The 536025-nt window shown below is 44.3% G+C and overlaps 5 protein-coding genes, 1 long non-coding RNA gene, 3 other non-coding genes and 1 pseudogene across 14 annotated transcripts; 7 read left to right on the top strand and 3 right to left on the bottom strand.

The window, feature by feature from the left end:
- Positions 1-33132: 33132 nt before the first annotated feature.
- Positions 33133-33353, bottom strand: LOC126933844 (small nuclear ribonucleoprotein G-like; annotated as a pseudogene).
- A 61549-nt stretch (positions 33354-94902) lies between these two features.
- PLB1 (phospholipase B1) lies at positions 94903-222217 on the top strand. Its single transcript, XM_050754033.1, is given in 56 exon segments — positions 94903-94960; positions 96123-96181; positions 101594-101634; positions 102228-102271; positions 105630-105722; positions 106052-106101; positions 108667-108753; positions 115426-115488; positions 116206-116285; positions 118112-118187; positions 119404-119508; positions 120954-121010; positions 126539-126610; positions 127686-127760; positions 130601-130664; positions 141019-141077; positions 143430-143503; positions 144972-145015; positions 151148-151256; positions 156090-156141; positions 157920-158000; positions 160450-160515; positions 160774-160874; positions 164456-164537; positions 168447-168551; positions 168672-168767; positions 169003-169074; positions 170105-170143; positions 170669-170729; positions 171659-171717; positions 173002-173075; positions 176968-177011; positions 177624-177732; positions 179779-179830; positions 180220-180300; positions 180864-180929; positions 181768-181868; positions 182883-182964; positions 183544-183648; positions 184722-184817; positions 185366-185437; positions 192857-192922; positions 196551-196611; positions 197161-197219; positions 199071-199138; positions 199409-199452; positions 199678-199777; positions 204156-204207; positions 205548-205628; positions 207671-207736; positions 208197-208288; positions 209640-209718; positions 211078-211182; positions 211967-212062; positions 219977-220051; positions 221906-222217. Coding segments are annotated over 56 exon segments (4212 nt in total). The 5' UTR covers positions 94903-94944; the 3' UTR covers positions 222110-222217.
- Positions 222218-272777: 50560 nt separating this feature from the next.
- WDR43 (WD repeat domain 43) lies at positions 272778-527716 on the top strand. Its single transcript, XM_050753988.1, has 19 exons — positions 272778-272781; positions 471860-472093; positions 479331-479468; positions 484394-484515; positions 490211-490331; positions 491374-491513; positions 495221-495323; positions 500168-500232; positions 502224-502395; positions 503697-503783; positions 505028-505159; positions 507336-507467; positions 514316-514402; positions 515711-515742; positions 517377-517440; positions 520330-520443; positions 521180-521249; positions 525966-526015; positions 526116-527716. Exons 2-19 carry the CDS (start codon positions 471869-471871, stop codon positions 526296-526298), a joined length of 2037 nt encoding a protein of 678 aa, XP_050609945.1. The 5' UTR covers positions 272778-272781; positions 471860-471868; the 3' UTR covers positions 526299-527716.
- On the bottom strand, positions 287559-315710 carry LOC126933851 (uncharacterized). The gene is made up of 2 exons (XR_007718745.1): positions 315515-315710; positions 287559-288008 (listed from the first exon to the last, which is right to left on the bottom strand). It is a non-coding gene; the product is annotated as an uncharacterized LOC126933851 (long non-coding RNA).
- PPP1CB (protein phosphatase 1 catalytic subunit beta) lies at positions 330914-383069 on the top strand. 2 transcript variants are annotated; one of them, XM_050754010.1, is made up of 9 exons: positions 330914-331028; positions 331246-331384; positions 356561-356692; positions 358529-358759; positions 361728-361832; positions 363924-363995; positions 368401-368552; positions 373627-373761; positions 379285-383069. In XM_050754010.1, exons 2-9 carry the CDS (start codon positions 331333-331335, stop codon positions 379387-379389), a joined length of 984 nt encoding a protein of 327 aa, XP_050609967.1. In that variant the 5' UTR covers positions 330914-331028; positions 331246-331332; the 3' UTR covers positions 379390-383069. The 2 variants fall into 2 exon arrangements, with proteins under 2 accessions (XP_050609967.1, XP_050609966.1); XM_050754009.1 differs by having other exon boundaries at positions 331015-331384.
- SPDYA (speedy/RINGO cell cycle regulator family member A) lies at positions 390919-430069 on the top strand. Of its 4 annotated transcripts, XM_050754020.1 has the most exons (8): positions 390922-391072; positions 395313-395494; positions 396148-396400; positions 399211-399269; positions 402436-402521; positions 409389-409560; positions 419330-419627; positions 429326-430069. In XM_050754020.1, exons 3-8 carry the CDS (start codon positions 396166-396168, stop codon positions 429415-429417), a joined length of 942 nt encoding a protein of 313 aa, XP_050609977.1. In that variant the 5' UTR covers positions 390922-391072; positions 395313-395494; positions 396148-396165; the 3' UTR covers positions 429418-430069. The 4 variants fall into 4 exon arrangements, with proteins under 4 accessions (XP_050609979.1, XP_050609977.1, XP_050609976.1 ...); XM_050754022.1 differs by lacking the exon at positions 395313-395494 and having other exon boundaries at positions 390919-391072; positions 429329-430069; XM_050754019.1 differs by lacking the exon at positions 395313-395494 and having other exon boundaries at positions 390923-391072.
- TRMT61B (tRNA methyltransferase 61B) lies at positions 429298-450554 on the bottom strand. 2 transcript variants are annotated; one of them, XM_050753998.1, is made up of 7 exons: positions 449812-450554; positions 445206-445308; positions 441163-441353; positions 432177-432268; positions 430549-430775; positions 429799-429876; positions 429298-429713 (listed from the first exon to the last, which is right to left on the bottom strand). In XM_050753998.1, the coding sequence occupies exons 1-7, from the start codon at positions 450508-450510 to the stop codon at positions 429652-429654; spliced, it is 1452 nt and encodes a 483-aa protein (XP_050609955.1). In that variant the 5' UTR covers positions 450511-450554; the 3' UTR covers positions 429298-429651. The 2 variants fall into 2 exon arrangements, with proteins under 2 accessions (XP_050609955.1, XP_050609956.1); XM_050753999.1 differs by lacking the exon at positions 445206-445308 and having other exon boundaries at positions 449895-450554.
- Positions 490966-491050, top strand: LOC126934543 (small nucleolar RNA SNORD53/SNORD92). Its single transcript, XR_007719008.1, has one exon. It is a non-coding gene; the product is annotated as a small nucleolar RNA SNORD53/SNORD92 (small nucleolar RNA).
- On the top strand, positions 504521-504598 carry LOC126934541 (small nucleolar RNA SNORD53/SNORD92). Its single transcript, XR_007719005.1, has one exon. It is a non-coding gene; the product is annotated as a small nucleolar RNA SNORD53/SNORD92 (small nucleolar RNA).
- LOC126934542 (small nucleolar RNA SNORD53/SNORD92) lies at positions 505774-505850 on the top strand. The gene has a single exon (XR_007719007.1). It is a non-coding gene; the product is annotated as a small nucleolar RNA SNORD53/SNORD92 (small nucleolar RNA).
- Positions 527717-536025: the final 8309 nt, after the last annotated feature.

Genomic DNA, 536025 nt, shown 5'->3' with positions numbered 1-536025 from the left:
GCTCGATTTATTGACTTATTCACTCATGCCCGTTCTAGTTGCCAGGAACTACCCTGAGTGCTGAGGAACAGTCAGCAAGACAGACCCAGCCCCCGGTCTCCCCCTTGTTATCTTCCCTCACCAGCCTCACCTCGAGGCTAAATTAGTTGTCTCTCCTCTGGGTCCCCTGGCTCTCTGTAAAACCGCTGGCATTGCCTTATCACAGTTTTAATGACACTTAACCTGTCGCTCCCCGCTGCTAGTCTATGGGCTATTTGTTGAATGCATCTGTGACTCCTCAAAATACTCTGCTAAGGGTAATTAAAAGGAATAGCTGGCTGGGTATGGTGGATCATGCCTGTCATCCCAGCACATTGGGAGGCAGAGGCAGGAGGATCACTTGAGGCCAAGAATTCAAGACCATTTTGGGCAACATGGCGAAACTCTGTCTCTACAAAAAAAAGTTTTAAAAATTAGCTGACCATAGTGGTGCACGCTTGTAGTCCCAGCTACTCAGGAGGCTGAGGTGGGAGTGTGGCTTGAGCCTGGGAAGTTGAGGCTGCAGTGAGCTACAGTCACGTCACTGCACTCCAGCCTGGGCCAGAGTGAGTCCCTGTTTCAAAAAATAAAAAAGAGAAATAGGAAATGGCATAGAATGGAGGAGCTGAGCCACAGGTGCTGCTGGTGGGTGCACAGGGCAAGGTGGACAAGGGGTGGGGCGGGAGACAAAGGCAGAAGAGGTCCCTTCTCCTCCTCCTTCCTTGGGGAGTAATGGAAAATAACTTGGACCCAGACACAAAAGGCCACATGTTGTATGATTTCATGTATTCCATTACCAGACTAGGTAAACCCAAGGAGACAACACAGATTGGTGGCTGTCCAGGGCTAGGAAGAGGGAGAAAAGCGAGACTGGCTGCTTAATGGGGATGGGGTTTCTCTTTGGAGTGATGAGAGTGTTTTGGAACTAGATAAAAGTGGTAGCTGCACAACGTTGTGAATGTGCTAAATGCCACTGAATTGTTCATTTTAAAATGGTTAACTTTGTTGTTTTTTATTTATTTTGTAGAGACGGGATTTCTCCGTGTTGGCCAGGCTGGTCTCGAACTCCTGGCCTCATGTAATTCACTCACCTGGTCCCCCGAAGTGCTGGGATTACAGGCATGAGCCACCGTGCCTGGCCTGAAATAGTTAATTTTTATGTTATGTGAATTTCACATCAAAAAGAGACAAAAAAAAAAAAAAAAGTTTGGATCTGGAGAGAGGGGAGAGGCACGGGGGCCTTTTCCTCTCCTAGTCCCTGATGATGTTCCAGTGACTCCTCAGATGCTGGGGCTGGCTGGGTCTCTTCAAACTAGAAAGAGGGCCTCGCAGAGCCAGCCGGGTCCTCTCTGGGCACAGGTAAGCTTGGACAACTGGACATTGGCCCCTGTGCATGCCAGGGCACTGCAAGAGCATCGCAAGCTTCTCAGACACAGGACCTGGATGGATGACAGTCTTTCCTTCATGGAGCAGAAGAAGGATGCCTCAGGAAGCTTTTGCACCAAGAATGAGGCCTCGAAAGCAAGGGTGAGGAAATGTGAGAGTGTTTGTAAGGGCATGGAATTGGCTTGTCTAGCTGAGGGGACAGTGTGGTCAAACAGAAACTACCCAAAGTATGGAACCAGAAGTGCTGCTCTACCAACTAATAGTTGTGTAATCTTAAGCAAGTCACTTTCATCTCTGATTTAAAATAAAAGTCTTGGCTGGGCGCAGTAGCTCACACCTGTAATCCCAGCATTTGGGGAGGCCAAGGCTGCCGGCTCGTTGAGCTCAGGAGTTTGAGAGCAGCCTGGGCAACATGGCTAAAACCCGTCCCTACAAAAAATACAAAAAATAGCAGGGCGTGGTAGTGTGTGCCTGTAGTCCCAGCTATTTGGGGGATGGAGGCAGGAGGATCACTTGGGCCCAGGAGATTGAAGCTGCAGTGAGCCATGTTTGTGCCACTGCACCCTAGTCTGGATGACAAAGCAAAATCCTGTCTCAAAAAATAAAGTTTCATTCATTGCCAGCGGGAATGCAAAACAGAACAAATACTTTGGAAGACAGTTTGGTGGTTTTTTACAAAATTAAACATATTGTTACCAGGCGATTCAGCAATTATTCTCCTTGGTATTAACCCAAAGGAACTGAAAATGTACATCCACACAAAAACCTGCACACCAATTTTATAGCAGCTTTATTCACAGTTGCTAAAACTTGGATGCTACAAGGAGGACCTTCAGTAGATGCTGAATAAATAAACTGGGGTATATCCAGACAATGGAATACTATTCAGTGCTAAAAAAAAAAAAAAAATGAGCCATGAAACCACAAAAAGACATGGAAAACACTTAATTGCATATCTGTAAGTGAAAGAAGCCAACGGAAAAGTCTGTATACTATATGAGTCCAATGATATGACATTCTGGAAAAGGCAAAAGTATGGAGACAGCAAAAATATCAGTGGGGTTATCAGAGGTTTGAGGAGAGGGAGGGATGACTCTACAGAAAACAGGATTTTAGGGCATTGAAACCATCTCATATTACAATGGTACATACATGTCATTATGCACTTGTCAGAACCCATAGAATCACACTCTTAAGAGGGAATCCTAGTGTAAACTATGGAATCCAGGTGCTAATGATGAGTCAGTGCAGGTTCATTGATGGAAAGAAATGCACCACTCTGGTTGGAGCTGTTAACAGTGGAGGACTCTATGCACGTGTGTGGGCAGGGAGTATCTCGGATCACTCTGTACTTTCTGCTTAATTTTGCTGTGAACCTAAAACCGCTCTAAAAAATAAAGGCTATTTTTAAAAATTGGTTTGAGACCAGCCTGGGCAATATAGTGGGACCCTATCTTTATAAAAAATAAAAAAAGTTAGCCAGGTATGGTGATGTGCCTCTTGTATTACTAGCTATTCAGGAGGCTGAGGCAGGAGAATCGCTTGATCTCTTCAAGGCTGCCTTGAGCTGGGATTGCACCACTGCACCCAGCCTGGGCAACAGAGTGCGACCCTGTCTCAAAAAAAAAACCAAACGGACCTGAAAAAGAGAAAATAAAAAGCTATTGGTTTTGAGTGCGAAGCATTGCACATCCACTCTGTTTTTAGTCCCCACAATTACCTCCAGGTTATAGATGAGAAAAAAGCAGGCTCTGACAAATGGATGACTTGTCCAAGGCTACCCATCTGGTCATCAAGGAGCCACGAAGGACTCTGCAGTGCCTGCTGTGGGTCACCTTTCTGCCTCGATTGACCACCAAAATGATGATAATAGTAATATCCCCTGCTGGGTGACTGTGAGCATTAAATGAGCCTTGGACAAAAAGGTCCTTTGTAGAGGTTTTCATAGGAGTTATTGTTTTATTAAATGGACGATTAGGAAGTTGCATGTAAAGGATGTGTGGACTAAATTCTTGCAAAGAAGGGCTCAGTTTAAACTCAAGCCAGCATGCTATTGCTGGGATGTGAGAAATAGATGACAATCAGTAGCCCTTCTCAGATGAGTCAAAAGACCTCAGGAGCCTGCAAGAGCAAGCGACAGTGTGGATTGTGGAGGCCGCAGGGCTGCTACTGCTCCACGTCCTGCAGGGCCTGGTGGTGGGCTAGGGCCATCCCTGCCCATCCCCTGTGCACCAAGCTGAGAGCCCAAGCCCTCAAGCAGCGGTGAGGTGGAGCGCAAAGGAACCTCGGCAGCCTCTCTCGATTTTTCATGCTGAGGATGGAGCGCAGAGCTGGCCCAGAGGGATCCCAGCTGGGAGTTTTAGCAGGTCCTTTGGAACTGGCCATTCCAGGGTTTAAAGTCCTTATTTGTTGAGTGACCTTGAACACATTACTTAACCTCCTTGAAGTTTCATTTTCTCATCTGCAAAATGAGGATAGTAATATCTATTTCATAGGGTTGTCATAAGGATTACATGAAATAATGTGCTAGTCACTCAACTATAGTAAGTGCTGCAGGTTGGTTAATGCTATCATTATGTAGTCATTGTCCTTATTATAACATGAGGGAGGGGGAACCCAGAGAGTTGAAGCAATTTGTCCAAGGCCGCACAGTAGCTAACTGCAGGCCTGGGCTTCCTCCGGGGTCATGATTTCTACTCCTTCCTGAGTCGGGGCTTTTCTGAGAACCTTAAGAGGTCAGATGAATTGATAGTCTGCACCTCACGCCCTAAGTGCTGCCTCTCTACACCTTTTGACAATGGTATTAGAACACCACAGTCTGCCACTGCTTCCAGCTCAGCCACTAATGCACCACTTGCCAGGCAAACTGAGGTTTTGTTGAGCTGCTCTGCACTGATCCCCTGCCCCCTTCCTGGGAGGGGGTCCTCCCTATGGGAGGTAGCTGTGCTTCTGAGTGGGTCAGCATACCTGTCCATCTCCATGAGCCATTGGAGGATTCTGAAGGCCCTGACATGCTGGTCCTGCAGCCAGAATCAGTATCCAGATCCATCCCTCACAACCTGCCTCTCCAGAGTGGAACCAGACCCATCAGTGTTTCTGACTTTGTGACACCTACTTCCACCTTCTCCACAGGGCCTCCTGGCAAACAGATGTTTTCACCATGGCCCCTGAGATCATGAAAGACACCTCAGCATTGTGACACAGAGCTAGGGAGCTCTGGCCCATATGAGGCTGTCTCTGATGCCCAACCCTGGGCATTCGGTGACCAGCAGGTATGCTCGGCTCAGCCCTTGGAGGATCTCCCTGTTTGGTGTCTCTGCTACTCTGGAACCCCACCTCCTCCTGTCCTCTCCTCTCATACCAGGGGCCATGCTCCTGGCATTTCAGAGCCCCCAGCCTCATAACCACCACCCCAGAGCCAGCACTCCTTTCCTCCCTGGGCAGTAGGCCACACGTGGGCCCTAGGAGCAGGTGTAAAGGGGTGACTGGTTGAGAGTGGCACTAGGTGGTTGGAGACCCTGAAGGGGCCCTTACCTGCCAGGCCCAGCTGGGAGATCCCTGAAGGGGCCACAAGGAATTGCCACTAGCACCAAAGCAGCCTCACCATGCACCAGCTGTTCTATGCACTTAACACACAGCAGCCTATGTGGTAGACACTATCATTACCCTCACTTTAGAGATGGGAAAATTGAGGCAGGGGCTAAATAGCTGGTCCAAGGCCACACAGCTTGAGACTGGCAGAACAGAGATCTGAGCCCATCATGGGAGCCAGCATGCCATTGTCACCCTGCTGATGGTACCCCCAATCCAATCCTGCTCACCCCACCATCTCTCTGTGCCACAGACAGGTCTGTTGTATCTGCAGCTGCATTCTCAAGACATGTGCTGTCTCTCCAAGTCAGGACAGGCTCATGCAGTTGATGGCCACTGGCTGAAGTCCCTCAGCCTGCTTTCCCCACCCGCAGGCCCAGCACCCCCACCCAACCCATGCCTGGCCCTGGCTTGGATACCATACCCTTCAAGGGTTTTCTGCAGAGCACCTTGCTGCCAGGATGACCTGCCTGGGGCACCTCTTGGAGATCACTTGTCGACCCTTAGCCACCAGGTCCAGGGTCAGAGTCCCTGGGAAGCTCCCTTGGCCCCAAGTCCTACTAGGCTGCCTTAGTCTTTTCTGGAACTTAGACCTGCCTTGGGGCAGAACTGGTGGATGGAGTCATAAGAAGCCCAGAAGTGTCTGGAGATGGTGGCGGGGAGGGTGTTCCTCCAGCTCTGGCCCTACCCCTCCCCACCTGCATCTGCTGCTCTAACGGCAGACCCTACCCCAAGCCCCTACCCGAAGCCCCTCCCCTTTTTTCTCATGCTTTTTCTCCTTCACACTCTGGACCCTCTCTCCTCCCATAGATCATACATCCAAGGTTCATTTACACTCAGTGAAGAAATGCCTACAAAACCGCTCAGCTTGGGGCCTGGCAGGCTGTGGCTCCAGGTATGAACTTCCCTTCCCTTTGCCTTCATCTCTCCATGTAGCTGGCCACAGTCAAGTGGCAGATTCCTACCTCCAGCCTCTACTCCACCTCACCTACACTGCCGGATAAAGGGCAGATGGTCATCTGCAACACTTTTCTCCCTTCCCTCTACCTGGAAAACTCCTTCTTCTCCTGAAGAACTCAGCAGAAGTGTCACCTCCTCCAAAGCCTTCCAGGGTGCCCCAGGCAGTGGGCGGCCCCTGCCCCAGTGGCCACAGTGCTCTGCCAACACTGCCTAGAATACTTACTGAGAGCTGTTGGTACTGGCGATTTATTTGATGTCTCCAGCCGGGACCCCACAAAGACGAGTACATGTGTCTTCTTTTTTTCTTTGGATTGCTTAACAAAAATTTTTAAAAATTATGCAAATAATTAATGAACAAGATGCATGTTATAAAAATGTTTTTAAATGCGCAGTGTGAAGCCCCAACCCCTTCCCCAGAAAATACCATGGTTAATAGTTTTGCCAGTTCCATTCTGTCTGTATTTATTTTCTCTGTAGAAATTTATTTGGTATTTTTTTACATAAACAAGATCCATCTATATGCATTTGTCCTACAGCTTGCTTTTCTCACTTAATAATACACTGTGTGTATGACAGAGTAATGCTTCCCCAAATATGTACACATCCTAATCCCCCAAATCTTCTAATATGTTATCCTAAATGACAAAAGGGCCCTCGCAGATGTCATTGAATTAAGGCTCTTAAGATGGGAAAGTTACCCTGATTATCAGGGAGGGTCTGATATAATCCTATGGATCCTTATAAGAGAGAGGCAGGAGGGCCAGAGAAAGATTTGAAGATGCTACACTGCTGGCTTTGAAGATGGAGGAAGCGCCCATAAGCCAAGGAATGCAGGCAGCCTCTGGAAGCTGAAAAAGGCAGGAAATGGACCCTCCCCTGGAGCCTCCAGAAGAAATGCAGCCCTGCAGATACCTTTATTTTAGCCCAATGAGACTGTTGCCTTATGTAAACAACACACGTTTATGGTTCTAGGACATCCTAGAACTATAAGGTAATAAACTTGTATTTTAAGCTGGTACAGCTGTGGTAACTTGTTATAGCAGCCATCAGAAACTAATACAGTGTGGGTATACAGTGGAGGGAAGGAATGTTGATGTAGCAGTCAGCATTTATTGCATATTGTATGACAGATACTGTTCTAGTACTTTATGTGGTATATTAACCTACTAGGGCTGCCGCAACAAAACACCATAGACCAGAGGCTTAAACAATAGAAATTTATCCATGCAGAGTTCTGGAGGCTGGAAGTCCAAGATCAAGGTGCCGGCAGGGTTGGTTGATCCTGGGGCCCTGCTCCTTGGCTTGCAGATGGCAGCTTTCTTGTTGCCTCTTCCTGTGGTTGTCCCTCTGTGTGTGGGCACCCCTAATGTCTCTTCCTCTCCTTTTATAAGGACACCAGTTAGGCTGTATTAGGGCCCACCCTAATATAGTTTAACATATTCACCTTGTTAAAAGTCCTGTCTCTAAATACTATCACATTCTGAAGTACTGGGGGTTAGGATTTCAACATATGAATTTGGAGCAGGAGCGTCCACAATTCAGCCCACAACATGTGGATTACATCATTCAGTCTCCACAATAACCCACTAAAATAGAATAGATAAGAAAACTAAAGCACAGAGTGTTTGAGTTAGTTGCTGAAATTTACACAGCAAATAAGTGGTCACACCAAGTCTGGGAGTTGCCTGTTCTTATGCTTTGCCCACTTTTCTATGAGGTAGTTTTCTGTTCTTTTTGGTTTGCAGGTGCATGAGTTAGCATTTATTGAAGGAAGGAATGAGTGGGAACAGTTACTAGTCCTAGAAGAACATGGGCCAAGCTGGGCCGAGCCTGGAGTCCGATCATGCTCCCCCTGCAACCCTGACTGGCAGTGAATGCCTCCAGAGGGAAACTAAAAACCAAGCAGGAGGTGGGGGCGTGCAGAGGGTTGGGGAAAGGGAACGTGTCACTCTCTATTCACCAACTGAGCACAGCCCTGGGAGCCTTTCTGGAGGTAGGGGATGTTCTGCTCCATTTTCTAACCCTCAGGAAACTGTGGCCAACTTTAGTAGCTTGGGGTGTCCAAGCCACAAAAAGCTCTCAGTGTTCTGAGAAGTATGCACAGAGCACTGTTGCCACCGTGGCAGGAGCCCCTCACTGCCTGGGGGATCCTAGAAAGCTTGGGGTGTCCCTAGGACATTGCTGGGATGCCACTATGAAATCCCTGCACCTGAAATTCCAGGTTCCGGATTCTAGGTACTCAGATGTCCCAAGAGAACTCCTCCCAGCATGAAAGATCTGTCCAGTCCAGCTGCAAAGGAGAGATGGCCAGTGACCTGCCAACTGTCTCCTGGATGCAGGTGGCTGGCCAGAACCCATGACCAAGACAGGGCTTGCCTCCATCCACCTCACAACTCATTTTGTTTACTGTGGCGAAGAGGACAGCTGCCGATGGCGCCCAGGCAGGTCTCTGACTGGCCGCCCAAATCAATGGAAATGCCCCAGTTGTTTTTCAGGGAGAGCAGAGAGTGAAGGCTTCAAAGCACTCAGCCCTCAGAGCGTGGAGCTCCAGAAGTTCCTTCCTGTGTCAACCTTTTGGCTTGCTGTGGCCCAAGGACTAACACACACACACACACACACACACACACACACACACACACACACACCCTGCTTCTTGACTCCTTCCCCCAACTCCATCCCAGTCGTTAACAGCAGAAGGTAGAGACACTCTGACAACTCTATCTTCATGAAACATGCCCCATAGAAGGGCATCAGGAGTCTGAACAGAAGCTGAAATAGTTCCCGTTTCAGATCATGGGCTCTTGGCAAATGATGGCACCCCTGGCATAAAGAAGTGTGAATATCATTCACCCCATTCTTACCACTCAACTGTCTAGTGGTTGAATTTCCTCTATAACATACCTAGGACAGAATGGTTCCCCAGGCTTTGCTTGAACTCCCCCAGTGATGGGGAGCTTACCACCTTCCAAAGTAACATCCCCGGCAATTCTTGAGGCAGGAGGGTTCGTGCTTACCCTGGTCTTTCCTTATGCCGTCCCGTCTGCTTCCTGCTTAGTCCCCACAGGTGACTGTATTTGAAGACAGCTAATAGCTCTGTTTCTCTATGAGGAAATGGTGCGGGGTTTAGCAGGAGGAAATAAATTCAGTCATCTCACACTTTAGGGAAGGTTTGCCCTGAGTTTCCGACACACTACAGAGAGGCCATCCTTCTCTATGTGCCCATACATGGGCCCAGGACAACACTGGAATGGACCTCTGGGCCCTTCTGACTGTAGACGACATAGCCTCGCTAGCTGGGAGGGACTCAGCCCACTGTCTGGGGGCCGGTGGAGGTTTTCTGGGTCCCTAAGGCCTGGAGTGAGGGACTCCGTGTTCTGAAGAGAATGATGTACTTGGAATCCAACCTCCAGGCTAGCAGGCTTGTTTCTTTCTACTTCCCAGTCGGGATCCTGTAAGCAAGTTGCTGAAACTCCCTGAGCTTTAGTTTTCTCATCTATGAAATGGAGAAATATCTGTTGTCTTTTTATGAGGATCAGATGACATCACTTATGGGAAAATACCTTACAAACCAAAACACAGTCTACAAATGATTAACCAGTCTAAATGGTAAGTGAAGGAGCTTGTGGAGTTTGGAGCTTGGAATTTCTTTGTCCCAAGTCTTGCTGGTGGGTGAATGTCTGGAGCACAGTCAGTTTTAGGAAGACTTTGGACTCTCCTTCAAGCCTTGTGAATGTTTCCTGGTACTCTGGGGCTCCCCAGTGCAGGGCTCAGACTCGTTTATCCTGCGTGACCCCTGGCCTACATAAGGCTGTGAGGGGACTCTGGGCCCAAACTCACAAGATCAAGTTTGGGGTGGAGGTCAGGCAGGTGGAGCCAGACGGGACCTCCTGTTCTCCTCCCCTCTCAGGTGCCCCAGGGCTGCCTGCCCAGATCTGCACCTGCACAGCCTCTGTTCATTGTGGCCCGCCATCACTCCCTGCCCAGCCTTTAATTTAGACAGAGGTGAATTCTAATCTCCTAATTAGAATGGACTTTAATGAGAGGAGCAATGGAGGGATTGGGAGTCGGGGAACCCAGCCTAATGACAGTGGAGGAGTTCTGAAGTGAGAGGATCTCTTTTAACCCAACCCCCTCATTGAACAGATGAGGCCCCAGGAGTGGGCAGAGGCCAGGCTGGCCGGTTCCCCTGGAGTCTCCTGTCTGAGCCAGGGCTCTCCCCTGCGGCCTGCTGCTTCTCGTGGGTTCTCTGTGCAGACTCCCGGGCTTCAAGCCTGCGGTCGTGGCTCTAGCCTGGCTCTCTGGACGGGCCGTGTCCCGTGACCGGGTGGGGATGGCCGCGGCCCTCGCCCTCCTGGAATCATGGGAGCAGGAAGGGCAGGAGCCTCCACAAATAGCAGCGTGTCGCCACCTGCCCATCCCCAATCCGGTTCATCCTGACTTAGCAGAAGCACTCGTGAGATGTCCTCCCAGGCGGGGATGGGCCAGGCAGCCTGTGCTTCCTCATGCCACACGGTGCCCCGAGGGTGGCAGTGCTGCAAACAAAGGGCATCCTGCCAAAGGGCCTTGGAGCAGGCAGGCAGTGCGGCAGCCCCTGAGGAGGAAGGAGAGCGAGGTCTGGGTTTTCTGGGGGTGGGTGGTGTGAGCTGAGGTGGGTGGCAGGCAGCTTGTCTCAGGCAGGGCACATGCCCACCCCGAGGGGGCAGCACAGATCCCAGGGTGGGGGTGGGGGGAGGCGGGCAGCCGCGCAGGCCGGCAGGGGCCTCTGCCCAGGTGTGGGGAAGGTGCTGGGCTATGCCCAGCAGCCTCCTCTCTCTCTCCATCTCCATCTGCTCTGTCCTCTCTGCCTGGGCTCCCAGCTGTAAAGCAGGAGCAAGCCTCATCCCTTACCTGCCTGAGGGGACATTGAGCAGGCGTGAGATGATGCCTGCTGCAGCTCAGCCTTCCACTGAACGAGGCAGTCTCTGGGCCAAGTCTATTTTTACTGCCTAGAGCTCAGCCGGCTCCCTCTGGGGGCCCCTTGCTGCTCCCTGGCCCCTTCTGCAGGACCCACAGGCCCAACCTTGGCTTGGCTGAGGGAGGATCCCGAGGGCCAGCGCCCCGCTCTCGGGCCCGAGGCCTGGGCCTAGATTCATTCTTTCATGGCCCATTGTTCAGGGTTTAAGGAGCCGCCCGCCTGCCCTCCCCTGGCATTCTGGTTAAACCAGGAGTCTGGGCGGCCAGGCGTGGCCCGGGCCTAATGAGCAGGGTGTGCCCGGAGGAGTTGTTAGGAGAAGGGCGACAGCTGTGGGCAGGTCCCTACCCACCGGGTGGGTGGGTAGCTTGCACAACAGCCCCTTGTGCGCTGGCGTGCTGCACGGCATTCTTGCCATGTGTTTATTTTTTGAAAACAAATGCTCAATGTTGGTGGGAGTGGTGAAGATATTTCTAAATATTTCAAAGACATTGTGTTAACACGTTTTAAACCCCGAAGTCTATTGTCTTAGGAAAGCTGGTGCGAGTCTGTAGGATTTCCACCAGTTACAAAGAAGGCAGAATGCCAAAATCATAACAGGTAACCCCTTCTCCATGATTTTCAAAAGGAGGAACCTTCCAGAATCACTTGGGGATGATGGGCAGGTGGCCCCACCAGGGCCATCCTCCATGCCTGGTCTGTGGAGGAGGAGCTCCCTGTTCTCAGGGCAAACACAAGTGTATCCCAGCCCCTGGTTTCCTCACCTGGGCTTTTTGACAGGAGGGTGGAACTCCAGGCCTGCTTTGTTTTCATGCATGGGGCTGTTAACTAGGACCTCTGGCAGCTCGAGGAGTTTTGGACCAAATCAGTCCTCCAAGTAATGACCAGGTGAACTCAAGGCACTGTCTGTGTGTCACTATGTATCTGGGGCAGCCTTTGCTGTATTTGAGAGAAGCTGGTCTTCTGCCTTGCAGCAGAGCGTAGTTTGGTTGGTAGTTGGGGTGGTGGTCCCGTTGTTGAAGTACCTCTTTGTGCCCCTGGAGCCTTGCATTCTGGGTCCTGCTGTTAGTTGGGAGGTTTCCAGCTTAGAAACATTGTGGTCCTCAGAGGCCTTAATGGGAAAGCTGTGGAGAGGACAAGGGCAGGTGGGCCTGAGAAGAAAAGAGATTGGAAGGATGTGTTCTCGCATTCCGAATGGATGCCGCATGGGTCTAACAGCACAGAGGGAGAATCTGGAAACACCAGACTTCAGAGTCGGGTGGGACCCAGCGTGGAAGATGTTCCTCTAGTATCTCTGTCCAATATCATAATCACCCAGGCCGCAGTGAGAGCATGGGCTCAAATTCATGCAGTCATTTCCTTCATGAGACAGCTTTGCAGATCACTGTGGTTGACTCGCGGGATACAGAAAGGTCAAGCCATTCTTGAAACAAGATCTCTTGTCAACACAACATCCCTTCTAGCTCGAGTTCAGATCTCTCATCTGAGCCCCTGATGCTGTGGACCTGCCCCCCGCCATCACTCATCCAGCCTTCACAGGGCAGCAGGTGGCCACCATCTCCTCTGCTGAAAACGCCCGGGAATGAAATGTGCACCTCTTCAGTGCCCCGAACCCCTCCCTCCCTCGCTGCTCCCATCCACGCCACTTGCTGTGCTCCAGACAAAACGGCCTCCTGCAGGCCCTTGGGCATGCTATGCTAAGCCTGACTTAAGGGGCATGGTGCAAGAATGCTTTCCAGAAAAGGGAAGGTAGGATTTTAAGTTTTTCTGAAACAAACAGGAAAAATAGGGATAAGAATAGCAATGACAGTGTATTGCAGAGGCAGACAGAAGGGAAGACTCTGAAGTCTGGCAGCTGGAAGGAGCTGGAAGTTATATTGTTAGGGAGGGGACAGCCATGAGTTGGGAGGTCAGAATAGAAAATCTAAGAGTATTTTCAGTCTTGCAAGTAAGACAACTACCTATTGTGGTGAAAAGACTGATGTCACTTAGTGTGAGACCTTGGGCAAGTTCACCCCCCTTTCTCAGCCTCGACTGCCTCATCTACAAAATGGGAACCATGAATCCCACCTCTCAGGGCCTTGTGAGGACCCACTGATGTGACCCTCATGAAAGCTTTGAACCTGGACCTGACATGTGGGAGACGCATCATGAACATCAGCCCTCCCTCCCCATCCCACAGGCCAGGAGCATCTGTCAGTGCCCCAGTGCTGACTCTCCAGGGCAGTCCTCGGACTGAGGAGGAGGCAGAGGCCTCATCAGCGGGGGCAGGGGGACCAGGAGGACTGGGTGTTAACAAATTGCCCAGCACCGGTGGCCGTCAATGTTTGTCTCTCAATTAGGCCGAGTTAATGAATGTCGTGGCTCGTGATTCACTGCTTTGGAGGATACATCCCTTTCTGTTTGCCTTCCTCCCACCTGGCCCCAACAGCTGCCACCCCCACGCCACCACCCTCCACACTCCTCTGCCACACAGCAGGCCTTGGAGTCAGCCCACCTGCCAGCGGGAGGGCAGCCATCCTCAGTCTTGGGCTCCCAGCCCTGCTCCATTGGGGTTCCTGGACTGGCAGAGCCAGAGGGGACATTGGAGAGTCCCCGTCAGTGCTGAGGAACTCAGCGTAGAACGCCCTGAGACAGGCCCTCCCCTGAGCCCCACTTTACTTTCACAGGTGGCAGGGCTGGCAACGGCCACACGGGTGTTAGCAACAGAGTCCAGGCCAGCGGGCTGAGGCCACGGGCAGGTGTCGGGAGCCAGACTCATGACGCTTCCCCCACCTGCCCCCTTCCCTCTGCCGCCTACAGACAACACACGCCTGAAGCAGGACTGAGCCCTGGGCACAGTGGGCAGGGCCTCTCCTTCTCGTCCGTCCGTACAAACCTCTAGGGGACTTGCTGCGCTTGTGTGGGGCCAGGTTCTCAGAAAATGGGCTCATGGGTGAGGTCTCCTGAAACTTCTAGCTTCTTCTGGGAGACCAGGGAGAGAAGAGACTTTAAAGTTTAAAAGGGTCCACATGTTCCTCAGTCTGAGAGCCAGGCAGTCCCACAGAGAGGCCACGGCTCAGCACTCATTCGCTTCTTCAATGCCACCTTCCATACCCACTGTTTAATAAGTCACCACCTCGGGCCTGAGCTGGGGATGCTGTAGAGTACAGCAGGGGCAAGCTGAGGGGGACAGAGGTCTAGCGGCAATTCTGGTCGACAGTAAGCTCAACCTCTGGACAATCCAAAGACATTTCCTCCATGTCCCTTCTTCCAATGCCACTTTTTATTTTCTGAATTGTCTGCAAGGAGAGTGAGATGTTGGGCACTGCAGCCAGAAAGACCTTGTCCTCTGCCTGGGACAGAGGGGAGGATGGACCAGACCCAACATCCTTGCCAGGGAGACTCAGGGCAAGCGGGACGGAACAGCTTCAGGGTTTAAAATCCCCACCGGCTGGCCCCTCTGCCGAGCAGGTTTGCAGGATGACAGCACGACGCAGGAGGAACACAGTCACCTTGAAAGGCCCCTGTTGACTCTCTAAGGTGCCTGGGCTCAGGGTGTGGGGTGGGGGAGGGCAAAAGTGAAAACGATCCAACGTGGAGACGCAAGAAACCAGGCTCCTCGGGAAGAAATTCATCAGGAAGTAGTTCTGGAACTTCTTTCTCCCAGTAAGCAGCACAAGCCATGCAGGCATTTGGAGGGAGAACTTCTGCCCTCCAGAACCCATGACGGTGCCATATGGAAAGTGATGATGCCGCTGGAAGATACCAGCTGCCACTGGACAGGACACCATGGTGTCCTGAGAGCAAGAGCACCAGCCCGTTTTTTATTTTATTTTATTTATTTTACTCTGGTTAACTATACATAGATTTATCTTGCCTGTTTTATTTTAATAAACTAGATAAATATTGTATTAAGAAATCAAGTTGTTGGCTGGGAGCAGTGGCTCACATCTGTAACCCCAACGCTTTGGGAGGCGGAGGCAGGCGGATCACCTGAGGTCAGGAGTTTGAGACCAGCCTGGCCAACGTGGTGAAACCCTGTCTCTACTAAAAGTACAAAAATCAGCTGGGTGTGGTGGTGTGCACTTGTAATCCCAGCTACTCGGTAGGCTGAGGTGAGGCGGAGGTTGCAGTGAGCCGAGATTGTGCCTCTGCACTCTAGCCTGGGCAACAGAGATAAACTCCATCTCAAGAAAGAAAGAAAGAAAGAAAAGAAGGAAGGAAGGAAGGAAGGAAGGAAGGAAGGAAGGAAGGAAGGAAGGAAGGAAGGAAGGAAGGAAGGAAGGAAAGAAAGAAAGAAAGAAAGAAAGAAAGAAAGAAAGAAAGAAAGAAAGAAAGAAAGAAAGAAAGAAAAAAGAAAGAAAGAAAGAAAGAAAGAAAGAAAGAAAGGAAGAAAGAAAAAAAGAAAGAAAGAAAAAGAAAGAAAGGAAGAAAGGAAGAAAGGAAGAAGGAAAGAAGGAAAGAAGGAAAGAAGGAAAGAGAGAGAGAGTTGTTTGTGTTTAAATACTCATGAGTAAGGTTTGTTAGGTTTTATGTAGCAGCATTTAAAAAAATTTTTTATTTTTAAAATGTAGTAAAATACACATAACATAAAGTGTACCATCTCTTCTATCTTAAGAGTACAGTTCAGTCATATTAAGTATATCCACATTGTGTGCAACCAATCGCTTTTTCATCTTAGGAAACTGAAACTCTGTACCCATTAAACAAAAACTCCCCATTTTTCCCTCTCTTCTGCCCCTGGCAACTGTTTTTGTGTTTGTTTGTTTGTTTGTTTGTTTTGAGGTGTACTCTAGATACAGTGAGATGCATCGATCTTAAGTGTAAAACTCACTGAGTTTTGACAGATGTGTACATCCATGCAATCACAATTCCAATCAAGATCGAGCATATTTGCTTCACTTCACTAGGTTGCCTTTTTATCCTCTTCCATAAATCTCCAACCGCACGCCGAGGCAACCAACCTTCTGATTTCTATCATCACAGATCATTTTTGGAATCATCTCATATGCACTCTTTTGTGTTGACTTCTTTCTTCCCCACAATGTTGAGATTTAGCCATGTTGCATTGATCAATTGTTTGTTAATTTTTATTGCTCAGTAGTGTTCCAGTGTATGAAGAAACCACCATGTATTTATCTATTTATCTACCTGTTCATGGTCATTTGCATAATTTCCAATTTTTGCTAATAAAGGAATAAAACTGCTATGGACATTTTGGACAGGTTGTTTTTTTGGTGAAAATCTGTTTTTATTTCTCTAGGGGCAATACTTGGTTGTGGAATTGGTGAATTATAGGGTTGGTGTATGTTTAACTTTCTAAGAATCTGCCATACCGTTTTCCAAAATGGTTGTACCATTTTGTGACCTCACCAATGTGTATTACAGCTGCCTCCCGTCCTCACCAGCATTTGGTATTGTTGGTCTTTTTCAGCTTAGCCATTCAAGTGGGTGTGAAATGTTATGAAATGTTACTGCTGTGGTTTTAATTTGCATCTCCTGATTAAGCACAATGAGGTTGAGCAATTTTCATTTGTTTACTAGCCCTTTGTAATGTTCTTTTGCGACGTGTCTGTTCATGTCCTTTGCTCCCTTTTATTTATTAGGCTTTAAAAAATAATTTTAGTCTTGATTTTTGAGTATTTATATATTCTAGATACCATAACTTTGTCAGATATATGTTTTGTGTGAATATTTTTTCCACAGACTGACTTGCCTATTTTCTTAACAATGTCTTTCCAAGAAAAAGAAAACAAAAATGGCCAGGTGTGGTGGCTCACACCTGTAATCCCAACACTTTGGGATACTGAGGTGGGAAGATGGCTTGAGGCCAGGAGTTAGTTCCAAGCCAGCCTGAGAAACACAGGGAGACCCTATCTCTACAAAAAAATCAAATAAAAACCAACAAAAGAGTTTAAAATAACAACAAAAAATTGATGATGTCGAATCTACAAATTATTTTATTTTTTAATAATTTGTGATTGTTTTTCTTTGTGTGTGACCTGTTTAAGAAAGATTTGCCTTCCAAAAAGTCACGAAAATTCTCTCCTCTGTTCTCTTGTAGAAGCTTTATAATTTTAGATATTTTGTTTAGGTCTATAATCCATCTCATTTTTTTTTTTTCAGACAGGGTCTGGCTCTGTTACCCAGGCTGGAGCGCAATGGTGCATTCTGGGCTCACTGCAATCTCTGCCTCACTGCAATCTCTACCTTCTGGGCTCAAGCCATCCTCCCACCTCAGCCTCCCAAGTAGCTGGGACTACAGGTGCATGCCACCACGCCCAGTTAATTTTTTGTATTTTCTGTGTAGACAGGGTCTCGCCATGTTGGCCAGGCTGGTCTGAAACTCCTGATCTCAAGCGGTCTGCCTTCCTTGGCCTCCCCAAATGCTGGGATTACAGGCATGAACCACTGTGCCTGGTGCAAAATAATTTTTGAGTATGATGTGAGGTAAGGGTCAATGCTCGTTTTTTAACATCCAGATGTTCTAGCATCATTTAAAATTAAAAAGACTTTCCTCTCCCCCATTGAATCACATTGGCGCCTTTGTTGGGAATCAGTTGAGCACATACACAGGGTCTTACTCCTAGCCTTTCCACTCTGTTTCCTTGATCTCCTTGTCTGTTTGACACCAGTACCTTACTGTCTTGATTACAATCACTTTATAGCAAGTTCTGACTCAGGTAGTGAAGATGCTCCATGGAGTAGTGCATATACTTACTTTGTTCTTGTTGTTTTGTTTTGTTTTGTTCTGTTTGGTTTTCGAGACAGGGTCCCACTCTGTTGCCCAGGCTGGAGTGCAGTGGGGTGATCATAGCTCACTACAGCCTTGACCTCCAAGGCTCCAACGATCCTTCTGCCTCAGCCCCCCAAATAGCTGGAACTACAGATGCACACCACCATAGATGGCTAATTTTTGTATTTTTTGTAGAGATGAGGTTTCGCCATGTCGCCAGGCTGGTCTTGAACTTCCACGCTCTAGCAATGCACTTGCTTTGGCCTCCCAAAGTGCTGGGATTACAGGTATGAGCCACTGTGCCCAGCCTGTGCAGCATGTTTTTGAAATATCAGCCCATTCCTCCCAGTATTTATTCTTTGCCCTTTTCAGCACCAGTTCTGTGCTGATCACCAAGGAGGAAGTGGACATAATAGGATACAAGGCAGAAAAAAGGGGTGCCTTTCCGGCTTTGGTTTCAAAGTCCAAGTCCTAAGAGGAACAGAGTCACAAAGTTTGGAGAAAACAGATGACAGAGAGCACCTCCCACTCCTGCTTCCAGTTAACCACCCTTCTAAGACTAGAGAAAAATCCCCTAGGTGGGGAGGAGAGAGAATAGGAGGGAATTAGAGAGCAGCTATGCACCCCTATATCTTGGGTTAGGGTCTCGGGATTCAGCCAGATCTCACAGAGGGGACAGAGAAAGCTTGTAGAGCCTCCCCTGGCTCTGATCAGTGTGGGAGCAGCAGCACGAATTCTAGACCCTTAGCATGACCCAGAGAGAGGGGCACCCTGATGAATCCGTAAGATCAGAACAGCAGCCATCCCAGCAGAGGCATGCATAAGGAAAGTCTCCCCAATTCCTTAGCTCTCGGTGAACCTCCTAGAAAATCACTCCCAACACTAAGAAGAGTGAGCAGGAAACCCTGCCGTGACTGGGTAATTTTCTGCCACTCCGGTGGTGAGATATCCCAGCTGAGTTATAGGAAGGGAAAGAAGGTAATATTTTTTGAACACCTAAGTTAGTTACTTAAGGTTTATTCCAGCTTTATGTGGAACTTCTAATGCCCTACATTTTAAGTTCTAAGGCTAATGTTAATACAGAGTGGTGATGAGGAGGGAACCACCCATTCCGCTGGGAGAGGAGCTGGTGGGGAGGAATTAGGAGAGCCTGGGCCAGTAGGCTTCCCTGCCTCACTTAATCTTAGCCCTGTGTTTGGGATATCACAGTGCCATCAAGCAATTCAGCCTCATAATGGGTTCCCCTGAGTTCTATTCCTCTGTCCTGCAATGCTTTAAGCAAGTCCTGCCTCTTAATGTGTCACTTTCATCTTGAGCAATTCAGTGGACATACAGTGGGTCCCAGGCAACAGTCCTCAAGATCTGCATGGAGCAGAGTTTGAGGGTGAGCCCCATCCCCCACATGGCAGTGACTATTTGGGAAGCTAAGGCTCCAAGTGAGGACACCACCTTGTGCCAGGTGCAGAGGACATTGAGGTGGGGCTGCCTCATGCTTCACAGTCCTGGCGTTATTTTCCATGCCATCTGTGTTCTGACTACACCCACTTTAGGTACGGGGAAACTGATGCTTCAGCCCTATTTATTGCATGCCAGGAAAGTCTAGTTTGCATGTTGTTTTGCTTATGTTAGCATGTTCAGCTTGCACCATAACTCCAAGAATGTAAAAAAGACACTTGAAAATGCATTGAATAAATACATTCCTTTGCTGTGATCCCATGTCCACCAAATGTTCTGAAATGAGACACATGGAAAATGGAAAACAGACCAAAAATATTTGCTTGACTGACACTGTGGATTAGGATGTCCATGAGAGTATAAACACACACACCCACTACACACACGCACCCTGCAGGGTGGGCCCCAGGATTAGGGCCCTTCCACAGCAACCAAGGCTGGCTGCCAATTTCAGAGCTGCCCCTGGGCCTGGCTCTGCTGGAGTGAGGCCAGGGGCACCTGGGTCGGAGGAATGCACTCACCTGGAGCTCAGGAGGAGCCCCTGCACCCTCTACCTGAGCAGCCCAGAAAGGTGTTGGGGCTGTCACTCCACACTGAGAGGGCCATCACCACTCAGGGGCTTGGAAGAAGGGGGAATGTGTCAGGACTTTTAGTTCATTGTTAAATGAAGCCTAGCTCCCCTCTGGGGTCCTGTGGCCTGGACTCCTGGTGCAGGTCCGAGGTGGCCTTGCTCAAGGGAGCACTGAACTCCTTCACCCTCCCAGCAGTCAAACCATGACGCGCAAGAGCCTCTTACTCATCCCAAAGTCATCAGTCATGTTTCCAAGAGTGTGAGTCATTCAGAGATGGAAGGAGAGAGGGCTCCAGCTGCGGGTGGGATGATGCTGAAGAGGTGATGTGGCCCAGAAGGAGCCCTAATTCCTCTTACTCCAAAGCTGGAAATGCTATTCTTTTCGAGATGAGATGCCTCCTTCATCTTCTCCCAAATGATGTGTGTGTGTGTCTGTGTGTATGTGTGATGTGTATAGAATGCTGGCAGCTTAAAGAAACTGGAAACCAAAGCAACAAGGACTTCTCCCTTCATTCCTAGGAGCTGAGAAGGTGTGCTGGCTCAGAGGACACAGGCCAAATGGGCACTTTTTAAACTTATTAATAAAATATGCATTCAGGCAGGGCACAGGAGCTCAAGCCTGTAATCCCAGCACTTAGGGAGGCTGAAGCAGAAGGATCACTTGAGCCCAGGAGTTTGAGACCAGCCTGGGCAACATAGTGAGACCCTGGCCCTAAAATATTTGAAAAATTAGCTGGGGGTGGTGGCGCACAACTGTGGTCCCAGCTACTCGGGAGGCCGAGGGAGGAAGATTGCTTGAGCCCAGTTGGTCAAGGCTGCAGTGAGCCATGATTATGCCACTGCACTCCAGCCTGGGTGACACAGTGAGACTGTCTCATACACAATGCAATACAATAAATTATGTACTCATATTTGTCCAGCACTTTATTCCATTTTGAGTCTTTGAGGGGAGCAGGTCAGGGATTGTTATCTCCATTTTACAGCCAAGGAACTGAAGCTCAGGGCAGTCACGTAAGCTGCTAGTGTCCTATCACAGGCAACTATTGGAGCTGCGATTTGGACCCACGTCCCTTAATGACTAGTTCAGTCCCTGCTGCACCCCTGGACTGTGAGGGATTCCTCTAAACAGAGGGCTCTATCAGCCTTTGGACTTGTTTTCTCTCCAAGATCATCTTTCGGCAATTGGGCTCAGCCTGGACCCAACAGTTGTCCCTGCCTTCCTAGACCACCCTCTCACAGAGGTCCTGGCTATGGGTACTCCTGGGGGATGCTCAGTTCCAGGTCACTTTCCCCTCCTCCTAGCCTGGGACTTGACCCAGGAGAGCTGGCTGTCTTCAGAGAACCTTTTCCAAGGCAGTCACGGGGGAGAGAGCCAGGAGAACCCCAGGAGGATGGAGAGTCAGTTGGTGGGTCTGCCCAGACAGTGGGAGTCGACCAAGCATCAACTCCCAAGAGGCCCAAGCCTAAGGAGTTAAGTATTAGTGTTCAGGCATTTTGGCTATGGATTGGCCGAGGGACCTGACCTCTAACCCTGTGTCTTCCTTTCTTGCGTTTCCCAGCCCACTTCTTCCCACAGAGCCATGAGAAGGCATCCTTGGTTCACTGGAGGAGGAAACCCTGCAGGAAACACACCTGGGAAAACAACTGCCATTTCGAGGCAGAAATGATTATTCTCAGTATACTGATGAGGAAACTGAGGCTTCGGAGGTTACATATCTCAGGCTATACCACCCAGCTAGGGAAGGGGGCGGAACGAGAATCCAGATCTGACAGCGTGGTGGGCATTTCACCAAATCATCCTGCCTTAGAAAACCTGCAACAGCCCAGAACAGGCACCTCGACCACCTCACCGCAGACGCTAACCTCAGATGGTGACCAAAGAGAAAGACCTGGCATGGGAAAATGACTTCTTGAGATCAGAGGCTACAATGAGCTGTATTGTGCGCCTGACCCCTCCAAGTGTATATGTTGAAGTCCTAATCCCCCAGAACCTCAGAAGGCAACTGTATTTGGAGATAGGGTCTTTAAAGAGGTAATTAAGTTAATGTGATGTCATTGAGGGGGGACTAAGTTAAATGTAACTGGTGTCCTTACAAGAAGTGATTAGAACCAAACAGACGCAGGGAGAGACCATGGGCAGACACAGCAAGAGGGCGGCCATCTCCAAGCCAAAGACAGAGGACTCAAAAGAAATCACCCCTGCTGGCACCTCTGTCTTCCAGCCTCCAGAATTGTGAAAGTATAAATTTCTGTTGTTGAAGCCACCTGGTGTATGGTATTCTCTTCTGACCGCCTCAGCAAACTCATTCAGAGCCCCTTAAAAAGTCACCTCTGTCCCCAGTTCCTGCACACAGTAGGCACCCAAGCCACATTTGTTAACTGGCTGAAGGAAGTGCCATGAATGCTGGGCTCTCCAATAGGCGGAGAAGATTCAAATTTTGATTTTTGCAACCAGCCTCCTTCCTCTTGTTGAAACTTCCTGTTTCTGAGGAATAGAGATTTTACAGATCCCAGAGGGCATCCAGTAAACCCAGCAGTTATTACCAAATAATTCTGGTTTTGATGATCTCAGTGGGTATGAATCAGAAGCAAGCAGACTTGCGTTTCTTTTGAAATATACCCAAGGTTAAACGTTAGAGGAAGAAGCAAAAATATATTGGAAAATGTATTGCTAGCAAGGAAGTATTCGTGTTGTTGGTGCCCAAGGCCTGATGAGATGGGCTTTCCTTCCTTCTGCGTGGAGCAGAACCTGGTGAGGGCCTGAGTGACCAACGCTGTTGCTGCTCGGGGCAAAGCAAACTCTTCACGTCCAAGTGCCCATTCTCACGGTTCTCACCTGAATCTCTTATTTGAAAAAGAGAATTCCAGGGTTGAGGGTGCCTCCTGGAGCCCTCATCATCCAGGTGACTGTTGTGGCCTGGAGGAGGTCCTGGTCCTTGTAGAAGGCCACCCTGGTGGGATAGGAAGGTTTGGGATAGGAAGAGAGTATGGGGTCCACACAACTAGAAGCCAGAGTCCTGCAATGGGATCACACAGGGCATGGGTGAAAGGGTTGAGGCTAGGACGGTGTCAGGTCACCATGAAGCTGGGCTGTTTTTAGGGGCATCGCCTGTAACAGGCAGCATTCGGGCAGGAGCTGTAAAACGCTTTGGAAAGTGGAGTTCGAGCAGGACGTCCTAGGGAGGCCTTGAGGTGCAAGGGAGGGCTTGGAAGTAAGGGGGAAGAGCTGACACAGCCCTGGCTTCTGATTCTGGCTCTGCCACCTGCTGGCCGAGAGGCCTGGCGAGCTCTGTCCTCTAGAGAACCTCAATCTCTCCATCGTCAGGGGACATCAGGTCACCTTCTAGGATCGATGGGGTTCTGGGGGAAAGGAGTGGCATGGGATGATGTGTGACAAAACCTCCAACCCAGGCAGGACCCTGGTAAGGGCTGGAGCCAGGCCTGGGTCTGTCAGGGTGGGACTTGGCCATCGCACGCTTAGGGGATCCTCTCCTAAGAAAGGGGAATGTGGCCAGGAGCCCCAGGGTTGGTGCCTTCAGGATCCTCAGGACCTGAAAGGCAGCAGCTCAGATTCTTTAGGAAGTGGCTGCCCCTCCCTCTTCAAACCCATTTCTCTCCCTTCACCGCCTAATGAACTTCTTGCACTTCCCCAAACCTCCCCGAGCCCCCACCTCCATGCCTTCCTGCACGATGCTTTTCCCCCCGGCCTGAAACTCCCTTCCCCTCCCATGTCTGGCTTCTGCCTACTCCTCCCACACGATTATCTCAGATATCTCTCCCCACCCCGCGTCTTCTCCCAGGGAGTCTTTCCTGACCACTCCCTCTGCATGGAGCCTGGCTGTCTGTCCGTCCGTCTGTCCATCCATCTGTCAGCTATGCCCCTGGCCTCCTGCCACGCACCCCTCTTCCCATGCCCCCTCACACCCTGCAGTGGAACTCTATTTCCCCTCTGGACCATGAGCTCCCGGGCCCTGGCCCTGATCTTCCCTCTCAGGGGCCTAGTCCAGGGTCTGAAACATAATAACAGCTCAATAAATGAGTGTCAACAATTACTGGCTTACTCAATGAATGACTTCTGAATACAGGGCCCACTTCTACAAATGAGTCACACGTCTGAGCCACAGTGCCCTGCCCCCACCCACTGACCCCAGTGAAACCCTCCCCATGATGACATCATCATTACCTTGAATTCTCAGAATCACTGGTGCCTCCTATCTTCTCCTTTTACTCTATCTGCTTCTCACCCTCCTCCTCCTCCTTCTTTCCCCCTTCTCTGGGGGCAGCACATCTAAATAAGGTAGTGTTCCTTCCGGGCTGTGAATGATCGGGATTTTCATCTAGTGACTCGGGAAACTGTGAGACAGAATCAGGAAGCCGATCCCCCAGTGCTGGACAAGGAGATGCGATGCCCGTTGGCCCCTGGTGCTCTCGAGTTAACTGAGTGGGAGACTGGGAGGACCTAGGTAGGGAAGGAGAGGGCCTGAGCCGAGGAGAATGGGTATGGGGTGTGGGAGACTGGTGGGACTGGGCCCCTTTCAGACTGCACAGGCCAAGGCATCCCTGGTCTGGCATGAAGGGAGAGGCCACTGCCCTGTCCCATACACTTGGCTGCCTAAGGTCCTTTGTGGGGGGCAACCATCCTCCCCCTATCCAACTCAGATGATCAGGAAGGAGCCCACCTGGGGAACATCACTGCCTCTCGTCTCATCTTCTCTCCTGTGACTCCTCCTGTCTTTTCCCCTAAATGTCATGGAGGTGTTTCTGGCACAAGCAGTGAGGTGCTGGCCATCCGGAGCATGCCCCGGGGTCACTGCCATTTTCATGTCATGCCCTTTTCCATGAAGAAATAAATTAGGACCCTGCTTCTGGAAAATTGATGTTTGTGACATCATGAAGGCAACAGATGGGATATTTGAGATTCTTGAAAAAGGACCACAAATATCTCAATAAAAGGCAACTTCTGAGGCCAGAGGAAAGCATAAGGAATAAAAGGACTGCTGCTTCCCGTATCAGGTGGGAAAAACAAGACATGAGTTAACCCCAAAAAGGTGTTTTGTAAATAAGTAAAAATAAATAAACCTAAGAAGAGCAGGTGAGTCAAAGGTTGTTTCTTGACAGGTTTGTCGAGGGATACAGGGGTCCGTGGCAGCATGTCCATCTCTACCTTCTCACACTGCCTTGCAGTTGCCTCCTTGTCTCTGGAGCCCTAGGGGGCAGGGCCATGTATGTTCTCTCTCTCTCAATCCTATCCTGCGACCTGACACATAGTAGGTGCTCAGTAGGCAGAGTGACCGTATAATTTATCATCCAAACCGGAACACTTCAAGGTGAAAGAAGGCTATTAATAATTACATCTGGACAACAGTTGTAATATGGGACTGTCTTGACAAAGAGGTGTCTGTTGAATAAGTGAATGAATGAATGAATGATTCTTTAACAGGCTGAGGCTGCTGGCACCGAGGCATTCATGGCTTTCTACATCTGTTGGTGCCACCGTCTAACAGAAAATTCACCCGTGTGTACCATGTATACCATGCTGGGATTGAAAGTCCATCTCCATTCTTATCTTGCAGACTGGGACTCCGCTGCAGAGAGAAAGTGGGCTGAGCCGGAAGGGCCCGGCAGGTGCTGCTCAGAGCATCTTCCTGCTGGCTTGGACACCAGGAATTCGGCTCTGTGCTTTCTGTTCTTTGTAGCATTTAATCCTCACACCAGCCTTGTGAAGTCGATGTTCTTATTAACTTTTACAGGTGAATCAACCCAGGCTTAGAGAAGTGAAGTAGTGTGCCCGAGGTGCTAATATCAGAGCTACAATCTATACCCGAGTCTGTGGGACACCAAAGTACGTGCCTCTAAGACGTCACCACCTTGCCTTTTGTGTGGCCTTCTCTCAAGGAGAGGACTTAGAGGCTTGGGGCGTCCAGTTTCTGGAGGCAGGCAGGGCCTCCTGTGGCCTGATCCACTGGCTGGAGAGGAGTCAGCAGAGGCTGGGGTCATGGCATTGTCGCAGTAGGAATGGAAAGTTTGCCTCCTGGACGTGCCCCCAACCCCACATCTGATTGCAGGCAGAGTCTTGGACGGGGCAGTGGCACATTCAGAACCTCCGGCCAGGCTAGGACCGTGAGAAGTGAGCTTTTCATAGGTTACAAGGCCTGTGGCCACGGGAGCAGGTGGGGTAGGGGCCCTGGTCAGCCTGCTTCACAGGCCCGGATGCTGCCACCTGAGCCTTGTAACTGAGCCCTCGTGACTCCTGAGGGTGGGTTAAGGAGGAGAAGGCATCCAGAACTGGAACTCCTAACCAAGGCCTCTATCAGTCCTTCCACCTCCTGCTTCCAGCCCTCCCCACCCCTACGGCCTGCTTCCTTGATGCACGGCCTGCTGTTTTTCCAGAACTTGGTTCATTTGCAGTCCCAGTCCATCGAGAGAGCAGCCTGGGAGTCTGAGGGCTCCAGCCCAGGAGAGAGGCTTGCCGGGGCCTGGCGGGGCTGAAGTGGTGGAGAGGGGAGAGGCCAGGCCCAGAACCTCTTTTTCCCTCTTGTGTTCCCAGGCCAGTCAGGCTCCTTCTGCTGGGCGACTGGGGGAGGTGAGAGGATGTGGGCTGGGTCTGGGCAAGGGCTCAGTGAGGGAGCAGGGTTAGGCACTCTCCCCAGCTCCTCCCCACCCACCTCCCACCTCCACTCTCTGCAGATAGCCCTTGCCCCAAGGCTGCAGCCCAGCTGACAACCCTGAGCCTGGGCCAAGCTGACATCCCTGAGCCTGGGCCTCCAAGCACAGCTCCCTGGCGCCCTCTAGTGTCTGCCCCTCTCAGGTACAGGGTGCCTTAACACACAGCTCCCTGAGCCTGGCCCAGGGCCAATCTCTGAACCTAGAATTGACCTTCCAAATCGGGCCATTTCTAAGCATGAGGGGGACTCTGTTGACAATGATGCTGGACAGCAGACACAAAAAGAGACTGGTCCAGCTGTCTTTTCATCCCACTCAGGTCAGAAGTGCCCCCTCCCCACTCCACTGTGGCCCCCAGAACCATCTCTGGGAACCACCCCATTTGTAAATGAGATAATGCATGTGACATGCTTAGCAAGGGGCTGGGAGAGCAGAGAACCAGTGACTATGTGGTCAATAAACAGCTATTAGCTCTCCTTCTCCCCACCCGTCCCCTTTGCCACAGCTTTAGGGATGACCTCTGCCCTGCTGGGCGCCCTTGATGACTAACACGGCAAGTGTATGGACCGCCACCTGTCCTGGCCTCACCCCCCTTCACCCTCCATTTCCTCGTGACCGCCCCCGTGGCTTCTGGGTGGAAGGCCCCAGACAGGTTTGCTAAACGACTGACTCCCCAGGGCTCCCTGACAGGGCCTGATGCAGGGTGGCCAGAGGTTGTGACCCCTAGACCAGGTGGGTCCCAGCACAGGGACCTGAGGGAGCTGGCGGCTACACAGGGAATAGTCACCTGTACAGATAAATCTAGTGGAAAGCCCCCGTGGCTAGAACCAGGGTGGAGGGCTGGGGGCAGGCGCTGGAGTGTAGAAGAGGGAAGGCGCCCTCGGACCAGACAGCAGAGAGAAGAGCCTGCAGGATGGGTGCGAAGGATTGCTTCCTTCACAGAGGCGGGCCAGGGCTCAGCTCAGGGGCTCCCAGGGGAAGGAGCCTGGGGTGGCCAGGGCACCGTGTGTGCGTGTGTGTGTGTGCACGTATGTATGTGCGTGAGTATAGATATGATTCAGGGAGACATAAGGGACTTTGGCAAAGTCAGGGGGATGTGGGGGCTAAGCAAACACCTCTTTGAAGACTTCTTTTTGGCATGGAGTGACAAGCCAGGTCTGGTGCCTTGTTCAGGAAAGGGAGAAAACCCTGAGTTGGTTTTTGTGTTCTTCAAACCAGTTTGCCCACATCCTTGGCATCATCAGTGCCCTGTGAAGGGCCTGCTTGGAGCCATGCATGTCTGGGCCTGAGGGTGGCGGTGCCTACGTGAGGCCCTGCGGTCTCTCCAGGAGCTCCCCCAGAGGGGCACTTGGCCACTGTTGGAGCTGACAGGGGCCTGGCCCAGCTCGCCCGCTTCTCCTGCTCCTTACCCAGCCCCTGCTGCTGAGAGCTCTGGCAGCCTCCGTGTGCGCAGCAGGCCTGGGCTCAGTCACGGGCAGCTCTTCTGCCTGCTCCACGGTGGCTCTCCTCAGGGCCTTGGCTCTCATGTGAGGCTTCCAGCTGCTGCTCACACGCAGAGCTTTGCATGACCAGCAACACACAGACAGACATGAGCATTGGGTCTAGGGCGGGAAAATCGTGGGTTCAAGATCAGGCTCTGCCATTTACCAGCTATGTGGCCTCAGGCAGGTTGAACTCTTTGAGCCTCAGTTATCTCATCTGTAAATTGGGGATAATAACACTTAATGGTACTTATCTCATGGGGTTGTCATGAGGATCAAATGAGATGATGTGTGTGCAAACACCTTACATAGGGCTCCACTAATGGAAGGCATTATTATTGCTGTTTTCATACCACGCGACACTTACCCAAGAACGGAAGCTCATGTTCTGAGTGCCAATGACGTGCCCGGCATTCCTCCTGTGCTCATTTCATAACTATTCGTTGAGCCTCCTTGGTGCCAGGCACTGTTCTAGACTCTTGGGCCATAAAAATCAATAAAACACAAGATCCCTGCCTCTTTAGGGCTGACCTTCTAGGGGAGAGGTTTTCACATACCCCAATCTACTTAGCACACATTCCAACCTCTCTCTGGCATCTGCAAACTCAACTCCGCAAGGTTAAGCAACATCCTAAGCTGCTAGCAACTCTCTTCATAAGTACTCTCCACTCATCCAGATTGCCTGGTGATATGGACAGGAGACAGGGAAGCACTGTAGAAGAGGGTGGTTCCCTGGCAAAGGCCCCACCCTCAAGCCTGAAGACCCATGGCCCTAAATGAGGACAGGCATTCCTGTTTTCGAGCCGAAGAAGTTGCCTTTTGGCCTGCCACGTCCCCTATCCTGCACCCATATAAACCCTGAACCCCAGGCTTCTGAAACAGACAAGCAAGCTAGCAGACCAGCAGACGGACGGTGGGGACGTTGGAACGATGTAGTAGAGAAAGAGAGAGGAGGAGGAACATCTGACCGCAGAGAGGAGTTTGACTGGGGATGGTCGGAGAGGAGTCCGACTCCTGGGCGCCTGACTCCAGGGGAAGATCACCTTCCCACTGCCTACCCCTCTTCTGGCTCCTCATCCATCCCACTGAAAGCTACCTCCACCATTCAGTAAAACCTCGCATTCATCCTTCAAGCCCATGTGTGACCCATGTTTTCCGGGACGCTGGACAAGAGCTTTCGATACAGAAAGCTGTCACACTGGCTCTCTGCCCTTGCAAAAAGGCAGAGGGTCCATTGAGCTGGTTAACACACACTGTCTGCGGACAGCAAAGCTGAAAGAGCTTTGTAACACTGAGGTTTCAGGCACCCACCCCTACACACTACAGTAGGGCCGGAGCCCAAAGGCCTTGCCCTGGCCTCTGCACCTGCCCGTCTGCAGACTCCCCCTCCCGAGAGGGGTTTGAGCAGCAGAGGTGACCCGACAGGCAAGCAGCACATCCTGTGAGGGGGATCGGGGACCTCTCCTGTTTCACTGTAGAAGTCCTTTCATGGGAAACAAGGTCATTTTGAGACAACACTCAGAGCGTCATTGTGAAAAGGGAGCACAATCATTAAGACTAGTTGCCCATTTTACAGATGAGGAAATTGGGGCCCAGAAAAGTTTAACCACCTTGCCCTAGGTTATGCTGCTGGTCAGTAACAAAATAACTTATTCAGTCAACAAATATTTGCTGAACTCCTATTTTGTGCCACCCACTGCTTTGGGCACTAAGGCACAGTCAGTGCGTTAGTGGAGCTTGCATTCTCTAAAGGGGTGACTTAAAAGAAATATGTAAACAGGTGAGCTCATTTCAGACATGATGAGTACTAGGCGGAAAATCATACAAGATAATGAGAGGGAGAGCGACTTAGGGATGGGGTAGCTGGGGAAGGCCTCCTGCGGAGGTGACACTGAGGCTGAGGAACCAAGCAGAGGACACTTCCGGTGGAAGTTATCCTAAATGGTGACCCAGATAAGAGACTCAAAGGATTTCTTACAGCTCACTTAAAAGGCAAAGGAGAAAATGGGGCTGTGAGTCCTCCCAGGGAGAGCAGGCTTTCTGAGCTGTGGCCTGAGAAGCCAGGTGGCCCTCCTTGTAAAACAGAGCTCAGGGCATCTGGGGATCTTTTTGTTTTGTTTTCACAGCAAATTTGTTTTAGGTTCATAGCAAATTTGAGCACAAAGTATAGAGAGTCCCCACATACCCCTGCCCCCACATATGTAGTACATTCATTAAATCGAGAACCCACATGGATGCATCATCACCCAAAGTCTATATTTACATTGGGGTTCACTCTTGGTGTTGTATGTCCCATGAGTTCTAACCAAGTTATGATGACTTTATCCACTGTCATAGCATCTTAGAGTAGTTTCACGGCCCTAAAAATCCTCTGTGCTCCACCTGTTCATCCCTCCCTCCCCCCATCCCCTGGCGCCCACTGGTCTTTTTGCTATCTCCATAGTCTTGCCTTTCCCAGAGTGTCATATAGTTGGAATCATACAGTATGTACCCTTTTCACACCGGCTTTTCCACTTAGTAATATACATTGAAGTTTTCTCCATGGCTTTTCATGGCTTGGCAGCACATTTGTTTTTAGCTTTTAATGAAATTTGCATTTTCTGGATGTAGGGGCTTGATATGGTTTGGCTCTGTGTCCCCACCCAAATCTCATCTTGAATGATACTCATGTAATTCCTGCGTGTTGCGGGAGGGATCCGGTGGGAGATCACTGAATCCCGGGGGCGCTTTCTCTCATACTTTTCTCATGGTAGTGAGTAAGTCTCATGAGATCTGATGTTTTTTTTTTTTTTTCAATAAGGAGTTTTTGCTTTCGCTTCTGCCTCATTTTTCTCTTGCTGCCGCCATGTAAGTAGTGCCTTCCGCCTTCCGCCGTGATTGTGAGGCCTCCCCAGCCACGCGGAACTGTGAGTCCAATCAGCCTCTTTCTTCTGTAAATTGCCTGGTCTCGGGTATGTCTTTATTAGCAGCGTGAAAACAGACTAATACAGTCTGCTTTCTTGTTTTGTTTGTTTGGTATTTCGCTTTTTCCTAGCTTTCCTGCAGTGGTTTCAGCCTGCAAGCCCTTTAATCTCCCAAAGATGGGGTGGGGCACGGCCATGCTGTTGCTGGGGTGCTGTGCTCTCCAGGCTGGGAAAGGCAAGGCCATTCTGGGCCCTGAGGCTGTGCCACCTCCGGTGCCCAACACGCAGCCACACCACCCTGTTCTGCTTTAAACAGGTCATGACTGCGAAGGGGCATAGGGTTACTGGGGCCTTGTGAGCAGTGCCAAGATGGAAATGGGGGCAGCTCCCCCCAGGCCTCTTCTCCCTGGCGCTCCCTTGGGCCAGGCGGGCAGCTCACTTGCATTTCTTGGTTTTGTAAGGGGTAAGACCTGGGGCATTTTGCCATTTGCTCTCCTAGCCCTCACTCAGTATTGTCTCCTGGAAGATTGGAAAGTTCCAGGAAATCTGGTCCTCATCATAGAATCTGATCTCAGGTAGGTGGCTCCCGGCGCAAAGGTTCCATCTGCCTGGAGAGAGCATCGTGGGGTGAGGAGAAAGGATGCTGGTATGTTTTGCCCTTGGGGCTGGCAGCCTAAAGGGAAAAGCATTTCTGGTGAGGGAGCCTGCTGCCGTTTGTCATCGGATTGAACCCTAGCAACAGAGGGATGGGTAAACACAATGTGTTCTAGCCATACAATGGCGATGATTCAACCTGAAGAAGTAAGGAAATTCTAACTCCTGCTATAACATGGATGAGCCTTGAGGACGTCTGTTAAGTAAAATCAGCCAGTCACAAAATGGCGAATTCTACTGATATGGGTAGTCAAATTCATAGACAGGAAGTAGAATGGTGATTGCCAGGAGCCTGAGGGAGGGAGAAATGGGGAATCAGTGTCCAACAGGGGCAGGTTTCAGTTTGGGATGATAAAACGAGTTCTGCCTTTGCAGCAACTTGGATAGAGGCGGAGATCATTGTCCTAAGCAAACTGAGGCAGGAACAGAAAACCAAATACCGTGTGTTCTCACTTATAAGGGGTAGCTAAATAATGAGAACACATGGACACAGAGAGGGGAACAACACACACTGGGACCTCTCAGAGGGTGGAGGGTGGGAGGAGGGAGAGGATCAGGAAAAATAACGAATGGGTACTAGGCTTAATACTTGGTGGATAACATAATCTGTACAACCCCCCATGACACATGTTGATCTAAGTAACAAACCTGCACATGTACTGTAATTAAAATTAAAGTTAAAAAAAAAAAAAAGTTCTGGAAATGGATGATGGTGTTAGTTGCACAACATTGTGCTGTAGTTAACACCACTGAACTGTACACTTAAAAATGGTTAAAATGGTAAATTTTATGTTATGGCTATGTCAATTTAAAGAAAGAAATGGAGCCAAAATTAATATAAAGAGTTTACTTGGGCCAAGGTTAAGGACTATAGCTCAGGACCCATCTCCAAGTTGCCTTGGGAGTGCTCTGTTTGGCCTCTGTTACAAGCAGGTTATTTTGGGTTTTTTGTTTTTTGAGACAGAGTCTCTCTCTGTCGCCCAGGCTGGAGTACAGTGGCACGATTTCAGTTCACTGCAACCCCTGCCTCCCGGGTTCAAGCGATTCTCCTGCCTCAGCCTCCTGAGTAGCTGGGACTACAGGTGTGCGCCACCACACCCAGCTAATTTTTGTGTTTTTAGTAGAGATGGGGTTTCATTGTGTTGACCAGGCTGGTCTTGAACTCCTGACTTCAGGTGATCCACCCGCCTTGGATTTCTAAAGTGCTGGGATTACAGGGGTGAGCCACTGCACCTGGCCACAAGCAGGTTTTTAAAAGTTAAAGTGGGCGGGTGCTCAGGAGGCTGAGGCAGCTTGAGCCCAGGAGTTTGAGTCTAGCCTGGGTGACATAGCAAGACCTTGTCTCTTAAAAAACTTTTTTAATTACTTAAAAATGTTAGTTAAAAAGGCAAAAGGAGACAATGAGTGGGCTGATACAAAGTTGTTTGTCAGAAATTCTCATTGGTTTAAAGGAAATAACATTGATTAGTAATTGGCTATACATTGTTGAACTACAGGGTAAGAGTTATGGCGTCCAGAGTGTGTGGCATTTTATAGCTACTTGGTGTCAGTTAGTCTTAAAGCCCACATAGCAAGGGGCTATAAGACGTAATTATTTAGCCCAAGATGGTGGAGAGGATGAGATGTGGCATGCTGTCACTTTTCTGATTTTTTTGACTATTACAAAAGTTTATTTAACAAAAAGTCTAATATGAAAATGTTCATGACCTAATTTTTACATCATAGTTAAACGGGCCCTTTGGAGAGGGGACGTGAACGTCTCTTGTTGAACAAGCCACTATTTATACTTGTTCCAAGGCTTCTAACATGATGATACTATTCCCTCATGTTACCACCATTCCAATATTGTTCTGTTGCTCGCTAGTTGCCATCTCCACACATTCATCTATCACAAGATTCATAAAGGGATAAATCCTCGCAGTATTCCTTGGACATGTCTGCCACTGTTTAATTTCAATGATAGCTTCTTGTCCATAATGTTTTTCAGCTTGTGAGGGTGAACTTTGCTACCTGTTCATCAGTCTCACAGATGCCTTGAAATGGAATGTGATGTTACTTTTCAAAGCCTCTCTGGGCCTGATAACTGAAAAGCTCGTAGAAAAAAATGTTCTCTTCTTTCTCATATATTTTACTACAATAAAAAAAATTTTAGGCCAAGGCAGGGTGGCTTATGCCTGTAATCCTAGCACTTTGGGAGGCTAAGGCAGGTGGATCGCCTAAGGTCAGGATTTCGAGACCAGCCTGGCCAACATGGTGAAACCCTGTCTCTACAAAAATACAAAAATTAGTTAGGTGTGGTGGCGCATGTCTGTAATTTCAGCTACTTGGGAGGCTGAGGCAGGAGAATTGTTGAACCCGGGGGGTGGAGGTTGCAGTGAGCAGAGATTGCTCCACTGCACTCCAGCCTGGGTGAAAGAGTGAGACTCCATCTCAAAAAAAAAAAAAAAAAATAATAAAATAATAATAATAACAAAATAAAAAGAAATTAGCCAGGTGTGATGGAGTACGCCTGTGGTCCCAGCTACTTGGGGGTTGAGGCATGAGGATTACTTGAACCTGGGAGGTCAAGGCTGCAGGGAGCTCCTCCTGCCTATATATTATGCCTTGTAAACTAAGATCATGCCACTGTACTACAGCCTGGGTCACAAATTGAGACCCTGCCTCAAAAAAAAAATTAAAAAGACTGAACCAGGATCATGAAGCGCAGCGAGCCTATGCCGTCATTTTACCACTGCTCACATGACCTTCTCTACAACAGTCTGACTCCTTCACAGATGGAGATCTCGCTACCTGGAGAGCTTTGAATCTCAAGTGGGAAGACCTGTGTTGGCACCTGGACGCTGAGGCGTAGCTGCCTCACACCTCGAGTGGGGGAAGCAGCACTTGCCCCGTCCTGCCTCCCAGACCCGCCGTGAGGATCAATGAGGTAATATGCGGGAAAGGACTTTTAAACCCTGAAGTGTTCTGAACAGATAAGGGATTATTAGGATTGTTATAATTGCCCACCTAGGTCATTGGCTCCATTAGCGGATCGTTCTGATTGTTGGGAAGTTCTGGCAGCGTTGTGAAGTAGCAAAGGTTGTTCTTACTATTTCCTCACCTCTTACTGTGTATATCTTGGTATGTCTCTCTTCTTTTAGCAATTGCATGCTCCATCCCAACCCTTGTTATCTGGAGCAGTGCCTATATCTTATCCTCCTGCTTAGATCTTATTGCCTTGGGAACTAAAATGCTACCTCCTCCAGAAAGCCTTCCCAGATACTCCCTCCCTCTCCCCTCACGTGAGTCAGATGAAGTCTTGCGACCTGTGTGATGCAGTGAATATATAATGAGATCATACAAACATAGGTTTGAATTGTGCTGCCGTTGTTTACTGTTCACGTGAACTTGGTAAAACACAACCTTCTTGGGCCTCAACATCTCTCTGTGAAGTGATGGCAGTAAACTACCTAACAGAATGGTAATGAAGATTAAATAATGTAATATAATCAACGGGGCTAGAATGTGGAGGATGCTTAATACATAATGGTTTCTTTCCTTTGAACTCTCATAGCCCGTTATCTGAACTTTCAATCTTACATTATAGATAATAGTATCATTCATTCATTCATTCATTCAACAATTGTTTAATTGAATATGAAGGCAGTAAGTGTTAAGAAGAAAAACAGAGCAAGATAGGGAATGTGGGCTCTATTGCTATTTCATTTTGAGTGGCTAGGAAACATTTCATTGATGAGGCACCATTTGAGCAGAGAACTGAGGGAGTGAGCCCTGTAGTTACCAGAGAAGACATCAGGACAAATGTAAAGTCCCTGAGGCAGGTACATGGTGTCTTTGAGGAACAGCCAGGAAGCCAGGGTGGCCAGATCACAGCAAGAGAGGGAGGTAGTGTATAAAGAGGGGAAGATCAGAGAAGTATCTGGGTCCACATCACCCGGGGCCTTTGTAGACTGTGGTAAGGACTCGCTTCCTTTCCTTGATGAGGTAGAAGGCCAATGGAGAGTGTTGAGCAAAGACTGAAAAACTGGCACAGGTGTTAAAAGGTTTCCTTGACTGCCATGTGGAAAATCACCTGTACAATACCAGGAGTAGAAATAGGAGATCAGGGTTGAGTGTGGCAGCTCATACCTGTAATCCCAGCACTTTGGGAGGGCGAGTCAGGAGGACTGCTTGAGACCAGGAGTTTGAGACCAGCCTGGACAACATACTGAGAGCCCCCCACCTCTACAAAATAAAATAATAAAATAAAATAAAATAAATAGGGGATCAATGAGTAAGCTATTGCAGCAATCCAGGTATATTCAAAACTCTTCTAGAAATAAGAAAAAACAAAAACAAAAAAACCAGTGGCTTGGACCAAGAAGACAGAGAGGCAGAAACAATGTTCAGATTCTGAATACATTTTAATTTGAAGATAGAAACAAGAATCCTTGCTGGGGTGTGAGAGAAAGAATGAATTGCCATGGTTTTTGCCTGGGGAACCATTAAGCCAGTGTTCCCATCACGAAGACAGGCAAATCTGTGGGAGAAAGCAGGTTTAGGTGGGGCAGAGTGGGAATCAGGATTTTTGTATTGACCTAGCTTTTTACGGTTTCCCACACTCTTCCTTTGTTTCTAATGATCCACATTTCTCTTCTGTATTGTTTTCTTTCAGCCTGAGAACTTTCTTTAGCATTTCTTGTAGTGAAGATGCTAATGATGAATTCTTTTAGTTTTCTTTTTTTGGGGGTGGGAGGAGGGAAATATCTTTGTTTTACCTTCATTTTTGAAGGATATTTCATAACTCGAGAATTTGGAGTTGAAAAACTGGTTTCTGCCCTCCATGGTTTCTGATGAGAAGTCACCAGTGATTTGATTTTTTCCCACCCCGTGTGTAGCATATCTTTTTTCTTGGGCTGTTTCAAGATTTCGTCTTCATCTTTGATTTTTAGCAGTTGGACTATGATGTGCCTAAGGGAGATTTTCTTTGTATTTATCCTACTTCAGGTATACTGGGTTTCTTGAGTCTGTAAATGCATGTCTTTCACCAAATAAGGGGAAATTTTAGCCATTGTTTCTTCAAATATTTTTTGTTCTTTTATCCTGTAGTCTTTCTTTTTTCCTTCCGGGATTTTATTTCACATGTTAAACATTTTGATATTGTTTTTACAGGCCTTTAAGGCTCTGTGTTTTTGTTGCTATTTGTTTTCAATCTTTGTTCTCTTTGTTGTGATTGGATACTTTTTGTACTGATCTAATTTCAAGGTCATTGACTCCTTTATTATCTGAACATTGTTGTGAAGCTAAACTGGTGAATCTTTTATTTCAAACGTTATCTTTACCAGTTCTAGAATTTCTATTTAGTTTTCCTCTAAATCAAGTTTATTTCTCTGCTAAGGTTTCCTATCTTTTTATTTGTTGCACATGTATCATCCTCACCTTGCAAAGCATAGTTATAATAGCTACTTGAGAATTTTGATTTTGCTAATTCCAATATCTAGGTCCTCTCAGGGTCAGTCTCTGTTGATTGTCTTGAAATCTCTTAAAAATGGATCACGTTTTCCGTGTTCTTCATATATGAAATAATTTGAATATTCTGAACATTATGATTGTTAAGTTGTGGAGACTCTGGATTCTGTTATTTCCCCTAAGTGCTGATTTTTTTTTTTTTTTTTTTTTGCAACAGTGTCTTACTTTGTCACTCAGGCTGGAGTGTGGTGGCACAATCATAGCTCACTGCAGTCTCAAACTTCTGGGCTCAAGTGATCGTCCCACTTCAAGCCTCCCAAGTAGCCAGGACTACAGGCACATGCCACCATGCCTGGCTAATTTTTTTTTTAATTTTTATTTTTTGTGGAGAGGTGTCTGGCTATGTTGCCTAGTCTGGTCTCGCACCCCTGGCTTCAAGCGCTCCTCTGGCCCCAGCCTCCCAAAGCACTGGGATTAAGGGACTGAGCCACTACGTCTGGCCAAATGCTGATTTTTAAAATTTGTTTTGTTTTAAGCAAGCTATTAGCTTGGTTGGATCAAGCTGTAAACCATCTCTTGAGCACCAGTTTAAATCTCAGTTTAGTTTGTGCATTCTTATCTGAGCTGCTTGAGCCTGCCTCATGCATGCATGGACTAGGAATTGGCCAGAGATTTGGACAGTTTATACACAGAATTTGTGGTTCTTCTCTGCGTCTCTCTATTTATGGATTCTCCCTCTGACTTTCCAATGGCTGTGGTTGCCTCCAACTCTATCCTTTGATTCTTTAGGCCAGAAGGACTGCAGATTTTCTATCATTATTTTATCTGCCCTGTGTGACTCTACCATGGCCTGCCTTTTGGATAAAAGCCATAAAAACCGTGAAACTCATCCCAGACGCATTTTCATTTTCCAACTCCTCTCCAGAAACTGCCTGCTTTTGTTCACACGCCAGGGCCTTCAGGTCATTGTTTTTCCTATTTTGTTCAGACTTGATGGTAGTTACCTGTAGGGGTTTATACAGTAGGAGCTCACTATGCTACCCTGGAAATAGAACTGCTGGAGGTTTTGTTTTGGACACATTAAGTTTCAGATGGTCACAAGATATGCAAGTGAGGATGTGCACTAGCCAGTTGCATATATGTACCTGGAGCTCTGGAGAGAAATCATTTAACATTTGACAGGGCATAGAAGGTATGAAAAGTCACGCGTGTGGGTAAAATCACCTAGGGTGTGAGCGTAGATGCGTAAGAGAAACAGGTCCAGAACCCAGGTCAGTGCACTCCAGTGTTTACACATCAGCATGACGAGGAAGAATTAAGAATGCAGATGAGAAAGAGTGGGCAGTGTCAAAAGAGGAAAACCACAAGAGTGTTGTCTTGAAGTCAAAATGAAGAAAGTATTTCAAAAAAAGACGGAGTGACCAACCGTATCAAATGCTGCTAATGGCGTAAGATAAAGATGAGAAGTTCACTACTGGGTTTAGCAACATGAAGGTCCTTGGTGGACTGACGGCTGTTTTGTTCCAGTGGAAGACTCAGAACTCACTGAAATGAAGAATTGAGTCCATGAGTATGGAGAAAGCTTTCCAGAAATTTTAACAGCCAAGAGAACAGAAAAATAGGATTGAAGCTGGAGGGGGCTATGAGGTCAAGAGAAGTTTTCTTTTGAGTTTTGACATTGGGAAAAATTACATCCTGTTGGTATGCCAGAGGGTGTAATTGAAAGGGAATCATTGATGTGTCAGGAAAGTGAGAGTTGGGCCGGGTGTGGAGGCTCACACCTGTGATCCCAGCATTTTGGGAGGCCAAGGTGGGAGGATCACTTGAGCTCAGGAGTTCAAGACCAGCCTGGGCAACATAGAGAGACCCCCATCTCTAATTTAAAGGAAAAAAAAGAAAGTGAGAGTACAGAATTCTGTGCTCCAGTGGAGAGCCAGCCTTAGATAAAATGGTAGGCAGCTCATTCATAGCAACTGTCAAAAGCCACACCATCGTTTTTTGTCAGTTCCTTCAGTCAGCAGATGATACTAAAGAAACCTATTCAACAAGTTAAGCAGTTCAGGAATATGGAGAGAGGGAATACAGACTATGCCACTAATTCATTGCCATACCCTGGGCAATCTTATGGGAGAGGCACTAAGGGGTTGAGATGGAAGGATGGAGGGAACAGGTCTGGCCATGGGGTGGACTCCAAAGACGCGATGCATGCAGAAGCTCCTCCACACTCCTGGAGGTGTGTGGCCAATATGCAAATGTCAGGATGGTGGTGGTCGCGGTGGGGAGGTATGTCTGCGAATGGTAGGACACACAGACCTCATTTGAGAAGATGGATAGCAGCCTCCTAAGGAAAGTCTGGAATCTGCCTGTGCACTCTGCTGTGGCCTTCTCGACTCAGGAATGAAGCCCATCAGAGCCTGGTCCCAGGCCTGGTTGTCACCTTGCTCCCGTCAGGATTGCATTTGGTTGCCATCTTGCTCCACCCCTGGCCAGATACAATTAATCTGAGACAGGATTTGGCTCACAGAGCAGGGTTGCCCCCACTCTGTCTCTGACCTAGTGGCTTTCAAACTCTTTTTCACCAATTTTACATCATAATTGGGTGCACACACATAAATGATATATAGACTTACATAGTATTGAAACAAAACTTTAATGAAACAATTGGTCATTTAATCAGTTGTGATGCACTCTGGTATTTTCCATTTTTTTAATGCTAGTTACAACCAATGAAACTGATTTCATAACTCATTAATGGGCTCTAACTTGTAGTTGGGAAAATACCACTGTAACCACATAGATGACTTTGCTCTGGTCTGTCTTGTTCTTTCAGGGTGATGAGCAGCATAAAGATTCCAAGAAGCCTCAAACCGAGTTGATTATCTTGGTGTATCTGTCTATTCCCATAGATTAGCAAACACAAACTTTAGAACACATTTATGTAAATGTACCATTGGTTTCCCTTGACCTGACCTCAAACCTGACTTACTTTTCTGCACACTGAGAGCTACAGTGCTGAGCTCACCACTTCATTCCTTTGTTCTCTCCTTATCTCATCCACTGCACCTTACATTCCATCTTTCTCCACTCAGTCCCCCTGGGAGCCCTTGAAGTTAAACTGTTTGAATCATAGAATATCACAGGTGAAAGAGACCTTAAGAAGTGTTTGATACAGTCATCCCTTTGGTGTATTTCAGTCATCTCCAGTCTCTGCTTGCATTTCTCCAGAGACAGAGGGCTCACTACTTAGCAAGGTAGTTTCTTTCTTCTCTTTCTTTCTTTCTTTCTTTCTTTTTCTTTCTTTCTTTCTTTCTTTCTTTCTTTCTTTCTTTTTCTTTCTTTCTTTCTTTCTTTCTCTTTCTTCTTTTTCTTTCTTTTTTTCTTTTTTCTTCTTTCTCTCTCTCCTTCCTTCCTTTTCTTTTTTTTACCAATTTCCCTAGGAGCTGGAATCTTTGAACAATAATGATTTGGCAAAATCTGTATTCCTGTGGCTTTCATTTATTAGGTTTTGTATCAAAATTCAAAATTAGTAAGTCATTATATGTGCTTGGAACATTGCCAGGTATAGTAAGCACTAGATAAGTACATGCTGCTAGCATTATTATGACTATATTAGTGCTACTAACAGTAGTAACTAATCTAATCCTTTTCTCACATGATTGACCTTCATATGTTTAATGGGAGGAATCATGTTGCCTGGGTCTTCTCTTTCCACACTAAACATCCCCCTGTCTGCCAATCCTTCCTCAAGTAGTGTGGTTTCCTGTGTCCTCACGTCCAGCTCTCTGTTCTGACATGGGTGGGTTTCTAGCTGGTTGTTGTTTCTCTGAAAATGTTGGCCTTCACAATTGGACACCAGGCTTCCCATACAGGGGACCGGGGCAGATAACAGAGATTCTCTCCTCCCATGACCAAGCTCAGCGGCTAATAATACTCCCCAAGGTTATTAGTGGCCCACATCAGAGCAGAGAGAGACATGCAAGGACAAATGATGGAGACGTGGGAGGGCTTCCATCCCTCCCTGCAGAGTGCACTCCCTGCAGGTGTGTTCACAAACTGGGATTCTTGTGAATTGTCAAGCCGGAAGGGATCAGGCCTAAACAGCCAATGGCTGCTCCAGGGAGTCTCAGACTCAAATAGCTGCAGGGGCCTGGCAAGGTGATAATCTGGAAAGGGATCCTCAGCCTCTCTGTAAGGAAGACAAGAGGGAGTGGTGGGAACTGTGATGAGCTTGGGCAAGTACACGCCCCATCTCAATGAAGGAGCATTCACCCTGCTCAAGAGTGTTACTGCCAACGTGGAAATGTGCGTTCCTTCCCATGTTTCTAGTCCATCCACATTTTCTTTTTAATATAGATGAGGTCTCACTATGTTGCCCAGGCTGGTCTTGAACTCCTGAGCTCAAGTGATCTTCCCACCTCAGGCTCCCAAACTGCACCTGACCCACATTGTTTTTTACTTTTTTGATTGATTTATTTATTTTTAGAGACATGGTTTAACTCTGTTACTCAGACTGGAGTACAGTGGCATGATCAAGGCTCATTGCAGCCTCAACCTCCTGGGCTCAAATGATCTTCCTACTTCAGCCTCCCAAGTAGCTGTGACTACTGGCACGTGACACCATGCTGGGCTAATTCTTTTCTTTTTTTTTTTCTCCTCTCCTCTCCTCTGCTCTCCTCTCCTCCCCTGCCCTCCCCTCCCCTCCCCTCCCCCCCCACCCTCTCTCTCTCCTTCTCTCTTTCTCTCTTTCTTTCTGGCGGATCAGGGCCTTGCTTTGTTGCCCAGGCCGATCTTGAACTCCTAGACTCCAGCAATCCTCCTGTCTCTGCCCACCAGAATGCTGGGGTGACAGGCGCGACCCCCAGCTCCCAGCCTCATATTTTTAAAATACTCCAGAAAGCTGCATTTTAAAATACGAAATCATCCCATTAAAAAATGTCAACTAATTCAAAATCTTTTGAAAATTTTTCATGAGCTGACAGCCCAGGCTCACTGAAGACACTGTGACACTCACATCTCCCTTCAGAGCCCAGTTCTGCGCCCGCGTTGCTGGGAGGCTGAGTCTGAGCAGAACCTGGTAACTTACCCACCCAGCTTTACCCAAGTCTCTCCAGACAGTTCTGAAGTCACTGCTGTAGCCAGGGCCAAATTCAGGAAATCAACCACATTATCTGAAGAGCCAGAGGAAGCTGACCGGAGTCTCGCACTAGTGGGTTTTGTTTGTTTGTTTGTTTGTTTGTTTTTGGCAAGTGGAGAAAGCAAATGAACCTGGAATACTGTGTCAAGGAAGGCTTTGGATGGAATCCCGTCCCCTACCCTGGTCAGGGCACTTACCTACTTGCTTCAGTCTTTCCTTAGCCTCTAGCTTCCTAAGTAACTTCCAACTTTCCCTTCTAATGACTCTGTTTGCTTATCTATTTGCAAAGTAGTGAACATAAAAATCTTTTTGTGTACTTTCAGATATAAAACATGCAATGACAGGGTAAAAATGTAGTTGCTTATCACAAAATTTTAAAAGTATCATGGGATCCACAGAATTATAGACTTTTGGTGCAAGAATGGGCCTTTCAGCCAACTAGCTGGCCAAATGAGATAAACGAATGCAGGGAGTAATTCTCCTAAAGTCTTGATGCTGGGCCAGGTGTGGTGGCTCACACCTATAATCCCAGCACTTTGGGAGGCCAAGGCAGGTGGATCGCTTGAGCCCAGGAGTTCGAGACCAGCCTGGGCAACATGGCGAAACCCTGCCTCTACAAAAAAAAAATGAACCAAGTGTGGTAGTGGTCCCAGCTGCACAGGAAGCTGAAGCAAGATGATAGATCACTTGAGCCCAGGAGGTCAAGGCTGTAGTGAGCCATGATCATGCCACTGCACTCTAGTCTGGGTGACAGAGCAAGACCCTGTCTCAAAAAAAAGAAAAAAAAAAAAAAAAAAAAGAAAAGAAAAAAAGAAAGAAAATACAGATACAGAAAGGTGAGGCATATGAAGGGCAAACCTCCCAGCAAGTCAGGACCAAAGCTGAGGTGACATCAGGCTCCTGCCCTCAGCCCCTGAGCTCTTTCTTCTACAGTAGGGCTGGGAAAGAAACATGTGAACCTGGGGTGGGAGCAGTGGGCACTTGGAAGGTGTGGGGTCGTAGGGGACCCAGAGGGTCTTGTGCACACTGAGAGGAGAGTGTGAATACACCTACATGTGCCATGTGCCATAGCACACGTTCTCTGGAGAAGGCACAAGAGATTCACCAAGTCCCACAGGGATGTAGGGAGCTGTGTAATAATGTGAAACCCTCCTTGGGAAGTAAGCCATTCATCAATTCACTCAGCCATTTTGCTAATCTATGAAATGCTGACTTTGGGCCATACCCTGCACCTCTCCTTTGGGAGAGGCAAAGGAGCAGAAGCCAGGCTGGCTGCCTTTTTGTCGCTTTCAGCCCTGGGTAGGGAGAAGAATCAGGCCCACATCTAATTAGGAACCAAAGCAGGACCAATCAAGTGGCAGGTGAAGAGCTCGGGCAGCAAGGGCTTGGGGGTTCAGACACCAGGGTGGTTAGAAAGAGCTTCATGGAGGCGAAGGACAAGGAGAGGATAGAGTCAGATGGTGGAGGCCTGGGGCCTGGCCAACAGGCAGAACAGACTCTCAGATGTAGTTTGGGATGTCAGGAGAAGGAGCCTTCATCTTACTCCTTCCTTGCACCAATGGGAGAAGTTTACATTCTAGGTCTTCTTAGATTTTTTAAATTTTAAACTTTTTTTGAGACAAGGTCTTTCTCTGTCACCCAGGCTGGAGTGCAGTGGCAGGATCACGGCTCACTGCGGCCTCTACCTCCCAGGCTCAAGGGACCCTTCCACTTCACCTCCTAAGAAGATGGGACCACAGACACACAGTCCGACTAATTTTTTTTTTTTTTTTTTTTTTTAGAGATGGGGTCTTGCCATATTGCCCAGTCTGGTCTTGTACTCCTGGTCTCAAGCAATTCTGTTGCTCCAGCCTCCCAAAATATTGGGATTCTAACCATGAGCCACCTCTCCTGACCTCTAGGTCTTAATCTACATTCTAATTCATGACTTTATTCATTCCGACACATTTTTATTGAGCAGTTACTCAGTGTTGTGCTGGTATGTGCTGGCAACTGGGGCTATAGAAAGGCAAAGCTCTCAAGGACTCCTGTATCTATACAAAGACAGACCTACGGTCCACAAAAGACTGAGGGGTCAGGGCTATTCAGGGGGCACAGGGTGCCAGTGGGTCTGGCCAGAGGAGGGACACCTAGGAGGTTAGGGGAAATGGCAGGGTGGTCTTCCAGGGGGACAGTTTGAAGTGAGAGTTATCCAGGCGGGGGAGGAGGAAGGGAAGGGGGTGTTCTCTGCTGAGAAAACACTGTATGCAAAGGCTCGGAAATGATGAGTGCTGGTTGCATTCGGTCTAACTGGAGTGTGAGGCATGGGGGCATGGTTGGGTAGAGGGCAGGAAAGGGGGCTGGGAGGTGAGTTCCAGAAATGCCCTTTCCATTTTTCTGGGGGCTCTGGGAGGCTGCTGGACTGCTGATTAACTCTTTCCCCAATAAGCCTTCAAGTGAGGCCCAGTCCCCTTGGACAAGAGCTGCCCTTGTCTGTGTGTGTGGATGGCACCTCTGATTTGCCTAGTCATTTAGTTCTTCTCTTCGGGAGAAGGCTGCAAAGGAGAGACCCTGCTCAGCACCCTGAGTAGGTTCTCTTTGCTTTGAGTCGTGTGGACTTCTTGAGTAGACACCTACTGTCCTGGGGGAAGGACAGGCATGATGGGACAGTTTGGGCCCCGTTCTCACACGTTCTTTTGCAGGTGGAGCTGGAAGGCTGCTGGGAAGGAGGTGTCAGCTGTGCAGTAGCCCTGAGCAGCCTCAGGAACCTGCCTCCTGCTTTGCTGGGGACCATGATTTCTCACATCTCTAAGAGATGAAGGCAGATCCTCTGAGGTCAGCTGGTGGGAGAGAACCCTGGGGCCTTAGGAAGGAAACTCTCTGAGCCTGGGAGATGCTGATCCAGTGCCCCTGGCCTGGCCAATCAGGGCCACTCTGAGTGCGCTGGAAAGAGAGGCTTCCCTTCTCTCCCCATCCTTGGAGGGATTTTGGCTGGATTCTGGCCGGCGGGCATTGCCTTAGTCATAGTGATGGCAGGGGACTGGAACAGCCCTAGCTGTGTGATTTCCACAGCCATCCCCACAGGGCCTCAGTTCTTCAGTTTTCTATCCCAAGGGGACTAGCTGGAAGATCGCTGACCCCTTAAACTGAGTAAGTCCCTGGGGAGCAAATTTCTGAAAAGAGAGAGCCGTGTATTTATTTACTTATTTATTCATTCAACATTTTGTTTTTTCTTTACTTGTTTTCAAAAAACACTTCATCTCTTTGAAAAAATAGAAATAATACAGAAATCAGCAAAGCCAGAGAAATGTTCTCCCTTGCTGGGAGGGTGAGCTACACACCCTGCTCACAAATAGAATGGGAAATGTGATTTCCTGAAAAATGGAGCTAAAGCAGGAAAATCAAAGAAGAAGAAGAAGAAGAAAGAAGAAGAAGAAGAAGAAGAAGAAGAAGAGGAAGAAGAAGGAGGAGGAGGAAGAGGAGGAGGAGGAAGGGGAAGGGGGATGGGGAAGAGGGGAGAAACAGGAGGAGGAGGGGAGAAGGGAGGGGGGAGGAGGAGGGGGAGGAGGGAGAGGAGGAGGGGGAAGAGGGAGAGGGGAGGGGGAGGGGGAGAAGAAAGAGGAAGAGAGGAGGAGGAGGAGGAGGAAGTGAGAGGATATCCTTTCAAAGTTTTTGTTCTGTGCATACAAAAATACGAACACCTCAGGCCTCTTCCCGTGCCAGTAGTGTAACTCCACCTGGCCGTCTTTGGGCACCATTCATTCTGTTTGCACAGCACGAGAAGAAGGTCCGTGAGGAGCAGCCTGGCTAGTGGGCGGGATCTGTCAGTTGCATGAGCATAGCTGCTGCTTTGGCTGTTACTGGGGGTCATCTCTGCTCAGCCAGGCCTTTCCCTGTCCAAGGTCACTGTGCTAGAGGCACAGGAGGAATCGGAAAAAGGCCAAAGTGGTCGAACACACAGGGGTGAGGTGTGAGGTGAGGTGCTGGGCTGGCCTCGGGGTCGGAAGGCAGGTGCTGGCAGAGAGGTCTTTGTTGGCTTTGGGCACTTCCAGCCACAGGAAGTGTTTGTTCTTTTCAGGACAGGCGAATCCTTATTTCCATTCAACAAAAACATTTTGTATAAGACCAAAAGGGGTGCAAAGAAGAGTTCTAATTGAGAGGAGTTTGCCACCTCTAAAGAACGTCCAATTTGGGCGCTGTCAGAGAGACTCAGAATGTTCTGGAGCTCCACAATTGGTGAAAGGGGACCAGAAACATACCCCAGTGGCAAGCACTCCTCCTGAGGACAGACCAGGAGCCGGTGCCGCGCTGAGCACTCCATATGCCTGATTCATTCTATTCTCACCTCTGAGCTAGGAATCGTCCCCTTGTCTCATGAACTGGGAAAGTTTATTATTCATTGAACAGACTCAAAAGGATGTGGAGTGACTTGCCTAGGGCCACACGGCTGGAAAGTGGCCAAGCAGGAATTAAGGGCCAAAGTCTCTAACTCCAAAGTGCACCCTCATGTGCATTTTGCTCTGAGACAGGTGGGGTTCGAGGTGAATCTGGAGGGTGGGAAGGGACTTGTCAGGTGAAGGCAGGAGGAAGGCCTTCTAGGCTGAAGGTATAGCTGGAACAAAGACACAGAGGCAGCGTGGCCCTCAAACTGTGTGGTGGGCTCTGAGGGAGTCTTTCAGGGTAAGGCCAGAGGGAGGGCCTGGGCTCAGGATGGAGGGCCCTGAGGGTCTGGGAGAGGGGCGTGCGGCCTTTCCAGAAGGCCACAGGCATCATGGATGCAGGGAAGAGGCCCAAGCTGACAGCACTGAGGAGAAGCCCAGTGATGAGGGGAGGAAGGGAAGAAGCCAGTGAAGATGCTGCAGGAAGAGGAGCATGCTGGGATGTGGGCGGGAGCCAGGGCAGGGGAGGATCCTCCTCCCCCATGTGCCACCACAGTGTTCTCAGGGATGAGCTGCCCAGAAAGGCTTGTCCCAGGCTGAAGGTCCAGCTGGCAGAGCCCAGGGAGAAGCCCAGCGGCACCCACCATGCTAGCGAGGAGAGTGAGAGGCCGGCTGTGAGGGTGATGGGAAGAGGGAGAAAGGAGTTGTGAATGGTTCAGGTAGGAGATGACCCTTTATCGATTTGGTTGCAGGGATGGGGAAGGGTGGGGTGTGATAAGAGCTGTGGTGCAATGCTTGGATCCTTCCCACAACCCTGGCCCTGGCCAGGATGTGCTGTGTGTCTGTGTATCCAGGCATCCTAGTCAGGGCTGCAGGGACCCTCCTCGGGGAGCATGTTCCTACAGAATGACATCTGTCCCCTGTGGCTTTGGACCTGTGGTGCTGGCTGGTCCTGGGCCTAGGTCTGTGGGCCTGGATGGAATGAAGCAGCCACAACTGTGTCACCCCATCTCTGGGAAGCCCCACCCCATCTGGTCAGACCTGCCAGGCCAACCCCATACCCATCTTGTCACACCTGAGCTCCATGCCGCTGCCCCAGGTCCTCCAGCAAGGGCACATCACCCCTTCAAGGCCTCCTCCAATTTCCCCTCCCCGGGCAGCTGCCCCCAGAGCCCCATTTGCACGTGGCGCCTCTGTGTACATTGCATGCGCTTTCCTCTTACGTTTCTAGACGTCATTATTTTTCGAGTATGTTCATCTTATCTCCCCAGAGATGATGAGATCCTTGAGGGTAGGGACCACATCTTACCTCTTTTTTGTCTCCACATAACACCTTAAATGAGTTTGGCCCACCGAAGGCCCAACACTCACAGAATGTTGAATGAATAGGAATTTCCTTCCACCCACATGTGGGCCCTGTGGCTTTGGGGGTGTGACTCCAAAACATGCCCAGAGGATGTGGTGAGATATAAGTGAAGACGGCCCCAGGGAGGACCTGGGCAGGGAGGATATAAGTGAAGACAGGGGCAGGGATGCCTCCTCCACGATGGTTCTCTGGAATGATGCTCAGCAGGGGAGAGACCTTGGTGATGATTTCTTCCTCTTCACTGATGGACAAATAGAAGTTCCAGAGTGGTGACTGGGCACATGGGCTCATGCCTGTAATCCCAGCACTTTGGGAGGCCAAGGTGGGAGGGTCACTTGAGATGAGGAGTTCAAGACCAACTTGAGAAAAACATAGCAAGACCCCATCTCTAAAAAAAAATTTTTTTTTTTTAATTAGCCAGGCATGGTGGTGTGTGCCTGTAGTACCAGCTACTCTGGAGGCTGAGGCGAGAGGATCACTTGAGCCCAGGCTCAAGGCTGCAGTGCAGTGATGGTGCCACTGCACTCCAGCCTGGATGACAGAGTGAGACCCTGTCTCTTAAAAAAAAAAAAATTCCAGATTGGAAATAGGTGCCCAGGGACACTGAGCTAAGGCTCTGAGGGATCCCACTAAGGTCAGCAATTTTTTATTTTTATTTTTATTTATTGAGAAAACCCAATTTTCCAGGCCTCAGATCCTTGACTTCTCAGCAGTATTCTCTATTTAAAAAACATACTTCTCTTCCTGACACAAACCTTCTACTTCTCCAATCAGTTTTTCCTCTGTCTGCACTGCAGGATTTTTTCTTATCTGCCCAGCCATTAAATATCAAGAGTTCCCCAGTCCCTTCCCTTCCCCCTTGTTCTCTCTCCCTAGCAGGCTCTGCTGCTGCGGCTTGAGTGGCTGCATCTGACCCTGAGCCGCTGTGGCCCAGAGTTCTCTTCTAAGTTTCTGATCCATGTGTCTACCTGCCCCTCCAGCATCACACGTATGCTGCTTGTGTCCATATCTGCATTGAGGATTTCCCTCTGCATTCTTCCAAAATTCTCATGCCCAGTGATCCCTATACGGGGAATGAAGTGCATCCATGCCAGTGCAAAGACCAGAGATCTTTCCTTACTCACACACATCATCCATCAGTTTCACTTCCTGAACATCTCCTTACCCACTGTGTCCGGAGTTGGTTCCTGCTGGTGGGTTCGTGGTCTCGCTGACTTGAAGAACGGGAAGCTGTGGACCTTCGCGGTGAGTGTTACAGCTCTTAAACATGTCATGGACCCCAAGAGTGAGCGATAGCAAGGTTTATTGTGAAGAGCGAAAGAACAAAGCGTCCACAGCTGGAAGGGGACCGGAGCAGGTTGCCGCTGCTGGCTGGAGTGGCCAGCTTTTATTCCCTTATTGTCCCTTCCTATGTTCCCTTTCTGTCCTATCAGAGTGCCCTTTTTTCAATCCTCCCCATGATTGGCTACTTTTAGAATCCTTTCCCTTATTGGCCCTGAACTGGTTCTTTAGCTGCGAAGTGCTGATTGGTGCGTTTTATAGAGTGCTGATTGGTGCATTTTACAGAGTGATGATTGGTGTGTTTTACAGTCCTCTTGTAAGACAGGAAAGTTCCCCAAGTCCCCACTCAACCCAGGAAGTCCAGCTGGCCTCACCTCCCACCACCTTCCTCTGTCTCCACCACCATGAGCCTCCTCCAGCTCTGGCTTGAAGGGCAACAGCCTCCTGACTGGGCTCCCGGCTCTGTCCTTGTCTCCCTGCCTTCCCTTCTCCATGCAGCCATCCGTCAGCTTTTGAAAACATGAAACAGGTCCTGTCACTTTCCCATTTACAACCCTTTACCAGCCTTTTGTTCCTCTTAGAATAAAGGCCCAGATGTTACCAAGGCCTAGGGGGCTCCTGCCAACCTCTCTTGCTTCAACCTCCCTTCACTCTGCATTACAGCCACCTGGCCTTTCCTGGAATTCCACAAGATCCTACTCATCACAGAGCTGTGCAAAGAGCCTAGGAGAGGCCCCTGCTGGTACGTTTTCATATTATCGTTTTATGTTCATTTGTGAAATTCTTTGACGAATGCCTCTCTACCGTGCTTAGAATATAGAAACTTTCCCTTGCCCCATTTTAAGATTTGAGAATGCATGTGTCGTGAAAGCTTCTCATCAGAGGCCCAGATCCTTCAGGTACTAGACACCATGTATCCAGGCGGATCGCACCTAGGAGACCGGGCAGCCCAAGGGCTTCCGAAATAGCAACACCTGGCCGGGCACTGTGGCTCACACCTGTAATCCCAGCACTTTGGGAGGCCGAGGTGGGTGGATCACCTGAGGTCAGGAGTTCAAGACCAGCCTGACCAACATGGTGAAACCCCGTCTCTACTAAAAATACAAAAAGAAAAATTAGCCAGGCGTGGTGATGGGCGCCTATAATCCCAGCTACTTGGGAGGCTGAGGCAGGAGAATTGCTCCAACCCAAGAGGTAGAGGTTGCAGTGAGCCGAGATCACACCATTGCACTCCAGCCTGGGGGACAAGAGCGAGACTTCGTCTCGAAACAACCACAAACAAACAAAACAAACAGAAATAGCAACAACTGATAGCATGTCCCTTGGAGGCTCAGAGACCCTGCCCCAGAGGTCAGTGGCCATGCCTGGCATGTGGAATACAAGTTCCATGAGGTCAGTGGCCACACCTGGCATGTGGAAGTGGCACAGTAAACAGTGTTGGCCTCAGGCTCCTCTCAGGGAGGATGCCTCTGGGTTCAGGTCACCGAGTTTTGCAGGGGAGGTGCACATTGTCTTTGAGTGCTGGGTAAGGTGTAGGCACCTGGGGCACCAGGTGTCTGTCAGTGAGAGGGAGGTGAGAGGGCCTGGAACACAAGGCTCCAGGGAGGTGATGGCCACAGGGGAAGGGAAGAAATGCTGATTGAGGACTGGGCCTTGACTTGGGGAAGGAATTGTTTTATTTGCCACCCTTATGAGAAAGGAGGAGGGTAGAGGCCTGCAGGAAAGGAGGGTCCCCCCTGAGCATTTATTGCAAGGGGAGTGGCCCTTATGTTCTCTGTAAATCACTACTACACACTTGGGACTGAGGCACATCGTTTTTAAGACACCTGCTGACTTGGACAATTATAGGGAGCCTTGAAGTCTTTTAGCAGGTGGGGTCTTACTGGCAGAAGCAGCTGAGAGAGGCTCAAGGAGAGAAGGCTTCTCCTCTGGGCTGTTCCTGGCATGACTGGGACAGGGTCCCTGAGTCCCCAACAGACATGCTATCAGGTGTTGCTATCTCAGAAGCCCTTGGGCTGCCTGGGCTCCTAAGTGGGATCCTCCTGGATACATGGGGTCTGGTACCTGGAGGATCCAGGCCTCTGATGAGAAGCTTTCATGACACTTGCATTCTCAAATCTTAAAATGGGGCAAGGGAACGTTTCAGATCAGACAAGCTGGGCCAGACACAGTGGCTCATGCCTGTAATCCCAGCACTTTGGGAGGCTAGGGTAGGAGGATTGTTTGAGCCCAGGAATTTGAAACCAGCCTGGACTTGAATATAGTGAGACTCTGTCTCCATAAAAAATAAAAAAATAAGAATTAGCTGAGTATAGTGGTTGTCACGCATGTCCGTGTGAGGAGACCACCAAACAGGCTTTGTGTGAGCAACAAGGCTGTTTATTTCACCTGGGTGCAGGCGGGCTGAGTCCAAAAAGAGAGTCAGCAAAGGGTGGTGGGATTATCATTAGTTCTTACAGGTTTTGGGATAGGCGGTGGAGTTAGGAGCAATGTTTTGTGGGCAGGGGGTGGATCTCACAAAGTACATTCTCAAGGGTGGGGAGAATTACAAAGAACCTTCTTAAGGGTAGGGGAGATTACAAAGTACATTGATCAGTTAGGGTGGGGCAGAGACAAATCCCAATGGTGGAATGTCATCAGTTAAGGCTATTTTCACTTCTTTTGTGGATCTTCAGTTGCTTCAGGCCATCTGGATGTATACGTGCAGATCACTGGGGATATGATGGCTTAGCTTGGGCTCAGAGGCCTGACATTCCTGTCTTCTTATATTAATAAGAAAAACAAAACAAAATGGTGGTGAAGTGTTGAGGCAGCGAAAATTTTTGGGGGTGATGTTTCTCAGGGCTGCTTGAGTGGGATTGGGGCAGTGTGGGAACCTAGAGTGGGAGAGATTAAACTGAAGAAAGATTTTGGGGCAAGGGGTGATAATGTGGGGTTGTTAGAAGGAGCATTTGTTGTGTAGAATAATTGGTGATGGCCTGGATACAGTTCTGTATGAATTGAGAAACTAAACGGAAGACGCAAGGTCCGAATAAAAGGAGAAAAATAGATATTAAAGGACTAAGAATTGGGAGTACCCAGGACATCCAATTAGAGAGTGTCCAAGGGGGTTCAGCGTAATTATTTGCTTGGCTGGCGAGTTTTTGGGCTCTATTCTTGACAGAGTCCTTTTTGTTAAGTTGGAGGCTGAGCTTGGTGAGGTGTGTTTTTAAAAGACCATTAGTCCGTTCTGCCTTTCCTGAAGATTGAGGACGGTAAGGGGTATGAAGGTTTCACTGAACACCAAGAGCCTGAGAAACTGCTTGGGTGATTTGACTAGTAAAGGCCAGTCCGTTATCGGACTGTATAGTGGTGGGAAGGCCAAACTGAGGAATTATATCTGACAGAAGGGAAGAAATGACCGCGGTGGCCTTCTCAGACCCTGTGGGAAAGGCCTCTACCCATCCAGTGAAAGTGTCTACCTAGACCAAGAGGTATTTTAGTTTCCTAACTCGGGGCATGTGAGTAAAGTCAATTTGCCAGTCCTGGGCAGGGGCAAATCCCCAAGCTTGATGTGTGGGGAAGGGAGGGGGCCTGAACAATCCCTGAGGAGTAGCAGAATAGCAGATGGAACACTGAGAAGTGATTTCCTTAAGGATGGATTTCCACGATGGAAAGGAAATGAGAGGTTCTAAAAGGCAGGTTAGCGGCTTGTAACCTACATGGAAGAGGCTATGAAATGACAATAGAATAGAATGGGCCTGTGAGGCTGGAAGGAGATACTTTCCTTGGTCCAAGAACCATTTGCCTGGTGTGGGAAAAGATTGATAGGTGGAAGTTTCAGTGGGAAAGTAGGTGGGAGTGACCGATGAGAAGGGGAAAAACTGGCCATGAGGGACAGAAGTTGGAATGCTAGCTGCTTCTTTAGCTACCTTATCGGCATAAGTGTTGCCCTGAGTGATGGGATCTGATGCCTTTTGGTGGCCCTTGCAGTGTATGAGTCCAGCTTCCTTTGGAAGTAAGGTGGCCTTGAAAAGAGTTTTTATTAAAGAGGCATTAACAATGGAGGACCCTTGCGTAGTGAGGAAACTTCTTTCAGCCCATGTAACAGCATGGTGGTGTAGGATATGGAAGGCATATTTAGAGTCTGTATAAATATTGATGTGTAATTCCTTTGCAAGAGTGAGGGCTTGAGTTAAGGCAATGGGTTCGGCTTGCTGAGAAGTAGTGGTGGGGCGGGTGGGGTGGGGGCAGAGTGGTAGCCTCAATGATAGATGTGGAAGATACTATAGCATAGCCTGCCTTTGCTGGTGTGTGGCGATTAAGCGTGGTGGAACTGCCATTAATAAACCAGGTGTGATCAGGGTGAGGAACAGGAAAGAAGGAAATATGGGGAAATGGAGTGGATGCCAGGTGTATCAGAGAGATACAGTCATGGGGGACAGGTGTGGTATCAGGAATAATGTGGGAGGCCGGATTGAAGTCCAGGCTAGGAATAATGGTAATTGTGGGAGACTCAACAAAGAGTGAGTACAGCTGAAGGAGTTGGGGGGTGCAGAAAGTATATGTGTCAGGTATGAGGAAGAAAATAGATTTTGGAAGTTGTGAGAACTGTAGAGAGTGAGCTGAGCATAGTTTATAATTTTGAGGGCCTCTAAAAGTATTATGGTGACGGTGGCTGCTGCATGGAGATATGATGGCCAGCCTAATACAGTAAGGTCAAGTTGTTTGGACAGAAAGGCTACAGGGCGCAGTCCCGATCCTTGTGTAAGAATTCTGACTGCACAGCCCTGCACTTTGGCTGTATGTAATGAAAAGGGTTGGGATGAGTCAGGGAGAGCTAGTGTGGGAGTAGTCTCTAAAACTGTCTTCAAGGAACGTAAAGAGGAGTGGGGAAAGGATTTAGGATCTATGGGGTCAGCTAGGTTTCCTTTGGTGAGTTTATATAATGGTTTTGTTAGGATGGCAAAACCAGGTATCCAAAGGTGAAAGTATCCAACCATGCCCAGGAAGGAAAGGAGTTGTTTTGTAGAAGGAGTTGGGGTTTGAGAGATCAGTCGGACATGATCGGCAGGGAGAGCACATGTGTTTTTATGTGTTTTTATGAGAATTATGCTGAGGTAGGTAATGGATGGAGAAGAAATTTGAGTTTTAGAGGGTGATACCTGATATCCCTTGGAGAATAAATGTTGAAGGAGCAGGAGGGTGTCTTGTTGAGAAGATTCAAAGGAGGGGCTATAAAGTAGAAGGTCATCAATATATTGAATAAGGTGAGAAGCAGAGGGGTGGAAAGTAAATCATGAGAAAGAACTTGGCTGAAGTAATGAGGGCTGTCTCTGAAGCCTTGCAGCAGCACAGCCCAGGTAAGCTGCTGGGACTGATGGGTGTCAAGGTCAGTCCAGATAAAAGCAAAGAGAGGCTGGGACGAGGGGTGCAGGGGAATAGTGAAAAAAGCCTCTTTAAGATCAAGAACGGAATAGTGAGTTGTGGAGGAGGGTGTTAAGGACAAAAGAGTGTACGGGTTGGGCTCCACAGGGTGGATAGGCAAAACAATTTGGTTGATAAGGCACAAATCCTGAACTAACCTGTAAGACTTGTCCAGTTTTTGAACAGGTAAAATGGTAGAATTGTAAGGAGAGTTTATAGGTTTTAGAAGCTCATGCTGTAGCAGGCGAGTGATAACAGGCTTTCATCCCCTTAAAGCCTATTGTGGGATGAGATACTGGTGTTTAGGGTGATTAGGTTTTAATGGGGTAGTAATGGGCGTGTGATCGGTTGCTAGGGAGAGAGTGGAGGTGTCCCATACTTGTGGGTTAAGGTGGGGGGAATACGAGAGGAAGACGTGAAGGAGGCTTTGGGTTGGGAAGAAGAGTGGCAATGAGATGTGGCTGTAGCCCAGGAATAATCAGGGAAGCAGATAATTTGGTTAGAATGTCTCTGCCTAATAAGGGAACTAGACAGGTGGGGATAACTAAAAAAGTGCATAAAAGAATGTTGTCCAAGTTGGCACCAGAGTGGGGGAGTTTTAAGGGGTTTTGAAGCTTGGCCATCGATACCCACAAGAGTTATGGGGGCAAGGGAAATAGGCCCTTGAAAAGAAGGTAATGTGGAGTGGGTAGCCCCCATATCGATTAAACAGGGGACGGACTTACCCTCCACTGTAAGAGTTACCTGAAGCTCGGTGTCCGTGATGGTCCAGGGGGTTTTCTGAGGCGATTGGGCAGCGTCAGTCTTCAGCTGCTAAGCCGAGGAGATCTGGGAAGGAGTTGGCCAAGGAACACTGGGCTTGGGCTCCACGGGCTTTAGGAGCAGCAGCGATGTGAGTCAGACAGTCCGACCTCCAGTGGGGGCCCACACAGACAGGGCACAGCTTAGAAGGAATCCTGGGCTGTGGGCATCCTGAGGTCCAGAGGCCAGGCTTTTGGCATTTGAAGCAAGGTCCATGAGGATGTTTTGAAGGAGCGCCTGGGAGCCTTGGCTTGGATGTTCTGAGTTCTTGTATGCTGGAGACGTGGTTGTGGGTTGTCTTACTGCGGAGGCAAGTAGCTGTAACTCAGAAATGCGTTGCTGTCTGGCTGCCTCCTCTTTATTATTGTATACCTTGAAGGCGAGGTTGATTAATTCCTGTTGTGGGGTTTGAGGGCCAGATTCTAATTTTTGAAGCTTTTTTTTTAATGTCAGGAGCTCACTGGGTGATAAAATGCATATTAAGAATAGGGCGGCCTTCTGGTCCCCCTGGGTCTAGGGTGGTAAAGCATCTAAGGGTTGCTGCTAAGCGAACCATGAACTGGGCTGGGTTTTTGTCTTTACCTTGGGTAGTTTCTTTAAGTTTATCGTAATTAACAGCTTTGTAAGCTGCCTTGTTAAGCCCTTCAACTAGGCAGGAAACCATGTAATCTCACCTAGCTATACCTGGGGAATCTGCCTGATAGTTCCATTGGGGATCTTCTCGGGGAACTGCTCTAATGCCTTCCTGGACGTCTGGCTCGTGAAGCTGGCCGTTATCAGCGTGAGACTGGGCTAGAGAAAAAACTCTTTCCCGTTCATCTGGGGAGAGGGTAGCAGTTGGGATGACATTTAGGTCACTCCAGGTTAAATTGTAGGACAGAGTTAGATATGGGAATTCCTGTATATGTTTAGCGGGTTCAGATGAGAAAGAGCCTAAACGCTGGCTGATTTGGGAAAGGTCTGGTAGAGAAAAAGGCACATGTACCCTGACTGTGCCTCCAGCTCCAGCCACCTCTCTAAGAGGAAATTGTTGGGCAGGTCGGGGAGAGCTAGAATGAAACTGTAAACCAGACCGGGTGTGGGGAGGGGAGGTAATAGAAAGATTACAGGGGTTGGGGAGCAGAGGCTGAGGAAGAATTGGGACCTGGCTCGGCCTGGTGAGGAGCAGCCTGGGGAGGCGGGGAGAGGTCAGATGTGTTCATAGAAAAGAAGGATTCAAAGGACTCAGAGTTTGGGGTGGAGACTGAAGGAACAGACAGGAGAGAAAGAAGAAAGATTTAGATGAGTCTCATTGGGAGCAGAGACTAGGGAGGGACCAATGTGTAAAAGAATGCCTGGATGTCAGGCACTTCAGACCATTTGCCCATTTTTCGACAAAAATTCTTGTAGGATAGACAAATCGAAAGTGCCATTCTCTGGCCACTTGGAACTACTGTCGAGTTTGTACTGGGGCCAAGCGGTATTGGCAGAAGAAAATAAGACATTTAAGTTTTAGGTCAGGTGTGAGTTGAAGAGGTTTTAAGTTCTTGAGAACACAGGCTAAGGGAGAAGAAGGGGGAATGGAGGGTGGAAGGTTGCCCGTAGTGAAGGAGGCAAGTTTAAAGAGAAGGGTAGAGACACGGAGAAGGGGCAGGGAGCAGCCCTGGGCTGCAATGTGGGTGAGCAGCCAAAGCAAGCATCCCCGCAGTTGACTTACCACCAAGGGAACATGGGTGAATGACCAAGGCAGGCATCCCTGCGGTGATCAGACACCAGTGAAATGTGGGTGAATAATCAGGCAGGCATCCCCGCAGTAATTAAACACCAAGAGAAGACTGTCTTCCTGAGTCCGTGACCAGCACCGGAGTTTTGGGTCCATGGATGAAATGTGTCTTCTTTATCTCTACTAGAGATGAAAAAGACTGGAATTGGAAGGAAAGGTAGATTGAAGGGTAGTGAGAGAGGCTGGAGAAGAGTGAAAAGACTGCTTAACCGATTTGAAATTGGTGAAATGTTCCTTGGGCTGGTTAGTCTGAGGACCCGAGGTCATTAGGTGGATCTCCTCATGGAGTGAGTGCGAGGACAGGGAACTGGTCTCCCGAAAGAGTCCTCCTGTCCCAGGTTTTCGGCACCAAATGTCACGCGCGTCCGTGTGAGGAGACCACCAAACAGGCTTTGTGTGAGCAACAAGGCTGTTTATTTCACCTGGGTGCAGGCGGGCTGAGTCCAAAAAGAGAGTCAGCAAAGGGTGGTGGGATTATCATTAGTTCTTACAGGTTTTGGGATAGGCGGTGGAGTTAGGAGCAATGTTTTGTGGGCAGGGGGTGGATCTCACAAAGTACATTCTCAAGGGTGGGGAGAATTACAAAGAACCTTCTTAAGGGTAGGGGAGATTACAAAGTACATTGATCAGTTAGGGTGGGGCAGAGACAAATCCCAATGGTGGAATGTCATCAGTTAAGGCTATTTTCACTTCTTTTGTGGATCCTCAGTTGCTTCAGGCCATCTGGGTGTATACGTGCAGGTCACAGGGGATATGATGGCTTAGCTTGGGCTCAGAGGCCTGACAGTGGTGTGTGCTTGTATTCCCAGCTACTTGGATGGTTGAGGTAGGAGGATCGCTTGAGCCTGAGAAGTCAAGGCTGCAGTGAGCAGTGATTGTACCACTGCACTTCAGCCTAGGCAACACAGCAATACCCTGTTAAAAATAAAGATTAAAAAAAGATTCATTCATATTGTAGCATATGTCAGAATTTCCTTCCTTTTAAAGGCTGAATAATATTCAATTGCATGTCTATACCACATTTTGCTTATCTAGTCATCAATCAGTGGACTCTTGGATTGCTTCCATGTTTTAGTTATCGTGAATAACACTGCTATGAATGTAGGTGTGCACACGTCTCTTCAACACCATGCTTTCAATTCCTTTGGATAAATACATAGAGCTAGAATTGCTGGTTGACATGATAATTCTATTTTTAACTTTTTGAGGAACCACCATACTATTTTCCACAGTAGCTGTGCCATTTTATGTGCCTATCAACAGTGTACAAAGGTTCCAAATTCTCCACACCTTCACCAACATCTATTTTCTGCTTTTTAAAAAATAGTAGCCATAAACTGGGTGTGAGATAGTATCTCATTGTAGTTTTGATGTGCATTTTTCTAATGGTAAGTGGTGTTAAGCATCTTTTCATGTGCTTATTGACCATTTGCATATCTTCTTTGGAGAAATGTTTATCCAAGTCCTTAGCCCATTATTGAGTTGCGTTGTTTTGTCATTGTTGAGTCTTAAGAATTCTGTGAATTGGAAAAAACTGCTTTAAAGTTCATATGGAACCAAAAAAGACCCCGCATTGCCAAGACAATCCTAAGCCAAAAGAACAAAGCTGGAGGCATCACGCTACCTGACTTCAAACTATACTACAAGGCTACAGTAACCAAAACAGCATGGTACTGGTACCAAAACAGAGATATAGACCAATGGAACAGAACAGAGCCCTCAGAAATAATACCACACATCTACAGCCATCTGATCTTTGACAAATCTGACAAAAACAAGAAGTGGGGAAAGGATTCCCTATTTAATAAATGGTGCTGGGAAAATTGGCTAGCCATAAGTAGAAAGCTGAAACTGGATCCTTTCCTTACTCCTTATACGAGAATTAATTCAAGATGGATTAGCGACTTAAATGTTAGACCTAAAACCATAAAAACCCTAGAAGAAAACCTGGGTAATACCATTCAGGACATAGGCATGGGCAAGGACTTTATGTCTAAAACACCAAAAGCAACAGCAAAAAAAGGCAAAATTGACAAATGGGATCTAATTAAACCAAAGAGCCTCTGCACAGCAAAAGAAACTACCATCAGAGTGAACAGGCAACCTACAGAATGGGAGAAAATTTTTGCAATCTGCTCATCTGACAAAGGGCTAATATCCAGAATCTACAAAGAACTCAAACAAATTTACAAGAAAAAAAACAAACAACCCCATCAAAAAGTGGGCAAAGGATATGAACAGACACTTCTCAAAAGAACACATTCATACAGCCAACAGACACGTGAAAAAACGCTCATCATCACTCGCCGTCAGAGAAATGCAAATCAAAACCACATTGAGATACCATCTCACACCAGTTAGAATGGCAATTATTAGGCCGGGCGCGGTGGCTCAAGCCTGTAATCCCAGCACTTTGGGAGGCCGAGACAGGCGGATCACGAGGTCAGGAGATCGAGACCATCCTGGTTAACGTGGTGAAACCCCGTCTCTACTAAAAAATACAAAAAACTAGCCGGGCAAGGTGGCGGACGCCTGTAGTCCCAGCTACTCGGGAGGCTGAGGCAGGAGAATAGCATGAACCCGGGAGGCGGAGCTTGCAGTGAGCTGAGATCCGGCCACTGCACTCCAGCCTGGGTGACAGAGCGAGACTCCATCTCAAAAAAAAAAAAAAAAAAAAAAAAAAAAAAAGAATGGCAGTCATTGAAAAATCGGGAAACAACAGGTGCTGGAGAGGATGTGGAGAAATAGGAACACTTTTACACTGTTGGTGGGACTGTAAACTAGTTCAACCATTGTGGAAAACAGTGTGGCGATTCCTGAAGGATCTAGAACTAGAAATACCATTTGACCCAGCCATCCCACTACTGGGTATATACCCAAAGGATTATAAATCATTCTGCTATAAAGGCACATGTACACGTATGTTTATTGTGGCACTATTCACAATAGCAAAGACTTGGAATCAACCCAAATGTCCATCAGTGACAGACTGGATTAAGAAAATGTGGCACGTATACACCATGGAATACTATGCAGCCATAACAAAGGATGAGTTTGTGTCCTTTGTAGGGACATGGATGCAGCTGGAAACCATCATTCTCAGCAAATTATCACAAGAACAGAAAACCAAACACTGCATGTTCTCACTCATAGGTGGGAATTGAACAATGAGATCACTCGGACATAGGAAGGGGAACATAACACACTGGGGCCTATTGTGCGGGGGGGAGGGAGGGATAGCATTAGGAGATATACCTAATGTAAATGACGAGTTAATGGGTGCAGCACACCAACTTGGCACATGTATACATATGTAACAAACCTGCATGTTGTGCACATGTACCCTAGAACTTAAAGTATAGTGATAATTAAAAAAAAAAAAAAGAAGAAGAAGAAAATTCTATGTATATTTTGGATATCAATCCCTTATCAGGTATATGATTTGCAAATATTTTCTCCCATTGCGTAGATTGCCTTTTCATTCTATTGATAGTGTCCTTTGATGCACAAAATTTTTAAATTTTCATGGAGTCCAATTTGTCTATTTTTTCTTTATTTCCTGTGCTGTGTCATATTCAAGAAATCACTGCCAAATCCAATTTCATAAAACTTTTGCCCTATGCTTTCTCCTAAAAGTTTGAGTTTTAGGTCTTACATTTAGGTCTTTGATCCATTTTGGGTTCATTTTTGTATATGGCATTCAGTAAGGACGTAGCTTCATTCTTTTGCATGAGATATTGAGTTTTCCCAGCATCATTTGTTGAAAAGACTGTCCTTTCCTCCATTGAATGGCCTTGTGCCCTTGCTGAAAACCATTTAACTATATATGAGAGGGTTTGTTTCTGGACTGTATATTCTATTCTATTGGTCTATATGTCTGTCTTTATTGCCAGTACCACAGTGTTCTGATTACTATAGCTTTGTAGTAAGTTTTGAAATCAGTAAGTGTGAGTTCTCCAGCTTTGTTCTTCATTTCCAACATTGTTTTGGTTATTCGGGGTCATCAAATAAGATGTAATCTTTAGGCAAGACCAGCCTGGCCAACAAGGTAAAACCCTGCCTCTACCTAAAATACAAAATTAGCCAGGCATAGTGGTGTGCACCTGTTATCTCAGCTACTTGGGAGGCTGAGGCAGGAGAGTCACTTGAACCCAGGAAATGGAGGTTTCAGTGAGTGGAGACTGCACCACTGCACTGCAGCCTGGGTGACAGAATGAGTGAGACTCCGTCTCAATAAATAAATAAATAAGTAAATAAATAAATAAATAAAGCTGTGCTTCTTGGGCCAGGGGAATTCTATTCTTTTTGTTTTAAGGCACCTCTCAAACGAGCAGTTTGAATGAAATTAAATGTTCCCCCAAAGTGTGCATTGAATGCCAAAGCATCCTTGGTGAAATTCTGCCATTTAGAGAGATAGAAGTTATGGTGGTCATGTGGATACCTATAGGAAGTGGAATTTTTCACAGAGGGGGAGGTTAGAGTGAGAAGACTCCTAGTTACTGCAGTTGAAAGTTACAGTCAGCTGAAGGTGCTTAGACAGCTTAGTGTCTTGACCCCTGACCTAATGGTCAGCCCCTCAGAATTTAGACCCAACAGTCTTGAGTCCCTAGCAGGTGAAATGTATCATAGAGAATCCAAACAAGGCTCTCAGAACAAATAGCCAAGATGGGAAAATACTCTCATCAGGTGTTATTGGTCACCCACAGCAAAGTTTGTTCTTAGAGGATGTTGGTCTGGAGAGAACTGCAAACTTTCCAGTCTGTGAGGCTATCTCAAACGGCCAAATTACAGGAACTATGCTTGCGTTTTACTCTAAATTCTTCCTTCTCATAATTAAATAACACTTAAGGGCCGGGCGCGGTGGCTCACACCTGTAATTTTTGGCACTTTTGGAGGCCGAGGCGGGTGGATCACCTGAGGACGGAAGTTCAAGACCAGTCTGGTCAACATTGTGAAATCCCGTCTCTACTAAAAATGCAAAAACTTAGTCAGACATGGTAGCAGGAGGCTGTAATCCCAGCTACTCGGGAGGCAGGAGAATTGCTTGAACCCAGGAGGCGGAGGCTGCAGTGAGGTGAGATCACACCATTGCACTCCAGCTTGGGCAAGAGCGAGACTCTGTCTCAAAAACAATTTTTTAAAATAAATAAACAACACTTTAGGACACAGGAAAAGAAACAAGGGACAGGTGGAAGCAAATCACCAAGCATATAGTTCCAAAGGGAAACATTAACCAAACATAATAACTGAATTTGACATGTAAATAAAACAGCCACGGAACTCAGCACAAAGAGAGTGGAGTTGGCCAGGCACAGTGGCTCATACCTGCAATCCCAGCACTTCGGGAGGCTGAGGTGGGCAGATAGCTTGAGCCTAGGAGTTCAAGACTAGCCTGGGCAACATGGTGGAAACCTGTCTCTACCAAACACAAAACAAAACAAAACAAAAAACCAGGTAGGGTGGCATGTGCCTATAGTCCCAGCTACTAGGGAGGCTGAGGTGGGAGGATCACTTGAGCCTGGGAGGTGAAGGCTGCAGTGAGCCATGATTGTGCCACTGCACGCCAGCCTGGGTGACAGAGCAAGGCCCTGTCTCAAAATAAATAAATAAATAAATAAAAAATAAGAAACAGAGAGAGAGAATGGAGCTGAGGCCCAGGGCAAGTTTACTTGTCAGTGTGTGGTTCAAGGGGTCTTGGTGGGCTCCCACCTGAAAAAAGCCAAGGTACACAGCAATGAGCAGGTCAGGTGGGATCTGAGTCATGGCACCAAGATTATAGTCAAAAATAAAACTAAACCCAAGTTAAAATTAGCAAAGACTACTTATTTATAAACTTGCATCCACGAAGAAACATCTGTAGTCGTTTTTGGTTTCAGCACGGGTTCAAAGGTATCTGAAAGAAGACTAAGTTTCCTAGAGAAAAAAGAGGGAATATTGAGGCAGTCTCTGATTGGCAGGTGTTCTACTGGGGTGGAGTTTTGAAAGTGAGGGGACCCTAATTGACCTTTCAAAACATTTGGCAGTCTTTGATTGGTTCACTAGCCTTATTTACATGACTGGGAAAATTTCAGATTTTCCTGGTTTTTAGGAGGACTGTTTAAAGAGATTTATTAATTCTGTCGGATGGGAGGTAAGAATGAGGGGCAGAATTCTGGCCATGGAGAGGCCAAGTAGGTCTCCCTTTGTCCAGCAATACATTGTTCTTAGGCCCAAGAGTGCAGTTTTTGGGACACAGTTTTCTACCATGTGCAAAGCCACCATACTGGGGGCTGTGCAGGCAGTTAGAGGTGAGTAAAACATGGGCTATACCCATTCCAGCAGGGGATGCAGCCCCAGTTGGCTAATTTTTTGATCCCCAACAAGGTGAAGTAAGTTATGGAATGAAGCTATAAGCAAACTACCAGAGAGAGCAGGAGTTAAGCCACTGTGACACAAAACTTCATTCAGTTCATCAGGGCCCTGGGGGAGTGACTGAAGCGGGTCTGGATTTTATTCATCTCTGCAGCAATTATTGAGCACTTACAGATACCAGGCTCTGTGCTAAGTGCTGGGGACACAGCAGTGAACTGCATGGTCCTTGCCCTCCTGGAGTTTACCATCAGACAGACAGGATAGACTTTATTTATTTTTATTTCTTTATGCTTTTAAAAGATGGGGTCTTGCTCTGTCCCAGGCTGGAGTGAAGCGACACGATCATAGCTCACTGTAGCCCTGAACTCCTGGGCTCAAGCAATCCTCCTGCCTCAGCTGCCTGAGTAGCTGTGACCTCAGGCACACAACACCATGCCTGGCTAATTTTTGTATTTTTTGTAGAGATGGGGTCTTGCTATGTTGCCTGGGCTGATCTTGAACTCATGGGCTCAAGTGATCCTCCCACTGTGGCCTCCCGAAGTGCTGGGATTGCAGGTGTGAGCCACCACGCCTGGCAGGATAGACTTTGTAAACAAGCAATTACAAGCTCACTGAGCTTATAATTTTTTGGATTATAAGACAGAGTCTTATCATCTTTTTTTTTGTGGATTATAAGACAGAGTCTGTTTCAGAAAGATTGTACTATGAAAATATGCAGGAATTAGAATGGAGAAGATGTGGAATTTGAAAATTCTGCCTCCTCAAGTTTTCTCTTCAGGTGCTGACCTTGCAGTTACGAACAAAGCCCTTACCGAATCCATGAAGGAAGAGAGGAACAGGGCACGGCGGCCCATGCCTGTAATCCTAACACTTTGGGAGGCTAAGGTGGGTGGATGGTTTGAGCACAGAAGTTCGAGATCAGCCTGGGCAACAAGGTGAAACCCCATCTCTACAAAAAAATACAAAAATTAGCCTGGCATGGTAGCACACACCTGTGGTCCCAGCTACTTGGGAGGTTGAGGTGGGAGGATGGATTGAGCCCAGGAGGCAGAGGTTGCAGTGAGCCAAGTGAGCCAAGATTGAGCCATTGCACTCTAGCCTGGGTGACAGAGTGAGACCCTGTCTCAAAAAGAAAAAGAAGGAGAAGGGGGGGAGGGGGAAGGGGGAGGGGAGGAGGAGGGGGAGGAGGGGAAGGAACAGGAGGCTGCAGTGTCAGCTAGTGGTGCCCAGAGGCAGAGGTGGTAGGCAGTCCCTCAGGATGGAGTCAGCTGAGATGGTAAACTCCTCAGGGCTGTGCCCAGTCCAGCTCGATGTCCCCATGGCTGGAGGTCAGCACAGATCTCTCTGCCTAGCCAGGCCTAGTGGCCAGTCTGCATCAGGGCCCTGGGGACAGAGGCCAGTCCCAGTCTCACCTCACCCTCTCCTGCCTACTCTCACACCACCACCCTCTCCCCAGGGAGGACCATCAAGGTAAACAATGGGACTGCGTAGCTGGGAGAGCAAGCAAGCTTGCACATTATTGCCAAAGCTATTAACACCCACGTGCCAGTGTCTGATGATGTTGACAGCTCAGCCCCAACAAGCTGATGACACCAAGCCATGCCATCCCATGCCACGCCACCTCAACCCCCTGCTACACAGCCAAAGGCTCAGAGGCCCATTCCAGAGTGACTGCAGAGAGGATAAAGAGATTTCCCCAGCTGGTAAGTTGCCATGGCTGGGGCTAGAAAGGCTCTCTTTCCTCCTTGGACCCCGTGTCCAGGGGAAGCTTTTCTGGGCAGATGATCTCCTCTGAACACAGGCCAGGGGGATATATGGGGTCAGTGTCCGATGCTTGGGGCTGTTGGAGGCAGGAGCCTCCCACCGTGGTCTGGAGCACATGAGATTCCCAGGGAAAGACTGGGAGCCTTTGGTTATTTCTTTTGGATTTGAAGGACAGATTATAGCTCCCATGGACAGAATGCAAAGGGAATTAAGTGAGGGAAAGATTAGCCCCATAGCAGGTGGTCCTACAGGATCTGCCTGATGGGCAGAGCATCAAATTTCACACCACTTCTCTCCCCAGAGCCGTCTCCTGGCCCTGCCACATGGGACCAGGACACGGGATTTCAGCTCGAGAAGATCCAGGGAAGTCTCTCCCATGTGCCAGGGCCCAGCAGCCATACTAGCCTGTCTCCATGGGACCCCCCTCCCCACAGTGGAGATGGGGTAGACACGGGTTTTATGTGGTATCTGCTAGCACAGGGTCTGTATTGAGTCTGCTTGGCTTGAACTTGGCCACTCCTTGGCTGTGATAGAGAGGAAAGGGCTCTGGCCTCTGCCTTAATCGCGGAGCAGCCTTAGGCAACTTACTAATCCTCTTGGGGTGGTCTTATCAGCAAAACTGGACTAGAAATACCACTGCTGCTCATGGCCATGGTGATCCAGTCTTACTTATGTCATGAGTGGGAAAGAACAATGGGCTTGGATCAGGGAACCCAAAACCCAGTTCAGGCCCTTGCCTGCCTCTTTCTTTGCCTCAGTGTCCTCCTCTGTACGATGGGAAGAGGACGGGACTAGGTGGCTGTTAAGGTCCAGGTGCTCACTGACCAGTTCTGACCTAGTCCCTGTTGCTTTCCTGCCACTGGGTGGGATTCTCCCCAAGAAGGGGAGAAAGAAGGGGCACACTTGGGCGTCCACAAGCTCAGATGGATGGGAGAATCCCATTTGGGTCTCTGGTCCTTCTGAGATGGTACTAAGGGGGACACTCTTCGGGTGCCTTCTGCCAGGACAAGTGGTGCTTCCTCCACAGGGTAGTGGGGGCCCCAGGGCTCAGGCTGTATGATGATCGGGGTGGATGCTCAGCTCAGACTAGGTCCAGGAGAGAAGGGCCTATTGCCAGACTCTCCTAAAAAGTGTGTGCATGAGCTGAGGGCTGCTCCCTGCTGGCTGAGAATCAAGAGCCTTCCCAGCTTCATGCTGGGGATGTTTAGGACATTTCACAGGCACAGCTCGCAGTCACGCTGGGGACACGCTGATGGAGCACGTAGAAGACTTGAATCAGAGCCTCCTTTTAAACCTACTGGTTGGGTGATCTTAGTTTAGACTCCTACCCTGAGGAATGTAGCTGGTATTAAATGAGACAACATTTATAAATTCGAATAACAAGGTGCCTGGCACCTACTAGGTGCTCAACAAATGCTATTTAAATCTGGACCTGGATTGTAGGAGCTCTCGTGGGTTACAGATGGGCAAAGATGTTGACCTTCCTAGCCCTTCAGGACTGCCAGGAGGGCCATGGGGCTGTTTAGGACCCCTAACTGATCATCTCAGGCCAAAGACTGCCTTCTCTGGTTTCCTTCTGTGCTGTACAAAGATCACCATCTTCCGTGTGCTGGGAGGAGTACAGGTTGGGAAGCAAAGCACTAATAAAGTTCCCAGTCATTGCTAAAAGGGCTCTGGGGGTCTAGAAGACCCTGAGTCTGACATGGCAAGAGGAAAAGGAGGGAGAGAAGGACCAAAAGGCAAAGTAGCCATGTGGCTTGGAGGATGCCTGGGCTTCCCATCACATTGCCACTGCCACCATGGGGAAGGGATGAGATGAGCTTACACCGCATGCAAAAGAATGGAATCCATGCTGCCGGTCTTACAGCTGAGGAAACAGAGACATAAGGAAGAGGAAATGACTACGGGTGATCATAGGCATCACAGTGGATCTGGGACTCCAGCCCACGCATCCTGGTGCTCAGTGATGGGCCTTCCTCAGGCACCAGAAACCAGCCCTTTCCCGCCTACTCCCTGACCTCTGGGAGAGAAGTCCCAGCACCTTACCCAGTGTCTCTTTCCTGGGTTTCCCATCTGGAGAGGCTGCCAGGCCAGCCAGATTTTGTCAGCGCTGAGTAGCCTGTCCTGGCATCCTGCCATGTCTGGTGAACCTCTTCCTTGTCCGAGGCAGCAGAGATGGAGCCCTCTTGTCCCTCAGTGCTGGGCACTAGGCAGGTCCCCGAGAGCTCTGGCTCTGCTGGAGCAGCAGTTCTAGCCCTGGCTGCACATCAGAATCTATTGATGAACTTTAAAAAGGATCAATGACCATGTCCCACCCTGGACCAGTTAAATCAGAATCTCTGAGAGTGAAGCCTGGGCACGAGTATTCTTTTAAAAAGTTCCCCAGGTGGTTCCAGTGTGCAGACAGGATTGAGAACCACTATGTGGAAGAATGATGCTGTGTGTGGCCTTGGGGAAGAGCTTGACCCCTGAATCCCCATGTTACTTCTCCATTGTCTGTGCCCATCATGCTTCATGGTATTGGGCAATGTACCTCTCTTCTTCCTCAGCTTTCTATCCTAAAATATGCTTTTATTCCTTTTTACATCCTACTCTGCTGATCTGATCTTTTTATAGTGTCTTGATCTCTTTCCTTTTATTCTGAGTTTCATTTATTTATTTATTCATCCAACATCCAACAAATGCCTGCTAGGGCAGGCAGTATGCTAGGTGCTGGGAACATAGCAAAGAACGAGACAGGCCAGGTCCCTTCCCTCATGGAGTGTGCTTACTCTCTGCTTACAGTCATTAAAAAGCTTGACCTGAAGCTGGGTGTGGTGGCGTGTGCCTGTAATCCCAGCTACTCAGGAAGCTGAGGCAGGAGGATTGCTTGAGGCCAGGAGTTTAAGGCTATAGCGTGCAATGATAATGCATGTGAGTAACTACTGCAGTCCAGCCTGGACAACAGAACAAGACCCTGTCTCCAAAAAAAAAAAAAAAAAAAAACTTGACTTGAATCTACCCTTCTTCCTAAGACTCAGGGCCATTTGTAGACATTGCTTCTAGCTCCTAACACAAGGGAATTGGGTCTAGCTACATCTTTAACCAGAAGGAAAAACAAACCTGTTTTATTTTTCTCAAAGTCTAGGGATTTCTTTGTGGATTTATTACTCTCTAAAGTTGTGGTGGTTTTCAATTTTTTTTTTTTGACTGTGACCTACATTAAGAAAAATATATTGCATCACTACATGTAGCTGAAACAAAAGTTTTCCCGATACGTTACTTACCCTTGTTATATTGCAATGTCCTCAGATATTTTACATTCTGTTTCATTTTTTTAAATGGGCTGATCATTAACCAAATCAAATTGATGGGATAATAATGGGTTGTAAACCCCCAGTTTGGAGAAATACTTGTGGAAGGCCTGTACTGCTTTAATCCACATGGGCTCTGTGCCAGGAGCTTAGTCTAGCACCTCCCTGTGGATTCTTAGACAGCAGCGAATGCTCATTTTTTGAGATGGAGTCTCGCTCTGTTACCCAGGCTGGAGTGCAGTGGCATGATCTTGGCTCACTGCAAGCTCTGCCTCCTGAGTTCACGCCATTCTCATGCCTCAGCCTCTAGAGTAGCGGGGACTACAGGCACCCACCACCACACCTGGCTAATTTTTTGTATTTTTAGTAGAGACGGGGTTTCACTGTGTTGGCCAGGATGGTCTTGATGTCCTGACCTTGTGATTCACCCCCCTCGGCCTTCCAAAGTGCTGGGATTACAGGCGTGAGCCACCGCACCCAGCCTGAATGCTCAGCTTTTTCAGTGGCCAAGAAACCTCTGAGCAAGGTATGTGCTACCATCCCTGAAAGATGCTAATTCAGGGGCTTGTGCCTTCCCAAAAGGAGCACCTGGTGATTATTGCTAAAATCTGAAATGGAGAATATTTCTTATCCCTTTTTATAGGACATGTCCTCTTAGGACATTTTCTAGCAAAAGTCAGAGAACAAAAGTTTCTGGACAAGTGGTGGAGCCTTTGACTTCAGACAATGACTTTCCCCTTGTTTTCATAGCTGCTACTAGACCATGTAGATAGCAGGTACCAGTTAAGCTGCCATACTTGTAAGGGTTCCAAGAGGCTGGGCAAGGTGGCTCATGCCTGTAAATGCAGCACTTTGGGAGGCCAAGGTGGGAGGACTGATTGAGCCCAGGAGATCAAGACCAGCCTGGGCAGTATAGTGAGACCTCATCTCTATTTTTCAAAAAAATTTTTAAAAAGAGTGCCCAAGAACTATTCACAATAGCAAAGACTTGGAACCAACCCAAATGTCCATCAGTGATAGACTGGATGAAGAAAATGTGGCACAGATACACCATGGACTACTATGCAGCCATAAAAAAGGATGAATTCATGTCCTTTGTAGGGACACAGATGAAGCTGGAAACCATCATTCTCAGCAAACTATCACAAGGACAGAAAACCAAACACTGCATGTTCTCACTCATAGGTGGGAATTGAACAATGAGATCACTTGGACACAGGGTGGGCAACATCACAGACCGGGGCCTGTCATGGGGTGGGGGGAGAGGGGAGGGATGGCATTAGGAGATATACCTAATGTAAATGACCCGTTAACAGGTGCAGCACACCAACATGGCACATGGACATGTATGTAACAAACCTGTACATTGTGCACATGTACCCTAGAACTTAAAGTATTAAAAAAAAAAAAAAAAAAAAAAAAGGAGTGCCTGAGAAATGTTGCTTCCCCCACAGCTTCACAGTTGGTGAGGATTCCTTGATGCATGGATGGGACTCCGAGATTTATTCTACCTAAAAGGACATCCAGTCTCTCCTGTACCAAATGCCTTCCCAAAAATCTAAATGTTTTTAAGGCATTTCTCAATTTTTCTAAATGTGAAAGAGGTTAGAGGAAGGATGGTAACCGAGTTGGGCTGTGGTAGTCCTGGAGAGAAGCAGTTAGAGATGGAGCGAGTACCTGGAGCGTGGAACCAACTCACTTCTGCCCATGTGCCATGTCCTTCCCACCGCACCGCTAGCTGGCCTGCACATGAGCGGGGACCTTGGCCTATTCAGCCCAGGCAAGTTCAGTGATGGTCCTCAAAGCTGCGGGTGGCGTGGAGCTGGGTGAACTCCTGACATCCTTAGTAGTGGGACAGCAGCTCTGGCTTCTCATTGAACTTGGGGGCAGTTTAGTGAGGTTGACAAGTGTCTACATGTCCAGGGGCATCTGTGCTCACTTGGCCCCCAAAGACCTTGGCCTCGGGTGTATTTTCTTCTTCCTTTTCTGTGTGTCTGCATGTGCTTCCCTCTTCCAGGCTCTGGAACTAGCTGATGGCCAGCTGGACTAAGTGTATCAGTGTCCACACATTTCTGGCATGTCCCAATACCCCCCTACAGTACTGAGGCTTAGGTTAAGCCTTTGGCATTGGCTAAATCAGTGGTGACCCACAAGTCACACATTTTCTGAGCAGTTGAGAAAGGGAGACAATATCCTAAAACCAGAGATTCAGGAACAAAGGGCCACCCACTTCGTCTTCACTTTCTACTCGAGACAATAGAGGTTATAACTGTAATTTTTTAATTTTTTATTTAATTGAGATGGAATCTTGCTCTTTTCCAGGCTGGAGTGCAGTGGTGCAATCATAGCTCGCTGCAACCTTGAACTCTCGGGCTCTTGCCTCAGCCTCCCAAGTAGCTGGGACTACAGGTGCATGCCACCATGCCTAGCTAATTTATGTTTAGTTTTTATAGAGATGTGGTTGCCCAGGCTGGTATTGAAACTGCTGGGTTCAAGTGATCCTCCTCCTTTAGCCTCCCAAAGTGCTGGGATCACAGGTGTGAGCCACTGTGCCTGGCTGTGACTTTTAAATATGAGAAAAGTGGGTCAGCCAGGAGATCAGGATCTGAGGTTGGGTCATGGGAACCAGCCCTAGAGTCTTAGCTAGACCTCCGAAGTCAGGATCCCAGCCTCACGCCCACAAGTGTGGCCAGAAAGTAAGGATAATTTAAATATATTTGTTCTTGTCAACCAAGGCAATTGTTTATTGATATTTGTGTAAAAAATTTAAATTCTACTCTCAAGGGTATTTGTCACTCAGGCTTTAAATGCCAGCCCTGTCTGCCCAGTTGGGACCCAGCCCAGCATTCCTGACTTAGTTTGCCCAAAGGAAACAGCTGATTTCGTCAAACTTGGTTCCCTCTCTGGCTTGTACCTCTGAATTCAATATGCAGAAAACAAACCTACGGTGTGCACATCCGCCCAACACTACTGGCCACCCATGGGTTTGGAAATGGGGGGACCAGAAACAAACCTCTCTGTGTCATGCAAACCAGGGAACCTAGCAGAGCGGCTGAGACACGGGGGGAGCACGTTTCACGTTTGAAGGTAGCTTTATGGTTTACAGTTGTTACAAGGTGCTTTTGATCTCCTGGCTTACAGCTGAGAAAGCTGAGGCCACGTTAAGGGATACACCCAAGTTCCCACAGCTGTGGCTGATTTGGAATTCCGTCCAGCACTTGGGATTCCCAGGCCTGCGTTCTTCCCAGCAGACCCTAACACTGGCAATTTCCGGGCAGCCGCCATCATGGAAGCCTGTATGGAGGCAGCTATGCAGCCCTGGTCTGTCAGTGTCTACGACTAGAACATGTTACCCATCTTTGACTCATCTGCCTTAAGAACTCTTCCATCTAAATGTTAATATTTATCATTTACAGCCCGCCACTGCCCCCTTTCAAAGGTGAACACAGTAAAATTTATGACAGGTGCACTATCAGAACACAGAGGAGCATAAAAGCAGGAGGAGGTGTGATAGCCCATCCATCTGCTGGAGAGCTCTTCCAGAGGCCTGAGTCACCTGGAGCATTCTGGCATGGGGCTGCGGCCAGGCGTTTTCCTCTTGGAGCTGCTGCTGCTTCTGGGACAAGGTAAGCATGCCTTTTGCCCAGAGGACAACCCATGGTTTAGCCCCGCTGGTGTCCCATGTTGCTTAGGCAAGGGACGTGCGAAAGGAGTGTGTGCTTTTGGTGAGATAAAGCACAAAGCGTACAGTTCAAGAATAAGAAGGCTGGTTTGCCTCCTGTGGAATGGGATGCAGAGGAAGACTGCACAGGGTTACACGTCCGAAAGGCTGCCGGGACAGAGGCAGATCTTGGGATAGGAGAGAAGTGCAGTCGGGCAGCAGCACCATGGTACGAGAAAAAAAACCTGGATTCTATTTGTGCTGTGTGGCTTTGGGCAAGTTCTTCCACCTCTCTGGACCTTGATTTTTTTCGTCCTTAGAAAGGAAATATTACTGCTACTACTACTAGGCACATTTTGATACTATTTAATGCACATTTAATACTGTTACTATTTATGACCTTTTTTTTTTTTTTTTTTTTTTTTTTTTTTTTTTTTTTGCTGAGGGACAAAGGAAGACAGATTTCTGGAAGATAAATTCTAAAAGATTGCCTACATTCTTTAGTGCTACCGAACAGAGTGCTGAACTTTCCCTTTGCTCTCCCTTTGCATAGGAAGGCAGACTCCTTTAGACTGAAAAGGGCCTTAAAGATGATCTTTCACCTTCTCCAGATGAGAGGACGGGGTCTGGAGTGAGAAGGCACTTGCCCTTGACTCCCCAGAGAGAGAGGAGGAGCACGGGACAGAGTCCTGGGCCTGCCTAGGGTCTGAATCCAGGCTTGAGGCTCCTCTGGGGCAAGTCAGTGACTGCTCTGAGCCATGGGGGAGAATGGCGATGCTTGCTATGCCTTCAGAACAGGATGATTGTATTTCCTTGATTACTAATAAGGCCAAGGAGGGTTTTCATATTGATTGTTTGAGTTTCTCTTTTGTGACATGCCTGTTCAAGTCTTTTGCTTATTGATTTTTTAGGAGTTTCCATATATGCTGTACACTAGCTCTTTGGTGGTTACATCTATGACAAATATCTTCTGCCACTCAAGCTTGTCCTACTCTATGGGGACTTTTGATAAGCAAAATTCTTAATTTTGTGTAAATAAATGAAGACCACCCAAATGAGGACAAACAGAGGCTATTTATTCAGAGCTTGCTGTAGCAAGACATAACTTATGTTTGGCCAAGATTCAAAGGCAGGCAGGGGAGTGGGAAAGCTTCACAGTGGAAAAAAAGGGAAATCTTCAGATCTGATCTGGTTGGAGGTTGTTGGTTTCAGGGAGCTGGGGACCAGCTGAGTAGAGGCAGGGCATCTGAAGTTATCCAGTTGGGAGTTTATCTGGCTTTCTCTGAGTGGTCCTGAGTTGGAAGCAGAGCAAAAAATGGAGAAGATGGCAGTCATTAACCAAACCTGACCATTCTGGGCTGATTGCTGCAGAGGCTGCAGTTCGGTTGTCTGGGCTGGCCGATTGCCGACTGTGGCTCAGAGTTCTGTTATCATATGTAGTCCCACCATTTCCATTTGTATATTCTCTTTTTTTTTTTTTTTTTTTTTTTTTTTTTTTTTTTTTTTTTGAGACAGAGTCTGGCTCTGTCACCCAGGCTGAAGTGCAGTGGCTTGGTTTCGGCTTACTGCAACCTCTGCCCCCCAGGTTCAAGCGATTCTCCTGCCTCAGCCTCCGGAGTAGCTGGGATTATAGGTGCCTGCCACAATGCCTGGCTAATTTTTGTATTTTTAGTAGAGATGGGGTTTCACCATGTTGGCCAGGCTGGTCTCAAACTCCTGATCTTAAGTGATCCGCCTGCCTCGGACTCTCAAAGTGCTGGGATTCCAGGCATGAGCCACCGTGCCCAGGCTTTATTCTTAAGTATATGTATTTTAAATCTTCCTTTATGGTTTGTGCTCTTTGTATCTTAAAGAACTCCTTTCCTATCTCAAGGTCATGAAGATACCCTATAATTCCTTCTAGAAGCTTTATAAATTTACTTTTCTCATTTAAGTCAATCCCCCTACATTTGGGATTGACTTTTATGAATAGTGTATGAGAGGAACCCAATGTTGTCATTATTATTTCTTTTTGAGATAGAGTCTCACTCTGTCGCCTAGGCTGGAAGGCAGTGGTGCAGTTATGGCTCATTGTAGCCTCAACCTCCCAGGCTCAAGTAATCCTCCCACCTCAGCCTCCCAAGTAGCTGGGACCACACACCCACTCAGGTTATATCATCAAAATATTGTCTTCAGGCACATGCCACCACGCCTGGCTGATTTTAGTATTTTTTGTAGAGAAGGAGTTTCACCATGTTGCCCAAGCTAGTCTCGAACTTCTGGGCTCAAGCAATCCTCCTGTCTTGGACTCCCAAAGCATTGGGATTACAGGTATGAGTCACCACGTCCAGCCCCTCATTTTTTTTAAATGCAGATACCCAATTGTCTCAGTACCATTTATTGAAAAATCAGTTGTTTCCCTACCACTGTGAAGGGCTGCCTCTGTACATTAAAGATTCGTGCATGTTTCCGTCTGTCAGTACTCTTTTTTGCTCTATTAGTCCATTTATCTGTCTCAGGGCCAATAACACATTGTCTTAATTTTGTAGCTTTATATTGACTTCTGTTTTTGAGAAAAGAAGTCTTCCTATTTTTTCTTCTTCAGAAATGCCTTGGCTTTGAATTTCCATGTAGATGGTACTCTCAGCTTGGCAATTTCCACTGGAGAAAACCTGTTGGGATTTTGATAGAGATTGCTTTGAATTCTATGAATCAAGTTGGGGAAAATACACATCTTTACAATATTGAGTCTTTCAAGCCATGACTATGTATTTAGATCTTTAACGCCTCTCAGAGTTTTCTCTGTTGCAGGCATGGACGTATTTTGTTAAATTTATTCACAGGTTTAGATATTTTTGTTGTGTGGCAAGTGGGTTTTTAAATTTTAGTTTGAAAATGTTTGTTATTGTAAATTTTTATTTTGAAAATGTTTGTTATCGTAAATTTTTATTTTGAAAATGTTTGTTATTGATATATAGAAATAAAATGAATTTTTGTGTTGATTTTGAACTCAACTAAACTTATAAATTGTAATAATGTATCTGTATATTCTTCTGGGTTTTCTATTAGGTTGATGCAAAAGTGATTGCTGTTTTGCCATTACTTGTAATGCTACTTAATGCTCCCACCAGAAGAGCTAATGCACGTAGCATTGTTCCAATTGACCTTTTAAAAAATAAAATAGAGAATCCAGGCTCAAGTCTGGATTAGCGCTCTATTACTTTGTAACAAAGCAACGGCAAAATAGCAGTCACTTTTGCACCAACCTAACACACATAATCCTGCCAATAATGACGGTGTTGTTACTTCTTCTTCAATCCGTATACCTTTTATTTCTTTTTCTTACCCTACTGTGCTGGCTGGTACCTGCACATTTATTTTTTTCAAAGAGGTGATGATTGGAGGCATTCTTATCTTATTCCCAAGTTCAAAAGGAAAATGTTAGGCTGAGCATGGTGGCTCACGCCTGTAATCCTAGCACTTTGGGAGGCTGAGGTGGGTGCATCACCTGAGGTCAGGAGTTCAAGACCAGCCTGGCCAACATGGTGAAACCCTATCTCTACAAAAATACAAAAATTAGCCAGACGTGATGGTGGTTGCCTGTAATCCCAGCTGTTCGGGAGGTTGAGGCAGGAGAATTGCTTGAATCTGGGAAGTGGAGGTAGCAGTAAGCCGAGATTGCACCACCGTACTCCAGCCTGAGTGACAAAGCCAGACTCTGTCTCAAAAAAAAAAGAGGAAAATGTTTAACTTCTCATCAGTAATTGTGCTGTTTGCTAAAGGCTTTTTTTGTAGCTATGCTCTGAGATTAAGAAACCTTTATTCCAAATTTGCTAAGAGATTTTTTAAAATTAGAAGTGGATATTGAAATTCATCTAATGCGGCCGGGCGCGGTGGCTCAAGCCTGTAATCCCAGCACTTTGGGAGGCCGAGATGGGTGGATCACGAGGTCAGGAGATCGAGACCATGCTGGCTAACAGGGTGAAACCCCGTCTCTACTAAAAAATACAAAAAACTAGCCGGGCGAGGTGGCGGGCGCCTGTAGTCCCAGCTACTGGGGAGGCTGAGGCAGGAGAATGGCATAAACCCGGGAGGCGGAGCTTGCAGTGAGCTGAGATCCGGCCACTGCACTCCAGCCTGGGCGGCAGAGCCAGACTCTGTCTCAAAAAAAAAAAAAAAAAATTCATCTAATGCTTTTTCTGTACTTACTGGGATGATTGCGTGGCTTACTCCTTTCATCTGCTAATGTTGTGAATTAAATAAATTGACTTTTTATTATTTTGTTCATTTCTTCAGTCATTGCTTATTAGATTTATCAAAGACTACACGTTGCATTTATTTGTCCTGTCTCTTTAATCTCTTTTCATCAAGAATAGTTCTCTCGGCCGGGCGCGGTGGCTCAAGCCTGTAATCCCAGCACTTTGGGAGGCCGAGACGGGTGGATCACGAGGTCAGGAGATTGAGACCATCCTGGCTAACACAGTGAAACCCCGTCTCTACTAAAAAATACAAAAAACTAGCTGGACGAGGTGGCGGGCACCTGTAGTCCCAGTTACTCGGGAGGCTGAGGCAGGAGAATAGCCTGAACCCAGGAGGCGGAGCTTGCTGTGAGCTGAGATCTGGCCACTGAACTCCAGCCTGGGTGACAGAGCGAGACTCCGTCTCAAAAAAAAAAAAAAAAAAAAAAAAAAAAAAAGAATGGTTCTCTCAGCTTTTTGTTTATTTTGTGTCGATGAACGTCTTCAGCTGGTTTTTGTGTGTGAACAACAAACAGTGATGTTCTTGAATCCCCCAGTTGGTGATGCCAAATTTGATACTTTGGTGAAGGTGGCGGCTGCCTGACCTTTTTCCCTTGTGAAGGTACCTTCCCCATGTGGTTTATAAATCATCCATAGGGAGATACTGGGAGACTGTGTGACTACCCTTTTTCCCAGGGATTTTTTAGCATCCATTGATATTTCTTGCCTAAATTTTTACCATGGTGATTGTAAGACAGTGATTTTTCTATCATTCCTTCTTCCTTCTGCTATTGTTAGTTGGGTTTCCTCCATAAAAAAGAGATTCCCTCTTTTCCCCCACTTAAAAAATATTTGACTGAACTCCCCACTCCTTTTTGTCTTATCTTTTTCATATGAAATTCATCTATGGGAGGCTAAGCAGGGAGGATAGCTTGAACCCAGGAGTTGGAGACCAGCTTGGGCAATATAGTGAGACCCTGTCTCAAAAAGAAAAGAAAAGAAAAGAAATTCATTTATGGACTCTTATTAACCTGTGTATTGTAATCCAGGCCTGTAATTTTTCATTTTGATGTCCAAGTTATTACAGATTTGGCCAGTGAGAGCCTCTTCAAGGTGACTTCTGTGTCCCTATCAATTTTTAAGCACTTTTAAACTTCATGGTACAAGATTTTCCCAGCTAACCTCGTATTTCCTCTATCCCAAACCTGGAATCAGCTGTTTCCTCAAGGCTTCCATTGATAGGGGAGTGTTATTTGGAAACCAAGGTCCAGGTGTTGGGAATGTTTGCTGCTGCTGAAGTGTTATTGTCTAGGCCTGCTCAGTGACAAAACTAAGAAATATAGTTTTCTTTTTTAAAAACACGCAATAAATTTATAAAGATATCTTTCATTTAGGTAGAATTACACTTTTTCATCTCCCTCTTTCATTCCATATTTGTATTGTCCTTTGCCCACAACACAAATCTGGGTTACAAACACATCAGTGAATTTACTCACTTGCTGAATCCTACAATACCTACAACACAGTACTGGAATTGCTGTGACAACACCACTAACAACAAATGAAGTTCAAAATTCCTTTGCCCTTCTCCCGTCCTTTAGAATATATCCCACTCAGGGTGTATCATCAAAATATTGTGTTCAAAATCGCTTGAATTATTTTTTTGTTCTCTCTGCGTAATTATACAACCTAGTTGGCATACAGTTAAGTGTGTCTGTTTGTATTTAATTTTGTTTCTTCCATTCTTGCTTTTTACTGTGTTTTTTCAATATATAAAACATTAACATGGTTCGAAAGTCAAAACTATATGAAAAGATGTACTCAGAGAGGTCCCATCCCCTTCCCCTACCCTTTCTATCCCATTTCTATCATTTCTGTAGGTAACCAATTTTATTAGTTTAATATCTTTTGTTTCTTTTTGAGAAAATACATTCTTACTTTCCTTTATTCTTACACAAGATGACTTGCTATACGTGTTTTTTGCATTTTGATTTTTTTCACTTAATTGTATGTCCTGAAAATAATATTATATCAGTTCAGAGATCTTTATTTTTTTCCAACTGCAGAATATTCCAATATGTATTGTATATTCTACCAGCCTCCCAACATGGCCATTAGGTTGTTTCCAATATTTTGCTATTACAAATAATACTGTCATGAACAGTCATATGCATGTATCTTTTTCAAGTTCAGCTTATGCTAGGGTATACATCTGACTTAGGATAAATTCCTAGAACTGGGGTTTCTAGGTCAGAGGGTGAACACACATATAGATTTGTTAGATAGTAACAAATTTCCTTCTGTAAGGATTGTACCAGTTCGCATTCCTACCAACAATATATACAAAATTGCTTATTTTTCCATAGCTTGACAATAAAGCTATATTGACAATAAAACATGCAGTCAAGACTTAGAATTTTTGCAAATGTTACAGGTAAGAAATATTTTAATTTATCTTATTACAATGTAATTTGATTATGTTTTCATATTTTTAAGGACCATGTGGTCTTAAGGTTACAAAAAGCAATGGGAAATGAATATTTTCCTATTCAGTTAGATGATGGCCTTTGGGAATCATACGTACATACATAACATATATATATGTGTGTGTTCATATTAAGGAAATAACCATAAATTTCTACCTCCTTGAGTTTTAATCAATCAGAAATTCATATTAAATTTTGTTAAAGGCCTTTTCAGCGTCTATAGAAATAATCATATAATTATTTACTCTTAGATCTATTATGTTGAGTTATATTAATAGACTTGCTAATACTGAATGATACGTGCATTGCTGGCATAAAATCTAGTTGATCATGGTGTATTTTTTTCCTTATATTGCTAGGCTTAGTTTGCTAACAGTTGTTTCAGGTTATTTTTCTTATATGTTCATGAATGAGATTGAGTTGTAAGTTTCTTTTTTCTCACTATGTTGGCCAGGCTGGTCTTGAATGCCCGGGCTCAAGCTATCCTCCAACCTCAGCCTCTCAAAGGATTGGGATTACAGGAATGAGCCACCATGCCTGGCTTTTATTGATCTTCTATGTCCCCGTTCTCTATTGAGGCATAGCAACATACCCCAAATCTCAGTGACTTACAGTAGCAACCATTTTATTTACTCACAGTTCTGTGAACCTGCAGCTGGGGAACACTTCAGCAGAAACATCTCATCCCTGTTCCACATAGTATCATCTGGGATTGACTTGGTGGGCCCCAAATGAGATGTCTGGGGACTTGGTACTGGGAACTGGGTGTCTTCGCATTCCCCCACTTGGCCTTTGTTTCTGTATGCGCAGTCTGGACTTCTTTACATGGGGACCCAAAGTCCCAAAAGAGCACAAATAGAAGCCACAAAGCCTTCTAATGTCCGGGCACCAAAGTCATTTCTGCTGCTTCTATGGGTCAATGCAAGTTTCTGTAGTAGCCTAGATTCAAAGTGAAGGAAATAGACGCCACCTCTTGATGGGAAGAATGGCAAAAATCACATTGCAAAAGGGCATACAGGATGAGACAAAATGCTGTGGCCATCTTTGGAAAAATATACCATTGTCTATATTGTATGTTTGTTTTCTGGTTCATTGATTTATGTAAATTTATCTTGCTTGGCATTTTTAGCGTGTCCTGAATCTGTGGCTTGATTACTTTCATCAGTTTTGAAAATTCTCAACCAGTATCTCTTGAAGTGTTGCCTCTACTCGATCATTTCTGCCTTTTCCTTCTGGAATGCCAGCATGGCGTTTGGCCTGCTCACTCCATGTACCATGTCTCTTAACCTCTCTCCCAACTTTACCATCTTTTTGTCTTTCTATACTGCATTCTAAGTAATTTATTATGATACATCTTCTAGTTTATTCAATCTCCTTCAATTGTGTCTAATTTTCTGTTAACTCTGATCATTGAAGATTTTGGAAACTGTTTTTTTTATTTTTCAAACTTAACTTACTTTTAGTTTCTTTTTTTTTTTTTTTTTTTTTTTTTGTTGAGACGGAGTCTCGCTCTGTCGCCCAGGCTGGAGTGCAGTGGCCGGATCTCAGCTCACTGCAAGCTCCGCCTTCTGGGTTTACGCCATTCTCCTGCCTCAGCCTCCTGAGTAGCTGGGACTACAGGCACCCGCCACCTCGCCCGGCTAGTTTTTTTTTTTTTTTGGTATTTTTTTTAGTAGAGACGGGGTTTCACCGTGTTAGCCAGGATGGTCTCGATCTCCTGACCTCGTGATCCGCCCATCTCGGCCTCCCAAAGTGCTGGGATTACAGGCTTGAGCCACCATGCCCGGCCCTTACATTTAGTTTCTTACCAAATTGGTAATTAAATAACTTTGGATCCCCATAAAAACTTCAAGTTTGTCTTATTTTTAAAAAACAGTCATTTTAAGGGCCAGGCACAGTGGCTTACATCTGTAATCCCAGCACTTTGGGAGGCTGAGGCAGGCAGATCACTTGAGGTCAAGAGTTTTAGACCAGCCTGGCCAACATGTCTCTATTTAAAATACAAAAATTAGCTGGGTATGGTGGTGTGTGCCTCTAGTCCCAGTACTCAGGAGGCTGAGGCAGGAGAATTGCTTGAACCTGGGAGGCAGAGGTTGCAGTGAGCTGAGATTGCACCACTACATTCCAGTCTGGGCAAGAGAGCGAGACTTGGTCTCAAAAAACGAACAAACAACAACAACAACAAAAATTCATTTTATAATTTTACAGTTTTGATGATTTTAGTATCCAAAGTCTTTGTGATCTGTTTCTTTTGTTTTCCTGCTGATTCTTACTCATATGTATCTAATTTCTTTATGTACTGTACCTGGTTATTTTTGATTGCATGCTGCTCAGACTCCTTGAAAATGTGCTTATGAGATTCTTTGAGGCCTAGGATGAAGGTGAGTGTCTTCAGAGAAGATATAAGTTCATTCTGTTGGGCACTGGGGATGTTATCATTTGAGGATCACTTAAAACTAAATTCATGGTGTGAGCCTCCCTAGAAAAACCAAGCTCTATGATAAGCACATTTCATGTATAATAGCCTTCCTTTAAGATGGCCTGTGCTATTTTTCCCATTTTACAGATGAGAAAACTGAGAAGCTAGGTAACTTGTCCAAAATCATCCAGCTAATTAGTACAGCAAGTGGAGGTCAGTCCTGAGCTTGGATCCAGGGCCAGCACCTTTCGCTACCTTACAATGTAATAGAGCTCAAGGGAAGAACCAAAATTAGACTTTTATTTAAACTTTTAAATGGACTCAACAAGCAGTACATATGAAAACAGATTCCTGCTTTGAATGTCTTGGCTTATAAAACTGAAATATCATTAGCTTAAAACTGCAGTTGGCAAAAGCAGGTTGGCAAGAAATCATTGTATCTAATAAAATACCATTTTTGCTAGAATTTTATTTTCCTCGAATGGGTCAGAAGTTCCCAGAAGATTGTCATGCCCGTGGGAAAAACACTTGTTGCCTTGGTAACATACCCATGACAGGCCTGTCAATGCAAAACCAACGGTGGGAGCTGGGTGAACTCATTGAATGAGAAAAGGATACCTTTTCATTACTAAAACAAGCCAGGTAACATTGGTTTTGCAACAGCCCAGGGTTCTTCCTGAAGGTTGGTTTTCCTTGCCTTCCTGCAGGAAGTTTTCCCAAGCCTTCTAGAAATACTGACTTTCTAAATAAGAGTAGAAAGGGATATTTGAGAACATTTGGTGGCCTGAGTCCTTCAAATTATTGATGCAAGATCGGGGAGAACCTGCTTGGGTCACATACCTAGTTGGTGGCATAGCCATCCCCGAATCTCTGGAGTTAGACTCTACATCCCAATGCCTCCATCCCCATCCCCACCCCCTCACTTCAGCTCACACACTTGTCTCCAAATGTCTGCTTTGGACACTGAGCACAGGTATGGGGTTTTCTCTAGAGGCTCAAAAGTTCCTTTCCTGGGATGTCATCTGTACCTTGTAGATTTTTAGGACTTTATTGTCAATCACCATTTTCATCAAGTTGCACTTTTGCTACTGTCAATTAACTGTCTGAGCACCCTTCTAAAAACCCAAGTTGGGCTGTGCCTGGCTGGTAGTTACTAAATCAAATGTTAAGGAACCCTCTGGGGAGAGAAAACGGATCCGCATAAAATCACTGGAGAAGAATTAAGCACCAAAATAGGTGCAAGCAGCTGTAATAAAAGCAATAGGATTCAGAGAGCTGAGAGATGAATGTAGGCTGGAGGAATCTCATGTGGGAGGTGAAACTCAATTGCTCACGGAAGGGTGAGTGGGACTGAGAGAAAAACCAAGGAGGAGAGAGGGCAGGCGAGGGGAGGGCATGGCATGATGGGTTTGAGGAGCAGGAGCAGGCTGGCTGAACTGGAGTGTGGGGTTGGTGTGGAGCAAAATGAGGAGTTAAGGTAGGACAATTAAACCCCAGTGCAAGGAGAGTGGAGGTTTTTCAGAGTGCCTTTTAGCTTAAAGAGACTTCTAAAATGATTGAAACCAAATCTTTTATTTTACATTTACAAAAACTAACCTGATGGAGTGACTGGCCTAAGATCATGCAGCAAGCCTGGAATTTTAATTTGCTGTAGTAGGAAAAAGGGAGCTATAGAAGGTTCTCTAGCAGGGGAGTGGCATGATGCAAGTGGTATTTTGGGCAAGATGAGTCCTCCAGCTCCAGACATAAAAGGTCATGAGTCAAAAGAGGCACCACCTTGGTGAACAGAGCCCTGGATCATAGGAAGGGGCCCAGCAGGGATACTGCTGGGCTCTGGGAAAGGTGAGTGCTTTTCTTCATGCCTTAGGCCACCATATCCTCTTGCACTGTTGCATCTCTGAGAATGAGGGGTCCTAAGCCTCCCTTCCTTCACACCACTACTTCCCAGTTGTCTCTGGGAGGAGACCTTCCTGATGGTCTCCCTTCCTGAGACTCCCTTCCTCTTGGGGTTCACTGATTAACACACCTGCCGCCATCCAACTTTGAGGAATCCCTGGTCCTGTTTAAAGTTCTGTCCAATGGTGGCTGAGGCGAAGCTAGAGCTGCTGCTGATTGTGGAAGGCATCAGTATAGGAGGAGTCAGGGCTCTAGAACCTGCCATCGTTAAGGTCTGCTTGTTCATCTTCACTATGGGACTATCTTCTACAGGTTGCTCCTTCCTGGCTCTGGGTTGGCCTCAGCTGTCCCTGTCTTAGTCTGTAGTGTGCTGCTATAATGCCACAGACTGGGCCATTTATAATGAACAGAAATTTATAGTCTCATGGTTCTGGAGGCTGAAAAGTCCAAGATTGAGGGGCTGGCATCTGGTGAGGGCCTTCTTGCTGTGCCATCCCATGGCAGAAGGCAAAAGGGCAAATGAGGGAAAGAGAGAGAGACAAAAGGGGCCAAACTCATCCTTTTATAACAAATCTACTCCCACAATAATGGCATTAATCCATCTGTGAGGGCAGAACCTAGTCACCTGTTATAGGTCACACCTCCTACCACCGCTACATTGGGGATCAAGTTTCCAACATGTGAACTTTGGAGTACACATCCAACCACAGCAATCCCATGAGGAAGTTGAAGAAAATGTGATCTAAAAGTAAGGCATCCCCTTGTGTGAGGCCAAGGGCAAAACTACAAGTAAACTTTGAATATGTTATTTCCTGTTAGGACTGCTTCCCTCTCTTGGGGCACAGGGTGTATAATATTGGATATCTGTGGGCATCAGGGGATGGAGACAGGAGGGTGTACTGGTCTCTGCCTGGAATGAGGTCTGTGATTTGTGGTGAGGTCTCTCTGGGACCATCAGCACAGGACAGAGTATTTAATTGTGATTTGAGATTTTTGAAGCCATCTCGAATGTTTTTGTAATCAGACTAGAGGTTGTGTCTACCCAAAGGTTGTGACATTGTTGATCCTAAATCATTCTTTGGCCAGTATTCCTGATGATAAATCTAGAATGACTAATGGTAATAAAGACAGCTGGAAATACTGATCTACAGACAGGGCAAAACAATAGATTTCTTCTGGAAATTCAGGATAGAAGACAACACATGTAATAAGTCTTTCTATACTTTCTAAAAGACTTTGGTCTCAGGGAAAGCGTACTTGACTAGATTAAGGAGAATCCAGTTCTACACATGACTCTGTTAGTACCTTGCTGAATAACCTTTGGCAGGTTTTCTAGCCTCTCTGGATCTAGTAAACAAGATGATCTTGAAGGTCTGCTCACCTCATCTACTCTAGAATTCTGAGACATATATTCAGAGGTCAACCCAGCTACCTCAGAAGGGTTCTCTGTTCCTCATTCTCACCTTCCACTGGTGGCAGCATGTGACTAGCCAAGCACCACACTGACAGGACGCTGTGCTAACATCCTGTACGCCTTAGAGCACCTGGAATTTTAATGGAGCAGCCAGCGAGGCATGACTCATGGTTTTCTGACTCAGCATCCACAGCTAGTCACATGCAGCACCTGCTCACAGGTCCATGCAGCATCCTACAGTCCCTGTAGGTCACATAGGGTGATAGCTTACAGCTACCCTGTGCAGTGCAGCACATAGTCACCCACAGGATCTGCTTATCATTCAAAACCATGCAGGGGATGACACTGGCTGACTTGGGCCCTCCCCTTCCAAGCTCACCAGCACAGCTCAGTGCTTAGTGGAAAGCAGTGTTGTCCACACCCTTGCTAGTATGGTCTGCATGCACTTATGGCCCTCTGAGCCTGTAAAAATGCCAAAAAGGTCATAAACCCTGCCCCTAAGATCACAGTGAGAGCATTACAACTTTTCAAAGAGCCCAGGATTTTAATGTGCACTGAAGAGTGACCTCAGTGCCACATAAGTTGGCCTTGAAAGTCTTCCCTGATGCCTAGGAGATGCTTCTTCCTTTCATCCAGGAAGGCAAGTCACCTCTCCCTTGTGTATGGTCCTCTCTCACTTATACAACCCTTTCTAGTTCTTTGATTCTCATGACAACCCCATGAAGAAGACAGGGAAGCTAGTCCTCTTCACATTTTATAGATGAGGAAGTCAGTGTTCAGATAGATTCGATGTTTAATCAAGGTCGTGAAATGGCTGTATTCCCTCAAGGAAGGGACAGGGGCTAGAAAATCGCACTCCAGACACATCGTAAGTATACAAACATCAAGGAAATCTGTAAATTAAGAGAGCATGCCCTGCTTTAATTTTGCTTTTGAAATCACCCCACCCATATGTGGTCAGCTGTTGGACTAACACAAGTTGGGTTTCCTTGTAGAGTCAGGCTCTTAACCTTGAAAGCACATGAACGTTACTGGAGGGGCTTTGAAAAACTCTCATGCCCAGCATACCCATGCCCCACCATGCCAGTCAAATCTGAGTCTCTGCATTTGGGGGCTAGGCAGCAGGTGATAGGCTGAGAGACACTGCTTTAGAAGGTGCCCCGCTAAGGGAGAAGCACATGTGGTTTTACCTTGCTAAGACCTGATGTTTCCATGGTGCTTTGTTGGTTCCGGACCCCAGTGGTCACAGCTCTGTCCAACTTGGATGACTGATCTCAGCCAAACCTGTTTCTCAGAGCATGCACAAGTGTTTTTCTCTTGCATTCCCATCAGGATGGAAAAGTACTTGTTTTTTTCCCCTGACTGCCCTGACTCAGGTGGGAATTTTTCAAAGAGCTCAAAGCCCTTCATATATCCATGAGCTTGATGTTAAAACAACCTTTCAAAAAGGGGAAGGTTCCCTCGGGATTCCATGATTGGGGTTTGATGATGCCACAGAGATTCAATAATTTCTTTCACAGTGCCTTGGGTACTGTGGGAACAGGCACTGTAGCTGGTGAAAGCAGAGAACTAGAGTGAGGGCTCATGCCGCTCCAAGAGTTAGTGGGGCAGAACCAAGAGGCACCAGGTTTCCCTTTGGATCTTCAGGTCTGGATGCTTAACATTTAGATCCCAGGAACAGCTTTAATGTGACACCCCAGAGCAGCTGTCATGGATGACTCACATCATCAAGGTAAAAACATGAACTCCTGAGCATTTAGTTATGTGAAGAAATTCCAGAATATTGAGGCTGAAAGGATCTAAAAGATGGTGTATGCCAACCACCTCTCAGATGCTGAAATTATAAGTGTAACTAGCAATTACTGAGTTCTTTCCGTGAGTCAGGCACTGTGCTGGATGTTTACATGCATTTAATCCTCACGCAACTCCATGGGGCAGGCATTATCAACCTCACCTTATAGGTGAGGAAAGTAAGGCTTGGAGAAGTTGATCAGACCAAGGATTTCCAAGCTCTTAACCTCTGCCTGGTGTATGTGCCACATGTTCACGATCCCCACTCTCTACCTGGACCAGTGCCCTGGCAGCCCATTCTTGTTTGGGTAGCTCCAGCTATTCCGCCAAGGGGCAACTTGCTTCCACTGGTCTAGTCCTGGTTTGAGGGCCACATGGAACAAGGCCAGCCCACTTGGCATCCAACCTATCAGATCCTGAAGGAAGTTCTCATACACCCTCCTCAGCTTCTGTTTAAATATAATATCTATGTTTCAATGCACCTTACCTGTTTTGTGTTCTTTACTGCTAATTTTTTTTCTTTTCCTTTTTTTTTTTTTCTTTTATTTTGAGATGGAGTCTCACTTTGTCACCCAGGCTGGAGTGCAGTGATGTGATCATGGCTCACTGAAACCTCAAACTCCTGGGCTCAAGTGATCCTCCTGAGTAGCTGGGACTACAGACATGCACCACCACACTCAGATAATTTTGTGTGTGTCTGTGTGTTGTAGAGACAGGGTTTCACCATGTTGCTTAGGCTGATGTCGAATTCCTGGGCTGAAGTAATCCTTCCACCTCGATCTCCCAAAACGTTGAGATTCCAAGCATGAGCCACTGTGCCTGGCCTTCCCCTGATATCTTGCCTCCTTTAGGATTAAGTATTTTTATTGTTTAGGTTTCACCACCCCATCCTGCCCAATACTAGCTTGGGATTATACAATTTTCATCATTATTTTGGTGTTTAAAGTGATAACATGCACCCTCGACTTATTAAAGTCTAATATAAATCAGTACTTTTACCACTTCCCAGATAAGGGGAAAATCTTATAACAGTTTAACTCCATTTATTCCATCCAAATCTGCCCACAAAGCAATTTGTTTCATGTCTTTTAAACTCTAAAATATATTATTTTTTATTTATATTAGGGTTGGCAAACTTTTTCTGAGAAGGGCAAGGTTGTAAATATTTGAAATTTTGTGAGTCACATATATTTTATATCATATTCTTTGTGTTTTTTCTAATAACCCTTTAAAAATTTAAGAATGATTCTTATCTACAGGGTCATATAAAAATAGGCTGTGGGCAGATTTGACTATGGGCCATAGTTTGCTGGCCTACAGTTTGTACAGTAAATATTATTTTAGGTTTACCTACATATTTATTCTTCTGTACTTCATTCCTTTTTACATCACCAACGTCCCAACTGGGATCATTTTCCTTTTGGAATTTTGCCTGTCATTCTACTGCCTTTTGACTTCCATTGTTCCTGATGAGAAGTCAGTCTGATCTTAAGATTGGTCTCCTGTACTTGAAGAATTTTACTCCAGCTGCTTTCAACATTTTTTCTTTGGTTTTAGAACTACACGTAGATACATAGACTATTATAGTTGATGTGTGTAAGTAAGAGTCTCTGTGCTTATCCTACTTAACGTTCTTTCAGCTTGTTGAATCTGTGGTTTAATATTTTTCATCAAATGTGGGAGGTTTGGGAAATTTTCAGCCATTTTATCTTTTTGTTTTGTTTTGTTTTTTGAGATGGAGTTTCACTCTGTTGCTTAGGCTGGAGTGCAATGGTGTTATCTTGGCTCACTGCAATCTCTGCCTCCTGGGTTCAAGTAATTCTCCTGCTTCAGCCTCCCAAGTAGCTGACATTACAGGCACCTACCACCATGCCTGGCTAACTTTTTTAAAAAATTTTTTTAGTAGAGATGAGGTTTCACCATGTTGGCCAGGCTGGTGTTGAACTCCTTACCTCAGGTGATCCATCCACCCCAGCCTAGCCATTTTATCTTTAAACTATTTCCTGCCTTCCCCCGCCCCACCCCATCTCTGTCTTTCTTTTTCTTCTGGGGCTCATATTACATGTATGTTTGTATGTTTGATGCTGTCCACAGATCTGAGGTTCTGTTTTTCTTCAATCTTTTTTCCTCTGTATTTTTTAGAAATATACTTACTATCTTTAAGTTTACTGATCTTTTATTCTGTCTTCTCAAGCCTGCTGCTGAACCCACCTCATGAATCTTTTCAGTTAGTGTACTTCTCAACTCCAGAATTTCCATTTTATATCACTTCTATTTGTTGTCATTGTCTTCATGGCTTTATTTAATTCTTCAAATACATATAATAGCTGCTTTGAAGACTTTGCCTGTGAAATCCAACATCTGTGTCAACTCAGTTTCCATTGATTGCTTTTTTTCTTCATCTGGGACTGTTGTTTCAGTATCAAGGCATGCCTAGTAACTTTTGTTTGAAGACTAGACATGTTTGATCAAACATAGCAATTCTGGATTCTGTTTTATTTTTCTGAGGGTCATTAGTTTGTTTTTTAATAACTTGCCTGGACTTAAACTGTGAAATCTGTCTCTCTCATTGCGTGCAGCTAACCACTGATGTCTTTGCTCAGTTTTTTTTTTTTTTTCTTTCTCTCTCTCTCTCTCTCCTATTTTTGTTTTTGTTTTTGTTTTTTGGCCTGGCATCCTAGGAGTCACCCCTGAGTCTGCATGGTTTAGTGATCAGTCAATGATTTGGACAGAGGTTATGTTCAAACACCTTGAGACCATAAGGTTCTGTTGCTTGCTGTGTGTGTAGGTTAGAGAATGAGCACAAAATTGTAGCCAATTCTTAAGTCTCTCTTGGTTTTAGATTTACATGTGGCTCTTTCAGTCTTTCTGGCACATACATCAATTTCCAGTTACTCAGGGATATGTGAGGAGCATATCTCAGTACTTCTTATTTCCTAGATTGCCCCATTGTCCAAATTTCTGATTTGACCACCTCTTGTTGTAACTGGGTACGAAACATTGAGCTGGAAAGATTGTGGATTTCCTTCATTTATTTCCATATTAGTCCACTGCTTTTCACTAATCTGTTGTCTGTTGTTTTTAAATTTTCTCTTGGCTTTGGTTTATTTAATGTTGTCTCCTGGAAATTTTTTAATGCAAAGCCAGGCATTGTATATAAAAAATTAGATAATTTTCATGCTCTGGCTGGTAGTATTTTCATCCATAAAAGTTTTCCTCTTGCTTTTGGCAGGCAGTTAGGGAGGAACAGATCACTTTTATCTAATCAGGAATCAAACTGATTCAAGTCTGGTCTTTAGACTTTTTACAGATCAGCCCATTTCTAGTTTATCCCTACTCCAAAGGTCTGTTTTAGGTTCCACTTGAAAGCCTGCAATATTCATCAGGGTCCCTCCTCCTCGATGTGTGCTAAACTCAGTGTTTTCCCCCAGTTCCATTAAACTGCCTGAAGCTCTGCGTAGTATCTTAGCCTCTCGGCTGCTGATTTCTGTTACTCATGATTTGACAAATTCTTCAAGGATAAAACTGGTATCAAATGCGGAGCCCACTCTCTGTACTTACTTTTTCTTTGGGGTCCTGACTTCTCAAATTCTTGCTGCTTTTATAATTTTCAACAGACACACATAAGCACGCGCCTGCGCGCGCACACACACACACACACACACACACACACAAACACCACACAGAGTGTGGGAGTGCATAACAGAATGCGGGAGTGCAGCAGAAAAAAATAAAAGACCTAGAAGATTCCATAACGGTTTCAGGAAAAAATGTGGGGATACACCTGTTGTCTTCAGAAACATCCTCTTTTGAGCCTCATTAAAACCTTTGAATTCTGGAGTGAGCAGTAAACTCTGGACCCAGACCCAACCCTCTAAACAACATTTAAAACTTTTGCTGCTTTAAAATTATACTAATAATGCTGGATTGTTTTGATAATCAAATGAGAGCATCTTTCATCATAATTAACATATTTCGACATATACTTTGTACAGGCACTGGGTTAGATCTTCTGCTTATTTCATTTTTAAAAACTTTATAATAGAGTGCTGAGTATATTAGCTGTCATAAAATTTGTTTTAGAATACTACTATTTAAAGAAGGGGTCCAGGCCGGGCGCGGTGGCTCACGCCTGTAATCCCAGCACTTTGGGAGGCCGAGGCGGGCGGATCACAAGGTCAGGAGATCGAGACCACGGTGAAACCCCGTCTCTACTAAAAATACAAAAAATTAGCCGGGCGCGGTTGTGGGTGCCTGTAGTCCCAGCTACTCGGGAGGCTGAGGCAGGAGAATGGCGTGAACCCGGGAGGCGGAGCTTGCAGTGAGCCGAGATCGCGCCACTGCACTCCAGCCTGGGCGACAGAGCAAGACTCCGTCTCAAAAAATAAAAAAATAAAAAAAAAAAATAAAGAAGGGGTCCAAAAGCTTTTGAGGAGTGATTTTCTTTTAATTAAAAAATTGTTGTTCCAGCACCATTTGTTGAAAAGACTGTCTCCTCTCTGTAATATTGCCTTTGCTCCTTAGTCAAAGCTCTGTTGACTCTATTTATGTGGGTTTATTTCTGGGCTCTGTATTCTGTCTTGTTGATCTAGTTGTTTATTCTTTTGCCAGTCACACTGTCTTGATCACAGTAGCTGTATCGTCAATCCTGGAGTCAGATAGTATCAGTCTTCCAACTTTGTTCTTCAATATCGTGTTGGCTCTTCTAGGTCATTTGCCTCTTCATATAAATTTTAGAATCAGTTTCTTGATATCCACAAAGGTTGCTACATTTTTTAATGGTTCCAAAAATTAAAAAGAATATTTCGTGACACATGAAAATTATATGGAATTCAAACTTCAGTCACCATAAATAAATTTAATTTGTTTACATGTTGTTCGTGGCTGCTTTCACACTACAGCAGCAGACTTGAGTAGTTTCAGTAGAGACCATATGGTGAGTAAAATCTAAAATATTGACTATCTGGCCCTATACAGAAAAAGTCTGCTGGCCCTGGTCTAGACCTTGGGCATGTGGCTTACACTTAGCTTTTTGGTTACAAGCGTGGCTCATGGAGTCAGATGAGCCAGACTGCCTGTTTTCAAACCCCACCATCACCATTTGCTAGCAATGTCATATTTTTTAATTTATATATATATGTATTTTTTTTTAGAGACGGATTCTCATTATGTTGCCCAGGCTGGTCTCAAATTCCTGAGATCAAGTAATCATTCCATCTCCGCTTCCCAAAGTGCTGGGATTACAGGCATGAGCCACCATCTCTTGCCACCTTTAAAAGGCCATTTAACCTTTTGGGGCCTCAGTTTTCTGTCTGTAAACTGGAGATGATGGCATTTATCTCATAAAGTTGTCATGAGGATTAAACGAATTAGTTCACATAAGTGTTTAGAACAGTGCCTGGCACATAGAAACTGTATTTGTGTTGGCTACCATTTACATTTTTATCCTGGCTTAGAAAGAAAATTACCAAAATAGTCTCAAATCTCTGCCCTGCTAACTCCTCCATCCCACTCCCCCTGGAATGATGATTACCTTAAAATCATCTTTTCAGAGACTGGTCACAGCTTCCTGTTGCTCATGGACTAGCCTGGCATTTGTGGCTCCCCAGCCCAGCTACCATCTGTCTGTGCAGCCTCATCCCCCCTGCCCACCACTTCCCTGGCCTCCAGTTACCCCTATGCCAGCCTTTTCCAGCATTTTGTGCTTGTCCATACCTCTATGCCTTCCCGTCATGTGGCCCTTTCTGCCCAGAAAGCTTGCTTCTGGGAATTTCAAAGGAATCGCTGAGATCTGGAGGCAGATTCCAGTCATCATTCCTTGTGCAAGCTCTAACGTGGAAATCGGTGCCTGATCTCACAGGGAGCATAGAATGGAAATATACTGTTGCTCCTCATGAAACTCTAGATAAATTATTTTCAGGGTCAAAAAAGTAAAGCTGCAGAAGAAGGCTGTGGTGGAAAAGAAATCAAGCCCTCTTGCCCAAGTCAGAATTCCTTTTGGCATTGCTAATGTTGTTTGGGGGTTTTTGTATCGCATGTCCTTATAAGGAGTATGTACCCTGGGCAGGCATTGGGTGGGGAGAAGTCAGAGGAAGTAAGGTACACTGACCTCTGATTAAATCTCATTATCATTGATGTATCATGTAGCTATTGAAATAAGCATCACAATTATATAACAACATTAAAAATGCTCATGATACGTCAAAGGAAGTTTGCAGGATACAAATTTGCATGCACACAGATTATAACTGAATACAACATGTGCCTGATTATGGTCATGAAAAAAATGAACAAACAAAATCACTTTTGATTGTAAGAGTAGTAGCATTGTGGGTGTTTTCTTCCCCTTTTTAAATTTAGGGTGCTGTTCATTTAAAACTACTATAGTTTGTGTAGTTAAAAAACATGGAAAAACTTATCTACGTGTACACTTAAAATGAATTTAATTTATTGTAAGTCAATTATACTTTTAAAAAGTAAAAAATAGTAAATGTTTTTAAAGACTGGCCAAAAGTAAGCTGGGAGAAGGTCAGTATCTTTGCCATCTCCCTACCTGCCTTTTCTTCCCCTCATTCCTCATGTTCAGCAAGACCCCTCAATACAGCCCCTATCCAGGTACTTAGTACAGTCATGGCTGCTAGGAGTCCTGTGATTAGCTCTTCTCCTAAGATCACATTACCCTTCAAACTCTTTTATAACATCCTTTACCTTCCCTGCTTTGTCTTGAATCTGCAACAACAATAACTATTTGTCTGACATTACTTTCTTTGCGGGTCCTACCCTTTGCTAAGGAGCCCAAAAAGCAATCTGTGATAATGTGCTTGGGCATGGTGTAATGTTATTGCCGACCCCTCCCAGGTAACACTTTTGCTTTTTAACCTGGGGATTCTGCCCTAAATGTTTGTGTTAATGGAAGCACGGTGTCCCACCCAATGGAGGGGATAGCTGGACAAATAGAATCTGGGCTTCCCTAACACAAGGGCCATTACTGAGCTGGACACATAGATATGGCTGGGAGGAAGGGCATGAAAGCTACAAATTTGGGTGGGAGTTAATTCCAGCTAAATAACTTGAACTATTTCTGCCTTCTTTCAGGGACCCCTCAGATCCATACCTCTCTTGGAAAGAATACACTGGAAGGGCAGCTATGGCCAGAGGTAAGGGCTTTGCCTGGTGGGAGGTACGTGTATGTGGAGGGGAGAGGGAAGATTTTCCTTATAGTGGGTAAACCCAAGTTTTGGTGCAAATTGGCAGGCCCCTTCCTGAGGCCTTGAGGGAATGGGCTGGATGAACCGCTTCCCCCATGGACAGCCGGGGTGTCCAGCAGAGTGTGTGTGTCCTGGAATTTGGAGCTTATCATCCCTGCAGACTGAATGGGCGGTTCCCAGAAGTGTCCAGAAGGAGTTATAAATGGGCTTGTTATCTCCGTGAACCTTGAAGCAGATGTTGGGAGTTATCTGAAGGAATCTGGGTGAGGTCTTCCCAGAACATCCATAAGATAAGGGCTGAGAGTAAATGCTGTGGTTTCTTACTGTAATCAGTACTTCAAGAGAAACTGTGTCTTCTTGTGATGTCAGATGTCCTCAGTCACCTCATTTACTGCATGTTTTTCCCTGTTGGAATATTTCCCCGCTTCCATTCTCAATTTTTTGGGGAAAAGACACAATCTCCCTTCCCAGAGCCTTCCATGGTATTCACAAAAGCAGAAGCTGCCCCAGACTCAGTACCAGCAGCTGAAGAGGTCCAGGTGGTCTTGAGGACCTGAGCCCTGGTCACCAAGTCCTTCCTCCAGGCTCAGGACACTGGTAGGGATGTGAGAGTCTCTCAGTTTCAAATGTACCCAGTTTTTGGCAACAAATAAACATAATGCCTCACATACTTACTTTTGTATAAGTTATCAAATTAAAAGATGAAAAGTAGATAAATGTAGCATGGAATATAAAATATAGCATGGGATTGATTGTTTTTTCTTGTTTTAGTCAAGGTATCCTGAGTCTTTTCTTAATTACTTCTTTTCACTGGTAAAATATACACAAAAGTTATCATTTTAACCATGTTTGAGCGCACAATTCAGTAGCATTAAGTACTTTACATTACTGTGCCACCATCACCACCATCCGTTTCTAGAATGTTCTTTTTTTTTTTTTTTTTTTTTGAGACAGAGACTTGCTCTGTTTGTTGCCCAGGCTAGAGGGCAGTGGCATGATCTCAGCTCATGGCAACCTTCGCCTCCCGGGTTCAAGCGATTCTTGTGCCTCAGCCTTCCAAGTAACTGGGATTATAGGCACACACCACCACTAATTTTTGTATTTTGTATTTTTAGTAGAGACGAGATTTCACCATGTTAGCCAGGCTGGTCTCAAACTCCTGATCTCAAGTGATCCTCCTGCCTCAGCCTCTGTGCCCGGCCCCATTTCCAGAACTTTCTCCTTCTTCATCATCTTTCTTCCCTCTCTACTCCAGTGTTCTGAGACATTCTTGCCACCTGTTAAAGTCATTGTCAATAGAGTTATGTCCCCTTTTACCAGATGAACTGGGTATGGGGTTAGGAGAAAATGACTATGGGCAATTGTTGTTTCTAGATTTTGAGCCTAGATAGAATGAGCACATGATCATTTCTATACCAAGTTTTCAGGATCTGCAATATTTCTATACAAGGCAGTTGATGTTTCTGATGTTTGTTTTCAGTTGCAGACCCTGAATAATTCTCCATTCCCATGCAACCTAAATAAATTAGGAGTGAATATGCCTTCTGAATCAGGTATGTGACCCTTGGCCATAAGCAGGACAAGCCTGGCATCTTCTCTCTGAAGTGGCCAGCAGAGGCTCTAACCCTATTCCTCTTGTACCTGTTGGCCCTTCAAGTCCCCCTCTTCCTTATCCTCAATCCCTGTGTGACAGATGAGTTCCCAGTCATCTGTCATAATTCCACGGTGGCTTGCTTGGATGAGGGTAATCTCCAGGATCTTGCCTTCCTGTGGGTGGATGGTGTTGTGGGAACTCTGAGTTACAGCTTGGCCACTCATGTGGCTTCTCTATTCTTGTAATGTAGCCCAGTGGCAGCTCTGGACCTTTTTCCCCCGCAATGGGCTGGTTTGTCTAATGACCCGGATGCTATGAATTCTCTTGAGTGGGCCTTCTTCCCGGGCTTTATCACATTGAGAGGCTGCATTACAGACCATATTTAATAGATTTATGTTTGTACTATTCTGCCTTTACTGGGGTTTCCATTTAAGCATGCTATTCTTACTGTTATATAAGGACTTCAGGTTGAAAAAGAAATTGATGCACTTTTAAGGAAATGTCATCTTTAGGTGGCTTACATGTAAATGATCGATAACATGACCAGGGATTATGATCAGTGATTTCTGATCAGGGAGACTTAATTGCTAAAAATGCCAGTGACTCAAGTGGGTCCAGGAGACTTCCTTGTATGGCATTTGCATACAGCTTGCATCTGGTGTGGATATGTGTTCCTAGGCTTTGAATGCTATTCTCTGGTAATCTTCAAGCTAAAGTGATCCTTTTGGTAACCAGGTGGTTTTAATCTTAATGTCTTGTCCTCTCATTCATGGTGACCCAGAAATGCACGGCTATGGCACAGAAGGAAGTGAGAGGCAGAATGGGGTCCAGGTGAGGGGAAAATGAGGGCCATGAGTGACTTTCCATGGGTCACCTGTTTGGACAGCTCAAGTCCAGTTAACAGGGTGGCTCCCAGAAAGGAGCAAGTGTCTTTCTGGCAGGATTCCTAGGGTTCCCAGGCACTGTGTGGTCTTTGGCATTCCACTTCCATGGCCAACAGACTGGACCTCCGCAGCTGTCCAGGGCTGGGGGATGTGAGTCTCCTCTCCCATATGGTATCCTTGGCCGACATCATGGGGAATGTAGATCTAACCTTCCTATATGGGTTCTTGTCTCCACAGTTCACTCTCTGAAGCCTTCTGATATTAAATTTGTGGCAGCCATTGGCAATCTGGAGATTGTGAGTATTTGAAGTAGCTTGGGGCAGGAGACAGAGTTTGGTTCTGATGATCCTCTGAATGGGCTCCTGGTAACTGGGCAGAACGTTTCATTTTGGAAGAGTACATGTGAACTGGATAAATCCAGGAGGTTGAATCTTTATTTTTTACTTTATTTTATTCTATTTTATTTTTTATTATTTTTTTTGAGACAGAGTCTCACTCTGTCGCCCAGGCTGGAGTGTAATGGCGCAACCTTGGCTGACCACAACCTCTGTCTCCTGCCTCAGCCTCCCGAGTAGCTGGGATTATAGGCATGCGCCACCATGCCCAGCTAATTTTGTATTTTTAGTAGAGATGGCATTTCTCCATATCGGTCAAGCTGGTCTTGAACTCCCAACCTCAGGTAATCTGCCCACCTTCGCCTCCCAAAGTGCTGGGATTACAGGCGTGAGCCACCGCGCCCAGCAGAATCTTTTTATTTTTTTACAATCAAAGGAATGCCTCTCTTTACATCAAGGTGAGGAAACTTTTGGAGTTTCCCATTAATAAATTAAATCCATTAATACATTAAATCAAAGATCACACAGAATTTTAAAAGTAATCTTTTAAATTTTTAAAGAAATTTTCTTACCTGCTTTGTAAATTTTTAAAAATACACTGATCTTTGTAAATAACTTTTTAAATTTTGTTTGCAATTGTGGTAAATACATAGAACACAAAATTTACTATCTGTAAGTGTATAGTTCACTAATGTTAAATATATTCACGTTATTGTACAACTGATCCCCAGAACTTTTTCATTTTGTGAAAGTGAAACATTCTACCCATGAAATAACATCTCATTCTCCTCTTCTCAGAGCCCCTGGCAACTACTATTCTACTTTCCTTCTCTGTTTTGGCAGCTCTAGGTACCTCATATAAGTGAAATTGGTCAGGTGTGGTGGCTTATACGTGTAATCCCAGAACTTTGGGAGGCTGAAGTGGGCAAATCACTTGAGGTCAGGAGTTTGGAACCAGCCTGGTCAACATGGTGAAACCCCATCTTTACTAAAAATACAAAAAAATTAGCCAGGCATGGTGGTGGGCACCTGTAATCCCAGCTACTTGGGAGGCTGAGCCAGGAGAATTACTTAAATCCAGGAGGCAGAGGTTGCAGTGAGCTGATTTCACACCATTGCACTCCAGCCTGGGCAACAAGAGCAAAACTCCATCTAAAAAAAAAAAAATGAAATCATATACTTATGTTTCATATAAGTGAAATCATACAGTATTTGTCTTTTTGTCACTGGCTTCACTTAGCATAATGTCCTCAGGGTTCATCCATATGCCAGATTTCCCTTCCTTTCTTAAGGATGAATGATGTTTCCATGTACATCTGTATCGGATTTCGTTTATTCGTTCGTCTGTCAGTGGACCCTTGGGTTGCTTTCACCTCTTGGCTATTGCAAACAATGCTGCTGTGAACTTGTGTGTACAAATATCTGTGCGAGTCCCTGCTTTCACTTCTTTTGGATATATACATCCAGACGTGGGATTGCTGGACCATACAGTAATTCTATTTTTTAAACTTTTTGAGAAATCACCACACTATTTTCCATAGTGACTGCACTATTTTGCATTCCCAGCAACTGTGCACAAGGGTTCTCATTTCTCTACATCCTCACCAATGCCTGTTTTCTGGGGTTAGTTGGTTGTGGTTGGTTGGTTTTTAATAGTAGGCATCCTAATGGGTATGAGGTGATGTCTCATGGTGGTTTGGATTTGCATTTCCCTGATGATTAGTATGTTGAGCATCTTTTCATATGTTTGTTGTTAATAAATTCTAAGTGGTATATTTTATATGGTCAAATAAGGGAGAAAGAAAGAAAAAGAAATAGACAAAAAGAGAAAGGGATGAACAGAGAAAGAGGGATCTGGAGAGAAGAAGGTTGGAGAGCAGAGGAGAATGTCAACATTGCCCCACAGCCCCTCTCCTGGTCTTAGCAAAGCTCCACAGCCTTACTGCCCTCAATCTTGGCAGCCCCAGCTGGACAGAGCACTTCCTTATCAGTCTCCACCCTGCCCAGAGCCCTACTGCGCCTCCCACGCCTGAACCAGGATACTCTCCTTGCTCCCCCAGAGTCCCCTTCCTCACTCCCCCTCCCATGATTCCTTCCCAGCGTACTCCACTATCCCTGCAGCAGCCTGCACTCCCTGCAACCTCCGGCCCTTCCCCTTGTAGCTGCAAACCCCAGCCCACCACTCCATGCACAATGCCCATCCACTCAATGTTCCCAGAGACCCTGGACCTGTCTTCCACCTTCCCTTCTTCTCAAATAACCAGTTGCTATCTGTCTGGAACTTGCCTTGGACTCCCTGCCTAGACAGTGCTGGCCTCACCACATTCATCGATGCCACCTCTGGTTGAGCACTGGATAAAGCTGGCCAGACCCAGAACCTTTCCCTGATCACAGTTGTAAATGGGGGGGGAATGGGCATAGCAGGAAGAAGGGTGAGGAGATGGTGGTGTGTAGAGGTATAGACTGAACCTTAGGAAACCAACCATGGGCCCACTGGAAGCAGGCAGAGCTCCCCACGTGCATTCTTTTTTTATCGATGCTGGTGGTTTTTAAATTGCACTTGTGACTGTGGTGTTGGTCAGGGTGAGGGTGGAGGGTTACCCTTGATAAGAGAGGTGAAATCAGACATGGAAATAAGTGAGAGAAGAGGTTCCGTGTACTAGATAGCAGGCTGACTGCTACACCTGTGTGTCTGCACACACTGATATTTACATGCCAGAGCTCCAGATATGGAACACACTTGCCACAGGACTCTCGGGTCCTTCTGCCCGGCGCAGGGAAATCTCCACCCAGCCCCGGTCTCTAACTTTAAGCCCATCAGCCCGTGCACCCCTTGGTCTCATCTCGGAAAGAGCTCTTTGTCCATGAATTATTCAGGGCTGGCAGTTCCTGCTGTCACTCGGCTCCCGCTTCTCGGGAGCACGGCTCCATCAGGATGATCTCCCAGCCCCAGGATCATTGTCTGTGCACTGACGGGTGCCTCCACCTTCAGGATAAAACCTGAAAGCACAATTCCTTGCAAGCCTTTTTCCTTTGTCTGTCCTGAGGGAGCGCTGGCCATCGCGAACTTACCTGGGATGTGTATTTTAAAAGCTAAACCAGGGCAAAATAATGGAAGACAGTGAATTTAAACAGAAAAAAATCCGTAGTGCTGACACCTCTGCTTTGAGTGCCTGGAGCGTTCTGTAACCAAGGTATAAGCCCTTCTTTGGGACTATGACTAGCACTTGCTTAATTGCTATAGACCCCTTTTCCTTGTAGAACTTCAAAAATCAGTTACGTAAATGTTTGTAGAAGTTCTGCAATAACACTTGTGACACATGTTCAATATAAGAAAAAACAAAACAGATGTACACACAGTAGAAGACCCTGTTCACATCTTTAATTCCTCTACCTCAAACACACACTCGTGCACACACATATATACATTCTCATTCATTCTCCAACGTACAGCAATACATAGGGAAACAGGGTATATATAAAACCTAAATCGGATCATACTGCAATATCCTATCTTGCCAAGGAGGTTACAATTCACTCTATCAAATTCCTTGAGGGTAGAACCTGTGTGTTACTTAGCTTTGCAGCCCGAGGGTCACAGTAACTGCCATAAGGCAGGCATTCAGCAAACAAACAGTGTGAAGGGAAGGTGCTGGGAGTGGGCACAATGGGGACGTGGAGTTTGCTGGGTTAGCCGCAGCCTCACCTCTCTGTGGCTGCCCTCTGAGCCTTTCCCCCAACCCCCTCTCCTGGCCTCTTTCCTCTTATTCTCTCCTCTTTCCTCCCAACATCTCTCTTTACCACCCTCTCCTCCAATCAAGTTCATCTAGCGGGGAGGGGTGATCTATCAATTAATTACCGGAAACAAATTGATGGTCCTAAGTGATGCTTTGTCTTTAATGGAATCAGCTGCCAACATTGAAATCAGACTTCAAATAAATATTCACATTTCCAGCTCCTCTTGAAAAATGACTCTTGTTGGGGGGTGCCCCCTTTGCTTGGGCTCAGGCTGTCCAGTTTGCCACAGCCCCAGAAGGCCTGCTCCCCTCATTACCTAACCTGTCGGGTGTCTTTTTAAATAATCCCTGACTTCCATCTTAGTGTGATTTTTGTTTGTCTCCTTGGGAGATTTAGCTTCTCTGTCTTATTGAGGAGCAAAGGACGCTGTCTCCAATTGGTGAGATTTCCCAGTCAGCCTGCTCTGCCTGGAGAGCTGCAGAGACCTGACCCAGGTCTATAGGCGGGTGCTCGATGTGGCTGGGTGGTCAGGACAGATGGACCATTTAGAGGGAAGTGGTGCAGGCTGGAGTAGGTGATGCGGTGTAGCTGTCTGCCTGTCACCACCACACCCAGAGATACTGTCTTCTAGGAATTTTGAGAGAGAGAATTCACATCAGAAACTGAAAGTAATACAACCAAGGAGAGCTAAGATTTGTGAGTGTTTTATGTGTCCTGGGCACGATTCCAAGCTTTCTGGGAGCTTGCGAAAGGCCTTGATTCCCAGGCGAGTTACCACGGTCTCAAATCTCCTCCTAGACTTAGGATCTTCAGCAGAGGGCTCAAGTCCTGTGTTGCCCAGCATTTTTACCAAGGGGGAAATCGGAAACTTATCTTGTTCATTCCAAACATATGAATTCAACATATATTTGTTGAATACTTACAACATGCCCAGGCACTGTTCTAGGTCCAAGCATCATAGTCAAGTACAAAATGGACACATTCCTGCCTTCATGGCTCTTATGTCCAGTGGGGGGAGAGTTAAATAAACTCTTGATTTTGAAGGGTCATAATAAAACAATCCTTTGTTTCTATGGGGACAGTTAATGACTTTAGGGGGCATTGAAATCTAAGCGGAGGAAAACCTTTCACACCTTCTACCGCTCCAAGGTCTGACAAACATGCTGCAGAGGGAGCCAAGCATTTTTCCTCCCTGCAGAAGGAGCTTCATCTTTCTCTGTAGGTTCTCTCTCTCTCTCTTTTTTTTTTCTTTTTGAGACAGGGTCTCATTCTATGGCCCAGGCTGGAGTGCAATGGCGCCATCTTGGTTCACTGCAAACTCTGCCTCCCGAGTTCAAGCGATTCAGCCTCCCGAGTAGCTGGGGTTACAGGCGCATGCCACCACACCTGGCTAATTTTTGTATTTTTTAGTAGAGATGGGGTTTTGTCATATTGGCCAGTCTGGTCTTGAACTCCTGACCTCAAGTGATCCTCCTGCCCAAAGTGTTGGGATTACAGGCGTGAGCCATGGAGCCTGGGCTTGTAGGTTCCCTCTTATTGGTAGGAGGGGGAGTTCTGACCGGCAGCTTGGGGTCTAACTAGAAGAGGCTCTGCCACCTCCCTTGGCTGGGTGTTAACACTGGGTATCTTTTCCAGCCTCCAGACCCAGGGACGGGTGATCTGGAGAAGCAAGAATGGTAACTATCCTGAAAACAGAACAGAAAGGAGCCCCAGAAAGGGAGATGCTCCCATCTAATCTTGCCTTATTGATGGGAAAGATTGAGGGCCAGGGAGGCTCAGTGCCTTGCTCAAGGCTGCCCTCTGAGAAGGTGGCAGAGAAGCTCCCAGAAGCCAGCATCCTGCCTCCTGGTCCAACCCTTCCTCTGCCTGAGAACCCCAGTGGGTCCTTGGGGTGAATGAGGAGAAGTGGGAAAGGCTAATAGAGGGAGTTCTTGTTTCTCCCCACAAGCGCTCTCTGCTCTGTGCTTGGGGAACCATGCAGGATTGGGGCCAGGCTCAGTCTCATTCTACCCTGGGGTCTGCTTCCCCTTCCAGCTTCAGGCCAGATGAGAGCAGGTTGGAGGAGCGGAGGAGGGTCCAGAGAGCTGTTTTCCCCATTTTGGCTACTCCGTGGCCACTTGAGGTGTGCCTTTAACCCCCGGGAGGATAATCCCAAAATCAGAGCAAGACTAGGCCGAAGACTGCTATGAAATAGACCACAACCAAGGGGAAGGGCTGTTGGCAGGTGACAAACACAGCCTGACACTCACATGTCTGCTTCGACCTGCAGGACTGAAGAAAGGCCACAGCAGGTGTGCATGGAAGTGATGACAGGTGAGTTCTGGTTTTCATGGCCAGATTTCAGAGTGCCTCTCTCCCTCCCAACAAGCAGCATCCTCTCTAATAAAGAGAATGGACTCCACCAGTCACTTTGTCACTGGAGCCCAGGAGAAAGGAGAGGGTGTTCTGAGAGGACAGATAAGGAAGCCAGGATATGAAAAGTCACATACCCTGAATGGGGGGGTGTGAGAAATGTATCCAGGGTCTCTGGGCAAACAGAAGCCAGTGGGTATTGGGTTAAGATTGGGGAACCTAGGAGAGGGATTAGGGGCCAGCTGGAATGGGTATCTGGGCCAGAATCCTGAGGTTCCTGCCCACCCAGACCCAGGGCTAGACTTCATCCAGGGAAAATGCCCGTGGTTCACTCCTCCCACCCAAGGAGAGGACCCAGCCGAATTTTCAGTCTGTTTTATCCTGTAATATTTCCCTTGCTTGTAAAATACAAGACTTCAGTTGGGTTCAGGCAAGCGAAATGAAAAAATAAAAGTCAACTAGAATCCCCTATCTAGAGATAATTATTGTTAGCATTTTGGCCTTTTGATTTACATATGTGCTTGTGAATATACTATCATAATTTAGTTTTTAAAAAATGTAATATCAGAGATTCCTTATGATTCTATTAAGTCATCCTGAAGTTCAGTCCTTTAGTGGCAGCTGGGTCAGCCTAGTGGGATGTTAGTCTCCTATGCTTGGTGCTCATAAATCAAGAATAAGGGGAACTACTTTGCCGTCCATATTAGAGCAAGAAGACATAGATTACAATGCAAGCGCTCCGCTGAGCTGATGCTCCCGGAGAGTAACGAACAAGTGAGGCAGCTAGTGCCCTGTCAGTTCAGCCAGTGAATTGAAAGGAGGGGCCTATGAATTGTTAGGTTCCCTGGGAAGCATAGGGATGAACAGGATGCTGGCCCTACCTTCAGAACTCTCGGTCCAGCAGGGAAGGTTGGGCTTGGCGGTTCAGCCCTCCCGGATCTGATTGACAGGTGAGAGGATGTTGGTGGCCAAAGCAGTAGGCAGGAGGATCCCCTTGGAGAGAATCAAAGGGTTCTGAAAGAGGAGGCCCACTACCAACTCCGTGGCTATCACAGCTGTGCCTAGACTTGGCCCTGTTTGTCTTTAAGGAAAAAAGAAGCGGCATGTTTGAGGGGTGTCTGGGAAGATGGGATATAGTTTAGACCCTCAAGCCGCAAATGCAGATGCTGCTTTGCCTAGTTTCTCAATTCATCTCAATTTTTCCTCCCAATTTGCCCTGCAACAAGTCTTAGTGCCCCTCTCTAAGCAGAGCGGCCAGGAGTCCCAGCTGGTCAGAGGTCCTGCAGAAAGCAGGTGTGAGGGCAGATCTCGCTTCTGAAGCCCTCCAAGGCAGGCCTTACTCCAGCATACTCAATGGGGAAGGAGGAAGGAGTGGAGACCACAGCTACAAGCTCCAGCTGGGTGGCTGAGCCAGCAGGAGGAGCAGGTCTTCCCAGAAGAAAGTGCTCTAGGGACATCCAGGCCTGTGCTGTGCAGCGTGGGTTGGGGCTGGCTCAGACTCAGCCCACCTGACCATCAATCTCAGAACTTTAGAGGCCTCCTGACCTTTCAGATCTCCAAACGTAGCCATGCCCTCGCCCACTATGGCCATTTTGCAGGTAGGAAAGCCAAGTGTCAGGGAGGTAAATGGACTTTCCTGAGGCTATGTGCTCAGTAAGTGGCACGGTCCCTGTGAACCCAGGTGGTCCAACCCCACGGGCTGTGCCCTTTGTTCTCACCCTAGTGCTGCCAGGGAACTCGGAGGCAGCAAGGACAGACCAAGTACAGCAGACTTAAAACAAAATGACCAACAAATTTACAGATGCAAAGTCATGTTTGATCACAGAGCACTGACACAGGTACCTTTCTTTCAGAAAGCAATCTCTTTCAGACCTACCACCAAATATTTGTGTTTTGTCATTGATCCTTACAGACTATCTTCAGATGAGGGAGCAAGAGTACCCCTCACCCATGTACATGTTCATGCTGTCCCGATAAACCTGAACCCAGCTCAGAACTTTCCCTGCTTTCCCACCACAGGCGGAAATGGGTTTCTTTGTAAGCCAATCCGGGGTTAGAGAATGAAGTTCATTATTTTGGGTTAAGGATGGGGAAAACGGAATCACACACGAGTTAGCAGGCTGCCCAAGGTTGCAAAGCTGAGTGACCAGTCCCCTGACTTCCAGGCCAGTTCTCCCACCCCCGCCCTGCCTGCTGCCTGCACAGTGTCAGCCTCCTTCACAGGGAGCCCCTTTAATGCCACCTTCTGGATCCTGCTCCCGTGAAGCCCTGAGGCGCTTCTGGATGGGGCGAAAAGAAAGGGGAGTCGGGTGGAGGAGTGGAGGCCTCTCCCTCCCATGACACTGTCTCCCTGCTCTGCCCTCTTCCCTCTCAGGAGCAAGACACAACTGCTCCTGACAGCACTATTTTTAGCGGTCCCCTGGCTGTCAGCTCTGGGACGTGTTCTCTGCATGTTCCCTGGAGCTTTCCCACCCTGCTGTCACTCTCAGGAGGAGGGAGGGGGGCTGGAAGGCAGCCTGAGTCCCTGTCCCAGCATCACTTGCTCTAATGAGGCAGTAGCACATGACAGTGAAAAGCCTCGGTGTCCCAGAACTCTGATTCAAACCCCAGCAACCTCAGTTAACTGTGAGACCCTGGCCAGCTCGCTTGATTTTTCTGTCTCAGTTTCCCTTTCTCTAACTTGGAGATCATATTGCCATGTGTTTGTTACTGAGGATTAAGTGAGATAACGCATGTAAAGTGCTTAGCACTGGGCCTGGCCTAGCACTTCACAGATGTTCATTTTTAGCTCCTTCACTTCCAGAGGACTGCTCCAGAGGTACAGATAACCTCACAGAGGCTACAGGGGTGGCCTCACAGCCCCAGGCAGGGTGTGAGGAAGGACCATGCCTTGGAATAGGGGTGGCAACCCTGGCAGCTCACTCTAGAGGAAGGGGGTCAGTCTTTTTTTTTTTTAATTATTATTTTTGAAATGGGGTCTTGCTCTGTTGCCCAGGCTAGAGTGCAGTGGCACAAACACAGCTCACTGCAGTCTTGACCTCCTGGACTCAAGCGATCCTCCTGCCTCAGCTACCCAAGTGGCTATGACCACAGGTGAGCATCACCACACCCGGCTAATTTCTGTCTTCATAGAGACAGCGTTTTGCTATGTTGCCCTGACTGGTCTCAAACTATTGGGCTCAAGTGATCCTCCTGCCTCAGCCTCCCAAAGTACTGAGATTATAGGCATGAGCCACCACTCCCAACAGTAGGTAGGTCAGTCTTTAGAGGTGACCTTCAGCTGGTGAAGGCCAGGGCCTCAAACCAGTTCTCTCTTTAGTCCTTTCAGACATCATCAGACATTTCAATCCTTCCGTTCCAATGCCCGTGTGCCACACTGGAAAGACAGTGGTACCCCACGATGGTGCCGATGGTGCTGAGTAAGTTCCCTTTCCGTCTCTCTCTGGGGTATGTATTCCTGCTGGTCTCAACATATAGGCGGGAAGATTTGGGGGGCTGGCAAAGTCAAAGAGGCTTAAAAATAGAAATATTTAAGTCAAAGCCCAAATGCCCCCTCCAGCTGATTTCAGTCTGCCTGATGAACCTCATTTTGAAAAGTAGGTCAGTGCCCACTCTTCAGAAGCCAGGGGTGGGTCAAGCTCAGAGACTGGCACCTGAGCTATGGCAAGGGGCAAGCTTCCAGCCCTTGACAAAATAACATTTAGCTGATTTTCCTCTCTGTTTCCCTCCCTCTGCCCAGAGACTTGTGGATTCAGGCTGAAGAACTGGTGAGAAACATGAAAGAGAACCTGGTAAGCATCCATCCAACTCTGGCATGGCTGGGCTGCCTGGGTTTGCTGCAAGGCGGGCAGATCAAAGTGATAATGGCCCTGGTACCATTTTACCATGAACTCAGCAACCAGTGTGGCCTGGATTATAAAAAATGCCTTTGCCATTCTCTGGTGGTCATTAAAGGAAAGGACCAATTCTTTTTCATTGTTAATTTGTATCCATCTCTTTATTTATTTATTTTGAGACCAGTTATGAGACTGGCTAATTTTTATATTTTTGGTAGAGACGGGGTTTTGCCACGTTGCCCAGGCTGATCTCAAACTCCTGGGCTCAAGCAATCTGCCTGCCTCGGCCTCCTAAAGTGCTGAGATTACAGGGTGAGTCATAATGCTCAGCCAAAAGGACCAATCCTGTTCAGAATGGTTTTCCGTGTGGTCCTGCTGAAAGTCAACAGATGGACTAAACGACTTCTCCCAAAGGGAGGTGGTGGCTAGCTTCAGTTCCAGGTGAGACTGGTTTGAGTTTGAGTCTTGAATTCTCTGCCTATTAACTGTATGATGTTGGGTAAGGCACTTACCTCCGTAAACCTCAGTTTTCCTGTTTATGAAATGGGATGATAAAAGAGCTGCAGTGTAGGGTTTTGGGAGCATTAAATGAGATATTGAATGTGCCTGGCACAGACTCAATACATAATATAAAAGCCTGTAGCTTGCATTGTTATTGTAGTGGTGATTGCTGTTACTAATAATTACCATATTAATTTTAGTTCTTAGGGTGGAGGCCTCTGTCACATACATACTGGGAGCCTTGGTACCACTCTCCTAACAGTTCTTAAACTATTTACTCAATAACCTATGTAAGTTTGTAATAAGCATCCTTTGCTCTTTTGCACTGCCCTTATGGGCAAGTATCAAACCAAGGCAAGCCTTGCTAGCAAACTGTATCTAAGCACTGAGCCTGGACTGCTGGAACCAAGGGAAGCTGCTGTTTCAGCCAGCCATGCATACATTAAAGAGTTCAGGAAGTGAAGTGAAGGTCATTCCAAGGCATATGAGGACAGGGACTAGAGCAGGAGCTACACCATAAAGTTTGTTTTCCCAAACAGGAGAATTCCAGAATTTCTGAAATAATCATTATTCTGTAAAATAGAGAAGAGATCCTGTGTCTAACCCTGTAATTTTCCAGATGTGGAAACTGAAGTTCCCAGAAGTAATGTGACCTGTGCAAGTTCACACAGCTAGTTAGAGCCAAAACCTAAAGTGCCTGCTTCATAGTCCAGTGTTCCTCAACTACACCGTGCTGCCTCTTAAAAAACCAGTTTGTTTCCTGGTTACACAAGAAATGCATGTTCATTATTGAAAAAATCAGAAAACACAGATAAGCAAAAAGTAAAACCATCCTTAATCCTAATAACCCAAAGATAATTATAGTTAATAACTTGGTGTATATTACCTTCCATATTTTTTCCTAGCATATATATCTTTATGTATTTTATAAAACAGGGATGTTACTGGATAAAGATGCTTTTTTTTTTTTTTTTTTTTTTTTGAGACGGAGTCTCGCTCTGTCGCCCAGGCTGGAGTGCGGTGGCGCGATCTCGGCTCACTGCAAGCTCCGCCTCCCGGGTTCACGCCATTCTCCTGCCTCAGCCTCCCGAGTAGCTGGGACTACACAACCGCGCCCAGCTAATTTTTTGTATTTTTAGTAGAGACGGGGTTTCACCGTGGTCTCGATCTCCTGACCTTGTGATCCGCCCGCCTCGGCCTCCCAAAGTGCTGGGATTACAGGCGTGAGCCACCGCGCCCGGCCTTTTTTTTTTTTTTTTAAATGAGATGGAGTTTTGCTCTTGTTGTCCAGGCTGGAGTGCAATGGTGTGATCTCGGCTCACCGCAACTTCCACTTCCCAGGTTCAAGCGATTGTCCTGCCTCAGCCTCCCGAGTAGCTGGGATTACAGGCATGTGCTACCATGCCCGGCTAATTTTATATTTTTAGTAGAGACGGGGTTTCTCCATGTTGGTCAGGCTGGTCTCAAACTCCCAACCTCAGGTGATCCACCCACCTCGGCCTCCCAAAGTGCTGGGATTACAGGCGTGAACCACTGCACCCAGCCAAAGATACTTTTTATAACCTTTTCTCAATAGATTAGTTCCCATGATAATTACATTTTTCAGCATCATTTTAAAAGCTACATAGTGTTTCATTTCATGAGTATTCCACAGTTTACACAGCAATCCCCTGTTTGGGACATTTGTGTTGTTTCCAGTTTTTCCTTCTTATGCATAAGGCTTCATCATTGTAGCTGAATCATTCACGTATCCTTGTTTCCTTAAACTATCTTTGGGGAAATGAAATAATTAGATCAAAAGGTGTGTCTTTTAATTTAAAAAAAGTTTTGGATATATTTTATCAACCTAGAGCAGTTATACCACTTTAAACTCCTGCCATATACTACTATCGAAAAAAAATTCATACATGAGTTTTTCAGGGATGGATGTATGAAATGGAAAGACATGAAAACAAAGGCATTATTTTGGTTCAAGGTCTTGCCACAATCTCCTTTTCATGCTGTTGCCCTTTTCTTCAGCAACTTGATTTTCAGCTTGACTGGAAGCTCATCAATGTGTTCTTCAGTAATGCAAGCCAGTGTTACCTGTGCCCCTCTGCTCAACAGGTAAATGGCAGCCTTGGGGACTGAGGGATTGCAGATGCTGGGGATGAAGAGGGAGTGAACCAAACCTGCCTGATTACCTGATCCCCAGCTATCAGGGTGGGGCTAATGCCACCTATTTTAGAACATGGATGGATGGATGGATGGATGGATAGATGGGCAGACAGACAGTCAGATACTCAAAGAAACATGCTTGAACAGGCGTTTTGTGAGTTTTATTGCTTCAATTTTTTTTATTGTGATAAAATACACATAAAGTTGACCATCTTAATCATTTTAAGTGTACAGTTTAGTGACATTAGATAATTCATAATGTTGTACATATGACATGCGTTCATAACTGTCACAAGGAGCAGGTGTTTTTTACTTACCATCTCTCATATCAGGAAAAGGAAGTAGAGACAGATAAGTAGAGTCAACAGTCATTCCGCAACTGAGAAAATTAGCGTTCTAGTTGGTTAAAAACTATCTTGCCTTGGCCGGGCGCGGTGGCTCAAGCCTGTAATCCCAGCACTTTGGGAGGCCGAGATGGGCGGATCACGAGGTCAGGAGATCGAGACCATCCTGGCTAACACGGTGAAACCCCGTCTCTACTAAGAAATACAAAAAATAGCCGGGCGAGGTGGCAGCGCCTGTAGTCCCAGCTACTCGGGAGGCTGAGGCCGGAGAATGGCGTGAACCCGGGAGGCGGAGCTTGCAGTGAGCTGAGATCCGGCCACTGCACTCCAGCCTGGGCTACAGAGCGAGACTCCGTCTCAAAAAAAAAAAAAAAAAAAAAAAAAAAAACTATCTTGCCTCTTAATTCTGATTTCATGTAAGTTCTGAATTTAAGAAATAAAGCAGGGTGCATACCATCCTCACTCCTTGGCCCATGAATTCTATTTGTAGTGGGAAGGCTGCTGTTTATTGAAGTAGACTGTGTCTTCCAAGTGCCTTGGCTTTTCTGGAAACAGGACATGAAACATGTGGTCTCATTTATTATTTATGTAGGTGAATATCTATGACTTAAGTCTTTACTGAAGATCATTCAGATTAGGATCAGTTGAAAGTGTAAGGGGTGGTTTAGAAATCTAAGCCATGGTAAAATAAATGGCACCTGGACTCTTCTTCAGGATCCTGAAGCCTGGCTGCTACCATGCTGGCCCTGCCACTTATGGGATCAGCTTGTCCTCTTCGCCACCCTCCAGGCCAGGGCACAGGCATGGTGGAGCTTCTGGAGGTGGTGTTTTCTTCTCTGTGCCTCTCTCCTACAATAGATACTCTTGCCTTCCTTCAAGTGCCCCACACTCCCACTAACTCCTGGCTCACCATCAGAACTCCCCTTCCTTTAGTAATGTCAAGCCTTGGGAGAATGTTGATGGAAATCCACCTTCCTGACTAGCTCTCATTGGCCAATATTCTTGCTGCCTTTCTGGGTTTCCAGCATATAGATAATGAAGATTTATTGTTCTAGTTTACCCTCTGTTTTCTACAGTGCCAAGTGAAATTTACATGCCTCGTTTGTTCTCTGCACAGCCCCCCTTTTTGATCATTATGCATTACTTCATGAATGTATGCATTCATGCATTGACATGTTCAAGCATTTAGACATTGGTGCATTCTTCTGTATACTCATTAATTCAGGACATTAACTCATGCATTTATGCAGTCATGCACTGAAGTGTTCAAACACTTAGACATTGCTGCATTCTTCCATGTATTCACTAATGGAATCATTCATCCATAAGTTATATTCATGTATAAATTCATTTTCTCATCTTACACACAGACACATGCTATTGTATTTGTGATTAGTTTGTTCATGCTAGCATTTTTTTAATGTATGAACCCATTTATGAATACTTAGACTCATTGATGATTTTCCATGTACTTTGTCTTGTGTTTAAACATTCCTACATAAATTCTTGCATGCTTTCATGTATTTATACCTTCAAGCATTCTCAAATACATGTTGTATTCTTGTGCACATGTATTCATCTACACATTTATTTGTATTTTTAGTTATGCAAGCAGTACACAAATATTTTCCTTCTAGAAACTAAAACATCAGTTAAAGCTAAAATACGTATCCTTTTGGCCACCTCCCTAATCCTCTCTCTCTTTTTCTTTGCAAACCTCTTACATATCTATAAATCTAAGCATTATTTTGCATGCATGTATGTATGAGAGAGATTTAATATAAATAGTGTTATATTGTGTGTACTACTGAAAACAATTTTTTTCACTAACCAAGTATTGTTGAAATCTAGTCATGTTGATACATATGGAATGAGTTTCTCTCTCTTACATGAGTATTTTGTTGTGTAATGTTACTACATTTTATTTCACCGTTTTCCTATACTGATGGCAATGTAGGTATTTCTAGTTTTTCACTATTATGAACAATGCTGCAATAAACAGTCTTGCTCATTTACTTGACTATGTGGAAGAGTTTTCCTAGATACAGTGATTTTTGTGGACTGAAGTACATTAGTGAGTCAAAAAATCAGTTTAAAGGATTGCAACCAACATTGTAAAAAAAAAAAAAAAAAAAGAATAAAATATTTGAGTTCATTGCATGTAGTGAGGTAAGTATTGGTTCATGAGATTTTTGCATCATTTCTATATGGATACTTGTACTGGATTGGGATGTGAAACGCATCTCACACCGTGGGTCAAGATAAAAACAATCTCAAGAGCCGGGCGCGGTGGTTCACGCCCGTAATCCCAGCACTTTGGGAAGCCGAGGTGGGTGGATCACAAGGTTAGGAGTTTAAGACCAGCCTGGCCAATATGGTGGAACCCTGTCTCTACTAAAAATACAAAAATTAGCCAGCCATGGTGGTGGGCACCTGTAATCCCAGCTACTTGGGAGGCTGAGGCAGGAGAATTGCTTGAACCCGGGAGGCAGAGGTGGCAGTGAGCCAAGATTGTGCCACTGTACTCCAACCTGCGTGACAGAGACTCCATCTCAAAAAACAACAACAACAACAACAACAACAACAAGAAAAAAACAGTCTCAAGAAAAGCACCTGGAATAGATTCCTATGCCAGTCTTTAGGTGCACACATTCTGGATTTTAATAGGCTCTGCCTAATTGCCCTCCAAAGTGGCTGAACTCTCATATTTCCACTAATGGCAGTGAGCGCCTATTCTCTACAACCTTCCTAATGCTTGTTCTCAGACTTCATGATTTTTGTCAACATGAGAAATTCCTGCAAGATCTAGTCATATTGATTACATATGAATTGAGTTTATTTACACTTAGAAGCTAGCACTTTTTTTCCTTTTTTTTTTTTTTTTTTGAGATGGAATTTACTCTGTCACCAGGCTGGAGTGCAGTGGCGCAATCTCTGCTCACTGCAGTCTCCACCTGCCAGGTTCACAGCATTCTTCTGCCTCAGCCTCCCGAGTAGCTGGGACTACAGGTGCCCGCCACCATGCCCAGCTAGTTTTTTTGTATTTTTTGGTAGAGATGGGGTTTCACCGTGTTAGCCAGAATGGTCCCGATCTCCTGACCTTGTGATCCACCCACCTCGGCTTCCCAAACTGTTGGGATTACAGGCGTGAGCCACTGCGCCCGGCCAGCTCACACTTTTAATTGGTTCAAAACATGTGACAAAAGTAATCATGCCTCCTCATTTTTAAACAGCTGTAAACCAATAATTTGATGTCCATAAATTTAGCTAATTATAGCAACACCTGCCAGCATCAACTCAAATTCCCTCTTTATTCTATTTCTTTTTCCGTCTTGATTTTTCCTGTCGCACAAAAACCACCAAGGCTTTGATGCCTGGAATAAATCTCACCTCCACTTCCACTTCCCCCAGAGGCCCTATGGCTCCTAGGCCTGGCTCCTTTGGCCTCCTGGTCAGGCCCACTGGTGCTGCCCTTCTCACAGCCCAGACCCACACTTACCTCCTAGTGGTACCTCTGGCCACACTTCCCTGTTTAAGCTAATCCTATGGTATAGCTCAGCATCTTTGTTTGAGAAGTTCTTACGTGGCATTTTTATTTTTCTCAAAGCACATCTCAGGTATAAGCTCTCCCTTGGTGATTGTGAAAATGTGCTCTGTAGATGGCCAGGCATGGTGGCTCATGCCTGTAATCTCAGAACTTTGGGAGGCCAAGGCAGGTGGATCAATTGAGGTTAGGAGTTCGAGACCAGCCTGGCCAACGTGGTGAAACCCTGTCTCTACCAAAAATACAAAAATTAGCTGGATGTGGTGACGCATGCCTGTAGTCCCAGCTACTAGGGAGGCTGAGACAGGAGAATCACTTGAACCCAGGAAGTGGAGGCTGCAGTGAGCTGAGATCATGCCACTGCACTCCAGCCTGAGCAACAGAGTGAGACTCTGTCTTTAAAAAAAAAAAAAAAAAATGCTCTGTAGAGACCCAGGGGCCACTGGAGATCCTTCCGTGGGCAAATGCTGAGGAAGTGGGCACTGGCTGCCACCTGACCTTACAGAGCAGGTGTCAAGGTTTTCCTAAAAGTTCCCACAAGAAAAACATGTTTTACCATTAAGAGGAAATGTTGAGCTACTGTCCTGCCCCAACTTAGGACCTGGAATTCTCTTCCCCTGTAGAGACCTTTGGGCTCCTTTAATGGGAAATAAAAAAGGGCCTGTGTCCAGTTGTTCTTCAGGAGTTTCTTATGACCAAAGTCAGAGCGTCGAGTCAGGAATTATCCATCAGGTGTGACAATGGCTCTGAAGGCAGGTGCTTCGGAGGTGAATGATAACCTGGCTCACAGCAGTGACCTGAGGATGCTTTTTGTGTCTGGACACTTGCTTGCTGCTCTCTAGTTAAATTTAGCTTTATTCATGAGTAAGATTTTAAAAATCAGAGGAAAATGGAAAAAGAGCTGATGACAAGAAAGCAGACACATTTATCCCTTGCAAATGTCTCTAACTACAGGTGGCAGCCTTTTGGAGGGTACACTGCTGTGGGAGTCAAGAAACCTAAACGTGTTTCTAGTTTTTGACTGAGTAATCCCATTCCTTGGTATAAACCCCGAGAAAATAATTTATTAGAAAGAGTTAAGTTGGGTCTCAGGCACATGTTTGATAATAGACGTTCTTCCAAACCAGGGGGCAAATGATACAAATGGAAATGTACCAGTTCATTTGAAGAAATCAGCTTTTTCCTGACTTTGGGTTCCAGGAATTTATTATGTGTGACCTTATAGAGAAGGGACATCTTATAGGAGCATAATGTGTTCTACTGAGAAACGGGGACAGCTGGTGTCCTGAGCGACAACCATGCAGTGCCTGGAATGACTGGGTGGGCCCCGGTTCCCTCTGCAGCTGCGAGCAAACACCTTGACCAGGGGTTTCTACAGCAAGAGTCACACTCTAGGGAGGGCCACGCAGGGTCCCCCGCCTCTCCAGGGATATGGTACAGATGGGCAGCGAGGGTGCCTCTAGACACAGTTCCCCCCGGGGTTTTCAGGAAAGCGAGGGTGATGTTTGATGTCACGGTCAGGGAGTGGCTCACTTAGGAGAAAACTAGACAGAAGGCGTTATGGTAACAGACCTGCTGAACTGGCCTCCCGGAAGCCAGCCTCACACCGAAACAGAGACAGCCGGTGAAGGGGCAGAGAGACAGGGACACTGCACTTCCTCCTGTGCGGTGCCAGCCCGGGTGATTGACAGCTGTCTCCAGAGTCACTGCCTGTGTCCCCTCCGGGAAACAGAACAGCTCCTTGGCCTTCCGTGTCTTCCTGTCTGAGCCAAGTTGCCTTAAGGGACAGCCAGTCTGCAGGCAGCTAGGAGTTTGTCTTGTGATTTTTATTATTTTTCACATTGAAAAGGTAAAGCAGGTGTGAGCCACTGTACCCAGCCTGTAATCCCAGCGCTTTGGGAGGCTGAGGTAGATGAATCGTTTGAGATCAGAAGTTTGAGACCAGCCTGGCCAACGTGGTGAAACCCTGTCTCTACTAAAAATACAAAAATTAGCTGGGCATGGTGGTGGGCACCTGTAATCCCAGCTACTCAGGAGGTGGAGGTTGCACTGAGCCAAGATCACACCACTGCACTCCAACCTGGGCAAAAGAGCGAGACTCCATCTCAAAAAAAAAAAAAAAAATGGTAAAGCAGGTCCATTTTTGAGGTGCTTCATTTGCTGATTTTCATTACCTGCAGGAAGGGGAGTGGTATGTGTGTTGGGTGGGTGGGAGATGTCTTTAACTCTTTCTCTAGGAACCCTTATCTTAGAGCAAGCACGGCAAGAGAAAGGCTGATAAAATAAGACCACGTAAAGGTTCCGAGGCCCCTCTGGGGCCTTAAATACAGGGTTAATTGTATTTCCCTGTTGGACCTGATTTTCTTCAGGAAAAAGCGATTCCTCAAGTCTTTGGGAGTAAGTCTCCCGTCCCTCAGTGTGAGCTTCAGAATCACACCAGGTATTTCTGATCTTGCTCTGACTTTGAGTCTACCCTTTCCTGGTGGAACTTGTCAGCTAGGGGGAGTTCGGTTTTCCATGGTGGATGATGGGTTGGGGAGAAAACGGATGACAAAAGGAAGACAAAACTAGGAAGCTCTGGGAACTCTTATCTTCGTTTGTGGAATGCCAGGTCTAGATGGGACCTTTGCCCGTGGTCTTGCCTGGCAGGGATGGGCCTGTCGTGAGTCTGGGTGGCCTCACCTCGTGGTCCTCCTGCAGGCACCCTCACTCAGCACGGTTCTCCTCTCACAGAACGGGCGTGTGGCGGGCAGCATGGACGAGCTGATGGGGGTGCTGGACTACCTGCAGCAGGAGGTGAGGCCGTGGGCCCAGGGCTCCCCTGAGGGCGGTGGGGCCCATTTACCCTCATATGGCCTCCACCAGGGTGGGGAAATGGACTCCTGTGAGGGGGACTGGGACCCTTGGGAAAGGGGAAACTTTAGAGGACCCCATCTTCTCATCCTTTCAAATGAGAACATGGGCCAGGAGAGCGCACTCCACTCCTGCAAAGGAAACTTCTGAGAGAAACTCGACTCTTCCTTGAGTCCTCAGTGGCCCTGCTCTGCCCTAAGGCCACTCTCTAGCTGAGTCTGGGGCAAGGACGAGATGGAGGGGCCTGAGGACCTTCAAGACCTTTCTGCTCAGTGACTGTGACGCTGCTGCAGGGTCTGAGAATCGGCTGGGGGTTGCTGTGGCTCTGCCTTCTGCTTTGCTCCTCTGGAGGGCAGCTTTCCGCTGGAGGGGGCTGCAGGCCCATAGCCCCAGTGGTCTCGCTGCCCCGTGGACACTGGTGGGAGACTCCCCACCCACCGTGAGGGACAGAGAGTCCTGTTTCTGGATGGCACAGATGCAGGGCTGGCAGCGCGGACTGACCCCGACCAAACATCTCCCAAAGGATCATGCCAAGTTAATCAAGGGGAGGCCCATCACACTCAGCCACACCCCAGATGGGGCCCAAGCAGGAGTTCCAGAAAGCCCAGCAGTCATGGCGACTTGGCAAATACTCACGTTCCTCTCTCTGTGTCCTCCTAGGTCCCCAGAGCGTTTGTAAACCTGGTGGACCTCTCTGAGGTTGCAGAGGTCTCTCGTCGGTATCAGGGCACTTGGCTCAGGTAAAAGGGGAAGGGGAATGAGACGTGCATCTGTGACACGGCTGTCACGTGTGTGTCCTGTGGGGGCCCTTCATGTGCCTTAATCTATGAGGGACCCTAAAGAACAGAGGCCAAGGGAGGCTGAGAAACATGTGCAAGCTGACACCCGAGCGAGTGGCAGAGTCGGGGTGGGGCGGGCCCCCTGCCAAGCATTGTTTTGGGGACTGAGTCAAAGAATAAAATACTCGGTCTGGTTGATGTCATGCCAGAGGCTCTCCTCCGTGCCAGAGTGATTTGAGAGTTCGCCTTGGCAAAACATTCATAAGCTAAGAAGTGTTACTTCTGGAAATTGGATAGAAAAACGTAGCCTAAATGTAGTTTAACTTAACAGAACTTGATTCCTATATATTTCTGAAAATGTTCATAGACTTTAAACTTTTTGGAGCCAAATCCTAAAAATTTTGGCTCTGGACCTAGAAAAGAAGTTCGTGTAGAAAAAGTCAGGGCAAGGGTGGTGGAGAAAAGGGTGCTGGAAAGGAGAGAAGGGGGTACTGAGGGGAAGGAGGGCTCTGAAGAGGACGCAAGACAGAGAAGGTACAGGGGAGGGAAAGGAGAATGGGATGTGGGTGTCTGGTGTGAAGAGCAATGAAGGGGGAGGAGGAAGACTGAGAGATGAAGAGGGAGAAAAAGCTTCCCTCTATCCCATACTTATCCACTAGGAAGAGCTTTTCTCCATCCCATATCCACCCCCCAGGAAAAGCTTCCCTCTATCCCATAGCCACCTCCCAGGGAGAGCTTCCCTCTATCCCATACCCACCCCCAAATCCATACCCACCCCCCAGGGAGAGCTTCCCTCCATTCCATACCCACCCCCCAGAGAGAGCTTTTCTCTATCCCATACCCACCCCCAAATCCATACCCACCCCCCCAGGGAGATTCCCTCCATCCCATACCTACCCCCTAACCCATACCCACCCCCCAGGGAGAGCTTCCCTCTATCCCATACCCACCCCCAAATCCATACCCACCCCCCAGGGAGATTCCCTCCATCCCATACCCACCCCCTAACCCATACCCACCCCCCAGGGAGAGCTTCCCTCCATCCCATACCCACCCCCCAACCCATACCTTACCCCCAGGGAGATTCCCTCCATCCCATAGCCACCCCCCAGGGAGAGCCTCCCTCCATCCCATACCTACCCCCCAGGGAGATTCCCTCCATCCCATACCTACCTCCCAGGGAGAGCTTCCCTCCATCCCATACCCACTCCCTAACCCATACCCACCCCCCAGGGAGATTCCCTCCATCCCATACCTACCCCCCAGGGAGAGCTTCCCTCCGTCCCATAGCCACCCCCAACCCATCCCCATCCCCCAAGGAGATTCCCTCCATCCCATAGCCACCCCCTAACCCATACCCACCCCCCAGGGAGAGCTTCCCTTCATCCCATACCCAACCCCCAACCCATACCTTACCCCCAGGGAGATTCCCTCCATCCCATAGCCACCCCCCAGGGAGAGCCTCCCTCCATCCCATACCTACCTCCCAGGGAGATTCCCTCCATCCCATACCTACCTCCCAGGGAGAGCTTCCCTCCATCCCATACCCACCCCCAAATCCATACCCACTCCCCAGGGAGAGCTTCCCTCCATCCCATACCCACCCCCAGGAAGGGACCACCCACCCTCTGTTCTTCCCAACATTTGTGTCCTCTAAGACTTAAGCTTCTTCGTCCCTACTCCTTAAGCAACTCCTAGGCCCCTTCTTCCATAACAGGCAGCCTGGATGCACCCCCTTCCCCCACACTGCCTCCCCTCTCCCATTCCTGGTGTGTTTCAACCTGCAGCCCTGCGCCAGAGCCCTGCAACTGCTCAGAGGAGACCTCCAGGCTGGCCAAGGTGGTGATGCAGTGGTCTTATCAGGTGAGCCCACCCTGGGAGCCCGGGCTGCTGGCTCACAGGGGTGGGGTGGTTGCCAAGGAGAACGGGACAATTAGTTGAGTTTGCTCATGTTAGGACGTCTCCAGCTGAATTCAGGACTAAGTCAGGAGCAAAGAGAGCTGCTCTTGCTTCACGTTGTGGTGGTGATTTCGGGATTCCTGCGTGTAAAATGGGGGCTACAGTACGGGTAGGGGTACGAGTAGGGGGACAGTGGGGGCACTTTAGGCAAAAGGTAGTGAGGAACTTCGAAGATTCATTCTGGAATGCTTTTGGTCATCAGTGCCACTTGTAGTACCACATCTGGAGCGGGTGAACTGGTTCTGCCCAGTGTGTCTGTCCCCAGCCTACAGCCCAAAGGCAAACCAGGGCTCCTGAAGATGCACATTCCAGTTCACAGAAGAGACCTCAAGAGAGGGTGAAGGGGTTAGGCGTGGTGGCTCACACCTGTAATCCCAGCACTGTGGGAGGCTGAGGCGGGCAGATCACTTGAGGTCAGGAGTTCAAGACCAGCCTGGGCAACATGGTGAAACCTCGTCTCTACTAAAAATACAAACATTAGCTAGGCATGGTAGCATGCGCCTATAGTCTCAGCTACTCGGGAGGCTGAGGCAAGAGAAGTCACTTGAGCTTGGGAGGTGGAAGTTGCAGTGAGCCGAGATCGCACCACTGCACTACAGCCTGGGCAAGAGAACGAGACTCTGTCAAATAAATAAATAAGGGTGAAGGGCTTAATGAAGGCCATCATCCCTCTTAGCAAACAGCACAAAGCACAGTTTCTGTTAGCATGTGTTAACATGATGAATTTTTATTTGAAGTTGCATGGCACCTCTCTCGCTCTGGAAATGACAACATGTTTTGAGTGGTTAAGGCCCCTGCCTCTACCAAACTTAGCTCTTGAAGAGAGCAGGGGGCCCCACCATACGCTGGGCTTTCTTGGCATTCCTAAGCTTCCAGAGAATATATTTTAGGTCTGTCTCTGGTATTACCTAATGCTGGCACTTCAGAGACAAATGAAAACTCAGCTGAGCTATCAAAGAGCCCTGAAGGGTGAGACAAGAGGGAGCTTCAGAATAGCACTTGAGAACAACGCGAGGGGCAGATTCTGTCCCAGGGCTGCTGAGAATGATCTGGTCAGGGCTGGGGCTGGCTCTGCTTTGCTCATGTTCCTGGATGGTCACCTCTCTGCTCCCTTCTCCAGGAAGCCTGGAACAGCCTCCTGGCCTCCAGCAGGTACAGTGAGCAGGAGTCCTTCACGGTGGTTTTCCAGCCTTTCTTCTATGAAACCACCCCGTCTGTACCCTCGGTAAGTGGGGGCTGCATGGCGTATCGAGAGGGTAGTTGGGGCCAGGCGTGGTGGCTCACTCCTGCAATCCCAGCACTTTGGGAGGCCGAGGTGGGTGGATCACCTGAGGTCGGGAGTTTGAGAGCAACCTGGCCAACGTGGTGAAACCCCGTCTCTACTAAAAATACAAAAATTAGCCAGGCATGATGGTGAGTGCCTGTAATCTCAGCTACTTGGGAGGCTGAGGCATGAGAATTGCTTGAACTCAGGAAGCGGAGGCTGCAATGAGCTGAGATTCTGCCACTGTACTCCAGCCTGGGCAACAGAACGAGACTCAGTCTAAAAAAAAAAAAAAAAAAAAAAAAACTGTGAAGAGTGTGGTGGGGAGAAGGCCTGGGCCATACATCTGTTCCTGCCCCCTCTCCCACCCTTACCCCAACAAGCCTCAGCCCAGTTCAGCTCTCCTGAACTCAGGATGCATAGTCTTAGGGGAAATACCCCCATATTCTCTTATACTTTCCTGTACAATTTCCTCACAGGGTTGAACAGCCCACATGAGACGGGCTGTTAGAGGCAGGGCAGCCCAGGGTAGCCCAGGGTGAATGGCCTAGCTTCCCCTTCTGGCTCTGGGGTGGCCGGCTGTGTGACCTTAGACAAGGTGTTGAACTCTGTTCTGTAAAATCAGGGCTGTTTAGTAACATGTCCTCCCTCTCGGTGGCCATCAGGGCCACATGAGTTAATACTTAGGGGGACGCAGAGTGGCGTCTGGTGCTGGGGAAGCACTCGTACCTCTTGGCCATCGTGCTTATTCTGAAGAGAATCTCCAGGGATTCCAGCTCTTGTCCCTCCTGCTGCACGCTCCTCTCCATCCATCTCTGGAAGGGAGGGGAATCTGAGTTGCCCTTACCCCCTCCCCCAGATCACTGGGCAAGGGGCCACCCAGACCATGTGGCACGTGGTCCACACTTGCTGACCGAGGTCTCTGCAGCCTCTGGGGCCTCAGTCCTGTGTCTGGGGACAGTCCCTTCCTCCAGGCTTCTGGCTCCTGCCTGTTGGAATCCTTGTGCCATCTCCATGCCATAAACAGTGTTTAAAGTGATGGTTTAAGAGGATGAGGAGAAATACTAGCTCACATTCCCTTCCTTCATCCTCCTACTCAGATCACACCTGAATCATTTCCCTGCCACCCCCTCCTTCCACTATTTAGTTCAGTGACACAGAACCCCATGATGACATGGAGCTGCCTGATGTGCCACCTGCTCCTGCAGGCCCTGACCTCAGAGCCCTGACCCCCGTCAGTGGTCCCATAAGTGCCCCTGTTATTGATGAGAGGAGGGGCTGAGAGAAAGGGCCTGGACAGATCAGGCCACCCCAACTCTACACCAGAGAGGGCTTCAAAGTGTGCAGCAGGTCCGCTGCATTCCTGGGGAGACACAAGGTCCCGCTGTCAATTGGTTCTCTTTCAGGAGGACCCCCCACTCCAGGATTCTACCACACTGGCCTGGCATCTCTGGAATAGGATGGTGAGTAGATGGGCCTGGGGTGGGACCCACAGAGGAGGGGCAGGGTCTCCACCACCACTGAGCCCACCGTGCTGAGGAGGGGCCCCAGGGCGCCCCAGGATCCCAGGACAATGGTTCTGGGCCACCAGGGATGCTTCTCTCTCCTGGTGACGCCCTCTCTGACTGACTGAGAGTTTGCCTCGCCACACGTACTGGGCTGCAGCCAGGCCAGGGAGCAGCAGGGGTCTCACCGGAGCCTCAGCCCTGCTTTCCCAGAGGCGGGGCCGTTTCTCAGGGTCTATGTGAAAGACCTGCTTGAGTCTAACACTGGGGAGTGTGCTCCCCTCACCATTGCTGTTCAGCCTGCCCTCACACTTAGTCAGTGTGCGGTTGTCAAGGCCCAGGGTGGTGCCTGGGACAAGCATGGACTTCAGTGTGATGAAGGCCTGGGTTGGAATGCTAAGCCCACCACTCGAAAGCTCTGTGAACTCAGGTCTCAATGCTCGTTCTGCAAAATCCAGGTCAGTCCCTGGCCCAACATGTCTAGCGCGCAGCTCGCTCCTGGCCTGTAGTAAGCACTCCCCATGGGTTGGCCTTTTTACTGTAACTGTAACAGGATTTCCCCAGATTCCAAAGGCCCCCTCCAGGGATATCTGGGATTAGTCAGGGGATGGAATGTGACGTCAAGGCTTTGAACCTTTTCAGGGCATCAGACGGAGACCTGATTTTGCCATTTATTTTCTTCTCACCCAAGCTGCCTTATTTTTAGAATTCTAGTGACAGAAATTCATTGTTCTTTTTTTGTGGATCCATCTCTACAACTGACATAGTGTGTTGAGTACCAGGGACAGCTGCATTTCAGCACATGTGAGCCAGTGTGAAACAGAGTGCAGGGAGGGAAGGGGCACAGCCTCCGACAGTCCCAGACACTGGAAACATACTGTCCTTTGAAGAAGGCATTTGAGTTCTCTGAACAGGGACGTTTGTCAGTGTGCCTGGCACTTGCAGGGAATATGTCCCCAGAAATCCACTTTGCTGCTGATCTCCCATGATGGGCAGAGAAGAGGAATCTGGCCCCTCCAGCAGGGACTGCTCTCCCAAACCCTCTCTCAGGGAGAGCAGGGCTGATGATCCCACCTCAGCCAAACCTCTCCCCTCCTGCCATCTTTCTCCCAACCAACAAAAGGACACCTGTGACATGGCCTGCCCTTGGAGGTGCCATACCACCTTGTACCCTGCCCTTGTACCCTCCATGGTTCCAAGAAGGACACAAGAGACCCACCAAATGTGGCTTCTGTCCTCACCAGGCTTCAGGTGTAACTGGGAAGGGCCCGACAGCCCAGAGGAACAAGAGTCAACAGGGACTTAGCCAGCAGTGATGTGCTGGGCCATGCACCAGGAAGCAATGTGAAGGATGAGGCCAGGAGAGCCCATGAAGAGGCAATTTGAATGGGCTTTGTGAAATGTGTTGGAGGAGGTCAGGGAGGGCGTTCCCAGGCAAAGGGACCTTTGTGAGCAAAGGGCATGGAGAGAAGAATGCGTCAGATGCAGCAGCAAGGGCAGGAAGAGGCCTGTCTGATAAGAGAAGAGATATGGAGATAATAAGGCTCCGAGCATGAACGGAGCCCTTGAGCACCAGACAGAGAAGCTGGAGAGAGCAGGTCCAGGGAGGGGCTGGATTCCTATCGCTTTCTCCCTTCATCATGCTATTTGTCCTTGATGTTGGTGGCAACAGCAATCATAACCACCTTTACAGAGCTGCTGGGTGATGGTCCCGTGCATACAAATAAGGTACACCCCACGTACGGTCTCTTAAAACTACTTGAGGGTCAGGATGAGCACGTACACAGGAATGGAAGGTCTCACCCTCAAGGCCAAAGGCCTGTGACACAGAGAGTGTCACAAGGGCTTAGAAGAGGAGGAGGATGTGGCTTTCCTGGGTAAGCAGTGACCTCCCTCTCTCCACACCCATACGACAAATCCAGTTTCCCAGTGCAAACCAGAGGTTCCTGCGGCCTTAGCCAGCAGGGACATGGGGAGCGGGGAGAGACAGGATCAGAGGGGGTTCCCCCAAGCATCCCCAGTCCCTAGTTTCCTCACAAGCAAAATGCCAGACCATCCCACAGTTCCCAGGTCCAGCACAGCTGCTGGAACACATCAGAAGCTCCTGCAGACCCAAATTCAGCCATGAGAAGCAACGAGTGTCACAGGTTAGGGCAAAGGGCCCTGGACGGGAGCCAGAAAACCTGGGCTGTGGTTTCAGTCCCACTTTCGGTGGTTTCTTGAGGCAAGTCACATGGTCTTTCGGGGTGTCCATTTTCTCTACCTGCCAAAAAGGTCTAAACACCCTTAGCCAGCACCTGAGGGCTTGTGAAGATACAGGAGGGCACTGGGCTCCTCCTACCCTTGGTTTCGCTAATTGCGACCTCCAGGTGCAGGGAGGGCAGGAGTCTCTGCCACCACATCTATGATTCTTTGCTGGGCTGGACTGGGACACCGAGGTGGAAAGCAGGTGTGCCTGTTCTGTGTCCACCCTCGCAGACACACACAGTCCAGGTGAGGGCTGCCCTCTGTGTGGGGAGCAGAGAGGGACCGGCAGAATCCCATGATCACAGGGAGTCCAGGTCCACCACTCTGTCCTCAACCACCCCTGGACACAACTGTGGGGAAGGAGAGGAGCTCTCAGCTCTGCAGCCTACAAAGCCACATCAGCACGTCAGCATCCTCCCTCCCTCCCTCATCCTCCAAGCCCTAGCATAGGTGAGCTTTGAGGACCAGCAAAGGAAAAGTTCCACACACCAGCGTGGGAGGTGGCAGCAGCCCCATCTAAACGTGCCTGGAACGTCCTGGCTGAGTGAGGCCTCCAGGCTGAAGCTTGTACCGATGCCAAGCCAAGGAGGATTTTGTGTCTGGGACACGGTTTGTTCCCTAGGCCCTTTCTGCTGCTGCCTCAATAATTTCTGGTAATTCTTGTACATCGGTCGTTTTGAAGGGACCCACCTTTAGGGAACTGATGTCTCTGGCCCTTTCCGCAGTCACTGACCCCACCTTATGCCAAGTCAACACCAGGGGCCCAAGCCATGGGCAGAATAAGGAACTTGGGGATTGCTCACAGCCCAGGGAGGATTCTGCTGCTCGGAGGGAATTTTCAAGGTCATTGCCCTCACCCCTCCGACACTGCAGTTCATTCCTTGGTGGCAGGGAAGCCATGCTGGTGAGGTGTGCAGAGTGGAGTGGAAGCCCAGACCGGCCCCGGTTGTCCCTGGAGTAGATAGCAGCACACGTGCGTTTATGGGCCTCACAGCGTGGCAGGAGAAAGAGGCACATACAAGAAATTATTTGAAGTAACTGTGTCGTTTCCATCCTCTCTGGGGATGCAGGAGAAGAAAGGGTCAGAGTCAGTGTAAAGGGAATGAATGGAAGCAAGGAGGATGGAGGAGACTCCTAAAGAGAGATTTAGGACAAAGTTCTCAACAGAAATGGGCTTCTTGGGAAAACCTATGAATTTTCCTTCTTTGAGGCCCTTTAAAAAAAATAGTCTCTGCTGTATCCACTTTATCAGAATCATTTAGATATGGCTCTTTCAAGGTTTCTTTCCAGATTCCATTATGGATTAAATTCTTGGAAGATGGGGGAAAGGTGGGTGTGGTGGCTCATGCTTGTAGTCCCAGCACTTTGGGAGTCCGAGGCAGGAGGAATGTTTAAGCCCAGGAGTTTGAGACCAGCCTGGGCAATGTGACAAAACCCTGCCTCTACTACAATATGAGAAATTAGCGGGGCATGGTGGCACACGCCTATAGTCCCAGCTATTCAGGAAGCTGAGGTGGGAGAATCACCAGAACCCGGGAAGTCGAGGCTGCAATGCACTGTGATCACACCACTGCACTCCAGTCTGAGCAATGAGAGTGAGACCCTGTCTCAAAAAAGAAAGAAAAAAAAAAAATGGGGAAGAGAAGGTGGCAAGACAGATCAACACCTGGCCCTCACCCAGGCCTGCTCAGTACTTCCTTTGACAGCCGCCTTGAATGTTCGAGGTGGGACCTTGTTTCTAGGAGCGACCACCATCAGAATGAAACAGAAAGGAGCATGGAGTCTATTTCCTCCCCTAGGCCGTGAGTTAGAGAGTTGCCACTCCTTTTCCAAATGTTCAGCTAATTATACCTTCTTATCTGATTCTCCTTCAGTCTGGCTGAAGAGCCAATTCCACTAAGGGTAAAATTATTTTCTTGTTTCTTGTTTACTGGGGCACAGATGCTGGGGTAAGATACCGCTGCGGAATCTGAAATCCTCAACCGAGCCAGACAGGCTGCCTCATCCAGTAGCTTCTCACGTCCCTTGGCAGAGTCATTGGAAGGGGAAGTGAGGGCCAGAGGTACCAGCAGAGCCCAGCAGCTGTGGGCAGCCAGAGGACAGGAAAACAGGTTCTCAAACAGTAGGAAATAGCACGTGCAGAAGAAAATCTGCAATCCCTCCAAGCCTTTTCTTTTTAAGTGTTTATGTATGTATAATGAACATTTTAAAATAACAAAAAAACTTTAAAAAAAAAATCCCTCCCTCCTCTAATTCTTCAATGGCCTTCACTTTCCTATGTCTAATGCTTTTACTAAGTTGATAATCTGCTGGTTTCTCCTGCTGTTATACCATAAATATTTTATCTGTGTTATTAGATGTCATTGGATGGCCTTTGTGGTTGTCATTTAAGTAGCTGCCTATTTCAGAGTGGATACCACACCACCCGCTCCTGGCTCACTAGATACTCTAGCGGTATGTGAGCGCTGGCTGTGCTGTGTTCCACGTCACTGCATTTGTGACCCCGTGAAAGACATGAGACTTGACCCAGGCCCCATAACTTGCTTCACTCAGAGCTGTGGAAGCAGTTCTCAGGGAATGGAGGGTTTTCATTCTCTACTGTGCACAGATTTACCTACGTTTGGGTTGTGGACACAGGCTGCGGGCAGGACTTGGGAAAGAAGACATGCTTTATGCAAAAGCGATGCATTTGCCCTTCCTTCCCATACCGGCTCTCCTCTCTAAGGGAACTTGAATCCGTGAGCCAGAAAGTAGCTGGGCAGCAAGGAGGGGACAAGAACCCAAGCTGGATAACCGGCCCCCACGTGATCAGAAAGCTGCGTGACCCATCGCGAGATGTTTGGATGGATTCAGGATACCAGTGTTGGAGTCCCAGCTCTGCCCTGGCTGGCTGGGCCCCACCTCAACCTCTGTTGTGCAGCTTCTCCTTCTAGGAGAGGTAGACTAGGAAGTCCCTTCTATATATATATATATATATAAAAAAACAAAAGCTTCCTCTCATTCTGTGGTTCTCAAACTCGGGTGTGCATCAGAATCACCTGGAGAGCTGCCCCAGGGACAGACTGCTGCCCCAGCCCCGGAGTCTCAGACTCAGTCGGTTGGGGCTGGGGGCTGGACACGTGCATTTCTAATGCGTTCCCTGGTGCTGCTGCTGGACTAATACGTCTTTCTCACTGGTGGCTTGGCAGGCTGCTACCTGCACAAAACTTCCCTGTTCTAAAGCCCACGTTCCTTTCTAGATGGAGCCAGCAGGAGAGAAAGATGAGCCACTGAGTGCAAAACACAGGAGGCCAATGAAGTGTCCCTCTCAGGTAGGAGGGACTGGGCAGGGGAGGGACTCTTATTGAATTGAGGGTGCAGGGTGGGTGGCCAAGTGGGCTTTGCTGTGACGTGGGTCTTACCTGAGATAAGAGTCCTGGCTCTGTTCTTCTGGGGCCTGCACACAGTTTTGCATACATAGCAGGCCTGATGTTTACAGCTGTGGGCCACGAGAGCTGTTTCAGCAAAACAGCAGCCCCCTCCATGCCTGTGGAAGGCATAGGAACAAGGCCACAGCTCACCTGGCCCCAAATGCTGCCCCCACGTATCTCCTCTGGGTCCTGGCCCTCTGCCTCAGATGCTGTTTCCAGACCTTCCTCTACCTCAGAGTGGCAAAGAAGGGAGGGATGGTGAGTATCTAGGTGCCTGAAAGGCAGATCATTTTGACTACATCTTAAATATGTGTCTAGTATGTAATAGGCTTATAATTAATGTTTCCAAATAAGTGGATGACCAAATAACTGGACATAAATGAATGAGATTTTTTTTTTTTTTTTTGAGATGGAGTCTCGCCCTGTTGCCAGGCTGGAGTGCAGTGGCACAATCTCGGCTCACTGCAACCTCCGCCTCCCGGGTTCAAGCGATTCTCCTGCCTCAGCCTCCCAAGTAGCTGGGACTACAGGCACGTGCCACCACGCCCGGCTAATTTTTTTGTATTTTTAGTCTATCATTTAATGCTAGTCAGGTATTTGGCTTTCTTGATGAATTGGTAAGTTTTTTGTTACTATGCAATAAGAAGTATACCATTCACTTTGTTTCCCTTTTTGCTTTGGCTGCCAAGAAGCTTAAAATTAGATTCCCTTCTCATCAAAATATATGTACTTAGCCTGGTAGCATGAACCCCCAGGGTAAAGAGCAAGAGAGACTGGCTGTCACAAATGGGAAATGTCAGCGCATTCATGAGTCCTTCAGGGACCAGAGAGAAGAGCCAGAGAATGGTTTGGTCCTCATTGGAAACATGATGTCAATGTTCCCAGTTGGCCAAAAGCATCACTGGATGCTCAAGCCTGATAATTAAGGGATGCAGACTTCTGGGTCGCAATTCCAATATGTCACCTTTCCCTGCAGGAGAGCCCCTATCTGTTCAGCTACAGGAACAGCAACTACCTGACCAGACTGCAGAAACCCCGAGACAAGCTTGAGGTAAGGAAAGGGTTTTTGTAATTGACAAACATGCAAATGAATCCGGGGCTGCGCTCCTTGCTGAATCTTTGGAATCTTCCACGTGTTTTTTTTTTTTCTCTCTCTTTTGAGATGGAGTCCTGCTCTGTTGCCCAGGCTGGGGTTCAGTGGCGCCATCTCGGCTCAATGCAACCTCCACCTCCTGGGTTCAAGCAGTTCTCCTGCCTCAGTCTCCTGAGTAGCTGGGGCTACAGGTGCGCACCACCACGCCTGGCTAATTTTTGTATTTTTTTAGTGGAGACGGGGTTTCGCTGTGTTAGCCAGGCTGATCTTGAAATCCTGACCTCAAGCAATCTGCCTGCCTCAGCCTCCCAAAGTGCTGAGATTACAGATGCGAGCACTGCACCCGGCCTGGATTTTTTTGAAGCAGATCAACTGGCCAGATTTGCAACCTCAATACAATTTTTTTTTTTTTTTTTGACGGGTAGGAGGGGACAGAGTCTCGCTGTGTCACCCAGGCTGGAGTGCAATGGTGTGATCTCAGCTCACTGCAACCTTAGCCTCCTGGGTTCAAGCGATTCTCCTGCCTCAGCCTCCTGAGTAGCTGGGATTATAGGCGCGTGCCACCACACCTGGCTAATTTTTTGTATTTTTAGCAGAGATGGGGTTTCACCATGTTGGCCAGGCTGGTCTCGAACTCCTGACCTCATGATCCACCCACCTCAACCTCCCAAAGTGCTGAGATTACAGATGTGAGCCACTGTACCCAGCCATTCCATGTGGTTCTTAACGTCAGGAAACTCCCGCTGCCTCTAGGCATATGGAGGGCTGCCGTAGACCGCTGATGTTCAGTCAGGACAGGTTGGAGGAGGGAGAAGGATCCAGCATGTGGCCGTCCCCTGGGTGCCTAGAAGCAGGTCTCCCCCACAGTTTATCTTCAGAGCTGCCTCCGCAACCAGCATAGGGGTTTTACAGAGAGTGTGTACTGCCCAGCACCTCCTGTTCCCAATCTGTTGTGATGTAAGACAGATTCTTCTGACCCTTCCCAAATCTCTGAAAAATTCTTCTAAAATCATCTGAGAACTTCATCTGAAGAGAAAATTAAGAAAGAGCAGAGATACGTGGTGAGGTCTGAACCCAGACAGTGTGGAACTCCAAAGCCCTTGAGTGGGTCCACATTGGTAGGGGGCCCCTGACAGGCACTCATGCCTTGATCACTGCTTTTCTCAGTAGTCTCCCCATGAGACTTCCCGTGGAGACTAGGCGGGCACCCTGCACTCCTCTGGGAAAGCAAGGAACACTCAAGGGTTGATGTCTTCTTTCCCAGAGAAGGGGGGACTGAGGTGGGCTGAGACAAATTTGGTCCTAGTGACATCTTTCCCTCCCTATTTTATGGAAAAGGGTGAGATTTACTCCAAATAGTGGAGGCAGAGTTGATGGCCTGGGCTTCCACCCTGAGGGACACAGTGTGAGAGACTCGATTTATCAACTTGACTCACACTAACCAGTATAGCAATGAGGGTAAACCTGAGACGCAGCATGGCACAATGAGGTAAAGTAACCAGCTCTCGGTTCAAATCCAGACTCTTCCACTTATGGGCTCTGTGTCAATGAGCAAGATACTTAACCTCTCTGTGCTTTAGTTTTTTAACCTGGAAAATAATGACAGTAATAGCCTTACCTTGTGGAATTATTAATAAATTGTCATAAGTCAGTAAGTATAAAGCACTTATAATAGAATCTAACATACATGAGTTCTATGTAAGTATTGCTATCATTATCATTGGATAAAAGCAGTGATACAATTCTTCAGGACACATTTATTAACTATCTGCTATATACCACTAGAATGCAAGCTCAGTGAGGCAGGAACTCAGGGTAGGCACCAATAACTATTTGTTGAATGAAAAAATGGATGGATAGGTGGATGGATGGATACCAGGTATGAGAGATTAAAATGTAAATAAAAAATAGGACTTGTCCCAAGGAACTCAGTCTGGTACAGAAATGGACAAGTCAACAGGCAATTATAGCACAATGGTACTATAATAGGTACGGTAATGCGTGTTTTCATGGGGTATTCTGGGAACACAGAGGAAGAGAAACTAACCTAGACAGGAGAAAGTTGAAGAAGGCTTTCCAAAAGATGCCCATGACCTCAGTCTTGAAGGGTGACTAAGGCTGAGGCAGATCGATGGGAGGGTGAGCAAATAGAAGGAAGGAAAGGGAAAGGGGAGAGGGTAACTACTTGGGCAAAGCCATGGATGCAGGGAAATATGGAGACTTAGGTCAAGGGCTGGTGGTTTAGAATGTTTAGTGGCCTCTTAGGCCATGCTAGGGAGATTGGACTTTTTGCTGAAGTTAATACAGAGTAGTAGTGTATTTGTTCAACTAACAAATATTTGTTGAGCATCCACTATGCCAGGCACTGTTCTAGGCTCTGGGGACACAATAATCAACACCACAGATAAAAATCCCTGCCTTCACTGAGAACTTGGGCAGAGGAGTGACACATCATATCACATTGAGAACAACCGCTCTGGATAGATTCAGAGGGTGAGGAGCAAGTCTGTGGGACAGATGGCCATGATACTGGTGAATCATTGCAATATCCTGGCAAGAAATAACAAAGGCCTGAACTTAGGTGGAGGCAGAGGCACTGGAGCAGAGGGAACAGATTTGGGAGCACTTGGAAAAGATGTGGACAATTGGATATGAGTGTTGAAGGAGAGGGAGAAATCTTAAAAGACATCAAAGTTTTACTTTATGTTAAATGATGTTTTCCAAAATAGAGGCCCCACTTACCCATTTCCAATTTAGCAAAATCCATTTTCCTTATTTCCCTGTGTGTCTCATTTCAGGTAAGAGAAGGAACAGAAATCAGATGTCCTGACAAGGACCCGTCCGATACGGTTCCCACCTCAGGTACACAGCTTGCACCCAGGGATTTTTAAATTCATTCGAGGCCTGAAATCATCCAAGTAAGGGCTTTCCACATAACCTGAAATACTCCCGAGTGGTTTCTCAGAGGCAATGGAAATAACTCTATGTGTATTTGTAAGGCCATGCCTGTGTCTGATTATTCTTTAACTAAAATGTGATATCATTATCAGAAAGCATTTATTGAGCAGTAACCCTGTACCAGGCCATGTTCTGCAAAGAACCCAATGTTAGTTGTGTGAGTTGTCATGGTCCCTGCCTTGAAGCAGAAAGCAAAAGTAGCCAGTCTATAGTCCCTGTCTGAGTCGCCTGCAGATTCACTCACACACAGAGTGCACTCAAACACCACGCAGAGCAGGAAAGCACATCATCTTATGAACGTGCCATCTTCACTGCCTCTCAGTAGTTCTAAAATGTCTGTTGCTGGGTCATAAAATGGGATGTTCTAGGCAGTCATCAGCAACCTTCCCAAAGACGGTCTGCCTGAGGGCTGTACCTTTGCCTCCAGGCAAGGCAGCCTGGGGGTGATAGCTATGGGCCTGTAACCTTGGGAAGTCACAGCCATCTGGTGACCTGAGTGACTCAAAACATCAGCCTAGGAGCATCTGTAGCAGTGTTATAGATTCCCATGCTTGGTCCTAAAGGGGGACTCACATGTCCATTTATTTGTTCGTTTATTTACTCATTTGTGTGTTAGAGGATTGTTGAGTGCCTCCTTGCCTTCAGGAGTTTACATTCTAATTGATCTATTGCCTCTCATGGCCTCAGAATTGTAAAAAAACAGAAAATGAAGTTTGGGGATGTCATAGTGCCTAGCAAGAATCTTCCGGGGATGCAAATCTTTGTAGTCAGATTGTCTCCTTGTGCTGAGCATCAGGAGAGCAAATAAATGCTTGGCTGCCCTTCACACATGCCGTAGCTCTCCACGCTCCAGCTAAGCCACATGGCTGGCAGGGAAGTTAAAAATATTCTAACCAAAACCTTGGTATATAACTGACACTTGTTTTAAGTTGCAGAAGAATGGAATAGGGGATATAGATCTTACATATACACATTTAGTCTTTATTTCCCCCCATACATGGTGCCAACTCATTCCTATTAGTTTACTAGCAGGATTTTATTAGCAGAAATAAATTATCAGCTTCATATGTAGACCCTCCTATGGTAAACACCCTTACTCAAAAAGAGATAGATTAGGTATAGATACAGATAGATGTGTGTTTATATAGATAGATAGATGTGTGTATATATAGGTGTATTTCTATAGATATATATAGAGAGAAAGAGAATTTTTTTTTTTTTTGAGATAGAGTCTCACTCTGTTGCCCAGGCTGGAGTACAGTGGCATGATTGTGACTCACTGCAGCCTCAACCTCCTGGGCTCAAGTGATCCTCCTGCCTCAGCCTCCAAGTAGCTGGGACTATAGGCATGCATCACCACACCTGCCTTTTTTTTGTTGTTTTTTGTTTTGTTTAAGAGATGGGGTCTTACTGTTGCCCAGGCTGGTCTTGAACTCCCAGGCTCAGGCGATCCTCCAGCGCTGGGATTACAGGCATAAACCAGCTCACCTGGTCTAGAGAGAACATCTGAATGTTTTAATAGCCACACACATTTACAGCAAAGTAATATCCATTCCCTTTTTAATCTTATTCTGAAAGAATGCTCTCTAAAGCATTTTGTAATCTGTCTAGATAATGTTTCTGTCATGACAGTGATAATCAGCCAATCTCATTAGAGCATATCTCAACATCTAAAAGCTGGGTAAAATGTAAACCTCTTCCTTATTCCCTGACCCTGAAGATTAGTGTGTTTATCAGCACTTGAAGATTGAAGATCAATAAATCTCAAGGCCTTAAAATCTGAGATCCTGTGGTGACAGGAGCTATTTTTTTTTTTTTTTTTTTTTTGAGACGGAGTCTCGCTCTGTCGCCCAGGCTGGAGTGCAGTGGCCGGATCTCAGCTCACGGCAAGCTCCGCCTCCCGGGTTTACGCCATTCTCCTGCCTCAGCCTCCCAAGTAGCTGGGACTACAGGCGCCCGCCACCTCGCCCGGCTAGTTTTTTGTATTTTTTTAGTAGAGACGGGGTTTCACCGTGTTAGCCAGGATGGTCTTGATCTCCTGACCTCGTGATCCGCCCGTCTCGGCCTCCCAAAGTGCTGGGATTACAGGCTTGAGCCACCGCGCCCGGCCAGGAGCCATTTATATAATAACAAGATGGGTAGATTTAGGCTCCCCAATCTGACCAAGGTGAGCATGGGACCCACTCACTCACTCTCCACCTGGAATCAGCACTCACAGATGAGTGTTGTTGACTTCTGAGTCGCACATGCAAAGTGTCATTCAGAAAAACGGTCACAGTTAACTGGCCAATAATGAAAAATACGTTTCATTATTGTGCCAGTGATTTTCTTTCTTTTCTTTTCTTTTCTTTTCTTTTCTTTTTTTTTTTTTTTTTTTTTTTTTTTTTTTTTTTTGAGACAGAGTTTCGCTCGATCACCCACGCTGGAGTGAAGTGGCGTGATTTCCACTCACTGCAACCTCCACCCCCGGGGTTCAAGCAATTCTCCTGCCTCAGCCTCCCAAGTAGCTGGGATTATAGGTGCCTGTCACCACGCCTGGCTAATTTTTGTATTTTTAGTAGAGACGGGGTTTTGCCATGTTGGCCAGGCTGGTCTTGAACTCCTGACCTCAGGTAATAACACCCGCCTTGGCCTCCCAAAGCTGGGATTACAGACGTGAGTTACTGCACCCAGCCATGTGACAGTGATTTTGATTGAACATTCTAACCATCCTTGTGACTGATGGGGTAGGTAAAAAGACAGCACAGGCACATATTATTATTTTCCTTTGGTATTAATCATGTATTTCAGGTGAGGTCATGCACTCTTCTGGAGATCATGTTTGTAATTTCTAATCAAAATTACCTGAGATATGTCTTATACGAGGAGATCATCTTATCTTTATACCTCCAATGACTCAAGCCCATGGTAGGAGCCCAATAAATGTTTGCTGAACTAATCTGAATGAGCATTTCTAAATCATCAGATCAACAATCCCTAGGATTGAAAAAAGATATTCAAAAAAAATCAACTACACCAAAATGCCTTTCATTAAAACAATTTTTCACTAAGAATATCTTTTACAATAACTGTTTTGCTTTTTGCCTTCAAAGTTACTTTCCTTTTTTTTTTTTTTTTTTTTTTTCTTTTTTGAGATGGTCTCAGTCTGTCGCCCAGGCTGGAGTGTAGTGGTGCAGTCTCACCTCACTGCAGCCTTAGACCTCCATGGCTCAAGAGATCCTCCCACTTTAGCCTCCCAAGTAGCTGGGACTATAGGCCCATGCCATCATGTCCAGCTAATTTTATTTTTTGTACAGACAAGGTCTCACTAAGTTGCCCAGGCTGGCCTCGAACTCCTGGGCTCAAATGATCCTACCTCAGCCTCCCAAAGTGCTGGGATCATAGGCATAAGCTACCATGCTGGTCCAAAGTTATTTTCAAAAACCTTTATAGTCTCATTTTCTAGTGCTTCTCCAAACTGACCACAGATACATGCATCTAAACATCATTAAAAGTGATGTTTCAAAATGAGATGCTACCTGTCTTCAACAGGGTGTGGCCCTGGCAACTTGGATGCCTCATTCTGAGTACACTTCAGAGCTCATGAGTGATGTGCTTTATCCAATGACCTACAGGGCCCTGGGATGAGACACATAGAGTTAATGTAAGTGATTTTTTTTTTTTTAATAACCAATTGGTATTGGGTAACCAGTAAAAACTAAAAACTTGCAACTTTTTCCTCCTAGTCAGCACATAGATGCAATTTACCAAGTGCTCTCTCCTATGGACTTTACAACTTTGTAAACACTCACATCATGCTCCATTGCTAGATGGCCCTGTCCCTAACATAGTTAGCATAACCAAGAAAAACATATTGGCCTACTAGTTGGCTTAGGATTTTCCCAGCGAGAAAAGGAGTCACTTTTTGCAAATAAAAGAGTGATAATGAGGAGTCACAGGGGACATGGCTTATTAACTTTCTGATGAAGGTGGCTATCTTGATGGCTAATGCCACACAGTGGGAAAAATTCAGAGCTTTTGCAAATAAGGATCCACAAAGCTAATTACGTGTTGCTGTCACCAATAGTATAAACCAGAACAGTTCATTCATTTATTTTAAGCCATCAATTCCTTGCTAAGTCCCTGAGGTCATTGATTTGACCCATTTGGCTAAAATTAGCTCTTCAGAAGTCAATATGAAAAATGATCAGGTTACAGCACTGGATGGTCATTCACTAGGGGCATCATCTCATCATGAGCCAGCAGTGCAATGTTCTGTGTAGCTCATGAGGCTGTTTCTGTGGTCACCACCTACTCAGGGGTCCTGTGACTTGACCTACCGTGTCATCAGGAAGGAATGATGCCCTGTGGGAAATAACAGCCTGCTTGTCCCTGGGCACAACCAGCCTACTGAGTGAGTTCAAACTCCCCCAACACGTAGAGGAGTAAGTGTTTCCCTGCCCTATGGTTTTCATCATCTAAAACTTTGAGATCTGTAAAGTCCCTGTCACAGAGTCACTTAGTCTTTAATTCCAGTTAACACGTTTCTTGAGCTCCCCTGTGGAAGGTACACATTGGTTCATGGAAACTCACACCGAAGATTCCAAAGGCAAAACATGGTTCCAATCTTGAGGCAGCTGCTTACTGCCATTGTGGAAATCTTAACATAAGTCCCTAAAATCAGACGGCAAATGGGTTGGGCAACGCTTGGTGACAATTGAGAGAAAGCACGTTTTTCAGATTAGGGCCCCACGTGGTTTAAGTTGCTGGGTTACACAAGACAAAGCCCCAGCAAGCCAAGCCTTTCTCCTGGGTGTGACCTTCCGTGTACAGTGGGCAGTGTCCCCACTCTACAGTCTAGTGTGCAATTTCCTTGCTATTTGTGATACTTCATCATGGCTTGGATGGCCTTCTGATAAGAGGTCCCCTCTGTAGAAATCATGATGAGTTAATGATGTGTTTATCAGCTTCTCTCAAGGTGGTGGACAGTTTGTACCAGATAATGTTTAGCTAATCAGCCCACACAAATTTAATCTTATCACTAAATAGTTCTTTTTCCAGGGAGAGCAACTGCTAAAGTGCTTTACTGTATTTCTAAGCTATGTTTGTCATTAATGATGACATTAACAAACCTCAAATCAAGGTCTACGGAAATTAGGCCAATGAAATGCGATGTGCTCTATCTTAACAATAAAATCCCAGATTAAGTCAACTCCTCCCACCCAGGTTTGCTTCATCTGGTTTATTACTGTATCTCTTCCTGAGACTCCTTTAGAATGGCCAACTGGAGAACCACCCCCACCACAATCAACCAATCTATCAGATGAGATCGGGCATGTTCAGGGTGGTATAGCTGTAGATCAATCAGTCTATCTATACATGTGTACGTACACATAGACATAAACATAGGTATGTGTGGGTGTCTGTGTGTGTGTGTGTGTGTGTGTGTGTGTGTGTGTGTGTTTCTGCCTGCTACAAATTTAGGAGACAGGAATGGTAGGTTTCAGCTGCCTCTTTAGCAAACTGTAGTGATAATACTTTTGAATCAAATTTATCTATCTCTTCCGTATTTTTCCAGCCCCAAAGATTTCCACTAACCTTTGCACACTAGCTAGTATTCACAGGATTCAGTGTATGATGCATTATGGCAGTAAGAATATAGTGTTTGACTGTTATCACCAGGAGCTAAAATAAACCACTCTAGAGTTGAAGGGAGAAGGTCTTATTTTTTTTGTTTTGTTGCCTTTTTAACCCCATCACCTGATTTATTTGAGAAGAGGTCGTTTTAAAGTTCTCCTGCTCAGCCTAGTGGACATGCGCTAATGTGTGCAGCTGGCTTTGTGATTTGATATTGTTCTTCTAACCACATGGTATAGCTGTGGATGGCTGGGAAGAGCCAAGTAGGCTATAATCATATGGAAGGCTGAGTGTGTGCATTGGGGTGTGTGTGTGTGTGTGTGTGTGTGGGTGTGAGGGTGGATTCAAGGCATGGTGAGGGGGAGGAAAAAGAACACTGAAGAAAGATACTCAGCACCTCTTGAATCTAAGAGACAGAGCTGTCATCAGTCTGTGCAATGGCAGCTACAGTTGTGAGGGCCACAAGACAATGTACACATATACATGAGAGAAACAACTCTAGTCTTTTTTTCTTTTTTAGTGAAGGGGTCTCACTATATTGCCCAGGCTGGTCTCAAACTTCTGGGCTCAAGTGATCCTCCCAACTTGGCCTCCCTAAGTGCTGGGATTATAGGTGTGAGCCATTGCACGCAGCCAAATCTTTACTTATGTATTTTTTTTTAGAGACGGGCTCACTTTGTTGCCCAGGTTAGAGTGCAATCATAGCTCACTGCAGCCTCTGCCTCCTGGGCTTGATTCCAGGCTTTTCAGGTCCAAGCGCAGTACTTGACTGCAGTCAATGGCTTTGATAGAGACCAAGTGTCTCTATCAGTGATTCTCAAAATGTGGTACCCAGACTGGACTGGCAGCATCAACATTACCTGGAAACTTGTTGCAAATGCAAATCCTTGGGCCCACCCCAGACCCATTGAGTCAAAAATTCTGAAGGCGGTGCCCAGCCATCTGTGTTTTCACAGGCTCTCCAGGTGATTCTGATGCAGGCTCAAGTTGGAGAACTGCTGTTCTATGTATTTTGCACGCATATATTTACAACTATGTATGTGTGAGTTTGTATCCTTTCATAGGAAGAGGCAAGAACTTTTACTTTTCCAGTGAGAGCAAATCCTCATTGGGAGCGGCTGTCCCCACCAGCAGACAGCGTGGAAGGAAGTAGACAAGATGTCTCCATGGAAGGAGATGAGACCTGGAAGTCCCTGAGTATGTTTTCCACTCAGTGTTAATCTGGCTTCCTGCACAGGTATCATTCCACAGCCACGATCTGGATGTTGACGGCTGCTGTGGGTTATATGTAGGCCAGCTGTGTCAAAATCATCTCATCCTGTGTTTCACTGTAGGCCTGCAACCTTTTTTTTTTTTTTTTGAGACGGAGTCTCCCTCTGTCTCCCAGGCTGGCTTGCAGTGGCGCGATCTCGGCTCACTGCAACCTCCTCCTCCCAGGTTCAAGCAATTCTCATGCCTCAGCCTCCCAAGTAGCTGGGACTACAAGCGCACACCTCCACGCCTGGCTAATTTTTGTATTTTTGGTAGAGACGGGGTTTCGTCATTTCATCATTTTGGACAGGCTGGTCTCAGACTCCTGACCTCAGGTGATCTGCCCGTCTCCGCCTCCCAAAGTGCTGGGGTTGTAATCTGGTCACACTACAGGCTTTATAAGCTGTCTTTTGCAAAGAAGGCTGTTGAGAAAGCCTCCTGCAGACAACTTTCAGTTTATCCCTCTTAAGCAATGGCCCACTGATATGTACCAGGGCGGGCCACTCCCTGGTACAAACTCTGTGCTAGGCTTCTTCCAAGCCACAAGAACTATTTCAGCAATTTAGTGCAGCGTTGCACCACTAGACAACAGAAGCACATCAGCAAAGGTGGAGCTGTAGCCAAGTCAGGGTGACCTTGGGGGTGAGGTAATTGGGGGAGTGGGAGGTAAGCTTGTGACCTGAGAGACCAAGCTATATATAGCTTAAGGAATTCTAGGTGTGGTCCCGCAAATACACTAGGATTCACATTCTTATGTGTATGAGGTAAGGGGGTAGGTAGATATAGTATCTGTGTGTGTATGTGAGTAATTACATATATAGCAATATCTATGTTAAACTCCTAACTTGCTTGCCAGGCATAAAAGCCTCTAATCCCAGTGACTCAGGAGGCTGAGATGGGAGGATCACTTGAGCCCAGGAGGTTGAGGCCACAGTGAGCCACGATCACACGCCACTGCACTCCAGCCTAGGTGACAGAGTGAGACCTTGCCTCAAAAAATAAAAATAAAATGAATATATTGATAGATGCTATAATGTAATTGAATCTTGAAAACATTATGCAAAGTAGAAGAAGCCAGACAAAGTCATATATTATATTATTCTATTTATATGAAATATCCATAGAAGCAGAAAGCAGATTATTGATTACCAGATATTGGTTAGGCCCTGTGGCCCTAACCTACCTTTCCAAGGTGGTTTTCTCTTTGCTGTCTCATATATGCTTCATGGAAGCAAACTGTGTGACTAACTGGGCTTTCAAGACATCCAAGCTTGACCCTACCACATCCATCCATCAGGCTTTTCCCTCCATTACCCGATCTCGTGCTCCCTCATCCTCCTCTTATTCCTAAGGCTTAATTCAAATGCGACCTTCTCCGTGAAGCCTGCTGTGACCCTCTCCTCAGGCCCCCCCAGGCAGAGATCATCCCTCCAGCTCTATAACCTTACATCACTTCACACCTCTGTTAGTGTTTATCAGTCTTACACCATAGTAACTATGGCTATTTCTCATTTTCTCCTTAGCTTGTGAGCTTTTTGAGGGCATTCTCTGTATCTGATCACTGTGTGGTCTCCAAAGCACCCAGCCACTGCTTGGTGTTCAATATGTTTGTCCTGTGAGTTAATAGCTGCCACATCACACAGAATGCTTAAACTCAAAAGATAAAAATTGTATATAGTCAAGCTGTGGAAAAGAGCTTGATGCTTCCTCAAAAAGATAAGCATAGGATTACCATATAACCCACCAATTCCACTCTCAGGTGTATACCAAAATAGTTGAAAACGGGCATTCAGACAAACACTTGTACACAGATATTTATAGCAATACTAGTCACAATAGCCCAAAAGTGGAAACAACCCAAATGCCTGTCAATGGATGAATGGATAAACAAAAGTATGGTACATCCATACAATGGAATATCATTCAACAATAAAAAGGAATGAAGTGGCTGGGCTCCGTAGCTCATGCCTGTAATCCCAGCACTTTGGGAGGCTGAGGTGGGAGGATCACTTGAGGCCAGGAGTTCGAGACCAGCCTGGGCAACATAGGGAGACTCTCTCTCTCTACAAAAAATTAAAAAATTGGCTGGGCATGTTGGTATACACTTATAATCCCAGCTACTCAGGAGGCTGAGGTGGGAGGATCACTTGAGCCCAAGAGGTCGAGGCTGCAGTGAGCCATGATCACAAGCCCCTGCACTCCAACCTAGGTGACAGAGTAAGACTTTGTCTCAAAACATAAAAATAAAACGAATGTATTAATACATGTTATAACATAATTGAACCTTGAAGACATTATGCAAAACAGAAGAAGCCAAATATAAAAAGTCACATATTATATGATTCTATGTACATGAAATATCCAGAATAGATAAATCCATAGAGGTAGAAAGCAGGGTATTGGTTACCAGGGACTGGGAGGAGGGAGAAATGGAGGTGACCACTTAATGGGTATAGGGTCTCCTTTTGGGGTAATGAAAATGTTTCAAAGCTAGATAGAGGTGATAGTTGCACAACATTGTGGACGTACTAAATGCCACTGAACTGTTCACTTTTTAAATGGTTAATTTTAGTTATGTGAATTTCATCTCAATTAAAAAACAGTCAGCTGGGTGCATTGGCTCTCGCCTGTAATCCCAGCACTTTGGGAGGCTGAGCCGAGTGGATCACAAGGTCAGGAGATTGAGACCATCCTGGCCAACATGGTGAAACCCCGTCTCTACTAAAAATACAAAAATTAGCCAGGTGTGGTGATGCGTGCCTATAGTCCCAGCTACTCAGGAGGCTGAGGCAGGAGAACAGCTTGAACCTGGCAGGTGGAGGTTGCAGTAAGCCAAGATCGCACTCCAGCCTGGGCGACAGAGCGAGACTGCGTCTCAAAAAAAAAAAAAAAAAAAAAAAAAAAAAAGTCAGTGGCATAAAAGTATTCCCTTTTCACTTTAGAGAAACTGAACTGATTTTGATAGGATGATGTAATATTTTATCCCAAATATCATCAGATCCTAGAATAGATTAAGTATTGGTTGCATTTCCATGGCAATTCCTTCCCTCCTCCCAAATCACCTTGCCAAGGGCCTGCCACCACTCGCCTTGTAGCATCTGGTCTCACCAAATGTGAACACAGCTCCCCACTTAAAGCAGGATCCACCTTTAAGCTTGCTGTTCCGGTGTCCAGGTGCCCCAGAGAGGAAGCCAGCAGTCAGACTCCACGGCTGGCACTGCAGAGCCCATTGACAAGCATGGATTTTTCCAGTCTTTTATCCGAGGTGTCTTGGTGGTAAAAACTGACTTTTTCTTCATTATCCTAGAAGTTATTCCTTTGTTTCAGTGTCGATGGGTCCAGTGCTTTCCTGGAAGCCCCATTTTCCACTCACTCCTGCTTATATTCTTAGTTCATAGGCTGAAGCCGGCTGACATCAACGTAATTGGAGCCCTGGGTGACTCTCTCACGGTAAGTGACCCTGATGCAGAAGGGGCAGGAGGGGAAAATATTTTGACTAATATGAGAAACTGAAGAGGAAAATGGAGAGAGAAGGTCTCACTCCTGGCTCTTAGATGCTGCCATCTCGGGTCCTGATCTCCATCTCTTCATCTCGGGTCCTGATCTCCATCTCTCCATTGTCCGACCCACCCTGGCATTCAACAGCATTCCCTTCCCATCATGGTTTCCCACCTCCATTCTGGTCTCATCTTCCTCCCCCAATGCTGAGATGAAGGAGAGAGCAGGAAGTGGAGGGACCCCAGAGGGAGTGTGGGTGACAGGAGTGACCCACCCCAAGTCACACAGCTGGTCAGCAGTGGGGCAGGATGGATAAGATCTCCAGACCATGCTGTAGAACTAACTCCTCCAAGGATCCAGTGCTTGGTTTTGTCCATGTAGAAAAGCTAAGGGAAGGTACCAGGATGAGGGGTGAAGAGATGATGAGACAGGAGCAAGTGCTAATGGGGGCAGGGAGGTTGGGGAGGGTGGGAAGACGGGAGTCTGTGGAAAAGGCAGATAGGCCAGAGATGTTCCAAACCCACCTCTGCATCTGCCCCAGGGTGACACCTCAGACCCTGCAAAGCACTATCCATGAAAAGCAGAATCAGGCCTTTTGAGAGCCTGGGGGCTGGGGATCCCAGAGGTTCCTAGACACAGCTTCCATTCAACAGCCTCTCATCAGAGTCCAGCTGCTATTCCCTGGGCCAGTAGAATAGAGGGTCTCCAGCTGAATCCTCCCCAAGAACAAGCTGACACCTCTCATGTCTATGGTCTATCACAGTGATATCGTCCCACTCAGTGGGATGTATCTTCATGACAAAATCCTGTGAGGTATGACTTTCTTTAAATTCGACCAATAAATTCTGGGCCCAGTGGCTCACATCTATAATCCCAGCACTTTAGGAGGCCAGGGTGGGAGGATCACTTGAGGCCAAGAGGTCAACACCAGCCTGGGCAACATAGCAAGACTCCATCTCTACAAAAATGAAAAAAAAAAAAATAGCTAGGCATAGTGGCTTACATCTGTAATCCCAGCACTTTAGGAGGCCAGGGCAAAAGGATCACTTGAGGCCAGGGGGTCAAGATGAGCCTGGGCAACATAGCAAGACCCAATTTCTACCAAAAAAGAAAAAAAAATTAAGCCTAGTGATGCATGCCTATAGTCCCAGCTACTTGAATGTCTGGGGCTAGAAGATCACTTGAGCTCAGGATTTCGAGGCTGCAATGAGCCATGATGGTGCAAACTACACTCCAGGCTGGACAACAGAGCAAGGCCGTGTCTCTAAATCAGTAAGAAGGTGAATGAAGCTGGGCAAGGTGAAGTGCCTCAGGCCACACAGCTTGTAAGTGCTTGAGTCGGGATCAGAACTCAGGGATCCTGACCCTAAGTCCAGGGCCCTATCCCTGTGCTGTGACAGCCTCCTCCATGGCCCCTCAGTCATTCTTCACCCCAAAGGCCTGACTGCTCATAACCTCCCAGGAAGGACGGGCAGACTAGGCCTTAGCAGCTTCATATACTGCTTATCCCAACCTCTTCCTGCCCGGCGGGGCCTGGCATCACCTCCTCCCAATTCCGTGGTCTCCTCGAAGATACTCTCAGGACAGGGGGTCATCACATCTCAGCACAGCTGTTCAGGGGTTCCTAGGGAGGCAGCACTTTGGGTGTGAACCTGCCTGGCAGGTAGCAAAGGAACTGGGCACCAGAGAGCAGGGATCACACCTGGGGGCCTCTTGTGGAGACCAGACTTCACCCCCAACTGCCTGGGAGGCCTGTCTCGGCATGCTCTTCCAAATGCTCAGAAACAATGTGCTTTAGGCAAGGGACATGCACCTGAAGAGGGTCCACATTGTGCTTTCTTCAGCTGATGATGGCTACGTGGGATTTCATTTTATTACTACATTTTAAACTGTGCATAGGTGAGAGATACTGGTATAAAAGGATAATGATATATTTCCTTTTATGATATACTTCACAGCTTTTAAAAAATGAGAAAAACAGGACCCTGAAATGTATCCTTTTGAAAAGGTATAGTCTAATTTCAAGAGTACTTTTGCTAGACAAGTTTCACTTGGTCTTGGCCTAGGCAGGGTTTCTTAGAATGAAGCAGAGCTGTGAACAGCACCAGGCCTTCCCAGTGGGCGCTCTCACTCACCTCTGAAAAGGCAGGATGCATACGGAGATATGGTGCCATCTGGACCCTAGATCCCAGAGAGTGCCCAGGCGGTCCTGGCCAGCATAAGAACATAGACCTTTTGGCAGGCAGGCAGAGGTGGGCCACTGGGGAAAGCAAAGAAACTCACCCCGTCGCCGTTCTCTCTCAGGCAGGCAATGGGGCTGGGTCCACGCCTGGAAACATCTTGGACGTCTTGACTCAGTACCGAGGCCTGTCCTGGAGGTGAGTGAGGGAGTGGCAAGGCCCCAAGGACACCTTCATTGCAGAGCAAGGGAAACCCCCTGAGCATTCTAGAAAACAACACCTTAAGCAGGGGGTGGGCTGCTTTGTTCTTTCTATGACCAACTTCTAGGTTTAATTTGAAAAAGGTGTTCACCAGCCTCCTCAAACCACTACATTGCCCAGAACAGTAGCTGAGCCTTGAGCCAGGAGTCTAGGAGAGAAACTACATAAATGTTTGGGTTGGAAATGCTTCTCTGGCTTCCATTTCTCCCTCTGCGATATAATCTCAGAAGGAGGCAGTGGCCTGAGTGATGCACAGATCATTGCCTTTGGAACCAGAGTTGTAACTGAGCCCTAGCTACCCAGCTGGATGTAACCGTGGGCAAGTTCCCTAACCTCTCTGAGCCTCTCTCCTCATCTCTGATGCAGAAACAATGCTACTACCTGAGCACTGTCTGAGGACTAGAAAGAATTTAAGTGTCCAGCACACTGCTTGACACAAAGTAAGTATCTGGTAGTCAGCATTGTTGTTATAGGGCCTTTATTTTACAGATGAGGAAACAAGGCTCAGAGAGGGCAAGTAACCTGACCAAGATCACAGAGCCAGAAGGTAAAAGATCACGAAGCAGAGCAGATACTTGCTGGCCCCTACCAGTGCATTCCCTTCTCATGTATCACTTTGGGCAGGCTTATTTCTGCTCTGCATGCGATCAAACCTCTGCTGCAAGCCCGGGAAGGCTTGGTGTTTCCTCACCTGGAATCTGGCATCTCCATCTGACACCTGCTTTAACCTTAGTGCCGACTCTCTGGCATCCTTCCTCACGTTGCTGCACAGTTAAAACCCAAACATTTGGAGAACCTTTTAGATGCTCCTAGACACGCGTGGCACAGAATGGGGTGGGGGGTGTGGAAAAGCAGGGAATCCAGTCCACTCTGGAATGCTGCATATTTGCATGCCTAGAAATCCTTCTCACTTTGATCACCTTGGAATTTTAGTATTGGCTTGGAAGATGGCTGAGTTTCTAGAAGACACCTTTTAGAAACGGCTTTTACAAGCCAAGCAGGAAGAGAAAAGAGAAAAAATAGGGCCAGCGTTTTTAAGACTACGTTTACACCAATAATATTAATGCACGGTGCAGTGGCTAGTTGGAAAGGGGCTGGCAGACGAGGGACTACTTCCCCTTTGAAAGCGGGGGTGCAAGGAACCCACCTGCCTCCCCTACCCCAGCACCAGCGGAAATCAGCCGCCGGTTTAAAGCTGGCTTGTTGTTTGATGTGCTGGCCTATGGGGAGGGGAGTCATATTCTGGTTTGCTTTTTCCATTTTTCTACTGAAGTGATGGGAAAGGGCAAGCTCCAAGCCCCACGGCTGTTTCTCGGGAGACGGGCATTTCTGGCTAGTGTCTGAAGGGTCTTGGCGTGGCTGGCATTTTTAACCCTTCATTTTCTTCCTTGGACCCACAATACAGCGTCGGCGGAGATGAGAGCGTCAGCACTGTTACCACCCTGGCGAGTGAGTACGCGGCGGCGGCCGGGCTGTTTAGTTTGGGGCGGCCCCTGCATGCTTCCCGCTCCCCCGGCAGGTGGCGCCGGCCTCGGGAGGAGCGCCGGCTGCAGGAGCCCACTAAATTCACCAGGGGGCGCTGCCTCCCAAGACTCCCAGCTCCGCTTCCGATAGTGACGGAAGCCTTGGAGTTGGGGGCGGAGCGGGGTTCGAGGCTTGGGGGCCGGGGGCGGGGAGGTGTCAAAAAGAAATTGTCTTTGTCCAAGGAAGGAAGAAAGTAAAGCGGGGAAAAAAAGAGCTCAGATCACGTCTTAGTGCAAGTCATTAAAAAGTGATTCAATAATCTGGCATGAGATTAGAGAGAATAAAGAAAAGTGATTCAAGAAAGAAGAAAAGGAAACCAGGGTGTGCGGCACCTGCCTTTCCGAGCAGATAACCCCCCTGCAAGAGCCATCGATCCAGGCACCTGGAGCGCAGGCACAGCTGCGCACAGACATTGAATTGCGGAGTTGCTGTAGGAACTGCTGCTGCTCTTGCCGCAGGAGGATATGAAGTTACCTTGTCCAGGTTGTGCAGACACAGCCATCTTTGGGACTCAACACTTTTCTTAATTTACTTCCCACCAACCTGCTCGGAATGATTTTTTTTTCTTTATTTTTTTTTTGAGACGGAGTCTTGCTCTATTGCCAGGCTAGAGTGCAGTGACGCCATCTCGGCTCACTGCAACCTCCACCTCCCTGGCTCACGCCATTCTCCTGCCTCAGCCTCCCGAGTAGCTGGGACTACAGGCGTCCACCACCATGCCCGGCTAATTTTTGTATTTTTAGTAGAGAAAGGGTTTCACTATGTTGGCCAGGATGGTCTCAATTTCCTGACTTAGTGATCCACCCGCCTTGGCCTCCCAAAGTGCTGGGATTACAGGCGGAATGACTTTTTAAAGCCTGACTATATTCTCTGAAGGGTCTGGTCTTATCATCTTTTTAAAATTCTCCCCAGTGCATACACATCTCCGTGCTTGTTCTTAAAGTATGCAAGCCATACATGTTTAAATTGAATTCTTTTCCTGGAATCTTCTGGCTGATAATTTTGTCTGGGAGGAATTTAATTGGTCCCATTCTCATTTACTTCCCTGGTACATATCCCTTTGTAATATATCTTTAGAAGCTAACAACTTGAACTTGAAGCCACCAAGACTTGGATGAGGGGGGCATCATAGCTTAATCTCCACATAGGCAGAGCAGAGCTGAGCAGACTTCACATTACCTGTTTTGGTTATTTGTAAATCCTGTTGAATTTAGGTAGACAGGGTTCTGTGCCACAAGCACTCCTTGCCTTCTTTATATCTAGGTCTACATATGTGAGCTATAAATCAGTTCCTCTATTGCTAGGAGATGGTTCAGGGTGCTTTTGTGAGTGTGACGAACTTGGCTGTGGGATGGCCCACTGCATACAACAGCTTTCTGGGCTCTCTACTTCTATGCTCGTATAATGGACAAGATAATTGGATATTATTTGGCTTCACGTCTTTCCCCAAAGTAATTTACAAAGGATTGAGACAATGTCACCCCTCAGGTGGATGACTCCCCTGGCACACTTATCCCAGAAATGGATTACCAGCTATTTAGACTCTTCTTGCTAGAGATGTGAAGACTATTTGATTGTAGGGGATAGATAATCCATGGGGAAATAACTATACGGAAATGTGTTAGAAAACTCATAAGAATGTAAGGGCAGAACAAAATCCCCATTCAACCCCCTGTTCAATTTAATCCAGCAAATATTCCAGTGCTGGAGTGCTTGGAAAATAGGAGAACAGTGCCCCAATGACATCACCAAAGTCTCTTTGGCAGCATGTCTTCCTAAAGACAGACACATGACTAATATTTATAGATGTGTACAAAGCTTAGGGGAAAATAAACATAGAGGCTATTAACCCTGTCTTCTGAAAAGGAGCTTCAAGAATGAGAATTCGTCAGGTAAGGAAAGGGGAGAGAATGTTCCTGGCAGAGATAACTGCCTGCACCAGCAACTTGTTGCCCTACTCAATGTGTGGTTCCTCCCTATGACATTCTTCCTAAGTAGCTGGGTAGGCTGTGCTGAGTTCCTTCTACCTCCTAGGGAACCTACCACTTCCTAGGACAAACCATTCCACTTTCAAATCGCTCAGGTGATTTCACAGTCCTTTCTTCTCTTGAGTAGAAATCGGAGCAATTTCCATTTATTAGTGTAATGTCCCCCAGCCTCAAGGAATGAGTCCAATCCATCTGTGCTGAGTAAACCTGCAGCAGTGCTGGGTTCTAGCAAGCACTCTACTGGAAGGGACCCTAAAGTCCTGGCTGCTACCCACCCAGTTTCTTTCTCACATCCTAGAAGATTGTGAGACAGCGGAGGCAAGTGCCCTTGTATTGGAGCTGAGAGACCAGCCATTCTCAGCAGCTACGTGACTTTGAGCAAGTCTCCAAGCTTGTCTGAACTTTGCTTTATTTCTAATTCATTCCATAAGCGTGTTGAGCAGTATATGAGGCCCTGGGGTATATAGACTCTGCTCTCAGGAGGGCTCGCCAAGTTGGAAAGATGAAAAAGTGAAAAGTGTGATCCATATTAGTAAAAGCAATTAGAATGCATGAGATTGCAAAGTTCAACAAAACTGACAAAACTGTAACTAGACTGGCAAAAGGGAGGGGGACTCAAAATCAAGAATGAAAGAGGAGATACTATCAACCTTACAGAAATAAAAAGGATTATTAGAGAATACCATGAACAGTTGTATGCCAATAAATCAGATAACTTGGATGAAATGGACAAATTCCTAAAAAGGCACAAACTACTGAAATTGACTCCATAAAAAGTAGAAAATCTGAATAGATTTATAACAAGCAAAGAGATTGAATTAATAATTTTAAAACTTCCTACCCAAAAAAGCCCAGACTGTCTCTGGCTTCGCTGGTGAATTCTATCGAACATTAGTATCAATCATCAGTTCTTCACAAACTCCTCCCAAAAACAGAAGAGGAAGGAATGCTTCACACCTCATTCTATGAGTTTTACCCTGATAGCAAAATAAGACAAAGACATCACAAGGGAAGCAAAGTATGACCAGTAAGTATTATGAATGTAGACCCAGAAATCCTACAGAAAATACTAGCAAACAAAATCCAGCAATAAAAAAATATATATATTTTTTATTTATATATAAATTTATATATATATTTTAATTTATATATAAATTTATATATATATATATATACCTCATGACTAAGTGGAATTAGCCCAGGAATATGAGGTTAGTTTTCAACCTCAAAATCAATTAATATAATATCCTATGTCAATAGGATAAAAGACAAAAACCACACATCATGATCATCTCAATGGATCAGAAAAAGCATTTAACAAAAATCTAACACCACTTCACAATAGAAACACTCAACAAAGGCTGGGTGCAGTGGCTCATGACTGTACTACCAGCACTTCGGGAGGCCTAGGCAGGTGGATCACTTGAGGTCAGGAGTTAGAGACTAGCCTGGCCAACACCATGAAACCCCGTCTCCACTAAAAACACAAAAATTAGTCAGGTGTGGTAGCAGGTGCCTATAATCCCAGCTCCTTGGGAGGCTGAGGCACAAGAATCGCTTGAGCCTGGGAGGCAGAGGTTGCAGTGAGTTGAGATTGCGCCACTTCACTCCAGCCTGGGTGACAGAGTAAAACTGTCTCAAAATAAATAAAGTAAAAAAACAACAAATTAGAAATAGAAGGAAAATTCCTTACTCTGATAAAGGGTATCTTTTAAGAGCCCACAGCTGACATCACAGGCAATGGTGAAAGATGGAATGCCACCCCCTCTCTCTGATATCAGGAGTGAGACAAGGATGCATGCTCTTGCCAGTTTTATTCAACATCATACTGGCCATGGCAGTTAGGCAAGAAAACGAAAGAACAAGTACCAAGATTGGAAATAAAGAAATAAAACCACTTCTATTTAAAGATGACATGATACTATGTAGAGACTATCCCAAGAAATCCACTAAAAATTATTAGAGCTAATAAGTGAGTTCAGTGATTGCAAGGTACAAATCAATATACAAAAATATGATTCTTTATACTAGCAATTAATATGAAAATAAAATTCCATTTACAATAGCATCAAAAATAATAAAATACTTAGGAATAAATTTAATCAGAAAAGAGCATCTCTTTTACTCTTAAGATCACAAAACATTGCTGAAAGAAATTAAAGACCTAAGTAAGTAGAAAAACATCTGACGTTCATGGACTAGAAGATTTAATATTCTTAAAATGATAATACTCCCCAAATCTATGGATTCAATGTGATCCCTATCAAAATTCCAGGTAGCTCCTTGGCAGAGATTTGCAAGCTGACCCTAAAATTCATGGGGAAATTCAGGGGACCCAGAATATCCCAAGAAATCTAGAAAAGAACAAATTCAGAGGATTTATATTTACCAATTTCAAAACTTACTATAAAGCTATAGTAATCAAGACATGTGGTACTAGCATAAAGATAGACATATCAAACAATGGACTAAGATTGAGAGTCAGAAATTAAACTCTCGTATTGATGGTTAACTCATTTTCAGCAAGGATGCCAAAACCAATGGGGGAAAGAAGAGGCTTTTCAATAAATTGTGCTGAAACAACTAGATACACACCAAAAAAATGAGGTTGAACTCCTACCTCACACCTTATACAAAAATTTACTTAAAATGAATCATAGACCTAAACGTAAGAGCTACAACTAATTCTAGGAAGAAAATATAGGAGCAGATCTTTATGATCTTGAGCTAAACAAAGTTTTCTTCGAAATACCACTAAGAGAAGTGACAAAAGAAAAATCGATATTTTGCGCTTCAAAGGATAACATATCATAAAGAAAGTAAAGACAACCCAAAGAGTGGAAGTAAACACTTGCCAATCCTATATCTAATAAGAAACTTGTATCTAGAAATTATAAAGAACTCTTACAACTCAATAATAAGATGATAACCCAGTTAAAATTGGGCAAAGGATCTGAATAAACATTTCTACAAGTGGCTAGTAAGCACATGAAAATATGCTCAACATCAGTAGCCATCAGTGCAAATCAAAACCACCATGAGATATCAATTCACATCCACTAGCATGGTTATAATAGAAAGATAATAAGTGTTGACGGGGATATGGAAATATTGAAGCCCTCAGAAACTGCTGGTGGGAATGTAAAAATGGTGTAGCTGCTTTGAGAAAAGTCCTGGCAGTTCCTTAAAAGGTTAAACAGGGTTAGGGCTAGGGTTAAACAGATACATACATTAAAAGATACATACATTAAAAGATATGTATATCTTTTCTACTCTTAGATACATATCCAAGAGAAATCCACACAAAAACTTGTACACAAATGTTCATAGCAGCATTTTTCATAATACCCAATATGTGGAAATAACCCCAAAGCCCCATCAACTGAAGAATGGATAAATAAAATGTGGTATATCCATACTATGGAATATTATTCAACAATAAAAAGGAATGCAGTACAGATGCATGCTACAACATGGGCGAATGTTGAAAATAGTACGCTAAGTGAAAGAGGCCAGTCACAAAAGGTGTGTTGGGCTTTATGATTTCATTCATATGAAATGGCCTGAATAAGCAAGACTACAGAGACAGAGTAGATCCACAATTGCCACGAGGTTGCAGGGAATGGGGAGTGACTGCTAGTGGGTACTGGGTTTCTTTCTGGGGTGATGAAAATGTTCTAAAGTTGATTACATGGTGATGATTGTACAACTATGTGAATATGCTAAAAGTTATTGAACTGTATACTTTAAATTGGTAAATTTTGTGGTAAGTGAATTATATTTCGATAAAGCTACTATATATGTAGTAAAAAAGAAAACTACATGAGACAAGCATGTAACCCAGACTCACATTTCCTCAGCAATAATTGATGAAACATCTGTTGTGTGCTGCCCTGTTGTTAAGCACTAGCCTGCTGAACGTTTTCTTCCCATGCTGAGCGAAGGTTGGGGTAAGAGTAGGGGCTGTGGAGTGGGGACTCTGCTCCCTAACACCCACTGGTGCTTATCAAAGGAATTTGAAGATTGCTTTGCAGTAGTCACTAAGCGTGTCTTTTCCTTGTATTTGCAGACATCCTCCGGGAATTCAACCCTTCCCTGAAAGGCTTCTCTGTTGGCACTGGGAAAGAAACCAGTTCTAATGCCTTCTTAAACCAGGCTGTGGCAGGAGGCCGAGCTATGTGAGCTGGGGTGACGGGGGCGGTGAACAGCACGGGTCCTCTGGGGACCAGAGAGGGGCTTGGCCTAAACTGGGTTTATGGCTGAAGGTTGAAGGGCTTTGTCAGGGGAAGGGGTTTGAGGGCCAAAGGCTGGATGGGGCTGTCTTGGAGGTGTTACAGAAATCTGTGAGCCTACCCTAACACCCACCCCCAGAAACTAGTCACAGTGCACTCTGATGCCAGGCATATGCTCTGAGCAGATTACTTTGCCTGCCTGTAAATCTCACGTAAGACATAGGTTATAAGCGGGCTCACTCTGCATCCCAATTGTCACTGCTATGTCACTGCTGTTTCAGAGTCCTGCTCTCCCTCCCTTCCTCAGCTGTGCCTTTCGGGCTCTAAACTCTGCATCCTTCCAGTGTCCCGGGAAGAGCACCAGCCCTGGGAGGGGAGGCCCTGAGTGCAAGCTCAGTTTCCTCCCTGGCCTCTCTAAGCCTCAGACTCTAAGAGGTGGGGCTGGTTAGGAACCTCTCCCACAGGGCGGTCATGAAGCTCAGATGTCGTGTTGGATATGAAGGTTCTGGTGAGCTGTAAATAGTGGACACATGACACGCATTGGTCAAAATGGTGGTCCTGGCAGTAATGCAGCAAGTGGCAGGCCCACCTCGGGGGAAACATCAGTGAGCACAGCCATGACTGTGTCGTGGCCCCTGGGCCCACCTCGGGGGAAACATCAGTGAGCACAGCCATGACTGTCATGGTCCCTGGGCATGGCCAGGCCGGTCCTCAAGAGTGGGCAGGTCAGCATTCCCGGGTCCCATCCCTCCACTGCACTCCAAGATTCCAGGGCCTTGAGTGCTGCTTGGGTTTGCTGCCTGGTCAGAGAGCAAGTGAATGCCATACCTAATCAAGGAAACATAAATTGGAAGATCCTTTTTTATACTATTTATATTTATTTTTAATTTTTATTTCAACACTTTTTGGGGTACAGGTAGTTTTTGGTTACATGAGTAAGTTCTTTAGTGGTGATTTCTGAGGTTTGGGTGTACCTGTCACCTGAGCAGTGTCCACTCTACCCAGTATGTAATCTTTAATCCCTCACCTCTCCCACCCTTCCTCTCTGAGTCCCCAAAGTCCATTATATCATTCTTTTTTTTTTTTTTTTTTGAGACAGGGTCTTGCTCTGTTGCCCAGGCTGGAGTATAGTAGTGCAATCTCAGCTCACAGCAACCTCCACTCCCAGGTTCAAGTGATTCTCCCGCCTCAGCCTCCCAAGTAGCTGGGATCACAGGCACACATCACCATTCTCGGCTAAATTTTGTTTGTATTTTTCAGTAGAGACGGGGTTTCACCATGTTGGCCAGGCTGGTCTTGAACTCCTGACCTCAAGTGATATGCCGGCTAGGCCTCCCAAAGTGCTGGGATTACAGACGTGAACCACCATGCCTGGTCCATTATATCAGTCTTATGCCTTTGCATCCTCATAGCTTTGCTCTCCCACTTGTAAGTGAGAACATACAATATTTAGTTTTCCATTCCTGAGTTACTTCACTTAGAATAATGGCTTCCAGCTCCATCCAAGTTGCTGCAAAGCACATTATTTCATTCCTTTTTTTGGCTGAGTCGTATTCCATGGTGTATATAGACCACATTTTTTTTTATCCACTTGTTGGTTGATGAGCACTTAGGTTGGTTCTATATCTTTGCAATTGCAAAATTGTGCTGCAATAAACATGCATGTGCATGTGTCTTTTTCATATAACGACTGATTTTCCTTTGGGTAGATACCCAGAAGTGGGATGGCTGGATCGAATGGTGGTTCTGCTTTCAGTTCTTTAGGGAATCTCCACACTGTTTTTCATGGTGGTTGTACTAGTTTACACTCCCACCAGCAGTGTAAAAGTGTTCCCTTTCACCGTATCCAGGCCACCATCTATTATTTTTTGACCTTTTAATTATGGCCGTTCTTGCAGGAGTAAAGTGGTATCTTATTGTTTTAATTTGCATTTCCCTGATATTTGGTTATGTTGAGCATTTTTTCATGTTTGTTGTATATCTTCTTTTGAGAATTGACCATTCATGACCTTTGCCCACTTTTTGATGGGATGATTTGGTTTTTTTAGATCCTATGTTTAATCACAATTATCACACTACATTGTGGTTCCTAGGAATCATGTGGTTTGGTTCCTAGATTTCCTGACATCCTTCCAGCTCTCAGCACCATCCTGAGACCATGAGCCACCTAAGTAGCTTTCTTATTCATCACCAGTAGGAAAGGTGACACAGTATCCAAAGTAATGAGTAACACAAACTCCAATAGGTTTAGTTTGTTTGTCTGAGACAGAGTCTCACTCTGTTGCCCAGGCTGGAGTGCAGCGGCACGATCTTGGCTCCCTGCAACCTCTGCCTCCCAGGTTCAAGTGATTCTCCTGCCTCACCCTCCTGAGTAGCTGGGACTATGAGCACATTTTTTGTATGTTTAGTAGAGACAGGGTTTCACCGTGTTAGCCAGGATGGTCTCGATCTCCTGACCTCATGATCTGCCTGCCTTGGCTTCCCAAAGTGCTGGGATTACAGGTGTGAGCCACAGCATCCAGAAGGCCCAATAGGTTTTATGATGAATTCTGGGGCTTTCTTTTCCTTTTGATGTTGATAGAGTTAAAAGGCTACAGGTTTACTGCTTTAATAGTACCATCATCTTGCTTTTTCCAAGCATATGTGGGCTGAGAGGAAAGACAGTTGTAAGCATGATTAGGTCAGGGAGGCATCCAAGAATGAAACCTTAGAGTCAAGAGCGTAAAAGTAACCAGAATGAATGTGATTCATTTGGCCCTGGGTTTCTGTCCTTGCTTTGCCAGAGGACTTGGGGCTCTCATGCAAGCAATCCAAGCACATCCTGGGTGGCAGGGAAAAGTTGGGGGTTATGATTCCTGTATTACAATAGAAGAAACTATAGCACAGAGAGGCCACATGGCCTGAACAAATGCATCGACTTGACCACATAATCTGGCCTTGTGCCCTGCAGGCTTCATTCCAGGTCTGACAATAGCTATCATGCGGATACAGCAGTGCACCATTTACAAGGCACCCTCACATTTATCATCCCTGTAGTCTGCACAATAACCATGAGATGAACAGAGCAAAACATCAGACTCCCATGTTTTACCAATGATAAACTTGAGCTTCGGCCAGGCACAGTGGCTCACGCATGTAATCCCAGCATTTTGGGAGGCTGAGGTGGGCAGATTACTTGAGGTCAGGAGTTCGAGATCAGCCTGGCCAACATAGTGAAATCCCATCTCTACGAAAAATACAAAAATTAGCCGAGTGTGGTGGCGGGTGCCTGTAATTCCAGTTACTTGGGAGACTGAGGCATGAGAATCGCTTGAACCTGGGAGGTGGAGGTTGCAGTGAACTGAGATCACGCCATTGCACTACAACCTGGGTGATAGCGCAAGACTCAGTCTCAAAAAAAAAAAAGAGTTTCAGAGTGGTTGAGTAATCATCCTCAAACTCTGTTCCATCAACAGAGCAGCTGCTCTGATAACTTCAGATTTACAGATGAGGAAATCAAGGCTCAAAAAGGTTAAGTGACTTACGTGAAGTCCCCATCCAGGTAACCAAATACCTAGTGTACTTTGACTCACATCAGGCCAGGAGGGCAAATAGATAAGACGGGAAGAGGATGACCACTAATGTTTCCTGCTAAGCCCTGTGCCAGGGACTTTGTCAATGATGATGGTGGGAATGATGGCAGAAATAACTCAGTGGTTGCATACTATGTGTCAAGCACTGTCGTAAGTTCTTTATATGGAACCTCATTTAATTTCCCCAACAGCTCTGAGAGGAAGGTATGTTACCATCCCCGTTTCCCAAAGGGAAAAACTGAGGGTTTGCAGGATCAAGTAGTCGGCCAAGGTCTCAGAGCTGGTCATTTGTGGAACCAGGATTCAAACCCTGGCAGTCTGGCACCAGCAGTGGCTCCCATCTGCTGCTCCCAATGACCGTCCAAGATCAGTGAGCTTGTCTCCATTTTGCAGTCTTTTTGAGCTGAGAATTAGAGTCACTTTCACACAGTTAGCAAGAGGCACTTAAGTGTCCAACCCAGGTGCATCTGACTAGACTACATCATCTTAAGGGTAGAAGGGCTTAGACCATGGCACCTGCCAAAATGGGGGGTGCCATGACATGTACATGATGTGAAATATTCACAGGCAAACCTTCTGTTTGCCCTGAACAAGCCTGGCTTGGAAGGAAAAGAAAAGTACACCATACCAAATATGCCAATCAGAAAATAGTCACACTGGTCGGGCGTGGCAGCTCACGCCTGGAATCCCAGCACTTGGGGAGGCCAAGGCGATGGATCGTGAGGTCAGGAGTTTGGGATCAGCCTGGCCAACATGGTGAAACCCCGTCTCCACTAAAAATACAAAAATTAGCTGGGCATGGTGACCCATGGCTGTAATCTCAGCTACTTGGGAGGCTGAATCAGGAGAATTGCTTGAACCCAGGAGGCAGAGGTTGCTGTGAGCTGAGATTGTGCCACTGCACTCCAGTCTGGGCGACAGAGCGAGACTCCATTTCGGGGGGGGGGGAAGAAAAAGAAATAGTCACACTGAGAGTCACCCCCTCCTATGTGCAGTGCTCTGGCCTTCCCAAGCACAGTCACCACCCAACACCCCCACAGTGAAGCATGACTGGGGAAGGAGCTTTGTGACATGGCCTTCAGTCCATTTTCGCGCAGGAGGCCCACCCTGGGCCTTCCTCCACTGTACATTTGATTGCTGTTCTCTCTGCTAAGAGCCCCTGCCAGTCCCCACTCCTCACAGCACTTCCTCTGGTATGTGTCCGCAGGGATTTACCTGTCCAGGCCAGGAGGCTGGTGGACCTGATGAAGAATGACACGGTGAGTCCCTGGGATGGGAAGTAGACAAGAGAAATCCGTGGACACAGAAAAGATCAGCCGTGGATTGAGGGGTGGTTGGGAGCCTGGCGTGGGTTTCTAGCAGACACATCTGAAGCCTAAAACGCTGCTCCTCTGGAAAGGTGATTCCTGTTTGTTCAGTCAGTCGGCTGTTGAAATTAAACATCTATTGTGAGTCAGGCATCAGGCTGGGGCTGAAGATACACGAAAGAATACAACACAGTCCCGTCCTCAAGGAGCTTGGAAGAGTAGACCAATGTGAAGAATCAAATTATAGAACAGTTGCCACGTGCTGCATCAAAAGGGTTCTGTGAAAGACAGGGTGGGGCGCAGAAGGGACCGGCCCCTCTGCTTAGGATGGTCAGGGAAGGCTTGAGAAGGAGATTTTGGCTGTTATTCTGGGCACATGGCCTATGGGAGAGCCCTGGTCTGCAAGGAGCAGTACCAGAAAATAAAAGTAGAGGAGATGTTTGACCAGGGTTCTGAGAGATGAATATGAGGCTCTCCCTCAAAGGAAAGCATGGTTCTCTTTTTTTTTTTTGAGACGGAGTCTAGCTCTGTCGCCCAGGCTGGAGTGCAGTGGCCGGATCTCAGCTCACTGCAAGCTCCGCCTCCCGGGTTCACGCCATTCTCCTGCCTCCGCCTCCCGAGTAGCTGGGACTACAGGCGCCCGCCACCTCGCCTGGCTAGTTTTTTGTATTTTTTTAGTAGAGACGGGGTTTCACCGTGTTAGCCAGGATGGTCTCGATCTCCCGAACTCGTGATCCGCCCGTCTCGGCCTCCCAAAGTGCTGGGATTACAGGCTTGAGCCACCGCGCCCGGCCGAAAGCATGGTTCTCAATTCAGAGGCTGTTTGCAGGGGTTTCTAGGTGGGTAAAATAAAAAGGAAGATTAGGATGAATTATGTTATATATAATTTAATGTACAACAAAGTCTATTACTGGGATATTTTCAGGGTATTTCTACCCTTAATGTCAAACTTTTCTGGATCTTGTTCTCACCTTCCTCCTTCCACCCTCTTTTGGAAGTGCAGATCAGAGAAGTAAAGCTGTGTAGGCCTGGGGCAATATAAGAGGCTTGAAGGGCCGTGGTTGCCCTGGGGCCATAGTTTATGGAATGTGTATGGCTGTACCCTCTCCACACAGCCCTGTGACTTCATGTACTTCTCCAGGTCCTCCTTGGAGGAGACAGATACCAGAGGTGGCAAAATCTTTTCAGAGCTTGTGCTTAGAGCTGCCACCTTACTCTACCCATCCTCTCTGGCTTGACTAGTTCATAGGCAGAGCTAGTCACCAGTGTGAGTACTCCAAATTTGGAGAGCTCCCTCTTAATGAAAGGTGGTCCTTTCTCTGTTAAGGCAAAATTAGAATTCAGGATTTCTAGAAGATTCTGGAACAAACGTTCCTGTCCCATGGCCAAGACCAGCTTCCTTATCCCCTCCCCACTTCCTTGCTATGCTGGAGATGGAGGAACAGAGCTCAGAGGGCATCTGTATCCACTCCCACCAGGACACGTGGAAACTGTGACGTGTGTGCTTTTGTGTGTGGGCAGAGCCACATGGAAGTTCAGTGATCCCACCTAAAATAATGAACCATTAGCACCTATGATCTCAGGAGCCCAAAACCAAGGAACAGAACATTCGAAAGTCCATGAGACTCTAGTGTGTGAGGACCCATCTTTTCTAGTGTCAAGCACTTTGTGTTTTCCTTGGCTTGACTCTGGGACAAGGTGCTTGACTGTGTGTTTCTTATTCATTTCAGAGGATACACTTTCAGGAAGACTGGAAGATAATAACCCTGTTTATAGGCGGCAATGACCTCTGTGATTTCTGCAGTGATCCGGTAGGTCTGCAGGCCCTTTACTCAAGACTCACCCCCAGAGAAGGATTTTCACAGCCCGGTCACTTGCTCTGCCCGGGAGCAGTACAGCTAAGTTGGGACTCAGGCTCATGGTTTGTCTTGGATCCAGCCTGGGATGAACCCTGAGACTGAGAAGGCATTCACCTCCAGGGAGCCATTCAGCTGGACAAGCAGGGTTGGTTATAAGATTGATCCTGATTAAGTTTCCTATCAAGGGAGCTTGATCTTATCATTCTAGAAACCAAGATAACACCCATTGACTAGAAAAATCTTTCCTGTGTTCACAGAGAGTCACAGGTTAGCTCCTTTCCCCAGTCTCCAGCGGCCTTGCGCTCTCCACCTTTGTGCTGTCACTTGTATGGAAAGGTCGAGTTCCTGCAGGCATTTGGGTGAGCTTCAGAGCCACGTCATTCTGGGCCGGTGGGAAACCCAAGATCAAGGCTGCTGCTCCATGGATGCTGCATGTCCTCCTGGAACCTCAGTCTCTGAGCTGATAGAAGCCTGACAGGGCATACCCACTAGTCTCCCACCCACGCCTATGCCAGGAGCAAAGCAGTGGCGAAGGAAACACAGGCCCTGTCCTCAGGAACTCGCACTGCCAGCGGAGAGAGACATGGGCAATTCATCCTGCACAAGGCAGACATCAGGATGTGGTTGTAGGGTTGCACACAGAAGGGAGGTCTAAAAGCAAAGTTGGCTGGCGTGGTGGCTCACACCTGTAATCCCAGCGCTTTGGGAGGCCGAGGCAGACAGATTACCTGAGGTCAGGAGTTCGAGACCAGCCTGGCCAACATGGTGAAACCCCATCTCTACAAAAATACAAAAATTAGCCAGTCATAATGGTGAGTGCCTGTAGTCCCAGTTACTTGGGAGGGTGAGGCAGAAGAATCGCTTGAACAGAGGTGGCAGAGGTTGCAGTGAGCTGAGATCACGCCACTGCACTCCAGCCTGGGTGACAAAGTGAGATTCCATCTCAAAAAAAAAAAAGCAAAGTTGCTGTGGGACCCTGGTGTGTGGGGAAGCGGGGGTTGTCGGAGACTGGTGTGCGGGGAAGCGGGGGCTGTCGGAGACTGGTGTGCGGGGAAGCGGGGGTTGTTGGAGACTGGTGTGCGGGGAAGCGGGGGTTGTTGGAGAGATTTACACAGAGCAGGAGACTTTCCAGCTGGAGTTTGAAGATGAGGTTTGTCAGGCAGATAGGGGACCAGCAGAGTCAGGTTTAGGAAGTAGTGGTCTTGCTGTAGCCTGTAAGCACCTACCTGGAGGGACGCCCTGGCCCCCAGGCCCCTCACAACCCACTTTCCTGGCATCAAAGTCACCAGGAGTCAGAGGAGTTTTCAAGCTGTGATCTTAAAGGCCCAGAGGGGAGCCTTGGGGCTGCTGGTGGCCCATGGGGAGGTGGGACCCTGGGCCCCTCCCCTGCTCATGTGAAGTGACACAGCTTTGGTATGTTCCATACAGCAGGGTTTTTCTTTAGATTTCAATCAGAGAAAGAGTTCCACTGCGAGAAACCTTTAAAACCGCAAATATCGAGATCAGGAGAAACAGTTAAAATGTGTTGAGGCTTGGTGTGGTGGGTGTTTCACAGGACCCTCTTCCCCTCTTCCCCTCCCGTTATTGCTTTGATTTGTGTAGGATGTGCTTTCATACATGTAGGGTGCGCTCAGTAGCCCCAGACACTGAGGATCCAAGCAAAAGAGATCGGGCCATAGGACAGAGGCTGCTCAGGTTGCAGGAGATCTTAGAGGTCATCTGCTCTGACATCCCCGTGTTAGAGGGGCCCAGAGATGTGATGCTCCGGCTCTACAGCTAGTGGATATGGAGTAGGTCCAGAGCTCCACGCAAAAAAACAAACAAAACAAAACAAAAAGAAAAACGGCATTTCCCTGAGGGCCACAGCCATGGCAAACCTGAGGCTGGTGTCGAGGCTGGGGCCCCAAATCATGGGGCTGGTGTCGAGGCTGGGGCCCCAAAGACAAACACTGCATTTCAATATTGCCCACTGTGACTGAATACAGAAAGAAGAGGACTCTGGCCAGGTGCAGTGGCTCACACCTGTAATCCCAGCACTTTGGGAGACCGAGATGGATGGATCACTTGAGCCCAGGACCAGCCTGGGCAACATGGTGAAACCCCATCTCTACCAAAAAACAGAAAAACAAAAAAACAAAAATTAGCCAAGTGTGGTGTCATGTATCCGTGGTCCCAGCTACTTGGGAGGCTGAGGTGGGAGGATTGCTTGAGCCCAGAAGGTGAAGGTTGCAGTGAGCTGTGATCATGCCACTGCACTCCAGCCCAGAAGGCAGAGTGAGACCATGTCTCAAAAACAGAAAGAAAGAAAAAAAAAAAAGAAGGACCCAAGAGAGAAAGTAGCCCAGTTCTGTAGAGAGATTTGGTGACAAATGGTGTTCAATGGACACTTCTCTTCCTGCAGGTCCACTATTCTCCCCAGAACTTCACAGACAACATTGGGAAGGCCCTGGACATCCTCCACGCCGAGGTATGGAGGCTAGGCGGTGAGACCTGGCCTAGAGGAAGCTCTGGCGTCCTGCTGAGACCTCCCCGGCAGGTCACCTTTGTTGTGGATCCCAGTCCAGATGCATAGATGGGGAGCAGGGACGGTTGGAGGAAGTGGATGGGGGCAGATGGAAGTCCCTAGACCTGAAACTTCAGCAGGAAGAGCAGGTCCCAAACCCAGGTGAGACCCTGGAGCTGCCCAGCCTCATCCTCTTGGTGACTGATTTTTGCCTTTTCTCAGGTTCCTCGGGCATTTGTGAACCTGGTGACGGTGCTTGAGATCGTCAACCTGAGAGAGCTGTACCAGGAGAAGAAAGTCTACTGCCCAAGGATGATCCTCAGGTCAGACATTTCTCCCCAGTTCTGCTAAGAATCCTAACTGCTAAGGGCAGTGGCACCCTTAGCAAATTCCTTAGAAAACCCAAGGGCCAGGCCGGGCGCAGTGGCTCAAGCCTGTAATCCCAGCACTTTGGGAGGCTGAGACGGGTGGATCACGAGGTCAGGAGATCAAGACCATCCTGGCTAACACGGTGAAACCCCGTCTCTACTAAAAAATACAAAAAACTAGCCGGGTGTGGTGGCGGGCGCCTGTAGTCCCAGCTACTCGGGAGGCTGAGGCAGGAGAATGGCGTGAACCCGGGAGGCGGTGAGCTGAGATCCAGCCACTGCACTCCAGCCCGGGCGACAGAGCCAGACTCCGTCTCAAAAAAAAAAAAAAAAAAAGAAAACCCAAGGGCCGAAGTGTGAAAGGGCTGTGACCACCCCATCTTCTAACCTGGAAAGGCCTAAGGGGAGGATATCCCAGGATTTTTCCACCCTGGTATAGGCCTCAGCCCACCTCAGGGTGTGCATGGGGAACTACCCTTGCACCCTGCCTCTGTTGCCATGGCAGCCACAAGGCACCCTCCAGGCCTCCAAGAGGGAAGAGTAAACGCTAGGAATGGAGTCAAGCTGTGTGGGCGAGGCCTGGGGACCGCCCAGGCCACTGCTGGTACCTGCTTCCAAGTGTGTCCAGAGCTGACCTGTCCCCTCCTAGAGGCCCATCTCTAGGACAGGGGTGCCTCTGGTTGGTATGGGTGTTCCATGTAAAGCATTCACAGATACAGGGCCACTGTCACTAGCCAGAGAAGGAGGTCAAACCAGAATCAGCAGGGTCCAGAGGATAGAGTCCTCCCCAGAGAGTAGAAAGCACTGGTCCTGAGAAGCTGCCTGAGAGGACGTCCTCACCCCTCAGCCTCCAGAGCCAGACACAGCTGGCTTCCCCATCTAATACAGGCTGAGCATCCCTCATCTGAAAATCTGGAATCTGAAATGCTGCAAAATCCAAAACTTTTTTTTTTTTTTTGAAACAAGGTCTCACTCTGTCACCCAGGCTGGAGTACAGTGGTGCGATCTCAGCCCACTGCAGCCTCCACCTCCCAGGTTCAAGCAATTCTCCCACCTCAGCCTCCTGAGTAGCTGGGATTACAGGTGTACCACCACGCCCAGCTAATTTTTGTATTTTTAGTAGAGACGGGGTTTTACCATGTTGGCCAAGCTGGTCCCAAACTCCTGATCTCAGGTGATCCACCCTCCTCGGCCTCCCAGAGTGCTGGGATTACAGGCATGAGCCACCACGCCTGACCCAAAATCTAAAACTTTTAAAATGCTAACATGACACCACAAGGGGAAAATTCCACACCTGACCTCGTGTGACAGGTTGTAGTCAAAACACAGGTGCACAGCACGCAGTTTACTCAGCAGCCCCGAAAAGCCCCCTTCAGCTGGATGCACTATCTTTTCTGGGCATGCCCAGATCCTGTGGCTCAAGCATGCCCACAAAGGGTAGCAAAATGGCACATGTGCAGGCTGGATACTCCAACAGCAGGTTCTCCACGAGGGCTCATGTGGGGCTAAGACCTGCGTGCATTACGCACCTAGTTTTTGCTTATTCTCTGTGTTGTAAAGATGTGGCTGAAAACGATAGCCATAGGGTAATGCAAATATTCCAAAATCCAAAAAAAAAAAAAAAAAAAAAATTCTGAAATGCTTCTGGCTTAAAGCATTTCAGATAAGGGAGACCCAGCCTGTATCACACATCTCCAGGACGGTCAGGAATAAGACGTTTCTCTAAGTGAAGCATGAACGTTTCCCACAGCCTTCCTTCCTGCAAGTTCTCCTCTGGACTGTTAGCCGAGGTCACTGAGGCTGTGCTCCCCTACCCTGCCCCCCCGCTGTGTTACTCAGTACAGGTCCCCATCCCAGCCCTGAGCACATCACATGGTAATTCTTCATATGCCTCTCTCCCCCACAGCCTGTGAACTCAGTCTGAGTCACTGCTAGCACGGTGTAGGGGCTCAGCTGCTGTTTGCTGGATGACTGAATAATTCACATGGGCCAGACTTGCTCTTGGAAGTTAAGGGGTACCTTTCCTGCTCCTCTGCAGATCCACGCCATGCCTCACCTGGGGGACCCAAACTGCACAGGTCCCCTGGAGAAGGCCTCACGGTGCTGTGAGCAGAGACAGGATGGCTGCTGGGTGACACGTGCCTATGAACACAGCTGGTGTCAGGCATGCTATTTCCAACTGCTGACTCATCCCCTGGCTCCCACTTTCTCCAGTCACTGGGCCAAACAGGGGATCGGTGTCTTCACTCCACTTCAGAGCAGCTTACCAGAAGGCCTCCTGCTACCCATCCCGGCAGGGTTTTTTAAACCTTTCAAACTAAAGGTTCAGAATAGGCATTTGCCAGGTCCATTCACAGATCTGAGATGGCCAAGTCACTGAATGTCAAGGTTGGATAGACTCAGGTCACCTTCTCCTGCCACCTCTGCAGTGCCCTGCACTCCCTGCCTCTCCACTGTTTCATTGGGTGGCTGTGCTTTCCTCTGCAGTGCTGAGTCTACAGGGAGCCATCCCTGCTGTTATCACCTCATCCCCCTGGACCAAAAGCCCAGATGTGCCAGATAGCTGGCCAGGTCAGAGATGCAGACTGGATGGAAGCAGTTTAATATAGAGATTTAATATAGAGATTAAGAGCTCAGGTTCAGAGCCAGGCAGACTTGAGTTCAAATCCTAGCTCCCACACTCAGCACCCATGCAACCTTGAGAAAGTTACTCAACCACTCTGAGCCTTGGTTTCCTCATCTCTAAAACAGGGATAATGAGAATACCACTTCTAGAATGGCTGGGAGGACTAAACAAGTTAATAACCATAAAGTTATTATTGCAGTGCTTCGTATACCTTTCAATGTTAATTATTCAATAATAATTACTAAAATACATTCAAATCAATGTATCTCAGCAATTATTATTGTTGTCACTGAAGCATGCCTCATCCACACAGCACTTTCCTCAGACAGCCCCAAGGTGAGTTGGCTCCATAAAAGTCACTCCTACAGATAGCAGAAGAAGTCTATTTCATTTTCAAGAGCAAATCCAGGTCTAGGAATTTTTCTTTTTTCTTTTTTTTCTTTCAAGAGAGAGTCTTGCTCTGTTGCCCAGGCTGGAGTGCAGTGGCACAATCTCGGCTCACTGTAACCTCCGCCTCCCAGGTTCAAGCGATTCTCATGCCTCAGCCTGCTGAGTAGCTGGGACCACAGGCATGCAGCACCATGCCCGGCTAATATTTTGTATTTTTAGTAGAGACGGGGTTTCGCCATGTCAGCCAGCCTGGTCTCGAACTCCTGACCTCAAGGGATCTGCCCACCTCGCCCACCAAAGTGCTGGGATTATAGGCGTGAGCCACCACTCCTGGCCTGGAAATTTTCTTTAGCTTCGTTTGGTGTGGTCAGCAGGTCAGCCAGCCAGGCTCCTCATTAGCACAGATTTCTGAACTCCAAGTTAAAAGAAATATATTGAGTCTCAAGCCAACGTTTCTGCATCCCTTATTCAGGATGGTGATCTTGATGCAGTGAGGGTTTCTCTTTGGTTTGGTCTGCAGGTCTCTGTGTCCCTGTGTCCTGAAGTTTGATGATAACTCAACAGAACTTGCCACCCTCATCGAATTCAACAAGAAGTTTCAGGTAAGCCGGGAAGGGTTCTAAGACTTCCCAGAACTGCTGTGTGATTTGATTCCTCTGTCTAGAGAACAAGTCAATGCTTCAGTAATTTTAACCCTGTGTGGGCGATGACCACTGACTAGTTTGCTGATTTTAAAACACCCTGAGACACAGCGGGGGCTGCTATTTGGTTTGTTTGAATTGCACCACAGAACCAAGTCCCTGAACACGAGCCACTGAATCTCAGTTCCTGGTCGTTACATGAAACGAACATTTCCACTTGTCCATGGCAAACATGGATCATGGAAAGAAGTTTCAGAGTGGATCTATCCAGATCCGAACCTCGACTCTGCTCACTGGTTGTGAAACGTTAGACACTTGGGCAATGAAACTTCTCTGAACTTCCAGCTCCTGGGTGGGAAACGGAGGCTGAAAGACTTCCCTGCCTTGAGGGTCTCCAGGGTTCAGTGAGATAAAGTGCATTCCCTCTGCCCTCCGCTCCGATAGAATGGATGTTCTTGGGGAGCACAAGGAGAAAGAAAGTCAGGAGATCATCTCCATATTGTGAGTTGTTCGTTTTAGTCCTTTCTCTAGCACATCTTTGACCAGAACAACTGACTCCCTTAACGATCGAGTTTCTCCCCAACAAAAAATTTATCCAGTCACTCAAAGAGGACAATAGTAGGCCTTTCTTCTAGACTAGGCTGCAAACAGCTGCCAGAGTGGATCCATCCTTCCAGGAGTCCATGGACTCCTTGGGGACAGCACCATTTCCCTGCAGACCATTTTGGGGGCAGCTATACCTGCCAGGTGTATCAGGGCTCAGGGAAATGAACCTGTATGTATTATCCTTTGTGCCTACTACCTAGCACTCGGGATGACTCCCCAGCTGGACTTCCTTTATTTTATTTTGTTTTATTATTTATTTATTTATTTATTTATTTATAATGAGACAGGGTCTCACTTGGTCACCCAGTCTGGAGTGCAGTGGCACAATCTTGGCTCACTGCAGCCTTGACCTCCAAGCCTCAAGTGATCCTCCCGCCTCAGTCCTCCAAGTAGCTGGGACTACAGGTGTGTGCCACCACACCCAGCTACTTTTTGTATTTTTAGTAGAGATTGGGTTTCACTATGTTGCCCAGGCTGGTCTTGGACTCCTGCACACAAGCAATCCACCTGCCTCAGCCTCCCAAAGTGCTGGGATTGCAGGCATGAGCCACCGTGCCAAGCCATACTTTCTTCTACTGTGAGCAGGCACCTGGGACTCTGGGGAGGAAGTCCCTGGCCCACATCAGAAGAGGGAAAACAGCTGAGGTTATGGCCATGAGAGCAACCCTGTTTCAATTGGGGTTATTGGGTGCATGCAACTAAAGTTCATGCAGTTTCTGGCTAATTTAAGCAGATTCAATATTTACACAGAATCTCTGACAGAGCTAGAGAGCTAGGGTCAGGAGCTAAGCCATCAGGAATCATGGAATCCTGGAATTCTAGGGGCCAAGCCATAAGGATCAAAATCAGGGCTGGATGCGGTGATTCATGCCTATAATCCCAGCACTTTGGGAGACGGAGGCGGGTCGATCACTTGAGGTTAGGAGTTCAAGACCAGCCTGGCCAACATAGTGAAACCCTGCAAAAAACACCAAAATTAGCTGGACGTGGTGGCACATGCCTGTAGTCTCAGCTACTTGGGAGGCTGAGGTGGGAGGATCACTTGAGCCCAGGAGGCGGAGGTTGCAGTGAGCCGAGATTGCACCATTGCACTCCAACCTGGGTGACACAGTGAGACTGTTTCAAAAAAAAAAAAAAAGGAATCAAAATCAGGGCCGGGCACGGTGGCTCATGCCTATAATCCCATCACTTTGGGAGGCCGAGGTGGGCGGATCACGAGGTCAGGAGATAGAGACCATCCTGGCTAACACGGTGAAACCCCATCTCTACTAAAATTACAAAAAATTAGCCGGGTGTGGTGGCGGGCGCCTGTAGTCCCAGCTACTTGGGAGGCTGAGGCAGGAGAATGGTGTGAACCTGGACAGAGCAAGACTCTGTCTCAAAAAAAAAAAAAAAAAAGAATCAGGCCACAGACCTGGTCCAGGGAAGACATCACAGACTCCACTGTCACTGCTGCTTCTAGGAACTGGATGCAGCTGCCACCGTCAGCAGAATGGATGTTTTGCCATCCCTGACACAGGCAATGATTGGTGAAGTCTCAGTCACGTACCCACGCCCTGGCTGCACGAGGGGTTGGGAAAGCAGGCATTCTCATCTTTTTTAGCTTCCACAGTGGGAGGCAGGCTGCTCTTTATGCAGTGGGGTCTTCAAACTTGGAAGTGGGTTCAGATGCTGAGCAGCCGAAAAGCAGGAGAAAGATTTGCCAACATCGCGCTGCTGGCCTCTGCAGACAGGCCAGCTGTTCCCAGGCTGATCCTGGTTGCCACTGAGGCCCTGGTCTAGTGTTTTGGAGATGCCCACGTGTCAGCCGTGTGTGGCCATCACGCCCTCTCTCAGAATCATCTCACACCCTACTTCCCACAATAGCTGCGGCTCTCATCACTCTCCCTGGAGATGATCATTCCTATTAATAACCACAGTCACTCACTTGCCACTTGCCATGTGCCAGGGACTCTCCACACTATTTCTTTCCACTGCCAAAAGGCGTGTGGTTCCACCGTGAGCCCATCTGGCTATCCCCAGAGTAACCAGTAGCATCGGAAAGGACTTCAGAGATGGCCCAGGACTCAGCCAGCATCCTCCATTTACAAGGGGAAGCAAAGAAAAGGGAAGCAGCGGGCTGGAAGTCACCCTGCTAGTTCGCAGCACCTCACTTCCTTCCCCTGTTCTGAGAGATGACCTTCTCTCCTTCCCTCGTGCCTTACTCAAGGCAGACACTGGCTTGGGAGGTCAGACATGAGACATTCCTGGCCTAGGAATTGACCCTGGGAAAAGACAGTGTGTGGTATTTTCTGAAGTGACACCATTCACATTCCCAGGTATGTAACCCTGACTTCCCTCTCCAGCCAGAGTAATCCCGAGGTGGCAGAAACCCTGGTTAGCAGTGGAACGGCTGAGTCAGGCTAGAGTGGGAGCCGGAACTGGGGTAACAGGTTTTCCTAGAAGTGACCCCAAGCAGAAGCTGTGAGGACTACACAGATCTGAGAGCCTCAAAGAAGCGCACACACACCATGCACAGGCAGTATAAATATACATTAAATTTGGATTCACCTTTGATTTTTCTGAACAAATGTAGGACAGAAATAAATTCTTAGGATTATTCAGAATGTCATTTAACCAAAAACCACCCCTCAAGTCCTTAATCAGAATAGCTTTAAAAGGAGTCAAGCTGGCCAGGCACGGTGGCTCACACCTGTAATCCCAGCACTTTGGGAGGCCAAGGCGGGCGGATCACGAGGTCAGGAGTTTGAGTCCAGCCTGGCCAACATAGTGAAACCTCGTCTCTATTAAAAATACAAAAAGTTAGCCGGGCGTGGTGGCTGGCACTGTAATCCCAGCTACTCCGGAGGCTGAGGGGAATCACTTGAAGCCGGGAAGTGGAGGTTGCAGTGAGCCGAGAGGGCGCCATTTCACTCCAGCCTGGGCGACAGAGTGAGACTCTGTCTCAAATAAATAAATAAATAAATAAATAAATAAATAAATAAATAAATAAAGTCCAGCTGATAGACTTTTCTTACCTTTCCCTTTTCACAGACTGGCTCAAATATATGCAGTCACAGCAGAGTTTGGGGCCAGGGGCTGAGATAAAGGCTGATCTAAAATGTAAATGATCTAAAATGTAAAATCTCAGTTGAGATTTTGCGGCAGGTTGATTTCACTCAGCAGTCAGATTCTGTTTAATTCTGTGTTGGAGAAAGAGATCGATCAAGGACCGAGCAGATGCAGAGAGGACCGCCTGACCTCTGTCCCCTTTTCCTCCTGCAGGAGAAGACCCACCAACTGATTGACAGTGGGCGATATGACACAAGGGAAGATTTTACGGTGGTCGTGCAGCCGTTCTTTGAAAACGTGGACTTGCCAAAGACCTCGGTAAAGAAAGCAAGCATCGTGGATAAAGAGAATCCACAGATAGTGTGTGGCTGTTTCTGAGTGTCATTTACATGATCCAGCGTGTCTATAACTGCTTCTCTTTTTCTGCCCGGTGACCAGGAAGGATTGCCTGACAACTCTTTCTTTGCGCCTGACTGTTTCCACTTCAGCAGCAAGTCTCACTCTCGTGCAGCCAGCGCCCTCTGGAACAATATGGTAAGGTGGCTGCAGTAGGAAAATGCATCCTCCCTCTGGTAAGAAAAAGACTCCACAAAGCCTTTGGAGGACCTTGGAGGCCCATCGTGCAGGCCGTGTGATTCTGTGCACAGCAATGATAAACAAACCCCATCTCCTTCGTCCCTCCCTGCCTCCCGCGCCCCTGACCTGCGTCCTGAGCTTTCCATTCTGACCGCCTCTTCCTCACTCCCCATCTCCCTGCCTCTTTGTTTAGCTGGAGCCTGTTGGCCAGAAGACGACACGTCATAAGTTTGAAAACGAGATCAATATCACATGTCCGAACCAGGTAGAATGGAAAGCACGTCCTTCCAGGCTCCGGCTCCATTGGGCTTCTTGGTTCATTTCATCCTAGGCCCTCACCCTCACCCCGGCTCTGCCTGCCCACCCACCCCAAACGCCCCATCTGGTTGTGCTGAGAGGGATGACCACCCCCAGTGACCCAGAGGCCTGGGAGCGCTTGGTCTCTGCATGGCTGGGAGCCCTCACACATGTCTAGGCTGGAGACAAATCTTTGAGGCAGGCAAGATGAGCATGGCAGCCACATCTACCTGTCATTCTGAAAGCTGAGGGCAGCGGAGAACTTCAAGGGCAGATGGGGCAGAAGGATCCCTTGTCTTCATATAGCCCCCTGCCTCCATGACAATATGGGTAGAGCGAGGAACCAAGATCTAGATCTCTAATTGGGTGGGGGTAGGGGAGTAAATTGGAAGCTGGAGCTAGGGAAGGAAAAGCAGGACAAGCCCCCCATTTTTACTCGCAAGTTCTCAGAAAGATTCTTGGAGCTCTGCAGCAGCTGCCCTCACCCCCAAGAATCCCTCTGTATACCCAGAGGGCTCCTAGGCTGACACTGGGAACCAGTGCACAGGGCTTATGTGAGGCAGGACCAAAATCATCTGACTTTTCTTACCTGGGCAGGAAGGGGCCGTAGTCACTGCAGGGTGGGGTAGGCATGGAGTGGCAAGGGAGCCCGGGGAGTGGAGACAAGGGCTTTTTCCAGCAGAAAGAGGTGCATGGTTGCAAGAGGGGAGGGTGGAGAAAGGGAGGCAGCACAGCCATCCTCAGCCAACCGCGCAGGAAGTGGAAGGAAGACAGGCGCGTTCCCGTGAAGCATGAATTGATGCTCATTCTTTGTGCTGGGTTCAGGTTGCAGAGATGGCCCCCTGCATCTTGGGAGGGAGTCAGCCTGGTAGAGGCCGGGCTTGGGACACAGGGCAGGGAGGCTGCAGCTATTTGTGCCAGGCCGACACTTATTGAGTGCTGGCAAGCAGAGAAGCGAGCAGAATTTGCTGCCGTTGCTCATCCCCGTCTCCTCACAGGTCCAGCCGTTTCTGAGGACCTACAAGAACAGCGTGCAGGTACCTGCCTCTTGCCTCCCCTTAACTCACCAGGCAATGGGATGGGCAACCCCTGGGCTGGGTCAGGCCCAACAGAACAGGGTGGGAAAGTGGGCAAGAATTCTAGATGGGCATAAAGGCCACACCTGACCTTCAGATGGGGTAGTGGGCAGCGTAAATGCTGTGGATAACAGCTGGAAGGCCTCCAGCCAACCCAGTCCCAGCTTCAGTGAGACGTAAGTGAAGAGAAATCCCCTCCTTGTAGAGCTGGTGCAGGAGCAGTAGCTGCTGTGGGGTGGGGTCATTTGTAGCTGCCTTGATTCTTGCATTGGACGGTGGAAGGGTCTGAACTAGATGAGTGGACCTCGACCTGTGGCCGATACTCAAAATCACCTAGGGTGCCTTTTTCAAAAGCCCTTTTGAGGCCCCTCCCCGGGAGTAGGACCCAGGAATCTGTATTTTTCAAAGCTCTTGGGATACATCTGATAGCCAGTTTTTCTGGTCCCTTTCAACCCTGAGATTCTGGGATTTGTTCTGTGCCCTTAGGGTCATGGGACCTGGCTGCCATGCAGGGACAGAGCCCCTTCTGCCTCGCCCCCTAACTCAGGTAAGTCCCCTATGTCACAGCAGGACCCAGGGCCCCTCCACAGGGGCTTCTATGCCAGTGAGTCATCTGAACTGACTTTCACACTCACTAAACGGCAGAGCGATGGCCAGTGCTTGCTGTCTGCCCAGGTGGTCATCTGGGACGAGTCCCTGTTTTGTACCACTCTGGCTGGTGGTGACACCATGCCCAGCAGGCACCAAGGCACCTAGGACCAGGAGCTGTCTCCTGCTCACCTGCACCTCTTAGAGGGAGCACAAGCAGAGGAGCCCAGTGAGCACACCCTTGGTGCCTCAGCACAGAGGTGGGCCCAAGTCCCAAGAGGAAGGTGGCTCTGTGGCCCCAGGCTCTGCAATCACTGCTGCCTGCAGTAGGGCCTGGAAGATTCCCTGGGCTCTTCAGAAGAGATGTGGGGGCAGAGAAAGGCCCAACATGACTATTCTCAGACTCTCGGTGGAAATTCAGAACCCACCTCCAAACGGGCTGCACGTCAGGTCCTGCACCTCGTCATGTGTGGTTTGATGCCCGTCTAGTTGTGCACTCAGGCCATGACTGGCATCTCCCATGACCACTGGCACTAAAATGGGCTCCTACTCTGCCCTGACCTCCCTCCCACCTTTCTCTTCTTTCTTCCCTCCTTCCTTTTCCCTTTGCCTCTCCTCCCTTTCCCCAGTTTTCTTCTTCTCCCTCCTTCTCCCTCTCTGCACCTCTCTTTCCCTCTCTGCACCTTGCACACAAGGTCCAGGATCAGTTGTGTCTTATGGGAAAACTGTCCTCACATAACTTTGCCTCCATGGCACTCTGCACGCCCAGCCCAGCATGGCCCTGTGCTCGTGCAGATTGTGTTTCGGATCTTGCTTGAAGCCAGAGGCACTAGAGTCTGACTGCAGCTTCCCTCCTACAGCCCTAAGTGTGTCCGCTTGTCTTTCCAGTGCATGCTCTGAGACCTGCAGACATCCAAGTTGTGGCTGCTCTGGGGGATTCTCTGACCGTAAGGACTCTTGGGCCCTGGGTGGTTTGGGAATAACTAGGTCAGCTCCAGATCCCAGTCCCCTTAACTTAAGGGCCTGCATGCCTGTCCTCTGCCTTGTCTTGCCCCTCTACCTGGCTCTGTCAATCCAAGAGCGTGCCAATGATTCGATTTGCGGCCGCTTTCTCAAACAGATAAAAGATGCAGAGGACATCTTTTTCCAGAGTGAACTGAATTGTCTCAGAGGGCAGAGATTTTGAACACCCAATAACACTTTTTTTAATATATGTAAAAATATGTCATTTTGACTCAAAATTCTCCTAAACCTCCCTGTGCGGGTGCTCTTTTTCCTTTGGATTACGCTTTATAATCAGCTGAGACCCTCACATCTGTTTCTTCTTTGCATCTGCACGGAAAGCAGCAAGGACTCCTTAGTTGTGGATAAAGCTCTGCTCCTAACTTCCAAGAAATGAGGCTATTTTACTATCCCAGATCATCACTTTCCAGCAGCATGTCCAAAGCCTTGAGGATACCTTACAGAATGCCCCAGAGGGAAAGAGAAGAAACGTGAGACTTAGGAGAAATCTGTCCACTGCAGTCCCTTAAGCCAATGAGCTCTCTCTTCATGCTCATAAAGAACTTAGGGGCGGCCGGGCGCAGTGGCTCACGCCTGTAATCCCAGCACTTTGGGAGGCCGAGGTGGGTGGATCAAGAGGTCAGGAGATCGAGACCATCCTGGCTAACACAATGAAACCCCCATCTCTACTAAAAACACAAAAAATTAGCCGGGCGTGGTGGTGGGCGCCTGTAGTCCCAGCTACTCTGGAGGCTGAGGCAGGAGAATGGCGTGAACCCGGGAGGCGGAGCTTGCAGTGAGCCGAGATTGCGCCACTGCACTCCAGCCTGGGTGACAGAGCAAGACTCCGTCTCAAAAAACAAAAACCAACCAATAAAAAGAACGTACGGGCATAACGCTGGGAACGATATTAACACTCTCACGTTTGTAAAGCACTTGAGAGTTTTCAAAGCAGTTTTTACAACTGTAATCCAATTTGATCCCCAAAACACTCCCTGTGAGATGAGCAGGGTATGTCCTCAGCTCAGCAAGGAGGCAGCTGAGGGTTGGAGAAGGCACACAGCTGGAGAGGGAGGATGGCAGACTTAGAGCCGGGGGCTCCTGGTCCCATGTCTGCTCCTGCCACCACGAGTGCATTGGGAACCCTCTCTTTGGAAGCCCTGCACATTCATGGCCTCCCTGTTCTCTGACTTGCTAATTTTCCTGTGGACTCTGGTATATTTTCAAAGGCTGGCAATGGAATTGGCTCCAAACCAGACGACCTCCCTGATGTCACCACACAGTATCGGGGACTGTCATACAGGTAATGTTAACCTTTGGCCTCTCCTGGGGCTCCCCCCACAGCAGAGATTGGGTGTGGCTTTGTCTCCTGTAAATATGTAAATCCCAGAGGTCGAAGACTTGGTCTGGAAGGGGCTTTCAGAAAGAAAAAGCTATATATTTCTGCAAAATGTGAACATTTGGTGAGTGGAGAGGATATTTTACTGTTGATAATCTTTTTTTTTTTTTTTTTTTTTGATTGTGCAGAGAAAGTAAACCAGGGTTCTTATCAGACTCCTGGGTCAGCAAATCCAACAGGAAATGCACCAGAAAAGCACCAAATCCCTGAATCTTCACCTCCCTGCTTGCATGTATACGTGTACACGTGGTGTTCCTGCGTCTTTCTTTACTGTCTTTGTGTGTTTATTCATGTTGTCTTGTAGTTACACGACTGCCTTTACATATATATACACATCTACACAGGAAACCTCTGAAACCCACTGCACACTTCCAGAGGGCGTGAGCAAGACACAATCACTGTCAGCCATATCTTGAAAGATTAGCAATTCGACAAGAAGAAAGGGTGAGAAAGGGCATCCCGAACACAGAAGTGGAGAACCTCAGGGTGTGTCAGGCGAGCGGTTGCGTGTAGATATTCTCAAGTTTCTTTCTTTCCTAATAAAGTTCTCGTTCCTGTAGGCTTCAAAGGGGCGAGTAGCTCAGAATTTACCTGGGAAAACAACTAGAACTTAGCTGGCCACAAGGGGGCAGCGTGCTCTTGAGTGGCGGAGCCGGGAGAACACCTTTGCTGCCGCCTCCCTTTTCTTCTGAGTCAATTTGCTTCCTGGGGAAGTGACAGAGAGCAGGGAGGGGGTGATCAGGACTGTGACGGTTCTCTGGCCAGACCTGACCAGAGTCCCAGAGAGGATGGGTTTCCAGGGCGGGAGGGAGGCGCCATCACTTAGCCTGCACCACCCGCAATGAGGACTTAGCTTGAGGATATCAACCCCTCAAGAACAGAGGTCAGTGCCTTCCTGCGCCAAGGTCTCTGTGTTTCCACAAGTCCTTGGTCAGGTACCTGGTCCTAACAGGCTGCCACGGAACAAATCAGAGCCTCACTGACTCACCACTCTGCTCCTAATGAGGCTACGAGAGAAAAAAAAAATAGAGGAGAGAAAGCAGAGCTTATTACAATCAAGAAAGAGCATGAGGTTGTGGCAGGCTGCCCTTGGTCTCAGCTAAGAAGGCAATGACCTCATACGATAGCATGGGGAAAAAGAAAAATCAAGTAGACAAATCACATTGCAGGTGATAGATACGCGACGTGCACCTGGTGGGGCAACCTGGGTAAGTGAGGTGATGTGTCCAACTTTACAAACAGATCGACCGGCCGGGCTCGTGCGATTCACATATGAACCAGCAATCCTCTACTAAAAGTTTCTCTCTGCAGCAATGGGAAAATTCAGCCATTGCTCTGTTTCTTCCTGCAAGTGAAGTCCATTACAGCCTAATGTCTCAGTCTTCTAGTTCTAGCTCTAAGGCCTCAGGTTCAATGGCTGCTGTCCCTTTAAACCTTCATTTGTCCTAAATATTTCAAATAGCTTCCCCCAAATGCACGTGTGTTAAAGATGGAAGCTCTAGGTCAGGGTCTAAGACACAACTTGACACTTGATAGAATACGTAGACTACTGTGTCTCAAAGTGTGTTCCATGGAACATTAACTCCAGACTTGTTCCTGGAGAAGAGAAAATCCTTCGTATTTGAGGGGGAAACATTACTATAGCCTTCCTCTGGGGAATTCATGTGTGTATTAGCATATTAAAGGCTCTGATAAGGCCGGCAATGCAGAAATCTATTTAAGTTTTATCTGTTTAGCCCAATGTTTCCCTTAATTCTGGAACATTTTCTTTGTTCATAGCACCTTTTAACATCTCCTGAAAGTGTTCATGTAGTAGACTTATCTGAGAAAAGCAATTTTTGAGCCACTAAAGCTTCTAGATTGGAAAAACTAGGCAATTAATGATACTACATCAATTCAGAATGCAATTTGAGCCTCTTCCCCCTAGGAAACAAAGTGAAAAGACTGGATCTCATGGAGTTAGGGGAGAAGTAGACCCAGAATTCATGGGGGGTGGGTGGCTGTGAACAGGACCTGCAGAAGAGGCTTGGCTATGAATATTTCCAAGGCCCCTTGACCTGTGAGATTCTATAGTGAACGGTTCCAGCTTTGGCCAGCTTAACAGTGTGGCAGACCTAGAGGTCTTGAGAGCATTGCCTTTTCTTCCACTGAAATAAGTTTGCTTGTTTGGGATCATTCAAAGGACCAAAATAAAATTTACCCCAAAAAATGCCTTTGTTTTATTAACTAGGGGTTCAATCTCACATGACTGAAACTCCTTCAACAAATGTTATTGAGCATCTACTCTATTTTTCTGTACACGGTAGGTGACAACAGATGACCAGAGCCCAGCCGTTGAGCTCATAGTGTAACATAAATGATATTCATCTGAAGGGTCTAAGGTGGACTAGCTGTTTGATATGGGTCTATTTCCTTTCACGTTTCACACAGTTCTGATCAAAATGAGAGTTTGAATATTTTTGCGCTTTTGTGTTTATTTGTCACAATCCTTTTCTTCTCGAAGTTTTCACTTTAAAATGAAGTCAGGGAGAGATTTTCATAGACTGTTAGTCTTGATCAGCCACCATACTTGTTTTAAAACGAGGATACCTTTAAATAAGAAATTACAGTGGGAAGTACTTGATACATTTGTGTTTGCATGTCTATATCTTTATTGGAGGAAAAAAGGAGGCAGAATTAGAACACAGTGATTGGCGGAGGTATATAGACTTATAATTTCTTTTCAAATGTAAAATATTCTGATTGGGTGCCTTTAGTCCAGAGAAAGAAGGATCAGAAAGCAACAGCTTCATGCAGAGCTGGAAAAGAATCAGATGCGCAAACAAATGCCCATCCACTGAGCAAGTTAGGCTCAGACATCTAATGGAAAGGTGGGGAGCAAGAACTGAGTGAAGGAGAAGGGCAAGATTTATGGCATCTGCCTTCTCTCTACCACCTGAATTGCTTGCAGAGCCTCTGACTTAAGTCCTTGACCACTCTGGCATGCAACAGTCCACTTCATTCCAAGCATTCCATGAATGAAGAACAACTATGACTCATGGCCTGTCCCTTAGAAGTCTCTGCTGGTAGGCTGGAAGCTAAGGCCATGTTCTTAAAATCCATTGGCCTGGAATAACATGCTGGGATTCGAAAAAGAGACAAGAAAAAGAACAGTAAATACCATATATATGAACATCAGATTTTGTTAGAAGTGCTACGTCTGTGTGTCATACTCAATTTATTCATAAATGCATAAAAGGAAATAGGGTGTACCTTGAAGTTCGATTAAATGAAAATTAGATGGGGCATTGAAAGGTAGTGAGCGGCCACTCTTCTGAACCTTCCATTGGAATTTACCTGACTACTGGGCAGAGAAGAGCTTTATCTATTTTGCAAAGGCTTCCAGCTCAAGTTGGGTTTCAGTGACCTTTAGCAAGTTAACTCGTGTGCACCTTATTTTCTTACTGTGTAAAATGGACATAGTCACATCTACATCATTGGCTTGTTGGGAGATGTGAAATAACAAAATCTAGTGCATGTCTGGGCACGTAGTATATACTCAGCTAAGCATTCTCCCCCCGGATTTGGTAAGGAAACAGCTCTCTCATCTTCAAATCCTGGGTTCGGTAGGGAACCAATATATTAGGGAATTCAAAATTTTCTTAGAATTCCTCAAACACAAAGAGATGGGTCTGGCCCGTCTCAAAGGTGCTGATGGGCACTAAGAAGGGTGGGGGCTGCGCTTTTGTCAAGTTTCTAGATTGATTCAACCAATCTGTCTCTCCCTCTCATTCACTGGCTTGCTCACGCCCTACAGTTCCGGAGGGGACGGCTTCCTGGAGAATGTGACCACCTTACCTAGTAAGTAGCCATTCGGGGCTTGAATCGGTCTACTGTTCCATCTATCTGGCCCCTTGGTTTCCCGAGAGTGCCTCCCAGCTAAGGAACAAATGACATCGGCCTCATGGCCCACTATTTAAGTAGGAGACAGGAGGCTATGAAAAAGCAACCGAGGTGGGTAGAATAAACACTGGATTTAGAGCCTGAAGATCTGAGTTCAATCTCTGGCTCTCCAATGTGCTTGTCAGGTGACCTAGGACAAGTTACCCACTATTCTTAGCCTCGGGTTTTTCCAAGAGGCCCAGGAGGTGCTGAGACAAATTAGGTAGTGACCCTTCAATGCACTGTGAATTGTATTAAAAATGTATTTTTAATGTAATTTAATTGTATTAATACAATTTAATACAAGAGTGAGAGGCTCTTGCCACCCTGGCCCACATAGTCATCAGGTCATTTCAACTTAGGGTGGCTCCAGCTTATGTCCAGGACACACACTGCCTCCCTGCCTCTCCCCAGGAAGCATGAGGATGATAACACGGCCCACTTTGGGGTCCTAGGTCCCACGGTACCAGAGAAGCTATCCTGCTTTCTGTTCTGAGCCGTCTGCATTCTGTTCGCCCTCTCCTCTTCCAGATATCCTTCGGGAGTTTAACAGAAACCTCACAGGCTACGCCGTGGGCACGGGTGACGCCAGTGACATGAATGCATTCCTCAATCAAGCTGTTCCTGGAGCAAAGGCTGAGTACGGCATTTGGGGAGGGAGGGAGCCTGCAGGGTAGGGAGTGGAATGCGAATAGTACCCTTTAAGATCGTAGTGCTGGCCTCTACGTGCAAAGGGGCACTTAGCCACTTGTGAGGCTCAGGCCGCCCTCTTCCCTGCTGCCCTGTGACGAAGGTTGTAACAGGCTAGAGAGGCTGTGGCCTTGGAGAGATGTGATGCCCCTACAGGTTCAACTCCTGACCTTGCCTTCATGTGCAGCATGTTCTCATAACTGGACGAATCGACTAACCTTATCCAATGTTTACAACTCACCAAGGCACAACAGTGCTAGAGAGATCCACTCCCCCCAGAACCTCACAAGTGGCTGTTCCCCAAAAAGATCAGAGAGGGCCAACCAAATGGATGGGGCAAGCCTTCTGGCCCTAGAGGCATCTGGAATAATGAGTCATGTCCCCTCCTTAGCCCCATGATGGAGCTAACAAGAAATGCAATGGAGAAGCCCAGAGGCACCCAAAGAAGAGCATCCGCCAGCCTCCTGGGATGGTCTCCAAGGGGGCCCCTACCCTGCTCCTAGAGACCCCAGCAGCCCAGGTCTTCTTGCTCTGTGCAGCTCCTGGCTCAGCCATCTGAGCCTCTGTCACATGTCATCTTCTTGCTCAACCTTCTGGTTGAGGGGTGTGGCCCCCAGACCTACTCCCTCACCCTGGGAGGACTCTTGGTAATAGAAACAGCTGGGGACAGATGGTCCCACTGCCATGTCCTGGGAGTTCACCTTGCTATGGATCCATCCCACCCAGGTCTATAACAGGGCCCTGAACAAGTGGAAGTGGGGAGCTCAGGTGCCTGAAATCTATTCCTTCCACAAACTGTAATTTTTTTTTTTTTTTTTTTTGAGAGAGAGTCTCATTCCATCAGCCAGGCTGGAGTACAGTGGCACAATCTCTGCTCACTGTAACCTCCACCTTCCGGGAGTGATTCTCCTGCCTCAGCTTCCCCAGTAGCTGGGATTACAGCCTTCTACCATCACGGCCAGCTAATTTTTGTATTTTTAGTAGAGACAGGGTTTCACCATGTTGGCCAGGCTGGTCTCAAACTCCTGACCTCAAGTGATCCGCACACCTAGCTTCCCAAAGTACTTGGATTACAGGCATGAGCCACTGTACCCGGCCTACATTTTTTTTTTCCAAAGATGGGATTTCACTCTGTCACCTAGGCTGAGTGCCCTGGCATGATCTCAGTTCACTGCAACCTTCACTTCCCAGGCTCAAGCAATCATTCCACCTCAGCCTCCCTAGTAGCTGGGACTACAGGCATGTACCACTATACCTGGCTAAGTTTTTTGTAATGTTTGTAGAGACAGGGTTTTACCCTGTTGCCCAGGGTGGTCTCAACCTCCTGGGCTCAAGCAATCCTCCCACCTCAGCCTCCCAAAGTGCTGGGATTACAGGCATGAGCCACCAGGCCTGCCACCTTCCATAAATTATAAACCCAGTCATGTGTAGAGCACATGTGATCCCCTACCTCTTTCTGAAAGAAGCATTTAGATAAGTTTACAAAATATATATATATATGTACGAGAAAAATCACAGCCATTGGAGGAAATAAAGAAGTAACTGTGTCGATATGAACATTTTTATGGTTATTATGTTTGAGCATCAAACTTAGCTTCCTGGCAGCCAGAGTGAAAAGAAGAAGCATGCTAAAAGTTTCATAGGTCTAATTTTAGGATCTAAACTAGTCTTCCAAAAGAGATGAATGGTTTCTTCACATGGAATCCTAAAAACCCTTTTGCATGTGGAGTCCCAGAAAGGAGACCATGAGTAACCAATATAATTGGCAGTACCTTTGACTACGGCTGCAGGACAAACACATCATTGGCTTTTCAAATGATTATCTGTTGTAATAACTTTCCAGAAGAGGCAAGTCGCTCCTGGTCTCTGAGCCTCGGGATCTCTGCCAGCTCATGCAGTGGGGATGATACTGTAGAAGCCTCTGGTTCAGGCCCCCGAGGAGGAAAACTATGGGTACTATTCCTCCACAGAAGAATGGGTTTTCTCTCTTTCTTAGGGATCTTATGAGCCAAGTCCAAACTCTGATGCAGAAGATGAAAGATGACCATGTGAGTCAGATTTATGGTTATTTCTAAATATTAATTTTCTAACTCACTAAAGTTGTCTTCAAATGAAGTGGTCTGCCATGAAAAGCAGTGAGCCCCATATTATTAGAGACATTCAAGCAGTGGTTGGACAGCTCCCTGACAGGTCCTATGGAGGAGATTATGTCAGTGGGGAGAGCTTTGTTGCTGGGCACAGTGACACTGAAAATCCATCCTGATGCTAAGATTCTGTGGTCTATAAATAAACCTCTAAAATTCCTTCAGTTCAGAGATGCCAATTCCATTACTTCAAGTGGGCAAGGATGTTATAGAGAGTTGACTGGATTTCCTAGGGCAGGGATATTTTTGTTTCCTTGTTGGAAATTACCAAGCATTTTCCTCCTTCCATATAGAGAGTAAATTTCCATGAAGATTGGAAGGTCATCACAGTGCTGATTGGAGGCAGAGATTTATGTGACTACTGCACGGATTCGGTAATGGGGGCCAGGTCCAGGCCTACGTGTTGTTCCTAACTTTGCCCAGTAGGCATTGGAGATCTTCCCTGAGAACAGTTCCTAAAACCAATCCTAGGATTATCCAGCTACACCCATGTCTGCACATATACACATACAACACATACACACACACATACACACACTTCTCACCCCACCACCCTCCAAGTTCTTGGCACCATCTCCATGTCCTAGGTGATGAGGTAGCAGGTGGCAGATATATGGTATTTCTACTCCTCTCTCTTATAACTCCTGAGAATTCAGAAAGAGGAAACTGTAGCAAGCAATTGGTAGGAGAAGTCTCCACTTTCTACTCCTGAACCAAAGCTCTGGCTAAAGTTTCTAGTCTTCCCACTGGCCCATCTTTGACAACAGCAAGTAGTCAACTATTCATCTCAGATTTTGACGTGGTGAGCTGGCCACAGCTGGAGGCTAGAGGGGGAACAACTCCTTAGGGCTGGAGCCAGAAGGGAAGTTGAGAACTGCCTCCACTGCCCTCTCACCCTAATCAGTTTCTCCTCTTCCTCCTTCCTGTCTCTTTCTAGAATCTGTATTCTGCAGCCAACTTTGTTGACCATCTCCGCGATGCCTTGGATGTCCTACATAGAGAGGTGGGTAGGGGGCTCCCACAAGCTGATAACAGCTCAAGCATGGTGAGGGTGAAGGTGGATGGGGGGAAAGAATGGGAGAAGAACCCCCTTCTCTCAAGGAGACAGCCAGGGGCATGGGTTCCTTCTGTTTTCAGAACCCCAAGGAAAGCTTATTCTATATGGAATCAGCCCAGAAGGGTCTCAGGTCTGAGGAAGGGAAGGCTGTTCCCCCACCACTACCTGGGACACTCGGTGGAATTGTCTAATGTCTCCCCACTACTATCTGGGACATTTTTTTGGTGGTAGCAGCCAGGTGGGCCCCAGGCTGGGCACTGCATTCTGAGCCACAGGGTGGGTCGAGAGCAAGCCCCTGTCTGGTCCTGCACCCAGCAGCACATTCCCCCTCCACCACCACCATCCTCTGGCAAGGACAAGCTGCCCTGGCTGCCTGACACAGGGCACTCTGACCACCAGATGCTTCCCTGGTGGGCTGAGCCCGCGTGCCTACTCAGCAGAGTTAGGCCAGGTTGGGCTGGAGGGAACAGGTCGCCTATCTCACCGAAGGTCATTCTAATGTATCTGGGCTCACTACATGATGGCCAAACAGAGATGATCTCTTAGCCTTTATTGTCCCACTCCAGGAGGTGCCATTGCTGCTGCAGCCCCTTTGGGTGGCACCCATGGAGTTGTGTGATGTACGGCCTGTAAGACCCTAGGAGGTAGCCCTGTATAGACTCCTCAGAACTCAACTCCAGAAAGACCAAGCTGGATTGCTAAAGGAACCCATTCCTCAGGGCCCTGAGACAGCCCCAGGAAGAAGCCCCCGGAGCCCCCCTCTCATCCGCCGCTTTTCCGTTAGGTGCCTAGAGCCCTGGTCAACCTCGTGGACTTCTTGAACCCCAGTGTCATGCGGCAGGTGTTCCTGGGAAACCCGGACAAGTGCCCAGTGCAGCAGGCCAGGTAGGCAGGTCTTGACTGTCCCCACACTGGAGATGCCCTCACCTCCTGGTCTGGCCCGCAGGCAGTGGTGAAGCCTCAGGGTCTTTGTGACTTGGTCTATCCATGTGTCCAAGTCTGTAAAGGAGGATTCCTGCCAGAACGATCCCCTTCCGGAAGGCTGGAGCCATGTCTCCCCTGTTACCTAACCTCAAGGTGCCTGGCAGGAACTTCTGTGATACCAGGCAGCCACACAGGGGAGGGATCAAAGTTGGGACAGAGGCTGGTGTCTGAGAGACAGGATAGCCCAGACTGTGAACATGGGCAGTGGTTAGGGATGTAGACATGTGTGGTCAAACTGTAACAGAAAGCAAGGAAAAGGTACGAGCAACTCAGTTACCTTTAGGGGAAGAAGAGAATTAGGAGGGACACAGGGAGTTTCAAACTGGGAATGTTTTGTTTCTTAAACTGGACCATAAGTACATGGGTGTGTGTTTTATTGTTCTTTGTATCTTACACATCTATTTACTTAGCAAATCTTACAGAACTTCCTGTGTACCGGGCATTGTTTCAAGTGCTTTAGAAATCTCTCTTTTAAGTAGCTGTGATGGGTGTGAAAAGGGCACTTATGTGAATGAAGGAGAGGTCTAGGGCATAGCATCAGAGGCCCAAAAATACCAGCTCCAATACCAGAGGATGCATTTTCTTTTTAATTAAACACTAAATTTTCACTGCCCAAATTCATTCGCTCAGCTGAGTAATCGGTTGCAGGCCCAGCACCTGCAGTCCAACACCTGTGCTCTGTTGGTTTGAGAGGGTCCTCATTCCCACACCGGCTCCCTCCCTTGGGCTTCCTCCAGTGCCCCTGTGAGGCCTGAAGCCTGCCCCTGAGCATGTGCACCAGAGCTCAAGACTTCAGTGCTCCTAAACCAGGGTGGGAGGGAGCCTCTCCACCCCTCCCCTGAACCTGGGCAATCAGAACCAGCACCTGATGGAAGCCTGGGCTCTGGGGCCTCCTGCCTCCCCACCTTTGTGCAGCATTTTGTGTAACTGCGTTCTGACCCTGCGGGAGAACTCCCAAGAGCTGGCCAGGCTGGAGTCCTTCAGCCGAGCCTACCAGGTAAGACCAAGAAGGGGCCATCCTGCGTCCTCTCCCCCACGCTCACTCTAACACACAGCCCAGAGCCCCCAGGGAAGGAAGGGCTGGTCAGGGCTTGCGGGGAGACGGGGAGCACCCTGGTTCCCTTCCTCTGTCTCACGTCACTGTGGTGTCTCAGGCCCCCTGGTTGGAATCATCCCAGTAGGATCCAGGTGGGAAAGCCCCCATGGCCCAGCTGCCCCCAACTCCTGGGCCGGAGCCCTGGGTGCCTCATGAGACCCCCTTTCCCTCCCCCACACTCCCACTCCAAAGGCAGGAGCCGAGCCTCTGGCGGGTCTTCCCAGGTTTTTCTCCCTTTTGGGACTTCCTGCCTAGCCCTTCAGGGAGAGTAGTCTACTTACAATCAATACAAAAAGGTGACCCAACCTGTTTCCAAATTCTCGAAAGGGACTTGCCATCAGGTGCGTTTGTGTTCTCAAGGGAAAGGCTGAGTCGGCCCCTTCACCCAGGGAGATGGGCTGCCCATCACCCCTGCTCTTGCCTCACTGGGCCCCGGGCCCACCAGGGCCTGTGCTGAAGACCCTGTGCGTGTGTCCCCAGAGCAGCATGCGTGAGCTGGTGGAGTCAGGCCGCTATGACACACGGGAGGACTTTTCGGTGGTGCTGCAGCCCTTCTTCCAGAACGTCCAGCTCCCTGTCCTGGCGGTATGTCCCCTGCCCTCACCCATGGTGCTCTTTTAGAGGAAGAAATTCAAGGCAGAAATGCCAGTTGCTTCCATGAGCATGTGCATAAAACGGGAAAGACACAGCTTTCCAGGGGCTGTGCTGGCAGGTGCGGGCTCCCTGAATACCTGAGCCGTATCCGTATGTGTGAGGCTCCCATGACCCCTGTAACAGCCTCCACTGTGTTGAGCACCTACTAGTGCCAGGCACTGTGCTTTCCGTAAGTCAAATTGTCACATCTGTGTTTGGAAATGAGTGTGATCAACCGCATGGAACACAGGTGTAGAGATCATTTAGGAAATAAGGGACAGGGAGGCCGACACGAACACAGCCAGCTCCGGATGACTAGCTTTCTGCCACACACGTGGCCTCTCTCGTGCGCAGCACTGCGGTTACAAGGGAGCATTCTGGGGGTTCTCTGTCTCCACCCGGGCCATGCCCTTTGCCTGGCACTTCCACTCTGAACAGAAGAGATCTGTGAGTGGACCCGGTGAGGACTGAGGTCTGTTCCCCTGGGTTGCCACCCCAAGAGGCTCACCTAACTGGAGGGAAGTGGGAAGGAGAGCAGCTCTATGCCCCCCCAGCACCTCCAGACGAAAAGGCTGGTGTCAGGGGACCCAGCTACGCAGGCCTTCCCCAAGGCTTTGTTCCATTCTCCCCACCAGTACCACCAGGACCAGCAGACCAAAAGCTGGGAAGTCGCTTTTCCCATCTGGCTGGCCAGGACTCTCTGCAGGACCAGGATCTCACTCCTTCATCCATGGCATGGCCTCCGGCATTACATGAATGTGCCCCAAAATATGACACCTTTCTAATTAAACAAGGGGCACTTATAGGGTCAAAAAGGAAGGTTGGGGTTGGGGTCACCCGAAACTATTATTTGTGGGATCGCCCGCATCTCTCTCTTCAGGTGAGAGGGCCCTGTAGGGGCTGGTGACCTGGAGCACTCCCAGGGGAAGGAAGGTGTTGAGTGGTCAGTCCCAGGGGCCAGGCCCGCTGGTGGTGGCTCGCTCTGAAGCAATAGGATCTTGAGGGGGTATATTGGTCTCTTTCAGGATGGGCTCCCAGATACGTCCTTCTTCGCCCCAGACTGCATCCACCCAAGTCAGAAATTCCACTCCCAGCTCGCCAGAGCCCTTTGGGCCAATATGGTAAAATAAGTGGGGTGTCCCTTGTTCCCTGGGGTTCTAGTCTAGGGCAGAGCACCAGCCCCTACAGAATGGAGCCTTGCAAGTGAGGCTGAGGGGGCAGTGGCTGGCACATCTGTAGACGTCTATGCGGTTGGAAATGTGGAGTCCTTAAGAGCCTGCTCGGCCTGAGCTCGGCTGCACCCTCTCCTCAGAGCTTTGAACTCTGAGGAGGGACCTCTCTACAGAAACGCAAGCCAAAAACCCCACATTCATTCAACTTTCCCTGTGTGCCAGCCACCATGTCAGGCAGTTTAAGCCATGTTATCTCATTTACGGCTCTCCACATCCCTGCTAGAGAAGCATGACAAGTCCCCGAGGAAGCTACTCCCAGAGAAGCAAAGCAACTGGCCCAAAACCCCACGGCTGGCAACTGGCAGAGCCAGAAGCGGGAGCCAAGCCCCCCTGAAATTGAGTTCTGAGCTTTCCCCACTGCAGGATGCTGCCAGGGAATGTTCACTTCCATGGAAACAAACTACTACACCCGTGTCTCCCTTTTCTTCCCTGATCAGCTTGAACCACTTGGAAGCAAAACAGAGACCCTGGACCTGAGAGCAGAGATCCCCATCACCTGCCCCACTCAGGTAAGAGGGGAGGACCTGCCTGGCTCCTCTCCACAAACCAGGACACACAGTTCGCCCTACCCACTTCGTCTTCCACCCCAGCTTCCTCAGCACCCATCTCGCCCCCTTACTGAGGCCTGAGAGATTTGGAGGATGGAGGGGAGTCCATGAGAATGGACAGGGGAGGCGAGAGTGCAGCCGCCATTGGGAATAGGAGACGCAGCAGGGAGAGGAGGACCAGGCCCCAGCAGAAGGAGGGGATCCTGGTGAGAAAAGTGGGCTCTTGAGAGAGGCCATCGGGATGCCAGGAAAATGGCTGGAAGGCTTCTTTTAGCAGCGGTGTTTGGGGCAGATGAAAAAGTCTGACTACAGGCTAGAGGGCCCAGGCAGGACCCCGGCAGGCTCAGGAGCTGTGGCTGGAGACAGGAGAGCCTGGATTAGGGAGATTCCACAAGGAAAGGATCACAGAGGAGAGCAGCAAAGGGCAGAGCCCAGAGCTGTATGGAGGAGGGACGAGGATGGACCTACAAGGACACGGCAGCTACAGGCTCCTTTTAAGGAGGAATCTGTAAGTGGTTGTTCAGCTTGACTTCAGGCCTGGGGTGGGGCAGGTTCTCAGCCACATTGTCTTCAGCTCCTGTTTCTAGGCCCTGTCTTATGGCTTTTTAACCAAATAAGGCCAAGACCAGAGAGCCCTCAGCAGCAATAAAAGCAGAAAGCCTGACCCAATCTGGAAAGCTGGGTTTCCCTCCTAGGTCGGCCACACCACCCTCTCCCACCCTCCCTGCTGGGGAATGGACCTGCAGCTCCCCCGTGTGTCTGCTGGGAATCCTGAGAGAGTGGGCACCCCTGTTCACTGCCTGCTCCCTGTCTGCTGCCTGCCCTACCCTAGTCTTGGGCTCAGGCTCAGTCTCGTGTGCCATCAGGAGAGCAAGCATGGCAGGAAGGAGGGATGGGAAGTGAAGATAGTCGTCGCAGAGGGCTCCGTTGCTGGGTCTTGTGCTTGGAGCTAAGGAGATTGTCAGATTGTGCCACAACTAGTGCAACACAGATGACTCTAGTCCAGGTGGTCAGATGCTGGCCAAAGGCCTGGAGCAAAACCTTAGAGGCCCCTACTGTGCCAGGTGTAAACTCTTTAACTGTTTTCCTAAGAATGCCTGGGGGTTCTAGGGGAGAAGCCAGGGAACGTGGGTAGTGGGGGCATTTGGGGACTCAGAAATAGCCACAATAAGCCATACTGTAGGTATTTCAATATTTTACCAACCCTGTAGCCATACTGAATATCAGCCATGGAGCGCCCTTTCCAAACTGTCCACTCCCCTTCCATTACATAACAAAAGCAGCCATCATTTGCTCTTTCTTTCAACAAACGTGTATTGAGCACTGAGTTGGAGCCTAAGCCCTGGGTCAGGGAGAGCCCTGTCACTGTGGGCTTCAAGGCAACCACTTCCAGGCTCTGCCCCAGATCAGGCAGAGACCCCCAAAAGGAGGCTGCTCCACCCAGCAGCATCTTAAGCACAGTGGGCTCAGTGCCTCCCTTCTAGACAGAGCCTGATGGAGCCGCTGCACTGATTTGCAGAGGTGAGCAGATCCAGCCTCGTGGAACCAGTAGAAGCCCAGCCCGGGTGAAGGTGTTGCTAAGCAACCTTGGAGCTCGTTCTGAAAGGGTCCATCTGTTGGCCAGCCCAACTTCACTGTGTTCTGAGCATTCTGCATTCCTCGGGTCCCATCTGCTCCCTCCCATGTGCCTTGGAGTGATATAAAAGTCCACCAGCATCTCAGTGTGAGCTGACAGGGGCCAGGCAGCACATATTTTTGTCCTAGATGTGTCTAAACATAGAGGCAACAGGCGACAGGCAGGACGCAGTGGGGGGCGGGAGGCAGGAGGCCGAGATGGCTGTGAGCATGAGCTTTCTCAGCCTCCTCCCATCCTCAGTCTAACTGCTCATACATTCTGCGAGCCAGGTAGGGTGACTTAACAGCATACCGTGGATTTCTGTTGTACTTTCAAGTTGGACAGTCCTTTTACAGCCAACTTTTGACTAGCCATTCTGTGGACTGAGCCTATACTCTGCCTTAATGGGCTTTCTGTCCAGTCCTTTCCTAACCGCAGGGCAGCTGGCTGAATGCCTGGTCTTTTTTTTAAGCTTTCATTCTTCTTGACCTCTCTGAAGCCCTTGTCAAAGGTCACCACCTCCCCCTTGAAATTCACTCCTTCCTGGGTTTGTGGACACTAAATCGCCTTTATTTTTCTGGTCTTCTGGTTGCTGCCTTTAATGACCCTCCTCATCCCTTTCCCCAGTCTTGAAAATGTAGATATTCTCCAATTTTCATGTCTCCATTCTGTTTTCTTTCCTTTTTCACTCGCTTTTTGAAACAGGGTCTTGCTCAGTCTCCCAGGCTGGAAGTGAGTGCAGCAATCACAGCTCACTGCAGCCTTGAACTCGTGGGCTCAAGCCATCCTCCCACCTCAGTCTCCTGGGTAGCTGGTACTGCAGGCATGCACCACCATGCCCAGCTAATTTTGGTTTGTTTGTTTGTTTGTTTTGGTAGAGGTGGGGTCTTGCCGTGTTGCTCAGGCTGGTTTTGAACTCTGGACTCAAGTGATCCACCAGCCTCAGCCTTCCAAAGAGCTGGGATTACGGGTGTGAGCTGCTGTGCCTGGCCTCTGTTTTCTTTTCTCTGTCTCCACATCCTCTCACTCTGAGACTTATCCATTTCCAGGATTTCCTGTGAAATTTCTTTGTGCTGGATTCGTCAGTCTCTCAATCTGTGTCTTCATTTCTTCTTTCCCGAACTCCAATCCTCTATTTCCGACCTTTAAAATACATTTCTCCTTGGATGCTCTATATGGTATAAGGCTACCCAAAAGACAGATTAATGTATGATCAAGCAGGAGGGGGGCTGAAATAAGTTCATGTATTACACCCTGTCAGAAGTCTGTCAAATTCCCTTAAACTTAGTTTTCTGTCTAGCAGTGTTTTTATATTGAATTACATAGGTGACATTGTTATCTTTTTGATGCTCAGAGCTTCTAAATCTAATCCTGCCATGACCCCACCACCATCTCAAGCTTCACATTCATTCAAAAAATAATTTTCTGAGCAAGGAGTGTCTAAATAGGAACTAATTCTTTGTCTTCCCAAACTCTCTGCCTCTTAGGAGTTCTCTATTTCTGTCAGTGTCATTGGAGTTTTCAAGTTCTGCCGGCATGAAATGTCAGGGACCCTATCTAATAGGATTCCTACCAGTCCTCCAGAATCTAATAGGATTCTTCCCACCTGTCCCTCTTCCCTTTCCCACTGCCACTGCAGGGGCTCAGATCCTCATCACTTTGTACGTTAAAGGCTACCTATTCCCACCTTCCCACCATGAAACAATAGACTTACGTAATCTTAGGTTCTCAGTGGGGAGGGCCTTAGACTTCTGTGGATGCAATCTCTCAGAGAATAATGGAATTCTTCTACCACGTCCCTCCCAAGACACCCTATGGCCTCTGCTTAAATGTTCACAGTTTTTTAAAAATTTATTTTACTTTAAGTTCCAGGATACATGTGCAGAAGGTGCAGGTTTGTTACAGAGGTATACATGTGCCATGGTGGTTTTCTGTACATATCAACCTGTCATCTAGATTTTAAGCTGTGCATGCATTAAGTATTTGTCCTAATGTTCTCCATCCCCAAATGTTCACACTTTCTTAAGGTGAGCTTTCAAACCACCTGAAATCAGTGTAGGTAGGAACCAGCACTTTTTTTTTTTTTCATTAATAGTGATGGGGTCTCATTCTATTGCCCAGGCTGGTCTCAAACTCCTGAGCTCAAGCAATCTTCCCACATTGGCCTCCCAAAGTGCTGGGATTACAGGTGTGAACCACCACACCCGGTGCTAGCACTTTTTGAATGGAATGCAATAGAAAACCTCATAGGACATCCCATGAAATACCATTATGTCCTCCTGCCTCTGACTGCCACCACCCAGCTGAGAGTCTTCTCAGTTCCAACCACTCATTGCACACATGGCTGCCAACCCCTGCCTCATATGGGTATTTCTCCTTGGAATGTGGCCCCCTGTAAGGTGGCGACTGTACGTCTGGTTTCATCCAACCAGCACAGAGGAGAAGAAAATCACGCCTCCTTCCCTGTGGAACGTTACACCTAGTAATGCAGCCAGGATGTTAACGGCCTTGTCCCGCAGCCACTGACTCACGTTGCTGACTCACATCAGGAGGCTGTCTGGGCTCTGCCTCCCCAGGCAGCCCACACCATCTTTGCATGGCTGGAACTACTAGACCGGTTCCTTGCGCTACCATTCAGTTGGCCCCCCTTTTACTCAGGGGGCCTCCAAACCTAGCCTTCAAGAGCCAGTCAGGCTCCATCGAACCCGTCTTTCACGTCATCTGCTTGGCTCCAGGCCTTTAAACCACTCTGACTCATGCATGTACCAAGTGGTCAATGGTCAATAAACTCAGCTAAAAACAAGCCCAATAAAACCCAATAAAAACCCATTAAACAGGGACATAGGAGTTGGGAAAAAAAGAAAAGAAGGGGAGTGGGAGAAAGCCCTGAGGCACCCGCCACAACCCTGGGCTGTTTCTGTCCTTGCCACAGCCTCAGTCTGTAACACATTCCAGTGTCTCCTTGACCTCTGGCCCTCTAGCTCTGCCTCCTTTTCCCCAACCTGTACATCTTGTGATCAAACAGATTCAATGAAACACGTTCTCCAGTTGCACTCGCGGCACTTCCAAAAAGGTCAGCTTTGTCTTTCCCTCAGTGCCTCCCATGCTGGTCACGGTAGGACTGGCTCCAGCCGCTGGACTCTCTAAGCCCAGTCTGGGCTCCTTTGAAGTGCAGGGAGAATGCCACTGAGTCTTGTCTCCGAGGACCCTACATCTCCAGATCTTGCCCCAGTTCCTCAGCAGGTGCTGCCCTGACTGGCCACGCCGTTCTCTGATGCTTCACTGCCTCAGCTTCTCAAGTCTGTCTCCCCACCCAAGCCAGTTGTCTCTTTCTCTCCTCCCCTCATCCTGGCCCCTAGAAACGCTCTAACGCTTCGGCTGCTCAACCAGCGTGGGTCAGTTAGTTATAAATGCTCCCAGATCACCCTCTCTGTTGGCGAACGCTGAGGGAATGCTTACTGTTAACCCGAGACAAGCCCAAGTAGCTACATGGACCTGCCACCATCAGCCCTCTTCTGTCTTATGCTGTTGTAGATGGTCCAGGGCTCACTTCTCCCACTTGGCCCTGAGTACCTCTCCTTGAAAGGATGTCAGGGGCCGGGCACAGTGGCTCATGTCTGTAATTCCAGCACTTTGGGAGGCTGAGGCAGGTGGATCACGAGGTCAGGAGATCGAGACCATCCTGGCTAACACGGTGAAACCTCCGTCTCTACTAAAAATACAAAAAATAAAAAATAATAATAGCCGGGTGTGGTGGCAGGTGCCTATAGTCCCAGCTACTCGGGAGGCTGAGGCAGGAGAATGGTGTGAACCCAGGACGCGGAGATCGCGCCACTGCACTCCAGCCTGGTAGACAGAGCAAGACTCTGTCTCAAAAAAAAAAAGAAAAAAAAGAAAGGATATCCGTTACCAGCCCCTGTTTCAGACAGGAATGCTGAGACCAGAGGAAAGGGAAGACTTGTCGGGTGCCTCAGGGAACCAGGATCTGAGCTGGGGGCTGAGAGCTCTGTGTGGGTGGACTCTGCCCTCCCAGTGTCTTCCTTTCCCGCTGTCTGACCAACAGGGTTTTTGTTGGCCTGACCTCCAGTGTGAGGAATGGAACCAGGCAAGAGGCCGGTCCGGTCAGCTCTGGCCCCAGTTGGGCATTCATCACTTGTTCCCTAACCTGGAAACAGTCCCTTCCTCACTCAGACTCAGCTTCTGCTCATCTGTCAAGTGGGGCATTTGGGGGGTGCAAAGTCAGTCACCTACAATGCCAGGCAAGAACATGGTTGTGTACATGTGGTCAGGTATGAGACAAGATCACTTTTCCAACATTCTGGTTTTCCCTTTCCTTTTTTTTCGAAACAGAGTCTTGCTCTGTCGCCCAGGCTGGAGTGCACCGGTACGATATCAGCTTACTGCAACCCCTGCCTCCCAGGTTCAAATAATTCTCATGCCTCAACCTCTCAAGTAGCTGGGATTACAGGTGTGTACCACCACACCTAGCTAATTTTTTTTTTTTTTTTTTTTGTATTTTTAGTAGAGACAGGGTCCATGTTGTCCAGCCTGGTCTCGAACTCCTGGTCTCGAACTCCTGGCCTCATGTGATCAACCCCCCATTGGCCTCCCAAAGTGCTGGGGTTACAGGTGTGAGCCACTGCACCCAGTCTAAAATTTTTTTTTTTTTTTTAATTGAAACAGAATCTCACTCTGTTGCCCAGGCTGGAGTACACCGGCACAATTACAGCTCACTGTAACCACAAACTCCTGGGTTCAAGCAATCCTTCTGCCTCAGCCTCTTGAGTAGTTAGGACTACAGGCACACGCCACCATGTTGAGCTAATTTATTTTTATAATTTGTTGTAGAGATGGGGTCTTGCTATGTTTCCCAAGCTGGTATTAAACTCTTGGCCCCAAGCAATCCTCCTACCCTGGCCTCCCAAAACGCTGGGAATACAGGCATGAGCCACTGTGCCAGCCTGGTTTTTTCTGCTTGTTCCCATTTTATTCCCAAATTTTCAGACCACGGGCTTACTACTCCACTGAGCACATTTTGTGGGAGTACACAGCCTGGGCCCAGTTGGTGTTTCCTGATCTCAGTCTTATCAACTTGATCTTGCTTCCCTGTCATTTTTACGTTTTCTCATTAGCTTTCTCCCCATTTCTCCTTTGTCTGCTTCCTTCTTCCTTCTTTAATTAACCCCTTACCTGCAACTGGGTGGACTTGGGTTCTTGACTGGGCTTGTGTGAAAACTGATTGTGAAACAGATAGGTAAGTAGAGAATGAGGAGGATGTTTTACAAGAAAAAAAAATGACTAAGATACAGGAACCCAACCTAAAGAGGATAAGACATATAGTTCAAAGGAGGCAGAAAGAAAAAACATAACAGATATTCAAATGTATTGATAATCATAATACTTTCTGGAAGAGAAAAAAAATGCTGAAACATGAATCCCTTGCTAGAGAAATGACAACGCCAAGAAAATAGAGAGGTCTGAGGATTAGGGAGCTGTTCAGTGGCTAGGAGGGGCACAGAAGTGCAGACCCCAGACTACAATGGGTATGAAACCCTCTGCGGGCCTTGTGTTGTCCATCCCTTGCCAGAGCTGTTATGTAAAACCCTCTGGGGAATGAATGAAATTATGTTTATATAGTTCTTTCTATATAAGTGCAGAAGAATCATGTTAAATAAATCTACAGGGCAGGATTGTTAGTTTTTCTCCTTCGCAAGCAAACTTCAGTGCTGTCAGATAACCTCTCCATGTGGTTTCTTTTCTCTTAGAATGAGCCCTTCCTGAGGACCCCTCGGAACAGTAACTACACATACCCCACCAAGCCAGCCACTGAGGTAACCCCTGACTCACCTCTGCGTCTCTCAGACACAAACCATTTCCACCTGCCAGGGGCTCGGGTGTGGTGCAGGCTTCAGAGTGTTCACTGAAGCAGAAATGTGCTTCTTACGTACTGGGGATTGGAATGTACAGAAAAGGTTCTCGAACCACGAAGCCCCAGGATTGCCCTAACATGTTCTCAAGTTGCTTACCTGACGTCAGCCCCCAAGCAGAGGAAGTGCCTGTGGATTGATTTTCTTTGACCTTGGCAATCCTGGGCTCACAGACATGGTGACTGCTTAAGCAGCTCAGCCTCTCAAGAGGGAGAGGCTGCGGGTGTGATGTGGCGTTGACTTCTCAGAAGGTGGAAGCTGAGTGGGAGGGAACTGCAATTTCAGGGGTGGGGCCCAAAAGGAAGTGGAGGCATGTTCATGTTCATGTTCATGTTCCTGTGGGCCCCTAGGCCTTGTTTGGTTCAAGTCAGTCATTCTAGTGCTAAGGATTCAGAGCCCATGGTTAATTCCATTGGATGGACCGTGTCTGTGAGCCTAGAACGGCCACCGCAAAGATGGCCTGGAGGACCCTGGACTACACCATGACTGGCAGTCAGGCCTGGTCCAGATCAGGTCTGTTGGTCACCAGGATGGGGTTTGATCAGCAGTTTCGGTTTCACACCTATATTATATCCAGTCTCATGCTGGGGGCTAGAAGGCATGCAGAGAAGTATCGAACATGGTCCAGACCAGGAGAAGTGAGAGCCCAGTAGAGTTTCACAATTATTGAGCACATACTATGTGCCAGACACCATTCCAGGAAGACAGAAGTGTCAACCAGACAGGTGGATTCCGGCCCTCACGTAACTTACAATCTACAGAGAAAGGCATCTTATATACATGGCTAGGCATGGTCATTTCAGATAGTGATGACAGCTCTGAGGAGGGTGATGGGGCCGGGGCAAGGGAGGCACATTCAGGTGCACCGTGCAGGCCTGGCCTCTCTGAGGGGAGATTTAAACTGAGATGTGCATAATGAAGAGATACTTGCTACACAGAGAGCCAGAAACACAGTCCCAGGCAGAAGGACCATGGACCACACAGGCTCAGAAGTGGGACTGTGTTGCATGTATTTGGGGAAGACAGAGGTGGTCAGAGTGACTGGGGGCATGAGAATGAGGTGGAGAGTGGGGGAAATGAGATCAGGAGTGCCAAGGAGCCAGATCACACAAAGCCTGAATTCCTGAGTAAAAACGTTGGATTTCAAGTGAAGAAAGGTGGGAAGCCATTGGCGGTCTCAGGAGAGAGTGACATGATCTGGTTCATGTCTTTCAAAGATCTCCCTGACTGCTATCTGTAGAATGGATTGGGCATCCACAGGAGTGATTGGGGAAAGACATTATATAAGCCAGCTGAAGAAACTAACCCATATGAAATGGTTAAGAACTGTTGGATGCTAAGCTCTGCGGTACAAGCAATACCAGATTGCTGGCTGCAGGTTATGTTGTGTCCAGCCTCTCTGAATTTTCTCAGGCTCACGTTAGCCCAGTGGAGGCTTGTCCTCATTGAACCAGTGACCAAATTCCATGAGAATTGAAATGTCAGCTGCATCTTGTGAATCAGGCATTTCTTCATTGATTCAACATTTACCTGTTGGATGCCTACGTGGAGTGGGCACTATGCTAAATGCTGGGTAGACAATGGTGAGCTGAATGGGTCTGGATCTGCCCTCTTGGTTCTTCAGTCTCATGTGTCTTTGCCTTTGCTGCTGGAAAGCTAAAAATCCCAGAGCTAGAAGGGTGTGTGTTAACAGCTTTCTACTCAAAGCAGCCACAGAAACAAAATTCTGTCATCTGAGGTAACATGGGTGAGCCTAGAGGATATAACGTTCAGTGAAATAAGTCAGGCACAGAAAGACAAATACTACATGTCCTCACCATATGCGGAAGCTAAAGAAGTTGACTTCACAGAAGTAGAGTATAAATAGCGGTTATTAGAGGCTGGGAAGGGTGGATGGTGGTTGCAGAGTAGGGACAGCATAAATTGATTAACAGAAAATTATAGCTAGATAGGAAGGATAATTTCTAGTGTTCTATGGCACAGTAGGGTGACTATAATTAACAGTTTACCATATATTTTCAAATAGCTAGAACAGCAGATTTTGAATGTTCCCAACACAAAGAAACGATAAATATTTGAAGTGAGGGATATGCTAATAACCCTGATTTGATCACTGCACATTGTAGAGATGTATCAAAATATACTATGCCTCATAAATATGTACACTTATATGTCAATTAAAAATAATAAAAGCAAAACTGATAAAGTAGGCACAAAGAGGCTTTACCTGGGAGCTTGTTAAAAATGCAGAGTCCTGCGTACCACCCCAGACCTGCTGAATCAGAATCTGCAGCTTAAGATCTTCAGGGGATTTGGATGCACTGATTTTGGATGTGGTGCGTGGTTCTTCCCTTGTGACAGACGAGCACGTTTAAATTCCAGCCAGGGTCTGTTCATCTACACGGAATATGCTTATCTCTGGTTCACCAACTATCTGAGTTATATCTCATGTGCTGATGGCTGAATAACTTTTTACGTTGCATTTTCTCTGAGTATTTGTCATCTGCACACAAGCATGTTCTTGATTTCATTAAACCTTTCAACAGAAGAAATCCATCAGTATGATGAATTGAGCAGTCCCTTGGAAAAAACTAAATTCCATTGGACTAAGCAAATAATATTTAAAAGTTCCATTTTTGCTCCCTCATGATAGGAATATTTCAACAAGGCTTGTCTTCATCATCTTATTGAAGAGATGGATAAGCTTTCATAGTGTCTGGCAGTCAGACTCCTGGACAATCAGTCAACCTGGTCAAGCCCTACTCCGCATTCAGCACGCATATATTTGGGACTTTGGGAAGATATTCAATTTGACCCCAGATTTTTGGTACTAATCATTTCTGTGCCCTCTGCTTCCCTTCCCACTCCTTCCCCCAGCACCTGGAAAATATGCTCTGTGTTAGAGATAAAGAAAATTTACTAAAAGCATCCAGGGTTGCTTGCATTAATTAACAAACATATAAGGAATAAGGCTGTTAAGTTAAATATGCAAAAAGACATACAGGTATCCAGAAAAGATAGGCAGAAACTAGGAGCCTTACAATTGTAAAATATTTTGTGTTACTATTCTAAAAATTTTTTAATTATTGTTTAGGTTCTAGCATTATAATTAGTGTCAATTAGCTTAATTTTATAAAACACACATACCTGTAATCTCATGTTAGGCATCCAAATGCTGTGTTCCTTTGGGAGACTCACCTGTATATGACTTCATGGTTTTCTTCCCTGCTTTGGGGCAGCCACTGGCTCCATTCAAAGCGTAGACGTATTGGCATACGAAAGGTTGTGTGTGGGTGCACATGTGGGGACATGCACTATGGGTTGTGCATAGGGGTAGCTAGACACACCCATTTCTTCCCCTAATTTCCCTCCTAGCCCATCTATAGCTCACAGTTCTTTCCCTTACATGATCCTGTATGGTGACTCGTTTCTAGCCTGCATCGAAAATCCCTTAGCTGGTTCTTCTTGGGCTGAAGTTTATCTCCCTGCACAATGAGTGTTGGGCACTGAATCTTTTCTCCTGTTGATTTAGAACTGGGGCAGTGACTTCGTGTGTACAGAGTGGAAGGCTTCCAATAGTGTTCCAACCTCTGGTGAGTGAAAATATCATCATCCCCTTCAATTAAGGGCCTTGCCAAATATCAGGTTGGGGGAGACCCTACAAATATACCCTGGAGCTTTAAGCAGGACTTGCTAATTCCCATGCAGTGCAGACCTAGATCCCGCCCTGCCCACAGCTGGGCTTCCAGTTGGAGGTGCACAGACCTCTCCACTGAATGCTACTTCTTGTCTCCTTATAGTCCCAGTGGCAGTCCCTTAGGCCTCCCTGCCCAGTGAGGCAGATAGAGTCAGGGATTGGGGTTCAACCTGCCTGTGCTACATGACCCCACAGCTGGAACTTTCCTGGACCACCCCAGTGTGAATCAGGCTCTTCTGAGGATGGACAATAGCCATGAAGCCCACTCCCTTCAGTGCCTTGGTTGCTCTGAATGAATGGAAGGGGCAAAACTGCTAAAGCCTTAAGCTGAAAATAAGTACAATGGGGAGCAGTGGGACAGAGTTATAGACTTCTGGTAAAATGTGTACTTTAAAAGGTAGACACCCCCAGCCCCCACAACCACCTCTCTGCTTGTCTCCCCTAGTCCACCAGCTCCAACCAGCAGACATCAAAGTGGTGGCCGCCCTGGGTGACTCTCTGACTGTGAGTAGTGAGCCGTGAACCAGGATGGGCAGCTCAGAGTCCAGCCAGGCCTCGTGCAAAATCTGTTCTTCCCCAGCATTGGCTCCATTCAGTGCTGAGCCCCTGTTACTGAGGGCCTACCTGTGTCAGACACTGAAACACAGCCAGGAGATATAGAATGCCCTGTCTCACCACCTTCCCAGTTCTGCTCAAAGCCCCCTCCTCCACGAGGCCTCCTCTCAATTCCCAGGGAGAAGCAATCCCAGCCTTCCCTGCTGTTCGCAGGCACAGGCGTTTTGTTGGTATGTGATGGCACTCATCCAAGTCGGCCTGCCTTTATCAAGGGACTCATCTCCATCTACCCAGACTCAGAGTGGCAGATCTTACACACACACACACTGCCCCATGCTCCCTACTCCATTTAAGGACATGTGCTTTGGGGCAGAGGGAGCCCAGTTCCTCGCACATAGCACAGTCTTGCTAAGTGAATTGTGTTCCCTGATTACTTAGCCATTGCTGTGTACAACAATACTCTATTAGCAATTCTAAGGGAAATAAGGTATGAAACACAGTCATATCCCCCCAGCAACCTGTCTGGCTAGAAAAACAAGAACCATACATGGAAAGAAATGCATAATCACATAGATGACATATAGGACTTGGATGTTTTTATTTTTTAACTTTTAAGTTTAGAGGTCCATGTGCAGGTTTGTTACACAGGTAAACTTGTGGCATGGGGTTTGTTGCAAAGATTATTTCATCACCCAGGTATTAAGCCTAGTACCCCTGAGTTATTTTTCCTGATCCTCTCCCTCCTCCCATCCTCCACTGTCTGATAGGCCCCGGCGTGCGTTGTTCCCCTCCACATGGGACTTTTAAAATAGGGTATTTATTTCGGTAGAAACAAACACCAGCCCCACATGTGTGGCAGTGTTTCCATTTTGGCGTGAACGTGGAAAAAGATGTGGAAAGGCACATACGAGTCTGTTTACCACTAATGAGCTCTGGTGGTATTTGCATGTGGGTAAGGGGTGAGGAGGGAGTGTGGAATCTGTGGCAAGAGGCAGGATTCTTAAGGTAGGGGTAGATCATTCATTTGTTTAAATCTTTGTATCATTTAACATATGTTACTTTTGTAAATTTCAAGGGTTTTTTTTTTTTAAGGCAGAGCATTTAGAGAAAGCTTTATAGAGGAGATAGGAACTGATGAGGGTCTCAGAGAATGAATTTGGAAATGTAAGGTGCTGAAAAGGAGGGAGTTCAGCGTTCCAGGAGGGGATGGGAGTGGGTGGTAATGGGGTAGACCAGCTCAGGGCCCTCAGGCTTCCAAAATAATGGCAGGTAATTAGGCCTGAAGGTTTGTGTGAACTGGGAAGGAGGGAGCAAACAAGCGGAAGGAAAGTAGAAACCAGATTATGGTGACCTCAGAAGATTGGTGAAGGGATTTGGCTTTGATCTTGAAGGTAAGGGAGACTCATTGAAGGGTCAGGACTGGGGTTGGGGAACATGAAGAAAGAGGCATGTTCAGGAGGAACAGAAACTGGAGTCAGTTTGCTCAGGCAGGAGGCCAGGGTGTTGCCCGTGGCAAGGAGGTGAGGGTCTCAATTAGGAACATGGCAAAGGGAACAAAAAGAAAGGGGCAGGTGCTAGGGAGGGTGGGAAGGCGGAACCAACAGGACTTGGTTACTGGTTGTAGGTAGAGTACTGGGGAGAAGAATGTATCAAGACCACTCCAAGTTTAAGGTGGCCTGGAGAAAAGCTGGTACTATTTTTAGAAAAGGCAAATCCAGGTCCCAGCTGCTACTCCAGGGCCAGAGGAGGCTCTTCCAGTGCCCTCAGCCCAGCCCTGAAATTTCTTTTTGCTTTTTATAGACAGCAGTGGGAGCTCGACCAAACAACTCCAGTGACCTACCCACATCTTGGAGGGGTCTTTCTTGGAGGTGAGAATGTTCTTGACACATGCTCTATTGATGATGCTCGCTCAAAGAGGTGTGAGTAGTGTGTTTCCCCTGTCACCCCTCCAGGATGCAGTTGGGTCCCCAGGGCCCAGCGCGAGACAGGAGAGTCGGTGGTGCTTGCATTACCCCTGAGGGTGATGGGAGAGATGCCCCAGGGGCAGAATCTCTGGTTCTGGTTCTGACTTATGCATATGTTGACACACGGAGCAGCATGTTGGCGTGATTTTAATAAATATGCTTTCTCCTCCCCAGCATCGGAGGGGATGGGAACTTGGAGACTCACACCACACTGCCCAGTAAGTAGCAGCCTGGAGAGGCACCATCACTGTGGCCATCCTCCCTGGGGCCAGGGCCTTCCTGCTAGAGGAGGGGAAGAGGAGGTTATCTGCAATGAGGGAAGTCAGCCAGCCCTGAAAATCCCCAGAACTCCTGTGTCCCACCCGTGTGTCCCCACCCTGCATGCTCATCTCAGTTACTGTGAGGGTCCTGCAGGCTCTCACCTGTGCTCTCCTCCTCTAAAGACATTCTGAAGAAGTTCAACCCTTACCTTCTTGGCTTCTCTACCGGCACCTTGGAGGGGACAGCAGGACTAAATGTGGCAGCAGAAGGGGCCAGAGCTAGGTGAGTAGATGCCATACAGGAGGGCGAGTGGAAGGCAAGGCTGAGACATCAGGGTGGGAAACCGGAGGAGAGGAGAGGAGAGGAGGGTGGTATCCAGGAGCCTGGTCCCGGGGGCAGTAGCAGCTGTGCGGGACTTTCCACGTGAATTATCTCCTGAGATCCTCACACCCTTGGACAGGGGCACTGAGGCTTATAAGCTTTCCAGAACCACCAAGATTATACGGCAAGTTATCAGAGGAGGCAGGATCAGACCATGCCTGAATCAGGAGCCTTTGCTCTGACAGCTGTGCTATTACTGCCTCTCCAGGGCAGCAGGAGGTGCACATCTACCCTGCACTCCTGTGCTATCCCTGCTGGCTCCAGCTCCACCTCCTGCCCAGCAGGTCACACATGCAGGGTGGCGCTCAGCACCTGGAGAACTGAGTGCATGACCCCGGTGATAGCTGCCCTTTCTCTCTCCCCACCTCTCTTCAGTCTTTGGCTCTGAAAAAGCTATATTCTGACACTAGGGAGTTAGGCGTCAGGGCCCCCAAAACAGCATGGTGGCTGTTTGTTTTCACTGGGATTGTTGTTGACAACAACTCAGATAATTAAAGCTGAAATGCCTGACCAGGCTCACTGATTTTCTGCATGGAGCGTGCTGGGTGTATGCTTTGTAGAAGGATCACTATGCTCTGATCACCAGGGAAACGACACTGGCTTGACTCACTCTGTTTACCGGGAATGTTCCTTTCAGAAGTGGTAACGTGGGCCCCATGCTCTGTTTGAGTCTCTAAGCCACAGGAAGCGATGTCAGTTCCTCAACGTCACGAGCAGGAAGAACTTATTTTTCTGCAAAAACTGGGCTTTGTGGGGTCATTATAGCAACATCTAATTACTGTTATTATGATTGCTATCATTGTTATTATCATCATTCTATTGTTCTTGTACAATACAGGCTTCATTTTCCAGGGGTTGATTTCTCACTCTGTTGACAATTAAACCCCTTCTTCCTTCCTCACTTCACTTCTCTTACTGCCTTTTCTCTTTGACTGCTGCTCAGCACCTCTGCAGATGAAGTCAGTGGCCAGGGAAGTAGTTGAGACATGTGGCTTCTTGTGGGTATCTCTGATGTCTGATGTTAGGGGAAAGGAAAGGAATCCTTTGACTTAAGAAAGGAAGGTTGGATAATTGCTCTATAACTTTCCTTTATCTCTCTTCTGTTGTTTATTAGCATAGATACAGATGAGTTCACCTAAAGAGAAACAAACGTGCCACAGCAGAGTACCTAATATCATAGGGTGTGGGGTCAGGTAATTTGTGTCTACATTCCAGCTCCAAGACTTGCTAGCTGTGTGACTTTGGGCAAGTTGCCTAGCATCTCTGAGTCTTAGTTTCTTCAGCAATAAATAGGGATAATAATAGTATTTATCAGCGTTGTTATAAGCATTAAATAAGACATATAATCCATGAAAAGAATGTAGTACAGTACGTAATACCCACCAAAAAAGTAGCACAGTACAAATGTACCAAAAGTTTGCCATTTAATGACCTTTAGTTTCAAAGTTTTTTTAACCTAACTTTCCTTCCATCAATCAATAATAATTCATTCAACACCTGCAAAGGACTCAACCCCAAGGTGGTTACTCAAAGATACAAAGGGCCAGGCATGGTGGCTCACACCTGTAATCCCAGCACATTGGGAGGCTGAGGTGGGTGGATCACCTGAAGTCAGGAGTTCAAGACCAGCTTAGCCAACATAGTGAAAACCTGTCTCTACTAAAATCAAAAATTAGCTGGGTTTGATGGTACACACCTGTAATCCCAGCTACACAGGAGGCTAAGGCAGGAGAATCACTTGAACCCAGGAAGTGGAGGCTGCAGTGAGCCAAGATCGTGCCATTGCACTCCAGCCTGGATGACAAGAATGAATCTCCATCTCCAAAAATAAATAAAAGATACAAAGGAAACAAAAGATGAACTCCCTGCCCATGAAGAGCTTGCACTCTAGGTAAGGAGACTAAACAAATGGGAAGTAACTTTCCGCAAAAGAAAATGCTGGGTATGGCAGCAATATAGTGCTTCGTCATGGAGTGCAATTAAGAGAACAGGAGAGCACACAGTGTGAAATGCACTGTCTAAAGACAGATGCAGACCCAGAAGGGACCCCTCAAATCATCCAGTCCAACTTCTTCCTTTAAAAGATGGAAAAAGTCAATTCTAGCAAGATTCTGCCACTTGTACAAGCTCACACAGCAAGTCAGTAGCAGAGCTGAAAGTAGAACCACTGGTCGCTGGGGTGAAAAAGGAAATGAAGGATGTGTGGATCAGTGAGCCCAGAGAGGAGGCTCAAGGGGAAGCAGGACTTGGTCTGGGCCTGAAGGATGGGAAGAAGATGGCTAGGAAGAGGGGAAGAAGCAGTGTTTGTAACTTCCCCTCCTACCCAGGAGGGCTTATTGCCTATGGATTGTCTTAGTCACATCTTGAACCTATTAAAAGGTTAATGGCACTTCTGTGGTCACCTTTGACCAGGAAAGTCTGTCTTTATAGCTAGCTTTCTGATGTACTCATCAATAGCAATAATGTATGGGATACAATCCTAGATCTGTAAATTCTCCTTAATGAGAAACAAGGTAGGGATGGTGCCACGTACCTAGCTTACTGGGGACACCCAAAGATTTTCAGTGGCCAACTCACACCAGTTACTGCTTTTATGGCTTCTTCCGTGGAAGCTTTCATTGTCTGTATCCCCTTTGCTGACCTAACTTCTCATAGACCTTTCTTTTTTTTTTTTTTTTTTTTTTTGAGACGGAGTCTCGCTCTGTTACCCAGGCTGGAGTGCATTGGCCGGATCTCAGCTCACTGCAAGCTCCGCCTCCCGGGTTTACGCCATTCTCCTGCCTCAGCCCTCCTGAGTAGCTGGGACTACAGGCGCCTGCCACCTCGCCCAGCTAAGTTTTTTTTTGTATTTTTAGTAGAGACGGGGTTTCACTGTGTTAGCCAGGATGGTCTCGATCTCCTGACCTCGTGATCCGCCCGTCTCGGCCTCCCAAAGTGCTGGGATTACAGGCTTGAGCCACCGCGCCCGGCAGACCTTTCTTTAAGCACAGCTTTATTGAGGTATAAATGACATGCAATAAACATCACATGTTAAAAGGATACAATTTGGCTGGGTGCAGTGGCTCACACCTCTAATCCCAGCACTTTGGGAGGCCGAGGTAGGCGGATTGCCCAGGAGTTGGAGACCAGTCTGAGCAACATCCTGAAACCCCATCTCTACCAAAAATACAAAAAATTAGCCAGGCGTGGTGGTGTGGGCCTGTAGCCCCAGCTACTCAGGAGGCTGAGATGGGAGGATCACTTGAGCTCCAGGGGGTTGAGGCTTCAGTGAGCCATGATCACACCACTACACTCCAGCCTGGGCAACAGAGCAAGACCCTGTCTCAAAAGGATACAATTTAACATTGTACCTGTGAAGTCATCACCACGATCAAGATGAAAAACGTGTCCATCACCTACGGGAGTTTTCTCAGGCCCCTTGGTAATCTCTCCCTCCTGCTCCTTCCTGTCCCTACCCCCACACCCCAGGCAACCACTAACCTTCTTTCCATCACTATAGATTAGTTTGCATTTTAAAAAATTTTATATAAATGGGATCAAAGAGGATATACTTTTTATCTGACTTATTTAGCAAAATGATTTTGCGATGCATCCATGTTACTGGTATACCAATAGTTCATCCCTTTTTATGGCTGAGTAGTGTTCCATTGGCACTCATATCACTCATCCAGAACACCAAATGGCATTGTTTTATTTATGGCAGACATCAGGGGATGGAGGGAGAACTAATCCTGTCCATCCTGTTTTATTGGAGAGGGAAAAAAAAAAAAAAAAAGCAAGGAGATGGGGAATGGTGCAGAAATCTAAGTAACCATGGAGAAGAAAAACAAAAGGATTAAAGGAGCAGAGAGCAGGGCTTAGAAGTAAAGGTTAAAGGAGTCATTAAGCCCGGAAAGGAGAAAACTGAGGGATAATTGAGCGCTGTGACTTTTCTCAAATATACAAAAGGTTATTTTTAAAACAGGCAACTGAAGAAGAAATGAACAGGCTTGGCTTTCAAAGAAGGAGTTTGAGGAAAAGTCTCTGAGGGAAAGATTGACAGGATCCCAACCCGAGTGGCCGATGACACTATTGGGTGGCAGGGGCTAGATCAGTGTGGCTCCAGGGTCCATGGCATCTCTGTGATTGTTACACAGCTGAGATTTCTTGAGAATGGAATGAATTGTGTACTGGTAACATCACCATTCCTGAAACACCTCTCTTCCTAGGCCAAAATCCCACATCTTAAATCCTCGCTCCTGAACCAGCACTAATGCCGCTCTCTCTTCCTCCTACCTAGGGACATGCCAGCCCAGGCCTGGGACCTGGTAGAGCGAATGAAAAACAGCCCCGTGAGTATAGGCCCCAGGCCACCCCTGAAAGGTGCCCATCTCCTGCTGACTGGGGAGGGGACAGCCCCATAAGGGTCCCTCTCACCACAGCACTTCCTGCTCTGGGCTGGCCTCTGTAGAGGGCCAAAAGATCCCCGGAGAAGCAGGCCTTACCAAGGAGGCGCCTGCTTTGGCCACACCCCTGGATGTAGGCTCTGGCACCCCCCACCCCAGGGCCGGCTGCAGGAGGGCGAGGTGGAACAGGGAGGTGGCTGAGGTGGCTGAGGTGGTGGCCTTGGCCTCTGACAGCTTCCTACTTTAACCAAGAGGTGGCTTCCCAGAGTCCTATTATGTAAATGCAAGGTTCTAAAAATAGGCTTCTCATTTCAATCCCGTTCTCCCTCCTTCCCCTCACCCTGCCCCTCTGAAACTTCTCACTAGCACTTTTTTTTTTTTTTTTTTTTATAACTGTTCAGTGTTTATACCTAGGAATTCAGCTCCCAGTGGGATTCCTATTATGGAGGTGGCCAAGTGGAAAGCCAACTGCTTAGAGGGCCTCCCAACCCCAGCCCCACTTCTCAGTCCACGCTGGGCTCTTCCTCCAGTCTCCTTTCCTGGACCCTAAGAACTCATCCCAGGGGCAGCTCAGGGCCTTTGCTTCTAGCTGCATCCTTTGCCCGCAGCTCCCTGGAAGGCCTTCATTTGGCGGTGGGGGTGGGGTGGGGGGGGGGGGGGGGTAATCTCCTCGGCATTGAATGGGCCACATCCACATTCTACTTCTCCAGGGACACAAGATTTCAAGGGGAAAATAGCCCTTCTCCCTTGTGTAAGCAGACTCCCCCACCCCACCCCCACCCCCCCCCCCCCAAAAAAAATCCTCACTGTGGAGCACCTTATCCCAGCACCAACTGAAGGCTAGGGAGCCACACTTTGTTGTTTTTTTTTTTTTTTAGACGGTCTTGCTCTGTCACCCAGGCTGAGTGCAGTGACACGATCTCAGCTCACTGCAGCATCTGCCTCCCGGGTTCAAGCAATTCTCTTGCCTCAGCCTCCCAAGTAGCTGGGACTACAGGCACCTGCCACAAGGCCCAGCTAATTTTTGTAGTTTTAGTGGAGACGGGGTTTCACCATGTTGGCCAGGCTGGTCTTGAACTCCTGTCCTCTGGTGATCCACCTGCCTCAGCCTCCCAAAGTGCTGGGATTACAGGCGTGAGCCACCGCACCTGGCCCACTTTGCTGCTTTGCTCTGTTACAATACAAAGAAGACAAAAGGCAGTTGGAGGGCGGGTGGGCTGGCCCAGTAGCAACATTTGCATGTGCCTCCCACCAAGGTCTAAACTCAAGATCTTCTGTCCCCTCAGGACATCAACCTGGAGAAAGACTGGAAGCTGGTCACACTCTTCATTGGGGCCAACGACTTGTGTCATTACTGTGAGAATCCGGTAGGCCCCCGACCAACCCTGTGAGGACCCGAGAAGGAAGTTGCTGGCTTCTGGCAACATCCTTGCCCATCCACCCCTGGCCCTGCCCCAAGCTCCTTGCTCATGGGAGCCACATTTGCCTGCTGCCCCAGGCCCTCCCTGGTTTACGCATGCCGGGTGAGGCCCAGCCTTTTCTACTGCCTGAGTGGCCCCTGGAAGAGCAGGTGCATTGATTCCCTGATTCCTGAAGTAAGATCTAGGTGGATCTACTGCAGGCACTGCTGAGGCGGGGCCTCTGTTATCCACACACATATGACCTCTGGTACCAGACAGGGGACTAGCCATCCTCACCCCATCCCTGCCCTGTTTCATTTTGAGGAAAGGCAAAACAATGTTCTAGATGGGGTTGGATGGCCTATCATGAGTTAACCAAACCTCAGCAGTGGCCCTGGGAGCCCAAACCTGTTCCTGATGTTTCCATGGGGAAATATGTCCAGACTCACAAACTTCTGGAAGTTGTAACTTCCAAAAGTTTTTATTTTGGAATACATCTTGTTCTAAGTTGGGGACATTCTGTATTTTATTTGGCCAGGAAAAGGCAGCTGCCCAGCCTCAGAGGTTGTGGTCGAATGTTTGACAGTCACAGATGGTGGTGGGGGGAAAAGGCATTTATCATTCCTTGTGGCTCACAGAGGCCGACTACCAGAGGCTTGATGAGAAGTGTCCTCCCGCACACAGGAGCTGGTTTTCCAAACCTCTTCCCCTTAGTTCTCTCCCTGAGAGGCAGAAGCAACCCTACCTCATGGGGATTTAAGTACTGCTGCATCCTGGCCCCGGGGGAGACCTGGACCCCAGAGCTGCCCGTGGACACTGGCGTAGGGAAATGCCCTCTACTAGCCCCAGAATGTGTGTTCTTCATGGGAACAGTCAGGTTTATACTCCTGAGGGCATAGTTCAGTTGAAAGGGTTAGGATGCCACCACCAGGATTAACTCAGACTACTCAGACTGTTTTAAAAAGAAGGAAAGGGGGAAGGGCAGAAACTCTGGGAGACATGAGGTCCCCTCTCCTTTATTTTAACTCTTCGGCGTGGACTGTCTATCTTCTTGTTCCTTTCCCCTCCTTCCCAACTCCCAGTACCCCTTCTGGTAGCTGTGGGCAGAAACTCAGCAAGCAGCACTTGTTCTGTGCCCATCAGTGTGCTGGAATTGAGTGCACGGTATCTCACCCGGCCTCAGCTCTTTGTCTCCAGGAAAAATAATGGGCTGCCTGAGCTATCCCCTCCTGCCTGAGTGGTGCTGCTTCATGGGTGCCTCAACTCCCCCTTCCTGCAGACATGCGTTCTTCCATGAGTATAAGAGCTTCAAGTCACCACCCACACCCCCGCTGGTATCAGCCTGGGACACCTTCTAAGGAGCCCAGAGCCACATCTAAAAATATAGGACCATCTCCCTCTGCTATAAAGCAAAGCCCTAAGATTCAGCCTGCAAGGACTTACTGAGCACCTACTATGTACCTCGTATGCATCACCCAGGATGCTATGGGCACACCTCTAAATCAGCCTCCTATTGGGGAGATGGTTCACAGGAAGAGAACCTTACACTGAGTCACAGGGGATAGAAGTTAGGGGAACACAGGAGAGCAAAACATTCCAGGCAGTGGGACCAGCATGGACCAAAAAGCCCAAAGGAAAAAGAAAGTGTGGCTACCTAGGGCACGGCAAGTGGCTGGAGAAGGCTGAGGTCAGATGACACATGGGACTGCCAAGAGCCAAGGCCGAAAACTGGCAGGACTCAGCACTGGCAGAGCCCACTGTTGGGTCTGAGATTATGTGGAACAGGGTGGGGGGTTGGGATTGTTCACGGCATCTAGTAGGGGACAAGGGATGATTTCTTACAGAGACTCAGTAGCAACAAGGACTGGGCTTCCCAGCCTGACCAGGACCACCAAAGCCCCTCTGTACCCACTCAGTCATTAGCCTGGGCCCCAGAGCCCTCCTATGCTCTTACCATTCTCTCAAAGCAGGCACCAAGGGCTAAAGAGAGTTCCCTTTTTTCCTTACAGGAGGCCCACTTGGCCACGGAGTATGTTCAGCACATCCGACAGGCCCTGGACATCCTCTCTCAGGAGGTAGGAGAGGGGTTGCGTGTTCCTGGGTCCCACCAGCCACCTCCCTGGGCTGCATCTAGGCAGGTTGTGTTCACTGAGATGCTCACTGAGCAGAGACCCGCCATGAGTGGGCACCTGGATGGTAGGGAGGGAGGTGGCTGTCAAGCTCCTCTGCAGGGGAAATCTCACTTGGCCAGAGACAGGCTTGTGTGGCAGCAATGAGCTTGCCTCGGCACCAGTCGGCCCAGGTTTGCACCCAGCACCGTGGCTTCAGGCAAGTGACCGCTCTGTGTCTCAGCTTCTCGATCTATAAAGCGGGGCCACTCAAGAAGATTCAGTGAGATAGTACAAGTCACATCCACCCTCTGGGCCTGTTTCTTCATTGGTAAAATTGGGGGGTGGGAACTGGACTGCAGACGACCCCCAGGTTCCTCCCAGCAGTAGCCAGTGCCTTAACACAGCCACCCTCCGCTCCCTGCAGCTGCCAAGGGCTTTCGTCAACGTGGTGGAGGTCATGGAGCTGGCCAGCCTGCACCAGGGCCAAGGCGGGAAATGTGCCATGCTGCCAGCTCAGTAAGTGGACAGGTCACCATCCCAAGGCAAGAGCACCTGGGGTGAGGAGGGCTTGCAGGCGCCAGAGAAGGAGACCAGTTGAGGCAGAGCCAGGCAGGCCTGCCAGAGGGCAGACATGGCTCAGGGGCTTGGACAACATCAGGAAGTACCTCTACATTTGTGAATGCCTACTGTATGCAAGACGCTTCATTTCTCTGGACCCCTGTTTGCTTTTCTGTAGAAGGAGACAGACCAAATGATCCTTAAGGCTCCCTGACATTGTCAGTAATTGCCAGGTCAAACCTCGGCATGTTGCTCCCTGTTGAGCAGCAGCATGAGGCCATGAGCTTTCAAGGCTGCTACCTCCGGCCTCAACTGCTCTGCCATTTAGGAGCCTTGGAACCTTGAACAAACCACATAACCTCTACGAGCCTCTGTGCTCATCTGTAAAGTGGGGGAGATGGCACCTTCCCTGCAAGGTAGATGTGAGGGCAAGAGGAAACAATTAAGATACCCGGCCTACCGAGAGCAGGGTCTTAGGAAATAGCTCTTATTCCATCCTTAATGGGACCTGTCCTTGACAGTTGGGCTTGGAGGCAAGGTGCTGATGGGCAGGACAGGAGCTCCTGTCGGGGGCTGGAAGTTGCCATGTTCTGAGGGCAGAGGGCCTCCCAAAGTTTGAGTGAGTATTGCTATGAGAGAGGAGGTTCTCCAGGGAGCTGAGGAATCCTATACCTGGGCTCAAATGGATTTGCTGCAAAGGTGACCAGCTGGTTCCCATTCTTGCAGGGAACAGCTCCTCCAGAGTCTGTCTGTATCATGTTCCATGTTGTCAGGACTGCTTCTAGCCGGTGGCCCTCCCCAGCTTTCTGCAGACTTCCCACACTGGAGCCCTGAGGGAGAGTCCTAAGCAGTTGCAGGAAGAGCTGAGAGGCCCCAGGAACATGAGGAGTGATTCCAAACCCAGGCACAGAGAGAGCCATTGTGGCTGGTTTCCTGAACTCCAGTCTCCTGCCCACCCAGTCCTGCTCTGGAGAAATCCCAGGCTGGTTTCCTAGAGCAGTTGAGGAGGAAGGGGAATAGGCGTCTGTCCACAAGAAGGTCCAGGCGCCAGGGGCCAGCTCTCCCACTTTCTCTATGAACAAGCATCCTCTGGACCTCAGGGCTCCTGAGTTAGCGTTCTGAACCTGGGTCTGAGTCTGTCAAAGGTGTACTGTGGGAATACTTGTGTGTCACCCCCTGCCCCAGGTAAGGCAGCACAGGCTGCAGGCCCCTGGGGTGGCAGCCTGCGCTGTGTGTCAGAGCCAGCCTCCCAGGAGGGCAGAGCCACGGTGCCCCAGGGAGCCTCAATACAAGACTCGCTGTCTCACAGGAACAACTGCACTTGCCTCAGACACTCTCAAAGCTCCCTGGAGAAGCAAGAACTGAAGAAAGTGAACTGGAACCTCCAAGTAAGCCCTGCAGCCCTTCTCTTACTGACCCAGTGGGGGGCCCTGTACTCCCTGAGCAAGGACTCGGAAATCGAATGCTCAGCAGGATTTGGCCAAGAGCAAGCCACTCCCTAAAAGCAGATCACAGCCCCTGAAATACTTATCCCTGCAAACTGAACACCAAGGCCAGGGAAAGGAATGAGAGACCCTAAAGTGGAAGCTGAGAGAATCCTCTCCTCCTAGCAGGCAGGCAGCAAGAGACTCCCAGAGTAGACTCCTTGTGGTGGGGCCCATTTTCCCCATGCAGAACCATGTGTAATAATTACTACTCACTTCCTCCCCTCCCTTCATTCAAAACAAAAGGTTTAGGCCCAGCACAATGGCTCATGCTGGGTGTCCCAGCTACTCAGGAGGCTGAGGTAGGAGGACAGCTTGAGCCCAGGAGTTGGAAGCTGCCATTAGCTATGATCATGCCATTGTACTGCTGCCTAGGCAACAGAGTGAGACCCTATCTCGAAAAGAGAAAAAGGCTTAACCCTGCCCTACTTACCTCTACCTCAAATTCTCCTCGCCCTCTCTCTACCCCCTTCCATCTCCCCACCTCCACTCCTGCTTATGTCTCTGCCTCTATTATTCCCTCTCAGGCTCAGGTAGCATTTCCATTCTGCAAACTGACCTGCCTTCATTCACAAGGCAAGTCTGCTTCCCTCCTCTGAGGAGCTTCCCCTGCCTGAACTTCACCCGCAGACATCTCCCCATATCACATTCAGTCTGTACTTGATGGGCCCTGAAAGCCCCAAATGGTCCTCATGTTTTCACATCTTGTCTTATGTTCCCAGATGGATGAGAAACTCCTTGAAGATAAGTACATCTAGTCTGTTCCTTTTATGTTCCATGCTTGGGTACTTAAATCCAGCCACCATGAACTCTCCTCCCCCAAAGTTCGCGAGCATTTTGGGAGCTGGTGTTGAGATGCTCCCCATCTGACCTGCAGCCCCATTTTCTAATTGACCTCTTCATGTAGTGAGCAGAGGAGGCCTTTAGCCCAGGCAATCTGGTCAGTGGCTCAGACCCAGCCTTGCAGGCAGAGGCTTTGGAATGGGACTGGGTGGAGCTGTGCAGATAGGGAGCTTCTACCACCAGGAGCTGCTGGGTTCAACTCATCTCTGAGCCTGAGAACCAGGATAGGGCCTTGAAATGCAGGTGCCCATGAATGGGTGGAGAATAAAAGCATGCATGCATCCCACTAGAGTAGGGCCTTAAAGTCACTGTCGTTTAGGGTGAGTAGACTCCTGTCACAACCAATCCAAGACAGCAGGACTGAACCCTGTCTGTGCAGCCTTGCCAAGAGGGTTGAGTAGCTTCTCTCTCCATCCCCAGAATGGCATCTCCAGTTTCTCCTACTGGCACCAATACACACAGCGTGAGGACTTCACAGTTGTGGTCCAGCCTTTCTTCCAAAACACACTCATACCACTGAACGAGGTGAGCCACGGGCATTTCAGGGAGGCTCGTGTATGGAGGCCTTATCACAGACAATGGATGTACTTCTTTAAGTGGGCATTTTTTTTCACCATCTCTCTCCAAGAGGGCTCCTGAGGGTGGCTTTTTCCACATTACCTCCTTTTTGTGGGGGCTGGGCTGTGATTGGAACTCAGATGTAGTTGGAAAGGAAATCAATAGTGACTAAGCTCCCCAGGCCTGGCCCTGATATTTTCTGGATTGGGATAGAATGGAAAGCTTCCTAAAAATATTACTCTTTTCAACTATTAGGATAGGGGTGCTGCAAGAAAAGGGAGAGACTATGGGTGGGTCCAATTCATGTCTGTTTAAAAAGAAAATTCTGGCCGGGTGTAGTGGCTCATGCCTGTAATCTCAGCACTTTGGGAGGCCAAGGCAGGTGAATCACGACGTTAGGAGTTTGAGACCAGTCTGGCCAAAATGGTGAAACTCTGCCTCTACTAAAAATACAAAAAGTTAGCTGGGCGTGGTGGTGGGCGCCTATAATCCCAGCTACTCAGGAGGCAGAGACGGAGGTTGCAGTGAGCTGAGATCGTGCCACTGCTCTCCAGCCCAGCTGACAGTGCGAAACTCCGTCTCAAAAAAAATTCCAAATTCTGGGAGTTTTTCCAGCAGTATCCGAGCCAGTTGACAGGAGAGTTGGAAGGATGAAAGGAGACATGCCCAGGGCACCTGCTGGGAGCGGGATTGGGGCTCAGGTAGCAGAGCCCTTTCCCAGGACGGTAACCTCCTTGCCTTTTGGTTGCAGAGAGGGGACACTGACCTCACCTTCTTCTCCGAGGACTGTTTTCACTTCTCAGACCGTGGGCATGCCGAGATGGCCATTGCACTCTGGAACAACATGGTGAGCAGCCGAGGGCCTGGTGGGCCTTGTCAAGGGGAAATCCAAGGATATTGACTCTCTGTCTCACAATGGCAAACCTACTGGAGACATGGCTCCTTTCTCCCCAAAGCCCAAAATGGCAGCACACCTTTTTGGTCCTGATAGATTAATTCCAAAGGGAAAACACCCTATATTTATCCAACACCCTTTGAAAGTTACACACACACACACACACACACACACACCTTTATTCTTTGCGCCTTCAGCAATGCCCAGATACTGTGAGGGGATCCCTTTGTAATCAAATAGGTTGGCTGGATGAAAATACCGACTTCCACCTCTGACTGTGTGACTTTGGGCAAACGATCTCTCTGGCCACCTGTATCAACATCTATAAAACTGAAAACAAGACAGGTCTCAGAAAACGCACTGAGATCATGTGTACATGGCACCCAGCACAATAGCTGGCACTCGGCAAATGTCAGCACCATCGGCCTTCCAAGGACTCTGGGCTCAACTCATACCCAACTCATTTCTTTAAACATCGCAAAGTGGAGATCCACACAGCCTGTTTTCCCAGGCTGATACCTATTCCAGTCCTTTCTGATGGGGAGAAGGTACCTTATGAAATGAACATACAGACCAGGGGTCTCTCAGGGACACCTGGCTGGTGCTTCCACTCTTCCCTCTGTGGCTGGCCACCAACAACTGAATGGTGTCTGCACAGCACTTGGCCTGTCACCCCCAACAACTGAATCCTCTCGCACAGAGCAAATGAAATGCCTTCCCAACCCAATGGTTTCTTTTAATCCAGGCTCAGTGGGTAACACAATCCCCACCCCAACCTGTATGTTCCTTCCTTTGTCCTATGACAACTAAACAAGCTACATTCCAGCTCCTTTTATCACAGTTTCAGGCCCAGAGTGTCTCTGCCAACCACTGCTGTGCAAACATTCCCACCCCTGTCAGCTCATCCAGTGTGTCCAGCATCTCACTCGGCTGACTCACAATATTGACTTTCTCCTTAGCTACGCCATCTCTTCCTCTCTAGCAACCTCTTTTAAGAACAGCATGTAAACTGGCTTTATCTTTGGCCTAGTTAATGACACACTCAGCTTATGTTGACTTCCATTGTCCTGGGGTTTTCCTTCCATGGACATCACATATCTGCCCACTCCAAAAACCTCTGTTGTACTCTTCCAGCCCAAGACTCTGGATTGCAACCAAAATATCTGTGAGTTTGCCCCACAATTTTTAAATCAGTTGATATGGTATAATTCCTGTTTCTTTTGTGGACTTTGTTTTGAAGGCTAGTTGTCCTTCAGTGGCTGAATCATGTGACTTTATTCCTTTGTAAAAATCCTCCCAAAGAAAGGGTACCTATTCCCTGTTCCTTTTCCCCTGAGACCTCAAGGGAATCCACAGATTCCAAGAAGAGCCAAAGAGAGCTAAGCCCTTGGCCCTTCCTTCCCAGTTTTTTCATCAAGGTATGGCCTTCCTACCCAGGTGGAACTCCAAGTCTGCTTAAAGCTGGGACCCTTCAGGAATCTCCTGGGGCTGGACAGCCATAGTGATGGCTGGAACATGAAAAAGAGTCCATTGGTTTCTCTTCATGTGAATTAACAAAGTAGATCTGGCCAGGCACAGTGGCTCATACCTGTAATCCCAGCAGTTTGGGAGGCTGAGGCAGGTGGATCACTTGAGCCCAGGAATTAGACACCAACCTGGGCAACACAGGGGAGATCCTATCTCTACCAAAAAAAAAAAAATCAAAATATTAGCCAGGTATGGTGGCACATGCCTGTAGTCCCAGCTGCTCAGAAGGCTGAGGTGAGAAGATCACTTGAGCATGGGAGGTCAAGGCTGCAGTGAGCCGAGATGGCACCACTGCACTCCAGCCTGGGGGACAGAGTGAGACCCTATCTCAGAAAACAAATAGAAAAGAAAAAAAAATATATATGTAACTCTGGCCTTCTCTTCCAAAGCAGTTCAGTAGCTCTTCCCATTCACCCAGGTAAGAGGCCTTTATTTCATAAAGATAAGTGGGAGGAGTTTAGATATGAACACAAAACGTAAACACTGCACTGGAGCTATTGTGGAAACAAGACTGTCCATGGTTCCCCAGACATTATTATCTCAGCCGTAGCCCAAACTTCAAAATAACAAAAACAAAACTAAAGCCATCCAGGGGTTTCTTATCCTACGCTCTATAATTTGGGGAAATAATTATACAGTCTACTGTTTTCATCCAAAGCCAATCTCAGACATAAAGCTATAGCATCATGCCAACTTTTCAGATCGGCTTCTGGCTGGAATTTCACCCCTAGAGTAACAGAAAATAAATAACAGACCATTAGAGCTGTAACAGACTGAGAGGTCATCTAGCCAGAACATTCTGTAACTAAAGTATAAAGACACGAAGCAGTTTGCCCAACGTAACACAGACTGTTCATGGCACAAGGGGGAATGAGAGTCCAGGTTTTCCTAGTCCTTTCCTGGCGACCTGGCCACACCACCACCCTCCCCGCTGCTCCCAACCTGCTAAGCACATATATACCCGGTGAATTCATGTCTCACAATTAGAGTCCTATGACATAGTGTCTGCAGGCTTTGGCTGATGTTCCCAGGATTCCCTACTGGGAAACAAAAAGCACTTTAAACTATTTCACCTCCCGCCTCTCCTTTCACGTCCTTCTCCAGACCTTTGCAAAGGCAAAGCCAGAAGCACCAGCAGCACCAGGGGCTGTTTTCCTCTTCCTCTGCCTTCTTTTGTCTTATCAAGAGTTTCTCTTTCCCGAGGCCTAGTCCTCTACTGCTGCCTGCTCCCTCTTCTGCGGAAATCCTGCTCTCAGCCAGTGTTTGAATCTCCCCAGGTGCTGGGTGACAGCTCCAGCCTCCTGACTGACATCCCTGTCTTCAGAGTTACAGCCCTTAGAATAGCAACTCTCAGCTCCAGCTGCATATTAGAATCAGTCAGGGACATGTATGTATGTATGTATGAATGAATGAATGAATGAATGAATGAATGAATGAATGACAGAGTCTCACTCTGTTGCCCAGGTTGGAGAGCAATGGCGCGATCTCAGCTCACTGCAACCTCTGTCTCCTGGATTCAAGCGATTCTCCTGCCTCAGTCTCCCAAGTAGCTGGGATTACAGGTGCATGCCACTATGCCCAGCTAATTTTTGTATTTTTAATAGAGATAAGGTTTTGCCATGTTGGCCAGGCCAGGCTGGTCTTGAACTCCTGCCTTCAGGAGATCCACCCGCCTCGGCCTTCCAAAGTGCTGGGATTACAGGTGTGAGTCACTGCGCCCAGTCATCCAGGGACTTTTAAAAACAATCAGTGCCTATAGCCACTTTGGAAAACTCTTTGGTCTATTTAATAACGCTGAACACATGTATTTCCTGTGATCCAACGGTTTTAATCCTAGGTATATCTCCAAAAGAAAGGTATATATGTGTCCACCAAAAGATACACACAAGAATATTCACAGCAGCACTATTTATAAACAGCTCCAAACTAGAAACTGCCCAAATGTCCACTGACAGTAGGATGGATGAATAAACTGTGGCACATTCATACTGAGGAATACCATACAGGTCTGACCGCATCTGTGACTTAAAAAAAAAAAAAAACAAGCAGGGCAATGTGACACAGAGTGATGGCTGGGAAGAGGGAGGCCTCACTGAAGAAGTGACAGTTGAGCAAACTTAAACAACATACAATAATATCTATAAAGTTCGAAAGCAAGAAGCTTGGCATATGGGGTTAGAAGTCAGCATGATGGTGTAGAGACTCACTGGGGGATGAATGGTCCTGAAAGAAAGCGGAAAGGAGCTTCTGAGGACTCTAATAGTCTATTGCCTGAGTGGATGCTGGTATGTTCATTTTATCAAAACTTACACCTGTTGCTCACTTACGATTTGTACTAGTTTCTATGTGTATGTTAGCTTCAATTAAAAGTTTATTTGAGGCCAGGTGCAGTAGCTCACACCTGTAATCCCAGCACTTTGGGAGGCCGAGGCAGGCTGATCACCTGAGGTCAGGAGTTTGAGACCAACCTAGCCAACACAGTGAAACCCCATCTCTACTAAAAATACAAAATTAGCCAAGCGTGGTGGCACATGCCTATAATTCCAGCTACTTGGGAGGCTGAGACAGGAAAATCACTTGAACCTAGGAGGCGGGGGTTGCAGTGAGCCAAGATCACATCATTGCACTCCATCCTGAGTGACAAGAGTAAAAGTCTTCCTCAAATTAAAAAAAAAAAAAAAAAAAAAAAAAGTTTACTTGAAAAACAATATCAGTGCCTGACCGGGCTTATCCCCAGAGATTCTGACTTAATTGGTCTGGAGTGCGAGCTGGATTCAGTACTTTGTGAAAGCTCCTGAGATTATTTTAATGTGCAGGGTTTATGAACCACTGCCTTAGATCTGGTCCCTACAGAGAAATCAAGTAATCTGTATAAAAAAAAAAACCTCACCCAGTCACTTCCGTGCTTTCAAACTTCCAAAGCCTCCCACCTCTGAAGGAGGCAGTCCAGGCCCCATTCCACAGCACACTAGGCCTCTGGGACTTGGCCTGATTCACCTGATTAACCTCTCTGGCTACCATTTCCACCAGCATCTGCCTCACATGTTGCAGTCTAGTGACTCCAGCAGCGTCCTGCACCACCCGTGGTGGTCCACACCTCTGCTCACTCTTGCTCTCCTCCTTCTCCTGGATTGCCCTTCCCCACTCCACCACTCAACTCAGGTGCCACCTCCTGCAGGAAGCCACCTCTGAATCTCCAGGACAGGCCAGTGGCCCACCTAGGTCCATTACACCCTGCCCAGTCCTGTCATTTGCTACGTGGTTGGTAGCCACAGTGCCTGGCTTAGGAAAGGTTGGTTCTAAGAAAAACAATTTCATTCCCTGTGACCAGCTCCAAGCCTTCCCCTGCCAAGCTTCTCCACTCAGATCTCTGTGACTTCAATTAATTCATCTATCCATCCATCCAACAAGAATTTACTGAGCACCGCTGTGTGCTAGGTACTGCTCCAGGTACTGAGGACTCAGCAGTGAAAAAAGATGACTCCTGCTGTCATGGGACATACAGGATAGTAGGGAAAAGACAGATAATCAACAAGGTCATTTCTGACCACATCTGTGGCTTAAGAAAAACTCAAGCAGGGCGATGTGACACAGAGTAATGGTGGGGGAGAGGGAGGCCTCCCTGAAGAAGTGACGTTGGATTGAGAAGTGCACGTCAAGAGGTTGCCAGGCAGAGGAAATAGGACCCATGTGGGCCTAGAGTCAAGAATGAGCTTGAAGTGTCTGAGGAACTTAAAGGCCAGTGTGACCAGAGGGAAGTGAACAAGGTCAAAGAGTTGGGCAGGGGCCAGGTCCCTGGATGCTTCTAAGCAGGAAGGGGATATGCTCTGGCTTACCCCCGGATCTGTGTACCCCTGGACTGGAAGAAAGCAAGGGTGGATCTGGAAAGACCACTAGGAGGCCGCTGGTGATGGGTGAGAGAGGAAGGGGGCTGAGACTAGGGTCAGGGCAGAGGAGGAGAGAAGCGGTGAGGTTTAGGATGTGTCGTGGGCTGGCGGATGGATGATGGGGAAGAGGAACAAGGATGACTTTTTGGTTTGGGGTCTAAGAAACTGGGTGGATGGTTGAGCAGGTAGAGAAAAATCAGCTTGGGAGGAAACAAACCAAGACTTCTGTTTTGGACATGGTGTGAACTGCTTTCCGGACATCCACATAGAGGTATCGGGATACAGAAGTCTAGAGCTCACAGAGGAAGTCAAGGCTGGAGATAGAAAAAAAAAAAGTGGGGTTATTAGCATAGAGGGCCAACATGGTGAAACCGTGTCTCTACTGAAAGTACAAAAATTAGCCAGGCGTGGTCGCGTGCACCTGTAATCCCAGCTATTTAGGGAGGTTGAAGCCGGAGAATCGCTTGAACCCAGAGGCGGAGGTTGCAGTAAGCTGAGATTGTGCCATTGCACTCCAGCCTGGGTAAGACTCCATCTACAAAAAAAAAAAAAGAAAAAAAAAAAAAGCAACCACTACAGGATCAACTGAGAGCTCCTAGAGAAAGAATAGGTAGAAAAGAGTATAAGGCCAACTACCTAGCCCTGGGCATTCATTCCAGCTTTCAACTCCAGTGAGAGAGGAGGAGGAGAGTGTGGAGTTAGAAAGGAAATGAGAAACAATGCTGTGTCCAGAGAGCCAAGATAAGTCAGTGTTGAGAGAGAGAGAGAGAGAGAGAGAGAGAGAGAGAGAGAGAGAGCGAGCTGTCAACTTTGATGAATGCTCCTGAGAAGCCAAGCAAGATGAACACATACACACAGCAAAAACACCTTTGGCTCTACCTATATGGAGATCGTTGGTGGCCAGGGCCAGAGCTTCCATCCAGCGATGGAGACTGCAGACTGGCTGGAGTGAGCAGCAGAGAGAAGGCGAGATTAGGAAGTACTGCCAGCACCTATAGAAAGCTCTTTCAGGAAGTTATGAGAAATAACAGCCAAGGTCACTGGAGGGGATGTGGATCAAAGAGAGAGCAGGGGAAGGAGGGGAGATGTCAGAGCAGGTTGTGTACTATTGAGAAGGAACCAGTAGAAAGGGAGAAACTAACACATTCATCAGACCCTTGTAATCATGATCATCTTCTGTGTGAATTAGTTCCTGGGTTCCTGGAACAGCATTGGGAATCAGCCACCCTGATCTTTAGCATTTATTCTGTCACTGTTACGATAGGCTTGAGTTTACGATAGGCTTGCGTGTCCTCAGCTCTTAAGAAAGTGGAAATACTACCTTATGTATGTAAGCCACCCCGATCACACGTGCTTTCATGCCATTTTCTCATTTGATGCTCACAACAAACCAAGGTGTCAGGACAGGATGTCATGCCTGTCCCTAACCTCAGAGAAGTAGCCTTCCCAGCACTGCACAGCCCGTTACCAGCAGAGCCTGGATCCCAGCCCATTGTGCTCAGTCTAGTCACCCTGGCATCTCTCCCAGGAACAGAACTGCCCTCCCTCCTCCAATTGTGTCACTAAGGAACGGTGTAAAAGACTTTCAGACAACAGAAAGTGAGATCATGGGCCAGGTGTGGTCATGAGCTCAGATCGTGAACTTTCACCTCCCTCCTTGGCAATACCCTGTGGTCAGGAGCAGGCAGAATACACACAGAGTGGAGGCTAGATGTTCCAGACAGACTCTGAATAGGTGATAGTGCTAGGGGCTCATTCTTCTCAGTGCTGGCCACATGTTGGGCCTGGCTACTGGCTAAAAGATGCTGGGGAGGGGGATACAGCAGCTCCTAGCTCATCCTCAGAGGGTCCTGGGATCAAAAGTATTTACACCCAGGAATATTTCAAATAAATCTTTTCATCTATGTGGAAAACATACAAAGTGGCTCAAGTGAGAAACTCCGGTTTCCTAAGGTTGACAAGTCAAGTGTAGTAATGATGTCATTGTAACCAATATGTTTCCAAAGTTTCCTGAAATTGACTAGCCCCACGCACTTCGAGAAGTTGGTAAGTAGGATTGTCATCATTTTATAAAGTTGAGAACACGGTGTCTTACAATCACAGCCACTCACAAAGGAAGCCAGAGATGGCCCCAACCCTTCCAAAGACTCCCTGTGGACTCAGGACCAGTGGCCTCTCCTGGGCCTCGCTGTACCTGGCAAATCCAGGGGCACAGACTCAGGGTCCTGCCCTGCCGACAGAGGCTGCCTGGTCCCTCTGTGCTTCATACGTCAGCTCCCGCTCAGCCCAAGGCTAGTGGGTCCCTGCTGTAGGCCCAAAACCAGCCACTTTGCTGTTTTCTACCCCCCCCACCCCCTTCCCAAGGGAGGGGCTCTGGTGTGAGACACCCCCTCAGAGAGGAAAGTGTCTCCCAGCTTTGGAGAGAATCAAGCTGTCCTTTCTCTCTCTCCAGCTGGAACCAGTGGGCCGCAAGACTACCTCCAACAACTTCACCCACAGCCGAGCCAAACTCAAGTGCCCCTCTCCTGTGAGTAAACATCCCTCCTGCCCCAGGTGGAACAGAGGTGCCTGGGGTGGGGGTTGTCCTGTCCCCTAGAAGCACAAAGGAGTCCCCTGGGAGGCTCCCTCAAATGCAGCTTCACTCACTGCCATCTTCTCAAATCCCACCTGTCCCCACTGCCATGGAAACTTCTCAGGGTGTGGGCAGCCATGGAGTGAGGGGAGAGGACATTCAACAGCTCCAGCCGAAGTGAGGACAGTCAGGGAGGCAGATGAGCACTGGCGGGTGTCTGGGGTCACCCATTCCTTCTGAAAGCTCCGACGCATCCTCAGTCTTAAAAGTGCATCAAGGCCAGGCATGGTGGCTCATGCCTGTGATCCCAGCACTTTGGGAGACCGAGGTGGGCAGATCACCTGAGGTCTGGGGTACAAGACCAGCCTCGCCAATATAGTTAAACCCCGTCTCTACTAAAAATACAAAAGTTAGCCGGGCATGGTGGCAGACGCCTGTAGTCCCAGCTACTTGAGAAGCTGAGGCAGGAGAATCACTTGAACCCAGGAGGCCGAGTTTGCAGTGAGCTGAGATCATGCCACTGCACTCCAGACTAACTGATTCAAAAATAAAAGTGCAGCAAGCAGCTCTCCCGTGCCAGGCAGTATACTAGGATCTGGGGATCGGCAGGCAAAGATAAAAAAGACTCAGTGTCTGTTCCTGGAGCCCGCAATGGTCTTCCTCCCTCACCACACCCACCGCCCTCGCCTGGCCCACCTTCGAAGCCTGTGACTTGTCTCTCCAACTCTCCTCTCCCTCTTGTTCATCCACCCTACACTTGCTGCCAGACACAGATAGACCTTCCTGGAAATAACTTGCCCCATCAAGGCTGCTTGAAATCCTTGCCTGATCCCTACTGCCCATTGACCAGACTCCAGAGGGAGGGTCACCTCCCTCCATTATACACATGCTACACTCCTGGCCAGTGGATCCATCCCCCAAGGATGGGAGTGCCCATGTCCAGGACTTTCCTTCTGCCATCTGCTCCTGGTGGTTCATCCTCCATCTGCCTATGAGAACATCTGCCTCCCTCCAGGCCCAGATGTTGCCTTCACTAAGCTACAGTTTCACCTCTTACCTACCATTTCTGTCTCCAGACACTCAACCGTATGGGTCTCCTTTTCTATTTGTACCTCTCATAAGACACTGGACCCAGTCTCCTTTATGATGTGATTGTTTCTGCACATCTCACCTTCCTCCTGGGCCGCAAGAAAAGATATCACATCTTAACCCTCATCACAGCTCCCAGCATGGGGGCTCCACACAGCAGGCACCCAATTCACATTCAGTGAGAGAAAGGAGAGTGGAGAGGGGTGTAGGAAGGCAGGAATGCACACTGTCTGCCCACATGCCTCCCCTCCCGGCCCTTCTGATTTGGGAATCTTTCATCTACTACAAAACCAACTGTCCTTCCGTGCTGCCCTTCCCTGATTTCTGGGTATGCTGGGATGGGAGAATGGGGACAGTTGTGACCAAGAAGAAGTAGAGGCAGGAGTTCTACAGGCTCCCCAAGGCTCTCTGCCACTGGTCACCTATCAGGGTCTCTGCCACTGGTCACCTATCAGTTCTCAATCTTTCAAAATCAGGTTTGACAGCAAAGAAAATGCTGGTGAGAAACCAAAAGAAGGTTCTAACTGTGTGTTGACCTCTTCAGAGGCCCATCCCGCTAAAGAGGGTTTGGGCACAGCGTAAATGAGGGAGCTTTACAAAAGGGAAGTGCTGTGAAAACGTGCAGGGTTATCACAGCATCTCAGGGATGGGGACTAGGCAAGTCTTGGCTTGGTGATGGATGGTTCACCGAGGTCCTTTCCGCTGCCACCCCCTCCACAGGAGAGCCCTTACCTCTACACCCTGCGGAATAGCCAGCTGCTCCCAGACCAGGCTGAAGAAGCCCCCAATGTGCTCTACTGGGCTGTGCCAGTGGCGGCGGGAGTCGGCCTTGTGGTCGGCGTCATCGGGACAGTGGTCTGGAGGTGCAGATGAGGTGGCCGGAGGGAAGATCCTCCAGTGAGCCTGCGCACTGTGGCCCTCTAGGCCCAGGGGTGGGTCCTCCCTAGCCACTCTCCTCACTGCCCTCCGCCCCAGCCACTCCCAGCCACCAGGACATGCTTCGACACCTGGTGCCATAGGAAGCCCCAGGGGATAGTCACAACTTCTCGGGGCCTGGGCTTCTTCCAGGCCTATGCTCCTGGAAGGGGTATATTTAAATAAAGTTCAAAGCTGTTTTATTCCTGGGTTTGCCTGTGTGAAGCACTTGCCTTTCATCTCTTGCGCAGCCCAGGTGTGAGAACTGCCGCCTTTCGTGGCCTGCCTCCGGCAGGGCTGCCCGAGCCACGGCCAGTCAGAGCCCAAACTGCCTGCCACCACGAGCATATATCCTCAAATCACCAAACTCACTATTTCAAAGGCAGAAAAAACACTGGTCACCAGGTGGTGGCTGGAATTTTGGAGCTGGCTGGCCACCATTCAGTCCAATCCAACACATACTTATTAAGCAACTGTTTTGTGTCCAGGACAATGCAGAGCACTGAGGTGCCTCCTAGGCTGTGCATGTCACAGCCTGGCCGAGAAGTCAAACTCCTTCAGTAACCAAGAAGCCATGCAATGATGTGTAACTACTAGGGCATCAGTAGGTAAATGTGTCTCTTTGTTTTAAAGAATAGAAAGGGTTCTTCGGGGACAGTTTCTTGGGAGAGCGCAACTTTCACATGTCATTTTGAGAAAAAGGAAAAAAAATGATTGAGACACAAATACCTCCTATATCCTCAACCTGATTTTCTCAAGGTGCTAAATTTAGGAAAAAAAATCCTATTTCTATATGACCAGGTTTCTGAGAGAAAGCTAGAGAGAGTCTGAAAATATAGGCTGCATTCACTGAGCCCCTGCTAGGGGCAAGGCCCCACGCTGGAGGCCTTCCACAGATGGTGTCTTTTATTCTGCACAAAAGCCCAGGGAGCGGGTAAAGGGAAAAGCTTTGAAAATAGAAGTGATGGTTGCGCAACATTGTGAATGCACTAAAGGCCACGAATTGTTCCATTTAAAATGATTAATTGTGTATCATGTGAATTTCACTTCACCATAAAAGAATCCAGGGAGGTAGACATCATCTGCATTTTAAACCTCTCTCTGATCCTGAAGTCCGGGCTGACAAAGAGCCTGAGTCAGAATCCCGGATGCAACACTGAAATGTTGTGCCCTGAAGCTGCCTTCGCCAGCCTGAGCCCAGTTTCTCAGACTCCGCATCTGTAAAAATTGGAATAAGAGTACACATTTTGCTTATCTCACAGCACTGCTGAAAAGTAAGGAGCTGTGTGTAAACCTCTAACTCTAAAACGCTGCACAAATGAAAATGGCCTTATTCCTCTGTGAAGACTTGGGATAAGGCCCAGACTGTTGGGGAAGATGTGAGACCCAGAGATGAGTTTGGAGAAATGGGGTAATAACATATGGGTGGAGACTGCCCGCCTTCCTCTCAGAGAGGTTCATCATCTTACCTCTTTCTGGCACAACAGAGAACCTGGAGGACCTACACCCAGTTCCATGTTCTTCTGGGCTTCAGTGTCTGTTTCTATACAATGGGAACAGCATGCGTTCCCCTACTTTTTCCTATAGACTGGAAAACGTGGTGACCGAGTCACACATCCCAGCTTATGCTCCTGGCTTAAGACAGTGTCCCAACAAAGGTAACCCTTAGGCTCCTGGTTTGAGACAGTGTAATGACAAAGGTAACCCTTCTGCTCCTAGTCTGAGACAATGTAACGACAAAGGTAACGCTTACACTCCTGGCTTGAGACAGTGTAACGACAAAGGTAACATATGAAGTCTAGGAGTTCGCTTCACGGCCCCTCCCCTCCCCCAGCCCTTTTCTTTCTTGCAAGTTTCTATTCTTCCAGCAGCTCCTACTTCAAAGCAGCAAGGATCCATAACCACAGGCGCCCCTCATTTGGGTGTGGGGAGGGGAGGGTGTTGGAACTCACACTGCCAGAGTAATCCAGACTAAAACATCAACAAATGGTCCCAGCTGGTTCGCCAGAGAACACTTGGCAAAACAAAGAAATCCTTTCTGGAGCGACACAGACACAGCCACAAACCAGGCACCAGATTCCCAGCAAGTACGTGCTAAGAAGCCAAAAATTAAAAATACGTGAGAAGCGCCCACTTGAAACTGGTGGTATTACGTACATACACTGGCTGTGCGCCCTGTTGTTTTTCTGTAGGAAAATGTCCAGTCTAGCTAGGAGGGCACCCACAGCCACGCCATGAGCAAAGCCACCAAATCCTGAGGAAGCCACAGTCCATGGCACTCCCCATAGAGGCTTCTGAATTCAGAAAAGAAAGATTCGTGTGGCTTAAACCTGGTCCACGCCTTCCTAAAGGACATGGAACTCTGAGCTCTGAAAAGAGGGAGAATGGTTACCAAAAGGACTGGGGTTGTCCAGACTGGGAAAACTCTGTGTAGGTGGAGAGATGAGCATCGTGAATATGGGGGACCAGGAGGCGGCCAGGAAAAATAAGAATGGATGAGCTGGATATGGGTTAGAGGACGTGATGGAAAGGATGAGGAGTTGATAGCGATTACATTGTTGTGATAGTTGTGACATCAGGCTACACTTGACTAGCGAATATAAATGTTAGTGAGAAAAGATTTGTACAAAGAAAATGCTAATAAAAGTTGACATAAAGTGCTTATGCTGTGGTGGGCACCGTGGTGCACAATAATGAAACTTCACACATCCCTATTACCATTCCCTTTCTACAGAGAAGGAAACGAAGACTCAGGGAAGAAGTAACTGGCCCAGAGTTGTACTTTCATTACATAATGCGGCATTTGTCCAAATAAATACCAGAGCCCAGAGTAGGGTGGTAACCCAGAAAAATAAAACCACCACCAGTTCCAGCAGTGAATTGGGCCAAATTGCAAATAAATGTGGTATAAAAGAAAGACCTACGATGTCATGATGGCACCATTGTTCCTCTGCTTCCAACTGCTCTGAAAAACTCAGCTATCTCTAATCATCTATGATTTTTCTTTTTTCTTTTTTTTTTTTTTTTTTTTTTTTGAGATAGAGTCTGGCTCTGTGCCCCAGGCTGGAGTGCAGTGGTACGATCTCGGCTCACTGCAATCTCTGCCTCCCAGGTTGAAGCGATTCTCCTGCCTCAGCCTCCTGAGTAGCTGGGATTACAGGCATGCGCCACCTTGCCCAGCTAATTTTTGTATTTTTATTAGATACATCGTTTTGCCATGTTGGTCAGGCTAGTCTCAAACTCCTGACCCCAGGTGATCCACCCACCTTGGCCTCCCAAAGTGCTAGCATTACAGGGGTGAGCCACCGTGCCCAGCCAATAATCTATGATTTAAAACATTATGGGGACTAAGATTTCTTTTGCTAGTGTATGTGTGACATTATAGCACAAGCTTGTCCAACCCACAGCCCACATGCGGCCCAGGATGGCTTTGAATGCCACCCAACACAAATTTGTGAACTTTCTTAAAACATGTCGAGATTTGTGTGTGTGTGTGTTTTTCTTTTTTAGCTCATCACCTATCTTTAGTGTTAGTGTATTTTATGTGTGGCCCAAGACAATTCTTCTTCCAGTGTGGCCCAGAGAAGCCAAAAGATTGAATACCCTTGTTCTAGCAGCTAATAAATCATTTAGTTAGAAAAAAAAATCCCTGTGAGAATCAAATGTAATAACTAGCAAGATTAGACTTGCACATTTTACATAACAGCAACATTGAAAAAAAGACTATGTTTGGAAAGATAAAGACAAAAGGAATTTAAAACAGGCAAGAACACAATGTTATTTTTTAAAAATAAAGGCAGATTTGTGAAAGAACTAAGTCCAGATAAAACTTCCAGAAATGAAATACATTGTTATTAGAGAGAAATAAACTTGAGTAAATGTGTTCAAATAACAGGCTGGGCCCTCAGTGAACCAACATTTGTGTGTTTATTGTATACCAGGTACTGGTTTTTAAGCAGTAAGTCTGTATTTTTTATTAATTCTCACAATAGCCCCTTGAAGTAGGTGCTATTATAATCCTTACAGAGAAAATGAAGCATGTTCTGTATCTTTTCAGTCTTTTTGTAAGAATTAAATGAGATAAAAACAATACTCAAAAAATAGGTATTCAATAATTAGCTCTCTCTTTTCTATATCAGTATTAATTCCAATACAATATGATTCAGGGGCTTTGTAAAATAATCACAATAATTAAAATATACCTGGCACCTTACAGTTAACAAAACATTTTAATATGTTCTTATTTGATCCATACCACAAACTTGTAAGGTAAGCAAAGTACAGTACAGCAGTGCCTCCCCTTATTAGTGGGTGACACATTCTTTTTTTTTTTTTCCCCCTGAGAGAGTCTTGCTCTGTTGCCCAGGCTGGAGTGCAGTGGCACAATCTCAGCTCACTGTCGTCTCCACCTCCCAGGCTCAAGCGATCCACCTACCTCATCCTCCCAAGGAGCTGAGACTACAGGCGCACACCACCATGCCTAGCTAATTTTTCTATTTTTTGTAGAGACAGGGCTTCGACATGTTGCCCAAGCTGGTTTTGAACTCCTGAGTTCAGGTGAGCCACCAGCCTCGGCATCCCAAAGTGCTGGGATTATAGGTGTAACAGGCCACCGTGGCTGGCCTATTAGGGGATACATTCTAAGCACCCCGTGGCTCACTGGATGCCTGAAACCATGGATAGTGCTGAACTATATATATACAATGCTTTTTCCTATACATACACACCTATAAGGTTTAATTTGTAACTTGAGATGAACAACAATAAAAGAATTATGATATACCATAAAAATTATGTGAACGTGGTCTCTCTTGCCTCCTCACCCTTCTTGTGTTGATGTTGATGTGAGATGGTACCATGACTACAGGATGAGATGAAGTGAGGGGAATGAGGTTAGGCTACTATTGACTTTCTGACCTTGAGGAACTGAAACCACAGAAACTAAATCGTAGATAAGGAGGGGTGACTATATCTTTAAGAAAATGTATCTCAAACTTAGAAATAAGTGACCACATGTCCTGTCAATGTTATTTAACCATATTCTAAGAAATATTTAGTTATATAGACTGCACCTGTGTTTGACTTTGCCATTTATGACTATTTAATTAGAGCCTGAACACTATGAAGTTATGTTGACTTGTGGATTTCTGACGGGCAAAAAAAGATAACCTCAGGGTTATGGTTTTATGCCTCTATAGCACATTAACCAGTTTTGTATCTATTAGCAAAAGTATTTTAGCTTGCCAGGGCTTAGCAAAAGCATGACACTCCATTGCTCCACTCCCACCACTCCCATCTTGGTGCAGTGCTCAGAAGACACCGAATAAGTCACTCTAAGCTCGATCCACTGTTCTGGCAACTGGCACTGTGACATAGCAAGAGCCTGTCTGCCATCTCGGAGAGACCTAGAGTCTACTACTATTGGACCCTGGCTACGTCATCCAGCAAGAAGTATGCTGCTGTCAGAACTATTTCCAACAGTGCTCAGGGGAGTAGACACAGAAAAGAAAGTGAGGAGGATGAAAAGGAGAGGAAATTAAGGAATCCCCTAAATATTCCAGTGTTTTAGTCATTTGAATTTTATTTTTTATGGTCAGTTAAGATCTGAAATACAATCAACCTCAATGACTGAAGAATCCGCACTCCTCAGGGAGTAGGGGATAAGATGGGAGTGAGAAAAATTATTCTAATCCTGAGTAATTAGGAATGACCCTATTGCTTCAGCTGTAACAAAATGGGATCATGCCTCCCCAAAAGGCTGTCTGTGGATTAAATGAGAAAGTGTGTGAAAGTGTCTGGCATAGAGCAGGTGCTTGATAAGTGAAGCTGTAGTTATTCTCATTCCCCGTGTGCAAGCCCGGGCTGGAAGTGTGTCCATTAGACCTGCCAACCCGCACCCCCTCCCCACCATGCTCCACCACACATCACCCACCTGGGTTCTCCAGACACTTTCATCCAAAGCCTGGAAGAAAAGTATTAGCCTTATGCTTCTGCCTACAGGGAGGTCCCTCTGTTAGGTGGAACAACTAAGGCTGCAACTCTGGGTCCCACACTCCATGATGGGCACAGCACCCACACAGCCTGCCTCTGACTGCTCTTTCAAGCATTGTTAAAATTCTATTCTGAGTTGTCTGTCTTCACTAATGTCCCAAAAAGTCAACGAAAGCACCTGACAGTACAGCCTCCATGCGCTAGCATCTTGGGTGGGCCCTAAACTTCAGGAACATCTCAGCATCCAGGAATAAAGGAAGGGCAGGCTCCTAACCCCCCCCAAACCCCAAATCACCGTGGGAGGCAAATGCCTTCTCTGCCACTTCTGCCAGGGGACTTTGTAACACAATTATTCAGTCTGGTCTGAGGTTAAATTCATTTCTAGACTTGATTTCAAATGTGGCAGTGGGCCTGAGGTCTGCTACCAGCTGGAACAAGCCCCCCAAGCCAGGCCCTGTCAGGAATACCCCATCCTGACCCAGACCTAGAACTGGTGGTGGAATTTGTGGGGTCTAGTGCAAAGTTAAAATATAGGGCCCCTTGTTGAAAAATGATGAATTTTAAGACAGCAACAGCAGAGCATTAAACCAAGCAGGAGGCCCTTCTGAACGTGGGTCCCTGTGTGACTCATGGGTCACACACCCACGATGCTGGCCCTGCCTGAACCATTTGATTCTCTGTGCTCTTCAAAAGCTGGAGTGACAGGCCATGCACCTCTGTCCTCTCTCTGTGGGCAGAAAAAGGGAGGAGGCCAAGAGATCTCAACCAGCTAGAGAGGAAGGTGGAATGGCCCCATGGCAATGCCTGCAGGGCAACTTGGTTTTTTCCACTTGCTGGGAAAACTGCTCAGAGCATGTCTCCTGTGACCAGAGGATGGATGATAACGTCATTATATATGAAAGCTCAATTATGACCTTTCTTTTCCGGTTCTAGTTCTGCAACTCATTTTACACAGCAGGGCACATGATCAGGATCGCTTTGGGTCTGAAATCCCCTAGGGAGACACACACAGTTTCCCAAATTGTCCCCAGGGCAGCCTTCCTTCCAGAAGGCACCACAGGTGCCTGTGAAATCAACCCCACTGGCATCCTAAGGCTGACTTCTACCTCACGAGGCTGGTGTGAGAATTTGGGGTGGTCCTGGGTGTAGAGGCCAGGGCACTGCCTGGCTCATAATCAGCCCTCAGTAAGTTTAGATATTATTAGCGTTAGTCATAAATGCCTCTTCTGTTTTCATATTTTTTATTGCTTTTGTTGTTCTGCCAAATGATTTATTCAGTATTTCCCCCACCCCAAATGGATATTTATGTTGTTCCTATGCCAGGAATACCTTTTCCCCTATACACCTCCATTCCTTCAGTCAGTCACTCAGCCAACACGGCTGAGCCTCCTGATGTGTCTCCTGGGCAGGCCATGAGGAAACCTGGACGACTGCCTGCAAGGTTTCACAGTCTGTGCAGGGATCACCACTTTGACAATGTACCTGTACCCACAAAAAATGTTAGCACATGCACATCAATATAGAGATTTATTTACAAGTTTTAGACACAGTTGTCCTTCCATATCCATGGGGATTCATTCTAGGATCCTCTGAGGGTACCAAAATTCATAGCTGCTCAAGTCCCTGATATAAAATAGCACAGTATTTGCATATAACCTATGTACATCATCCTGTATACTATTTTTTTTCTTTTTTCTTTTTTGAGATGGAGTCTTCACTCTTATTACCTAGGCTAGAGTGCAGTGGCACAACCTCAGCTCCCGGGTTCAACCAATTCTCCTGCCTCAGCCTCCTGAGTAGCTGGGATTACTGGGATTACAGGCGCACACCACCACACCTGGCTAATTATTGTAGTTTTAGTAGAGACAGGGTTTAACCATGTTGGCCAGGCTGGTCTCGAACTCCTGACCTCAAGTGATCCACCTGCCTCAGCCTCCCAAAGTGCTGGGATTACAGGTGTGCCTGTATACCTTAAATCACCTCTAGATTACTTATAATACCTAATACAATGTGTTATATAAATGTTGTTATACTGTATTGTTTAGAAAATAATGGCAAGGAAAAAGTCTCTTCATGTTCAGTACAGACACAATTTCTTTTCCAAATATTTTCAATTCAACACTGATTGAATCTACAGATGCAAAACCCATAGATATGGAGGGTCCACAATATGCAGGTATTACTATATACACATATAATTTACATACTATATAAATCACAAAACAATCACCAAATAAAAATTGTAAAGAACAAGATTAAGATGAAGTAAGCATTTTGCTTTTGCTAAAATAGTAATATGTTAAGGCCAAGTATTTTGAGTGAATGTTTCACTAGTTTTTTTTTTTTTTTTTTTTTGAGACAGAGTCTCGCTCTGCCGCCCAGGCTGGAGTGCAGTGGCGTGATCTTGGCTCACTGCAAGCTCCGCCTCCCAGGTTCACACCATTCTCCTGCCTCAGCCTCCCGAGTAGCTGGGACTACAGGCGCCCGCCACCTTGCCCGGCTAGTTTTTTTGTATTTTTTAGTAGAGACGGGGTTTCACCGTGTCAGCCAGGATGGTCTCGATCTCCTGACCTCGTGATCCGCCTGTCTCGGCCTCCCAAAGTGCTGGGATTACAGGCTTGAGCCACCGCGCCCAGCCATGTTTCACTATTTTTAAAATCTTGATTTAAAACATCATTAGTTTTACTTGTAAGGTTCCTTACAAAGATGAGTAACTCGAAATGGAAGATCCCTCTTGTTGGTTGTATTACATAAATAATGATTCTCATTCAACTATAGAAAGATTTCTGTTAAAATGTCACCAATAGACTACCCTTCTCCCTGATGTCTTTTTTTTCCCCTCTCCAAGACAGAGTCTTGCTCTGTCACCCAGGCTGGAGTGCAATGGTGCAACCTCGGCTCACTGCAACCTCTGCCTCCTGGGTTTAAGCGATTCTTCTGCCTCAGCCTCCCAAGTACCTGGGATTACAGGCACACATCACCACGCCTGGCTAATTTTTTGTATTTTTAGTAGTGACAAGGTATCACCATATTGGCCAGGCTGGTCACGAACTCCTGACCTCATGATCCACCCGCCTTGGCCTCCCAAAGTGTTAGGATTACAGGCGTGAGCCACCCCATCTGGCTTATGTCAATCATTTTTGAGGAGGATGGCAACCTAACTGAAAGGTGTTCTTTTTATTTATTTTAATACTTATGTTTTGGGGTTTTTTTTTTAAATTTGTATTCTTTCTCTGGAAGAGAAGCTGCTCCATTTTTTGCAAATGAGTTCAAACCCCACTGATACTCTTCATTTTGAAATGTTTAGAGAGAGTTTAAAAAGTCTACTTCCAGACTTTTTTAATGTACATAGATATGAGACATGATATACTTGGGGCTCATTTTTATCTACAGCATCACGTAACAGTGGCAACATTTCCAAACATTTATTTCAAAAATCAACTTTCCCCCGACCTTTTTAAAAAATTGCCACGTCCCACACTGCATGTAACTTTCAAAAAACAATTATGTCCTCTCCTTTTACTATGAAGTCGGTTTATTTTTTCTAAAACATTTGTTAGGTAACATATTACTGACAACCAATTGTCATCACAGAACAGTTCAGCAAGTTTGAACAGCTGTCTATTGATTTAAAATGCAGAATTCACCTTCAAGCTTGACAGCTGTTAAGCACATTGCCGAAATACTTCTATGGTGACTCTCCATTTCATTACCAAACAAGAATTCTATACTTGTAAGTCTTGCTCTTGTAACAATTAGCACATTGATGGTATACTATCACAGATTGTGTACTTCTGGATTTGTTGCAAAAACTCACCAGGAAGTGATACAGTGAAGGAATTTCATTTATGGTACTATTGTATGTATTTTTACCCAGTAATCTTTTTATTCTAGTCAAAGCAGTAACTTATTAGTAAGGACATGTCCATCGTTCTTTCCAAAACATTATTTTTACTAAAGAAGTGATTTTCTGTTGAGAATATCCTCACTGATACATTTTTCTTTCTATGGTACATATACACACACAGCAACTATGTATATTTCATAACTGAAACGATCTAATAAATAGTCTAAGATGTGTTTAAAAAAATCTATAGTGTCCAGTTGCCCAAGGCTTCATAATTTGTTCTAACTCTTGGCAATGTTTTTTATCCATCTTCCAACTGTGTGTGCAGAGAATTACCTATTCTTTTCATTGTTATGTGATTTCACTTGTTTCATTTTAGTCATTTATGGCATGTGGCTCTTTGCTAGTAAGAAACCAAAAAAAAAAAAAAGGGCAGAAGAAAATCTGTAAATATTTATCATTACGTTTAGTGAAGTTTTAAGAGGTATTGAATTCAAAAAGGTATTTAAGAGGTATTGAATTATTTCAAACATTGCTTTTAAAGAGTGTAGTTAGGCCGGGCACAGTGGCCAGCCTGGGTGACAGCTGGACTCCGTTTGGAAAAAAAAAAAAAAGTGTTAAAGAGTGTAGTAGTTTGTTACTATGGACCGAATGCTTAGTTTTTTGTTGTTGTTTGTGTTTTAAGACAGAGTCTACTCTGTTGCCCAGGCTGGAGTGCAGTGGTGCAATCTCGGCTCACTGCAACCTCTGCCTCCTGGGTTCAAGTGGTTCTCCTGCCTCAGCCTCCCGAGTAGCTGGGACTACAGGCACATGCCACCATGACCAACTAATTTTGGTATTTTTAGTAGAGATGAGGTTTCACCAAATTGGCCAGGCTGGTCTCAAACTCCTGACCTCATGATCCATCTGCCTCGGCCTCCCAAAGTGCTGGGGCTACAGGCGTGAGCCACCGTGCCTGGCCTGAATGCCTAGTTTTTAAATGTCTTGCTAATCCATATGGCTTCATATCATTAGCTTCTATCCTAACGTGCCACCTGCACCTGGGGGTGCGGCTTATTATCACTAGAAGAGGTACATATATATCCGTATTCGATAGAGACTTCTTGATCGTTTCAGTGTTGTTTCTTGTCAGATCCAATTAGGTTGTCATTATTTTATCTCACAATGGGGCTATGAAGAGTCCGTACTGTCAAGAACTTTGCTTTAATTTATCTGACAACCTGTTGTCAGGCAGATTTCAAAATCTGGTTTTGTTACTTGCTAACTCCACGGCCTTAGAGGACAATCACGACAGCACATTAGAAGTGAACAAGTAAGCAAAGGGCATTTTCAACCCCTCTGTGCTGGGTCTACCCTGTCAACTCTCAAGAGACTGCCCATACAGTATGTGACATGTGACACATTAGTGAGGGCACTAATTCCACTAGCGATGGAATTTTATTCCATCCACGAATACAATATTAGGAAGGCTAACTTATTTTTAGATTTTAAGAATGCATGTAAGTAGAACATTTAATATTTTCTTCTTACATCCTAATGAATCATCCCACATACTCCAGATTGAAAATGCCTTCTCTGCTAAAATGTATTATGTCCCAGGGAGCAATTTATCAAAGTAGCATAGTTATCACTACAATCTATCATTTTAACCCTCTTGCGACCCAATGTGCTTTCCTAAATAAGAACAGATGGCCTGAAGTTAAAGCTGGCACCTGAACTCCAGCTTAACTGGGCATGACCAGGGGAATGTCCCATGGGGGAGGGGAAAGCAGATGTCATCTGTCCTGGGCAGTGACCACAAATAGTTGAGAACGTCTGGGCTAGACAGAGAAACTAACACAAACGTAGTGAATGCTATCATAAGGATACATACAAGGGCCTGCATTAGGCAGAATAAGGGAAAACTCAAGAAGGCTTCAGAGCAGTGGTGATGGGACCTTTGAGCCGAGCTTTAAAAGAAGGTTGGAACTTTAATAAGAGGGAGAAAGCAGCCGAGGCACAGATTACAGCATCTGCCACGGCATAGAGCTATGGAGTGAACGGTGAAATGTTTGGGGAATGTCAAGATTTTCAGAATTGATCAAAAGGAACGGGAGTGAAACTGACTTCTATTAACCTAGCATATGCCTGCCTCCCATTAACACCGTGTAGTGTTTCCGTAAGACAGAATTGGTGATGCTTTATTTCTTTGGTGAGAAATGGTATCTGCTTGTGTTATCCTCCTTAGTACTTGGGTCTAGAAAATTGTGAAGAAACTTGAAAGCCATGTTAAAGAGTTGGACTTAGCCCAGGATGCATTTGACAGTATCTTGCAGGCAGGGGTGTGGCATGATTAGCTATCTCCCACAGCATTGCTGAGGGTATGCTGAAATACAGTCCAAGTTCCACTGACATCAAATCACCTGGAGAGCTTGTTAAAAAGCCTGATTACTAGGCCCCATGCCAGAACTTCAGAATGTGGATTTTGTGGGGGTAGATATAGACAACAATTTGTATTTCAACAAACTCTCCAGCTAAATTTTTTCCTACAATAATCTATCTCCCAGCTGCCTCCTTCCTACCCCAAAACAACTCAGGCACACATTAAAATATGAGAACATTAAAATTGAGTTCAGGGTCCTCTGGGCTGGAAGGGCAGCCCCTCCAGGAGGTGCACTCACCTTGCTCCTCCCCAGCACCCTGCAAAGAAACCTTCCAGTGGGAGCCTAAGCCAGGAATAATGGCCAAGCTGTTGCCTGCCCCCACCTCCTCCTATACACCTCATGTACTAGGGACAGTCCTACGGAGGACCCAAGGAGGGCACATTCTTTGCTCTCTGGAACACACATGTTTTCAGCGATCCAGACCTGACTTCAAATGGCACCTTCTCAGCAGGGTGCAGTGGCTCACCCCTGTAATCCCAGCATTTAGAGAAGCCAAGGTAGGATTGCTTGAGGCCAGCAGCTCAAGACAAGACTGGGAAACAGAGTGAGACCCTATCTTTACCAAAAGTATAAATATATATACACACAATAGCATCTTCTCCTTGATTTCTTCTCCAGCTTCTCCCAGCCAGGACCACTGCTTCCTTTCCAGCACTGCATATGAGAAATAATACTGCATATGAGAGTTTCTTTTTTTTGTTTTTGTTTTTTTGTTTAGAGTCGCTCTGTCGCCCAGGCTGGAGTACAGTGGCACAATCTGAGCTCACTGCAACCTCCACCTCCTAGGTTCAAGTGATTCTCCTGTCTCAGCCTCCTGAGTAGCTGGGATTACAAGCATGCACTGCCACACCTGGCTAATTTTTATATTTTTATTTTTTTAATTTATTTTTTATTTTTTTGAGATGGAGTCTCACTCTTATCACCCAGGCTGGAGTGCAGTGACATGATCTTGGCTCACTGCAACCTCTGCCTCCTGGGTTCAAGCGATTCTCCTGCCTCAGCCTCCTGAGTAGCTGGGATTACAGGCACCCGCCACAACATCTAGCTAATTTTTGTACTTTTTAGCGGCAACAGGGTTTCACCATGTTGGCCAGGCTGGTGTCAAACTCCTGACCTCAAGTGATCCACCCACCTCAGCCTCCCAAAGTGTTAGGATTACAGGTGTGAGCCATCATACCCGGCCTAATTTTTTATTTATTTATTGAGATGGAGTCTTGCTCTTGTCACCCAGGTAGGAATGCAATGGCAAGATCTCAGCTCACTGCAACCTCTACCTCCCAGGTTCAAGCAATTCTCCTACCTCAGCCTCCCACAGGCATCCATACCACACCCAGCTAATTTGTGTATTTTTATTAGAGATGGGTTTTCGCCATGTTGGCCAGGCTGGTCTCAAACTCCTGACCTCGTGATCTGCCGGCCTTGGCCTCCCGAAGTGCTGGGATTACAGATATGAGCCACCATGCCTGGCCTAAATTTTGTATTTTTAATAGAGAAGGGGTTTCACCATGTTGGCCAGGCTAGTCTCAAACTCCTGACCTCAAGTGATCTGCCCACCTTGGCCTCCCAAAGTGCTGGGATTATAGGCGTGAGTCACTGAGCCCAGCCTCATACGAGATTTTCTTGTTTTGTGTGTCTTCCCTAAAACTGGGGGAATAGGTTTTTTTACTGCTGCTCTTACAGGGAAATGGTGCTATGTTTATGGACTGATTGATTGATCCCACCTTTACTTCTGGACCAATGTCCAAAACAAATGCTTTGTTCCCTCTAAAATATTGTGGGTATAAACTAGCTAACCGTGCCCACAAACAACTTTTCACTTAGCTTTCCAAAGGCCAAGTGATTTATGTGTTTTGTGCCTACAAAATCTTAAAGGAAATAGAAAGAATTGCAAAATCTCTCACCAGGTAGCTTAATAGAAGATTTCCTTTGTTCCTTGCCTGGAACAATCACCAGAATCTTATTGACATAAACTAAACATAGGCCCTTTTTGCCCTTTGCCAACTAAGGATATATTTCTAAGTCCTTTTTTTCCAGTAACCAGTTGGAAACAACCTAGTAGATCAGAAACCTGTCTAGCTTCCACCCTGGCAATGAATGTGGGTCTATTCATGTGACTCACACATAGTAGGTAGAAACTGAGAGAAGAGTGAAGGCTCTGAATGAGCGGAATGCACTGATGTCCTGAATGGACTAGGGCTTTGATCTCGGCATGGTGAGTCCCAGGGCCTTCCCAGATCGGGTGGGGCAGGGTATATACCTACAGCAAAAGCAAGTTGGAGTTGAGAAGGTATAATACGTACAAGGCTAGAGAAAGTGGATCAAGCCACGTGCCAATGAGCAACGTGAGGGGGTAGGAGACAAGGAGAGGTGGCAGGAGTTAAGGAGATGAGGGACAGGGCAGAGAGCCAGGGAGACCAAGAGGAAACACCTAGGGATCAAGGCTGAAACCAGATCAGCACCATGAGAGGTGTGTGAGTGAAGAAACCCTGAAGGGCCAGTCTACTTTCCTTCCCAGGGAGATTATCCTCTTGGAGTTTCTGTCAAAACCTTCTCCTTTCTTACCAAAATGATGGCATATCAGGAGGGCCTAGAGTTTCCAGAGAAAACAGGACATTTAGTTAAACTTGAATTTCAGATAAGCAACCATTTTTTAGTATAAGTGTGTCCTATGCAATATTTGGGACTTATTTATACTAAAAAATGGTGGTTTATCTGAAATTGACATTTAACTGGTCATCCTGTCACCCTAAATCTGCCAACCTTAGGAGGGGCAGAGTTTCCTTATCAAAGAGTATGTTTGTCATGTTTGTCTGAGAATCTTAGCCTAACAGGAAGTTCCCACCCAATGGCTGGGCATAGTGCCTCATGCTTATAATCGGGGGACTTTGGGAGGCCAAGGGAGAAGGATCACTTGAGGCCAGGAGTTCAAGACCAGTCTGGCCAACATGGTGAAATCCCATCTCTACCAAAATACAAAAATTAGCCATGCTTGGTGGCTCACACCTATAGTCCCAGCTACTCGTGAGGCTGAGTCACGAGAATTACTTAAACCTGGGAGGCAGAGGTTGCAGTGAGCTGAGATCGCACCGCTACACTCCAGCCTGGATGACAAAGTCAGACTCCATCTCAAAAAATAAATAAATAAAAAATAAAAAATAAAAGATTCCCACTCAAATGGCAAGGTACAGATATAGACAGAATGAGACGAGGAGGAAGCAAAAGAGAAGATTTGAGGAGAGCAAGCAGGAGCATTGGGAGATTGGTGAGAGGACAGCAAATGTGGGAAAATGGAATATCAAGTGAAATTAAAGATATAGAGCAAGAGCAGAAAACTCCAAATGACATCAGCCTTACAGGGTATCAAGTTACTTGCAGAGGGAAATAGTAAGCCCAGGCTTAGACTTCAGGCAAAGTAAGTGGACTCCTTCTCAAAGAGAAGAGGGAGCCAGAAAAATGACCAAAGTCAAACAGGACAGCCCAAGATCAAGAAGAGAAGGATAGGTCCAGATTCAGCACAGCTTGGAGATTAGGTAGACAAGCTCCAGAACAAGCTTGCCTGTCCCCAGTACACTGTTTTCAGGCTGTGTAATCCTGGACAAGCTATTTGATCTTTCAGTTTCTCAGCTGTCAAATGGATATTTAAAAACAGAGCCTGTTTTATACCCTGATTCTTGCATGTGTATCCCTATAGATTTGTTTTACCTTTTCTAAAATTTTCAGTAAATGGAATCAGAATAGGCACTTTGATGTTTGGCTTCTTTAACATTTTTGAGATTTATCCACATTGTGAGTCTTTTTCGTGGTGTTTTTTTGTTGCTGAGTAGTATTCTGTTGTACAGATATACCTCAGTTTATTTCGTTCACCTATTGTTAGACATTTTGGTAGTCTCCAGTGTTGGACTATTGTGAACAAAAATGCTATCAACATTGTATACAGTCTTTGTGTTAGATATGTGTTTCATTTCTATTAGGTATACATCTATGAATAACATTGCTAAGTCATATGACAAAAATACATTTAACTCTAAGAGAAACTGCCACACTGTTTTACAAGGTAGTTGTGACATTTTTGCATACCCATCAACAGGGTATGAGGGTTCCAGTTCTCCCACATCCTCACCAACACTTGTTATTGTTAGTCTTTTTAATTTCAAGAACACAGGATTAACAGTCAGACAGGCTTTAGATTCTAGTTCAGTCACTTGCTAACTCCATGACCATAAATAAGTCATCTGATCTTATTGAGTCTCCTCATTTTTAAAATGAGATTAACAATTTTTCAAGCAAGGGAATTTTATGCAACAAGTGAAAATGAAAACTGTTCAATTCAATTAACATATCTGATTACATCCACATTATATGTATTCGGTACATATTATATATATTCCACATATATTCAGTTCATCTCCATTCCTTTGTCTGAAGTTCTAATATAAAAGCCTCATCAAGATGTTTTTGTATAAAAATTACCTGAAATAAAATGCAGGCTGATGCTCCAGGGCTCACTGCAGTGTTGCCTAGCCTCAGGTGGAGCCATTAGTTCTTCCTGCACACCTGTCCCCAGGTAGAAAGGAGAGGCACTTAACCTCCAGATCAAGGTTTTTACATTCACCTGGAACCTAGCCTCCAAGCACTGGAGAATAGGAAACTCATGGAACTTAAGAGTCATAAGTAAATGTCTTAAACCTTCTGAGCCACAGTATTTTCACATATAAAATAGGGCTAATGATATCCATAGGATTATTGTTGAAAAAAAATCAACATTTGACAAAGTACAAGTGATTGTTTTTACTTCCACCATAGAGAAAAAACAATATACCCAGGTAGGGACCATCTTAAAACTAATCAAAGGGTAAATGTATGTTCTTCTGAACTTTTGCAGCCCAGTTGCAGTGATGAGTTTTCATGTACACAGGCAGTTCAGGGGCCTTCATCCCAGCATCTCTGTTGGGCACAGGCGAGAGGAAACAGGCCAGCAGAGGCAAGGCCTGGGAGAGGCAGGAAGGATGTTGACCCCTGGCAATTTTGATTCATTTGGTCTGAAATGAGCCCCAGGAATCCATTTTTGTTAAACTAGGTCAGGTGTGGTGGCTCTTGCCTGTAATCCCAGCACTTTAGGAGGTCGAGGTGGGCAGATTGCTGGAGCCTAGACATTCAAGACCAGCCTGGGTAATGTGGTGAAACCCTATATCTGTTATAAAAACAAATAAAAATTTAAAAAGTGCTTTTTTAATAAAGTGTTTTAAACAATAAGGAAATTTAAAATAAAAAATAAAACCAAGCTTCCCAACCAATTCAGGTTTGGAAACTATAGACCCGTAGTTCTCAACACGTGTTCCTTAAGCCAGTAGTGTTAGTGTCTGGTGGGAATTTATGCAAACCCTAAGGTTTCATCCTAGACCTATTCAATCAGAAGAGAAATTCTGGGGCTGAGACCCAGCAATCTGGTTTGTTTTCCGGTTTTTTTTGTTTTTGTTTTTTTTTTTTTTTTTTTTTTTTTTTAAGGCAGAGTCTTGCTGTGTCACCCAGGCTAGCATGATCTCAGCTCACTTGCAACCTCTGCCTCGCAAGTTAAGTGATTCTCCTGCCTCAGCCTCCTGAGTAGCTGGAATTACAGGCTCAAGTCAACACGCCCAGCTAATTTTTTATATTTTTAGTAGAGAAGGGATCTCACCATGTTGCCCAGGCTGGTCACGAACTCCTGAGCTCAGACAATCCACCCACCTCCGCCTACTCGAAGTGCTAGGATTGCAGGCAGGAGCCACCATGCCCAGCCCCAGCAAACTGGATTTTTAAAAGCCTCGAGGCAGCCGGGCACATTGGCTCATACCTGTAATCCCAGCACTTTGGGAGGCAGAGGCAGAGGTGGGCAGATCACTTGAGGTCAGGAGTTTGAGACCAGCCTGGCCAACATGGTGGAACCTGGTCTCTAATAAAAATACAAAAATTAGCTGGGCATGGTGGTGAGCACCTGTAATCCCAGCTACTTGGGAAGCTGCAGTAGGAGAATCACTTTAACCCAGGAGGTGGAGGTTGCAGTGAGCCGAGATCATGCCACTGCACTCCAGCCTGGGTGACAGAGTGAGACTCTGTCAAAAAAAAAAAAAAAAAAAAAAAAAAAAAAAAGGGAAACACACCAAATCAGAGGTGAAAGGGTGGACTAATTCTTAAAATCACAGTACTCTTTTATTCAAGTGTCTACCCCAACCCCTTCCTCCAGGATAGTTGTAATAAGGGAAAAGGCCAGGGGTCAGGTATAGAAAGCAAATAGTGTTGCAATTGTGACCATTGGCCCCCGTAAGGAAGGGTTGGACTGACTTTCCCAAACTGTGTTCCAGATGTTAACATGTGGGCCAAGGTCAAAAAAGCTTGGAAAACTCTGCTTTCAATAGCTTTCCCTTGGAAACACACATTGCATTTCTTTAAGATGCAGAGAAATGTTGTAATAAAGGAACCTGTTGAACTTCATTGGGTCCAGTATTTCCCATCTTTATTGAGTACAGACCCTTCGTGACCCAGAGCGTCCTACAGAGATGCTCTGTTCTGCATTCTGCATTCTACGGGGACATTCTGTTCTGCAGAATGTCAGCTTGGGAAACACAGCCTACAAAAATCATCTGTCTGGACCTTCCCTGGCCTCTCACTGCCGTCCACTGACCGCCCTGCCTTCCTCCATGGACTCGGGCCAACTTAAACACTGAAATCTAGTTCTGTTTTCGACAGGAAGCCTAGAAACAGCCTGTGCTCTATGCAAGGCTCAGTATCAGGCTCCACTCTTGGTATTCTTGGTCTCTTGCCTGGACTCCTTCTGGTTTTCTTGCCCAGTCTCTGTTTGTTGCCAGATATGAGTCCCTGACTATTTTTCCTGGAGAATTCTGAGCCTGGCTTCTTAAAACCCAGACCCTGCTTCTTCCAGGCCTGCCAGTTGGCACACTTCTAGCTGCTGCTCCCTCCATCTCTGGGTGTGACTTCTGATTTGCTTGTTTCCAGTACCTGTGCCCCTCCCATCTAGAAATATCCCTGCCTCTCCCCTGGGCATAACATCTCATCACTCCAATGCCAGCTCAGCTCTCTGCACACTTTGTTGGTTAATCTTCAGATGTTTTTCTAAAGAGTTGCATTTTTTGGTAATAAAATAAGCAATGACAAATTGCTGGTAATAAATCTGTCAGGGCTTGGGTGGAGTCTCTGCTGGATGGCAACACTGTGTCCAAGGCAGGTGACAACTCCAGTGTGTACAGTGTAGTCAAAAGAATTGGAGGCAGACTATTTACATGCCGGTCCTAGACCTGTGACCTTCAACCTCTCTCAGTCTCCGTTTTCCCATCTATAAAGTGAGGATACCACCTGTCCCTGGCTACCTTAAAAGGAGGCATTCTGAGGATTAAGATGAAATAAAGTATTATGGGCTCTTTGAAAGTGCACATCGCCAAAACAATGCAAGGTGCTTATTATCAGCGCTTTATGACTTTGTATCTTTCTGTCCACATCACAGGGTCAGGATGGGGCCAGAGTGAGGCAGTTGATTTATTTTGAGACACAAATGTTTTTCAAAGGCTGACTCTACAAGTTTAAGCTATGAAGTGATGGTGACATCACTGGCCACACCCCCATCCATTCCAGTGAATTGAGAGTTTGTATGAATGAAGTGGCCCATTCAGTGGCCGCTTCGGCACAGAAGCATGGCTATAAACAAGCCAGGGTTGACCGCTGTGCCCAGGGAGGTTTGAGTTCCCTCTCTGGCTGAGATCAGCACCGTGCCAAGGGTAGGAGGAGTCTGCCTCCAGCCCCCCACCAGAGTACAAGCCGAAGACCTGGTGACAAGACTGCCAAGGGAGAGGGATGTAGCACCCCTCAGAGTCAACACTGGGGGGAGCAAGTAACAGCATTTGCTCTGGAGTCAGAAGACTGATTCCAGCTGCAGCCCTGCCACTCACTAGCTGTGAGATCTCAGACACAGGACTTAGTTTCTCGGGCCTTTATACTTCTTTCAAATGGTGATAATGGTGCCTACTTTATAGGCTGAAGTGACAGCAGTATTAAAACTGCCAAAGCACTGTATGAATGCAAGCTGGAGGTGGTGGAGGTGGTGCCGGTGAAGCTGCAGAAGTGGTAGAGGCAGCAGTAGTAAAATGTAGGTGGAGATGGAGGTGTTGTTGGTAGTTATGTTTAGCTAGAATTCCAGAAGAGAATAAGTGAGTCTGTCCCAAATCACCAGAATATCCAAGCTAGACAAGAACCTTGAACCTCAAAGAGCCCAGAAGTTGGCAAAGACCCGTAGCAAAATGATCATTGGCCTCCTGTGCCCATGGGACTCTATCGCCCACCTCCCGGGAGTTCGGGCAGGATTTAATCACAGCGGGTGCACAGTACAGGCTGCAGGAAAACCTCTTTGCTGTAGGAATGTCCCAGGGCACCAGCAGAGGGAGGAGGGGAAATGCTGGCTTTCTCTTTTTGTCTGGTGCTGGGTCACAGGACCACAGAGCTCAGGAGGCTACAGACAAGGCTGGGGTCTCAGCTTGAGTTCCAACCTACAATCTTCCACTTGCTGGTGAAGCCACCTTCAGCCTTTCTAGCAGCCTCTCCAGTGAGGCGCATGAGGGACTTTTACAAGATCCTCAGGAGATTAATATGCACATTAAAATTTAAGAGGCACTGATATCAAGTGCTGTGTCTGCACTGAAGTCCCTCGCTGGTCTCTGGTGTTTTTTCCACAGTATTCAATTGAATATTCGTTCCTGTTCATTCAACAGATAACTACTATGTACCTGCCTTGTGCTAGACACTGGAGATATGGCAGTAAATAACACTGACAGTCTAGGTCCTTATAGAGCTTATGGCAATGTTGTCAAAAGAAGTGAAAACCAAAATCATGGTCATAGCCCACCTGCTGGGGCAGATGCTTACCTGGCTGAACTTGGAGATGCCCAGAGCACTGGACATCCATCCTGACACCTTCCCCTGAAGACACCTCACCTTGTTGAATAGCAGGGCACAGAAAGCTGTTTAGGCTACAGGTGCTGGATTATAGTGAGGGCACAGTATGTGGAGCTGAATTGCTGTAAGGAACATGACTGTGCTTTGGTCAAGGACAGGTCAAGGTATACATCCAGAGTGACTCAGCGAGTTTAGAGTGCAGGTGTGTAACTCCACCTGTTATCACAGCCATGTAGCCATAACACAGGAAGGCTTATCATTTGACTCTAAGCCACTACTGTCTGTAAAGGCATAATTGCCCTGCTGACACTGTGCAGGCATGCCTGCACCCAGAGAAAGAGAGCGAGCTGCCTGTCTTTGCAGATGAACAGAGGGAAGCCAGGACACAGCTCAGCCCACTCGTACCCAAAGAAAGAGTTAAGCTGCTGACCCTGAAGGCAAGAGAGAGCCGGCTGCGCAGCTCTGTGTGGGAGTGGCCGGAGTAAGCAGCCTAGACAGAGCAGACAGTGTAAGAGAACTGCTGATGAGACAGCTGCTGAATAAAGCCATGTCTCATTTACCTACTGTCTCTCGAGTGTTCTTTCAGCCACCTCCCTGCCCTGTCCACCCACTCCCCTTGGATCTCAGCTGGTGCTGGAACCTGACAATTGCTGAGTGGGGCCTCTCTTCCTGGCCACCCTTCTCCTTCTGGTCCTCTCCTCTACTTTTCCTCTCCCTTCCTCTTCTTTCTCCTCTTCCAGAATTGTCCGACCCCAAAGAGGTCTCCTATATTCTTTCCTACCATTTTTTTCCTCCTGTTTCTTCCAGATATCTCCACATGTATTTTACTAGTCTGTGCAGCAAAAACAACTGGACATGCTACAGCTCTCAAAAGTTTCTGTTTAAAGCCAGGATGACACACACACATCACACACAGCACTTAGGAACAGCTATAGCTTTGCAACATTGACTCTTCCTCTGGAACACTCTGGCGCAAACGCATAGTTGGGGCAAGCCAATCATCCGCCCGCAGGCGCCAGGATGCTGGGAGGCCTCCAGCTGCTCCACTCCAGGAAGATTAAGTACAGCTGTGATGCTCTGCTGTGCCAGGCAACCCTGCAGTTGAATTACATTTTGAAGGTCCAAAGGCCCTCCCCTTCCTCTGGCAGATTCTGCCAACAGCAGCAAATGCAGCTCAAACTCCCGTGGGGACAGGGGGAGAACACGGAGCAAGCAGGGCTGTTTGAAGCAGCAGAATCCAAATTCATGTCTTGGCTATGAGGCAGAAATTTCAGAAATGTATCCCTACAGAGGAGAATAAATCACTGAGTTGTCTTGAATTTGTGGTACAGCGTGGATGGGCTGCCCGAGTGCCTGAGCCCACACTCCACCTCGGCTCCTCCCAACATGAAACCAGAGCTAGACTGTTTGTCCACGATCAATGTTGTGGATGAAGCCCAGATCCCAACCTCTCCTGTAATTGCGATGGATATTGTGTGACCAGACTGTGCCCAGAGGACCGAACTTAATCTCCAAGATAGAATATCTGACATAGATTCTCTCGTACTAAAAGGAAAGAAAATTGCTTCTAGCTTTCCAAGTGAAAGAAACTTAGCTGGACTCCCTCTTTCCAAGCCCCTATTTACAACAAAGCTAACATGGACAGACTAATATGTGTGAACCTCAAGGCATTTGGGTTTGTAAGTTCTGGGGTACAAGTGTGGGTTTGTTACACAGGAAAATGCGTGCCACGGTGGTTTGCTGCACAGATCAACCCATCACCTAAGCAGTAAGTCCAGCAGGCATTAAATATTTTTCCTGATGTTCTGCCTCCCTGATTCCCCACACAGGCCCCAGTGCGTGTTGTTCCCCTCCCTGTGTCTACGTGTTCTCACTGTTCAGCTTCCACTTATAAATGAAAACATGCTGTGTTTGGTTTTCTGTTCCTGCATTAGTTGGCTGAGGATAATGGCTTTCAGCTCCATCCATGTCCCTGCAAAGGACATGATCTCATTCCTTTTTATGGCCACATAGTATTCCATGGTGTCTATGTACCACATTTTCTTTATCCAGTCTATCATGGATGGGCGTTTGGGTTGATTCCATGTCTCTGCTATTGTGACTAGTGCTGCAATGAACGTACATGTGCATGTGTCTTTATAATCTGCTCCCTCTTCCCAGTCCACATGCATTATAGAGGGCTGGAGTCCCCTCTTACTTTGAAAACCCAAATGCCAGAGGCTCTGTATTGCGTGATTCCAGCCCTATAATGCACGTGGACTGGAAGAGGGAGCAGAGAGAATGAGAGAGGACTGACATTGACTCCCAGTCTTCTCCATGACGCTGTAGGTGTTTGATCTCCTTCATCCTCATTATTGAAATAGTATTTGTAAGACATGATGATCCCATTTTATAGATGAGGAAACTGAAGCTGAGCAAGATGAAGGGACATTCCCTTGAAAGAGGTGAATTTACAAAGCAAAGTCAGGATTCAGAGCCTAGTTGGCCCGATTCCAAAGTGCTTTCCACTATAACTCACCGTGTTTGAGAAGCCAACAAAGTTTCAGAAACCTCCTCCAGGGAGAGCATGGGCAGGGCCATGGACAGGGGAGGTAGAATTGTAATTAACATTTGGAAAATCCATGACATCTTTGGAAACTATCTGACTGATAATTTACCCCACGTTGTTTTCCAGCAATGGAATTGGGCCCCAGGTGTTGGCAGTCTTGCCTCCTGCAGGCCCGACACCTTTCACCATCCTGAGCCAATTCTGGGTAAGAGTGTGGCCAGTCGTGGATGATGGAGTTACCGTTCCAGAAACACATCTATTGCAACAGATGCCACATGTCCACCAACTGTCTTTACACCATCCCAGTCATCACCCTAGTTCCTGGGTAGCTCGTTTTTCGAGGCCTGGAGCCACTGCATATTTGGCAGGTCTCTCCCAGCTCATCTCCCCCAGCTCCAAGTCTGATGGCCTTTCAGGTGGTTACCTACCTACCCTCGTTTCTCACCAATGTAAGAGACTCTTTCCTGTGTCCCACAGCTGGACCCTGAAAAGCCCACATCATTTTTCAAACTGATGTAGACATAGTGATTTTTTGGCCACCTCCTTCAGAGTCCAGCTCCACTTATGGGTCGCCCTTCCTCCCCCAGTGCCTTCTTCCTTTTGCTCTCCTATTTCCAACCTCATCCCTGCCTCCACTGCCATGATGCCTTCCAGCCCAGCCTATCTGAGCCATTCCTGGTCACAGGTACAGACACAGTGACTATGACGTGCTAACAGAGGACTGATGCATTATTTAGCATAAATGTGCAAAATAGACATGTAGAACAGAACATTCCCTGCCCGACAGTAGGAATGCAGTTACAGGATTTAGTCACAGAACTGGAACAATTTATGATTTCTCATCAACAACTTTTCATTAAAATGACTTATTGACTTTAACGGGACACATCTAACTCAGGCATTCCTGACCACACGTCAGCTCAATATCTCATTCATCTTCCCATCGCTGGAATGACATAGCTCTAGGAGGCAAACATGTGAAATGAAAGCCTGAATCAAGTGGACAGTGCCTGTATCCATAACATCCAACTGCACTGCCTTGGAAGGATGTGCTGTCCCACATGACCATGGCAAGCCACTGGTGGAAGATGAGTTATAAGAGGTGTGAGAGGCCGGGCGCAGTGGCTCATGCCTATAGTCCCAGCACTTTGGGAGGCCGAGGCAGGTGGGTTACGAGGTCAGGAGTTCAAGACCAGCCTGGCCAACATGGTGAAATCCCATCTCTATTAAAAATACAAAAATTAGCCAGGCGTGGTGTCGCAATGCCTGTAATCCCAGCTACTCAGGAGGCTGAGGCAGGAGAATTGCTTGAACCCAGGAGGCAGAGGTTGCAGTGAGCCAAGATTGCGCCACTGCACTCCAGCCCGGGCGACAGAGCAAGATTCCGTCTCAAAAATAAATAAATAAATAAAGAGGTGTGAGAGGTGCCCAGTACACTGTGAAATATGGAGAAGCTGAATTGCTCATTGAACATGTTTGCTCATGTAAGGCAGCTGTGAATGGAATTACCCAACAACCAGGCAGGAATCAATAACTCCCTGTCAGCAGGGTGGCCTGGAATCTTTGACATGTACCCAAGAGCATAAAAGAAAGCTGGCCAAGAGACCAGTATCTATGCTGGCCCAGCCTGCACTTTAGACATTGATGCACCTGACCAGGCCTGCCTGTCCCAGCTGCTTCTCAATGTCCCATCCCCTCAGTTTCCCTACCTGTCGTCTGTCCTTTGCTGTCCATGGCTCCTCCTTCTGAATGAGCTTTTTCTTCCCAGGAATCAGGGTGCTGTGGAAGGAGGCCTTCATGCTCCCAAAGCCAGCACCCCAGATAGGCCAGGACACACCTCATCAGCCTCCCCACGGCCCTCACGCAGCCCAGAGCGTCTGCCAACTATTGCTTACTACCCTTTTCAACTTTCACCTGGGCACCTACAGGAGCAGTGTTTCTACGAATCACCTGGAAAGCTTGTTAAAACACAGATGGCAGGGCTCCATCTAATTTAGCAGGACTGGAGGGAGTATATGAATTTGCATTTCTAACAAGTTCCCAGGTGATGCTGATGCCTCTGGTGCCGGGACCACACTAGGAGAACCACGTGTGCAAGACAATGACTGAGAGTGCATTGACTCGGTGGAGGGGACTCCTTCATCATCCTCCAAAACTTGACTGTCATGAGCCCAAGAAGGAGCCAGACAGGAAAATGCATCAACAACCCTGCTGTCTCATCTAATACAAGGCATCATTCACCCTGAGCAGAGGCCTGGCTATAATATTGTCCTTGCGTTCCTGTGTTGGGGCAATCAACAATTAAATGAGACCTTTATGGCACTTTAATAATACACCATGTAGGATGGGCCCAAGACAAACTTCCTATGAAATCCATGTAGCAGCAGATTCCAGGCTCTTGGCCTCCTGTGGATTACAAGGCTAGTGATTGCTGGGGTCCTGCTAGGGGCAGCCCCACCTGGGGAAGGCATGCCCTGAATTTCCTTTTGGGGCCTCTCCTGGGAGTTGCTGTTTCCTCCTGAAGCAGGCCTCCAGGTCTCCGTTTGTTTACAAAGCAAAAGGATTAAGGAGTATCTGGAACTGGAGGTAGAGCGATTCAGCAGCCTGCTGTGGCCTCCGACTTTCTAGGGAAGAGAGGACTGGGCTTGGAGTGAAAGAACACAGGTTCCAGGCCTGCCCACCACTAACTAGGTATGTGACCCCAAGGAGTCTCTCAACAGCCCTCAATCTGTTTTTTCTTCTGTTGAAGCAAAAAATAAATCTGCCCTGTCGCATTTAGTAAGTTATCACAAATGACATAATGATGATGTGTGACATTATTTATTTTTGTTAGTATTGTTGTTTTCTAAGACAGGATTATTTATCCAAAAGCAGCCTCTCCTGTATTCTGGAACACTTTCTTGAGTCCCCTCCATCCTCAACATTTTTTTAGTGGTATTTGTTTATTCATCAATCACTTGTTAAGCCCCTTCTCCTTGTCAGGCCTAGCACCAAACACCATAGTCCAAAATGAAACACACAAGATTCTTGGCTCTAAAGAGCCTAGTGGGGATGATAGCAAGTGTCAAATAATTCCATTTCAGCAGAATGTGTTGACGGGACATGCAGAGAGAAGGCCTGTGGCAGAGAAGGCTAGTTCCTACCCAGTATCTATTCTCCCTTCTTCCTTAGTAACCAAACTCCCAATTTTTAGTTTGATATGAATTCAGATTAGAGATTATATGTCCTTTCCTCCCTAGGAGCTAGATGTGACCATGTGACTAAGTTCTGGCCAATGGGACACTTCTAAGAAACCTCCTTAAATGACAATTGGCATGTGCCCTTTCTTACCCTTTCCTCCATCCTGTTGCCTGGAATTCAGATGTGATGGCTGGAGCTCCAGCTGCATTATACACCATGACGATAGTGATGTCTTTGAGATGATAGAACAGTGAACTGGAAGTGAACTAGATCCCTAACAGCTTTGTGGAACTTCTGTACCAGTTCCGGGCTATCTCCAAAATTTATTAACATGAGAAAAAGTGAATTTTTTTTTTTTTTTTTTTTTTTTTTTTTTATGGAGTCTCACTCTGTCACCCAGGCTGGAGTGCAATGTGCAGTGGCATGGTCTCAGCTCACTGCAACCTCCCCCTCTGGGGTTCAAGCGATTCTCATGCCCCAGCCTGCCAAGTGTCTGGGACTACAGGTGCACACTGCCATGCCCAGCTAATTTTTGTATTTTTAGTAGAGACGAGGTTTCACCATGTTGACCAGGCTGGTCTTAAACTGACCTCAAGTGATCTGCCTGCCTTGGCTTCCCAAAGTACTGGGATTACAAGCATGAGCCACTGTGCCCGGCTGAAAAAGTGGACTTTTATGTTTTTTTTAAAACCACTATTATTTTGGGTTTTCTCACACATATACAACTGAGACTAATTCCAATTCAAGGCCAAACTAAGTGGCCTAAGGACTTTGAACTTCATTCTATAGGCAATAAGGAGCCTATAGAATAGACAGTTTATAAGCTGCAGAGTAACTTGATGTGGAAGAGAAAAAGGAAAAAGGAATAGAAATAACCCAAGATTGAAGGAGACTGTGAAAGCATATTTCCGTTGATAGAAATGAGCAACTCTGATTTGGGGAGAAGGGTGATGAGCCTGGTTTTAGATGAGCCTGGTGGCGCATGCCTACAATCCCAGCTACTTAGGAGGCTGAGGCACGAGAATCCCTTGAGCCCAGGAGGCGGAGGTTGCAGTGAGCCAAGATCATGCCACTGCACTACAGCCTGGGTGACAGAGCAAGCTGCGTCTCAAAAAAATAAAATAAAAAGCCACTTTTTCTCAGTATCTTTGAAGCAACTGCAATGCATCTGTGTCAAAGGCTCCAAAGGGAGGTGGAGATGCAGGAATAAATCTTAAGAGAAGGGTAAGAACTGGAGCTGCACAGCTGGAATCACTCATGTGAAAATAATAGTTAATATGCTAGGACATTAGGACATTATGCTAAGTGAAATAACCAGTCACAAAAGAACAAATACTGTAAGATTCCACTTATATAAGGTACCTAGTGCAGTCAGACTCATAGAGACAACAGTAGAATGGTGGTTGCAGGGGCTAAGAGAAGAGGAGATGGATGGTGGTGGTGGCTGCAAAATCAGCTGAATGTACTTAATGCCACTGAACCGTACATTTTTAAATGATTAAGATGGATCAGACATGGTGGCTTACACCTGTAATCGCAGCATCTTAGGAGGCCGAGGCAGGCAGATCACTTGAGGTCAGGGGTTCAAGACCAGCCTGGCCAACATGGCAAAACCCCGTCTCTACTGAAATTACAAGAAAAATTGGCCAGGCATGGTGGCATATGCTTGTAATCCCAGCTACCTGGGAGGCTGAGGCACAAGAATTGCTTGAACCTGGGAGGCAGAGGTTGCAGTGAGCTGAGGTCGAGCCACTGCACTCCAGCCTGGGCGACAGAGTGAGAGACTCTGTCCCCTCCCCCCAAAAATTGATTAAGATGATACAAAATACATACATAAATGAAGGAAATATTTAGTAGCTTAACAAATAGCAATAGCAAAATCCCCAAAAGTAGATGAAGCATCCTGGGAAAGAGGGAAGAGTGAGCTGGAAGGACTCACATTTGAGTGACAGCAGAAGGAAGCAATTCCAGAGAGAGACGGGTGGTCTGAGAGGTGGAAAGAGAGGGAGGAAAGATCTCATGTCACGAAAGCCAGGGAGGGAAAGAATTTGTGACACCATTAGCAAATTTTTGAAAAGTAGCAATGCCAGAGGGTGGAGGAAGGGGTTTATTCAACAAATTCTAGCCAAATTGTTTTGATAACAAAGGAACCTCTGAGTTAGCGCTGAGTGCAAGGCTGAAACTGCAGGTGGTGACCATCTAAATTGGATTTTTTTCAAAGCTGGTCAAAGAAAATGTCATGTACAAGACTGGGCCTGCATGAAGAGCAACCCAGGCATCTATTTCATTGTCATCATTTTCAAAGTAAAAGGCTGCCTGCATGAAGCACAATGGAAAATCCATCAAATTAGAAGTGAGTTTCTGGGCTGTGGTAGAAACTCAGCAATGTGGAATAAAAAGTACTTGCAGCATGCTGGGGGAAATGCCAACAAAGAGGGAAGTAAAAGATGGTCCCAGAGAGAAAGGACTCTGGAAAAGAAGCCTCATTGTATGAAAACAGCTTCTTGTACTTAGAATTTGCATGGGGAGGTGACATTTAACACATGATGAATGTATGGTCACTTTAAGGACTAACTGAGGCATGCAGGGAAAAAAAAAAACTCAGCTTAATATCTGCAAACAGAATTCCTCTTAGAGAGGAAACTGTTTTGCCATAGCATAGTACCTTTAGAAGCCTTGAGATAGAAGGTAAGCCTGGGAGCTTAGGCTCTCAGTAGGCAAGCTAGCAAAAGAGAAAGCGCAAAGGAGCTGCATCAGTGCAGGAGTAGGAGGGCAGAGAGGCAGCAAGCGGCTCTGCAGAGGCACCAAAGAACTTCTCAGAACAGAAGCTTCTCATAGGCCGTTGTCTGTGACGTGAATGAAAATGTATACCCTTTGTCTCCTCAAACTGTAGCAAAGTAGGGAGGTTTGGGGGAAAAGGAAGGAACAAATATGACTTCCGTGTTGGCACAACATCAGGGTAGCAATAAAGGCAGAAGCCCAAGGCAAGTGCAGGGGACAGGAGCTCATTGGAGAAAGGAAGCTGGAACCAGAAGTGACTGTGAAAATGACACCAAGAAGATCCCAAGCAGCATCTGGGGTATATTACCCTAAAGGACCAGCTTAGCTGTGTTGGGGTTTGGGATTGATGTAATCACCCATCTCTTCAGCAAGATGTCAGTCCTTTCTCCTGCAATCCCACGTAACAAACTGTGAGGGTGAAGGGGTGGTCCACAGTGTCAAGTAAAGCTGAGAGATCAAAGGAAAGGGAAACTAAGGAAAGATCATCAGGCTTGCAAAACAGCAAGTCATCAACAACAGTGGAGGCGAAATTTTCGGCAGGAGTGGGGCCAGGGTTGCTATATGCAGTGGTGTGGATTATGAGCTGCACAAAGTCAGCAATCTACAGGGCACGTGATATGGTTTGGTTGTGTCCCCACCCAAATCTCACCTTGAATTGTAATAATCCCCACATGTCAAGGGTGGGGCCGGGCGGAGATAATTGAATCATGGGGGCGGTTTCCCCTTACTGTTCTCATTGGCAGTGAGTGAGTCTCACAAGATCTGATGGTTTTATAAATGGGAGTTCCCCATGGATGAAGCTGGAAGCCATCATCCTCAGCAAACTAACACAGGAACAGAAAACCAAACATCGCATGTTCTCACCCATAAGTGGGAGCTGAACAATGAGAACACATGGACACAGGGAGGGGAACAACACACACCAGGGCCTGTCAGTGGGGTGAGGGGAGGGAGAGCATCAGGACAAATAGCTAACGCATTCCAGGCTTAATACCTGGGTGATGGGTTGATAAGTACAGCAAACCACCAGAGGACACGTTTATCTATGTAACAAACCTGCACATTCTGCACATGTATCCTGGAACTTAAAGTAAAATAAAACTTAAAAAATAAAATAAATGGGAGTTCCCCTGCACACATTCTCTTGCCTGCCACCATGTAAGATGTCCCTTTGCTCTTCTTTTATCTTCCACCATGGCTGTGAGGCCTCCCAGCCATGTGGAACTGTGAGTCCATTAAACCTCTTTCCTTTATAAATTACCCAGTCTTGGATATGTCTTTATTATCAGCATGAGAATGGACTAATACAGCATGGCTCCCTTCACAGATTGGAGATTTATGACAATTTTCCAGCCAAACGGAGAAAAACATCTTGAGGAATGAGTCCATTTTTATAACTGGCACAAAGATGCCTTATGGGCTAGCAGCAGCCTTGATAGGGAGAGAAGGCATATGACAAGAAGGTTATAAATGAGTGGCTAGGGGAGAAATGAAAGCTGTGTATTTGCAGTTCCTATATGGGGATTGCTGCATAACAAACTACTTCAAAATTTAGCAGCTTCAAACAACAACACTTCTCACCTCACAGTTCTGGGGGTCAGGAATCTACAAGTGGTTAAACTGAGTGATCCTGGCTCAGGGTTTCTGATAACATGGCAGTCAAGCTGTTGGCTGGGGCTTCCATCATCTCAAGACTCAACTGGGGCTGAAAAATCCATTTCCGAGCTTACTCTTTGGGAAGTTGGCAGGCGTCAGTCCTCACAGGCTATTGTGCTGAAGATCTCGGTTTCTCACCATGCTATGTGGGCCTCTCCGTAAAGTTGCTCCCAATACCACAGCTTGCTTGCCCCAGTGTGAATGATCCGAGAAAGAGAAAGAAGAGGAGGGCAGGGGAGGGGAGGGAAGGGGAAAGAAGGGGAGGAAGGGGAGGGAAGGGAAAAGGAAAGGAGTGGATACCTGATACAGAAGCCACAGTCTTTTTATAACCTAATCTCAGAAATGGTGTCCATCCCTTTTGCTGTATTCTATTTGTTAGAATACATGAATAGCTCAAGGGGAGGGCCTTACACAAGGCCATGAACACCAGGAAGTCGGGGGCATTGGGGGCCATCCTACAGGCCGGGTCATCAGGATATACAGGCTCAACCACTCTTTCACAAGGCAAAATCTTTCTCTCATCCTGGGGGTGAAATCATCAAGATGCAAACAGAATTCAGGAAAAGTGGGAGGTTACCATGGATCCAAATGTCAAAGTCAAGGGTAGAGACTGACTTGAGATCAAAGCAAAAACATGCAAAAGACTTAGCATCTGAATTAGAGAGCCATAGCTAATGCTTACTGTAAGCCAGGACCAGGGTGTGCTCCAGTTAGTGACATGGTGGCTGAATTGAGCCAGATGATAGGAAAAATGGCCATTGACTACCCCTCAGGAAAGGCCTCATCATTGATTGCACAAGGCTTTAGCTTTGGTGCCCCAAGTGAGTTGCCTGCACCTACTTTACGTGGGTATGAAGAAAGTTCATGAAGGCTGAGAGGTTTCTAACCCGGAGTGAACAGCCTATGCAAAAACATAAAGAGGCATTCAAGGGAAATAAGGAAACTCACAGCTGGGCACTACTTCTGCTTTCTGTGTGGACAGAGCCTGTCACGCAGAGGTGTGGAGGCAAGAATACACCAGATCAGCCAGTATTAGGTAGGATCTGTTCCCAGCACTTCCAACAACCAGGGCTGTCCAGGTCTCCCAAAGGGCTGGGCTTGAGGCTGCAAACTATTCCTAGACATGCAAGTCCTGTGTGGAGAGCTGCCCCCTTGGCCCTCCCTGACTCACCCACCATGAGATTCTGCTTTCTTTTAAATTTCTGGAGCACAGAGAAGCACAGAAATGAAAAGAGTTCTTTTCAACTTGGAACATACCATGATATGACAGCCAAGTCTTTTGTATTCTTTTAGAGGCTCCTGGAATTTCTGAACTGCTCCTGAGTTGATTCAACTTCATAAATATTTATTGAAGGCCTGTTATGGTGACAGGTCAGCTCTAGGCCATGGTTACTTCAGATGAAGTGAGCCAGGAAAAAGGAGAACTAGGAGGTAGACCAAGCTGGTGAGCATAGTGGCAGGAAGTTGCCATGCCCGAGATTGTAGTTGGAGGCCAGTTCATCAGGGAGGTTACCATGAATCCAAATGTCAAAGTCAAGGGTAGAGACTGACATGAGATCAAAGCAAAAACATGCAAAAGACTTAGCATCCGAATTAGAGAGCCGTGGCTAATGCTCATCAGTTCCAAGAGAACAGGGAAAACACTGCCTAGCCCTGGCTGGAGGGTAGCAGCCTGGAGCCAGCATCCAGTCCTGAGAGTGGGGGTGATGTGTCATTTGTTCAGCATCCTGTCCCCAATACCCAGCACACTGATAAATTAAGGTGCTCAAGCCAGGCAGGAGAACACGGGTGTGGTCATTCACGTAGGCTCCCATGAATCAGGATTTGGAATCCAATTTGGGATGAGCATCAGGAAACAAACAGGGAATGGTTTTCAGACACAGACTGGGAAAGGCAACTCAGGGTCCGGAACAGATGAGTAGGAACACCTAACAGCCCAAGTTATGAAGGCTGATGCCAGGGCAGTCTTAGGATTAATAATAGAAGTGTGGTGGCTCACGCCTGTAATCCTCAACTTTGGAAGGCTGAGGTAGGAGGATCACTTGAGCCCAGGAGGTTGAGACCAGCCTGGGCAATATAGCAAGACCCCTTCTCTACAAAAAATTGTTAAAAATTAGCGGGGCGGCCGGGCGCGGTGGCTCAAGCCTGTAATCCCAGCACTTTGGGAGGCCGAGACGGGCGGATCACGAGGTCGGGAGATCGAGACCATCCTGGCTAACATGGTGAAACCCCGTCTCTACTAAAAAAAATACAAAAAACTAGCCGGGCGAGGTGGTGGGCGCCTGTAGTCCCAGCTACTCGGGAGGCTGAGGCAGGAGAATGGCGTGAACCCGGGAGGCGGAGCTTGCAGTGAGCTGAGATCCGGCCACTGCACTCCAGCCTGGGCGACAGAGCGAGACTCCGTCTCAAAAAAAAAAAAAAAAAAATTAGCTGGGCATGTTGGCATGTACCTGTAGTCCCAGCCACTCAAGAGACTCAAGAGGTGGGAGGATCACTTGAGCCCAGGAGTTTGAGGCTGCAGTGAGCTATGATTGTACCATTGCGCTCCAGCATAGGCAACACAGCAAGACCCTGTCTCTAAAAAGGTTTTAAAATAGGAAATAAATAATAAATTGCAGGATGAATCCTTTTAAGCAGCCTTTCTGCTTCTGCTAGACTGAGAACCAAAGCCATGTCTGCCTTGCTCATTGGGTGTCCCCTGGCCTAGCACAGGGCCTGGTATGAAATGGGTGCTCAGTAAATGTATGTGGAGAGAGCAACTGCTCCCAGAGAAGAGTGGGAATCTGCAGGTGATCAAGCACAGGCTTAGGACTCAGAGAGTCTTCAAGGTCAATGCTGAGGTAAAGATTGTTTTTTTCTTCCAGGTTATAGGAAATCAAGGTGGGAGGGGGCCAGATTTCAGATTTCAAAGAGTGACCAATATGATGCCAATCTATTCCATGTTCCTCACTCTGTCACCCTCCTGGTCCTCCTTCAGAGTAAAGTATAGGATTGAAATGACAACAGTCATTCACCTTTCTCAGGACCTAATCCTCGGATTGTGAATATACGTAGGCAGAAACCAAACTAACAACTTCAACGTGGGACTGTAGAATATTCTCTCTACCCATAACTAGGTGGGTGGCCTTGAGCAGATCATTTCACCTGTCTCTATCATAGCCCCAAACGATGTCCTCGTCTGTAAAATGAGGGCATTAGACTAGAAAGAAGGCTCTGGGGTTCTCTTTCTTTTCTGACATTCTGTGATTCAATCATTCTGGTTTGTCTTGAAGAGAACATGGAGTAGGATTGACCCACCATGAAAATATGCTGTGGCTCATCAGCTTCTAATGAGAACTGGAGTGGCCCTAAGAGAAATGCCATATACACACTCTCTCCCTCTGTTTCCATGGAGCTTGGTTCTTCTGGAAGCATGTGTCTGTGGAGGAAGGTGAAGCATATTTCCTGTAGGCAGTTGCTCCTGTTTCCTAAGCCCTCTGGGGAAGAGGCAGTATGATATGGCTGAAAGCTCATTGGACTTGAAAATGAGGAGACCTGGATGCTCATCCCAAATCAGGCATGTGAGCTTGGCAGTCCACCTGTCCTCTCTGGGTCTCCATTTGTTCATATGTAATGGACAGAACACCTGCCCTGGCACCCTCCTAGACTGCTGTAAGCAAAAGGCTTCTGTAGAACATTAAGTGCTAAACCTATGTGTAATATTGTTAGGGGAATCCATCAGAATGGCTGATTGGACATGAGAAAATGTGTGGGGCAAATGGTCCATACTTCGGAGGCACAAAAGACTTTTTTTTTTTTTTTATTGAGATGGAATTTCACTTTTGTTGCCCAGGCTGGAATACAATGGTGCGATCTCAGCTCACTGCAACCTCCGTCTCCCGGGTTCAAGTGATTCTCCTGCCTCAGCCTCCCAAGTAGCTGGGATTACAGGTGTACACCACCACGCCTGGCTAATTTTGTAGTTTACTAGAGACAGGGTTTCTCCATGTTGGTCAGGCTGGTCTCAACTCCTGACCTCAAGTGATCCACCCAAAGTGCTGGGATTACAGGCATGAGCCACTGCGCCTGACCAGGACTTCTTAAATATTTATACTTTCTAGAAAATTAAGCTTCAATCTGGCATTCGTGAGTCTGTCTGGTAGGAGGCAACGTGACATAGCCGCCTAATTGACAGAACTAAAGGATCATGGTTCCAGCCCTGCTGCTCACCAGCTGGGTGACCGTGTGCACAGCACTTTACCTCTCTGAGTCTTCATTTTTTCATCTTTAAAATGGTTTTAATATTCTTACCCTGCCTACTTCCCAGAGTTGTCACAGGTCAACCTTGGTTGATCAAACATGATCAAGTGATCAACTAAGGTCATGTTTCTAAAAATATGGCCCACTTTAAAGGGGCCATATGAACTGGGCACATAAAATGGGCACTGATGCTCCTTGGAGTGTTAGGCACTTTGTAGGGGCATCTAGCAATCAATCCTGCCAAGTCAGTGAGCCATAGCCCAGCCTGCGATGCCAGCTCTCTGAGTACACCGAATAGACAGACACCTACATGGGATGATTTGTGGGCAACTACAAGGCTTCATTTACCCCCAAAACTTTCCCCTCCTTCCCCAGCCTAGAGTTCTTCCCATTAGAATCACTCCTCCAAAATATCTGTAAGATAGCTCAGAGCACAAAGGTCTCCGGGGGAGAGGCAAGTAGGGACTAGAATCCCACCCAAACTCTGCCCACCAAGGCCCCTGACTGCCCAGAGGGAGGGCGCCTTTCTCTAATTCTTATGGGTGGTTTGCCACATGGGCCAGCATATACTTTGCTTGGAGGTTAGAAAACACATGATCAGGGTTTAAATGAGCAAATGCTATCTGAAATGGAAGGATCACTCTTCTCTTGCCTCCCACTGATAAATACATGGAACTGAGCTCTGGGAAAATGAAACTCCAACCAGTGAATCTCACGTGCATGTGTGTGAGAGGGAATGAGAGTGTGTGTGTGCATGTGCGTGCATACACATGCTCAATACACGTGTATACACACTCATATGCACACGTGTGTGTGTGTAAACCTTAGTCCTCAAGGGTATGGCGAGGGAGGGTAGGATGGTGGGAGCCCCAGGAAACCCAGTGTTAGCCCTGAGAAGCTGGAAGCCATGAACAAATGCTGGATAAGAGGCCAGGACAACAAGGTTCTCATCTGGGTTCTAGGGGGAGAGGCACAGAAGGAGGTTTGACCAATCCAACCTTGTCTGACCTCATAATCCTGTTGAAGCTCAGCTTTCCAGCTTAGGCTATAGGGGAATAACTACAGCCTGCAATACTACATGACGAGCCACAAGACTCCACCCTCTGACCTTTGAGATGAGCCCCCAGCCATCCCTCTAAGCACCTGCTGGAGCACTTCCTGCCCCTCTTCTTTTTGGCAACACGGTCAGAATCCTGACCACTGCCAGCTGGCTTCGGTCAACATGAAGGAGCAGCCACAGCCATTTCAAGGTCACTTGTGGAATTACGTTCACGTGGACTCCGGTGACTCCTGTGCTCTTACTTTTGCTCCGAATGAGACACTTCATTGTTGGAGGCTTGAGAATCCTCCAGGGAGTTCTGGGAACTGGATGCTGGGCAAGACAATAAATAGAGATGGCGGAACATGCCATTCGTGAGAAGGGAAAGAGATTTGCCTTCAGGGAGGACAGGCAACACAATAGCCCAGGGGTGTAGCTTCCTATAAACCTTGGCAGCATGGCCCACAGCACCAAGGACACAGTCACCTACAGCAAGAGGGTGGGGTCTGTGGCGAAGCAGCTCCCCATGGGAAGGAGGAAAAGGAAGGAGTCATATGTAAGGCAAACTGCACACCGTCCCTGAACCTCCTATTTTGGGAAATGAGGAATAAAATATTACTTGTTATAGGCCTTGCTGGTCTGGATGAAAGCCTTCAAAAGCCTCATATGTAAATTCTTGAAAGCATTTTCAAATGGTTGCTTCAATTTTAATGTAAAATTGATCAGAAGGCCAAAGATGTCACCTGTTTCCAAGAATGTCTATCATGTTATCACAATAGTGCAGGTGATTCTCTGACCCTCACTGACAGCCCATTCACATTCTCCATGTGATTGGCTATGCTTTTTGATGTGTCTGAACATTCATCGGCAGTGGGAAAAAGAAGAGAGAGAAACAGTCACACTCTTGCAGTCATTTCAGTGGGTGATTCTCTTATTCATCAGGCTTCCCCTTGGTGCTCTCATAACAGATCACAGTGACACAAACTCCCCTGATATCTGTGGCACCCAGTGCAAGAGTACAAATGGAGGCCCTCAGACGTAGGTCTAATATTTTAAAATTACACATCAAGCTAACAAACTTAAACATGTTCTACTAGCCTATCTTGAAAATATATATGCACAATGACTTAGAAAGCTACTTTCAAATTTAGAATTCTCAGTCTCCTAGAGAATGCCAGCTCCCAGATGCTTAGTCCTGGACTCATGGACTTATCCTCCCATCTCCCACTCTACTTGCCCCCAGCCCAGCCCCCAGGCCCAAGCTCCATCCACATGCCCCACTCACAGCCACCCCTTTGCTATTCCTTGAGCCTAGGGGTGCACAGACTAGCCATACTGGCTGTGACCTCAGTCTTTGGGAGGATAGACCTGGGAAAGAAGCCTGGAAAAGGTTGGAACAGGCTAGGAGCCATTCAGGTGGGGAATTTCAGGAATTACTATATTTGCTCTTAAAGGGAGAGGCCTGGGTCAGGGAAAATGAGCAAAAGTTGGAAGAGGAAAGTTCAAACTGAAGGAAGGGCTGGGCGTGGTGGTGCACACCTGTATCCTAGCTACTCCAGAGGCTGAGGCGGGAAGATCACTTGAGCCCAGGAGTTCAAGACTACAGAGAAAATGCAGAGAATGTTTTAGAAGGGAGGCATGGGCTTCACAGAGTCACATCTCCTTGACCTTGTAGACTCCTTACCCACAGCGAGAGGCATGGCTAGAAGAGGGTCAGGATGGGGTCCTCTGAAGGAGCAGCCACAGCCATTTCAAGGTCACTTGAAGATCCTGTGAGCCCAAGAATTCAAGACTGCAGTGAGCTATGATCACACCACTGCACTCCAGCCTGGGTGCCAGAACAAGACCCTGTCTCTAAAAACAACCCACCCCACGCCCCGAAAAAAATGAAGGGATGAAGGTCAATCCCACAATTCGTGAGTATTAAGATTGAGGCAGGGCCAGGCATGGTGGCTTGCACCTATAATCCCAGCACTTTGGGAATCTGAGACATGCCGATTGCTTGAGCCCAGGAATTCAAGACCAGCCTGGGCAACGTGACAAAACCCCATCTCTACCTTAAATATATATATATACACAAAAGTTAGCCAGGTGTGCTGGCATGTGCCTATAGTCCCAGCTACTCAGGAGGCTGAGATGGAAAAATCACTTAAGCCTGGTAGGTCAAGGCTGCAGGGAGCAGCAATCATGCCATTGCGCTCCAGCCTGGGCAACAGAGTGAGACCCTGTCTCAAAAAAAAAAAAAAAAAAAAAAAAAAAAAAAGCAGGGTAGCAGGTGTTTGGGAACAAGGTTTCTCACCCCTTTTTCTGTGTCCTTCCATTCTCCAGAGCTTCACAGCCCAGTTTATGAAAACGGTGCTTCTGAAGACCTCGTTGTTCAGGTCAAGTTGACTCATGTCCTAAACGTGGTTAACTGGTCCTCCTAGGACCATGGCTTACTATTTGACCTTGGGCAAGTTTCTTAATTCTCCAGGCCTCAGTTTTCTCAGCATTTTCCTTAAATGAGCCTTCTGAAGACTAAAAGAGATAACATCTGTTAAGTGCCTGGCCCAGAAGCAGCAGACGGTAATTGGTAGGTATTAGTATGATTTTCCTCTCCAGTGGGAGAGCAGGAAACAGAGAATGGCCAAGCTGGAGCCAGATCAGCCCTAGAAGACAACATGCTGCTCCCCAGCCCTGAACACATCAGTCTTCATGTGCCATGCCAGGTACAGGACAGCTTGTAGTCCCACACAGCAGGTGGTTGGCCAGCCGCACCCCACAAGCCTCATCCAATATTGATACAGTGTCTAATGTCTCCTGAACACAATACACTGCTTATCAAACAAGCTCCTGCCCTTCTATGACCCAGAGGAGGCGGAGGACTCTTGGCATCCCTTAAACAGCTGCACACCTGGTAAATTTTGCCCCTAATCGCAGGCAAATATTATGCGAACCATTTCCTTCCAGGCGGGATGAAAGTTCCCACTGCCTGCTTTCAGGGCTTTCCTCACTACTCCGGTTCTTCCAAGAAAAGAAAGAAAGGAGATGAAAACCACAGTTGAAAGCACCTCCTCTGTGCCAGGCACAGGACAAAAGGCTGTGCATGCATAATCTAATCCCAACAGGAATCCTTCCAAGTGGGTGCTATGGGCTACCATTTATAGATGGGACTGAGATGTAAGGGGGTTGATTAGGTCACTCAGGCAAGATCACACCTCTTGGATGGGGCGAAGTTAAACTTTCGATTCCACATTTAAGACCGTTGTGCCCTGCTGACGCTACTCAGGAAATGAGACTGAAGCATGTGGGAAATCCCCACGCCCCCCAGCAAGCAGGCCTGTGGCCGGGACCACTGCGTAGGGTCAGGCCCGCTTAGCTGCCCTGCACCACTTTCCTGGAAGGTTTCGTCATTGAAATTAAGGAATAATTCCTTATAGTTTGCCACAGAGTTAACCCAAGTCAAAACTTTTAAGTTCTACCGGCCCCTGCCAAGCGATTGCTGAGTAGATCTCCTCTCCTGCCCCCAAGGAGCCACCTTTGTTTCCTTCTTTGTCCTATCACAGCCCTCCCCCAAAGCAATAGATTCAGAAATGCCTGGCCACTTGGGGCTGGAGGCGGCACAGGGGAATGAAATGCTTGGAGAGAAAAAGAAACAACAACGACCCTGATTAATACAAAAGAAATTTCCCAACCACATATGCACCATATAATTACCTACATATGTACACATACATAATGAAGGAGATCTGAAAGCATGCATTTAGTAAAGCTTTACAGAACAAATGTATTTGAGGGCAGTCTTCCAGCAACTGAACATTAATCAACAGAGAACAAGAAAGATAAATATTCTACCCAGAAAGCCAAGGGATAATAATACCCCTCATAGGGCCAGAGAAATTGAAGGGAGAAGATAATGAGTTGTTTTCTTTACGCTCAAATTAAAGGTGGGACAACTAAATGTACGCCTTCTTCAGCACCTACTATGTGCCTGATCCTAGGGATTCAGCCAAAAACAAAGCAGACACTGCGGGTACACAGCAGGTCTAGGACCAGAGGAGGGAAGGGGACGGAAGATGGACGGGGATGTTGGGGGGCCTCCCCGGTGTCCATTCCTGGTAAACCCAGATTCCTGTGCAGCTCAGGCCTTGGGACAAGCCAGCCCTGTGACCCCCACCTACTCTGGGGCAGGGTCTCACCCACTGACTACAGGTTTCGTTCTGAGGGTCAAGACACATGAGCTGGTCAGAGATCGCTTGGCAAGAGCCAAGAGAGCTTAGAGACTTTTCACTTGTGACAACCCCCGAAGGAAAACAGTGCAGCTAAGTGGGCCTGACCCCAGGCAGGGGCCCTGAGCACAGACCCATCGTGGGGACTTCCACATTCCTCAGTCCAAGGGCCACATCCTGACCCAGCTCAGGACCAGGGAACAGCAGGTGTGCCAGGTGCCTCGGGGAAAGCTTCTCTTGCTCTTCCGGAACCATTCCCCGAAACCCTATATCTATCTCTCCTGAGTCGGGCCAGGTGTATATGTGAGTCCAAGAGCAGCTGAAGCCATGTTACCACCCACAGGGAAATCAAACTCAAGATGAAGCAGAGCCCACAGAAGGTGGAACAGAGAGACACAGAGATTTTGAAAAAGGAGTTGTCGTCTATGCCAATCTTCCTGAGACACTGATGAGACAGAAATGAAACAAGGTCCCTGATTCCAGCGTTACATGATGGAGGATGACTGAAACCCTGGGTAGTGTCAGGGTCCTTAAAGGATGCTGTTCCCAGATCAGGGGCACCCAAAAGAAGGCAAACTGGGCTCCTTGTCAATGGGGTCCGAGGACCAGAGTGGCCTTGGTCACTGAGGAGGTCCCATTGGGAAACAGCTCAGAGTTTCGGCATCTGCAGCCGGGGCTTGAGTCCTGGCTCTGCCCCTAGCTCGTGTCATCTTAGCAAATGACTTAACTTCAGAAAGCCTCTGTTTCTTAAACTGAAAAATGGAGACAAATACACCTACCCCAAAATACGGCTGTACGGACTCAACGAGGTGAAGTGCATGCAAGGGCCTGGTGCATGGTGAGTGCCCCATGGGCGTTAGTCATGCTGCTCGAGGCCCAGTGTTCCAGGTGGACACCATAACCAAGTGTCCTCAAGAGCCTTTGGCTCCCAGGGAGAGAGGTGGACATGAGGTCACACACGAAGAGCTCTTGGCAGGGTGCCTGCTCACAGCAAGCGCTCAGCAAACGGCAGCTGTTCCAATGATTACCACTATTTTAAGCCTTTTCTACTCAGGAGCTAGATCACTGTCTGGACCCACATGGGCTCCTCCTCAGTAGGCACAGGCCAGGCAGAGCAAACCAGGTACTCAGCATCATGCCCTTTGGCCCCCAGAGGCCTGGGTCTGCCTCGCTCTGCACAGCCCAAGACAATGGCCTCCAACCCCAGGCCCTGGAGCCTGGAGAGAAACCTGCTTCCCAACATGACTCCCACATTCCTGCTGCGGGAATGCCTTTATATGGCAAAGTCCTGTGGGCTGGGATTTAATTAACCCTTTACGTGCCTTTGCAAAATACCACACCGGAGAACAATTCCTCCTCTGTCCTTGGAAGGCACTGATGCCAAAAGAATGTTTTCATTTGGTTATTATCTCCTGTCTCCTCTTGAGGACATGCTGTCGTGCCGGTTATCCAAGGCGAGGACCTGTTTGAGCACCTCAGAAGCAGAACTGAGTGATTCTGGAAGTAGAAGAGAGACTTTGGTTGGGTTTGAGGTCACCAAAAATGTTGCAGGCCTACTACGTACAAAGCATGATGTGGGACGTACAAAGCTGAAAAACATGCAATTCTTGACTTCAAGGTAGTTCGTAACACAAGAGAGTAATGAGTTTACAGACATACCACCCTGAATGCGCCTTATCTAGGAAGCTAAGCAGGGTCAGGCCTAGTCGGTACCTGGAAAAGAGACAAGAGAGGAAATAAATCGTGGTGAATAAAAAAGGAGAAATAATCTGAAAGGAAGGTAGAACCCTAGGCCATTAAGCGCTTGTAAAAAGTAATAATAATAATAATAATAATAATAATAATACCACCAGCAGCAAAAAACAAAAACCCCTAGTTTTGGAGCAGAGGCCTGGTTGGAAAGAGAAGAGCCAGGTGCAGATATTTGATCCTCTCCCCTCTCCCACAAAGAGCTCCGCACAGGATAAGGTCAAACACAAGAGGATCACCGCTTATCAGTGACACGCCTGCTGAGCTGCAGTGAGCGCCTGTCTGCCCGCTAGCCTCTGTAACCCGGCCCGCCTTATCAGGAGCTCGGTCTGTTTCCAGGAGTAAGGGGCAGCACAGCTAGGAGACCGGAAGAGTGGCTCCAGTACCCATCAGGAAGATGGGCCACTCAGCACCAGCCCTCTAGCTGGTCTCGGTGGTGCCAGGGGCTCTCTACTCAGTCCACTAGATAGGGCTTCCACGCTGAACTCTAAAAGCCAGTTTGAGTCATGTCAGTATCAGTCTGTCCCCAACCCTCAACCATCAGTGACTGCTTCCCTGTGCCAAACTCCTATTCAAACTCCTCAGCCCAGCATCTGGTGCCCTTCACCATCTGACTCCAGTTTGCTCTTCCAGCCTCACCCCCAGTACTCGTGCTGGTTCCTTCACCTAGAACACCTTGCCCGCCTCGCCCGGGCTCCACTGTTGGAGTCCTGCCCACGCTTTCAGATCTGCTTTAGATACCTTTTCCCTCAGAGAGACTTCCCAAAACCCCTTCTTCCTCCTCGCCCCACCCATTTCCTGAAATGACCTCCATCTCCTCTGACTTCTGCATTTTAGACCTGGGTGGTGTCACTTGTCACACCCCACCTAGGATTGGGTCTCTCTTATTCCATTTACTTGGAAGCTCCCTGAGATGAGACTCTCTATCTTACTGTTCTCCATCTCCCATCCCCGGAGGTTCACATGCCAAAGGTTCTCTCCCTTAAAGGATGGACTCACTGCTGCTGTAGGTTCCACCATTTCTTCAAAATTGTGGACTCCAAAACTCAAGTTCCTATCTCCAGACAGCTCTCCAAGCACTGGTGCTTGTACATGCAGTTAGCATCTTGGAATCAGCATGCTATAGCCCCCATAATACCTGAACTTCCTTTACTAACATAAATCCAAAAGTGAAATCTTTTTCCTCTTCCTTGACTTCCCTATTTCTGCCACGGTGTAGGATGTACAAAGCTGGGAGACATGCAATTCTTGACTTCAAGGTAGTCCCTTGAAGTGACTGCCCAGTGCACGCAGGGCTATTGAAACCCCTCCTGGCCCCCAAATGCTCACAGCCACTCATGGAATGGGCATTCTCAGAATTCATTCTTGAATGCCCTTTCACCCTACCCATGCCTGTCTCCCCTGTAGCCTTCCCCTGTAACCCATCCATCTTTTTCAGGCCACGCCCTCCTGCATCATGCATGGAAGGACCCTGATATAGTTTGAATACATGTCTGCACCCAAATCTCATGTTGAATTGTAATCCCCAATGCTGGAGGTGGGGCCTGGTGGGAGGTGTTTGAATCGCGGGGGCAGATCCCTCATAGCGTGGTGCTGTCTTTGTGATAGTGAGTTCTTGAAAGAGCTGGTCATTTAAAAGTGTGTGGCACTTCCCTCTATTCTCTCTCTCCTGCTCCTGATTTTGCCATGTGACATGCCTGCTCCCCTTTTGCCTTCTGCCATGGCTGTAAGTTTCCTGAGGCCTCCCTAGAAGCCAAGCAGATGCCAGCATCATGCTTCCTGTAAAGCCTGCAGAACCATGAGCTAATTAAACCTCTTTTCTTTATAAATTACCCAGTCTCAGGTATTTCTTTATAGCAATGCAAGAACGACCCAGTACAGTCCCTCTTCCTTAACTTTCAACTTTCTTGCTGTTTTCCAGCCTCAGACTTGAGTTTCCTCCTTTCCCAGGCATGGCTGTGCCTGAGAATGAAGTAACAGACATCAGTGGGGTCCTTGTTCTCATTTTGTTCCCTCCTCTTGGCGACCCTAACTAGGCTCAGGCACGTCTCCAAAAGATGCCTTCAGTTGTCCAGGCTGAAAAGCCCAGAATCAGCTTTAATTCCTCTCTCTCCTTCAGTGCCCAGACCCATTTACTCCTCTGGTATAATGACTTTGGAATCTCTCTCTTGGGTCCTATCACCCTTCTTTGTCAAGACCCTGAAACTTGCAACAGTACCAATTACTTCCTCCCTCCTTGGGCTCCCCTGAGTGAGGTCCTCCTTCCATTCTAGTCCTAATCACTTGGTTTATGAGTCTGTGTCTCCCTCCATACTGTAAGGATGAAGAAGGGGCTAATCAATCCTGTGTCCCCAGTGTCTACAAAGGTCTTTTTTTTTTTTTTTTTTTTTTTTTTTGAGATGGAGTATTTCTCTGTTGCCCGGGCTGGAGTGCAGTGGCACAATCTTGGCTCATTGCAACCTCTGCCTCCTGGGTTCAAGCAATCCTTCTGCCTCAGCCTCCAGAGTAGCTAGGATTACAAGCGCCAGCCACCACATCTAGCTAATTTTTGTATTTTTAGTAGAGATAGGATTTCACCATATTGGTCAGGCTGGTCTCGAACTCCTGACCTCAGGTGATCCTCCTGCCTCAGTCTCCCAAAGTGCTGGGATTACAGGCATGAGCCACCGCACCTGGCCTACAAAGGTCTTTTTATAGTAGGTGCTCAAAAAATGAAGACGTATTAGATGAGTGCCCGCCTGCCATGTGCAAAATCCAGTGTTAAGTGCTCGCAGAACCCAGAAACCCTGCTGCCTGGAAACCATTAGATACAGACTTACAGGATGGATGATATAAGAACAAAGCGCAGACTGGTGCTACAGGGCTTCTGAGAAAGAGAAGGTGACCCAACAGCACACAGTAAAACAAATACACAGGGAGGAGCAGGGAGTAGAGGGCAGAGCTCAAAAGGGAGAAATGGTGCATGGCTAATAAGAGACAATGAATAGACTGGTTTGGAGAGGCCAGGTTGGAGAAATGGGCGGAGTCCAATTGCAAGGGCTGATGAATACCAGGCTAATGGCAATGACTTTAGCTAACTTTCATTGAGTACCTGCTGGATACCAAACACTTATGTTTTGTTCATGGATTATCTCATGTATTCCTTATAGTCCTATGAGGCAATGACTATGATTACACAGTCTGCGTATAATTATACCCACTTGGAGGAAAGAGGATGAGGAAACTAAAGCATGGAAAAGTTCTCCCACTCGCCCAGGCCCACACAGTGGTTAAGTGGTAGAGAAGGGAAGGGTTCCAACCCTGAGAACTTGGTGCAAGAGCCTACGCTCTCAGCCACTACCCTCTCCAGTCACTCAGGCTAAGCCTTGGTCTTTATTCTGAAGGAAGCAAGGAGATATGGAAAATGGGGAGGAGGAAGAGATGAGCAAGAAGAGTGACACACACCACTGGAGGCTCTGGAGTCTTCATCTACCAACTCTCTGTAGGGTAAATTTGGAAAGGAAAAGGGAAAACTGAAGTGTAGGGGGTTAATTTAGAGGAAAGGGACAAAACAATGCTACAGAAAAGCCCTGGACTTCAAAGGGAAACCTGAGTTGAGCTCCATATCAGGACTTCATGGGCTACTCAGCCCTTTCTTAGGGACTCCGTTTTCCCATCTGTAAATGGAGAGGAAGAACTGGGATCCCTGCCAACTCTGAGGTTCTGGGGTTTGATGGGGATTTTGTAATGTGAGAAGATGGCCGCCTCAATTAATCCATGGCATAGAATCAGCTAAACCCCAGCTCCAGCCTCACACCCCTTATGGAGCCTTCCTGATTACAGCCTCCAACTCCCGTCCCCGTGTCTGCACCACACATTGTTGACTTGGCATATACTGTCTCATGCCATTATGGGTCTTTGAAGATTATGTCCTCAGCTAAACCCACAGCCCCCGGAGGGCCAGGGGTGGTTTTGTCTTGTGCTTCTCCATGGGTTTTTCTCTCAGCATTTAGAGAAATGTTGCATATTATACAACAGAGCTTCACTAAAGTCATATTGGGTTTTAAATAACCAACAGGGTGTACAGGTCAGAAGTTACCCTGCCCAGGGCCAGGTGCAGTGACTCATGCCTGTTATCCCAGCATTTTGGGAGGCCAAGGAGGGTGGAACACCTGAGGTCAGGAGTTCAAGACCAGCCTGGCCAACATGGTAAAATCCCATCTCTACTAAAAATACAAAAAAATTAGCCAGGCATGGTGGCACATGCCTGTAATCCCAGCTACTCAGGAGGCTGAGGTGGGAGAATCACTTGAACCCAGGAGGTGGAGGTTGCAGTGAGCTGAGATCGTGCCACTGCACTCCAACTTGGTGACAGAGAAAGACCCTGTCTCAAAAGAAAAAAAAAAAAAAAAAAAAAAAAAAGCAGCAGCAGCAGCTCCCCTGCCTGTTTTTTTTACATCATTTGCATCTGTGCCAGATAACCAGGACATATCCTGTGACAGAATTGGAAACTGCAGAGGATTTGTACCCTTGTCACAGTCACAGGCATCTTCCCTGGATTCAAGGCCAGCAATGCTGCTTCTTGGATGTAATGTTTAATCTCATCTATAAAATAAGACTAGCAATCCCTACCTTTGAGTGTGGTTGCCAGGACTGAATAATGTTATATGTGTTTATGTATTTTGCATCCTATAAAATACTACATCAATATAAGGTCATGTAAATTCTCCAAGGCACTGAGCTGTATTTGTCCATTTTCACACTGCTATAAAGAACTGCCCAAGACTAGGTAATTTATAAAGAAAAGAGGCTTAATTGACTCACAGTTCCACATGACTGGGAAGGCCTCAGGAAACTTACAATCATGGAGGAAGGTGAAAGGAAAGCAAGACACGTCTTACATGGTGGCAGGAAAGAGAGAGAGCAAAGAGGGAAGTGCCGTTTTTAAACCATCAGAGCTCAAAAGAACTCACTCACTATCATGAGAACAGCATGGAGAAAACCGCCCCCCATGATCCAATTATTTCCCACCAGATCCCTCCCTCAACAAGTGGGGATTTCAATTCAAGATGAGATTTGGGTGGGGACACAGAACCAAACCATATCATGAGCCAAGTTCAAGTTCTGACTCCAAATTGCATGGCTTTGGACTAGCCATTTAATCTCTAGTCTCTTCTACCGCATATGGATCATATCCCTTTAATATTGTGCTCAAACTTTACATGTCCATTCCCACCCCTCCCCTACTTTCAGGCTCTGGGGATTAATTTCTTTCTCAGCCTTCACAGCCTGGCTTAAAGCCCTGATGCCCACTCAAGTCAGAATTGATTCTCTCTCCTTCTGGGCCATCATTTTAAATGATCTCTACCTCTCCTCCAAATAGCTTCATCCTGATTATATAGCCATCTTCCAGGGTCAGCAAACTTTCTCTATAAAGGTCCAGATAACAAATATTTTGGCTTTGTGGGTCACGTGGCCTCTGTTGCAACTACTCAATTCCACCGTTGTTGTGTGAAAGCAGTCGTAGACAATATGTAAATGAACAGACATGACTGTATTCTAAAAAAAACTTTTTATTTTCAAAAACAGGGGGCAGACACGGTGGCTCGCATCGGTCATTCCAGCATTTTGAGAAGCCAAGGTGGGAGGATCTCTTGAGGTTAGAAGTTCAAGGCCAGCCTGGGCAACATAGTGAGACCTCATCTCTACACAAAAATTAAAAATTAGCTGGGTGCAGTGGCGCACACCTGTAGTCCTAGCTACTCAAGAGGCTGAGGTGGGAGGATCACTTGAGCCCAGGAGGTCAAGGCTGCAGTGACCCATGATTGCACCACTGCATTCCAGCCAAAGCAACAGAGCAAGACTCTGTCTCAAAAATAAATAAATAAAAATAATTAGCCGGGCGTGGTGGCATGCGCCTGTAGAACCAGTTTCTCAGGAGGCTGAGGCAGGAGGATCACTTGAGCCCAGGAGTTGAAGGTTGCAGTGAGTTATGATCACACCACTGCACTTTAGCTTAGGAAAAAGAACAAGACATAGTCTCAAAACAAAAAACAAAAAAATGAGTACTGGCCAAAATTGACCCTCAGGCAGTAGTCTGCCCACCCCTGCTCTAGACCGTCACTTCCGTAAAGTACTAACAGGACATTTATTTATTTTTTATTGGAGACGTAGTCTCCCTCTGTTGCCCAGGCTGGAGTGCAGTGGCATTATCTCAGCTCACTGCAACCTCTGCCTCCTAAGTTCAAGTGATTCTGCTGCCTCAGCCTCCTAGGTAGCTGGGACTATAGGCACATGTCACCACGCCCAGCTAATTTTTTTTTGTATTTTTAGTAGAGACAGGGTTTCACCATGTTGGCCAGGCTGGTCTCGAACTCCTGACCTCAAGTGATCTACCTGCCTCGGCCTCCCAAAGTGCTGTGATTAAAGGCGTGAGTCACAGCATCTGGCCCTACCAGGATCTTTTTTTTTTTTTTTTTTTTTTTTTTTTTTTTTTTTTTTTTTTTTGAGATAGAGTGTTGCTCTGTCGCCCAGACTGGAGTGCAGTAGCACGATCTTGGCTCACTGCAACCTCCACCTCCCAGGTTCAAGCAATTCTCCTGCCTCAGCCTCCCGAGTAGCTGGGATTACAGGCATATGTCCCCACGCTTGGCTAATTTTTGTAGTTTTAGTAGAGACAGTGTTTCACCATGTTGACCAGGCTGGTCTTGAACTCCTGACCTCAGGTGGTCTGCCCGCTTCGGCCTCCCAAAGTGCTAGGATTACAGTCATGAGCCACCGTGCCTGGCCTTTAACAGCATCTTATTCATATCTGTATTCTCACTCATAGCTAGGCCAAGCACAGAGTTTAACCCCAAGAGGTCTCAAAAAATAAATAAATAGCAGTACTAAAAATAGTCCCTTTTACTGAAGCCTTATAAGGTACAAAATACAGACAGTCCCCAACTTATGATGGTTAGACATACAATTTTTTGACTTAACATTAAGTTTATCAAAGAGCTTCTTATGACTTATAGTGGGATTACAGTTTGTACTGAATACTTATTGCTTTTGCATCAGGATGAAGTACAGTTGAACCACCGTAAGTCAGGGACCATCTGCTGTGTTACCAGCATCAAATGCATTTTCAACTTAGGATATCTTCCACTTCTGATGGATTTAGCGGGACACAGTCCCATCATAAGTCAAGGAGCATCTGTACTTGGAACTCTGTAAGTTTGGGCTTTTTTTTTTTTTTTTTTTTTTTTTAGACAGAGTTTCTCTCTGTCGCCCAGGCTGGAGTGCAGTGGTGCAATCTTGGCTCACTGCAACCTCCACCTCCCTGGTTCAAGCCATTCTCCTGCCTCAGCCTCCTGAGTAGCTAGGACTACAGACATGCACCTCCACACCCCGCTAATTTTTGTATTTTTAGTAGAGATGGAGTTTTGCCATGTTAGCCAGGCTGGTCTTGAACTCCTGACCTCAGGTGATCCGCCCGCCTCAGCGTCCCAAAGTGCTGGGATTACAGGCATGAGCCACTGTGCCCAGCCAAGGTTGGTATTTATTATTCCATTGTACATATGAGGAAAATGAGATTAGGTAATTTGTCCAAGTCTGCACAGCTGGTAAGTAGCAGAGCAGGAGATCACACCCAGGTCTATGCAAAGCATAGCTGCCATGTCACACTACATGCATTTGCAAAGGCTCATTGGATTAACTATGAGGGAGGAGGTTGAGCCAGGGATCTTCTAGTCTCCCAGCAATCAGCAAAAGAATCATCAAGTCGGAGCCTGGCTTCCAGTGCAGTCACAGGCTGTCCCACTGGGCTGAGGAAGCACAATTTGGCATGCTCTTCTGTCTTCTCGTCACTTGCCCAGAGCTAGTCCCCGCACCTGCTCTGACACACACAGCTCAGCAGCAGGCATGGTGACCTCTGAGTATAAGCACAGCCTGTCTGGGAGGCTGAGCCATTGTGTGCCCAACAGCCCATTCTTTCTCAGAAGCCCACAGAGTGAGAACAGCTGTGAGCGACCTCCAGGCTGCTGGAGTGGAGCCAGCATTCCACACTCGGCAAGAGCCAAAAGGAATTTATGGGAAGAGGGAGAGCGGGAGGTGGGGTCAGGGGCCAGATCTGAGTTCAGTTACTCAACTTCCTGCTGCCCAGTGCTGTCTCAAATCATGGTAGGATCCCAAGCCTTAAAGGGACAAAGCTAGAAGCCAGGAAAGCAGTTTCAGGGAGCAAGAGTGAGGGTATGTACCATGCCTTCAAAGTAAATCATCTCCTCCCCTCAACCCTAGACACACACACACACACACACACGCACACAAACACGCGTTCCAGGCATGGGGAATAACGTGGACTCCCGTTTTAAAAGTGTGCGGTATAAGACGAGGCTTGGAAGTACAGAGTGGACTTTGATCACTACCTGCCTAGGGACCACCAGAACATTTTGGACCAAGCAACTGAGATGGTGATTTGGGATAAGTTCCTGAAGTGGTAGCCAAAAAACCAGTTAGCAGGCTGTTGTCACAGATGAGCCATTCGGAAGACCTGAGGCATGGTGACAGTAGTGGAGACAAAGTTCCACTGATCTGTGTCAGTACTGCCCACAAATTCCATTCCACCTGTTCCTTCCACTGTCTCTATTCTCTCATTCATTCAACCAGTCTCAGCTGAGCCAAACTGTATGCTAAACATGGGCACACCTGTTTCATTCTCTTCCCCTGTTTTTCCCTTTCCTTTCCTCCCTTCTTTATGCCACAGTCTCTCTTTTCACCAGCACCTTGCTTCCCCTGACATCCTCCTTTATGCTACTTTTCCAACATGAACTCAGGGACTGGGACCGGAGCTCCCATCTTCTCCCCTGGGGGAAAGGTACGGGGGTCAGAGGTCAGGCAGAGTCTCTGAAACCCAGATGGCATGTCGTTTATGAAGAACTTGCACAGTGGGCCCTTGGAACTCAAAATGAGCAGAGGTGTGGCCTGGCAGACCAAATAAGTGTACCCAACTCTCCCCATCTAGTTTAAAACAGACACACCACACCACCGTACCACTCAATATCCTAGAAAAAGACAAAAATATGCCATCTCCTCCAACGTAAGCATTAGTGACCCTATAAGGGAATTTCTAAACTAAACTGGTATAGTAGTTGGGGTCCAACCAGGAAAACAGAAACCACTCTAACTCTTTACAACAGGGAGGACGTAGTGCAGGGAACTGGTTACACAGGTCACGGAAGGCTGAGAAATCAACTAAGGGAAGAAGTGGCAGCCCAGAGTATCTGAAAGCAACAACCATCCCCAAGGGCTAGAGGGACAAAAGATGGCAGGCAGTGTTATCTGAGCCCAGGGACCAGATCACCTGCCAAATGCTGGAATAGTAGCAGGCTTCTCCAGCAATATCTGTAGACTCAGAGAAAGATAGTCACTGCCAGAAATGCCACCAAAGCTGAGAGGAACATGGAGATATACCCTGGCTTCTCCCCTCCTCCCACCCTCCAACTTCCCCCCAGCACTTCCCATTGGTCAAACCCAGCCAGAAACCACTGATGCAGCACTTACAGGGGTTAGCCTCCCTGATTCCAGGCAAGAGATGGGCAAGAAATGAATCTGGGAGCAAATGGGCTCAAATGGCCTGGCTTTGCATTTTCTCTTACCAGGTACCTCTGCCAGGCCTCCAGAAGCCCACCTTTCTTTGCCTTTGATCCACAAGATTAGGGCCTGGAAGTCAAGAAGTCATTTTCATTCTGCTGGGCAGATGTCACTGTGGGTGCCATCCTCCTACCCCTTGGATGTTGGCTTCTGGATGTTCAGACATGTTTCCATCACACCATTTGTTCCTCCTTCTTTCTTTCCTTCCTGTATTTCTCATCCACTCACATGATCACCTGATCACACAGATCATTCTCTATGTGTAGGCGCTGGACACAAAGTGTCCAGTTGGAGAATGAGAATTCTCTGTGTGTCGTGTTGGAGAATGAGAAATACTCCCTGCCCTCAAGGAGTTTGCAGTCTAGTGACAATTTCACATTTGCAGCACAGGTCCATATGTGCACCCCAAGAAGTAGGTCCTGGGTGGGCGGCAGCACAGGGGAAGGAATGGGCAGTTCTGCCTGGGTGGTGGGCAAGAAAGGCTGCACAGAGGAATCTATGTTTCAGCTGAATCTTGAAGAACAGTTTATAGGTAAGTGAGCAGAAGTAGGGTGTTCCTGTTAGAAGGAACAGTAAATGCAAAGACACGAAGCAAGAAAGAGAAGAATTATAATCGGGGGAGCAGAGTGTGAAGGTGTGGAGAGAGATGGGGTGACATCAGAGAGATAAGCAGAGCTGGTTGTTTGAGGGCCATACAAGAATATTTTTCCTGGGAGCTACCAAAGTGTTTTAAGCAAGAGGGGAAGTAGTTTAGACTGTTAAAGCTGCTCTAACAAAATGCCCCAAACCAGGTGGCTTATAAACAACATACATTTATTTCCTACAGCTCCAGAGGCTGGAAAGTCCAAGATCAAGGTATTGGCAAATGTGGTGTCCGGTGAGGGCCACTTCCTCGTAGACTGCAGCTTTTCACCATGTCCTCGCATGGCAGAAGGAGCAAACAAGCTCCCTTGGGCCTCTTTCATAAGGGTGCCAAGCCCATTCCTGAGGACGGAGCCCTCATGATCTAAGAATGTCCTAAACGCCTCACCTTCTACCACCATCACCTTGGGAGTTAGGGTTTTAACATGTGAATTTTGGAGGGACACAAGCATTCAGACCATAGCAGGAAGCTTATCAGAAGTGAGTTTCAGAAAGATCACTCTGGGCAACACTTTGGGAGGCCGAGGCGGGCGGATCACCTGAGGTCGGGAGTTTGAGACCAGCCTGGGCAACATGGTGAAACACCGTCTCTACCAAAAATACAAAAATTAGCCAGGCGTGGTGGCGGGCGCCGGTAATCCCAGCTACTTGGAAGGCTGAGATAGGAGACTCGCTTGAACCTGGGAGGTGGAGGTTGCAGTGAGCCGAGATCGTGCCACCGCACTCCAGCCTATCTAGAGGGAGAGTCTGTCTCTAAATAAATAAATAAACAAAAGAAAGATAACTCTGGCTACAGTATGGAGGAGGGACCGGAGGTGAGACCCGAGGTTGCAAGATGGGGGAGAAAGCTGGTGTCCAGGCAGGAGTCCACATTACAGAGGGTGCAATCAGCATCCCTCAGAGGAATTTGCAAGGACCTTATTACAGTCAAGGCTTGCTTATGTACCAAAAAGAAAAAGGAAAAAAAAAAAAAAAAAAAAAAAAAGAAGAGGGAAGGGAGGGAGAAGGAAAGAGAGAGGGAAAGAGAGAGAGAGAAAAAGAAAGGAAACCTGCTTGGAGAAAGTTAAGCTTTTTTTCCAATAAATCAGTTGTCAGGGGCTCAGGTTGCTAAGCTACAGGGAAAGTGGAACAGCCTGTGCTCGCTAAAAGGAGCTTTGGGGGAGGTGAGTGTAATCAGTCAAGTTGTTCCCTCCTCCAGGCCCAGAGCCCCAGGCCTCGCCCTGTGCAGGGTGGGGGCAGAGAGCTGTTCCACCTCCAGGCAGGGCCCACAGGGTTCAAACCATGCAGCACCACAGCAGGAAGAGAAGTTTTAGGGCCCTGACTGTGGCAAGCTGAGACAGAAATTAGAACTCAAGGCAGAAATCACAAGGCAGCCTCCGCATCCCCAGACTCACGGGTGAGCTGGGTGTGCGCCTGGTCTATTATTCACTGTGGCCACATGCCAGGCTGCCATGCATCCCTCTCCCAGAGCAATTAGCGCACCACTGTTCCGCCGCTATTGGGGGTCACAAGTTCCAGTCATTCTTTTAACGTGTGTTTAGGCCATGGATTTTTCTGGAGTTCTATTATTCTGGGTTTGCCCTGGGTAACCAAAGTGGCTTTTTGGCCTAGGCACAATGGCTCATGCCTGTAATCCAAACACTTTGGGAGACAGAGGTGGGAGGATTGTTTGAACCCAGGAGTTTGAGACCAGCCTGGGCAAATAAATGAGACCCTGTCTGTACAAAAATGAAAAAACAACTATCTGGGCATTGCACTGTGGTGCGTGCCTGTGGTCCCAGCTACATGGTAGGCTGAGGTGGGAGGACTGCTTGAGCCCAGGAGGTCAAAGCTGCAGTGAGCCATGTTCGCACCACTATACTCCAGCCTAGGTGACACAGCAAGACCCTGTTTCAAAAATAGAAAAATATATAAAATAAAAATAACAAAGTGGCTTTAAAAAATCACCAAATGGCTCGACTACCAGCACCTATAGCTTCTTAAATAAATTCAGATAATGGGGATGAGGAGAGTTGCATTGCATCAAGAAGCCCAGAAGTCAGGGTTTAATTCACTCTCCAAGGTCTGGAATGGACAGTTTGACCCTGGAATTCAAATATGAAGCCCCACAGCCTGATGCTTCCAATACACGTGGGAGCAGGGACCTGCGTGTGACCAGGAGCCTCCAGGTGCACATTCCTTCAACCCTGTTTCCCTACCCTAGGCCTAGCTCACACAAGCTCAGTATATTTGCTTTATAATAGTTGCTTGGAGACAGGGTAATCTTAAAGGTAACCACACCCAACCTCCCACCTTCTATCTGACATGCAGATGTCCCTTCAATCTCTGTCAGGTCTCTTTAGGCCAAGTGCTCCTGGAGGTAAAAGTAGCAGGTAAAAGTTTGGGGAGCTGGGAGCCAGGCATGGTGGCTTATGTCTGTAATCCCAGCGATGGGAGGCTGAGGCAGGAGGATCGCTTGAGTCCTGGAGTTCGAGGCTACAGTGAGTTGTGATTGCCCCACCGCACTCCAGCCTGGGCAACAGAGCAAGACCCTGTCTAAAAATAAATAAATAAAGTTTGGGGAGCTGAAGACAGTACAAGTTGCCTCCCAGCATCAGACTCTGAGAAGTGAGGATAGTAAAATAATGGGGCACTGAGAAATAGAAACATCAGAGGAACAAAAGACAGGAAACTAGGATTCTATCCGTCAACACGTGGGATGGGGATTGTTGAGGGATGACGAAGTCAAGACCTGATCGAGATGGTGCAGCTGCTGTGGGAAACAGTATGGCGACTCCTCAAACAATTAAAGACAGAATTCACCTGTGATTCACAATTCCACTTTGGAGTACATACTCAAAAGAATTGAAAGCAGGATCCCAAAGAGATATTTGTACACCGACATTCATAGCAGCATTCTTCACAATAGCTAAAACGTGGAAACAACCCGAGCGTTCATCAATAGACGGATGAACAAACATGGTCTATACAGACAATGGAATATTCTTCACATTCTTCAGCCTTAAAAACGAAGGAAACTCTGACACCCTCTACGACATGGATGAGCCTTGAGAACATTATGCTAAGTGAAATAAGCCAGTCACAAAAGGACAAATGCTATATGATTCGACTCACAGGAGGTACTTAGAGCAGCCAAAATCATAGAAAGTAGAATAGTGGTGGCCAGGGGTTGGGGAGAGGGGGAAATGGGGAGTTATTGCTTAATAGGCACAAAGTTTCAGTTGTACAAGATGATAAGAGTTCTGGATGAATGGTGGTGATGGTTGCATGACATTATGAATGTATTTAATACGACTAAACTGTGCACTTTAAAATGGTTAAGATGGTAAATTTTATGTTATGTGTATCTTGCCACAATTTAAAAAATGGAAAAAAAAAAAAGATCTGATTGAGGAAAGTTTGACAAGAGAGATAAACTGAGTCACAAGAGCTGCAGCTCAAAAACAGCAGTTAGTAAATCACAGCCAGATATAAAAAGAGAACCCTCCTGGGGAAAACGACCAATGCGGGGAGGATCTAGAAGAGGAAACTGATCACTGTCAACATTCCCTGCTGAGCTCCCACTCGGAGCAAAGACCACGCAAAGCACAGTAGTAGCACAAGGCCAGCTCTTCCTTAAACCTTGCGGGTCTCTCTACCCCCAGTCAAACTCCTCGTCTTAGGGGTTTATCTGTAACTCTCTTACTGAACATAACTTTCCCACTTAGTATCTATGGGATATAGTGCAACTTATTTAGCTGGGCAACATAGTGAGAACCCGGTTCTACAAAAATAAAATAAAGAAAAATTAACTGGGCATGCTGGTGCACACTTGTAGTCCCAGCTACTTGGAAGGCTGAGGTAGGAGGATCACTTGAGCCCAGCAGTTTGAGACTACAGTGAGCTATGACCACGCCACCGTACTCCAGGCTGGGCAACAAAGTAAGAACTTGTGTCAAAAAAAAAAAAAAAAAAAAAAAAAAAACTGGGCCGAGCGCGGTGGCTCACGCCTGTAATCCTAGCACTTTGGGAGCCCAAGGCAGGTGGATTGCCTGAGCTCAGGAGTTTGAGACCAGCCTGGGCAACATGATAAAACCCCACCTCTACTATAATACAAAAAATTAGCCAGGCGTGGTGGTGTGCACCTGTAATCCCAGCTACTGAGCTGAGAGATCACACCATTGCACTCCAGCCTGGGCAACAGAGCAAGACTCCATCTCAAAAAAAAAAAAGAAAAGAAAAAAGAAAAAAAAATCTATCAATCAATCAATCTCCTTCCCACTACATGTGGAGCCCTTTCTTCTGGCTTCATCTTTACTTCCTGCCCAGGGAAATCATTTCTACCTGAATTTCTGAAATACTATTTCACCCTTTGCTCATTCTATCTGCTCCTATTTTCTTTCCTTAAAAGTCTCCATCCATTTCTGTGGCTCCAGTCCCTGCTTACAGTTAATGCCTAGATCTACGTCTGTACCTGGGCCTCTAACTGAAGAATTAAAACATTGTCTCATTCCAGTGACCATCCCCAAGTAAAATGGTGTGAGTAGAGCTGGTCTACAGTCTTCAGCTTCTCCATGTTGTGCCCCCAGCCTGCTGCAGTCTTCCTCCTCCCAGCCCCTGGCGCCTGAGATCTTGGGGTTTTCTCCTCTTCTAACCAAATTGATCGTTGGACAGAATTTGAAATTCCTTCCCACTCAGGTAAAAGTAACAGACAACCACTAATACCTCCCAAGAGTAGTTAGCTTTTAATGAAGGCCAGGACCTTGAGCTCAAGCACCAAAACCACACTGCAGAGTTTCACTTTGGTGCCTCTCCAAGGGGAGGATGCTTGTTTCAATGCCTAGGATCTTCCCTGGAGAAGCCTTGCCATGCAGGCCACTGGAACCCTCCTCTGCTTCAGCTAGACCCCAGTGATGGATCTGGAATGCTACCTTGCTTTTGGGGGCAGTATTGTAGTCATACTTGTCACACCTATGACATCTCTTATCTTCGTATCTCAAAGAGCTTTGAAAATGTTAATTTGAGACACTGTCTAAAAAAACAGACTTGTAGGTGGCAACCTCCAACTACAACTGTAGTTTCTTTTATTCTCACAAGCCTCCATTAAGAAAGAAATTCAAAATTTCCAAAGTCCATGTCACGTGAAATCCCAGCGCTTTGGGAGACTGAGGCGGGTGGATCACCTGCAGTCAGAAGTTCAAGACCAGCCTGGCCAACATGGTGAAATTTCGTCTCTACTAAAAATACAAAAATTAGCTGGGCGTGGTGGTGCACACCTGTAATCCCAGCTACTCGGGAGGCTGAGGCAGAAGAATCACTTGAACCCAGGAGGCAGAGGTTGCAGTGAGCCAAGATCACACCATTGCACTCCAGCCTCAGTGACAAAGCAAGATTCCATCTCTAAATTAATTAATTAATTAATTAAAGCCCATGTCAGCCCTTGTTCTAGCAAAGAGGTATTATGCCCCAGTGATTTGACTACAGTTTTAGTTACGCTCCCAGGTGATTTCTAAAAATCATTTCATTGTTTCTATTCCATTTGTATTAGGCACCTACATTAGCATATGGGCTCAAACCCCAGCTCCCAATTCCAGCTGTGTGATTCTGAGTAGGACTTAAGAACTTTGTGTTTCAATTTCCCCATCTATAAAATGAGATAATACTACCTAACTCTTGGAATTGTTGTGAGCCTTAAATGAGATATTATCTACGAAGTACCTACCTCTATGCCCGGTACTTAGAGACACTGGGTAAAAGTTAGTTCCCTTCTCTTTTCCTCCCCTACATTCCCACCCTTTGCTACATAGCACTGTAGAGAAATAAACAGAAAGATACATTCACTGCTCTTCAGTTGTGTGTTCCAAAAGGAGATACATTTGATCATTAAAAACCACAAACGCAAATTCCTTTTGTCTAAAAACTTTTCAAGGGTTCAATTTCACCCTTTTCTACTCTTTACTAGGAGAGAGAAGAAAGCGAAAAGATGAACTGAAGAGAAGTTGTGGAGAGCTTTGTGTGATGTGATGATCATTGTGTTAGACACATTAAAAATAAACAGAGTGCTTTGAATACAGAGTTTATTTACAATCTACAAAGTGGAATTATTAACCAGGCCTAAGCTGCAATGGATAAGAAACAACCAGGGCCAGGCACAGTGGCTCACACCTGCAATCCCAGCACTTTGGGAGGCTGAGGAAAGGCAAGTGGATCATCTGAGCTCAGGAGTTCGAGACCAGCTGGGCAACATGGCGAAACTCTGTCTCTACAAAAAAGACAAAAACTAGCCAGCCATGATGGTGTGCACCTGTAGTCCCAGCTACTTGAGAGGCTGAGGCGGGAGGATCGCCTGAGCCCAGGAGGTCGAGGCTGCAGTGAGCCAAGATCGCACCACTGCACTCCAGCCTGAGTGAAAGAACGAGACCCTGTCTCAAAAAACAAACAAACAAAAAAAGAACCAGCAAAGTTTCCCTGTTTAAGGAGACACTGTGACAATTAAGAATTCAGAGTACCACAGAAATCTCATTCAGCTCATCAGAGCCTTCTTCAACGTGTTCTGGACAACCCTATTCTCCTAGAGCCAGGTAGGTGAGATAGGTCAGTAACTAAAAGTCACCAGCAGCCTTTCGAGCTCACATCAGAACCAGGAGAGCCAGAGCAGTGGTTAACTCCATGAACAAATGTGCAGCTATAATCAGGAGGTAAAGCAGGATGTCAGGAGCCCAGGTCAGGAGACAAGAGTTGTAAATAGTGGATGAGGCCTGGGATGGGGTGCTGGCTGAATGGAGCAGTGTCAGCTGATCCAAAAGTGCCAGGCTGGGCCAGGCATGCAGCAGGAGCCAAGTGCCAACCCTGGAAAGGGAGGGGAACAGATGGGAGAGGAGCAGCAACCAGGAAAGAGCCAAAGCTGAGAACAAGTAGAACAAGAACAGGTCAAGGTCAGAACCTCCACTGTTAAATCCAAGCGTGAATGACAGCAAGAAGAGAGTCCAGAAGCCAGGCTGAGTGCTGGAACAGCTCCTCCAGACCTGACATGCTGTGAGGGCAGGGGTCCCAGCCGCCTTGCTAAGTGCCATGTGCTCAGAGCCCAGAGCAGTGTTTGGCAGGAGACAACAAGGCCTACATAAATACTAGTTGTCCGTGCCATTATCGAAATCGGCAGAAGCCAGTGAACGAACAACATGAGGGGAGCAGGGATGGACTAAATTGTGTGCACAACCTCTGAAAATGGGCCCTTCTCAGTGAGTGCCGTGACCTGTCTTAAAGTGTTGGGATCGATGCAACGGTCTTCATCTTATGCACCTCAGACCTTCCCTCTCTCCTTCCTGAGAGCCTGTATTAGTTTCCTGCGGTTGCTGTAACAAATGACCACAAACTTCTGTTGTCTCTAGCTTAAAACAACAGAAATGGGCTGGGCGCCATGGCTCATGCCTGTTTTCCCAGCATTTTGGGAGGCCGAGACAGATGGATCACTTGAGGTCAGGAGTTTGAGACCAGCCTGGCCAACATGGTGAAACCCTGTCTCTACTAAAAGTACTAAAATTAGCCAAGTGCGGTGGCATACGCCAGTAATCTCAGCTACTTGGGTCGCTGAGGCATGAGAATCACTTGAACCCAGGAGGCAGAGGTGGCAGTGAGCTGAGATCACGCCACTGCACTCCAGCCTCAGGAACAGAGAGAAACCCTGTGTTAAAAATAATAATAATAATAATAACTGTCTTGTGCTTCTTTACTTTAGGTTCCATGAGATGTTATATTTTCAGCAAAAATGTTAATGATGTAATGTGTTTCCTTTCTGTTTTATATCAGGTAATTCCTAGAGATGTAAGGCCTTGGTCAAGAAAACAGCTGTCTAGGGGCTAGGATTTCAGGCCCCACTTGGGCCTCTGAAGAGGCTAGCTTGGAGAAGAGGTTTTTTTTTTCTCGGCATCAACCCTTCCATCAGCTCACAGTTTGCACAGGGTTCGCCCCTGTCATCTGGTCACTGGAAATCATGGGAGAGTTGGAAGTACTGTTGGAGCATTCCATCTCCTCCTGGCTTTCTAAATAACTTTTGCATCTTTTTAGTCCTAATCCTTCCCTTTAAAACTAGCTAATAGAAGCTCTGTACTGTGCTAAGTAATTTACAAGCATCTTATTTAATCACTGTAACATTCCCTATGAAGTGGTTACCATCATTTTTGTACTTTGTAGAGAAAGAAACTGAGGCTTAGATATGAAATGGCAGAACCAGGACTTGAACCCACGTTCTCTCACTCCAAACCCCATCTCTCACTCCAAAAACCACTCTACTGATGTACCTACTATGGATCTTCGGATAGCATTTTTCTCGAAACTGGGCTGTTGGAAGCATGATGGGCGTGGCCAAGGAAGGATGACACAAGCTAGTGTGCTGCGATGGAGAGCCACTGGTTCTGCTCCCAGAAAGTCAAGGATTATGGAGTGTGATGGTTGCTGCCTGGGGTGGAGAGTGGGCATGTATATTGATTAGTACCCACCATACTAAGAAATTCCCTTCTTTTTAGAAGTGAACAGTCTCAAATTGGCAAAATATAGAAGGACAAAGGTGTAAAAGGACTGAGCAGAATCTGAAGTTTTCCTTTGAGCATGGAGGAGGGGCAGGGAGAATGAAGAAGAAAATACAACTGAGAAAACAAGTTTAGTTTTTGGTAAGGTGAGATGTCTTTGACATTCATGAAGGTGTTAGTTAACACAACTGTTCCTTCCTAGCAGGAAGAACATTTGCCTGGTGATGGTCTGTCAGACTAAACTGCCTTCCCTATAGAGAAGGCAGGAAACTAACATTTGAGCATGTAGATTTTCAGACTATTTCCCTTGGATTATTTCACTTCATCCTCAGAGGAAGATGTTCCTCCCTTCATTTTGCAGATAGGGCAGTGGGGCTCAGAGGGCTGGAGTGGTTTGCCCAACATCACTCAACTAGTAATGGCAAAGCTGAGATTTGAGTTTGTCTTCTAACTCCAATCTCAGGGCTCTAATTTAGATTGCAGTTCATCATTTATTATAAAACCCTGGCAGTGCTCAATTGCCTGTTTCAGTGTGAGGAAGAGTGCGCCTGTTTCACAGCAAGGTGAAATCAGGAAACGTGCAAGGTCACTAGCCTCCTCAACCCTGCCTGCCTTCTTGTCTCTCAACTCCAGCTTTGTCCACTTCTGACTAGAAAACTCCTTCTCAAACTTTAAAATCCACCTCAAGTGCCTCCTGTCTTTGAAGCTTTAGATCCACTACCTTCTGGCTCCAGGTAGAATAGCTATTCTTTTACATGTTCTTTCAGACCCATATGCATATGTGCATTAGTAATAAAACACTTTTAATATGCCTGTCTCCCCAACTAGGATGTGAACTGCTCAAAGACAGGGACTATGTCCTATTCCTTGTGGTCCAGCCAGGCCCAGCTAGGGAGGTTAGGCAAGAGTTGTAGGGTCTAAGGCTGTCAGTGCAGTCTACCTTGGCTCTGAACTTCACCAGCGCAATCAGGTAAACCTTGGTCGCTTCCTTCTCCTAGCCAGATGTCCAACTGACTCACACCTTTTCCTAGAGGCCATAAACATGTCCCTGCTCAGATGCTAGTGCTGAGTTCCACTCTGCTACATGGCTTTGCTGGTGTCCCCTTGCCTATCTCCATGTGGTCTCCGTATGTCCCCTATATCCCTGGTCTACCCTGCTGTGTCCCTAACCATACAGACTGGACTTGGCTTGACTTTGCCACTGCTCTGGTGACATCTCTCCTCTCCTTCTCATCACACTCCTGTCCCTGCCACATCACTCCAGGGAAAAGCAAACTGGAATCCTCTCCCAACCACTGGTGCATTAGGCCCTAAGACAGGCATGATAATGACTCTTAAAGACATCATGCCCTAATCCCTGGAACCTATAAATGTACCTAACAAGAAAAAGAGGCCTTTGCAGATGTGATTCAATTAAGGCTACTAAGGCCAGGTATGGAGGCTGAGGCAGGTGGATTGCTTGAGCTCAAGAGTTTGAGACCAGCCTGGGCAACGTGGTAAAACCCTGTCTCTACAAAAAAAGAAAAATACAAAAATATGTTGGGTATGGTGGTGTACACCTATAGTCCCAGCTACTCGGAGGTTGAGGTGAGATGGACTGCATGAGCTTGGGAAGTCAAGGCTGCAATGAGCCGTGTTCTCGCCACTGCACTCCAGCCTGGGTGACACAGTGAGACCCTGTCTCCAAAAAATTAATTAATTGATTACGGATTCTGAGATGGAGAGATTATCCTGGATTATCCAGGTGGGCCCTAAATGAAATCACAAGTGTCTTAAAAGTTAGAGAATGAAGAGCATTTTACACACACACACACACACACACACAGAGAGAGAGAGAGAGAGAGAGAGAGAGAGAGAGAGAGAGAGAGAGAGAGAAGGGGGGAGAGAGAGAGAGAGAGAGAGACCCATGTGAAGCCACAGGCAAAGACTGGATGCAGCCATGAGCCAAGGAACGCCAATAGCCACCAGGAACCACAAAAGGCAAGGAGGAGTTTCTCCCCCAGAGACTCTGTCAGGGGTGCGGCCCTGCTACCACCTTGCTTTTGACCCAATGATACTGATTTTGAACTTCTGGCCTGCAGAACTGTGGGTAAATAAATCTCTGTAGTTTTGAGCCACCCAGTTTGTGCTAATTTGTTACAGCAGCCACAGGAAACTAATACAGGCCCCAGAGGGATTGACCTTGCTCTCCTAGTTTTTTTTTTTTTTTTTTTTTTTTTTTTTTTTAACCCCGCTAGTTTTACAACTGGCTCAACTGCCTCACTCCTCTGGCTTCTTACAGCTCCTTTCTCTAAGAACCTGGACCAGTGACCACTTATTGAGCACCTACTACATGCCAGGTACTGATGCTTCACATGGGCTACATCACTAATCCATGCACTAACCCTGTGAGATGTGTATTGAGGCCAAAAGAAGTCAGGTGACTTGCCCATGATCACACAGCTAGAAAATGCCAGAGCTGGGATCTAAAAAGCAAGTCTAACTCCAAAGCCTATGGCTGTGATCCTGCTGCCTCACTACTCAAGTAGGGGCCATCTCTAGTTGACTGACTGCCAGTTCTCATGTGTTTTTCTCTGAAAGCCTATTGGCATCTCATACAAATAATAAGTGCTATTATATGGCAGGCATTGTGCTCAGGACTTTACATACGTTATTTTATTTTTCTCATCAGTGCAACTCCATGAGGTAAGAGCTATTACCATCCCTTTTTACTGACAAGGAAATTACTGCTAAGTGGCAGACCGGGCACCAGGCCCTGGGTTTCTGGGGTCCTGGACCAGTATCATTTCCTCTGATCTGCTCAGCCTCTCATTTGCACCAGTGTCCTGGGCTGTAATTTGACTTGGACTTGGTTCAGACTTCTGAAAGGCCTCTGTGTTGTCCAAAGTTTGGAGGACTTCCATCAAGTTTATGTGTGGAGCTTGCTTGTTAGTTTCCAGAGGGTTCAAAACACCCACAGCACTGCATAAATATTCCACTGCCCAGACATTCACAAACACCCTACCCACGTCTTTAAAAGTCTCTCTATCTAGTCCTATCTGTAGTCTCCTCCTCTCCTCATTAGAAGCCTTGAGATAGTTACATTGCAAAATTAACATATTAAAACAACTTTGCAAAATATAAATTATTGTAATGCATTATAACAATGACAATATAAAAATTGGGAAAGAAGAAAAATGTTAAGGATTTCATCAAAATATGTGTCCTAAGTAAAGTCTTTTATAAAAATGCATCTCAATGGAGGTGGATAGAGGGAAGAATGCCAGGGAAGACAGAAAGAATGAGGCAGAAAGCAAGATTCTCTATATTTATAAACCCTGAATACCTAAATGGGTTTATTTAGAATCAGTGGTCATTTGCATGCCTTCATATGAAATGTTGAAAAACTTAATTGAAACAGCAATTCATACAGCACAGCCAACAGACAACAAGCTGCCTTTGGAAGTGAATGAGGACTTCCTGAATTTCCTGGATCATCTTGGTTCTTTTCAGACTTTGCAAAGGAACAAGAACCCAACAAAAGGGAAAAAACTCTCCATGATTGTCGACAGCTGTATAACAATGAAAAGCGACCAGGACCTGGCCAGGTGCGATGGCTCACACCTGTATTCCCAACGCTTTGGGAGGCCAAGGTGGGTGGATTGTTTGAGCTCAGGAGTTCAAGAAAAGACTGGACCACATGGTGAAACCCTATCTCTACCAAAAATAAACATTAGCCAGGCGTCTCAGCTACTAAGGAGGCTGAGGTGGGAGGGTCTCTTGAGCCTAAGAGTTGGAGGTTGTAGTGAGCCGAGATTGCACCATTGCACTCCAACCTGGGAGACAGAGTGAGACCCTGTCTCAAAAAAAGAAAAGAGAAAACAGGACCAGTAACAGAGAAATCTGGATTTTAGTCCTACTTCTTCTCTTATATGCTGTGTGATCTTGGACAAGGCACTTCCCATCTCTGAGCTTCAGTTTTTTCCATCTGTAAGTAATCTCTATGGTACCTTCAAATTCTACAAGAATATTTTTAACTAAAATAGCATCATAGCTATGCTTCTCATTTTTGCTTTTGCTTTTCTTCTCACAGTCACATAATCAACTAAGAGAATGAGGCAAGGAGTTGTGGTTGCTGCTGAACACGCACATTTATCCAGAGGGCAAATGTAGACTTTGGTTTAAATTCTTCTGATGAAACTGTGTCTCACACCCAAATCCCGAGTTCAATGGACTGTTCTTGAGATGCCAGCCGTGGCAGCCTTGGTAGGGAGGAGGTCCGTGATGGCCTCTGTCTGAGTCTGTTTCATTGCAACACTCCCAGAAAGGCAGCCCTGTCATTAAGCTCACAAAGTAAACACTGTCCTCAGCAAAAGCCGGAGTTAGCAGTCACCTAAAGACAATTGTGCTCCTTTAAGGGGAGAGCTTTCAGCATTCATTGCTCCACCAGTGCTGGCCTTAAAACTTGAAATCAAACGCAGGGCTCCCAAGGCGCTGGCCTTTCATCCAAAACCACCAAAGCCTGTGGGCAGGATTCAGAATTATGTTTCACCAGCTGGTCCAGGCCACAGTTTGTCTGCGGAGAGAAACAGACACAGGGAACAAAGAGACAGAGGTGGGAAGGTGGTAAGAAAAGGGACTTTCTGCTGTTATTGCCACAGAGCTAAGGGTGGTATTAACATAATCAGAATATTTCACCCAGAAGTTCAGACTGTAGATGTATTAATAAGCATTTCTTGCCCTAAACATTTATCGTAGGCATGTTAAGTTTTTACCATGTCATTTTTGTTCTTTCTTTCTTTTTTTTTTTTTTTTTTGAGACAGGGTCTTGCTCTGTCACCCAGGCTGGAGTGCAATGGCACAATCGCAGCTCACTGCAAACTTCGCCTCCAAGGTTCAAGCGATTCTCCTGCCTCAGCCTCCTGAGTAGCTGGGATTACAGGCACGCACCACCACACCTGGCTAATTTTTTTTTTTTTTTTTTTTTTTTTTTTTTTTTTTTTTTTTTTTAGTAGAGACAAGGGTTTCACCATGTTGGCCAGTCTGGTCTCGAACTCCTGACCTCAGATGATCCGCCCTCCTCAGCCTCCCAAAGTGCTGGGATTACAGGCATGAGCCACTGGGCCCTGCCTGTTTTTGTTAATTAATATGCTTCTTCCTCATTATGTTAAAGCTGCATCTTGTGTGCATGTCCTGAACCCCTACCCAGCTGGCAAATTCTTCAAAGGCAGGGGAAGTTCCCATTGTTTAGTTTCCAAGCCCAGCAAAGTGATTGGTGCTGAACTGAGTCAGACAGGCAGACTGCCTTCACCAGGGAGTCAAGAGCAGCACCTTGGTGCATGCCCAAAGCCCTTCTCCGGGGGTATCCAGTCCATCCCATTCTTTTTGTGGCCCACAAAGCAGTACCTCCTCCCCCAGGTCTGAGAAGACTGAGGAGGGTGTTACTAGATTTCTATGTGGCCCAGACTAGTTGATACCCCATCTGGGACTTGCTGAATAATGATAATAATAATAGCTAACATTTATTGAGCACTTACTATGTGCAGGCTCTGCTAAATACTTTATCTTGCAACGCAATCCTCATGCCAGCCTTCTGAGATAGCACTTTTATCATCCCTACTTTACAAATGAAAAAACTGAGACTCAAAATACACAGCTAGGAGATGGTAGACCTGAGATTCTGGTCAGGGCTGACTGACTTGAATCCTGTGTTTGAACTCCTAGCATATGCTGCTTCCCAAACTAGTTTGTAAATTCTTTCGAGAGCAGAGATTCTATCTTTTTCTTTTCTGTACTCACACAGCCTAGAGGAATCCTGAGCAACAGTGGACTCTTAGCATCTACCTGTTTCCTGACTGACTGATGAGCGATCCCTGCCCATGGCAGTCAGAGATAAGAGTGACACCAGGTTAGAGAGGGATCTGGCAAAGAAGGTTTGGAGAGCTGCTTATAGCCAGGTCGATTTAGGGTGAGGGAGTGTAGGCACAGAGGCCACTCTCAGCAGTACCCAGAAGCTTCCAGAGCATCCTGAGCAGGAAGGTGTCCTTCCCTTCTCAAGGAGGACTCTCTAAGGAATAAGGAGGCATCCAGACATAGCAAGGGCACAGGAGTGGCTATGGAGCCAAACCTCATTCAATGTCTCTGTCTTGGTGATCACTAAGAAGCCCGTGTTGCTCTTTGCAACAAGCTGCTCATCTGTGGTCCTGATTGACCTCCAGTTTAGAAAAATGCACAGTCCAACTGTTCCTACACTTCGACTGCTCTGCAGGACTTTTTGCCTCTTCCTATATTGAACATGTGAAGGGTTGCAGCCCTTTTTTTTCTAATGGCTTATGTTTTGATGTTTTACCTGTAAATCAATTATTTGGAACTGATAACACATTTCCCATAGGAAATCATGTTACTTAAAGAGGTTAGGATCTCAGGTTATGTCCTAATAGTCTTATTTTACCAAATGTTTATTCATTTATTTTTTAAATTTTCTATTTTTAGAGACAGAGGCTCGCTATATTGCCTCCTACCTCAGTCTCTCAAAGTGCTGGCATTACAGATGTGAGCCACTGTGCCCAGCCTTTATCCATTATTAATAGCAGTGAGCCTGATGTACATATCACCTCCAAATAATCATGTTCATAACAGGAAAAAATATATTAGGTTGGTGCAAAGGTAATTGCGGTTTTTGCCATTACGAAACCGCAATTACTTTTGCGCCAACCTAATACATTCCTAATTCTAACTCAGCACCTCAGGACAGGGTTTCCCCTACCTGAGGAAGTAGAGATTCCTGGGGATGAGGTTAGCAGCACTCTGCTACCTCATAACTTTCTAACTGGGTTTGGAGGAGAGATCAGAACTTGAGGCTATAAGATCATGCCAGCCTTAGCAAGGAAGTCATGTGTGCAGAAACAACAGGTTTGCAACACAATCATTGCAGCAATGATCCAGATACACACTGATATCTGTTGATTCAGGATGACACACATGAGGGTATGAGTCACACTCCTGACCTCCTCAAGACATCTTAAAAGTTCAAAGGGAGGCTGAGGCGGGTGGATCACGAGGTCAGGAGATTGAGACCATCCTGGCTAACATGGCGGAACCCCGTCTCTACTAAAAATACAAAAAATTAGCCGGGCGTGGTGGTGGGCGCCTGTAGTCCCAGCTACTCAGGAGGCTGAGGCAGGAGAATGGCGAGAACCCAGGAGGCGGAGCTTGCAGTGAGCCGAGATCACACCACGGCATTCCAGACTGGGCGACAGAGTGAGACCCCATCTCAAAAATAAATAAATAAATAAATAAATAAATAAATAAATAAATAAATAAATGTCAAAGGGATTTCCACCATACTCAGATTGTTAAATCTCTGAAGTGGAAAGATCAATACTCCTCTAGCCCAACTCCATCCCAAGACTCCTTCCTATGCCTATTACTCTGTGCTGAGAGACAGGGAGTTGCAGAAGGAACTCCTTCAAGAAGCTTCTTATTCATTTAAAAAAAAAATCATTATAATAGCTACTTCTTTTTTTTAGTACTAACTTGACGCCAAAGGCTTTGTATGTTTTAGTTTATTAAATTCTCATAAAAACCCTATGTTTAGATTTAGCTTCACTTAGAATATAAGGAAACTGAGGTTGAGCATGACTAAGTAACTTGCCTTACCTCACACAGCTAATATACGGAAAAATCAGGATTCAAAACCCAGTCTGTTGGGTGGGCACAGTGGCTCATGCCTGTAATCCCAGCACTTTGCGGGGGCCGAGGCAGGTAGATTACTTGAGGTCAGGAGTTCAAGACCAGCATGGCCAAGATGGTGAAACCCCATCTCCACTAAAACATGCAAAAATTAGCCAGGTGTGGTGGTGCGTGACTGTAGTCCCAGCTACTTGGGAGGCTGAGGTGGGAGAATTGCTTGAACCCAGGAGGCAGAGTCTGCAGTGAGCTGAGATGGCGCCACTGTACTCCAGCCTGGGCAACAGAGCAAAACTCCATCTCAAAAAAAAAAAAAAAAACCAGAAAAACAACAAACAAACAAACAAAAAACCCAGTCTGTGACATCACACTATACCCCATAAATATGTATAATTATTATGTGTCAATTAAAAACAAAATTTTAAAAATAAAAATTAAAAATAAGTAACATTTTAAAAAACCCAGTCTGTTTGCAACTCCAGAGTCCAGGCTATTAACTGCTATGGTATACTTGTTTTTCCAGAGGTATGGAGGAAACATTAAAAGATTACAAAACATACTCACTGTTAAGTATGTCGAACTTACGTATTTTTATTTAAATAATAGTCTTGAAATTGATACAGTATATACTGGATCATCAGGCAGTGCAACTATAACTAAGTCCTGTCACACAATTTAAAGGCTCCCTTTTCTGTTGATTTCTAGCCAAGAGGAGGCCAAATACCATGATGGCTCACTGAAAGAGTGAGGGTTTTAGGCCGGCACAGTGGCTCATGCCTATAATCTCAGCACTTTCGGAGGCCAAGGCAGGAGGATCACCTGAGGTCAGGAGTTCAAGACCAGCCTGGCCAACATGGTGAAACTCCATTTTTACTAAAACTACAAAAATTAGCTGGGCGTGTTGGCAAGCACCTGTAATCCCAGCTACTCGGGAGGCTAAGGCAGGAGAATTGCTTGAAACAACCGGGAGGCAGAGGTTGCAGTAAGCTGAGATCATGCCATTGCATTCCAGCCTAGGTGACAGGAGCGAAACCCCATCTCAAAAAAAAAAAAAAAGAATGAGGGTTTTACAGTAAGCTGAACAGAGGCAAGTCATGGGAGCTTCCCCATGAAGTCATGTGGCACACAGCAGTACAGGCACGCTGAGCACAGAAAGACCTTCCCTTAGGTGCCGTCCTCACACTGGGAGCAGAAACATTACACAGATCTCTTCATCCTGTAACCAGCATTGCACGCCATGTTGACTCATCATTTTGAGAATGAGTTACTTGGTTGTTAAACTGCCTCAGTCTCTAGTGAGAATTGTTAAAAAGTAAAATTTTTTCCCGAGTCTCTCCTTAGCTATTTTTCTTTCTTTCTCTTTTCTCTCTCTCTCTCTCTCTTTTTTTTTTTTTTTTTTGGTTAATAGAGACGGGGTTTCACCATGTTGGCCACACTGGTCTCGAACTCCCGGCCTCAAGCAATGCTCCCGCCTCAGCCTCCCAAAGTGCTGGGACTACAGTGTTTTTCTTTCTTGATGATGCAATACTTAGTCATAAATATCCTCTGAAATATTCTCATTGTCCTAATTAAAAGAAGAAACTTTTAAGAAACCAGAAGATAGAAGCCGCTAGACCAATCCTCCCATATGAATAGAACATCAAAGTCGTTTATGAAAAAGGAAGAATCACAAAGTTTCAGTTTGTTACAACATTAGAAAGAGTAGGAGAGAAAGAAGCATAGAAAAAGCAGTACAAATAGGAAGTACGAAATAAGGTTATAGAAATGAATCCAAATTTCAGTAATCGTAATAAATGTAAGTGGATCAAACTGGCCTTTCAAAGTACAAAAAGAGTTAGAGTTTTAAATATTAGAAATCCAGATATATACTTTTTATAAGAGGTTTGCTAAACTATAAGGATCTAGGATGACAGAAAGTATAAGTATGTAAAAAATAGAGGCTGAGCACAGTGGCTCACATCTGTAATCCCAGTGCTTTGTGGTGCTAGGAGTTGAAGACTAGTCCTGGCAATATAGTAAGACCCATCTCCAAATAACGAAAAATACAAAAATTAGCCAGGCGTGGTGGTATGTGTCTATGGTCCCAGCTACTAGGGAGGCTGAGATGGTAGACTTGCTTGAGCCCAGAAGTTTGAGGCTTCAATGAACTGTGATTGCACCACTGCACTCCAGCCTGGGTGACAGAGCAAGACCCTGTCTCAAAAAAGTAATAATAATAATAATACATTTTTTAAATTAGCTGGTCACAGTGGCATGCACCTGTAGTCCCAGCTCCTTGGGAGCCTGAGGCAAAAGGAGTGCCTGAGCCCAAGGAGTTCAAGGGTTCTGTGAGCCAAATGCCACTGCACTCCAGCCTGGGTAACAGAGCAAGACTCTGTCTCTAAAAGAAATTAAAAATAAAAGTAAAAATAAAATATATCTGGCAAATATATACGCCTTCAAAAAAGCTGATGTAGTTGTTATTAATACGAGACAAATGTGTTTAAGACAAAAAGCACTTATTTATTTATTTTTATTTTTATTTTTTTGAGATGGAGTCTCGCTCTGTCGCCCAGGCTGGAGTGCAGTGGCGCAATCTCAGCTCACTGCAAGCTCTGCCTCCCAGGTTCAAGCTATTCTCCTGCCTCAGCCGCCCAAGTAGCTGGGACTACAGGCGCCTGCCATCACACCCGGCTAATTTTTATTTTTATTTTTATTTTTAGTAGAGACATGGTTTCACAGTGTTAGCCAGGATGGTCTCAATCTCCTGACCTCGTGATCTGCCCATCTCAGCCTCCCAAAGTGCTGGGATTACAGGCGTGAGCCAGCATGTCTGGCTGACAAAAAGCATTTTTAGGGATGAAATGAGTCACTAAATTTGATGAAAATTTCATTGGAGAGCTATAACAACTCTAAACTTATATGTCCTTAATAACATGTACTCAAAGTATGTAATCTAAAAATTGATAAAACTTTGTTTCAGATTGAAAACATACATGGTGTGATGAGGATAAAAAATTGAGGAAGGAAAGAGAAAATAAACATATGTTGAGGGCTTACTATTTGCCAAGACTGTGCCAAATGCTAGGGAAACAAGGATGTGGAGACATAGTTTCTCCCCCCATAATGGACATAATGTATAATGTGATAAAGGTTCTAACAGTGGGATATACACTTTTTTTTTTTTTTCTTTTTTTAGACAGAGTCTTGCTCTGTCACCAGGCTGGAGTGCAGAGGCACAATCTCGGCATCTCGGCTCACTCAACCTTTGCCTCCCAGGTTCAAGGATTCCCCTGCTTCAGCCTCCCGAGTAGCTGAGATTACAGGCACGTGCCACCACGCCCGGCTAATTTTTTGTATTTCTTAGTAGAGATGGGGTTTCACCATGTTGGTCAGGGTGGTCTTGATCTCCTGACCTCGTGATCCACCCACCTCGGCCTCCCAAAGTGCCGGGATTACAGGAGTGAGCCACCACGCCCGGCTCAAGGGATGTACACTCTTATGATGAATGATGGAAGACAGGATGAAGTTACTATCCGAATCAGAAGAGGAGGAGGTAAAGGAAAACTCACATAGAAATATTTTGAAATGGTCTTAAAGGATGAGTAGGAATTCACCAGATAGACAAGGGGCAGAGGGGAGAGGACCAGGGAAAAGAGCATGTTAAACAGAGGAAACAGCACACACCACCAGCCAGAGAGGTAAGAAAGCATAGCATGTACAGAGGTCTAAAGCATGGAATAAGTACATCGAGGAAGAAAAAACATTTTTACTGGTAATGATTTCACATGCATGAAGCCTTAGTTTCAGCAACATTTACACACACCAGAAAGAAGAACTGGACAAGGTTCCTCTTCAGCATAAAAGTCACTAGAGGCCGGGCGCGGTGGCTCACACCTGTAATCCCAGCACTTTGGGAGGCCGAGACAGGCGGATCACGAGGTCAGGAGATGAGACCATCCTGGCTAACACGGTGAAACCCCGCCTCTACTAAAAAATACAAAAAAAAACTAGCCGGGCGTGGTGGCGGGCGCCTGCAGTCCCAGCTACTCGAGAGCCTGAGGCAGGAGAATGGCGAGAACCCGGGAGGTGGAGCTTGCAGTGAGCTGAGATCCGGCCACTGCACTCCAGCCTGGGCGACAGAGTGAGACTCCGTCTCAAAAAAAAATAAAAAAATAAATAAAAAATAAAAGTCACTAGAAAAATATTACTAATCACATGGGAGATGAGAGGAGTTTAGAAAGCTACCAGTTTAATTTTCCTTGCCAAATCCTGCAGTGCAGATTTGCTAAGTTCCAGTGTAATGCACTCTGGTGATGTCATTTTAGCCTCGGATGATTGCACATCCCAAACAATCATGTGACTAATACCCTTTGGCTGTCACCAAAAGGTCTAAACAATACGAGCAGCAGTGCTCAGCCTCAGCGTGTTAGCAAGCTGCCTTAGTTCCTCACTTTCAAATTACAATCTGACTTGTTATATGTAATAAACAGGAGGTCAGAAAGGAGAAAGAAAAACAAATGTGGAAACTATCCCATAGTTGCACTATGACCTAACACACCCATTTGATTTCAGTTGGCAAGGGAAGCAGAAGATCCAGTTTGACACAAGAAATCAAGAACGGTTGCACAACAGGCTGAGTTGAGAACATCCTTTATATATTGTCAGTCTCTACCATGGCTGGTAATTCACTCAATTGTGAACAAAATATCTTACAGAGTAGCCAAAAAGTTTTAGAAAATAATGTACACTTATTTTTTCTTTTTTTCCCCTTCATACCTAGTCCGGCAGAATAATGTGCACTTTAGAAGGGACTGCTTTTCTTTCTTTCTTTTAGACAAAACTGTGCCCCTTGATTTTGGATCCCATTTGTGCTGATACTTTTAATTAAGCAATTTTCTCATGTGCAGTGGGAATTGATACCTATCTAACCAATTTTTATTTTGTTGATGAAAACTGAAAGTGGAAGCTAGAAGAATGGGGGGATTGTCCTCTTTTCTATATGTTTTTTTCTTTTTGATACCCTTTACTTCAAGTTAAGCCTGGTTTTTGCTTTAATCACAGCAGAAAGCATTTTCCAATTCAGGGAAAGGAGAGAACAGGCCATAAACCCTGTCCCCCGTTTGCTCTCCAACTACCCATTTCTATCCTTTGCCCTGCCATGTATTTTCCCCTCTTGTTTGCTTCTCCTTTCTTTGTTGATTTCTCAGTCCTTTTCTGGCCTCACTCAAAATGGCAGAAATTATGCAACCTAGTACTTTTTTACAGAAGCTCCTTTAGTGTCAAGGATTCATCAAGTGCCTGCCATGTGCCGGCACTGTTCTAGATGACGAGAATACTACCATGAATGAAACAGACAGAAACCCCGGCTGTCATTGGGCTTTGTCTGAGGGCCATTGGGGAAGGCCTCTCAAAGGAAGTGATAGCTGAGCTGGGATCTGAGTCATGAAGAGGAGCGAGCCCAGGGGACAACAGTTGCAAGAGTGTTCCAACGGGAGAGACCAGCCCAGCAAAAAGAAGCATCAGCCTGGTTCATTCCACGGACAGGAAGGAATGGGGCATGGTGCCTTTAAGGGAAAAGCATCAGTTTGGATGAGGAGGGATGTAGGGTCGGGAATACAAAATAAGAGTAATTATGGCTGGACACAATAGCTCACGCCTGTAATCCCAGGACTTTGGGAGGCCAAGGTGGGCGGATCACTTGAGGTCAGGAATTCAAGACCAGCCTGGCCAACATGGCAAAACCCCATCTCTACCAAAAATACAAAAATTAGCTAGGCCTGGTGGTACCTGCCTGTAATCCCAGTTACCTGGGAGTCTGAGGCAGGAGGCAGAGTTTTCAGTAAACCGAGATCGTGCCACTGCACTCCAGCCTGGGCAAAAGAGTGAAACTGTGTCTCAAAAAAAAAAAAAAAAAAAAAAAAAAAGAGAGAGAGAGAAAGAAATTAGCTTAGGGTGAAAGACGTTTTGCCCACATCAAAGGTGGGATTCCTCTAGATCCACCAGATGGAGGAAGGTTTGAGAGAACAAAGATGACGGTTGGGTTCCAGGGTCTAAGTAGAAGCAGGAGAAGGAATCCTCTTTCTTTTCTTTTCTTTTTTCTTTTTTTTTGAGATGGAGTCTTGCTCTGTCGCCCAGGCTGGAGTGCAGTGCAATGGCTCAATCTCAGCTCACTGCAAGCTCCACTTCCTGGGTTCACACCATTCTCCTTCCTCAGCCTCCTGAGTAGCTGGGACTACAGGTGCCCGCCACCACGCCCAGCTAAGTTTTTGTATTTTTAGTAGAGACGGGGTTTCACCATGTTAGCCAGGATGGTCTCAATCTCCTGACCTCTTGATCCGCCCGCTTCGACCTCCCAAAGTGCTGGCAGGCGTGAGCCACTGCGCTCGGCCGGCATCCTCTCTTTCTTTAGAGGTGTAAAGAGTGGGAACTGGGCACCAATAACTCAGAGAGGCAAGGCCATATTCATGGAAGACTGGGGGGACAAATTGACTGATGGCAACATGCAGAGACACACACTTATGCAGTCACATGTGCACGAAGCCACAGCAGGCGCCTTTTCAAAGTATGCCGGGTTCAGTGAAAAGACATAAATGTATCTTCTTTATAAGTAAGCAGGAGAGCAGAGACCCTGTTTTTATAGACTACATTCTCAACATTTTTAAAAACATTCGTTCCTGGCCGGGCACGGTAGCTCACGTTTGTAATTCCAGCACTTTGGCAGGCTGAGACGGGAGGATCACTTGAGGTCAGGAGTTCAAAACCAGCCTGGCCAACATAGTGAAACCCCATCTCTACTTAAAAAATAAAATACAAAAATTAGCTGGGCATGGTGGTGCAGGCCTGTAGCCCCAGCTACTCGAGAGGCTAAGGCGGGAGAATTGCTTGAACCTGGCAGAGGGAAGTTGCAGTGAGCTGAGATCACACCACTGCACTCTAGCCTGGGGGACAGAGTAAGACTCTGTCTCAAAAAAAAAAAAAAAAAAAAAAAAATTGTTCCTTTTCAGTAAACATAAAAACCACATACCCTTGTTTAAAATGGTTTGAAATTTCAAAATACAGTGACTGGAAAAAAACATGCGGGTAATTTCAGAGTATGTTTCTCCAAGTTACTTAAGCCTCCTCTGCCCAGACTTTGGTCTGGAACCTTCTGATCTACCCGCTTTCCAGGTGAATCCCAGCTGAGCTGCTACCGCCTGGTAAATGTGGCATAGCAGCCTCAAGCTGGGCTCATTAACTCAACAGGAAAAAGAAAAAGGCAACAACTTAGTGGGCTGCTAAAACTGTTGTTTGCTTCTTTGTTTTTGTTTTTAGGCAAGATCTCACTATATCATCCAGACTGGAGTGCAATGGCGAGATGTCACTCACTGCAACCTCTGCCTCCTGGGTTTAAGCCATTGTCCTGCCTCAGCATCCTGAGAAGCTGGGATTACAGGCACCCAACACCACACCTGACTAATTTTTGTATTTTTTAGTAGAGACAGGGTTTCCCCATGTTGGTCATGCTGGTCTCGAACTCCTGACCTCAAGTGATCGGCCCACCTTAGCCTCCCAAAGTATTGGGATTATAGGGATGAGCTACCGCACCCAGCCCAAAGCTGTCTTTAAAAACATATCTGTGGATCTAGCCGAATGAAGGAGAGGAATGTTGAGTTCTGAAGAGAGAGCTTTGCCTTGCTTCAGAGAGCAAAGCTTGGCTTAGTGACTAAAAGTTTCTGGAAAAAAGTTCAGAAAAAGATTTCATTAAAAAAAAAAAAAAAAAAAAAAAAGTCAGCCGGCACAGTGGCTCACGCCTATAATCCCAGCATTTTGGGAGGCCAAGGCGGGCAGATCACCTGAGGTCGGGAGTCTGAGACCAGCCCGGCCAACGTGGTGAAACCCTGTTTCTACTAAAAATACAAAAATTAGCTGGGCGTGGAGGCACCTGTAATCCCAGCTACTCAGGAGGCTAAGGCAGGAGAATCGCTTGAACCTAGGAGGCAGAGGTTGCAATGAACTGAGATCATGCCACTCCACTCCAGCCTGGATGACAAGAGCAAGACTCCGTCTCAAAAAATAAAAATAAAACTCACCAAAGATGAGAACTTTCTGACAAGTGGAAGTAGTTGACACCCAGCACTGCAGGTGAACTATGGTAAAAGCAGGTACCTGACCTGGATCTAAGGTCCCTTCTAATGTTTACATTCTATGAATTAATCTATATCTAAAGACTATGAGCACAGTATTGAATGAAGATGTTCACAAACATTGTCATTCTTTCTCTCTCTTCAGAAATAGCTAGATAAAAAGAACTATCAACATCACTAGCCATCAGAGTAATGCAAATCAAAACCATGATGAGATACCACTTCCCACTCACCAGGATGGCCATAATAAAAAAGACAGAAAATAACAAGTGTTGGTGAGGATATGGAGAAACCAGAATGCTCATACATGGCTGCCAGGAATGCAAAATGGTATAACCAGTTTGAAAAATAATCTAGCAATTCCTCAAAAAGTTAAATGTTTCCCAGCACTTTGGGAGGCCAAGGTGGGCAGATCACAAGGTCAGGAGTTCAAAACCAGCCTGACCAACATGACAAAACCCCATCTCCACTAAAAATATAAAACTTAGCCGAGTGTGGTGGTGCACGCCTGTAATCCCAGCTACTCAGGAGGCCGAGGCAGGAGAATCGCTTGAACACGGGAGGTAGAGGTTGCAGTGAGCTGAGATCATGCCATTGCACTCCAGCCTGTGTGACAGAGTGAGACTCCGTCTCAAAAACAAACAAACAAATAAACAAACAAAAAACAAGAAAACTACTCTCATAGAAAAATGAGAAGTAAAATTTCAGCACGACTTCTGTTTATAATTTGCTAATTAAAGTGGGCATTCTACCATGTAAATACCTGTGCCTGAATTCTGACACAGCCTTTTTTTAAAGAATGATTTCTCCTAAACTTCCAGATAGTAGCATCATGAAATGCAAACAGCAGAGACCTCTGACCTGTATTCCACGTTTAACAAACACACACAAAGCTAATTAAAAGACATGGAGGTGGCTGGGAGTGGTGGCTCACACCTGTAATCCCAGCACTTCGGGAGGCCAAGGCAGGTGGATCACTTGAGGTCAGGAGTTCAAGGCCAGCCTAGGCAACATGGTGAAACCCCATCTCTACTAAAAATACAAAAATTAGCTGGGTGCAGTGGCATGTGCCTGTAATCCCAGCTACTCAGGAGGCTGAGCCAGGAGAATCACCTGAGCCTGGAAGGTGGAGGTTGCAGTGAGCCGAAATTGCACCATTGCACTCCAGCCTGGGTGACAAAGCAAGACTCTCTCTCAGAAAAAAATAATAAAATAAAAAAAAAGACATGGCGGTGCCTCTGACCCTGGGATCCAGCCCTCCATGCTGGTCCAGTGCAACTCATGACCCTAAACATTTCTTCTTGAGATAACACCACTCAGGATTCACAGAAACACTTCTGTATCTCTCCTGCCCTATGTCTTCAAAACAAGAAGCTTTGTGGGTTTTGTTGCTGCTGACATTAGGGGAAAAAAAATGGCTTCGGAAAGATTTGAGTGGCAGAAACTCTTACATAAAAAAGGACAAATTAATTAAGTTGTCAAATTCCTCCTCTCAGAGAATATGAATGCAATAGATTCTTGCATTACCAAGTATCATTGGCTAGGAATGCTGAGGATCCCTTTTCCAGCTTCTCTGTTTTCCAACTCCAAGTTCTGGAGGTACTTGGGAATTAAGTGGCATTTGCAACAGTTGCACATTGTGCATTGTGACTGAGGATATTTTGCAATAGCAAACAACTCTTAATACTTTTTTTTTCCCCCCGAGACAAAGTCAGACTCTGTCATCCATGCTGGAGCGCACTGGCACAATCTCAGCTCACTGCAACCTCCACCTCCTAGTCTCAACCATCCTCCCACCTCAGCCTTCCAAGTTGCTGGGATTACAGGTGTGCACCACCACGCCTGGCTAATTTTTGTATTTTTTGTAGAGATGGGGTTTCGCCATATTGCCAAGGCTGGTGGCTCATGCCTGTAATCCAGCACTTTGGGGGACCTAGGTGAGAGAATAGCTTGAGCCAAGGACTTTGAGATCAGCCTGGGAAATACAGTAAGACCTCTTAAAAAGAAAAAAAAGTTCAGTTTTATTTAAATGATTTTTATTTAAAATGTTTGTATTCATATATTATTTTTTATTTTGCCTTCTAAATTTAATAGATATAAATATTTTAAAACAATAATTTTCTTGAAGATATACAAAGTAATTATGATCTTAAAATTTACAATCACTTTAACTTACATTTTGATGAAAATATACTCAAATTTTATACACAATTACTTTCATTTTTAACTTGTCACATTATCACTATCAGTTGAACACAAATTACATGAAAATCTTTATTGTAACAACATAGTGGTTTCCCTGAAATGGAAAAAATAAAATAAATGTTGTGGAATACATAAATAAAGACATAAACAATGTCTTTTATTAAACAATGTCTTTTATTAATCATACAAAATGTCACTAGCTCCTCTAAACATGTGCAATAAAAACTAAAAATTGGCCCTCTTTTTTGCTGTCTTTCATAATACTTTATCAACACCATAGCTTTACAAATGTTTTTAATGGCCCAGGCGCAGTGGCTCATGCCTGTAATCCCAGCACTTTGGGAGGCCGAGGTGGGAGGATCATGAGGTCAGGAGTTCAAGACCAGCCTGGCCAACATAGTGAAACCCCCGTGTCTACTAAAAATACAAAAAAATTAGCTGGGCATGGTGGCGGGCACCTGTAATTCCAGCTACTCGGGAGGCTAAGGCAGGAGAATCGCTTGAACCAGGGAGGTGGAGGTTGCAGTGAGCCGAGATCGTGCCATTGCACTCCAGCCTGGGCAACAAGAGTGAAACTCCCATCTCAAAATAAAACAAAAGAAATGTTTTTTATGATGTTATGGATTTGTCAGGATTGAAGTATAGAGCACATTTTTATTAAAATGTTTTGGCTTTTGGCCAGGTGCAGTGGCTCACACCTGTAAACCCAGCACTTTGGGAGGCCGAGGCAGTCAGATCACTTGAGGTCAGGAGTTTGAGACCAGCCTGGCCAACATGGTGAAACCCTGTTGGCTGGGTGAGGTGGTGGGTGCCTGTAATCCCAGCTACTCAGGAGGCTGAGGCAAAAGAATTGCTTGAACCCAGGAAGCAGAGGTTGCAGTGAGCTGAGATCACACCACTGCACTCCAGCCTAGGTGACAGAGCAAGACTCTGTCTCAAAAAAAAAACGAAAGGCCAGGTGCAGTGGCTCACGTCTGTAATCCCAGCACTTTGAGAGGCCGAGATGGGCTGATCACGAGGTCAGGAGATCGAGACCATCCTGGCTAATATGGTGAAACCTCGTCTCGACTAAAAATACAAAAAATTAGCCGGGTGTGGTGGCGGGCGCCTGTAGTCCCAGCTACTCAGGAGGCTGAGGCAGGAGAATGGCGTGAACCTGGGAGGCAGAGCTTGCAGTGAGCCGAGATCTTGCCACTGTACTCCAGCCTGGGCAACAGAGCAAGACTCTGTCTCAGAAAAAAAAAAGAAAAAGAAAACCACATTCCCTCCAGGCAGACATAACACAAAGGAGGCCCTTTCCTCCCTGCAGAATCAGCTCTGCACCAGGGAGCCAGGCTCAGCAAGAGAAGCCAGGGCCGGATTTTTATCCCTAATGGCCCTCTTGGTTGGGCACCTGGCACAGGGCACAACCTGCACTCCCATATATGTGGCTCTGGCCTAGGCAATGGCATCACACTAGAGTAAGGAAAGTGACCCAACTTCTAGTGGCAGGCATATTAGAGCAGAGATTCCAAAATGTCATTTCATATATTCCTAGGTTCCACTGAGGTGCCTCTGACCCCCACCCCCAAACCACAGATAAACCATAGGAGGTCCTTTTCACCTGCTGTGTAATAGAGGGTTTTTGTTTATGTTTTTGTTTTAGTGGAAGGGATTGTACAACTTTTAAAATATGTGTATATATGTTTAACCCCTGATCTACTCCAGCCACATCATGGTCCCTGGAGGCAATGGAATAGGAGGGACAGCAGTGGGGGCTGGGAAGGCAGGGGGAGGGAGACTTTTCAGGGACATCCACAGCCACTGGCTTTTGTCCCCTACTCCAGTGGGTGTGCTCCTCTCCTTGACCCCACCAGGCACCATACTTTATAGTTACTTAGAATTTTTCAAGACCTTGGCTGGGGGTCTCTCTGATAAATCCAAATTACCATGCTTTTGTTAAATCTTTTACATGCCAAAGCAGGCAAACAACGCATATTTTTTAACATCCACATTTGAAAACTATTCTGGGTATACTTCACTGTAATATACAGCCAGCAAAGCAACCATAACATTTCCTCATTTTCCTGAGTAAATTTAGAAGCAAACATTTTCAGAATATGAAATTAAATAACAAAGGTCATAGGACAGTGAATAATATGCTGTGTGTGTGGTTAATTATACTTCTAAAAAAAGTCATCCTAGCCTCTCTATAAAAATTGTGTGTGTGTAGCTATTTCACTTTGAAATGTCATAGGGTTACTCTGTTTCAAAAAGAAAATGGAAAAGCATAAAGATATTTATGTAACCCTGAAAGAAAATATTTCTTAAGAGAATGTAATGTTTAATTCCATATTGTTTCCCTTTGTCTTGGGGCTGGTTTATAAATATGGAAGGCACAATTCTTTGTGCTGTTGAAATTAAGGGTTCACAGTATTTTTTTGTCCTTTCAGGGAAAAGAATCAAACAATTTAGATACAGAAAAGATATGATTCTTTCCCAACAGCTACTAAAATCTGACAAGCCACTTTAATCATAAGGTAGATAGCATTATAATTTAATCTTTTCCATGATGAGATAATCTGTACTTTTAACTTCAAACAAAGCTTAACACTTAATACTTCAGATTTCAAAAGTGAAACATGTCTGAAAAACTTGAATGAAAGTCACTTGTCTACCTATTTTTTATTTCTGCTTTAATTAAAGCAGGGAACTTAATTGCAAGTGAACTCATTCTAATACTCAAATAAGACAGAATAAGCAAGCCGTGTTATTAATAGCGATGATGGAAGTGATGAAGTGATCGCTCTGGACAGTCTGGCAAATGCTTACCTGTGACTTGGATGTTCACCTAAAAAAAGCCACACTGAAGTCAAGTTCACTTTTGCTTTTTTGGGTAATTTCACCCTACCATGCTCTGAGAGATCAGAGAAGGATTTTTCCTCTAAATTTTTTTCTCTTATTGCCCTAGGATTTACACTCTTGCTTCTTCTGTTTGGTGTATTAAACATTACTAGACACCTACTAAGTGCCAGACACTTTTCTAGCTGTTAGGAATAGAAAGAGAAAGAATATGGTCTGCAGTCCAGGAGCTCAGGCTAGAGCATTCTATGCTACGTGCTGTGCTAGAGGTACACACAAGGCTCCTGGTCCAGCCCAGCACTCAGATTCTGAGTCCAGAGCAGAGACTCAGTTTCTTCACCTGCAAAATGTCTCTAGGGTCGATCCAAACTCTAAAATGTATATGATTCTAGGTAGCAGCTCATATTATTTCAAATAAGGTGTTTAATAGCTACACTGTATGTGGCTATAGTTACTTCTTTTCTTGTTTGTTTTGTTTTTTGGGACAGGGTCTTATTCTGTTGCCCAGGCTGGAGTGCAGGGGCACAATCTCATCTCACTGCAGCCTCCACCTCCCGGGTTCAAGAGATTCTCGTGCCTCAGCCTCCTGAGTATCTGGGATAACAGGCACGCACAACCACACCCAGCTAATTTTTGTATTTTTAGTAAAGATGGGTTTTCACCATGTTGCCCAGGCTGGTCTCGAACTCTTGAGCTCAAACAAACTGCCTGCCTCTGCCTCCCAAAGTGCTGGGATTACAGGTGTGAGCCACCACGCCTGGTCAGCCATAGTACTTCTCTAATGTTGATGCCAGACTCTCTTCCTGGCTCCTCTGAGTGTTCTCTTTATGTTATTAACCTACTTGAAATCTCACATTTACGTGTTATTTGTTGGGGTGAGGTGTTGTTGCGGGTATTTTGAGAGTGTGTTACCCCTTCAATCCACCTTCCTTTGATGGAGAATGATTTTTATCTTATTCGAGTTATCTATTTGCCACAGATTCATATTCTAAAAAAATTGACTTGTCTTTGATCCTTTTGAAATGAACACAATGAGTAGGAGACACACTCCTCTCTTCTATTTTAGAAAAGAGAGGACTTAAAGTGGTTCTATCTTGCGATTTATTGGGCGGGTTCTTGCCAGTGAATGAGGCTGATCCTGGCCACAGTTTGGTTTGAATCATCCAAGCTCATGGGGTTTGCTGATTCAGGAATCACTCTGTTCTCTATAGCTCTTCTGCTGGCCACTTCTGAATAAGTAGAACCGTTCTCCAGCTTGAGTGTTATTTTTTCGTTTTGTTTTGTTTGAAGAGGTTTCAAGAAGACCAAGGCAAAATCAGATGAATTGTAGATCAGTGAATTTCAACTGGGAATTAAGAGGGATAAAATCTTTTTCAAACTACACAGAGCTCCCCACCCCACCCTGTCCCCATCCCTATCCATAACAGCATTCAAGAATCACTGCAATAAAGAGTGAAAATAGGCCAGGCGCGGTGGCTCACATCTGTAATCCTAGCACTTTGGGAGGCCAAGGTGGGCAGATTGCCTGAGCTCAGGAGTTCAAGACCAGCCTGGGCAACATGGTGAAACCCTGTCTCTACTAAAATACAAAAAAAAAAAAAAAAAAATTAGCTGGGCATGGCGGCAGGTGCCTGTAGTCCCAGCTACTTGGGAGGCTGAGGCAGGAGAATTGCTTGAACCCAGGGGGCGGAGGTTGCAGTGAGCCGAGATTGTGCCACTGTACTCCAGCCTGGTGACACAGCAAGACTCCATCTCAAAAGAAAAAAAACAAAACAACAACAAAAAAAGAGTGAGTGAAAAGGAGTTAGAATCCAGAGCCCAGGGTTCCATTGACGGTTCTGTCACCACCTCTCCGGCTGCTCTGAGATCCTGGTTTACCTTCTGGTCATACATGAATCTGCTCATCTGCATATTTTGAGTTAAAATAAATAAAAATTTTAAGTGATTTAAATTCTAAAGAATAAAATATGTAATGAAAAAGCTGTAATAGGAATGACATATTTAGACTGCCTACTAAACTTACCCAAAAAAACAAACAGCAAAGTTGGTTCAATTCCTTTCTTTCAGTAAGTCTTATTCCCCACTCAAGGAAATAATTTATTTAACTATAGCTGGGTTCCAGAAGATCCAGTTTCCAGCGATCCCCATTCATTGAGGTGCAATTTGGGTATGTTCTCCAAATTCCTAGGACAGCTCCCTTTACTTGGATGAATGGGAGAGAGCTGATAGGGCCCTACAGAGCCAGGCATTTACAAGCCCACAGAAGGGTAAGTGTGTAGCTGAGAGGCCCTTAGGAAATATCTCAGAGATCTTTGAGATTCCTGACCAAGAGCATTTTCTCCTTAGCTTTATCTAGGAAGTCTTATCTTTAGTCAAGACTTTATTCAGACAATGCTTGTTTTCCAAAGTGTTCTCAAAGACAGCAGCTCTTGTCCGGCCCCTCTTGGGGTCATATGTCTCCTTGGCTAGCCACGCCGCACCATGCCAGTACAAGACACTCTCAGCCCCCAGCTTCTACAGCTCGACCCACCCAGTTTTCATATTTGGTTATCTGGCCTCACAGACTGGCGAAGTTAGTGGTCACACACCTGGAGTGGAATAAGGTAAATTATGAATGTACTGTTTGTTTATGAATAAACTAATTAAAGTAGCTTGCCTGTGGTCTCCCCATAAATGAGTGGCCAGCTCAGGACTATAGCAGGGGTCAGTAAACTGCACCCCCTCAGGCCAAATGTGGCCAGGAGCCTGTTTTTGTACCAGGAGCAAAAAATGGTTTTTATATTTTCAAAGAGTTGTATAAAAAATAAATAACAGACTGGGCACAGTGGCTCATGCCTGTAATCCCAGCACTTTGGGAGGCCAAGGTGGAAGATTACTTGAGGCCAGGACTTCGAGACCAGCTTGACTAACATGGCAAAAACCCGTCTCTACTAAAAATACAAAAATTAGCCAGGCGTGGTGGTGCATGCCTGTAGTCCCAGCTTCTCTGGAGGCTGAGCCAGGAGAATCGCTTAAATCTGGGTGGCGGACGTTGCAGTGAGATGAGATCACACCACTGCACTTCAGTCTGGGTGACAGAGCAAGAATTTGTCTCAAAATAATAATAACAATAATAATAATAATAAGGCTGGGTGCAGTGGCTCATGCCTGTAATCCCAACATTTTGGGAGGCAGAGGTGGGCGGATCACTTGAGGTCAAGAGTTAGAGACGAGCCTGGCCAACATGGTGAAACCCCATCTCTACTACAAATACAAAAAATCAGCTGGGCATGGTGGTGCATACCTGTAATCTCAGCTACTCGGAGGCTGAGGCAGGAGGATTCCTTGAACCTGGGAGGTGGAAGTTGCAGTGAACAGAGATCACACCACTGCACTTCAGCCTGGGCGACAGAGCAAGATTCTGACCCCCAAAACAACAACAACAGCAACAACAACAACAACAACTACTACTACTACTACTACTACAACAACAAGATAACTGATAGATAATAGAGGCTGTGTGTGGTCCACAAGCCTAATAGATTTGTTTTCTGGCCCTTTACAGAAAAAGTTTACTGACCTATCGACTACAGTATCCACATCTTATCCATTGGGGTCTTTTGGGTTCTTGAAGAAGGTGAGTCAGCCGGTATCACACTCTCAGCCTTTAGTCTTCCCCTCATTCAATGTCGTGAGTCATACAATTGGTGAACTTGAAAGGGAACTAAGCTTAGATCAGTCCTTAGTGGCAGTGTCTTCTCAAAGCCAACCTGGATTTGTGGTATAAATTCTGGTCCACTGTCTGCCACGTAGTATGGACCCAACACAAGTCACAAGTCACTCTGCTCTGGAACTTTATCTCACAGGTAAACCCATACTAATCCAAGCTCACAGAGACTGCTGTATAGCCAGAATTCAAATTCATTCCATTTAACCATAAATGCAACCAGCTAACAGGTGAGCCTTCACATCAGCAGACCAGAGTCTTTGCTTCCTATAATCAGGCTTGAGCACACAGGGAGCCATGTGAAGCATGAAATCTGAATAAGGAGAGGTGGGTAGATGATTTATCCAAAGATAAACATTTGCTACAGAGACCTGAGAGCTCAGATCTTTAGGCCAAGGCCCCTTCTCTCTTGAACAGTACTTGCTACCCACTTCTTGCTTCTTAGGTTGAGGTTTTCCAGGCTACAGGCTGACAGCTCTCTGCCTTCCTCCTCTGTTCATCCAGACTTTCTCCATACGACAGATTAAATTAACAAACACATTCTGGTGATTGCCTTCCTGGATTACCCCCAGGTCACTGAAGTTAGGGGTGTTCCCAAAGTCTTCAGGCGTACACTGGTTATCTCTCAGTTGACTCCCTCATTGGGTTTAGCCTAATCTCTGTGTGATACTGTGCATGTCCACATGTGTGCATGTGTGTGTGTGTGTATCTGACTGGTTTAACTTTCAGAAGGCAAATTTATTTCCTATTTTCAGGTTTTTTAGAAGATATTTTATTATTACTCCCTTTGCTGCCAACAGGGTATTTTTGAGCTATTTTGAAAGAAAATCTGTAGTGCAACTGTTTTTATTATATTTTGAGACTTAGCTACTTGAATTCAAACACATAAGCAGTTTTTCCTGATTTCTTATTGTAATAACTTGTGAGACTGAGCTCATGATGACAAATATCTAGTAAAGCCTCTCAGGATAACTCATCTGTTTTCATAACCACTGTTAAATAGTCTTATGTAATCAACTCAAAACATCTTTAAGATCTCTTGTTTCCAAAGGAGGTGGATAAAAATATTTTGCTGTTAAGCAAAATAATAACCAGTTGGATGCCTCCAACAGTCAGCCTCAGATCAGAAACATCCTTCCCAATTGTCTTCCTTTCTTTCCTTTCTTCCCACTTTCCTTCCTTCTTCCCTCTCTTCCTCCCTCCCTTCCTTCCTCCCTCCTCCCCAAACATGTGTAGAGCATCTCCCCTGTGTTAGGGATAGTTTTTGGCACTGTAGATACAATAGTGAAAATATAGTGTAATAAAAGAGTCCTGCCCTATCAGGGCTTACATTCTAGTTGACAGGAGATAGAATATTAAAAAAAAAAAAAGATAAATAAGAAAAATCTCAGCAATGGGTAAATGCTATGCAGAGAATAAAATGAATGGGGTAAAAGAGAGTGATTACTTTAGATGGGATCATCAGTGAAGGCCTTTCTGAAACATAACATTTTAGCTGAGACTCAAGGACAAGAAGGAGCCAATCATGGGAATCTAGGAGTAAAGAACATTACAGCTAGAGCAAGGCCCCAGACAAAGACCCAAAAGGAAGACCAGGCTTGGGGAGTGCTGAGAATAGAAAGAAAGCTAACGCAGTCAGAGGAGGACTGATGGGCAAGGAGGAGAGTAGCAGTAATAATAAGTTGTCCATTGAGAACACAGAAGAAACTGGGCATATGGCTCAAACCTGTAATTTCAGCACTTTGGGAGGCTGTGGTGGAAGGATCGCTGGAGGTCAGGGGTTTGAGACCAGCCTGGGCAATACAGAGAGACCTCAGTATCTACAAAAAAAAATTTTTTTAATTAGCCTGGCACGCACCTGTGATCCCAGCTACTTAGGAGACAAGAGGATCACTTGAGCCCAGACAGTCGAGGCTGCAGTGAACTGTAATCAAGCCACTGCACTCTAATCTGGGCAATGGAGCAAGGCTCCTGTCTCAAAAAAAAAAAAAAAAAAAAAAAAAAAAAAAAGTACAGGATGTGGAGTGTATCAGTGGCAAATACCTTTGACAATTTCCTCATTTACAGAGACCATGGAAATTGTCATTGCTTTACCCTGCCTCATTTTTTTTTTTTTTTTTTTTTTTTTTGCCCTTGCAGAAAAATACATAATGAGGAAAGTTAGGTGTGTGATATGGATTGGTTTAGTCTCCACAGCTTTGTTTCTGGCAAAGTTCATTTGTGTGTCTTTTCCAGATTTTCTAGGTTATACCTCATACCAAAGCAGATGAGTAACATGTTTTATTTTATTATTTTATTATTTTATTTATTTATTTATTTAGGCAGGGTCTTACTCTGTCACCCAGGATGGAGTGTAATGGTGTGATCTTGGCTCACTGCAACCTCTGCCTTCTGGGTTCAAGCGATTCTCCGGCCTCAGTCACCCAAGTAGCATGGATTGCAGGCATGCACCACCACACCCAGCTAATTTTTGTATTTTCAGTAGAGACGGGGTTTTGCCATGTTGGCCAGGCTGGTTTTGAACGCCTGGCCTCATGTTATCTCCCTTCCTCGACCTCCCAAAGTGTTGGGATTACAGGCATGAGCCACTACACTCAGCCACAAGTGGCATTTGAAAAGAGCAAAAGGGCAAAGATGTTAAAAATGTATCACCATGCCCCTCAGTATCTCAGAGGTCACAGGTGTTTAAAAGTCACAGGGAAAGGAGGACCCAGGCGAGTGATGTTTCATGAATTGTTTTATTAAACTTGATAAACTTATCCTTTTGAAGGCATGGAGGTGTCAGGATTCTGGGTCTCAAAATGTGCCTTCCAGCTTAGTGATGTGTGTATACTAAGGAAAGCATAAATGAGGCCTCAAAATGTGTGCTGGGCCCAAAGATTGCAAATTCATAAAACTCATTGTTCTCCATTTATTTAAAAGAGAGCTGGCTCTGAGAAATTGATTTACATTAATCAGAGTTATAATAGACTGATTAATAAAATACAGTGCCATTTATTCATTCCTGTGAATGTTATAACTATCAGGCTGAAATTCATGTCTGTTGGTCAGCACATGCTCTTCCTGGTAGGAAAAAATCTATTTAAGAAACCATATTAAAATCAGAAGGTTAAATGTCATATATGGAAGCTGAACAAATCAAGTTGGATATTTTGAAAGGTTATTTTCAGCCGAGCGCAGTGGCTCATGCCTGTAATCCCAGCACTTTGGGAGGCTGAGGCGGGTGGATCATCTGAGGTCAGGAGTTCGAGACCAGCCTCGCCGACATAGTGAAACCCCATCTGTACTAAATACACAAAAAATTAGCTGGGCATGGCGGCAGGTGCCTGTAATCCCAGCTACTAGGCAAGCTGAGGCAGGAGAATCACCTGAACCTAGGAGGCAGAGGTTGCAATGAGCTGAGATTGCTCCACTGCACTTCAGCCTGGGCAACAAGAGTGAAACTCCGTCTCAAAAAAAAGAAAGAAAAAAAGAAAAGAAAGGCTATTTTCATTAAGCATTGGAAGCCTGATACAGCCTTTTTTCACTACAAGGACATACAGTCCCAGCTAGGCCAATGACCTGCTATTTGGCTGGACAGGGAAGGCCAATAAATGCTGGAGAAACACTGGAAAATTTCAACTCCCAGCCTCTCCTTTTCCTAGGTCTAGGCCACTACTTCCCAAAGAGTGGTCTAATGGCTTCCTACAATTGATTTGCCTTGGGGATTTATTTTTATTTTTGTTTATTTTTTTTCTTAAAGAATGGGTCTTGTTTTATCACCCAGACTGGAGTGCAGTGGTACAATCATAGCTCACTGCCACCTCAAACTCGTGGGCTCAAGCAATCCTCCCACTTCAGCCTCCCAAGGAATTGGGACTACAGACACGTGCCACTGCATCCGGCTAATTTTTAACCTTTTTGTAGACACAAGGTATCACCATTTTGCCCAGGCTGGGCTCAAATTCCTGGCCTCAAGTGATCCTCCTACCTCAGCCTCCCAAAGTTCTGGGATTATAGGCGTGAGCCATGACACCTGGTCCCAGGGATTTATTTTTATTTTTTATGTTTGGAGACAGGATCTCACTCTGTCTACCAGGCTGGAGTGCAGTGGCATGATCACAGCTCACTGCAGCCTCAGCCTCCCAGGCTCAAGTGATTCTCCTGCTTCACCCTCCTGAGTAGCTGAGACCCCAGGCATGCGCCACCATGCTCAGCCAATCTTTTAACTTTTTGTAGAGACAGGGTTTCCCTATGCTGACCAGGTTTCCAGGGATTTATTAAAAATGCATGCATTCTTCTTTTTCTTTCTTTCTTTTTTTTTTTTTTTGAGACAGTCTCGCTGTGTCACCAGGCTGGAGTCCAGTGGCACGATCTTGGCTCACTGCAACCTCCAACTCCCTGGTTCAAGCGATTCTCCTGCCTCAGCCTCCTAAGTAGCTGGGAGTACAGGCACGCACCACCACACCCAGCTAATTTTTGTATTTTTAGTAGAGACAGGGTTTTGCCATGTTGGTCAGGATGGTCTCAATCTCCCGACTTCGTGATCTGCCTGCCTCGGCCTCCCAAAGTGCTGGGATTACAGGCGTGAGCCATCGCGCCCAGCCAAAATGCACTTTTCTAGACCCCATCTCACACTTCTAATCAGAATTTCTGGTCTTGAGCTAAGATACGAATTTTAACTAGCTTTTTGGAGAAGTGTAATGCACACTAGTGTTTTGAAAACCACTGCTAGCTGGTAAGCTGTATAACCATAAGCAAGTTAGTTACTTAACTTCTCTAAGTCTCAGTTTCTTTGTCCGTAAAATAAGGATAACAGTAGGTTCTATCTTCTAGGGTTATTGGTGGGATCAGACGAGTCAAGATATATAAAGCTCTTAGAACAGTGTCTAGCACCTAGTAAGCCCTCAATACCTGATGGCTATTAGTATTTTCACCATTAGCATCATCTTTTTTTTTTTTTTTTTTTTTTTTGAGATGAAGTCTCATTCTGTTGCCCAAGCTGGAGTGTAGTGGTACCATCTCAGTTCACTGCAATCTCTGCTTTCCTGGTTCAAGCGATTCTCCTGCTTCAGCCTCCTAAGTAGCTGGGACTAGAGGCGCATGCCACCATGCCTGGTTAATTTTTGTATTTTTAGTAGAGATGGGGTTTCACCATGTTGATCAGGCTGGTCTCGAACTCCTGGCCTCAGGTGATTCACCCGCTTTGGCCTCCCAAAGTGCTGGGATTACAGGCGTGAGCCACTCACCCGGCCCATCATTTTCATTTTCATTATTCAGCCCACCACATTTTTGTTTGCTTGCAGACTTGATTCTTTTTTAATCAAGCAAAACCTAATGCATTGGTTACTACATAAAGGGAGACTACATCCTTGACAGAGTCTTAGTGCCATCTCCCAGATAGGTTTTTATCAACAATATTTCAGGGTTTCTCCTTCTCAAGAATGGAAAAGACAGTATCCTAAGCCATCTCCAAATGATGAAGCAAGATGGATTTATTTTAGAAAGGTTTCTAGTCCAGACATCGTGGTTCATACTTGTAATCCCAGTGCTTTGAAAGGCTGAGGCAGGAGAACCACTTAAGGCCAGGGGTTTGAGACCAGCCTGGGCAACATAGAAAGACCTCATCTGTCCAAACTATTTTTAAAAGTCAGGTGTGGTGCATGTGCCTACAGTCCTAACTACTTGGGAGGCTGAGGTGAGAGGATCGCCTGAGCCCAGGAATTCAAGCCTGGAGTGAGCTATGATCACACCACTGTACTCCAGCCTGGGCAACAAATCAAGAACCCGTCTCTAAAGAAAGAAAAAAAAAGTTTCTAATGGTATTCATAGTGTTTGGCTTAAAGTTTACATTTGATCTCAGAGTTTGGCACATTTATTTCCCTCACCTGAAAGTTGTTTTGCATCTTAGTTGTGGGCTAAAAGTTCTCTATTTGCTGACAGTAGCGACATACCAACTTGTTTAGTGTCATTCCTCCAAATGCCACTTGTTATAAATCACCTCATATTTACACCTTCCTTTTAAAAATGAACAAAATGACTGGACACAGTGGTTTATGCCTATAATCCCAGCACTTTGAGAGGCCGAGGTGGGTGAATCACCTGAAGTCAGGAGTTCGAGACTACCCTGAGCAACATGGTGAAACCCCGTTTCTACTAAAAATACAAAAAAATTAGCCAGGCATGGTGGTGCATGCCTGTAATCCTGGCTACTCTGGAAGCTGAGGTGGGAGAATCACTTGAACCCAGGAGGCAGAGGTTGTAGTAAGCCGAGCTCACGCCACTGCACTCCAGCCTGGGCCACAGAGCAAGACTCCGTCTCAAAAACAAAACAAAACAAAACAAACAAACAAATAAATAAATAAACAAATAAATATTTAAAAATTTTAAAATTTTAAAAAATTAAAATGGCCGGGCGCGGTGGCTCAAGCCTGTAATCCCAGCACTCTGGGAGGCCGAGACGGGCGGATCACGAGGTCAGGAGATAGAGACCATCCTGGCTAACACGGTGAAACCCCGTCTCTACTAAAAAAAATACAAAAAACTAGCCAGGAGAGGTGGCGGGCACCTGTAGTCCCAGCTACTCGGGAGGCTGAGGCAGGAGAATGGCGTAAACCCAGGAGGCGGAGCTTGCAGTGAGCTGAGATCCGGCCACTGCACTCCAGCCTGGGCGACAGAGCGAGACTCCGTCTCAAAAAAAAAAAAAAAAAAAAAAAAAAGTGAACAAAATGTAGAAATAGAGTCCTCTAAATTTTCTGAGTCGCAGTGACTCTAACTAAATCAGGGTGGATCTTGGAGTTGCCATGCTAGTATATTTGGAAGTAGAGTACCAAAAAATAACTTCAAAATTTGCTTTGCAACTTGCCACAGTTTGTAAGTAGAACTTAGAACACCACCATTTCTATCAACTGTCTCTTCATCTGAATACTTCAAAGTGGGTTATGAACATTAATTAAGCCTCTAAGCATCCCTGTGACATGGATAATTATACTAGCCATCCCTGCCTTTTGGATGATCACAGTAAAGGAGGAGGAAGTTACCTGAAGTGAATTCCCCAGGTTAAGCTAATTTGGCAGCAAAACCATCCAGGGAACTTTTCATGATTGCAATCTAAATAATTCTGCACCTGCTTTCCCCAAACATAAACATAACTCTTTTTTCTTTTCTTTTCTTTTTTTTTTTTTTTTTTTTTTTTTTTACAGTCTTGCTCTGTTGCCCAGGCCAGAGTGCAGTGGCAGGATCTGTGCTCACCGCAACCTCCGCCTCCCAGGTCCAATCGATTCTCCTGCCTCAGCCTCCTGAGTAGCTAGAATTACAGGCGTGTGCCACCACAGCTGGCTAATTTTTGTATTTTTAGTAGAGACAGTGCTGGCCATGTTGGCCAGGTCGGTCTTGAACTCCTGACCTCAAACAATCCGCCCGTCTCGGCCTCCCAAAGTGCTGAGATTACAGGCATGAACCACAGTACCTGGCCTCCCTAAACATAAACATAACATTTTTATATGAGTTGTTGAAAAAGGAATTCAAATTTACCAAATCAAAAATTAAAAGTCTAACCTGGTGAAGAGAAAAGGCAGGTATACCCTGGGATTAGCCAGAGTTTAGCTGCTCAGAGTTCCTTTCTGTCCAGTTTGCTTCCCAGTGGACTTTTATCCTTCCCTTTTATTTCCATTTCCCAATAAACTGAGAGCCCACAGTGCTGGCCTGTAGTGTGGGAAACAGCCTGAGTTACTGATGCCAGGCATGGCCTAAACAGTCTCCTGCGGGAGAGCTATGCCTACCGGATCCAAAGTGTCTACTTGACTCCACCCCATTTCACTCGTGTGCCAGTTCCTGCTAAACATAGCCCAGCTCCCAGCTGGCAAGGCTCTGAACTATTTTTAGCTGGGTCCAGGGCTCAGGCCAAGAGATCTAGATAGGTAGCTGAGATTCAGCTCTAGTGTTTTAAAAATAATAACCTTTATTGTTTTTCTTTTCATTATAATTTATGTCTTCAGTTTAAACTTTTGGAAATATAGCCGAGAAAAAGGTGTGACCACTTAGAAAACAGCAAAAAGAAGAAAATTAAAATTTTCTGTAATAGTCTTTATCAAGGTATAATATATATAGCAATGTGTACCAATCTTAAATATACATTTTGGTACACTTTTATGTAAGTATATTCTTGTTTAACTGCCACTTCGATCAATATAAAGAAGACTCTACATAGTGGGACACCATCTCTACAAAAAATTTTAAAATTAGCCGGGCATGGTGGCACACACCTATGGTCCCAGCTACTTAGGAGGCTGAGGTGGGAAGATCACTTGAGTCCAGGAGGTGGAGGTTGCAGTGAGCCATGTTCATGCCACTTCCCTTCAGCTTGGGTGACAGAGCAAGATCATATCTTAAAAAAAAAAAGAAAAGAAAAGAAGAAAAAGAAAAAAAGGACATTCCAGCACTCCAAAAAGGTCTCATTCGTCCCTTCCCAGCCAATATCCCTATGACCCAGAGATAAATCCTTTTCTGACTTATAGCACTTTTGATTAGTTTTACCTATTTTGAATTTCATAAAAATGAAATCATACATACTTTTTTTGAAAAAGGGTCTCACTCTATTGTCCAGGCTGGAATGCAGTGGCATGATCAACAGCTCACCGCAGCTTCGACCTCCCTGGTTTGAGTAGCTGGGACCATAGGTATATGCTGACATGTCTGGCTAAATTTTTTATTTTATTTTTTGTGTAGATGGGGTCTCACAATGCTGTCCAGGCTGGTCTTGAACTCCTGGGCTTAAGCAAACCACCTCCTACCTCGGCCTCCCAAAGTACAGGATTACAGGTACAAGCCACCGTACCCAGTCCATATATACTTTTTAAGTCTGTCTTTGTTCACTCATAATGTCTGTGGGGTTTATCCATGTTGTTACATGTAGTAGTAGATGGTTTTTTGTTTTTACTGTGAAAAATTCTACCACATGAATAAACTGTAATTTATTTATTAGTTCCCCACTGAGTTATCTGGCTTATTTCCAAATTTTGGTTATTAAAAATAAAACTGTCAAGAACATTTTGTCCACATCTTTTAATGGTCATATGCATTCATTTTGGGGGGTATATACCTAGGAGTGAAAGTGCTAAGCCATAGAGAAGGCTTAGATCTAGCTTTCATAGATGTGCCAGTTTTCCAAAGTTGTTGCACCATTTTACAGTCCCACCAGCAATGTGTGGAAGTTCTAATTGCTTTATATCCTCACCAACACTTGATATCATCAGTCTTTTCAATTTTAGCCATTCTGGAGAATGTGGGTTGGTATCTCATTGTGATTTGCATTTGCATTTGCCTGGTGACTAACGATGTCTTAAGTACCTTTTTCACATACTTACTAGATATTTGGACATCCTCTTCTGTCAAATGCTTGTTCAAGTATTTTGCCCATTTTATAATTGGGTTGTCTGTCTTTTCCTTATTGGTTTATAGAATTTGAATTCTTCATTGGACAGAGAAAGAAAGAGGTGGATTGCAAATAACCTTCTCTCAGTCTGTGACTTGCCCTTTCACAAAAGTTCTTAATTTTAATGAATCCATCAATCTTTCCTTTTATGGTTAGTTTTTTTTTTTTTTTTTTGGATCTTGTTTAAGAAATCTGGCTGGGTGTGGTGGCTCATGCTTGTAATCCTAGCACTCTGGGAGGCCGAGGCAGGCAGATAATTTGAGGTCAGAAGTTCAAAACCAGCCTGGCAAACATGGTGAAATCCTGTCTCTACTAAGAATAAAAAATTAGCCAGGTGTGGTGGCAGGCGCCTGTAATCCCAACTGCCCAGGAGTCTGAGACAGAAGAATTGCTTGAACCTGGGAGGCGGAGGTTGCAGTGAACCGAGATCACACCACTGCACTCCATCCTGGGCAATAGAGACTCCATCTCAAACAAAAAAAGAAAAAAGAAACCTTTGACTGCCGTAAAGTCATGAAGATATTCTTCGTGTATTCTTTCGAAGCTTTATTGTTTTGCCATTTAGGTCTACGATCCATCTCAAGTTAATTTTTCCCATACGGTATGAAAAAAGGCCAAAGTTCATTTTTTTAATAAGACCATTCAATTACTCCAGAATCATGTATTGAAAAGACCATCTCTTCCCATATATATATATATATGTATATATAAATAAAATTATAGTGTATTCATGTGGTAGAATTTTATACAGTAAAAACAGGCAACTCTATACTGTCTTCTATTGATTTCTCTGTTCTTGTACTAATATCACACTGTCTTAATTACTATAATTTCATATTAAATTTTTAAATCTGATAGTATAATCCACCAACTTTGTTCTTTCTCTTCAAGATGGTCTTGTCTATTTTAGATCTTTTGCAGTTCTATATACATTTAAGAGTCAACTTGTCAATTTGGGGGTTTTGGGAGGTTGTTTTGTTTTTGTTTTTGTTGTTGTTGGTTTTATTTTTGAGATAGAGTCTCACTCTGTTGCCCAGGCTGGAGGGCAGTGGTGTGACTTTGGCTCACTGTAACCTCCGCCTTCTGGATTCAAACGATTCTCCTGACTCAGCCTCCCCAGTAACTGGGATTACAGGCACCTGCCACCATGCTTGGCTAATTTTTGTATTTTTAGTAGAGATGAGGTTTCACCATGTTGGCCGGGCTTGTCTCAAACTCCTGACCTTAGGTGATCTACCCGTCTCAGCCTCCCAAAGTGCTGGGATTACAGGCGCGAGCCGCCACGCCTGGTCTGGGGCCTTCTCCATTTTAGTAGGAAAGAGTAGACCACATTCATTTATTCCATGAAGTTTGGATTGTGAAAATTGAAGGAGAATCTCAAACTTGAAAAACTAACAAGGAAAGATATCTTGGAATCATCTTGGACTCATCATTCTCCTTTGTCCCCGTGAATCCTGGGCCACCAACTTCTGGCAATCCCAGCTCCAAGGCAACTCTAGATGCTTCCTCTTCTCCATTCCCATCACTGTGGAGTAGCCTGGGTTAGCCCATTCCTTCCAAACCTGGTCTGATACCAGGCGAAGAATGTACTGTTCTTTGCTCATTCTGCTGTTTCTCTGATGAAGCATTTTGAGAAGGGATTCTTTAGGATTTTCTAAGGCAATGGCTTCCTAAGCAGTCTTGCTGCTTCCACTCGTTTCCATCACCTTCTGCTCTCAACCTTCTTGTGGCTCCCAATACACTCCGAATGTAATCCAGTGTCCTTGACACAGCTCACTCCATCTAGACCTTCTCTACTTCTGACTTCTTCTTCTATTCCTCCAACCTTTCTACCTAATTGCTGTTCTTCATCTATGTCAAGCATGTTTCCAGCTGGGGGCCTTCACAAGGTAGTTATTTTTGCTGGTAATAATCACTGCCTCCCCAACCCACTCTCAGATATTTACATGGCCTGCATTCTCATTTTTTTTGCAGATTGCTGCTTATTTATTTATTTTGAGATGGAGTCTTGCTCTATTGCCCAGGCTGGAGTGTCGTGGCGTGATCTGGCTCACTGCAACCTCCACCTCCCAGGTTCCAGCGATTCTCCTGCCTCAGCCTCCTGAGTAGTTGGGACTAAAGGTGCCCACCACCTTACCACACCAATTTTTGTATTTTTAGTACAGACAGGGTTTAACCATGTTGGCCAGGCTTGTCTTGAACTCCTGACTTCAAGTGATCCACCCGCCTTGCCTCCTAAAGTGCTGGGATTACCGGCGTGAGCCAGATTGCTGCTCATGTGTTGCTTCCTCAGAGAGATCTTCCATGACAACTCTGTCTAAAGCAGCATTCTTCTTTATCCCAACCTCTTATCCTGTTTCATTTTTCTTCCTAGCCTTTAGCACTACACACACACACACACACACACACACACACACACACACAGTGTTATCTCCTAGAGAACCAACCATTCTGGTTTATCCAGGGAGTTCCTGGGCAGAATTTGAGTGCTAAAAGCAGGAATGTCCCAGGCAAAGTAGGATGGATTGGTCATTTCTCCCCTCCTACCAGAATATAAGCTTTATGAGGGAAAGAGCTTTATTTAATTCTCCACTGTCTCCCCAGTCCACGACACAGTGCCTGGCACACAGTAAGTGCTCATAAATATTTATTGAACAAATGAATGCATGAATAACTTCTTATTTCAAACAACATCTGGTTTAAACTCTCTGACCTAGCATTCCAATTTCTTCTTGACTTTCCCATCTTAATTACCCCAACCTATTTCCTACTACTTCCTCTGATGCACCCTCTGCTCCAGGCACCCCAGTCTCCTCTCTTTCACAATCCCTTCACATGAAGAGCCCTCCCCTATCTCTTCTAGCTGAATCAGTCTCTTTCACATCTTTTATTTTTTGAAATCTTTATCAGTGAAAAGGCCTGAGGGATGAATGGGTCCCTATCAGAATTTCCTTGAATATTGTTACAAAATATATGCTCCTCTATTCCCAATGCTGAGAAATAGTTAAGATGTTCTTGGGGGAGGAGGATAAATTAAACATTGATATTTTGAAAAAGCTCCCTAGGTGATTCTGACAACAAACATGCAGCTACTTCAATAAAAAAAATCACTTATCTAGTCCATCAATGGATTAATGGAAAAAGAAAATGTGGTATATATTCTACAAAGGAATATGATTTAGCTATAAAGAAGAATGAAATATGGTCATTTGCAGAAACATGGATGCAACTATAGGTCATTATGTTAAGTGAACTAAACCAGAAGACAGAAAGACAAATATTGAATGTTCTCACTCATATGTGGGAGCTAAAAAAGTTGATCTCAGGGAGGCAGAGAGTAGAATTATGGTAGCTGGAGGCTAGAATAATCCCCAATGGGTTGGGGGGATGGTGGTGAAGAGAGGTTGGTTAATGGGTACAAATGCACAGTTAGAAGGAATAAGTTGTAGTGTTCAATAGCACAGTAAATGACTATAGTTAACAACAATATACTGTACACTTCAAAATAGCTAGAGGAGAAAATTTGAAATGTTCCCAACACAAAGAAATGATAAGGTTTCAGGTGATATATATCCTAAACACCCTGCCTTGATCATCACACATTGTATTCATGTATCAAAATATCACACATATCCCATAAATATACAAGTATTATGTATCAAGAAAGCCACCAATCCAAATCCCATAATATTTCACAACCCAGTTCAAATCCTTTAGTGGAATAACTGCTATTAAGGCTTTGCCTGACCTCATTGCCTCCCCCTCTTTGGGATTCTAAAAAACTTAGGATCTGAACCACACCTCTGAGCACTGGTCATACAGGTCTGGCATAGGAATGTGGACAAAACTCCTCCAGCTTTATTTTTTGCTTAGGATTGCCTTAGCTATTCTTTTTTGGTTCCATATAAATTTTAAAATAATTTTTTCTAGTCCTGTGAAGAATATTGTTGGTAATTTGATAGAAATAGTGTTGAATCTGTACATTGCTTTGGGCAGTATAGCCATTTCAATGATATTGGTTCTTCCTATACATGAGCATGGGATGTTTTTCCACTTGTTTGTGTCTTCTCTGATTTCTTTGAGCAGTGTTTTGTAATTTTCTTTGTAGAGATTTTTCACCTCCCTGGTTGGCTGCATTCTTAGGTATTTTATTTTTGTGTGTGGCAATTGTGAATGGGATTACCTTTCTGATTTGGCTTTCAGTTTGGTTGTTGTTGGTGTATAGGAATGCTAGTAATTTTTGTACATTGATTTTGTATCCTGCAACTTTGCTGAAGTTGTTTATCAGCTGAAGGAGCTTTTGGGCTGAGATTATGGGGCTTTGTAGATACAGAATCATGTTGTGTTCAGAGATAGTTTGACTTCCTCTCTTCCTATTTGGATATCCTTTATTTATTTCTCTCACCTGATTGCTCTGGCGAGGACTTCCAATACTATGTTGAATAGAAGTGGTGAGAGGCCATCCTTATCTTGTGCTGGCTTTCAGGGGGAATGCTTCCAGTTTTTGTCTATTCAGTATAATGTTGGCTATGGGTTTGTCATAGATGGCTCTTATTATTTTGACGTATGATGTTCCTTCAATACCTAGTTTACTGAGAGTTTTTAACATGAAGTGAGGTTACATTTTATCAAAAAGCCTTTTGAGAGAATTTTATCAAAAGGCTTTTATTTTATTTAAATTTTATCAAAAATCTATTGAGAGAATCATGTGGTTTTGTCTTTAGTTCTGTTTATGTGATGAATCACATTTATTGATTTTTGTATGTTGAACCAAACTTGCTTCCTGGAGATGAAGCCTACTTGATCATGGTGGATTAGCTTTTCGATGTGCTGCTCGATTTGGTTTCAAACTACACTACAAGGCTACAGTGACCAAAATAGCATGGTACTGGTACAAAAACAGGCACATAGACCAATGGAACAGAATAGAGGCCAGGTGTGGTGGCTCATGCCTGTAATCCCAGCACTTTGGGAGGCCAAGGCAGATGGATCACGAGGTCAGAAGTTTGAGACTGAGTTTTGAGTTTCAGCCTGACCAATGCAGTGAAACCTCATCTCTACCAAAAATACAAAAAGAATTAGCTGGGTGTGGTGGTGTGTGCCTGTAATCCCAGCTACTCAGGAGGCTGAGGCAGGAGAATTGCTTGAACCCAGGAGGCGGAGGTTGCAGTGAGCAGAGATCGCACCACTGTACTCTAGCCTGGGCGAAACAGGGAGACTCTGTCTTAGAAAAAAAAGAATAGAGAGCCCAGAAATAAGACCATACATGTAAACCATCTGATCTTTGACAAAGCTGACAAAAAACAAGCAATGGGGAAAAGACTCCCTATTCAATAAATGGTGATGGGATAACTGGCTAGCCATATGCAGAAGATTGAAGCTGTACCTCTTCCTTACATCATATGCAAAAATCAACTCAAGATAGATTCAAGACTTAAATGCAAAACCCCAAACTATAAAAACCCTGGAAGACAATCTAGGCAATATTATCCTGGACATAGGAATGGGTGAATATTTCATGACAAAGACACCAAAGCAATTGCAACAAAAGCAAAAGTTGACAAATGAGAGCTAATTAAACTTAAGAGCTTCTGCACAGCAAAAGAAACTATTAACAGAGTAAACAGACAACCTACAGAATGGGAGAAAATATTTGCAAACTATGCATCTGATAAAGGTCTAATATCCAGCATCTATAAGGAACTTAAATTTACAAGAGAAAAATAACCCCATTAAAAAGTGTGCAAAGGACATGAACATCTAGACACCTCTCAAAAGAAGACATACATGTGGCCAAGAAGCATAAGAGAAAAAGCTCAATCATTGGGGAAATGCGAATCAAAACCACAATGAGATACCACCACACACCCGTCAGAATGGCTACTACTAAAAAGTCAAAAAATAACAGATGCTGGTGAGGTTGCGCAGAAAAGGGGACCCTTATACACTGTTGGTGGGAGTGTAAATTTATTCAACCACTGTGGAAAGCAGTATGGTGATTCTTCAAAGAGTTAAAAGCAGAACTACCATTCGACCCAGCAATACCATTACTGAGTATGTACCAAGAGGAATATAAAGCATTCTAAGATAAAGACACATGCATGTGAATGTTTATTGCAGCACTGTTCACAATAGCAAAGACATGGAATCAACCTAAATGCCCATCGATGACAGACTGGATAAACAAAATGTGGTACATATACACCATGGAATATTATGCAGCAATAAAAGAACAAGAAGATCAAGCCAGGTGTGGTGGTTCATGACTGTAATCCCAGCACTTTGGGAGGCCAAGACAGGTGGATTATCTTAAATCAGGAGTTCGAGACCAGCCTGGCCAACACGGCAAAACCTTGTCTCTACTAAAAATACAAAAATTAGCTGGGCATGGTGGCAGACACCTGTAATCCCAGCTACTCAGGAGGCTGAGGCAGGAGAATCACTTGAACCCAGGAGGCAGGGGTTGCAGTAAGCTGAGATCATGGCACTGCACTCCAGCCTAAACAACAGAGTGAGACTCTGTCTCAAAAACAAACTAACAACTACAACAAAAAAACAAGATCATGTCTTTTGAGGGAACATGGATGTATGGACAGAGCTGGAGGCTATCATACTTAGCAAACTAATTCAGGAACAGAAAACCAAATATCACACGTTCTCACTTATAAGTGGGAGCTAAATGCTAAGAACTTATGAACACAAAAAAGAAAACAACAAGCACTAGGGTCTACTTGAGACGGGAGGGTGAGAGGAGGGAGAGGAGCAGAAAAGAGGACTATTGAGTACTGAGCTTAATACCTGGGTGATGTAATATATGTACAACAAACCCTGATGACATGTGTTTATCTATGTAACAAACCTTCACGTGTACCACCAAACTGAAAATAAAAATTTTTAAAAAAGGAATGTGGACAAAAGAGAGTTGCTTATTGTGAATGTTTGTCTGGCCAAGAAGCCCCCTCAGATGTGCAGGGAAGGCATTCCCTACTTTTCCCCTGAGGTAGCTGGGGATGACCTCTCCTTCTCATTTCTGAAGACTCTGTCCCACTGCCAGAACCACCCATATTCTGTTCCGCCTCACCCATTTTCCTGCTGTAAGTTAACAATCCTTGCCATCAAGTTACATCCGCTGCCCCATCCCACCGCCACTCACTTTTTCTCACAACAGAGTCCCAGTTCTACTCCCTGCCACTCACTTTTTCTCACAACAGAGTCCCAGAGCTAGTCCACCTAACTAGCCCAGCATCTCTAAATCACACTGCGTGGGTATTCCAGACAGGGCTTTAGAATTGGACTGACCTGGTGCCTAAAGACAAGTCAAAGCCTCTGAGCCTTGATTCATTACCACATCTATAAAAGGGAAACAACTTACTTCGCAGGATTTTCTGAGGGATTAATCGTGATCATGTCAATAAAAATTCCCAGCACATGGTACACTTACGAACCTCCAGCCAGGAACCTTTCTGACAAAGGAGCAATGCCTGTCACCTGGGCATTGGGACATAGGCTCTCCCAGCCAGGTTGGGCTCTGTCTTAATAGGAATGGCACTACTAGAAGTACCCAAATGTTCCTAGAGCTTGGGATCACTCAATCACATTCTCTAGGTGGTTTGTTAAAACCTGGACTGGCATATTAGGGGCGAGAGCAACCTCTTTTTAACAACAATAAAGTCATTCTTTGAGCTGATGGCACCATTAAAACACACAGGGGCAAAACAGAAAAATGCTGTGCTAATCGCTGACCAGGTTGGCCTGAAAAGCACAGAATGAAAAATAAGAATAAGGGTGGGCATGGGGACCCGAGGTTCTAGGGTGTTCTTGTGCAGGAAGGAGAGGGGACAAAAAGAGTAGGCTCTTGCACAGTATGAAAGCTTTCGAGTAAAATCTTGAGATGGAGAGATTGAGATTCAAGTCCTAGTTTTCTCAGCAAATCAATGCAATTTAACTTTCTTTTTGTTTTCTAGAGACAGGTATTGCTGTCACCCAGGCTGGAGTACAGCAGCATGATCATTGCTCACTGCATCCTCAACCTCATATGCTCAAGGGATCCTCCTGCCTCAGTCTCCAGAGTATCTAGGACTACAGGTGCATGCCACAGGACCTGGCCAAGTTTGAAATTTTTTAGTAGAGATGAGGTCTTGCTATGTTGCCCAGACTGGTCTCGAACTCCCGGGCTCACGGGAGCCTTCTGCCTAGGATTCCCAAAGTGCTTGGATTACACACATAAGCCACCACGCCCAGCTATAATTTAACCTTTCTAGATCACAACTTCCTCAATTGCAAAGTGAGTGAGATTAAAAGTAATTGTATAATTTTTTTAAAAGTTCCCAGCACAATATGTTCACTGCCTTTCTTCCTTCTTCCTTCACATTCCCTATCCTTTGGTTTGGGAGCCAGTTCCTTCCTGGCAACCAAACCCCAAGACGTCAAGAACTGTGCTCAGCCCACCACGCCCTGCCCTCACCCCCCCACTCGCCCTGCCCTCACCCCCCCGCCCCCCCAAGGATTCAAAGGTATCAGAGCATCCCTTGCCCTTCATGCTGCCAGCCCAGCCTTTGTCTCCCATATAGGGTCCAGGTCTGTCTGTAAATTGGAACTAGAATTGTCTTCACGCCTATTGCTCAAGGTAGTAGAAAACACTGAGAGATGTTTTCTGACATGCCAAATAGGAATCCTCAATAGATTTTCCCCATCAAGTCTGTTATAATTGGTGGCTAGAGTCCATATTGCCATGGACCCTCTTCTATAGTTACATTAAGGACTAAATTGATTTTGCAGACTGATCTGAGAGTTTAACCACCATTTGTACCACAGTCTCTGTGGGAAAATATATTCCATGTTCCAAACAATTGACCCTTTGGAGTTGATCCAGTTCCTGAGCTGGGGACGGCATGTACAATATTATGTTACATTTTGGGTTTTATTTGTATGTCTTAGAATCATAGAGTTGTTTGAGCTGGAAGAAGCTTTGGAGATCATTTATTAATGGGCACATTTTGTAGGTAATGAATCCAAGGTTCAGAAAGATAGAATTGTCTAAGGTTATTCAGCTGCTTTGGTCTCCCACCTCCAAGCCAATGCTTTTCCCACTATCCAAATCATTTTGTGGTCATTTTTCCACATAGTCATTAAACAACTTGAAAGTTGGGAAGTCATTTCTTCTTCAACACAGACTCAGACTCACTAAGTGTTTCATAAATACTTAATTGGTTCATTATTCTTTTTGCTTCAGAGTTCTATTCACTGTAAGGTTTTCTTAAATAACAAGTACCATAGGGCATTTCAATTAATAATTTATTATGATAGACTGGATCTGGTTTAAATCAAGATTTAAATAATAATTAATAAATATTCTATTTAACCAGTGTTTCCTACATCAAAGACCTATTGGTGTTGGATGTAACCCTGATGAATATATTTCACAGCTCACAAATAGTCTGGCTTTAGTTTTAACAGACATATGCTATTAATTTTAATGTGGTCTCATATATTATGAGAAGCTACTCATTTTATAACTACATAAAAAAATTAATGCCTTCCTTGTCTTATCTACCAAAATCCAATTGAAACAGAGACTTATAAAAACCATTTAGGGCCAGGTACGGTGCCTTACGCCTGTAATCCCAGCACTTTGGGAGGCCAAGGTGGGAGGATTGCTTCAGCCCACGAGTTCGAGACCAGCCTGGGCAACACAGCGAGACCCTGTCTCTACTAAAAATAAAAAAATAGCCAGGCGTGGTGGCACATGCCTATGGTCTCAGCTACTAGGGAGGCTGAGGTAGAAGGATTGCTTGAGCCTGCGAGGTCAAAGCTGCAGTTAGCTGTGAATGAGCCACTGTATTCCAGCCTGGGTGACAGAGTGAGGCTCTATCTCGAAAAAAAAATTTAAGCCATTTAGCAGTAAACCTCCAACTGAAAAGGTGAATTATATGTGATTTGGATATACTACAGGAGAAACAGAGCAATAAGAAACAAAATATTGGCCAGGCGCGGTGGCTCAAGCCTGTAATCCCAGCACTTTGGGAGGCTGAGACGGGTAGATCATGAGGTCAGGAGATCGAGACCATCCTGGCTAACTCGGTGAAACCCCGTCTCTACTAAAAAATGCAAAAAACTAGCCAGGCGAGGTGGCGGGCGCCTATAGTCCCAGCTACTTGGGAAGCTGAGGCAGGAGAATGGCGTAAACCCGGAAGGCGGATCTTGCAGTGAGCTGAGATCCCGCCACTGCGCTCCAGCCTCGGCTACAGAGACTCTGTCTCAAAAAAAAAAAAAGAAACAAAATATTTACAGTACATTGTTTTATTTGTAACAAATATTCACGTATTGTATACTTTCCTTCACCAAACAGTTATTTCCTGGTACCCGTTTCAGTGAGCACGATGGGGGTGGGGGGGAGGCAATAAAAGAGAAACATTCTTACCTGTGTAGATGACTTGCTTTTATTGTAACAAAGGCAACTGGCCCTGTAATCTAATTAGGAGAAAAAAAGGCCACAGATCAACTCTTCATCAATTAAATAGTCATTACTTGTGGTAGCTGTTCATCTAGCTTTAATTGCCTTATAGTTAACAGTTCTAAATAGTCAGTTAACTCCTTCAATTACTAGACATTTATTTTTCAACCAGTTTATCTTGAAAGATACGGATATACTATGGAGTTAGCTTAATACAAACAGAGAGAGAGAGAAGAGAGAGTGGGTTGGGACCACAGGAGAGGTTATTGACCAAGGGCAGGGAAGGAAGCATTTATTTATATTTGCCTTATAATAATAACTTTATTAAGACCCCAAAGTCATGATGCCCAAACCCCTTACAATCAGGAAGTCTAGATAAAGAATAGGAGTTTCCCTTCATAGACATTTCTGGAATTACCCAAGTATATTAACATGCATGACCCAGATGCCTCCCTAAGCCTAATGGTGTGCTGATAAATGTTTAACAACCATCGTTCAGAAATAAGACAGGAAAACTGCCATCTATGCCTGGTAAGATTACAGGTGATTTTTAAATTTTTTTTCTTCATTTTCCCAACTTCCTTCAGTAAACACATTTTACTTTGAAGGGGGTTAGGGTGGCAGATAATGTTTGGGGTTATGGTGAGCTGCCCCAGAAACTATTGGGTTATTAAGTAACATTTAATTTATGTACCAGTTTCACTTCAAAATCTGAAGCATTCTGAACTCTTAGATAATTATTTTGGAGGGAAATCCCACAGAAAAGTTGGCTGAGCCCCTAGGGATAAAGCTCTTTCTTACAGTGGCCCATTCCTGCCCAAGATTCCAGGCACTGGAAAACCTGGTGGGGGTGGAGAAGGTAACATCAGCAGGTAAGTACTCAGAACCACTCTCCTATGTCTTCAGAACCACTCTCCTATCTCCTATCTCTTCTTCTCACAACCTCCAAAACTCTGCTGAGACCCGCCTCCCTCTGCCTCACTTGTGATCTTCTCTCGGATGCTCGCTTTCTCAATGTGCAACCGTTTCCTTTGGGTGTCCTTTGTCCTTTAAACATGTCTGCATACACTTGAACTCTAACGTGGACAGGGTTCGAAGTTCTTTTTCATGGGATTCATTGGCCCCATGAAAATTAGAGGCCAAGTAGGCATCTATTTACATGCTCCCAGGCATTCTGTTACACTTAAAGAGGCTCATGGAAGAGATCTGGGCAAGCGGCATAACTCCACAAGCTGCTATATTCAAGTCCTAGTTCCAGCTTAGCCAAAACACCTACTCTACTTGCAACTGATCTTTTTCTTGGTTGCTAGAAAACTGGGAGTCATATGTGTGGCCTATCTCCAGCAAACCAATAGGACCTTACACCATGCATTTTGCATACGAAACTGCTGGCTTAATCTTATCTTTCCCACTCACAGTTTTCTTTCGTCCTATTTTTCTCTGTACTCATATTTAATTTACCCTGCTGTACACATTTATGTAAACTATGTTAAATCCTTTCCTCTGGAATAAAGTAGGGTGTAATAAATTTAATAAAACAACAAAGAGCGATGATGAGCCAGGTCTTCACTCCTGAAGGCCTCAAAATGAACTGGCAGTGATCTGTGAAAACCACAGAGAACTGCCAGTTCATCTCCACAGATTACTGCAGAGTCTGTGAAAACTGCTCCAGCGAGGACCACCATTATAGCTTGCTGCCTGTTGTGTTCACAATCGATGCACAAACTCAGTCCTGAAATGGAGAGAAAACTAGGGGGAAAAAAGCATTAGGAAATCCTAGCTCTATGTCATCTGGACATTAGAAAGCACTTGGTTGGACAAAGCTGCTTCTCCCCCACAGCACATGCCTGTTTCAGCATCTCAGCCCACATTCACGGAGAGGGAGAATATCGCAATTGTTAAGAATGCAGACTCTAGCACTACATGCCTGGGTTTGAATCCCAGCTCTGCTGCTTATTTGTGTGATTTGGGCTAGGTTTTTTAACCATCTGTGCCTCGGTAAATCCCATCTACAAAGCAGAGATAATAATAGTACCTACCTCACAGGGCTGTTATAAGGATTAAATGAGGTAACGCGGGTGTAACATTTAAAACAGTGGCACAGCACATAACAGGGATATGAACAAATGTTAGCTACTATTAGTGATATGTGAGTGGGGGAAGTACTGCCTTGGACTTGGGGCAATATCAGATCTGAGTTTCTGGAAAAACACCTGTGGAATAAGTAAGGGTTGGCCACCTCCTAAAACAGGACAAAAGATCTGGCTTGCCTAGATCCTTAGCGTGACTGCCTCTCCTCCTGCCTTTCTAGAAGCAGTATTACGTGATGGAAATATTTGGTGGGTGCTGTGGGCACAAAGATAAGTTAGTGTGTTTTTATCCCCTAGGAGCTGAGTCGAGAGTGGGAGAAAAATGCATAAATAATTACCAGGTAGGATGATTAAGCAATATACTGGAAGCAGCAACAGAAACACACTGTGGAAAAAAGATACCCACGGCGTGGATGGAGATACAAGATGTGTGAAAGCGCTAAACACAGGCAGCCATATGCACCCATGTAAAATTGTATTATTGCTGACTCCTACAGGGCCCACTTTAACTCTTCTTTCAAACAGAATCCCTGCGGAACTAATTTTGTAGAACCACTGGGGGTAAAGACCTTTATTTGCAATGTCGAACTCCAGCAGAGTTAACCCCTTCTTGCTTTTCACAAGAGCAAACCCGGGTTCCAAACGCTGCAGTTCGCGTTTCCCGGCTAGGAAGAAACACGAGGAACTGCTTGCAGATCTAAGGTATGAAGCCATGAAAAGGAAAGCGAGGCCAAAAGGGTGCAACCACCACGTCTGGAAAACGCCAGTGAAGCAGAGGAGGAGGAAGGTGAGCCCTGCCCCAGGCCGCTCTGCGTAACCGGGGCTTCCTCCGAGCGGCAAAGCCGGGCACCTCCTTGGCGCCTGCGCCGCGGCGGCGAAACTCGGCGCAGTGGACGTGGAGAGAGAGGGCGACGCACCTGCGCGAAGACGGCGGCGGCAGAAGCCGCTCCAGTGCGGCTGCGCGGAGGCCCAGGCGTCGAGGGGAACCTCGGCGGGGAGCGCGCCGGGCGCCTGCGCGGAGAGCTGCGTGACGCGGTGGCGCGCAAGGGACGTGCGGAGTGAGTGGCGCTGCGGGTGGGGCCGTCGGCGGCGCTGGTGAGCTTTGCGGAGCTGGGCGGTGCCGAGGACGAGGAGGTGGCGGCCTTGGTCTGACGCGGCCCTGTTTGTGGGGGCCCCTTTTGTTTATTTATTTATTTTCCGTGGGTGCCTCCGAGTGTGCGCGCGCTCTCGCTACCCAGCGGGGAGGGGGTGGGGGGAGGGCCCGGGAAAAGGGGGAGTTGGAGCCGGGGTCGAAACGCCGCGTGACTTGTAGGTGAGAGAACGCCGAGCCGTCGCCGCAGCCTCCGCCGCCGAGAAGCCCTTGTTCCCGCTGCTGGGAAGGAGAGTCTGTGCCGACAAGATGGCGGACGGGGAGCTGAACGTGGACAGCCTCATCACCCGGCTGCTGGAGGGTGAGTGCGCGCCGGGCCGTGGGACGGAGGGAGGTCGGGCGCCGCCGCCGACCCCTGCGTCCACCTCCGCCGCCGAAACGCGAGGGGACCTCTTTCCCGCCCCGAGGCTGTCTCTGGGAGCGCGGCGCGGCAGACCAGCCGAGGAGGGGGCGAGGAGGCTGCTGGGCGCCGGGGAGCGGCCTCCGGGAGCGCGGTCAGGAGAAATCGGGGGAGAGGGGGCCGTCCCCGCGGACCCTTGGTGGCCAGGCCCGCCGGCCGGCAGCTGTGCGGAGCGGGTCTGCGGGAGACAGCCTTTCGGAAAGGCCGCCGGGCTCCGCGCGCCGTCGTGCTCGCCTCCGGTGACTCCTCCGAGGAGGGGGAGAGGATGCCTGCCACCGGGCTTTGTGTGTCCGTGGAATCAGTGTTTCTTCTCTCTTTGTGCATTGCCCTTGGCTGCCTCCGATTGTCGTTCCGCGAGTGAATTTTATGTATATATATAAAAACCTGTCCGTAACAGGAATGCTTCGCCTGCTCTGCATTTTTACACGATGCCATAGAATGGATTCTTCTTAGAGAGGATAAAATTAGCGGGAATTTATCTACCATTTGTTATTCGGCCTAAAAAAATTGTAAGACAAAATATTTGATCAGGTTGAAGATGCACGTAAGAAATGTGATGTATGTAGATGTTGGCTTTTGCGTTTGATTTGAGCAGAGCTTAATTTCTGCACAACTTAGTGAAGATCTATTTTTAAAGCCTGTCTTGTGTTCGAAAGGTATTTGCAAGTCTACGCAGCATTTGAACTTTCCGGGCCCTGGTGTTCTTATCGAATAGTTTTATGTTGGTGGGAAGGCAAGTGGGGGGGGAAAGCGAAGAGTTGGACTAGCCAGTTAAATGTATTGATTCATTGCAGGATATTATTCAAAGTTAAATGCCAAACAGTCCTTCTACCCTAAAATTTTCGTCATCACTAATTGTTTTGTGAGTGTGTAGAAAAGCCATTAATCCCTTTTAAACAATTTAGAGGCCTCTTTGTTAGCCGCCATCGAAGGATTGCATATGTACTGTTTGCTTTCAAATTACCTTAAGATAATTGTTTGCTACAGTAAAGCAACATGTACTTATATTTGGAAAATCATCAAAGAATATTTTAATGGGGGAGGGGTAACTCGTTTTTTTCAACGAATGTGTCGGTATCTAAAACCCAAGTTCTGTGTGTAGCCGTTCTGTAACTAAATACTGTATATTTGCTCCAGAAGTGAAAGCCATCCAGCAGTCTTAAGACTGAATAGGAAGCAAAAGTTTTACCAGGAACTCTTATTTACCTTTTCCTTTACTATCAAGTTATTCCTGGGAGGCCCCCTGGTGCCTGCAGTCAGTGTTCACTACCTAAGACTTTGTTTCAGATGTGAACGTCTTGCTGAGTCTTTGAGAAATTTGCTTTGAAGAAAAATTGTATTTTGTAACTGTTCTATGAGAGAAATACAGTTAATTTAAAAATGTATATGTCTTGTTTACATTTGGGAAAGTAGAGGCCTACTCTCCCCCCCCCCCCCCCCCCACGGAGTCTCACTGTGTCTCCCAGGCTGGAGTGCAATGGCACGGTCTCGGCTCACTGCAACCTCCGCCTCCCGGGTTTGAGCGATTCTTCCGCCTCAGCCTCCCGAGTAGCTGGGATTACAGGCACTCCGCCATCATGCCCGGCTAATTTTTTTTTTTTGTATTTTTGTAGAGACGGAGGTTTCACCATCTTGGCCAGGCTGGTCTTGAACTCTTGACCTCTTGATCCACCCGCCTCAGCCTCCCAAAGTGCTGGGATTACCGGCGTGAGCCATCGCGCCGGACCCAATTTTATATATTTTAAACTTTGCTTGTAAATTTAAATATTTTAAAAATATGTTTGTATCTCAACTTTATATTTTATTTCATTTTCCATCTATTTTATAGGCATAAAACAGATTTATGTTTTAAAATGTTTGTATCCTTTTAAATTAGATGCACCTTTTTATGATTACAGGTACTTAAACTTCACGAGTGGGTTGTGCAAGGTTACTGGAAAAGACATTGGGGGAAAAATAGTCTAAGTGATTCAATTTGTTTTTGTGAATTCAAATTAAATATTTGGTTTTGTACAATCTTTTTTCCTTTTTGGGGGGCGGGGGTAAGAATTGTAGTCCAGACACATTTCTCTCAATTTAGCAAGCGTTAACATGTTGACCTCCTCCTTGCCAGGCACCAGCAATCCTAAAACAAGACAGTCTCTTCACTCAAGGAGCTCCGAGTCTAAACAAGTGGCTTTCAGGCTTTTTCAGCCTTCTCTCTGTCCTGTGTTCAGCACACATTCTATCAGTAGATTTCAGTACTTCTTCATCCTACAGAAGCATATTTAGTTTGACAGTGCTACCCAGGGATTCTTAAATATTCTGGGTTTTTCACCTCCTTCCCAAATCGAGGCCTATGGAAAGACTTGTCCAGAGCAGACTTGAATTTTCTAGTAAATAATTATTTTTAATCTTCAAAGAAAATTTTGTCCACCTGGATTTTCAATGATATTACATTCTAGTTCATGATATTTCATAAAGCTGCCTAGCAAGAGTAACTGTGGTTAGTGTTTTTAGTGTCACATGAACGTGTAAGTAAAAATTTGGCAAGAATTTCTCTGCGTTGGGGAGAACATTCAACAGGATCTGATCTCATTTTAAAATGCTGATTGTAGCCCCACAACATATTCCTGATTGTTTTTTCTTTTTTACTATATAAAATCGCCGATCAGTTGTACACACTTCTGGTGACTACATTTTATGAGTTGCTTTTTGTTTTTCTTTTTTAGGTGGGCGTATTATTGATAAGGTTTTTTTTTTTTTTTTTGAGACAGAGTTTTGCTCTTGTCAGCCAAGCTGGAGTGCGGTGGGGTGATCTCAGCTCACTGCAACCTCCACCCCCCAGGTCCAAGCGATTCTTCTGCCTCAGCCTCCCCAGTAACTGGGACTACAATCGCGTGCCACCACACTGCGGCTAAGTTTGTATTTTTAGTAGAGTTTCACCGTGCTGGCCTGGCTGGTGTCGAACTTCCGTCCTCAAGTGATCCACCCGCCTCGGCCTCCCAAAGTGCTGGGATTACAGGAGTGTGCTACCATGCCCGACCTTGATATGATATTTTCAAAGAGTCCTTTAGGTCATTTTAATACATACATGCCATTTAATGGAAAACAAATACTGATTTTATTATTTGGATGGTGCATATTCTTTCAGTATGTTTTCTTGGATTAAGTTTTGCTTGGAACTAAAAACCAAAGACTTCTACTTTATCCCCTGTAGTGACCCTGTTGGCCACATTCTTGTGGCTTATCATAGTGTTTTGATCATTTAAATTGAAGCTAGTTTGTAGACTATTCTGGAAAATCCCGTAAAAGCTTCTTTCTTAGATGAGTGGTTCTCAAAGAGGGGTGGGAAATGAGAGTATAGCAGAATCACCTGGGGGAACTTCTTTCAAACTATAAGTGCTAAGTTTGTTTTGGAGGAAGTGAAGTGAAATGAGTAGAATCTAATGCATTTGGGAGGAAGTTAGTATGGAAAACTGCTGCTGGGTGAATAAGATAGTGCCAGCTCTGTTCCCAACCACAGTCTTGATCCAGGTATTTAAAAACTGGAATGTGCTAGTTCATATAGTATGTCTATTATGTATCATATATGTTATAATATGAAACTGTTTAGAATTTGCTTTTTTCTGATTATGAAAGGGCAGCATTCTTTCAAGAAGTCCCCTGTAATTCCACAATCAAGAGCTAACTTGTTGAAATTTTGATATGTTTTTGTTTAAAGTGTACTTTGTAAAATTCATGTGCTTTACGTCATTAGAATATTTCTTACATAGCTTTATGAGTTAATTTTTCATGTAGTGTTACATCATGAACATTTTCCCTTGTCATTGAATTGTCTTCAGAAATACCCAAAAGCGATTTGCTGTGTGATAGAAAAGTTTTTCTTAAAGTGTTTTTTAACATATTACCACGAAGCCGAACTTGACTATTACAATATGAGTTGTAGAATATTAGCACTGTGTAAAGTTCCATAGCAAAATGTGATTGTGTTACATTTTTGGCCCACTTAACAGTTTTATGAAAATCTTGGGATATGTGTGTACCTGTTTTGTTTTTTAAATTCATTTTTCATTTAACTTTGACCTGTCAGATGTCTGAATTTGTGACACTGCTTGTGATCTTTTAGTGTCTTTTCTTTCTTGTGAAACATGTATAGTACTCTTAAGATTTAGTTAGGCTGACAGGCTACACTTTTAACTTTTCCTTTTCAAGACAGGCTGGAGTGCAGTGGCTTGATCATGACTCACTGCGGCCTCTACTTCCTGGTCTCAATCAGTCCTCCTGCCTCAACCTCCTTAGTGGGTGGGACCACAGGCACATGACACCTCGCCTGGCTAATTTTTTTTATTTTGGTAGAGACGGCATCTCCCTATGTTGCTTGCCCAGTCTGGTCTTGAACCCCTGTGCTCAAGCAATCCTCCAGCCTTGGCTTCCCGAAGTGTTGGGATTACAGGTGCGAGCTGCTGCACCCAGCTTTTAGTGTCCTTTTGAAGGCTAAAAAAAATAAATGAATGGATTTGAAAAGTGAAATAGATTTTTTTTTTTTTTTTGAAACGGAGTCTCACTTTGTCGCCCAGGCTGGAGTGCAGTGGCATGATCTCGGCTCACTGCAAGCTCCGCCTCCCGGATTCAGGCCATTCTCCTGCCTCAGCCTGTCTAGTAGCTGGGACTACAGGTGCCTGCCACCACGCCCGGTTAATTTTTTGTATTTTTAGTAGAGATGGGGTTTCACGGTGTTAGCCAGAATGGTCTCGATCTCCTGACCTCGTGATCTGTCTGCCTCGGCCTCCCAAAGTGCTGGGATTACAGGCGTGAGCCACCGCACCTGGCCGAAAAGTGAAATAGATTAATGAAAGTGTATTAAAGCCTTCTGTTTTAAGATGACAGCTTTATCCAGATATAATTCACATACCATACAGTTTGCTTATTTACAGTATACGATTTTTAGTATACTACAGAGTTGTGCAGCCATCACCACAGTGAACTTTATAACATTTTCATACGCAAATACCCCCCAAAAAAACCCTGTTTCCAGTAGCAGACACTTCCCATTTCTCTCCATTCCCTCCTGGCCCCCACTAATCTACTTTTTTTGTCTCTTAGGTTTGCCTATTCTGGATGTTTCATACAAATGAAATCATACAATATGTTGTCTTTTGTGACTGGTTGCTTTTAATGTTTTTAGCATTCATCTTTGTTGTAGTATGTATCAGTACTTTATTCTTTTATGACTGAATAATATTCCATTGTATGTATATATCATATTTTTAATTCATTCATCAGTTGATGGACATTTTGTTTTCTTCTTTTGGCTGTCGTGAATACTTGTAGTGCTGCTGTCAACATTTGTGTATAAGTTTTTTTTGTGGGCATATACTTTCAGTTCACTTGGGTATATAGCTGGGAGTGAAATTTCTAGGTCATATGGTAACCCTATGTTTAACTTTTTGAGGAACTGCCAGATTGTTTAAGGCCACTTTACTGATTAAATTGTTTAATTCCGACCAGCAGTCTAAAGGTTAGGCAGTTTGAAAGAAGTGTCAGTTGTTCCTGACAACCTCCACTTCTGTAGGGAAAGTGTTGTGTGTGGATGTACAGCTAGACTTGTTAGAAAAAAAGAGCACGTTGGGGAGTGGGGGAGATCACCCGAGGAATATTTTATCTCGTTGATTCTTCTGGATGAGATACTCGAGGAGACATAAAGGTCGTGGTTTATTTTTTAACTGATTCAGAGATTAGATGTTTGTTTTCTCTGAATTAGTTCAGCGAGTAAGGGAAACTGACAGTTTGAAGAAGTAGCCCAAGGGTGTTTTTATTTTGCTATCTGAAGGCAGACCTGGAGCTTTTCTGGTCAATATCTAAATCCAAGATGAAAATTCGTTGGAATTTATACATTATTTAAATTGAGTCTAGAGACAGAACTATATTAAGATTCAGGATTAATGGGGAAGATAGTTGCATCTAGTAGGTCTTTTTCTTTCTTACTCTCCAGGTTTATTACTTTTAAAAGAGTATACATTCCAATGCCATGCATTTTTTATTTATTTTGTTTTTTTTTTGGTGGCAGGATCTGGCTCTGTCACCAGGTTGGAGTGCAGTGGCATGAACACGGCTCACCTGCAGCCTCAACCTTCTGGGCTCAAGTGATCCTTCTACCTCAGCCTCACAAGTAGCTGGGACCACAGGCATGCACCACTAATTAAAGAAAAATTGGTAGACACAGAATCTCACTTTGTTGCCCAGGCTGGTCTCAAACTCCTGGGCCCAAGCAGTCCTCCCACCTTGGCCTCCCAAAGTTCTGGGATTACAGGCACCCAGCCCCATTTTCAAACATTTCTAACAGAGGTAAAATAATACAGGTATGAAGGAATGTTAAGATGTTTAGAAATACTGACTAAAATTCTGTTATATATTTCTGAAAGGTTATTTTGGAATCTTGGTGGCATATAGGGAGGCAAGGGGAAGAAATAGTTCATAAATGTCATTAAGTTTAGCAGTGGTGTGGTGGATAGGGATTTCCAGTCGAGTCTTCTAGGATTTGTGATTGGATACAAATTTATACCCTTAGGCAGCAACCACTGCTTCTAGCAGCTTTAAATAGCCATTTCAAGGCTTATTCAAGTGTAAATAACCAGTAGCCATTTTTTTCCTGGTTTGATAGAGGAAGTCAGTCTTTGGTCTAGATGGGTACTTGTCATACAGGAGGGAAAAGGGCGGGGGCTGTTGTCCTTTATTCTGCCTCTAAACTATTCATGTAGAGCACAGTGATTTATGAGAGTATGTATAACCCTCATGAATATCACTGGCCTCAGAACCCTCCCTTGCCAAATTTACCTGCATCTGTGCAAAGACAAATGGAGATATTAATGATATGTGCATATCCTAGAGGGAATAGCCTTTGGTTTTTGATGCATAACCACACTTGCATAATTGGGAGGTTTTAACATAGCATATTTCACCATAAAGGAATTTTGTTCTAAGAATGTTAATCAGAATATCCCTAAGTAACAGAAGTTCCCATCTGGTCAGTTGCAAGGTGACCAAAACACCTTCTTGCTTTGAGTATAGTCATATGCTCCATCAAATGATGTTGTGGTCAACAATGGACTTCATGTAAGATAGTTAGTGGTCCTGTAAGATTAGAATGGAACTGAAAAATTCCTGTCACTTAGTGACATCATAGGTATAATGTCATAGTGCAACGCATTACTCATGTTTGTGGTAGTGCTGGTATAAACCTGTTGCACTGCCAGTTGTGTAAAAGTATAACACAGGCCAGGCGTGGTGGCTCATGCCTGTAATGCCAGCACTTTGGGAGGCCAAGGCAGGTGAACCACTTGAGGTCAGGAGTTCGAGACCAGCCTGGCCAACATGGTGACACTCCATGTCTACTAAAAATACAAAAATTAGCTGGGCTTTGTGGCATGCATATGCCTGTAATCCCAGTTACTCAGAGGCTGAGGCAGGAGAATCGCTTGAATCTGGGAGGTGGAGGTTGCCAAGAGTGAAGATTGCACCACTGCTCTCCAGCCTGGGTGAAAGAGTGAGACTGCATTTCCAAAAAAAGAAAAAAAAAGTATAACACAATTATATAGAGTACATAATGTTTGATAGTGGTAATAAACAGCTATGTTATATATTTACTTTTTTTTTTTTTTTTTTGAGACGGAGTTTTGCTCTTGTTGCCCAGACTGGAGTGCAATAACATGATCTCAGCTCACCACAACCTCCGCCTCCCGGGTTCAAGTGATTCTCCTGCCTCATCCTCCTGAGAAGCTGGGATTATAGGCGTGCGCCACCACACCTGGCTAATTTTTTGTATTTTTAGTAGAGGTAGGGTTTCACCGTGTTAGCCAGGATGGTATTGATCTCCTGACCTCAGGTGATCCGCCCACCTTCGCCTCCCAATGTGTTGGGATTACAGGTGGGAGCCACCACACCGGGCCCTGGGCTCTGGAGTGTATTCTTATTTTTAAAAACTAGTTAACTTAAAACCACCTCAGGCATGTCCTTCAGGTGGCATTCCAGGAAAAAAAGCGATGTTATCCTGGGAGGTGATGGCTCCACGTGTGTTACTTCCCCTGAAGACCTTCCAATGAAGATGTGGAGGTGGAATATTGATGATCCTGACTCTGTAGGCCTAGGCTAATGTGTGTGTGTATGTCTTAGTTTTTAACAAACGTTTAAAAAGTAAAAAATATTTTTAAAAATAGGAAAAGGCTTATAGGATAAGGATATAAAGAAAATATTGTACAGCTGTATGATATGTTTTTGTTTTAAGCTAATCGTTACTGTAAAATTCAAAACGTTTTAGAAAATTTTTAAGTTTCTAAAGTAAAAAATGTTAACAGTAAGCAAAGCTTAATTCTGGAAGAAAGAAATATTTTTATCTTTATTACTGTATATATATTGTGCCTTTTCTGTGTTTAGATACACAAGCACTCATTGTGTTACAGCAGCCTACAGTATTCAGTACAGTAACATAGTGTGCATCATGCTTTGTAGCCTAAGAGCAATAGACTATACCATCTAGGTTTGTGTGAGTCCGCTCTATGATGTTTGCACAACAACAAAATCACCTAACTGCATCTCTCAGGAAGTATCCCTTTGGTAAACGTATAACTGTATTTGTCTGACACCATTTTAACCTTCCCCCTAGTCCTACCTCTCATTCTCAAGATTTGGAGAAATCAAAATCTAAGTTTTCATATCAAAGGTTAGGGATGTTGGATATTACATAACTTTCACTAATGTCATATCTAGCAGTTGTAATCACTTATTTTAAAACTTTAAATAGTAAATTAAGAAGGAATCTTTATAGGTACTTGTATGTTTCCTCAATGTGGTTTGCATCGAGCCTTTTATTTGAATTACTATCGATACTTGAGCCAAACTAGCGAGACAAAAAGACCAGACTTTTTTTTTTTTTTTTTTTTTTTTCTGAGACAGACTCTCACACCGTCGCCCAGGCTGGAGTGTAGTGGCGCAATCTTGGCTCACTGCAGCCTCTGCCTCCTGGGTTCTAGCGATTCTCCTGCCTCAGCCTCATGAGTAGCTGGGATTACAGGCGCCTGCCACCAGTGGGCCCAGCTCATTTTTTGTATTTTTAGTAGAGATGGGATTTCACTATGTTGGCCAGGCTGGTCTTGAACTCCTGACCTGATGATTCACCCACCTTGGCCTTCCAAAGTGCTAGGATTACTGGCATGAGCCATCGCGCCTCTGAGGGGGAGAAACTTGCAAACCTGTCAGTGAGAAAGAGTGAGGTCTAATTTTAGATGACAGGAATCGCTTTTGTGAATTTCGGACTCCCAACTACTAGAATTATGTGAATCCTGAATGATAATCAGATGTTTACTCAGTTAAGTGTTTACTCAAGAAATATTAGTAAATATTGATACATTGGGATGCCATCTTATATAATGATTAAGGACACAGATTCTGGGTGTATTTCAGCCCTGCCCCAGTTTCTTCTGCTTATATGATAGTGCCTTCAAACAATTCTTGACACATTAAAGGTCAGAAAATGTTAGCCGTCCTTATTGCTTAGTACAAACCTGAGCTAGGAAATATGTAACAGAGAGCTCTTTGTGCCACTGAGTCCTGGAACTTCCCTATACTAATTTCGAGAAGGCTTTCTTGTAAGTATGTGACAGATACTGTTTCCTGCACTTTCTGTTTATTGCATATGACCATCATTCTAGTATGTAAGTATGTATAACAGTTTCGTTACTATTCCCGTTATTCAGCGTTTATAATCTGGTTTGACATATCAGTGTTGGTGCTGAGAGGGACAGGTATTTCTAGGTAGGTTAAAATGGTGAAAAGTGATTTTGTGCTCTTGTGTGCTTGCTTTTGGCCAAGAACTATAGGGCAGTGTTTCTTAAACTTTGAGTCTTGAGACCCCCTTACTCTCAAATTCTCCATATGTATAAAGAATTGAAAACGAGCTTTTATTTATGTGAGGTATTTAACGGGCGGATCACGAGGTCAGGAGATCGAGACCATCCTGGCAAACACGGTGAAACCCCGTCTCTACTAAAAAATACAAAAAACTAGCCGGGCGAGGCGGCGGGCGCCTGTAGTCCCAGCTACTCGGTAGGCTGAGGCAGGAGAATGGCGTAAACCCGGGGGGCGGAGCTTGCAGTGAGCTGAGATCCGGCCACTGCACTCCAGCCCGGGCGACAGAGCCAGACTCCATCTCAAAAAAAAAAAAAAAAAAAAAAAAGAAGTTAAAACTGAGAATTTAAAACTTTCTGTTCTTGGCTGGGTGTGGTAGCTCACACGTGTAATCCCAGCACTTTTCGGGAGGCAGAAGCGGGTAGAATTGCTTGAGGCCAGGAGTTCAAGACCAGCCTGGTGCAACATGGTGAAATCCCATCTCTTCTAAAAATATAAAAAAGTTAGTTGGGCATGGTGTCACATGCCTGTAATCCCAGCTGCTTGGGAGACTGAGGCACAAGAAGTGCTTGAACCCAGGGGGCAGAAGTGGCAGTGAGCTGAGATTGCGCCACTGCACTCCAGCCTGGGCGACAGAGCGAGACTCTGTCTCTAAATAAATAAATATCTGTTCTTTAAGTAGCAACTTATTACATTTTAGCATAATTGTTTTTTATGAAGATAACTTTTCTAAAGCAAAAATGTGAGAAGAGTGCCATCATTTTACACAAATCTAATTTAGTCTTTTAAACAGAAGACAGCTGAATTCACATCTCTGTTTTGTTTCAGTCTTTTGATACCTTGTTTTAGTTGAATATGAAGAAAATATGTATTCCTACAGATACGTAGTTAGAAAAAGGAGTAGTAGTTTAATAGCTCTTTTAGATGATTGTGGGTATTCTCTGATGTTTTTACCAACAATCAGCAAGTGGTGGTTTTTTAAAGGTTAATTTTAAAAGAGATGTGGAATCTGAAATTATATCCATGAATTTTTTTTGTTCTCTTACATTAAAATCCATTGATCTTTCTTGTACTTTAAATGGATCTTACACATGACTTTATAATATGCATTGTTCGGCCGGGCGCGGTGGCTCAAGCCTGTAATCCCAGCACTTTGGGAGGCCGAGACGGGTGGATCACGAGGTCAGGAGATCGAGACCATCCCGGCTAACACAGTGAAACCCCGTCTCTACTAAAAAATACAAAAAAACTAGCCGGGCGAGGTGGTGGGCGCCTGTAGTCCCAGCTACTCGGGAGGCTGAGGCAGGAGAATGGCCTGAACCCGGGAGGCGGAGCTTGCAGTGAGCTGAGATCCGGCCACTGCACTCCAGCAAGGGGGACAGAGTGAGACTCCGTCTCAAAAAAAAAAAAAAAAAAAAAAATATGCATTGTTCATTTGGATAATACTGATTCAGCTGAGTTATGCAGATGTCCAGATGTTGAAACAGCTTGTTACGTAATACAGTATACAGAAATGACATTTGTTGATGTTACAAGATCTCATCAGAAGAGTCCTTAACTACGGGGAGGCTGTCAGATTCATGGTGCTGATTTCTAGAATTTTGGTTTGTAACTTGAAAGCTTGAATTTTACTGTTGGCAACAAGTACTGTCAGTTGTTTTCCTTGAAATGACAGGGTCACTTTGTTCATTTTCACGCATATCTGTTGAATATCTAAGTCTGAATAACCATAGTTTGTCAGTTATACTTTCCAGTAAAAGTGTTTAGTGAAAAAAAGTGTCTAGGTCAGCTTGGAACTAAAACAGTCACAGGAGTGCTTTCCTTTGCGATAACCATTGTACTTTGGGATGCAGTGGGAGTGCTTTGTGGGCATTTCCTTTTTATCATGTAGATTGTTAAATAGGTGTATTCAAAGATCGAAGTTTAATCAAGTTGATCATTTTTACTGCTTTACCGAAGGGCATACATGAAGCTGCCTTTTTCGTGTTTCACTTTTGTGTGTTGCAATGAACAACACAGTGACTACCAGTGGGGTTTGGTGCCACTGACTTGGTGTGTATTGAGACACTAACAGTTTTACCCATCCTTGCTTTTGTACTATCAAAGCAGATGTCAGTGCAGTTAAAAAAAAAAAAGTCCTTTATTCCTGAAATGTCTAGCCCTCACCTATATCTGTCACTTTTCTTCTTCACTCTTTTCTCGTTATATTTGGTATTTGTTTACCAGTGTACCTGAACTGATTTTTAACTTATGCTTTGTGAATTCATGAAAGCCATGGGCCTTCTCAGAAAAATATTTTTATATATACACAATGTTACAGACAATTTGTGGTATTATACAGAGCTGCTAATGGCCATTTTGGGCTCTGAATCCACGTTAGTTATTCTTTTGTTTTGAGGCGGAGTCTCACTGTCACCCAGGCTGGAGTGCAGTGGCACCATCTCAGCTCACTGCAACCTTTGCCTCCCAGGTTCAAGTGATTCTTCTGCCTCAGCCTTCCGAGTAGCTGGGATTACAGGTGCCCGCCACCGCACCTGGCTTATTTTTGTATTTTTAGTAGAGAAGGGGTTTCACCATGTTGGTCAGGCTGGTCTTGAACTCCTGACCTCATGATCCGCCCACGTCAGCCTGCCGAAATGCTGGGATTACAGGTGTGAGCCACCGCGCCAGGCCCACATTAATTATTCTTAACAGGCAGGCCTAAAATGAGAGGGAAGTATGGCAGCTGCCTAATTTTTTTTCACTTAAAACCATGTGTGTGTTGTGTGCATAGAGAAAGACGAGGAGGAAAGGAAGACAGAGTGGGAGAGGGAGAAGGAAAGCGAGAGAGAATGAAAAAACAAAGGGGGCCGGGTGCGGTGGCTCACGCCTGTAATCCCAGCACTTTGGGAGGCCGAGGCAGACAGATCAGGAGGTCAGGAGATTGAGACCATCCTGGCTAACACAGTGAAACCCCGTCTCTACTTAAAATACAAAAAAATTAGCCAGGCATGGTAGCATGCACCTATAGTCCCAGCTACTTGGGAGGCTGAGGAAGGAGAATGGTGTGAACCCGGGAGGCAGAGCTTGCAGTGAGCCAAGATTGCGCCACTGCACTCCAGCCTGGGCAACAGAGCGAGACTCCATCTCAAAAAAAAAAAAAAAAAAAAAAAAAACAAGACTCCACATTTGAGCCAATGGTAGAATTTTTATTTTTCTGCCTTTTTATTACTTAAAAGCAAGCTTTTGTGCTAAATATGGCGAAAATGCTAGGAAAAAATTAGGATGTCTAGATTTAACTGCCATTAATTAGTAGGTAATCTTAGGGGTGGGGGTTGAGTGAGAGTTAGAATACCAGTGGTCAGTGAAGATTACTAAGATTTTTTGAGGCCAAGGTGGGCAGATCACTTGAGGTCAGGAGTTCGAGACCAGCCTGGGCACAAGACAAAACCCCGTCTCTACTAAAAATACAAAAAATTATCTGGGCATGTTGGCACACACCTGTAATCCCACCTACCCAGTAGGTCGAGGTAGGAGATTCACCTGAAACCAGGAGGTGGAGGTTTCAGTGAGCCAAGATCATGCCATTATACTCCAGCCTGGGCGACAGCATGAGACTCTGTCTCAAAAAAAAAAAAAAAATTTATGAGACACCATGCATAGGTGTTGGAATTAGTGCTTTTTTCTTGCCATCCTTTCTGTTTTAGATAAGTAAGAACTTGCTGGGGAAAGTAGCAGAAGGTTAGTGAAAAATTTAGTATACACACAACACACAGACACGTATATATCACATCCCTTGGATATGTGCATTGGAAAGACAAACCTGCAATGGAAAAATTTTTACACTGATACAAAATGTGAAATATAATGGTTGAGTAAAGGACAGAATTCTTTTGGGAGAGGATAAACATTTTGCTTAATTAAGATTCAAAGTTAATGTTCTCTGTCATCAAAATTGATTGCAAGTGGTCATCTCTTGATGCTGATCTGTAGTGAGATTCTATTTATTTCATGTTAGAAGATGTCTTTTTACACAGATAGGAACAAACTGCATATTCATCACTTGGAAAGCATTTATGGAATTCTCCTGATATTTGCCTTTTAGCATGTCATTACATTGCAGATTAATCACTTCCAATAGAGGGTTAGGTGGAAGCTCCTCAGCTGCACAGTTAAATGGATTTTGATATATGGAAATTTTTTTGCACTTGAGTCAAGGTTTGAAGAATGCTGGTTTGAGTTTGAAAAATGTGTCTGCTGCAAAATTGTGTGGGAATGAAGATCTGACTTGTTTTAACTTGACAGCACGGGTTATATATATAAAGCAGTTTGCTGACCGGGTGTGGTGGCTCGCACCTTTAATCCCAGCACTTTGGGAGGCTGAGGCAGGACGATCACTTGAGCTCAGGAGTTTGAGACCTGCCTGGGCAACATAGTGAGACTTGTCTTTACAGCAAATTAAATTAGCCAGGTGTGGTGGCATGTGCCTATAGTCCCAACTACTTGGGAGGCTGAGGCAGGAGAATGTCTTGAGCCAGTAGGCTGCAGTGAGCCTGATTACACCACTGCACTCTGGCCTGGGCAGTAGAGCAAGACCCCATCTCAAAAAGTAAAAAATTAAACAACTTCTTTAATTCAGACAGTATTAGTTGTCAGAATGACTTACCACAATAAAAGTTTCTCATATATATATTTTTTGCCTTATAATTTTAGGCTGAATTTATTTTAAAACATTCAGGGGAGCTTTCATTCTATTTTGTAGAATGGAGGCTACCTGAAATTAAAAGGGTGAGAAATTACTAGATTTGCTGCAAAATCTAATTTCTAAAACTCTTCTGTGTTTGGTAATAGTGATTGAGGGTGGTTCTTCTTGTTTAGAAAAAATTCAGTATCAGCCCTGAATGCAAATAAATTGCAATAAAGCTGTCACTGCTAAGCCATCAAAATCCTGTATGGTTGGCCAAATGAGGATATACAGCTTTTATTACTTGCAAATACTCATGAAACTGACAGTGGTTAAGTTCATGAGAACAAATGAAGTTGATCCTTGATGCTTCTGGTTCAGTAATACCTGATTAAGATATTTTTCCACAAAAAAACTGCATCAGACTTCAAACATCCTACATTTTCTGAGATTTTGTAAAATAGTCCAACTAAGTATTTTTCTACTTTACCATCATCAGTTGTGACATATTTTAGCAGATTCCACTTCAGGTTGTACTAAAATAGTTTTTCTCAGCTGCTTTGAGAATATTCTTGCCTGTAGTTGGTTCCACATAGATTATTTATAGAGGGTAACTTTTCAGTCACTTCAAATCAGGATTGGCTCCCCAAATAACAAGTATTGCTAACACCTGTCATCAAGAGGCAGGGAACACCACTCAGAACCATTTGTCTTGTTTTTTAATTGTTTACTAATTTTGCTCACAATGTCTTCAACTCTTTTTTACACCCTTTTTACAGAAAGGCTGATGGCCTTTAAAAGTTTATTGTCTCAAGACATACATAATTCTTCAGCTTTTCCAATCGGACACAATTTAATTAACCCACCATTGATAAATGACTTAACTTGGCTAACAAATGGGCCACTTGGAAACTTGAGTTGCGGACTCATTTTCATTTTTGTGAAGAAATCCTGCTGTGATGAGATTTCGTTTTAATTTTTTAAAAACCTCCCTCAGCATTGCTTTACTATGAATTGGGAATGCTGTGGTGAGTGCTCCATCTGATAACATCAGTATATGTTGTGTTTTTTTTAGCACAGCTACATAATGACTGCAATGCCTTAGCACCCAATTAAATAATAAAATAATCAACACTTTATTGTGTCTTACAAAACACAACATTCAAAGTCCACTTTTCTTGCTTTGACTTGATGAGTATGCACTGGTAGTAAAAGTAAGTAAAATGTTGCTGTGCAGCAATAATCGTGACACCTATGACGCTGCCAGGTTGTAACCTCATCTCTATAATTTGTGACGTACCAAAAAGCAGTGTGAAGTGATGAGAGTACCATATGTGGTCTATCACAGCTGCTCAGCTCTGCCATTATAGCATGAATGTGTCGAGTGATAAATAAATGACTATGCTCCAGTAAAACTTTATGGCCACTAAAATTTGAGTTTCATATAATTTTTATATGTCACAAAGGATTCTTTTGTTTTGCTTTTTGCAATCATTTAAAAAATGTAAAAAAATATTTGTAGGCCCCAAGCCATGCAAACACTGGCATTGTGCTAGATTTGACCCCTTGGCCTTAGTTTGCTGAACACTGGTGTTGTTTTTCTGCCTTTCCTAACGTGAACATGATTGTAGAAAGATTACCTTACTGGAAGTCAGGAAACCTTGGTGCTCCCACCAAAGTTGTGTGACTGATTAAGTCAGGTGAAATAAATTGGAGTTAGGAGCCATGGTGTCTAGTCCTTGACAAGTCATTCCTCAAATTTTTTAATGTAATCACCTGAATTTCTAGTGTATGCATAATCACATTTTTGTGCTTCTCAGCAGCCATTCCATTGTTGAAGAGGCAACCAACACAGAAAATTGTTGAGACGTTTTGATCTTTGACAAGGGAAGCATGTAGTGTGAGCTCACCAGTCATCCTGGCTTCTTTCCCTGGAGGCATTTCCTAGTTTGTGGCATAGGGAAAATGATCCCAAATAAAAAGTGACAGTCTCACTGGGCTGAGGAAGAAAGGTGGAAGTTTGGGACCACTAAAGCAGTTGAAGCTTAAGTCCAGGAGAGGAGAGAACCACATAGAATCTAACCTCAAGTCTGCAGTCAGATCCCTCTAAAGTCATTGACTGACTTCAGAGGTACACATAAGCAAGAGAAGAAACCCAGCAGAAAACAGTAGCTGAGAAGCTAAAGATCTGAACAGACATTTCAGTATCTATCTAATGCCAGAGAGGCAAAAATGGAAGTTCAAATCCTGCCAAGTTAGAGAGGCCTTATTACACCGTGAGTTGTCCATTGTGACCCCATCATGACCACTCCTTAAGATTGAAGGCAAAACTAAAACAGACCAGCCCTCAGGAAAATGAGTTACTGCTATGCTGCTGCTAAAAGGAAACAACCTTCTTTGGAGAAAGGTCTTATCTAAAATTTCTACAATTTTGTACCCGTAATTCAGTATTTCATTCACCAAAATAGATATGCTATTTTGAACAAGCTAATGAAACTGAATTGTCCAAAAAACCAACAGAAATTATCTAGTGCTGACAGAAAAAAAACAAAGTAGAGAAGAGAGCGTGAGAGATTAATATATTTCTGATAGACAGTGGAAAGGTCTATCAGGTATAATAGGAATCCTAGAAAGAGAGGAGATAGACATACAATGGGATGGGAATATTGACTAATAATTTTCCAAAACAGAGGTATCAGCCTGTATTAAAGAAGCTGTGTGATTCCGAGCAGGGTAAATAGAAAGAAAATCATGGTGAACACAACTGCTAAAAATCCAAGAGAAAGAAAATCTTAAATGCTGTCAGAAGAAAAAAGTCATTAGCTTCAGGGAACAATAATACGAATGATGGCTGATCTATCACCTGAAACTGTGGAAGACAGAAGACAATAGAATGGCATTCTCTTTAAAGTAGTGAAAGAAAAAAACGACAACGTAGAATTCTTTATTTTGAGATGGAGTTTTGCTCTCGTGGCCGAGGCTAATGGCGTGATCTTGGCTCACTGCAACCTCTCTACCTCCCGAGTTCAAGCAATTCTCCTGCCTCCAGCCTCCTGAGTAGCTGGGATTACAGACTTGTGCCACTACGCCTGGCTAATTTTGTATTTTTAGTAGAGACAGGGTTTCTCCATGTTGGTCAGGCTGGGCTAGAATTCTAAATCTAGTGAGCATATTCTTCAGTAGTAAAGTAAAATAAAGGCAAACTAAAACTGAGAAAATATATTGCTGATATGCTGGCACTAGAGAATATTAAAGCACGTTCTTCATGTTGAAAGAAAATAACATAAAAGCAAAGAACTACAGAAAGAAATGGACAATGGTAAGGATGAATGTGAGTAAGTACAAATTCTGTTTAAAATAATAGTTGTGGCTTGTGGGATTTAAAACGTGGAAACAGAAATACAACTGTAGAACAAAAGATTGGAGGGTGGTAATCAGTCAAAAGTATTTGTAATCTCTAGAGCAGCCTCTGAATGAAAAAAGAATGTATAATGAAAAGCTAGTAGAGGAGAAAATGGAATAGTAAAAAAATAGTTGATTACTCTAAAGAAATGCAGGAAAGGAGAAAGGAATGAATAGATGGGACAAACAGAACAAATGACAGAATGGTAGACTTAAACCCAACTTCGTCGGTCATTATATTGAGTGTGAAAGGAGCAAACATTGGCCGGGTGCAGTGGCTCACACCTGTAGTCCCAGCACTTTGGGAGGCCAAGGCGGGCGGATCGCCTGAAGTCAGGAGTTCAAGACCAGCCTGGCCAACATAGTGAAACCCCGTCTCTACTAAAAATACAAAAATTGGCTGGGCATGGGCACTTGTAATCCCAGCTACTTGGGAGGCTGAGGCAGGAGAATTGCTTGAAATCTGGGAGGCAAAGGTTTCAGTGAGCCGAGATCATACCACTGCACTCCAGCCTTGGTGACAGAGTGAGACCCCATTTCAAAAAAAAAAAAAAAAAAAAAAAAAAAAAAAAGGAGCAAACATTGAAATTAATGCAAAGATCAGAAGACCTAACTATTATAGATACTGTTTACAAGGGATAAATTTTAAATCTAAGGACACAAATGAGGAAGTAAAAAAAAGGGGGGGCAGGGGGAGGGAATATCATGCACACATTAATCAAATGAAATCTGAGTTGGCTATATTTATGTTGGAAAAAGCTAAAACCGGAAGTAACACTAGAGGCAAAGAAGGGCATTGTATAATGCTAAAAGGATAAATTTAATGGAAAAATATCTTAAATTTTTATGTATGTAATAATATAGGTCTAAAACTAAAAGGAAAGGTTGACAACTGTTATAAAAAAGTTAAAATAAAACCACAACTGTAGTAGATCAGTGCCCCTCTTTCAGTAACTAGTAGAACAAACAGGAAAAAATCAGCAAGGATAAAGGTTTCAACAACACAGCCACCCTGACCTACTTGGCAGACATCGAACACTTCACTCAATAATTGCAGGATATATATGCTTTTCAAATATGTATGAAACATTTACTGAAATATACCATATACTATACCATAAAGCAGACCTCAGTACATTTGAAAGAAATGACATCACAGATGTCAGCCAAAATCAGTTTAATGAAAAACTGAAAAACTGCCATACTAGAGTGTACAACATTGCTGAGAGAAATAAATAAATGGAGAGATACCATATTCGTGGATTGGAAGACTTGAAATTGTGAACATGTCAATTCTCTCTAGATTTAACCTATTTATTCCTTTTCTTTTTTTTCTTGAGATGGAGTTTCACTCTTGTTGCCCAGGCTGCAGTGCAATGGTGTGATCTGGGCTTGCTGCAACCTCCGCCTTGTGGGTTCAAGCGATTCTCCTGCCTCAGCCTCCTGAGTAGCCGGGATTACAGGCGCCCGCCATCACGCCTGACCAATTTTTGTATTTTTAGTAGAGGGGGGTTTCACCATGTTGGCCGGGCTGGTCTCTTCCTGACCTCAGGTGAATCACCCACCTCGGCCTCCCAAAGTGCTGGGATTACAGGCATGAGCCACCTCACCCAGCCTTATTCCCAATTTAAAACCTCACAAGTTTGGGGGTGGAGGGGATAGACACAAGCCAATTTTAAAACGTATTTGAAAGTTCAAAAGGAAAATCTAAATAACAAAATTGGGATGTTTATATTACTAGATACCGAGACTTTGTAAAAAGCTATAGTAATTAAGACATTGTGGTATTGATGAAAAAATAGACAAATGGGGTAATGAGCTATATAAGTGGCTAGAAACAGACCTGTTCCTGTATGGTCACCTGATTTTTCTACAAAGCTGCCATTGCAGTTCACTGGGGAAAAGGATGATCTTTATGATAAATGGTGCTGAATCAACTGGATAGCTGCTTGGATAAAAACCTTGACCTTTACATCAAACCATGCACAAAATTAATTTGAGATGGGTTATAGAATGAAGTGGGCTATAACAATAAAATATCTGGAAGGAAACATAAGGAAATATCTTTAGAGAAGGCAAACATTTATTGAATAAGATGCAAAAAGCCTTAACCAAAAAAAGATTGAGTAAATTAAGATGTTGTAAGATTTAAATTCATTAAAGAACTTCTGTTCATCAAAAGATAGCGTTAAGAGATGGAAAAAGTCCAGTTTTAAAGAATGAACAAAAGACTTAAAATGGACTTGTCAAAAAAAAAAGAAAAAAAAGAAAAGGATAACCTAAATGGTCTATTAAGCACATGAACAAGATACTCAATGGCCAGGCGCGGTGGCTCACGCCTGTAATCCCAGCACTTTGGGAGGCCGAGGTGGGCAGATTATTTGAGGTCAGGAGTTCGAGATGAGCCTGAGCAACATAGTGAAACCCTGTCTCTACAAAAATTAGCTGGGCATGGTGGTGTGCACCTGTAATTCCAACTGCTCAGGAGGCAGGAGAATCCTTGAACCGGGGAGGTGGAGGTTGCAGTGAGCCATGATCATGCCACTACACTCCAGCCTGGGTGACAGAGTGAGACTCCATCTCAAAAAGGAAAAAGAAAAAGGGTACTCAACAACTTTCGTCCTTGGGGATATCAAATTAAATCCAACAAATACCACCATACACCCAACAAAATGACTAAAATTTAAAATACTGATAATTTGCAGTATCAGTAAAGATGTGGAGCAATGGTGTTAGGAGGATTATGAATTGGTATAGCCACTTTGGGAAACTGATGGTGTCTGCTACTTAATAAAATAAGCCTTCTCTGTGACCTGAGAAGTTCTACTGCTTTGTTATATACATGCCTAAGATAAATATGTCCATGGCTATTCATAGCATTTGTAATAGCCCCAAACTTGAAATAATCCAAATAGAGTAGTAAAGATACTGTCATATATTCATACAATGGAATACAGATTGAATATTTTTTATCCAAAATGCTTGGGACCCCAAGTGTTTGGATTTTGGATTTTTTCAGATTTTTGAATATTTGCATTATACTTACCAGTTAAGCATCCCTAATTGGATAATCTGAAATCTGAAATGCTCCAGTGAGCATTTTGTTTGAGCATCATATTAGCACTAAAAAAGTTTTGGGTTTTGGAGCATTTTGGATTTCAGATTAGGGATTCTCAGCTTGTATTTCAAGTGACTGTTAAACACAATTATATGGGTGTGTGTCACAGATGCAATAATGAGCAAAAGAGCATTCTCATGTTTCTTTTTGTCTAAAAGTCTAATTCATAAATATATCAAATCAATATATACTGGTAGCAGTAAGGATAGTAACCTTAGGCATTACTGTCATGGTTAGGGCACAAGGGAATCTTCAGGGTTGCAGGAAGCATTCTGTATCTTGATCTGGATGGTGGTTACTCAGGTATATAGATAGTTTAAAATTCATTGAGTTACACCCGTAAAGTTAGTATACTATATGTATGTAAAATGTTAAAATATTTTCTAAACAGTAATAAGTATGGTAGATATTTGCTATAATGGGATTTTATCTGGTCTGAAATTACAACATGCTGAAAATTTCTAGGAAATTTTTGATCCAAAAATGTTACGTGGTGAAGTGGAAAAAGTACTGGCCTTTGAGTTAGAAGACTGATTCTGAATCCTTCTCTGCTGCTTCTCACTCCCATCAGTCTTATAAAACCTGGGCACTGTGATCTTATGCGAGTTATTTAATCTCTGTCATTGTGCAGTGGAGATAATCGCTTCCCTTTTCAGATCCTGGAGTGTGAAAAGGATTGAATGAAATGATTGATGTGAAGGTGCTTTGTACCTAATGAAGTATGCCGATTTATAGTGTCTTAAAATCCAGCAAAGTTCAGATATCCAAACACTGGAATCCCTCATGGATGCTGCGATAGCAGTCTAGTTGCCCTATGTAACAGGTTGCCTGGATGATTTCTTCCTTTTTTCAGAACTCTTGAGAGTACATAAAGGAGCAGGACTTTTGAATTGGAAGACAGCTGGGATTGCCCTGAGACATCTGCCTTATTCTGTCCAACCTTTGGCTAATTTATTTCTAATTTCTAAAACTCATCAGAGTTTTAAACATTGGGAAAACGTTTAGCTTCTCTAACTGCATTCATCAATTCTTCAGATGTGACTGATTATTAAATACACTTTTATGTGCCACTAAGTTGGGGGGGGGACTGCCAATTATAATTATAAGAAGCTTTTAATTGCAAGAGTCTCACAACTTCAGAAATATTAATTAAGAGAGAAATGTGCATCCTACAGTCAAAGTTTCTGTGCAGTGTGTTTTTGTTTTTTGTTTTGGTAAATTTTTAGTTTCTGTGGATTTGCATGACTTACGAGTTGAAGCACTTTATAGCTCTGTAAAAATGTTAGTTACACAATTACTTGAGAAGTCAAAATTATACAGAGGGAGTAAAATAAATACTAGGTAAAATATTCACCACTGTCATTTGAATGTTTTAAATTGACATACTGAAGTGACTCACATTAGTCTTTTGACTTAGTAGTCAAGTTACAACTAAGTTTTGATAATTTACTGTTTTTCTTGTTCATTGCTATTATCTCTATGAACAACTGATACGTAGTAGGCTCTCAAGCATTTGTTGAATGAGTTAATACAGTTTGTAAGTACTTTTAGCTGTGTGTTTGTTGTCTGAAAGCAGTCTGAGACCTTTAATTCTTCCAAGGCAAATACTTTTTTTTTTTTTTTTTTGAGACAGAGTTTTGCTCTTGTCTCCCAGACTGGAGTGCAATGGCACGATCTCAGCTCCCTGCAACCTCCACCCCCTGGGTTCAAGCAATTCTCCTGCCTCAGCCTCCCAAGTAGCTGAGATTACAGTCACCCGCCACCACTCCCGGCTAATTCTTGTATTTTTAGTAAAGACAAGGCTTCACCATGTTGGCCAGGCTGGTCTCAAACTCCTGACCTCAGGTGATCCACGCACCTCGGCCTCCCAAAGTGCTGGGATTACAGGTGTGAGCCACCGCGCCTGGCCACATTTTTTTTTTTTCTTAAACTAAAATCTTCCACATTTAAAACTAAAGCTGAGATGTCTTTTTGGTATTAGAAAACCCCAAATGTGCATCAGAAGTAGGTAATTGATATTTGAGAATGAGCACTAAAGAAACGACGTCAGTTCTCATAATAAAAGCAGTTCTGCTGGATCATTGTTTTGAATTTCAGGGATAGTCTTATAAACTAGCATATTTGCTAAAGCACATTTGAATGTTATCTGTGTCTCCTCTTTATTGCCTCCTTTTTGCTTTTATATTAACATATTAATGGAATATATAACTTTTGCATGTGGAGGCCTTTTTTTTTTTTTTTTAAAGCCTCTTATTGACCTGACAAAGGAATCAGCAATTTTTAGCAGGAAATATATGGACTTTTATTTTATTTTACTTTACTTTTGAAATGGGGTCTCACTCACCCAGGCTGAAGTGCAGTGGCACAATCTCAGCTCTCTGCAGCCTCCGCCTCCTGGGGTCAAGTGCACCACCTCAGCCTCTGAGTAGCTGGGACCACAAGCATGCACCATCATGCCCAGTTAATTTTTTTGTATTTTGGTAGAGATGGGGTTTCATCATGTTGCCCAGGGCGACCTTTCACTCCTGAGCTCAAGTGATCTGCCCACCTTGGCCTCCCAGTGTGTTGGAATTACAGGCGTGAGCCACCATGCCCAGCCTTTATTTTTATTTTGCAGAGACAGGGTCTTGCTCTGTCACCAAAACTGAAATGCCCTAGTGCCATCATAGCTCACTGCAGCCTCAACCTCCTGGCCTCAAGCAACTCTGCTACTATGCTAGGCTAATTCTGTTTTTTAAAAAAGTCTTTTGTTGACACAGGGCCTTGCTTTGCTGCCCAGGCTGGTTTCGAACTCCTGGCTTCAAGCAGTCCTCCCGCTTTGACCCCCCAAAGTGCTGGGATTACAGGTGCAAGCTATTGCTCCCAGCCTATTTTCTTTTCTTAAATGCCCTTTCACTTAAGATTAAATGAGAGCTCAGCAGTAAATTTAAGGTTAAAGGGAGTCAGGGGAGATGGTGATGAGAGAAAATGATTACAAGTTGAGTTCAGTGGAGCAAGTAAGGAACTCCTCTTTCTCCATGCACCATTCCACTCCCTTTCATCCCACAAGTTACTGGAAACCATATTATCTTATGGTTCAGTAATGCAAAAATGCCTCAGTCCATCTAAATAGCCTTTAGAGGTTTTAATATAATGCTCTATTGGGAATATTAACAATATGTTAAATTTTAATACATAGCTGATATCTTTTTTGTATTTGTTTTGATCAGAAAGTGGAGATAGCAGTAGCTAAAATTTTGGGGACTGCTGGTAACATTCCAAGAAAGTGTGAAGCTAAATCACCTACTGAAAATTACAATTTAATCTCCTTTTCTTCATAGCACGTTGTTCTTAATGATGCTATTCTGACATCCTACTAGATGCAGGATAAGAAAACAGGCCACACTTTAAAGGGTGCGGGCTCCGAAACCTTTTTTTTTTTTTTTTTTTTTTTTTTTTTTGAGACAGAGTCTCGCTCTTCTTGCCCAGGCTGAAGTGCAATGGGGCAATCTCAGCTAATTGCAACCTCGCCTCCCAGGTTCAAGCGATTCTCCTGACTCAGCCTCCCGATTAGCTGGGATTACAGGCATGCACCATCACACCTGGCTAATTTTGTATTTTGGAGAGATGGGGTTTCTCCATGTTGATCAGGCTGGTCTTGAACTCCCAACCTCAGGTGATCTGCCCGCCTCAGCCTCCCAAGGTGCTGGGATTACAGGTGTGAGCTACTGTGCTCGGCCCTGAAATCTTTTAGGTCTCTTTGGCTACTAGGCCCCAGGATGGCCACAGTACAGCAAAAAACAGGACTGCATTTCATCAACAGCAGACTTAAGGAGCATCATCAGGAGCCAGTAACATTGAAAATAGAAGTCAAAGATCATAGAATAACATTATTTTAAACCATGGGGCCAAATAGGGTCGTTTGCTGCCTGTGTGAGTTTTCTGATTTTTAAAATATGGGCATGACTCTTTGTAAAAGATTATTATATGAGTAAATTTTAGAAAACTGACTGTTTTATTTATTGTTTGTCAGTACGAGGATGTCGTCCAGGAAAGATTGTGCAGATGACTGAAGCAGAAGTTCGGGGCTTATGTATCAAGTCTCGGGAGATCTTTCTCAGCCAGCCTATTCTTTTGGAATTGGAAGCACCGCTGAAAATTTGTGGTATGTAAATGGGTAAAGTTGGAAACAACTCTTTCGAATCATGTTTTTCCTCCCATGTTTACATTGAGGATGATCTAGAGAAAACATTTTCTGAAAATTTTGTATAAAACCGATCAGTAGGCTTTACTAAATAAAAGTGTATAAAAATTGAAACTTATAAAAATGACAAGTTACAGACAAGATGAAAGTACTTGCTATATATACAAGAGATAAAAGGAGTTCTATTTATAATATATAAAGAGTTCTTAGAAATAAATAAGAGAAAGACAGTAGTATATAAAAGTAACATAGGAAGAGGAAGATCTTAGAAGAAATTCAAATGGCCAGTAAGCATAAGGACCTCAGCCTCTTTAGTAATCAGTGATGTGCAATTTAAAACAAGTCTCCAACTCTAGTCAGATTACAAAAGAAAACCAAAGATTGATGTTTAATGTTGTCAAGGATGTCAAGAAAAGGGCATTTTACTACACTGGTTAGAGAAAAATAGGTGTATAATTTAGAGGGTCAGTATGGCAACATCTGTGTCTTCTAACTTTTATGTTATTTAAATTTGTTTTGAAGATTATGCTACTTTATAACTTGTATTCTTTTAAGTTTTACAGTGGCTTTTTTACAGTGCCCAGCAAATAAGAAATACTAGCTAAGCAAATGTTTGTTTTTTGGTTGGTTGATTGGTTGGTTGGTTGGTTTTTCTTTGAGACAGAGTTTCACTTTTGTTGCCCAGGCTGGAGTGCAATGGCATGATCTCGGCTCATTGCAACCTCCAGCTCCCGGATTCAGGTGATTCTTCTGCCTCAGCCTCCTGAGTAGCTGGGATTACAGGCGTGTGCCACCATGCCCAGCTGATTTTTTGTATTTTTAGTAGAGACAGGGTTTCTTCATGTTGGCCAGGCTGGTCTCGAACTCCTGACCTCAGGTGATCCACCCACCTCGACCTCCCAAAGTGCTGGGATTATAGGCATGAGCCATGCAGCTGGCCAGTAAATGTTTGTTGAATGGATCAATGAACTTAGAATATCATACCTTTAAGTAAGAGGTAGTAGTTCAGAATTTGGGGAAAGTAATCAGTCCCCTGTATAAACTTAAATGAAGCAAATGTAGTCATAGAGGTGATCTTAAAATTAGAATTAAGTATTAAAGTATTCTTTGAAGGTTTCTTTAAAATGTAATATAGAAATAACTTGAAGGTAATAAAAGTTATTTGTACTACGTATTTCTAAAGTTTTACTATTTGTCTCCATATTTGGCGTTAAAAAGTGACGTAAGTTAAACTACCAGATAATAAGATTGTTTTAGTTATCTATTGTTGTATAATAAATCATTCCAAAACTTTGTGGCTTACAGCAACATTAATTTACCATCTCACAATTTCTGTGGGTCAGGAATTCAGGAACAGCTTAGTGGGTCCTCTGGCTCTGGGTCTCTCACAAGGCTCCAATTAAGGCGTGATCTCGGGCTGCAGTCATCTGAAGGTTGAACTGTGAAAGGATTCAGTTCCTTATAGGCTGATGGACTAAGAGCCTCAGTTCCAAATGAGCTGTTGGTCAGAGGCCTCCCTCAGTTCTTTGCTACGTGGGATGCTTCATTAGACAGCTGGTTTCATCAGCGAGCATGGAAGAAGGTGAGAGAGTGCAAGCAAGATGAAAGTCACAGTCTTTTGTAACTTAATCTTGGAAGTGACAGCCCATCTCACTTTTGCTTGTTAGAAGTCACTAAATATAGCCCATACTCAAGGGCAGGGGAGGATTACACAGGATGTGAACATTGGGAATCATTTCATAGAAGCTGCTTATAACAGTAATCAGTTTTTCTAAAACTGACTTTTTCTCTTTTTAGGAGATATTCATGGACAATATACGGATTTACTGAGATTATTTGAATATGGAGGTTTCCCACCAGAAGCCAACTATCTTTTCTTAGGAGATTATGTGGACAGAGGAAAGCAGTCTTTGGAAACCATTTGTTTGCTATTGGCTTATAAAATCAAATATCCAGAGAACTTCTTTCTCTTAAGAGGAAACCATGAGTGTGCTAGCATCAATCGCATTTATGGATTCTATGATGAGTGTAAGTGAAAATAAAGACGTAGAAAAGTAATTTATGGAAATATTGCCTAATAATTTTCCGGTTCAAAAGAATTCCTTTGATTCAGAGTTTTTTCAAAATAAGATCTATCAGGCATAGGCCAGGAAGAGGAACCTGAAACTGGGAAACATGTTACTAATTAAATTGGTTCCTTGAGATCTCCTTGGTCATGTTTCAGATTGACTGGCTGCAGCTTACCTGGCTGAAGAGGCTCTTTTAAAATTAGTTTATTTAGAAACTATTCAGGTGAAACAGAAGTCACCGTAGACAGTGGCCCTTGGTTTTCTAGTGTCCATTAAGGTTTTAGCTCTCAGCATTCTTGTGGTATGACAGAAGCTCTGTTAGTCCTGTGTCATCAGAATTATTGAGAAATTCTGTGAAACTCTTTAAAAGTCAGAGTTTAATATTATTAGAATTTAAATATGTGTCTATAAACCTTGGAAGACAAAGATACTGAATACTCTGGGGTATCCTTATTTTACTCTCTTTTTCATTAGTAGGAAATCACCGGTTTGGTATTGTATGTTTCCAAGTGTTATTATTAAAATACCCTACTAGATTCAAATTTGGTCTTTTGGTTTTATTAGAGTACGGGAGTAAGTATATGTTTGGTTAATTAGAATCAATTATAATTTTCAAATTGAATTCTTTTTTTTATTGCTGTCTTCCCTATTAGAATCTATTTTTGCTTTTTTTCAGTCCTTAATTATGTTAGAGACCTATTCAAACTCATATCTCCTTGATTTACATAATGATTTGACGAAGTTTGAGGGTGTGTTATATGTGCCAGGCACGATTGTGAACACAGTGCATGAAGCAAGACACAATACAGATTATCTCTGTTCTCATGGAGCTTATATTCTTTTTTTTTTCCCCCAAGTGTTTATCCAGCACTGATTGGCCTTACCTGTCCACCCAAATAGCAGGTCATCAGCCTAGCTGGGATTGTATGTCCTTGTAGTGAAAAAAGGCTCTATCAGGCTTCCAGTGCTTAATGAAAATAGCCTTTCTTTTTTCTTTTCTTTTTTTTGAGACGAAGTTTCGCTCTTATCACCTGGGCTAGAGTGTAATGGCGCGATCTCAGCTCACTGCAACCTCCACCTCCCGGGTTCAGGCGATTCTCCTGCCTCAGCCTTCTGATTAGCTGGGATTACAGGCACGCACCACCTTGCCTGGCTAATTGTGTATTTTTAGTAGAGATGGGGTTTCTCTGTGTTGGTCAGGCTGGTCTTGAACTCCCAACCTCAGGTGATCCACCCACCTCGGCCTCCCAGAGTGCTGGGATTACAGGCGTGAGCCACTGCGCCCGGCCATGAGCTTACATTCTAATAGAAATGATTATGTGTTTGATTTTATATTGTATTTTATTTCTGAGGTGTAGTGTGTGGTTTGAATTACTTAGACTAACAGAGGAAATGGGTTGGAGTACATCAAACTACAACATTCTTCCTAAAGCTACATCAGAAATGGAGGTTTTTTTTGTTTTTTTTTTTGGAGACGGAGTCTGGCTCTGTCGTCCGGGCTGGAGTGCAGTGGCCGGATCTCAGATCACTGCAAGCTCCGCCTCCCGGATTTACGCCATTCTCCTGCCTCAGCCTCCCGAGTAGCTGGGACTACAGGCGCCCGCCACCTCGCCCGGCTAGTTTTTTGTATTTTTTAGTAGAGACGGGGTTTCACCGTGTTAGCCAGGATGGTCTCGATCTCCTGACCTCGTGATCCGCCCGTCTCGGCCTCCCAAAGTGCTGGGATTACAGGCTTGAGCCACCGCGCCCGGCCCGGAGGTATATTTTTAAAGGATAAAAGATGGGCAAGAATGTCCTTGGGGGTAGAAATGACATCAAATGAAATAATGTATGGGAGAGCAACTTGTAAACAGTGCTTTGAGTTATGTACTTACTCATTAAGGGGCAGGTGGCGGCATAAAAGCACAGGAAGTTAGTACTTGTGTCTTTCATCCCTTCCCTAGCTTAGTAGTTGTACCTTATTACCAAATTCAGAAAAATTGAGTAACTCTAAAAAGGTGAACATACACTTGAGGTTGTCTTTGTCGTAGCTTTTTATGCTAGGCTATAGGAAAATTATAGCCTTTGTGCCTCTATTTATACTTCCTATAATGCCAAGTTGTAATTCACACAAGAGAGAATACCAGTTAAACACTTGGAAATTTTCCTTCCTTGGCAGTAAGTTTATACTGTGTTACTCAATGCATTAGTGTTAAAATGGACAGTTTCCAGAGGCACCCTTTCACTTCTGCTTGCTTGTTTGGCTAGGTATTTAGTCCACATATTGAAGGGAAAAAAATGAGCCAAGAGCCTATTAGACTGTTTAAAAATTGCTGTATTATAGTGATCTTAAAAGACAAAAATTGTTTGATGTATTTCATAAAACACCTAGCACAGTCTTTGGGTTTTGTTTTTTAAGTGTTAAATTTGATTAGGTTTATTTTAAGTTGTCAGAAATTGTATGTATTTATAATGTACAGCATGATATCTTAAAGTATATATACATTGCAGAATGGTTAAATCTAGCTGATTTAACATATGCATTACCTCAAAAAGTTAGCATTTTGGGAGAAAACAACACTTAAAATTTAGTGTTTTACAAGGATACAATATAGTGTTAACTGTAGTCACTATGTTATACAATAGATCTTCTGTTTATTCCTACTACCCAACTGATACTTTGTATTCTTTGACCAACATCTTCCCATCCCACCCCTACCCCCCAGCACAATCTTTGAAGTCTTGGTAACTTTACTGAAGGTATTGAATGTTTATTATAGTTGTTGCCTTTTTAAAAGTATGTAAATAACATTTATGCATTATAGAAAAAGTTCTTTATAGATAAACATGAAGAAGAAAATTGAAATCATTCATAATCCTGTGGCTTTGAGATAACTGATGAGAACAGTTTTAGATTTTTAAATTCATTCTATCTGTTCTTTTTATAGGCAAACGAAGATTTAATATTAAATTGTGGAAGACCTTCACTGATTGTTTTAACTGTCTGCCTATAGCAGCCATTGTGGATGAGAAGATCTTCTGTTGTCATGGAGGTAGACTAGTAAATTTACCTTACAGATTTTTTGTATTCTTCTATTATTCGGAGAATACCTATAATAATTAAGAGACTGTGGAAAACAAAGCAGTGCTGGTGTGAAAACTCAAGTGATTAAAACCGTTTTAAGCATGGCTAAACCTCTTTTAATAATTAGAAATTTATTTATAAATGAAAATGTAATACTTCTTTAAATACAGTTTCACATATAAAGAGGATAACTAGAGTTGTTTGAGAAAGTCTCCTTTGCCTCAAGTTTTAACAGAAAGACACCCCTGCTATTTGTTAGTGAAAATGAGAGGATCGTTATCTTTCTGCCCATATTGAAATCTTTCATCAGAATCCAAATAAAATTGAGTTTAATATTAACATATATCAAGAATTCTAGGCTTCATATAGTATGTTTGCTTTAGTGTTAACAATAAAATAAAATAATTTTTGGTAGATTGGTAAGTTACTCTGTATGGCTTATGAAATAAGCTTGAAGTTTATTTTGAAAGTTTATTTGAAAAATTAATGTATATGTCTAACACCTGGCTAGATGCCATGAAAATATGTAGATAATGTATGATCTGACGATCTTGAAGAGTTAAAAACCTGTTGCTAAGATATTTATGGAACATAATTGAATAATAAAAGGTACTTAATATGTATGAACTTACTAAGACACTAATTATGAGAAGTCAGGAGGAGGAAAGACTGAGCACATATGTATATGGAGGCATGGGTTTTAGAGGATAAATAGACTTTGGAGAAGTTAAAAGGACTTGAGACACTCTTTGTTGCTAGTTTAGGGAGTGTGTAAGAACTGGCCTGACTAGATAGAAGGTCAAGTACATGCTGGGAAATGATGGGATCAGATTGTGGAGATTTGAATATTGAGCAAAGGAGTTTGATGAATGATTTAATAACCATATTGGGTTTTTGTACAGGGAAGTAATTTAATGGAAATAGTGTTAAGAAAATTAGTTTTTCATCAGTATATGGGAAGAATTAAACTGGAAAAACGCTGAAAAGCTAGATGCACTTGCCTAGGTCTGAGGTAATAAATGGTTTATTCTCTGGCAGAACATAATTCACTGTATTAATTGAAATATGTTTTCCAGTAGATACTAAACACGTAATGAATTGTAGTTTGTGTACATTAGTCTAGCTAAGGATAGAAGTGTAGCAGTATGGATATGAATGTTTAGCTTCATTCCTTGTGATGATACTTGGATTGCCTACCAGAGAGGAATAGTAGCTTATATACCACTTTAAAGATTGCAAAGTATTTTTATGAGCTTTTCCTGTTAATCCTTCTGATCAGTAGTTGTGACTTCATGAAGATAATGAACATGTTGGAGTGGGATGTGAGAAGAAGGTCTTAGTCTTAGGGAACCAAGTGGGGCACTTTCACTTAGAAGCTGAAATGTTTAAGATTAGTGGTAAGAACTGGCAAAAGTGGTAGGAAGGGTTGCAGTTGATTATGTTTCTATGAAGGCCAGGGAATGATTGGAAAAAAGAATGGTGGGGTTTTTTTTCCTTAGGAAGTCTTTTGAAATATAAAGGAATTTCTTTTCCCTAGTAGGGAAAAATGGAAAAAAAAAATTATAATGCTTTATTGTATCAGAGTGGGATTCCTAATAACACTATGTTGCCCTTTAAGACGTTAAAAGGAGCCAGGCGCGGTGGCTCATGCCTGTAATCCCAGCACTTTGGGTGGCCGAGGCAGGCGGATCATGAGGTCAAGAGATCAAGACCAGCCTGGCCAACATGGTGAAACCCCGTCTTTACTAAAAATACAAAAAATTAGCTGGGTGTGGTGGCGCGCGCCTATAGTCCCAGCTACTTGGGAGGCTGAGGCAGGAGAATCGCTTGAACCCAGAAGGTGTAGGTTGCAGTGAGCTGAGATCACGCTACTGCACTCTAGCCTGGGTGATGGAGTAAGACTCTGTCCCAAAAAAAAAAAAGACATTAAATGGGACACTTTTCAGTATCTTTGATTTCACATGGTGAATCTATTTTGATTGTATGCTTTTTATTCAGTGACTATTAAAATATTGAAATTTTTAGCTATCAGTACTATGTCTCATCTTTTTATTTTTAGGATTGTCACCAGACCTGCAATCTATGGAGCAGATTCGGAGAATTATGAGACCTACTGATGTCCCTGATACAGGTAAGTATAGCTCTCTATAGTTTAATTATTTCGTGTAAAGTGTTGTCATATTTGAACCTGATTACATTTAGCGGAAGTAGGATTGGTTTATGTAATAAATAAAAGAGATTTTTTTATAGTCAGTAAGCCAGCTGCAGATTACTTTATTTGCAGTAATACAAAATTTTTCACTTTGCACTGATCCTCAAAATGTGGAACCTTTTTATTTATAGTCATAATATGGTTCTGTCACCCGTATTTGATCACAAAAAAAGATTTTGCTATTGAGTCCTCATCTATATTTCTAAATTCCCTCGTTCATCCTGGCATTGGTTGTTTTTCAAAAACTTGTTAAATTAGCCAAAAGTTTTTTAACTAAAATAATCTGTTCTTTGCTTCTTAGGCAAGGATACAACTACCTTCTTTTGAATTGTCTAGTAGTTTTTTGTTATTTTCTGCATCCTTTATTTCGAATTTTTAGAGCTTTTTTTCAAGGGCATGTGGGAGGGATTTCTTTTTGTTGCCCAGGCTGGACTCGAATTCCTAGGCTCAAGCAATCCTCCTGCCTCAGCTTCTGAGTAGCTAGGACTCCAGGCATGGGCTGTACCTGGCTTAAATTTTTAGAGCTCTTAAGGCTCTAGAGACCTGTGGTCAGTTTTGTGAAAATTACATTGGAAATCTGTGGGAAGACTGGGAGCAGTGGCGCTCACGCCTGTAATCCCAGCACTTTGGGAGGCTGAGGTGGTCAGGATCACTTGAGGTCAGGAGTTTAACACCAGCCTGACCAGACAAGACGAAACCCCATATCTACTAAAAATAACAAAAATTAGCTGGGCATGGCGGTGCGTACCTGTAATCCTAGCTACTCAAGAGGCTGAGGCACGAGAATCACTTGAACCCGGGAGACAAGAGGTTGCAGTGAGCCGAGATCACACCACTACACTCCAGCCTGGGTGACAGAGTGAAACTATCTCAAAAAAAAAAAAAAAAAAGAAACAACCACCACAAAAAATGCTACTCAGCACTACACATCAACCATTATAAATGGTATAGATCCTCTGATGTCAGTAGCCATGTAATACACTGTATGTTGTAATAAATTGTGTTATAAGCTTTTTTTTTTTTTTGAGACAGAGTCTTTCTGTGTCACCAGGCTGGGGAGCAATGGCGCAATCTCAGCTCACTGCAAGCTTCGCCTCCTGGATTCAAGTGATTCTTATGTCTCAGCCTCCTGAGTAGCTGGGACTATAGGCACCCACCACTGCGCCCGGCTAATTTTTTGTATTTTTAGTAGAGACGAGATTTCACCATGTTGGCCAGAATAGTCTTGATCTCTTGACCTCGTGATCCACCCGCCTTGGCCTCCCAAAGTGCTGGGATTACAGACGTGAGCCACTGCTCTGGCCTGCGTTGAGCTTTTTTACATAACACGACTTGTGTTGATTATTTTTAAAAGTATGCATTTTATCACAGTTTTTTATTGTCATTATAGAATACATTTGACTTGATGTAATAGAAACTAGTATTTAAATAGTATTTTATTTAAAATGCTGTTTTTAGGCCTTGTGCACTAGTTCATGCTTGTAATTCCAGCACTTTGGGAGGCCAAGGCAGGAAGATCACTTGAGGCCAGGAGTCAAGACCAACCTGGGCAACATAACACCCACCTCTACAGAGAGAGAGAAAAAAAAAATTTAATTAGCCACGTGTGGTGGTGCCCCAGCTACTCAGGAGGCTGAGGCAGGAGGATCACTTGAGCCCAGGAAGTTGAGGCTGCAGTGACCTGTGATTGTGCTCCTGCACTCTAGCCTGGGTGACAGAGTGAGACCCTGTCTTTCAAAAAACACCCAAAGTGCTTTTTTTAAAATAAGGTATAATATAAATATGTATTAGTCATTCTTCAGAATTTGTTTATAGTTCAGATGTAAATTTCAAGTGTGATATGCTAGGCTTCTATTTTTAGCATATTTTATTTTAGCATATTTTAATGAGAAGTTTTTGAGATGCTGAAAACGATTATTTTAATCTTTGATAGCGTCTGCAACATTCAGAAATTTAATTTATAAATTAATACATTATTTGAAACAGTCTAGTTGATTGCGATGCTAGCTCATTAAACAATGAACCTTGACGGAAAACCTTTTTTTTTTTTTTTTTGAGACGGAATTTCACTCTTGTTGCCCAGACTGGAGTGCAGTGGCGCGATCTTAGCTCACTGCAACCTCCACCTCCCAGTTTCAAGCAGTTCTCTTGCCTCAGCCTCCCGAGTAGCTGGAATAACAGGCACCTGCCACTGCCCAGCTAATTTTTGTATTTTTAATAGAGACGGGGTTTCACCATGTTGGCCAGGCTGCTCTGGAACTCCTGACCTCAGGTGATCCGCCCACCTTGGCCTCCCAAAGTGCTAGGATTACAGGCATTAGCCACCGTACCCGGCCTGAAATTCTTATCTTGACCCTGTTAAGGTTAAAGATTTCCAGATTGTTGTTGCTACCATTATTTGATTTTTTTAATGCATCCACACTGTCATATTTCCTAAACCTTAAACTGTATTCTAATTTTATACAGTTATTGTCACACTGAAATTATAGATTCTTAATACCTTAGCTTTCTACTGGAAACAGGCTGGAAAGTATGAGAGCTTTATTAAGCACTGGGTGTATGTATATTTTCGAAGAGTCAGCTTCAACCAGAAAGGGCTTACGATTTGAGATTGACTGTTCCAGTGGATTTTGTGTGCTAGTGAATTTCTTAAAACATCATACAGGAAGCTTGGGATATATCAACGATAGAAACTGAGTACATTGCCACTAATTCTACAGATGGTTTTATAATGCCTCTGTCAAGATACGATGTACTGTAACTGAAAATGAAGATGTCCTTCCCTCCTAAACCATACTGTGATGTTTATGGATTCTTTAAAATTCTTAAAACTGACTTACTTTTTAAAAAATATCTTCTCGGCCGCGCGCGGTGGCTCACATCTGTAATCCCAGCACTTTGGGAGACTGAGGCAGGCGGATCATGAGGTTAGGAGATTGAGACCATCCTGGCTAACACAGTGAAACCCTGTCTGTACTAAAAATACAAAAAATTAGCTGGGTGTGGGGTGTGCGCCTGTAGTCCCAGCTACTCAAGAGGCTGAGGCAGGAGAATGGGATGAACCCGGGGGTGGAGTTTGCAGTGAGCCGAGATTGCGCCACTGCACTCCAGCCTGAGACTCCGTCTCAAATAAATATATACACACACACACACACACACACACATATATATATATATCTTAGCCACTATAATTCTTAGAAAATCACTATCATCTCAACATCCACCCTTCTTTTAATATCACTACAGTTGGACTTTTACCCACTCTGTTACCCTCAATCACCAAGAAACTTGCATTAAGTTCTGATGATTTAATTGTAAGTGGCACATTTTTGGTCTTTGTCCTACTGCCCTTGTTCATGGCACATGTCCTACTTTAGGACAGTTGTTTCCCCTTTCAGGATACCTTTACTAAGCCTTTTGTCTTGATCATTCCTTCTCAATACTTATGCTCATTCTCCCTCACCTGCCTGCCTGTTAAATGTTTGGAGTCCTCAGAATTCATTTACTGGTCTTCTCACTTTGTATTCCCAAGGTGGTCTGAGTGCCTCTTAAGATTTCCATTGCCATTAATATGATAACAATACTCAGGTAAATATTTTTAACCGTGACCTCTTTTCCAAGGCTCCAGACATTACCAAAGTGAAGGATCTGATCTGATTTTGTTCTTCCACATTTAAAAAAAAATCCTCAGGCCCTCAGTAGAAAATGGTTTTTTTTCCCCCTCAAGTGATCTATAGATCAAATACAATTCCAATGAAATCACAATTGAGTTTTTTATGGAATTAGGCAAATTGTTTTTAATGTTTATGTGGAAGAACAAAAGATCAAAAAGTAACTGAGACAATCTTGAGAGAAAAAAAAATGGAGGATACTAGCCCTGCCGAATATAAAGACTTGTTTAAAAGCTCTAGTCTGTTACTGGCTCAGGGATGAATCAAATAGACTAACGGAATAGACTGGTGCTCAGAAACAGTGGAACTGTAAGGAAAGGATGAACTATTGAGGAAATGCTGCTGGGTTCTTTGGTTATTCATATGGAGAAACTACACAAAAGATGAACAGTGTTTTCCATATATTATTGTGCTATAAGTGCCATACACATATTTCCTATATGTGGAAAGGGTTGGAAAGCACTACCTTAAGAGGCCATGGAAGATTATATTTGTATGGTTGCTTTAACAAAAATATGAGTTACATAGGCTGGGCAAGTGATTGTCATTGTTTAGTAAAAAGTAAGAGGGTCAGAGAGGAACTGAAATTTGATGTAGATGTGCTATAAATCTGTAAATTTTGTTCTTAATTGCTGTATTTCTGTCCTTTAAAGGTTTGCTCTGTGATCTGCTATGGTCTGATCCAGATAAGGATGTGCAAGGCTGGGGAGAAAATGATCGTGGTGTTTCCTTTACTTTTGGAGCTGATGTAGTCAGTAAATTTCTGAATCGTCATGATTTAGATTTGATTTGTCGAGCTCATCAGGTATGAAAGATAAGACTCTTAAGTGTTTTCTTTTTTCTTTCTTTTTTTGGGGGCAGACGGGGAGGGCAGACAGCATCTTGTTCTGTCACCCAGACTGGAGTGCAATGGCGCAATCTCTGCTCACTGCAACCTGTGCCTCCTGGGTTCAAGCAATGCTCGTGCCTCAGCCTCACAAGTAGCTGGGACTATAGGTGTGTGCCACCACACCTGGACTCTTAAACGTTTATTATTTGTTAACTTCACATAAGTCCTCTCATTTTGTTTTGAGGAAACATATCCAAGAAACCTAAATGAGTTGTACAAGGAAAGCAGTAGGAGAGGCGGCAGAGCCAGTTCCTGCATCTCACACTTAACGATCTAATGATTTGTTAACCTTTTATCACCCTAAAAGAGGAAATGTTTAGAAATATTTGGGGACTGGGCGTGGTGGCTCACATCTATAATCCCAGCACTTTGGCAAGCTGAGGTAGATGGATTGCTTAAGCACAGGAGTTTGAGACCAGCCTGGGCAACAAAATGAGATCCCATCTCTACGAAAAAATAAAAAATTTAGTTGGGTGTGGTGGTGCATACCTGTGGTCTCAGCTACATGGGAGGCTGAGGTGGGAGGATCGCCTGAGCCTAGGAGATCAAGGCTGCAGTGAGCCATGTTTATGCCACTGCTCTCCAGCCCTTGTGAAAGAGCCAGACCCAGTCTCAAAAAAAAAAAAAAATGTGTTTTTGTAGTATACAGCAAATCTAACAAAATTTTCAGTGAGGCTTTGAAGCTTTGTAGACATGATTTAGATTTTTTTTTTCTTATTTTTTTGAGATAGAGTCTCAGTCTGTTGCCCAGGCTGGAGTGCACTGGCACGATCTCTGCTCACTGTAACCTCCACCTCCCAGGCTCAATCCTGCCTCAGCCTCCGGAGCAGCTGGGATTACAGGTGCACACCACCACGCCTGGCTCATTTTTGTATTTTTAGTAGAAACACGTTTTCACTATGTTGGCCAGGCTGGCCTTGAACTCCTGAGCTCAAGTGATCTGCCCGTCTCGGCCTCCCAAAGTGCTGAGATTACAGGCCTGAGCACACTGTGCCCAGCCTCATTTTTGTATGGTCTTTGTGCATAATGGCGATTTTGATAAGAACAAACCACACTTTAAAAAAGCATTTTTTAGACCATTGAAGAATTTGATTGTGGCTGGGTGCAGTGGCTCATGCCTGTAATTCCAGCACTTTGGGAGGCTGAGGTGGGTGGATCCTTTGAGCCCCAGGAGTTGGAGACCAGTCTGAGCAACGTGACAAAACCCCGTCTCTACAGAAGATACAAAACTTAGCCAGGTGTGGTGGCGTGCACCTGTAGTCCCAGCTTACTTGGGAGGCTGTGGCAGGAGAATCGCTTGAGCTCGGGAGGCGGAGGTTGCAGTGAGTGTAGATTGCACCATTTCACTCCAGCTCGTGCAATGGGTGTGAAACCCAGTCTCAAAAAAGAAAATTTGATTGTAGACTCGGTAATAGGTATCAATTATTTAATCTTTTAATTGTTTATTTTTGTTTGAGGCCGAGTCTCAGTCTGTCACCCAGGCTGAAGTGCAGTGGCGCTCTGCTCACTGCAACTTCTTCCTCCCGGGTTGAAGTGATTCTCCTGCCTCAGCCTCCCAACTAGCTAAGACTACAGGTGCCTGCCACCACACCCAGCTAATTTTTGTATTTTTAGTACAGACAGGGTTTCACTATGCTGGCCAGGCTGGTGTCAAACTCCTGACCTCAGGTTATCTGCCCACCTCAGCCTCCCAAAGTGCTGGGATTACGGGTGTGAGCCACTGCTCCTGGCCGGTATCAATTATTTTAGCTGTGTCATAATCATTAATTGTTATGTAAGAAGAATGTCTGTGTTTTTCCAGGAATGCATACTCAAATGTGTAGAGGTAAAATGACATGCCTGAGATTTGCTTTAAAATAATATCAGCAGAGAGAAAGGGGGAGGGGGAAGATAAATGAAACAAATGTTGCAAAATCATGAAAGGTATTGAATTAGGCTGATGAGTTAATGGGAGTTAATTCAAGTCTTCTTGATCTACTTTTGTGTATATTTGAAATTTTTCATTATAAAAACATTTATACAGTTTAGGGTTTTTGGTTATCTTTTATGTCCTCCACCACTAGGTTGCATACTCTCTAAGGAAGGGATTACAACTTGTTTTTGAATCTCTGTTGATTTGTACAGTTGCTGACATTGTAGCATATTGTATCATGCACACATAGTGTTGAATAAATTAATAAAAGCATATTTAATTAAGTATATGCTGTCCCACAGTACTTCCCTTTTTTTCTGGAGCTTTACTCCCCGTGACACACACTGCTGCTGCCTCTTTCTTTGATCCTAAGTGATACAAGTGCCTGGCGTTTCATTCTTTGCATATTGTATATTACATGCCACTTTTATTTAGCAGGATTTTTTTGTGGTTCCGTTGAAATGAGGTCATGTTCCCACATCCTTTGCTTTTGACAAAGTAGTATTTTGTTGTTGTTGTTTGGCAAAGTAGTATTTTGTTGGTGGTGGTGGTGGTGGTGTTTTGTGAGACAGTCTCACACTGTCGCCCAGGCTGGAGTGCAGTGGCACCATCTTGGCTCGCTGCAACCTCCGCCTCCCGGGTTCAAGCGATTCTCCTGCCTCAGCTCCTGAGTATCTGGGACTACAGGCGCCGCCGCCCCACCTGGCTAGTTTTTGTATTTTCAGTAGAGACAGGGTTTCACTGTGTTGACCAGGCTGATCTTGAACTCCTGACCTCGTGATCTGCCTACCTCGGCCTCCCAAAGTGCTGAGATTACAGGCGTGAGCCACCGCGCCCAGCCCAGCAAACAGTTTTTTAAATCAGTAAAACTGTGTTTATGATTTTGATAAATATGCCTTCTATTTATTTAGATAACAAGGCAGAATTGCTAAGTTTCATAACTAAAATGACCCCTGATAATCAGTTTTTTTCAGCCATAGATCTTTATTCACTGCTCTTTTCAGAAATAAATGATGATTTTTAAAAACCAGGTTTCTGAACTACACTAGCTTGCTGGTCTTCTGTTTTCCAGAAACTGCCAAAATCCTCCTATTGTGCTTATTTTCAAATATTGTCTCTCAAATTCTACAAATATTGCCTTTAAAAAAGAAAATTTGAAAGAATGAACAAGTAAGCAAACTAACAAACCAAGAACTAAAAACATGGAGTGCGTGACCAGCCTGGGCAGCACAGTGAAACACGAAACCCTGTCTCTACAAAAAATACAAAAAATTGGCCGGGCGCAGTGGCTGACACATGAAATCTCAGCGTTTTGGGAGGCTGAGGCGGGTGGATCACCTGAGGTCAGGAGTTCGAGGCCAGCCTGACAAACATGGAGAAACCCCATCTCTACTAAAAATACAAACTTAGCCAGGCATGGTGGCACATGCCTGTAATCCCAGCTACATGGGAGGATGAGGCAGGAGAATGGCCTGAACCTAAGAGGTGGAGGTTGCGGTGAGCCGAGATTGCACAGTAGCACTCCAGCCTGGGCAACAAGAGTGAAACTCTGTCTCAAAAATAAATAAATAAATAAATAACAAAAAAATTAACCAGGCATGGTGCTACACACTTGTGGTCTCAGCTACTCAGGAGGCTGAGATGGGAAGATCTCTTGAGCCCCAGGAAGTCGTGACTGCAGTGAGCGAAGATTGTGCCACTGCACTCCAGCCTAGGCAGCAGAGCGAGACCCTGTCTCCACACAAAAACACACAGAAGCAACTAAAAATATGAGTACCATGCGCTCTGTCGGTCAGGAGTCACAGGGATTAGATAATGTGGCTGTGGTCTTAGGAGAAAAGGTTCATCTAAATTGTACCATAAGGTAATTTCAACAGAAGCATGTTTCTAGTACTGAGGTAGGAGTTACTTTAATAAGTAAATGCCTTTGTAATTGCTTTTTTGTGTTAGCAAGTGGTGTAGGATAATTTTGCTAATTAAAGGATCTCTAAAATAAATTTAAAAATAATCTTGCCCACCATAAACAAACATAAAATATTTACATATTATTGCGTACCTCAAATTTGTAGACTGAGAGAAAAGTTGTTTAAATTACTCAGAAATTGACAACTGGTTCTAGAAATGTTAACTCATCAAGGCCAGGCACGGTGGCTCATGCCTGTAATCCCAGCACTTTGGGAGGCTGAGGCGGGCAGATCACCTGAGGTCAGGAGTTCGAAACCAGCCTGGCCAACATGACGAAACCTCATCTCTACTAAAAATACGAAAATTCGTCGGGCTTGGTGGTGGGTGCCTGTAATCCCAGCTATTTGGGAGGCTGAGGTGGGAGAATGGCTTGAATCTGGGAGGCAGAGGTTGCAGTGAGCCGAGATCATACCACTGCACTCCAGCCTGGGTGACAGAGCAAGATTCCATCTCAAAAAATTAAAAATAAAAATAAAAATACAGTCTGTTGGCAGTTAATTTAAGGAGCATGATCTGTGTAAATTAAACTCAACTTAGCAATATTTTCAGTGTGTAGCCAGTAATGTTTTCAGTATGTAGCCATATAATAAATAATAATAGATATTTTAAAAGCAAAGCAAGAAGTAAGCTCTTTGCAAAGTCTTTCATTGTCTGGTTGTTGCTCATTTAATGAAGGATTCTGTAGTTGGATTATAATGCCCTCATCAAAGTAGTAATTGGTGTCCCTCCAAAACACATGTAGATTAATTAAAATAAAATTAAATTAAAACTTAAAAAAAATAAAAGTACTTAGTGTCCCAGCTCCCTGTAGTCATGATACCTATTAGTATATTTTGTTTCGTGGGGAGCCTTGCAAATGGCATGATTTTTAAGCTTTCAGGAGTGATGAATTTAGTATTCCAATTAAGCTAAATTGTTGCCATTATAGAAAAGGCACACCAATTTTAATGTTCTAAGCAAAGTTTTAGAATAAAAATCACAACTTCCAAAACAAAACAGGGTGGTTTGAGGGTAAGGTGGGGCACAGTCTTTGCCACCTTAATCTTAATTAGTATAGATGGTTCAGAATTACTTACCAATAGATGTTTTTTCTTCTGACATTTCCTTTAACAGGTGGTGGAAGATGGATATGAATTTTTTGCTAAACGACAGTTGGTAACCTTATTTTCAGCCCCAAATTACTGTGGCGAGTTTGATAATGCTGGTGGAATGATGAGTGTGGATGAAACTTTGATGTGTTCATTTCAGGTATGATGTAAACATAAATATATAAAAACTAGAAATCTAATAAAAACTATTATCAGAATTCCTTTTAAATTTAGGAACTTTCCTTGAGCAAGTGTTGAAAGTCTATTTAATTCAGAAGTGATTACCACTCAAACTCATTAGATAGTTCTGTTTTCAGTCACAAAGTTTCCAGCATTTGTGGTGTATATCAAATACCATTTTAGGGAACCTAAGTTATGTCAGTCATTCTTGATTCAGATGTTTAAATTGTTAAAATTCCTGTATGACCTGTTGAATAGTGGCTTACTAAAAGAATGTGAATGTAATGAATAGTTTAGGCTTTTGTTTTCTTTTGCAAAGTAAATGGGTAGAACAGACACTGGGAAAAGAGAATTACAAACTCTCTCGATGTTTATAATTCTCTTGATGAAAATAAAGTAAAATAGTTCTCTGGCTGGGTGCTGTGGCTCATGCCTATAATCCCAGCACTTTGGGAGGCTGAGGTGGGCGGATCATGAGGTCAGGAGATCAAGACCATCCTGGCTAACACTGTGAAACCCCATCTCTACTAAAAATACAAAAAAACTAGCCGGGTGTGGTGGCACACACCTGTAGTCCCAGCTACTTGGGAGGCTGAGGCAGGAGGATGGTGTGAACCCACGAGGCGGAGGTTGCAGTGAGCCGAGATCACGCCACTGCACTCCAGCCTGGGCAACAGAGCAAGACGTGGCCTCAAAAAAAAAAAAAAAAAAAAAAAAAGTTTCCTAAGGAAAAAAACTATCAAAATAATATTAAACTCCCCATTTATGTCATAGGAACATTTTTTTTTTTTGATAATACTCAGATTCCTTTTTTTTTTTTTTTTTTTTTTTTTTGATACATGACATGGTATCAGTCAAATCCAGAGTCACCCACAGTCACATCAACTTTTTCCAGCATTTTTACTAATTTACTGGAGTTTGAATTAGAGAGCTTTTGGCCATAATCATAATCTATCACTTAATATTTTTCTTTTTCGGTATTGGACAAATTGTGCTTAAAGAGATTGTGCTTAAAAACATTCTAAATTAAGAACAATCTAGAGTTTTTTGTTTTTGAGGAAGCACATTGTATACCGTGTACAGGGGTTCTTTGCTCACTTTTGTTGTAATTTATATATGCTACTAGGTTCAGGGGGTACATGTGCAGGTTTGTTCCATGTGTAAATTACATATTGCTGAGGTTTGGTATATGAATGATCTTATCTCCCAGGTAGTGAGCATAGAGTTTTTCATTTCACACCCCTCCTCACCCTTTCCACTCTAGTAGTACCCAGTTGCTGTCTTTATGTCCATGTTTACCCAGTGTTTAGCTCCTGCTTATGAGTGAGAAAATGTGGTATTTGATTTTTCTCTTCCTGCATTAATTGGCTTAGGATAAAGGCCTCCAGCTGCATCCTTGTTGCTGCAAAGGACCTGATTTCCTTCCTTTTTATGGTCACATAGTATTCCATAGTGTATATGTACCACATTTTCTTTATCCAGTTCACTGTTGATGGACATCTAGGTTGATTACATGTCTTTGCTATTGTGAATAGTGCTGTGACTAACATACAAGTGCTTGTCTTTTTTTGTACCTACCCAAAGTAGTGGGATTGTTGGGTTGAATGGTGGTTGTTTCAAGTTCCTTGAGAAATCTACACACTGCTTTCCACAGTGGCTGAACTAATTACACTCCCACCAGCAATGTTTGAATATTCCTTTTTCTCCGCAAGCTTGCTGACATCTGTTATCTTTTAACTTTTTATTAATGGCCATTCTGACTGGTGTGAGACAATATCATGTGGTTTGATTTACATTTATCTAATGATTAGTGATGAGCATTTTTTCATACGTTGGTTGGCTGCATGTTTGTTTCTTGAGAAGTGTCTGTTCTTGTCCTTTGCCCATTTTTAATGAGGTTGTGTTTTGCTTGTTGAATTAAGTTCCTTATAGAGTCTGGATATTAGACTTTTGTTGGATGCATAGTTTGTATTTTCTCTCATTCTATAGGTTGTCTGTTTATTCTGTTGATAATTTATTTTGCTGTGCAGAAGCTTTTTAGTTTATTTTGGTCCCACTTGTCAATCATTGTTTTGGTTGCAGTTGCTTTGGGGGACTTGGTCATAAATTATTTCCCAAGGCCAGTGTCCAGAATGGTATTTCCTAGGTTTTCTTCTGGGATTTTTATAGTTTGAGGTCTTATATTTAAATCTTTAATCCATCTTGAGTTAATTTTTGTATATGGTGAAAGGGGTCCAGTTTCAGTGTTCTGCATATGGCTAGCCAGTTATCCTAGCACCATTTATCAAATAGTCTCTTCCCCGTTGCTTGTTATTGTTGACTTTGTTCAAGATCAGATGTTTGCAGGAGTACAGCTTTATTTCTGACTGCCTCCATCCTATTCCATTGGTTTATATGTCTGTTTTGGTACCAGTATGCTGTTTTGGTTACTGTAGCCTTATAGTATACCTTGAAGTTGGGTAGTGTGATGCTTCTGGCTTTGTTCTTTTTGCTTAGGATGCTTTGACTATTCAGGCTCTTTTTCAATTTCATACGAATTTTAGAAAAGTTTTTTTCTAATGCTGTGAAAAATGACGTTGGTAGTTTGATAGGAAGAGCATTGAATCTGTAAACTACTTTCGGCAGTATGGACATTTTAACAATATTGATTCTTCTATCCATGAGCATGGAATGTTTTTCCATTTGTTTGCATCATATCTGATTTCTTTGAGCAGTGCTTTATAGTTGTAGAGATCTTTCACCTCCTCGGTTAGCTGTATTCCTTGGTATTCTTTTTGTGGCTATTGTAAATGCAGTTCTTGATTTGGCTCTCAGCTTGGATGTTTTTGGTGTATGGAAATGCTACTGGTTTTTATACATTGATTTTGTATCCTGAAACTTTATCAAAATTGTTTATCAGTTCTAGACACGTTTTGGCAGAGTCTGGGGTTTTCTATGTATAGAATCATTATCATCAGTAAAGATAGTTTATCTTCCTCTCTTCTTATTTGGATGCCTTTTATTTCTTTATCTTGCCTGATTACTCTGGCAGGGACTTTCAGTACTCTGTTGAATGAGAGTGGTGAGAATGGTCATTCTTGTCTTTTGTTCCAGTTCTCAAAGGGAATGCTTCCAGCGTTTCCCTTTTTAGTACGATATTGGCTGTGGGTTTGTCAGATGGCTCTTACTATTTTGAGGTATGTTTCTAATTTTTCGATGTCTAATTTGTTGAGGGTTTTTAACATGAAAGGATGTTGAATTGTATTGAAAGCCTTTCTGCATCTATTGAGATGATCATATGGTGTTTGTTTTTAATTTTGTTTATGAGGTGAATCACATTGATTTGCATATGTTGAAACCTTGCACCCCAGGAATAAACCCTTCTTGATTGTGGTGAGTTAACTTTTTGATGTGTTGCTGGATTCGGTTTCAGTATTTTGTTGACGATTTTGCATCTGTGTTCATCAGGGACATCGGCCTGAGGTTTTCTTTTTTCACTGTGCCTCTGCTGGGTTTTGGTATTACAATGACGCTGGCTTTGTAGACTGAGTTAGGGAGGAGGTCCTTTTCCTGGATTGTTTGGAATAGCTTCAGTAGGTTTGGTACTAGCTCTTTGTACATCTGATATAATTCAGCTGTGAATCTTTCTGGGCCAGGGCTTTTTTGGTTTATAGATTTTTTTATTACTGATTCAATTTTGGAACTTGTTATTGTTCTGTTCAGGATTTTAATTTCCTCCTGGTTCAATCTTGGAGTTTGTGTGTGTTTCTATGAATTTATTCATTTTTTTGGGAGGTTGTGTTTCTTGAATTTATTCATGTCTTGGGAGGTCGTGTGTTTCTATGAATTTATTCATTTCTTTGGAGGGTGCGTGTTTCTGTGAATTTATTCATTTCTTCTAGGTTTTCTAGTTTGTGTGCACAGATGTTTATAATCTCAAGATATTTTACATGTCTGTGGGGTTGGTTGTAATGTCACCTTTGTCATTTCAGATTGCGCTTATTTGGATCTTTTCTTAATCTAGTTAGCAGTCTATCTTGTTTATTCTTTTGAAGAACCAACTTTTGGTTTCAACATTTACATTTTAAAAAGAAGCCAGTTTTAGCTTTAGTGTGCTTTTACAGATCATTCTTGTTCACTGAGTAAAACGGCTTCAGTACTTTGCTCTTGCAAAGGCTATTCTATGTCTATGATGTACACACACTATATTTCTCTTAAAATGCATTGGGGCTTTCCCATTCCTCTTTCTCTTTATCATATTATACTGTTTCCATCAATTAGTACAATTGAATGGTAAATGGTTGCTCATTTACAAATTAAATATAGTAACCATACCTTATCCTTCCAGCAGTTGTCATAGTGGTGTTGGATTAATATCTTCTTTTCACTGAGGCACTATTATGTTTTAAATAGTTTTTTAAAAAATACTTTGTCTTTCTATACTGTTTTATTTTTGGAAAATCATGACTTTTTGATGTATAATGTAAGTTAAATCTCTATTTACATCCACCAGAATTAGTATAATAAAAAAGCCAGACAGTAACTAGTTTTGGCAAGTATTTGGAGGCATTAGAATCTTCATACATTAATGGTAGGGATAGAGTTCTCATATGATGCAGCAGTTTTACTTCTAGGTGTATACCCAAGATTATGAAAACATGTTCACACAAAAACTGTTACATAAATGTACACAACAGCATTATTCCTTATAGCTGAAAAATTCACACAATTCAGATGTCCATCAGCTACTGAATGGATAAATGTGGTACATCCATACAATGGACTGTACAATGTACAACTCAGCAATAAAAAGGAATGAAGGACTGATACTTCAAAACTGGTTTTGAAAACCTAAGTGAAAGAAGCCAGTCATAAAAGACCACATATTATATGATGCCAGTTATATGAAATCTTCAGAATAGGCAATTCTGTAGAGACAGATAATAAATTAGTAATTGCTTAGAGTTAGAGCAACTAACTCTAAAAGTTAGTTGGAGAGTGGAGAGCAGGAATGGGGAGTGACTGCTGATGGGAACAGGCTTTCTTTTAGGGGTGACAGAAATGTTCTAAAATTAGATTTATATCAATAAAGCTGTTTTTTAAGTAAAAAGATCTATTTATATGTAAATAATAAGATCTGAAGAGTTTGTGACTTGTAGGTTAGTTACCCTCCTAAGTTACTATATCAGAATTATGATGACAACATAGATCTTCTGACTCTTAAACCAGTGTTCTTTTCCTCACAGCACAGATACACTAATTTTAAAAAGTTTTTTACTTAAATCTAAGGATTGGATAGTTGATAGAGTTAGTGTACTTTTGTTATTAAAATATGAGTGGAATGAGAAAGTTCAGACATTTGCACACTTTAAATGTAAGAAATGTTTATGGAGCTTTGCTATTCTACATTTTTATCGCACTTTTGCAGTTTATGCCATTTATTTAAAAAACTCGCAATTGTAACAATTTTCTTAACTTATTGTATATGAAAGAATAACATTATTTGTTAATAATTTACTTTAAGATATTGAAACCATCTGAAAAGAAAGCTAAGTACCAGTATGGTGGACTGAATTCTGGACGTCCTGTCACTCCACCTCGAACAGCTAATCCACCGAAGAAAAGGTGAAGAAAGGAATTCTGTAAAGAAACCGTCAGATTTGTTAAGGACATCTTCATAATATATAAGTGTGCACTGTAAAACCATCCAGCCATTTGACACCCTTTATGATGTCACACCTTTAACTTAAGGAGACGGGTAAAGGATCTTAAATTTTTTTCTAATAGAAAGATGTGCTACACTGTATTGTAATAAGTATACTCTGTTATAGTCAACAAAGTTAAATCCAAATTCAAAATTATCCATTAAAGTTACATCTTCATGTATCACAATTTTTAAAGTTGAAGAGCATCCCAGTTAAACTAGATGTGATAGTTAAACCAGATGAAAGCATGATGATCCATCTGTGTAATGTGGTTTTAGTGTTGCTTGGTTGTTTAATTATTTTGAGCTTGTTTTGTTTTTGTTTGTTTGTTTTCGCTAGAATAATGGCAAATACTTCTAATTTTTTTCCCTAAACATTTTTAAAAGTGAAATATGGGAAGAGCTTTACAGACATTCACCAACTATTATTTTCCCTTGCTTATCTACTTAGATATCTGTTTAATCTTACTAAGAAAACTTACGCCTCATTACATTAAAAAGGTATTTTAGAGATTGATTGTTTTAAAAAACGCACATTGTCCAATCCAGTGATTTTAATCATACATTTTGACTGGGCAAACTTTACAGCTGATAGTGAATATTTTGCTTTATACAGGAATTGCCACTGATTGGGATTTGTGCACTCTAATTTTTAACTTATTGATGCTCTATTGTGCAGTAGCATTTCATTTAACTTTAAGATAAGGCTCATATAGTATTACCCAACTAGTTGGTAATGTGATTATGTGGTACCTTGGCTTTAGGTTTTCATTCGCACGGAACACCTTTTGGCATGCTTAACTTCTGATAACACCTTCACCTGCATTGGTTTTCTTTCTTTTTTTTTTTTTTCTTTTTTTCTTTTTTTTTTTTTTTTTTTTTTTTTTTTTTTTTTTTTTTGAGTTTTTGTTGTTGTTGTTGTTTGTTTTTAGATCAACAGTACATGAGAATCCTTTTTTGACAAGCCTTGGAAAGCTGACACTATCTCTTTTTCCTCCCTCTATACGAAGGATGTATTTAAATGAATGCTGGTCAGTGGGACATTTTGTCAACTATGGGTATTGGGTGCTTAACTGTCTAATATTGCCATGTGAATGTTGTATACGATTGTAAGGCTTATGTCACTAAAGATTTTTATTCTGATTTTTTCATAATCAAAGGTCATATGATATTGTATAGACATGCTTTGTAGTGAACTATAGTAGCAATAATTTCTGTACCTGATCAAGAGTTTATTGCAGCCTTTCTTTTCCTATTCTTTTTTTTAAGGGTTAGTATTAACAAATGGCAACGCGTAGAAAAGTTAACATGAAGATTTTAGAAGGAGAGAACTTACAGGACACAGATTTGTGATTCTTTGGCTGTGACACTATTGGATGTGATTCTAAAAGCTTTTATTGAGCATTGTCAAATTTGTAAGCTTCATAGGGATGGACATCATATCTATAATGCCCTTCTATATGTGCTACCATAGATGTGACATTTTTGACCTTAATATCGTCTTTGAAAATGTTAAATTGAGAAACCTGTTAACTTATATTTTATGAATTGGCACATTGTATTACTTACTGCAAGAGATATTTCATTTTCAGCACAGTGCAAAAGTTCTTTAAAATGCATATGTCTTTTTTTCTAATTCCGTTTTGTTTTAAAGCACATTTTAAATGTAGTTTTCTCATTTAGTAAAAGTTGTCTAATTGATATGAAGCCTGACTGATTATTTTTTTCCTTACAGTGAGACATTGAAGCACACATTTTATTCACATAGGTACTATGTCCTTGACATATTGAAATGATTCTTTTCTGAAAGTGTTTATGATCTACATATGATGTATTAGGTCACAAAGCTTTTATCTGAGGTGATTTAAATAACTTCCTGATTGGAGTGTGTAAGCTGAGCGATTTCTAATAAAATTTTAGTTGTACTCTTTTAGTAGTCATAGTGAAGCAGGTCTAGAAAATAAGCCTTTGGCAGGGAAAAAGGGCAATGTTGATTAATCTCAGTATTAGTTAAACCACATTAATCTGTATCCCATTGTCTGGCTTTTGTAAATTCATCCAGATCAAGACTAAGTATGTTGGTTAATAGGAATCTTTTTTTTTTTTAAAGACTAAATGTGAAAAAATAATCACTGAGCTAATTAATATTGGTCATTAAATTTAAAGGATGGAAATTTATCATGTTTAAAAATTATTCAGGCACTCTTAAAACCACTTAAACAGCCTCCAGTCATAAAAATGTGTTCTTTACAAATATTTGCTTGGCAACACTACTTGAAATAAATAAAACTTTGTTTCTTAGGAGAAAATTATTCTGTAATTCCAGTGTCACTAATTTATATTGTTCTTTCCTCTGATTTTTTTCAGGTTAGTGATTTTTTTGTATACAATTTAATCCAAATGTTATGACATTCAGAAATCATTGGAACACGGTAGATATCTGTTATAATGTGGTGTATCACATGAATTATAAAGCAAAGTTATGGTTGATTTCTATTCTTGAAAGAATCAACTACAGTGAATCCTTTGCATTTGAAGCCTTAACATGCGCTGCTTTAATTTTGTCCAGGGACAAATTTTAATAATCAGCAAGACTGGTTTGTGCAAAGCATTGAGTCATCAGGTATTTAGAGCCTAGCCAACTACCCAGTATCCATGCTGCCATGTCCCTTCATTGTAAAAAGTACCTAAACATTCATGAAATTATTATTATTATTTTTTTTTGCTGAAAAATGCTGGCAAGAATTTTAAAGCTTAAAATAGGTGGTAAATTTGAAATATGAGTGTGTTCAGGAGAAACATACGCTTTTCAAAAAAATTTGTATTCAAGGCAAAGCAAGGAACATCTTGAGATATGTCTCCTAAGAATATAAAGATGTATTATTTTAAGCCAAGGAACTGAAATATGTCTCAGTTTATAAATTCAGGTATATTCTTTTTGTCTCCATGGCAACCATAACTTTTGAACCAAAAAAAATTTTTTTTTACATCTTTATGCTGAAAATGTGTTTAGGAATATGGTCAGGCTGAATTTGCTGTTGCTCCCTAACCAAATCCACCTCCTGTTTTCCTTGTGAGTCAATGGCTAAATCAAAGATGCCCCTGAGAAGAGACTTAATCCAAGCCTGATTGTACTAGTGGCATCACTTAGAAATAGGCTGTCCCTCTTCCTAGTAGATCTCAATGTTTTATAATTTCTTAAAACAGCTGAAAATTGGGACAACATACTTTACGCAATGAACAGTAGTTAAATAGGAAATAAATTAGTTCCATATAAGTATAGGCCTAGAGTTTTAATTACCTTTATAATGTTTCTTCAACAAAAGTGAAACTTAGATACAATTGTGATTGGATACTTAGATACTAAGTGAAACTTAGTGTAACAATTTTGATCTGTTAAATTGGATTTTACATGTACATTTGAATGCCAGAATTTCTAAATAAATCCCCTGGTTAGGAAATTTTAAAAGTCAAAGCTTGTTTTCTTCAACCAGTACCTTCTACATTGGTTGACTTAGACCATAAGCTTTTTAAGTTTCTCATTGTAATTTACCTTCTCATGCAGATTGCTGATGTTTTATTAAACCTTATTTTTACAAAAATGACCATAAATCTTTGCTTCTTTCCTCTTAGGGATCTTTGCTAGCTTATGTGGTTGTGAAATCTTATTTATAACACCACATTGTGTGGGGTATACAGGGTGGAAGATAGCAAGTGAACAGGGGGTGTGGGTGGGGAAGGAGTGTGTGTGTGTGTGTGTGTGTGTCTGTGTGTGTGTAAAAGAGAGAACAAAAACTAACTGCCTGAGGCTAATAGGTTCAGCATTCCTTTCAGATATTACATGCAAAAAGGTGGGAACCCAAGGTCTGTTCCTGGAGGCTTTTCAATCAAGCCTGGCATAGGATCGGCAAGTTAAAGTATGTATTAATTTTTACAGCTGCCTAATCAGAATGATTCAGCAGATTTACAGGACAAATTTTTCCTCCAAAAGCAGTGACATCACAGCTAAATATCTAGAACTTTCATAGATTATTGTACAAATTTATTAAAAGGCACACTAATTTATGGTCTATCATGTAAACACTGATTCTCGACAAAGCCACAAAGGCAAGTAATACAGTGCAACAGAAAAAAGCAGTCCAGAGGAGTGTTTCTTTCTTTCTTTCTTTCTTTCTTTCTTTCTTTCTTTTCTTTTCTTTTCTTTTCTTTTCTTTCTTTTTTCTTTTTTTTTTTGAGACAGAGTCTTGCTCTTGTCACCCAGGCTGGAGTGCAGTGGCACCATCTTGGCTCACTGCAACCTCCACCTCCTGGGTTCAAGTGATTTTCCTGCCTCAGCCTCCCGAGTAGCTGGGATTACAGGCATCCACTACCACGTCCAGCTAAATTTTGTATTTTTAGTAGAGACGGGGTTTCACCATGTTGGTCAGGCTGGTCTCCAACTCCTGACCTCATGATCTACCTGCCTTGGCCTCCCAAAGTGCTGGGATTACAGCCATGAGCCACCTCACCTGGCCAGGAGTGTTTTATTAATGTAACAAGTTTAATCTGAAGTAAGTCTTATATCTCCTAGTATGTTTTTTGGGAAAAAAAGAAAAAGCCAAGGGAACAAAACCAGAGTGTTGAAATGCTACTTCAAATATATATATATAAAACTCAAACTGACAATTGGCATAGTTTCTGACAGTGCTGCTGCTTGCCAGCAGATTATTGACAGACTGACACTTGTTCCATTCTTGAATAAATATAAACTTTGTCTCTCTAGCTCTTAGTTTAATAAAAATCCCTGAGAAGGAGGATGTGCAGGGTGGAATTGCAACTTTGTCTCTCTAGCTCTTAGTTTAATAAAAATCCCTGAGAAGGAGGATGTGCAGGGTGGAATTGCTGGAGAAAACTTATGTCTTGTAGAAACTCATAACTACTCAATTTACCAACTTAAAAATTAGCTACACATTAGGAAATGTAGCTTGTCACATTTAATAAGGAACTGAGATTATCAGGAAGTCTTGTGTGAGGCTCAGGATCCAACATATAACTGGGCCCAGCATATATTACTGTTACCTGACTTCAATAAGAAATTTTAGAAACACAAGTCTGCTTCCCAGTGTAATTGCCTCAGATTTTGTAGCACATCTCTTAACTGGAGCTTGATAATTCCCCTGAAATTAATTCTATTGGTCATATTAAAGAACTAGGTTAAAAAGTCTTTATTGCTGTACTGTAAAGCCTGTTTTGCGTGGAAGACCCTGATCTGCTTTTAGCGAATTCCCCAAACTCTGGGTATGCTCACTGACAACACAAGTTGTAATCCTTTTTTGAGACAGGGTCTCACTCTGTCACCCAGGCTGGAGTGCAGTAGCCCAATCACAGCTCACTGAAGCCTCAGCCTCCCAGGCTCCAAGTGATCCTGCCCCCTTGGCCTTCCAAAGTGCTGGGAGAATTACAGGCATGAGCCACCATGCCCAGCCCATTTTAATTTTAACATACCAATTATTTGTTATACAGATCCATTAGGATGTTGAATGCTCCTTTAAAACTTTGTTGTATTTGTCGGCTGGGCGCGGTGGCTCACGCCTGGAATCCCAGCGCTTTGGGAGGCCAAGGTGGGCCGATCACAAGGTTAAGAGATAGAGACCATCCTGGCCAACATGGTGAAACCCCGTCTCTACTAAAAAAAAATACAAAAATTAACTGGATATGGTGGCGCACACCTGTAGTCCCAGCTACTTGGTAGGCTGAGGCAGGAGAATCACTTGAATTGCAGTGATCCAAGATGGCACCATTGCACTCCAGCCTGGGCAACAAGAGGGAAACTCCATCTCAAAAAAAAAAAAAGCAAAACTTTGTTATATTTGTCTTTAAAAGCCGTAAGGCCTAGATCAGTCTTGTATGTGACTAGAATGTAGCTCCTATGGGCAGAGTTTGTTGTGTGTTGTTTTTTGTTTGTTTGTTTGAGACAGGGTCTTGCTATAGTGCCCAGGCTGGAGCACAGTGGCACAATCTCAGCTCACTGCAACCTCCTGGGCTCAAGCCATCCTTCCACCTTAGCCTGCCTAATAGCTGGGACTACAGGCATGTGCCCCCACACCTGCTAATTTTTGTAGAGTGGGGTGTTTTACCATGTTGCCTAGGCTAGTCTCCAACTCCTGAGCTCAAGTGATCCTCCCATCTCAGCCTCCCAAAGTGTTGGGATTACAGGCATGAGCCATTGCACCCAGGCAGGTATTTGTTTCCTCTTTTGTTCAGTGATTCGTATCTCCTCATCGTAGAGTGGTGCCTGCCACATAGAAGGCCTGCAGATATTTGCTTAATGAATGGCAAGTGGGTGTCAAAAATCTCTACTCGTATTACTATTTTGACACCTTGACCTGAAGAAATTAACCACAAATAATAGAATTCCAGTTTTTCTTTATCCTCATGTCTCTTGTCTCTTACGACAAGAATGCTGCTTTTGTCTCTTACGACAAGAATGCTGAAGTCTCAAGGAGAAAATTGATTTGAGTCTGTTTGGCCAAAATAAGTGGTTTATCAAAACTCTGGCCCCTACTTTGTAAAATATTGGTAAATACAAGAACTCGGCCAGACACAGTGGCTCACGCCTGTAATTCCGACACTTTGGAAGGCCTTGGCTGGCAGATCACTAGAGATCAGGAGTTCGAGATCAGCTTGGCCAACATGGTGAAACTCTGTCTCTACTAAAAATACAAAAATTATCCAGGCGTGGTGGCACACACCTGTAATCCCAGCTACTCGGGAGGCTGAGGCAGGAGAATTGCTTGAACCTGGGAGGTGGAGGTTGCAGTGAGCCAAGATCACGCCACTGCACTCCAGCGTGGGTGACAGAGCAAGACTGTATCTCAGGAAAAAAAAAAAAAAAAAAAAAAGCCCTAAGTGTTCAGATACTTGAAGGAGCATTTTGCAGCTAGCACCTGACAGGCAATAGTGGAGAAGTTGCCTGTTACTGAGAACAAACATTGCAAGATCCTTATGATTACTTTCTTGCCTCCCCTTTTCTGTAGTCTCCTGTTTTATTGATCTTAATGTCACCTTTGTAGTGAGCCACCTCACATATTTTAGGAAAGTTGTATAATTTGTGTAATATTTTGCCTTTCAGAATTCATCCAGTAAGTATGAGCACTTAAAACTAGGAATCAAACTTGGAGAGGCTGTTGCCTCATCTAGCACAAGTGTTATGTCGTACGCAGTATGGAGAAAGATCAACTATCTTTTCTGTAAGGAACAAAAAAGTCTGATACAGTGGAGAAAACTATTCTAGACAAATTGAATACAGTTTTCTTGTTAGAATGATTGTTCTTTTTTGTTATTGTTGCTTTTGTTTTGTTTGTTTTTTGAGAAAGGGTCTCGCTCTGTCACCCAGGCTGGAGTGCAGTGGCGCCATCTCTGCTCACTGCAGCCTCCGCCTCCTGGGTCCAAGCAATTCTCCCACCTCAGTCTCCCGAGTAGCTGGGATAACAAGCGCGCCAGCGCGCCTGGCTAATTTTTGCATTTTTAGTAGAGATGGGGTTTCACTTGACGTCAGGTGATCCACCCACTTCGGCCTCCCAAAGTGTGCTGAGATTACAGGCGTGAGCCACCGTGCCCTGCCAATTGTTCTATTTTTAGTACTTCTCAGAGTTTTTAATTTCTTTAACTTAGAAGAACAGTCACCCAGGCTGAATACGTGGTCTCAGTGCAGAATTACATGAAAGAAATTTGGCCCAATTTATCTCAAAGGCCCTTACAACTCCATCAAGTAAGAGAGGGAAGGGATATTGCATGAACATAGCAACTATCCCTGCATTCAAGTGGTTTAGGAGGTTGGGTAGAACCATTTACTAGAAAAGGGTGCTGAAGAGAAAATCTGGAGTTGTCTTCTCTGTTACACTTTAAAAGATCATCTAGTCACAGAAAGCCTGAAAATAAGTTGGCAAGATGTAAACTAATGGGAACTCTTAAAATTGGTAACACTGCTTGGAAAATGAATTTAGCATTTATAACCTTTTATTTTTTTATATTTTTTATTTTTTTATTTTTGAGACACAGTCTCGCTCTGTCGCCCAGGCTGGAGTGCAGTGGCCGGATCTCAGCTCACTGCAAGCTCCGCCTCCCGGGTCTACGCCATTCTCCTGCCTCAGCCTCCCGAGTAGTTGGGATTACAGGCGCCCGCCACCTCGCCCGGCTAGTTTTTTGTATTTTTTAGTAGAGACGGGGTTTCACCGTGTTAGCCAGGATGGTCTCGATCTCCTGACCTCGTGATCCGCCCATCTCGGCCTCCCAAAGTGCTGGGATTACAGGCTTGAGCCACCGCGCCCGGCCTCTATAACCTTTTAAAGTTGAACATGTGCATGCCCTACAACCCATCAACTTCACTTTAAAGCATTTATAGAAAAAGTGCACCATGGTGCATAAACAAGGAAAGTAGTCAAAATATTTGATTTTAAGTCAGAGACATTCACCAATCAGACCAGCAGTTAATCAGAACTTAAACAATACGGCCTTACAGAGGCATTGCTCATGGCATTCACAGTAGCAAAAGGATCCAAATGCCCCCCAAAAAATGACCCAAATGCCCATTGACAGGAGCATTGGAATATTATGGTGTATTTCTAGAACAGAAGGCAACAATGAAAATGATTCACAGTATTATAGATTAGCATGGCTAAACCTATGAGGAATACTGAGGTTGAAGAGTTCACAAATAAAACTTGTGTTTTAGGATGCGCAAAGAAAAGAGAATGGGAAACAGTCGCCTCCTGGGAATCCTAATGGGAGGAGGAGGAGCATACAGAATCTCAACAGTATTGTTGATGTCCTGTCTCTTGCATGTTAGGTTCATGTATTTTGGTAGGTGGTGGTTTTACAAGTTTTTATTATGTCTCAGCCTCCACATAGGCTACATGTATTGTTTTGTACATTTTTTAAGTATGTATATGATCCGATTTATATATAATTGTATCTGTATACACAAACATTTTTATTTTAAAAAGCTGGTTAATAAGATTACATAAATGAGAATTTCAGGAAATGCTACAGGAATTCAAGAGCGGCACACGCCTGCACTTACTAAGCACTCAAATGATGATGAGCTGTTTAATTTAAGCTGGGTCTCAAAGGATGGATACCAGACAGAAATTTTAAATGAAAGTGAAGAGAGCACACCACAGTATATGCAAGGTCAGAGAAGTGGGAAAGTTCAAAACATTCAGAGAAACACAAGTATGAGTGTTTCATTTTTATTGGATAATAGTGAGGAGATACATTTAGGAAAGGAGAGTTAGGAAAGTAGAACGGGGACAGCCTGGAGGCACTGCAGGACACAGTGCAGGAGATGATCAAGTTATGGACAATCAATGCTTTTTTAGTGGGGAAAAGCCATGCTTAGAGACAAAGGAATAAATAGTTCAGTTAAATGTTTGAGTTCTCCTCATCCAATCCCAGGTCAAATGAGAAGAGGCAAGAAGGAAGCTAGCTAACAACACCTACTGTGGACCAGTGCACTGCTAGTTTGCTCACTATCAAATTTGTCCCAGACGCTTTTACAGAGTAGGTGGTATCACCCTACTTTTACATTTAATGAGAGGTGCTGGGGTTAAATGATTTGACCATGTTCACACAGCTAGTAAAATGGTAGTACCTGAATTCAAACCAAGTGTATATGATTCTAAAGTATATTCACTTTTCTCCACACACCAACATAGTTTAAAAAACAAAAACTCAGGAATGAGAACACTGAAGAAGGCTTAGTTGGTAGTCACCCTTTACTTGATGTCAAAACTTAATAAGCTGCTTCCCTGATAGCTCAATGAACATTTATGTGTATTTGCTGGCTTTTATATGCAAATTTTACATGTTTCCTTTGTGAAGATTTTAGGATCCTAAAGAACCTTCTCATAACTGTACTTTGTGCATTATACAGCCACATGCATTTCCCTCATGGCACAACTCACTGTGCCTTGTATTTTAGTCGTGTCCATATCTGTCTAGCTTGGAAGCTCTAGAAAGATAAGGCCGTGTTGTCTTCATCATTGTGGTACTCACCATGCCTCTGTGTTTCTCATGGAGTGGACATTCATTGTTCAGTAGATATTTTATACTCGAGGCTGGAAATTAATCGTCACAGCACCCGTACCTTGCAAAAACAAGGGTAGGAACAGGGAGAAGTCAGGAAGGATCCTTAGGGAAAAGCCAGAAGAATCAAGCTGGAAGCACCCATTTTCCTCAAGATTTTCACAACCAGTTGATGCTTCTTGGCCCATTCTCCCATTTATAGGCCAGGGAGAAATAGTCAAAGGCATATGTAAGGAAAAGTAAGTTCCCAGTTGGCCCCCTCCTCGTACTTGTAGGTGAATTTGCCATTATTGTGCTGTGTGTGGAAGCACAAGAAGGAAGGAATTAACGCGTTCTTCAGAACTGCTGATTGAGGAGCTATTTGCTGGAAGTACCACAAGTAGGCAGAGCCAGGTTGCCTTTTAAGAGTAATCATTGTATTAGCCAAAAAATCTGGAAGCAATCCAAATATTGAAATGACTTAAATGGTCCATCCACTCTGGAATATTATGCAGTCATTGAAAATGTTTAGAAAGACTAGCAACATGAAAAAAGCCGTGGTATGGAGACTAAAAAAGGTTACACTGGGTGTGGTGACTTAGGACTGTAATCCCAGTGGGAGGATCGCCTGAGTCCAGGAGTTCAAGGCCAGCCCGGGCCACATAGAAGGACTCCGCTCTACAAGGAATGTTTAAAAATTAGGCGGGCGTGGCGGCACCTGTGGTCCCAGCTACTCAGGAGGCTGAGGCGGGAGAATCGCTTGAACCCAGGAGGCAGATGTTGCAGTGAGCCGAGATCGTGCCACTGCTCCAGCCTGGGCGACAGAGCGAGACTCCGTCTCAAAAGAAAAAAAAGCCGGTTTTACCTTAGAGACATAAGGATACGGGGATCAAACAGCTATGAAGACTTCTTTTTATTTGTTCATTCGACATGCATGTATTAAGCACCCAGTTGGCCAAAAGCTAGGACAAAGCCAAAAAGATTACTGCTGCAGATTCACAGTTACAATACAATGGCCCCTTCTCCCCAGAAGCCACCGCATTCACACGTTGTGCTTTTCTCAGTTCAAGCGGCCTCTTCCTTTTGAGTAACCCGGGTAACCGCGCTGTGCCCGCGTGTGCCGGGTGGGGAGGAGAACCCGCAGCCCCAGCCCCGCGGGGCCTGGTTGTCTAGTCGAAGGGAAGTAAACGGCCCCAACGCAAGCCTGCCTGCGAGACGTGCCCAACGGGGGTAGGTCGAATGAGGAGGGTTGTGTGAGTTGCGCGGGCGAGCGGGATAACGGAGGAGGGAGGCCCGCGGCCGAGGCTCGGGCGGGCGGGGGGCGGGTAGGGGCGGGGTTCGCCGGCGCGCACTCCCAGGCAGGCCCCGCCCCCTCGGCCAGCTCTGCGCGTTGATTGGCCCCTGCCGGCCTCGCGCTCCCTCGCTCGGGGTTGGCGGGAGACCTTCGAGCGGGTACCGCTCCTGGCGAGCTACCGGCGAGTAACCGTCTGAGGCCCGGAGCGCTGCGGCCGAGGCTTGACCGCCGCTGCCCTGCCCTCTCCCGCGCAGCCCCGGGCTTCCGCAGGTACCTGTGCTCGCCCCCGGGAAGGGCCTCGCAGGCGAATCTCCAGTTTCGAGTATGCCTGGTCCCTGGGTTCTCTCGCCGGCGACCCCACCGCCCGCCTTAGATGAGAAGGCGGTGCTCCAGCCTGGTCCTCACGCCGCCTCCCGTGGGCGCCCTCAGCTGCCTTCGCGGCGACGACACACGCGCTCCCCACAGCGGGTCCTGGGCTGCGGGGCCTGTCGAGGGAAGCAGTGGCCGCGCAGGTTGGGGCGTTGGCCTCCCTCCGCCCGGCGGCGTAGCGGGTGGAGGTTCCAGGGGGAGGACGGGCAGGGCCGAGACCGGAGGCTGCTCCTGAAGCTCGGCCGCCTGCTCAGAGGGAGGGCCCTGGGCAGGAGCTCCCGTCTCCACGTGTGCCCGCCGCCTTTATTGGGGGGGAATGGAGATTTGGGGGTCTTTTAAATAAATCCTGCCTCTTTATGTCCCATTAAACACCTCTTTTTGCCCCCAAGATCGTCTGCCCCAGAATCTTGAGATCTGAGGTGCTGTGCCTCAGTACCAGGCCCTTAGCCCATGTCTCAGAATTCACGAAGATTCTCTTACATGACATCCAGTAGGACTGGAGGCCCCCTAGTCTCAACCTTTTAAAAAGCCTTATGCCGAGTTGGGCGGATCCTTGAGGCCAGGATTCGAGAGCAGCCCGCAGCGAAAACCCCGTCTCTACAAAAAAAAAAAAAAAAAAAAAAAATTAGCCGGGCGAGGTGGCGGCACCTGTAGTCCCAGCTACTTGGCAGGCTGAGGCGGGAGAATCGCATGAACCCGGGAGGCAGAGGTTGCAGTGAGCTGAGATAAAACCCGTTTCTACAAAAAATAATTTTTTAAACAATTAGCCAGGCATGGTGGCGGGCGCCTGTAACCCCAGCTACTCGGGAGGCTGAGGTGGGAGAATCGCTTGAACCCGGGAGGCAGAGGTGGCAGTGAGCCGAGATCGCCTTATAGCTGGGGTTAGCTGGTTTTGTTTTCTTGGCAAGGTGACGGTAAGTAATACTGGAGTGCTATGTGTCAAGTGTTTTATACATGATTGTATTTAATATTTAAAACAGTGATTTACTGGTTAAAGAATATGGGACTTTGATGTCAGTTCTGCATTCAAATTCTAGCTTTATCACTTACTAATTATAAGCCTTTGGGAAATTTAACTTCTCTAAGCCTCAAATTTCTTATCTAGAAAATAAGGATAAAATAATACCTACCACATAGAGATGTTTTGAGAGTTAAATGAGATAATGCATATAACACATTCATCAGTGTCTGGCACATATTCTGTGTGTGTGACTGCACTCATAAGGAAGTTTAGGCTTACTTGCCTGTCCCAACTGAGTTGCCAATGGATATTGCTATTAGGTTTTCCATATAGGCAAATGAATACCCAAACAACTTCTGCTTGTTTCATTTTATGGCTGTGAACCACCACCCTTTATATTACCCCCCCGCCCGGAGAAGAGGTTATTTCAGATGCCTCTCGAATTTTTGTGATATACTTACCAAAAAAAAAAGAAAAACGAAGAAAAAAAATCCCAGACATCCTATTCAAGTATGAATTCTGGTATGATTTTTTTAATGTCCATGGAGCCCATACAAAAATTAATTGAAGGAGGCCAAGTGTGGTGGCTCACGCCTGTAATCCCAGCGCTTTGGGAGGCCAAGGCGGGCCGATCACCTCAGGTCAGGAGTTGGAGACCAGCCTGGCCAACATGGTGAAACCCCGTCTCTACTAAATATACAGAAATTAGCGGGACATGGTGGCGGGTGCCTGTAATCCCAACTACTTAGGAGGCTGAGGCTGGAGAATCGCTTGAACCCAGGAAGCAGAGGTGGCAGTGAGCCGAGATCGAGTTATTGCACTCCAGCCTGGGCGACAAGAGTGAAACTCTGTCTCAAAATAATAATAATCATAGTAAAATTAAAATCATTAAAAGATTTTACCTGATGAGCATAGTTTCTCCTACTTCTCCTTCTTTCCCCATCTCTTGCCCTTCCTAAAATGGCTCATGGCTCATTTTTTTTTTTTTTTTTTTTTTTTTTTTTTTTTTTTTTTTTTTTTTTGAGACGGGAGTCTCGCTCTATCGCCCAGGCTGGAGTGCAGTGGCCGGATCTCGGCTCACTGCAAGCTCCGCCTCCGGGGTTTATGCCATTCTCCTGCCTCAGCCTCCCAAGTAGCTGGGACTACAGGCGCCCGCCACCTCGCCCAGCTAGTTTTTTTGTATTTTTTAGTAGAGACGGGGTTTCACCGTGTTAAGCCAGGATGGTCTCGATTTCCTGACCTCGTGATCTGCCCGTCTCGGCCTTCCAAAGTGCTGGGATTACAGGCATGAGCCACCGCGCCCGGCCAGCTCATATTTTAATTTGGTTTTTGTTCTTTTCTTCTTGCTTGCTCTATCAGAACTCTCATTCTCTTAGTATATCTAAACGAAGAGCAAAATTAAAAGATACCCCTAGGTAGAAACTGACCAAGACTAGCATTGATAGCTTCTCTCCTTCAGCTTGTTCTATGCAACTTTCCTGCCAGTGTTTGCTTATTAATGTCAATGAAGCTCCTCTTGGGGAATTTCAGACATTTTCTTCTCATTCAGTTTTCTGAAACTGTATATGAAATATCCCAACACATACATAACATACATAAGGGAATAGTGTAAAGACACCTACTGCGGACATATTTTACCTTTTTGATTGATAGAAAATTTGGATTATATTTTATGACATATCCATGGTTGTTTTAATATAAAAGCACTATTTTAGGTTACGCTATTAGCATTGAGTAAAACTTATCTTCTGGAATATGTGCCACAGTTATTTTGTGTTCTGGTACATTCCACCCAAGTCTAGCCCCAACACTCAAATTTGAAGCAGAATTCTTAGCCACGGTACTATACCACTGATAAGTCCACACTAGAATTTGAGAAGCCTGACTACTGTTTAGTTTCTTCTATCTGGATTTAAGGCTGCTCTTACTTTTAAAAAAAATTTGCAGATGAAGCCTCCAGCTGTCTCCCAGATGAGGTGGGCAGGAAAGAGCAGAAAGTTCTTACTCAAGTCTCAAGACTCAATTTATCACCTATTCCTCTTTCTATGGAGTTTATAACCCGCACCCCAAGTACATAATTGCCTTCAATTTGGCAGGACTTTAGGATCTAGGAAGAAAGATGGGATGAGAGGAGCAATTTGATAAGTATAATTTCCTCTGCCTAGTTCTTCAAAATGTAGCCCTGTACTATCTAATGTGGTAGCCACTGGCCACTTGTGGCTATTAAACACTTGAAACTGAATAATTTAATTTTTACTTTAAAAACTGAAGGAGCATATTTTTCTCTTACAAATTGCTTCATTTTTTAAAATAGGACTGCATTTCACTTTTACTGTTGAAAAATTAGTATCAGAACTGGGATTTGTATGTAAGCATATTCATCTAAAGTAACAACAACAAAAAAAAGAATTGAGATATGCTTTAAGAGGAAAACATGCAGCAGATTTCAAAGACAGAATGTGAACTATCTCATTGGTTTTTATATTGATTACATGTTAAAATGGTATTTTGGACATATTGGGTTACATAAACTTTATTATTAAAAGTTATTTTATCTGTTTTGTAAGGTGGCTCTAAAAATACAAAATTACATATGCGGCTTACATTATATTTTGGACAGTGCTGCTCTAACCTTACTATATTTTCCAGTCCTTCCTTCAGCAGGGAAATTTCTGAGGGTCAGGAAGGGGAATCTATACCTCACTCCTTGAACACCAAGGGAGGCATGGCTGCCTGAGTCACTGTGAGGTTGCATTCAGAGGTTCTCAGTAGGGTCCTAGAGTAGTTTCCTGTGTTGCCTATTCATACCTCCATTTCCCATTACCCTAGAAATATTTGACCACAGAAATAATACTAAGTGTAGTAATTATGTGAACTATTCACCACCAAAGAAGGTGATTACATATATTATTAAATATTGATAGATTAACTTTGTCTCAGATTTTATTAGATTATAACAACATACATTCATATACACTTATAATCAGTCACTCAAATAGCTTTGTCATACACTTACAACTTTAAAAATTAGAACAGGCCAGTCAGTCATGGTGGCTCAAGCCTGTAATTCCCGCACTTTGGGAGGCTGAGGCAAGAGGATGGCTTGAGCTCAGCAGTTTGAGACCAGCCTGGGCAACATAGTAAGACCGCATCTCTACAAAAATTTAAAAAATTTGCCAGGTGTGGTGTCATAAACCTGTGGTCCCAGCTACAATGGAGGCTAAGGTGGGAGGATCACTTGAGCCCAGGAGGTTGAGGCTGCAGTGAGCTGTAATCATGCCAGCATACTCCAGTCTGGGTGACCGAGCAAGACCCTGTCTCAAACACACACACATACACGAGAAAAAAAGGAAAACAGAAAAGTAAGTAAAATAAAAATTAGACCAATTTATGAAAGGCCTTCAAAGCTCATCTGCATTTTGCTAGAATTGCTTTCAGCTTTTCAATAAATACCAATAAATGCTTATTGAATAAGTGAATTTTATAATATATCAAGGAATTTACCAATAAAGAGATATGGGGTTTTGTGTGTGTGTAGGTGTGGGGGGGGGGTGCTTTGTAATATAATTGAATTGATATTGATAATAAGTTCTGGAAATAGTTTTCCTTGTTTATAAAAATTTTGAGGTGGCATATAACAACCATATAATAAAATTATGTCAATTCAAGCAGAATAGAAAAAATTAGCAGGAAAAAAGAAGACCACAAATAAATTATGAAGTCAGCATCATTTCTATAATTAACTTTCAAATTTGGTCGAGTTCTGTAGCCAAAGCAAAATGGCATACAGTATCTTATTATTTGGGAAGAGAATGTCTATTTGTTACCCAAAGGAAGCATAGCTTTTCCTAGCACTGAATTTCAAAAGCAATTTTTAATGGGAGTCACTGTCACAAATAACATTTTAATGACAAGTTCAGTAACATTTTATATGACTGCATATGGTAGTATCATCCAGTTGTTTTTATATGAAATGAATGTGTGTGATGAATAATTGTATGTTTTATTTTTACAGGAATATTGGGAAACCAAAATGAGGCACAATCAGATGTGTTGTGAGACACCACCTACTGTCACTGTTTATGTAAAATCAGGGTCAAATAGATCACATCAGCCTAAAAAGCCCATTACTATGAAGCGTCCTATTTTTAAAGATAATTGGCAAACATTTGAAAAAAATACACATAATAACAACAAATCTAAACGCCCCAAAGGACCTTGTCTGGTTATACAGCGTCAGGATATGACTGCTTTCTTTAAATTATTTGGTAGGTTTAAAATATTGTAATAGTGGTAATTATAAAGTACTAAAAACCTAGAATGTAAACATCTAATTGTTTTCATGCTAATCAAAGAGGATATCATTATTTTTGTATTAAATTTCCCATCTCCAACCAAATTTGTTTTTGTTTTACTTAGTCTTTTTTTTTTTTTTTTCAATGTTGGGTTTTTGTTTGTTTTGTTTCCTTACGGATTAAAAATTCATACTCATCTAGCTTCTAGACTACTTAAATCCAAATGTCAAATGTAAATTCTGGGCAATTCAACTTCATAGCCCATGGCATGAGTTTTGTTTGACCTAAAGTTAAATACTACATAAAGAATCAGGTGAGCTAACTGACCCAGTTTGACTGGGCCTAAGGGGTTTCCCAGGACTTTCTCTGCTAAACCCAAGAAAAATAGGAAGCTTGGTCCCACTAGAGAAGTTTCAGGATAACAGTTTGGGAACATTGTTAAAAATTAACTATGTTTTATCATGTCCATATAATGAAACTGAATTTAAATTTGTTTAGGTTATGAGACAGTGCTACTTTGCTGATACATTTCTTAACACTGGCAAAAAGAAACTTCTTTATAGTACTGTACTCCTAACTAGGAAAGAGAGGGAATCTTTTTTTTTTTTTTTTTTTTTTTGGAGGTAGGGTAATAAGGTAAACAGATTAGAAAAAAGGGTAGAATAGATGAGTTCTGAAAAATATCTGGAGTAATGAATCAAGTCAAGTAGAGGCTACAGTCCGGTAGATCTAGGTAACAAGCTTCCTTGTTTCTAGAGGAAGGTCAGGTGCATTAAAGCAAGCTAGTTACGATTTAAAGAAAAGCAAAATGAAAAGATGAAAAAGGAAAAAAATGTAAGGAATATAAGTAGAAAAAGATATAAAGATGCTTCCCCATCAGGATTTAGAATGTTAATAAAAGTTCCCTTTCTTTTCATTAAGAGCAGAACAAAATTATTACCTGCAAACTTTTTTAGTACCAAAACTCGTCATGAGAAACAAAGGAAAATACCTGGCTGTACCATTTTAGGTAACTTAAGAACTATAAATAGAGGCTGGGTGCGGTGGCGCATGCCTGTATTCCCAGCACTTTGAGAGGCCGAGGCGGGCAGCTCAGCTGAGGTTAGGAGTTCAAGACCAGCCTGACCAACGTGGAGAAACCCTGTCTCTACTAAAAATACAAAATCAGCCGGGTGTGGTGGCGCATGCCTGTAATCCCAGCTACTCAGGAGGCTGAGGCAGGAGAATCGCTTGAACCCGGGAGGCGGAGGTTGCGGTGAGCCAAGATTATACCATTGCACTCCAGCCTGGGCAACAAGAGTGAAACTCTGTCTCAAAAAAAAAAAAAAAGAAAGAAAGAAATATAAATAGAATTAATGGGCCAGGCGCAGTGGCTCATGCCTATAATCCCAGCACTTTAGGAGGCTGAGGGAGCAGATCACTTGAGGCCAGGAGTTTGAGACCAGCCTGGCCAACATGGTGAAACCCCATCGGGCATGGTGGCACATGCCTGTAATCCCAGCTACTTGGGAGGCTAAGGCAGGAGAATCGCTTGAACCTGGGAGGTGGAGGCTACAGCTGAGCCGAGATCATGCCACTGCACTCCAGCCTGGACGATGGAGCAAGACTCTGTCTTAAAAAAAAAAAAAAAGCCAGATATGGTGGCTCATACCTGTAATCCTAGCACTTTGGGAGCCCAAGGCAAGTGGATCGCTTGAGCTCAAGAGTTCAAGACCAGCCTGGGACAACGTGGTGAAATCCCCTCTCTACAGTACAAAAAAAAAAAAAAAGTTATCTGGGCATGGTGGTACACACCTGTAGTCCCAGCTATCTGGGGGGCTGAGGTGGGAGGATCTCGAACCCAGGAGGTTAAGGCTACAGTTGAGCCGAGATCACGCCACTGCACTCCAGCCTGGATGACAAAGTGAGACCCTATTTTAAAAAGGAAAAAAAATTAGCAAGTCAGAAATTACTATTCTCAGGAAATCAGTAGTTATTCTTGGAACTTTCCATGTGACTACATTGATGATATTTTAGTGTACACAAATGGATATAAAGAAGTTATGCCTTTTTACTTAAAATGAAAGAGAGGAGACTGGCATGGTGGCATGCACCTGTAGTTCCAGGTACTCAGGAGTCTGAAGCCAGAGGATCACTTGAGCCCAGGAGTTCAAGGCCCACCTGGGCAACATAGTGAGACCCTGTCTCTTAAAAAAAAAAAAAAGAAAGAGAAAGAGGGAATGGAAAAAGGCAGATTTTTCTAGATTACATCCTGACAACTATTAATATATTTTGAGACTATATATTTTAGCCCTTTAGAATTGAAATTAACATTTTACCTACTTTCTAGATGTTATTATTTTAACAATGTGTTTGTTGATCTTTTTATCATAATAATTTTTTCAAATGTTAATTATAAATAACTAATGAATTATGAATCCTTTATATAGACATTTTCGTATGTATTTGAATAATAGAAAGTGGAATAGAGATAAATAGGAGAGAAGAATGCAAAACTAAAAATACTATTGGATATTCAGTAAACCAAACACTTCTGCCATTCTCCAGTCTGAGCCATATATTAAGGCAAATCAGATGGGTTGATGAAGGATAAAGCAGTAGTTTTTTGTACAGTCCTTGCAATGGTAAATACACCAAAGAACTGAAAATTCCACCTTAGGCAACACTGGTTCATTCATTTTTGTTTTATTTCTAAGCACTATGTGTAATCTCTTGACATAGAAATTCTTCAAAAGGAAACATTCTGTTTTTAAAAGACAAGTTATAGCTATCTTTTGTTGTAGATGACGATTTAATTCAAGATTTCTTGTGGATGGACTGCTGCTGTAAAATTGCAGACAAGGTAAATTTGGTAACAGTATAACCATTAACCAGCATTATAATGTAACTGAACCATTAGAGCTTTAATGAGACCTTATAAGAATTTTCTATCTTATTAGTTATGATTAAGAAAAGAGCTAGCGGCCAGGTGCAGTGGCTCACACCTGTAATCCCAAAACTTTGGGAGGCTGAGGTGGGCGGATCACTTGAAGCCAGGAGTTGGAGACCAGCCTGGGCAACATAGTGAGACCCCCATCTCTAAAAAATTTAAAAATTAGCCAGGTGTGGTGGCATGCACCTGTAGTCCCAGCCACCCAGCTGAGGTGGGAGGATCACTTGAACCCAGAAGTTGGAGGATACAGTGAGCTATGATCAATTGTGCCACTGCATTCCAGCCTGGACAATAGAGCAAGACTCTGTCTCTAAATAAATTAATTAAATTTAAAAATTAAAAAAAATAAGAGCTAGCCTGCGCTGCTCCTTCGAAGCAGAATCTTTACACATTAATTTTTGGAATTAGCATATAGCATAGATTGAGTCTATACTTGAAGAATTGTAGAATATTATTGATTACATTTAAATGACCTTAAATTTATATTTGTATTGAAAACAGAAAGCAGAACAGGTGTGGCAGCTCATGCCTGTAATCCCAACACTTTGGAAGGCCAAGGCATCAGAGGGTCACTTAAGCCCACGAGTTCCAAGACCAGTCTTGGCAACACAGGGAGACCTGGTCTCTAATTAAAAAAAAAAAAAAAATTATCTGGACATGGTGACTCATACCTGTAGTCACAGCTACCTAGAAGGCTGAGGCAGGAGGATTGCTTGAGCCAGGGAGATCAAGGCTGCAGTGAGCTGTGATACCACCACTGCACTCAAGCCTGGGTGACAGAACAAGACCCTGTCTTAAAAACAAAAAAACAAACAAACAAACAAAAAACACAAACAAAAAATCAGTATAGACTTAATGCATTTTAATCAGTTATTACCTTTTATCAGGTTGTGGAGAAAAAATATTCTGAGATTTACTGAGGTAGTCTGCATTTTAGTATTTTGTAAGTAACTCAGAAAACAAATCTCAGTAATTTTGTAGGTAAAATTAGTTTAACATGTTCTTTAGGAATCAGTGTTTCATAAAAGAATGTCTAACTTACACATTGGGAGCAGCGATGTTTCTATGTTCTTTAGATTTTGTTGAATGGTTAAAATTTCAGCTTTGTGACTCATGCCTGTGATTCTAGCACTTTGGGATGCTGAGGCAGGCAGATCACCTGAGATCAAGAGTTCAAGACTAGCCTGGCCAACATGGAGAAACCCCGTCTCTACTAAAAAATACAAAAATTAGCCGGGTGTGGTGGTGTGCACCCATAGTCCCAGCTACTCAGGAGGCTGAGACAGGAGAATTGCTTGATCCCAGGAGGCAGAGGTTGCAGTGAGCCGAGATGGAGCCACTGCACTTCAGCCTGGGTGACAGAGCAAGACTCTGTCTCAAAAATAATAATAATAAAATAAAATTTTCAGCCTTTTATTTTAGAAAAAAATTTCTTGTGCTAAGAATTTTCAGCTTTGTAAATGCCATTTTGTATCAAGCAGTCATATTTGAAAATTAAGCGTGACTTTACATCACTACTAGCCAACAGTAAAGGGAATGAATGGAAGGTTAGCTTGTGATTAAATACAAAGTACTGGGGTGAACATTTTTATTTAAGCTTAAGATGACAGGGATACACTAGAAGAAGGTTTATACAATTTTTAAAATTTCATTTTGGAAAATTTAAAACATACACAATTTGAAGTAAATAGAACAAACAGCCTCCATATGCCTCTCATCTAGCTACAGTAGATCAACTGTGGCCATTCTTGTTTCTTCTAATGCTTCTCACCAAAAACTGGATTATTTTGAAGCTGATCCCAGACATCCTAACATTTTTCCATAAATATTTCACAATATATCACTAAAAGTTAAGGGCTATTTTAAAACAATTACAATGTCATAATACTTTTAAAAATTAACAGTAATGCTGTAATATCAAATATACAATTCATGTGGAGTTATGATGGGTTTTTTTTTTTTCTTTTTCTTTTGAGATGGAGTCTCACTCTGTCATCCAGGCTGGAGTGCAGTAGCATGATCTCAGCTTACTGCAACCTCCGCCTCCCGGGTTCAGGCAATTATCCTGCCTCAGCCTCCCAAATAGCTGGGATTACAGGCATGTGTCACCACGCCTGGCTACTTTTTCTGTATTTTTAGTAGAGATGGGGTTTCACTATATTGGCCAGGCTGGTCTCGAACTCCTGACCTTGTGATCCACCGGCCTCGACCTCCCAAAGTGCTGGGATTACAGGCTTGAGCCACCGCGCCCGTCAGGAAGTTTTAAACTTTACGGTTTTAAGGTGCATTAAAGTTGTTGCACAGAAGGGGGCAGTGTTTGAAAAGTAACTACTGTATCTTAACACTATCTCAAGAGTACTTTACTGGAAGTTACTGTGAAAACTTGGTATCACCTTTGTGGCAAATCCTGTTACAATAGGATGAATAAATGTCTTATGAGAGATAATCTGATACATTATTGTAACTTGTTTTTAATTTGAACAGACAGAACATGGCCTATGTGCTAATAATCAGGCTAGAGATGTATCTTTCTAATAATATCTTTAAAACACATTCTCCCCATGAAAATAGAACCATGTTATTCTAATTTCTGAAGTCATTTGGAAATCATTTTAACAAGTTATTTTAAAAAGTTAGTATGGATGTCTGCAACTAACTCAAAGGGCTTAGAAAAATTATATATACACATACATACACATAAATAGAGATAGCAAACACGGCAAATTTGGTGCATCTAAGTGAGGATGCATGGCTGTTCATTTTGCTGTTACTTCAATTTCTGTATAGATTTGAAGTTTAAATTAGATAAAAGTGGGATTTTAGCTCAAACTATTGACAATAATAAAATTTAGGAGTCCGTTCTAGTAAATAATGATATAATAAATAGTCAAGAATTACTTTTCACTGTTCACATGGTGGATTACAGAAAGTAAAAAAGTAAGTACACAATTCTATAATAAGTAACACTTTATTGTTTTAACTTATTCATCAGAAAATTTTAATGTTAACTATTTTAAAGCAGTTTTCTTTGTGAAAGCAAAATATTAATATTAATTTTTAACTTTTTTCGTTATAGTATCTTTTGGCTATGACCTTTGTTTATTTCAAGAGGGCTAAATTTACTATAAGTGAGCATACCAGGATAAATTTCTTTATTGCTCTGTAAGTATACTTTCTACTAAGTCGTTTTTGTGTTATCTGTTATATATATTACACCTTATTTAAAACAGAGGCTGTTTAAAACCTTATGTATATCTTTGAATAGGCCTTCCTGTATAAATGCTATACATTTTTTACTTTAATAGGATATTTTTATGTTTTTTTCACTTACGCTATATGCCTAAGATTTCCTTTTTTTTTTTTTTTTTTTTTGAGACGGAATCTCACTCTATTGCCAGGCTGAAGTGCAGTGGCATGATCCTGGCTCACTGCAACCTCTGACTCCCTGGTTCAAGAGATTATGCTGCCTCGGCCTCCCAAGTAGCTGGGATTATAGGCACGTGCCACCACGCTCAGCTAATTTTTGTATATTTAGTAGAAACGGGGTTTCACCATGTTGGCCAGGATGGTCTTGATCTCCTGACCTCGTGATCCACCCGCCTTGGCCTTCCAAAGTGCTGGGATTACAGGTGTGAGCCACTGCGCCTGGCCAAGATTTCTTGGAGTATTCCACTTCAGTTTGTATTGCATGTTTTACATTTTTCAGAATGCTTCCATGTAAATTATCCCAAATTCTCCTCTTTATGACTTAAATATTTTTTCAAACCAGAATATTCTCTGAAATTTTCCATTAATATATAGTAAAAATCACCATCATCATTGCCCTTTTACATTGAACAACTTGTAGAAATGCTCTAAACATAATCTTTGTGGACCTATATATCTAACATAGGCATTATTCATATTTGATACCACTGGTATTCACTGGCTCTTTTACTAAACACACTGGGCTGTGACAAAGGAATACAGTTTGTTTTCCAATTCTTCCATTGACTTTATATTAGTTTATATTATCATTGTAATCTGTGAAATGATTTTCCAATCTATAGGTCAGAATTCATTTAGACTTTGTATTATTTAAGAATATATTTCCAGCCAGGTGCGGTGGCTCACGCCTGTAATCCCAGCACTTTGGGAGGCTGAGGCGGGTGGATCATCTGAGGTCAGGAGTTCGATACCAACCTGGCCAACATGGTTAAAACCCCATCTCTACTAAAAATACAAAAGTTAGCTGGGCATGGTGGCGGGCACCTATAATCCCAGCTATTCGGGAGGCTGAGGCAGGAGAATTGCTTGAACCCTGGAGGTGGAGGTTGCAGTGAGCTGAAATCACACCACTGCACTCCAGCCTGGGAGACAGAGCGAGACTCCGTCTCAGGGAAAAAAAAAAAAAAAAATATATATATATATATATATATATATACACACACACACACACACACACACACACACACATATATATATCCTTTTCTACCCTATAGCTGGATATAATGCTGCAGTTGGGAATGCATGAATGTACATATATATGGGTTTTTTTTTGAGACGGAGTCTCACTCTGTCACCCAGGCTGGAGTGCAGTGGTGCAATCTTGGCTCACTGCAACCTCCGCCTCCCGGATTCAAGAGATTCTCCTGCCTTAGCTTCCCAAGTAGCTGGGATTACAGGCACCTGCCACCACGCCCAACTAATTTTTTGTATTTTTAGTAGAGACGAGGTTTTACCATGTTGGCCAGGCTGGTCTCGAACTCCTGACCTCAAGTGATCTGCCTGTCTCAGCCTCCCAAAGTGCTAGGATTACAGGCATGAGCCACCACGCCCGGCCACATGAATATAATTTCAAGTGTTTAACTAGAAAACACATATAAAAAATATTTAAGTTGAATATCACAATAGCTGTCAGCACTGAAGATTAAGTTTTTACTCAAAGTGTATTTAATTCAGAATCAAAGAGTGATTAAAGAAATAGGACTAGACTGGGTATAGTGGCTTATGCCTGTAATCCCAGCACTTTGGGAGGCGGGGTGGAAGGATTGCTTCAGGCTGGAAGTCCAAGACCAGCCTGGACAACATAGCAGGTCTCTACAAAAATAAAAATAAAAAAATTAACCAGGCATGGTGGCGTGTGCCTGTAGTGCCAACTACTTGGGAGGCTGAGATGAAGAGGATCACTTGAGCCCAGGAGTTCAAGGCTGTAGTGAGCTATGATCACCACTGTACTCCAGCCTGGGTGACAGAGAGAGACTCCGTCTCAAAAAAAAAAAAAAAAAAGGACTAGAAGAAACTGATTTCTTTTTTTTTTTTTTTTTTTTTTTTTTTTTTTTTTGAGACGGAGTCTGTCTCTGTCACCCAGGCTGGAGTGCAGTGGTGTTATCTTGGCTCGCTGCAACCTCCACCTCCCAGGTTCAAGCAATTCTCCTGTCTCGGCCTCCTAAGTAGCTAGGACTACAGGCCCCTGCCATCATGCCCAGCTAATTTTTTTGTATTTTTAGTAGAGACGGGGTTTCACTGTGTTAGCCAGGATGGTCTCGATCTCCTGACCTCATGATCTGCCTGCCTCGGCCTCCCAAAGTGCTGGGCTTACAGGCATGAGCCACTGCTCCTGGCTGAAGAAACTGATTTCTACATGTATTCAGGAGATACATTTTCCAGTACACAGGGAAAAATGAACTCAAAATTTGGGATGATTGCTAAACTGGAAAAATATAATAGTATTAGGTAATACTGAGTACTATGTGCAAGGCACCACAAAAAATTTTAATGTAGTATTAACTCATTTAATTTTCCCTATGAAATAAATTTTTTATTATCCCCATTTTACAGATGAGGAAACTGAGAAGAAGATTAAGTACTTGCTAAGAGCAAACAAGTTAGTAAGCAGCAAAGCAGGGGCACAAACTCAGGCATGGTTATCAATGACCAAATTCAGCCATCGACCACTAAGTTAAATTGCTGTTTATATATCTCAGTATTGTATTTGTAACTTGATGCAATATTTATTTTGTGGTTTTTTCACCTGAGAATTAAAAACAAACCAAAAGAAGCTTTAGTTTAAATCTTACTAGATGCCTGAAATTGAATTTGTTTCACTTGTTTTATAAAGTTATTACCAGTAGAGCACTATTGAGTTTATGCAATAAAATTATCTGTAAGGTTGTATTGCATGTTGTATTATGTAAGCTCCATATTAAAAATAACATGAATTATAATTTCCATTTTAAGTATAATCATACTTTTTGTATGGCCTCAATAGTTCTCATTAAATATTTTCTCAGCCATAGTTCTAAAGCTCAAGTTCTTTTCATTTTTATACAGTCTTATAATGTTTCCTTTCTGTTTATTCTTATAAGACTCTGAACTTCTATTATCATTCTTCCACACTACCTTTCACAATTATTTGTTTCATACTCACTTGCCTTCTCTACTTAATTGTAGGCTCCTTATCCTTATGGTCAAGGAACATGTTACTTTTTATTTCATCTTCCAATTACTAACATATAGGAGATTCTTAATTTTTTTTTTTTTTTTTTTTTTTTTTTTTTTTTGAGACAGAGTTTCACTCTGTCACCCAGGCTGGAGTGCAGCAGCATGATCTTGGCTCACTGCAACCTCTACCTCTAGGGTTAAAGTGATCTTCTTGCCTCAGCCTCCTGAGTAGCTGAGACCACAGGCACATACCACTGTGACACCCGGCTAATTTTTTTTTTTTTTTTTTTTTTTTTTTTTGTAGAGATGGAGTTTTGCCATGTTGCCCAGGCTGGTCTCAAACTCCAGAGTTCAAGCCATCCTTCCCAAAGTGCTGGAATTACAAGCGTGGGCCACACACCTGGCCTTCTGGCTGCTTTTAAGACCTCTTTGGTGTTTGGCACTGGTTTCTTTTTAATAACCTACTTGGGATATGGTAAGCTTTCTGGATTTGAAGATTAAGGATTGATGTTTTTTGTTTTTGTTTTTTTGTTTTTTGAGATGGAGTCTTGCTCTGTCACCCAGGCTGGAATGCATTGGCACAATCTTGGCTCACTGCAACCTCCGCCTCCCAGGTTTAAGTGATCCTCCCACCTCAATCTCCCAAGTAGCTGGGACTACAGGTCCCACCATGCCTGGTTAACTTTTGTATTTTTAGTAGAGACAGAATTTCACCATATTGGCCTGGCTGGCCTCGAACTCCTGACCTCAGGTAATCCACCCGCCTCAGCCTCCAGAAGTACTGGGATTACGGACGTGAGCCAATCAGCCCAACGTGAAGATTGATGCCTTTCAACAGACAACTCAGAAAATTCTATCCACTGTCTCTTCAAATATTCCTCTTCCTCTGCTATGTCCTTTTTCTCCTTTTGAAACCAGTTAAACTTGTTATGCCTCACTTAGTCTTCTACATCACTTATTTTTGAAATTTTCTTTTTCTTTCTTTCTCTCTCTCTCTTTTTTTTTTTTTTTTTTTTTTTTTTTTTTTAGACAGTCTCACTCTGTTGCCCAGGTTGGAGTGCAGTGGTGCGATCTCAGGTCACTGTGATCTCCACCTCCCGGGATCAAGTGATCCACCCACCTCAATCTCCCAAATAGCCAGGACCACAGACATTCACCACGACACCCAGCTAATTTTTTGTATTTTTTTGTAGAGACGAGGTTTCTCCATGTTGCCCAGGCTGGGTTTCGAACTCCTCAGCTCAAGCAATTCACCTGCCTCGGCCTTCTAAAGTGTTGGGATTATAGGAGTGAGCCACTGCACCCATTCCCATCTTTGCTATTTTCTTTTTCTCTTCTTCTTCTTTTTTTTTTTTTTTTTTTTTTTGAGATGGAGTCTCGCTCTTGTCGCCCAGGCTGGAGCGCAGTGGTGACATCTCAGCTCACTGCAAGCTCTGCCTCCGGGTTCACGCCATTCTCCTGCCTCAGCCTCCCGAGTAGCTGGGACTACTGGCGCCTGCCACCACGCCTGGCTAATTTTTTTTGTATTTTTAGTAGAGACGGAGTTTCACCATGTTAGCCAGGGTGGTCTCGATCTCCTGACCTCGTGATCCACCCGCCTCGGCCTACCAAAGTGCTGGGATTACAGGCGTGAGCCGCCGACCCTGGCCAATCTTTGCTATTTTCTATCTGTGTTTCTTTGGGCTGCATTTTAGATCATTTATTTAGATTTATCTCTCAGTTCACTAATTTTATCTTCAGCTTATGTCTAATATGCTAATTAATTTCATTATAAAATTTTGCATTTATAAAAGTTCTATTTTCTTATTTTTCAAATATACTTTTCCATTTATCATATTATCAAGGTACTTTTAATTTTTTTACATGTACTGGAAATAGTTATTCTTACATTTTGTGTCTATTCCATTACTTTCAGATTTCACGGTCTGTTTCTGCTCTTGGTACCTTGTTCCCTTATGTGTTTTATAGTATTTTTATTGTAAGTTGCCTGTTTTTCTTGGAAAGTCATCTGTGAGACTTGTATTATTTCCAATGAGAAATCTACCCCATCCTAATCGTGGTGCCTGTGTTATCTAATATGTTATTTTTTCTCTACTTTTAAGATTTACTCTTTATCACTGGTTTTGAGCAATTTGGTTATGCTGTTTGTTGGTTTAATTTTCTTCATGTTTCATGTGCTTTGAGGTTCATTGAACTTCTCTGTAGGTTTATAGTTTTTACTAAATTTCAAAAAGTTTCAGCTGTTATTCCTTCAAATGTCTTCTGTCCACCTGATTTTCTGTCTGCCCTATTCAGATTACAAAGCATTGAAAGAATCCTGCATTGTTATTGATACCGGCCTTCAGAGTCTCCAATTCCACCTATTCCTTGAAGTGCCACATCAAACTGATGCTCTGTTTATTTTTTTAAATTTTTTTCTTTTCTTTCTTTCTTTTTTTTTTTTTTTTTTTTTTTTTGAGACAATCTCCCCCTGTCGCCCACGCTGGAGTGCAGTGTTTCGATCTCAGTGGCTCACTGTAACCTCTGCCTTCCGGGTTCAAGTGATTCTCCTGCCTCAGCCTCCCAAGTAGCTGGGATTACAGGCGCGGGCCACCACGCCCAGATAATTTTTGTATTTTTAGTAGAGATGGGGTTTTACTGTGTTGACCAGGTAGGTCTCCAACTCCTGGCCTCAAGCAATCCGCCCACCTTGGCCTCCCATGAGATTACAGGCGTGAGCCACCATGCCTGGCCCTCATCCTGTGTTTATGATTTTTGTTTCTTTTTTCTCTATGTATTTCATCTTGAATAGTTTCTATTGTGTCTTCAATTCACAGATGTTTTCTTTGTGGTATTTAATCTGCCATTAATCCCAATCAGTATATTTTTCATTGTAGACATTGTAGTTTTCATCTCTAGAAGTACATTTTCAATATGTCTACTTAACTTTTTGAACATACAGAATAGTTATAACTGTTTCAATGTCCTTATCTTTTATGTCAACCTTGTCAACCATGGGTATCAGTTTGGGGTTGATTTTGATCGATTATTCTCCTTATGATGAGTCATGTTTTCCTGCTTCTGTGCCTACCTGGTCCCCATCAAGTATTTAGCAGAATACTGAGTTTCATATGTGTATAAGAAAATTACCTGAATCTGGGGAAAGATGTTAAGAAAAGATTAGGAAGAATACTGCCTAACATTCACATAGGGCTGCAAATAGTGGCTGTTCCCACCAGCCAGGCTGAAAAGATTCATAATTCATGGATCTTTGAGAAGAGTATTCAGGAAGGTCTTGCTTCAGTAGTGAGGAATAACTAGCCCCAGACTGAACATTGTTCCAGATCCACCTAAAAAATCATAAAAGCAACATCTGAAAGAATCAAACTATTTCAAAGTAATTTTAACTGCATCCCAGAACAAAGCTCAAGATTTGTAGGAATAAGAAATACCTAGAACCCAACAAGGTAAAATTAACTGAATCTCTATTTTTGAACTGCATTTCTTTAAGTAACGTTAAACACCTTTCATGTGTTTATAAGCCATTTTTATGTCTTTTGGTGTGTGTGAACTACCTGTTTCTGTCCTTTACCCATTTCTTTTTTGGGTTGTGATCTTCTTTGTTAGGTATCTGGCTAATACAGTTGAAGAAGATGAAGAAGAAACCAAGTATGAAATTTTTCCATGGGCTTTAGGGAAAAACTGGAGAAAATTGTTCCCTAATTTCTTAAAGTTAAGGGACCAGCTCTGGGATAGAATTGACTATAGGGCTATTGTAAGCAGGCGATGTTGTGAGGAGGTAAGAATTTTAAAAAAACTTTACATATGTAATTTTTGTTTTCTGTTTATCTAATTATCCTTGTTTTTTAAATGTGCTTCTAATGTTTTGGTATTCTGGGTTTTTTTTTTTTTTTTAAATATGTAGAGTAGACCATTGATCATTGCCATGAATACAACTTGTGTATTACAATGTTGCTGTCTTGTTATCACCATAACTAAAAACTGTCATCCAGGTAAGCCGTGCTCACGGCTGTAGTCCCAGCACTTTGGGAGGCTGAGGCAGGTGGATCTCCTGAGGTCAGGAGTTTGAGACCAGCCTGGCCAATATGGTGAAACCCCATCTCTACTAAAAATACAAAAATTAGGCTGGGTGCAGTGGCTCATGCCTGTAATCCCAGCACTTTGGGAGGCCGAGGCGGGCAGATAACGAGGTCAGGAGATTGAGACCATCTTGACTAACATAGTGAAACCCCGTCTCTACTAAAAATGCAAAAAAATTAGCCGAGCGTGGTGGCGGACACCTGTAGTCCCACCTACTCGGGAGGCTGAGGCAGGAGAATGGTGTAAACCCAGGAGGCGGAGCTTACAGTGAGCATAGATTGCACCACTGCACTCCAGCCTGGGCGACAGAGTGAGACTCCGTCTCAAAAAAGAAAAAGAAAAATACAAAAATTAGCCAAATGGGGTGGCCGATGCCTGTAATCCCAGCTACTTGGGAGGCTGAGGCAGGAGAATCACTTAAACCCAGGAGGCGGAGGTTGCGGTAAGCCGAGATGGTCCACTGTACTCCAGCCTGGGCAACAGAGCAAGACTCCATCTCAAAAACAAACAAACAAAAAATTGTTATTTCTATTTTTCAGAGCAGCCTACTTCTATAGTACGTACTTTTTTTTTTTTTTTTTTTGAGACAGAGTCTCGCTCTGTCGCCCAGGCTGGAGTGCAGTGCTGCAATCTCAGCTCACTGCAACCTCCGTCTCCCGGGTTCACACCATTCTCCTGCCTCAGCCTCCCGAGTAGCTGGGACTACAGGCACCCGCCACCATGCCCGGCTAATGTTTTGTATTTTTAGTAGAGACAGGGTTTCACCATGTTAGCCAGGATGGTCTCGATCTCCTGACCTCGTGATCCACCCGCCTCAGCCTCCCAAAGTGCTGGGATTACAGGCGTGAGCCACCACACCCGGCTTATAGTAAGTGCTTTTATTTTAGTATATTTCTTCTGTCTAAAGGATCATCAATATATTGAAAAAGGGTGATATGAACAGACCAAAATATCTTATTTAGGATTAGAATAACACTGGAGTTGAATAACAATTTCTGCTCAATAAAGTATGTGAAATTTCAGGTTCCCAAAATTGAAACACTATTTAACATGTGTATTAAATGGTATACAATTTAAATTTTTTTTAAATCATAACTCTTTTCACATAGAATATATTGTTTCCTTGATGCTAAATCTTATTAGGATAAATCAGCAGGACACTAAAAATTTAATAATCAAGTTATTTTATCAGATGTTCTGATTTTTTTTTTTTTTTTTGAGACGAAGTCTCGCTCTGTCGCCCAGGCTGGAGTGCAGTGGCTGGATCTCAGCTCACTGCAAGCTCCGCCTCCCGGGTTTACGCCATTCTCCTGCCTCAGCCTCCCGAGTAGCTGGAACTACAGGCGCCCGCCACCTCGCCCGGCTAGTTTTTTGTATTTTTTAGTAGAGACGGGGTTTCACTGTGTTAGCCAGGATGGTCTCGATCTCCTGACCTCGTGATCCGCCCGTCTCGGCCTCCCAAAGTGCTGGGATTACAGGCTTGAGCCACCACGCCCGGCCAAATGTTCTGATTTTTAATAAAGTCAATATTTCAAACTACAGAAAAATTCTAGAGTAGAAAATTAAATGGAAAGCAGTGGTCACTGTAAGCTGTAGTATTAGTTCAGAAAAATATGATAAATGTGGGCTAGTTTATATACTTGCAAATCTTAAAATTTGATAGAATTAACTTATTCATTAATATACATTGACTTAGTGAGCACTTAGTAAGTATCTACCAGAAACTATATTATTTCTTTTAATTTAAAAATGGCAGCCAGGCATGGTAGCTCACATCTGTAATCCCAGCACTTTTGGAGGCTAAGGTGGCCTGGATCGCTTGAGTCCAGGAGTTCAAGACCAGCCTGGGTAACATGGCAAAACACCATCTCCACAAAAAATACAAAAAATTAGGTAGGTGTGGTGGTGCACACCTGTAGTTCTAGCTACTTGAGAGGCTGTGGTGTGAGAATCACCTGAGCCCAGGAGATTCAGGCTGCAGTGAGCCATGATTATGCCACTGCACTCCAGCCTCAGCAACAGAGCAAGACCCTGTCCCAAAAAATAAAAATAAAAAAGGCTTGAACAATAATAGCAGTATTACATCTATTAATTACAGGCAGTAGGGATATGAATGTTTGTTATATTATTCCTAATGCTTTTTCATAATTTTAAAATTTAGCAACATTTAAAAAAATATTAATGGAACTTATTTTTCCTCTTCAAAAAGGTCACCTTATTTAAATGAATTTAATTCCGTTATCCTTATCACAATACTTTGTTTCTTTCTGTAGCACTGAATAAAATTTGTAATTATTTATTTGCTTATCTATTGTCTAAACAATAAACTGTAAATGTAATGAAGTGAAAAATCTAGTACACTTCTAATATCTCCCATCTCTGTCCTCACACTTCAATTACAACAATCACGCATTATTCTCTTTTACTGAGAAAACAGAAGCAGAACAGACTGTCCACATGCTCACATCTTATCGTCCATCCTACCTACATGCCTACCCCTATATTCTGCCTTCCCTTTGTTATTGTGAAAGAATGATCTTTGCTCCTATCCCAGTCCATTCCCTCTACTTGTGCACTAGATCTCATTTTTTCTTGCTTTCTCAAGGACATCACATTCCAGTAATTGTCCCCTTTCCAGCATTTCACATTTTTTATTTTATTGGATCACTGCCATCAGAATATAGAATTGCTCTAAGATATCCATCAATAAAAATAAAAACGAAAACTTTATCCCCCAGCTACCACTACATTTCTCTGCTTTGCCTTCCTTATAACCAAACTCCTTGAAGAATTGCTTGTATTCTGTCTCTACTTCTGTTCTTTCCATTCTCTTTGAACCTGTTATATAAAGTCTTTTTTCCCTCATTCTGTAGAAACTTGTCAGGCCACCAAATATCTCTATATGGCCAAATCCCAAAGTTAATTTGTAGTCCTCAATCTACTCAATATAGCAGCATTTGACACTATCCCTCATTTCTTCCTGAAACACTGTTTTCACTTGGTTTTGAGGATACCAGGTTTTTTTCAGTCACTTTTGCCAGTTCCTTTTTACCTCACCAACTTCATTAGAGTGCCCCAGGGCTGACTTAGGATCTCTTCTCCTTTCTATTGGTATTAACTTATTAGGTGACCCCATTCACTCTCAAGGCTTTAACACTAACAACTAATAATTTCTTCCAATTCCAGATCTGCATACCAAATCGCCTGTTGATATTTTTTGTCTAATTGATACCTCAAACTTAACATGCCTAAAATTGAACTCCTGACTCCTTGACACAGACCTCCAGATCTGCTCCTCCTGCAGTCTTCCACATATTCATAAGTAGCAACTCTATCATTTTAGTTGCTCGGGCCAAAACAATTATTTCCATTTACCCTTCTTTTTCTTATATTTGTACCTTGAAAAAATATCCAGTATCCTACCATTTCTCACCACCTCCACCACTAATAGTGTACTTTTAAATTGTCACCTCTTGCCTCAATTACTGGCATAAGTTTCCAAATAGTCTCTCCACCCCCCACCTTTTTTTTTAAAAAAAAAAGACAGGGTCTTACTCTGTTACCCAGGCAGTGGTGTGATCATGGCTCACTGCAGCCTTAACCTCCTAGACTCAAGTGATCTCCTGCCTTAGCCTCCCAAGTAGCTGAGACTACAGGCATGTGCCACCATGCCCAGCCAATTTATTTTTTGTAGAGATGGGGTCTCGCTATGTTGCCCAGGCTGGTCTCAAACTCCTGTGCCCAAGCAATCCTCCCACCTTGGCCTCCCAAAGTGCTGGGATTGCAGGTGTGAGCCACCATACGCAGCTATAATCTATTCTTCATACAGCTGCCAGAGTAATTTTTTTTTTTTTTTTTTTTTAGGTAAGTCAAATCATGACTTCTCTATTCAAAAGCCTCCAGTATCTTCCAGCCATACATAGGGTAAAAGACAAAGTCCCTGTCATGGTCCAACATGGTCTATCAGCCCTCCTCTCTTATCTCTTTGATTTCATCTCAAATCTTTGCTCTTCCATTCAAGCTACACCAGCCTCCTTACCTCAAAGATACCAGTTACACTCCCATCTCATGGTCTTTGCACTTACTATTCCCATAACCTAGAATGTTGTTCCCCAGATATCAGTATGCTTCACTTCCTAACTACATTCAGGATTCTGCTTAAATGTCACCTCAGAGAGACCTCTCCTTATCACCTTATATAGAGTAGTATCTCCCTCCATGGAATAGAAGTGCCCTCACAATTATGTTCAATTGAATTTTGACAAGGGTACCAAGAAAATTCAATGGGGAAAGTGTAGTCTTTTCAACAAATGGTGCTGGGACGACTGGATATCTACATGCAAAAGAATGAAGCTGAACCTCTGGTTCATACCATATATAAAAATTAACTCAAAATGGATCAAAGACCTAAATGTAAAACCTAAAACCACAAAACTCTTAGAAGAAAACATAGGGATAAGTCTTCATGACCTTGAATTAGGTTTCTTAGAGATGATACCAAAAGTAACAAGTAACAAAAGAAGATATAAAATAGACATCATCAAAATTAAAACCTTTTGTCCTTCAAAGGATACCAAGTGAAGAGATGACCTACAAAATGAAAAAAATGTTTTTGCAAGTCATCTATTTGATAAGCGTCTTGTATCTAGAAATATAAAGAGCTTTACAACTTAACAATAAAAAGACAATCAATTTAAAAAATGGGCAAAGAATCCAAATAGACATTTCTCCAAAGTATGCAAATTGCTAACACACACACACACACACACACACACACACACACACTTGAAAAGATGTTCAACATCATTAGCTGTCAGGAATTGCAAATCAAAAGCACCATGAGATATTACTTCACACCCACTATGATGGCTATAAACAAAAATAAAAGTATTGGAGAGGATGTGGAGATACTGGAACACTCATACATTTCTTATGGAAATGTAAAATGGGGAAGTTGCTTTGCATAACAGTCTGACAATTCCTCACAAGGCTAACATAAAGTTACCATATGACCCAGAAAGTCTAGTCCTAGCTATATATGCCAAAGGATAAAAACAAAACTATGTCCACATAAAAAACTTTAACATGAATGTTCATAGCATTATTCATAATAGCCAAAGTAGAAACAACATAAATGTCCATCGGCTGATAGAATGGATAAACAAAATAAGGTATATCCCTACAATGAAATATTACTTGGCAATTAAAAAGAATGAAGTACCTGGTACAAACTACAATGCAGGTAACCTTGAAAAGATTATGCTACATAAAAGAAGCCTGTCACAAAGGACAACATATTGTATGATTCAATTTATATGAAAGGTCCAGAATAGACAAATTCAGAGACAGAAAGTAGATTAGTAGTTACTATGGGCGACAGAAAGGAGAAAATGGAGTGTGATTGCTTTATTTATAGAGTGATGAAAATATTTCAAAATCGAGTGTGGTTATGGTTGCTCAACTCTGAATATATTGAATATCATTGAATTGTACATTTCAATTGGGTAAATTGTAAGGTATTTTAATTACATTTCAAAGCTGTTAAAATTAAAAGTAGTTCCTCCTACTATTACTCTGTATTCCCTTTCTCAGTTCCAATTTTCCTCATAGCACTCAACCATCATATAACAGACTCCTTTTTACTTATTTATCTTGCTAACAAACTTCCTCCCACTAAAATACAGATTCCAAGAGAGCAGGATCTTTGTTTTGCTTTTGTTTGTTTGTTTTGTTTTGTTTTTGTTTTTGAGACAAGGTCTCATTCTGTTACCCAGGCTGCAGGCTACAGTGTGCAATCATAGCTCACTGCAACCTTGAACTCTTGGGCTCAAGCAATCCTCCCACCTTGGCCTCCCAAAGTTCTGGGATTACAGACGTGAGCCACAGTGCCTGACCCTATTTTGGTTTTGTTTGTTTGTTTGTTTGTTTTTTAGACAGAGTTACATTCTGTCACGCAGGCCGGAGTGCAGTGGCGCAATCTCGGCTCACTGCAACCTCCACCTCCTGGGTTCAAGCAATTCTCCTGCCTCAGTCTCCCAAGTAGCTAGGATTATAGCTGGGATTACAGGCATGCACCACTACGCCCAGCTATTTTGTATTTTTAGTAGAGACAGGGTTTTCACCATGGTGGCCAGGCTGGTCTCAAACTCCTGATCTCAAGTGATCCACCTGCCTCAGCCTCCCAAAGTGCTGGATTACAGGCGTGAGTACCCAGCCTTATTTTGTTCTTATCCTATCTCCAGAGCCTAGAACAGTGCCTGGCACATAGTGGGTAGTCAATAAATATTTGTTGACTGATCAAATGAATAGAACTTCCAATTATGTTTCATACCTTCTTATCCATGAAATAGGGAAACAATAAACTATAATTATTCACTGAGCTCACTTTGCACTGCCCCTTACTCCAGTGGCAGATAGAGAAGCTGTTTTTTGGCTGTTCCAACAAGGTACATTTGAATCATGTTGGAGTATAGAAAAGGTAACTGCCTAGTAGATTTTATCCTGTTCTGTTAAGTGTTCACTGGACAACTACTTTATCAATAACACACCAAGTTCAGTGCCCTGGGAGTTTATTGTAAAGAAGTATTATTTCACCCCATTCCCATTCCTGAAGTAGCAAGACATACTGTTGAAAATTTAACTATTCTATACATTTGTTACTGAAAGCCTAGCATACTGCCAAATGAAACATTTCTTTAGTCTCATATCCTAAAATAACCTCAAGTTAGGATAGTAGCTACAAACTAGCTTACAATAATAATACTTTACATTTGCATAGTGCTTTACAAATTATGACTTTTCCCAGAAATTATCACACAAATAGCTGTGAGGGTGGTGGCATCCCCATTTCACAGCTAATGAAACTGAGGACCAAAGAGGCTGGGATTTACTCAAAATCACAGAAGTGGCAGATCCAGAACATCTAATGACTTCCTAGTGTTCTCTTTTTTCTGTGACATCTAGCCTCCATATAAGCTTCTCATATTGGTTAGTTTAGAAAATGCATTTATATCTTGTCTTGGGAATTAAATAGCCTCAGTATTCTCTCCGTTTCACAGATGCAAAAACTGTGGCTTAGTAAGATTGTGATTTGTCCATGGCCATGAAGTTAATAAGTAGCAGACCCAACGTACTTAAACTTAGTGCTCTTTGCATTATACACCACTGACATAAAAAAGAACAAGTGCTGTCTTTTCAAATAATGAGTTTTGTAATTTGTCTCTTTTATTTTTTTAATCTTGGCTGCAAAGAAGCTAACAGCCAGGTATTATCCTTGACCACATCGACTCTATTACATTTTATTACTGGCATGTCTGCTTTCCCCTTTTAGTTGAAATTTCCCTTTTGGGTCTAAATTCAATGAAATTTTTCCCCCTTTTTTGTCAGCTGCCTCATTCTTTTTTGGAAAGAGATGAGGTGTGATTAAATTGGAAAATATATGTAGGGCTTCTCCAGAAAAGAGTGGACTATTTCTTTGTTTATTCTGATTTTTATCTTCTTACCTGATGATCTTATCAACAACTCCTTTGAGGTGGGATTTTATTACATTGGTGATGGCTTAATTTCTAAACTGGTTCACACATTAGGGAGGATGCCTATCTAATGAGAGAGTTAGACTACACTTCCAGCCCCTTTCATGCATCATGGAGGGTAGCAATTTAATTAAGAAGTTTTTCTCTATTCCAGTTAATATTCTGGCCAAGATGCCACAATATCATCATAGCTGAGTTCTTCACTATCTATTACTTGATTCCAGATTAGGAATTTAGAAAGCAATGAGATAAGTAGTGTGTTTTGATAGAATAATCCAATGACAGTATGCAGAAGAGATCCAATATAGGGAATGTATTGGAAACTGCTAAACTTGCTATAGCGGGAAACAAGGGTGTGACGAAAATTGATAGCAGTGCTGAAGAAAATGAAACACATGTTAGAAAAGTTAAAAAATTATAATTATCATTACCTAGTGACCAGTTGGATATAGGGTACATGGGAGAGGGAACTGTCAGTTTCAAATCTATATAACAGGAAGAGTAATGGGTTCCACAATGGAAATAAGGAAGGCTACAGAAGCAAACTGGATTCTTTGGGGAGATAAAGGAATTTGGTATATAGACATGAATTTAAGGCAGTAACTGGATGTAATTAAATGAATGGTCAACAGGTATGGTAAAAGTCATTACATATAAATGATGCTTAGAGTATTTAAGAGATTCAAGGTGAAAGTAATATACTTTTAAAGAACTTTCCAGGCACTGTTCTAAGTATTGCCCATGTATTAACTCTCACAATTCTTAGATCTAGCTAGGTAATCCCAGATAAGAAACTAAGGAACAGAGAGGTTAAGTGACTTCTCCAAGGACACACAATAATTAAAGCAGCACTCCAGTATTCAAACCAAGGCAGTCTGACTCCAGAGTCAGTGCTTTTTTTTTGTTTTGTTTTGTTTTTAAATTTTTTATGCCTATATCTGTCTCCTCCCCATTCCTCCCCATTCTCCTCCCTGACAGGGAGAGGAGAAGCTGACTGGGTTGGTTTTGAAAGTCAGTGCTTTTAACACCTATACTTTACTACCTCTTGAGATCACAGAGAGGGAGAGTATATACACAGAAAAACAGAGGGCCAAGTATCAAATTTTAGGAACACTGTTGCCCAGGCTGGGTTTCGAACTCCTCAGCTCAAGCAATCCACCTGCCTCAGCCTTCTAAAGTGTTGGGATTACAGGCGTGAGCCACCGCACCCATTCCCATCTTTGCTATTTTATTTTTCCTTTTTTTTTTTTCTTTTTTTTTTTTTTTTTTTTTGAGATGGAGTCTCGCTCTGTCGCCCAGGCTAGAGTGAAGTGGGGTGATCTCTGCCCACTGCAAGCTCCACCTCCCAGGTTCATGCCACTCTCCTGCCTCAGCCTCCCAAGTAGCTGGGACTACAGGCACTAGCAACCACGCCCGGCTAATTTTTTTTTGTATTTTTAGTAGAGATGGGGTTTCACCGTGTTAGCCAGGATGGTCTTGATCGCCTGACCTCATGATCTGCCTGCCTTGGCCTCCCAAAATGCTGGGATTACAGGCGTGAGCCACCGTGCCTGGCCAATTAATTGTTTTTTAACCCAATACATTCCAAAGTTAAGAATTACATATTGTTTTGGAGTAACTGTATTATCTTTCCCAAACTTAGAATATTCAGAATTGAAAAATAAATACCCCCAATAACCTGGAAGGTTGCTTCAGTCCTATTTCCTGTTTAAAATAATTTACTTTGTCGATTATTGTCTTAAAGGTCCAAGCAATGAGTCACTTTTTAGTGATGATCCTCCCAGCCTTATCTGGAAGTGTTTTGTTTTATAAATCAGCAATTTGGATTTTTATCTTCACTTTAGAGACAGTTGTTCTTGAGTTATAATTTTTGAACTCAATTTTAGTAAATTTTGAAATATTACTAAAATTCTAAAAGTAAGCTTTCCATTATAGGTTATGGCCATTGCACCAACCCATTATATCTGGCAAAGAGAACGCTCTGTTCATCACAGTGGAGCTGTCAGAAACTACAACAGAGATGAAGTTCAGCTGCCCCGGGGACCTAGTGCCACACCAGTAGATTGTTCACTCTGTGGTAAAAAAAGAAGATATGTTAGACTGGGATTGTCTTCATCATCATCTTTATCCAGTCATACAGCAGGGGTGACAGAAAAACATTCTCAGGAATCATACAACTCACTGTCAATGGACATAATAGATGATCCTTCTCAAGCTTATACCAGTTCTCAAGGTATGATTTAGTAATATGCCAGAATTAGATTTATGCATATTGTTTACTGAGCTCTAGTCAGTCCTTGCTGGCAGGGATACATAATAATTTATATACTTCAACAATATGAGTTAAATTAATCTTGAAACTTTCTCCCCTTTCAGTTACTTTTTGTCTTGTGTCCATATCTGTTTTGTGGTGACCCAACTAAACAGATTTTTAATGTGACCTATGTTAAGTTGAAAACTAATGCACCATAAGCCTCAGTATTTTAAGAGCCTGAATCATTTTTTTGAAATGTTTATTTTGTTCAAAAGGGTTTCAAGAAGAAAATAAATTTACTTGTAATCTCACCTTCCAACTATTGGTTTCCTTCTGTATACTTTTCTAACAAAATTAGAACCATACTATATCTAGGCTTGCTTTTTTCATTTATCACAAAGTATTTTCCTATGTCATTACTGAGTCCTCCAAAACCAGTTTCTTTTTTTTTTTTTTGAAACAGAGTCTGACTCTGTTGCCCAGGCTGGAGTGCAGTGGGACAATCTCTGCTCACCGCAGCCTCCACCTCCCGGATTTGGCTGATTCTCATGCCTCAGCCTCCTAAGTATCTCGGATTATAGACATGTGCCACCATGCCCAGATAGTTTTTGTGTTTTTAGTAGTGAAGGGTTTCACCATGTTGGCCAGGCTGGTCTCGAACTCCTGGCCTCAAGTGATCTGTCTTTCTCGGCCTCCTAAAATGCTGGGATTACGGGCGTGAGCTACCGCACCCAGCCCAAAACCTGATTTTAAATTCTGATGTGGTATAAGTACCATAATTTCTTCATATATTTCATTTTGTTGGGATTTAAGTGGCTTTCAGCAATAGTGTATTAATTAGAAAAGAATCTTATTAGCTGGAAAAAATACAACTGCACCATAATTTCGTTCAAATTATTTTATATATAGTATTATCTGACATTTATTTTCTAGAAATGTCTAGAAATAGCACTAGAATAATATTCTACTACTATCAGTGATCCTTTCTACTTACAAAGCCTTCCAGATTTTCACCCATCTCAAGACAGGGCGGACAGATTTTTCATGGTCCTTTCTAATTCTATCATGAGAAATTAACACACCTGCATTATTTCAGAATTTTACCTATTTGTTTTTACCACAAAGAGATTAATAGTGGCTACTGAAGCTTTACTAAGGGAGAAACTAGACCATAAGATTCTTGAAGGTAGGGGTTATGCCTCAGTCATTGTTCTATTTCTTGACCATAGTAATCACTCAACAAATTTGCACTGCAGTATATAGTCTCTTCCTTTTCAACATCTTCAGGCATATTTTTTATTATGCTGAGGCAAGAGGATCACTTGAGGCCAGGAGTTTGAGACCATCCTGGGAAACACAGCAAGACCCCATCTATTTAAAAAAATTGTCTTTTAGCATCCTTCCTCTCCCAGCTTCCTTTACTCTTTGATCCTTATAATAGGTAAGCTTTACTGAATGTTTACAATGTCCAAGGCAATATATAATGCATTTTGTATTCATAATATCATTTAATATTCACAGCCAACTTTAGGGTGAATACTATACCTCCACTCAGCAGATAAGGAAACTAAAGCTTAGAGAAGTTAAATAATTTGCCCAAGGAGCTGGAGTGACATGTGAACCCAGGTCTCTGACTCAAAACTAGAGCCTGAATTCCTAAATATTATGGTCTACTGCCCTTTTGATGCAATCCTGCCATTGGCAGTGAAAATAAGCTGCCACAGAAGCCTTCTAGCCAACTACTAAGGAAGTGGCGAAAGCATTAAGAACCAAGTCCCTGCTGAAAGGCTACATGAAGTGAGCTGGGAGAGAGTTCCAAGAATTTGAACAGATATTTACAGAAAGCAAAAGAGAAGCAGTTATACGTATTTTATTCCGACCAACCACTGTAGATATCAACGGTAATAACCCTCCATAGTATAGGCCTTGACATCTCAACAGGAAATTTGAGTGCACCCAGGGAAGAGGGGGCTCTGCCAGTCAGTATACTTTGGAGAAAAAATAAAGGTCTTTGAGGGATTGTGAATGAAAAGTGGGGTATTAACTTAGGGGAGTTGTAGAAGGAACGGTATGCTTTCATCCTTTAACTGGGTGAAAGCCATGATTTAGGATTTATAGGTCCTATACAGGAAGGAACAAATATTTACCCAAAGCCATTTTATTCTGAGTATTAACCCATGGTTAACTGTAAAACTCTTTGTTTCAGGATGTCAGAGGGTAAGCAATACAAAGGAAAATTGATTGTACACATATTTTACCAGTAAAAATATACATTCATTTTCCTCCTATAGTTTTAATGGAGAGTGAGCTCATTGGAAGTAGAGGGGAGAGTGCAGGATAATAGGGACACACGATGCTACAGGAGTGGGATGAGTCTCTCACTGCCTAAACCGCTGCTGAGTTAGTGACCTCTACTAGCAAACTTTTCTTCCTCCAGTCCACCTAAGGTTGGAATCATCTGATAGTATGTGGTTGCAAAAAACTGAATTCAGCATTCTCCAAGAAAGACACAAAAAGTTTATGCTCTACTTTAGACTTCTGTGCTAAACTTAGCATAGATGGTGATCAGTGCTTCCATCTTTCTTTCAAACACAAGCAAGCAACTCCTCAATTTGCAGGTAAAGACATATTTTCCTACCTTAAAATATTTTTTGTTAAAACAACACATTTAAATAAAAGTTTTAGATAAACATGTTTATGACATTTATTAAGAACAAACTGTTTTTCAATTTGACAAGGTGGGGTAAAAATACTGTCAAAAATTTGACTTTTGGGGCTGGACACGGTGGCTCGTGCCTGTAATCCCAGCACTTTGGGAGGCCAAGAGGGGGCAGATCACCTGAGGTCAGGAGTTCTAGACTAGCCTGGCCAACATGGTAAAACCCTGTCTCTACTAAAAATACAAAAATTAGCTGGGCGTGGTGGTGCATGCCTGTAATCCCAGCTACTCGGGAGGCTGAGGCAGGAGAATCACTTGAACCTGGGAGGTGGAGGTTGCAGTGAGCTGAGATGCTGCCACTGTACTCCAGCCTGTGTGAAAAGAGCAAAACTTTGTCTCAAAAAAAAATAATAATAATAATTTTTAAAAATGACTTTTGGGAAGGATAGAGGAAGCATTCTTTTTTTTTTAGGTGAAACATTCTTTACATATTTATATACATGACAATCACCAATCACATGCTAGATACTTAATCTCATTTAACACCCAACCCCCTAAGAAATCTTGAAGTGGCCTTATTATATTCATTTTACTGATGAAAAAATAAACTCAGAAAAGTCACACCATTACCAGGTAAAACAATAACAGAAACAAGATGGGAACCCAGTTCTATCTGAATATGTAACATATTTTTATAATAACTAAACTACAATTGTTTCTCCTGACCGTATGCTGTTGTAAGCTTTATGATGCCTGGGCTGGTCCATGTGAAACATAGATATATATTATGTATTATCTGAGGACCCATGAGATTTTAAAGCAAAGTCAAGGGAAAAAATATATACCAAGCTTTAGCCCTGGATCATATAGGGAGGCATGTAACATTCCAACTGTTAAATAATCTAAAAACCAAATAATTTTTCCTCAGAAATAAACCATTCTTTGAATTTTCTTATTTTTGTCATTACCACTGTTCTAGTCATCCAGGTTTAAAATTCTTACACTTAATGAAGGCATAATTAGGGCATATAAGTTAATAATGTGATAAGGGCTATGCAAAGTATATGATCAACATTGAGGAACACAAAAGATTTCAGAATTCTGTGGGGTGAGAGGTTTGGTGAAGGTTTTTCAAAGTAAGATATTAGCTGGGCATTGACTGAGTCCTGTTTTGCCCAGAGAATTAAGGGAAGGGTCTTCTGAATAGCAGACAGAAGTTTGAAAATACAGCTGGTCCTTGACTTACCTATGGTTGCTATACGCATTCAGTGGAAAGCTGTATCATGGTCTCTCTTGATGCTGGGCAGAGGCAGTGAGCTAGCTGCAGCTTCCAGGCAGCCATGAAATCATGAGAGTAAACAACTAATTTTTGACAGTGTACTGTATTGCCAGATGATGCTGCCCAACTGTAGCCTAATGTAAGTGTTCTGAGCACATTAAGGTAGGCTAGGCTAAGCTGTGATGTTTGGTGGTTAGCTGTATTACATGCATCTTTTTAAAAATATTTTTTGCCGGGCGCAGTGGCTCACCTGTGTAATCCCAACACTTTGGGAGGCCGAGGCAGACGGATCACCTGAGGTCAGGAGTTCGAGACCAAACTGACCAATATGGTAAAATCTACTAAAAATACAAAATTTAGCTGGGCGTGGTGGCAGGCGCCTGTAGTCCCAGCTACTCGGGAGGCTGAGACAGGAGAACTGCTTGAACCCAGGAGGCAGAGGTTGCAGTGAGCCAAAATCATGCCCCTGCACTCCAGCCAGGGCAACAGAGTGAGACTCCATCTCAAAAAAGAAAAAAATAAAATAAAAATATGTTTTAAAAATAGAGATGGGGTCTCACTACGTTGCGCAGGCTGGTCATGAACTCCTGGCCTTAAACAATCCTCCACCTCTGCCTCCCAAAGTGCTGGGATTACAAGTGTGAGCTACTGTGCCCAGCCAAATGCTTTTTTTCCCCACCAGACAGGATCTTGCTCTGTCACCTGGGCTAGAGTGTAGTAATGTGATCATGGCTCACTGTAGCCTCAACCTCCTCTGATTCAAGTGATCCTCCTACCTCAGCCTCCTGAGTAGCTGGCACTACAGGCATGTGCCACCATGCCCAGCTTTTTCTTTTTTTTTTTTTTTTTGTAGAAACTTCCTATGTTGCCCAGACTGGTGCTGGTCTCGGACTCCTGACCTCAAGCAATCCTCCCACCTTGGCCTCTCAAAGTGCTGGGGTTACAGATGTAAATCACTGCACCTGGCCCAAATGCATTTTTTACTTAATGATATCTTCAAGTCACAAGTGTTTGTTGGGACATAACCCCATTATAAGTCAAAAAGTCTCGATATATACATTTTCTCTCTGCATCCAATGAATTACTAGCTTATCTGGTTCTTCTTTCATAATATTTTGTTTGTTTCTTTGTTTGTTTGAGATGGAGTTTTGCTCTTGCTCTTGTTGCCCAGGCTGGAGTGCAATGGTGCGATCTCAGCTCACTGCAACCTCCGTCTCCCAGGTTCAGGCAATTCTTGTGCCTCAGCCTCCTCAGTAGCTGGGATTACAGGCAAGCTCCACCACACCCAGCTAATTTTTATATTTTTAGTAGAGACAGGGTTTCACTATGTTGGCCAGGCTGGTCTCGAACTCCTGACCTCAGGTGACCCACCTGTCTCAGCCTTCCAAAGTGCTGGGCTTACAGGCATGAGCCACCCCGCCCGAACTGTCTGCTCATTTTCTACTATTAATCACCTTATATATGTATTACTATGAAAGCTCTGATTTAAGTTTTTTTCCTCCAGTTAAATTCTCATAGACACCACTAACAGATTAACTTAAAATATCTTTTACATGACTATAGAAACTTCAGAAGTTCCTACTGCCTCTGAAAATATGAAGTTCAAAATGAAAGCCTCCCACAATCCCAGAACTATATACTATGTATACCTAAATTTCCCTCTAGAACAACCAAGTCAACAGACAAAACAATACATGATCCTTGGCTGGGCATGATGGCTCACGCCTGTAATCCCAGCACTTTGGGAGGCTGAAGCAGGCAGATCACTTGAGGTCAGGAGCTCGAGACCAGCCTGGCCAACATGGTGAAACCCTGTCTCTACTAAAAATAGAAAAATTAGCCAGGCGTGGTGGTGGTGCATGCCTGTAATTCCAGCTGCTCCAGAGGCTGAGGCAGGAGAATCGCTTGAACCTGAGAGGTGGAGGTTGCAGTGAGCTGAGACTGCACCACTGCACTCCAGCCTGGGTGACAAGAGCGAGATGCTGTCTCAAAAAACAAAAACATGATCCAATGTAGGCTTAAAGATATCAGGAAACTTCTAGTGACTATTTACTGGGCATAAAAGGTAGGGCCCCTGGAAGGCATTGGGATGACAGTTTTCAGTCAGTCTCAAATATTTAGTTTACAGGACAGCCAGACGTGGACGTAGAAAACTAACATTAGAAGGTATATGTCCCGGCCGGGCGCAGTGGCTCAAGCCTGTAATCCCAGCACTTTGGGAGGCTGAGACGGGCGGATCATGAGGTCAGGAGATCGAGACTATCCTGGCTAACACAGTGAAACGCCGTCTCTACTAAAAAAAAATACAAAAAACTAGCCGGGCGAGGTGGTGGGCGCCTGTAGTCCCAGCTACTTGGGAGGCTGAGGCAGGAGAATGGCGTAAACCCGAGAGGCGGAGCTTGCAGTGAGCTGAGATCCAGCCACTGCACTCCAGCCTGGGTGACAGAGCGAGACTCCGTCTCAACAAAAAACAAAACAAAAAAAAAAAAAAAAAAAGAAGGTATCTGTCCCATAAACCAGACTGTAAACACACTTATTGTTTGGAGGAGGGCTGAAGAAAGGGCTTAAGCTGGGCCTTGATTGACTAGAATGGACAACTACCAAAGAAAAAGAAGAGAAATAGAAGAAAACTACAAAAAAAAAAAAAAAAAAAAGGGGGGGTGGGGGAACTGAGGGAAAATGAATGGATACTGTTAAAAAGGTCTTATTCAATTCAACATCTACTGAGCACCATGTGCCAAACAGAAACTAAGTATTCTCCAAGAAACAGCAGTGAAGGGCAGAACTTTTCTTGGCTCTTTAAGCCAGCCCCTTCTCAAAGTAGACAATTGGGGACTGACACATAATAGGCATTCAAAGCATTAAATGAATGACATAATTTCATTACTAGCTAAATAGAAGGGTAGAAGAAAAGGGAGTATTCCATGATGGAATTAAAAAATGGACGTCAGGCCAGGCGTAGTGGCTCATGCCTGTAATCCCAGCAGTTTGGGTGGCTGAGCCAGGTGGATCACTTGAGGTCAGGAGTTTGAGATCAGCCTGGCCAACATGGTGAAACCCTATCTCTACTAAAAATACAAAAATTAGCCAGGCATGGTAGCGTGTGCCTGTAATCCCAGCTACTTGGGAGGCTAAGGCAGGAGAATTGCTTGAACCTAGGAGGCAGAGGTTGCAGTGAGCCAAGACCGTGCCATTGCACTCCAGTCTGGGCGACAGGGCGAGACTCTGTCTCAAAAAAAGAAGTACTTCAGAGCTTCTATATAGTCATGTGCTACATAATGACATTTCACTCAAGGTGGGACTGCATACAGGATGGTTTTCCTCTAAGATTATAATGGCCGGGCATGGTGGCTCACACCTGTAATCCTAGAACTTTGGGAGGCTGAGGCAGGTGGATGGATCACTTAAGGTCAGGAGTTTGAGACCAGCCTGGCTAACGTGGTGAAACCCTGTCTCCTAAAAAAATACAAAAATTAGCCGGGCATGATGGCACATGCCTGTAGTCCCAGATACTCAGGAGGCTGAGACAGGAGAATTGCTTGAACCCAGGAGGTGGAGGTTGCAGTGAGCCAAGATCATGCCACTGCACTCCAGCCTGGGCAACAGAGCAAGACTCTGTCAAAAAAAAAAAAAAAAAGAAAAAAGAAAAGAAAGAGAAAAGAGAGAAAGAAAAGATTATAATGGATCTGAAAAATTCCCATCACCTACTGATATCATAGCCCTGTAGTGCAACACATTACCTTTTTTGTGTTTAGATACACACATACTTACCATTGTCTTATAAATGCCTATGGTAGTTAGTACAGTAATATTTTATCCAGGTTTGCAGTCTAGGAGCAGTAGGCTATACCATATAACTTAGGTGTGTAGTAGGCTATACCACCTCAGTTTGTGTAAGTACACTCTATAATGTTCACACAATGATGAAACTGCCTAACTATGCATTTATCAGAATGTATTGCCGCTGTTAAGCAATGTATAACTGTATCTGGAAATGTTATAAAAGCTATAAAGGCATCATTATTGTATAAATGTTCAGCTAGTTATCATACAGAAATATAACACCAGAATACTCTGCTCCTGATTCAATCACTTGTCTAAATGCAGCCAGAGTGATTTTCAAAACACAGATCTGAACATGTCACCCCTTACTTAAATTCTTCAACGGCATCCCATTTTTCTTAGGATAGACCAATTCCTTCACAGGCATATAAGAACTTGCATGGCCTCATCCCTATCTATCTATCCATCTTTTCCACTCGACCCCAGCATCACTTTTTATTCCCATTTCCCCTGCTGTAGTTAATTCCTACTTACCATTCAGGTCTCAGCTCAATTGTCACTTGCTAGAGCAAAGTCCCCCATTATGGTTACTCATAGTACCTTGTACTTCTTTGGGGGGAATTTATAACAGTTTTAGTTTTATATCTGTGTGACTATTTAATGTCAAGCTCTATCATAGACTGTAAACTCTAAAAAGGCAGAGATTTTAAAATGTTCTATGTTCTGTAATACATTATTTAATAAAAAATTTACACACATGTATAATTTTAAATACTTCTAGCCTAAGAGATAAATCTAGGAATGGTAGCATTTACCCTCCAAGGCATTACTATTTTACAGCCCATAAAAGAGGCCGGGCATGGTGGCTCTACACCTATAATCCCAGCACTTTGGGAGGTCAAGGCAGAAGGATTGCTTGAGCCTAGGAGTTTGAGACCAGCCTGGGAAACATGACAAAACCCCGTCTCTACCAAAAAACCCACAAAAATTAGCTGGGTGTGGTGGCATGTACCTGTAGTCCAACTACATGGGAAGCTGAGGTGGGAGGCTTGCTTGATCCTGGGAGACTGAGGCTGCAATGAGCCACGATCATGCCACTGCACTGCAGCCTGGGTGACAGAATGAGAACCTGTCTCAAAAAAAAAAAAAAAAAAAAACACACACACACACACACAACCAAAAACCCATAAAACATCTATATTTAAACAGCGACCTAATCACTCTAAGTCAGTGTTTATCTGTAAAATATGGATAACCTGAAAGATAAGTTGTCCATAGTAAGTGAAAAACATATATAGTTTCAAAACAATGTATGATATGTGGTAAATGCTAAATAACTGATGCCTATGAATATAAGTCCCATTTGTAATTAATTCATGTTTCTAAAATGTATTGCCCAAACTTTTTTTTTTTTGAGACGGAGTCTCGCCCTGTCACCCAGGCTGGAGTGCAGTGGCACAATCTCAGCTCACTGCAACCTTCGCCTCCCAGGTTCAAGCGATTCTCCTGCCTCAGCTTCCCAAGTAGCTGGGATTACAGTCGCCCGCCACCACAACTGGCTAATTTTTGTATTTTTAGTATTTTAGTAGAGACAGGGTTTCGCCATGTTGGCCAGGCTAGTCTCGAACTCCTGACCTCAGGTGATCTGCCTGCCTTGGCCTCCCAAAGGTGTGAGCCACTGTGCCCGGCCCCTAAACATTTAATTTACATAGTAACACTGAACAATTCTGATGTTCTTTCAAGCTGGTTAAAAAGATTCTGAGGGGGATAAAAGAGATTCAAGAGCTGTTACATATTTTGTTATAATTTTTAAGGTGATTATATCATTCTTAAGTTTCCCCCCATTATTTACTGTAACCCAGACTATTATTTTTTAAGACATATACAACTCATGATAAGATGTATTTAAAATGGACAGATACATAAAGTTTATCTTAAAATGCAATTTTATTTCAGTAGTCAATGACCATCAATCAAATAAAGGAAAGAAAACTAATTTCTTGAAGAAAGACAAATCTATGGAGTGGTTCACAGGAAGCGAAGAATGAGATGGTCCAACTAAACCAATTTGGAATCATTAACTACAAAATGTCAAACTAACTGCAAGACAAGTGTCAAAATGGGACGTTTAAGCAGTTTTGCCATGTTATACATCTTTATTTTGTTATTTTCAAAATTATATGTAAAAGTTATATAAGTCACAGTAATAGCTAAAAATGCCAATCTATGAAAGTAGTGATTTTCAATATAAAGTTCTATTTTGATATTTTTCCATCTTCAAGTCAGTTGCTGTCATCTGGAGTACTCAGTTGTGGTTTGATCTTCCTCAACTTGACAAGAAAAGCTAATTTAAGAGAAGAAAAACATAAAGTCATTATATTAATTAGAAGAAAAAACACCATTTAATATGTTCTGAAAACATTACTCACCTGTATGACCATGTTGCCAGTGTACTGGTCTAGCAACGTAGGGAAATGATCCATATGGAAAATCAGAATGTGATTCTTCTGTTGTAAAAAATATATGTACTATAAGCTACATAAAATATTTTCTAATTTTTTCACAAAACTGTTAAAATATGAGTTACTCTAAGTTTTTTCTCTTTTTTTCCTTGTATTTGTTTTAGAGCTACTCTGCCAGTTATTATACAGAAATGATTTGTCAATGATTATATAATAAACATATGATTTTATAACCAAATGGATAAGCCCATATCATAAATCAATGGATACTTGAAAACTTGTTCATGGCCTAAATAATGTGCATATATGACAAAGATCTAAACTCAGTTCTTTCAAGAATTCCAGCAGCATCTTAGAAGTTGCTTTTTGGAATATTAGCTATTTGCCTATCAGGTTCCATTAAATTCATTCCGTTCAGTAATAATCAGTGATCTAAATATAAAACAACCGTAATATACTTAAATTATTTCACAAACCAAGCTCCTTGTGACAAGTAAAATATGAAGATTATAAAAAGCTCAATTCTTCAAAGATATCAGAGTTTTATGTAAAAGGCAGGAAAAGTAATTATTCTGTGCCTTATACATCTTAGCAAAATATCACACTTCAATTTCTATAGAAAATTGCTGAGGAATATTTTTATAATCTTTTGGTCAGTATACTCAGGAACTCATTCTCCATTTATTACTACATGCATAAAGTAAAACTGAAGCTCACCACGGTCATCCTCTTGAAACAGCTCATCTTCAACTCCAGTTTTCTTTTGAGAATCTAGTTGTACATCTATGTTGATTTTAGGTTCTACTTTTTGAGCTAAAATTCCAGTTTTCCGTTTTGCAAGGCAAACCAACCAATCTTTGACAGTGACCTCGCTTATCTTTTCACATGAAAGAGCAAGTTCACAGATGCGAATTCCATCTAAAAGTTCGATAACCTGTGTGATGCTTTCAGAAAAGTGAAAAATGTACATTTCTACTAAAATAATAACATTCTATTTATTTAAGTTCCCTATACCTCTTGCCCACATTTAAATACTATAGTTAAATTAAGGCAGGAGAGGGTTTAAATATTCAAGTTAGGAAGCATAAAAAGTACTTTCACAAAATTCTAAGTAAACAAACACAGAGACCATAATTTAACATTACTGTTCACATTATACTTTTAAAAAGTTTCTTCCAGATTGTCAGAAGAAAATGCGCATCTTATATTACTATTTATGTAAAAAATGATTTAAACAGTAATATAGGGCTGGGCGTGGGTCATGCCTGTAATCCCAGCACTTTGGGAGGCTGAAGCGGACGATCGCTTGAAGTCAAGCGTTCCAGACCAGCCTGGCCAACATGGTGAAACCCTGTCTCTACTAAAAACACAAAAATTAGCCGGGTGTGGTGGTGCACACCCATAATCCCAGCTACTTGGGAGGCTGAGGCAGGAGAATCACTTGAACCTGGGAGGTGGAGGTTGCAGCGAGCTGAGATCACAACACTGCACTCCAGCCTGGGTGACAAAGCGAGACTCTGTCTCAAAAAAACAAAACAAAACAAAAAAAGGTTAAAAAAAAAAACTGGCCAGGCGCGGTGGCTCACGCCTGTAATCCCAGCACTTTGGGAGGCCGAGGCAGGTGGATCACAAGGTCAAGAGATTGAGACCATCCTGGCTAACATGGTGAAACCCCATCTCTACTAAAAAAGAAAAAACTAGCTGGGCGTGGTGGTGGGCGCCTGTAGTCCCAGCTACTTGGGTGGCTGAGGCAGGAGAATAGAGTGAACCCGGGAGGCGGAGCTTGCAATAAGCCGAGATTGCACCACTGCACTCCAGCCTGGGCAACAGAGCAGACTCCGTCTCAAAAAATAATAAATAAATAAATAAATAAATACTAAATAAATATACAATATAAATGAACTTGGGACTTGTCATTTTAAAACAGTTGTATAAAATGTCATGTACACTTTATTCAGTTACAAAATGAATATTTTGGCTGTGCGTGGTGGCTCATGCCTGTAATCCCAGCACTTTGGAAGACCAGACGAGCACATCACCTGAGGTCAGGAGTTCAAGACCAGCCTGGCCAACATGGTGAAACCCCTTCTCTACTAAAAATAGAAAAAATTAGCTGGGCGTGGTGGTGGGTGCCTGTAATCCCAGCTACTTGGGAGGCTGAGGCAGGATAATTGCTTGAACCAGGGAGGTGGAGGTTGCAGTGAGCCAAGATCATACCACTGCACTCCAGCCTGGGTGACAGAATGAGACTCTGTGTCAAAAAAAAAAATTTTTTTTTTGTTTGGAACTTAAGCAAAAGTGCACTTAAAAGTCACATTACAAAGAAAAACAGTTCTATTACTCACTTTGCTAGATATACAGCACATACACCACCATGCTTAAGACGTGGGTAAAAAACAGGCAAAGTAATATGAGGGTTTAACATATCCAAAGCTACCTGTGTAGGGGGAAAAGAGAACTGCATCAGTCTGATTCCGTTTAAATAAAGCATAAGTTTTCTTATTGTGGTGAAATGATACAGCAATCACTCAAGGTATTTCATTTTTTAGAAGGTAGTATTATTAACTATCATTTTACTTCTCCCAAAAGGGTATGTTAATTATTATACAGTTGGGCAAGGTGGCTCCTGCCTGTAATCCCAACACTTTGGGAAGCTGAGTCAAGAGGATCCATTTGAGGCCAAGTTTGAGACCAGCCCAGACAACACAGCGAGACTCTGACTCTATTGAGAAAAAAAAAAAGAGTGGCTGGATGCAGAGGCCCAAGCCCGTAGTCCCAGCTACTCAGGAAGCTGAGATGGGAGGGTCACTGGAGCTTAGGAGTTCGAGGCTGTAGTGACCTATGACTTTGCCATCATACTCCACCCTGGGCAAGAGTGAGATCCTGTCTCAGGGAAGAAAAAATAATTTGTCATAGTACTTGATGATACTGAAAAATCATAATGATATGTCTTGTACTTGGCACATTAATATGGAAATACTGATTTGGCTATGTATGTATATATGAATATAACCAAAGATTCCTGTATGCCTGTATTATCAATATTGCCAAGTGTAAAACACGCCATTACAACATAAAACATTTAAACATTTGAGACAATGTGAATTTCTTTTTTTTTTTTTTTGAGACAGGGTCTCGCTCTGTTGACCAGGCTGGAGTACAGTGGCACGATGTCACCTCACTGCAACTTCCACCTCCTGAGCTCAAGCAACCCTCCCACCTCAGCCTCCCAAGTGGCTGAGATGACAGGCAGGCACCACCATTCTCAGTTAATTTTTTGTATCTTATGTAGATACAGGGTTTTGCCATGTTGCCCAGGCTGGTTTTGAACTCCTGGATTCAAGCGATCTGCCCGCCTCGGCCTTCCAAAATGCTGGGATTATAGATGTGAACCACTGCACCTGGCTGACATTGTAAATTTCTATTGCCAAAACTTATAAATCTAAATGCTTTATTTCAGCTTTGGCAACAGAAATTCACACTGTTGACCAGAGGCAGTGGCTCACGCCTATAATCCCAGCACTTTTGGGAGACTGAGGTGGGTGGATCACCTGAGGTCAGGAATTTGAGACCAGCCTGGCTAACGTGGCGAAACCCTGTCTCTACTAAAAATACAAAAATTAGCCAGGTATGGTGGTGCACACCTATAGTCCCAGCTACTGGGAAAGCTGAGGCAGGAGAACTGCTTGAATCTGGGAGGTGGAGGTTGCAGTGAGCCAAGATTAAACCACTGCACTCTAGCCTGGGTGACAGAGTGAGATTGTCTCAAAAAAAAAAAAAAAAAAAAAGAATCATATCCCTTATTTCCTCTTTACTCTTCTTTCAATTTCAATTGCAGTGTACACGGCTGTAGTCACAGAAGATGCCAATAAGTACAAAAGATAAGTGAAAATTTTTCAAATAAAAAATTAATTAAAAACAAAAAAAAAATCTGGTCAAAATAGAAAATAAAGTAACATTTACTGTCGTATGAACTCCAGAAAGCTTGGAGTTATGCTGGCATATCTATTTACTAAATGAGAAAATATTAGTTTATGTGTTTATTAAAAACAGTACTAATTGGTCAAGGGACATCTTATTAATTCACCAAATATTTATTAAGCACTCTCTACATGACAAACATTTTTCTCTAAGTGGTAAGGATATAGTTGGAACTTATAGTCTGTTTCATGGGATCTAATGAAGGGGTAGACATTAAACAAAAATTAAAAAAATATAAATAAATAGGACAGAGGGTGGTGAGTGACATGAAGAAAAACAGTTATAAAGCAGAATAGGCATGGTAACTCACGCCTGTAATCCCAGCACTTTGGGAAGCCAAGGCAGGAGGACTGCTTGAGCCCAGGAGTTCCAGACCAGCGTGGGCAATACAGTGAGACCCCACATTTATAAAAATAAAAAAATTGGCTGGGTGCGGTGGCTCACGCCTGGAATTCCAGCACTTTGGGAGGCCGAGGCGGGTGGATCACCTGAGGTCAGGAGTTCAAGACCAGCCAGGCCAACATGGTGAAACCCCATCTCTACTAAAAATACAAAAATCAGCCGGGTGCAGTGGCGCACACCTGTAATCCCAGCTACTTAGGAGGCTGAGGCAGGAGAATAGCTTGAACCCGGGAGGTTCAAGTGAGCAGAGATCACGCCACTGCACTCCAGCCTGGGCGACAGAGTGAGACTCATCTCAAGAAAAAAAACTGCCAGGCGTGGTGGCGTGCACCTGTGGTTCCAGCTACTTGGGAGGCTGAGGAGGGAGGATCACTTGGGCTTGAGAAATCAAGGCTGCAGTGAGCTGTGATTGTGTCACTGCACTCCAGCCTGGGTGACAGGGTGAGACCCTATCTCAAAACAAACAAAACAAGCAGAGTAAGAGGGAAAGAAAGTGACAGGTTAGGGAAAGGAGGTGTCATTTTATACACAAGCTGGTCAGTGAAGAGATCTGAAGAAAATAAAATTAAGTTTAACCCATGGAAATGTAGGGAAGAAGTGAGCTCCTGGTGGAGGGAACAGCAAATATTTAATACAAACACTCTGAGGTAGTAGGCTACTTGGAAAGTCTGTTGAGGCTACTGTCACTGCAGTGGAGATAAAAGGGGGGAAGTGTAAGAGATGACATCGAAGGTGGTGGACACAGATTACATAGAATCACGCAGTCTTTAGCTTTACTTCTCAATTGAGAAGCCACTGGAGAATTTTAAAGAATGACACGATCTGAACTTTTTAAAAAAACTTTTTGTGTGTGTAGTAAAATCAACATTGCCATTTTAAGTGTACAATTCACTGTCATTAAGTATACTCTGACTCACTTTAAAATCTACATGCAGAAAACACTGAGAATGCAAGGAAAGATGACGGTGGCTTGTAATAGCAAAGAGCAGTTGGTGTGGTAAGAAGTGGTATATATTTTGAAGACAGAGCCAATTGGAATTAGGATTAGGATTGGCAGTAGGATGTGAGAAAAAGAAGACTGAATTCAAAGTTTTCAGCCTAAGCCACTGAAAGAATGGAGATGTCATTTACTAATGAGGAAAATGATCAAGATTATGGGAGAGCAAGCTTGGGGGAAATAAGAATTCAGGTTTGGATATGTATTTAAGATGCCTATTAAATATCCAAGTCGAGGCCAGGCATGGTGGCTCATGCCTGCAATCCAAGCAGTTTGGGAGACCGAGGCGGTTGGATCACCCGAGGTCAGGAATTCGAGACCAACCTGGCCGACATGACAAAACCCTGTCTCTACTGAAAATACAAAAAAAATAGCTGGGCATGGTGGTGGGTGCCTGTAGTCCCAGCTACACAGAGGGCTGAGACAGCAGAAATGCTTGAACCCAGGAGGCAGAGACTGCAGTGAGCCGAGATCATGCCATTGCACTCCAGCCTGGGCAACAGAGTGAGACTCCATCTCAAATAAATAAATAAATATCCAAGTGAAGATTTCAATGACAATCAAGGGTCAACATGATGACATACATGGGCTCTTAGACTGTAGTTTTACTATGTTATTGACAAGGACCAAAGTCAGATAACCAAAAAAACTGCAAATCCTCTTGAATGCTCAATTCTCAGTTAACAGCATTTATCCAGTTACTCAAACCAGAAACTTAGAGTCATCATTGTCTTTTTTCAAAGCCTAATCAAGAAGCCATCATTTTCTTCACCTGGAATTCTCTTTTGAGACTCTGGGGTTTTGGTGCTTCTGTTTGAATTAAAGTCTCACAAATCTACCTCCAGTGTTTCTCAAATTAATCCCACCGACATTGACTTAGGTCAAGACCTCATCATATCTTGTTGAAATATTATAATACCTTTCTGCATAGACTCCCAACCTCCATTCTTTCTCCAGAATTATTCTAAAACAGAAATCTAGACAGTCTGCTCTCCTACTTACAAGATAATGTCCATACTATCCAGCTTGATAAATATACAACTTTCTTTATTATCTAGCCCCTCATGACTGCATTTACAGCCTCATCTCCTCCTACCAAGTTCTACAGCCATGGTGTTTTATACTTCTGAGTCTTTTTAGTAACTGTTTATGTGTCCATTTCATTTCATCTTATTTAATTAATTAATTTTTTTTTTTGAGATGGAGTCTTGCCCTGTTGCCCAGGTTGGGGTGCAATGGTGCGATCTTTGCTCACTGCAACCTCCGCCTCCCAGGTTCCAGAGATTCTCCTGCCTCAGCCTCCCGAGTAGCTGGGATTACAGGTGTGTACCACCACGCAAAACTAATTTTTTTTTTTTATCTTTAGTAGAGACAGGGTTTCACCATGTTGGCCAGGCTGGTCTCAAACTCCTGACCTCATGATCCACTCGCCTCAGCCTTCCAAAGTGCTGGGATTACAGGCGTAAGTCACTGCACCCGGCCAGTTTAATTTAATTTTTGAGACAGAGTCTTGCTCTGTCACCTAGGCTAGAGTGCAGTGGTGCAATCTCAGCTCACTGCAGCCTCTGCCTCCTGGGTTCCAGCGATCCTCCTATCTCAGCCTCCCAAGCAGCTGGGATTACTGGCATGCACCACCACCACACCCAGCTAATTTTCATACTTTTAGTAGAGATGGGGTTTCACTATATTGGTCAGGCTGGTCTCAAATGCCTGACCTCAAGTGATCCACCCGTCTCAGCCTCCCAAAGTGCTGGGATTACCGCCATGAGCCATCACGCCTGGCCGACAGCTATTATTTTTTAATTTTTAAATATTTCTTATTCATTTTTTGTTTTTGAAAGCTCTTTTGAATGCATAATTTTTGTCTTAGCACAGCACATGGTACATGGCAGGTTCTTAATAAATGCTTATTGACTCCAGAAACAAAGTGGTTCAGAAATTCAGAGGCAGGTAATAATCCTCTGGCTAGATGAGGCAGGATATTTCACGCAAGAGATGACCTTTAAGCTTTGAAGGGAGAACAGAGTTTAAACAGGCAGAGAAAAGGGGAAAGGAAGAAAATCAAAATGATGAAAATCATAATTAACATTTATTCATTGCTTACTATGTACCAGGTACTTCACATGAATTTTCTTATTTAATCCTCAACAACTCTATGAAATAGGTACTATTATCATTACTGTTTAATACACGAGGTGACTGAGGCATGGAAAGCTTCAGTGACTTACCCAAGGTTATGCTGGCGATTATGGAGCCTGGCGGTGGACCAACCTGAATGGACCCCAAACTTATCTCCCTCTATTCCTTTCCCTTCCTTTTCTCTCCTCAGAAACAGTCAGTGTCCAGAAGTTGGTGACATTCCCAAATTTTATACTTCTACAACATATGTAAATAGCTACAAACAATACATGTTGTGTAGTTTTAAATTTTCCATGTAGGTAGTCATTTCACATACTCTCTTATAATGCTTTTTCTACCAAACACCAAGTCTTTCAGATTTATTGATGTAGCTAGAGTACATTTATTGTTAGTGTTCCATTGTGTCCACTCCCTTTTGATGGTTAAGCTGTTCCCAAAATGTGTTAAATTCTTTTATTAGTCATGCTCTTTTTTCTGTTTTTCTTTATGGTTTAACACCTTTTTTATTCATTTAGCATCATTTTGGTTGGCATATATGGAGTCAGGTTACATAAAGGACTAGAGAAAGGAAGGTTCAGATCAGAGTCTGGACACCAGAAATCTTTGACTGAAAAGCTCTGGATTGTTTTTTCAGCAGGAGAATGACAGTATCAGAAATACATATATATACACATATACATATATTTTTTTCTTTTTTGCTTTTTTGAGATAGAGTCTTGCTCTGTTGCCCAGGCTGGAGTGCAGTGGCGCAATCTTGGCTCACTGGAACCTCCACCTCCCAGGTTCAAGCGATTCTGCTGACTCAGCCTCCCAAGTAGCTGGGATTGTAGGCACCCACCACCATGCCTGGCGAATTTTTGTATTTTTCTTTCTTTGTTTTGTTTTGTTTGTTTGTTTGTTTGTTTTAGAATGGAGTTTCACTCTTGTTGCCCAGGCTGGAGTGCAATGACACAATCTCAGCTCACCGCAACCTCCAACTCCCGAGTTCAAGCGCTTCTCCTGCCTAAGCCTTCCGAGTAGCTGGGATTACAGGCACAAGTCACCACGCCCAGCTCATTTTATTTGTATTTTTAGTAGAGATGGGGTTTCACCATATTGGCCAGGCTGGTCTCGAATTCCTGACCTCCCACATTGATCGGGCTGGTCTCAAACTTCCGACCTCAGGTGATCTGCCCGCCTCGGCCTTCCAAAGTGCTGGGATTACAGGCGTGAGCCACTGCTCCCGGCCTACATTTTGTATTTTTAGTTGAGAAGGGGTTTTGCCATGTTGGCCAGGCTGGTCTCGAACTCCTGACCTCAGGTCTCCCAGAGTGCTGGAATTATAGGCGTGAGCCACTGCACCCAGCCCAGAAGTATATTTTAGGAAAATTATTCTAGAGATGAGGGGAATGGATTAGAAGAGGGAAGGCCCAGAAGGTGAGATGGCAGCTAGGAGAAGAATTAAGTAGACAAAGGGAGCAACAATTAAAAAAAAAAAAAAAATAGTGGGAATGTGAAAACAAATTTGTTTGTTTGTTTGCTTATTTTGAGACAGACTCTTGCTCTGTTGCCCAGGCTTGAGTGCAGTGGTGCAACCTCAGCTCACTGCAACCTCCGCCTCCCGGGTTCAACCAATTCTCTTGTCTCAGCCTCCTGAGTAGCTGGGATTACAGGCAACCGCCATCACGCCTGGCTAATTTTTGTATTTTTAGTAGAGATGGGGTTTCACCATGTTGGCCAGGCTGGTCTCGAATTCCTGACCTCAGGAGATCCGCCTGCCTCGGCCTCCCAAAGTGCTGGGATTACAGGCGTGAGCCACCGCACCCAGCCAGAAATTTACGTTTAACATACGCCTTTTGATCTTTGATCAAACATCAACCCTCAAGCAGTACTCTTACCAATGTACAATTTTTAGAAACATTCTTAAGAAAAGGAAATTATTCATGATCTAGCTTCTATTTAATAGTTCTGTACTTTGGGAGGCCAAGACGGGTGGATCACGAGGTCAGGAGATTGAAACCATCCTGGCTAACACGGTGAAACTCCGTCTCTTCTAAAAAATATAAAAAACTAGCTGGGCGAGGTGGCGGGCGCCTGTAGTCCCAGCTACTCGGGAGGCTGAGGCAGGAGAATGGCATAAACCTGGGAGGCGGAGCTTGCAGTGAGCTGAGATCCGGCCACTGCACTCCAGCCTGGGCGACCAAAAAAAAAAAAAAAAAGTTCTGTATTACAATTATTCATGAACACCAACTATAATTCTTTGGTCCTAACGGTATATAACTCTTCCCCAGCAGCTGACACCCTCCCACCGTCCTTCTCTATTCCCTCATATTGAGTAATCATCTGGCACTATTATTCAAGAGAGAGTCAGCTGAATAAATCTAAAAAGGAGTATTATTTTTAGATCAGGAATGGTTCAGCAGGTTTCTACAAAGCTTCAATGATATCGTTAAAATCCTTTGTTGTGTTTCATGCTCATCAAATGAAATTCTGATGACCTATTTAATCTCCCAGGTATTTTTGACATTCCTATGGATGACCTAAACACAGCCCTTTCCCCCTTATTGAGCTGTAACAAGCAAGTCATAGATGAGAAAAATGAACTGAAATCTTTCTGTACAGGAAGCTGTGCCACTAAAACTATAGGCTTTAGTTATATCAGAGCTAGAAGCCAGTGCTGATAAAAATCATTTTCACAGCCAGGCACAGTGGCTCATGCCTGTAATCCCAGCACTTTGGGAGACTGAGGCAGGCAGATCATCTAAGGTTAAGAGTTCGAGACCAGCCTGGCCAACATGGTGAAACCCCATCTCTACTAAAAATACAAAAATTAGCTGGGCATGGTGGCATGTGCCTGTAATCCCAGCTATTTGGGAGGCCGAGGCAGGAGAATTGCTTGAACCTGGGAGATGGAGGTTGCAGTGAGCTGAAACTGTACCACTGCACTCCACCCTGAGCAACAGAATGAGACTCTGTCTCCAAAAAAAAAAAAAAAAAAAAAAGATTTTCTCTCCTCTTTGAACTTTGCTTCATTTATCACCAAAATAGTCTATCCTTCCAGCAGCCAATTAAGGAAAGGAAGGAAGACTCCTAACCAGACCTCGGTTCATACTGTGAAGCTATGAACTGTGAAGTGGCATCACCAAGGATAGGGCAACTTACTCTGGAATTCTGAAACTCTTAAGCCAGCAAATACTTCCATGTCCCAGATCTCCACCATGTTTGATCACAGCTTAATGTATCCTCTCTTGTCATCTATCTTTTTACCTTCATCTTCTCTGCTTCTTTTCCCTAAGTCAACCTCCCAGTGTTTCTCTTCCTCACAATCTCTCTGCTCCACTTTCTGGAGCTTTGTTCATGATGAACACCTCCGTCCTCGACATCTCCAGTGAACACACTCCTCTTGATATCCTGACTTTAACTGTCTAGTTGAAGATGCCTTCTGTCTATTCCTTGTCAAATGGAAGCTACTTATTCCCCCAAATCTCAAAATTCAGGTTAGGTGCTGGGTTCAATATGCTTCCAATGCTGCTTCCAAAGTACGATTTATCCTGGAAATGCTGAGGTTCATGATGCTTGACTAGTCTTTGGTCCTAGTTTTCAGTCATCATTCCACATTCAATGACAACTTCAGCACCCAACTCGGTAACTCAGTATGTCTCTGCCCAAAATCCCACCATGAGATTAAAAGGCATGAAACAAAAATATTCTTTCCATCCCTAGAGATAGACATGAAGCAAATGAAGGAAGACCCTTGCCCATGCAAAAGAAGCCTGACGCCTATCTTCTCTGTAGTCAAAGGAGTAACACAGGACCCATGTTAGAAAACTTACTGCGTCAAATGTTAAAGCTTTTATGTCTTCGGTTGCTCCTGAAATATCCTTATGAATAAAATCCACATTGTCTGGCCACTCTTCTACATGACTTAATTTCCATGAATCACGCCAGTGTTTGTAATTCTTCTTAGCCAGATCATGGTGGTCTTTTCGTACCTCAAAACTTATGACTCGTCCTTGTGATCCAACTTAAGTAAAAAATAATTTGATATTTCACAATGTTAATCAGTTTATTAAAAAGTGTCAAAAACGTATTTGCAAAGGTACTACATGTATGTGAAAAAAAAAATTGAAATAGTTCAATGTTACAAGTCTTCCTCTTATCCCTGATCCCCAATTAATCTCCCTCCCTCTTCAGAGGCAACCACATCACCAGCTATTTACCTTTCCCGTGATAGTCACTGCCTATACAAGCATGCAAGTATCTATCTGTTTTTAACACACAATGTGGTGTATTACACACATTGTCCTGTACCTTCCTTCTTACTTACCGACAATGTCATTTCAGTGATTCTAGATGTACTGCATTCTTTTTTAAAAAATTGCATTCTTTTTAACAGCCATTATATTCCAGTGTATGGCTATGATGAACATTTAGCTTGTTTCTAGTCATATGCTAATACAAACAATATGGCAATGAAAATTCTTACACCTACGTCTTTGTATCAAGCCAGTATATCTCTATAGGATAAAGTCCTAAAAATGGAATTGCAGGCTCAAGGGTCATATGAATTTATTCACATAATATTACATTGTCCTTCACATAAGTGGTGTCAACTTATATGCCAACCAGCAATGTATTAGAATACCTATATCTCAGGCCGGGCACAGTGGCTCACGCCTGTAATCCCAGCACTTTGGGAGGCCAAGGCGGGTGGATCACGAGGTCAGGTGATCAAGACCATCCTGGCTAACACGGTGAAACCCCGTCTCTACTAAAAAATACAAAAAACTAGCCGGGCGAGGTGGCGGGCGCCTGTAGTCCCAGCTACACAGGAGGCTGAGGCAGGAGAATGGCGTAAACCCACGAGGCGGAGCTTGCAGTGAGCTGAGATCCGGCCACTGCACTCCAGCCCGGGCGACAGAGCGAGACTCCGTCTCAAAAAAAAAAAAAAAAAAAAAAAAAAAAATTAGCCTGCATGGTGGCACATGCCTGTAGTCCCAGCTACTCAGGAGGCAGAAGGACGGCATGAACCCGGGAGGCGGAGGTTGCAGTGAGCCCAGATGCGACACTGCACTCCAGCCTGGGCAACAGTGCATGACTGCATCTCAAAAAAAACAAACCTGTATCTCCATACTCTCCCTGAAAGTTTTTGAACTTTTTATCTGTGTCAATCTAAAAAATGAATAGAGTTTATCATTTTTAATGTAGATTTTTTAGTTTTTTTTTTTTTTTTTTTTTTTGAGACAGGGTCTCACTCTGTCACCTAGGTTGGAGTGCAGTGGTGCAATCATGGCTTACTGCACCCCCCACCTCCCAGGCCCAAGCAATCCTCCCACCTCAGCCTCCTGAACAGCTGGGATGACAGATGTGTGCCACCACACCCAGCTAATTTTTTGTATTTTTGGTAGAGACGAGGCTTTGCCATTTTGCCCGAGCTGGTCTCAAACTCATGAGCTCAAGCAATCTGCCTGCCTCGGCCTCCCAAAGTGCTGGGATTACAGATGTGAGCCATGACGCTCAGCCTTTTAATGTAGTTTTAACTTGCATTTCTTTTACTATGGATGAGGTTGAGTCTTTCACATATTTAAAAGGTATTTGTGGCCTGATACAGTGGCTCGCCAAGGTAATCCCAGCACTTTGGTAGGGCAAGGCAGGCAGATCACTTGAGGTCAGGAGTTTGAGACCAGCCTGGCCAACATGGTGAAACCCTGTCTCTACCAAAAAAACAAACAAACAAACAAAAGGTATATATATTTGTGTATGTGTGTGTATGTCTGTGTGTGAAGAACTTTTAAACTAATTAGCACGGTAATACTGCAATTCCAGACAGGAGTACTACATTTTAATTTAAGGCAATTAACTTTCCACCCACCTCTATCTGAAGCGATTTGATACCATTTGGAGATTATCCCAGATCAATCAGTTTACAGTTTACTAAAGAAGTTTAAATTCCAAGGTATCTTTTGAAATGTAACTCCAACTGCAAGTTATGAGGTTCTCAGGAGATAAAAATTAATGTTAATAGTAATATAAGCTGGGTGTGGTGCCCCATGCCTGTAATCCCAGCACTTTGGGAGGCTTAGGCAAGATTGCTTGAGGCCAGGAGTTTAAGACCAGCCTGGGCAACAGTGAGACCCAGTCTCTACAAAAAATTTAAAAAATTAGCCAGCTTTGGTGGTATGTGCCTATTGTCCCAGCTACTTGGGAGCCTGGGACAGGAAGATCACTTGAGCTCCGAGGGTCAATGCTGGAGTGAGCCACGATCATACCACTGCATTCCAGCCTGGGGAACAGCCTCAAAAAAAAAAAAAAAAAAGGTAATATAAACTAAACAACTGGAAAAGAAATTATGGAGAAAAATACCCATAACATAGGTAAATAGCAATAATTTCTTGCACATTTATAGTTTAGGATTATTCAAGCCATGACACTCCTCTGATACTATATATTTTAGAAATAAAGGCATTTATCCGTTCTCACCAGTTTTTATGAATCCACTTTGTCAAATGAAACCATGCAGTTAGGAATTTGTCATAGATTATGAGAAAATGACTGCCTTTAACTATGTACAGAAAAGTCAAACAAAAGATTGAGGAGCCCAGAATGAATTTACTGGGTTAATATAATCTAGATAATATTCATATGTGAAGACATTAGGTCAAAGAACAAAAGGTGTGAGTTTAATTTCAGCATATTTCTGTCTGTAATCTTTATAAAATCTACTCAAAGAAAGTACTGTGACTATTCAACAGTTTATCATTATGTAGGGGAGAGAACACTGTACAGTCAGACCACCCAAAACAACCCTGACACTCAGAGAAATTAGGTAGGCAAAGGGGTACTAATCAACTAGCATAAAAGTAACCAGAAATTAAGTGGTAGGAACATGAAAAAATATATGTTTAATATACACCTCTTGATTTTTGATCAGACACCCACCTTCAAGCAGTACTTTTATCAACTGACAATTTTTAGAGACTTTCTGGAAAAAAAAGAGATAATTCTTCATAATGTAGCTTTTTACTTAACAGCTCTGTACTATGATTAATTTCTTTATGAACACCTACTATAATTCTTTGGTCCTAACGATGTCTAACTCTCCCCCCAGCAGCTGACAACCTCCTTCCATATTCCCTCAGGCTAAGTATTCATCTGGCACTATTATTCAACAATAACATGACAAGTACACAAGGAGGTTCCGAGCAGCACTATTTATAATATCCAACTCAAATGTCTATCAACAGTAAATGGGTAAATTGTGAAGAGAGTACTATACAGCAACTAAAATGAAAGAACTACTGCTGTATGCAATGAGTGAATCTCACAAACATAATGATGAACAAGAGTAGCCAGATACAAAGGAGTACATACTGTATGATTCCATTTATATAAGTTCAAAGGAGGCAAAACTAATCAGTGGTGATAAAAGTCACAATAGTGGTTTCCTTTGGTGATGATAAGGACTGGGAGGGGACATGAGGAGGCATCTGTGGGGCAGAGACACTCCTTACCTTGATCTGGGTAATAAGTACGAGTGGTCACTATACAAAGATTCGCTGAGGTATACATTTGCGACCTGCACACTTGTCTGTAGCTATGTTATATTCCAATAAAACGTATACTTAAGAAAAAAGCAGCAGCATTAGAGAGCATGAAGGAAACAAGACAAAGCAAAGAAAATGGAGGGAGGATCAGAAAGAGACTGACTGGAATAAATGTACAAAATGGAAAGAAAAATAGGTGCTCACATTCAGATTCTAGGAGAATGCTACCTCAATGTTAGGTATTTTCCCAAATATCCTCATAACTTTCTGTTATTATGAACAAATTGAACGTTTTCTTTGTTACCGAGATCCAGCTCAATCCAATCTCTTACCTGCTTTGGATAAAAATAAGCTCATTCCACCAGAGCCTGAGCCAGCTTCCAAAACAGTATCACCTGGGCTGATATCCATCATCAAGAGAATCATACTAATATCCTATGATTGAAAACAGTATGGGTGACTCAGCGACCAATAAATATGTACTAAGCGCCTAGTCTTATCTTACACTGTCGAGTATGGAGAAGGGAGTGAAAAAACGAATCAGACTCTGGACCTGCCTACAGGCACTCTGCCTATAGAGTTTATATTTCACTTGATGAAATAAGAGAGATCCAAGAATCAGTTAACAAATAAGGCAACACTTCAGAATAATACCAAAATTACAGACAATATAAGTTCTTAGAACAGCAGGATGGCCTAGTTTAAAGACAAAGAGTAGACAATTTATGGGAACAATCACAAGGTAAAAACAGCTTTAAACAAAGCAGAGGTAGAATAAATACAGTTTGTTATCTCAGGAGAGATACGCAGAGAACTAAATGCCAGTATGAGGCATTAGAACTCGGCCTGATAAGCAACCAGGGTGTGTCACCGAGGTGATATAAATGGCATTTTATGAGGATTAATCTGGCAGAAGAATACAGGATCTACTGGAGAAAAATCAAGAGGCAGGAAGACCAGTTAGGAATTTACTATATAATCTCTGCATAAAATGATGAACTTCTTTTTTTTTTTGGAGACGAAGTCTCGCTCTTGTCCCCCAGGCTGGAGTACGATGGCGTGATCTTGGCTCACTGCAACCTCCCGGGTTCAAGCGATTCTCCTGCCTCAGCCTCCCGAACAGCTGGGATTACAGGTGCCTGCCACCATGCCCGGCTAATTTTTGTATTTTTAGTAGAGACGGGGTTTCCCCATGTTGGCCAGGCTGGTCTTGAACTCCTGACCTCGGGTGATCCGCTCGCCTTGGCCTCCCAAAGTGCTGGGATTACTGGCGTAAACCACCCTGCCCAGCCCAAAATGATGAACTTATTTATTTTTTGGGGGACAGAGTCTCGCTCTGTCACCCAGGCTGGAGTGCAGTGGTGCAATCTCGGCTCACAGTAACCTCCGCCTCCTGGGTTCAAGCGATTCTCCTGCCTCAGCCTTCCAAATAGCTAGGATTACAGGCACCTGCCACCACGCCCAGCTAATTTTTTGTATTTTTAGGAGAGATGGGGTTTCACCATGTTGGCCAGGCTGGTCTCAAACTCCTGATTTCAGGTGATCTGCCGGCCTCAGCCTCCCAAAGTGCTGGGATTACAGTCGTGAGCCAACGTGCCCGACCAAATGATGAGCTTCTAATTTAGAATTAAGATACTGTATAACAGTGGTCCCCAACCTTTTGGGCACCAGGGACCCATTTCGTGGAAGACAATTTTTCTACAGATTGGGGAGAGGGTGATGGTTTTGGGATGAAACTGTTCCACCTCAGATTATCAGGCATTAGTCAGTCTCTTATAAGGGGCATGCAACCTACATCTGGCGCATGCGCAGTTCACAGGAGTTTGCACTCCTATGAGAATCTAATGCCATGGCTGAGCTGACAAGAGATGGAGCTCAGGCAGTAATGCTCACTACCACCGCTAACCTGCTGTGTGGTCTGGTTCCCTGTTACAGGCCATGCACTGGTACCAGTCCTCAGCCTGGGGGTAGGGGAGCTCTGCTATATAAGGAAAAAAAGGGACTATGCTAGAAATCGATTGGAGGACCCATTTGCCAAACATATAATTGGAATTGTTTTTGTTAACACAACACGAATGTTATGGATGACATTAATAAAAACTGTTTTTTTTTTAAATTTATTAAACAAATTTTTTTGGTGAAAGGGTCTCACCCTGTCACTCAGACTGGAGTGTAGTAGTGCAACAGTAGCTCACTGCAGCCTCGAACTTCTGGGCTCAAGCCATCCTCCCACCTCAGCCTCCAAAGTAGCTGGGACCACAGGCATGTACCACCATGCCCAACTCATTTTTTTCTATTTTTTATAAAGATGGGGTCCTGCTAGGTTGGCCAGGTTAGCCTTGACCCTAGCCTCCAGGAGTCCTACTGCCTTGGCCTCACAAAGCACTGAGATTACAGGTGCGAGTGACTGCACCTGCCCCCTCACCTTTTTTTTGAGACAGGGTCTTACACTGTTCCCTAGGCTGGAGTGCAGTGGCAAGATCATGGCTCACTGCAGCCTCAAACTCCTGGGCTCAAGCCATCCTCCCATTTCAGCCTCCTGTGTAGCTGGGATCACAAGTGTGTGCCATCATACCTGGCTAATTTTTTATTTTTTGTAGAGACAAGGTTTCCCTGTGTTGCCCTAACTGGTCTCAAACTTCCGGGCTCAAATGATCCTCCTGCCTCAGCCTCCCAAAATACTGAGATTACAAGCGTGAGCCACCGCATTCGGCCTCCAGTCATACTTTTTAATACTAAGATGGAATTATGTAATTCTTACAGGGAGATCAGTTTTTAAACAACAGTGGAGGTATTCCCTCAAGCATTTCGAAGTTGTAAAAGTTGAAGTTAAACTATCTCCAGCTACTACTTGGAAGCTATAAAGAGAAGTCAACACCTAACAAATTTAGTACTTAAATTCCTCCTTAGAGTAGAACAATGTGACTTATATCTGTAACAAATGGAAAGGCAGAAAGTACACTAAGGATGCCTATTTATAACTTCATGAAATGTAACTAATCTTTCTTCATTTTGTCTAATGGGGAGAAAGGAGACATGGGGAAGCAAGATAAAATTACAAAAGTCTTTAGTTTTCTTCAAGAGCTTACGATACCATGGCCAGGAGCGGTCATTCTCACCTGTAATCCCGGCACCCTCAAGGGAGGATCCCTTGAGCCTAGAGAAGTTTGAGACCAGTCTGGGCAAGTTAGGGTGACCCCAACACTAAAAAAAAAATTTTTTTTTGATTAGCTATAGTGGCATACACCTGTGGTCCCAGCTACTCAGGAGGTTGAGGTGTGAGAATTGTTGGAGCCCGGGAGGTTGAGGCTACAGTAAGAGGTGATTGAGCCACTGCACTCTAGCCTGGGTGATATAGCAAGACCCTATCTTTAAAAAAAAAGCTTATTATACCTCAGTAGCCTAAGCTTCTGAGGAAAGTTTTCTTAGTCCCTGGGTAGACCGTTTAAAATACAGACTGGATTCCTACTCAGAAACTTCTAATGGTCCTTCACTACAAATGGAATAAAATACTCAAACCACACCTCATAGAGGGACCCTCATCTGACCCAGAGGCCACAACAGAAACTCTGCAGTATTCCTCCCTTTGCAAGAACAATTCTTATCCTAGATCTTTACAAGGCAAGCTCTTCCTTATTTAGGTTTCCTATCAAGTGTACCTTCTTGGAGACCATCTCTACTCACCTGACATAAAGTATGCTCGTACCCCAGGTCACCCCAATGTCATTGTTAATGTATTTGTCTTCATGACACTTAATACAACTGGAAATGACCTTATTCTTTCATTTACTTGTTTGTTCTTTGTCACCCCTTCTAGAATGTAAGGTCTATGTTGAGAGTGAGGACTGCAGTTCAACACTATACTTCCCTAAATAGTGCCTTGAGTATGTAAGGCAGTCAATCATTTGCTGAATAAATAATGAACGAATCCTGATCTGGAGAAAGGAGGAGTTGTGTTACACAGGAACATTCTACTCAAGGACTGTGACTGTGACTAAGGATTGAAATAATCTGCTAGCAATAGATGATTAGCATAAACTTCAAACTAGGGCTGGGCACGGTGGCTCCCGCCTGTAATCCCAGCACTGGGAGGCAGAGGTGGGCGGATCACTTGAGGCCAGGAGTTGAAGACCAGCCTGGGCAAAAAGGTGAAACCCCTGCCGCCCCCCGCCCCGCCCCCGTCTCTACAAAAATTAGCCCGGGGTGGTGGCGCATGCCTGTAGTCCCAGGTACTCAGGGGGCTGTGGTGGGAGAATCGGTTGAACCTGGGAGGCAGAGGTTGCAGTGAGCCAAGATCGCAACATTTCACTCCAGCCTGAATGACACGGTGAGAACCTGTCTCAAAAAAAAAAAAAAAAAAAAAAAAAACTGAAACTAGGCTTTAGGGAGTTAACTTTTTAATAAAGACGTCATTTTATGTTTGGTGTTGAATGTTAGCTATTTTAACATAAAACTCTATTTCTTCCCTAAAGGAAACAGCACCGTAATGTATCTACTGTTGATAAAATATACTCTTGTAACATGATTATTAAATATTATTAAAATATCATCATAGTAGTACTAAAAAATTGTTCCCTAAGAGTTCAACATTCTCTTGAGTCCTGAAGTTGTAAACTTAAGAGTAATGGGGAACAAAATTAGTACTTACTATGTACCTAATGAGTTCACATCACCCTAACAGAAAGTTGAAATATTATCCACATTTTACAAAAAAGGGAATCGAGACTCCCAAGTTAAAATTAAAATCTGGGCGTTTCCTAATGCTAATTTTCATCATGATATGTAAAAGTTATATCCATTGGTTTATCTTAAAAGCCTGAGTACAATAAAAAATCCAAACGTTCTGAGATATGCTTTGAGTACATTAATCAGGACTGAGTACTGCATCTGTCTTTGCTCCTCCTGGAAACAATACACACCTTATCTCCATCACATTACCTTTGGGACTGTTATGGCAGTCCCTCTTTTCATCAATAATACATAGTCTTCCAATGCTGGCCTCCTCAGCGTGAACTGCTTACCCAAGGAACTCCTCAGTATCTGGCCGGGAAACTTGCCCACGATCTTGCTGAACGGGACTGCCCCCCAGCTACTATTTAAGAGTCCAACTTTGTTCAATCTAAATAATTTCTTAAATTGTGTTTCTCTCTTCTCAGTCTCAGCTAAAATCAGTTCCCCAACCTGAAAGGGTCTCTGTCTGGAAGTTGAACAAGAAGGGGAGACGTGAGGCTCTTCGATCTCGGTAGCAGACTGGGCCTGCGAGAGCATCGAAGGATCCTCGGATATCTGGTGTGCCGGACCGCACCGGCCCTGGTCTCCACTCGAGTCCTCGCGCTCTCGAGGGGATGACTCTTCCCGCGGAGTAGGCAGTCTGAGGTTTTCCAGTGACGAAAGACATCCGGTCCCAATGTCCGAGATGCTCAGAGGGAGAGATGGGCAAGACTCTGCTCCTGGGGCTTTCCTTTGTGCCGCCTCGTGCTCTCTTTCTCCGTCTCGCAGGTCTCTAGGCGAGAACCTGCAACACAGTGACTGAGCTCCTTCGAAGGGCTCTTGCCCTAGGCCGCGCAAGAATGAATTGGTTCCGAGTCCCTGCCGCAGGCAGAGCAAGACAGGACCACTGCACCTTGCCATCAGCATGGTGTTTCGCGCAGGCGCCGTCGCAGACGAGTGACGCAACCTAGCGCGACCCCTCCTTTCCCTGTCGCGCGCATGGCGCAGCAGCCCGACGGCGCCCGCGTCGGGGAGGGGGCGGTGCGCTAGGTCAAGCAGTGGCGCCGGAGCAGCGGCGTTCTGGTTGAGTGACCATCAAGGAGTATGTCCTTGCGCGCGGGCGCCCGTTTTCCTTTTCGGAATGTGGGTAAATAATTTACCGCTGGCCGGGCGCGGTGGCTCAAGCCTGTAATCCCAGCACTTTGGGAGGCCAAGGCGGGCGGATCACCTGAGGTCGGAGTTCGAGACCAGTCTGACCAACTGGAGAAACCACGTCTCTACTAAAAATACAAAATTAGGCAGGCGTGGTGGCACATGCCTGTAATCCCAGCTACTAGAGAGGCCGAGGCAGGAGAATCGCGTGAACCTGGGAGGCAGAGGTTGCGGTGAGCCGAGATCGCGCAGTTGGACTCCAGCCCGGGCAACAAGGGGAAACTCCGTCTCAAAATAAATAAATAAATAAATAAATTTACCGCTAACAGACGTCCTCCAGGTTCGCTGGCGGTCAGGAAAATTGAGACAAAACTTACAGCGCTGTGCAAACTGAAATGCCAGGCTTAGCACGCTAGTGTCTTGAACACGGACATCACCTAGTCACCCCCAAGATATACGTATGAGTAGAGCTAATCCGGAGATGCATTTGACAAACGGCGTGGGACGCTCCAGTTGCTGATTGGCTCTCCTTTCCCAGTTGACTGCGACATCTCCCAGCCCCAAGTCCCTTTTGAAGGGGCTGTGACAGCCTGCCGGTCCCCTCACCCACCCCTCACGCCCGGAGAGTCCGAGAAGGTCGATTACTCACTAGGTGCTTATGTAACAGATGTTTTCATTATTAAAATATAACTAGTTTACCCTCCCAAAACTAAATAGAAGTGTCTTAAAATGGAAACAGGTATCTTTGGAGGCCAAAGTTATTTAACGTTAAATATCACTAGCCTCCCCGCATTTTGGGAAGCCGAGGCAAGCAGCTCATTTGAAGTCAGGAGTTCGGGACCAGCCTGGTCAACACGGTGAAACCCCGTCTCTACTAAAAATACAAAAATTAGCTGGGCGTGGTGGCACGCACCTGTAATCCCAGCTACTCGGGAGGCTGAGGCAGGAGAATCTCTTGAACTCGGGAGGCAGAGGTTGCGGTGAGCTTAGATCCTGCAATGCACTCCAGCCTGGGCGACAGAGCAAAACTCTTCTCGGGGAAAAAAAATTAGTCGGGCGCGATGGTGCACGCCTGTAATACCAGCACATTGGGAGGCTGAGGCGGGGGGATCACAAGGTCAGGAGTTCAAGACCAGCCTAGCAACATGGCGAAACCCCATCTCTACTAAAAACACAAAAATGAGGCCGACCTGGTGGCAGGTACCTGTAATCCCAGCTACTCAGGAGGCGGAGACACGAGAATAGCTTGAACCCGGGAGGTGGAGGTTATAGTGAGCCAAGATCGAACTACCACTGCATTGCAGCCCACACGACACAGCAAAACTCTGTCTCAAAAAAAAAAAAAAAAGGAAAAGAAAAAAAGGAAAAGTCACTAGCCTCGTTGCTGGACATTAGTTGACCGGGCAAAAGTTTACTGAGAGTCTGGCAATAGGAGGCACGTTAGACACTCATTTAAGTTTACAACAATTCTGTGTTAGAAACAAATCCATTTTATGAGTAAAAGAACTGGCCCAGGGAGATTAAGTAATTTAGGGAAACCAGGCACGGTGGCTCACACCTGTAACCCCAACACTTTGAGAGGCCCAGGCTGGAGGATTGCTTGAGCACAGGAGTTCAAGACCCACCTGTGCAACATAATAAATATACAAAAATTAGTCAAGAAGCATAGCTGACATGTGGCGTGGCAGAGTTTCCCATTTGGTCAGTCCGGTTCAGCAGCCCACGCTCTTTGTACTGTAACACTGTTTGGAAAGACTGGTCAACAGTACAGTTGAACTTAAAGTTCAAGTATATTCAAAGGGCTGTGAAGTCAATGTGAATTCTGTTTAAATTTGGTGAAATAAATCTTGTTATTCTTTTTTGTTTGTTTGTTTTTGGAGACGGAGTCTTGCTCTTGTTGCCCAGGCTGGAGTGCAATGACACGATCTTGGCTCACTGCAACCTCTGCCTCCCGGGTTCAAGTGATTCTCCTGCCTCAGCCTCCTGAGTAGCTGGGATTACAGGTACCTGCCACCAGGTCGGCCTCATTTTTGTGTTTTTAGTAGAGATAGGGTTTCGCCATGTTGCCAGGCTGGTCTTGAACTCCTGACCTTGTGATCCCCCCGCCTCAGCCTCCCAATGTGCTGGGATTACAGGCGTGAGCCACCGCGCCAGGCCGTTATTACTTTCTAAGACATACATTAATACTTTCTAATCGGTACTTTCTAGGACATCAGCCATCATAAACTCTATTAACAGGATTTCTCCCTTCTTTTTTTCCTTTTTTTCTTTTTGAGACAGAGTCTCACTCTTGCCCAGGCTGGAGTGCAGTGGCATGATTTCGGCTCACTGCAATGTCAGCCTCCCAGGTTCAAGCAATTCTGCTGCCTCAGCCTCCCAAATAGCTGGGATTACAGGCATGCACCATCATACCCAGCTAATTTTTGTATTTTTAGTAGACAGGGTTTCACCATGTTGGCCAGGCTGGTCTCGAACTCTTGACCTCAGGTGATCCACCCACCTCAGCCTCCCAAAGTGCTGGAATTAACAGCCATGAGCCACCACACCTGGCCAGATTTCTCCCTTCCAATTCTAAAAATGAATAAAGAAACTGCTCTCTCCACACCCCAACTGCATGTCTCACTTTGTGTAGTTTTTTTAGGAAAAGTTCTTATGACCAATATTTTCTGGAGTTGTAGGCTTTTCTCACTACTGTTTCTTGTGATAGGCTTTCTAAGACAGAAACTCATTTTTGATTACAGAATTCTTGAAATTAAGGAGATTAACATGGGTCTGAGCCGGAACCTCCCAAACTCTAAGCCCTGTGGTGGTTTTAAAATTTATCATACCGGCCAGGCGTGGTGGCTCACGCCTGTAATCTCAGCACTTTGGGAGGCCGAGGCGGGCTGATCACCAGATCAGGAAATAGAGACCATACTGGCTAACATGGTGAAACCCCGTCTCTATAAAAATACAAAAAAATTAGCCAGGCATGGTGGCGGGCGTCTGTAGTCCCAGCTACTCAGGAGGCTGAGGCAGGAGAATGGCGTGAACCCAGGAGGCAGAGTTTGCAGTGAGCCGAGATGGCACCACTGCACTCCAGCCTGGGCGATGAGCGAGACTGTCTCAAAAAAAAGTATCATACCTACTTTATTATTTCTTAAGTATTATCAAATGATACTTGGCTGTTATTTCAGAAGAAGCAGGAATTGGAAAAAAAGAAGGTACACTAACAAGATATGGGAAGTAAATTTACATATCTTTGATTTTTAAAACAAACTAAATGGAAAATGGCATCACTTTCTTTCCACTGTTTGAATAACAGCCACAATGTTATAAGTATTTTGTTTCATATACATCTAGTGAAATACATTAGTACAGTTTGGAAAGTAATATTATTTATTCATGATCTTTCAGAGCATTAAAACTCTCGAAAAAGAAGTCACTATGTGTGCCTTTCTATTTCTGGCTATTCTTCTTTACTTCTGTTTTCCCTATGAAATTGTCAACCTGCACTCTGAAACTATCATCTTGATGGTGAATTTGTGATACATCATCAACTTATCATGTTTACTTAATTAATTAATTAATTAATTAATTGAAATGGAGCTTTGCTCTTGTCGCCCAGTCTGGAGTGCAATAGCGTGATCTCAGCTCACTGCAACCTCTGCCTCCTGGGTTCAGGCGATTCTCCTGCCTCAGCCTCTGAGTAGCTGGGATTACAGGCCTGTGCTACAGGCCTGTGCCAGCACGCCCGGCTAATTTTTTGTACTTTTAGTAGAGATGGTGTTCCTTGTTGGCCAGAATGGTCTTGAACTCTTGACCTCAGGTGATCTGCCTGCCTCAGCCTCCCAAAGTGCTGGAATTACAGGCGTGAGCTACTCCACCTGGCCCATGTTTACATTATAAGGCTAAGAAAGATACTGTTGCCTAGTGACATTTAGTCAAGCAATTACTTTAAAATCTGAATAGCTCTCAATAAATATCATGGCTGATGGCTGGCGTTTTAAAATCTCCAAACAAGCCACCAGTTCGAGTTCCATAGGTGATCTCCTCTAGCTTTTTGCACATGCTTCTTCCCTCTATTTTGTATAGCTTTCCCTTGTCCTCCAGCTATCAACCTCACATTGCCACTGGAATGGTGGCTTTGTACTGATCCCAAAAGACCTAGAGTAGTTCCTTTCACTTGTGCTCCCAGTGGCTTCTGCCTGTTTTTGTTTTTCTTTTAGAAATAGGGTCTTGCTCTGTCACCCAGGGTGGAGTGCAGTGGTGCCATCATAGCTTACTGCAACCTCAAACTCCTGAGCTCAAGCAATTGTCCTGCTTCAGCTTGCTGCGTAGCTGGGTCTACAAGCGTGTGCCACCGACACCTGACTAATTTTTTTTTTTTTTTTTTTTTAAGACAGGGTCTTGCTCTTGTTGCCCAGGCAGGAGTGCAATGGCGCAATCTCGTCTCCCTACAACCTCCCGATCCTGGATTCAAGCGATTCTCCTGCCTCAGCCTTCCGAGTAGCTGGGATTACAGGCATGCACCACCATGCCCAGCTAATTTTTGTATTTTTAGTAGAGATGGGGTTTCACCACATTGGCCAGGCAGGTCTCAAACTCCTGACCTCAGGTGATCCACCCGCCTTGGCCTCCCAAAGTACTGGGAATACATGCGTAAGCCACCGCGCTCGGCCAATGTTTTCCATTTGTTTGTTTGAGACAGGGTTCAACTCCCATCACCCAGGCTGGAGTGTAGTAGCATTTTCTTGACTCACTACAAGGTCTGCCTCCTGGGCTCAAGTGATCCTCCTGCCTCAGCCTCCCGAGTAACTGGGATTACAGGCACACGCCACCATGCCCATCTGATTTTTGTATTTTTAGTAGAGACGGGTTTCACTGTGTTGGCCAGGCTGGTCTCAAACTCCTGACCTCAAGTGATCCACCTGCCTTGGCCTCCCAAAGTGCTGGGATTACAGGTGTGAGCCACCTCGGTTGGCCATAATTAAAAAAAAAATTTTTATAGACGCAGGGTCTTACTATGTTGACCAGGGCAGTCTCAATTCCTAGCCTCAAGCAATCCTCCCTCGTCAGCCTACCAAAGTGCTGGAATTATAGGCGAGAGTCACCACATCCAGCCAGGGTCCTGTCTTTAAATCTATCACGGCACATGTCATACTATATGGAAATCGCTATTTATCATTTCCCAGGATAGAGGATAGAATTGTTGGGGAGAAGACTATGTCTTGTTCATCATTATAATTCCAGTGCCTGGCACACAACATCCCTCAATAAACATTTGTTGAATAAATGAATGAAGAAAGTGGAAAATGAGAAAATTAACAGCACTGATACCTAGACCCCTGTACTAAATAACTCAATGTATAAACATGGTGCAATTATATTTAATAGTTATCATGTATTTTGTTCTGTGTCTGTACATTCATTTAGTTTTTATTAGAACTGTTGAAGTTCACATATTTTTTCTTACTGTATTTTAGCAAAATAGAAAATATCTACATCTAAGACTATACCTGCTTTTCTCCTGCTTTTTCACTTTCTCCCCAGTTGCTGCTAAACTTGAATCTGGATTCTGTAGAACTTCTCCTCTAGGATTTACTATTGTGTTACTAGAAACTGCAAATCCAAATTCAGAGAACTTTAAAACCTTCTCAAACATGTGTACAGGCATCCAGGAAAAACTGATGATATTGAGAACTGGAGGGTCTTCTTATCACCACCCACTACCAGCACTCACTAAACCCCTTTTTTGTTCCTAAATTAGAGGATATTATACAGGATGAATGAAAACCAGTTTGTTAGCACATTGTAAGCCATCATTTTAGAGTTTCAAGAATTGATCAATCCTTCCTCCTCCCAGGGAAGATCTTAGATCCTCTTTCCTTCTCATCAGGGTCCTTCTTTTGGAGAATGGACTGACTCCTCACCTCCATCTGCCCCACCCCTACCTAGTCAGGGTCCTGCTCCTGTCTAGGCTTCAGAGAACCTCCACACTGAGTTTCTCCTTTCCACCCTCCATCTCTTTCTCAGGTGCACCAACTCACCGTCAATAAGTCCTCTGGATTTTAAAGTTAGTTGTGAGACATTTAAACTTTGTGTTTATGTTCACTCTCTTTGTTCACCAAGCTTATAATGAATGCACACAAAATAATCAACTCCACTGCCAGTTGCGGTGGCTCACGCCTGTCATCCCAGCACTTTGGGAGGCCAAAGCGGGTGAATCACAAGGTCAAGAGATCAAGACCATCCTGGCCAACATGATGAAACCCTATCTCTATTGAAAATACAAAAATTAGCTGGGCATGGTGGCATGCACCTGTAGACCCAGCTACTTGGGAGGCTGAGGCAGGAGAATCGCTTGAACCTGGGAGGTGCATGTTGCAGTGAGCCGAGATTGCGCCACTGCACTCCAGCCCAGCGACAGAGTGAGACTCCATCTGAAAAAACAAACAAACAAAACTAGCCGGGCAAGGTGGTGGGCGCCTGTAGTCCCAGCTACTCGGGAGGCTGAGGCAGGAGAATGGCGTAAACCCGGGAGGCGGAGCTTGCAGTGAGCTGAGACCCGGCCACTGTGCTCCGCCTGGGCAACAGAGCCAGACTTCGTCTCGGAAAAAAAAAAAAAAAATTTGTTCTTAATTTTATGATTTAGACTCTGTGTTCCCCTCTGTTGCCCAGGCTGAATTGTAGAGAGGTGATCCTAGCTCACGATAGCCTCGAACTCTTGGCAATTCTCCAACCTCAGCCTCACCGGTAGCTGGGACTGCAGGTACCCAACACTATGCCTGGCAAATTAAAAACATTAACACGTAATCTCACTGTGTCACCCAGGCTGGAGTGCAATGGCACGATCTCGTTTCACTGCAACCTCTGCCTCTCGGGTTCAAGTGATTCTCCAGCCTCAGCCACCCGAATTGCTGGGATTACAGGCACCCACCATCACACCCAGTTACTTTTTGTATTTTCAGTGGAGACGGGATTTCACTATGTTGGCCAGGCTAGTCTCAAACTCCTGACCTCAAGTGATCTTCCCGCCTCTGCCTCCCAAAGTGCTGGGATTACAGGCATGAGCCACCAAGCCTGGCCTCAAAAAATTCTTTTTTAGAGATGGCATCTCACTATGTCACTCAGACTGGTCTTGAACTCCTGGGATCAAGTGATTCTCTCACCTCAGTCTCCCAAAGTGCTGGGATTGCACGCATAAGCCATCGCAACTAGCCCTGGCTAACTTTTATTTATTTATTTTTCTTGTAGAGACAAGGTCTATGTTGTAAAAATGTTTTAATTTAGTTAATGTAATTAACAATATTAACTCACTTTTTTTTCCCTTTTTTTGTGCTATGGTATCTATTATTAATTTATTTATCTTTTTTAACTGGCAGGGCTTCCTATGTGAAATCCAATAAAAGAAAATTACCAGCGTGTTTCTTTCGTGATCTTTATTATTATTTGTTTCATGTTATGATTATTACTAAACATATTTTTGTTTTGTAGAGGAGGATGATTTTAAAAAGATGATCCACTCAGGTGTTGGGTGTGCTAGCTACCACTGGAATGATTGGCTCTGGAACAGGCTCTTTTAATGCAGTGTGGGGAATGAAATGATAGCAATCCTACAAAGTGCGGACTCAGACAAGGATTCCCTAAGCAGGTGGGGCTTGAGGTGGGGGATCAAGAAAGACTTTCTTGTAATTTTTATGTTGATATAATTTACAAAGGTGCCCAAAGGTCTCCCATACCTGTTTTCCACATTCCCCAACTTTTTACATTTTTTTCATCCCTTTGCTCTTTCTTTTCTTTTCTTTTTTCTTTTCTTTTTTTTTTTTTTTTATTATTATTATTTTTTTTTAACAGAGTTTCGCTCTTGTTGCCCAGGCTGGAGTGCAATGGCACGGTCTCAGGTCACTGCAACCTCCACCTCCTGGGTTCAAGTGATTCTCCTGCCTCAGCCTCCCGAGTAGCTGGGATTACAGGAATGTGGCACCACACCCAGATAACTTTTTGTATTTTTAGTAGAGACAGGGTTTCTCTAAGTTGATCAGGCTGATCTCGAACTCCTGACCTCAGGTGACCCACCTGCCTCGGCCTCCCAAAGTGCTGGGATTACAGGCGTAAGCCACTGTGCCCGGCCCCGTTTGCTTTTTCATTCTTTCTCTCTCGCTTTCCTTCTCCCTCTCCCTCTCCCACTCTGTCTTCCTTTCCTCCCCGTCTTTCTCTATGCACATAACACACACATGAACACTTTTCTTACTGAACCATTTGAAAGTAGATTAGAGATATGGCATCCCTTTATCCCTAAATACTTCAGCAGGTACATCCTAAGAACAAGAACATGTTCCCACCTAACCACAGTACAGATTATCACATTAAGGACGTTTAACGTTGTTATACTATTATCTGATATAGACCACATTCAAATTTTGTCATTTTGCCCAATAATATCTTCCACAGTTTTTTCCAGCCCAGAATCCAATCCAGATTCACACATTTCATTTAGTTGTCATGTCTCTTTAGTCTTCTTTTATCTGGAAAAAAAAACAGCTCCTCAGCCTTGCTTTATTTTCTTGACCTTGACAGTTTTGAAGAGTACAGGTCAGTTGTTCCATATGATTCTCCTTGCTTTGGGTTGACTGACGTTTCTTCCTGATTAGATTTGGATTATGCATTTTTAGTAGAAATACCACTGAAGCCTCAGTGTGGTGACTCACACCTGTAATCCCAGGACTTTGGGAGGCTAAGGTGGGTGGATCACTTGAGCTCAGGAGTTTGAGACCAGCCTGAGCAACATAGTGAAACCCTATCTCTACTAGAAATATAAAAATTAGCCAGGTTTGGTGGTGTGTGCCTGTAGCTCCAGCTATTTGGGAAGCTGAGGTGGGAGGACCACTTGAGCCGGGGAGTTTGAGGCTACGCTCCAGCCTGGATGACAGAGTGAGACCCTGTCTTAATAAATAAATAAACAAACAAAAAGTTACTACTGAATTGAAGTTTTCCTTCATAAGACATCATATCAGGAGTCATATGTTGCTGGTTTGTACCTATATTGGTGATGTTAACTTTGATTGCTTAGTTAAGTCAGATTAATTATAATATCTCCACTGTAAAGTTACTATTTTGACTTTGTAAATTAGTAAGTAATTTATGGGAAGCTACATTGAGATTAGTTTTACAGTCACTGATGACTTTTTCTGTATTTATTATTAGCACTCTACTATAAAAAAAACCATTTTAGGAAAAGTTTTCCTTTTTTTGTTAAACTTCATTGAGGTTAATTTATATGCAATAAAATTTAACAATTGTAAGCTAAATTTTAATAAAATTTAGAAATATTTAGTAAGCAAACAATCCAGTGATTTTTAGTAATTTAATAAAATTGTGCAGTCATTACCACAAACCAACTTTATGTTACTATTCTTAATTTTTTTTGAGACAGAGTCTCCCTCTGTCCCCCAGGCTGCAGTGCATGGCATGATTGTAACTCGCTGCAGCCTTGAGCTCCTGGGCTCAAGGGATCCTTCTGCCTCAGCCTCTTGAGCAGCTCAGACTACAGGAGTGTGCCACCACACATGGCTAATTTTTTATTTTTTGTAGAGATAGGGTCTCACTACATTACCCAGGCAGATCTCAAATTCTTGGCCTCAAGTGATCCTCCTGCCTTGGCCTCTTAAAGTATTGGGATTACAGGCCTGAGCCACCCCAGCTGGCCACAGTCCAGTTTTAGAACATTTCTATTGGCTGTGCGTGGTGGCTAACGCCTGTAATCCCAGCACTTTGGGAGGCCGAGGCAGGCAGATCATCTGAGGTCAGGAGTTTGAGACCAGCCTGGCTAACGTGGTGAAACCCCATCTCTACCAAAAATACAAAAATTAGCCGGTTATGGCGGTGGGCGCTTGTAATCCCAGCTACTCAGGAGGCTGAGGCAGGAGAATTGCTTGAACCTGGGAGGTGGAGGTTGCAGTGAGCTGAGATCGCGCCATTGCACTCCAGCCTGAGAGACAGAGCAAGACTCCGTCTCAAAAAAAAAAAAAAAAAAAAAAAGAACATTTCTATCATCGTAAAAAGCGCCCTCATGCCTGTTTACACTTCATCTCCGTTCCCACCCAGCCTAAGGCAATTATTCACCTGTTTTCTACCTCTAGAAATATGCCCTTTCTGAACATTTCATATAAATAGCATTGTACAATATGTAGTTGTTTTGTATCTGACTTCTTTTACTTAGCATAAGATTCTTGAGCTATATTCATTTTGTAGCATATATCAATACTTCATTTTTATTGCTGAATTATATATATATATATATATATATTTTTTTTTTTTTGAGACAGAGTCTTGCTCTGTTGCCTAGGCTGGAGTGCAGTGGCACCATCTCAGTTAGTGCAGCCTCTGCCTCTTGGGTTCAAGCTATTTTCATGCCTCAGTCTCCCTAGCAGCTGGGATTACAGGCATGCACCACCACACCCAGCTAATTTTTGTATTTTTAGTAGAAATGGGTGTTCACCATGTTGGCCAGTCTGGTCTCGAACTCCTGACCTCAGGTGATCTGCATGCCTTGGCCTCCCAAAGTGCTGGGATTACAGGCTTGAGCCACCACGCCCAGCCTATTGCTGAATGATATTTTATTGTTTGGATATATCATATTTTGTTTATTCATTCACTAGTTGATAGACATTTGGATTGTTGATGGCTTTTTACTACAGAAATAATACTCCTGTGAACATTTATGTACAAGTTTTTGTATGGACATATGTTTTCATTTTTCTTGGGTAGATACTTAGAAGCAGAATTGCTGGGTTGTATGGGAAGTTCATGTTTAATTTTTAAAAAGAAACTACCAAAGTATTCTCCAAAGAGGCTGTACCTTTTCACATTTCCCCAAGCAATGAACAACGGTTCCGGTTTCTTTACATCCTCACCAACACTTGTTGTTGTCATCATCTTTTTTATTGTAGCCATCTTAGTGGGCATGGAATTGCATCTCATTAATGTTTTCACTTGCATTTCCTCAATGGCTAACTATGTTGAGCATTTTTCATGTGCTTATTAACTATTCATATGTCTGTGGTGAAATGTCTATTCGAGTTTTTTGCTGATTTTTAAACTGGTTGTTTACTTTCTTGTTTATTTATATATCTTTTGCATGCGGATATCAGTTGGCCCAGTACCATTTATTAAAAAGACTATTCTTGGCTGGGCGTGGTGGCTCATGCCTGTAATCCCAGCACTTTGGGGGGCCGAGGTGGGTGAATCACCTGAAGTCAGGAGTTCGAGACCAGCCTGGCCAACATGGTGAAACCCCGTCTCTACTAAAAATACAAAAATTTAGCTGGGTGTGGTGGGGCATGCCTGTAACCCCAGCTGCTTGAGAAGCTGAGGCAGGAGAATCGCTTAAACCCAGGAGGCAAAGATTGCAGTGAGCTGAGATTGTACCATTGCACTCCAGCCTGGGTAGCAGAGTAAGACTCTGTTTTTTTAAAAAAAAAAAAAAAAAAAAAAAAAAAAAAAAAAAAGAAGCAGCAGCAGCAGCAGGTCAGGTCAGGATCTGGAATATGATGTTTGAGGCAATCCGTAGGGAGTGATGCTGGGGAGGTTGGCAGGGACCAGGTTATAAATAGTTTTATAATCCATATGTATTAAGCGGTATAGATTTTTTCCTGTACATGCCAGCAAGATTGGGAAGGAAGGGCTTAAAGTAGAGAGAGATGGCATGGTTACACTTACGATTTGCAAAGATCATACTTAGGTACCAGCCTGGAGGAAGAGAGTCCAATTAAAAGCAGTAGTGGCAGCTTAGGTGAGAGATGTAAAGGCTCAAATAAGAACAGAGGTGATAGAATTGGATGGAGGTAAGGGGATTGAATGAGGAGTTATTTAAAAGATAAAATAGAATCTGATGATTTACCTGATGTGTGTATGTGTTTGGGTAGAAGTGAGATGTGGGACTGGGGAATAAAGAGGACTGACTCCTGGCTTTCTACAGTGCTAACTGGACAGCTGGTGGTAGCACCAACTGACTCAAAGAATACAAAAGAATGAGCAGAATTAGGTCCAGCTGCGCAACCTAACATATAGTACTTGGAGAAGAAAGTTCATTTTCTCTCACCTAAATGAAGTGCAGCCACGGTGGCTCATACCTGTAATTCCAGCATTTTGGGAGGCCAAAGCAGAGGATTGCTTAAGCCCGGGATTTTGAGACCATCCTGGGCATAATAGTGAGACCTCTCCCTCCCCACACACACCATCCCTAAAAAAATAAACAATTAGCCAGGTGTGGTGGTGCACACCTGTAGTTTCAGCTACTCAGTAGGCTGAGGAAGGTGGATTGCTTGAGTCCGGGAGGTTGAGACTGAAGTGAGCCATGACCATGCCACTACACTACAACCTGGGCAATAGAGTGGGATCCTATCTCAAAAACAAAAAACAAAAAACAAAACCAAAAGAAGTCCAAAGGACTTGGTCCAGGGCACATGTAATGCTTCTGGATTTCTAGGTCCTTCAGTCTTGTGGCTCTGCCATTCTCAGCGTGTTATTTTCTCTTCAAAGCCCATGTGGATGTTCCAGTCCTGGCTATCACATTTAGTTCCAGGGATTAATAATGAAAAAACAGTGAAGAAAAGCATACAGTCTCATTTTAAGAATATTGTTCTACAGTCCCATCTCACATGGGCTCACCTTATTTGAAAGAAGGCTGGACAGGCTGGGTGCGGTGGCTCACACCTGCAATCCCAGCACATTGGGAGGCCGAGGAGGGCGGATGACTTGAGGTCAGGAGTTCGAGACCAGCCTAGCCAACATGGTGAGACCCCATCTCTACAAAAAATACAAACATTAGCTGGGCATGGTGGCATGCACCTGTAATTCCAGCTACTCAGGAGCCTGAGGCAGGAGAATTGCTTGAACCCAGGAGGAGGAGGTTGCAGTGAGCCGAGATTGTGCCATTGCACTCCAGCCTAGGCAAGAGAGCAAAACTGTCTCCAAAAAAAAAAAAAAAAATGCTGGACAATGTAGTCTTTGTTATGGAAAGGTTTATGCCCAGGTAAAAATGGAAGGTTCCTTAATGTAGTAGAGAAATTTAGGGATAAATGGAATTTAGGGTACAATTAGTAGCCTCTGCAACAAGATGTTTTAGAGGGAATTACAGGGACTTCCATTAGGACTCATTGAGCTTAAACCACTCTTGGTGAATTGTCCATGTGCAAATGCCTTGCAGACAGTTGGATACGTGACTCCTTTTCCTAAAGTGTGATTCTCATAAATTCACTTGTCTGCCCCAAACTTTCAATGACTTTTTACTCCTTACGCTGGCATTCAGCACCAGGCTACACTTCCTTTCAAGGTACTAGCTGACAAAACCACCCCCTATTCTTTGAATGTGCCCCATCCTTTTTTGTTTGCATGCCTTTGCTCTTCTAGTACCTCCTGCCTGGAATGCCCTTTTGAGAACTCTTGTTCATACCTAATAAGTCTACCTCATTGGATCCTCAAAAACTGAATCAGATGTTACCATCTTCTAAATTCCTCTAAAAATTTGCCTACACTTCTGTGCTTATCATCTTCTGCTTTGTACCTAAAAAGCACTCAACAGGGCCTGGTGCAGTGGCTTACACCTGTAATCCTAGTGCTTTGGGAGGCTGAGGCAGGTGGATCACCCGAGGTCAGGAATTCAAGACCAGCCTGATCAACATGGTGAAAAACCCCGTCTATCCTAAAAATTAGCCGGGCGTGGTTGTGCACATCTTGCAGTCCCAGTGATTCAGGAGGCTGAGGCAGGAGAACTGCTTGAACCCGGGAGGTGGAGGTTGGAGTAATCCGAGATCGCGCCACTGCACTCCAGTCTGTGCGGTAGAGTGAGACTCTGTCTCAAAAAGAAAAAAAAAAGCACTCAGCAAACATTGGTGAATTACATTGCCTTTGGCTTTGTTATTTGTCCCTCAAAGTGGCTGAAAGATCTATACGAGATTTTCTATGTGAGGAAACAATGTGCTTTGGACAAGGGTGAAATACCGCCTTTCTAAATGTCTTCGATGTGTTTCCTTAGAGAGCTCTTCCCTGACCCCGTCCCTCCATGCCAGCCTACTTTCTCTTATGCCCTGTACTTTCCTTTGTTAGCACTTACCACAAGTACTCTTTATTTTTTGAGATGGAGTCTCGCTCCGTTGCCCAGGTTGGAGTGCAGTGGCACCTGGCTCACTGCAACCTCCGCCTCCTGGGTTCAAGCAATTCTCCTGCCTCAGCCTCCCAAATAGCTGGGATTGTAGGTGCCTACCACCACGCCCGGCTAATGTTTGTATTTTTAGTAGAGGCGGGGGTTTCACCATGTTGGTCAGGCTGGTTGACCTCAGGAGATATTCCCGCCTTGGTGTCCCAAAGTGCTGGGATAACAGGCATGAGCCACCGTGCCTGGCCTGAGTGTCATTTTAAAGGAAAGATTGGGATAGTAACTGGGGGGGAAGTGGAGTCAAAGGAATTTTTTTTTTTTTAAGAAAGGATAAATAATAGCATGTTGATATCTTGATGAGAGGGATGAAGTTCAGAGGTAAAAATGGATGCTCGCAGACAGGGAAGGCTTTTTAGAGTCATATTCTTGACTAGGCAAGAGGGGATGGAACCTAGACCTGAAGTGCAGGGCAGCCTTTGCCAGGAGCATAGGCTGTTCACTCAGAGTAGCAGGAGAGATGGGGCACAGGTGGGTGGATTCTGTGGGACTGGAAGCTTGTGGAAGTCCTCTTGTGATTGCCTCTATTTTCCCAGGAAATAAGAAGCAAAGTCATTTGCTGGGAGTGAGGATGGAGGAGTAGGTTTGAGGCGACAGATGATATGAACTAGTGGAAATGAATGGACTAGAGTAACAGTTGTTTGGTAACTGGGCAACATTAACTTCCCACGTGAATTTCAAGTGGATAAGAGTCAGAATCCCAGCACTTTGGGAGGCTGAGATGGGTGGACCGCTTGAGCTCAGGAGTTTGAAACCAGTTCAGGCAACATGGCAAAACTCTGTCTCTGAAAAAACAACAACAACAAAAAAAACCAAACAAAACAAAAAATGCAGCCGGGTGTGGTGGTGCGTGCCTGTAGTCTCAGCTACTTGGGAGGCCGAGGCGGGAGAACAGCTTGAGCCTGGGAGGCAGAGGTTGCAGTGAGCCAAGGTCACACCATTGCACTCCAGCATGGGTGACAGAGCGAGACCCTGTATCAAAACAGAAACAGGCCAGATGCGGTGGCTCACGCCTGTAATCTCAGCACTTTGGGAGGCTGAGGCGGGTGGATCACCTGAGATCAGGAGATCGAGACCATCCTGGCTAACATGGTGAAACCCCGTCTCTACTAAAAATACAAAAAAAACTTAGCCAGGCGTGGTGGCACGCACCTGTAGTCCCAGTTACTCAGGAGGCTGAGGCAGGAGAATTGCTTGAACCCAGGAGGTGGAGGTTACAGTGAGCCGAGATTGTGCCACTGAACTCCAGCCTGGGCAACAGAGAGAGACTCCGTCTCAAAAAAACAAAACAAAACAAAACAAAACAAAAAACAGAAAAGAAAACAAGTCGTAATAGAGTGGCTACGGCTTCTCTTTAGTGACCTTCAGGTGTTTGCAGTTGGATAGTTTGTCTTTCCCAGGCTTGTGGTTTTACCAAGGCAGGAACGTGATATGAGAAAGAGGCAGGGGAATTGAGGGTTATAATTATATAGTTTAAGTTACATAGAGAGGGAAGTGCAGCCATCAGAGAGAAGAAATGAAAGATGGTGAAAAGAATGTGGACTCAATGGTAGAAAGATGGGCTGGAGACTGAGAACTAGAGGGAGCAAACTGGAAAGATAGGAGTTGGTGGTAAGAGAGGGGGTGTGGAAATTGAGATTATGGAGTTGGTGCCATTATTGCAATGACAAGGTATGGGACATGACCATGGGAGGGATTGGCTGATGTAGGGTAGAGGCCAAGATTATTGAAGAGGAGCAAGTTAAGGAATTGATATGCTTGGATATGGGAGGGTCATACATGTGAACCCTACATGTACTCATTGGGTAAGATTGTCAGAACCCAAAGATAACTTGGGTTAGAAATCTAGCTCCTTTTCTACTTCCTAGCTCTTCTTAGTTTTCTTATGTGAAAAATGAAGATATTAATAGTTTCTACATTGCAGGGCTATTGTGAGGACTAAATGAATTAATACACATGAAACACTTAGAGAGTGACATATAGTAAGTGCACAATAAGCTTTTATTTTTATTTGCATATTTATGACTAACAAATCTGATAATTTTAGCTCAGAACTTTCTTCATGCAAACTCATATCTGCTCTTTTATAACAAAAATCCTTGAAGTAGTTGTCTATACTTATCTTCAGTTTTTCACCTCCCTTTTTCTCCTCTACCCTTCACAATAAAAATTTCCCCCTACCTCTCTACTAAGAATGTTTTCTTGTTGTTGTTTTGAGACAAGACCTCACTCGGTTGCCCAGGCTGGAGTGCAGTAGCAAGATCACCGCTCACTGCAGCCGTTACCTCCCCGGCTCAGGTGATCCTCCCACCTCAGCCTCCCAAGTAGCTGGGACCACAGGCACACTCCACCACACCTGGCTAATTTTCAATTTTTTTGTAGAGATGGGGTTTCTCCATGTTGCTTGGGCTGGTCTCGAACTCCTGGGCTTAAGTGATCCTCTTGCCTTGGCCTCCCAGAGTGCTAGGATTACAGGAGTGAGCTGCTGCACCTGGCCTAAAAATGCTTTTGAAGGCATCAATGACCCTGATCTTCCCAAGTCTACTAGTTAATTCTTAGTTTTCATCTTTGCTGCATTTTGACATGGCTTTATCGTGTTTTGCTTCTGAAATTATAAAAATTTGGTTTCTGGGTCACCTCCTTCTCCTGGGTTTTCATCCTGCCTTGCTGTTTTCTCTTCTCAATCTCCTCTGCAAGATCCTCTTCCTCTCCCTGACCTCGAAAGATTGGCATAGCTTGGGGCTAAATTCTTTTCTATCTATACTAACGCTCAACATGATCATTCCAGTCCCACGGTTTCATATAGCATCTGTATGCTAATGCTTCCCAAACTCATATCTCTAACTGTGATGTTTTCTCCAAGTCCCAACTCATATATCTTAACTTCTTGCTTGTTTTTTTTTTTTCTTGAGACAGAGTCCCGCTCTGTCACCCAGGCTGGAGTGCAGTGGCTGGATCTCGGCTCACTGCAAGCTCTGCCTCCCGGGTTCACGCCATTCTCCTGCCTCAGCCTCCCGAGTAGCTGGGACTACAGGCGCTCGCCACCTCGCCCGGTTAGTTTTTTTGGGTTTTTGTAGTAGAGACGGAGTTTCACCATGTTAGCCAGGATAGTCTCGATCTCCTGACCTCGTGATCCGCCTGTCTCGGCCTCCCAAAGTGCTGGGATTACAGGCTTGAGCGACCGCGTCCGGCCTATATCTTAACTTCTTATTGAACAACCCTACTTGAATGTATAGTAGGTATCGCAAACTTAACTATCCAAAACTGATTACATTCTAGTCAGGGAAGCAGATAATAAACACATTTAAAAATGAATCTCTAGGCTAGGTACAGTGGCTCACACCTGTAATCCTAGCACTTTGGGAGGCTGAGGTCGGCAGATCACCTGAGGTCAGGAGTTCAAGACCAGCCTGGCCAACACGGTGAAATCCTGTCTCTACTAAAATACAAAAATTAGCTGGGCATGATGGCGGATGCCTGTAATCCCAGCTACTCGGGAGGCTGAAATGGGAGAATCACTTGAACCCAGGAGATGGTGGTTTCAGTGAGTGGAGATTGCGCCACTGCACTCCAGTCTGGGTGGCTGAGCAAGACTCCATTTCAAAAAAAAAAAAAAAGAATCTTTATTTCAGCTAGTGCAAAGTGCTACAAGGAGAAATAAAGCAGAGAAAGGAAATGAGAGCGTAAGTATTCGAAGGAATTAGGAAAAGCCTCACTCAGGCCCTGCCAGGTCAGAAGGAAGGGCAGTCAGTGTGCAGAGAACAGCAAGTGCGAACATTGATCTCCATTCCACTCAAAACTCTTTCCCCAATTGAGCTAATGGTATCACTATTCACTTATTTGCCCAGGCATCAGAGTCACTCTTCATCCATCTGTTTTCCTCACCCTTCACAATCAATTCATGTAGCAATTCCTGTTGGCTCTAACTTCAGATTATATTTGGAATCCGATCATTTTTCGCTACCTTCATTGCTTTCATCAGAGTCCTACCAATCATTGCCCTTGTTCCGACTACTACTCCACAGCCTTCTACCTTGTCTTTCTGCTTTCATTCTTGCCTACAGACTTCATCTAGCAGCCAGGAGGTCTTTCAATAATATAAATCAGATCATGTTATTTCATTGCTCAAAACTGCAGTGGGGCGGGATGCGGTGGCTCACACCTGTAATTCCAGCACTTTGGGAGGTCAAGGCAGGAGGATCCCTTGAGTGCAGGAGTTCGAGACTAGCCTGGGCAACACAGAAAGACCCCATCTCTTAAAAAAAAAATAAAAAAAAAACAACTCTCCAGTGGCTTATTTCTATCATACTTAGAATAAAATCCAAATACTTTAATTAACAAGGTACTAAATAATCTGGCTCCCTCTGAACTCAGCTACTACCTTTGATTTTTCTAGTTGTCACTATCTACCCTAAGTTTCTCCAAAGCTTTTTCTTTCAATTAGTCAAGGTCTTTGTTGTCTCAGTCTTTGCACTTGCTATTCTTTCCACATTGACTGCTCTTCCTTCTGATCTTGCATGGTCTGAGTGAGGCTGTCCCTAATTCCTTCCAATACTTAAACTCTATTTTCCCTCTTTATTTCTCTTTATAGCAGCTTGCACTAGCTGAAATACAGTTTTATTTGTTTGTTTATTATGTGCTTCCCTGACTAGAATGTAAGCTTCATGAAAGCAGGAATCTTGTCTCTCATGATCACTGGTGGATTCCTGGTACCCTAAAACAGTGCCTGGCACATAGCAGGCATTCAGTTTGTTTGAGTGACTGAATGAATCCAAGTGCCAAATTAGATGTCTCAAATTTAGCATTCCCAGACTAAAGACACTATCATCTTCTTGCACAAAAATCTTCCAGGATTCACTGTCCTAAGTGAATTGGGTCACCAACCAGTCTCTCCCAGTAAAAGCTCAGTAAGTAATCCTTGGCCCTTTCTCCCTCTCTCCCTTGGCCACTTGAAATCTGGCTCATTGTACATAATAAACATTTCTTGAAACTTCCTTGCATCGCCATTTCTCGAAGCCACTCACCATCATCTCCACCTGGGTTTTCGAGCCTCCAACCTAGCTTCCTCCTAACACATTCATTACACTGTCTCCATGTAATCTTTCTAAAATGCAAATCTTGGCCAGGCACAGTGGCTGGTGCCTATAATCCCAGAACTTTGGGAAGCTGAGGCGGGTGGATTACTTGAGGTCAGGAGTTCGAGACCAGCCTGGCCAACACGGTGAAACCCTGTCTCTACAAAAATACAAAAATTAGCTGAGTGTGGTGGCGCACGCCTGTAATCCCAGCTACTCGTGAGGCTGAGGCAGGAGAATGGCTTGAACCAGAAGGTGGAGGTTGCAGTGAGCTGAGATTGTGCCATTGCACTCCAGCCTGGGCACAGTGAGACTCTGCCTCAAAAAATAAAAACAAACAAGAAAACAAAACAAAACAATACAATAAAATGCAAATCTCACCATGCCATTCCATAGCTGTAAAAGCTTGAGCCTTTCAATGGCCCTGAGAGTGGTTTTTATCTTTCCTGGCAGGCAATAAGCTCTGTGTGGGCAGAACAGTACCTGGCATTCCTTTAATTAGAATGCATTGATTTGGTGAAATATTTAAGAGAAACATAAAAATCTACCCCGCCCCCCCTTTTTTTTTTTGGATACAGGATCTCACTCTGTCACCCAGGCTAGAGTGCAGTGGAGCAGTCATAGCTCACTGTGGCCTCGACCTCGTGGGCTCAAGCCATCCTCCTCCCTCAGCCTCCAGACTATGGGCGCGTGCCTAAAAATGTCTATTTGATATAGCAACTTGAGATAAATCTGGAGAAACAGGAGTGAATAGCCGTTTCAATCATTACTTTTACATTATTATAATTGAATAAATTGTTGTGTTGTAAATCATTACAGCCTGGAAATGAATAGGGGAAAACGGAAGCAGTTGTTACAATCATCATGAATTGGAAAGTGAAGATTTCTTCTTATTTATTTATTTATTTATTTATTTTGGGACAGAGTCTCGCTCTGTTACCTAGACTGGAGTGCAGTGGCGTGACGATCTCGGCTCACTGCAACCTCCACCTCCCGGGTTCAAGGATTCTCCTGCCTCAGTCTCCCAAGTAGCTGGGACTACAGGAGCGCGCCACCACTCCCGGTTAATTTTTGTATTTTAAGTAGAGATGAGGTTTCGCCATTTTGCCTAGGTTGGTCTCACCTTGGGCGATCTGCCCGCTTTGGGCCTCCCAGAGTGCTGCGGTAACAGGCGTAAGCCACCGCGCTCGGCTGAAGATTTCCTTTAAACCTTTCGTTCTACCTTATCATTTTTAAAAAAGTTTTTAAAATTATTATTTATTTATTTTTGAGACGGAGTTTCCCTCTTGTTGCCCAGAGCTGGAGTGCAATGGCGCGATCTTGGCTCACTGCAACCTCCACCTCCCGAGTTCAAGCGATTCTCCTGCCTCAGCCTCCCGAGTAGCTGGGATTACAGACATGCGCCACCACGCCCGGCTAATTTTTTAATTTTTAGTAGAGACGGGGTTTTCTCCATGTTGGTCAGGCTGGTCTCGAACTCCTGATCTCAGGGTCTCCGCCCGCCTCGGCCTCCCAAAGTGTTGTGATTACAGGCGTGAGCCACCGCGCCCGACCGTCTTTCTTTCTTTCTTTCTTTTTTTTTTTTTTTTTAAAGGAACGGGACTTGATCTTGATTCTACAATTACTTTCTCCCATACTCCCACGCCCGCCCCAGAACAAGTTAGCAGCAGGCCCTAACGGGCCACCGTCCACAGGGTGGCTCCGTCCGAAGCTCTCCCGCGACGCGAAAAGCCACCCCCCTCAGACCCCGGCGCTCCCTCAGACCCCGGCGCTCCCTCCGCCTCACTTCCTCCTCCAGGCCCCGCCCCGCGCCGGTGCGCCTGCGCACGGACGAACACGTGGCTGCAGTGGGGCCAGAGCAGCAATGGCGGCGGGCGGCGGCGGTAGCGGCGACCCCCTGGCCCCGGCTGGGGTCCCTTGCGCCTTCTCCCCGCACAGCCAGGCCTACTTCGCTTTGGCCTCTACCGACGGTCACCTACGAGTATGGGAGACGGCCAACAACCGGCTGCACCAGGAGTACGTGCCTTCCGCGCACCTCAGTGGTACCTGCACCTGTCTGGCCTGGGCGCCAGCGCGGCTGCAGGCCAAGGTAAAGCGAGCGGGACAGCGCGGGGCGGGTGCCTTCCCGGGCTCGGCTTCGGGCCTCCCGGCCGGGTGGCGCGTGGCCGGGCATCGCGCGTGGCTCTCGGCGGCCCGGAGCGAGAAGGCACGGAGCGCGGCGTCGGCGCGCACTGGGCCCAAGCCGCCAGCCCCGCGTGCGGCCTGCCGTGAGGGCAGTGAGGGAGGGCGCAGCTCGACTCGGCCAGTCGCGTATCCGAGCCCTGCCGGCTGGCTCTATGCGGCCTGGGCCCCACTCTTGACGGGCAGCCATGTTCGCCGAGTCCCCTGGTCCCGCTGGGGCGGCTTTCTTCTGCCGGACCTTGCTCATCAGAGTCCTGGTTTTTGATAGAGCCCCATCTTGGGACTATCTAACTTTCCTCTTTCTCTGATCCAGCTCATCGGTTTTGCTCTGGGCAGTTGGTGTGGACTAGTCTGTACTTGCTTCCGGACCTTCCCCCTCCTGCCCCCCCCTTTGGGTGCCGGCTCACCACGTGTTCTTGTCCACATCCAGGTCGTGGGACTCTCAACTCTTAACTTTTGCCTTTCCCAGGCACCTCTGGATTCTCAGCCTTTTGAACTCGCTGCTTTTTTATTTTAACATCTGCTCGCCCCTCCCGCCCCGCTTTCAAGCCCATCACACCACTCCCCACCCACCCCAATCTGAAGTCTGTGTTAGGATGTGGAGGTAAAGTGAAGTAGTAGCTTGATTTCGTGAATGTTTCATGAGGCCAGATGAAGTTACCCTTAGATGGAAAACTGCCGAGTTAGGCAAAGCTTTTCATTGTTAGGGACCCGTGTCAGGTAAATGCCATTCACAGTTGAGTCACTCAGCTCCATCTCTCTAACTCAGCACGCACGTGGTTATTGCATTCATAGAGTAGCCAAACGGAATCACTGCAAATTGATTTGGAAGCATCAGGTATCCTGAGGTGTGTGGTGTGAGCTGTTTCAGTATGGAGAACTGCAAAAGCTCGTATTTAGGATAGATCTTACTCTCTTTGACGACCTGGGAAACCTGCTAAATTTTTGGGTTGGGAGAAGGGATACATCTAAGTTGCTATACTTTGGATATGTTCAGATATTTTTCAAATTTTACACTACGTTTTCATAGTTTATTCTGTTGATTCATAAAGTAAACCTATTAGGGCTTATAAGTCAAACACAAAACTTAAAAAAATAAGTTTTTATTGTTAAAATTACAGTGCTCTGCTTATCTTTTATTTTCAAAGTTTTCTGTGTTTGTATTTTAACAGTCCTGCAAAATGATAGTAATACTAATGCTGAGAGAAATACGGAGCAGTGGTTAGGTAGGTGCATGGACCCGAGCTAGCTATACTGTCTATATTTGATTCCAGCCTCTGCTTCATAGTGGTAATTGCGCCTCTGGTTCCTCATTTGTAAAATGAGGATAATAATACCTACTTCATAGAGTGGTTGTGGAGATTAATATATTTAATAATGCAGAGAACACTTAGAATAGTTCTTGACGGGTAAGTGCTTTAAGTGTTAAGTATTATTAATGTCTGATATTTGTATGGTTAGTCCTGAAATGTTGATAAGGAAGGAACTTTCTACCTTGTTTGGGGGGAAGAAACAAACTCTGGGAAACTAAGCAACTTGAATAAAGTAAAAAATGGAACCAGGATTAAAACTCAGGTCCTTGAGAGCCCAGTTCTTGGTTATCTGCAAAAAATAGTTAATATTAGGTTGGAAAAAATGTCACCCACTTTGCTTTTTTCTTGACTTTCAGTTGCATTGTATGCCCAAGAGAAGTTTCCTAACCTCATATTAAAAGTCATAATTTTGGAATATGTGCAACACTATGGTAAATTAGAAAAATAACTGGATTTGAGTTCATAACCAAGACTCAAAACTTGTTTTGTATTGAGCAAGTTGTTTTAATTTTGAGGACCTCATTGACAAATGAGAGTTGAGCTACATTAAACAAATTTTTTTTTTTAGATTTCAGCGTCGAATGACTTGACCCAAGCCTTAATAACCAATAAAGGAGTGTGGCCTCTAGAGTCAAGGTGCCCCGAACTCCTGGTCCAGTGCCCTAATTTTGTTACTCTTCGGTCTTGAGTCACAGAACTGAGAGAGCTGGAAGGAATGTAGAGACATTCCCTACTTTGAGGGTGTGTCCTCTTGGAGCATCAGTTTGACTTAAAAACCAAGGAGAGGCAGTTTTCTTGTATTAAAATAAACTTGCACATATATTATGGTATAAAATTAAAAAGTCGTATGTCTTATCTTAGAAAAAAAGGCACATGTTAAGGTGCTCTCATCTTACTAAACCCTTTCTTTTATTTTACATCTTTGAGGCTTAGTGTATGAGGCATGAAAAGGGTATACTCTGAACCCACTTTCCAGCATTTTGTTAAGGTCCTGGTATATATATGATGGCGTGTAGTACTCTCAAATTTGAAAGAGAAGTAACATCATCCACCTTTTAGGATCCTCAGGATCAAATTAGGCAGTGTATGTGACTGGTGTAGCATGGCCTAGCATGTAATAAGTGGCTTAATGTTATTATTGAATGAATCTGGACTCATTTTACCATTTAATATGGCATTTAATATGGTAAATCAGTTTGTAAGAAAAGTAGTCTACCTTTGGTTTAGTAATTGTCAGTTTGCTACCCAAAGACAAAGTGTGGTGATGATAACTCATCAATGGAGAAAGATAGATAGTGTTGGGTTTCTTGGGTAATGGGTTAAGTTTGTGGTTCACGAGTGTTTAGAAAATTAGATTCTCACCTCTTGTTGGTCACAGAATGATTACAGTACTTTACATTCATGCCACAATAGTTTTTAGAGGGTTTTCATATGTTATGTAGCTGAGCACTCCATTTGGTCTTTGGAGCCAGGGGTAAGAGGACCTTTAATGAGGACAAGAAAATAGGAAAGTGCAAAAATACAAGTGGATGGACTCTATCTAGATGGATACTATTTTTAAGAGTTCCTCAAGTTTATGTGTGTAAACTGAGGCAGAAATGTTAATTATATTCTCTACCAAAGCCACACAGTACAGTGGCTCAGCCAACTAGGAACCGATGCTGCTATTTGTCTTCAAACTTTTGAAAGTTTTCCAACTTTTCTGCTTTTCCTTCTCTAACAGACCTGTCTGCTATTGGCTGTCGTAGTAAATGTGTTTATACTGCTTTGCTGTCACTGCAATTAGGATGACCCTGTACAGCTTAGTACTTGTTGAATGAAGCACATGGCATTTCAGACATTGGACAGGATAGCTGAGCTGGGTGTCTGCATTACCATCCCTTAGAGATGTAAGACAGTTCACATGTCTGTCTTGAGGTCTTGCTAACAGTTAAACTTCCTAAGAAGTAAAGGTTGCAGATAGATCTGATTGGCAGAAATAGAAGTTTCTATGTATTAGGACTTAATTGATTTGTTATAAATGCTGTATGTGATTTTATGTAAAAACTTACACACATACAGTGGCAGTGAGGTAGATCAAGAAACTTACATGCAGTGGCAGTGAGGTAGACGAAGAAATGGATTAGGAGACTAATTGCAGAATGAAACTTGAAACTTGGCATACTTTTTGGTGTCTAGAGTTCAGTATTTTTCAGAGCAGATTTTGATCCATTAGTGAAGTGTGTAATAAATTTAGTGGATTGTAACATTAAAAAAAAAAAAGAATTGAAAGTATCAGTACTGCTAGCCATGGGAAACTTCTCTGTGAAACTTGTTTCTATACATGTATTTTTATGAGAGTGTAGTGACTCTGCATGTAAAACTCCTTTCTCTGGGATCTCAGTCTAAAAAGTCATTACTTTAATTACTGTACAAATTCAGACTTCTCATAACCTGAATGTGCTTTTTTTCTGTCTTCATCCCATCTGTACAACTCCTTGCTTTTATAAATCATGCACATGCGCCATTCAGATTCTCCCTCAGCCTTATTGTTTCTGGATCAAATGCTGATAATGGATCAAATGCTGATAAGCTTTTCTTGTAAGACAGGTTTCAGTATTATTCATTGCTTAACTCAGTCTCTTCATGGTGGAAAAGACGCCTTAGTCTGAGAAATCACCTCCTTGGGATATTCACTCCTGGTGCCTTCAGGAATTGAGATTTTCCAGTTACAAATATATGAACTAAATTTTTTATCTTACCTTTTTGTTACTTTACATATTTATCTGTATAATCTGTGCTGGGCACTTAAGAGGAAGCACAACTGACTGACTAAGGTGTAAAAGAAGAAATACGCTTCTTATTTGCCTTGTCTAATGCAGGGTATGACGTGTGTCTTAAGGGAAAGAAATTTCCGTGGAGGAGGTGGTATTTGAGGTGCGCCTTAAAACATGGATAGGATTTTTAACTAATGAAAATTGACGTGAGTAGGAAAGGTCCCCTCCCAAGTGAAGGGAAAAGCAAAAGCAAAATGGGAAAATGTGTGTATAGGGAGTGTTAATGTAAGGGCGGAATTGGAGATAAGACTGGAGAAGGTGGGTTGAAGGCAAATTGTGGATGCTTTTGAATGCCATAGAACTGTTCATATTGATTTATTCTCTGGAGAGTCATTGAAGTTTTTTGATTACAGGAATAACATGTTTAGATAGTAAATGCGAACAGAAGTTTGTGATCTATAATCAGCACTAAACTCTTGGTTTCAAAAATGTTTAGTATGGGTAATACTTGGAATATTAGTTTTCATTAAAATGTACATTGATTATATACACTTCTGGTCTGATTGATGTGTTACCTTTTTAGGTATGCTCATCCTGCTGAATAAAGACTATCCAACCTGAAAAATAAATGAGTCGTGAGTTCTTTGAGTTTAATAAACTGGAGTATTATTTAGGTTGAGACCAGTGATCCTCAAAGTTGGTCATAAATCTTGTAGATATTCTTTCTGCCTGCCCCTGCTTGCTTGTACCAAAAAATACAGAGATTTGCAGATGCAGAAATTAAGGCTTTGACTATGTTATGTTTGACATAGGCTATGTAAATTTCTAAAATTTTTTTGTGCTTTTTAATGGAAATTCAAATTGTCTATAAAGCATATGCATATTTGGGCTTATCTTTGTTTCACACATTGAGAAACTTCCATTTAGATAGTTTTGATTTGGAAAAACCAAGAGTAGAAGAAAGATTTCCTGGAATCTTTTTTTGTTTTGTTTTGTTTGAGATAGAGTCTCTTGTTGCTCAGGCTGGAATGCAGTGTAAGGATCTTGGCTCACTGCAACCTCTGCCTCCCGGGTTCAAGCAATTCTCTGCCTCCCAAGTAGCTGGGATTACTGGCGCCCACCACCACTCCCAGCTAATTTTTTTAGTATTTTTAGTAGAGACGGGGTTTCACCATTTTGGCCAGGCTGGTCTTGAACTCCTGACTTCGTGATCCACTTGCCTCAGCCTCCCAAAGGAGTGAGCCACCGTGCTCAGCCTTCTTGAAGTCTTTTAAAAAAGATGAATCTTTTCCTGCTGAGATGGTACTAGGTTGATGTACTTCCACCCACTTTCCTTGCCTGAAATAGGTGTTTGTATTTATAACCTTATACAGAAATTATATTTGCCCCTGAAATCATTGAAAGGTAGTTTTAGAAATTCATGTAACTGAAGCCGGTACCTAGAACACTGCTAAAGCTGAGGTTTCAATGTTTCAACAAATTAAATGAGACCATCAGACTTCTTGTTCTTTGGCTTTTAATTGTAACTTCTCTTTTGTGTTTATTAATACATTTCTAAGGACTTGCAAGATGTATATTATTTTTCCTGTAAGTAGAAGGTTATCTTTTTTTGTTAGACTGCATTTTGTTAATCTAAGTGTGTCCAATGAGTCAAATTCTTTAAATGTAACATCCCTCTAGGATAACTAAAAGAAAAAAATGGGAAGTGCTTTTTATTTTTATTTTTATTTTTATTTTTTTTGAGACCGAGTGTTGCTCTGTCTCCCAGGCTGGAGTGCAGTGGTGCAATCTTGGCTCACTGCAAGCTCCGCCTCCTGGGTTCATGCCATTCTCCTGCCTCAGCCTCCCGAGTAGCTGGGACTACAGGCGCCCGCCACCACGCCCAGCTAATTTTTTGTATTTTTAGTAGAGACAGGGTTTCACCGTGTTAGCCAGGATGGTCTCCATCTCCTGATCTCATGATCTGCTCGCCTCGGCCTTCCAAAGTGCTGGGATTACAGACATGAGCCACCGTGCCCGGCTGGGAAGTGCTTTTTAACTCTGTTCCCTGATACTCTTTATGCACTAGTAACGTTGTGGTTGTCATTGGTTGTTTTTGAATTAAGACAGATTTTTACGTGTCTTGGGCTGTGTGTGTGCCCATGCATGCTGTAGAGCTAAGATCCTACACTATTAAGAAGAAGATGTTCTCTTTTCTATGGCATTGGCTTGTTTTACAGTGAAAGAATGGATTTCTCAGAACTTTATGCTAAAAACATATAGGCTGGTGAGCTGTAATTTAAAAAAACACGGAAGAGAACTTCTGAAATCATAATAGATATTCAGCATTATAAACTGATGTAGTGCTTTTAAGTTAGAGTCATTGTCTTTTTGTTGGGTAGACATGAGCTGTTAGCATCACTTTTGAAATAAAAGAAGTCTTGTGGCATTTGCCACTTGAGTGAGACTTATGTCTCTGAAGTCATTGAATCACCGAGCCAGCCCTTGACCAGTCACTGGGGCAACCTCTTTTGTGTGTGCTCTGAGCTGCCCTGCTAGTTAAAGCTATTTGTTGACTCAAATTGAAGTTAATGCATGTTTATAAAGGTAAAAACTTTTGAGTCCCTTTTCTCGACAACTAAGCTAGAATTTGTGGAAAAATTAGGAGGGGAAAAGGAGAGTTGGCTGCTGAGGTATGGACTTACAGATTCAGAGAGTTTTGGGTATGAATCTCTTTGGTTGGGGAGTGAAGGCTTCGCTTGGATTGGACCTGTCAGGAGGGGTGGTCTGTTTCTGAGACGTGGAAGCACCATTGAGGCTTCTTGGACCTGTTAGGAGAGTACCAAGAACACACCAGGTTTTCCTATTTGCTGTCTTTTTTCCGTAGGGGTGGGAGACGGGGGACAGAGAATTATGAATTTCTCTTCCCATTGGAGGGATTTCTTTTTAAAGTAGTGAGAAGTAAATCACCCAATAGCTTCTGTCTTCCTGCTTTTTAAAATGTCTTTTGTTGGCTGGTGGGCATTTGTATTTGTTCATTAATGATGTTTTAGTGTTTGAAATACTAAATAAAAACATTGTTTTTCTTGTTTTCCAGGAAAGTCCCCAGAGGAAAAAAAGGAAATCAGAAGCTGTAGGAACGAGTAACCAGACTGACTTATTGGCTCTTGGCACAGCAGTTGGTAGCATTTTATTATACAGCACAGTAAAAGGAGAATTACACAGTAAATTAATAGTAAGTGTGTATATATTTTATTTAAAAGTGATGTGACAGGGAAGCTGATTACTAGAGATTATTAAAAAACACTTCAAGGTATGTGATGGATCTGTGCTGTGGGGACAGTTTAAGTAGCTGAATAGTAATATTTGATAAAAGCTGTAATAGTTAACAGCAGTCCTTAATTATGGGTCAGAGGATGAAGACTTCTTGACTAGGTTTAAAATAAGGAAGGGTTACAGGAACTCTAAGGAATCATAGATAGCAACTGTGGGAAGCAGCTCCCCAACTCTTGACCTAGGGGAATAAAGGAGGCAGTTGGAGTTACTGCTGACACTGAGATCTTTTAGGGGCAGGTGTTGTGCTGCTGTTGCTGTCTCTTGAGGAGTGGCCCCATGGGCATGGGATCCAGACCTCAAACTGAGAAGGAGGCTCCAGGTGCCTGGTGCTAGTGTCTCTGACGGAGGTGATGAGACTGGTTCTCCTAGGGTTGGAAAAATTGCATATTGGGTTCAGCTGCTGCTGTTGGGCATTACCACTGTTGGGGTGATGCAAATAAAGAGACAGGAAGGACAAATCCCTTTTGTCTCCATCCTTGTCTCCCTCTAGCAGTTCCTATTGGCAGAGCCTATGGATCCAGCTGGGAAATCAGAAATCAGGTTTGCTGAGTCCCAGCATCACAGCAGAATATAAAGGGCGGGTTTGGCATTGGAAGACAGTAACTGAACTGGCCTAGTTGGTTCAGACAATATCTATTGCAGTGTGTTTTTGTTCGCTGGACTTCTGTATATAGGAGTGTTTTAAGTTTTTTGTTTTAAGTAACATTTATCTATAGAAAATTTTTAACTACATAAAGTTGAAAAGGAAAAAAATTTATACCTAAGTCTCTCACTGAGAGATCTTCTTAATAATTTGTGTATTTCTTTGCTTTATACATACATTAAAAAAAATATGGTTGGCCATCTGTTCATATAGTTTGTATCCTGATTTTTTTCATTAGGTTACAACATAACTATCTTTTATATTTGTCAAGAACTGGTTGTAGAGATTTTTAATGCCAGCCTAAAATCCCATTAAGTGGAATAGTCCATTATGTTACTTAACTTGTTGACCATTTAGGGGTTTCCAAATTTTTAAATTGTTGTAAAACAATGAATTTTTTTTTTCTTACATGGATTCATAGAATTACTAACCGAAAATTAGTGAGCCAAAGGGATGCTATATATGTAGTATAAAAATACTTTCTGGAATAATTTTTACTAATTTATGCTCAATATCAGTGATAGGAGATAAGTACTTTATCTCAGCAGTATCATTATTCATACTGAATAGCCCATTAAAACAGCAACCATGACAACAAAGAAACAGATAATTTGGTAGATGAACATTTTAATCTGATTTTAAGTTTGCATTTAGGAATGTATTTTTTTTATTGAATATTACAAAAATAATACTCAACTATAAATGAATTTTAAAGCATTCAGAGATCCATCTCAAGAAGGCATCCTTCCCTATATTCTTCCCCACTCCAAGTTGAGTGTGGTCCTCAGGTGAGCTCGTACATCTACTATAGGTAGGAGGCTGTCCTTTAATTTGATAGGTTTTTTGTGGTCAGCAGGTACCTAGCATCTTGTGCAGTGTGGTAGCGCTCAGCTGCTGTGGCTGCTGGAGCTTAGAAGACTTATTTTTTAAAGACAGAGTCTCACTCTGTCGCCCAGGCTAGAGTACAGTGGTGCGATCTCAGCTCACTGCAACTTCTGCCTCCTGGGTTCAAGCGATTTTCATGCCTCAGCCTCCTGAGTAGGTGGGATTACAGACATGTACCACCACTGCCGGCTAATTTTTGTGTTTTTAGTAGAGATGGGGTTTTGTCATGTTGGCCGTGCTGGTCTTGAACTCCTGGCCTCATGTGATCTGCCTGCCTTGGCCTCCCAAAGTGCTGGGGTTACAGGCATGAGCCTCTGTACCCAGCCTAGAACTTCTTTTTATATCATTTCAGTACCTTACAAGATTGTAAATACATCTTTGACAGGGATGAATTTATCAAAAAGGAGTCAAGAGGGTCAGGGTGAGGGGTGCTGGGATGGTATGGTAAAGTGGAAAGGGACCAGGCTTTGGAGCTAGCCTGTCCTGAGGTTGAATCCTACTCGTTGTGTGTTCATGTGTGAATAATTTAACTTCTCATTCCACTTAATACCCATTCCTTAAGTGGGTATTAACAACCTACCTTGCATGATTTTATGAAGACTTAGATGTAATAATATATTGAAAGTGTCCGGCTTGTAAGTGGTATTTAGTAAATATTTGTTGAATGAGTAAGTGAACAAGTGAGTGAACACATTGCTAAATTGCTTTCCAAAAGGGTATGCTAGTTGACACTGCCGCTGGCAGTAGTATTATGTAACCTCACCAGCATGGGCATCATAAGGCTAAACACATTGCTACAGGAACAGACTAAAAATGCCACTTTGTTTTGGTTTGTATTTCTTTGATTACTAACAAGGTTGAATACTTTGGTATATTTTCTAACTGAATTCTTTCTATGGAACGTATCTGTTCATGTCTTTTAGTTATTTGCGTGTGTATAAGAATTAGTTCTTTGAGTACACAGCTGATAGGAAGGAAAGTAACTGAATGTAACATTTTAAAATGTTTTTCTTTTGAAGTGGTAACAATGTTATTTGGAAGTAGCTTTAGTAATTTTGAGTAATCACTTTTATTCTTAGCTATGTACATAGTGATGTTTCATTGTATATGTATTTACTTTATTCCTGCAAGATTTTAATACATAAAGCTAAAAATGGTATAAAAGTAAAGTAACTGTAGGAGAGATGTCACAAGGTAGCATGTGACTATTTGTCAGATGAGTTACAGCAGTCTTGGGAAGGCCTGGAGGAGAAGGGTTTTCATTTGGACCTTCTGGGATAGGTAAGATTTGGATAGAGAAGGGTGGAGAATCCTTTCAAGGGGAAAGGAAGTTGGGGAGATGGCAAGAGCGAATGCAGAGAGACCGGAATGTAAAAGATTGACTTGGCACAGAGTAAACTAATTTAGAGGAGAGGCATACTAGGGGGTAATGGATAATGGATAAATGTGACTTTAGGTAGAAAGAATGAAATGCCTGCAGTGTGGGTGATATAGTACCTCATTCTGCTAAGCGAGTTAGTCCTGGAATGTTTGTGAGATGAGAAACATGAATGAGCTCTTCTCAGTTAGTTTCTATTCCTATGTGCCTCTTAGTGAGTGGGCATCTTGCTGTGCTGTAAATGTGTAAGTATTGTTTCTATGCTATGGCCCCATAGTACAAGTAAGCATTTAGTGTTTACTGGAAGTAACAGTGACTTTTGTTTTGAGACATAGCTTTGGTACTTTTTTTATAGGAGATTTTTAAAGAATATTTTTGAGTACACTTGATTTTTACCTTAAATGTGGACTTGGGGTGTGAAAGTAGTTTATTTATATATTTATTTTATTATTATTATTATTTTTGAGACGGAGTCTCGCTCTGTCACCCAGGCTGGAGTGCAGTGGCCGGATCTCAGCTCACTGCAAGCTCCGCCTCCCGGGTTCATGCCATTCTCCTGCCTCAGCCTCCCGAGTAGCTGGGACTACAGGCGCCCACCACCTCGCCCGGCTAGTTTTTTGTATTTTTTAGTAGAGATGGGGTTTCACCGTGTTAGCCAGGATGGTCTCGATCTCCTGACCTCATGATCTGCCCGCCTCCCAAATCCGCCTCATGATCCGCCTCCCAAAGTGCTGGGATTACAGGCTTGAGCCACCACGCCTGGCCAGTTTATTTATTTTTAAACAGAGGAGAAGGAAAGTTAACATTTTGGAGTTCTAGCTGTGTATCTCTTTTTTTTTTTTTTTGGATATGGAGTTTCGCTGTTGTCACCCAGGCTGGAGGCAATGGCGCGATCTTGGCTCACTGCAACCTCTGCCTCCCGGGTTCAAGTGATTCTCCTGCCTCAGCCTCTCAGGTAGCTGGGATTACAGGCATGCGCTACCATACCCAGCTAATTTTGTTTTTTTTTTTTTTTTTAGTAGAGACGGGAGTTTCACCATGTTGGTCAGGCTGGTCTTGAACGCCTGACCTCAGGTGATCCACCTGCCTCAGCCTCCCAAAGTGCTGGGATTACAAGTGTGAGCCCCACCACACCTGAACTGTTTATCTCATTTTTGATATTGGAAAACTAAAATGGATAAAGGTTAAAGCTTTTAGTTAAGGCCTAACATTTTAGTTAATTATTTGGTAATGACTCTAGGGTTCATATTATCATAACATATAAGACAAGTTTTATTTTCTTCTTGAATTTTTTTTTTTTTGTATACCATAAATATCTTCATTTTTATTTGTCAGTTAAAAAAAAGAGCCGGGCACAGTGGCTCACGCCTGTAATCCCAGCACTTTGGGAGGCCGAGGCAGGCGGATCACAAGGTCAGGAGATCGAGACCATGGTGAAACCCCGTCTCTACTAAAAATACAAAAAATTAGCAGGGTGCGGTGGCGGGCGCCTGTAGTCCCAGCTACTCAGGAGGCTGAGGCAGGAGAATGGCGTGAACCTGGGAGGCGGAGCTTGCAGTGAGTGGAGATGGCGCCACTGCACTCCAGCCTGGGGGACAGAGCGAGACTCCGTCTCAAAAAAAAAAAAAAAAAAAAGAGTTGACTCCTACCTCTACAGATTATTAACTGCATCTCTAACATGGTTGCCTCTATTTGCCTTTCACATCCTCTGCCAGTGACTGGCCTCAGATCACCAGTGGAACCTTTTAAAAAAATACACGATTGGCTCTATCTAGTTCTACCGATCTAAAATATCCACGTATGGGCCAGGAGCACTGGCTTATGCCTGTAATCCCAGCATCTTGGGAGGGTGAGGAAGGAGGATCACTTGAGCCCAGGAGTTTGAGACCAGCCTTAAATTTTTGTTTTTAATCTACAGAGTGGTGGACATGACAACAGAGTCAACTGCATACAGTGGCATCAAGACAGTGGCTGTTTATATAGTTGTTCAGATGATAAGCATATTGTGGAATGGAACGTACAGGCATGCAAAGTAAAGTGGTGAGTAACATTCATGGTATCAGGAGATGCAGTAGAGGTGGATAAATGCTGGACTTATGGGGAATGCAGACATTAATAAGGTTATAGGTTCCATTTTCAAAGAACCTTTAATCAAATCGAGCATGCAAGATTTTAATACATAAAATACTAAAATACATACAATACGTAAAAGCTAAAAATGGTACAAAAGTAAAGCAACTGTATGAGAGATGTCACAAGGTAGCATGTGACTGTTTGTCAGATGAGTACAGTAGTGATGGGAAGGCCTGGAGGAGGAGAAGGGATTTCAGTTGAACCTTCTAGGATAGGTAAGATTTAGATAGAGGAGGATGGGATAATCCTTTCAAGGGTGGAGAACGGAAGTTGGGGAGATGGCAAGAGCAAATGCAGGGAGACAGGAATGTAAAAGATTGACTTGGCACAGAGCAAAGTAATTCAGAGGAGGGACATACTAGGGGATAATGGATGGTAGATGGTATGGGTGAAAGTGTCCTAAGAGCCTGGCTCTGTGTCGTAGATAAAGGTCATAGACAATTGATTATAGTTCAACCACCTGATCCTGAGGTTGGCTGCGTAGGAGATGCTTAGTAAATGTGGGCTGTTGAATACAGTTCCACCTACTGTGTAGTTGAGGACCCTCATGAGGAAAATGATGCCCATGGTCCTGCAGCTGCCAGAGAAGATCCTGCTCTTTTGAGTTCTGGTATAGTTGGGGTTTTAGATTCTGTCTGGTATGCAAGAGAGAGCCACTGGCCGAGTGCAGTGGCTCACACCTGTAATCCCAGCACTTTGGGAGGCCAAGGTGGGAGGATTTCTTGAGACAAGACTGAACAACATAGAACCACCTCTTTACAAAAAAAAACACAACAACAAACCAGTTGGGTGTGGCGGTATACATGGCCTGTGACCCCAGATACGATGGAGTCTGAGGTGGGAGGATTGCTTGAGCCTGGGAGGTTGAGTCTGTAGTGAACCATGATTGTGCCACTGCACTCCAGCCTGGGTAACAGAGCAAGACGCTGTCTCAAAAAAAAAAAAAGGGTGGGCTTGGTGGCTCACGCCTGTGATCCCAGCACTTTGGGGGACCGAGGCGGGCAGATCACGAGGTCAGGAAATCAAGACCATCCTGGCTAACACGGTGAAACCCCGTCTCTACTAAAAAGACAAAATTAGCTGGGCATGGTGGCGGGCATCTGCAGTCCCAGCTACTCAGGAGCCTGAGGCAGGAGAATGGCGTGAACCCGGGAGGCGGAGGTTGCAGTGAGCCGAGATTGCGCCGCTGCACTCCAGCCTGGGCGACACAGCGAGACTCCATCTCAAAAAAAAAAAAAAAAAAAAAAAAAAAAGCCACTGCTGGTCAGTGTCTGTGGGATAGTATTCAGAGTAATGCTTTAGGAAAAAGTAATCTGTCAGCAATGTGTACAATTTAGGGAAAGGAGCTAGTTAAAGTCAGAGAAGGCGGATAGATTGTTACTGTAATCCGGTTATAGGATGGTAAGTGTGGGAAGTTAAAATGGGAATGATCGCAATCATTGAGTTGATGTGGAGGAGGGATACTGAGTTTAGTTTTCAACTTTGCTAACTAGGCAAGTAAACCAGTTTAGAGGGAGGACGTACTGGGGGGTAATGCATGGTAGAGGATAGAAATTATGGTTAGAAGAGATAAATGGTTTTGGGGTTTTTAGACAAGTTGGCTTTGAAATAACACTTTGTGAAAGATAAGACCCAGCAGACAGGGTGGTGATAGAGGCTTAGAATTTAAGTGGGGGTTTGGGATTGGAGATGCAGGTGAGTAAATCATCTCCCTGATGGCTCAGTGAGTATTTGTGCTTCATTTTCATTTACTTGTAGCAGATGTAGTAATTTCTATGTTAGTAACCTGTTAGAAATGCCTGCAGAGATTCTGATCCAGTAGGTCTGGGATAGGGCCTGTGTTACTGTATTCTGGATGAGAGGTCACAAAGATAGGTCCTTCACATAGGGACTAGTAATGTTCAAGGAGCCGTTCAACACATTGTGTGCTTTATTGTACGTAATCATAAGCCTGTAAGGTGGACTCTAGCCCCACTTTGCTGTTTTGAAGTAGGTTAAACAAGAGCCTGACCTCTCATACACTAAACTGTGTTGTCTCATAATTTCATTATGTTTCCAGCTTCATCCTTAGCATTCTTATGCTGCTGTTACTTGATTTTGTTTTCTGTTCTAGACGCTATGTATTGATTTTCTGTTGTAGAAGATGAGGATTTAGCTCTTACCTTCTTTTCCCCCTCTCAATTCTCTCAATATTGTCGTATCATAGTGTTTGATAAGCAGTATTTGTTTACGTTATGGACTAGTTAAATATTGTTACAGCTGAGCCTTAGACTTTCCTATGTTTAATATTTTTTGTACAAAATTTTGCTTTTCTTGGGGTTTATAATTGCTTTGGTTTAATTTCATTTTATTAGTTACTAGGTCATTTTCTATTTAGTGGTATAAATCTTCTCAGTTGTTTCTAGACACATCACTCAGTCAGTTTTATTCATTTCTTGGAAGACTTCTTTGTCTTGTAAGTTCTGCTGAATGATGATTATCCTCAGGTTTTCCTTTCTCTCTTTTTTTTTCTTTAGATGGAGTTTCGCTCTTGTTGCCCAGGCTGGAGTGCAATGGCGCGATCTCAGCTCACTGCAACCTCTGCCTCCCGGATTCAAGTGATTATTCTGCCTCAGCCTCCCGAGTAGCTGGGATTATAGGCACCTGCCACCATGCCTGGCTCATTTTTTATTTTTAGTAGAGACGAGGTTTCAGCATGTTGGTCAGGCTGGTCTTGAACTCCTGACCTCAGGTGATCCACCTGCCTTGGCCTCCCAAAGTGCTGAGATTACAGGTGTGAGCTACCATGCCTGACCATGAATTATTTTCTTTTTTTCCTTACATCCTCTCTATTGTGGGTGTGTTTTGATTTGTTTGATTTGGCCTCTTTTATGTTTAAGGCATCTTTCAAATCACTGGAGATCCTGGGCTGCCTGTTGCTATTTGGAAATAAAGCATTAAAAAACTGATTGGTGGCTGGGTGTGGTGGCTTATGCCTAAAATCTCAGGACTTTGGAAGGCTGAGGTGGAAGGATTGCTTGAGCTTAGGAGTTTCGAGACCGTCCTGGGCAACATAGTGAGAACCCCCTCTCTACAAAAATGAAAAAAATTTAGCCAGGCGTGGTGGTGTGTACCTGTAGTCCCAGCCACCTAAGAGGCTCGGGCAGGAGGGTCGCTTGGGCTCAGGAGATCAAGGCTGTAGTGAGCTGTTAACCTTGCTACTGCACTCTGCCTGGGCAACAGAGTGAGACCCTGTTTGGGGGGAAAAATACTGATTGGAAGGCTTAGTTACGAGTGTGTGACTTTTCAATTGTTGCGCTTCATTTATAGAGTGATTGGGAAGGCTTCAAATATCAATATGTGTAGGTCATTCCACTGGAACCAGTTACATTTCCCAGAGAGGAATTTTTTCATCTAGTGCTTCTTAAGCCTTAAATGTACATACATCTTACTTGTGCATACAGATCTGATTTAGTAGGTGTATCTAGGTTAGAGCTTGAGAAGGCATAATTCTCACAAGTTCCCAGATGATGCTGATTTATGCTTTGAGTTGCAAAGCTCCTGAGGGATCGGGGTGTGGGGAGGATAGACAGAAGGTATTATTAGCCTAACTAGCATTTTCAATACTGAGTGGGGAAGTTTCAGGAAGCTTATCAGCCTCCTCTAGGCAGGATGGCGATTGTGTCTTATGTATGTATCAACATAGTGAATATATGTTGAATATTGAATGTAAATGAGAATTGAAGCTGTAGGAATCGATGATAAATTGGCAAAAATTTTAGAAGCTGGTAAAGGTAAAGGAAGAGTTCTCTCGTACATTATAGCTGCATTTCTTTGATTATCAGTGAGGTCGAATGTTTTGTGTTTATCAACAATTTGTATTTTTCCTATGAGTTGCCTGTTTGCCTGTTTATATCCTTTGTCTATTTTTATTTTGAGTTCTTTTTCTTATTGATATGAAGAAGCTATTTGTGTATTTTGTTACTCCTTTGTAATATATATTTTTGATACTTTTTTCTAGCTTTTTACATATATATTATTATTATTATTATTATTTTTGAGACAAGGTCTCACTCCGTCACCCAGGTGGAGTGCAGCGGTGGTATCTCAGCTCACTGTAAACTCTGCCTCCGGGGTTCAAGCGATCCTCCTGTCTCAGCCTCCTGAGTACCTGGGATTGCAAGTGTTTGCCACCAGCCGTATCTAATTTTTGTATTTTTAGTAGAGACAGGGTTTCACCATGTTGTCCAGGCTGGTCTTGAACTCCTGGCCTCAGGTAATACACCTGCCTTCGGCTCCCAAAGTGCTGGGTTTACAGATGTGAGCCACTGTGTCTGGTCACATAAAATTACGTTTTAATTTTATGTCTTATTTGTGGAACAGAAGTTTTTATGTAATTAAATCAGGCCTTTTTTTCTTTATAATTTCTGGTTTATAATTGTTGTGGAAGACCTTTCCTAACCCTAGGATTATAAAAACATTTTCATACCCTGTTTAAATACTTTTAAATTTAATAAATTAATTTTTTTTGCATGTGTGGCATAATGTAGGTATCTAATTTTGTTTTTCCAATGACTAATTTGACTTACTCCAGTATTGACTGGCAGAACCATACATTTTCTTCCACTTAATAACCTCTTTTTTTATTAAGGTTCCTACTGTTACTTCCTTGTTTTTTCTTGGAGACAGAGTCTTGGTCTGTCACCCAGGCTGGAGTGTTGCGATCTCGGCTCATTGCAGTCTCTGCCTCCCGGGCTCAAGCGATCCTACCATCTCAGCTTCCTGGGTAGCTGGGACTACTACAGCATGCCTGGCTAATTTTTGTAGTTTTTGTAGAGTCAGGGTCTCGCTATATTGTCCAGGCTGGAGGTCTCGAACTCCTGGACTCAGGCCATCTGCCCACCTTGATCTCCCAAAGTGCTGGGATTACAGGCATGAGCCGCCATGCCCAGCCCCTGCTGTTACTTCTTGATTGTATAAGTGAATAGCCAAGTTCCCTGTTGCCTATGACAGCATTAATATGAGTAACAAACAGCAAAGACTTGAGCTTCTAATCATATTTGAGGTAATGAAAAGGAATCATTTGTATCTAATTAATTTTTACCTGTCAGACTGGGGTGTATTCGTGTGAATTTGGGGTAGAAATAACCTTTTTGGGTTGCAGCTTTTGAGAAATCATTTGTGTTATTAAGGGAATTAATTAAAGGCCAGCCTTCCAGAGAAAGCGAGAGTTGAGATAGGGTTAGGATGGGCTTGGGGAGGTCTAGCCAGTATGGAACTTTCCTGGACATTCACAAAGTTCATCTCCTGGGTCACAGAGTGTATAACTACCCATTTTACATTCTTGCCACTCTCTCTCACCCATTTTCTGATATGTTGAGAATCTTTATCGCATGCCTGACAAAGGGAGATTGTGCCGTGTTAAGGAACCCAATCAGTGAGGTTTTATCACAGTGGTATATCCAGGGTTAGTTACCTGACACAAGCTTTTAGGGAATGTAATTGTCATAGGACCTGAGGTGATATTTTTAATGATTGCTCAGTTTGTTTTTTTGTTATTTTCTGCTCTGAGTAAAGTTTTCTCTTATGTATTGAGATGCTTTTGTTTCTCTTCACAATATAGCAAATGGAAAGGCGACAATAGCAGTGTCAGTTCCCTATGTATCAGCCCAGATGGAAAGATGTTGCTTTCAGCTGGTCGAACAATCAAACTATGGGTTTTGGAGACCAAAGAAGTCTACAGAGTGAGTGAATCAAATTATTTGTAAGCATAAAAATTACAGTAAACATGGAGAAAGGCAGAAGTTTGAGCCATAAAATATTATTTTAAGAATACAGATTCTTCATTGTCAGGTACATCAAATAGTTTAGTGGACAAAAGTTAGCCTCCTAATCTGATTTGTTGATGTTAAAAAGACTACACATGTCTACTTCAAATGTATTGGAAAAATGAATAGAACCAATATTCAAGAAACAAGATTTTAAAAGAAATTTAAATATATATACCAACTGTGTATCCACAAAAAAGAAAAAGTTACCTTATAAAAAACAAAATAGATTTTGAGACAGGATCTCTCTCTGTCGCCCAGGCTGGAGTGCAGTAACGCCATCACAGCTCACTGCAGCCTTGACCTCCCAGGCTCAAGCGATCATCCCACCTCAGCCTCCTGAGCAGCTGGGAATATAGGCGCTTGCCACCATGCCTAGCTCAAAAAAGATTTTCTTAATAAAAAAATTTTTACTATGTGATGATTATGGTAATTTTGATTTCTAGCCTACATTCAGCATTTAGTCTACTTACTGTATTTGACTGCGGAGATTTAGTATTACATTTTTGGAGGAGGAAAAAGCTTTCACTCAGGGCTTACTGAACATTTGGTGCTGTGATGATGCCTTAATATTGTGGTTTCGACTCACTGAGAGTAAAATGAGGACCTACAATTCCTTGGCTGTGTCTGAGCACCCAAGTGTACGCCTTTTAAAATGGATAGAATTAAGTGAATCTTTAATTCAAGAATGTAAGAAATAAAGGTGCAGAGTGGTAGGGTCATGGGAGTTAGAAGGAACATCTAAATTTTCAGTATTTTCAGATGCATTTTTTTAAGAAGTGGGAGTATTGTAGCACAAATAACCTTATTTGCTTAGAATTGAATTTAATAGTTACTTCATTGTGAAGCTCTCCTTTCAGATATGTATCACATATGGCTTGTTTATGATACATATATACTATTAATTTTTGTCCCTGCTTTGAATCTGCTCTCCTAACTGGGATTTAACTTTCTCTAGCATTTCACAGGACATGCAACGCCAGTTTCGTCACTGATGTTCACTACCATCAGACCTCCTAACGAGAGCCAGCCCTTTGATGGAATTACAGGTCTTTATTTCTTATCTGGAGCAGTACATGACCGGTTGCTTAATGTCTGGTATGTAGTTCTTTTGGATTTGGGAGGTAGCATTGAAAGAATCTGTCAGAGCTTATGTAGTTAATGTAAATTATGACTGTGGGACTTTGTTGTATCTAATACTGGATTTACATTGAGTCATAATAAAGAATTGAGCCTGTCTACAAAACAGATCTTTCTGAGAAAAAAATTAAGTGCATTATGTAATAAAGCCTCCTGTGCTTGTTCAGTGATACAGTGGACTGAATAGTTTTGTGGTTGGGCAATTTAGAAATAACTTTTAAAAAATTTAGAAAGACCTTTAATTTTGAAATATGTGGCACCACTGGGTTAATGCAGTAATGTCTGTTTATGGAGGGCATACAAATTCCTTGGCTGTCTGAGAATTTCCAGTAACCCCTTTTTGCAGTAGCTGCTATTAACTAGTTCCCTTTGAAACCACTTTTAAAAGTTAAAATCGGGCCGGGCGCCATGGCTCACGCCTGTTATCCCAGCACATTGGGAGGACGAGGCGGGCAGATCACGAGGTCAAGAGATCAAGACCATCCTGGCCAACATGGCGAAACCCTCTCTGTACTAAAAATACAAAAATTAGCTGGGCGTGGTGGCACGCACCTGTAGTCCCAGCTACTCGGAAGGCCGAGGCAGGAGAATTGCTTAACTCAGGAGGTAGAGGTTGCAGTGAGCCGAGATCGCGCCACTGCACTCTAGCGACAGAAAGAGACTCGGTCTCAAAAAAAAAAAAAAAAAAAAAAAAAATCGGTGATACAAAGTCATCAAAAAAATTTTTTAGAAATTTCCTGGATTTTATTACAACATCTGATGGTGAAGTTGGCTTGAAAAAAAACCATCCTGCTGTTCATAGACAAAATAAGTAGAGATTAGAGATCTTTTTAGATCTCTACTTTTCTCATCTTAGTAATAATTAATTGAGCATGCTCTTCACCATGTAGAATTACTATGAATTTATACAAGATAATACTCATTAGAAGTGGGACTCATCCAATATGTATTCCTTAAAAAGGTAGTTGTGTGGGGGTCATAAGTCAAAATGTGGGCCTCTGTTTACCTTCAAAACCACCAGCAAAGCCATAATTCCTAATTATGACTCTTATAATTAAACAGATTTGGTTTTCTGTTTCGTGTTTGATTTTTGAGAAGAGCCAATGGAGATAAATTCTTTTAGTTTTAGAGAGTCTGACAATTACATAAGAAATTAGTGGTACTAAAAAATTAAAATCTACTACCAGCATTCCCTGGCATTACTGAGTTGCACAATCTCAAATGTTTTACCACTTAGGCTGCCTCATACGTAGGAGTCTCCAGCTACAAAATTTCATAATATAAAATAAAAGTTGCTTTATGTTAATCTTAAGAACCTGAATAGTATCTTGGTATAAAGGAAATAAACTTAAAATTAACCATACACACAAAAGAAAAATATTAAAAACCATATTGAAAAGCTGCCCAACGAGCTCTGTAAATTTGCGTGGGGATAGGTAGAGCAGGCCTAAAGTTCCCTGATAATTTCCTTTGAAAGACACATTTCTGTGAGGACATAACATGCAAAGGCTTCTTGCTGAGCGAAGATTAAAAGATCAACCCCAGTACTATCTTCTATTGATTAGTTAAGATACTGTGTATAATGGTCTGATGGCAGAGATTTTGAACATACATGAATGACTTCATGTTAGAGTGCATCTTACTCAGAATTTTTGCATGAAAACATTTAGAATTCATAAATCAACTCTTAATTTTCTTCTGGACTCCAAAGAAGCTGGTTTGAGTCATGTTTGTAAATCATGTTTGTTATATATTATTTTTAAAAATGTGTACCTAAATTTTAAAAACAGCTATATTGAAGTATAGTTGACATGTAATGAACTGTACATACCAGAATGTACAAACTGATGAATTGTAACATACATATACATTGTGAAACTCTCACCACAAACAAGATGTTGAATGCGTGTCTTCATGTCTTCTTGTAACCTCTCAGTTTCCAGACTTGTTGACAGGTTTTGGGCCATTACAAATAAAGTTGCTATGGACATTTTTTGTGTACAAGTCTTTATATGGACATGTGATTTCATTTCTTTTGGGTAAATACCTAGGAGTGCAGTGGCTGGATCATATGATAGGTGTACATTTAACTTTTCAAGACATCACCAGATTTTTTTTCAAAATGGTTGTATCATTTTGCATTTTTACCAGCAGTGTATGAAAATGGGAATTCCTTCACATCCTCATCAACACTTGGTATAGCATTTACTTTTAGCCATTCTAATAGGTGGGTAGTGGTATTTTGTGCTGTTAAATTGGCTTTCTCTAATGGCTCATGATGTTAAGAGTCATGTTTTTGCGTTATGGATATCCAGGGATCCCAGTATCATTTGTTGAAAAGATTATCTCTGCTGACTTGGTTTTGCATATACCCCTCCCCCTGTAACCCCGAACATCTACACACACCCACACATCCCTGCACCCACACTCTTATCCCTATATCAGTTCTCATTTATAGTTGTTAAGTCCTATAAAGTCCCCATGAACACTGATTTAGGCAATAACATTACTCCTTTGGGAAATAGAAGATTAGGTTCCCGTGAGCCTCCAGTTATAACATTTTTGTCATCTATTTATTTTTTGTTTATATTATTTATATTGTAAAGATAGCCAACTTGTAACATTTTTGTCATTAATATATAAAACCTTGTTTTATGTTTGTTTCTATTTAAAGATATTTAATGCATATGTTTTTGATTGATTAACTTGGAATTCAGAGCACTACAACTCATGTCTGAGTGAAGCTTATGTAACACATATTTTCACTGTAAGGCACATCACAGCCTTCTTGTGCTTAGGAACACTATAGAACACTTCAGAAGTATGCTTGGGGGCCATTTTAAATAGTGAAATCTCCAAGAAAGCACAGAAATGCAAAAAACATGGTACTAGCTGAACTACTTGTTGATAGTATGAAAACGGCAATGGGAAGGCAGAAGGTAGCTACCTTAGCTGAAGACGTTGAATGTGTTAGGCAACTCAGATTTTTCACTAGTCTACATGACTGAAGGAGCATAAAATTGTCACAGTGATTTTGAGGTTACAAATAAAATTTTGCAAAAGATGAGTTTGCAAATAAGGAATCCATGAATAGTGACAATCAATTGTATACGTGTGTATATATAGGTCTGTTTCTGTGCTCTTTACTCAATACCATTATCATGTTAATTCTCCCCAAATTGACCTACAGATTCAATGCAGACCCATTCAAAATCTTAGCAGGCTTTTTTGTTTGAGAAATTGACAAACTGATTCTAAAATTCAAATGGAAATACAAATGACAATAGGCAAAATCATTTTGAAAAAGAAGAAAAACATTGGAGGACTAAGATTGATTTCAAGACCTGTTATCAAGTGGCATTAATCATGATAGTGTGGTGTTAGTATCAAGGTAGACAAACAGATCAATAGAAAAGAACAGAATGTTACTCTTGTTTAAATCTGCTACAAATGCATTATTGCTTTCTCTTTTCTCAAGCAACCATGTTATATGGTAGTGACATGGATGTTTCCCTTGTTTTGATCTTTAGTCACTTTACCAGTTTTCAAAAGATGACAAAGCTATTGGGAATCTCATGTGCCGATCTCCCTGCCCCCTTAGGTGTTTGCCTTTTTAGAAAAAAAAAAATCTGTCTTGCGATCTAATTGCTGGTTTTGTTATCTAGGCAGGTCCGATCAGAAAACAAAGAAAAGAGTGCAGTGATGTCATTTACAGTTACCGATGAACCTGTCTATATTGACTTAACTTTGTCAGAAAACAAAGAAGAGGTAAATGGCTCGATTTTTGAGAATTTGTTTTTGGGTTTCACAGATGTTATTTTTACAGTCAAGGTTTTGATGATTTAATGACTTGAAAAAGAGAGAGGACCTGAGGGAGTAACAACAAACTAACAAAATTTAGACTGTTCAAAGGAACTTAAATCACTGTGATAATCTCTTATGGGGGAAGGGAAAATTTTGTACAGGACGGTAGTAAATTCAGGAACTCGTTATGTGAATTAAGAAAAGTTGTTGAGATGGATTTTGTTGCTAGGAGTATGTATATACTATTCTTTAATCAGATGAAATTGTTGGTGATAGATCCTAACTAAGGGGTGTGTGTGTGTGTGTGTGTGTGTGTGTGTGTGTGTGTATTTATGTATATATACATATAAATAATCTCTTTTTTAAAACATTTTTTTGAGATGGAGTTTCGCTCTTGTTGCCTAGGCTGGAGTGCAATGGCTTACCACGACCTCTACCTCCCGGGTTCAAGCGATTCTCCTGCCTCAGCCTCCCGAGTAGCTGGGATTACAGGCATGCGCCACCATGCCCGGCTAATTTTGTATTTTTTAGTAGAGATGGGGTTTCTCCATGTTGGTCAGGCTGGTCTCGAACTCCCTATCTCAGGTGATCCACCCGCCTCAGCCTCCCAAAGAGCTGGGATTACAGGTGTGAGCCACTGCACCCAGCCTATATATGTATATATTTTATAAGAATGATGTCCTCTTGTTTGCTGCCTATAAAAAAAGAATTTTTCATGTAAAAATTAGGGATTCGATGATTAAAGGATTAAACCTGTTGTCACTCAAGTACTTGATGTTTCTGTTTGACTAAAGCTTTGCAGGATTTTGATTTGCACAGAATCTCATGTTTTTAATGCAAGTTAAGGATATTTCACTTTTAACTCAGTTTAGTTTTGAAATGCATATTTTGCATTAACCTCTAGGATTTAGAGATGATTTAGACATTTTTCATCATGTTTTAATACTTTGAAAAAGTGTTTTTGGGAAAAAGCATTGGTTTAAAACTAAAAAAAATTTGGTTTAATGTTGTTTCTGGCTGAGTGTGGTGGATAACTTGAGCCCAGGAGTTCATGACCAGCCTGGGCAACAGAGCGAGACCCTGTCTCTACAAAAAATAAAAAAATTACCTGGGCATGGTGGCATGCACCGGTGGTCCCAGATACTTGGGAGGCTGTGGTGGGAAGATTGCTTGAGCCTGGGAGGTTGAAGCTGTAGTGAGCTGTGATCCTGCCACTGCATTCCAGCCTAGGTGACAGTGAGACCCCGTCTCAGTAAATAAGTAAATAAATGAATATATACAGCTTCTGTTGCTAATAAACTTGGCTTTCTAATATGAAGTGGGGGCCATTGATGATCAGATCAGTGATTCCCTATAAAGATTTTTGTCTTTAAGAAAACTAGTAGGGGCCAGGCGCAGTGGCTCACACCTGTAATCTCAGCACTTTGGGAGGCCGAGGTGGGCGAATCATGAGGTCAGGCGATTGAGACCTTCCTGGCTAACACGGTGAAACCCCGTCTCTACTAAAAATACAAAAAATTAGCCGGACATGGTGGCAGATGCCTGTAGTCCCAGCTACTTGGGAGGCTGAGGCAGGAGAATGCTGTGAACCCGGGAGGCGGCGTTTGCAGTGAGCCGAGATCGCACCCCTGCACTCCAACCTGGGCAACAGAGCAAGACTCCATCTCAAAAAAAAAGAAAACTAGTAGGAATCCTACACTTAATTACAATAATGATTTAATGTTATTATGAAGTTGTTGGACACACTTGTGCATATTCAGTGTGATCAGTGCACTCACTATTCTGATGATTGGACGTTCTGATCATAGGGAACTCATGAGAAACATTTTGGTATTTTCCCCTATAACTTTTTTTTTTTTTTTTGAGACAGAGTCTCTCTTTGTCGCCCAGGCTGGAGTGCAGTGGCATGGTCTTGGCTCACTGCGATCTCCGCCCCCGGGTTCAAGCAGTTCTCTTGCCTCAGCCTCCCTAGTAGCTGAAATTACAGCCTGCACTACCATGCCTGGCTAATTTGTGTACTTTAGTAGAGACAGGGTTTTGCCATGTTGGCCAGGCTGGTTTCGAATTCCTGGCCTTGAGTGATCTGCCTGTCTCGGCCCCCCAAAGTGCTGGAATTACAGGTATAAGCCTGTAATTTTTTTAGACAAAATCTTGCTCTGTCACCCAGGCTGGAGTGTACTGGTACGATCTCAGCTCACTGCAGCCTCTGCTTCTCAGGTTCAAGTGATCCTTCTGCCTCAGTATCCCAAGTAGCTGGGACTATAGGTGCATACCACCACGCCTGGCTAATTTTTGTATTTTTCTAGTAGAGATGGGGTTTTGCCATGTTTGGCAGACTGGTCTTAACTCCTGACCTCAAATGATCTGCCCACCTGGCCTCCCAAAGTGCTAGGATTACAGGCATAAGCCACCCTGCCTGGCCAAAAGTTTTAAACCTTTATTTGTGTGTGTGTGATTTTTAGAGGTAGGTTCTTTAAGTCTAAATACAAGTAATTTATGGAAGAAAAATCACTTTCCTTGGAGTAGCAAAACTTGCTACTAGTCTATGTAGAGAATAGACTGAGGGGTGTTTTTGGTTTGTTTTTTTGTTTTTGAGACAGTGTCTCCCTCTGTCGGTCAGGCTGGAGTGCAGTGGTGCGATCTCAGCTCACGGCAACCTGTGCCTCCCAGGTTCGAGCAATTCTCCTGCCTCAGCCTCCTGGGTAGCTGGTACTACAGGCACACACCATCACACCCAGCTAATCTTTGTATTTTTAGCAGAGATGGGGTTTCACCATGTTGGCCAGGCTGGTCTCGAACTCCTGACCTCAGGTGTTCTGCCCGCATTGGCCTCCCAAAGTGCTGGGATTATAGGCGTAAGCCATTGCGCCTGGGCAAGACTGAGTTTTTTCTTTCTCTTTTTCTGAGTGAATTCTGTTGCTACTTTTAGATTTAATTTTAGGTTTGATTCAGAGTTTATCTTGGAATACTGTTGGCATTATATTTAAAATGATCAATAATAAAAGAGGGAGCACAACTGTTTTTTTTTGTTTGTTTTGCTTTGTTTTTGAGATGGAGTCTTGCTTTGTCGCCAGGCTGGAGTGCAGTGGCACAATCTCAGCCCACTGTAACCTCTGCCTCCCGGGTTCAAGTGGTTCTCCTGCCTCAGCCTCCTGAGTAGCTGGGACTACAGGCGCATGCCACCATGTCCAGCTAATTTTTGTATTTTTAGTAGAGACCGGGGTTTCACCATGTTGGCCAGGATGGTCTTGATCTCTTGACCTTGTGATCGGCCTGCCTCGGCCTCCCAAAGTGCCGGGTTTACAGGTGTAAGCCTCTGTGCCCAGCCTTTTAAATAATATTTTAACATATTAAACTAGGAGTGATGGATCAGGAAGCCAAGATCTAGTTCCGGCACTTCATATAAGATTGTAGTTAACAGCAATAAGTTAGAATTAACATTCCGAAACAAAACTGATTATGGTATTGCAGAATAATCTGCTTATTTTATCTTCAAAAATTGCCAGCCTCTCTATAGACAGTTGGAGATTAGATTTGGATGCCTGTCAGTTGAAGTTGCAGAACGGAGAACTAGAAAATTTGATGACGGGGAAATGATCTCTTCCCCTAAACTTTGTTTTTCTTTTTTTTTTTCGAGATGGGGTTTCACCCTGTTGCCCAGGCTGGAGTGCAGTGGTGCCATCAAGGCTTACTGTAGCCTTGACCTCCCCGGGCTCAAGTGATCCCACCCCAGTCTCATGCTGGGACTACAGGCGTGTGCCCACCATACCCTGCTAATTTTTATTGTATTTTTTGTGCAAATGGGGTTTCACTGTATTTCCTAGTCTGGTCTCGAACTTCTAGGCTCTAGCTATCTTCCCGCCTTGGCCTCCCAACGTGCTGGGATTACAGGCCTGAGCCACCGTGTCTGGCCTTCCCTGACAACTGCCATGTAGCACTAAACCTCAGAAAGACTGAAATTTTCTCTAATAAAATGTCTCCTTTCTGAAATTTCTTATTTTTAAATACACCAGTAAAGAATTTTAAACATTGTCAAAGTTGTTTTCACAATGGAAGTTAGTCTCTTTTTTCTAGTTTTTAACTGATATATTACAGTTGTGCAGTTAGTCTTAAAATGTTTTATATATTTCATTTTCTCTCAATATATTGGCTACTCCCTGAATTCTCTCATTACCTTTGTAACTAGAGTAGGGATAGCAGTGTTTTGAAAGTACTTTCATTTAAGCTTTCCTTAAGAAAGTTCCAGAATTTTGAAAAATGAGCTTTAGAGAGGCTGACAGCAAGAGTCTGTTAGGTGGAAGCATGCAGGGAGCCTTGGCCACTCACTGATAGTGGACGGAGGGAGAGAGGCAGTGAGGGCTTATAACACCCCTTTCTAGGTGGATAGGGGCGTCTCCAGACAGCTTAGGCCACTTACATTGACGGGATGGAGGAAGAGAGGTGATGAGGGCTTACAACACCCCTTCCTAGCCATACATGCAAAATGGCTTTTTCTGTATTCCCGGCATGAGGGCATGTCAGCTCCACGTTGTCAGCCTTTGCACTTGGTGGTAACTAACTTCGAGGGCCCATTCTCCTTGATTGTTACCTTCTTGGCTTAAATATTTATCTAGAATCTTGACACCACCACCACTAGTGGTTATTTTGACAGAGGTAATTATTTTTAAATGGATTCTTGCTGTTTTTATTTTATTTTATTTTTTTCTGGTTACGTAACGGGGTGGGAAGGAGAGCTGAGTTTTCATAAGTTAGATTGGGGACTGGAGTATGTTATCCATTATAATACGCTGGTTACATTTTTCTTTCAGCCTGTCAAGTTGGCTGTTGTTTGCAGAGATGGTCAAGTCCATCTTTTTGAACACATATTAAATGGGTAAGTAAGAAATTTTCCAAGTAAGAAATTTGTTTCTTTCCCTGACTTGTTACTTGGTCATACTCCCACCAGGTTATTCTTTGCATCATATTACTATTCAGCTAGATTATTTTGAAAACAATTTTCTTTGTCCACATGACTATATACATTGCCAGTTAAAGCTGGGTGTCAAATTTATTATATATTTGTGATGAGGAGAGTGGCTTTTTATGATGCATCCTTAGTAAATGTTGGATAATTCTAATGATACATTTCAGAAGAAAGTGGCTTAGTTGGAGAGATTCACTTGTGAGCCTTGATGATGTTTTCTTGATCTTTGAGCGTGCTTTACTTCCCCTTGCCAGTGCTGTTGTTTTCATGGACAGAGGGGAGGATTGTTGTTAGGTTGTGTAGCAATCATAGACCAGGAGTGAGCAAACTGGCTTGCAGGACACATTCAATGGAGACCATTTGGGGTCTGGAGAACCTGAAATTTTTATTATTTTGCCCTTTTCAGAAAACTTGCCAAACCTTGTCATTATACGGTAAACATGGTCTGAGACTCAGTTTTGCACACAGTTTGTTAAGCTTTAAAATGGTTTTAACCTCTTGTCAGTTGGCACCCTTCTTTTAAAATACCAGTATAGGAATTTATTTAAATATAAACAGATTATGAAAAAAGTGTATACTCATTTCAAAACACCCAGGATGCCCAAACACTTGATTTTAAAACCTGAGTCTCCCTCCATTGAGTTCTGTTCCTCTCAGTGACTGTTAACCTTTTAGTGTGTAACTCTTGAAGCTTTTATTTATAGAAGGATGTGTGTACCTGGAATGTATAATTGAGACTCAGAAGAAGTGGGGCCTTTGGTGGCTGGCCACAGTGAGGATTCCCTGGGCAGTGGCAAGCCAGTGAAAGATTACAAGCAGAGGATTCGATGAGCTTTGACCTAAGTTTTAAGACAGTCGTTCGTTGAGAATAGACTATAGAGGGCGAAAGGCTAAAGCAGAGATCCCAAATCCTGGGTCTAGAGATAATTGTGGAGTCAGGATGATAGGAGGAGTAAGTTGGAAAGATAGTGATCATGAGATGCTTACACCTGGAATATTATGCAGGATGTACACTTGTGGAGAATAAGTGGTAATAAAATATGTAGGGTGTGAGGAGTTTGTGGCTGAAATAGTGAGGAGCATGTTCGTTTGAGAAAGGAGTTGACAGATCTGAGCGTCAGAAGTGTCCGTCAACCTGGACACTGGGTGTGGAAACCACTAAGAAAGGAATTCATTTAGAGTAATATTAGAAGTAATGACCTCAAGCCATTGAAATCTTTAAGAAATGTGGATGGTGGCAGAGATCATTGGATGATGGCAAGAGGGAGCGGTAGCTGGTATCTGGTGACAAGAATTGAAAAGATTTTAGGGACAAAAAAGGGATAGACTTTTGTTAGGTGTTAGTGAAGAACAAGGAACTCACTTGCATCATGTCCAAGGCCACTGGCACAAAGGGTATGGGAGAGAAAACAGCTACAAGTTGGGAGTGCTGCAGGGACAAGCCACGGTAGAGGAAGAATGTGAAGAGAACCCCTAGAGAAGCCATTGAGGACATAATTTTGCTGCTGGAACTACATTCCAGAGGCTTGCTGAGGCTTTTGGGGGTTGGGAGAAACTGGAGATGGGACTGACTGGAACAGGGCATGGACAGAACCATACAGAACCTGAAGTACAGGGTGGCGAGAAAATGTTTGGCAGTTTGGGGTTCTTGGTGGGGCCTGAGAAAATGAGAGAGAGGGGGAAGTAGGTCTCCAGGCTGATTTTGGTGGTGAGGTTTTGAGCATGGGTAGAGGTAGGTGAGATCTTGAAAGGAGCACTCATGTTCCAGAGACCCAGGTGATTCCTGATGGCAGTATAGAGGCTAGAGGAGGGTCACATTTCATGACTTGAGGTCAGTTCCAGAGAGTTAGTGTGAGACGTTTTTTCAGATTCTCTAATCTCATTTCCCCCTCCATTTCCAGGTACTGCAAAAAGCCTTTGACTTCAAACTGCACAATTCAGATAGCAACACCTGGGAAAGGCAAGAAATCAACACCAAAACCCATCCCTATTCTAGCTGCTGGTTTTTGCTCAGACAAAATGTCATTGTTGCTTGTATATGGCAGTTGGTTTCAGCCTACTATTGAGCGAGTGGTACGTAGCTGCTACTCTGGAGTAAAGCAATATAGCATCCCTATGTCCATGGAAGAGAGTGATTTTAAAAATAACAACATTGGTCTTTAAGATAAATAATATATTCTTTTTTAATTAAAGGATTTCTTCATGGAATGGTTTATTTTAATTTTGAGAGCTCTATATCCAACATATTTTAACACCTGGTCAATATAATCCATTGTTTGAGTTATTTGTATCAGCCCTCTCCCTTGGTACTATGTTTTAAAAATCTGGTGTGTATTTTGCACTTCTGGCATATCTCAGTTTGGACTAGCCACATTTCAAGTGCTCAGTGCCACATGTTCCTAGTGTCTTACTAGTTGGGTAGTACAGGTATGACTTATGTTGAATTTTGCCTAGTTACGAAGATATACATCTTAATAATAGGGTCTCTTAGTGTTAACACTCATTTTTTAAGTGGAAATGTAATGGGCAGTGCAATGATTTAACATTGTTTACTACAGACATTTCTGTGAAGACCTGTGAGTTATCATAAGCATGTACAGTACGTTACTTCTTAAGCTTGCATTTAAAATACTTTTACTTAGTATGGTCCTTAGCAAGACTATGAGTGGAATATTATATGCCCACACAAGCATACATACATATGGTTTAATTTAAAAAAAAAAAAAAAGGGAGAAAAGTGTTAAGCTGTAAACATGGCTCCTTTCTGTATGTGAATTCCATCCCTCTCTGGTTGCAGCCATTGTTGACTATTTGTTTTGTGTCTTTCCCGATATTGATTAATTACATGGGCATATAGAATTATGTATTACTTTAAATCTTTATTGGTTTGCTGCATCTGACTCCCCCAATCCTATTTAATATGTCAGAACATACAGATGCATTTTGTTAATCATCAGTGCTATCTCTGACTTGCTTTATGGAAAGGACAATAGGAGAGTTAAGAGTAGAACCATTTACTATTTTGAGCACAGACTATTTCTTAAAAGGATGATGAACTGATATGTTTTCTTTAAAACCTGTTACATTTCAAAATTCTGTTGACCTTTAAAAACAATAAATGTGAAAAATTCAAGCAGTTCATGGCTGAGGAAAGTAAACCTTGGTACCCACCCTTTGTCTTAACTGCCATCAGTCTGAGTGGTGATCATGGTTAACAATTGAGTATGGAAGCCTTCTATACTTTTTAATATTTTATAAAAATGCACAAGTAGTCATTTATCTTTCATTTTGTTCTTGTTTCCATTTGCTTTGTTTGACACTGTCTTTTTTTTTCTTTCCTCTCATCTCCCCCTTTAAAAAAAATATGTTTTCAGGCTTTAAACTCCAGAGAACCTCATATGTGTTTAGTAAGAGATATTTCAAACTGCTGGGCCCCCAAAGTAGAAACAGCTATAACAAAGGTGAGCACATTACAAATTCGAAGTTTTAAGAAAAAGGATATTTCTTTGGGTGAATTTGGGTGAATGGAACTGTTACTTAGTATTATGATTAAACTGAGTTTATCTTTTTATTCTTTAATATCTTTATTCTCTTGTCTTGTAAATTTTGTGGGATTATGCTTTTAGATGTCAAGATTGTACTCCTGATTTGTTGAGTGAATGAGTGAATAGAAGACTAGCAGTTGAAGACCTTGGATGTGGTTCTTCCCTGCCCACCATGCATAATCGTCTGGGCCAGGAAGAATGTAGGGATAAATATCAATATCAGATTTACCAATAGATGGTTTTTATCAGTCTCAGTGCTTAAAAGAGCATTACTCCCCATCTCTGCTAAAAATACAAAAAATTAGCTGGGCGTGGTGGCGGGCGCCTGTAGTCCCACCTACTTGGGAGGCTGAGGTGGGAGAATCACTTGAACCTGGGAGCTGGAGGTTGCAGTGAACCGAGACCATGCCATTGCACTCCAGCCTGGGCGACAGAGCAAGACCGCATCTCAAAAACAAAACAAAACAAAACAAAAAACATTACTTTGCTGAGAGGAATGCTGTATTTCAGGGTGTAGTAAAACCATCATGGGGTTAGAATTTAACACTACCAAAGCATGTGAACATCATCATGGTGCTCTATTTTGCATATAACTTGGTGTCTACGTGTAGGGGTCGTGTTTCATGGTTTAATGAGAAAGGGAAAGCCAAGACATGCTATGATGACATCCATATGGTTTCGCTGCTGGCTGAGTTTCAGAGATGACACCTTTCTCTTGGCTGTCTGAGCATTTCTGGCAGAGATTGAATTCCGGAGGTAGTTGTAAAATGTGTAACTTCACTTTTTAAATTTTAAAAAATCATTGTGTCCTTATGTAATCTGTAGTTTTTTAAAGCCAGTCGAATTTAGTAGTGGGGGCTTGTATACCAATGTTAGTGACACTAAATATTAATAAGTTCTGATAACCTACTACCATCGGGCCAGTTGGATTTTACTCTTATGTGGTATTGTAAGCTTTAAATTCACAGTCTTTCAGATTGTCGCCTAAAAAGTTTGTCAACATTCAATTTAAAATATATCTTAAATTAATATCATATTAAATTAATTATATTGCATTTTTCCAAGAGAGGAGCCCTTTTAAAAGCTGTTTTCTCATTGAGGATACGTAAGGACTAAGGTATGATTTCCTTTTTCACATTTTGGCTATTCCTGTTGAACAGGTGAGGACACCAGTGATGAATTCTGAAGCAAAAGTTCTGGTGCCTGGGATTCCTGGTCATCATGCAGCTATCAAGCCCGCTCCTCCACAAACCGAGCAAGTAGAGAGCAAGAGGAAATCAGGGGGAAATGAGGTAATGCAACCACTTTGACCATATATTTGAGTTTGTGATTTAAAATTACTGGGAAATTATGGCCAGGCGTGGTGGCTTACGCCTGTAATCCCAGCACTTTGGGAGGCCGAGGCGGGCGGATCACGAGGTCAGGAGATCAAGACCATCCTGGCTAACACGGCGAAACCCTGTCTCTACTAAAAAATACAAAAAATTAGCCGAGCATGGTGACTGGTGCCTGCAGTCCCAGCTACTCAGGAGGCTGAAGCAGGAGAATGGCGTCAACCCGGGAGGTGGAGCTTGCAGTGAGCTGAGATGGCGCCACTGCACTCCAACCTGGGCGACAGAGCACGACTCCATCTCAAAAAAAAAAAAAAAAAGAAAAACAAATTACTGGCAAATTCTAGTAAGTGTGTTGGATAGAGCCAAAGTTAAATCTGTAGAAATTTACTGAGATTTCTGCTGTTATGCTCTTTATGCTCTCTTTTATCTTCACCATCATAGGTTTCAAAATTCTAGATTGTCATCTTTGTTTAACGGAGAAGATGGAACCTTTAGTAACTAGAGAGGGTGCTGTTTTGACCATTAGTTAGTATTTAGCTAGGTAACATAAATGGAATAAGTCAAGCCAGGACTTGCTGTGATGACTATCATTGGTTTCGCATGTTGCTGAGTTTCAGTGATGCCTCTTTTCTCTTGGCTGTCTGAGCAATCCTGGCTAACTTAGTGCCAGTTGGTCTCTAAAAGTAATAGTCATTATAACTACGTAAGTGTTTATGATTTTCATTTTTTTCTCAGTTCCCAAAATCCTTTGTGGTTACTGTACATGTCTGTGCAGAGTTGTTTTTTATCTTCCATTCACATTCTTCCCTCTTACATAAGGAATCTGGAATTTTAACTTTTATTCTTACAGAAATACTGTGTTTGTTTAGCTGATTTTACTTTAATTTTTATTCTTTTGTTTTTCTTTGTCCACTTCGAAGGATAATTTAACTGATTTTAAATGTGTTTATTGGGTGGTGCGGTGGGGATAACATAGCTTCATAAAACATGTTCATAATGTGTTCATAAAAGTTATTCCTCAGTTACGTGATAGCTGACTTTAAAAATAAAGTACCAACTTTCTTTGGCCTGACCTAGTTTCAACTTCTTAATTTCCCCATGTCCTTTTTAATATTTTTTGTGTTAGGATAAACCAAGCACATCTGTTTTGCTCTGTTAGTCATAGAACAAATTTCTTTTTGACTTAGTTACCAAGAGGCTGACAGAACATGTAAGACTTGATTTGGTCAGGAATCAGTTCTATACAATTGAGGGTGTTTGTTGTTGTTTTTGTTTGTTTTTTGGAGATGGGGTCTCGTTCTGTCACCCAGACTGGGGTGCAGTGGTTTGATCTCAGCTCACTGCAACCTCTGCCTCCTGGGCTCAAGTGATCCTCCCACCTCAGCCTCTTGAGTGGCTGGGACCATAGGTGCATGCCACTATGCCTGGCTTATTGTTTTGTAGAGACAGGGTTTTGCCATGTTGCCCAGGCTGGTCTTGAACACCTGGGCTCAAGTGTTCCGCCTGCCTCAGTCTCCCAGAGTGCTGGGATTATAGGTGAGAGCCACCACACCGAGACCACAGTTGAGTTTTTGTATAGCAAATTGCATCATGTTTATTTACACATAACTGTTAAGTATTTATCAAGGATACTTAGTTGTAGTATAGCATATTCTAGCTAATAAATCATTTGGAGCTCACTGTTAAAAATAGGAAGACATTTTTTACAAATTGTTTTGGGAACATAACGGTCTTTATGCCCTTGTAATAATATTTTGTTTCCTCCTGCAGATCTGAGGGTGACACCAAGGGGTAGTTGTAGTGGGGCAAGCTTCTCTGAGAATAGGTCTTAAGTCTTGGGTTTTAGAATCAGATGCCAGGTCCTTGCCTCTTCTGAAGGATTTTTATGAATGAACATTTTCAAACCATGTGCTTCTTGGGCCGTTGTTTTTTTCACTAGAATCTGGAAGCTTGGATTGCACATGTTTCACCTGTCTCCAACATTGGCATTATGGTAATGAGGTTCTCTTGGAATAAGAATGAGCATATTAGTGTTTTCCAGGGTTGAGGTGTAAATCGTGTTTTTTTTTTTTTTGTCTCCAAACTTCTTTAAGTCTCCTCTGGTAACACATTAACAATCCTTTCTGTTCTGTAGGTTAGCATTGAAGAACGCCTGGGAGCAATGGATATAGACACACCCAAAAAAGGAAAGGATGACCTCCAGACGAATAGCTTTCCAGTTCTTCTTACCCAGGGCTTAGAAAGTAACGATTTTGAAATGCTAAATGTAAGTATGTAGCAATTTTTAACTAAATTAACGTGGTTAATATTTCTTAGAAAATGATTGACATAGCACATTCACAGCTGTGAGCCATCATGTTACAGAGCCATTTGGAGTGTAATGTTTTATGAGTTTGGTCAAACATGTATCACTTGGTGGCATTATACAGACAGTCACCAACCTACAAAGGGATTGCACTGAGTTATTTTGAACCTGGAATGCATTTTCTCATAGAAATACTGTTCTGAATTATTAGGTTATTAGGCTTTAGTTCATAAAAGCCTTTATAAACATAGTGTAGCTGAATGATAATACTCAGCATTCTAGATCACAATTTATATTTTTTTCTGTAGGAAAATGCGTTCCTGAGTTTTTACTCTGGATTCCAGAAACTTATTTCCCCCTGGCCGTGAGAGGGGGCAGTGAGGTGGAACCTTGGCAATGGGTAGGAGGTTTGGGGGAAAATTCAAGAGGGTTGGGGGTTATGTTGTAAAATATGTAGAGGTAAAATTACTAGAAACTTTGTATAAAGGGAGGCATTTTTGATTTCTGTGTAAGTTGGTGACTGCTTGTATGAAGTTACTCAGTTTGATTTCTCGTAAATTCTACAGTTTGACAGCATTCTATCTAGAACATTTAAGTGAAAACTGGTTGGATTCAAGTACTGCCTGATCAGATTAAAGCAGTTTACATTTGCTAATGCGTTTATTCTTAATGACTCAGAGCAGTGTTATGATTTCACTGAATGTCAATGTGACTTTAATCCATAACCTATGAGTAGTGTGTCTGATTTTACTTGATCCGTTTTTTTAGGGTACATTGATCCTAAAATTACTTTTAAAATAGTCTGTGAATGTATTGTGGAGGTGGACTTTAGTTTACCATGGCATAGAAACCTGGGTGAAGATTTGGTGAAAAATCTGTAGAAAACAATTGACAGTGTTTTTGAAACGGAATATAACTTAACTGCCCTCATTGCCTACTAATTATGCTTTGAAACCTTCCTCAGTAGGTACAAATGAATCGAGTACAAATTTTTGCTTTTTCTTATTAAGAAACAGTTCAAAACATTTAGAATAGTACAGTGGACCATCACGAACTCATTACCTAGTTTCAAAAATTATCAATACTAGCCAATCAACTGTTGATTTGTTGATAGTCTCACTTGTCTCCCCAAGTTATGGTGAAGCAAGTCTCAAATGATTACATACATTTTATCCATAAATATGCCCCATTCAACTTAAAACATCCTTTTAAAAAATAACCATAATCCATTGTTGCACCTCAAAAAAGTAATTCTTTAAAAATTGTCAAATATTAGTGTTTATGTTTTCCTGATTGTCTCAAAGTTTTTTTTTTAAGTTTTGCTTTATTTATTTATTTTTGAGACAGTCTTGCTCTGTAGCCCAGGCTGGAGTGCAATGGCACGATCTCAGCTCACTGCTATCTCTGCATCCCGGGTCCTGGTTCAAGCAATTCTCCTGCCTCAGCTTCCCAAGTTGCTAGGATTATAGGTGCATGACACCATGCCCAGCTAATTTTTGTATTTTTAGTAGAGACGGGGTTTTACCATGTTGGCCAGGCTGGTCTTGAACTCCTGACCTCGTGATCCACCCGCCTTGGCCTCTCAAAGTGCTGGGGTTACAGGCATGAGCCACTGTGCCAGCCTATTTTTGCTTTCTTTAAAACAAGATTTCAACAGAGTCTACACTGTATTTAGTTGGTATGCCCCTTCTGTGTCTTGCAATTTATTTTTTTGGAGAAGTTAGGTTATTTGCGCAGTAGAGAGTTCCATGTTCAGTATTTTGCATACTGCATCATTGTGGTATCATTTAACACATTGCTTTGTCTATCTTATTCTCTATATAGGTTAGATCTAGAAGCTTGACGATCTAGATCTAGATCTGGTTAGATCTATAAGCTAGAAGAGATTCAGTTTAAAATCATTTTTGGCAAGAACATTTCAAAGATGTTAATGTGTAACTTTCATTAAGTGTTATAGGTTGTTGAAAGGAAAAGTAAAATGCTGTTTATGAAAACACTTCTTAAATTGTATAGGTTACTTAGGTAGAAATAATAGAGAAGTGGTTGAATGATGAAAAATTGTGTGCTTGAAAAGTGTAGAGCATAAAATACACATGCCCCTCTGCTTTTTTTTTTTTAATGAGACAAGGGTCTCACTCTGTCACCTAGGCTGGAAGGGCAGTGGTGCAGTTGTAGCTCACTACATGAAATCCTGGACTCAAGTGATCCTCCCACCTCAGCCTCCTGAGTATCTGGGACTGCAGGCACGCACTACCATAGCCAGTTAATTTTTAACATTTTTTTGATAGAGACAGGGTCTGCTGTGTTGCTTAGGTTGGTTTCAAAGTCTTGTTCTCAAGTAATCCTCCTGCCTTAGCCTTACAAAGTGCTGGCATAAAATAACCCTTTCAGAAAATTTTTATTCTGTTGATTGATTGATGGATTGTCACCCAGGCTGGAGTGCAGTGGTGCGATTTTAGCTCACTGCAACCTCTACCTCCCAGGTTCAAGTGATTCTCCTGCCTCAGCCTCCTAAGTAGCTGAGATTATGGGTGTGTGCCACCACACCTGGCTAATTTTGTATTTTTAGTAGAGACGAGGCTTCACCACATTTGCCAGGATGGTCTCAAACTCCTGATCTCAGGTCACCTGCCCCTCTTGGCCTCCCAGAATTCTGGGATTACAGGCGTGAGCCACCGCTCCCAGCCAAGTAAACCCTTTTTTAAAAAAGAAAAGAATGGATGTTCTTATAATGTGTTACCTAGGAGATTATGCGTTTATACATTCTGTACTCTAATAAAGAAAGAGGGAAGTAACATTTTTCCTTCTAAAAAAGTTTTCCCCCTTCTCAAAAGCTGCCTTATGAGGATACATAGTTATGAGGATATTAAAAATAAGAACAAAAGAAGAATGTGAGCAGTGATAGGGGTACAACATGGGTGCTTCCAAGAGGTTAATACTGTCTGTCATAGAAAACCTGGCATTAACATTAATGGCATTTGGAAGGTGGAATTGTAACTCAATGAATTAGTCTGTAGCTTATGCAAAAAGAGAAGCGTATTTATGTAATTCATGGCACCCATAGGAGATATTTTTAGATATTTTAAAAAGCATTTAAGTTAAATATTTTTTAAAAGTTCCATTTATAGTAGTACCAAAAAATACCTAGGGTATATCTAAAACAGATAACTGTCTCTACACTGAAAATTATAACAGTTGAGAGAAGTTAATGAAGACCTAAGTAAATAGAGGTCTAAGCCCTGTTCATGGGTTAGACTATTCTGTATTTTAAGGGTCAAGAATTCTCCCCAAATTTGTCTATATATTTAATCCATTCTCAATTAAAATTCCAGCAGTCCTTGTCAGCCACCTTCATAGAAATTGACAAACCTATCCTAAAATTTATGTGGAAATGCAAAGGACATGGAATAACCAAAGAAATGGTAAAATAAAGAACAAGTTGGAGGAATCACCCAGTTGATTTCAAAATAAAGCTATAGTAGTCAAGATAGTTTAATATTGGTGAAAAAATAAATACAGATTAAGGGGCCAAAACAGAGTCCAGAAATAGATCACATACAATTGAAAAAATGGATCTCAGTTTTATCTCACCTTCACAAAATCAATGCAAAATAGACCATAGACTTGACTATAAAACCTAAAACTACAAAACTTCTAGGAAAAAACAGGAGAACATCTTTGTGAACAGGAGTGGAGAAAGATTTCTTAGATATAGCACAAAACGCATGAAATGTTAAAGAAAAAAATTGGTCATTTGAACCTTATCAAAATTAGAAACTTCTGTTCTTGGAAAAACAGTGTTAGGAGTATAACAAAACAAGCTGAGGGCTGGTAACAACAGTAGCAACTCAAGTTAGACAAAGGATTTGAATCTCAACTCAAAAGCAATTGGTAAGGGTTTGAACAGACACTTCACAATAGAATTCAAATGGCCAATAAGCACGTGTAAAGGTATTATGCATTATTAATTATCACAGAAAGGCAAATTAAAACCACAATGAAATAAAGCTTGCATACACCCCTTGTAGGTTGATAAAAATGAGACAGACAGACAATAATACCATCTGTTGGTGAGGATGTAGAGCAGCTGAAGTTCAAATATGTTGCGTTGCTGGTGGAAATGTAAATGGTATAACTACTTTGGAAAACAATTAGTTTATTAAAAATTGAGGATATATCCACCATATGATGCAGCCATTCTGCTGCTAGATATTTACCAAGAGAGTAACACACATACGTTCATACAAAGACTTGCTCGTGAATGTTCTTTGTAATGGCCCCAAACTGGAAAGAACACATATGTCCTTTAACAGGTGAATGGAGAAACAAATTGTTTATCTAGCAATGTAAGTACTGTGTTATTAATAGACCAGTAGTATGCATGAATCTCAAACTAAGGCTGTGAGAAAGAAGCCAGGCAAAAAGTAACATGAATTCCTATTTATATAAAAATTCTGGAAAAGCAGACCAATATATAGTTCATTAGCTGCCTGGAATGGGCGTGGAAGGAGGGATACATTTAAAGGGACCCAAGGAGACCCGAGGGTGATAACAGTGTTTATTTTTATCATAGTATTTGTTTCATGGGTAAAGAGTATGTCAAACTGATCAAGTAGTACACTTTAAATATGTGGTGTTTATTATGCTTCATGTGTACTGCAGTAAAGTTGTAAAAGAAAAATCTTGTCTTCAACACCACCTTTTTAGTAGTTGTAACTATGGCTTGCAGGTTTGTTTCTTTACATATATCCTTGCAGAAATGAATGAGGCTGACTTCTCTGTTTATTATCATTTCACTTAGTTTGGGATAACGTATTTTTATTTGCTTATTTTAAATTAGAAAATCATTACTATAGAGCCTTGGTCTTTAGTGGGCATGGAAGTATCCAAGAGCTTGTTAAAAATTCTTGTGCCCTACAGTTTGGGATAACTTCTAAATAGCTAGGCCATACTTTTTTGTCTGCACCATTCTGGTTTATACCTCTCATCTTGGTATAATTAATAGTGACTCCTTCCATTCACAGAAGTGTCCCAGTTTGGACAAGAAATTATATGATCATTCTCTATTTAGAGCACTTGTGGTTTTCACAAACCTCCTGTCTTTGAACCTTCCATTATGTTTCAGTCCTTTCTGGTTTCTCGGTATACATAATGGAGAACAAGTTCAGGGTTCTTTAGGGTTGTATTCATTGACCTGATGCGCTGCCACTCTATTTGGCCATTTAAGACAATGAAGCCTGGTGGTCTGGGTAACCATCTTGTGAAAATTGGAGACCTAATTTACAAGAGCATGTTGTACATCAAAAGATAATTTGTAGACTAGTTCATGCAGAATGTTTCCTATAGCCTCTAGATCATTGGAACTTTGTGCTGTTATTTATAATGAAGAGATGGTTTGAGGAGTATTTAGTGTCATCAAGCACCTCTTGAATTGTTAAAGTTAATATCAGCATAGTTTGTTTTGAATCTTGTATTCTGGTTATTTGAAAATGAAAATTTAGGTTAAGATGATTAAATCAGTATAGTCTATCCCTCAGTTCTTCAGTAATGATGTATAAAATGTTTTATTTCTTTTGCATAAGAAACAAACTATATAATTGTGTCAGTGGTAGTTTTTAAATAGTACTTGATGGTTTTAGAAGGGCTTAGTGTAAAGATAGCTTTACAAGCAAATTAAATCCATAGGGAATTCTGAAAAAATATTTTAGGAACTGTTAAAGTAGGTTGGAAACCAGGCATGGTGGCTCATGCCTGTAATCCTTATATTTTGGGAGTCTGAGGCAGGAGCTTTGCTTGAGCCCAGGAGTTTGAGACCAGCCTGGGCAACATAATGAAACCCCAGCCCTACAAAATAAAAATTTAAAAACTAGCTAGGCATAGTGGTGTGCCTAGCTACTCAAGAGGCCGAGGCAGGAGGATCCCTTGAGCCTGGGAGGTCGAAGCTGCAGTGAGCTGTGATCATGTCAGTGCACTCCAGCCCAGGCAGCAGAATGAGGACCCTGTTTCAAATACATACATTAATAGGTTGGAAACTAACTTTCTCTATTTTTGCCTTTTGGTGCCACTGCTGTTTGTATTCTGAGCACATTTATAGCAACAACCATCACCAAAAAATACATATACCATTAGAAAGACTCTCTGGGACTAAACTCTTTCAAAAGGACCCTAATTTTCACCTTCTACTTCTATAAAGCATGTGGGGCTTGAAGAAGGTGAACAACCTGCCCCAGAAGATGTGCTTCTAAGGGGCAAGACCAGAACTGATCTGCTCTGTGTCCTTTGCTGTAACCCAGTGTGGAGACTGGGTCTCTACCATAGACGTACCCTTAAAGGATTTTGATTCAAGCTCTCATTATGTCATCTTTTGATTGGCGTAAAATTTTACCAAAAATTTGACACCTAATTTAAAAGGATTTCTTGCTTTATGAGTAATTTTACTGTTTTGCTCACTCTAGGGGGGATACAGCTCAAATTTCATAAAATGGAGGTTTGGGAACATCTCTAAAGTGGCGTATGTCTGTATTCAAATGTCTAGAGATGTTTTAATAAAACACAAAGAAGTAAAATTACTTCAGTAATGAAGTAAATTTACTGATACCCAAAGACTGTGCTTGTCTGTTAACCACAGGACATAATATAACATACTCCATTCAGTCCCTCCAACCTTTATTTTTGCTGAATTCTGTTTGTAGTTTATTGCCTTGGTCTTAAATGATGTAAAGAATTCATTTTTACAGATTTTTTTTTTTCCTGTAGTGTCCTTGGTTTTTGAGTATGCTCATCTTAATAATCCTTTTATTTTCTCACAGAAAGTACTTCAAACTAGGAATGTAAACCTTATAAAGAAGACTGTATTAAGGATGCCCCTGCATACTGTTATTCCATTGTTACAAGAGGTAACTGACTGCTTTTTTCATTTTAGCATCCTAATGCCATGAGTTAAATGGAAAATTCAGTAGTTAGAGAAATGGATTTGTAATATGTCAGGACAGATGGCATTTAGAGTGAATAATGGATGAAATAAAGTACTTTAGACAAAAAAAAAGTGAAATGATTAATTCCTGGGGCAGTGAAAGGAAATGTCATTGGCAGTTTTACCTTTATTCTGCTAATGGCTGTTGTGTGTCTGTTTACCTGGAGGCACTTGGAACTTGTGGCACAGAATGCTGTTTGTACGGGATGTTATCTACATGGGAATAATTTTTGTAAACACCCCAACATAAAGCTCCCAAATTCTCATTTTGGTTTTTCCCATTATGTCCTGTGAGGTACCTTAACCTAACACCGAAACCGTTTTTATATGTGTTGATTTTCTTAATCACAGATGGGTTGTTAATCTCTGTGACTGGCAATATGGAATTGGAGGTGGGAGGACTGCTTGAGCCCAGGAGTTTAAGACTGTAATGCGCTACGATTGTACCTCTGAATAGCCACTACACTCTAGCCTGGGCAACATAGCAAGACCCCCTCACTTTTTTTTTTTTTTTTAAAAGTATGCATAATTTCACTGAAACTTGCCCTACAAGAGTGGGTATAAATTTTAAAAAATTAGGCCTAAAAATAGAGTGTATTCTTTGTAATTAGAAATTATACTTGGATTCCATTTGTCTAACATGCTGCTGAAGTATTTTGCAAGTATAGTTATAGTATTAACATGTGGACTGGTGTACTGTTATTGGTGGGGAAAACTGCGTACCTAAAAAAGCAGTGTCTTGTATAGAAAAGGTTGATCATATGTTTTTGTAATACTACCTACTATAAAAATTTGCCTAACCTTGATTTTTTTCTTTGTATTTAAAAATTGAGATATAATTCACATAGCATAAAATTTAACTCTTTTAAAGTATACATTTTAGTGTTTTTCAGTATGTTTGCAAGTTATGCAATTGTCACCCCAAAAAGAAATCCTGTATCTATTAGCAGTCACTCTCCATTCTTCCTTCTCCCAGTTCCTGGCAATCACTAAGCTGTTTTCTGCCTGTGGATTTGCCAGTTCTGGACATTCCTTCATATAAGTCCTATCCTAGACTTTTATCAGCTAATTACTCTGATTTTGGGAATGTGTTCGTAAACTATATTATGCTGGTTTAAAATAGACTACTTATTAGAATAATAATTTCTCAGTATTGTCATTGTGTCATAGGAATTGACAGCATTGGTTGCGTCTGAAGTGCTGTTGTTAATAGTGTTTTTTTCTTCCTTAGCTTACAAAGAGGTTACAAGGACATCCTAATAGGTAAGATTAAACAGGTGACTTAAAAACAGTGTTGTCTGACAGCATGAAATTAAATATTAGGTGGTTCTGATTTCTAACTAATAAAACTTTTTTTTTTTTTTTTTTTTTTTTTTTTTTTTTTTTGAGACGGAGTCTCGCTCTGTCGCCCAGGCTGGAGTGCAGTGGTATGATCTCGGCTCACTGCAAGCTCTGCCTCCCGGGTTCATGCAGTTCTTCTGCCTCAGCCTCCCGAGTAGCTGGGACTACAGGTGCCCGGCACTGCTCCCGGCTAATTTTTTGTATTTTTAGTAGAGACGGGGTTTCACTGTGTTAGCCAGGATGGTCTCGATCTCCTGACCTCGTGATCCGCCCGCCTCGGCCTCACAAGTGCTGGGATTACAGGTGTGAGCCACCGCGCCTGGCCAGTAAAACTCTTTAAATGTCAAATATTAACCCCCTGTCATCTCCCTTATTTTAAGTTGAATGATTCTTATTCTTAGTGTTTTATTATAGTTTTCTTTTGGAGAATGCCTAAATAGATATTTTAGCTTTATTAGCAGGTCATTTAAATGATTAGTCTTATTTTATTTAATAACTTAGTGTTGATGTCACAAAATAGCTGCTTATAGTACCTGCCGAACCTCTGATAGCTGCTTAAGACTCTGCAAAAATATATTTTAGCTAAAAGACTAAATATTGTGTCTTTTTTCTTGATAATCTGATCAAACATTTAAATAAGATGACACCTTAAAGATCCTAAGCTTATAATATATTATCATCAGTATCTAGATAGTAAAATATGTAGGTTTTCTTATAAAAAATTTTTTTCTCATGGGCTGCATAACCCTTCCGAGCTCACAAAGGAGGAAAACTAAATAATTCATTAATTGTGATTGTTTTTTGCACACTTTTGGTCTGTATTTGCCTTTTAATGTTAATAGAGGACTGCTGTTCTTGACAGAATAGGTTTTTATGTTTATCGTTAACATAAAATGCAAAACCAGTTGAACTCAATTTGGATGAAGATTACTGCCCTCATATCAGTTAATTATGAAGCAAAGCATGGGTTTTATTTATTTATTTATTTATTTATTTTTTGAGACAGAGTCTTTCTCTGTCACCTAGCCTGGAGTGCAGTGGCGCAATCTCGGCTCACTGCAAGCTCTGCTTCCTAGGTTCACGCCATTCTTCTGCCTCAGCCTCCCGAGTAGCTGGGACTACAGGCACCTGCCACCATGCCCGGCTAATTTTTTTGTGTTTTTAGTGGAGACGGGGTTTCATCATGTTAGCCAGGATGGTCTTGATCTCCTGACCTTGTGATCCGCCCACCTTGGCTTCCCAAAGTGCTGGGATTACAGGCATGAGCCACCGCGCCCGACCTTATTCTTGAACTGTTATAGAGGAAGGGGTTTTTGTCCTGTTCTCTGATGTGGCCCCCAATCCCTGCCCAAGATCTATGACACAGATCTCAGATAATCTGAAAGAGAAAACAGAAAGTGATATATACACAGTGATAATATTTATTATAGTCATCTTCACAGAGCAACATTTATAGATCTTCGCTTGTCTGTCTGGGTTTTTGTAATAGCTCAGTTGAATTTACTTTTGAATTTGTGAACATCAGTTTACTTGGGTTTTGTTTTGTTTTTCCCCAGTGCTGTGCTAATGGTTCAGTGGCTAAAATGTGTGTTGACAGTTCATGCATCATACCTGTCCACGGTGAGTCTTTTCCGCTTCAGTTGCCAAGTATGAATAGTTTGGCTTTGATAAGGATTGTAAACTTTGACAAGTATGGCTGAACAAAACCATCCTTTCCCCATCTGTCCTTCAGCCTTTAGATGCTTCCTTTAGAGATTTTGTTTTACTCCAGGTGCAATGACACGAGCCCTTTCATGATGTCACTGTTGTGGCCTTTTATAAATTGGCCTCTCCCTGCCCCCCTCCGATTTAAAAATTAGCATGTATTCTATAGAGATGTTTACAAATACAGAAAGGAGAAAAGTTATATAATGGCGTACTAGGATTTAGATGTTTTTCTATACACACACACACACACACACACACACACACACACACACACGGCAAGTTTTAAATGTTTTTATACATGCTAACATGTCTGTCCTGCCTTGCCCCAGGAGGATAAACTGTAGTTAATGGTAACAGTAACATAAATAAATATTTACTACCTGACAATTTGCTGGTGCTTCTGTCAGCTCTTGATTGCCTATGCAAATAGAAGAGGGAAAGCAACACCAGAAAAAAAAAAATTTGTATTCATAATATGAGTTGGGTTCTTTGCCACATCATTACATCTGTTATATTTTAAGCTGGAAATGAAAGTATTCAATTCTTTTTCTTTATCTAGTGTTTTACATTAAGTTTTAAGTTTTTAGTGGATAGTTGTAAAAAAAATCCTGAATTGTTCTTTAAACTGTAGCTCTTCTTAACACAGTCGCACCCAGCTCTTGCCTTGTTGCACTCCCTTGTTCTCTGTCACTGGCTCGTTTGCCTTCAGTGGCTTGAATTAGGAAAAACTTGGTTAATCTGCTTTGAGGTCAGTAGTTTGTTCTTTGTGTGTCTGGGGAGAACTCGGTAAGATGCTGGAATGGCGTGGAGACAACAGTAAGGATGGATACTGGGTCTCCCAACCTGTAGGATTCTTGGGAGGTGACCTGGGAGCTCTGGTAAGAGGGTGGCCGAGGGGTATTACAGTTGCATGAACGATCCCAGCAGATGTCGGATCTTAGGAATCTGGATGGCAAATGGGGCAACACTAATGTGGCCTCAGTTACTTGCTTAGAAGTGAGGAGAGACCAGGAGGCCTTGTAGTGAAATCTTTTCTGGAATCAACTCCTGAGGTATAACTATCAGAATAGTCGTGGTGTAACATTCAAGGTCATGGCAGAACAGACCAAAGAATGGTATAGGGAGGGCCCCTCAGCCCGTAGCAGTTATCGAGGAAACCATGTTTTTCCTAGCTCTTTTCCTTCATTTCTTCCTTCCTTTGCAGATATTTTTAAGTGCTTTCTCTAAGCCAAGGGCTATGCCAGGCATGGGAATTCAGCACTGTACAAAACACTCTGGTCCCCATCTTCTTGGAGCTGATAGTCTGACCAGGGACACAAAAGGGAGGTGATAAATTGGAATGCAGTCACCTTAAACCTTGCTTTACTAATTTTCATGTCTGTCTGCTGTTTAAAGTTAACATTTGAATGAAACACTTATTTACTAAAGTATCAGAAACAGGAGTGCAGGGAAAGGCTAATCAGGGGTAAAGAGTGGGGTCCCTTTTTCTGTAGTGCTACAGGGACAGATGAAAGCATGTCCTGGGGGTAGGGGGTGAGTTGGGGAAGCCAGCATTGTTCTTTTTTTGTTTTTTCTTGAGACGGAGTTTCGCTCTTTTTGCCCAGGCTGGAATGCAATGGCACGATCTTGGTTCACCGCAACCTCCGCCTCCTGGGTTCAAATGATTCTCCTGCCCCAGCCTCGCAAGTAGCTGGGATTACAGGCATGTACCACCACGCCCGGCTAATTTTTGTATTTTTAGTAGAGATGGGGTTTCTCCATGTTGGTCAGGCTGGTCTCGAACTCCCGACCTCAGGTGATCTTCCTGCCTCAGCCTCCCAAAGTGCTGGGATCACGGGTGAGCCACTGCACCCAGCCGCTAGCATTGTTCTTAGAGCCCAGAGATGGGAGGAAAATTAACCAGATGCAGGTGTTTGAAGGCAGTGGGACAGGAAGACCTTTGTTCTGGACTTCCAAATGGCTTCCTTTAAAAAGAGGCATTTATATTTTTCCAGTTGCTTTTTATAGTTGATCTAGGATAGAAAAATTATGGCCATGATGGTTTCCTTTCATAATGTTAAAAATGATCATCTGTGTGAAAACAGAGAGAGCAAGGGGCCTTTAAGATTTTATGAGAAAGGCAAATTACCATTGTTTTATTCCTCAACGAACCTGAAGGAGCCAGGCCTTTATCAGTCGTGTTGTGTTCCAAATGTAACAGCAGTATTCTCAATACAAAAGACTCCGACGAGAGCAACATGGGAGCAAAAAAGAGAGTGTTCTACTTTGATTTTGTAAGCATGCTTCAGAGGACTCATTAACAGGAAGTATATTTAAAATGCAAAAGGTCAGCTTTGTACTGTGTTCTACTGGTCTCTGGGAGCTGGGAAAAGGTTTCTCTACCTCTTTGGGCCTTATAGTAAGGGTAGATAATATGTTAGCATCAGAGGATAAGATTCAGAGGAAATCTGGAGGTATGTGGTAGAGGCATTTTTAATTTCCTGTCTACTTTATACTGGATATTGGCCTTATCTGAAATAATTCGATCAATACAGAAAAGTCCCACCTTGCAGTTTCACTCTCTTGCACTTGTATCATTGTTTTTTTATAAGACTATTATTTTTTCCTCTTAGGACATTGAGGGTCTTCTGTGAAAATTCGTGATGTTGTTAGGCTGTGTTGCAAGTAGCCACTGCCACTGGAAGTACTTGTAAGCAGATGTGTGTGGTGCAGTGGCTAAATACTGAGGCATAGCTGAGCATGATTTGCATGTTTGTCATCTCTAATATGTTAATAGTGCCAAATGATCATTTTTTTCTCTAGTTGCCTGACCTGGTACCCCAGCTGGGGACGCTCTACCAGTTAATGGAAAGCAGAGTCAAAACTTTTCAGAAACTTTCACACCTTCATGGAAAGCTTATTCTTCTGATTACACAAGTGAGTAAATTGTATTGTTCTTGGCTAAAACTTTTGGATATGGTAGGAATGGAGAGAGGAATAGGGATCATTTTGAGACAGGGTCTTGCTCTGTTGCTCAGGCTGCACTGCAGTAGCGTGATCATAGCTCACTGCAGCCTTGCTCAGGTGACTCCCGAGTAGCTGGGACTACAGGGATGCACCACCATGCCTGGCTAATTTTTAAATTTTTCGTAGAGATGGCGTTGCCCAGGCTGGTTTTGAACTCCTAGGCTCAAGGGATCCTCCCACCTTGACGTCCCAAAGTGCTGGAATTACAGGCGTGACCCACCACGCCTGGCTGAGAGCTCCCTGTTTCAATAAGAAATTGGTAAATCAGGATCTAGTCTTTAACTTGGAAAACTTATCAATTTGACAGTAAGAAAGCTTAGTTGTGCCTATTTCAACTTTTACTCAAATTTTTTTCTCACTGTTGTGTTTCAATTGTTATACAGTTAGTAAGTTACAGGGTATTTATACAGTTAAAATTCTGGCACAGAAGGATATTCTAATCACCTCAGAGTTTTTCAGCTTTACAGAGTAATTCTTTCTCTCTTGTATCTGAAGGATTTTTTTTTTGCTCTGTATTGTGTGAAAGTCCTCCATTACGGTGGTGGAGGGTGAGTTAGTAGCAGTGGGAAGGTTAGGAATCCTGGTGGTTGTGATACTTGGGATATGCTTACACTCTACTTCAGAACAGTACTTCATCTTCTTCCAGGTAACAGCATCAGAGAAAACAAAGGGAGCACCTTCCCCTGGACAGAAGGCAAAGTTGGTGTATGAAGAAGGTAAAGATTGGGGGCATGGGATGGAGTCTAGAATTACAACATTCAGTTTTCAGTGACTGAGTTCTGTTATCTTTGTGGAAACATCAGTGTAAGATCTTCCTTTGGCGCCGGGCGCGGTGGCTCAAGCCTGTAATCCCAGCACTTTGGGAGGGCGAGACGGGCGGATCACGAGGTCAGGAGATCGAGACCATCCTGGCTAACACAGTGAAACCCCGTCTCTACTAAAAAATACAAAAAAAAAACTAGCCGGGCGAGGTGGTGGGCGCCTGTAGTCCCAGCTACTCGGGAGGCTGAGGCAGGAGAATGGCGTAAACCCGGGAGGCGGAGCTTGCAGTGAGCTGAGATCCGGCCACTGCACTCCAGCCTGGGCGACAGAGTAAGACTCCGTCTCAAAAAAAAAAAAAAAGATCTTCCTTTGGCAAGCCTCCTCTAATTAAAATAGGCAAGTCCATGGCAAAAGTCTGTGGTTGATCAGATAAGAAAAGAAAAGGCACAAGTATAATACAATGACAAAAAGGGCATTAGGTATGGAAGAGATTTTTTCTTTTTTTTTTTTTTTTTTAAGACAGGGTCTCAGGCTGTTGCCCAGGTTGTAATGCAATGGCGTGCTCACAGCTCGCTGCAGCCTCGATCTCCTGGGCTCAGTGCAGTCTTCCTGCCTCAGCCTCCTGAGTAGCTGGGACTGCAGGCGTGCTACCACCATGCCTGGCCAACTTTGAGATTTTTTGTCAAGACAGAGTTTCACTATGTTGCCCAGGCTGGTCTTAAACTCTTGGGCTCAAGTGATCCCAACGTGCTTGGATTACAGGTGTGAGCCACCGTGCCCAGCCAGGTATGGAAAAGATTTAAATAGAAGAATACTATATGAACAAACTTAGTGTTAATACATTTAAAAATCAAGGTGGTATAGTTAATTTTTAAGGAAACATTAATGACCAAAATTGACTTTAAAATAAAAAGTTTGAAAAAGCCAGTAGCTCTAAAATTGACTTTATAAAACCTCTCACAAGATACGCCCAGAAATTTTGAAGGTTATTTGATCAAGCCTTCAAAGAACAAGTCTTTTTTTTTGTTGTTTTTGACAGGGTCTGTCTATTGCTCAGGCTGGAGTGCAGTGGCTCGAGGTCGATCATAGCTCACTGCAGCCTCAAACTCCTACACAAGCAATCCTCCTGCTTTAGCCTCTAGAGTAGCTGGGACTGCAGGCTTGAGCCACTGTGCCTGGCTAATTTTTTTTTTTTTTTTATTAAGGTAGAAATGAGGTCTCTTTGTTGCCCAAGCTGGTGTTGTGCATGTGGCCTCAAAAACAGTCTTCTCGCATCAGCTTCCCAAAGTGCTGGGAATAGAAGCATGACCCACAACACTGGGCTGTCTTTTTTGTCATGTACTAACAATTTAGTCATTTTATGAGCCAAGTAGAATCTTGATAACAAAACCTGGAAATGTCAAAGAGAGAACATTTTAGATCATCCTCAAATATCCTGAGTAGCAAATTGATCGTAGATGTAGAGTTACAGCTAGACCAATGGATTGGCATAGTTACCCCTGAAAAACCCGTAGCTCTGTGGACTCTTGGTGTATTAATTGATGGTGTGTATTGTCTCATTGTGGAGAAGATAGCCTGCTCAGTAAATCGTTAGAAACACGGTAATTTACATGGAACAAAAAATTTTACCATCATCACATCACACATCACATTCCATATTGTGAGAAATGGAGAAATTTAAAAGAGTAAAAATGGTCAGGTGTTGGCCATGATTTGGGAAATGGGAACTCATGCTGTGGTGGGAGTATGTGTGCATTCTTATTAGAGAGCAACTTTGTAATCTCAAAGTTTGCAGTTTGCATATCCTTCCATTCATCGGGGGCAGTCCCAAAGTGATCCCAAAGTGCTTGGATCCCGAAGTGCTTTTGTGTGTCCCAAGGACCAACACTTCTCCAAGTATGAACAGACGACCTATGGGGATGCCCGGAACTCTTCGAGAGGCTCATGATGTCCTCCACCTTTCAACCAGTCTTCTGTGGGAGGCTAGATTTTCTTCATATAGTTCAAATAAAACAACATATCCAAAAAATAGAATGCAGAAGCAAATATGAGAAGTTCGTAACAGTGCCACTCTACTTAGTAGAATTTGTTGTTGTTGTTTTGGAAATTCCATTTTTCAATTTTAGTATATGTGTTGCCGAAGTGAGCACAGAAATACCATTTTTCACTAAAACATTATTTATGTTAACATGTAATGGATGGGCATTTGTAAACAGATTAAATATTCTTAAATTTAAAAATTGAATTTGAATGTGATAAATATAGGTAGACTTTTCCCACATAACCAAAAACTTTTTGGAGCCCTCAGTTTTTTAAGAATGTGAAAACATTTTAAGGCTAAAAGTCTTGACAACATAGCTTTAAAACATAAATGTAAAGAGATTATATAAGTATGTTCATTACAGCCTTTATAATTAAGAAAAAGACTTGTAAACAACATAATTCTTCATTAGTGGGAGCATGTTTAAAATAATTTATTCCTTTAGCATAACACTACTTTAGCCAGAGTGCCTGGAGTTGAGGTCGAGTTAACATGCATAAGTTTGATTACAAAATCAAGTCATAAAATGATACCTTCTGTATAGCATCGTATAATTGTAAAGGATTAGTACGCAAAATAAGGGTGGCTTGAACATAAGCTCCGCGATACTGTAACGTTCGGTTTGGTAACTGAGGTGGCTACTAAATGACTAACGGGTGGTTAGTGTAGACAGCGAAGCCGGACAGAGGGATGAGTTACCTCTCCGGCCGTGCGGAGCCAGATAGCATGACACTTCACCATGCTGCACATAACAGCACACAATGGAAAACTCAGAAATCCTTAATTTGTTGTTTTGTTTTGTTTTGTTTTGTTTTGTTTTTATTTTTATTTTTATTTTTTTTTTTGAGACGGAGTCTCGCTTTGTCGCCCAGGCTGGAGTACAGTGGCCGGATCTCAGCTCACTGCAAGCTCCGCCTCCCAGGTTCACGCCATTCTCCTGCCTCAGCCTCCCGAGTAGCTGGGACTACAGGCGCCCGCCACCTCGCCCGGCTAATTTTTTTGTATTTTTTAGTAGAGACGGGGTTTCACCGTGGTCTCGATCTCCTGACCTCGTGATCCGCCCGTCTCGGCCTCCCAAAGTGCTGGGATTACAGGCGTGAGCCACCGCGCCCAGCCAGAAATCCTTAATTTGTTACATTTTCCGTTTGATAGTTTTGGACTGCAGTTGCCAAGGGAAACTGAAACTGGGGAAAAGGAACACATATTGGGGGAACTGCTGTATAAGTCTTTCGTGAATATGTACATGTGTAATTCATGGGTAATATAATGTATATGTTATAACAGCATACTGAGGAATGAGAAGCTCACAATAGTGGTTTCTTTTGGGGAATGGTCTTAGGGAGATGGGCATGTAAGGGAACTTCATCTGGAGATAATGATTTATTTTCTTAAGAAAAAGTAGATAGAAGAAGGATGTTAGAATGTCTTAAAAAATAGGAACCCCATTCTATGATAACATTAGCACACCTAACGAAATCAATTCCTTAGTTTTATCCAATGCCCAGTTTATCTTCATCTTTCTCCAGTTATCCATAAAATACCCTTTAAAGCGGTTTTTCCCATACTAGACTCGAGTTGTGCATCATGGGGTTGAATCTGGTTACTGTGTTTCTGAAGTCTCTTTTTAGTTTTTAAGAACTCCCCTTTTCATGACATGGACTTCGCTGGAGACTGGGAAGTGTATTTCACAGAATGCCCCACCTTGTGGTTGTGGATTTGCTTCCTTTTGGCTTCTTTTAGTTTGCTCCTGTAAGCTACAGTTCCTTTAAACTGAATGTGAGGTCTAAAGGTTTGATTAGATTTTATTTTTGGAGGGGTTGCATCAATGCTCATCACTCATATTATATCACACCAAGAACCACATTGTGCGTGTTCACAGTTTTTTCCTCTCCATTGTGAGATACATTGTCCTTAGTGCTTAGAAAATAATCTAGCTGTGTTAATTTTTTTTAATGTTTGAGTGTTTACCCCCCCCAACAATCATACATCTAATTTATCAGTTGCTAATATTACATTGTTAGTACTTTGTGGATTAAAAATAATGCTAATTCTTCCATAAGCCAGCTTTTCTGTGTTGAAGTTTTCCTCATCCACTGGGGCTATTTGGTGGCCCTGATATGGCTTAGTATTTTAAGATGAGATTTTTGTAAGGGGTTTGGCTAGTTGGTTTGGCCCAGTGAGATCTTGAAGGAATAATATAATGAATATACCTTTATATATGTAAGAATAAATTAGCCAGGTGTGGTGGCTCACGCCTGTAATCCCAGCACTTAGGGAGGCAGATGTGAGCGGATCCTTTAAGTCCAGGAGTTCGAGATTGGCCTGGACAACATGGTGAAACCCCATCTCTACCAAAAGTTAGCTGGATGTGGTGACTACTCAGGAGGCTGATGCAGAAGCCTGAGGCTTGAACCCGAGAGGCAGAGGCTGCAGTGAGCCAAGATCGCTCCACTGCACTCCAGCCTGCAAAAAAAAAAAAAAAAAATTAAAGTTATGTCTTAGTTGGATACTTGCTAAATGTAAATAATATTTCTAAAAGTAAGTTCAGGAATCTGGTTCTGTTTATTTTCCAGGCTATACCCTCTGTTTTCTTCTAAAATTAAGACTGGATTTTTTTCTCCCCTTACAGAATCTTCTGAAGAGGAGTCTGACGATGAAATAGCAGATAAGGACTCTGAAGTGAGTGATTTGTTTGCTGTATGTACATCAGCCTGTATATCCTCATAGTCTGTAAGAATGAGGCCTTCATGAATGCTTTCCTTGTTGGTATTTCTACTAGGATAATTGGGATGAAGATGAGGAGGAGAGTGAAAGTGAAAAAGATGAGGACGTTGATGAAGAGGAAGATGAGGATGCTGAAGGAAAAGATGAAGAAAATGGTGAGGACAGAGATATAGCAAGTGAAAAAGAATTAAATGGAGATTCTGACTTAGATCCTGAAAATGAAAGTGAAGAAGAATGAAGACAGCAAAGCAAGCCGGTCAAACCATATAAACTCTGGCTCACCTTGCCCAGTGGTGAGGGTTGCCTCTGTGCCAGGATGCCAAGGACCGCTGCACATTTCCAAATTCACAGCGGTGGATCCCATGCCACTTTGCTGTCCTGAGCACCCCAGACTTGACTGTGTAAATAAGAGTGTTTCATTCAAATGTTAATAAACTTTACACAGTATATAGACACATTTTCTGCAATGTACTGACATCAGTGTCCAATATATGGTATATTTTTATAATATAATATCCTAGTCTGATTGGTTATATCAAGAATTGACAAGTGCAGATAAAGACCTTTCCCATAGGAGTTCAAGAACTGGACTGTTGTGAAGGAGTCAGCTCTTATCTCAGGTTGGTATCTTTCATCAAATCCAGATGCAAAGCAGCACTAGTGAAAATTTTTTTAATTTAGTACATTTAATTTGATACATTTTCATAAAATATGAAGGGATAACTAAAAACTGAAGTGAAAATGATGGTAATTAAAAAAAATCATCAGTATCCCTAGTTTATGTATTAACTGTGATAATCTGACATGAGTCAGATTGAATATTTGGAGTGCTTCCCCAAAATAACCACTTATTTTTTAAGCTGTCATGTGAAGTATTTTTTTTAAAACAAAACAAAAATTATGGTCATTAAAAAAGCTAGATTAGCCTTATTAAGGATTTTTCTTGACTGCAAATTGCTTGTAAAGAATCATCAGTATATAGATTAGAAGTGCTCATTACCTGCAACTTTTAAAAAAATTCAGTTATAGCTGCTTTTGAAGAGGTTTTCATTTTATTTAAATTACTAATGGATCAAAGAACAATTGTTTATTTTTTCTCTTTGGTTTTAGATATTAATGATAACCTTGTTGGAATTTTTTTCCAAAGAAAATATTTTTATAATTAAATAATTTAATGTTTTCCTTCCTTTTCATTACCTACTCTTGGCAGTGTTAGGGTATCTGTTTACCTTCAAAATGATAAATCTCACTCAAGATTTTTTATGTATGTATAAATATTTTGGTGTGCTACAAAAGCCTTTGCAAATTATCAGTAGTTTTTTTTTTTTTTAAAGAATGAGCCGATATTGGCTTAGTGCTCACTAGGGAACATGCAGATGGAAGCTCACCTATAAGAAATGGCTGGACAGATGGATTTATTTTTTCCCACCTGTGAATATGTAAAACAAAACCATTATCTTTGAGGGACTTTTTAATACCAATGACAGAACAGAGATTTGTGTGCTCAACTTAAGAGCCAGAGCCATATAAGCATCTTGGGAAAGCAAGTTTGAACCAGCTGCTGGTGTAATGTACAGTTATATTTGTCTATAAATGGAGCTGTTTATGGCAATTTAATACCATTCTCTTTGTAAAGTGAATAAATATTCATCTTTACCCAGTGCTTGTCTTGTGGTATATGTAGAAGAATACAGCCACATGTTTGGGCTTATGGTGTGAAGGTTTTTAAAAAGCAATTTTGCTCCCCTGGCATTAAATAGGTAAATGCTTTCAAAGCTTGTGGATAACCTAGAATTTGCAACGAAGTGAAAGAATCAAGACATTTGTGTTAGTCTAGTGTCAGCTATAGGTTGACACTAGACTATCAACCTATAGTCTAGGTTGATTCTTCATGCATTCCCACTTGGCTGGGTTGTGACTTTCAGAACCCAGGGCTGTAGTGACAGTAAAGAAAGAGATATGTGCTGGTAAATTCAGTCCTGTACTGGTAACCAACACTTGGCTTATGAGTCCGATTTCCCTTATACCTAACTCTGCCTAAAGAAGTAAATGATGACAAACCATATGGTAATTTCTAATTATTTTTTTGGTTTAGAAAAATCCAGAGTTAAATGAGGCTTGTTACAAAAAGAATCTTCTATTTTTAGAGTATTTCATTGTCTTTTTCCTGTGTGTGTTTTCTTTTTTGAGATTAATTTTTCTTCCCAACTTTTCATTTTGAAAAATTTCAGCCCTCCAACCACAATCAAGTCAGTCATCATATATTGTAATTACTTGTCATATTGCTCTAATAATTCAGAATAGTCACCCTCATCCTGTGTGTGTGTGGATTTTAATATTTAAATGAGTCCACATAAATTAAGCCGTGTTGTAGAATGTCCTACATTGTGAATTTGTCCAGTTGTTTCCTTATGATTAGATTCTGGTTTAAATACTTTTTGGTAGCAATCCTAAAAAGGTGGTGGTATTTGAGATGAATTTTTAAAAGAGAATTATTTGGGTATAAATGAATATGAGAAGGTTTTAATGTGAGTAGATGTCAGGGCCTCAGGTTTGGGGGTTTTGAAGCCGTAGTAGAATGGTTAATACTTCTGGTGAGGCTCAGAAATTGGGACTTCATAATGGAAACATTGGGTGCATTGATATATCTGGGGTTGTTATAATTCCATTGGAGGTTAATGCCCAACGTGCTACATTCATTCATTCAGCAAGTGCTTCTTGATTGCCTACTCTGTGTCAGGGATTATTTAGTAGCTTGATGTATAACCATTGAACAGCAGCAGGGGAGGATATCTGCCTTTGAGAAGCTGACATTCTACCAGGGAGATGATGGCCATAAACAATGTATGAGTGAGTAAATGCCAACCTTTTTGGCACCAAGGACTGGTTTGGTGGAAGACAGTTTTTCCACGAACCGGGTGGGGCAGGGGATGGTTTCAGGATGATTCAAGTACATTACATTTATTGTGCACTTTATTTCTAATATTATTACATTGTAATATATAATGAAATAATTATACAACTCACCATAATGTAGAATCAGTGGGAGCCCAGAGCTTGTTTTCTTGCAACTACACAGTTCCATCTGGGGGTGATGGGAGACAGTGACAGATCATTAGGCATTAGATTTTCATAAGGAGCATGCCATCTAGATCCCTCACAGTACAGCCCTCCTATGAGAATGAAATGCCGCTGCTGATCTGACAGGAGGTGGAGCTCTGGCAGTGATGTGAGTGATGGGGAGCGACTGTAAATACAGATGAAGCTTTGGCTGACCCTCCACTCACCTGTTGTGCAACCCAGCTCTTAACAGGCCACGGACCTATGTTAGAAGGTGGCAACGGACAGGTGGAATAGCAGATTAAGGAGGCTGGGAGTTAGGGTGAGGGAGTGCTGGTTGCAGAATTAAATACATGATCAGGGTAGGGTTTATTGAGAGGGAGAGATTTGAATATAGACTGGGAAGAGGTGTCTGGGAAGTAGGTATCTGGGGAAGAGAAAAGAGCTTGAGTCTAAGGTCCGCATGAGCCTGCTGTATGGAAGACTGAGAGGCGGTCCATGTGGTACACAGTGAGAAAAGGAGATTAAAGCAGAAGGTAGCGAGCAGTCAGGTTGTGTAGGGCCTTGAGGCCATTGTAGGAACTGTCTTATGCTGACTGAGAGTTTGAGAGAGTGACATGGTCTGCCTTCTGTGTTAAGAATTCAGTATCATCCTGGCTGTTGTGTTGAGAAAGCACTGAAGGACAGTTTCTTGAAAGGCAGAAACTGGTAATGTGCTTTTAGAGCAATCCAGGGAAGAGGCGATGGTGACTTGGGCCAGGGTGGTATTGGAGTTGGAAAGAATTGGTTGACTTCTGATATGTGGAAGTTAGAGCTGATGGGATTTCTTTTGAGATGTGCAAGGAAGCCAGAAAGCAGGTATGATTCACAGGTGCTTTTTGCTAGCACCTGGATGCTGCTGTGGGTGGAGTGGGTTTGTGAGGGGAGATCAGGAACTGAGTTCTGGACATGTTGAGTTATAGATACCTATTAGGCATGCAGGTACACACCCACGTAACTTGGGGGAGAGATTGGATGGAGGTAGTAATTTGGTGTTGGCATAGATGTGACATTAAAGCCGTCCAAGACTGGGTGAGCTTCCCAAGGGCGTGGTCTGAATAGAGAAAGAGCCCCCAGGCCTGGCCCTGGGCAGGAGCGGGGACCCCAGGGATCCCAAGAAAGAGTGACAGTGAGGTAGGAGGAACTGATATTTGTTCTACTCTCTTCAAATTTGAATTCCCTTTTTTTGTTTGTTTGTTTTTGTTTGTTTTTTTTTTGTGTGGAGACAGGGTCTCGTTCTCACCCAAGTTGGAGTGCAGTGGCATGATCATGCTTCCCCAGTTCAAGTGATCCTTCCACCTCTCATCCTCTTGAGTAGCTGGAGCTAGAGGTGCACACCACCTTGCCCGGCTAATTTTGGTATTTATTTTGTAGAGATTAGGTTTTGCCATGTTGCTGGTCCTAAACTCCTAGGCTGAAGTGATCCTCCTGCCTTGGCCTCCCAAAGTGCTTGCTGGGCGTGGTGCTTAGGTGCAAGCCACCATGCCTGGCCAGATTTGAATTCTTGCCATCCCTTAGCTGTAGTTTCTTTCAGTTGTAATTTGTAAGATAACTGGTAAACCCACCCAGGCAGCAGTGGCTTTTTCGATGCTCCTCCTGTGACCATTTGTGATCATGTCTTTGAAGACAACTCAGGCATAAAATTAGATTTAATTTTAATCAAATGTAGTTAGCCTTTGACTTTTGTGGCACCTCAGCACTGTCCTTATGCTGACCAAATTGTGCAGTGGATCACAAAGCAGTGGCAGAATGAGAAGCCGTAGCAGTGTAACAGGATTAGCAGGTGTCATTCAGACAGAGGACGCCTGGTGTGGACAAAGCATGGGGTGGGGTGGGTAGTGCTTCATCTTCACATGGTGCCAGCTGACTCTGTGTGAGGACACTGGGTTGGCTGTACTCATCCATACTATAACTTGTGTTCATATGTGTGTGGGTAACTTCTAATATGAAAATATTTCTGAGGAAAATAAATAGCTGGGCATGATAGCAGACGCCTGTGGTCCCACAACAATTATAAGTCATTGTGTAGAAAGCAGTGCAAAATAAAGTTTGTTTGGATGTCATCTGAGAAATCCAAAGGTTGAAAATTACCACTTTAAAATGGCCTGGCATATCCTAGGTAATTGTGGCTCAAAGGGAGAAGAAATAATCTTTCGGGTGCTGAAGTTAGAAAGGGCTTTTAAAGGGAAATAAAAACGAGGTAATGAAAACATGTTGCCCCGGGCTTGCCCATGGCCCTGTTGTAGTTTAGTTTGTTAGAGATTCCTCCCCGACCTAGAGCTGTCCAGAAAGTTCAACAGAGACTGGAAGCAGCCCTGAAATTGAGCGAGGACTTAGCAGCTCCCTTAGTTGGTCCTGTGTGGTCATGATGTTCCAAAGCTGGACCAAAGCTTTGCAGATTCAGAAACTTCAAATTTTGTTCTTGTCTCTAGAGCTGATGCAATTTCACAGAGTCGAATCGCTAACCAGGCTGCCAAGAGAAATTGTGTTGCATGTTGTTTGTATTTGTGACAGGTAACATTCCTCTCAGTGGAGCAGGATGTTCCCGTTGGGTGGTGACAGTTCTTTGTACTCAGGAGAGTCGCATAATAAACCAGTTTCGTAATTGGAAGATTGTGTTTGGAACACAGTGTGGAGTAAGAGAAATGAACTGGATGGCCTTTGTAGCTGGTGGTGTGGACAAGTCTGGCCTGTCTGTACTGACAGGGTTGGAGTTCTTGGCTCCGTTGTGTGTTGTGCTACGTCCTCTTACTGCCTGCTAACCACTCTCCTTTTGTTAACAGGAATTGTTAAAAAACAGTTGACTGGCTGGAATGTGGATGTTTTGTCTCCTCAGGCACCCACTTAGGGTTGCTGGTCAGGGTGCTTTCTCATAGTTTAGGGATAGCTTGCTGGTGAGCATGGGTACCATAGGAATATGATTATACCTAAAAAACAAACTGGATAGATTCAGCCAGACTTTGACCTTGTTAATTCATGACTCAACCTCGACAAAGGCCTCTCCCTTTTTTCTGTGGCAAAATATACATAACATTTACCATGTTAATCATTTTTAAGTGTACAGTTCTGTGTCATGAAGTATAGTCACATTGTTGTGCAACTGGCAGAGTCTCTCAATTGGTGACTTTTGTGGTTTGATGAGGTACAAGAAATAAAAGGAGGGCAGACAGGAATGCAAGTCAGTCTGTTGTGAGAAGAGACTACACTGGGGTCCAGAAGCTGAGTGCTAGTTCTGGGTCCACACCACAGCGTGGCAGTGATAACACAACTTCTTTTTTCTGGAGTGTGACAGGAGAGTAACAGCAGTGCCACGGGTCTCATGGATGCTGTAAGAACCCCATGGATCTGCGTCTGTGGGTACACGTTGAACATCAGAGTGCAGCGCCTGGCTAAGGGATTATTTTCAGAGCAGTTAATTGTTACATGATAGGAGAATAAGTTCTAACGGAAATTCCTTTTTGTCTTTGGCGTTATCAAGAAATCCAGACATAGCCTTATGGGTGGACACGGTTCCCCTTTCCAAAGGTGAAAAAGGGAACTTAATACAATCTTTTTTTAAAAAATAAGACTGTAAAAATCTATTGTTTTGAAAGCCAGTGACATGTTCATTGAGGAAATTTTGGCAAAGAAGGAAAATAAAATCATATGACAGAGATAACTATGATGGTTTGGTGTGTCTCCTTTTAATTTTTGTCTTTGCATGAATACACATGCTTTTCTTAGGAAACTGGAATCAATACATACTCATTTTATCATCTTTCACACAGTATCATTGTCAATTATCCTTTGAAATCATGTTTGTGATTCTCACTATTCTGCCCATATTATACTTTCACTGTTCTCATGTTTTAATATGTTGTAGGTAATGCTAGAGGGAACATTCTCGGACACATTTTGTATTTTTCTTAAAATGTATCCTTACGAGATATTTCTAGGAGTAGTGTTACTGAGAAAAATGACATACATACTCCCTTAAGACTTAAAAAATATACCAAAATCCCCTTCCAGAAAGGTTCCATCAATTTTAGGCTCCATATGCGTGTTTTTATTTCCATTTCATCATGACTCACTTTAACTACTTTTTTTTTAATGTTCATTGCCATTTGTATTTCTTCATTGTGGGTTTAGATCCTGGTCCATGCTTAAAAAGGCATTGTCTTGTTTACCTATAAAGTCTTTATAAAAGAGAATCATTCCTTTCCAAAGATATGCCACAAATATTTTCCACGGTTTGCCTTTTCATTTTTTTGACATTACTTTCTTTTTCTTTTGAGACAGAGTCTCACTCTGTCACCCAGGCTGGAGTGTAGTGGCATGATCTCGGCTCACTGCAGCCTCTGCCTCCCGAATTGCAAGCAATTCTCCTGCCTCAGTTTCCTGAGTAGCTGGGATTATAGTTGCCTGCCAACATGCCTGGCTAATTTTTGTATTTTTAGTAGAGATGGGGTTTCACCATATTGGTCAGGCTGGTCTCGAACTCCTGACCTCAAGTGATCCGCCTGCTTCGGCCTCCCAAAGTGCTGGGATTACATGTGTTAACCACTGCACCCAGCTGATACTATTTTCCTTTAAACTTTAAGCTTAAAAAAAGTTCCTTTTCTGAAACCAGGCAGGTATTTCTTGCATTTTGTTCTCGTCTCTCTCGTTATCTCTGTGTGTGTGTGTGTGTTTATATTTTTTACACTTTAGTAAACTGTGACTTTTCAGTGCATTATGAAATCATTAAAGTGGGTTGCAGCCACCACTTTTTAAAGAAGAAAATGTAATTAAAATAGGATATGCCAGTGCATTGCATGTACTTAAGAGTAACTTGTTTTAGGGGGTACACAACGTAAAATGTGTTCTTGTGCTAAGGCAGTTGAAAGCTGCCTCTGATCTATACGGAGTTCTTTTTGGTGTGTCTTGTGCGATGAGGCTCTAACTTGGGATTCACACACACACGCACAGCCCGTTTTCTGCACACTGGATTATTCTTTCCATCCTGCACACTTGTGCTTGCTTGATTACGGTGGGATCCTAGTCTGTTTCAGCACTATCCATTCTGTTCCATTGCTCTGTCTTGACAATACATTATTTTTAACTTTGGGGGCTTTAGAATTCACTTTTATTGTTGGTGTCTTTATACCTCTTGAAATATTTTCCTAAATGTCTCTTGCCTTTTCCTTCTCCCACTTTGCTAAGTAAAGATTATTTGGTTGTAAGAAACAAAAATTGGGGCATTTAAGCTAAACAAGTGTAATTACAATTTCAAAGAATTGTCAGGGTGCCCAGAGACAGCTTGGCTGCAGGGAGGATTACAGGAGACAGAACCTTGAGGGCTTTTGTGTAGTCTCTTTTTTTTTTTTTTTTGAGTCTTGCACTGTTGCCTGGGCCGGAGCAAGATCTTGGCTCACTGCAACCTCCGCCTCCCAGGTTCAAGCGATTCTCCTGCCTCAGCCTCCCGAGTAGCTGGGATTATAGGTGCCCGCCACCACGCCAGACTAATTTTTTGTATTTTTAGTAGAGATGGGGTTTCACTATGTTGGCTAGGCTGGTCTCGAACTCCTGACCTCAAGTGATCCACCTGCCTCAGCCTCCCAAAGTGCTGTGTGGTCTCTTAACTGCTGCCTTAGAGTTCCTGCTGTCGTTTGGCTGCCTGACTGTTCCTGAGGTTATGATGTTATCATCCAGCCACTTGCCGATTCTTAGGAGAGCTGGGAATTCTCTGCTGTCTTAGATCCAGCCCTCTCCCCACACCTTTCTCCATCTGCTCTATGCCCTTGGAGGCTGAGTTCCACTGATGGCATCCGCTCAACTCCCTTGCTGGAGATTGGAGGGTGGGAGGCCACGCGGTCAGAGTCTACATTCCCCTGCTGAGCTCTCAGGGCTGTGGTTTGGTGGGGACCGCCCTGGTCCTCTGGCTGTGCCCTTCACTCTGGCTGGAAGTCCAGTGACAATTTCCTTCTTTTGGTCGCTTTCTGCCTGTGCCAGAATGCCTCACTCTCCCCTGTAGGCTCCCTTAACTCCACTCACACTGTTTTAAGTACTGTAGTCCCTTTATAAAAATCTGTTAGCTCTGCTTAAAAGTGTTTGTTTCCTGCTGGGAGCCTGAGCCAGTCCACACTCCCAGTTCCTGGGAGGAACATCTGATTGACTGCATTTTGGTTCAGGTGTTCATCCTAGCCCAATCACCCCTGCCTGGGCTGGGGTCACACGGCACTGGTGACTGCCAGGAGCCTTGTGAACAGCGCAGTTTTCATGCTAGAATAGTTTGTTTCATTGGGAATTGAGCTGGGAATGTGAGCTGCCTCACAGCTGTTAACATTTAAAAAACACATTTATTTTTATTTTTTAAAGTTGTAAAATATAAAATCTACCATTTTAACCATTTAAAGTACACAGTTCAGTGGCAGTGAGCACATTCACGCTGTGTATCACCACCATCCGTCTCCAGAACTTTCTCATCCTTCCACACTGAAACTCCGTATCCATTAAACAATGAACTCTCCCTCCAGCCCCTGGTAACCACCATTCTTCTTTCCTGCTCTATGACTGACTATTCTAGGAAGCTCATTAAGAAATGCATATTAATTAGACAAGTAATATAGAAGTACATTCTTGTAAAAAAGATGTAAACATGACACCTAAGGATAGACTAACTATGCCCATCACCTGGGCTGCTTCCAGCTTAGTAATTACATGCAGAGGCTACCATGGTTGCTTTAGAGTTTTGGACTCGAAGTCGTTCCTGTGAATCTGTATATATACAGGTGTGCTCTTAGAAAATAAGTGATTTCTTTCCCCCACATAAATGGTATACTGTATGTAGCATTCTGCAACTTGAGCTTGCTTTTGTTGTTTTTTTTAAAACCTAATATATTTTGGAG

Source organism: Macaca thibetana, chromosome 13 (genome assembly GCF_024542745.1).
Source record: "Macaca thibetana thibetana isolate TM-01 chromosome 13, ASM2454274v1, whole genome shotgun sequence".
NCBI classification, from domain to species: domain Eukaryota; kingdom Metazoa; phylum Chordata; class Mammalia; order Primates; family Cercopithecidae; genus Macaca; species Macaca thibetana.
The sequence above is the reverse complement of the archived record's forward strand: the minus strand, read 5'-3'. Positions and strand labels throughout refer to the sequence as shown.

Excerpts from the sequence above, each read along its gene's own strand:
- PPP1CB (XM_050754010.1), top strand. The coding sequence starts at position 331,333 with ATGGCGGACGGGGAGCTGAACGTGGACAGCCTCATCACCCGGCTGCTG. Across the intron at positions 331,385-356,560 it reads CATCACCCGGCTGCTGGAGG|TACGAGGATGTCGTCCAGGA; the intron begins GTGAGTGCGCGC and ends ATTGTTTGTCAG. Across the intron at positions 361,833-363,923 it reads GATCTTCTGTTGTCATGGAG|GATTGTCACCAGACCTGCAA; the intron begins GTAGACTAGTAA and ends TTTTATTTTTAG.
- WDR43 (XM_050753988.1), top strand. The coding sequence starts at position 471,869 with ATGGCGGCGGGCGGCGGCGGTAGCGGCGACCCCCTGGCCCCGGCTGGG. Across the intron at positions 472,094-479,330 it reads CAGCGCGGCTGCAGGCCAAG|GAAAGTCCCCAGAGGAAAAA; the intron begins GTAAAGCGAGCG and ends CTTGTTTTCCAG. Across the intron at positions 495,324-500,167 it reads TGTCAGAAAACAAAGAAGAG|CCTGTCAAGTTGGCTGTTGT; the intron begins GTAAATGGCTCG and ends TTTTTCTTTCAG.
- SPDYA (XM_050754020.1), top strand. The coding sequence starts at position 396,166 with ATGAGGCACAATCAGATGTGTTGTGAGACACCACCTACTGTCACTGTT. Across the intron at positions 396,401-399,210 it reads TGCTTTCTTTAAATTATTTG|ATGACGATTTAATTCAAGAT; the intron begins GTAGGTTTAAAA and ends CTTTTGTTGTAG. Across the intron at positions 419,628-429,325 it reads AGCTTATACCAGTTCTCAAG|TAGTCAATGACCATCAATCA; the intron begins GTATGATTTAGT and ends ATTTTATTTCAG.
- TRMT61B (XM_050753998.1), bottom strand. The coding sequence starts at position 450,510 with ATGCTGATGGCAAGGTGCAGTGGTCCTGTCTTGCTCTGCCTGCGGCAG. Across the intron at positions 430,776-432,176 it reads TGTGCTGTATATCTAGCAAA|CATCACACAGGTTATCGAAC; the intron begins GTGAGTAATAGA and ends CTTTTCTGAAAG. Across the intron at positions 429,714-429,798 it reads CTGGCAACATGGTCATACAG|CTTTTCTTGTCAAGTTGAGG; the intron begins GTGAGTAATGTT and ends CTCTTAAATTAG.